Here is a 554,834-nt window from a genome sequence, read left to right on the forward strand (position 1 = left end):
AGTGAGTTTCTTCAATATATTCGGGGTTTTCATGGTGAAGAGTTTCTGTCTTCTAAAAATGTCTTTACTTGACTCTGGTTTTTTTTTTTCTCTCTCTCTTGAGTTGTGTGGTCAGTGGTTAAGCCTCTTTCTCATTCTGGGTGAGACAAAAGTAGCGTCATTTACACAGAAATTCAGCACAGATAGAGTGTGATATTGTGGTCTGCATGATACTATGTGTGAAAGAAATTTCTTAAATTCTGTTAGTTCGGGCTTCTCTTGGCCAGTCACATGACAAACACATCTCATGATTTAAAAGCAGGCACAAGTTGGATTCAAGCGCAGAAGTGCCCTTTTATATTCACACTGAAGTTACTTCAGTTTTGTTTTAAATGCCGTGGAATCACAGTATGAACTGTGGCAGAGGCTCTAATGGGGTTTTTTTCTGCATATCATACACTTGATCACTGGACAAACAACTGACACATACGGTTCTTTTTTGAGGGTTTGCATGTGATGTCACAGTATGCAGAAGTAAATGTGGTGAGTGGCAAAAACATGACTAAATGGCAGTGGTAGCATTCAGCTTGAATGTCACAAAAACACACACAAAAAAAAAAACATGTGAAATGGGAAACAGCTGTTGTGCAATTGACAGTACAAATAGATTCAACAAGAAATCCGAGTGATCTTTTTACAGACTGACAATAACGAAAGAAAAGTGAAGTAAATGGATCGCAGCAGCTCACAGAAACAACTGAAATCCGGGCACCGAAACATGGATTTGAGGTTGCCATTGTGTGTCAGATATGTTGGATTTTAGGTAAAGTCATACCTTGAGTTATATTCTGTATTGGCTAAATATATTTATCAATTAAATATTTAGCATCTACAGTGTAACTGAGCTTCTTATTCTACAAATGTGCATCGCATTGTGCATATTTACCCCAGACATGATGCTGCATGTGAACATGTCTCTCTAATAATGTCATAAAACAGAAATACTAGTACAGACCTGTCCACATATAAACAGATTATACTTGTGTGGCATTTTCACTTTAATTTCCCGACAAATCCAGCCTTTAAGTAGAGTTACAACCAAGTGTTCAGGCTTTTCTATGAATCCTTTGCTTTGTGTAAAATCAAGTACATATAAATGTCAGGAAACCTGATTCCTGGCCACATGTCAGTGTCCATGAACCACTGTTTCTTAGTTTCTTAGTTGGACTGTCAAGTCCAACTGCCTTTCAGCAACTAATAGTGTTTTACTCTGGGTTTTGCAGCTTTCCCTACTAAAGGCAGCCATGTTACAGGATGTTTTAACACTCAGTCTGATGTTTGGGTACAGTGTCACTGCATACCCTCTATTTGGTCTGTACATACTGTTCTAACCACCCCCTCCTTGGGACCAATACAGTGACTTTTATAGTGTCAGAGCACAGTGACAAGTTGCACCAGCATTTGAATGATGTGGTGGGTGTTCATCCCTGTCAAGTGGAATGTCTTAGTCTCAGTGGGCAGTTTTATGTAACTCATAATCATCTTCATTATTGCCCCTCTTCTTACGTAACTTGTAAATACTCTTCCACAGCAGTCTCTGGTGAGAGTACTGGCTCATAAAAAGCTTTTCTTGAGAATTACCTCACCCCTGTTAATGATAATAAATTATTCTCAAGAGAAAACATGTCACTGCATTTGTTTTACCGACATTGTGTAATCTTTATATATAAACAAGCTCCTACCATCTCTGGGATAAGATATCCTTCTCTACTACCCTGCAGCACCTGCGTGTAACTGAAGAATAATAAATATAAACCTTATCAGTAAATGGAACTGATTTCACTATCTGATGCAAAATGTTTTGTATGTGTATAGGAATGGAAAGAAAAGGAGATTATACACTATTTTTGAATGGCTGCATTTTTCTTGTCCTGTGATAGACTGGCATCCACCCATCCATTTTCTTCTGCTTATCCAGGGCCTAGTGATAGTTGCAGCAGGTTACACAAAGCAGTGTTTTCCAGCTCCTCCTGGGGATTCCAGAGGCGTTTCAAGTCCAGATTAGAGATAAAATCCCTCCAGCATGTTCTGGGTCTACCCTGGGGTCTACTACCAGTTGAATGTGCCCAGAAAACCTCCAAGAGAACATGCCCAGGAGGTGTCCTGATCAGATGCCCGAACCAACTCAACTAGCTCCTTTTCATGCAAAGGAACGGCGGCTCTACTCTGAGTGAGATATCTGAGCTTCTCACCCTATTTCTTAGGGCTCTGTTATTGTACTGAATGAACAGCTGTGGAAACAACGGCGATAAACAGGCAGCACTGTACTGTCTGGAGTCTGCCTGGAGAAATACATGCCGACCCTCCCGATTTTTCCAGGAGACACCCATTTTTCATCGTTCTCTCTCATCTTTTGCCCAAAGGTCACAATTCTCCCCTATAGCTCCCAATTCATGATATATTTCTATTTCTATATTTGTGGTGATGGGCTGAGAGCAAAACCAAAAATAGACCTTTTTAAAGACCTGAGTTCAAAAAGGATTAAATGCAAATACCATTTACCTGGAGAAGCTTCAATACGACTTGGCACTGGGTTATGTCGTTTGATATCTCAAAGGTATTGTATACCGATACACAGTCCCGTCCAACACCCTGTAACACTGCACAGGATAGGCAAGTAAAGACAATCACCTGTGTGTTTTCCTTTGGTAGTGGTTGTCAAACCTATTAGACATACTGAAATAACTCCACTTATTCGCATGCTTGCACTGATATTTTCTGTTTTTATTTCGAACAGTGCAGACATGCCTTGCAATTACTTTGCAATATTCAGTGTATAATGAGACTAGAATTTTGACCATCTGCCACTTTCTGAAAGGAGTTACCCTAAATGATATTTTCCTTTGCAATTAAAGTGAAACCTTACCTGCACCTTTTCCAAAAGCTGCATAAATCAAAATTTAGAATACAAAGGCTTTGTATTATGCGCCCCAATATTATGCCCACTGGCACATGGTGACAAATCTACATCTGATTTACATATATTTACTAAGAAAGGTTGTTATGATGTAGCTGCAAGAAGAAAGTTTTTCTCTGAAAGAAATGCACCAAATAATTTCTTATTTTTTATTTGTTCCCTCTCTAGGAGCTAGTGTAGGCAACTGTACTTGCTTGAGGTCAAGCAATACCTGACCTGAATGACTGAGAATCTGCACAAACATGTTGCTACACACTTTGGTCCTTCAGTGGGAAAGGAAACATTCATCACACTGCAGAACAACAGGCACTTATTGTGACATCTTCCAGAGCGTTCATTCACAAGACACTCACTCACAGCTGGAGTCCAAAATCCTCATCTCATACCTGGCTGAGTAATTGCATTAAACCATTAGCTGCAAGTGAGGCTGAGTCAGAAATACTCTTTCACAATCGTAACTGTTATAACGTGTGATTTCAGTCTCAGACCCCCAGCATCACATGTGTGAGAGAGGAGCTGTGAGGAGTTCACACCAACCTGCCATAGATCACCAGCACTGCATGAGGCCAGACTCATGATGCACCCAGGAAGTGTTAAACACAAACACATAGATGACACCAACCCCAGTAACACACACCCACATACTCCCTCCCTGGATAATAAAACAGTATGGGGTACAGAGCAATGTGAAGGCTGCAGGCGGTCTGGTCTCAAGCAAAACACTTTGAATGTTACACTAATTACTCTGTTAAATAATTAAACATTTAAAGTGGTCACATTAAAACCACAGGATTAGACATAACAGATCAGATAAGGAGCTGCATCCTAACTGCAGGCAAAAACCCTTTTCTGATGAGGAATATGTAACATTGCTGGCCTTAGCTATCTGCTTAAGTGTTCAGATGTTACATAATTGGCTTTATTAAAGCATTTCATGATAGAGCTGCAATGCTTGTGCGATATTTGGCACCTAATGTGTGAAAGGGAATAGGCATTGCACCATGAGGGAAGAAAACTGAATGAAAACATTATTTTATAGATTAATCTGACTTGAGAAATACCTGCTTGACAACTTAAGGTTGGCCCATGGTTTAATAAACTAATTTAGTGAAAATTGGCAAATGTTAATTTCCCAAAAGACAGCATCAGTGAGGGGTAGAACACAAACCAAAATGACTAGGACCTTACTAGAAGATCAACATGAAAAACAACACAAATTGCAAAAGTAATGGGTGGAAAATGTTCATTGTCCACGAAGGGAAACCTCCCTGTTAGCACAGAGTACAGAATGAGCTGCAATTAAGCTGCACTCCAGTAATCGTTTTAAGGTAAGACAGCTCACACTGTTACTGTGTGCTGGATGAATTGTGCAAACTTTTGTCAGGCTCTGTGATCAGTGTTTTGGTCATTGGTGACTGCAGTCAAAAGTTTCAGTCCAGGGCTTTGTGACAGGCAATTAAGCTTATAAAATCCTGTACGCACAGTTTGACATATGGGTGGAGTTGTTGCATTAAGGTAACACATCTGGTAGTGTCTATTTACAAGCTGACATTATTAATATAACATTCAGAATCACACAGCAATTTACTTTACAAACTAGCTTTTATCTTACGTGTTAGACAGGCCGCGTCTGTGCTTTTAACCAGTGCTGCCGGTTTGGGCCACTCACAGTTCCTTTTTTACTGCCTGTAGAGCTACATTTGTGTGTTGGTTAGCATTATCATTCCTACTAGCTGCAATTTTTCACTGGAATTCCATGTGTACTTGCTAAGACAGCCATGGGTCAAAAGTTTAGAAAAGGATCACATACAAATTGCCAACAAGTTGCTCTATTTTTCAATACTGAAAATATCTATGCATAAGCTATCATTAGGCCTACATTTTGAAACTCATGAATCACTCTTAAGCCAGACTCAAACTGTAGGAGTTTTAAAATGAAATTGGGTTGCATTATGCACATAAAGAGAACTTCAAAGTTGTTTTTCTCTCTAATCATACACTACAGGATATTATTAAAATTATCATGCAGAGGTGGTGCAACAACTTGTTGCAGTAAAGCTTAGCAGAGAGGAAAAAACAAATGTAGGAGGCTAAATGAGTCTGGATGAGAAACTGTGGGGAGATGAGGTCAACACAGGTTGTTAATTCTTCAGCAAGAACTGGATGTGAGACTTAAACTATCAGTTATATCTATTATATCTATCAGTAATATCTTTTAAAAGTAGTATGTTAGCAAATGTTAGCTTCAAGGGTTTGAATGTTTACCATTGTTTGGCAACACTGTCAGCTGCGCACAGCTGCGTCTGTCTCCTTGTAGACTTGTGTCCCAGTAGCTATTCTGGTCCCATTCAAAGTACTGACGTAATCATCCAGATTTTAATATCAAACATGTTTGAAAATTATTGGGGCAATGGGTCTGCAAGTATAAGACTGGATCTGTAAGTCCCTCACATTACCAGATAATCTGGGCCAAGCATCAGTATCAACCAGGGCTGTGTTTCATAACCCTGGTCCTCAAGGCACACTGCCTTACATGTTTTAGATGTTTCCCTGCTCCAACACACCTGATTCAAATGATCAGGTTGTTATCAGGCTTCTGCAGAGGCTTGATGATGAGCTGATTATTTGAATCAGGTGTGTTGGAGCAGGGAAACATCTAAAACATGCAGGGCAGTGTGCCCTGAAGACCAGGGTTGGAAAATAGTGAGCCAGGGTCCCAGACTAGATTTTCCTCTGCTTGTCAGGAGGGGTGCATTTTAGGGAAATTGTCCCAAAAGTTGGGTAGTGTAAGCCCAACTTTAGCTAACTATGGTAAGAGAGGCTTATGGTAGAAAGTCTCAAAAATGCAAGGACCACACACAATAAGGACCAGTTGTACATCAAGTTTCTTTATTTCTTAATAATGATGTCCATGCATAAGCTATTATTACATTGTGGCAACATATTTTTTACAAATAGGAAACCTGTGTATCTCAAGTGTTACAGACATGCTACTGGGTCTGACATGGTAAGATTGTAAGAGTAAGAGTATGACACTAATGTGTGGGGGGGTTACAACAGGATTTTCCAAGCTTTGCTTTTTAGCTTTGCACCTGGGACCATACCAGACTCAGCAAGGGGGAGGTTCCACAGGATGAAATAGCAGGGACCTACTTTCTGGAAAATACATCAGACAGAGAGAGAAAGAGAGACAAGAAAGAGCGAAGAGAGAAGCAGGTGGTTACTGGAGAAAACATTAGGGACATTTCTCAACACAGTAACTATCTCATCTTTTCTCTGTCCCTCTCTCTCTCTCTCCATGAGCCAAACGGAAGAAATTAAACAATAACATCTGTCTGGTGTCCACATACTGACCAATAAACTTTAGCAATGAAACTCAGCAAATGTTTCCAGTATGAATATTATTACCAACTATAAATGTTAACGCTGGACTACACACATGATGGCAAATGTGGCAGAAATAAGCACTGAGATGATGTGAATGTGGATTAACACTGGGTGACTCACCAAGCCACACACTCAGTGTGATTACGGGTTGTCGCATTACCATGGCAACACATCCTGTAATGTGCTAATGCCTCTGTTCTGTGTGTGTGTGTGTGTTGTTTTGTTTGCATGTTAGTGGGTGGAAGGTGACAGTAATGTCACACTTGCCCTTAATTGCACCGAGTCAAACAGCACAGATATTCTGGTTGTGACACGGGGGCTGCACAGTGAGAGGTTCATTGGAAAGAAATAGCGGCTGTGAAATGAGTGGACATTTACAGTGTTACTAATTTTTATAGGTGGTACTGACTTTCAAAGAATTTCTGACAAAAACATATTATCATATTTTAATATAAGCACTGATCAAACAAAATATGATTTAAGAATTGTTGTTTCTGCACATTGACTCACAAACATTTTTACAGCTGGTTTGATTAGGTTTTTCACCATTTTTTGTCACCTTTTTTTGTTGTAATGAGCCTAGCTCCACCCACTGCATTTTGAAAAATGTTAATAAGTGGGCAAAGGGCTGAGGTGGGATACAAAGGTCAACCAACACAGGGATCATAGCCTCATGGCTACGTGGTGCGTGAGTGACCTGTAGAGCTGGTAGTCTGAGCTAACTGGCCATGAGCAGCTGCTGTCAGAATCTCTGGAGTTTTAAGCTCATTCAGATCGTGGCCCCTTTGTAAAAGGTTCTGTGAGGAAGCTTACCTGTGTTGTAGCCATATATGTATACTGGAACCTAGATAGATCATTGCCACTCATCCTTGCTTTCAATTATTATTATAAAAGAGACATCTGTTGAACTTTTGATGGGAGACCTTGAACTGCAAACAAGGCCAATAATGACTCTTTCTATTATGTATTTTTGTTGAATGACTGTTTTATATTGTATAACTTTCCTGGAGCAGAGAAAAGCATTTTAAAAATCTATGACATCATCACAATGTAAAGTCTGGGCCAAGAGGCAACTCAGAGAGTTAGGGGTCAGTGAGAGAAACACTGCTGCACATATTCTGATTCTAATTTTTCATGTGTATTCACCAGGCAAGCAATTCTCATTGGCCTGAATGGGCACCCACTTTGCGTCTGGTATCCAGTTCTAAATAGTACATCGATGAGCTAACGCTAGCAACTCAGAGAGGCTGAGAGTCTCTCTGGTGTGTGTGTCTGCAGGGGGAAGGGTCATAAGCTGTTGCCCTGCTGCTGTTTATCAAAGGAAAGAATCCGTCCAGTGATGCTACTACAGCTGTCAAAAGCACTAAAATTGAAAGTAGAGGGTTAGCAAGGAAATAGCATAAAATAACCACAGTTTCACAGATTCCCATCCAAGAGCCAGTGATCAGAAAGGTAGGTGGCCCAATTCTGATTAAAGGGAATTAACATTCTTTTTTTGATATAACTTTCATGATTTAGATTAGTCCCAAACACTTGACTTATTGTCAGCATTGGTCTTGAAAGGATGAGGATGATTGAAAACAGTAGTGGTGTTCCTAGCCATCTTGTACCCATATAAATGTATTAAGAAATCTCAATATTAACGCCGGCATTGATGTGTTTCACCACTCTTCAGTAATATGATTTAGTCTACATCTCAAAAACACATTAAATTACACAATGGGTAAATTCTGAGGGATCTAGATTGTCTTTCTCACATTAATACAATAACAGTAGACAGTTTGATGAGTTGTGGTCTTCAGTGTTTAACAACCATCACAGCCGATTAAATCTATCTGACAGGACTCAGGCAGAAATTATGTTGACAGATGAGGTTTATTAAAATTCTAATCACGTCACGTGTAGTCATGTTTGCTTACTTCCAGTCTCACTCTTGGACATGTCCAACCTATCCCATGTTTTGTGTGTGCTGTACCTCTTTAAAGTAGCTAGGCTGCTAGCTGGCTAAATACAAAGATGACACCCCCATTCTTAAACCCATCTACTAAGCTCTGATCTGGTCTATTGTTTCTCTAACAGCTGTCAGCACAACAACAGACCAATTTCTTGTGTTGGTGGTGATTCAGACGTCTGATTCAGACGTCTGGAACCAGAAATAACTTCAAATTATTACTTTCATTCAGAGGCCACATTAGCCCCCCCCCCCTAAGGTGTAGTTTTTGAAGGGGTCATTTATATTCCCAAACCACACATTGCTTATGAGGTTGTCACCGTGGGTGCAACTTGAACTTGATGATAAAAACTGAGGCAGTATTTGCATGTGTGTGAGCAGGCATGCAAATCTTGTGCACTGATATGAACCGACCGTTGACATTTTGTCTGCTTTTGTATACATGTTTTTCAGTGTCTGTATCTGTCTGCTATGTCTGTCTCACTGTCAGGCCCACATGCAGAGGAGCACAGTTGTTGTAAAATGCAGACTACCTCTGTGTGTGTGTGTGTGTGTGTGTGTGCGTGTGTGTGTGTGTGTGTGTGTGTGTGCATGTGTGGTCATACTGTATGAGTGTGTGATTTATAAGTGTGACATGTGATTAAGATAGGCTGAGTTGACTGTATCTGCAGCAATAAATTCCACAAGTGTCCCTTTTAACCACCGCACCGGTATTTAAAGATTAATTATTGACGACCTCTAGCTTACTGGAAACACGCACACACAAAAACATAACAGCTGCATCTGAATATTCAAGACATGTCCAAATATTCATGACATGACAAAATATTCACGACAGATCAGAATATAATATATTAGCCTCTCATGCAGGATTGAGTTTCATCCCTAGCTTGGACTTCCTGCAGCCTCTCAGAGTGGGAGTGCTGAGTGTTTACAGGAAAAAGTGTAAGAGAACATTTCGGAGCTTGACACAGACTGATACACACTCCCTGAACTGAACTCAGTCCAACCCCACACTCGCTCAGAGCTACATGGTTAATTTATAACGCTTTTACAGAGAGATGTATCCGCGTGGTGGTAAATACCAAGCTTTGTGGCTGAACAATAAAGACTGATAATTAACATGATTTAGTGAAGAGTGATGAATACGAGTAGGTGGGAATTATTCTAATGATCCTTTCTGTTTTCATTTCACCAAAGCTGTTACCATGACACTGTCTTTCAATGGTTTGTGAACAACAATGTGATAATAATTATATAATCATTTGTGTATGTGTGTGCTGGTACTGGTGAACAGGCTTTAATAGTTGTTTGCAGATCCTCAAAACCTTGGATGCTAGACATTAAAACGAAAGAAAAGTATATGGACGCCAACTGATTGAATCATTGAAATTATCTCATAATATGACGTTCTGGCCTATGAATGGGATTCAGAGTATACACCAGTCAGCCACAACATTTAAGCCACATGCCTAATATTGTGTAAGTCGCTATCAGCATCAAAACGAACTGACTGACCTGTCGAGGCATCGACTCCACAAGACCTGTGACGGTTTCTTGTGGTATCTCATATCAGCAGGATGTCAGCAGGAGATCCTTTCAAATTCTGTAAATTGCGAGGTGAGGCCTCCATGGATCAGACTTGTCATTCCAGCACATCCTACAGATGGTCAATGGGATTGAGATCTGGGGAATTTGAAGTGAAGTCAACACCTTGTCAACACCAGACAACCTTCCTCCATTTCTTCATGGTGCAGTTCGCCCATTATAGGTGCTTTTGTGGGTGGACATGGATCAGCATAGGCACTCTGACCGGTCTATGCTGCTCCATGTTTGGTTTATGAAAATGTCTTAAGCAAGAAAAAAAAAGACAGTAAAGTAACAGAATCTTGATTTGTATTTGAGCAACACTGCCAAGTTGTTCAACCGAGAACTCACTGAGAACGACCTTTCAATCACACAGCAACCCCTCTCTGAAGCAGACCTGGTTTTATCGTCTGTTTCACTTTAAATAGGACCATAATTTCACCATGTCGTATGGAGGAAGGCTTGAGACTACCGATTGAGGGCCTAAACTAATTAGAAAACTGTTCACTAAGGTCATATATCGTGCACTAATTAAATATACGGGCTATGTTTTTCTTGATGGTTGTCTCTTCTCCAGACTGGCTTCAGCTAGAGTTTGATTCTGGCTCTCCTACAAGGTGATATGGTTTGTTGATCTGATTGGTTGAAGTAAGCCTGTGTAGCCAAGTATTTTTTTTTAAAGTACTTGCCCTTTTCCAAACAGTTTCCCAGGAAGATTTCCCAGATGGTACTGTGTAACAAACCATCTGTCATGTCAGGTTAAAAACATACCCTGCCAAGGGAGCTGCTTCTTCAGTACAGGTAGTTTTTAGTTTTCTGTGGGATTACTGGTGAAATCCGAACTCTATCTAAAGCAAAACTAAAATGTACTCATTGGCAGAGTCCATTCCTTCTGTCTGTCTCAGAGGGTTTAAATGAGGTTTCTCTGATTAAAGGTTTCTCTCTCATTAAAGTAAAAGAAAGTGCATTGAAAAAAAGTAAAGAATGAATCAGTTATTGTTGTGGTATTTTGGTGTTTGTGGATTTTTTTTTTTTTTTTTTTTTTTTTTTGCTGTGTAGCCAGTTTGGATCTGATGACGCTCACATTTCCCTTGAAATTTTCATAGTTTTACTGTGTAACCAACTCCGTTTTATTTAGTCCACCGACTGCCCTTTCACTTCCCTCTTCTCATTCTCTGTAATGTGAGAAAGGTCAGTCTAGGCCTGTAAAGTTAAGAGTGTGTTGCAGCACAAGTGAAACCCTCAAGAAACAGAGATAACAGTTATATTAAAGAACATTGTCAGAGTATGAAAACAAACCAATAAAGTTTCATGAGGAAACAACATCAGTAGACATTTATAGCAATAAAAACCAGACTTATCTGTCAGGTATCATAAAATACAGCTTTACAAACCACAACAATTTACAGTCAGCTGTATTGCCATGTGAAGTGAGATAAGCGATGGGTTATGAGCTGTTTCGATTGCCTTTTGATTGTTTTTTCCATTCTGGTGATGCTAACTGTCCTTTAAATGTTATTTCCTATTATGATCTTGTAGTATTCATCCTTCAGGCCCACTGTTTTTGTTTGTACGGGGAAATGCAAGCTGGTAAACCCTGAAAAGATTACAGGAAAAAAGGTAAACCCCGCAGCGTCAAGCAGAGAAACCTTTGGGTCTTTCAAGATAAAGTACTTAACTTGTCACCGGTTTCACCCACATGCCTACACACACACGCCTCCACAAACACAAACACACATTCATAGTTCAGATGTGTGGTTTTCTAGGATCCCCTTATTGAAAGACTGATCATGAATACACAAAGTGGGTTGTTCTGATGAAGGTGGCACCCGTGGGACAGCCCCGCAGTTTATTGAAATACATCAAAGGGCATTATGAAAAGCAGCGGAGGCTGCCGTGGGGAGATCCAGAGCTGGGGAGCTGGGTGTTTTGCTGACTAAAAGAACTATTGTTGTCCCTCCTCCACACTCACTTTTTTATGTGACATCTGTTTACCATATTGTTAAATGACAAGGTGGCTTATCTAGTTCCTCCTCACAGAATTTCCCTTTTTCATTTGGTGCTATTAAAAATGAAGTCCAATAAGTTACAGAAAATAAAATGCAGGTGAAATGTCTTCACATGACAGGCAAATGAATTTCCGTTCAAAAAAAAACATACAGGTTAGGGCGATGTTCTGTGTGTTCCCACGCTACAACTGTGTTCTCATCGGTGTGCAAAGCATTGCCACTGCTGTCTTCCTCCAGAACACTTAACAATCGGGTCAAGCTTCCACCAGACTCATCCATCTTCTTGCTAACAACAGTGCCACCTTTAAAATGCACACTCACTCACACTCACAACTTTTGACAGATAATGCTGTGTAACTAATGTTAATAGGTTACTTCACCGGCTCTATGACTGTTTTCTACAGCGCTGAGAGAGACACTTGAAAATCCCGATCAATTATTTATTACTCATCGAAAAATAACACCAACACTTGACTAATTACTCAGCGGCAGACGCTATACATTACTTGTCTCATTAAATTCCAAGCACGGCTCTGTCAAATCGCATCGTCTGCACTGAGCGTGTTGAAATAGAAAACGAGACATGGCAGTGTATGGTTTATAGATTTAGGCCTACTGAAAATCAACAGATAGCTTAGCCCATGTGACTGTATGTCGCACAAAAGTCCAATCCTCACACTCTCTTAACATGACAGTGTGATTCCAAAACTGAGACAAATTTATATCCTGAACAAACTTTATTCTGATGACAAATACTTACATTATTATTTTATCATATATACATTTTGATTGCACATTGTAATGGCTATTAAATAATGACAACATTTGCATTAAAAGTGGCTCTCTATAAGCCTTTCTTCTTGTGAATCAGCCTGCCACCAGGCACGATTTTTTCCCAGGAAAAATTTAAATTTTGGGATTTTTCTGCTAATGTTTTCTTCTAACATTACTCTCCCCTCCACCCTGTTGCCAACTCCTCCTATATTTAGGCTGCTTGCTTGTGTGAAGTATCCAACTTTATTACTATACAACGCACATCATTACAATAACTTGTATCTGTTCTCAACTTCAGTAAAAAAAAAAAATGTGACCATTTCAGTGTACTTCCTCGGTGAGCACTCTCTTACTTCTGATGTGGCGTTGATCAGTTCTTCACAGAGATAGGCTTTGATTCTGAGGAAACAGAAAGCGATCGTTGTGTTGACGTATATCAGTGTTTCCCATAGAGGTTCCCTTCGCAGTTGAAGGTTACTTAAGTTCAGGTGTAGCAGAATAAGGTAAGGGGAAATACATATCAATGGGGAAATAGATCTTGACACAAAACCTGTTCTCTCTGCCACGGTGGTACAGTAATAACAAAACTATTCTCATTCCCACTCATCAAATGCCAACTTTTTGTCACACCTCTTGGAAACTCATACACAGAAGGTGCACTGTGGCGGCTGTATGTGCAGCACCGGGCTTTCAAGGGACTTCAATGTAGACCATTCATGGCTGTATGAGACACACTAGGCTTTAAACATAGTTTAAAGAGTAAGACTGGGTGTTTGTGTCCGGTGTGAAACCCAAACATTGTTAAAAGTTTAAAGTTACATATGTGTCATGTGACCTTTTATCTTGCAACATACTAAAACATGATCTTTTTTCTAAACCTACCCAAACTGTTGCATCAATAGTCGATGAGAATGTGTTGCATAATGCCATTTGGAAAGGGGGGCTGAAAAGTCGTCTTTTTCCACTTTAAATAAACTAAATAAATTGTATTTTAATTGTTTCACTACAATGATAAATTGCTTGTATAAAATAAAGAAATTAAAATACAACATATGGGTTCCATCATGGTTACCATCTACAGTATCCTGTTCCTAAAGCTCGGGATGGGCTCCAAAACAGGCGGAGGACAGAAAAATCATTCATCATGGTTTCAGCTCTAGGGGCTCATGGGGTCCAAGACCTCTCCTGTAGTAAACAAAGTCATACAACTAATCTAGCTGTCGGCACAGGACAGCTTGAAATATAGCACAATAATCCCATTATCACAGCTCGCTGAGTCAGTCAGTCACTCAGTTGTGGGTTTTTCCCCTCATTCCTCCTGGATTAGATTAAATTCTTCTTATCTCTTTATGCGTATTGTTGTCAGCTTGCCTCAGGGTTTTATTTCGTAGACAGTAGAGCAGTGTGCTGCCCTGTCTGCCCCAAGTGTGCTGACTTGGCTTTATACAATGCTGTCACAAGGTTTTGAAATGTGCTTCATGAGTAATGTATGTCTTGACAACCATTTCTGAGCCTTATTACAGAAATCATGATGGTTTACATTTAAAATAGGAAAGTCGGCCGCACATTTCACAGGACACTCATAGGATGTGACAAGTCATAATTAGATTAAAACTATCATTAATGTGGCCATTATTAGACGCTATTGAACCATTCTTAGACTTTAATAGTAGGGAATTAGGGATGCATTACAACAGTACTGTACTGTAAACTAAAGTGTATTATTATTAGACTACACTCGAGGGTAATTAGGGCACATTATCACACCCCTACCCTCTAATAAAGTGTATTAAGGGTCTAACAGTAGGAAACGGCACACTTAAGTTTACTATACAGTTGTGTTGTAATGTTTCCCTAATCTAATAAAGTCTAATAAGAGGCTAATATTGTCTAATAAAGAATATATTGTTTCTAGTTTTCATCTAATTTGACACAAAGTACAGCTTGGTATGTCTTATTTGCGTAACGTGACATAAAGCGTGACTGAAAAGTTTATGATTCAATGTAAATTTACAGAAAAATGGGGATTTTATCAGCAGAAGTTCAATTTCATAGACAAGGTTTCTTTCTTTTCTACCTGTGTATGTAGGGGGAATCACATCGCAGGTACTTCCCATGTTGTAAATCAAACATTTTCCCTTCATGTTTCCAAGAGTTAAAGCTAATGCAGAAATAAATCTTCACAGAACTTTGAGTCTTTACACAAGCGTTTCATCTGAGCTGAACTTTGTGTCATGGTGAAACTTGGCTCTCTCTGTTGCTTTTTGTGTGTGTGTGTGTGTGTGTGTCTGTGTGAGTGAGCATATGTGTGTCAAATGATCCACAGCGTGGGAATTCCCCTCTTATCAGTCGGTCTGGTCTGGAATCTCTCCTCAGCGCTAATGTTTGTTTGGGTTTATGGAGAGCAGAAAGAGAAAGAGAAGAGAGAGGGGAAGAGAAACAGGGACAGAGAATGAAAATACCGTGTGCACGTCTCGGTAAATCATCCCACATCTTATCTGTGATCTTTCCTCTTAATCACTGTGTCCTGATCATTTTAATTAGCAGTATTAATTCATAACATTGAGACCTTTTCTCTCTCTTGCCAGTTGCATTTTTCAACCAAGTCTTGACTTTGAATTAGGAGCTAATAAAGCCTCTTGGGGGGGTTTCAAACAACCCCCACATAGAAGTGGACACAGCACAAAGTGTCCCATTGAGACGTGTGAGAGGGCCCAGGGTGCCTTGTCCTACAACAAGCTCTTATTCTACAACAAATGGACTGGAGCTCAGACATACTTGGAGTAGGAGGCTTTTCAGTGTCTTGATTGTCAAACAGAGAAAGTTGTATAGTGAAAAGAAAAAAAGAACTTGTCTTGAGGCTTACAAAAACACTTCTCAGTGAAAAGGGGAAACATTTAGCTGGAACATAAATCTGACTTTGTGATCTTGTGAGCTGCTGAATCAAAAAACTAATTATGCCCATACAGAGATTACCTTTGAGATTTTTTAGGTAATTCCAGGCGCAAAAGTCCCGTGTGATTTTACGTGTCACGCTGCTGCCATGTTTTGTCGTGCTTAATGTTCCAAAACCACAATTTTCAAGTTCAAATAAGTCCTACTGTATATATTTCTGATGCGATCATATGACCATCACATGTAGAGTTTTTCACCCAGGAATCACTTGGGACTTTCTATGCCGAGCTAAGCTAAATGAAGTATTAAAGAAGTTCTCTTTTTTACTTCAGAGACAGTATACCAAAACAATACCAGCTCTACAGAGTTGTTTGACTTGTGTGGGGATATTTTACTGTTTCCAACATCAGGAAAAAAAATGTCCGTGGTGCATAAGTCAATAGACAATAAGGGCTGAGGTGATCTACTGGACCAGTTCCAAAACATTTTGTACCTAATAGTCACTTAGAGCCAAAAATATATTTAAAAAAAAAAGGCCCAGGGTTTAAAAATGTCGGAACTACCCTTTAATAAAGCCAAACTAATAACAGTCTGAGTCACACATCATACTGTATCAGCTGACTGAGCTACAGGTTTTTGTGTGTTTGAAAGATCAGTCACTCGTTCAAAGTAGGTCAGTACAGTAGAGACAGTATGTGGAATCTGAACAGCAGCTTTTGGTTGAGAGAGTTTTGTCTCTGGGTCAAACTCTTAAATGACGAGGTCAAATGTGTCATTAAGTCATTCAGTAAATTAAATTTTGATCTGGGGCAAAAGAAAAAACCCCTCATGATTACGGCGTCATGATGACCTGAATGTTGTCTATTGTTAGATTACAATGATGATTACATCTGAAGGAAATCTGATTAATGCAGACAAAACTGCTGTCTCGCTCGTCCTCTGATGACTTCGCCCTTTCATGTTTTCAGATTTAGAGTGTGTCACGTGAGCGGTTGACCTGGTTGTTGAATGACCTTGATCAGCTGTCATATGAGTGGAGGAGCTGCTGATCTGTCCATTCTCAGTGATCTCATTCAGCGGGGAGATGAGTTGACTGTCCCGTCAGGCTTCTGTCACATGCTGTTGACCACAGTGTGGTCTGAGTGCTTTCTTGTGCTTCTTGCAGGATAACCCTCACTTTCAGTACAGCAATTTAGTGATGACTGTGTTCTTGATGCTTGATGACAGAGCAAATATATAAAAAAAAAAAACACGAGACGCTGCTGCTGCTGCTTTTGAAAAGGATCATTTGTTCTTCATGTGAGCTTATGCCCAATGATCGATTTAAATTGCCCGTACAGATACCATTAATCATCAGTTTACAGCGCGAGCCCTGTGAAATCCCTTTAGAAAACTTAATCTGGAGCCTCAGTGCATCCTCTGCATCACTGCCTTCTGGCCATCTGTTTCCAGGCTCTGTGTGTTTCTGTCTTGTCAGCAGAGTCTCTTCCTACCAAAGACATTAGTGGATTAACAGTCTCGCACACAAGGTGTCTCTACATTATTCAAGGGTGTGGACATGCTGTTTCCAGAAAGACGAATAAATGCTGTCTCACAGGAAGCTGACAAAGAGAAATAAACTATTGAAGAAATAATCACAGTTGGCCAGTGACAGAATATATATATGTGCAGTAAAGAATACAAACAGTATATAAAGTAATTACATCCATATGGAAAACAAATAACGTCTCATACTGATGCACCCTTTAGTAGATGTATGAGACACAGCCAAAAAGCCTTTTTCACGCACAATTAGCATGAAACAGTAGCAGTTATGGTTTGTTTAGGTACACTTGCTGTATGTTACTTTACATTACTGAAGTGACTTGCAAGATGAAAGTCACATGACACATGTAACATCATGTAAGTTAGAACTTTTAATCTTTTTAAAAATTATTTGTCACTTGCGATTCTGTATTCTGAATGAATACAGAAAAGTATTATTGTGGCATTTTCTGTCATATTGGATGAGTGAATATCTGGCTGTTTCTCTCCTTTTATGGGCGGAGCTGTTGTAAATGGTCCACAGTCCAGATGTGCAGTTTAGAAAACTTATCGTTACCCCGTACAACCTGAAAAGCGGTGGATTTTTTTCTCCTTCTACACCATGTTTAAAAGTACAGTGCATGGCAAATTATGTTTCCCATATATGTTTTTCATTTTCTTTTATGTTTGTATCTCATTTATGTGAAATCTTATATATCTTGTAAGGTTTTATATGCAGTTCTTGCAAGATTTTGGTTTCACTTGTCTAACTCATATAAGTTTGGTATTACATAAGGATATTGTACATGGATTTATGCTCATGTATAGTACTCATCAGGTCCCACACTATATAAGTTTCATATTACACAGATTTTATAATTGAAATCTAACAGACAGCCAATACGATTTTGCTTACTATTAAACCAGTACTGGAGATTTATTCTGAAAGGGGTTGGTGTTATATTCATCAGTAATGATAATAAACTATATAATGTGAATAAAGTCACACTGTAACTTTATTCACATTATTAACATATTTCAACCACATGGCAATTCAAACTAATTAAGAGTAACCAACAGTTGAGGTGCATTAGCGTGTTAACCAGATGATTGTTCATCTCATTTGAAATAGTAGAATATGACTATTCATCAGAGATTCAGCTATTATTAGGACTTTATATCACATTTGTGTCGGGAACCCACAGCAGCCTGATCAGCCACCCATAAAAAAATAATTGCCCACCCCCGGGTATGACATTATTAGGTGCAAGTTTCAGACACTATAAATTTATCACATATCTTTTCCGTATGTTAAATATTCTAATACTTGCTGATTCACAGGTTTCTGATAAAGAGTAATCAAATTACAGTTAGTGCTTAAAAAAAAAAAAGACTTGCAGCTTCATTCCCAGCAGACATTTGCATAGAAGACCGACGTACAGTATTTACATCTTACAAAATCACTTTTCATGTGGTGCAGCAGCCAATTATGAAAAATAGTGTGTCACCAGAAAGTCAGACTCATCACTGACTCACTGAAAGCAGGAGAGAGATTTTGGAAGAGACTAAATTCATTTGCAACACTTTCCACATATTTGTGGATTCGACATGTAGCCAAACCCATTTCTAAATGTGAATTCGCACACAACACGCAACGTTTGCTAACTCAGACAGTGTCTGCGGTAAAACTGGTGTTAGGGTCACACCTGTGTGATTGTGACATTACAACATAAGTAAACTGACGTTTCCCACCTGTCTCTGATTGTATCTTTGATGTTCATAACTGATGGAAAAACTACCCTGTACAATGGAAGTGTTTGTATTTGGTTTTGTCTCACAAGTTTGTTGTTGTGTGGGCACTGTGTCTGTTTTCCTCTGCACCTGACAAACAGGAAGGTATGAGTGTGTGTGTATGTGTGTTACTCTGTGTGTGTCTAACACAGGATGTAATATAATCATAGTTGATCTTTCCACGAAGTACAACACGCCCACTGCAGCCCCCCCATGACTTTTTGACTCTATAAATAGTTTTTCTTTTGGTTACCACATGTACGTATGAGTGTATTATGTGTGTATCTGTAACAAGTGCACGCCCACGCACACACACACACTCACACACACGCACACACACACCCACACACATACACACAGACAAGTGAAGGACAGTCACAGTTTTGACTTGGCTCTGTGCTCAAAGGGCTGAAAGCCATCTGGACAGTTATGTTGTCATTAGCAGCACACTTGTATCACATATCAAAGAGTTTCATTGCTGTAGTTTTACTGTTTACAATCTGTTACCACTGATTCTCTTTTTCATTCAAAGTGCTTTAAAGACAATATGCACAGGTTTTTCAAACTCTGTTCTTGACTGTATATTTACTGGCAGCAGTGGTGCATTCTGGTTCTAGCATGGGCTCATGTGTGTACTGAAATGAGTGTTTCAGTGACTTTTTACAGTGAAATGGGTTTGAGTAATTCCCTGATCTGTAGGTTTCTCCAAATCACTGTTGCGTAATGGTTGTAATTTAGGTTTTTTTTAATTGACTTTAAAGTGCTTTAACGCAGTTCAGATCCAATCTGTGAAAAAAGCAGAAGTGGTGAATCAGTTTGGTCACCACGGTTTAAGCCAACATTTAGTCATGATTGACTGACAGTCATGTTGGAGGCAGCACATGCATCTGAAAATAGTCTGAGTACTAGAAGGGATTACATCTGGAGCATATTGTTAAAAATAAAGTTTTGCAACAACTAATAACTAACCCTGACTAACTCAGTGAGGCCTGAATGTACTTTCCTCCTGATAAAACATATCAAAAGTCAATTTTTTAATATAAATTTTATATGAAATCTGTATTATAGAAGTGTCCTAGTATCCAAGGGTTAGAAGCATACAACTTCAACCAGATATCATGTCAGGGCGTGTAAAACACCTGCCAGTCAACTGTGACAGTGTCATGTTTTGTCTTGTCAAGGTGTGAAAAATACACACATTCTCATTACTTTCCAGAGCCTCTCTAAAACCAAGTATACAGCGACAAATATATACAACCTTGTCCATTTGTAAAAGAGCATTACGTTATTAGCTAAATACATTATTTTATTGGATGTTAGTAAAAATACCTATTCAGGACTAGAACATCCACTGCAGGAGCAAAGATCACTAGTGTGGGCTAAAGAGAAACAGTGGAAATATCATCTTACATTTTTAAATAATCTGATTAAAATCATTTTATTAGTTTCTGTTCAAGTGCTTCTGGATGCATTTTGCCACACCTAGACATGAAAAGTGGACATGTTCGCATTTCTCAGCCAAATGAGAAAAAAAACAAATTCATTCATACTGAGAAACATTTCATTTCAATTGCAGTTTGGTTAACTTTCAGAAAAGTGGTTTCGGATTGTGGTTTGGGTTAAAATAACTACTTCCTTAAAATCAAACCAATCAACTTTGACTGTTTGCGTCACACAGGAAAGAAACCCTGGTTTCCAGTGTAAATGCGTTTCCAGTGTAGATGTCATGTGATTTACCCACTAATCCATCCAAGACATCTTCCATGTACAGACAAGTTTGATTCCAACTGGGGATTTTTGTCGCATGTCATCCGTTTCTCTCTTCCCATTGTTTTTTGTTTATTAGCTCTGTCAATAAAACCAAACATGCAAAAAAAATCATCCTTCCTTGTCTACACAATCAACTGTGTATAAGTGGAATAGCGTGAAAGAATGTGCATCACTTCCCCTGCGTGGAACCGAACCCCTCATAAAAACTTTGCTCCATGTATACTGGAAGTCCAAACCTCCTCAAGGTATAATTTTAGGGGTTTAGAATACTTTAGAAAGTCTTCTAGTAAAAAACATTTCTGAAGAAAAGTAATAAAATAAGATCTAAAATGGGGAAAACAGAAGGAAACCAGGAAACAGGTTGTGGGTGACACCTGAGATGCTGTGAAAGAATGGGGATTATTTTTGTGTGAACAGATGATGCCTCCTGAGGGAGACATCATGTTCTGTGTTAAGGAGGTGGATGGGAAAGCCATAACCATAATAAATCGAACAAGGAAATGAATGTGCAGATCGGAACAATGCATTAGGATGTACCAGGTCTGAACAGCGAGTCGTGGGAAGGGAAAGGGTCCCCTGAAACTGATGCAAATGACTCAGAAAAGCTTGTTCCTGAGAGGAAACGAGTGTTCACTAAATCCGTCAAAAGCAAAAACCTACACGCACACACTCACTCACACGGGCCTTGGCTTGTGGCCTTGGCTGGAATTCATATGAGGGAAGAGCATTACAATGGCCTCTCTCTAACGCACGCATGCACACACATTCATTCGCACACACACTGAAGGGGGCTGGGGAGAGAGAAAGCCCTTGAGAAAACAGAAGTTACTAATTAGCTCAAATTGTCCCACAGCAGTAAGATGTCTGGCTGAATTCTTCCTCTCTCTCTCTCTCTCCCCTCATCTGTCTTCCTCCAGATGTTTGACTTCCTGATGCATCGACTTCGGTTTTAGTGCTGTTTCATGTTCTGTTGTCACAGCAGGAGAGATTGTGGCTGATCATTAGTGCGGATGAATAATGAGCCCATCTGAAACACCAAAGAGTAAGAAGAAAGGCCCTGCAGAAAAACAGGAACAATACGTTCAACAGGACACATGAGGTACAGGATACAAAGGCCTCCATCTGTTTATAGAATATCTTGGAATAGGTATAGGAAGTCTACAGGAGATGAAATTACCACATATTCCTGAATATACAAATAACCACAGCTGACTATTTGCTAAACTCCGCCCCCAAACAATGATCGGCCAATCATAGCTTTGCAACCACAACTACACATGGCAGGCCATTAAAGCTTTAGAGCTGGCAACATGCTCAGAAAGTAGGCTACACATTTCATTTCATCCTCATTTTTATACAGGAAAGGATTAGAAGTAACATTACAGATAGTGAGTTACAATGAAACAGGCCTGAATCAGTTAAAACTGGTTTACAGCAGGTTCTGTTCTGCAGCACATAAATGACCAAATACAGCAGTAGCAGTAGAGTTTGGACAACGTTGTCTATTTTTAACCTTTCCGAAGCCAAAAATACAACAACAAAAGGGTAAGAACTTGATTAAAATGTGCTTCTATCTGTTTTGACATAGCTGCAAATGTTAGCATTTACAGCTAACTAGCTAGCTTAGTACATAGAGCACTTGTGCATTTTGTAGGGTTACAGGTTATATTTGAAAAATACCACACCTTCCCTTTTTAAATAAAATCTGATCAAAAGGAATTTTAATTTAATAACTGCACCTGTGGCTGCATTATTCTGTTGTGGTTCAATTTGAAGGATAAACAAATTGTTTTCTACTTCAGTATGCTGATAAGACTGTGTGCCTTCACCTCACCCACTAAAAGTTTGCAGTAACCGAAAACATAACTGACTATATAAAATGAATGTTGGAAAAACAAAAACTTAAAACATAAAACTGTGCATTTTTTCACTCTATTTTGCCCAAAAGCAACTAAAAATTAGGCTATATGGAAGAAAACACAGCATCCAGTAGTGAGAGTGATGCCGCATGTTATCTGTACATCCACAGGTGCATATGTGCATCTGTCTGGCTGCGGTTGCATACATGTACATAGCCGGGGCAGCCCCCGACTGAAATTATGTTCTCACACTCATGGCAAAGATGCTAATATATCACAGTTTACAGTAACAACTGCAGGTCTGTCTCTGCCTCTGGTTTGTACACCCACGGCCCAACTGCACCTATGTGTTACCAGCCAAGCACCTTAAAAAAAGGTGGCTGACAGAGTCTAGCTGGGTTGGTTGTTTGTTGCTGTGAAAGCTGCAGCAGCTGCAGGTCATGGTGCTTTTTCTGCTGCGGTTACGGTTGCCACCTGTCCTGTATAATAAGGACCGTCCCTTATTAAAAAGTAAAATGCACTGAATGCGCCTCACTGAACCGACAGAGGATGCAATGTCTCCCTTATTTTCATGCAACAGATAACACCATGTTTTCACATACTTGTAATGACTTTAATAATTAAGCCAAAACAGTTTCTTTCAACACAGTGGGATTAAATCAGAATAACAGGCAGGTTATCTTTCGCTCAACATCATTGTTGCCCTGGTTATGAAGCCTCAGACACTTTGGTAAGACTGTCTGACCTGGAGCAAGCACAAGGCCAGAGACCCAGAGAGGAGCTATGTTTGAATCCTTAATATAACTGATGCAACTGTGCTTTACTTTTATTGACTCTTTATTTCCTTTACATTCACGTTTAGAGTAGCAGAGGACTTTGAAACCGGTGCATAAAAATTCACCAGAATGCAGGAAATAAATTGTCTGATGCTCAAAATCTCATGGTGGAGGACCCTGGACCCGCTGCCTGATTTGTGCCTGCATGCCAGGGATTGCTGGCAAGGTGCCCCTTATTTTTCTGCACTGAAGGTGGCAACCCTAGCCTTGGTGGAAAATATAACAAGAGAATACACGATCAATCATCTGATAGCATTTGTTACTCTCCCCGTGGCTTTCAGCTCCACAGCTTCACACCACGTATGAGGGACCTCCAGTTTGGGGCTCTTTTATCCTGACTTGTGGCTGCTGACTAACTAAGTAAGCTTTTCACTGTCTGGACCAACCTCACTGTGAGTACAGGCAGAAATGCAGGATGAATACCAACAACATTGCTGGTTAAAGTTAGTCTGACACTGTGACTGTAAACTGCTTATGTGTGCTGCTAGAATGGAAAACTTGACAAGTGTAGCTACAGTAACAAAGGGGGAATAAATGAATGTGAACGTGTGTTTAATACAGCTGATCTTGTTGAATCAGGGTAAAATTTTGACATTTCATGGAAACATAAACATGGATCATGCATGTTAGTGAAGCAGAGTTCAGAGTGAGACATGTAGCCTGTCCAGATCTGTCCAGAAAACTTAAGTCACTCTTTGTTTAGTGACAAAGGCTGTATAAGCTCCAACATTTTGGATAGATTGGCTTTTTTAAAACATTATTCAATAAATGGCCCAGAATTAGATTCAGAAGGCTGAGAAATTGAATCACTGCGGTGCTGATTCACTGAAACGAGGAAAAAAAAAACCCTCTCAGTCTGGCAGCGGCAGACTGGATGACATTCTCCTTGTGCCTTTAATGGGAAACAGAGGGAGAATCGTAAAAGGAAACACACGTTTCCTGTAGGACTGGTGAGTGACGTACATAAGCGTGTGTGATGCACTCTTTGTAGCCTTAACAGGGAGGAATGTGACATCAGCAGCTGGATCCCGCTTGAAGGAAAAGCCGCAGCCAACACAAACACACACTCACTCACATCAGAGCCAGAAAAAAGATGTGGCCAGGGGTCAGTGAAACAGTAACACCAGAGAGGAGAGGGAAGGATGTCCCCTCCTTTGGCTTTTTTTCTATCCCACCCACTTGGCCTCGCCTCTCATTGCCTTCTTCAAAGGTTTTATAGATCACAGCAGTAATGAGTGATTTTTTTTCCCTGTAAATATGAGGGAAGAAACAATGCCACAAAGTGAGCAATCTTCACAGGAACATAATCACTTCAACATTTCCTTTAACAAACGCCCTTTTAAGACAAGCAACACACACTTATTCACACACTGAAGACACATATTCAACAGCTAGCTTAGAAAACTATCATTTAGTTTTTGGCACTTTTTTTTAATTAAAGCAGTTTGAAGGAAACCGACACACATTAGTGGGGAGTGATAAAAAACAAAGAGGGGACTAGAAGAAAAAAATAAAAACATAAGAGCACAACAAGTCATAATGTCTGTGGGGTAACAAAGTTCAAACATTACATGAATATTAACCGGATTAACTGACAGAAAACCCAGCTGTTTAAATGAATACAGCTTACTGAATGATTTAACAAAGCTTGAATGTTTATGCCCAGTTGATCAGTCAGGAACAGTTTAAGATGAGTGTTTGAGTAAAATGTGAAGAACCAGATGTTCCAAACACAGACTCACACAGATCTTTATGCTGATTGGCTGCCATGGCCATTCAAGACAGAGGAGAGGATTTGTAAAGTAGGGTTCAGACTGCATTCATGGGTGTGGGCTCGGGTGAAAAATTAAATAACCGCAGGGTGGCAGCGGGTGAAAACCATAATATAGCAAATACAATATAATAATATGCTTTTTTGAAAATAACTGCAATACTTTATGTTAATCTTCATGTCCACTGATACAGAAATATAAAGACCTAATCAGTTGGCAGATTTTATTCTGAAAGGCTCTGACGCAACTTTCGACACCACATCCTGTCAAACAATAGGGCGCCACTGTTTCATCCGGCAGCGATGAAAGCTAGCTGCTGACTAACATGGATGTCATAAAGGCAGCAGAATAGAGAAAAAGAAATTGTGGATAACGGATCGTCAATGGCCAAGTCGGACATGATGCGTTCAAAGACAAAAAATGTTTTCCGTGACTTTTTTACTTTGCCTGTAAAAAGTTTAAAAAAGTATTAGCTTTTGATAGCTGCAAGATAGGCTCATTGTCACTATGAAAACACATGGACAGCTGCAGGAGTGCAGATGATCAAAAGAACAACGATGCTGATTCTGCGAGGTGGAACTGTGAGACATAGCACAGGTCACAGTCTTTTTGTTCCCCCTTTTCTGCTTTTTTATTTTAGACACAAGATAGCCAGTATCATACACCACTTCAGGCACCACTGTTTGTTTACATTTCTTGTTCCAGGAAGCACCTCCTCCCCAATGACATCACACACATTGTGAAAGACGGAAAGTCATGATTGGTCAGAGCCCAACATGTAATCTGTTGTGTCTTTTGGCCAAGTCACGGCAAGAATTTATGAAGTCTGAAAGTCTGAAATGAGCATAAGACTGATCAGTACTGTCAGCCAAACACAGCTTTGATATGTTAATATTAATACAGCTAGGGAAAATAAACACAACATCGCCACAGAACACAATGACCAACAAAATGATGATGTCTTTGAACTACAGAGACTTTATCATTTCTAATTTTGTTTTGCACAATCCATAAAACTGGGCTATTTCAGCATCCTGTAGAGCTCAGGATTTTGAAGGTTGTGCCCCAGTTACTTATTTAGTTATTTGCTTGTTATTTCCACTGTACTCCTGGCCTTGAGGTCATAGGTGTGTTTTTCAGATTTGGGAATGGATGAGTAACATCATCATGAAAACATGACATCATTCAACGTGTTAAGGGGGAATTATCATCTTATAAAGTGTGACAATTATATCTTCCTGTTGACACTACAGTTTAAGAAGTAGGCTGATGTGAGACTACTGTGTGAATACTTTTCTCACACACACACACACACACACGCTCGCCAAGTATTGAAAAACCTACTTGTAATGTCTCCTGACAGACTTCTCTCCTTCCCTCCAACACCCACTTCAACATCACTAAAGAGAGAATGAGTGAGTTTTGCATCTTTGGGAACTTTGTTACAATAATTATCCACACGCCAAACAAATTTGAAATGCAATGTAGGTGAATGAATGAATTCCAATAAACATTTCATGGATTACAAAAGAACATGCCAGCTGTTTGTGACAGAGACAGAGCCAGTGAGTGTCAGCAGCTCCGTCCGGACATGTTCTGACATGTCTTTCTCTCCCATACGCTGCGCAGTCCCTTTCCAATGACGAAGTGACCTCATTCAGACGAGAAACAGATTTGGAAAACTGGAATTTTAATCTCTCATCAGTAATAATTGACGACCCATTCGACTCTGTTAATCGTCATTTTGGGAACTATTTGCAGGTGTGATGAATTGAACGAAATGTGAGAGAGAGAAAAGATGACTTTCCTGACGGTTTTGAGAAAGCAATCACATTGCTGAAGGGAGTTGGATTATTGCCATTTAGGTACAGTAGGTGCACTGTTGAGGAAATGATTTCATGCTGAAATTGCTGTGCAGAATCTAAACAGCTTACTGATACTGTGTTTTCTGCTGTGGAGGCGAAGCTGTGTAATTATAGGATGTATCCCACACTTTTATCAAGGACACAATATTCCACTTTCCAGTTACAAATTTTAACAGCTTTTCTCTGTTTTTTTGCTTTGTCTTCATACACTGAGCTTTAGGAAAAACAGTTCAAATGACCATTATTATTAAAATGGTAAACTGTAAGGTGCTCATGATATTTTTGCTGTTAAACTATCATTTTGAATCACAGTTTCATGGCACTATTTTTTTCTTTGGTCTCAGATTTCTCGGATCAGACTACTACTAAAATCAGAATCTCTAGATTTTCCCTAGAAAAAGCCAACCAGATGCTGCTCAGCAAAAGTAAGAGCTTTCATAAACCGAATATGGTTTGCACTGGTAATGCATTACATCATTCTCTAAACAGGAAGGAGCAAAAGGCATGTTTATGTCACAGACTATGTCATAGGGTATTTCAGTAATACTTCAGAGACATGCAGCAATAGTCAGTGTGAAGATGTGAGTGGAAATAGAGGATAATTAAAACTAGATCTTATTTTCATTTGTTTGGCATAGGCTATTATATGTCCTGATAATAAACTGAATAAAAAGATTGATCCAGGAACACAGTTATTGCATAATAATATTGCAAAATAGTCAGATGGGACAAGAAACAAACCGGTCAGACCATGTTGCAGGTTTTAAACAAACCTCCAGGTTATCTGAAAGACAAAACCGAGGCGTCTCATCCATCACAGTTTACAGATCAGTGTCCTGGTTCAACTCTAACCTACTCTACTTGCTATAATTGTACACACATAGTCTTCCCATACAATGAGGGAACATTACAAATATTTTGATTGCATTCGCTTTCAGTTTTATCTTCAAATAAAGTGGTAGATAAAAAATGCCTGTGCTGTTGGCTTGATTACATCCGTGATAATCTGACCCCTTGTGTTTATAGTCCTGTTGGACTTTGTTGTAGTGATGTTGCCATGGTCCCAGACCTCATTCTTGAGGTGAGCAACATAATAAAACTAAGCAAGCAAGCAAAGTTTATTACACAGCACCTTTCACAGACGCCAGTCATAAAGTGCTTCACAGTCAAGAAATACAATCAAAGAGAATCAAATGAATAAAATGATAAAACACCACAAGTGGGGCAGATAAAAGCCCCAGATTTAAAACATAAAATACCATATGCAACCCAAATGCCTGTATGAACAGATAGGGAGAGTATTCCAAACATTAGGTGTGACCGATTGAAAACAACAATCTCCCTGAGTCCTGAAATGTGTCAGAGATATAGGCAGAAAACCCTGAGAGGACATAACAGGTCTGCTTCTTGTGTGGGGCTGCAGTGGGTCAGTAATTCACTGTGGAGCCTGGCCATGTAGGGCTCTAAAAGTGAGCACCAAGACTTTAAAATGAATTTAAAATAAAAATAAACAGGCCAGAGCAAAGGGGTTAGAGAAAGTGTAATACATAACCATCTGCTGGATTTTGTTAAGTGCCTAGCAGCAGAATTTTAGACGTTTTGTAGATGGCATAAGAAAGATTTATTAAGGCCAACGAAAAGAGAATTGCAGTTTCTATAAACGTGATTAGATAAACACATGTATCTGCATCTCCACTTCATTTCTTGACAGAAGGAACCTCAGTTTGACTGTGTTCCTTAGCTGAAAGGAGCTTGATCGAGTCAGCATCCTGAAGTAAGTATTAAAACTCATGGATTGGTGGAAAATCATACTAAGATTCTGCAGACTAGATTGAGAAGAAGAGGATAGGGTACTTCAGTTTTATCTGCTTTTAACTACAGAAAATGATTTGCCATCCAGTTCCTAATAGTGTTTACACAGTTATTAAAGTTTATGAAGCTCATTAGGTTTAAACGGAGCTTAACGTTATCAGCATACAAATTATTATCCATTTCAGTGGCAGCATGTAAATGGAAAATAAAACGGGCCCCAAAACTGATCCCTGAGGGACACCACATGGTAGTATGACCAGGTTTTCTGGGGAAATCATAATATCAACCACTCTGGGCTTTTTTTTTTGCCTAATTTGAGGCATCTTTTGACCACATACATAGTTCTAAAGAGCAGCAGATAATGAGCCAGGCACGTGAATATATTCAGAAAACAGCATGCTTCTCTCCTCTATCTGTAACTGCCAGTGTGAGCAGATAGCGTCAGTAACTAAGGGACAGATAAAAAACACGGAAACTTTCCTCCATATCTCTCTGTCTCTAACATGAGCACAAAACAACACATCTCCTTCTGTATCAGCTTGTGTCTTTGCCTGCATATGTTTCATCATTGCAGCAGCACACGTGACATCAACACTATTTCTTCATTAATTTATAATGGCATTTCGACAGTGTCTCAAATTGGGCTCAAACAGGGGAGACCGGGGGGCAATTGTAACAGGGGTCAATTGTAATATACTTAATTCCTCCAATTAGAAACAAGCCAAAGTGATGGCACTTACTCTGCACGGGCCCAGGTGCAGGATCATATCAGCTCGGCAGAGATTTTGAGGTAAGAAAGTTATTTTTTGGATGTTTATTATTTGTCCTCTGCTGTCTAAAGTTTAGATGAGTGCAAATTTAAACTTTATGTCCGGGTTATTGGTTAAAAATGAACATGAACAAACCATGCTGATATAGGTGTTGCTAGCTAGCACACTAGATGTTATTGTGGCTGCAAGATTGGCGTAATTGTAACACTGTGTTACAACTGCCCCCAACTAGATGGCCCAATGTAAGAACACTGTTTGTCCAACAAATTTCACTGAATTTAAATGGAAAATTACTTTAAACTCAGTTCAAATAATAAAAATCTAGTCCACATATATGTTTCCTATATCAAAAGTTGTCTGGTGTTTTTCTAGTAGTCTGTGTGTTATTAGGGAATATTTTAAAACTGTTACAATTGTCCCTGGTCTTCCCCAATAAATAAAGCTCCCTATAAAGGATACACACCGTAATTGTGTTATTATGATTGATGTGATTATGATACACCCAAATAATGTCCCCAAATCCCTAAATTTCATCATAGAAAGTGATCAGCATTAAGCCAGATGAGGCCAAAACATTTACATTCAAAGCAGGTACATGATACGAGTTTGTTATTGATCAGTTTTTCACACTCGATTAGCAGTGCAGTAAAGGAGTACCATGTGCAGTGTAATATTGCACAAAATTCAGAAGGAATTTGACAGTAGAGATTCTCATTTACACCTCTGATGTAACCGGCTGAGTGGGGTGAAGTGAGCGTCTCACGCTGCAATTAAAGATGTGAAATCAGCACATTTTGGCCTCAGAGTTGCAGCAAAGCAGCCTTGTGATCTCTTGCTGCTGCCCCAGTTTCCAGCGTGCAAACAGGAGGGTAGTTTGATGACTTTTCACTCTCTCGCTCTCTCTCTCTGTATCTCTCTCTGTCTCTGTGGGGCTTCACAGAGTAGCTGCCAAGTGAGTCCTGTCTATCTGTAGGCCGCCTTTCTTTTGTATACACACAAACACACTCGCGCAACAAAAAACAACCCACTAACGAGGCTGCATGGGCTCTCATTGCCTCTCTGAATGTGTGCACGGTTGAAAAGAGCACGGCTGCATCACAACAACAGCTGACAGGGTGGCAGGTAGCCAGGCGTGCATGCATTTGCCTGAAACCCAGTGTTGTCTGCTGGTTACTGAGTCATTTGTGTGTGTATGTGCACATATGTGAAATCACGTTTCTGTGTCTATATCCATATATTGGTATTCTGTGTGTTATGTGCTTGTTTTCTCATATTTCCGCCTTCACACTCCCCCAGGTTTCTGCCTGCCAATAAAACCGATGATAGAACGCTGTTCTGGCTTCTAATAACCTTTCCTTCTAGCACATGTACAGTGTACAGAGCAGTATTGTGAGGCTTTTAGCTGATTTTTTCCATCACAGCCAAGTCAATAGCGTGGTTGCATGTTTCCTAATCCCCTGTCAGCGCTTCAGAGTATTCTGTGGAGACTTGTACCAAAAACACAATCGCTAAAAATGTGCCCCTTTCTTGCGCAGATAATAAAACTAGCTTGACAAGTTAGAAACAGTGAGTGCCTTATAGACGTCATAACTCCCAATTTTTTTCTCTTATCTCTCAGCTGATGCTGTATGCAGATTTAGAAAGAAAAACAAAACAGTTTTTGTCCAGATCTTTCATTTTCTCTGTGAATTTTTCAGCAAAATAGATGATTTGAAACATTAAATCTAGACTGTTTTTATGCAGTTTTGATGACATTTATTTTTTGGAATAGTTTCCATTCCTCATAGAACAAATTCGATTTAATGATGTTTGGGTAGGAGCGCCTCCTGGACTCAAAATGTCTTTGTTTGAGGTGCTCTTTGGATGGGGACGTGTGTACACACAAATCACAAAAAACATCAACAACTCACTCTCTTTCAAAACAATTTAAATGCCTTTATTGTCACAGCATGGTCATGTTTGACAAACTGATGCATTTCGTCATAAACCACTTGCCAGCTTGATGCAGAAACCAGAGACAGACCAATATACTGGCCTAGCACAGCTATATCAGTCTATATTGGAATACTGATGTCAACATTTCCATGATGTACCACGTTACTAAACTACTAGTGGAAATATCAAGACAGGACTTTGACATGTTGGGTTTCTGTAACACTGTTTACTAAATGAAGTCACACTGGGCTGCACAGACTGTAATGCGTCTTTCAGGACAGGCTATTTAGAGTCTTTTTTCATGCATTTGCTAAAGCTGTCACAAGCAGACTATAAACACTGTTTAGTTAATGAAATTATTCTTACCGGTGTATAGATGCTTTGATGATGAATTTGCTTGAGGGCGACTGCAGTGATGTTGCTGCTCAGAGCTGCAGGGCAACAAGAACAAGGTTTAGAAGCTTGTCTCTGTAAAGAACAGCCAGTCTCTCAGTGTCAAGCAATCGAGTGGTTTAGAACTCGACTGTATCACATGAGACACACTTACAATGGTTTCTTACACCACGGACACAGTTCCTGCATGTTTTTATGTCTCCACGCCGGCGTCCAGATGTCTGTCCATCCCGTTCTCGTGAACTTGATATCTCATGAACACCTTGAGGGAATTTCTTTAAATTTGTCACAAACATCCACTTGGAATCTAGCATTAACTGATTGTGTTTTGGTGGTCAAAGGTCACTGTGACGTCACAAAACACGTTTTTGGCCATAACTCAAGAATTCACATACTAATTATAAAAAATTAAACAAATACATTGGAATTATGAAGTGATATTAAGGTATCTCACGCATCTTAAAGTAATTTTTAATTATGTACGGCTAGAACATTTTGATAATCCACCTTCATTAGGTTATATATAAATGTGAGTTCTTTCCAAAAAAACGGACACAAAAATCGCACGGAATCACATTTTGATTCTTTTATCCTTGAAACCTATAATCTATTATCTATAATCAGTTATCTTCTCAGAGCTGATCCCAGCTGACACTGGCGAGAGGCGGGGCACAACCAGCATGTCTTTGCACTGCTGGAGGAAGCTGAAGCACCCGTAGAGAACCCATGCAGATACTGGGAGAACATGCAAACGTCACAGAGAACCACTGCACCACCATGCCACCAATCTGGAAGCAAATTTCGACATTACAGTTTCAAAACCACAGTATACCTTATTCTATTGCAGTTAACGCTATTGTGACAAGGTGTCTTGCTAGTCTTCCATTAATTGTGGGGAGCGAGCTGTGTGCACTGTTTTTCTTATGTATTTTTTGTTTTTCTTTCTGATGTATTTGACCACCACTGTGATGTTGTGCTTACAACCATTCAACAAATGTCACAAGAAAAGGAGTCCACACTGAAAATTGAGTCAAGGTATGTGTCGGCCCCAAATTTAGCAGTCATGGTATGTCCAATTATAAGACTTGATTAGGCATACCAAGGCTGCCCTTGTGAGTTGGCACCATTCACTTCCTCCCCTTGCAGTCAAAGGTCAAGCTACTTCCATCTTCCAGAGAAATTCATAGGAGTATAATAATGAAAAAATACAGAAGTCAGGGGTCAGTAATTTTTTTTAGAAAATTAGATTATTTTACCAATGAAAATCAGGGGCAGGTCATGCCAGATTTCTAAAAACAGTGGAACATCATCTACATAGTGTCTACCCCTGTAATTTTCCATGTGGTTGTAGAGCTTTACAGTCACCGCCTGAATCTTTACTGTAGATGTGAAAGACAACTAAGGCCTTGTTCCAACTGCCAGACAAAATCTATTTTGTGGCCTATGCAGATTGATTTTAGATGAGCGTCTGGACAATTGAAGAAAGTCATGAAATGTGTTTTTCGCAAGTAAGATCCAACTCACATTTTAAGAGAGTTTTGTGATTCCAAGTGGATATTTTTACAGATGCGTTTTCAGTCCAGACACTCAAAAATTGGATTTCAAGACGCCTTTTAATGGCCCAGTTGGTGACGCTTGGACACAAATCTGATCATTTGCAAATGCATGTGTCAAAGGTTTGATTTGAAGGGGTAGGGGATCAAATTTCCCTGCAAGTTGAAGCTAAAATATATAAAATATAAAATATATATCCAGGAGCTTGCAGGGTACCGTATTTTGTGTGAATGCTACAATCATCAGGTACAGGCCAAATGCGAATTTTGAAAAATCACTTCCTCATCTCCATTCTACTGGGAAATCAAAAGTACAGCAGAAATGCAACAATAAGCGCAAACTGAGCTCATTTTCAATAAACTTTATTTTTGTCCCATTTTCCCCAAAATATGTTACATACAAAAGGTGATCGGAATTGAACATTTTCTCGTGTCAAGACCGCAACATTTACACAACAATAAATAAAAAACATGTATAAATAAAAAATAAATAAACAGGACATTATGTGCCAAAAAATAAAGACTCTTCTGAATTGGCAGATGGCTTTCACAATGTTGGGTTTTTTGAAAACACATGTACGTAATACTTGCATTCCAGGTCACAGTTTTTAGGATACAACTCTGGGTCGAGAAAGCAATGTAAACCGATAAGGATTACAGTACAGTACAACAGAGTACAATGTTTTCTTTTTTCCATAGTAAGATATTACTGGGATATATACTTTATGATACCAGTTGTTCTAAAAGCTTATACCAGGTAGTGAGAGTGTAGTGCTATTGGACTTACTTTTAAACTTGGCTCAAAGTACAAAAGTAAATCCCACCTGTAAAACCCATCTCAAATCTTGTTTGTATCCAGCTTGACATTCACAAAGGGTTGTTATTGCACTATACAGACATCCCTCAGAAAGGCACTTTTATCACCCCTCCCCACCCTCATTTTCCAACCAACAGTTTTGTTTACCAGCACATGTGTGGCGCACACACATTCACCTACTGTATGTGATTTTAAAACTGAATTAAAAACCAACAAAGAAAATGCCTTTTGGTATCTAGTTAAAAACAAATAAAACAAGTGGTAGTAAAAGGTTTTGCTTTCCAGATGAATTTACAAAAAGAAAAGTGCAAAGTTGTGTTGCTCCCATAGCCCCTTTAGTATGCCGTGTACCACGTCAGTGAAATTTGTTTCTAATACTAACAGAAAAAGACAAAAGTGATGTTGGAGCAGAAGCAGCCATGACTTTCTCCAAACCGTAGCATCACCATCATCAAATAAGGCCAGGAATGTTATTTGTGCATGTGAGGTCAAGATCGTAGTGTGATCCTATAGCTGGCTCAATTTTTTTAATTTAAAAAGGAGAAAAGAAAATGAATGTGTGCACCATAGTCCAAAGAGGCCAGAAACCAGTCGAGGGTAGGAGGGTCTCCGTCTCGAATCAAACCGCAGTTCTTCTTCCCAAAGCACCTCTGCTGTAAGATCACGGTTCCAGTGCAAGTCAACGCCATAAAATGACCTTGCCGCTAAAATACAAAAGCATTCCAGCTGCAAGATGATCCTTGTTCCGTTGCAAGCAAGTAGGACAATTTTAGTGTTTAGATACCTTTGAGAAACCATGCCTGGGTTGTTTGCTATCAAGGGAAGCTGAAAGCTGCAGGGTTGGTTGGTGGCTTTGAAAGATCCAGCCAAGAAGCAGTGATTTGGGTGAGTGAGGGACGGTGATTGGGAGTTTGGGTGTTCATTTAGGCATCTGTCCATGAGGGATCCATCATTTTAGGCCAGGTAGGAGTCTCTTATTTTAGGTATCAATACCTTCCAGGTGGATACCTTTGAGGCATAAGCTGGGCAGGCACAAACCCTTGAGGCAGATGCTGCGCTGGGCAACTTCCTGACTGCTTGATGTTCATCAAGGTCCATCAATGTGATAATCAGCTGCCCGAGCACCAGTCCAGAGGAGAATATTCACTCACCTCCTCCAAGCAGCCGTCCAATCTGTTGGCTCCTTCTGGCACCGCCTTGAGAAATCATATCAACCAGTCAGGCCGCCTAAGTAGAGGTGTTAACCAGTCAGGTTGCCTCGAAGGCATCTGCCAGTCAGGCAGCCTGGGAGGCACCGAGCTGTGCCCTCAGGCATCGGTGTGGTGTTGGAGCAGCTGGACCACGTACCGCAGCCGGTGTCTCAGCTCGGAGGAGCAGCCCATCTCAACCAGCATGCTGAGGAGGTAAGTGTACGAGACGCGCTCCCGGCTGATGTAGGTGAGCAGGTAGGAGTCGTCAGATGACTTGCACAAGATGATCTTGGTGTGGTCTGTGTAGAAGTTCACCTGGAAGGGATTAAAAAATAGAACATGAACGTAAGAATCAAGAGGGCCATAACTGAACACAGTTTATATTTAAAGACACATTTGTAAAACTAGTTTATGAGCTTTATCGAACCTGTAGAGTGCCGTTGTTGAAGAGCATGACAAGAGCGTGGTCAGTCTTCACCCACTGGAGCAACAGAGGAGGAGGACCTGAAACTTGCTCCTCACAATTTAGATCTCCACCCTGAGGAGAAGAGGACAGGAAATATTGTTTAGATCACAGCCATCACATTACAATCATTGTCCACATGCTCTTAAATATCTAGAGTCACAAAGGATTGTCTTTCAGTATACACCTTAAATTCCAGTATTTGTTTAATCAAAATACAATAGCTACAGTTTTCTAGATAACTCAGTGCTTTGCTCATACCTCCATGAGGTTCTGCTCCATGTAGTTGGCCATGAGCTCCACAATTTGCTTCTGGCTGCGGAGCTGCTCAGGTAGAGAGTTGGCAGGGAAAGTGAAGTGTTTGTTGTTGGTCAAGCAGTAATGGACTGTCCTGTTTGAGGGGAAAAAGAAACCATTTAAAATATTTAGATAATTTGAAGTGTTAGTTTGATTTAATTTTAAAAAAGTCTCCAATTTAAGTTTGATTCAGGGTTTATTTTAAAGGGGATAGCTAGCTTAGCAATGTGGAAACTAATGAGCAGCCCAGGTCAGTTACTTGGCTGTGTTTAGTCAAAGTAATCAAGACGTTCTAAGCTCATTGTAAATGTTTACACGAAACCTTAAGTAAATACTGTGGCTCTGAGAAGTACTTACTTGCGTTGGTTACAGAGGCTGAGATGTGTTCCCTCATTAAAGAGCACGCCGATGCTTTGGTTTGAGAGCTGGTAGCCAAAACCATATTTGTTTGAGTAGTCCACCCATTTAGTCACCCACAGGAAGGACTGCGGCCTGGACAAACAGGGCGGGTTTCTGGTGGCTGCAGAGATAAAGATAAAAACGTTAGCGATTACGGAACAGTTTCACAGGATGTAATATCAATCCTGAGTAAATATACTAAAAAATGACCTTTGTAAGTCAGCACTTTGCAACAAAGATCCTACAAATGTTAAGAGTGCAATAAGCTTTAAGGTGCTCTAGGGTACATGAGTCAGCAGATACTCAGAGGATGTAAAGAGATGGCTGAGGCAAGGAAAATATATGGTTGATTTAACTTGAATTATTCTGCATCATTCAGAATTTAATAGGGATGTACGAGATGGTTCATGATGGAGGAAGCAACATTTCTTGGCACACTGTTTTGATGTTAAAACTTAAAAACGTGACTCAGCATTTCCATTTATTGTCTTTGAGGTAAGGCTAAATCAATATGACTTGCCAAAATTATTATATTGTCATTGTGCCACAAGTCAAAGTCAAAAGGTTCTCCTGCAGTCTTTAAAGTTCAGTCTTATTCATGGCGTCCTACCTGCAGGCATGGCCGCCAGGCAGCCGTTGAGCACTTTCAGAGCCGATTCAGCCACAGCCGCAGGTGTCAGGACGTCCTCACATGCTGCAGAGAAGACAGGAATAAATTAAAACGCTGACCACTAAGAAATGTGGTGAAATATATGTACTTTGAGGTAGTGTCAGGGCCTTACGTTCAGTGCTGCTGGCCATGGTGCCCTTGAAGGAGCGGGAGATGGACTTTCTGGACTCCTCCTCAGCCGGAGTCTGTTCCAGAGGCACAGAGTTGGCCAGCTGACCGGTGGGAGAGGGCACCTGAGGAGAAACAAGAGAGAGAAAATTCAATACAATGAAGAGCACAAGACAGAGAAAAAAAAAACAAAAAAAAACCACAAGCCAAAAGAAGGTAACCACAGAATTAATAAGAACTGCTCGAGACAGTTGGTGATCATGTTCTATTAATGTTTGCGCCCTCGCGAAGGGATCGTGGGTTTAAAAAAAGACTCACGGTAATGTTTGTTTTTCTGATCTATTCTTGTACAGCTTTAACTGCTGCACTGGTTGTGATCATTTTAATTTCGTGCACCTCACTGCCACTGCACTGGGGTAAAGGCACTTTTAATACCACAGTTTCCTTATTGGTGCTTTGCAAGCATGCTGCAAGTTTGATACGTAGTGGCTAATGTCATGTGACCATGAAGCTGTTCATGGAAAGCTGTTGTGTTTTTTCTGCAAACATAAATACAAAGAAACTAGACGGGGTGCTTTTGACGACCGCTTTGTGTAGTCAAGAGAAAAAAAAATTCAGTTTACGCTCTTGACTACAACCTGTTTTTTCAGGACAGGCTCATTATGTAGCTGACAAAGAAATATTCACACCAAAGAGCAAACAATGTAGTTCCTATTGGGCTCTATAAATAGCAGCTAGATCAGTGTGATTAGGGATCACCCAACTGAGTTTCCTGCTGCTGGCATTTAGTCGCAGCTCTGTGTGTGAATCTTTTTTAAATGAAAAAGCAGTCTGTAGTAAATTTGCCTTGCAGTGACAGAAAAGGATGGATTTCATACAGTACAACAGTTTCCTCAGATACTTGAAAAAACTGGCCTCAGTAAGTCGAACGCACTTCAGTTTCTAACTAAATGTTAAGAGCTACAACCAACAAACTGTGCAACACTTTCCCCTTGAATATCACTTGTCTGTTGACGAGCTGAAGGACTTCTGGGATAATAAACCATCCTACGCCGCAATCTCAGTGAAATGAAGCTAAGCAGCCAGAAAAACATGTTTCTAAATCTCTTTAAAAAGAATGAGGATTCCTTTGTATAATTAAAAGCATAATCCATTGTTCAAATATGGCTGCACCATATTCAGTCGGTCTAAGATGGTCTTCAAAGCCAGCGTTTGCTACGCTCTTCTGAGAAAAAAAAAAAAAAAAAATGTCTCCCTCGAAATTCAACAGACCTTACTCAATTTCCACTGCAGTGCCAGTTTTACTGTTCAAATGAACAAGCTGGAAACGGTGTTAAGAACAAAACACTGGATGCAAAGCGATTATCAGTCATAACAGACATCTACTGCAATGAACATATGTACTTCTGTACTGCTTGTGGGACTTTTATTACCTTATTAGTGGCTGGAATTACCCCATTTTCCTCCAAGTAAACAAGGCCAACAGTTTTTTTTCTTGCAGAAGTAGGACACAGACACACCACAAAAAGAAAAAGAAAAAGAAAAAGAAAAAAAAAAAAAAAGATGAAACGTACCTCATTTACCTCGTTGGGTCCCACTGTCTTGTAGCTGATCTGCCGGTTGATGGAACATTTAACGATGCCCGACACCAGCTTGGAAATGTCTTTGTCATCTTTTTCCTCACATGGAATCTTTTCCACTGCAAAAGACAAAGAGTTCTGCACTGTAGTCAAAACAAATATGGAGTGTTTTTATACATACAGGAGCTGTTGGAAACGCTTAAAGGGAAATTTAAATCCTGTGCTTCAGTTCACACGTTTTTAAACGTCTGTTCTCGTGAGACAAAAACCAGATTAACAGGATGACAGGTGCTGCATAATTACATTAGAGAAGGGACAAATATGTAACTGTGTCAGTCACCTGACTGCTGCTGCTGCTGCTGCTGCTGCTGCTGCTGCTGCTGCTTACCTTTTGCTTTCTTTTTGCCAAAGAGGCTCTTGGCCATTTTAGTGAAGAATTTCTTGGCAGGGCTCGGGGGATGGAGCTCTGGCACCATCACGCAGCTGCTGGGGGGAAGCTTATCAGGGGTGAAACCCTAGTGGAGGAAAAAGATGAGAAGGTGAGGAGGATGTGAGATCGAGGGAGACGGCACACAGCTCATTCTGAGACAAAAGGGTCATGCGGGAAGTGCACCATTTCCCCACTCCCAAAAAGGCATTATGATCTTTAGCCAAGGACAAAAGTATCTCATGACTGTTTCTATAATATGATGAAATTAGTATGGCTTTAGCGTACTTTGGTGAAGAATTCGTGGTTGAGGATTTGATCCAGTGTCAGTCTGTCACTGGGGTTTTTCTGCAGGATGCCTGAGATGAGTTTCTGTGCAGCTGGGGACAGCGTGGATGGCAAGTGGTACCGAACTTCCTTTATACACTTGTAGGTCTCCTTCAGGTCAAGAGTTTCAAAAGGAGGGTTGCCGCACATCAGTGTGTACCTGAAAATGAAATGAACCGAAGGCATTGGTCAAGTCCCACCCCTTTTGGAACCTATACTTTCTCCTTTTCTGGACTTTGATATTCTCTTTCAGGAAACATGCCAAAACACAGAACAGAGTATGGACAGACAGCTCCATTCATATCCAACATTTAGCATAAATGAGCCTTTAGACTAAAAACAATCTTAGTGGTTGGGTACAATGTCCTTATTTAGACATAGAAGCTAAGACAAAACCAGAGCCTGTAGCTCCAGATTCCATAATTCCACATTTTACACATTACTGGACAAAACAAGTAAGGCTTGGTTGAAGGGGAGAAAAAAAAAAAAAAAAAAAAAAGACTCACATGACACATCCAAGGGACCAGACATCAGACTCTGTGCCGTGGCCCTGTCTGTTGAGCACCTCAGGGGCCAAGTAGTTGGGAGTCCCACAAATTGTTCTGAGAAAAAAAAAAAAATACCAGTTACATTTAACACGTCACACTATTCAAATAATTTCGACTTTTCACGCAGATGAGGAAGTGGTGGTTGAAGCATTTTTTTTTCTGCCACACTCATTCGTCTGGTATTCCACAGGAAGATGTCAAACAGGTACTGAAACTCTGCTGTGAGCGTTACATTCAACTGCCACTTGGAAACCGGTTTAGTTAGGTACTTACTGAGGGAAAGTGGTGGGAGGAAGTGTGTGCTTAGTCACTGACGTAATGGTTTTAGGTCAATGTGGATCATGCAAGCAAAGAACATGGCTCAGACTGTTATGTTTGTATGTTTTTTTAACTTCTAAAATTACATAAGTATGGCTGTGAGATACATTTGACTGTTTTGAATGTTTAAATGTCTATCCCTCTTCAATCTAAGCATGGGAATCATTCTTTGACTTTTATAACCCCCAAAAAAATGTGTATTTCAAAAACTGTTCAGTGAGCTGGAGACCTGATTTGTCATTATTTTGGTTGCTCGGAAATTAAATGGTTGCAACTGGAAAAAATTAACCATTACTCACTTTCACTTCAATGAATTTACTTGATTTTTGCTAAATTTAATGAGTTTGAGTTTAATGAGCAGTGTCTAGAAACTTTGTGTTCAACTTTTTATTCAGTTTACTGTCATAGATGATTAAAGGAACCAGAAAATATTCACGTTTGAGCAGCTGAAATCATAAAATTGGAATACCTGTCTTGAAAAATGACTCAAAACTATTCATCAGTTTTCAAAATAGCTGACAATTAATTTAGTAGCTGTTGCAGCTCTATCCATAAGTAGTTAAAAATCCTCACTTTTTCCTCTGCTCGACTGTCTCCAGCTTGGCAGCCAGGCCGAAGTCTCCCAGCCGCAGCTCCATGTTCTCATTGACAAAGAAGTTGCCTGAAAGAGACAAAAACATTTGCCCGGTCAGCATTCCACAGATAACATGTGCCTGCCCCAAAAGTCACAGCAGATTCCAGGGATGCTTGTGTGTGTGTGAACGCCACGTTTCGGTCAGTCGTACGCTGGCTCACATACCTAGTTTGAGGTCTCTGTGCAGGATTCCTCTGCTGTGGAGGTACTTGAGGCCGGATATGATCTGTCTGAGGTAATATCGCACTTCTGGCTCCGTGAGCGTGTGTCTCGCCTTCCAAATGTGTGCCAGGGACTGCAGAGACAGAGCAATGAGTGGACTGTCAACCCCTGCATCCATCACTGTGACTGTACAACATTACACACACAGCCGCAGGAGCATAGAAACTAGATGTCTGGGACTCTTCGTCAGTAATCATTAGGTTGTCAGGTTTGTATACATCAAATTAAGTTAAAATAATTAACTAATATGGTGTTTACAGTCTGTGTGCAGCTGTGAAAGAATACAAGACGAGCCGAGTGCAAGCAAAACAAATGCGAGCTGTGCAGACTCTTCGAGATTTCTGAAGTCTCACCTTCCTACTGCAGAGCTCAAGGAATATGTAGATGTTTTCTTGGTCTTCAAAGTGATGAGAGAATTTCACCACATGCTTGTGCGACAGGGTTTTGTGGAGCTCAATCTCATTCGTTATCTGTCAAAAAAAAAAAAAAGACAGTCAATTTGCATGCATATTTCCATCCTAAAACACAATATTAAGGCTATGCATGGGTCTTTCTGCAAGGCACAGGGAGATAAAACAAGTATGACATGTACCTTGTCCCTCTGGTGTGGTTTGGACACCCTGCTCTGTGGAATCACCTTCACTGCATACATCTTGTTGTTGGAGAGGTCTGTCATCTCATAGCATCGAGCAAAGCCACCCTTGAGGGAGACAAACAGGATGATCAGTTAACAAAAGCAGCAGCAGGTAGAAAACCTGCAATGGCCATAAAGAATCTGCCTCAATGGCAAGACTTTGATCCAGCGATCAATAACAGCACAACATTCAAATAGATTTCACAATGATTTAGCCAATTCTGACAGGCTGGTGTGGAGGACACCAAGAGAACCATGAAATCCTGGATTAAACCTATCCAGCTGCGTCATTTTATAAACAAGATGATCAATTGACCAGCATCTTTTGTTGCCTTGGATGCTCCCATATGCTTCTGAACCAAACGGTCCCCTGATACCATTTTCACTGCATCTTATTCATGCATGTTTTCTTAATGCAATCAAAGACTACACGGGGTTGAGGGACATGAAGGATGAGGCCGAGCGAGCTGCTGCATTCATTAACCGTGAAATTGACGGAGACGTTTCCAGCTCTGCGGCAGGAGGCAGGCGGGCAGCAGAGGAAAAAAAAAAAAAAGAAGGACTTGGCTGGCTGCCCGACGCAGCGTATCGATGACGAGCAACATGTTGATACAGCCGCTCCATTCATACATCGCAACATACTGAGGCAAAAAAAAAATCTTCACAGATAGAATATGGAAAAGCAGAGGGATGATGGCAGTCAGGCAGATGTATTTTTTGGTGTCTGAAATGTATTAAAATGGAATGAGTCTCGTAAATGTTAAATTGCTCTGGGGTTTTTTTTTTATAAGGTGCTGCCAATCATGTGCGCACAGGAGATGTCTGGGCACACCTTGAGCCTGATTCATTCAGCAATGACGCGCACATCGGCCACCACGAGGTCATTCCCTATTCCCGCATTACTAACACACCTGGAAAACTGTGAATAATGAATTTTAATCATCGACAGCTTCCGTACCAATCTAAAACAGCGATTACTTTCTTTTAAAAAAAAAATCTAGCTCCACCTTGCGCCTCAGACAAAACGCGTCAAACAGCTCCCAAAACGGGCATATATAAATTAAATCTTCGTACCTTTCCCAGCAGCTTTCCTTTACTGTAGGATCTCCCCGTCTTGGAGTCTGTCACCACCTGGGCCAGCTCTGGTTTGGTCTGTTCGGGTTTATTCCTGCTGGTTTTCACCGGGGCTGAGGACTGCTGGGGTCCACGCTCCGAAACAGGCTTAAATAAATCCGCATTCATGGTGTGGCACGAAATGCGCTGCGCCGCGGTGAAACAGCCGGTATCCATTTAACACAGCGCTACTCTTGTATAAATATATATATAAATCCCTTTCGCTCGTATTTTCAGTAGCTGTTCTGGTGCCTACTGATGCGTCCTCGTCCTCTCGGTCTGACTGTCTCCATCTGGCGTGTCTGGGCACGGCTCTCGCAGGCTTTATAAGAGGCGCAGAGACGTCACGGAGCAGGGGGCGGAGGGGAGGTGGCGCGCTGGTGGAGAAAGTCCAGACGATTTGCTCAGACAAAATCTCAATCACAAAATAATGTGGAATGTGAGAAAAAACATGAATGAAACTGCTCATGAAAAGAGAAGCGGTGAAACTCACGTTGATGGGGCTCATGTCTCTCAGCTGCTGGTGTGTGATCCCACTGACACGCTGCTGTAACCAGGAAGACAGAGGAGAGGAGGGGGTTTCCAAAATATACACTTTATTGAATGGGCCCCTGATGACACATTTATTCTACTCTTGATTTTAAAACAAACCTCTTTTTTTTTTCTTTTTTTTTTTACTTTTTAAACTTATGTAATTTTACTCCTTACTTTTATTTTTACTCCTTACTTTTTTAAACTTTACTCTTTTTTTTCTTTTTTTCTATCGATCTATACTTCTTCATTATTCACGGGAAATTATATTAAGAAATACTAGTCTGCAAGTGAATCTTGGAATCATTCTACCTTTGTTCCTGGCAATGAGAAAACTCTTTATCTTAATAAGTCACCTGCTGCATTAAATGAATAGTGCGGTCCATGGTGCAGTGGCTCATACATCACCCCACAGGAGCACTGATGATTTACAGTTTCCCACACGCCCTCATACATCTCTTACAGGTTACAATGTAAACACGATGAATTAACTCATTAATTGAACAGGTCCGATGTAGAAATTGCACGACATATTCCGAGCAGTCATGGAAATATTACTGCGGGTGATATGACCTCTGTGTGTTTGCCCAAAATAATTACCACCCGTAAATTATTTTGGATCTACAGATCGTGAAATATTGCAGTGAGTCTTACAATTAATTTAACAAAACCGCAGGCGCAGGAGTGAGTTTGTTATTCTGCCAAAACCTTCAGAGACCCTTCAAAATAAAAGCCCAGATTTCCACCTTAAAACCTTGGTTAGATTTCCCGTGTGTGTGTGTGTGTGTGAGAGAGAGAGAGAGAGAAAGTCCCCAGAGAAATCCATGTGAGCCGCTGATCACAGCTGCCACCTGGTGGCAGTTTGCAGCTCAAAGGCTCACGCTCTGCAGGATTTCAGCAATTTAAAACTCCATTAACTCACTTTTGTGAGATGAGCTGCAGCTGTAACAACAAGACAGGCTATGAAAGCTGAACTGCATTACACAAAATAATCTAAGTGACCAGGATCCATTTTTGTCAAATACTGTGTGGAACATTGCTCATATTACTGTCTTAAATTTTAGGAGATGGTTTATATGGATTGCTATTATAGACCTATTAAATATGTCATAATTTACTACAATTCTTCTTGTAAATATCTTTGAATTACTGATAATTTGCAGGGCACAAGGCATTCATGTCATTTTACAATTCAAATGACTTAATTAAATACACGTTTAACCACAACAGTTTTGATTGATTGTATTTGTGGATTATTAATGGTAAATTAAGTTCATTACATGGATTCTCTGAATTAAAGAGGTGATCACTGCACACATGCACACAACAGCAGCAGAAAATATTGCAGCGCAGGAATGGTCATGCGTCCAGGACGCCATCCAAAATGAGATTGGTCTATTTATTCAGGTAATGATCGATCCTACTGAGGTTAGACTTGTATATCAGCAGTGTCAGTACTTTGGAGATCGATCTGCCCTAATGGATTGTGAGAGTGCTGAGGATTCTGAAGTTTTAAAAATGGATTAACATTATGTTTAAGTAGTCACCGTCTTGAAATAAAAATACCAACTTTACTGTGAGCAGGCAGGTCTCTGCCAAGATATATCTAAATTATTACTTCACAAAAAGTAAACAAGATAAAGACGTGATGAGAACATGTGTAGTGGAGTAAGCAAATCAGGCTAATCAATGGTTGGTTAAAAAAAAGTGTAAAATCTATTCTGATATCAAAAAAAAAGAAGACAAACAAAGAAGAGGTGAAGAAGGGTCAGTTCAAGATGTATATTTGAGAGAACTTCATGAACAACCTGAGGGCGATCAACAATATGTCAGATGATGACAAAAAACTAAAATAATCAACATAATTCAAACTTAAATGTTTACATATTCACAAATGTTGGAGGGAAAAATCACAACTTTTGAATAGTGCAACTGTAAATAGAAATTACAGCAGGAAACTGTCACATTACGGAATGACAGAGAATGTGTTTTAGAGAATTACAATATGTAAGAGCACAATGTAAATTATTACACTGGAGCGATGCAAAAATAGTGCCGTCTCTGCAGATATATCTATTTATGGAATGACAAAAAAAAAAAATACAAGCTGATATAAAGACTTGAAAAGAAGTCAGAAGAGCCCTCTGGTTCTATCTATTGAAGAAATGATTTTGGCAAACGAACACTCAGAAACATCTTAAGTATCAGCTCAATTCAGCTGCACAGGAACAAGATTAGGATGTGACTTTACAGAACATGTCTCACCTATTTCATTTACACTGGTCCAATTTAAACTATGAAGTACTCATCTCAAGTATCTCAAGAAAAAACAACTGCATTACGGTGCTGGCTTCACCAAAAAAAAAACATAGTGATGGAACTGTTTTCTTGCTGTGCTGAGGCTGCCATCTGCTGGACAGCACAGTTCTACTTGATCAGGCTTGTTCTGTGTAATTTATTGAGAGGTTTATGAATTATGTCCCACGACTATGAGAACACCAGAACCAAAATGAGGCCATCCAGGGCTTAAGACATTAATCCCTACACCTTATTGATGAGCTGCAAATTAAATATTCTGAATTTTGTGGAAATATGATTTTTATATTGAACTCTAGTTTCAACCCCTAACATTTAATATTCAAGTCATGCCGGCTGCGTCCCCGACAGCCGTCTCTTGGTCCTGCTGTGGAAGAGCGGTGAGTGCAGTTCAGAAGTCCATCATGCCTTCTCCTCGTATTTTCTTCTCTTGGGACTCTGACCAGGCTTTGTTGATGGTTCTCTTCATCTCATCGTCTCCCTCTGAGTAAATCTTCTTCAGCATGCTCATCAGGCCGTCGCTGGGATCTGCATTGTCATCTACAGTGGGCTTTCTGTTGAGAGACGGTGAAATAACAGTTTGTAGGCCTTTACTGGAAAAGCAGATTTCATTCTCATCCTGTCTGTAAGCACCCAGGCTGTATTATATACAGTGACACCTGGCACACAGATACGGTACTGCACTTCAATGTGCAGGCTACTGCATGTCTCAGACTGCTGTTTGGAGAAATTAGCCAGATGTGTTCGCGACTACTTGCAAACAGTGTGAAAATTATGGTAATTGTTTAACTACTGGCACCTTTGTGTCCTTAACTACTGACACAACACTGACATCAGCAGTGTGGTACTAATCATACACATCATCATACAGAGGTTGCATTAGACTCTCTCATAATCTACTTTTGTAAATCATTTTAATTTTCATTTTTTTAATGATCATGAGACATGAACCATTTCCAAACACTTGATTACAACAATATTTAATATAAAGAACAAATTTACAGATTATTAATTTATAAGGCATTGAGAGAGAAGAAGAACAGAGGCACCAACCGGGTGGCCACTTTTCATGTCAACAGTGGAGGTCTGCTGACAAGACAAAGAGCTGCAGTTGGCTGATAAATGTAGTTTTGGCCACTTGTTTGTCCTTCACTTTATCAGTCTTTCTTTCTTCACCTCGTTCATCAGCCACAACGTAATTATTGGGCTCGGTGTTGCCAACCTGGTGACTTTCTTTCTACGTTCAGCAACTTTGCAGACACTCGTAGTGCTTTTCAAAATATTGACATCAGAATTGTTTTTACTCCCTAATATCGGTATCAGCCCCAAAAAACAGCTTCAGTCAGGCCCTAAAGACAAATCTAATGACTTATTTATACCAAAGTTATTTGATTATATTATACTGTAATTTATTCCCATGCATGCTGCTCTGAGTAATGCAGTCTGTGGTTCTTCTGCCAGCAGTGTTCGTTCTCTCGTTCCCTCTCCTTTCACACTGTGTGCAGGCAGTCAGGTGTGGCGTGTGAGGGAGGCAGCTTGTCTCTCACGCTTTCTCTCCAGTATATAAATAGTTTGTTTGCTCTCCTCCCTTCCTCGATGGATTTTTTTTCTACTTGAAATATATAATGTCCCTGTAGTGAGTTTGTGATAATTGGCTAAAGAATTCTCTATCTTTTAAATGCTTTAAGGTGATCTCTCCCTCGCTGCTGCAGATACAACAGCTCGTTATGGTCGATCACCCTCAGTGTTTTAATCCGTCAAAATGACGGATGGCCTTCAGATTTTTCCGTCATTGTTTAAAAGAATTCTGTCTATGTGTTTAACGTTTAACGCTCACCTCTGTCATCATATACATTGCACAGCACCTTGCATGACTAAATGCATTTAAAGCATGCAGTGGCTTTAACGTAATTTAAAATCAGTGCTTTTGTGCAAATTACGTGAACTAAAAATCAATCAATACTTCTTTGAACTTACTCTTTTTCTTTAGACTGTTTTTCCACCTTTGTTAGGCACTCCCACTTCTTTGTTGTCTGCTTCTTGCACATGACAAGGACCATGTCTGTTTTTATCTGTTGAAGAGATGAAAGATGGTTACAGGGCTTTTGAAAAGCAAAAAGACTGCTGCTCTATTTATCCACAGAAGTTGGCAGATTGAACTGAAGGGTATAAAACGCAAGTCAAGACTGGGCCTGAATTCAGCAGTTGGCAAGCAAGTGGCTGCTAGATGCCCATTTTTCTTTGTTGCTGCTGGTTCTGGAAGAATTATTCAGCAACTGTTGAACAGGACCTTGGCCATAAGCACTTGAAAAACTGATGCGTAAATGAAGGACTACTACGACAAGCTTATTTTGGAGTCTACTCTCTGCCCTGTGGTGGCCACTAACTGGTCAGTCATACATGTTAGAAAACATTATCCACCTAGTTTGTGATAATATGCTAACAATCTTTTAAAACAAAATTATTTCAAAATGTAAAGACATGTGACAAAACAATCAAGCATCAGAAACGAAATTCTAATGCTATGTTATGGCTTAAATATCTAATTAATTAGACCCCTTTCTTGATTCCAGTTTTTTAACAACAAATAACTCATGAAAACTTCTATCAAAAACACAGCCTGTTCCTTTAACCAGTGAAGAGGCTTTATTCACCTTTTTATAGCTGTCCTTTTCATCGATTGCATATAACAGGTTGAGGACTGTCATTTGATGGTTTTTCCCATCTAGATTCTTTACCAACACAGAAAATGACCTGGGAGAAGGAGCAAATACAAGCGTATGGTTAGTGACAGGTAATGAATGACAAACACTGTGTATATATTGTGTGAATATATGTTGATTATCACCTTACCCTTCTGTAAAGTTGACCTCCACATTTTCTGCTGGAATTTTGTGCACATCCTTCAGTGTGAGGTAAATTTTAACAAATTTCTCTGACTGGTCCCATGCTGCCGGGGGGATGCAAAAGTGTAAACGATTTTCTAATTATTTTTTCGGATCTTTCACACATGTTAACTATTGCACTTTCTCACCAAGTACTGGCAATTTTACGAAACACTGGCACTCTACCGTAGTTGGTGATCTTGACTGTGTATGCTGCTTTAGAGGCGAGAGATGGGTCTGCCTCTCTCCTGGCTTGTTGCTCCTTTTGATGTCGTTTGACTGAAAGCTCCTTCTCCACCTTCTTCTGCTCCTGCTTTAGCAGCTCCTGCACTCTTTTCCTCTCTGCTTTCTCCAAGAGTGACCCGAGCTCCTGCAAATCTGCCTCCAACTGGTTGATCTGTATTGGGGCAAGAGTCAGACCAGTGAGAAATGCACATCAACAATTTGACAGTTTGATTGAACATCTTATTTAGATGTGTCAACCCCAATCAACTAATTTTTATCTCAGCCTATAATCCAGTGCTGAAATTGATTCTCAAGTTGCTGATCAACAGAAATATTATGTTGATAGATATATTACTCACATCTCATGCTAAAAATACTGATCATTTGCTTCACAAAGGTTGCACAAAATCTTGCTTATATTTTGTTTCTTGTATCTAGAACAATTAGGTTATTTTTTATTACTGATCTCCAGAACTAAAGATCTGGCCCTAGTTTTAGGGTAACCTCTGAAAAGCAATAATTATTCATTATTGATACTGCACCTGTCTATAAACACATTTTTTATATTAAAAAAAAACTGTTACAGCCCTACTAACAGTTCATTTTTCTTATTTTTCTGTTTTTGTCTTGTGTCTTCTCATCAGATGCAAATCATCCTGGCTCTAACTGGACAATGTATTGACATTTTTTTTCTACTTTTGCCCTGTTAAATTAGTTTATTGCTTCCTTGGAAGTGGAACAGAATCGTTTAACGTTACCCAATCACTACACTTGTAGAAAACGAAAGTCATAAGATGTCAAGTAACTTGCCATTACAGCTGACTTGGACATTCTCCCGTACAATGACCCCCGTTAAAGTCTTAGCTCTCACGGTCTCGAATTCAAGACAGACACTGGTTTAAATCTCTCCACTTACATCCCGATGCCATGGTAACACACGATGAGCTTCAACATTAGCTAACGTTAGCATGACGCTAGAATGTTCTAGTAGCTGAACTCCAGTCAAGGCTAATTTACTGCTAGCTAGCTAACGTTACTGACACATGCCACCAGACATGACCAGGCAATGTTATCATCTCTGAAAAATAGAGTTTGGTTTCAAAATGTAGTTACCTCCTGACACTAAAGATATAAGACAGAAATATACCACTTTGCCGGTTCGCTGCAGCTTGCTAACTAGCTAAGTTAACTAGTATTAGCAAATGTAGCATTGCTTTCAGTGGTATGATGCAGCTAAATTAAGACATCTCAGCTGGCTAATACCATATAAACTCTAGATTTGCCCTGTCAGCCTCCTCCAAACTGAATAAAAACATGGTGTTACCTGTCCGGTTAGATCCATTTAGGCTCTGTGATAAATCAGTTATATTTCCTAGATTTGGAAACGGTTTTTATAACTGTTCACTGCTCTCACGCTGCAGTCCTTCTTCTTCTTCTTGGTTAGACTAGTGGCGTTTGGCAAGCCAGCCCATAGGCGCACTACCGCCACCTACTGGACCGAAGTCTGAACTGGGACCAGACAATATATGCGTACATTTAAATATCTCACCAAATGTTCTTTTTTACATGACTATTTTTTGTATCATGCCTTGTAGACCACACATTGTAAAATAACTTGGATGGCTGCAGAGTTTAAAAGCTTATTTCATATTTTATATGATGACATCTGAAAGATATTTTTGACAAATGATAAATAATGATAAATCAAGTTCACAGCTCACTGTGACCAGTGGTGGACAGTAGTGAAGTACATTTACTTGAGTACCGTACTTAAGTACATTTTTTTGGGAAGCTTATGACTTTCACTCCACTACATTTCAAAGACAAATATTGTACTTTTGACTCCACTACATTTCTAGGAAGGTTGTCACTTTTTGACTAAGCTTTGAAGTCAGCTGTTGGTGTTTTTTCTTTTCCAAAATGCAATTGGTCATATGCTGTGTTCCTCACAAAAGGAGACCAATCACAGTAGCTCCTCTCAAATGGGACTGATGTAAAAGTGGAAATACGTCATCCAGGCGCACGTTGTAACAAGAACAAGCAAGCTCTCCCTCTTTCATTCAAACAAAAAGCGGTAATTGTGATGGCAGGAGAAAGACAAAATTAAATCTCAAGATGTTGTTATAATTATTTATTATTCCAGGTAGCTTTTAAAGTTTGATTGTTTTTATTGGGGTGCCTTTATTGAAGTGGTTTTGTATGATGTACTTAAGTCTGTGATCAATTCTTGAAATACCTTTTTTTTTTTTTAACATTTCTTAAAATTTAAGTTTCAAGTTTATCTAATCAGGTAAAGTAAATGATCTCAACTGAAGAATATGGGTCAAGTTTTTTTTAAGGGGGGTAACAAAAGTTAACTGCTGTATATTTCAAAAGTCAGAAGTGTGAGTTGGGTTCAAAACTCAAAAATCTATTGTGGTACGTTGCCTTGAAATTTTGAGTTTTCCCTAACACCTTTGTCTTTTTTTACAGTGTAAACTGATTCTTACATTCTTCATAATGGAGGAGAATCTGGTTTTACCTTGACCATATTTATACTAATAACACTAAAACATTGCTATTTTCTGCATCAACTACATTGTACAATAAACTAAAACACACTTAAAGTTTGTAATGTACAATAATATTTATTCATCCATTTCTGAGTACAGTAAGTTACATGGACATTTTCTCGTTAAATATTCTGCATTTTGTTGTTTTTCATAAGAACAGAAAAGGACCTAACTGACCAGGACGAACATCATCTACAGAAACGATCTATTCATTCATGTCCTCCTCAGTATACACAAAATACTGAAAATAAGTTGCAGTAATCTCAGTTGATTCATTTTAAACACGAACACTCTCCAGCCTTTTGTGGGTAGTGGTGAAACTGTTTTATTACAGTCAGGTCCTCTAAAGACTCCATGTAGTCCAAAACAAATCTGTCTGTATTGAATGTCCTGATCTTCTGATTTTTCATGATCCGATCCAATTTTAATGTCCATTGGTCACCACCTTGCCCTCAGAATCCCAGACATCTGGTTGTGGTCAGCTAACTGACGAAAGACAATCCGGCTCAGTCGCCACCTCCGCTTCACTCCTCGAGGTCTGGACGTCATCACACACCTGTTGCGTATTCTCACGGGGCAGCTGTCCCTGGGTAATGCTGCGATTTCTTTATCTGCCATCTCCTGCAAAAAAATTGAAACCATTTAGAAATTCAGCGTTTATTTGTATTTGAAACTATTTGGAACCACTCTGGATGTTGTGAATCATCTCTCATAATGATCACACAAGATGTACAACTCTGTACAGCTTCAGTGTAAACTATGAAAGATTGTGTTGTCTGCTGCACTCAGAACATGAAAATTTTACTCTTACATTCTGCATGGTTCTTCTTCTCTGTTCTAAAACTAGAAAACATTCAGCAGGAGATGTGAAGAAAAGATGCAGGCTCTGCTTTTCCAACTGACCAACAATAATTAAGATTAAGAGAGATTTCCTGTACTGGTAACAAATATCCCAAAAATGACCTACGGAGTAATTAAAGTAATGTTCAAAATATTGAATTGTGTTGTACTGATTTGCATTACATAAGACCAAACTGTAATATCTAATTTTGTCCATTTTTAATTACAGCTTGGTCCGAATCTTTATTTACACCAAACAATTACAGACGAGCAACATGATAAGACCATATCATCAGTTTGATTCCAGTGCATTCAGTTTTGCTCAGTTCAACAAAACACTAATTAAAATGTGCTAAACACTCACTTAACTTTTGGTTGGTAACTTACATTTGGTTGGCAGGCTGGCAAGCAATCATCTAGAGCTCATTTTATCAAAAGAAAATTAATTCTCAACTATTTTGATGATTGTCACTTTTCAAGCTAAAATATCATATATTTGCTTGTTCCAGCTTCTTAAATGTGAGGATAGTATAAACAATTTATCAACTAATCATGAAAATAATCTGCAGATTAATCAGAAATTAAAATATTCATTAGTTCCAGCTCTAAAGGAATCAGCTTTTGGTTGCCGAAGCTGATATGGTTGTCATTTTAGTCACCTTATATGTTGAGTACTTAAGGAACTGTGTGACACACACACACAGTCAAACAACATAATTTGCTTTGTAACATGCTGTGTGCATGTGAGTAAATGTATCAACACAGCAACATTGTCTGGTCCCAGTTCAGACTGGAACAGCATTATTTAAAAATGACTAATGCAACAAATATTATAAATGTATTTATTTTGGGATGCAGGTTTTGCTGTTTGTTGTTCCTCTTTTATATTTTTTCAAAAAGTGGCTACCACTGAATGCAACCAAAGGCCAAGAAATTGTTGCAAATTTCTCTAAATTGTTGCCAGTGGCCACCTGAGGGGCATTACTGTTAAGCTCTGCTAAAAAATAAAGATGCTGCAACGTACCTGCAGCTCTTTGGGCAGGATGGTGTTCTTCCTCAGTGCATTGATTCGTAGCCTCTCATCAGCGTAGTCAAAGGCCATCTGTCTTCTCTTGAGGTCCCTCAGCATCCTCCAGTCAACATAGTAACTCCTCACCTGCTCCACCGCCCCCCAGCAGCTCCTCAGGGCCTGCACCAAGTATTCAGCAGTTGTTATTGATTGACATCTAATATTATGCTGCTGTGTACCACACGGAGACTGAAAGGTTCTGCCAAAATCCAAACCAAACACTATAGGCTGTTCTTCAGAGATTGAAACCTCTGGTCACAGTCATGTTTAGCTTGCACTGACATATTCACTGTTGAAGTTAACACTTATCCCTGCAGGTTAACATTGAAACTCATACGGTGAATTTGGGCAATAAAAGCATATCTAAATATATTTGATGACATCTTCTCCAGTTGTTCACCTGACCTGCACAGACAGACTGACACTTCTGTGAGGATGTGAGGGGGGTTCAGTAGTGTAACACAGGTGAAGATGCCTTTCAGGTCACCGTTAGCTTCAGAAATTATTTAAAATCTTTAATAAGCTGCCACAGACAAACCGTGAGCAACGTTTGATTTCAACACAATTCCCTTATTATTAGTACTTGAGGTAAATAGTTAACAGCCAATTAAAAACGATATAAAATACGCTTATCAATTAGCAGGCTAACTAGCATTAGCTACGAAGCTAACGTCAGCAAGCTAATAAGACCGGTAGCTAACACTGAAAACGTTGATTTATTTACCCCTCGGTCATAGATATGTAACGCACTATTACCTAAAACACTTAAACCACAAAATACAAAGTGATAATATCTGAATCTACCTGCTGTGGAGCGCAAACGGAGGAATAAAGGGCATTTAACCCCAAACATGCTATCCTGTGGGCCGCCATATTGAAAGATTTGTTGTGCAAAACCAACGAAGGAGGATAATGAACACTGAAAATATCGCCTCCTATCGACCAGGAGTGTGAAATGACATATCAATATTTAATAATATATCCAATGACAATACAATGACAGTACAGGACAACCAATGAACCGAAATAGTGAACTCGTTTTTTCAATTTGTGACTATCATACACATTTAATGAGCTTCTTATTTGACAAATTTAATGTTTTCTTCTCCCTGGTTCTTGGCCATTGTTCTATTAACTCTAGCTCTTTTGTTGTTTTAAAGGGACAGTTCACCTGAAAATCATAAATACATATTTTTCCTCTTACCTGTAGTGCTATTTTTTCCATCTAGACTTTTTTGATGTGAGTTGCTGAGTTTTGTAGAAATGTTGTCTTCTTGTGTTGGTGAGATGTCTGCCTTATTTCCAATATAATGGGACTAAATTGCACTTGGTTTCTGGTGCTCAAAGTTCAAAATAAAAAGAAAAACAGCATCTCTTTCCAAAAATCATGACCCAGTTAACTCAGGTAATCCACACCATTTGTTGCAGTGAGTTTCATTCAAGAACTGCTTTTTTCTAGAATAAATAAAGTAGTTCTGGTAGATTCTACTGCTGAAAGAAAGTAGTTCCTACATGAAACTGTTCACAACAAGGTCTGTGGATTATTTTGAGTAAACTGGTCACGATTTTTGGAAGTGTCCCTTTAACAGTGTACTTTCCAATTCTTTCAGTTCTACATGGCATGTATAAATAAAATATATATACACAAAGATGTTGGTTTCTAATTTAGAGTTGTAAGTTGAAATTTCTGATGATGGATAATCAAGATTGTGTCTCTTTTGATGAGGTTATGCTGCAAATATAAGCTCCTAATACTTTCGGGCAAACTGATTGTCTGCTACATGTTTATAAAGTGACATTTGATTGTGAGATTTGGTAACAACAGTCATGTTAAACTTATGTAATGGCTGGTTACACTCCACGTTTATCATTTTTCTTTCAGGACAATTCAAGGTGGGACTTGCATTTTTAGACCCTTGCAGTACTACCTAAATACCAACAGGTGGCAGTGTTGTTCTATGAGTATAAACTCATATTTTCTCACCACTCCACCAAAGGAGTGGGGTCTGTCTTCATACTGAATCTGAGCCTTATGTCTGACTGACATCCTATTCTTAAAACCATCTTTTCTCACCTGACATGACCCCGACAATAAAACTCTTACATATATAAAACTGTGCACTGTGGTCCTCTTTAAGCACATGGTTCAGCAGCGCACTGTCTTAAACAGTTTATATAGGAACACATTTAACAATAGCCGCAAATTCCATTTAAGTTTTCTTAAACAATCCTCATTATTCTGCAGCCTTGGGGGGGTGCGTTCTTGGATAAATATTAACACATGACAAACTGCAGGCAGTGCTTCCTCTATAAAGAGCAACATCATGAAGCAGGCTGGGAAATTTGCGCAGGCCTCTGAGCGCTGAATTAAATGAAACATGACAATAGATGAAGTGCATCAGTGTAGCTTGCAGACAGTGGTATTTTCAAAGCTAACACCGAATAAATAGAAAGTCATTAGAAGAACACAACAACCACTGTAATTGACTCTTGAAGTGTCTGTTTTTGTTGCATGATACAACAATTTCCTCATTTTACTTGAGGTCGAAATGTTAGTATCTTTTCAAATCACTGTAATTGTGAAATAACATGGTTGCCAAGCTGGAAAAATTTTTAAGTTCAGTTTTTGAGATTTAGGGAAATACAGCATTGTCATTTGACAGCAGCACTATATCATAGTTAAACTGCTTTTTGGCCCTCAGTTGGTTTTGGCTTGTAGTTCAAAGCCCTGAGGTGGCTGCTCCAAAATCACCAGACAGGCAAAAATCATTCCCCCTGTAATTTCTTTAACCTCCACAGCATAGAGATGTCAAAGGCTTCAGAGGATCTGAAAGGTGACCTTCTACAGTTTTCTTATGCTGTGAAAATGTATGATAAATGCCACAACTGCCAGGTTCTGCAAGCAAGAATAAAGCTTTGTGTTAGCTGACAAAAAAATACCTTACTGCTTTTATCAGACCTTAAACAACTTGATTGGAGTAAGCAATGAGACTCTATATCATTAAATGATATAAGCATCAGGCTCTCCTCTATAATAAATTGTTGTAAAAATACAGCCAAATTCTCTCAGTAATATATTTATCTTCCTTAACACCGAGCCAAAACAAACACTAGCAGTAGGCTTCTGTAAAATCAGGCAGGATAATGCAGTATTTTTTGCAGCAGTTATGGACAGAAGCCACATGCAACTATCACATAATCATTCTTCATCCCTTCTCCTGTAGTGTGTGATCATCAGCCGCAAGTTTGAATATTTTAAACTTTATTTTCACATGGCTGCAAAAACTAAACTTCTGCTTCTCCACTTTGCTCTGTTTTCAGGCTTCAGGCAAGATAGTCGATAGTTGAGTCTCATCCCCAGGTACTGATGCTTTGGGTTGGTGGTTCCCAACCCAAAATGGTATTTTTGCCAATTTGGGAAAGAGACTCAACAGTTATCTTTCTCTAGTATCGCTTACTGCACCTTTAAGCCAGTGAACACTAATGTTAGAGCAATTCCTACCAACACTGTAGGAATTAGGAAATACAGCATGTTTCTGCCATGTCTAGCTACATCATTACGCTGTTACCTCACACTGCTGTAGAACACAGGGAAATTTATTATTTTATGACCTTTTTTCACAGCAGCCATACTAACTTGAAATAGCAGGGTCAGCACAGACATGTCTAAAAGGGAACCCCAGAACCACAAAAGCTCTCACAAGAATGATCATTTCAATCCAAAGCATGACCTTTAACTAACCCCAACCACAACGTAATTAGCTTCTACGACGTCCACAATGAAAAGACAATGCAAACACATCACAAACACAGGTGGCGCTAATCAAGGTCCTGTTCCATTTAGTGTAGCAGACAAATTAAAGACAAAGTATGGCAGCTATGAGAACATGTGATATAAACAATTAACTGGAAAAGCAGGCCTAGTTTTAAGAGGCAACATCCTTGTCACAACGCCCCTTTGAACGAGCTGCCTTTCCCACAGTAACAGCTCTTCGACCTGACCTGTTGAGGGACCACTGGTGAGAAAATCTTTGATACCTGAACTTTTAGACATTTTAAGTGGATAATACAAAATTTGCCAGTAGAATAACAACACAGTCTCTTTTAAACAGGCATCACAGCAACAATTGAATACAAAGGTGTCATGTAGACAGTGTCTTAATAGCAATGCGGTTGGAGCGCCGTACAGGGGATCAAGACCTCAGGCTGGATCCTGGCAAAGACTTGGGAGATTCAGGAACAAAGCCGTGCAATATAAAACTGATCCGTTCCTGAGGTAAGTTCAGATGACAAGTGGCCTCATCCATAAAAATGAAAGCAGCGCTGTGAACATTCTCGCGTACACTCGTTTCACTTTAGTCCTGAAATACCAGCAGAATTTAAAACTACATAAAAGAAACATGTTCAGTGGTTGTAAAGCTCTGACACTGGCAAACTGAGGGAAAACTGTCTGTTTCCTCTAATAAGCACCAGACAGACAGACATCGCCGACCGGCTAACATTTCTGGTGTTCATCATCTCTGCCTTCTGCTGTAGCAGTTTAGACATTCTTTCATCCCACACTAAACAAGGTGATTATAGTAAACAAGATTCTTCTGGCTGACCAAACGTTAGATCTCCATCATACCACATGGAGATGAAAATCTGGACTGGATGCTGTCAGTCCATTTGGGAGTGTCTGACTCAGACAAATTTTGAATTTTAGAAGAATATTCATTGCTAATGTAAATGTGTTTTTTCTTATATGGCATCTGTATTAGTGAATAGTGTGCAGATGCAGGGAAAGACACACGCATTTCAGGAGTAACAAGTACAAACTCTGAAGTAAACACGACTGTGTCTGCCACCTCTAATCAGGTTGACATCTTTATTGGCACAATTCATCTTGTAAACAATAAACACGTTGTTGTGCTTCTGAGTGGGTGGGCTGTCCCACTTCTGACCCGACTGAGCACACCGTGACCGTCCTGCAAACATAAATCATACACAGCCCACATAATCACACACAGTCAGGAGCAAAGTATTAGAGAAATATGTATTAATAAAATTTACCTTTGAGAAAATGTGACCCCGAGGTCATGGTTAGAGTATAGCATCACATCTCAGCATGGATTCCTCTGGTAGTTCAAATATTTGAAATCAGTTTTGAGCGCAGTCATCTCCAGCTGCCAAAACACAGTGTTCCTCATATCGCTATACCATAACATAATATTATATGGCGCCATAATGTGATGGAATTTGGAAGAGGGAACAGAGGTGTCATGCCTCTTTGGATTTTCCCAGTATTCACTGGATAGCCTGGCAATGATTCACGTATTATAAAATTTATATAACCAAGTCATAATTTCAAAGAACATTTTTGTTTATTTTCATAAATGTGAAATAATGACTCCAGCTATTATCCATATCAGGACACATTTTTCTTCCTCTTTTATCTGCTGGTTGGGACAAATGAGTTCCGTCTGTTATTGTTTGAAGGGCTCTATATTAATATTGCAGAAAATTCTGAAAAACAAGATGATGAAACAAGCAGCAGATAAATACTATGAAATTCTGTGTTGTAGAAGAGATTCCTTTCATGTTGGATCAGTCTACAAAAAGTTTTATTCATATAGAAAGACTATAAAGAGATGCTGTTGATCAGTGATGGACTAATGCATTTATTGTGACACTATTCTAATCACTGATTTAGATTAAGATTGTTTTATCATCTGATTTACGGTAAATGATTTACAACAACTACTACACCTCTGTGTGGAAAAACACACAGGGAACAATCAGATGTTTAACCATTTAGATGCATGAAGACATGAAATCATTTACCAGCATGTAGACTGTACGGCAATTTGTCACGTTTTCTCCACTGGAAGAGCACTTTCGAGGGCACTTTATCATAGTTTGTCCTCTGGAAGGGCACTTTCGAGGGCACATTACCTCATTTTCTCCACTGGAGGGGCACATTACAGGGTGCTTCATCACATTTCCTCCTTCAGAAGGACCACACTTTTTCTTCTGGAAGGGCACTTTAGAAAGCACTTCGCATTTTTTTTCTCTGGAGGGGCACTTCAGAAGGCACTCAAACACGTTTTCTCCGCTGGAAGCGTACTTTAGAGGGTGCTTCACCACATTTTCTCCTCCAGAAGGGCACATTACTGAGCACTTCATCATGCTTTCCCCTCTGGAGAGGCATTTTTGAGGGCAATTCGCCATGTTTTCTCCACCTGAAGGGGTACTTTATAGGGCACCTCGCCACATTTTCTCCACTGGAAGGGCGCCTAATAGGGTGCTTAATGTTTCAGGCCTTTCTACCCACCCGCACCCCCCTCCCGAGTCCAGCAGTGCTGTATATTTGTCTTCACTTTAGTTTAGTTTGTGCCTATTTTTATCTACACCAAACACATATAGTCGCTTAATGCAGAGAAAGTGTTCAAGTGTTATGTCTTGAAAGGCCAGTCTATACAAATGTGGTGCAGTGCTTACAGTTCATTTTAAATACTCCACTCATTCTATGAAACCATAATCTAATGCATACAGTACCTGGTGCAAACTAAAGAGGAAAAATGTAACAGTGAGACATTTCCTGTATTTCTCTGGTTGGGTAAAATAAATAACTCTCTCTCCTTGAGATGTCGTAAACTTCACAAGCGGAGCCACAAGTTTTCAAGCCTTCAACTGGACCATTATTTTATTCCGGACGTCTCTGACAAACCTTTTTGCCAAATGAAAAGGCCCAAGCACATGTTACAGTATTTAAAGGTACTTTAATAAATCATTGACAAAGCAAACCATTCAGACCGGATTTTTGATCATGGAAAACTCGTGCAGTCCTGCAAGTATATTTAAACACTGTATATGTGCGCCTTGGGAGAAACTGAGACAGCAAAATTAGAAGAGGAAAAGCTTTCAGGCCTTCCAGCACTTTGTAACTAAACACACTATTGAAACAAATACTGTCAAAATGTGTCTCTGCTGTGTTTGCTTTTATATTACATTTAAACCAAATTTCCCTGCCGGGGCTCAGTAAAGGTTTATCTTTTCTTATTGATTCAAAACAGTCTTATTATTTGGTTATACCTCAAGCATACACATTGACATTAGATTTCAGACACTGAATCAGCAGTCTTCAGCCGTTGCGATACCTTCACTGACACGTCAGCACGGGAACTCCCTCTCCTCTTAGTAATCAGTGTCCATTTGAAGCAGATACAGCTCATTTAGCAAGATGCCATGACCTGAGTGACTCAGAGGTCTTTGCTTTCCAGACCTCAGGAATGTCTCACATTCCCTCAGGAGAGAGAAAGAAAAGAGAAAGAAAGAACGAGTGAGGTCAAATTTATGGCATGCAGGTAGAAGTGCACTCATATCTGTGATGAATAAGTTCATACGTGCATTTAAGGCACACAAATGCACAAACAAATACAACCAAATAACTATATCACACATTTCAAAGAAAATCCTCTTTGCTTTAATGAATTTAGCCAAAGGCATGTTTATTTAAGAGTGGAAAGGAGACGGTCTTTCCTGGAAATAGGATTGTTATGCCTGATGTTTACAAATGAATAAAAATGTCATTTGGTGAGGGTAAGGATACTAATCGTATTAATGGATACTGTGAAATGAATAATATCATCAGGTCTGCTGAGACTGTTACAATTCTAAATTGTACACTGTACACATCATATTGTAGTTGAATCGACATATTTTATATCAATATAAGGTAAAGGTTTTGAGCAGATGAAAAACTTAACTTTTTTACCTTTTCTTACCTTGATCATCAAATAAAAAGTTTCTATTTAGGTTACAAGAGCTTCAAAACAGCAAAGTTTGAAGGCTATAAGAATGCAGAATGTGGTAAAATTTAAGTCTAATTTATAGTAAAGTATAGTATTTACACTACATTTCATCCTTTCCTAGACTGCATTAATGAAACCATTTGATAAATCTGTCTTACTTTAAAGGTTTCATTGATGTTTTAAAAATGAAACTCAAATACAAAGTCTCTTCATTTTTAATATTTGGAAAATTGTTCCCATCAAACACATTAAGTTTTTAAAGCAGGACAGTGTGGCCATCAGTCGTATTCACGATTGTCTCACAGCATCTGTTTTCTCATTTTCTCGTCCTGGCAGATATATTACCTACTCAATATTATCAATCACAATATTGGAAGACTTGGAACTGAGTCTTTTGGGTCAAGTAAAAATGATGAGTCCCATCTGCAGATATATGCTGCAGTTACTTATGGTCTACTGGCGGGAGGATTTTATAAAACCAACAACTCAGCCTCTTAGATTAAAGAGCAGCTCCATTATCTGTGTGAATGAAATGTCTGATGCATAAAAAAAACAAAAAAAACAAAAACATAAGCTGGTCTGTGTTTTGTCAAAATTCTAATGAGTCCGGTCATGTCGGAGGCAAAGAGAAAAAGAGAAAGAAACAGACAGAGGAGGGGGATGCAGACACATCTGTGATTATACTTACTTGTGGGACCACCAGTGCTCTAGGAAGTGAAGTCCGCGAGCTTTGAAAACAAATCTTTCTTGACCCACGAAGAATCAGGTGAAGGGTAGCTCCTGGCGAAGCTGAAATAATTTCCTTTTTGTCAGAGTTTTAGAAAGCGTTGATACGTATGACCTCATGTTTTCCATGTTTGTGTTTGAATTGTATTACTACAGACAGGACATGGATTATTTAGAACTCCCCAGAAAGAACAGGATTACATGAGTACAGTGTTATTTGTCACTGTCACAGTTTGTAACTGAGTACCTCTAGTTTCCAGCGGCATGTCAGTCAAAGGCTAACTTAACTTTGTTCTTTCTTTTCTTTTCCTTCTTTCCTTTGCTGTATTGATCTTGTTTCTTTTCTTATCTTTCATTCTGGCCCTGTACATTCATGTTAGTCCCCACATCTACATGCACACTATACCATAACTTTTTCTTTCATTAACGCTGTAATATAAAATAAGCATCATCCACAAATGTTTGCAGGAAGTGACCAAACTTTATCTGCTTGAGTTTGTCTCTTTCTTTATTCTCACCTTGTTTCTTGTCCCTGACCCTGAGATCAAAAAGCCTGACCAGCGCTGGGTTACGTCAGCCGGTGGACCCGGGGGTCAGCTCCCCACATGGCGTCTCGTGACAGGATGACCGGACCCTGAGGACTGGTATCCACATCATCAGCCCGCGCAGGAAGCTGTGTAACAGCTGTTGACACCAGCTCATCAGTCAGAGTGCTGCTTGACTGGCCTTGTCTGTTCCAATTAGCTCACATGCTAATGTGCTTCACTGACTCCATGCCCATGATTAAGGACTCATTCATTATCATTCTGATGACAGGTTCATTGTATTTTGTGAATTGTAGTGTATATACAGTATGTGCATAATTATAGGGATAGTTTGGATTATCTGAAGTGGGTTTGTATGAGGTGCTTCGTCAGTGTATTACCTTTAGAAGATGCAGTTGGCATTCCTCCAGTTTGCAGAAGCTGCGGTGTAGTTCCAGCGTAGGAAACTGAGCAGAAAAGGCCCTCCTAAAAAGATTCATATCAGTTTAATGAAGTGTACACTGTATTTATAATATTTTCACAGCTTTACTTTGCTGTCAGACAGCCTTTTCCAATGAGTAACCACTGTTAAATATCGCTCTCTCCAAAGCCCCCCCTGTGTGCACCAAACCGGGATTCAACATTGATTTCTTGAAAATTAGTTGATATTGGATCTGAGCGTTTCAGACCTCTTTTCCCCCTCTTTTCAACAAGCTAAAATGCAGTTACAACATCAATATATCACAAAATACACATTTGTTCGGTCATTTTTATAATTCGTTCAGCTGTAGGTTACGCTGCGATTATGATTAGTGCGAAGGCATTTTCCAAGGTGAAATGTGATGTACACAAAGACTTAATTTGAACATATTTAACATGTCATATAAAAGGTCATAAATACAGAACTATGCTGCCGACAGGAAGCTTCCAGGACATCATAATAGAAGAAATTCTTAATGTAAAATAAAGAAATTGCACATCATGCTGTAGCCCAGAGGTTCCCATCTTTTTTCTTGCATTTCCCCTATTAGAAGCCAAAAAGTTCACACACCCCACCACACAATTATTATCAATTATTAATAATAATTGGGGAAGACACTTATAAAAAAGGATTCAAGTTGAATTTCAGTGAAATAAAGGTCAGTATGAAGGCATGTTTGTTTATTTTCCCTACCTGAATCATATTGAATCAACCTTGTTTCACTCTATATTTCTCTCCTGGTCATCTATGCCCCCTCTGCAGAGGCTCAACTACCCCCCCCCCCCAGTTTGGGAACTGCTGCCAAAGCCTAACAGGCACGTACAAGTACTTTTGGTTACTGCTTTTAGACTATCCGTTACAGCTTTGACTACTCTGAAATATCCGCACTGAAGCATAATATAAAGAGAGAGGGATTTGGATGTAGTTTCTTACTGAGGGTCCAAAGCCATGAGACTATTATTTGCACATTGCAGAGGATGAAAAATGTTACTCTTGCAAATCCTGGTGAAATGCTACCTAAATGTGAACATTCAATAAATGCCTTCAAGTGTGTTTTCAGTGGGAAAATGCTCTCTGGGACTAGACTCCTTTTGTAAAAACAGTAATTTTATCTTGCAGAACACAGGAGTTGCTGGTCCATCACTGCCTCGATCAGTTAGGTTGTTTTTAGCATTTTGTGTTTTTGGTGTTTTCAAGGGTAAGCCCAGATTCACCAAAGTCACACAATAACACAGACAAACCGACTGTTCACGGCAGCAGTGGATGAGCAACTCCCGGGCTCTGCAAAGTAAAATTCGCCCATGGATTTTGGTTTGGAGAAATGCATCATTTGGCTTATAAAATGGCGGTTTCCTGTCAGAAAAGGCTCTCTGAGGGCAAAATAAAGCAGTGAAAAGATTCTAAATATAGAGTACACTTAAACTGATTCAGATTTTTTTTCAAGTGGACCTTTTTCAAGTGGCTATTCTCCTGCTGCTTCTCCAACTGGAGTCGGTTTTTCGTCCAACATTTAGTCGAGAGATGAATTCACACTTTGTTGCCAACAGCTCCCAGTTGTTACAGTTGTGTCCTGAAGCAGATGCGTCGCAACAGACCATGTATTGTACTCAAGACGTCACCGGTGGTCTGAGTCGAGACCACATCCATATTGACCCATCATTGTCACGTCATTTTGTTGATCAAAACATGTCGTCTAACAAAACAGAAGACACATTGAAAATAAAATCTGAAAGCAATCTGAAAGCAGGTGTGTGACCGTATATGAACTATTGCTGCACTTATGTTGCCTTCGCTATAACGTGTGGTTGACAAAAACATAAAACTGAACTGTGGCGTGCATTAAAGATAACTGGAGACAAAGAAACAGCTTATATTTTATGAACATATGAACTTTATATGTGCCCACAAGTTTGTTTGTATGTGCATAATGTGGCTGGCATCAAAGAGATCTGAACACACAACAAGGGCTTTAGCAGGAACACATTCACCAAACCTCCATATGGCACCAGTTTGTTTTCCCTTAAATGACTCCGGCTTTATCTACACTGCGCTGTCTAATCTGATCTGCTCTCCACCAAAGTCACCCACATTCAGTTTACACTAAAAAAAATAAAAACAGGCTCCAAGTCATTTCAGAGTAAACATGCAGACTGTGACATTGATAACAGCTTCCTCTAATCTGATCTTATCATTTTCCATGTAAATAATAAGAAAACAGTTTGTCCCTATTTATGAATGTTTCCAAAGAGATGGAAAAAAAAACTTTTTCACACAACAATGGAGAATTGTCAGCTTTGCGTTGGCTGTGTTAATAACCCCCAGACAAGCCAGACATTTAGTCAATCTTTAAACATATTTCATGTGTTAGATATCTGCGGGTGCTATTTGGACCCGTCTGTCAGTTTCCATTTTGCTCACGGCCCCTCATAGTGTGGCTCCCCTTCAGATCACATCAGGCTGCCTAATCAACAGTTTCCAGATCTACAAGGAAACACGCAATCAGCGATGTTTCAGTTCCCCTCACCAAAGTTAGCCTGTGTGTGATTAAATACACCATATGGTTCAAGGAGAAAAGTTAATGTGCTTTTTGTATATTTACATGAAAGTATGCAGTGAGGGTTCAGGTTTAAGTTCCTGAATGTGGTTGTTTGAGCGCAGATAGGCATGCAGAAGTTATAAATGGCATGATGTCATCAAAACGTATTTACACTAATGTGGTCAGCAGCCTGTCCTAATACAAGCCAAGTGTTTCCATGATGGGTGCTAACCTCTGACTAAAACATTACAGTGGAAAGTTTTAAACTTAAAGGTAACTTAAGAGTAATAATCAGCAATTTTAGGAAATGTGTTGAGCTTATTTCTTCTTTTAGATGAGAAGATTGATACCACCCTCATATCTGCCCATTAAATATAGAGGACTGTTAGCTTAGCAGAAAGATTGGAGGCCCTGACAACATCACGGTGACAACATGAAGTTACTGTTCCCACAAAAGAAATCGTCTGAGGTCATGAAAGCAGAAGTACAGATTCAACTTCTTTTGAAAAAGTACAGGCTCTGAAATATAGTCAGTATCAAATATAAAAGCAAAAAGATGCCCTCTGAAGGACATCTCTCCTGGCTGTTTCTGTGCAGAGCTAACTGAACCTCATATTTTCTCTGCAGTCGAATCTCCCTCTCTTGTCTGTTTCATCTTGTTATGTCTTTTTCTTATTGTTGTCTGTGACAAACTGATGGATACACCAAGGAAACATCTTTTCTACGTGTCATTGGTTGAAAATGGTCCTGATGTTTGGAAGGTGCCTGCAACGGTGCAAAATAAACACAATAATTTCTCTCAAATGCATTAAAACTGAAACTGCAAGACAGTTTTAAAAATGTAAGAGTATAAAGTACAGATAGTGTAAAATTAAAAAGTTTTCTAAAAAATAAATACTACTTCTTTGCAAACTACAGTAACAAAGTATCTGCATTTTGTTACTTCCCACTCCAGCACAGCACAGCTCCTTGCAAAACCACCAGTGATCATTTTTATTCTTTGGCTTTGACCAAACAGTCAAGGTAAAACATGGTAACTGGTGAGATTTGCAGATATTGGTTGGTGGGTTTTATCACAGTAGCCTGGAACTGCAGACCCACAAACATCAAAATATTGTATGTTGACACATTTTTCTACGGGTGTATGTGCACAAGGCTTGGACTGTGATGATCACCAGTAGATTCTTCAAATATTAAAAAAAAATAATACTTAAAAAAACAACAACTTTATAGTCTTTATAGTAATATTCACAGTGAAAATGCCATTTGGTTAAAAAAAGGCATGTATTGTAGTAATTAGCTCAGTTAATGACACCTGGCATAACTGGTCATCCTCCAAGTCTCATGCTAATTATGGCAGGACATTTGGCAGCTTAAATTCTTTTTGTAAACAATGTTTGCACATTCTCACATATGGTTGTTGCACCTATAAATATACGAGCATCAGGAGGGCTGCTATTTATCTTGGCTGGGAGTAAAAACAAGTTGAGAGCAAAGAGTTGCAGCGGGGGTGGAGAAGAGTGGACAATAAATCGCTTCCTCCGGTTAGCAAGAAGTCACATCCAAAACCTGCTGCAAAGAACGTGTCAGGAGGTAAGTCAGCATTGCTTCATTAGCTCGGTCAAAAACGCTGCACAATTCAAAAATATTACAGATTTTAGACTCAGACTTCAGACTCAGATTCATTAGTGCTTATTATGATGAATCTCTGACAAAAGGCACGCGAGGAAGAGACAGGAATGTACTGTAAAACTTTAGAGAATCAACATAAATATGCTGAAATGAGTAGAGCTTTTCTCCCCTCTTTTTACTTCATAGGAAAGAATGTAGTATATTGAGGATTTTAACAATGCCTTTCATCTTAAGTGAGTAACACAGTACTATTGCTCTGTCATTATAATGGTATGGTTTGGTATGTTGTCTTACAACCACAATGCCCAAAGACAGCATGACAACATGATTATCTAAAATCTGGTTCTAGTCATGTCACATGCTAATATGTGAACAGGAAAAAAACTTCATAAAATTTTTTAAAAATGTATGGTTATTGTGTAACATAGTATAGGAGAAATCTGCAGTTTAAGGGCTACTAAAGGTGATAATAAATTACCTTAAAACTTAGAAAAATACAAAGATTTCTTAAGCTAATGTCTGGGCGCAACATTATAAATACAGAGCAATAAAATAAAGAGCATGAGAAAAAAAATACCCAAACAACATGCCATGACCAACCCGACAAACCAGATCCCAACATGAAAGAAAAGTAGATACTGAAGTGGCGTCTGGGACAATATTTTCCACTGTCATCCAGACACGAAACATGGAAATTTACCATTACAAAAATGTGCTCTTGGTATTGTGCAACCCACCCGCAATTTTCAGACACTTTTTCAAATTTCTGCATTGTAAATCTGTCAGTATTAATTACCACTTTTATTCCTGGAAGGAACACTTACAGAAATATTTATGTATTTGCAGATTTTTCCATCCAGCATGTGACAGCAAGTGCGTAATGATAAAATAATACAGGCTCCTCATGCATAGTCAAGGACCAACGTGCTTAAAATTTAGAGAAAAGCATCATGGGGCAGAGGAAGACTCCCTCATAGGATCTAGATCAACCTCTGCCCATATGCTGATAGTTTTAACTTTGCTTTAATGAGGACTCCACGGTAGTAAAATACCCTCACTGATGAAGATACTTAAGATGAGCACCTGCTTATTAAGTACAGATCAGGGGGATTAGACCAGATATACAGCAACTGTGTTGACCTTTTGGCTTGTCATGGTTTGCATTTTGATGTCAAAAACACTTTTATTCAGCAGCTTTAAATCTACAGTCACCTTCTGGTTTGGCAGAAAAAGAACAGGGATAAATTGAAGGGAACTTCAGAGGTGTGTGAGCGCTTCTAATAAGAGTTCGGAGACCGTCTTTTTCCCAGAGAATGGAAACAAAGCGCAGACATGCATCACATTAAAGGAAACATAATATAAAGTTCACCCCGCTGCGAAGAAGCTCTGTTACATCTGCTGCTGGTGTGGGGAACGTTTCCCGGCACTGGGCTGAAACCGACGAGCACTTACAATGGGAAACAGTCACATTTCCCTCAAAGTATAGTGACATGCATGAAATACTTTCTCACTGTCCCATGAAGCACTGTAAATGTCATCACCTCCCACACAGCATGTCCAAGAGACGAGTGCATGAATGGCGTTCAATGTGTGACATTCTGCGTGCGTTCTTTATATTCAATGAAGCTAAGATTCCTTATATTTTGTTAGGAATGATCAACAAATTTTGTTAAACTCAAAAGAAGAAGGAGAGATTAATGGATTTATATATGCTCTAACGCAGTGGTTCTCAACTTGGGGGTCTGGACCCGCCAAGGGGGTTGCAAGATAGTTTCCAGGCATCACCAGATGGTGCACAATAAAATAAAGTATTGTGGCATGCAGCTCTCAGCAACATCTGGACCTTAATGACATACAACGTAAGAGACAAGAACTCAAAAGTATGCAAAATGAAACTCTGTGTAAGTTCACTCAGACCTTAATGCTTCATTCATTCACAATTTTCTATCTCACTTTCAGTCTTCCTGCTGATTATGGGGGTCACTTTTTCTTTTAAACCGATCAGACCGTGCCGCGATTTCCATCAGCCACTCACGCTGCTGTCACACTTTAAATCAGTTCTCTGATCTGCTGTCAGCCGTCATTTTGTACAGTCACTGCTGTCTTCCTCCGCTGCATTCACCTGTTGTTCCTCAGATCCAGTGCCAAGTCGAGCTCATCTGAAGTCCACTCCTCACCATGTCCCCATTTTAAACATAATCTTCATCTCATCACCACCATCACAAGTGTGCAGACTCCACAAGGGGGTTTTCTGTTCTGCTACAGCTTCATCACACCCTTAAAGTACAGTACATATGTCTATGTAATATATACCATGATGGGATCCAATCATCAAAGACTTCTGTGCACACATCAAATAAAAAATAGTTCTTCACTCAGGACACATGTCTCCTGTTTGAAATACAGCAAAAATACATATACCCCCCTGGCCTGTAAATATCTGCTTTCTCTCCAATATAATGGGACTAGATGGCACTTGGCTTGTGGTGCTCAAAGCACCAATAAAATACATTTGAAAAATTCTTATGTGTCAGTGTCTCTGTCCAAACATCATGGCCCCACTACTCAAGGTAATACGCAGACCTTGTTGTAAAAAGTTTCATGACAGATCTACATTCTTTCTAGTAAAAGGAAAGTAGTTCTGGTAGATTTTTACTGCAGGAAGAAAGTCGTTCCGACATGACACTGCATGTGTGTGAACTATCTTGAGTAACTGGAAAGAAACAGGAAAGAGAGGAAAGAGACACCAGTTTTGAACTTTTCAAATGTTTTTTTTTTTTTTTTATGCTTTGAGCACCACAAGATAAGTGACATTCAGTTCCATTATAGTGGACAGAAGGCAAACATCTCTACAACTGATGTCTTAAAAATTCTGCAAGTCACACCAAACAAAACTAGATGGATAAATGGCACTACAGGCAAGGAGAGAGATCTGTAAAATTGAGTTTGGTGTGAACTGTCCCCAAAATAAACCACTCAGTCCCACATGCATGATGGGAAATAAGGGTATTTTAGACTGAGGGAAGGTTTTTACATTACATTTTCTTTATAACAGATTTTATTGAGTGTGATAGTCATGGTACACAGTTTTGCAAGCTATCACACAGACCAACTACTATGGAGAGATGCCTTCTCTGAAAAAGTATTCCAGCTCAAGACAGGAGACTGGGCAGAAAATGGACACCGTGTCTCAGGGTGGGTTACCTGAAAGCCCAGCAGCAGTGCCATCAGCTGAGAAATGGAAGGCAGTGGCGTTTCAAATGGAACTCCAACAAGGCTTTGGAAATGTCACCCTGACTTTCTGCAATATAAAAAGGTTGAGAACCACTGCTGTAACAAATGGAAAGATGGAATAGTTTAGAACGAATGCAGAGAGAGAGAATCTAAGACCTCCTGCTCTCTCTTTATGTGAACATTATTATTTTTTTGTTATTCCATGTAAAGTAACTTCCTAATTGCAAGGATGCAGGGAGTTGAAATTCCACAGGAAGGATGTTTTTCAAGGTTGAGATTGATCAATATTTATAATCAAACCACTAGAAGCCACAGTAGAAAGAACAGTTGATGCACAAAATGCTCCCCAAATTAGTAAAAGCACTGCAGGTGAAATACAATCTTACTTGCTGACGTGTGTGACAAACTTGTTGACAACTTTGCTATTTGAGTTGCTGGTTTGCGTGTGTGTGTGTGTGTGTGTGCTTGTGTGTGTGTGTGTGTGTTTGTCTGATTTGGAATCGGTTTGCCTCCATCCAGTAATTGGGTCCAAGCATTTGAAGCTGATATCAGATAAGCAACTAACAGTCTGCTCACATCTCTACGCTCACATACCGAGATGAAGGACACAAGCATTGGCAAAAACATGTGCCTACCATGAACATACACACACACTGGACATGCAGACTCTTGGTGCCTATCGATATACCTTCTCCTGTTGCATGTAATTGTATTTGTATGTGTATTAATGCCCCATTTAAAGTCTCTTTAGTAATGGACCTGAGACAGACATCAAAGAAGTGTTTTTAAAGCAGTGCCATATGAGAGTACACTTCAATCACTGATTTCTCAAGTATAACCAATACAGGGAGGAAAAAATCTCTTTTTTACCATCTGTTAATGAGGATATCAGATCAGTCTCCTTCTTTAAAAATGTGATTCCAGGTGATTCTGCCCTCCACTATGTCAAAGTTAATTAATACAGATTTACATCTCCAGACTCCTCTTTCTAATGACTAAGACTGGAGCGCTTTGTACTTGTTAAAAAGAATCTTTCAACAAGATAAAATTAAATTCAAGGCAACTTAATTAATCTTTGTAGTCCCTTTTCTCTTGGCACAGTGTAATTGAAAGTGTCCTAGTTTCATAGCTCTCTGATAATAAAATTAGTAAGATGGGTAGAAAGCTCAGCTGCGGGACTGAATCTGAGGCTGGACATTACATGCATTGATGTTCCAGGGTTACATGTTAACTTCCAGAGGAAACGTAAACTCCCTGTAATGACCGTGTCATTATGGAGCACCCGGTGATTCATTCACGTCCCTCGTCCAAGGAGCAGTTTGCTTCTAAAAACACTGCAGCAGAATGACAGATATTATCTTTCAAGAGTTATGATGCCTCTCAGTGCCAACAGTTTAATCCTTGTTCTTTGTGCTTTCTTCTAAAAACTGGCAAATATACTATTTTTTTGTTGTGAAGCACATAATCCATCCATGACTTACCCATCATCACCACTGCATCCCCAATGCACTTAAAATATTGTTACACACCTTAAAGCAGCTTTAGTAAATATGCTCACATTAACAGTGGATACAATGACCACCTTTCTGTGAGGTGAAAGGTGTCATTCTCTGAAAATTTTCCCCCAACTGTGCAGTTCCCCTCTGACCATGGTTTGTTTTTTAGCTCACTGCTTTGGTTTTACTGCCTGAAACTTGATTTTTGTTCAATCTTGTGGCTGTAGTTAGTATTGTTTCCAGATGCAGCCTCTTATCCTAACCCGACTCAGTAACCCTCCTCATGTCTACACCCAACCCAAACGATCAAAACCAACAAAGGCAACAGGCACCAGCCAATCAGAGTCAGAGTAGGGTGGGTCATGTGTTGGGCAGTGACATATTACTCAGAAACTTATTGCTGTAATACTATCACTTTACCCAGTAATAATTGGTGTAAAGGACTAGAATTTCTAAAATAGTAATTATATAACAGTTACTAATCCAAGTAACTAAGTTACTGAGTTACTTTTTGACCTAGCTAGGCTATCTTATCAATCATTTGAAGGCCACACACAGACTTTGTTTTCTCCACAGCCGACATCTGGACAGCTAGCAACAAAAGCTCTCCTGGTTTAACAGTTTACGGGATCAGCAGTTTCACTTTAGAGCACAACAAGGCTGCCAACAAGCTACAAAAGCAAGGTAAAGTACAATGTATAATATAATGCATAATGTAACTAATTACTTTTGATACCAAGTATACATATTATTCTGCTTTGTAAAGGAGCAATTAAAAGCAATAAGTAGTTATGTAAGTAATTTAAATTAAAAGTTAAAATTAACTTGTTACACTTATTTGTCCAGCACTGGTTAGGACTTCGCCATCCTGGAGAAAAAAAAAATTGCTTGCTGTACACGACCTCCCCAGCACTCGAGAGCAGTCAGACAAAGTTACCAGTTAGGGAGTCAACATGGTGGATCATTTATCTGCTGAGTCAACCACTATATATAAAAAAAGACAATGAATATTGGATTAGAATGCACAGTATGTATTTTTTTTCTGCTAGAGCTTTATCTCACATCAAAACAATAACAAAAGGCGCAGTTTAATGATGTTGTGAAATGGCGTGGGATCATCAGTGTTGTTGTCTTCATTGCTGAACAATCACCTGTGCCAATTTAAAAAAAACTTCTATCTGAAGTATGTGTTTCCGTGGAAGATATAATGATGGGGTGACCAAATGAAACACACAATTTCCTTGAATAAAATTTCATATTTCTCTGAAAATGGTTGTAAAACTTTGGGCCAATGTAAGTACACCAGAACAACAAGCTGTTTTTTAATCTTTAGCAGTCACAAGATGGATAGAAACAAGACTTGAATTATAATGTATCATCTTTAAATATGCAAACATTGTGATTACAGCTTGTTACTGGCCCCCAAGTGGCCAAAATTATGAATGCAGGATTAAATGATTATGACTGGGGGGCAGAAATCAGAAAAGATCAATCTTTCAACACAGGCAAACAGCAATATTTTCCAAAGTGTCCAAGTGTTTAGTTAAGTAAACCAGTTTGCATTAATTTGCATCTATGGCCTATGGATTTCTTTATCGGTTCTTAACCATTTCTCTCAAAAGTTTGTCTTTATAATCTGTGTTAATTTTCCAGCCTTTCAGCCATACTATACAGGTTCACTGCAGCCTTCATCACAGACAGGCTGTGGTCTTCAAATACTGCTAACAGTCCTCCTGTGTCTTAAGTGTTATGGTCTGCTGCCACGCATCTTATTAGATACTGAGGGAAAATACAGACAAACCAAAAACCTAAATGTTGCCCAACATGTCAGCAGAGTAAAATTTAATGTTCAAGCAGCATTTGTTCTGCACAAACAACCACACCTGCCCCTGAGCTTCAGCTCCAGTTTCACTTCAACAATCCCACCCTCGTCTGTGTTCCCGCAGAAATCCGAAACCCTACTTATATATTTAGAGACAAGCGGCCGCTGTCAGCGTAAAGTATTGCCAACCTTGACACCTGGGGTCGATGGCAATGGCCGCAGTGGTCGACTCTGATATGTGTGTGTTCTGCCCTTGTTTGCATGCATCTAAAAACAAACAGAATATTAATTCTTTGCGTGTTTTGAAGTCGCCATAATGAAGTGTTTATTTTCTGTCGGCTTGGAGGAGTTATCCTCCTATGTGCCTTCACAGCATGCTTAGCAGTGGCCTGGTTTCACACAAGTTACAACTTCAGAGAGAATAATATGTAAATATCAAATTAAGTCAAGATTTTTTGGTGTCTCACTGCCAATCATCCAAGCAACAATAAAATGGCTCTTGTGATTACTTTTTTTAAGAACCCATTACCCCATGGGTTTATTCTGAGAAATGCCCATGTAGATCTTTTTTTTTGTCTTCATCTTTAATACTGTATGCCACTAATGTATCCATCTGATTTAAATACATGTTTTCACTTTCTTTTAGTCTTGTTGTGTTTTTGAGTGCATTTTGTAAATGTATTTTGTCAAGTATAGCCTCTCCTCAGCGGTTCCTTGTATCCTGAACCGACTCTACATTTTTCTTGGCTTCAATCTCACCCCCTTGAATCCAACCTTGATCCAGTTACTGTGGTGTTTAAGGCCCTGCTACCTCTGCTAAAGCGATTCATTTCAGCCTCCTCTGCTACTGTAACCAAAGAGGAAAAAAACTTATTAAAAAAAATGAAGAAAGTGTGGAGATGATGAAGAATCAAGGTAAGAGACAAGTTTAGGTAAATGCTGCTCATTATCTTCTCCTCCTCCGCTCCTTCTCGCTTTTCAGTCAATCACTGGAGGAGAGGAGGAGAGGAGACACTCCCAAACTAACTGCCCATTGGCCCATAGGCATTTTGGGAGATTTTAACAATTGAGTAGGGAGGGAGGGAGAGAGCAAAAAGTCAGTGGCAGCGTAGAGGTCTTTGAATCATTGGTCCAGGCCTGTCGACAGGTGGCAGAGGGAGAGGCTTGGTGACGTCCAGTCCTTCAGAGAAAAGACAGAAAGACAGAGAGTAGAGGAGGAGAAAGTTGAAGAAAACCCTCAAGGGTAAGGCAACTTTTTGATTTTGTCCTCAGTGATTTAAACATGAAACTTTATTAGTATTGTCCTCAATATTCCTTTTGTTATTGAAGGTGATTTAGATTAGTGGAAGTTATATTATCCAATTAATTTTTATTGTTAAGTTCTGTGTCATCTGAAGTAAAACTAAACATATAGACTAAATGGAAGTAATATTTGATGACTATCAAGAGAAAAAATGGCTGTTAATGTAAAGTTGTTGATTGTGTTAATGTGCTCATGAGAGTGTTCTTGTTTATTTCTTCACAATCTCGTAGGGACCAATTACGTTTTTTCTTCCCTTTTGGCACTCTTTCTTTCTCTCCATCAGTCTTTTTCACACGAAAAGATCTGTCTTCGCTCTCTCTCAGCGTGTCTTTCCCTCCCATCTCTATTTCTTTCTCTCCATCTAAACATCCCTCAATCTAACTTGACACCTGGAACTTATCAAGTGTCCCGGCCATGACTGAAGCTGCTCTCATGTTAGTTTGGTTTTGCATGGCAGCACTTTGTCTGTGCAAAAGATGCTGGTCAGCGATAAACACTGAACTGTGATGGGGTTTGACACACTGAATCAGGTTATGTGAGCTCTGTTGTAAAGTGTTGGTGCTCAGTGTAGAGATGTTAATGGTGCATCTGGTAAAGGTGAAGTTAGTTTATTTATTTAATATACTGCTGTATATCGGGAATTTCCTCTAAGGATTAACAAAGTCTTATCTTAACATCGAATAATACATCATGATTTGTTTGTATGTAATATTTTGTTTTTTTGAATCTGCAAAGTTACTAATGATAAAACTCTTCACTCTTTCCCTCTGAAATGTAATGCAGTAGAAGTATGACGTAGCAGAGAATGGAAATACTCATGTATACAAGTAACTCAAAAATGCACTTGAGTATTTATAATATTTGAGTATTTCCACTTTTCAGTGGCAAATAAAGTACTTTTTACTTTACAATATTTATTTAAAAGCCAGCTACTTTACAGATTAAGATTTTACCTAAAAAGTATAGACTCATTTTAGAAATATGATGTATTGTTATAGATTAAATAATTAAGATACTACTTTACTAAGCTTCAACTTGACATTAACATTATAACATTAAAGCACCACTACCAGGGACAGTATAATGAGTACTTTTACTTCAGTAGCAATTTGAATGAATGACTTTTATTTGTAGATGAGTATTTTTCTAGTGTGGTGTTGTCACTTTTACTTTGTAAATGATCTGAATACTTCCTCCACCACTGGTATATATATATATATATATAGTTTTTGTAGTGGGTTGCTGAATGTATGGTATCAAACATAAGGCTCGTAGGCCAGAGCTGGCCCACCAAAGCATCCAGTCTGGCCCACTGGATGACTTTGTGAAGTGTAAAAGTTGCAGTGAAGTCAATAATTCCAATTTATATAAATAAAATACACTGCTATTCCTGATTTATATTGTTGCTAATCATCTAATCCTTTGTGTGTTTTCAGAATGTTTCACTTCTTCACAAAAAAATAAAAATAAAAATAATGGAGGTGTTGTTATTTTGAGGTTATTATGCGATGGTCTTCCTGGTTTGCCCTGCTTGAGTTCAAATTGAGCTAAAATGAGTTTGACACTCCTAATGTAATGTAATTAAAAATACAATTACAAAAGAGATTTCAAATTTGGATCACTTAAAAAGAAAGCATGACTATATGGCATATTAAACAATGTTATTTTTCCCTTTGGAGCAGCTGTGACAGCCTTTAATTCTAGCAAAAAAATGCATTTCAGAGGTATTATTTATGATTTGTATATCCAGTTAATATCCACATTGTATTGTAGATAATCCAATATTGTCTGTCAACAAAGCTGCCAGCACTAATTTTCCTTTAAGATAACAACATAAATATCTGTAATGATACATGCTGGGGTGATGGATGTCCTCACAGGGCTGTCGATCCAGTAGATTTACCTTTAATGCTACTGTGCTGGCTCGGGGAATACACAGAAGCCCTCTCGCGAAATGAGCTACAGATGTGGGCCCTCAGCCATGCAAAATGATAGAGAGAGAGAGGGAGACAGAGAGAAGGAAAGCGAGAGACAGAGCCCTGAGTGGGTGGCTTATAAAAAGTGTTCAGATTGCATAACGAGACTCCTTTCACAGAAACCTCACACTCCAGTCGAGTTTTTTCATTTGCTTTCACTGATTGAAAATGACCCCCAGGCACACGAAAGCTACTCAAAACACATTTTTATTATTTCAAAAACTTATCTCTGTCTCGAACTTTAAGCTGTTTTAATAATGCTCGGGTTGTGCTCTGCTTTTTCGTATCTTTTCAGATGGTTAGGTTTTCATCTGACAGCCCCACTAAGGGGAATGGAGCCTGTATGGGTTCTGACGAAGCGAGGTCCTTATCGAGGTCTACTTGTGGTCTGTGTGGCAGCAGGAGGCAGACAGAATCATGAAGATATGAGCTCTGCTCTCAGACGATAATTGCTTTCAGCTTCGTTTTATTCATTTTCGTTTCCCCGTTCTGTCTGCAAGCTGCTGCGGAGGAAGGGAAGGAGGAACGGGAAAGGGACGTCCACAAGTTTGCAACCGCACATAAAGGCATAATCGTCCTGCTCCTCTGGAGATGTGGCTTTAAAGTTTAGTTTCCCATTAAATAAGCAATATGTAACAATTTCATGTCCAAAAATGAGTGTTGGAGCCAAAATAGCAAATTGGATACATAGGCTGTATATTAAATAGGTTGAAATCTTATTTCATTAACATTCTTTGGTTGAGGCAGTTTTTTTCCCCACCCCCTTCTTAAATCAGTTGTAATTGGACAAAATCAAGTGTCCTACACTGTAGTCGATCAGCTGCTTAGAACTGTCAGCTGTTTGCCAATGTGAAGTTAAACCCATTAAAAGTTGCAAAAGGATGCCCGCACAATGTCTAACTTGCAATATATAATTTATTTGCAGTGTTTCAGTACTAGACCTTCATCAGGCAAACTTTGGTCTAAAGCCTGTTATCCTGAAAACAAATTTTCACTGCTTTTCTTTGCTGTCAGCCTTTTCCAATGGAGAACTGAAGCGTCCGTCTTTGCTTTCTTCAATGCCACCAGACTCCTTGGGGAAAAAAAATGTTTTACCCCACAAAAAACTGGAGTTGTTGGTCTTCACAGTCTTGATCTGTTAGTTTGTTTTGTTTGTGTTATCGTGTGACTTCTGTGTTTTATCACATTATTTCAGATCCAAACTAACTACTACTAACTACTTACCATGGCTCAAGGCAGAGGTACACCAGCAGCTCCAACGTCCTGCATGATAAAATTGTGGTTGTGAAGCGTGCAGAGACGGTGGCTTCAGTTCTCCATTGGAAAAAGTTGTCTAACGGCAAAATAAAGCAGTGAAAATGTTTTAAATATAGCATACACTTAAATTAATACTGATTTCTGTGATGTAAACTTTTTAATTTGTGGAATTAATTGCCTAATTTTCATAATAAATGTTATAGGAACGTGAACAAAAACTGAAATTGGGTTCACACTCATTTCTAATACTTTTTAAATGCTTGCTGTTTTGTCCATGAGCTCTAAATTCCACAATCTGAATGATACAGCGGAGTTTCCAAAGGCTTTAAAACCTCTCTTCTTGTCATCCTCAGCCTTGTATGTTTGGTCCAATGAGATTTGTCTTGAGTTGAAACCTGGCGAAACAGTCAGCCTTTTGTCTGAGTCTTAATGGCTCTCTAGAGAGGATAGGGCAAAGGTGCACAGAGCGAACAAGTCTTCTTCTTCTCCCTGTCTCTCTGTATGTATCTGCATTCCCAATACAAGTGTTTTTTTTTCTGCAGCTGTTTGTCTTTGTTTTCACTGGTGGTCCTCCCCTCCCTTTGTCTGTTAATCCCAGTATTTAATGCAACCACTGTTTCCAGAGCATAAAGCTTGTCAAGAAAGCCTTCAGTGAAATGCGTCTGTGGATCCAGACAGTATTGTCTCAAGGTGATTAAATTGTCTGTTACCTTTGCAGAAAATCCCTCCCTGCCTCGTCTCTGTAAGCTGTAAATGACAAGTTTCACACACATACTGTACACACATGGGCTTCTTTCTCCCATATAAAAGAGTGAACACACATTAGCAGGTAGTCAACAAACATTTTACAGGCCCTTTGGCATAGCTCCGCTTTGACATCGAGAAGTTATTGTCAGGAAGGAATTTTTAACTGTGTTTATGGACATGTTGAATTTTACTTGAGAGGGTTTGAAAGCCAGGTTGAAATGCTATCTGCTCGGGTCCTGTGCAGAGTGAGAACGTCCACTGGGCTGAAGCCGGCCCGTTCTGTTTTCCTGCTTTATCCTGTGGTCCTTATGCACATTGTCTAATGACAGTCAACAGGCTTTAGATTATTAATGTGCTGGGCACTGATGCAAGAATAGAGTTGAACATCTTTATGTCACTGATCCACTGGAAAGCATCCAGTAAATCCAGTCTGCTCTCTCAAAACTTTCTGTCCTGATTTTCGTCATGATGACAGCTACTTAATGCTCCATTCATCATATTTCATTCAGTGGTACCTTTACTGTCATTTCGCTGTCCAAAGACCATCTGCTCCATTCATCTCTTTAATACTTGAATATATATCAAGCCTAGTCCCGGGCGCTGCACAGTGGCTCCTAATACTTAGAATGGGTCAAATACAAAAAAACATTTACTATGTTGTACTGTGTATGACTGATAAATAAAGTTTATTCACCATACAGTACACCACACTAGATCCATCCACCACTGATTTATTTATCCATCCATCTATCTTTGCAACTATCCATACATTCAACCATTCATTCATCCATGCATCATCCATCCATCCATTAATCAGAACATCCTACCACTGATCGATCCATCCATCCATCCATCCATCCATCCATCCATCCATCCATCCATCCATCCATCCACCCCTTAATCCACTAATTCCCAAAGTCCCCACTGGCCCTCCTCATTGGTGGACGGTGAAAGCCCTGCAGGTGGGCCTTGAGAGGTCACGAAAAATAAATAAGAATGTTTTAAAGTTATAATTTCATAAATGTGAAATCACCATGAAATATTTGATGATTTTTTAAAGTAATCATGGGATTTAGATTATGAGTTATTCTTCACATCAGAACCTAAATTACATCTCGTCTTGTGTGATGATCAAAGCGATTAAAGGTTTGGATGGGTCACACAAGATTTTCCAGATTTCAAATTATTAAGGTTGGAATTCATATATTTATTAATCCATCCATCTGTCATCTTTCTGTGCATTCCTCCATCTATGCCTCAACTCATACATTCCTCCATATATTTATTCATCCATCCATCCATTCATCAAAACTTCCTTCACTCAGTATCTTCATTCATTAATGCATGAATTTATTAATTTATACATCCACATATTTATCCTTTTATTCATCAACTCACTGATTCAATTAACCCTACATCCATCCACCACTGATTCATTTATTAACCCTTTAACCATCTGGTTACACATCAGTCCATCTATCCACCCACCCATCTTTCTACACATCCATCCATCATCCATCATCCATGCATCCATCCATCTATCCATCCATCCATCTCTTTGGCATCAAGTCTCCAATATAACTGCACCACTTCCCCCTCTATAACCCATTTCCTCTCTCCATTAATCCCTCCATCTGTCTTTCTTTCCCACACCGGGACTTTCAGGAGTGGCCCTCGGCTATGCTTGGAAGGTCACAGTCCTATCACCTCCAAAAGAAATAAGAAAAGGGCCCGAAAACAGCGAGCATCGAGTAAAACCTTGACAGGGAGCTATAAACATGCTTGTTAAGCATCTCTGCGCGCCAGTGCTCAGTGCCATTCCACACAGCCATAGTATACGGTCTATAATATGGCTAACTGTGAGGCTGTCACTGATTCAAACACACTCCCTCCATCACTCCCTCTATCACATATTCACTCCCTCTCACTCACTTCATCTCTCTCTCTCCTCAGTTTCCTTTTAATCTCTGTTTCCCCTGTACTTTCCAGTCTCTCTCCATCTCCTTCTTTTAATGTCTCTTTTACTTCATCTTGGTTTGCCCTCCAAAGTCTTGGCCATTGATAAAACACCCTCTAAGGCTTTGACCACCACAAAGGGTTAAAAAAGCAATTTCCCAGTGATGTCATGGCTTGTATTTCTTGCACTGGCACCAGTTTCCAACCTCAGGCTTTTGACCAGCAGCAATCAAAAAGACAGCTAAAATAACTAAAGAGGGTCAACCATATTGAGTTTGGACTAGTCAGAAACAGGTTGTGGTAATTATACATCTATTTCTCTGCTTAAAAAGGACCAGACAGTTCTGAATCACAGAACTGCTTGAGTTACGTTCTGTGTAAATCACCAGAGTGAAGATTCATAAGCCAAAGTTTATTTTGCTTTGAAGCAGCTTTCAAGTAGCTATTAAAACAGAGAAAACCCTTAACACACCGCTCAAAAGGTCAGGTATCCTCCCTGCTCAGAATCTCCGTTAATCTGATAATGGTTTCATCATGGTGTCCGGAGGATTGGCAGGTTTAATGTCCACTTGCTGACATTTTAATGTTCTGGCCAGTGCTGTCTCGCGGTCCAGCGGGATTTTTAGGATCTGTTTCTTTCTGGTTCTCTGCACATTTTCTTCTTTTCCATCTGTTTTAGTCTTTGATGCGCAATGAACAAATGTTTGGGTTAAAAACATCAGAATAAATTCACAAAATGACAAAAAACAGTGAAGCAGAACAGTGGCCTCTTTTCTTAATGCAGTCTGTGCTTTTCAACACTACGTTTGTTAACTTTTACTACAAACAGATAGAAGTGGAAAACAGGTTGGTTTTAGCTCCACTTCCTATGTTACTTTATTTCAGTATGATAAGGTAGGTCAGCTGAATTTATGTGAATTAATAACGTAAGAATACCCTCGGCTCCCGGCAGTCTTTCAAGTGGGCTGTTACACTAAATTCCATTATAAAAGCAGGTGTTTTATGGTTGGGCCATATTTTTCAACTGTAAAACCTTTATTACACCATCACTAAGATTCACATTGATCTATAGGCACAATGTCATTTACTCAGTTAGATCATTCGCCAGCCTGCGATGTGTTTACTACAGACGTACGCCACACGTACGTTTTCATGTCATGACAGGAAAGTGACGTATGCGATTCACAAAGACGGATATAAACAAATCCCTCTAATACAGTACGCTTATGTGTGAAAAGTGCAGTCAGCTTATGTTAAATCTACATAATTTACTGGGGGGACAGTTGGAGTGGACTCGTCCCCTCTGTGTCCCCTGGTATCTGTGCTGAAATCTATGGACACAAATGTGCAGCACTGTAGAAACTTTAGGGTTTCGCGGTATATGCATATTCCATTGAATAATCCTGTATGATTTCAAACAGATTTATATATGTACTGTACTACTGTATGCATTACTAGGCAGTTTTCCACTTGTCAAACACCACAGCAGGGCTCCCAACACTTTATTACAGAGCTTTGAGTTGCTCCATTAGAGGGTTTGTGTTTCCATAGACCACACAAGCTCAGCGCGGTTAGATCACAAAGTTCCCTCTGCCACAATTCAAACTTTTACACCAGAATGTTAAATTCAGACCAAACTCCAAAAAAAGACCTAGTGAAGGTTGAAACTGGCTTACTATTTTTGAAAGCATGTAATTTGTCTTGCTGGGGAAGCCGCTGAGAGGTTTTAAGTTCACATGACATCACTGTCATTAGACACAATGACATCATCACTGAGGACAAGTTTCTGTGAACTCTGAGGCTTTGAAACGCCTGACTGAGCACAATTTATGGTTTTAAGTGAAAGGATCTTTGGCAAAGTGATGAGTGCTCACTTTCTGCTGCCATACACACACACACACACGCTCGTACACACACACACACACACACACCACAGTGACATAATGGTTCAGGTTTCCCGAGATTAAATATACAGCAGCATGCCCCACTGAATGTAATGTAACTTATGAATTGTCCAGATAGTATTTCTGTCCTCATTTCTCTATAAAACACTGACTGAAAAGCACAAATGTAACCCTCTTTAAACCCGGAGGCTCAGGTCCAGTCAGCCATGACGACAAACAGCTACAATTTCGGTAGTCTGTTACACAGAGTTCTTGCCAAAGATACAATCTCTAAACTCACACTAAAATACCAGATGGAAAATAGATTTCATCTCCACATGAAGCATTGTGTCATGCCACTGTGAGACTCTTGGAAGGGAATTTGATGTCCCCAGCCGTCATCAGTGAGGAGTTTAGTTTTATTCTTATTTATGTTCCTGTTGTGTAAGATGAAAATAACTTTGTTTAAATTAATAATCACACCTGTTGGGAAATGTGCTCATGAGGAGAGCTGTTTTTCACCAAGGTTAGCTTACCTTCTACCACAATTTTGTTTTGTTTTTTAAGGGAACATTTCCTTTACAGAGTAAACCTTCCAGCACATGAGACAAGAAGACTGGTACCACTCTCGTGTTTATATATTAAAGGACCAGAGTGTGAGATTTACAGAGATTTAAAAGCAGAATATGGCAGAAATGGAATACAATATTTAAGAGCCTGTTTTCATTAGAGTATAATCACCTGAATCTTCTGAGTTTCACAGCCACCATAGGCTTTCCTACATGATTGGAAGGGGAGGGTGAGGTGAGTGGTTGCAATCTGCAACATCACCATCACATGCCACTATATCCTACACACTGGTCCTTTAGCACAGAGCTGCAGTCAGAGGGCTATTAGCCTCGCTCCACAGAAAGACCATAGGCAGGGGGAGACATCTACAGGCTCTCTCAAAAATAAAAAAAAGTACCAATCAGCACCACAAAATGCTGTTTTATGAGTAGCTATGTGCTGTAACTACTTTGTACGTCATGGCAAACAACTGCTGGAAACAGGGACTTCTGACAACATGAAACACTGCTGCTTCTTATCTTTATGCTAAGCTAAGCTAAGCTAACTGTCTCCTGGCTCCAGTTTGGCACTATGCAGACATGGCAGATTCATTAATCTTCTAATTTTAATTCTCATGGAGCTAATGAACCACTGTAACTCTTAAAATGTTGAGCTGTTATTTACCTTTAATGATGTATCATATCGTGCTGGCACTGCAATGGGTGTAATAACTACAGTAATGGCTTTTGTGTTTTTGTTTTCTTTCCTGGAGCCATAACTAGCCATAAACAACAAGCCACCCTTATTTCATTTTTACTATTTCATGGAAACAATACATTTATGATGTTTTTTACTTTGGCAGCCGCTTTCTTTGAGTAATTGCAGTTGTGAAAGGATTATCTTCTAGTCAGTCTGCTGCATGCTCACAGATGCCATCCAAAAAAAAAAAAATCTGCATCCGTGTGAACCGGATGTCTGCCTCGTTACAGAAAATCGTATAACACGTCAGAAAAATGAACAATGCCCTTATCTTGTCCTCTAGCCATGACCACCAGACTCCTGTGGAGGGCCCCGTGCCTATTGGCCCTGCTTTGCATCATGTCCCCCTGCAGCTCCGCCACCAACCATCCAGACCCCTCAGCCCCAGAGCAGGAAGTCACCTTCAGCCACGTCTATAAAATCGACATCCCGGGGAGCCCCAGTTGTAAACTCGAGCGCCTGCCAACACAGGACGGAACAGGTCATAAACAAAAACTAAAAATCTGAGCCAGAAAGAATGCAACTGAGAATAATTACAGTCAGGAGAAGGAATATGAGCAGAGGATGAGTATGTGTATGCAATCTAAATAACCAGACTGAAAGAAGCTGATAAATTAACTGTTTTTGTTAAAGGTTATTATGTTAAATTAATGTAGTTTGGTATTTGACATATTTTTTACAGTGTGGCTCACCATGTTTTGGTATCTTTTTGGCCTCTTCATTTTTAAATAATGTTTTAGAAACTGAGAATTAATATTATGCTAAATATATTCTGTATGAGCATCGTGACCCATTATAGTACATATATAAATTAACAACAGCTTCATTTTTGTCATATTTTGTAGGTCTGCAGACAGAAACCACTACGAACGGAGAGAACGACATCATCTTCAGACACAACATCAGGCTGCAGACGCCAACCTGTAACTGTGAAGACTCCGAAAGCTTCAAGTCTCTCCTGTACAGAGTCAACGGACTGGAGGAGGAGGTCAACTACCTAAAGACGCAATGTACTCAGGGATGTTGTGGAAGAGGTGGTGCTGCAGGTAAGCTGTGCCACAACCTGATATACAGAGGTGGATGGCTGAGCTGGAAAGTCTATGGAAGCCGAGATCAGCCATGCTTGAAATTAGTTTTTTAACGTCACATGTAAACAAGCAAATTTATCATTAATTCACCATTATCATTAAAAAAAACTTCAAACTGGCTGTTCTTGGCTTCCATAGGAAACAACATTTTAATATCTTGGATTATCTTGCTATCTCAAGATAAGGAAATTAATATTCTTAAGTTAAAAAAGGCTTATTGTAACATGATAATGCAAGCACGGCCATTTCCCTCTTCCATAGGAGACAACCTTTTGTTTTCTTGTGATAAAGGGTTGATTTTCTCAGGATAGCGAAACTATTAGCTTGTGATCCCAAGATAAAGGCATTAAAAATATTTGCAAACTAGGCATTTCTCAGCTTCCATAGGAAACAGCGTTTTGTTTTCTTGAGATAGCTGGTTGATTATTTTGGTATCTCAAGATAGCAAGGCATGAAAAAACAGACAAATCATAACCTACAGTTCATAGGATAAACATGAGGAGTTTGCAGTAGGAAGCTGTACATGGAAATAGGTAAGTCTGGCACATTTATATGATGGATTTAGGCGCTCATGTGCATTATCCCTTATTATATAAAACAAACATGAGGAATTTGCAGGTAATAATAATTGAATAATTGACCTACAATAACACACTTTCACCCGTCTCTGTCTCCAGGAGTGGACACCAGCTGCAGTGGCCACGGTACCTACCAGCACGACACCTGCAGCTGCCTCTGTAACCCGGGGTGGGAAGGCCCAGACTGCTCCGTGTCCTCCTGCCCGGACGAGTGCAACGACAACGGCCGCTGCGTGGACGGGAAGTGCGTGTGCCACCAGGGCTTCACGGGAGACGACTGCAGCCAGGTGATGTGTCCGGGCAACTGCAACGACAAGGGACACTGCGTGGACGGGAAATGCGTGTGTTTCTCGCACTTCACCGGCGAGGACTGCAGCATCCAGAAGTGCCCCAATGATTGCATCGGTAACGGCCGGTGCGTGGACGGACAGTGCGTCTGTGATGAAGGCTTTTACGGCGAAGACTGTTCATTAGGTAAGCTGTTTAAATGCTTTACAACACAAAATGTATTACTTTAAAGTATTTTTTCAATGTTTGCGTAACTTGTGCAGTATATAGAATATGTAAATACATCTTCAGATTACAGTTAACAGACTTTGACCGCTGAAAAGTTTACTTTTTATGCAACACACTAGGTACCAAAATGAAACATAGCCAGAAATCAATATAATGGTACAGTGTTTTGAGAATCGATACAGTATCATAAAACATAATATCGTGATACTAAAGTGTATCGATATTTTCTTACACCCCTATTTCATATGGACTTCTGAAACTTAACACTTTAAGCGCTGGTGAAAAGAGTACTGAAAATCTGCATTACATGCTAAAATATTACTCAGTTGCAAGTAAAAGTACTGGTGAAATATACTTAAGTAAAAGTAGAAAGTACTTGTCTCAAAAACTACTCAGAGTATTAGTTACTTTTAACTTCTAATTAGGGTTGCAAATTGGTGTGACCACGCCTTAAAGTGGAATAATTTCGGTGAGAAGTTCTTAGAGAAAAATGTTCACCAGCATATTTTCCAGTCTATTTGGTCCCTGCAGACATCAGATCAGTCAGTTTTTTTGTTCCCTGTGGGCAGTTTCTATCTATTCTATCTGCAACATTTCCGATGTGACCTGTAGAGATTGATAGTGTCTGAGTAAGCATATTCCGTCATGATCTTTTTATGGGCAAATTATATATCTGGGGTGCAGCGTAATAACTTTTTATGACCCCAGCCTGCATTTAGTTTGATCTGTGTTTCTCGTGAGAATTAACTTTAACATTTTTATTTAGTCACCTCTATGGCTCTGCTGACATTAAGCTGTGAATATTAACTACTATCTCATGGAAAACACAGATGCTACAAGGAGTTCTGGGGCCATTAAAACATAACACTTGCCCCTAAAGCCTGGATCACCTTCATATATATTTCCTTCGTATATCGTTTAGTAAAAACTTTCAGGAACTACTTGAATTAATTCTTTGGACATACAGCAACCGATTCGTGCTTATATCAGCTTATCTCTTTGATTTATGATGCAGCATCCTTGGCTCATCATCTTGTTGGCAGTAGGTCTTTTTTTACTGCAGACGTTTCAACCTGTCATTGTAGGAAAAGCACTGTGTTACTAATAACATTAACCATGGCTCTGCTCTATTTAAGTGTCTCAGTTAGTAATGACAGTGTGACAGTGAGTCAGCATGCATTATACTAGGACTCTGAAACTGAAGCCACTAAATGGAATTCAGCCATTATTAATGTTATTACAGCTGTAGTTTTTCTATTCTGACATGTCAAAATTGTTCCATGAAAAAGTCCAATCAGATGATTAGTAACGCCCAGTGTGTTCACGCAGGTGCTCAAGGTACATTTGGGTTCAACTGCGTTATCAAATCCATTATAAATTCAAATAGTTTTATGTTTTAGCATTTGCAAGTAACTCAAGTCAAGAATAACAGCAACATTACTTACAACAGTGACACTACAAGATCTACAGAAACACTACAGTAACAGGGTAATAGTAGTATTTTTAGTTATTTTTAATGAACTGTTTGCACTGAATACTGGAGCTGCAGGGGAAAAAAAAACAGATGCTAAACTAAACAGGGAGACTCAGCTGAAATTGATGTAATACAATCAGCCAGATCATTTCTTTAAGTGTTTCCCCTTTGTTTTTGTTGTTGCAATTACACCCGGGCCACACTGCCTACCTGAGCAGCACGTGTGCATTGCAGAAGCTCTTGCTTTTCATTTTTAGCAAACATATTATCAGATTAGAGCAGCCACACAGCCTATGTGATCCGTGAATCTCTGGTACAGCTGCAGTGATGCTTCATCTAGAGATTTGACACTTACTTTTTCCGCATGAAACGCAGGGTTCTTAACAAAAATAAACCGTGAAAATGATCTGATGATCGATATCAATATCATACCAGCAACAAGGCAGCTTTCACTACAGTTCCAAGGTCTATATCTGTAGAATATATCATGAAAAAATGAATGGCAGTATTTTTCTGGTGCGCTCTCTCTCTCAGAACTGCCACTGCTTTCTGGTTACAACTCTTCACAACTCTTCTGTGAACTGAATGTAGAAAGATAAGGCTGACAGTAGCAGCGCTGCAGCAGCAAAGATGTCTGTGTGGATGTTTGCATTTGTTATTTTGTAGATGACCTTTGGTTGTGTTCAGACACCACTTCACAGAACACAAGGAGAGATAAAAGACTTAATTCGTATCTGAGCTTAGCAGGTATTTTGATTCTTGAAATCAGCACTTGCTGCTTCTGTATTCTCTACCACCTCGACATAGGCCTTTGATACTGTTGACTTTCTAAGATATAATGACTATGACCAGCACACTCTGTGAGATCTCTCAAATAGCAGTCTTTTCTGCCAAATCTAACTCTCAACTATTTGCAATAAATGGTCAATTCACTGAAGTGCCTCTGAACCTAAAGGTATATAGCGGTTATCATGATAGCCATAGTGACCCACTACAGTGGAATTCAAAGCAGCTCTCCGACAGTTATTTCAGATAGAGCAGCTGATGGGGCCCTTTGGGTGGGCTGACCCCATGACCGCTGACAGCTATGGCCTCTGGACGACATCAGGTCTCATACTGTAAAACCACAGGAATATAAGAACACCCATCAGTCTTTTGGGGCTCCATCTAGCTTGAAGAGTCATCACCTTTCCTGCTAAATGTGCTGCTCACCAAACCACTGTAACTATAACCACTGTACTGCCTCAGGTGCAGAGCACAAAATTGCATTTTATGGCAATTTAAAGCCAGGCAAGCGAGAAAGGTGAGGAGCAGCAGTCAGGCATGGATAGTTTAATTCACTGAGTTCACACTGTGACAGTCATTTCTAAGGAGATCTTAAAGATTTTCCTGCGGGTAAAGGGCACAAAATTTAGTTTTTTCCACATTCTCATCTGCAGAAGAAGCGTTTTCTGTGACAGCATCTGTCTATACTTGTCTGTGCCATTTCTTCTGCTTCATTTAACCCAGAGGACAGAGATCACACTTTAAAGCAGGGGATTTTTAACATTTGCTACAAGTGGATTCACTGAAATAGGCTCCACAACCTGGTTCAGGTCCTGAACCACAGTTTTGGAAGCTAGAATAAGAGCATAAAACGGTTCAGCCTTCACAGTAGCAGGTCAGCGGTGTCAAAGCCTCAACGGCGGTTTAGTTGCTTCAAGCTGTGTTTTGCTTTGCAGAGGCAGAGAATAGCTAGAGACAGATCTGCAGCTTCATGTGTAGGTGCTGTTGAATGGAGTCCAACATCAATAGTGGCACCGTGTCAGAGGCAAAGTCAGGGAGGAAAGGAAAGTGGGAGGTAAGAAAAAAAAAATACATTGTGTTGATTTTAGGTGTTAGTAATAATAGTGGTAATAAGCACCGGGAGAAGAAGAGCACAAAAGCAAAACAGTGGAGTCATTCTTTGTTTTATGTGGCTTCCTGCCATTTCAGCACCTGGATGATGGATGTCAATCTGCTCGGCGGGTGATGACGGCAACTTGACTCTAGAAGTATTTCTTTAGATACACCGCACGTATAATATAGTGCAGTTGCATTGATGTTACAGTATGGTTTAGAGAATCAGTGGTGTTTCAAAAATGAAAATATTATTGTAGCCTGAACTCTTGTCTATCCATCAGATTACGGTAAAAAAAAAAAACAGTACAGTTTAGCAACCAAATCTGATAAGATGATCTCAATATAATGCAGGTGATATTATTAAAAGTGAACATAATAACCTCTTTAGAGCTGCATCAACTCAATGCAGATGATTTGGATTTACTGTTCTTATCATGGCTTCTTTTGACTGCCTCCAAATTCTTTCCTTTCATTTATAGACGCATTTAAAGAGATTTTGTCCGACACAATGTAAGTTTTCATTTTGTCCTCAACGCAAAACCATATTTCGCAACTTTGTGTGAGTGAATTGGTTCAAAAACTAAATGTCATTCTTTTTAACATTCGAAGCTTCAATTATGGCTTTTTGAATGAAGCTTCAGGCCCAATTGTTGCTGGATTTTTGGGACCGATGCTGAGACCTGCATTAAAAAATCAATATCGATATTCTGTACAGCCCTAGACTTCATTCATGTCTAATTTTAAATATTTATAAACAGATGGGAAACTTATGAAACATAATATGACACAAAGGAACAACTAAAGATAAGTTGATTGAATTCCCATTTCATTTGTCCTGAACAACACTGACACTGATACTTCCTTAGCGAGCTCTCGCTGCAGATTTATGGTCTTCTCTAAAAGTCTCAACATGTTATTTCAGTAATATTTTCCTTTCTTAAATTGTGCTTCGCTCATTTCCAATCAAAGGAGAGACAAATCACTATTAGTTTCCACTTTTTTTCCAGTATTAATATGTAAATTTATTCACCTTGGCTATTCTGAAATATTATTTGAGGGTAAAGATTGTTGACAGTCGTGCCTAGGGTAGCTGCAGGGGAATATTAACTGCTACTGGATGGAAAACGATTGCTACGTTCGAGAAAAAAACATCAAGCTTCCTGACTTTGCCTCGCGGAGCAGCAACTGAACCTGATGTGAATTCCTTCCCTGCCAAAATTATGGCAGACCCCTTCACCACTCCTTCACTTTTTTTCCTTTGAAATATGCTTACGTCTGTGTGTCCCGTGCTGTTCTTCTCTAAACGTACCACCATCAACCATTTATTTCCCTCTATCGTACCCACATGACGTTCTTCTTGTTTGTGGAAAGCCTCACTCCGCCCAGCACTGCTGACTTGCTGTCTTCTGTCTTTTTGGCTGCTGTTTTGTTATTGCACACCCCCGCAGTTATATACCTTTTTATTCGCCCCCTGCCATATTTTTTCCATCATCTCCATTGAAGACCTTGTATAACCACTGGAAACCAATATTTTTCGGTCTCAGGTTTGGGAAGAAACCTCAGAGTTCAAAATAATGAATTGCTTCAGCCTGGTTCATGATCCTGTCACATGGTATAAGAGGGACGGACGGGTAAAAGAGAAGGAAGGGCGATGAAAGTGAGAAAAGGTTATTAAATGTGTAAATATTATAACACAACAGTGTTTTTCTCACCTTCTAGGCAGACACTGCTCTCTGTCTGTAAATTCAATACACAGTAAACTTCAGCGACTAGAACACCATGTCTGCTTTTATTGTTGGGGTTTATTTTATTCAAACAAAGAAAGTTTTAAAAACTTGTGCACTGGACTATGTTAAGCTGCTGATGCGCCTAGCATACCAACATTTTAAAAGAAATGTTGCTGATGATAATCTGATTTTCATTCACAGGTGAGCATTACTTTTGCTGTGTAAGTTTAATTATCTTTTTGTGGTTCTTTATTCATTTTTGTTAAGTCTGCAACTGTGATTTCAAGTCTGTACAAGCTCTTTCCCTGTGCTGAACTGAGATGAAATGACCAACAGTGACTTAAATAAATAAATAAATATAAAAATATAGAAATATATCATAAAACATGTGGTATACTTTGGAAAATGCTCAACAGTGATGTTTTAAATTGGCTAAAACATGCATAAAACATTGACAGTCTTTTCATTAAATCCCCTGAATTGTTATCATGGAGCAGGTTTGCTTAAAAACAATAAAATTTGTATTCAGTGATTATTTCATATGGCTTGGCTTGTGACTTGCATATGTGTGTTTTATTCCTACGCCTGCTTCAAACCAGTGATAAGAACCCAGAGAAAATAAAAATCTTTTAAAAGTCTTTCATGCGAGATAACAATAATTTTTTAAGATCATGACAGAAAATGTGCTCATGTAGAGCCTCGTTTCTTGTTTTATGTAGGCTGATGACACTTTAATTTAAGTCCCTCAATTTATCATTGTTCAGTGTGTATGTAATAAATGGTTTATAGCATTCTATAATGCAGCTGACACACAGAAATGGAGGCTGGTGAATCAACAAATAATGAATGAAAATATAGTAAAATACAGTTGTAGTAACATTAAATGTATCTTCAGTGGATAAATTATAATTCCTGACAAATACTACACATGAATAAATGCTTGTGTCCTCTGTTATGAGCAATTTATCACACATTTACTGATTATACATGTTAAATAGAAGGACTTATAGTGTTAGAGAGAAAATACATTTTCAGGGCTTTTATGAAATTGCACTAAGGGAGGGTGAAAAGACATAACGACTGAAAATGACAGAGGGTTTTATTCAAGGAAGCAATTAAAGTAATGGAACATTGTATTAAAATGTGCTACAACCTCTATTAAACTTTGTCCCTGTCTATCTCTCCCTCAGTTCTCGGCCCTCAGGGTCTGCGGCTGGTCCAGGTGACCGACGTCTCTCTCCTGGTGGAGTGGGAGTCAGTTCGCGGGGCAGAGTATTACATTTTGACATATCATCCCAAGGATGATGAGAGTGCCCTGCAGCAAGTAGGTGTTTTTTTTTTGTTTTTTTTTAGACACATCAGCGGACGTGTCAAATAAAGGAGAACCATATTTTTAACACGCCTTTGTTTCATCCGACTGTATCTTAGGTCCGGGTTCCCAACACGGAGAACTCCTACCTCATCACAGGACTGTCTCCTGGGGTTACTTACATTGTGCAGGTGTATGCTGTCATCAAGGAAATCCAAAGTGAGGCGGACAGGATTGAGGCCACCACAGGTGAGCACAGACTGTTGTGATCAGGACTGAAAAACAGCAACCAGGCCTTGAGCTTATTTTGACTAAACGAGCATGACTCAGAATAAGATTCATTACTGGTGAAGTGGAATGGGGCCGGCTGCAGCATGTTGCTTTTAAATGTGTCAGTGGTTTAGGGCAAAGGCAGATGTGACCTATTAAAGACTCATGTGGCAGGAAGGCCAGGTATGGCCTGCAGGTCTAGGGGATTTGGTTAGATTTTCTCAGGATTAAATGGTCACATTTGAGGTCAAACGTAAGTACAAGTGTAATGAAGCATGAAACACTAACACCAGTGTCGTGCTCTTAAATGTTTAGAGCACATGTGTCAAAGTTGAGGCCCGTGGGCAAAATCAGGCCAGGCACCTCTTGCAAACAATATAACTTGCACAACAGTTGACACTTCTGTGCTGCATTACAGAAGCGTGGTGTCCCGATTTTGTTTTCCACACACTGAAGGCGTCTAGCTGCCAGATGTCAGTATACGCTGACTATCATCTCATTAAAGTCATTGTCAGCAGTGATACTCCAGCCGAGTGGCGGTAGCTAGTAACGTTAATTGTAGCAACCTATCAAAATGTCCAGGAAAAGAAAAGCTGACATACACTGAAGGCAGTTTAATGAGAGATGGGAATGCGAATACATGTTTTTACTCAATGGAGACAAGCCGCTATGTCTTTTTTGTAACAGTGTAACAGGAAGTGTCATTGCCACTTTTTTACATTTTGGATTTGAAACCTTGCCTTTTGGCTACAGAAACTGAATCGAGCCTCACTGATATTTTGACTATATTACTTATACACACAACTTTGTGTATTTAATTTTTTAATAAACTGTCTGCTTGCCACTTGAGTGTCCGCTTGCCATTTTCCATCCCTCGACTTCTGCTTTTAGAGCTAGTCATTAATTATTAAGTTATTACTAAAAACAATAGTAATCAAATGGGCCCTTGAGGGGAACCATAACACTGATGTGGCCTGGAATTAAACTGGGTTTGACACTCCTGGTTTAAAGAAAGGAGGTGTTACAGATTTAGAGTCTAGATTTTGAGAGAGAAGCAAGTACGCAGCAAAATGATGGAGAAATTTGAGGTGACGGGTCCTCAGAACAATAACAATAAAGCCTGACTTATTGGTCGGCCGATTCAGACATTTTGAGATAATTAGCATTGGCCGATGCTTGCTCTCTCATGGCTGAAAAGCAAAAAAATGTGTGCAGACGCATCTGCAGGCAGCCTTGTCAATGTGGCTGTTGTGAAACGATGTTAGCGATTTCCCTTTGTAACTTTTGGGAAGGTGGTGAAAAAGTTTGTTCAAGTCCAGACATTATGTCTGCAGCGTGGTTTTGATCTGTCCTTCACACAGCTTCATGCCCCGCCAGCAGGGTTTCAGAAGTGAAATTCATAAAAAAACAGCCATCTAAAATCAATCATCTAAAACAACGTGTTACTGGTTAATATAACCATGTATATTAGATGATAATGTGCAGGAAATAATGGAAATATACATGAATTTTCTTTGTTTTAATATCTGCATTATATATTGGCCATCAGGCGCTTCGCTCTCTTAAAAGTAGAGTCAGTTGGATTTGTCTGACCTCTTCGTAAACACATCAGGATGTCAAGTGAGGGTTTCTGCAGATACAGCCACCACCACACACTTCTAGTGGGTCATAAGTGATTCTACGAAAGGGATTCTGTTTATAAGAGTTTTTAAAAGTTTTGAAGGTGAATATTGCAGATTATACCTTTAATATCAGCATCGACCATTGAAAAACCCTTATCAGTCGACTACTTGTTCAAAGTGAATATTCATGCACAAATAAACAGTCTGTTCCACTTATGCTAAATTACTTCGAGTTTCTTAAGTAAAACAATTTTTTTCCCATATTTAAATCTGCCGTGTATCTCTTTTACGCAAATGCTGTGCTAAAAAGCAATGAACAAGCTGAGGCCTGTCATTACTAAGTGTTTCATTAAGCGCTGGTTTGTTAGGCATTAAATTTAAAGGTAATTACAAGGAAATGGCTCCACGGATGTGTTTAATGGAAATCGGATTTGCTCACAGATGTGGTAGAGACAGATGTGACGAGAAAGAGATTACTAGACAGGATTGGTGGGCGTGAGTGAGACAGACAGACAGATGGAGAGATTGAGTTCGACTGTAATGTGTGGTTAGCCTGGTTAACCATGGAAAACCTCGCAGAGCATGGCATTCCCATATGGGCATGAGAAGACACGCCATCATCTGGCTCATGGTTGTGTGAGGGGGACGCAGCACACTGGTTGCATAGTTTAAGACTTCAAACGATGATCTACTTCAAAAGACTGCTTAAGTGAATGTTTTTCTTTTTCCCATACAAAAACACAGCAGTTGGCGTTAAAAAATGCAAACCCTTTTTATTTGGCTGCATTTGTTTTGTTTGATGGTTTTGTTCTGTCCTTTCCCATCCTGTGTTGCTATTCTTGACATCCCTCCTGGTTATTCTTCTAAATGGTACCTGTCTTTATATGCAGCTACATATATTTCATATATTAATGAAGTGAAGTGAAATAGCCTTTAGTCCCTCCAGTGACTGTCAGTTGCCTCTGTTTGGATGTACATCTGACTCACAGTATCATAAATCAGTGGTTGCCAACCTTTTTTCCTTGATCTTAATCTAATCTTAAATTATGCATGTCTTTTTTTTTTTTTTGTTTAACGACAGACAAACAATAATATGAGCGCATTAATAATACCATCTGTTATGTGTGTCAAAAGTAAACAAGGTGGAGGACCCAAAATGCAGACTGCAAAGCAAAGTCAGATCAAATGTATTTAATTAAGAAAACAAAGGAACAAAAGCTTATGAAAAACGCAGGAGGGTCAAAACCAGTTTCCAAAGAAGAATTCAGAAAAAGACAAAACACAAAAAAACAGCCCAGGAAAATGCTGCAAGGTCCAACACAAGAAGGCAAGACCGGAGACACACAAGGGCAACAACAGACTGACAAAGAAACAGAGACACACAGGGACTAAATAGACAAAGAACTAATGAGACACAGGTGGACAGACAGGTGAAACCAATGGGAATCAAAAAAGAGCATGAAAAGGACAAAGACGGGAAGTAAAGACACATGAGGGAGGACAAGGACTACAAAATAAAACAGGAAATAACCAAGAAAACTCCAACCCATGACAACCATCATAACAATTTCATTTAAAGGTCCAGTAAGATGTGTAGAAGAGTTATTGGCAGAATATGGCAGAAATTGAATATAATATTCATGTTTTCATTTGTGTATAATTACCTCAAAATAAGAAATGTTGTATTTTTGTTACCTTAGAATGAAACGTTTGTATCTGCAGAGAGCGTGGGTCCTTTTCCACAGAGGTTTCACCGGCATGTTTGTGTAGCAGCCCAGACCAGACAAACCAAACACTGTCTCTGGATTCAACCTTTCACATCTTTCATGTTTATGGTCACCAGAGGTTCTACTATGTGCTTTAAAAAAGAAAGGAAAAATGAGGTGTTTGCAGTATGCAAGCTCACCACTAGATGGCCCAAAATCCAACACACTGGTCCTTTAAAAATAGAAATAGTCACCTTAAACATTAGCAATAGACTGAAACAAACTATGTTATAACTATGCAATGCACGTCATAATTGTAGTTTTCACTTTACCTCTTGAGTGAACATGCTTCTGTCTTCTCTCTTATATCCAAAGAGGATATAAGTTCTTCATGAAGTTCTGAAGAAATGGAAAGAAATCTGTCAGGACAAGTAATAATACCACTTGCAGTGAAGTTGTTTTCCACTTTAACAATTTTGTTAAATGAGCTGGATTAGGAGATGGACTTTTGGATGCATTTTATTTAAGAATTTTACATCAGTCACAATGTCCCTGACTCTATATCCTAACATGATAATAACTAAATATGCTACCATGTATTTTCATAATTAAAGCGATACCACGTGACTGTGGTCACAACTGACCGTTATGTAATATTGGTAAATTTGAATCAAGTCAATGAAATGAGACAGAAGCTACTGGTTATAACAGACCAAGTAAGATCGTATCAAGGGAACCCTTGAGTGAATTTAACTTTTAATTTGTGAGTGTGTTACATAATGACATTTCAGTGAAGATATTATCTTCAATATGTGGAGGAACAAGGAGTAACTTGCTGATATTTTGATGAAGTTTTCTTAGTCGGCATAAGGGAAATTCCTGAATGGCCCCCTCCCCATGAAGGTCACATTAGAAGGTGGAATTCATCATGCAGCTCAAGGACATGGGAGCAGAGCGGGGCAGATGCTTGGGATTTAAGGGGCTTTAATTCAGGGTTTCTAGTTTAAGGGTCATGTCTGTACACCCAGTCCCACCTTGACGTCCAACTCTCGTATCCCTCCCAGATGTCTCAGCTATAGATGATATCCGAGTTCTTGGCCAGACAGAAGTCTCTATTGATGTGGACTGGAAGAACCCACCGGCCGAGGTGGATCACTTCAGGCTCACACACACGGACCCGGCAGGACAGGAGGAGGAGCTGAACGTACAGAGGAGCCAGGAGGCGCGCACAAAACACACTATTGTGGGTAAGTGTTGTAACAGATAAAATACAAGACATAAATACTGGACAAGTAAAACACACTGGAACCCCAGAGATTACTATTTGCCCCTAAATTCGATAATAATTTACTTCTCAATATTAAATCCTCTGATTCAATTGACTTTTTTTTGGTGTAATTTCTTTTATTTTGTTACTCTAGTGATAATATCTTGCCTGTTGGATTCTTCTTAAAAAAATTTTTCACAGTCATGATTTGATTTCCGATTTCACCGACAGATCAGTGGTTTTATGTCCTGACAGCTGTCATTTACATATATTACTTTTTCATATACTTCTTTAAAAAGATAGAGAAGTGCAGTTGCAGGGTACAAGTAAGATACGCTGTCGTTTCTGAAGTGTTGTTTTGTTTTTTTTTGTTTTTCTTTGGACATATGCCAGATGCATGCAAGTAGACGGGGGTGGAGAGAAAATAATTAGTATAGTATAAAATTAGTATTAGTATTATACGTATTAAATGACATAATGTTATATATTACGTAGTTTTGTTACCTAAATCACAGTTATTTTTGTTACTATGATGACGAAGGTCACCTGACCATATATGACAAAGTTGAGCTGACTATGAATCTGCTGTCTACTTTAACTTTGGCATATGCGCTGCATGCAATGAGAAAGTTTAAAGTTCTGTTATTTGTATGCAGATTGAAGAGACCTGATTGCATAAACAGTCGATATGCATAGAAATATAGATAGACGATAACATTCAGGTATGATGGAACGATGTCTACTTCAGAAGTTTCGAAGTTTGCCTGTGATGATCATCATAAGTTACGGCCTCTGTTTAGACAGTAATGATCAGGTTAATCAAAAACGTCCTTTTCAGGTTGTTACATTTAGACTTGACAAGATGAAAACATTCAGTATTCTGTAAGGGAATACAGCCATGAAAGATAACCATGTGGTATAATGATGTGGCATTCAGTGTTACAATGGTTCAGACTGCAGTTCATTACATCCTTACAATTTAAAAAAAATGTGTCTTCCCGCAGGCCTGTTTCCAGGGACAGAGTACCAGATCTCTGTGCAGGCCATCAAAGGAACCACTGAGGGAAAATCTTCCTCTGTCACCGGGGCCACAGGTCAGTTTCAACACATGAGCATTTACCACCCATTTAAGCTAATGTGTGACCAGTGCTTTGGCAAATTATTTCTAATATCGGTAAGCACAGAATGAGCCCAATTTTCCCCAAATGGACTGCTGACTGGATGGAAATCACAGAGACTTGCATCTGTGCTACCACTGACTGTGTCTGAATTGGATAACACTTAAAATGATAGATCGGCCTCTTTTAGAAGTGAAGGACATTAAAGAAACAGAGAGCAAATCCATATTCCACTTAGTTTTGAATCGGGTGCAGCATCAAAAGACAGCTTTTAACTTTTGTCAATCGACCTATAATTCACCGGCGGTCAGAACCTAATAGGAAAAACACATAATCTGTCATACACAATACTGACACTCTGCGTGATACAACCTGGTATTACCTTCCGCACACAGACAGTGATCATAGCATAATGAATACAGCCAGCAAGGAGCACGATTATGGGTTAATGACAGAGGGCTGGAATTTACAGCCTAATAGTCTGGACAGGTCGTAATGGCTGCGGTGAGCCTGGTCACCGAGGGGAAACATGATATGAACGGTGTAACGACTACAAGATGGTCCCTGATGGTTGAGGTGAGAAGGCCCATGATTTACAGAGTCCATCTGGTAAAGTTGGATTTTAGCGGCGTGGCACTGAGTTCGACACGTTTGGTCTGACCGTGTTCTAGACTGTTTAAAGGACGTGAGGAGGAATTCATTTTACAATTTTTACTTTAACAGCTGGTCATGAGATCAGAGGTGGGAAGTAACTAAGTACAAATACTTCATTACTGTTCTTAAGAAGAGTTTTCAGGTATCTGTACTTTACTTGAATATATCTGAAAACATCTTACTTTTGCTCCCTACATTTTAACACAATTATTTGTACTTTCCACTCCTTGCGTTTTCAAAGTAGAGTGGTTATTTAGGTTTTAATCAATTTTAGGGGAATTATTTATTTGATTTTTCATCACTACGTGCTGCCTTCCATCAAGACTGATTTCAGTCTAAATGGATGGAACAATAACACATGATGTAACAAACAGAAAGATGACAAAAGATGAAAAAGACATAATGAAAAAAAACAAGACAAAAAATTATGTAACAAGAAAAAAGACATGACAAGATGAGAAAAAAACATAACGATGAAAAACGATGTAACACACTGAGAAATGACATAACAAGACCAGAAAGATGTGACAACGATAAATGATGTAACAAGAAAAAAAATAGCACGATGAGATGAAAACAAGATGAAAAATGATTTAACAAACTAAAAAATAAAGTAACAGGATGAAAAAAGAAAAAGATGAAACAACACAAATAATTTTGACACAAGATGAGAAATGGCGTAATAAGAGAAAAAAGGCACAACAATTCAAAAAACAACATTAAATTCAGAGAAAGGGTGACGTTCAGCCACTAGAAATGTACCTCAGAGGGCAAAATTCAACTTTTATGCTTTGAATATATTTCAGAGCCTAAACTGAATCAGTACTTCTTCATGATAACAATAATAAAGTCTTTCTTTTACACAAACTGTCTGCACTTCTACACAAGTAAAGGATGTTTGTTCTTTTGCCAGCTCTGCATGACGTTCAGCTCCTTTGAAGTTATTATTAAATGACTGACAAATGGTCCACAATGGCACGACAGGTCTTCAGTTACTGCCATTATTGTGCTCATTTTCGCTTTGTTATTTTCTGCTTTTCTGTCTTTTTAAATTTCCGTTCCTCTCTTCCCTCCTTCACCTTTGCTCTCATCCACCCTCAGAGCTCGCTCAGTTCAAAAGCAAACTCCAGGTTGATGGCACTTCGTTTTTTAGACCCTCAGGCAGTCAATTTAATGGTTTTTAGTCATCAGTGTTAGCTAGGTACTTTCAAAACTCACCTCTCTTCTTTTGCAGCAGTCAGGTACTCAAGGACCCCTGTCACTGCTAATCTTTTTTTTCTGTGTGTGCGTGTGCCACCTACTCGTGTAGTAATTGCGTGTGTGTGTGTGTGTGTGACTTTGTGACTGTGCTAATCTACACCAGACAGACAGTGGCTTGTCTCCACTCCAGTAGCTACAATCCTTCATTTTAGGTGTTTCACGAAAAGGCTTAGAGGTGATTGAGGAGGATAGTCCTCAGCTCTGCTTGCCAGGAAGAATGTGCTGGTTTCATGATGACTGGCATGGAGCAGCACAGAGCACACTCGCCTATTATCTCAACGTGCACGCTGTTTGCATTGGGACCAGGGTGGTTATACGCAGTGTGAGATAACAGGAACATAAAGAGGAAAGGTGGAGAATACACAAAAACCCGGAGCAACAGCAATAAAGAAAAAGAAGACAGCAGGCGGTTACAGTAAGAAATGAAGGTAAAAAATGAGCAGGGGTAATTGGAGAGGACAGGGACAATAAGGAAACTGAGAAATCAAGATATTTATTGAGATATCCAGAGCAAGAATAAGCGGGATATTAAAATAATGGGTCACAAAGAACCGATTTCAGTGACATTACTGTAACAGTAGGTAATACATTACAGTGCAGCTGCTGTTATGGTATGAAACTGAGCTTTTGTCTGTAGAGACTATAGCTGACTCCCTTTTATTTTTCTTCCTCATATTTACCATCTGTCTTCCTCTCTTTCTTACATTTCTCTTCCTCAGTTTCCTCAAGTTTATTGCTGCCATGTTTTTTAGCATATTTAGTTGTGGTTCCTTATTCTCTTTCAGTCTCTCCTGACTTACCAATACAAAAAAAGAAAAATAATCACATAGATTATGTAATTAATTAGCCATTGTGGGAATTTATTTAGGTTGTTTCTTCAAGATTACAAAGACTGAAAAGATGTTTTCATTGACAACGCTGTGAATGGTGTAATCGAGTCTTCTGTCCAACAAACAGCGTTTTTCTAACCAAGTAGTGTACATCAGATTTGAGCATAATCATCTTACCAGACAGGCCAGGTTAGGATATCCAAGTGTGAACCGACTGTGAAGTCATCCATTGGTTTGTGGGCCTCTTATTTGAAGCCTCTAGTTTGGCATTTTTGGGGACACCATCTTGGTTTTTGTGCAACCAGAGAATGTGCCGTGCAGTCGAGAGCGTGGAGCTGGTGGTTGATGTACTGTAACTTGGCGGTGCTTGGTTTTGGCTCAGCAGGGAATAATGGCAGCCTGTCTGGTCAGAAAGTTTCTAGTATTACTGAACAGTACACTAAAATGTGTTTCTGAAAACATTTTAAGTGAGAAATAGGAAACATAATATTGATCCCTAGTTGATCAGTACTGCCTAGTTTGACATTTTGCTCTGAGTCTCTGGAGACTCCGTTGGAAACTTGAAACACAATGGCGGCCATCTGGTTGCGATGTTTCCTGATGTTTTCTCTCACTACAGATAAATGTGGCAAAGTAAAGGCACACAAGCAATTTGATAAAAAAAAATCTAAAGAGCCGATATGACTAAGAGTTCAAGGAGTTTGCCGATGCTTTCCCTCTTTCCTGGCTGCACTGTTATTATCAGCAAGAGACTTGTTGACTTGTTGACCTCGCCGTCACTCACTACAGCTGTGATATGCTGTAAGGAGCTGTCCAACTTAAATTGTAGTTTCACAGATAAAGTGATGTAAACGATAACAAAATAATTATCAGATTATCAGACCCAACAAAGACGAGCTGACATCATGGCGTAAGCTAATATGGTCTTAATAAACTGATAAAATTGGTGCTGGTATGTGTTATGGCCTTGTAACTTGTTAAATGTAAAGACTGCAGTGAGCTCTATGCTGCATGTACTTTTTGAATGACACCTTATACTTATGGCTGACTTCCAAATGTGCATTGAATGTGGCTCTGTAAATCATCCTCTCTCAGCCTGTGGTGTGTTGAAATTATGCTGGTCCGTGTGCGTGTGCTTCTGTGGGTGGCTGTATGGCGTCCTTTAACTGCCATCCTGAGTAAAATGATTCAGTGACAGCTAACATTCAGGAAAACACCAGAACCAAAGGGATCCCGACTTGGAGCAGACGTTTCACAGTCACTAACCTGCCAAAAGATTATAAGGCGTATAAACATAACATACCATGGCTGCTGCCGCTGCTGATTCAGATTCAATAAAGTCACCGCCAAGGCCCGTATAACCAAAAGCAGATGGACTTGGACTGGAGTGGAGGAGCTGAATGTTTAGTTTTTACGTTATCTGGACACACTATAGCACCTCGTGTGGCCCAGTGGGAGCACCCTGACTGCTCAGACTTGTCCGTCAGTGTTTTCTGAGACGGCTCTGCTCAGCGGATGCCAGAAAAATGACAAGTGAAAATGTGCGAAGAGATATTTAATGGAGATAATGATAAATACTCCAACCCCACATTGTATTGGTGAGGCAAGAGACCACATGTGTATGTGAACTAGTGTTGTCAAAAACATTGATACATCGATAAATATCGATACTGATATCAATACCAATCTTTATCATTGAGTTAACACGCACTGCTGTGGTGCATGTTGTAGGTTTACATTTATCTTTTAATCAAAGTCACACATTTTATGCCCACAATGTTGAGTTGATTTTTGCCTGTGGTATCAAAATTGGTATTGAATATCAATATTTTCCACGAATTGTATTGAAATGAGAAATTCCAGTAGCTTGCATATAAGTCACGTTAATTTCTGAGGATTTGCACGACCAGTGCTCCAAACAGACACAGAATACGAACATGAACACGTAGTTAAAAGCAAGAGGCTTAAATGTGTGGAACAGAAAAGAAGCACCTCCCATTGTTAGAGATAATAATATATTGATATTTTGTAGTGATTTGACGGTATTAGAACATATAATGTAAAAAAATCTAATTGATCTAATGATGTATCTATAAAACTATGTGATTTGTATGCCTGCAAGTGCAGTAGATGGATAACAAGAGGATGATTTATGAAAAAGAGGCTTTGACATCATAGGGATGGCAAAATAGACAAGTCAGTTCTGTCATAAAGAATTATGAGGTGCTTATGGTACAAATAGATTGTTGGACAAACATGAAAAAAAGCCTGTGGCAGCCAGGGGACTCCACAACAAAACATATGTCACACCTGACATGCGGTAGTCTCTGAAACAATGGCACCTATTGACACGTTCTCCCTCTGCTCCAGCCGCAGACGTACTGCGCGGCTTCTGCTGCTCTGTGGAGCTGTGAGGCTGTAAATGATGAAAGACGGCCTGTTACTGTGCGCCTTGTGGTCGATGCCTCTGCTGAACATGCCACCCATAATGGATAAGCTGTTTTCCAAATGGCCAAAGCCACAGCTCGTGCTCTGCAGCCCGGTAGCCACTGTCGCTATGCAGCCAGTGGGGTAGAACGTCTGGAGAAACTCGATCCATCATACTCTGTAACTTCAGAGCAAATGCAAGGCACCCTCAGAAAGTGTTTGGAAAAAAAAAAGATCTAATAACACCTAGAATATATCAGATAGCCAAGACAGCAGCTATACAGTCTATAAGAGCAAAAAGAACTGCAGACAGTAACAAAATAATGCCAAACAGGGAGAAGGAACATGAGGGGAAAAAAAACAACACCAGTTGGGTGTACTGTGTCTAACTAGAGTATAGTTGTGTTTGTTTAATGTCTAATAAAGAACATATTATTTCCAGTTTTTGTCTGATTTGATACAAGTAAAGCTTGTTACGTCTTAACAGTGTACTATAAATCCAAATGCAACCCAAATAACAAAAAATAACTAGTTTTGTGATTACTACACACGGAAACTTTGCAAGCCTTTAAAAAACAACCTTGTTTCTACATATAACATAGTTGGAGTTTCACCCACATGCTTTAATGCCACCCAGCTAACCTCATGTTTCCAGAATGATTGAAATGCTCCCTTGGTCTCATTAACTTGTCTTTAGCCACTGCCATTGTCCTGTGACTGCCTTTACTGTGCATGTGCAACTCTAAACAGAGATGAGAAGTTTAGCCACTTCCACCATCAGCTCTGCGAAAAACCTTTGTTTTACCATTTGATTGAAGTGAGAGTTATTATATTTACTAGACCAAAGTGACACTTTACTTGCCCCAGGAAATCAGGCAATCCCTAATGCTGAGTGGAAGCCTACTATTTGAGACAGAAAGCGGGGTTCATCCTCTACAAACTGACAAGTCTTGCCTTGGCAAAGTCGCTTGTGGACTATTACATGTGCATTTTTTTCACAACAATCTAAAAGTCACTGCCAGTGCCACCGGAATGAAATTCCTACATGTGTATGTGTGACAACTACTTCTGAGCTGCTGCACATTTACAAGATGCAAATACAACATGGCTGGTGGCCCCTACTGTCTGTGTGTCTGCCTGGTCGTACTCACTCACACACTTCTGGTGTGAAATTATTAGGTGCAATAGTGAAAACAAAATACACAGCCTGTGTGAACATTCAGCGTGCCACAAAATACATAAAAACAAAAGTTAAGACTTGCAAAACATGCAGTGAACCAGCCAAACATACTGTCACAAACAGGCCTGTCACAGTTATTACATAAGTGCCAGTCAAACCTCAGATAGTTTCCCACCGTGTGAGGTTTGACTGGCACTCTCTTAATTATCTTCGCTACACCCACTTCTTCTGCTATAGCTTAATGGTACCTGAGTGGAGAATTAGTGTCACTGACTGTTTATCTCAAAGTTTAACCTTTAATATTCACATACTCGTAGTAGTTGGAAATGCATATTGCATTTTCCTTTACCAATTTTCTGTGAATTTGTTTGAAATTTGTGCTGCATGGTGATTAGGATATGGCCTGTTTTGGTCATAGTACATTATTTATTTTGAGTATTATTACTTGTCATTGTCAGTAATTTCCTTGTGCATTTCAGTTACTTATATCATATCTGCAGTGTGCATTTCTAATTTACAAGGCCTTAAAGGCTAATAGATAATCACAATTATTTACATAACAATTAATCATCAACTAAAATGTCATCATCATGACAGTCACAAACACAATGTCTCCAGTATAGTATTCAAAGGAACTGGACCCAACATTTAGATGAATACTTTCTTGTAAATGTGTGTAAATGAAGGTGTTTTACTGCATGATGAATGAATAGGCGCTTTCTTGGTTCCCTTAGTAGCGATCATTTAAGATACTTAGACGACCGAATGAACCCTCATTTTCAGGCCTTGGAGGAAACTCTCAATCCTCATAACATGGAGCCGTTATAAATTCCTTCTGTGGTTTAGTTCATGACAGACTGTCAAGCAGTGAAGCCACAAGGACGAAAAAGTGACAACAGGAGAAGAGAGACAAAGAGGGGATATAGAGGTTAGACAGTTACACAGCTCCTTTCTTCTCCTGGATGCATCATCAATCAGGTTTCATGATGCAGACTGCGCGGTGACACAAGACTGACCTCGACTGAGCCGCTGCCACAGAGGAATAATCCTAAATGATGATTGCTTTTACATCTCCCTTCACTTCCTCTGTGTCTCTCCTACTGTGCCTCCATGTCTCTGTGTATTTTCTGTCTCCCTCCATGTCTTTCATCGAGATTTCCCTCGACAGAGACTAACACCCATCCGCGCACACATGCACCACCAACTGCTCCGCCTCCGTCTTCCAAATGTCTCCTGTGATTCCTCAAGCCCGTTGCAAACAGAGGCTCTGTGTTCTGCTGCGTCCTCTTCCTGCTGCAGCTCATCCAGTGGAGCTCAGAGAACGAGACCGTGAGCTGGGTTATGTCCTGCTGACGTTCTTCTGAAGAGCTTCACAGAGCCCTTCTCCTGAGCCAGAGTACAAATTCTTCTTTGGTACATTTGTCCTTTTCAGTGTCCATAAAAAACAAAATATGGACAACAAGCTTGCGTAAATTTATACTGGAAGAGTTTTGTGTGTTGCATAAACTCTCTGTCAGCTGATTGTAAAATACTTCTGCAGATGAAAGCCTGCTCCTACCTGCCACTTGCCACTGTCACTGCTTCTTGCTGCTGTTCTTGCTGCTGTTCCACCAATTCGATGCTGTTGTGGCAAAAGTCCAAACTCAGACCCATTTGTCATTACTATTCTAACCCTGGCTCATACAGCTTAAAAAAAACTCATCCCTGTCTTGCTGAGACTGTCTTCCCTAGAGAAACTAGAAGAGAGCTCTCAGTAGAATGCAGATCTCTGAAAAGAATATTCAGATGTAACCCTTTTCTAATCACCATTTGTCAGAAAGATGTTTCACCCTGTTGCTGGGGTTCCACCCTTTCTTGAGATGCTTATTTTACAGACATTACAACGAGCCCTGTTGTCATCTGTCTTTGTGAAATGAAGCCATGCTTTGGCTTTCTTTTCTCTGCCATGACTCCTTGTTGTTCCAGGTTTTCAGCAGCATAGATGACGGCATTGTTTTGCGAGTGTCAGAAAAACATGCCAGCCTTGATAAAAGGAATTGATAAAACATATGTTTCTAATGGAGTGGACAATTTGGTACAAGTTCTTGACAGTTGTGGTTCTCGATTCCCATCCCTACCCGCAGCTTTATGTCTAGCTGCTCTTGTAATTATGACGGGAGCAAAGGTGGAAGTCCTCGGAGGTCGGAGGAAGGGGTCAACAAAACATCTGACTTTTTATAAGGGAGGCTGCTGTTTGTTTCCTGTTACCAACCAACAGTCAGTACTGTTTTTGCTATTCAAAGTATGACCACGATCGTCCCTGAGTCTTAACTCACATGTTTATTATTGTAACCATGAGGACAAAGGTTGCCAAATCGTGATCTTTCCCTAAACCAAACCAAGTTCTTTATGTGCAGAAACCAAACCTGAAGCATAGCGTTGTCACATCATAAAACAGATTTATTTTTGTAACGGGTTCTGAAGGCACAGATAAATTATGCTACCATGCTGATATCAGATCAGATAATGTTAGTTGTTTAATTTGGAGAACTTGTGTGTTTTGTTATGTTTTGAAACCCCTTTGAATCTGCAACATGCTGAAGTGATGTATAAGTTCAGGAGACAGGAGTTCACACTTTGTCTACAGCAAACAGGGTGGTGTCTAAAAGGGAACCCTAGACCTGCAAAAGATCCTGCGAAAGTGATCATTTAAACCCAAACCATAATCTTTCTCTAAACATAACCAGGTGTTTTCTGTCCCTGAATTTTAACCACAGCGTTGCCACGTAAAACAATTATGTTGTACAACATGCACTGTGAAGAAATACTGCAATTTCACAAGAATTTTGCAGATGAAGAGTTCCTTTCTAGACGTGGCCAGCCAACATTTTTGCTGTTACAACGATCTTTTTCCAACACTTAACCAGGTAATTAGAGTTGCGCAAACTTAAACAAATCTTAAGAGGTGGCGGCTCGCAAAAGTCATCTGTTTGTTATTGTTGTGGAAGTTAATTTAAGTGTGAGGATTTGCAGGGTCTATAGCTGCCAACTTCATCCTTCCTACTAGCTCCTCACAGCTTGTGCTGCTTAATCCTGCTGTACCTGCCAGTACTACTGCTGACAGGTACAGCTGCCAGTGGTTTTTTTTCTTTTTTTATTTACTACCAAAATCCTCCTGCTGTTCTGTTTGTTTGTTTTTGCTTTTTTCTTGGTGTCATTAGGCTAAGCTTGTTGCTCAGCTGAGTTCCTACAGCCAATTTGGATGGATCAGCGAAGAATAAGAGCTCATTTTTTTTCTCTGTCTGCTTGTTTCTTATACATTTTGTTATCCGTTCCTCGTCAGACATCGATGCTCCCACCCAGCTGGTCACCACTGAAGTAACGGAGGACACTGCGACAGTTTCATGGGATCAAGTCCAGGCAGAAATAGACAGCTACATGTTGAGCTACACCTCTGCTGAGGGCTCCAGTGCCGACATACCTGTGGGTCGTGACAGAACGTCATACAGGCTGGTTGGCTTGAGGCCTGGAGTTCTTTACACTGTCTACATCTGGGCCTACAAGGGAGACAAAGTCAGCAGGAAGACTTCAACAGAAGCTGAAACAGGTAAAGTCTGAATGGGATCCTGGTTAATTGGAGTGATCGATGTGTGTGTCAATTACAGAGCTTCACGGATGACCTTTATATACATTTTGGACAAGTACATTTAATAAGGGTCTGTTATTTAATATTGTACAAAGGTTAGACATAAATAATACTTCTGTTTGACCACAGTAGTAGATGAGCATCATTTTTATCCTTTGTACACCTTATTTATTAACTGAGGGTCCACACAAGGACTTGTGATTCTCAGATATCTCAAGCGTTTCCAGGTAGTGTGTGCCTTTTCTTCTTTTATTCTCTGCAGCGTGTGAACAGAGGGAAAGATGTCTTAAGTGTCTCTTTTTTCTTAAGCTCCTTTGTGCAAGATGCTCTCACCTCATGCAGCCCTTGCGTATAATGCACCAATCATTTCCTTTTGATCCTCTGTGTGCTGGTGTTCTGCGCGATTTTCCCTGTCTTTTTTTGTGGTGTGAAGTGAAAACCATCACAGTGGACATTTTCCACTTAGCACACTAACCCCTCTTTGCCTAACTGCCAAGAGGGGAAACTTGAGCTCTTGCTGAGAAAAAAAAAAAAAAGACTATTTAATATAATTAGGCTGGACACCTTATTTAAAGGCGGTTTAGTTTAGCCTGGGGCTACATGTCTGAAAGAAGTTTGAGAGGAGCCAATTTTGGTATTTTGTTTCTCTTGTGTTCTCCTGTCTTCGCTGTTGTGAAGTTTAGCGGCTGTTGCTGTCAGCTTGCTTTTATGTCTCTGAAGAAAAGCAGCACAAGAATGCTTTTGAGCACTGACTGGCATATATCCAAATCTCTAAAAATTACACTGGAAACAAAAGCATTTAAGCTTTTTATGCGCTCAACAGTAAAGGAAGTGATAGTTTTCACATTTGTATTGATGCGACATTATGAAAGTTTGATATGGTCAGAAATGCAGTATGACAGCAGATATCCTTTTTAAAATAATGATTTATTATTAATAAGCTGTTGAATTTATAATTTTCACTTGCACCCCTGTATGTGGTATATTGTGACGTGTGGCATTCAGGGCTTCCATTGTTGGGGTGAAGACTGGTTTATTTTAATTGGCTCTGTTTGCCAGTGTCTACCTGATGTCTTTTTCCAGTTTTTCAGTCTTTATACACATTTTTTATTTGTGTTTTCATTCAGGCTCAGTTTTCAGATTTTTCCTGGTGTCTTTTGATGAGGGAAGCAGACATGTTAGCTTCAATAACCTCGCTCATACATCAACCAGCAGGAGAGCACATGAATGAAAATATCTGAAGTTTCTTGAAACTCACTTTGCTAGCTGGTGATATCAATTAACTATAAAATGAGAACCTGGCGAGGGACAGATGAGACTGCATACATGTTGAAAGTTTCCATCTTCAGTGTTAAAATCAAAGGGTTATGCTTTTTTAAAATGTTCTTGTTTTTGGAGAGTACAAATAATGAGTGATACAGAGCAACAAAGACAGAAGATGAACTCCATATGGGATTAATTTAGAAGCCAAACCGGTGATGTTCTGTCACCATCTATTGTTCGCAGTAGTAGCTTGCATGCTATTTAACATAGTTCATAGTATACTCATAGTACCTTTGCTTACATAACAATGTGATGTGACGTCAAACTTGGATTCAACAGAATAAAATCTCAAATCGGGGTCTTTTGGGTAATAATGAAATAGTTTCAACATTTGTTAAACAAAAGTTTCATTGTTTCCCACCAAACACTTTGTTCCCAGTTTGACGTCCCTAACCTCTTAAACTGTGACTGAAGGTTGGGTGTAAGAGGTTACCACATCATACTGATGTGGATCAGCTGTGTGCAGTGATATCCTTCAGTAGTCTTTACTAACCATAACTCCTCATGCAGAGCTGGACGCTCCTACTAACGTCTTGGCCCGAGATGAAACAGAGTCCAGCTTCAGAGTGTCCTGGGATCACACCCAGGCAGAAATTGATGGCTACGTCCTAACCTACAGCTCTTCTGAGGGCTCAAGTGGGGAAATTCCAGTGGGGTCTGACACCACCTCTTACATGCTGACTGGTCTGAGGCCTGGGGTTGTCTACACTGTCTACATCTGGGCCGTCAAAGGGAGCAAAGCCAGCAGGAAGATCTCGACACAAGCCGAGACAGGTCTCAAATCTTCGACTTTCTGTTCAAGTCCAAAGCTCTTAATTTTCTGACCAGCGAAAGCCAAATCTTGGGTTAAATACTTTGTCTAAGGGCACATTCAGACAGAATCAGGCGTTGCGGCAAAAATGCCAGGCATCTCATTCATTTAGAAATGGGGGTAGTGCATTTAGGCTTCGGCGGTGTGGGTCGCAGGGAATGCTGAAAAAAAATGTAGCAGCCTGCAGCAGAAAAGTTGAAACAGAGTCAGCTTTTGGAGAAACCCATTGTCATGCTGCGGCAGCAAATCACATAAGCCGGCAATCAATCTGCTCCACAGTCAGTCTGAAATACCTCTTAAACCAGGTACTATCCAGGCAAAGTCCATGGACCAAACATTGATACTGTCCCTTTTTTTTCTCTCTCAGTTTACACTTCAATGTTTGGGTCTGGCTTGTGCCCATTTGTTAGTTTGAGAGAGACAGAAACAGAAAGCACAGCTGTGGTTTTGCAAGGTAGAGACTGAATGAGGAGAGGGAGTGCAGGTAACGAGAAAGCTGGGATGTTCCTGGCAACTAATTCCCTGTCGCTTAAACAAAGATTTTTATTTCCACTACTTGACTAGTCTGAAAGTAAAAAACGCTGTAAATTAAACACAGCTTATTTATTGATAATGTTAAACATTGTCTGAAAAAAATGCTTGTATGAAGAGCCATTTGAAACCACTGAAGAGAGAGGATGTCCACTGTCTGCTGGCGCTGCTGCCCTGACTAGTGGTGGGCGGCTACTTGACATCTTAGATGCAACAGTTAACTAACATTGTACATTAATAAAATATTAAAAATACTTTAACCAACTAGTATTTCTGGTGCTGACTAGTGAGAGTGGTGATGTTTAATTGACAAGAAGACTAATCGCACACATCTTTAGGCACTCTCACGGTTCCCTCGCACACACCCCACACTGCTGCACAACCCTGCAGTTAACTGCTGCAACGCCTGATTGTGTCTGAACACAGCTTTACATACATGCACTAGCATGCTTAGGAAATTTAAAACATTTTGACAAGACTATTTCACAAAACAAATAAAATTTAAAAACCCTTTTATTTTTCTAGATGGTAACTTGACCAACATGTTTTTATTAGATGTAACTTTTAATCCTTGTGCAACCAGTCTGTGACAAAATGCTACTAAGCTCTTGGCCAAAGGTGAAATGTTCTTAAAGGTGTGTCCAGCTTCAGCATGTCATGAGACCAGGTCTTACTGTAAGCTGATGGATATACTGAAGGTTAAGATGAAGCTCATCTGTAGTTTGTAGTGTGCATCAGTAGTGTATTAATATCCTCTACTAACATCTCCCTGTAGAACTGGATGCTCCTGCTAACCTCTCAGCTCGAGATGAAACAGAGTTCAGCTTCAGCGTGTCATGGGATCCAGCCCAGGCCGAAATAGACGGCTACATCCTCACCTACAGCTCTTCTGAGGGTTCTAGTGGGGAGATCCCACTGGGGCCTGACACCACCTCTTACATTCTGACTAATTTGAGGCCTGGGGTCCTCTACACTGTCTACATCTGGGCCGTCAAAGGAAGCAAAGTCAGCCAGAAGATCTCAACTCAAGCTGAGACAGGTTTCTAACCTACCATTTTTTTTGTTATATCCAATTAATTGACAGAGTAAGAACAATGCCTCGATTGGAATTTGTGGCTTGATGTTAATGTTTAAATATACAGTTCATGCCAACATCAAAATTAGCTATTTGAGTTGCAGAGTTTAGGGATATTGGCCATAGAGAGGCCTGTTTTCTCTTGAGTACAGTAGAACTACAAACCCCAAATCAAAGAAAGGTAAGATGGAGACCACTGTGACACATCACCTTTTCTTTTAACAACACCATTCATTTGAATATAGGTTGAAAGGTTTTTTCCAATCATTGCAGTCTACACAGCTTGTTTGGAATTGGACTTGGTAGATGGCACCAAAAAAATACATTTGAAACCCAACGGCGATGTCTCTTTCCAGAAATCATGACCAGGTTACTCAAGATGATCCACAGACCTTGCTGTGAGCAGCTTCGTGTAGGAACTAATTACTTTTTCGAAACAACACCTGCCAATCTTATCACCACGCAGCAGGAAGCGTGCATTGGCTGAGCTGTAACCTCTCATCCAGAACTGTCCATTTAATACATCACATCTTCAAGCACCCTATAGTTAGTTATTTTGACAAGACAACGTCACTGTAAAAGCTCAGAAAAAAAATGCGTCTCACATGGTAGACTAATCAGAATCACCTTGTTTGTTTAAAAAAGTTTTCCAATGTCTTCATCCACCAGTTCATCCATCTACTCGCCAACTTTGTACGCGGGTCACGGCGAGCAAAGCAGCCCAGACATCCTTTTCCCCAATAACTTACTCCAGCTCTTCCTGAGCGGTCCCATGCCAGCTCAGCGGAGCAAACCCTCCAGCATGTTCTGGAACTACCCTGCAGTCTCCCCTCAGTCAGTCAGGCATGGAGCATGAGGAGGCGCTCGGGCCCATTCTTTCCAAGTGACCAAAGCACGTCTACCTGCTACTCTGGAAGAGCTCCATTCATGGTTGGGCAACCTCATCTTAGCCTCTTGTATGCAGCAGTACGGTAAATTTACAGTAGTAGTAAAATGTGCTGCACTACCCAACGTTTATGACCACAAATGAAGGACGGATTGAAGATTGACTTGGGAAATTTAGAGCTTTGGCTTCACAAGCATGATCTGATAAAATGTCTGCATAGCTAAACCCAATTCCCCTAATGTTTTGTAGCTGTCCTTTGCTCTAGCTTGTGTAAAATCACAATTTTCCTGGATCCTCAGGGCAGCTGCAAACTTGTCTGAATAGGACAAGACTCATTTTACCAGAGGAGGACAACGTAAGGCCTTGAAGCACTCCTTCTGCAGTTAGACTGCCTTCTTCACTGCTGCTGTCCACCGTTGGAGTGTCACAATGACAAGCACTCTTAACCTTTTTTGAGGCTGCTTCCATGATGATGAGGTTCTGAGTCCGTCCTGTGCAGAACCTATGCATGGATGAAAGTAATTTCGGCTTGAATTTGAGAGTTGAAATTATGAATATCAGGCATTCCCAGCAAAGTCATGGGCCAAATGTTCTGATTAATTTTATTTTTCCTCCCTGCTATATGCAGGTGCAACAGGCTGCCTCCATCAGGGAAAAAAGACAGTTCCTGAATTGGATAGATAATTAGATTAAGCATTAAATTAGGGTCTTTCCTCTCCCAGGAGTGATTCCTATTCAAAGACTCACTTCTTGTTGGTCTGTTTAACATTCCTAAGGTCGCTCATTCCGTATTTACCTATGGACGACAAGGTTTAACCAACCACAGGCCTGGCTCCCGGAGTGGCCTGTCATGCCCATATTCCAGACGAAGTCCTTCTGGCTCTTGCTTTAAGCCTGAATCTAGATGCAGAACTGAGCTCTCCAAACAATCATCAGTCTGCCGTGAGACAAAGTACCATCTTTGTCAGTCTCTTACAAGCTCACTGCCTGGGTCCTTTTGTCCTTCATGTCATCTGCATTTGCCCAGTAGTGGGACAAAGCTAGTTGGAAGATTTAAACATATATCACATTTCTTACATAGAGGGTGTCTATTTTTTATGATGCAATTTATGAAGGTCATTTTTCTCCTCATAATTACCATCATATTACTAATATTTCATCAAATGCATGCCAACAAGTTCATTTGATCACCTTTGTGTGAAAAATGAAACATCGTGTAGTTTGCATCAGTAGCTGTTGTAGTCTGCATCAGCTGTGTATTAACCTAATCCACTAACATCTTCCTCTAGAACTGGATGCTCCTGCTAACCTCTTAGCCCGAGATGAAACAGAGTCCACCTTCAGCGTCTCATGGGATCCGGTCCAGGCAGAAATTGACGGCTACATCCTAACCTACAGCTCCTCTGAGGGCTCAAGTGCGGAAATCCCAGTCGGGTCTGACAGCACCTCTTACATGCTGACTGGCCTGAGGCCTGGGGTCCTCTACACTGTCTACATCTGGGCCGTCAAAGGGAACAAAGTCACCAGGAAGATCTCAACAGATGCTGAGACAGGTTAATACGCTTCAGATAGGCAGGGTTTAATACTCCCATTTCTGTTGAAACAGCAATTCATCAACATTTTTAAAAAAAGCTCATTTTGGCAGTCTAGATTTCTGTCTCTCACAGACATTGATAAGCACAAGTAAAGCAGCAGTTTTCATATGGATGCATTTACCAAACTATTTTTTTCTCATTAAGGGGAGGCTTTAATCTGATGTTTTCATGAGCCAACTGTGAAAATTGCCAGTCTGCCTTCTTAAATCACCCAATTTCATTTTAAATCCACGTAAGGCTGAAACACACTAAAACAAAACGGGATGAAATCTCAAAATCAGGATTTTTAAGATATACTGTATTGGCCATAGCAGGGCGGCTGGCAAACAACAAAAAGGAACAAAAAAGTCAGTCAGACAGATTCTTGTTTGTTTTTTTTAAAGCTGTGGCACTGTTTAAAAAAATGCTGCTGTCTTTTAGTGACCAGCTCCAGGTATCTTTGCATAAACAAGCTCAAACAGGTTATCGCTCTATTACTGTTAAAAAACAAAGGCCTTAATCTGAGATCACTGATAAGAATTTGCAGTCAGTGAGAGTCTGCTACATGTGACCCTAGTTTGGGGGAATATTGGTTCTGGGAGCTGTATTCTGCACAGACCTTTCAAACAAAGACAACAACAACTTCATCCCTATAAAAACAGTAGGCTGTCAGATATGTATTTGTAAAGGAAGAAAACAACATATTGGCAGAGGATAGACATGTATTAAGTGAGTGGAACAGCAGCCAATTGGATTTTCTCTTTTACATGGTTAGGAAAGGGATTCCATGCTTTATAAAAAAAAGGAAAAAAAAGTATTTCTGGAGTCCCTTAAGGAGTATTTTATTTGATCTAACTATAGAATGGGCAGCCTGTCCAAAGGTAAAGGTAAGTAAATGTGCATCTTTCCATTTCAGTAAAACTGGGTGTCTGGCGAATAAAGTAGCAACAGTGATAGAGTCATCATCAGACTGTGTGCGGGAGTCTGGAGGGACACCAAAGATGGGAGAAAAGAGCACAAGTCAGTAGGTTTGTTCAGGTATTCTGAGATTATTTTAAAGATGAGAGACCAGTTTAGCACTGGACTAGGACATATGGGGGTGTGAGCAGTGGGAGATGAGTGCAGGGATTACATGTTTTATTTTGCACCCCGTAACGCCATATGTGGCACATACTGAGGAGGCGTGAACTCTTTTTAAGATTGACTGTCATAATTCCTCTTCATCCCTATAGACTCAGGATGTTATTTATGCAGGGAAGCAGTGCTGAATTTGGTAGTGGATTCCTGCCATTGTGGGTGTATTTTACTTCTTTAATGATGCTTTATGTGACAGTACTGCTGGTATTCACATGGGTCAAGGGTTAAGTATGACAGGACAGGAATACATGGTGTTTGCATCACGTGTGAGACCTTAGAGAAGCAATATGTAGCAATTGCACATCCAAAATGAGCAGTTTGAATAGCAAGTTGGAGCCTTAGATGTTATATAAAATAAGTTGTATGATGCTTGTGATTTATATGAACACACAAAATTGCAACCCATTAATTCTTACACCATGTGAACTTTGATTTATTAAACTTTAAACTTCTTACAGTGTTTATTGTAAACTTCAAAAGTACCAGAAAGCTCCAAAACTGTCTCCCACAGGCCGGCCCAGGTCACTCGGCATGTCTCGTAACTTGGTGTGGGGTAAAAATAGTTCTGGCAGCACATGGTAAACGGGTTACAACAGGCAGATCTTTGTGTGAACCAGATGATGTGTAAAATCACCTGGGACCTCTAAGTGAAAGCTGGATCTTATTCAATTAGGCGGCAAATGGCCGAGTTTTGGATTATAAACATGTCGCGTCATAACTCATTAGAAACCATCGGTGGCGACAGACCAGCGCGCCGCTGGGTTCAGACAGGAAATCCATTGTGTCAAAAGATATCATCTGGGATACATAAAAGCACATGTTATTACATTTGTGACTTTATTGTACCTTGTAACAAGCATCATTAATATGTCAGTTTAAAGTGACTCAAACCAACATCACTGCATTTCACAGATACCAACAGTAACACTAAGTTTCTCCCATTATAATTTAATGATCAGAAAAGCTGTTTAATTTTCTCAGTGGTAATAAAACTGACTTGAAATTGGATGATTCCTGAATATAAACAGAAGGTGGTGTTTTTAGAAGAAGAGGACTGAAAGTATGATTCCTGACTTGAATAAATAATTGATTGCTCTGGCTGGTTTTATCACGGTGACATACACTTCCTCTAATTTCCAAAGACATGGGAGGTTGAAGCTCCAACTGTTACAGCAGGCGTCTTCATGTCAGACAAATGATTTCAGCACCTGTTTCAGGTCAGACCTCCAAAGCATTTAAATAAGGCGCAGGATAAGAGCCAGTTTATCTGCAGAGGCAAATTGTATCTCTGCAGGTGGGTTGTAGTCATCCCTGGTGTTGAGAGAGGCTGCAAAGTCAGATACATTAATGCTGCACTCATGATTGAGGTAGATAAAGGGAATGAAGGGTGAATACTGTGCCATAAAATCACGTGTTTGTGTTCGTGTTTGTGTTTGTGAAAAACGTAATTCACATGTAAATCTGAGGAAAGGTTTGTGCTCTAAAAACTGATGCACTAATAGAATAAATAATATTACAAAGAAGATTAAAATTTGGATTAAAACATTTGTTTAATCAAAAAGACCCTTTTCTCGCATGTGATCCCCCCAGTTTTAGTGAACAACCTCAAGGTAAAACAGCAACTAAACCCATTACTTATCCAATCCAGAACTGAGTTTTTAAAATATCGTAGTGAACGTATAATAGACACCACGCTCTTGTGCTGTAATCTACTCTGATCTACTCTCCACTCTGCAGACATTGATGCCCCGTCAGACCTGAAGGCGACAGATGTGACGCTCGACTCTGCTGTTCTGACCTGGATTCCTCCTCTCGCTGACATTGAGGGATACATCCTCACTTACAGAGACGAGGACGGCAACACGGAGGTACTCAGCCATGAGGTTTGACGCTTATTTTTTCACACAGAGAGACACCACATAAAAAGGTATTCAAGTGTTAAAATCAGCTGTAATACTAAAAAGGTTGACTTCACCATTCTGGTTATACTTCTTTAGACTTAAAGGGATAGTTTGGATTATTAAATTACATTAAATAATGATTAAATTATGGTGTATTGACTATAGCAAATGGCGGTCAACACAACCCTAGTTTGGAGAAGCAGAGAGGAGAACCAGCATGAAAGCAAAGCAATGAAGTGTTGTGGACAGGGTCAGAAACAAAACATATTTTGTCCGCTTAAAAAAAGGTCCACCTAAAAAGTTTATCTTATATTCAGAAAATTATAAGTTAGCCTTTTCTGACAGGAAACCACCATTATATAAGCCAAATATTGCTCTCTCCAAACCAACCAAACTCCAGGTAAAATATGTTTTGCAGCTGACCCTGTCCACAGCAGTACCATGCTTAGCCTACACCACCTACTGCTGTTTCTCCTAACCGGGGTTGTGGCGACCACCATCTTCTATAGGTGATACACTGATTATGGATAAGTTCCTCACACAACCCCACTTCAAATTATCTGAACTATCCCTTTAACATATACAAAGTCTGTATGAACAGAGTGATGTTTAGAGTTCAGAAAACTACAACACAGAATAAAAATGCCACAACTTAAATATTAAACTCTATTTATAAATACAGAGAGAGACTTTTCTTTCAGGGTATATTTGCATTCATTTCTTATGCAACTGTTTCATTAAATTTCAAAGAATATACTCATATAGAAAATTGAGTGTGAAGGAGGATCACAACAACCTTTTATTCTGCATTAGATAAAAGCAGAGCTGCAGTTATTTTAAGCATCCTGTGGTGAAATATGAATATTGAGCTACACAAAGGTGGATTTTTGTCTTTACAAGCATGTAAATAAAACTTGGAAAACAGTTTCTTTACTGTTAAAAACAAGCTGAGGCTACAATGAAGGTGGATGTTCAGTTGAAGCTCTGGAGAACGCTGACCTCTTGTGGCCAGAAATAAAAATTAATCTACTAGAAGTCATTTTAAGCATGATGAGGTGATTGATCTTTTCTTTGATACCTTTTTAAGATTTAATAAGAATTGAGGAGCCCGTTTAATGCCTGTCTCTTATTAAAGTTCAAGACGTATCATCACTCATTCATGAACTTTATCAAAGGCCACATTATATACCACACATCATATGGGACATCTTCTTCCCTCAGGCTGTGCAACGGCTTAATTCATCTTCAGGACTCCACCGTGTAAAATAGTTTGTTTCATTTTCATCTATTCAACCAATCTACTCTTTTATGTGTAGCAAAAGGGGGATACATCTTAATCCTGCAATACAACCCTGTGTTGTATCATGATGAAGATAAACACATAAATAAATCTATCGTAATAATAATTTAGTGAGTGTTCAGTATGATTATAACTGTAACTGTCGTTTTTTTTATGGTCAGGCGGTTGAAAGGCAGCTTGGAGCCAGCGGGAGCAGTTTTTCTGTATCCAGTTTGGAGATGGGGAAGAAATACATAGTCACCATCATCGCCTACAGAGGGAACAAGAGGAGCAAGGTGGTACAGACCATCTTCAAAACAGGTCTGTCTGTCTTCTGCAGGTCAACATCATGTACATCATATGTCATACACAGTGTATGATGCTGTATGTTATCAAATAAATACAGTACTAAATAAAGAATATTAATGTTGTCACGTCCTCTTCTCTAGTTGGTCTCCTGTATCCGTTCCCCATGGACTGTGTTCAGATCATGAAGAATGGCAATAAGAACAGCGGTGTCTACACCATCTATATTAACAATGACCGCTCCAAACCGCTTGAGGTTTACTGCGACATGGACACTGACGGCGGCGGCTGGCTGGTATGACTTTCTTTCCTACTTCATTCAATAACCATCATGTGGATGGGAGCATTTCTACACCGCAGACTGTGTGGGTTGTGGCTGCTGTGGTAGTGGGCCAATCAAATGCTGCATGAAATCGATGAAGGCTTTGCTGTGATTGGCTGCAAGCAAAACCATATAAATAGCCTTTTTTCAATAGACATTAAAATGTCAAGTTCAGTTTAGTCATTATGAGAACTAGTTAGGCACAGAAAACAGTTGTATCATATATTGTGAGGCTTTGCTGTCCACATGCTGTTGAGATTTTGATTTTACTTATTGTGCCTTAATTGGTGGACAGAGTTGATTTTCTTTTAAAATCACAAAATGAAATGACAAAAATGAGTTTGACATTCATATGACATGCTAAATATCCATTTACACTTCATCAAAGCTCATATTATTGAAATCAAAGTTGTTTTGAATGCAATGTAGAGCTTTAATCGTGCCTGAAAAGTTGAGCCCGTCGAGGCCAGATGCCGACAAAATTCTGTCCGAAACCGACCCAAACCTGACCCTCGTTAAATATTTTATCCTGAACCCCATCACAGATATTTTTTCTTAACAAGCTTCGCTCTATGCACCAAAAAGTAGGATTTTTCAGTGACAGGGACGATACATGCAGGGAATTGTAACTGTAACTGAACTGCAACGACTAAACTGGGGAGAAAAATGAAAACAAATACATGTGAAAATAAATATGGTACAGCTGAAACCCAACATGAGCCCGTGAAATCTGTGAGAAATAAGACCAGACCCACACAGAATGTGGTGGTATTAAGCATTTGATGTAGCTCCTTGTAGTTTTTGAAAAAATAAAATAAAATAATTATACTATGTTTAGTCAAAAACAAGTATTTTAGTTAGCTGAAATAAAAAATAAAAAGCAGACTATAGAAAAAAATTAAAACATATTTAAAACTGTCCCCTGTCTGGTCAAATTTGTCAACACAACAACCATGAGGATATTGTAATACCTATTCTAAACTTATGTCTAATTCAACTAAACATTTTAACTAAAGTGAAAGGGGCAAAACCAAACTGGAGACTAACTGAAACTAAACTTTAAAACAAAAACTAAAGTAAAAACAAGAGTAAAATCTAATAAATCAGGTTCATATGATCCCTTGTGACTAGCAACAATAAAAAAGCATATTTTTGTAAGAAAAATGTGAGCTGTGGTCTCATATGTTTAGAAAAAATTCAGGGAATTTGTGTTTAGCTCAGCTAGTATTTTTAAATGCTCTACAGGGAATTATAAAAGTCTATATAAAAGGACTTCGGTGGGGTCAAGATATTAGTTGCTGCTGGGATTTTAGGATGGTAACCAACAAGCCAAAGCCAGTTATTTGAAACATTTGTGCAGCAGCTGTCAGTGAAACTCCTGCACTCGCTGCTTTCAGGTTCTGCAGCGTCGTAACATTGGCAGGCTGGACTTCATGAAACGCTGGAGACAGTATGTAGCCGGTTTTGGCAACATGACAGACGAGTTCTGGATCGGTGAGTGGTGCCAATGTTCAGTCTGTTTTCTGCACATGTGAACAGTAAAAGAGTGTTTCCTCTTACATGCTCTGTCTGTGTGTTCCCTCAGGTCTGGACAAGATATACGAGCTCACCAACACTCCCACTCAGTACGAGCTGAGGTTTGACTTGGGCCTGGGCTCAGAGAGAGTTTACGCCGTATATGACAACTTCAAGATTGCACCCATCAAGCAGAAGTTCAAGCTCACTATTGGCAAATACAGCGGGACTGCAGGTGGGTCTTTTTCTTCTAAAATCTTTTCCAAACAGCCAGCGGTACAAAAGTCTGACACTGAGACGACAACATGAGCAGCTCTCAGAGCTTACATTTTCTCTCTGACACTTTGTTCAGATAGAGGCAGTTATGTAGCGGAGGAGAGGGCAAGGATTGCAATAAGACAGACAGGGGTGGGAATACAGGGGTTTCAAGCAGTCGGCACCCCACCCATCATCCTGTGGGGTGCCGAGAAAACACATACGCACCAGCAGTAGGTGGGATATTTGTTTCAGACACTTACATTCAGTGAGTTATAGACAGTAGCTATATAGGGAAGGCTGTATCTGAAGAAGGCAGGGTTTTAGTGAGCTTTGAAGCCAGACAGATACAGACGCACAGCAAGTGGGACGCTGTGTCTACACATACCTGCAGTGCGCTGAAACAACATATACTGTATTGCTCTATATTTGGCGTTTGATTAAATTTATTCCATCAGGGAACATGTGGAGGAAAAAGAGGCGAGCAGCAAAAAAGTCTGTGCGAATATATTGAGAATAGAGGAAGGTTGAGCTGCATACAGCCTGTTCTTTTTGAGTTTTTAACATTAAACTAATAAGTCAATAAGTCAACGTGCATATGACAACATCTGGTCTACCCTCAGTTTGGAAAGAGCTGCAACAATTAGCCGATTAGTTGATTAGTCATTTGACAGGAAACAAGTTGCAAACTAATTTGAACACTGATCAAGCATTTCAGTAATTTTGCAACCAAAAATGTCAGTAATTTGCTGGTTCCAGCCTCTTATATGTAAGGATTGGCTGCTTTTCTTTGTCCTTTTTTAAAAATATTATTCTTTTGGGACGGCTGAAGATATGACAGGAAAGGGGGTTGAGAGAGGGGATGGTCACAGCAAATGGGCCGCAGGCAGGAGTCAAACCAGCAGCCGCTGCAGAGGACCAACAGCCTCAGTACCTGGGGCACACGATCTACCAACTGAGTTACAGGGATGCCCCTCTTTGTCATTTATGACAGTTGACGAAGAGCAAAAGATGCAATATGAAGGCACTGCTTTTGGTTTTGGAAAATTGTGATGAGAATTTTCCCAAACTTTTAGACAGTTTATAGAGTAAACGATTAACTAATTAATAGTGAAAAAAAAAAACTGTAACAGGGAGGAAAAGGAAGAAACAAGAGAAACAGAGGGTGGATCCTTCTCCCAGGATGAACAGACATGCAATAGATGTCATGTATACAGAGTATATCAACACAAAACCACAATATATACAAATATTGATGATAAAAGTACAGATATGGTGCAACTATTATTGTTAATTGTTGTTGATGATCCTCAGGTGATGCTATGACCTACCACCAAGGCCGGCCCTGGACTACTATTGACTCAGATAATGACATCGCCCTCAGTAACTGTGCCCTGACCCACCGTGGCGCCTGGTGGTACAAAAACTGTCACCTGGCCAACCTCAATGGAAACTGGGGAGACAGCAGGCATAGTGTGGTGAGTGATCCGGGACACGGTTCTGCACTTTATCGTACGTGCAAAATTTTGTGGTGGTTTTCAGGGAGGGGGTTGTCTACCAGCTTGGGTTTAAAAACGTCCTAAAAAAGAAGAAAAAGCAAACAGGATTCATACAGAAGCTTGAAAGTTTGGAAAATATTTGATTTTAACCGTTTTCAAGGTTAATAATATGCTTCATTTAATGTGCTCCTTAAAAAATGTTTGATTTTTAACATAATCTGATGATTCATCTACACACTCGAACTCCCTGTGAAGCAAAAATCTTTTAATATCTGTAATGAAACGATCCCATCAGCATATTTGTCATTCATTGCTACATGAGTCCTCTGCTGATCCCTTATTGAAACTGAGAATGTACATTTATTGCAGTGGGCGTAAAGGAATTTGCATTTATAGTAACAATTTAGATGTGATGATCAAGGCTTTTAGAGAGGAAACTTTTGGTTTAGGTTGGTTTAAAAAGCTGTACAATACCTGAAACATGAAACAAAATCTGCCAAACATCTAACTAAACATAAAAATCTTGATGGTTTAACACTCTAACCCTAATCAACCCCAGTTAACAGTTAACAGTCTGTAAATCCTTGAGATGAGGCTGTCAAACTTTACTCCTCACTCCTGGTAAACTATGTTTTTTACTTTGTGTAAAGTTCTAGCATTTATGTGCTAAATTAAGCTATACTGCAGACTTTCTGTCCCATTATTGACCTTTCATACTTCTGAATAATAATACAAGTGAATCCCAAAACTGCTTTAATCTCTGTGTTTGCCATCCTGAATCCCTCTCAGCTCAAAATGTCAGTGTTGTTCATGATTAATTCAGCAGTTATTGGAGTTTTGGCTACAAAGTTAGGAAGAGCTTTGCTGTTTTTCTTTGAGAACAAATAATGTTGGTTTTATAACGACGACTCACAACAAAGTTAAAGCAGCTACGCTTCATCGCCTAGTCGTCAAATACTAAATTAATCATGCATTTTGATAATTGATTCAGTGGTTAGAATAAATTTTTAAAGAGAAAAAAAGTCAATTCTCTGATTCCAACCTCTTAAATGTGAACATTTTCTAACCTCTTTACTCCTCTACCCTCCTATTAATAAAAGTGCTAACTAAAACATGAAATGTTCTTTGGTGTGTCCCCATTGGAGAACCCTTTTCAGTTCCTGGTAGAACCTTTTGTAAGGTTGGAACCCTTTCAGAGAGTTCTACCTAGAACCCAACATAAAGTGGTATACCTAGAACCATCTGTGAAAGGTTTCACCCAGAAGGCTCTATGAGAGGTTTGACAGAGAACCTATTTATATTCCAAGGGTTTCATCTAGAATCCACCTGGGGGGTTCAACCGAGAACCCTCTTATATTCTGGTGCAAAGAACTCTTCATGAAAAGTATTTCTTGGAAAACAAAGAACCCTTTTAGGAAGAAAGAGTTCCTCAAGGATTTCAACAATCCTTGAGGAACTCACAAAAATGGTTCTTAATGGAACTCCTAGTCTTACAGAGAACCCTCAATGAACCTTTTCTTCACAAGCAAACGGTTCTATGTTGAACCTCAACCTTTCAGGAAGAACTCTTTTGGAACCCTTATCTCTGAGCATGCACGACCTAAACTGAATCTTTGGGTTGTGGACGAATGAAGACAGCTGAGAACGTCATAATATGCTTTGGGAAAAATTTTACACAATTTTCTGACATGTAATTGAACTAATCAGTTGATTGAGAAAATAATTGACAGATCTGACGCTACACAACAAATAATTGATTGTTACTTGACCTTTTTTCTAAACATACTTACAAAAAGACACACACACAAAAAAAAAGTGTGCTGACCGGGAGGCTGTTCCCTGCTCAGCAATCAAAGACAACTTCACTCCAGCCCACTTCTAGTTGTTTTGTTTCGGATTGTTGAGGTGAAGCTGAAATGGCCTGAATCCATCAGCAGTGATAAGAAAACACATTTCTCACACCAGCTATAAACCATAAGTGTTTTTTACCAGGCTGATAGGGTAACAACAACAGTTATTATGTCTAAGGGAGACTGATACTGAAGGAAATGCCAGGGGAGATCTCTGCTCTTGTCGAGATTTCATCCATAATATTGCCGCTGCAGATGTCTCCCGCAATGTTTGTCGCCGGAATGCAATAACAGTCAAAACAAGTTTGTGCTCACACGAAATGAAGCCAGGGGCTGGTATTTATTAGTCTTTGTCATTCTGCCTGTCTGTCACGCCGGCAGAGTCTTCTGTGATGCCAGCTCGCACCTCTCTGTGCCTCCGTCACTTCCCCCGCTCCCTTTTCTTTTTCTTCTCCCTCTAAGCGTGCTTTCCTTTCCACCTTTTTTCTCTCGTCTCATCTTCTATATTTTAATCACTTTTTTTTCGCTGTCCCGCTGTCAGGGAGTGAACTGGAAACCGTGGAAGGGTCACATGACGTCCCTCGACTTCACCGAGATGAAGATCCGACCCTTGGGGGCGTTGTCCAGCAGGAAGAGGCGATCGCTGATGGCCAGACAGAAGAGCAGAACCACAAACCTGCAGAAGAAATAATGCATCTCCTCCCACTGAAACCATAACCATCATCACCAGTCCCATTAACCTGCCATCGCACTAGATTTGGGTGTTTCTGTACATATGTACATTGACCACACACACAAGGGTTCCCACTGATCTGCATGCATGTATGTGTCTCGACTCTTGGACAGTATGTTCACTTTAGGGGCAAAAAGGGAAATGCTCATATGAAAAAAATAACTTATTACCGCCCCGTCTCCTAGAAATTACATTTATATAGAACTATTTTGCAACAGCAGATACACCTTGAGGGAAACATAATGCTGACTGAAATACATTTCTGTTAACATAATAAGGACGTGTTTTTTTAACGTACTTGGCAAGTCACAGAAATGTTGATACTGTAAGTAAGATACCAGTAAAACGTTCACTGACAACATTTTTCATTTGCTTTAAGCCAAAGTAGGCCATCATGCAGGATATTATCCAGCTGTATTGACGACGCCCAGTGAGCGCCAGCTGACCTCTTTTCACTATCTTTGCAACCAGATAAAACAACATTGTGTTACAAAACACAGATTTGTTTGATCATTTATCAGTTGAAAGAAAGACTACCTTGATTCATTTTAAGGTATTTCTCCAAAGTCATATTTCAGTTGTAGGTGAAATCTGGTCTTTCAACACATTTAAAGTTGCATATAAACTGTTGTACATATGAAGTGCCACTACATAGGCATTTCGGGTACAGCTTCAGCTACTCCAAAGAAATATGTCCAGGGACATAGTATTAAGAGTGACCAAGACGCTTAAATGGACAAGATGACGTGGTGGTTAGGCTGGTTATATACAGGCAATTGAGGCTTGAGTGCTGCTTCTTGATTTTTTTTTTTTCTTGCTAGCTTTCAGCTGAGAAATTAGGATGTAGTTTCTCAGCAAGGTCTTCAGACGTCTGTGAAAAACTTCCACTTTTGAATTAATTCTAGACGTCTTTTCACCAGCGACTGTACTTGTTTTTCACTTGTCTTTTCAAGGGCGACATGCTCACTAGGCAGCATTATTCCAAAGTCAGCGGTGACTTGAAGCGTGATATTTTTTGATTGTGCCTACTACGAGTGGTTTTTAACTGGTTATGAAACAGTCTCACTTGAATGAGCTACATAAGCAAACAAGACCATCAGTAAGAAGATATGTCTGTTTAGTTATTCTAATGCCTGCAAGCGGGTTGGAATCTGTGAAAGTGTGAACTGTCTTTACATTTTCCAGTCAGTTTAAAAGAAGCAGGAGGAGATTTTTATTCAGATAATTTTATTTTTGGGGTTATATCTTGTGGTTGTGGTGATGGAAACACTGTGGCTCTAAAATCAACACAATAAGAAAGTTCCTTGTAGCTTTAATATTTTGCTGAAATGATGATTTTTCCTCATGAAGTGCTTTTATTGCTACACCTACCTTAAATCACAACATTTCCTTTCTCTAAACAAAGCGAGTATGATGCAAACCTCTGACTGTGGTGTCAAAGTCCTTTACCTTGTATGCCCACCATCCACTTCATCCACCTCCTTATGGATCCAGTGTGTTATATAAATGTATTTTTATCCCCCCAAAAAAGTTATCTGCGGACATAATCCAGGCATGAATTATGTTGTGTCCACAAAGTAATTATGAAAACAATTTAGTAACATACAAACGTAATTTCTAGGAGACAGTGTTCCTTATTATCAGTTTGTATGCAGTGAGATTCATCAGAAATTCAGAGGTTTAATGTGACTGTGGGAAAGCAGCAAATAGAAAACTGCCTCGGAGTTGTTTTTAAGGTGAACTGAAATTGAACATTAACAAGTTTAGTCTATCAGTTATAATGCAATTTTAATTTTAACAACTTCTGTTTCACTGATTCTGGTAGTACCCTCAATTATAAATCAGGAAACAGTACCAAGAAATCCAATTTTTCTCCTATTACTGCATTCATTTTATCTTTTTTTTGTTGTTGTTGTTGTTTTTAAACCTCAGGGCTGCAGCCGAGGTTATTTGTATTATATTTGTTTATTTTATGTCTTATGAAGAATTTGAGTAGCAACTCTTTGTGTATAGTAGTATTGTCATAATAACATAAATGTAAAGAAAAGAAGCTTGTGGCCTGTGTTTTTTTTTTTTTTTTTTTTGATCAGGTGTGGATGATTAGTTAGTGCCCCGAGTTTATTGATTATGAAGGCGGCTGGCGGTGTCACATTAAGCTGCCACTGTGCTGCGAACACTGTCACATCGCATTAGTTTGTGTAGGACGAGCCAGAAAATAACAATGGATGGCTGTCTTCAGTGACCATATTGCTCCTGCTTTACATTCATACGAGAGGGACGGCGCATATCAATCAATGTGATGTGCTCATATCAAACAACAATAAGAACGAGGTCTGTTTGTCTCGTCCTCAGGAACTTAATGACCAAACTCCTGTTTTCAATCTCAAAAGCTGACAAAGGTTATTAATTCTGCTTTGACTTTGACTTTATTACATAATTACTTCTTTTTTTTTTTACATTTTTATTACAAACTCTGTTGCTCTATATGACAAGGACAGAGCACATCAATCAACCTTTCTGCTAATCTGCCAGAATTGATTTGTAGTTTCTGCTCCTCATAAATTTTCCATTCACTAAAATGTCTTTAAGCCTTCATGGCCCATAAGGTTTTATATTACAACAAGCGCTCAGTCAGGATTTTCAAGGTCAGAATTTAGGGAATTAAAACCCACTATATATATATATATATTTTTTTTTTTTTTCATTTTTTTGCTAATTGTGTTGTCAAACTTACATTATAGCTCCTCATTCATATTCATGCCACACATTCCCTCAATATATATATAAATAAAGGTTTTGTTTCATAAAGACATTGTCAATTTCCTCTTCCGAGGAGAGCGGAGGAGAGAGAGTACGGGTTGATCAAAATAATTGATGGACAAGTAGTTCCGGCTTTATGCAGTGGCCTATATGAGCCGGTGTGATGAAAACAAGTCTTCAAAGTCAGTGGTTTTCAAACTGGGCGCATTGGACGTTATAACAACAAGGCAGTTAAGTTTGATTATAATTTATAGTGATAATATTGTTTCTCAAAATAATGACTTCAAATCTCAATATCATTTTGAGTTTATTTACTGAAGGATAACACCTTGAGATATAGCATCTCATTTTTGAGGGGGTCCTGTAGACACAGATACAAAAACAAAGCATATAGACAAAACAGCATTACACAACAAACATTCAATACAGATACACAAATACAAACATCTCACTCACCCTTTCACCCTCTCAAAATAATGACCTACTATCCCAAAATAATGTCTTAAAATCTCAATATAATGATGCAAAATAATGACTTAGTATCTCAAAATTATGAGACACTGATAATAGTTTGTCATTATTTTGTGTTGTTTGTTTCTTATTATAATGTTTAACAGGATCTTTTTTTCATCATATTGCAGAAATGGTCTTCTATAGGTGGAAGGTGAATGTCAGGAGAGGTTTTATATATTTTAACTACTGTAGTTATATTACTGTTTGACTGTATTAATCCATCTAGAAGTAACAATTCAACAGCCCCTGCAGCTCTGTGAGGCTGTGGTTGAGCACCATGAAGCTTTGGGCTAAATGCTAACATCAGCATGAATCTTTCTTAAATAACTGTTTCATATTTTTTCCTCCCTATTACAATTTATTTCAATATAACTGTAGACCGCTGAAGCCTCACGTCGGCTCCAGTTTAACCTTAAATTGCATTTTTACACACAATGATTTTGTCTTCCCTCACCTCACACTGGAATTGCTTTTTAAAAAAAACAAAACAAAACAAACAACAACAACAACAACAACAAAAAAAAAACAGGATCTCTTCACAGCCAGTATAGACAGGGGGAACAATTACAGCAACCAAAAACACCATTTAAATAAAGTCATGTCAGGGTTCTTTTAAGATAGTTTCACATGTTTTGACATCTATTTTTTAATGCATCCTTGGCTCACAATGACAGTCTCAACATGCTCATGTTTTGCCCGTAATGTTTACCATGTTCAAACTATCTAATCGTTGTTCAGCAATTTATTTTTGACCACAGTGGACCGACAGACCAACACTGCCATCTTTAAGGCCCTCTGCAAGCACAAACTGACTGAAATTGGATTTTTTCAGCCAATAGGAAGTCAAAAAATTTCAATATCAATATATCAGCTGATATGCTTTATGCAGAATATAATATGTACACGTATATACATAAAATATTGTGAAAATAATATATAGGCTAACGGAGGCAGGATATTTTCCAGTTTAACAACAAACCTTATTTTCCAAAATAATATCAGGACACTAAAACAGTCAACTTTCACCTGTATTTTTAATAATTCTATATAAACAGAAAAAAACCTACACAAATTGAGCAAAAATATATGCAGGTATTTAAATCTGAATGTAATAGGCCAATATCAGGCTGATAATATCAGTCAACTAATATGTTGATTTGGTTCAGTAGTTTTAGTTCAATTAATAATAATTATTATTATTAATTTTGTTGTTTTAATTTATTATTATTAAAATAATTTTAAACACTGGGGGAACTTGTGTTTTAGTCAATACTACATACATCTTTAAATATGTCATTTATTTATTTATTTATTAAAATACTGTTTTACTAAGCTACCAATACCACCGGAAGTGGTACCGTCCGTCATCACCTCCCCCCATGTCTTCAAGTGGATCCGTCCAACCATAGTGTCAGAGGTCAAGCCCAAAAAGCTCAACAGTGTAGAAAAGGTCAGAAAAACGTTAAAGGTTCATAAAGACATAACTTGTCTGTTACCACGGACACATAGTTACATGTGTTAATCACGTGTTGTTTTGATTGTTTGATCTGATGTGGATGTGACCTGGATAAAATCATCATTTAGCGGACGAGCACTTTTTGGCACCACACTTTTTTTCCAGGATTAAAGATGAACTGAGGAATAATATGATGCAAAAACACCTCAAGACTTTTCTCATTGATGAACTGATCAATAATTGGACACACATGGAGGACAGCCAGGATGGAAATACACAGCGTAAGGTAAGATTATTTTATGATAAAGTCTTCCTGTGTTTGCTATGTCTAACACGTTAGCTTGCTTGCTAACACTAGAGGTGATTTAATTGAGTTCACCTGCGCTGCATATCCGTGTTGATTTGAACCGGGTGATTTTATTGTGCTTTTGGCTTTTGACTGTTGCTGTTGTGTAAATCCTGCTGACATGCAGGTGAATGTGTGTAATGATCCTCACTCCCTCCGTGCTGTTCGCTTGTTGGACTTATTTTTGTTTCAGAGCTGCAGTTGTCGTAGGTTAACTTACCTGTGCTGCATTATAGGACACAGTCAGGTGGGCTGCTACTGGAGCTGCAACGATTCATCTGTTTAATCTACGATAGAGTTAGGATATTGGTTTATCGTGACACAAGTGTTGTCTTCTCCTGGTTTTGAAGGCTGCGTTACAGCTAAGTGATGTAATTTTCTGCATGTACCCAACTGTTCCAGCTGTTCAGCTATTTTCCTTTACCAGTTTAGTCATTATATCCACATTACTGATGATTATTTATTAAAAAATCTCATTGGGTTAATAATTTGCAAAAGCACCAGTAGTCATCCCTACAATTTTGCTGCAGTATCAAGATATTTGGTCAGAAATATGATATTTGCTCATTTTTGTCATCTCAGCCCTTGGAGCACACAACATGTTGTTAGTTAGAACCCTCATGATCAAGAATTATCTCTATATGAAACTTCACTATCGTGACAGGTTTTTCAGATTTATTGGCTTTAGGCCTAACTTGGAAAAATGATAAAACTGTAAAATGCCCTGAAGCAGTCTTGAAAAATCTTTCTGTCCTTTTCTTACACCTGGTGGTAATGAGTGTGTGTACATTATCTTGTGTGCATAGGATGACAAAAATTATTTAATAAAATAATCTTTCAGGACACTGAAGGCACCATAATTTGACCCTCTGACAGGGGCTATTTTGCATAGCGAATACTAGGGATGTGCGTGATCAATCGACTGTACAATTAAATAATGCCACCTTCACTAGTCAGCAATACTAAATACTAGTTAGTTAAACTATTTATCAATATTTTATTCATGTGCAGTGACAGTTAACTCTCGCCTCTAAGCTGTTATGCAACTTTGCGTACATTTTGCTGGTACAGGAATACAACTGAGTGCTTTTACTCATGTATAAGTCCAAATGCCGTATTTTACTTGAACCAGAATATTTCTTAGATTGTAGTATTGTTACTTTTACTTACAGTAAGTAAAGGATCTGAGTACTTCCTCCACTACTGGCTGGCACTGTCTTAAGTTGATTTTTTTTCTATCTAGAGCTGCAGTGTTCCCACAGTACAGCGCTTTCTTCATACTGAGCAACTACTCTTGCAGGGGCAGATGACTGTTTTCCGTCTGTCTCATGATGGTTTCCCAATTCTGTATCTCGAAATCTGCAGACAGCCACAGCTCACTGGCTGTCTGGGTGAAAACCATTTTTACACAGCTTCTTAAAAGTGCTTGGTGTGGATATAAACAGCGTATAACACCATTTAAACAGAAAGTACAGATATGATCTATTCAAAGAACATTGCGCTTCTTCAGGAACGTCATTCCTTCTTCAAAGACCAAATGAAGAAGTGACAGGAACATTTTTGAATATTTATTCATCAAAATGAAATGGTGTGAGAAAGCCGCTGCCTAAAATTTGCAAATATTTCTGGTATAACACTTTTTTTCAACTTTTGAAATGAAATGTCTCACAAAAGCTCATTGATGCGCAAGGCCTTTTCAGCCACAGTGATTGCAAATTACTTTAAGGAGATTGGTTCCTGCCGTTGCTCTGAGAGGCAGAGGAGGTTTGCTCAGTGCCAGGATAAACACATAAGTTTGCCCTTTCTCTCTCTCTGTCGCTCTCCTGTGTGTGGGTATACACAGTACAGTATATAAGCGTGCAGACACACACATTTGTCTGCCCGTGTCACTCGCGTTGACACTTACGTCCTGGGTTCAGCGTGATGTATTTTTTCCATGAGGGAACTTGGTAATGTTGCAACAAGGGAGTGTTTGTTCTGAAGGGTGGAGGGTGAGCAGTTCGTGGAAAAAGAGAAGTAATGACCAGACAGAAAAGAACGGAAAAGAAAGAGAGAAAGAGAAAAAAAGAAGAGAAAGACCTTTGCAATTAATTTTACTTGTCTAAATGGTCACTCAGAAAATGGGAGAAAAAAAGAAAAAAGGTACCACTGAATCACTGCATGATCGTGGTGCAAATTCTTGCATTTTAGGTTACATTATAGATGAGGTCAGTGTTTCTCAGTCCCTGGTGGCCTGTGTGAGTATTGCCAGCTATATGTGGATTGTTTTTTAAAATAAATATAGACTATGTAAATAAAGCCCTTTATTTGACAGCAGAAAGGGAACAACAGGAAATAGAGAGGGGATATAACATGCGACATCTGCAACTGGAATCAAAATGGGGACACTGCGGTTATGTGGTTTGCACTGTAACCATTCAGCTACGGTGCCAAGCCGCTGCATATATATATGCTGATTTTCATTCATTATTAATTTGATATTGATATTCAGACTTTCTTGATAGTTTTTTTTTCTATTTTAAGTAAAATTGTGAAACATGTCCACACTGGTTCCTGGCTGTGCTGTAGTGTAGTGTCACATCTCTGTTGCTGCAGTTCCTTTACAAAAAGATGTTTTGTATGAAGTGTTAAAAATGCACTGTACAGTGGTTCAACTGACCAGTGAAAAGGCCGAAGGAGGCACAGATACCTTCTGGGCAACACTTAAATAAGAATATAGACAATCACCAGTCACTGGTTAAAGAAACTGGAAGCTTGGCATCAAAATCTGTGCAAATTTAAAACTGAACAGTTTCCTGTTTCTGTGTCAAGTGAACAATAATGCCTGTAACAAGCTGGAGTTGACAGCTTTAGCAAAGCAATTCTTAAAACTTCACCATAGGAATAGAAGGTCAGTGTAGGGTTAACACTTTTGGAATTGGATCACAGAGTATCACAGTTTAAACCTATTCAATCAAACCACTCAGCAGGCTGCAGAGGGCCCAAACAAAAGCAGGTTCCCAAAATATTTAGAGCCCAGTTGCACACTTCTGGTTCCATAATGATGTTGGATCACTTAAAGTTTTTTGAATCACAACATTATTCTCCCCTGTCATACAACAATTATTCTTCTTTTGAACATTGACAAATGTTGTGCCTGAATTATACATTTTTTTTATTCCTATTAAAATAGTTTTAAGCTATTATCAACAGAAAGAAGAGAAACCATCAAGATAACAGGTGATTTCAAACTTCCGCTAAGTTGCATCTCTTAAACACACAATATGCTGTTCTGCTGTTGTCTGGCGTCTCTCTCACATTTAGAGCAATAGCAAAAGACGTAGTTTGATGATGTTGTGAAGAAGCGTGGTATCATGGGAGTTGTTGTCCTCATTGATAAACAGCAGCCATTGCAGATGGAAATTATCTGACATGACTGAGATAGAAATCATGGATCATATTTATGAAGTTTGTTCATGTTATGTTAAGTCATGTTCACCAAAATCCTTCCTCACTCTCTGATGTATCCTGTGTTTTCCTGGAGGTTATAGCAGAAGATTCGCCATTATCTTGAATAAAATTACATAATGTATATATGGATAATGTACGTACACAGCTCAACAAAATACATAATATACATCTGTTTGTTAGATATTTTTATGCGAAAATGTTACATGTTACAGCTTTAACGCAAAACTCAAGCAGAGCCACAGCAGTCTGCTCTACTTAGTAAAGTGGCAATGATTAATCGATTATGAATTGATTACTAAATTAATCACCATTTTAATTTTTTAAGAGAAGTCAAAATTTCCTGACTCCAGCTTCTTAAATGTGAATATTTTCTGGTTTCTTTACTTCTCTGACAGCAAACTGAATATCTTTTAACTAACAATAATCGGTTAATCTAGAAAATAATCAACGGATTAATCAGAAAATAATCTTTAGTTGCAGCCCTACTATTTGGTTTATATTTGATACATATTCAGCAGGCTAACTGATGTGAAAGTGGCTGTCATGTCATGAGAGGGGCTCCTGAACACGTCTCAGAGCGAGTGGTCAGGAAGGCCCACCGAGCTAATGTAAGGCGTTAAAAATCCTGTCAACACACTGATTGTTATTTACAATTCATCACACCGTGTCTAAGCACAGCGGCGATAAAAAACAAAACAAAAAACAGTTTGTCAGGGAGTTGAATGAGTTGGATACACCTCCAGATCGAACGTGAGACTGTTACTTTTTTCACATTCACACGTCAGAGTGGAACGGCGACAAGCTGTGAAAAATCATTCTCAAAGACACCCGAGGCTGTTAAAGAATGAAATAAACAGACGTGTTGTTTACATGATGAGGTTTAAGGTATGCTAATACTTTGACAACAACCAAACATCTCACGCAGGTTAAGTATCAGGATGTGTGAGATGGAACTAATTTCCCAAAGTGCATGTCTGAGCCTTAATATTGTCAAAGATGAATTGCTCCTCAAGCCAAACTGATTACTTGCATCAAAGATTGCTCCGTTACGGCCATCAAACCGATGATGAAAATTACATGTTCATGAAGATCACTGGAGGCAGAAGTGCTTATTAATTGCTTTGGTTCAGCAGCTTTCAGTTTTGTTTACTTACAGAGAAATCCTTCTCCAGCCCCACTTTTTTTTTTTATCAACTTATTTTCTGTAATTCGTGGCAGTGAAAGTGGACTTTTGTGTAGGAAATGTTGCAGTTTGGAGCCACGCAGACATCGTGCTGCATGTGAATGCACCACAAACAAATGCCACTCTTTTGTTGTTTGTTTGTTTTTTTCCTCACATTTCAGTTCCCGTGGTTTCAATAATCACAGCGTGTTAACCGTCTGCAGAAATGACGAGCAGCTTTGTTCCCATCGGGGTGGCACGTGCACCTAAAATAAATGCATTGGCTGTACTGAGTTGTTGTGAGCAAACTGTCTGAGTCTGAATGAAGAGGCCTGTGGAATATTTGACATATTCACACATAAAGATAATGACTTTATGTCAGAACTCAAAGGCTCCGTTAACCTCAGTTTATATTAGAAATAGAAAGATGAGATTCAACAAAGCTAAAAAAAATACTTTATTTCTCTCCCTGTCATCTCCCACATCGTTCTCTCTTTTATCATTGCATCTCTATATGTCAGGATAAATTATGCATGCAGAGCTAACAACAAAGCCCAGCCAGGCATATAATTAAAAAAAAAGAAAGAATCACCTCAGCATTTTTTCAACTGTGGAACAACAAAAATACAGTCTGTCCTAAATATACAATGTCATGCATAATTGGATAGGATCAAAAATGTGGTGTGTATCATATAGGAAACTATCCCGGTCGGCAAATTTACTGTTCAAACAGATGACAAATCCTCCAAACGGATCCCTCTGATCACAGCAAACTGACAAAGGGAAAAGGGAAAACATATATATTTTATATTTTCTACCTTTTGACACCTGCATCTGATTCGCAAACTCCCTGGAAAGTAAAATATGATCTGTTCAAAGTGAGAGAAGTCAAGACACACTGAGGGTCAAAAACATAACAAATCTGCCTAACAGGTGTCGGGAAGAAAAGCGTTGATGATGTGAACATGTTCACAGAAAACATAAATGTAGCTCTTCAGCATCATACTGAATATATTTATAGCTGCACAGGGACATAAAACACCCACAATGCTGTGTGATGGATTGAGAAACTGATAATGAGAATCAGTAACTCAAAGTCAGCTGGTACCTGAGTGCAGCTGGGGGGCAAGTGAGATGTAATGAATTAAAAATTATTATTATTATTATTATTATTATTATTATTATTATTATTATTATTATTAGCATTCATGCCTGAATGATTGAACGTGTTTAGTTGAAACAGAAAACCATAATTTTCCTGTCTGTCTTCATTTGTCCTGGTAATTAAGTATAATCAGAATACTGAAGAGAGGAGCGGCAACGACTTCTGAAAGCAAAAGAGATTCTGCTTTTCTGTAAGATTAAAAATCACATGACTTGTTATTTTCAGCCATCCCACAGTGACGGAGATCAATGACCAGTTTAGCTTTAGATGTCTCAGTATGAGACCCCCCCTGCTGTGACTCCCTGCCTCAACATCTCAAGTTGGAGAGTTAGATTAATCTTCTGCAGCTCTTCTCAAAAAAAAAAACAACACTTACATGGGAGTTAAAGGAGACAAATACCACTATGTACGATAAACATGTAGCTGGAGTCGGAGGACAGCTAGCTTAGTTTAGCACAAATACTGGCAACAACGGAGACACAGCTAAGCTGACTTTGTTTGAACACAGCATAACAAATCCACCTAAAATCTGCTCTAAAGCTCATTAATTAACATGTTATACCTCATTTGTCAATCACAATTGACTGGGGACACATGGGGTAAGCTAGCCTTTAGGGCTTTCTGTCAGAAATCTTTCTGCCAGAAAGCCTTTTTTACACATGGTTTAATAGTCCCAAACTATCATCTTTCCCTAAACCCAACTGACCAAGCAGTTTTGTTGCCTAAACAAACAAACAAATAAAAAAACTAATGATAAAAGGTCATCTGAGTCTAAAAATAATGGGCCCAAGTCAGCAATGACTTTCAAATGGTTGTCAAACTCCAGTCTCCTTGGTTTAAGTCCTGTTCTTAACCCATTCATCTACCACAATCTGGTGGACACTGTCCCTCTGTGTGCTATGTCTCCTGTCTTCTTAAAGCCTTTTTGTCAGAAATCCCTTTCTGACAGAAAGAGCTTTCTGACCTGTCCAGTCCTGAAGGCTGTCTTATCCCATGTGCTTGTTAAAGAGGTTATGTATCAGACTACTTCCTGAAAGTAATGAAGGAATTTGTCCCAACTGGGCAAGAAATAAACATAGTCCCCTTAAAATACAATTTTCTGCAGTCCCATAGCTTGAAAAGTAAAGCCAATGCAGAAGTGCCTTAAAGCTGCATTCTTTCTAATGGCCTGCAGGGGGCGACTCCACTGGTTGATGCAACTTCTCACTTGATTTATGACCTCAGTGAACAGTTTCCCAGTGAGTTTATGGCCTAAACTGCTTTCAGTCTACTTCTGTAAAGCACAATGTTTATACAGTAGAGTAAAATAGGACATGACTTCTGCTTGTGTCTAGATGGTTACCACAGAGACAAGAGAGCGATCACTTTAACCCAAACCCTGATCTTTCCCTGAACTCGACCAAATGTTCTTTGTCCTTAAACCTAAGCAGATCTTAACCACAGTGTTGTCACATTATTTTAGTTTTATTAGTTTGGACAACATGCACGATGAAGAAACAACAAGTTTTGGAAATTGAGGGTTTCCATCCAGGCACGACTGTGGCTACTTGTGATTGTTACCATGGCAACCTGCCCAGTTCTACCCTCTCGTCCAAATATGTTCTCTTCTGCAGCCAAAAAAACCCGAAGATGGTGATGCCATAACGCCAAATTCAAGGCTTTAAAATTAGTCCACAAACCAATGGGCAGTCTATGAGTGGTATTGAGGTTCTCTAAATCTCTGCAAGAAGGCAAATAAGTTTATTTCTCAAAATGTTTTAATCATTATTTATAGGCTTATGCTGTTTAGCAAGCCTGTCACAGTCTGTAATAAAAAACAGAACTGAAAATAAATCTCTCTCTGACAGATACAAACCACAATGACATGTTCAGCCGACCTCAGAACATGTCGATGATGTTATTCTCACCATACAGCATTTACTAGTGATCAGACATTGCTACGGAGGCTTTTATTTTGCAGGGCAAGCTTTCGAATTAAGGCCGAGAAGTAGTTTCCCCTCTTTGACCATGAAGCAGAAGAGACAAACCCCAATTTCCACATGGGAGTGTATGTGTCTGAGCCGTAATGAAATGAGTGGGGCCTGTTTTCCCAGCAGCACTTGAGCAAGAAGATCAAGTTAGTGCCAGTGTAAGCTAATGCATAAAGATGATGATACTGCTGAGACACTTCTGCTTAATTGGGCTTTGAGATGTCATACACTTTTGGAAAAAAAAAAAAGCCTTCAGGCACAATCCACTTGAAACCCAAAATCATTTACTTATTTCAGCATTTCTCTTTTTTTATTATATGTTTTAGAAAGATATTTAATTCAAAACATGCTTTGAGTACTCTTTAAACCCAGATTTGACCACATGACTTTGTCAATCTAAGCAAATGTGATTGAAATGCTGTAACATTATTGATGTAAAGAAATGTGGGCCTGCATTAATCAAACTTTTGAGATTTTCAGCTTGGAATTGTCTCAAGCAGAAGTCAGCAACCCTTACTATCAAAAGAGTTAAAAGTAAAAAAGCAGACTGTCTGGAATAGGAAATTTTCATTTCTAGGATTTGGCATCAACAGTAAGCCCAGAGAGATTCAAGACTAGCCAGCGGCAAAATTTAGAGGAAAAGATGCTGAGCAGTGGATGTAGGCTTTGATGCACTTTTTAAAAGACAAAATATTAAATATCAAGTTATTTTATTCAGCCATTTTTACAGTTTGAAAATGTGAGCTTCACTTTAGGCCAACAACAATGATACATGAAAATTATGATGTTTTTAAAAAATAACTTGTACAGTTCTATAATGTTTTTTGTCAAATCCACAGGGAGCCACTTGTGGGGGGCAGGAGGTTGACAGGTCTTAAGAACTTAAGAATAAAAAAAGTCTGACTGTGAGCGATGACATGCTTTTATCAAAAGACTTAATTACTTACTGTAAAAATAAGCCTTAAGAGCTGCTTTTAACCGATCACGTGATTGATCATATGTATGTTCAGAGCTGGAATAGCCAATCAAAGACAAAGATGTCTTGCGTTGTTCATTCTTTGTTCAAAAATATCTTTACTTTTTACTCAGTCATAGATTTTTCTGCAAAAACAATTATCCTCAATATGCCTCCTAACAATTCATGTAAAATTAATGACTCACCAAGAATCTTACCTTGTAAAATGCTGGGATGAAATAAAAGGAAATTGACCTTAAATGGAAACTAAACTGGAGCAACAAAGAAAGTCTGCTGCTGGAGGCCAGTGAACATCAGACAATTTGGGACAATTCAAGTAACAAATTAATCAAATGAAGACAGTGGGATAAAACTATCCTCCTCTGAATTATACACATTCAGCTTCAGCTACTGTGCTTATTATGACCAATTACATTTTGTGTAATGCCTAAAAACATGTCTTAAAACGTGTGCTTGTGTCTGTTTCTATACTGCGGTCATCTGGGATCTACTCTTAATCATCTTAATGCCTCTGGCACACTGATCAAGGTAATTTCAACAATAGACTAAACAGGAAAAAACAGAACACACAAAAACAGGTCGAACTTTAGACATACTGGAAATACGTAGACGCCGCATTGATCACTTTGGCTTGTTGTTGCATTATTGCCGTACTGGACAAGGAAGAAAATACTGTCAACAAACACGTACATGTTTTTTCTGCATAAAAGGCACTATAACATTTATCTGTTAACCAGTGTCAATGAGTTGTGTTATATTCAAGGTTTTATGATCTACTTTGAGTAAGAAAATATGTTTTAACTTACTTTACATAGATCATAAACCCTTGAATATAACACAATTCCATCAGTTTAGAAAAAACTGCACCTCCTACGTTTACATGTATTTGTTTACAGGTCAGTCTTGCCCCGCCCATTATGGCGACGCTGATGTACCATCCAAAGTGGTGTCTACTTATATATGTCTATGGGTCCAACATTTGACTCAAAAGTTATCTCACAATTGAGAGTGAAGAGGTTATCTACTGTAATTTAAAGACACTCTTTGTACTGTTGTGTTTAAAAGTGGCAAGACGTGTTCAAAAATATCTGAATTATTAGAGGAAAATCTGAAGCAAGCAGTGGTTATTAAGAAGACAACACAAGGGAATGTTTTTATCGTGAGCTGGAAAATAAAGATATGGTTTTGTAATCTTCTCTCAAGTCACGCCAGAGCCGTACTGCAGGCTGCTGAAAAAGTTAACACCGCTTGTGAGATGTCAAAATACTTATTGCAGGGACCGCGTCTCTCCAGGGGAGCGACTGATGGTCACTTTGAGGTTTTTGGCAACAGGTGAGGCGCAGTTAGACCAGTTTAATCAGGTCACAGACCAGTTGTAAAACACATTAGCATGTAGGCAAAATGAATAAACATAACTCCTGATTAATCTTCATGTAAAATTCATTTGAAAGCATGGCAAATTGATCAAACCTCATTAAAAATGGACAAACAACTCCAAATAACACCAAACAAACATTTGTGTTTGCTGGGGGATGTTTTATTGGTGTGCCATGGGCTTCAGAGGCCACTGGAGCTCTCTTAATTTTTTTTTTTTAAATAAATTTAATAAATAGTTTTTTCTTCAGTTTAGGGAGAGCTGGAGAGAAGAATTTTTACTTTTATTTAAATCCCAAACTTCAATAAATACAGGTCCAGAAAACACAGCTGATATGGTTGTTATCTAGTATTAAAGGATCTGTTAATCAATTTGTGATGATTACAATTTTATTTGCTGTTTTTCTTACTTTTAGATTATGAATTGTGCCTTTAAGGCTCACTTGACCTGAATACTGCAGCACTCTCAAAAACCAAAAGTAGAAGTGCCTCTCTTGTGGCCTAAACTGTATCATCTGAAGGAAATGAAGTATAAGAGCAGGAGAGAAATCAAAATGAAAGAAGTTCTAGTTTTCTTGCTGCGCCCTGCGAGTTAAACTTTTTCGGATGTCAGTGGCTTCCACTTTAGAGCGCGAGAGTCAATCACCGGTCTCGATTGCAGGCTGAATGTGAAAAGTAGGCAGTATTACAGCCGTCTGAACGCTGGGCAGACCTTAAATTGGCTCTCTCTCCCAAATACGGACGCAATGAATTTCACATGGGAGCTCTAAGAACAAAGTGCTCTCAATAACACTGTACTCTATCTCACACAGACACACACACTCTCTGTAACCCACGCACACAAACACACACACACACTTGCAGATATGCATATGCCTCTGCCAAGTATATTTCCTCTTTTATGTACCACGCACTAAAAAGCTCATACAAAATGCTGTAAACATTGTCCACATACAACATCGTATGAATACAAAATAACAAGAATCTGTACACAGTTTACAGACTTCAACCAAATATGGATACCACTTTACAATAAGACTATAAATTATTAGAATTAGGTTATTAATTAGGTTGTAAACACTTTATAAATCATTAACAAACACTTATGAACAAGTTATAACACAATTTTCATATGTTGATATGGGCTCACTATTTGGCAAGACCAAGTTACTGCTTACTGCTAATTAATCCTAATAATAAGATACTGTAAAATATATCAGGGCTTCAATTAATGATTATTTTCATTGTTGATTAATCTGTTGATTACTTTCTTGATTGATCGATTAGTTGTTTGGTCAATAAAATGGTCAAAAATGTCAGTCATTGCCCACAACCTAAAGAAAATTCAGGTTGCTGTCCAAAAAAGAAGTAAAGAAACTTTTGAAGAAACTTTTTTCACTTTTGTGAAAAAAAAAAATTCACATTTAAGAAGCTGGAATCAGATAATTTTGACTATTTTTCCTTATAAAACTACTCAGACCAATAAACCAGTTATTCAAATAGTTTTTTCTGATGTGTTTTGTAATTAGTGCCTCACTTGACATTGTTTTGTGTGGTGGAGGCATTTGAATGTTGTTAATGAGAAAAAATGAGAAGAAAATGAGCATAAAACGAGAAAAAGAATGTGTTTTGTATCTTATTCATTATTGATTAATCAAATATTAGCATTTTCAGTTGTTGGTTAAGAAAAATGAATAAAATTTGCAGCCCTTTAAGTGAGCAATGAGACCTGAGGCTTAACAGTACAGATAAATATGGGCTCACTATTTGGCAAGCAGCTGGTAACTGTTGCCCTTTTTATTTAATGTGCTGCAGCAGCTTCTTAATGATTTTTAAAATGTTGACAACCTAGATAATAACCAAATTATCAAGCATTTAAACATTATTTATAAGGTTAGTTTTATTGTAAAGTTGTACCCAAATATGTGCCCATTACAAAGTGAATTTCTTTGAACAAAGTCTTCAGCCTCTTTTGAGTCTGAGCCAGTTTTATACTTTTGAGACGCTCCATCAGCTCCACGGCATCAACTGCCCAGAATAAAAAAGTCTTCCTACACCATGGCCAGGGCGACCCTGTCAGGTGTCATCGGGCCCGTCTTGACAGAGATCCACAAGTCCTCAGTGTTGGCCGAACTCTTTTTCTTCTTCGTCTCTGACCTTGATGTTGCCATGGCGTCCCCGCAGCAGCAGCAGCAGCAACAGCAGCTGTTGGCATGGCGACAGCAGCAGCAGTGGCAGCACACCACCAAGGTAGTGAGGAGGACGAGCAGGGGAAGAGTTAGGAGGACCACGAGGCAGACGGTGTTGTAGACCCCCTGGTTGTGTTTGTCCGTAGCGAAGTTCCAAAGCTGGTTGAAAAAATCCTGGATGCTGTCTGTTTTCCCATCCATGGCGTTCAGATACGGAGCTCCTTTTTAATTGAGTCTGTCTGGCAGTTGTAAAGATTTAATAAATCCTTTAGAAGGTTATGAAGTTTGTAAGTCAGTAAATGTGCATAATAGGCTGCTGGAGCCTCCAGAATGATTAGGATATGGTGTTAATTTAAGATGAAAGTCCTGGTTTCAGCTTTAAAGTGGTGAGATATTAAGTTTTACTCTCAATGTTCAAGAAAACATCAAACATCCACCAATTCAGCGGCTGTCAGGTCAGATATTTCTACTTACAATGATCAGAGTTCAGATAGTTGCCCTGAAACACAGCACTATCTGCCTCTGAGGCCTGAGTATGCGCTCAGGCTTGTGTTGTTTATATGAAATGGAAACAATGGAAGCGTGGAGGGTGACTTCATGTGTGCCTCCTTCCTTTAAAGTGTCCTCTGAGCATTCTTTAAACAAATCCACAAGGCCAAAAGCTCATTTGTTTATAGCAAGGGTTTCTTTGAAAGCGCCCGGTTTGTGATGATTCTGATCTTGATGCGAGAGGGGAAAGACGCCAAAATCCGCACTTCAGACAAGTTTGTTTATGCTGCTCGGCGTTCCAGCAACTGTTTGTCTTCTCTCGTCCTGTTGCCCTTTATGGATCTCAGTTTACTTTAATCCAGCTGCAGAGAGGTGGTTCGGAGTGGGCGTGTCTGTGGAACAAAAACAAAAAGAGAAAGTGAACATACACTCTGAGAAATAAAGATGCTAACCAGAACCATAAAAGGTTCTTCAGCTCGTCCCCGCAGGAGGACCCTGTTTGGTTTGTGGTAGAACCTTTTCCAAAGGGTTCCACTTGGAACCCTTTCAGAGAGTTCGACCTAGAACCCAACATAAAGGGTTAAACCTTGAACTATCTGTGAGAGGGTCAACCCAGAAACTTCGATGGGAGGTTCTAGAGAGATCTTTCTAAATGTTTATATTGCTGTGTATTCCAAAGGTTTTATACAGAACCCACTGGGATGGTTCTACCACAAACTCTTTTATATTTTGGTACAGAGAACCATTGACAAACCCTTGAAGAAAGAGTTCTTCACAGATTTTAACAATCCTTCTTTTAAAAAAATGGTTCTTTGGATGAAACGGGTACTACAGAGAACCTTTCTGGTTTTACACACTCTATGAGGGTTCTACCCAGAACCTTTCCACCCCCCTAAGAGTCCACAGAGAACCATTTTATATTCCAAGCATTTTATACAGAACCTACATGGGAGGGTTCTACTGACACCCATGTCATATCCCAAGCGTTTTATCTGGAACCCACCTGGGGGTTCTATTGAGAATCCTTTTATATCACAAGGGTTTTATCTAGAACTCAACCAGGGAGTACCAAGAGCCCTTTTACTGTATATTCCAAGTTTTTTTTTATAGAATCCACCCAGAGGATTCTACCAAGAACCCTTTTATGTTATGGTACAAAGAACCCTTCCTTCAAGCAAATGTTTCTTGGTACTCTCAGAAAAATAATGGCTGTTAACTGGTTCTTCAAAAGGGGGTGGTTCTTTGTGTATTTTAAGTGGTTCTTTAAAGTCAGCCCCCGAAGAAGAACGATTTGGAAACTTTATTTCAAAGAGTGTGGGTAGAAGTTTTGTTTCCAGCAGACAGCTCGTCTCGCCTGCCCTGCCTCCATCCATCTTTCTGTCTCTATCTGTAACATCTCTACTCCTGCTCTCCCCTCCTCCTCTTGTCAGTATCAGCTTCAGATTTCCAGCTTTTCCCCTCATTAATACTGCAGAGGAGTCATTCAGGATTCAGGGCAGATCTCTGTAAGAATCCCACTGAGGAAGAAAAGGGGCAAAGAGAGAGAGAGAGAGAGAAAGAAGGAGAGGACGAAACGGAGGGAGATTGAGTCTGAGGGAAGGCCAGACAGAGATAGAGGTAACCAATCTTTCTAAGAGTCCCGCTGAGACGGAGAGTGCGACAGAGCGTCAGGGAAAAAAAAGAGAGAGGTAGGCTAGAGAGAGACCTGCTGCAGGAGGTTCATCTGAATATAGCCGGATAATGGTTCCCATTGGAGGAGATAGATGGGGTCTAGCTTAAAGGGATATTTTGGATTATTGAGCGACGGGTTATATGAGGTTCTTATCGATGGTCGGTGTATCAGCAACACTGCTCCCAGTTTGTAGAGGCAGAGAGGAGCACGAGCACAGAAACTAAACAATATACCACTGTGGACAGGATCAGCAACAAAACGTATTTTAGCCACTTCAAAAAAAAAAAAAAAATTTAATTTAGTGTATGCTGCAGTATATTTAGAACATTTTCACGACTTTAGTTTGCTATAAATGACTAATTTCACCTAAGGAGTTTGGTCAGTTTGGTGGGAGCAATATTTTGTCTATATAATAGCAATTTCCCATCATACGAGGCTGTGATGGCAAGGAAAAGTGATAATAAGCAATAATAATTTTCTTTGGTGAACATTTTTTTAAGTGGCTAAATAACCTTCTGTTCCTGACCCTGTCCACACAAGTACATTGCTCATCTCCCGTGCTGGTGCCCCTTTCTTCCTCTCCTGACTGGGGGCGTGCTGACTGGCATCTACAGCAGGTAACACACCGTCTCTCTATAAGTATCTCATACAACATCACTTCTAGTCGCTTTAAGTGTTTCAGAAATGTCTGATTGAAACATTTTCCTCTGGCCTTGGATGAAATCTCCAGCTCTCCTGGAGACAGAAACACAAGGTGAGATACTTCAATTAGTCAAAGTCAGTCTGAGAAACAAAAGTTATATTGTTCCTTTTCCCCTCTGAGAATATAGACTGTTTGATTAAGTCTGAGGCCTTGAGGCGACGTCTTTATCTAAATGGTGTTAAACAACTATAGTTTTTGACTCAAGTGTGTCCCTTAGACTCTTTATAGCTCACGGCTATGGAGCTTCTTTGTATTCTTGATGCAGGAGGGAGAAAAGATTTTCATCTCACATTTGGCTGCTCCTTAGGTAGAGAGACAGAGAGGGAGGAAGATGCACCTGCAAGTGGAGAGCAAATAGATTTGGCGTGGCTGTCGCCGTGCGTTGCGTCTCATGTGTGAAATTGGTTTACCCGCAGACAGTCTGCTAACTTCCCCTCCGTTCATTTGCTTAACAGGAAACTGAGCGCTTAAAGCTAAGTAGCAAGAATCATCTGCAACGTCAGAGCAAGAGTTCAGAAAGAGCGGTCTCATCTCTAAAAGCACACCAAATCTAAAATAAATAATCATATTTCAAGCTGTGCTGGTTGCTGTTTGTGTATCTGGTTAATATTTGTGTGTGTGTGTGTGTGCTTATTTTCATTTTAGATTTAAAAAACAAGTGCACATATGCAGCTCTGCTTTGCTGGACCTCATGAACCTTAAAACCACAAGTTTGTTTTTGGATTTAAAGGTGCAAGCTCGCCATATATTTTTTTTAAATCCCTGCATCATATACTCATGGTTACCACTGGGAGGTCGTGATCATCACAAGCAGTTGCAAGATGAACCTGAAAGATTATGAGATCATCAAAAGGATGAGAAAACAGAAAAACATATTTCTGCTACACATTTGTCTTCTTTTTTGTCTTTTGTAGTACTTGATCATTTTCCTTCAGTTCCATACTACATTAGGGCTGAGCAGTGTATTGATATATCATATTGTGAAATGAAACTATATCATATATATGATCATATTGTGACATGGCATAGGTGTTGCCTTTTGCTGATTTTAAAGGCTGCATTTTTCTGAACTTACCGGACTTTTCTAGCTGTTCTATTATTTGTCTTTACCCACTCAGTCATCAACATTCTATCCATTATTATTATATCTACATTACTGGTGATTATTTATCAAAAATCTCAAAATCTCATTGTTAGTTAGAGATGTTAATGATGAATCACTAATCACTGTTAAGAAAGTGCTTATTAAAAGTGTTTTCAGTTGTCTAGAACTGGAAGTAATTGCTCCTAATTTGACATTGTTTTGTTTGCCGGAGGCATTTGTTGAATAAGGAAACTTAAAATGAGGATAAAGCAAGGAAAGAATGAAAATTTGAAAAAAGTGAGACAAAACATGCATATTGCATCTTATTGATTATGAATGATTAATCAGTTGTTTGGATTTTCAAATGTCGGTTAAGGAAAGTGCACACAGTTTGCAACCCTAATATTAATATTTTGTGAAAGCATCAGTAGCCATACAATGTTGTCGCAAGGTAAATATTGATATAAAAATATTGCGATATTTGATTTTGTCTACATCGCCCAGTAATAATACAACAAACTTATTATATCACTGTAGACTCATCCACCTTTTGGAGTACACAATATGCTGACAGTCACCACCTACGCGATCAATAATTATTGATATCAACCATCATGAAACTACATTATCATGATATTTTCAGCTTTATCAACCTGGCCTATACTACACACTTACTGTATGCACTACTGTATACAGCTTTTACACTTAGTATACAACAGACATCAATAAACAATCAGGCGGCAGCAGCTCCTCAGACAGTCAGACCGTTTCCTGCAGCCTTCAAAGAATGTACAGGAATTCACCTAAATATTTACATCCTGTTAGATCCATCTGTAGCCTACCTGTAGTTTGCAGACCATTATTTGGATAGTTATGGTTAAAGAAATTAACTATGTTTTTGATGGCTGATGAAGTTGAAGCAGAAGAGACCCTACTACTTTTTTAAGTGTTATAGACATAACCTTTATTATTAATCACACAAGATCTTCATTGCAAAACATGAGACTAAAAGCCTACAATTTAGTGCTGAACATTATCCACTGCAGTCTGTGGAAACTGTGGCATCTGGCCCTAAAACTGACGCCTCAATCTTGTGAGGTTATGGTTGCCCACGTGTGCATGACACAGGGGCAAGTCAGGATCGAGTTAGGCATAAATCTAACCAGCATGGATGCAGCGATCACCGGCGATCGATTCGGCACAGGCCTGGCTCGTCTTGAACGAGCCTATTGTTTTGTGCTAACAGGAAATGATGCAATGCGTGTGCAGTGCAAAGCCAGTCAAACTGCAACTTTATAATGTCACTGCCAGTTAAACAAAAAAGACACCACAGATGTTTCTCAAGAAATCCTCAGTGTTCCTGGAGCGGTTTCACCACCATCCACAACAGCTCTGAGAAACTCCACTTGTACATTGCATTGTCAACAAATAATCAACAGCACACCGAGATTAAATTTGTCTGAGTATGTACACCAACTGCTCTGAGCATTTTGTCACATTACCAGTGTGAACATAATTTGTATGTGTGGATTTGGGTTCACAGCCGCTCTTTGGTTGAACCACTCACAACCAGCAGACTGACTGTATATAATCAGTGACAAGGTTTGCAAACATCTTCAGTTTAAAAGGTCACCAGACAGAAGTGTTGCAAAGCACCATCATAAAATATGTTCAGAAATATCACAAAAAATGTTATGCTTGGCTGAGGTGTAAATGTTTGTGTATCGGTGAAATCAAAACTGCAGTGGAACCAGACTTAATGAATAAATTGTGACATACATGAATGTGATTTTAACATCTCTTAAACCACCAGTATGTAAGATTTATTAGTAGAGTATGGCAGAATATAATATTTATAAGTATATTTCACTTGTGTAAAATCGCCTGAGAATAAAAATTGTTGTGGTTTTGTTGCCTTACAGAGGTTGCAGGTTTCCTCCAGACCACTGTGTTGTCCTAGATGCCACTAAATCTTACACACTGGTCCCTCCACCAAGTGGACAAAATGGCAAAAGACAAAAACATCAGATATGTGAGGATGACATCTTGCCCTCGTCATCTGCAGCAATTAAATCGCACCCTTATGGAGCGCCGCCAAACGTTTATCTTCATGCACCAGAATCCTTATAGCTGCATATCAGTAGTGGATCAAAACATGCATGATTCTTGTTTTCTTTTGCCAATTTCCTTAAAGTTTCATCAAATTTTGTTCTATATTTGGCTGGAAGCTTTACAATAAACTATGCGAAGCCAGATCACATTATATTGCTGGGAGCTGCGATGTCAGTGCCACATTATTCTTGATTATTTTCTTTGCTGTTGGTACATGTTGTTGTGATGAGCTTGGCTGAGCAGCAGCACCTTTGTGTACGCTCTGATCTCCCTCACATTATGAAAACACCGTCAACACGACAAGCCGGAGTCACTGAACAATAAGTCTGCGAGGAGCAAGACAAAGGCCGGGAGCAGCTCAGAGGTGTGATCAAGCTACATAACAGAGATGACTAACAGTGTATCAGTGGTTAAGTCATTAAATGGAGTGGATAAGTCACCAAGTGTTATGATTATTATCTGGTCTCTGTCCAGGAACCATAAGATTACACTAAGTTTTGCTAATACATCATCAGTGTCAGGAAATGTTAAAAAAAGGGTCCTAAAATATCAGCTATGATCTCATGTGGATAACTCAGAATAGTTAGTCATTGTATTAAAATACAATATTTTCCAGCTCAGGTACTTTTGCGGTTGGATGTTCAAAGTAGAAGTTGCAGAAGTGCCCACGTACTTTACTTGAATAGGAGTGCAGGTACGTCTGTAAAAAAAGACTCTGGTAAAAGTAGAGGTACTGATTCAACTTGTTTTCTCAAGTAAAAGTGAAAAAGTTCAGGCTCTGCTATGATCTCATACTATAAAGCAAAAAAAAAAGTAGCCCTCTCAAGGACATTCCTCCCAGCTGTTTCTGTGCAAAGCTAACTGAACCTCACCTTTTCTCCACGGCCAGGTGCCTCAGTCTGTTTCATCCTGTTATGTCCTTTCTGTCATATTGTCTTGTTATGTCTTTTTTTTTTATTAGGGTTATGGTTACGTCTTTTTTCATCCTGATACACCTTTTTCATTTTCTTATGTCTTTTTTGCCTTGTTACTTCTTTTTGTACGTCTTTTCAGGGCTGGGCAATATAATGATATTATATTATATTGTGATATGACACTAGATATCGTGATAGATTTTGGATATCGTTATATCATGATGTGTCAGAAATGTTGTTTTTTCCTGGTTTTAAAGGCTTCATTACAGTTATGAGATTAGCTTGAAATGTCTGGTAAATTCTCAAAATTACATCACTTATTTGCCTTTAATCACTTAGGCATTATATCCACATTACTGATGATTATTTATAAAATAATCCCACATTTTGTGAAAGCACCAATAGTCATCCCTGTAATATCGTTGCAATATAATACAACAAACCCTCAGCCACTTCCACCCTTTGTAGTACACAACATTTCATCAGTCTCAATTTACACAATCAATAATTATCGATATCGACCAATATGAAACTTCACTATCATGATAGGTTTTTCAGCTATATTGCCCAGACCTACGTCTTTTTCATCTTGTTAAACTTTTTGTCTCTTGTGTTGTGTTACATCTTTCACATCTTATGTCTTTTCTGGTTTTCTTTCTTTTACATCTTATTATGTCTTTTGCATTGTTTTCATCTCATTACATCTGTCGTGCACACTCATAAATATTGTTTTATTGTCCCATTAGTTTGAATAAAAATAATAATTCCCCTAAAATGCATTAAAACTAAAGTAACAAGTCTGTTATGAAAATGTACACACATTTGTGTTAAGATGTAGGGAGTAAAAGTAAAAAGTTGTCAGAAGAATTGAACAAGTAAAGTACATATATCTGAAAACTCAACTTAAGTATTAGAGTATTTGTACTTTATTTCCCACATCTGGTTCAAAATTTCTTGAGGTAGAAAATATTATTGTGGCACAGCAGGCAGTGCAGTGAAAGTAACTGAGAGTGTTCAACCTGTAAATGTTGATGATGCATGTGTGAGCTGAAGGTTATGATTTATCTAAGGTACAGAACAGAGGAGGTCATTTATAAAGAAAAAAATAGCCATGTTTATATTAGAAATGGAGATGTTTTCCTGGCTCATATCTTCTTACTGTGATGCCCTTCTAAGCCTCTGACCGGGTATTTCACTTTCTCATGACATTGTGCTCTCCTGCAGCCATTCATATTCAGGAAAAGGCCATTTCTGGGGCACACAAAGCCAGGAAGGGGCTGAGAAAAATGTTATGATTGCTCTCAGTTAGCCTCTCGCTGCTCTTTAAGGAGCATGTGCGACCTAAAAGACAAAGTTGTGACAGAAGGCGAGGCAGGAATCTTTAATGAGTCGCCCCGGGCACGCGGTCAGAGCAGATCTCTCATCATCAGTCCATATTAATACCCAGTTCTTGGACACGTCTTGAGTCAAACGGTTAAAACCGTACTCCCCTGCTTTTTTTTCCCACAGAAATCATGAGCGATCTTGGATCACTAAGTGCAGCTGTTTCGCTTGGGTAGCTACAGTACAGGCCTGCTGATGGTCTGGAGGAGTACAATTCTCCACAGTGAGTAAGAGCAAGTGCACAAGCCCAAGACAGTTCAGACTTGTGTCAACTTAATCTTGACAAAGGGGAGGACATTCTTACAGTATGAGCAGCAGGAGGGGGAACCTAAAGCCAGCATCAGTGAATGTTTGAGCCAAAAATGTTTTCTGCATACAGCCAGAGAACAATAGAAGAGTCCAAAATTAGAAATTAACCTCCCAATTTTGACAATTTTGTACAACTGTGCTGTATTTTCCTTACTTTTGAAGCAATTGGGTAACATACATACATCATATTTACGTTCTAAACTGGGCTACTTGTTGAGGATGCAACTGCAGATAAATACAATCTAACCGGCATCCCATGGTTTATGGAGTATGGAAGCATTCTGGCTTCTCTGAAGTTGATGGGAAAAGGAACTTGTCCAAAAACCACACTGTGTGCAAACTGTGTCAAACTAAACTTACTGCATCATTACAAATATGTCATGTTTCAAAAGTAACAAGTAATCACACAGTGAGAGAAAATAAATCATGTAAAGAAATGTACAAACATTTTAATGCATCAAGATGCATTTTATAATGGTGTCGTAGGCCTCTGAACCAGGTGAAAAAAGAGATTCCCACACTTATCTAGTAGAAATACTGTTACATGACTGGAGTCTTAGTTAGATTTTTCAGATGTTTGTAATTTATTTGAGTATTTATTTTTCAGACAACGTTTTCTGAAACTCCAAAAAAAAAACATAACTTTAACACAAACATCTCTACCGTACTCCTCATTTTTAAAAAATAGAATAGTTACTTTAGTTTTAAGTTATTTTAGGGGAATTATTATTTTTATTTTGTATAATTGTGTGCTGACATACAGAGAGAGGACGATTCCTTGTGTATCCATCCAATATTGATGCCTCTGTATGACCTACATGAGCAAACAAGACCATCAGTGAGAAGGCTGGCTATTTCTATGTACTTATTATTAAAGGTAGAATCAGTATGATCTTTTCCAAGCTGTTCGTAAATGCACCAAAGAGAGAGAAAGATTCCAGGATGTCAAGTACGTACTTTTTTAGTTGGTAAAACGTCAGCAAAGTAATGAGAAAGTCAGGAAATAGAGGCAGAGGGCAGAATCTCTGCATATACAGACACAACTAGTGGGTCACAAGTGATGACTGAAAGGAATTATGTTCATATGAGTCCATACTTGACATTTTTAGGAAAATGTCACATATCATGTCTATAATGTCTGCCATTGTCCTTGAAATCAGATGAATTGAGCCTGTGTTTACATTTTCACAGACAGAATTACAGTAAGTGCCAGTTAAAAAGGAGGACATTTTTATTTAGATAATTATATTTTTGTTGTAAAATTTTATGTTTATTACGGTGGAAACTGCCGCTTTTGTCTAAAATATGAAAGTTCCTTGTAGTATCTTTAAGTAAGTAGTAATCTGAGTAGTTATAGTTTGTTACTTTCTCCCCAGTATAGGGATAATAACAATTAACCAAGTAAAAGCTTTTGTTTTCATGAGGTGAAATTTGAATCACATGGTTTATTTTAAAAAGTCAAGAGGAACTTGTTATGTTACGCCTCAGAGCACTTGATGGCAGGAAGAAACTTATCAAGTTATCGTTGTAACTTGTCAAACATCCTGTCACATCTCACCTCTGGAAAAACACTTGTTTTCTTTAAAGGCGTTCGCCACAGTAACAGCAATTTAGCCTCTGTTTCCCCCACAGACACACAACAAAACACACCAACAGCTTACATAAACCACTCAGAACAATTTCAAAGTGTTTCAAGTCGCCGGCACTCAAGATCTCTTTGAAAAGCGGCACCTTACCCCGCAGGCACTTGTGAAGCGGCAGGTCAGCTCTCCCCTCCTGTCTAATCCAGTCAGCTGCTCAAACTTCTGTTGTTTCTGTTTTGGCATCTGGCTTCTCTGCTCTGTTCTGGTCCCCCTCACCCAGACATCTTGACAAGTCTTCACTTTCTGTTCCTGTTTCCCTCTCTACCCTTGTTTCCCGTCCTCCTCCTCCTCCTTCTCCTCTCTCTCTCTCTCTCTCTGTGTGTGTGTGTGTGTGTGTGTGTGTTTTGGTCACGTCACTGTACCCTGCCCACTTTGTGTAAGAATGGGCCCTCTGTCTGTGCTTGTGTGTTTCCTGCGTGGCGAACTGGATTCTTGTGGTTGCTTGACTTTACTCACACAAGTGTTGAGTGATGTCAGACAGAGAAGTTAAGTAAACTGAATATGAGATGAAAATCATAAGAAGCCTTTATTAAAAGTGTCTCAAAACAAATATTAACATGCGCTGATCTGCAGACCTTACAACAGCAGCATTAAGGTGAAGGTGAGGTTGCAGCCTATTGCATAATAACTAAATTATAGCTCAAATGCTACTCCACCCATCTCGCAGTTTCAAAATTGCAATAAAAAGGGGAAATGAAAAATGTGTGTGGTGAGCACCAGGTGAGAGCATCAGATGCAAGTGAGATATGAAAGAGTGAGGTCATGTGAACTGCAGACTCACACTCTTCGCCTTGGGCGTTGTGGTCAATGCCCTTTCAGTTCAGTCAAGCAAAAGAGGATTTTTATTCAAGTAAGAAAAAGGAAGAAAAAAAGGTCTATTTACGCTCCACCCCTCAGAAAGGGGAAGTTACGAGTTAATGTGCACTGACTCGAATACTGTATAAAACAGTGTTGTGTAAATGTACAGTGCAGAAGGCCTAATTTATGAACTAAACATGTGGTTAATGTGTGCCTGCCTTTATTTTAGTGTGACAGGTTTTTTTTTTAGCATTTACAAAATAATGAATGAGGATTTTCATTTCATTTTTTGATGCCTTTGTAGCCAGTAGCAGTGGTGTGGAGACTGGACCTGACAAAATCTGACAAAAAAGAATTGCAACTCGACTTAGACTTGAACACCAGTGACTCGTGAATTTACTTGGACTTGAGCCTTTTGGCTTGAAAGTACTTGATACTTCACTCCAAGGCCAAAGATTAAAAAGTATGTTAAAAATGTGCCACAAATCAGTTTATTTCTTGTCATTTCCTGAATCAGCTGATGTTACCGCAGTTTATGCTGCATGAGTGAACACTATTATTACCACTATTATTCTCCAGATCCACTTTATCTAATCCACGGCTGCACTATATAGTTAAAAAAAAGGCACATTGTGATTATTTTGACAAAAATTACAATATGTGATGCGATTATCGAGAATGGTAATTTTTGCATTACAATTGTCATTTTTCCTGAAAATAAAATTTAAATTGTAATGATGTGATATTTATTTAGAAGGGGTGTGTATCACACTGACTGAGGTGATTCGATATGTATCTTGACATCATCGTTGAAATTTTTAAATAGCCAAGGATTCGGTAAGATACAGTTCAGGCCTGTCATGATACGATATGATGTAATACAAGACAATGCAATGTGTGAATCTTTACATTTCGATTGTATTAATGCTACATTTGTAGAGCGCTATTAGTAAAAAAAATCCTCATAGTAACAGGAGAGACAGAGAAAAGGAGACATTACAGTGGTGTTAACGTCTTATTATGCATCTCATATGTAAATGAGATAATGTAGCCTACATAGGAATTTGTGAACAAACTTTAAAACTGTTTAAAATGCATTTTTGCAGCAAGATGATATTCTACTGTTTCACATGAAGAGTGCTGTGGTTTTGATTGGTGTGGGGGGGAACAGTGATGCTACGTGTTACCTGCTGTCTCAGAGACGTGATGTCTCTGTGGTTCAGACTCGTGGCTCTGTACTCTGCTGTCTGACACGTTTTGTAAATGATTTGCAGAAGTGTTTTTCATCTTTCTTATAATACCCAAACTTATTCTACACTTGCGCGTTATCAAAGTTTGGTGGTGCGACATCGGTTCTTTCACTGTCCCTTTTGAGGAGACAGAGATGGGAAAGGAGGAGCGCTTGTTTTGTGTGAGCAAGTCAGCAGGCGTCCAGCTAGAGTGGTGCAGGCAGAGACAGTTACATAGGTAGTTCACTGATGCCAAAAATGAAACATATGCACATCCTGAGATGTATTGATATGCTAGTGCTGCATGTTTCATATTCAGCTTTTTACTGATACGGGCCGTCAGAACTGATGCACTCATATCTTATGCATTAAAACCGGATGCATCAGACGCATGAGTGAATCGTTATACCCCTATAATTTCGGTCTGTACCAGACATACACTCTTTCACTGGGAGAACAAGATTTGTAGGGCCAAGACATCTCTGCAGCACTACTACATTGTAATGTTGTTTTCTCACACATTTTTCCTTTTTTTAAAAATTGTGATTTGGTGCTGGTTCTGCGATTTTGGATATTGCACTTAGCCATATTCCAGCTCATTACTGTCATCACCACAAATTATAATTTGTAGGGTCAATCTCATGTTATGCTATTGCCCAAAGCATTTGAGATCAGCACTGTCACACTACAAATCAGAAATGGAGCTTCTGATTGGTCGACTGACTCAACCCAAGGCATCTTGGGATTGCCAGTGGAACATGCTTGTCTTGCTTAACCAAACCTCTCACCACAGCGCTCGGCACTGGAAAAGGGTCTGGCTCCACACATGTACTTTCTGCTATAAGAGAAAAAATGCCCTGCCTTCTTTGCATTTCTTCAAACCAATTGCAAATTTCTTGGGCAGAACTAAGCCCAGAATGTAGCAGCGGTGCTGCTGCAAAATAGTGTTGAGGCGGAACTTTGTTGAAACACAACAAGACTTTGATAAGGTAGATAGCAGATGCCGCAATGCCATCTGAAACCTAGCAACCAATGGCAGGCTTATACCTGCAGTGTGCATCTGGTGAGTCAGAGTAACAACATGCTAACAGCAGCAACAACTGTTTTCAACGCGGAAAAATGGTTAAATAACTACGTAAGATATTCAGTGTTGGATTTGTCATTACGAATTTATTTTAGTCTCCAAAGGACACTGCAGTTCATGGCTGGGTTATGAAGTTTCTGAAAGGGATACAGTCACACCAGAGTTAATATTGTAGGTGCAAAGATAACATTATCGTAACATTATCACTTTTCCAGCAGCTGGGAAACAGCAGACTTTTCTTGGTCTTGAGAAGCTGTAGTGTTTATTAACTGACACACTGTAACCTGTACTGTACATTTACTGCCAGACTGACAGCTTACCTCTCTGCTTCGCTAGCAGCACTGCTGCCAAGTTCCTTACACGAGCTACACTATGCTTTTAACAGTATTCCTCAGTGAAGTCCAATAAAACATAATTATTTATACTATGTCTCCCTTCACCTAAAATATAATCACCACTGATATTACATGATGATTTACTACAGTTACTGTAGGTGTAACCACTTCATCTTGTAGTCTTGAGAACACGCTTCATGACCATCTGACTGGCTGAACATGAAGTCTGTTTCTCTGTAGCTACGGGGCATGGTTACATGAAAATTGATGAGACAAGCCTCACCATGTCTGCAGGTGTGTCTGAGCCATCTTAGACAAATAGCAACCACCCGCCCACACACACACACACGCGCACGGCCAACACACAGGGTGCTGTCTGACAGGCAGGGCGTATAGTGCTGCACAGTGAAGCTATATCACAGCTGCTGTTAAGGCACTACAGTGTCCAGTCACCTCGAGCAAGTGTTGATTAATGACCTGAGTGTAGCAGCACTTTCCCTTGATGGAAATCCTTCTTTACTGTAGTTTATATGAAAATGATTTCACGACAGCCTCCACTTGCTGCTTTTGATCGCTGCTGCAGACGTGCCTGCTTGTAAAAGTCATCTTGCATAGGCAGACCTATCTCCACAGTGCTGTGTCAGTGCTGGAGAAACGTCTGGCTCCACACATTCTCACCGTGGTATAAGGGAAGAAAATGCTCTGACTTGTTTGTATTTCTAGAAAACCAATCACCTTCATCTTGGGTGGTGCGAAGCCCAAGATGTGACCGTGCCCCTTGCAAAATACAAGGATGCAAACATATGTATGGTGAAAAACAAGACACCTAACCAAAGTCCAAAAAATGCAACAGCATAATAACATATATTAATACGATAAAAGCCTGTGCTATATGCTGCTAAATCTGAATATTTAATATACTATATTAATACAGACAATCAAATGCTAAGCACCAAATTATTGCTTTAATTTAACAAATTAGAGAAGTAACATAACTGCAGTATTGGGGAGTAGTTACCTACATGTAGTTCAGTTGTGTTCTCCTCCACAATTAATTGCAATAAAATCCCAATATGGCCAAGTGCGATATCCAAATCACAGAACCAGAACCAAATCACAACAGGTAAGGCTTTCCACAAGGATATGGAGCAGACAGCCAATGGGAAAAAAACTGCCAGCTAAGGGGTAAAAGGCCCTATTGCATATTTTGATGTATGAGTTTGCCTACCCGATTGCAAACATGCAGTGAATTAATGTAAAGCAGAATCAGGCTTCTTGTGTGTTCTAGCCTGCACAGTCTGTAAATAACATTAGCTCTTATGGGCAGTTAGTATGATTTAAGTTTAATTTTGTGCAAGTGTGTATGATGCATGTATTCACATGTGGTTCTCAGTTATCATGATTATTTTTTTCCATGCTGTAGTTTATGAACACTGCCGCACACTGGTGTTCACCAAACATAATAAATAGTTGTATTCCACTCTTGTTTTTTTTTTTGTTTTTTTACTGGCAAAAAGTCACAGACAGACTGAGAGATGCACTGACATCGAACTTATAGAGCAGAGAACACACCTTCACCTGATTGATGTTTTCGCAATTCACTCTAAGGTGGAGGAGGTGCCCTTGGGTAATTTGCAGGGTCCTAGACATCGAGCGTATTGAGTTTAGGGCTGCAGGACTTGGCCACAGTAGAGACACAATAGTATGTATGTAACTGCCAGCTTAACTACTGACTTAACGAAACATCTTTCATGATTCACACACATTTAAAAAAAAAAGGGACATTTCACCAAAATGGTGCCAGGTTTTTTTTATGGAACATTTGTACATGGAGAGGGGAGCAGTGCCATGAAAACTCCTAAATCCCTGCTAAAGATAGCATTTCCTAACTTGTTTAATGCCTGTGCCATTAGCGACCAGGTTATGTTATGTGTTTTGAAAGCTTTACCAACCCATTTGTTGACTTTGGAATTAGACTCAACAGTCTTTTCTGGTGTGTTTACATACAGCAACTGACAAATCCAGTGCATCCTACCTTTAACATGCAGATAGCAGGCGGGGAAGAAAGTGGTGCCTGAAATAAATGCCTAATGGCAGGCTTATACCCATAGTCTACGTCTGGTGAGACTATTCATGGCACAGATCTGCTGTACGTACAGATACACTTTCATACATGCAGGGGTCATTTGAAAAATCTTCAACTTGATCTGCTTTTCAACCATGAAAAGATAGGAGGAATGATCTGAAAAAGCAACAATGTGCCCTTTCAGACATGCTGTGATTCAAAAACTCAAGGCTACTGTGACTGTCTCAGTACAAATGAGCAGTAGTTGCTGGATAAATACGTGATGAGGGTATTAAAAAATGTATTATTTTTTGTTCCATGATGGAGACTTTATTTTGTTCCTATATTAGGCCTATAAGGACCCTATTGTACCTTCCCTTTCCTCTGAGGATACCTTATGTTCAGCTCAGACTGCAGTCACCCTTGTATGCGTCCCATTTCCTCCTTGGAAACTTTACTCCCAATTTATACTTCTTTGACCCTGTACTATAACGGGCGGAGCTCCCATCTGGTTTATAGAAACCTTATTCTCAGTCGAGCTCACCTGAGGGAAAGCTGAAACAATACATCCCTTTATCCAACTCGGGTCTGTAGCTGAACAAATTGCAGGAAAGACCAGTGAGCTCACACTGGATCACTGATCGTACACTCATGATAGCAAAAAAAAAGTGACTGTGACATTACCAGTAGCTTTAAGGAAAGCCTTGTGGAATTACCGGACTGTGCAAAAGGGCATTACAAATCACTATGAGCTGCTGGTTCTGCCAACACACACTGAAATATGAGTGAGCCCAACACCGTGCACTCTGTGAGTTCTTGAATGTGAGCGCTAATGAAAAGTGACTAAAGGGTTGCTGTAGTGGAATCTGACAAGTGTCCAGAAATAGTCTGCTAATAAAACTATTCCCCCGAGAGGCAAACCTTCGCTGTGATTCAGTCCTGCAAAATGTTTGGGCCCTGCGCTGTGAAAACAGGCAGGGAGCAAGACGGGCAAGGACATGATTAGTCTATATAAGGAACTGCTTCTTGCTCTCCAGAAAGGCCATTATTGAAGAGCTATTGGCTGGCATGTAAACTGAAGGCTTTTACAGGGGCGCCTAATTGCACATTTCAGCTATGAGGTCAGTCTGAGCTATTTTAACATTTAATTACGTAATAATCTCAGCATAGTTATTGTATGACACAGACTGTCTCCTGGGACTGGACATTATGTTAAACATTTCTTTCTTGGCTCGTGAGGAACAGAACTTCAGTCTGTTCTGCTGCATAAATAAATAAAGGCAGACACTGTCAGCTCACAGTAAAGGGAAGTATTTTCCGAAGTGCTTATATTTAATCAATGGGGACTTTCTAAGTTCCCATTTTTTGCTCCAAAGTATTTCCAAATGCAGCAAAGAAATATGAGACATCGTGGGAATAAAAAGTCACTCAAGTTAGCTGACATTTTGGGTTGCCATGGATGTTGGAGCATAAAAAAAAGTACACTTACACACTTTCTTCCCAAGAGTCAGATAAGACTTATGATACCATTCTTATGTCTGTCCAGTAAATATGCTGCTTAGCTTAGCTTACCTCTTAGCTTATCTTAGCATATAGACCGGAAACAGGGGGAACACTAGCCTGGCTCTGTTCAAAAAACCTGCTAGCACCTCTAAAGCTAATTAACACAGCATATCAAGTTTGATTTAACCCAGTGAGTACCATAAAATTATTTTTATTTTCACACAGATGCACTCACTTTAAGTTTGTTTACACTCTACTTCTAATTGGTCAAAGATGCAATAAGTGATTCTGGAGAAAGATAGCTGGTTGTTGAGTCTCCTTCTCACGTCTGATGCTACTGATACTGATGTTTTCAGAATGAGACTCAACAATCAACTATCTCATCGAGGTGATTTGTCAGTGTCTCCTATCACAGGTTAGATTTTCTAAAGCCTGGACACAGAGCCAGGAGAAGGAGGGGAAGTCTAGTTTTCTCTCAGACCACTTGAATTACATTATGCTGAAAGGTTATTTTTGAACTTTCGCCCAAAGATAAACTGCCAACCCCAGCTTTAAATAATGGAGTGAATGTTTCCTATTGGTGGATGTAAATCAGGTCCCATTTATGCCTGCTGAATACAGCGAGTGTGTTTTTCCTGACATGTAAGCTTCACCTGTTCAATTTTATGTTCAAAATGGTAATTTATCATTTTACAGGCAAATTGCCAGACTACCAGTGGAGACTGTAGCAAGTCTGGTCAAAGCCAAGAAATAGAAGATAAATCACTAATACAGTGATTTTTTTCTTTTTACACTGCAGTTTTTGTACAGATTAAACAAACAAGATCAAACATGTTACTTAATGAGCTTTAGAGGAGCTGGTAGGCAGATTGTGTTGCTTTTATAGAGCCAGGCTAGTTGTTTCCCCCTTTTCCAGTCTCGCTGTCCAGTAGCCTTCTCATCTAACTCTCAGCAAAATGAGTGAATGAGCATATTTACTAAAATGTTAAATGTCTGCTTTGAGGTAGTTAGGAAAAAAGAGTGAACTGTCCCTTTAAGACTGATTAATGCCACATTAAGATGGCCGTGTCATTATCTCTTACAGTCAGATGCTGACTGTTGTTTCCTGTAAACAGAAATGTGTGACAGTCTTACAAGAAGAACGCAGCGTAATATCCTTGTGTGGTCATGAGATCACCAAAAAGTACAAAAACAAAAACTTCCCTGTTTTTGCTGCTGTGCATGTTTTAAATGACCAATCTTGTATGCAGTGTTACAGCTGTTAAATGAAAAATTGATGACAGAAAATATTCAGACTGAAGATGATTTCTTAAGGCAGCTGCTGATCAATGTCACCTGGTAACAAAACAGCCTACAGAAACATATTTTTACTCACTCAGCTACACAGACGCATTGAAACAAACTTGTGAACCCTTTTTTGTCGGTGTTGACCATCATGTGCTCTCGTTTAAACGCAGGTGAATTTCAAAATGTTTCCTCATACTTATAAAAAGGTTTCCTGAACCTTGAGGAAGAAATTTCTCAAGCTAAACCATGTGAGACTTGAACCTGCATTCGATGCCCGTGATCATGCACACGTGTTTAAGCATGATGAGACGATGAGATAAACCTTTTCCTCTAAGCATTGACGGCGACATTCCTTGTTTATTCCTGCTCCTATACCAGTGAATGCATAAATAGTGGAAGGAAGAGAATGTGGACATTCCTCTCTTTCTAATGGCCAGCAGAATCCATTGTTTGTTAAAAGCAGTTCAGTTCTATGCTCACTTGATTTACTTCCTCAGTAAATAGTTTCCTAATGAGTTTATGACCTCCATTGCTAGTTTCAAGTCCTCTTCTATACAGCACGATGGTAATTTGGTAAAAGATGGGCTCATTTTACAGTAAGAAAGATGATAGTGTTACATTCACATGGATGCAGGCAGATGGCAGATGGAGGACACCTGCTTGATAGAACAGGAAAAACAAACAAGCAGTACGACGGATCGGCAGGATGGCAAAACGAAACACGCTATGTTGTTATGTTAACATTGTGTTGTTTACAACGTTTACTAAAAATATAATTATTTTGTGTATGTAATTATTATAGCAATGTATGAGGCTATAAAATGCTTCTTTATATAAATATTGTATTGCAAACTTCATGTCAAATACAGCTCAAAATGTAAGATTATTCATTCTTTTCCAACATGGGTAGCGAAAGGAGAACTGCACTTTGTGTGTCAACCTTTCGTGTAACGTCTTGGTACGATTTGAAGCTCTGGTCATATAATTCCAGGTGTTGTTGCATCAAAAAAGATTAGCTTCTTGTTGTCGGATTGGCTATGTTTTCATGGTTATACGTGCCAGTGCAGAAGATGGTAAAAAGTATTTTAACTTTGGAGGGCAATGCCATCCACCGTTACGTTATTCTCCGCTGGCCTCACCTAACTGTACTGTTCTTCTCTGGTCCACTAAAATGACATCTGGTTTGCTGTCTGCCTGAATCTGTGTAACATGCAGTAAGGCCGGATATGCTTAAAGGATGGAAGTGAAGCAATGCGTACCCTCCCCTGCTCCACCCTGCCAAACTTGAAGTTATAACAGTAGTCTACAAACCTGTAGTGTAGGTGATGTTATGGTGGGTTTGCACTTGTCCTTAACTACAAAAACAAATCAAGTTGACACTCTTACTCACATACTATTACAGCATGAATCCCATTCAGTTCAATTCAGTTCACAGTTTGCATTGATGCATGTGTTTGTGCAGTGAGTTAAAGGCTGAAATGCACTGTGTGATCATACTCTTTTACAAACACACACACACAAAAACACGCACACACTTCACTCTGTGCCTCCTGCAAAAGCTCCCTTTCCAGTAGTCTTGAGCATGTAACATCCTGTAGGTGATGTGATAAAGTACAGAACAAACTCGGTGCTGAGCTCATCCCTCAGGTCACTGCAGCCCCGAGAGACACTTTCATATGTGTGTCAGCTCTCATATCTGAATGGCTCCTCAGGACTTGTGTGTAGTTCAACTGACGCAGAGAGGGGCATTAAAGAGAGCTGCTGCTGGCACACTGAAAAAAATCAAACTCCATTTTCTGTTTGGCCTTGAATCATGAATAGAAAAATTGCAAAAGCGGGCAAAAAAAATATAGACAAACTCTGACAACAAAGTAGAGAAAGTGAACTCAGTCAAACCGTAGACAGACATGATGGTTATAAGAAGAAGAGAACCAGGGGTTTTTGTACCTCAGAGGCTTTTTTCTGCGGCAGCTTACTAGTAGCTTTTACAGGTGCTGGATGAAAAAGCAAACTAAAGGCAAGAATCTGACAAAAGAGATCGATGATGATTTGACAATGTGTGATGAAGACCTCAGTTAAAGCAAAATGTTGTTCAATTAAAATTGCTGTGAGCTTTTGGTACAGAGTGGAGATGCTTTGTCTGAATCTTGCCTTTAGGTTGTGGAGGAGTTCAGCTAAGTCGAAAAAGGATTACAAATAGCTTGTTTTTGTTACAATGACTTACTGTAGTCTGACTGCACAAGACACACCCTAGTTTTCCACCAACCTGAGCCAGTTGTAAGTAGGGTGGTGTACCGTTTTACATTTGAACATGATATCCTTTTTCTGTATTTATTTCTCAATGCAGCTTGTCAGTCTGTCACTGAGGCAGAGTGACTGCAAGGAGGGGCGTGTAAAGAAATAGAGTGAAACAAAGTGGAATGTGTTCACCTAACTGTATATACTTAACAAGGACCAGTCCAACAAGTGCAGCCTTCTCAATTTAAACACTGTAATTTATTTAAAACATTTTGTTTATCATTCTGAACATTATAATTAACCAGGCGGCTATATGACAATAGAGATCTGCATTTATGGAAAAGCATAGAGAAGCTGGAATTCAAAATAATTTACGCTCGATGTTGGTCAGAGCCTACATGTCACAGTGGAGGTTGTCTTTATGCAGAAGGTTCATGTTTTCACATAGAGCTGATTAGAGGGTATCAGGAACTAATCTGCAGATGCTCTGCTTTGAGATGAGACAGAACTTTTTTCTGCATGTCTTATTTTGAGCTACACAAAGGCCAAAATGTGGCCTGCAACAGATGTGGTAAGCTTTGTTTTTAGCCTAGCAGTTGTTGATGACTTGTGGCCCCTACATGTTAGTAAAGAGGAGTGAGGAATCAGCAGTTGGTTTAAAACAGAGTGGCCAATAAAATCAGTTTCTCAAGGTCACAAATTACAGCATGTTAAAAGTATAACTAGTTCCTTTCTTCACCATTTGCTCTTCGTTCACTCTTCCCCTGGAGTCCAGCTGTCGGTCCGACTAGTTTTCTGTTCGTGTCAACTCACGTTCACATTTACAGGCCAGCCCATTGACGAGGTAAAAGCAGGAGTTTAATGTGTTATCAGTGGGGTTTGTGGGTGAATAAAGGCTGAGCAGCAAATACTTAATTAGAGGGGAATTAAATCTAAAATATATGTAAGAGTAGGGTATAATTGGTCAGTATTTGTCAAAAAAGAGAAAGAAAAACAGTCTCATTAAGCAGCATTCTGCCTTCAGAGCCTCCGTTCATGCATTCATTCATTAAGTGTTCAAGAGTGTTGAAAAGCTTAATGAATGGTTCAATAGATCATTCCAATAATAGGCGTTTCCCTCATTCTCACTTGTGATCATTTAATTACAACAAACAAACACAGAAACAGCTGAAGTTGTAGAAAGCGATGCTCACCCAGCACATGGAGTCTTACCTCACATTTCACTCCGCTGAGGTTGTCAACAGTCAAGTCTTCAGGCCTCTGTGATCTATGAGGCCCTGTGCGGTGTGCAGACTCCCCGACTCCACCTCATGGAGCTCTGAGCTTCAGTAAATAGCTGATGGAAATCAAGCTGTTCACCAGCAGTTTTCCCAATTAAAGCCCCGGTGTTTACAACGCCATCACAGAGAGACTCTAACTGGGAGATCTGGGTTGCACCTCCCTCTTATTCAGATGCCTGCCAGGGCCTGTTAACTTTCTGGATTCAGTGAGATGTAAAGAGACTCCACGAGCACATGGGAGACTGGGGATGGCTCACAACGCCGCTTTTCATCAGCTTCACCCACGTCACCAGCTCTGTGCTCAATCCTGTAGAGAGATGGTCAAGGCATTACAGGATGGATAGGGTGAGGAAAGGGGGAGAAAAAGTAGACAGAGGATAACAGAGAGGAGAGAAGGGGAACTTGATGCCTCCTACTCCCTTGACCATGCAATATTTAACATTTATGCTCCTCCGCTGTGTTTAGCTGTACAAAATTCACCTTTTCTGGCATTTGTGCTGCTACTTCAACCTTTCGTTACTCTGTAAGCAGAGGGGGAACATGAATAATTAAATTAGATTTCTGAAAGTTGTATTTAGCTGTTGGATTTGTCTAGACAGTTATTGAGTCATTGAGTCTGAAAATGGAAATGGATAAACTAATATTTTAATAAGTTTATAAGTTTTGATCACAATAAGAAGTAGAGCAATGATTTGTCCCTAATTTACTCAAAGAATAATGGTGCACTCAGGGAATAATCCCTGTGTGCATTCTGCAAGTTTGCAGACTTACTGAAAGTCTTCCTGAAACTTCGCATCAGAGCCCTCGAGCACTTTGCAGAGGCAGCTCTGGTGATTTTGCAGAGAAACCACCATAAGCCCTCGTGGACTTAACTCGAATGCACCACAATATCCATGTAGCACTGAAAAGAGAAACTGGGATTTAGCAGAGTTACAGCGCTGAGTTACTGGAGTCTACAAATCATCTTATGTTTGGGACACTGACAGGATGGACATCTTAGTACAGTATCCTCAGTCGGTCAGAGCTCGGGCTGCTCTGGGGTCCAGAGAGAGGCTGTAACTTTCCTGCTCTTTACTTAAAGCTGCTGGTTCGGTGGGATCCAAAGCTTCGGTATTTGTCGACCTGGGAATGAGAATAACAATGAACTATCTCTCTCCAGAGTCGCTTGTAGCAGCTTTAACAAACAACACTGTGCCAGACTCAGTCACAGCCATTGTTCTTGCTAATGTTTTCATAATTAAACTATAATGTATAATTTATAGTCTTTCTTACAAAACAATTGTTGTACATCTCACTGTTCAATAATTAAGTGACTACATTACTGCTGCTGTAGAAGTGTAAGTTGGCCCAGTGTATGACAGTGGTCCAAAAAAAAAAAAAAACCCTGCAGGCTGATGTACTGCAGCCAGCCCAAAGTCTTTAGAGGTAATATTTTTGAATTTCTACATGATTCAACCTCAGTCTAACCTCAGCATCATTCCTAACTGAACTTGTATACTTTCCTCTAATTTAAGCCAAGTTTTTAACGTGACGAACCACAGAAAATACCATGTAAAAGACAACTTTGCTCTAATAATAGACCTTTTTCACAGCAGCCATTTTGACAGAAAACAGTGAGGTAAACACAGGTGTCACTAATTAAGGCTCCACTTAAATCAACTCAAACTAGGGTTGCAAATTTTGTTCCAATCAATTAATCATTGATAATTAACAAGATACAAATGCATGTCTGTTTCTTAGTGTAAATTTTATTTAAGCAATTCTAGCAGTACATTAGTTATGTGAAACATTCTTTTATGAAGCTCAAATAGTTTAAAACAAACATAATAATAAAACTCGCTCAGAACAGCTCTTCTTGTCCTCTTGTCCTTATTCAGTAAATGGTGCTGCCAAACAAAACAAACATGTCAAATGCGGCTCAGCGGCGGCCACTTCTAGACTAAGAAGGCAGACCAAACTAAACCGTGAGAAAACCTGTGAGTGTGAGTTACCCTACTTTCACATCAATATGGTTTCTGTGAAAAAAAGGTCAATTAAATAACTATAAGAGTCGCTCTGTAATAATGTGGAATTAGTCCACCTAACACATAACATAACATGTAGTTGTTGAGGCCAATTCAGCTTATTTTAGTTTGTATTGAGATGAGATCAGATAACTCGGCCTGGAAAGTTTTAGGTTAAGTTTTCTACCCAGGACGGTTCAGCTGACTGTGTGGTCTGTGGGTTTGTTCTGAAACTGCCTTCGTCCGCCGTCTGAGATGTAACTGCTGGCAGCTGTGAGGTGGAACATCACCACAGAAACACATACAGGACATACAGTTTGAACAGAAATGATCTTATCTTTTGCAGTTGAGACACTGTCCAAGTTCGAGTTCACCCCTGGTAAACCCCTGCTGGTTGAATTAAAGACACTGACATCTCAGTGTTTTCTATTTAATATTGTAAAAGCAGTTTTTCTGCGCAAGCAAAAGTGTGATACATCTTTGATGTAAAAATTACAAACGCGGCGTCTCATGCAGTGCATGAACCCAGCAGACTGAGGCATTAGTGTCATCAACACAGCAGGGTTTGTAGTCGTTTTCATTAATCATACTTTATAATCACGTTGTGTCTTTTCAATTGGAAAAGACGTCCTCATCATTTTGACCACTTTTGAATTCAGTCCTCTGCTCCCTGTGGAGCTCTGTCACTGGTTAAAGGACACTGAGCACTGAGCAGCAGAATGTTCAGTAAATAATTAAAAAGTTACACCGTACCAGTAAAAAGTGTGGACACATCTTCTTATTCAAAGTTTTTTCTTTATTTTTCTTATTTTTCTACACTGTAGATTAATACTGGAGACATCAAAACTATGACGTTTGGAACTATATAAAATTATAAAGCAAAATGTTTCATATTTTAGATTCTTAAAAAGCTAAATGGACCCTCACACACTGCCTTGTGCACTTTCAATCAAGATTTAATAACGTTGTCATTAAATCTTTGATTGCAAGTGCAGAAAATAGTGTGCAAGAGTCTTTTTGCATTTATTTGTCCACCCATGATCTTCTCCTACGTACCTGTCGACCTATAATTGAGCAAAAGTGTTTTCCTCTTTGATATTTTAGATTTGTCACCTTCTGCTTTGACGACAGCTTTGCACACTGAACCGTTTCATATAAGAATAAAGAAAAAACATTGCATGAGAAGTGTGTCCGACCTTTTGACTGGGACTGTATAAATTTGCAGAGAAAAAAAACATCACCCCCTGATCTGATCTCAGTTCTGGTAAAGCAGGCTGCTGAAGCTACTACACTAGTCTCTTTCACCGCATTCAAAATCGTGATAATCCATTTTAGTTCAAGTATAAATAGTGTAAAGAGAACTTTAACATGACTGACAGAGAACCTTGTCAAACTGTTAGCACTGTTTTCATGACACAGCAGTTTAAGTGAAGTGTTTTGTTTTGATAAAGACTGAACATGAGCTTATCTCTCTGACCTTTACTACACTGTTAATCCTGCGTTGCTCATTTATTTGTATCTCTGGCTCTAATATATTCACAAACTTCATGCAGCCTCATTATTTACCAAGTTCTTTCTGCTGACCAGACAGTTGAATGGATAATTAATGGATAATTAGAACATGCAGTAATTAAACAATGAATCTTAGAAGTGCTGAATTGAGGGTTTGTGAGTATCTCTTATTACAATCAAATCGGTAGCTGCTACAGTGCATACAGTATCTGTGTGTGTGTGTGTGTGTGTGTGTGTGTGTGTGTGTGTGTGTGTGTGTGTGTGTGTGTGTAGCTGTGCATATTTTTTCTGCATGAGTAAAGATGCTCAAACTAGCTTCTCACACCAGCAGTAAAGGCTTCACTGCTGTTTTTAACTTCAGACAGGTCATAAAATTAATGAGCCTGAATCTGTGGTCAATTTTGTGGCTGGAGAGATTAGATTAGCCCTAAATAAATAAATTAAAATTAATGAAAAATTACTTAAACAATTAATTGATTATCAAAAAAGGTTAATAGTTTAATTCTGTTTTACCACTTTACTAAAGCGGATTTATTTGCTCTGGGGCAGTTAAGCAGGCAAGCCTTATTGTTGAGCCCTGCATTAACAACAATTCACTACAGACTAAAGCAGACAGCAAACCTGAACACCAACATGCAGCAAAGAAGGAGAGACCATGTCTGAACGGTTCATCATGGATTATATTAATGCAGCTTTGCAGAGACAGACGTTTCATAGAGGAGACGAGTGTTTATAATGCAGATCTGTGTGTTTGTCACTGTTACCAGAGACTCCAGTCTGCAGTGTAGTTCAGACTCAACTGATACTCAGCAGAACTACACAATAATATAATAATGAGGCTTCATTAACAAAAACAGTTTTTATATCATGTCGACAAATACGTGTCCTTATCTGCGTGCTCTCTTTCTGCTGTGAGTCTGCATCTCACTTTCTTTTTTTAATTAACTGTTTTTATAATGCCATGTCTATGTTTTATTCCTGTTCGCTCTCTCCACACTGATACTGTGGCTTTTCATGCTCCAGAATGGAGTGGAGGCATCAAGGCAGTGTGATGCGCCTCATTGTGCCTCTGGTGCACGTTTGGTATACTTCAAAATGTGAGCAACAGCCTCTTTCAGTGCATTTAGGCTTTAACACTCTTGCTTTCTTTCACTTTTCTCTTGCTGTGGGTGTATGTTTTTATTAGATTAAATGCTGACTTGTTCTTTCTATAAGGTGGTATGAAAACTTCAAGCAATTGTTGACATCTTGGGAAACGCACTTATTTGCTTATTTGGTGAAGCGTTAGAGGAGAGGATGAATAGCACTTGTGTCTGTACAGTAAACAAAATAAAAAAAAATAAATAAATAAAGCTACCACCTTATCAGAAAAACTAGAAACAGCTAGTCCGGCTCCGTCCAGAAGGAGCAAAATCCACCTCTAAAGCTCACTAATTAATACATTTTATCTGCCAGGTGCAGCAACTTCCTGGAGTCTCCGTTGGTTGCCACAGTGACAACACTGGTTGTCACAGTGACAAGAAGACTCAATGAAAACTGCACAACCCCAGTACAGTAAAAACACACAGTTTCTGTGAGGATGGAACAAATGAGATAGGACGTGTTAGTCAGCTTCAGAGGTGCTGGTGGGTGGATTGTGTAACCTTTGGTCAGAGCCAGGCCAGCTGTTCCTCCTTACTTTCAGTCATTATGCAAAGTTAAGCTAAGTAGCTGTTGGAGGCACGAGAGCGGCAACAAAGTGTACAGGCGTATGCATCCCAAAATGTTGAACTGCATGTTTAAACTGAAGGCAGTCAAGTGTTATTTTCATGAATTAGGCCTAAAATTCAGCCTCATTTTACTCTCATTTCTCTACAATCACTGTCTTGAAAATGATTACATTTTTTTTGTGTAGAATATATGCCAGCATGTTGTACTGCAGGTCTTCAGGTGTGTATCATGTCCATGCAGCTCTGCTTTGTATCTGTGTGTGTGAGCATAAATTAGAGGTTTGCAGCCAAACCACACTGGCAGACCTTTATGACGGCACCTTTCACTGCTCACTTGTAACTGCTGCTGGCCACACTTCGGTTTTTAATGGCCTCCAATTAGAGGTGAAGACACTTTGAAAAGTTTATGACATGGAGTCAGTCGGCTCTTGCCACTTCATTATTTTATAGGAGTAAAAATGGGGAGTAGTTACAGCTTGACTTTTTATATAAAACCTGACTCCAAAAATGAGCAAATTGAACTTGGGGTTGGCTCGTGTGAAGATGCTGTACATGGATGTGAGCAGTTCATCATTAACTTTACATATAACAGCATGTAATAAGCACACACTACACAAGAAGAAGCAAAATACACCAACTCAGACTATTTGAATGTTTTATTAATATGTAGAAAATGTATTAAAAAAGGAACTATATAGTACATGTTTAAGTCAAACTAGAGCTAAATTTGACAGTAATATCCAAGGTTATCCAACAATAAATCCTTAGTTTCAGCATATATGAGCTTTTCAAACAGTCAAGATCACATTTTGTCAACATTTACATTTCCATGGCAATATTTCAAATCAATGCAGTTACAGTATCTGGCTTAAATAACAAATACCACCGAACATGGTGGTTATATCAGTTAATTCACTTTAAAAGAAATATAAATGAAATACAGCATTTTCTTTTCAATACCATAGAGGACCTTGTGTCAATATTAACTGTATTTTTTTTTTTACAGTGTAATTGGAAAATAAATAGAATAAATAAGGGAAACCGCTTTCCTGTACTGTAAGAAGCTCAGGAGAAATAAACTGTGAGCGTATTCCAGTGACTGAGTTTTTAGTTTAAATAATGGAGGAGATGCTCTTTTCAATGGAAACCGACAACTGCCATACTTGTTAATTATTTTGTTATCTTCTCCTTAAATGACAAGGATTGATCTGAATGTTATTTATGAGGGTATGAAACTCTTTTGTCAGGATGATGAGATAAATTAGCCATTATCACAAGAAAATAAGCTTTGTTAATGTCGAGATTACAAAATAATCTATAATCTCCAGAAAACTAGGTTTGTTATCTAAAGATAACTAAATACTTAACCTGTAATCACGAGAAATTAAGCTACTTTGCTATCTCGAGATAACAAAATAAGCTGTAATCACAAGAAAGAGCTTTGTTATCGCAAAAACAAAATGATTAACCCTCTAATCACGAGAAAGCAAGATTTATCTCGATTTATTTCTAAAAAAATAACCTATAATCACAAGACAACAAGGTTTATCTAAAGATAATCAAATAATTAACCTGTAATCACAAGAACAAGAGCTTTGTTATCCTAAAGATAAAATAATTCATCTCTAATCAAAGAAAGCAAGCTTTGGTATGTCGAGAAAATGAAATAATTGGGCCTAACCTGTTATCACAATGAAATAAGCTTTATCTTGAGATAACAAAATAATTAACCTGTAATCACGAGCTTTGTTATCATGATAGCAAAATAATTAGCCTGTGATTTCACCTTGCAGCAGTTATCGTCTTCTGGACGTCTCATACCTGATGTTCTACAGTACATTGAAGAGATGACATTTTACATGATGAAAAAGATACAGTACACACAAAATGCCAATTCAAAATGCCCCTCTCCTCCATAGATAAAAAAAAGTACTTGAGCAGTTGTCTTGTAATGAGGAAAACAAACTATTTAATCTTACTCGATACTCGAGGAAATGACATCAAATTCTTCAGAGTATCAAGAGGATAATTCAGGCTCTTTTGTAAATGTAATTGCAGGCATGTTTTCATGACAAGACGGTTGCAATTGCTTAATTTCAAATAATTTGTTTTCCTGAAAGCTTTAGAATAAGAGTAATATAATAATGGATATAATATAACGCATAAAAAGGATGATTATCCTGAAATGAAAGGCAGGACAGAGCCTTTAATATAGCAGGAAAACCTGACTTGACAGTGTACATTTTGTCTTTTTGATTGACAGAAAAAAATTAATGAAGGATGTTTGGATAAATATGTAAAATAATCTTAAATATAGACCAGCTTTCACCTTGAAAGATTTAAGAGCACCTCATAGTTTCGCCATGAGAGAAATAAATCCCTCACAAAACAAATAACATTCTGTTCCTTTTCTGCAAAGCTTCATGACCTTTGTTCCTTGTACAAAAATGCACCGAGGCAAACTTCATCTAAGTAGTTAATGAAATAAGTACATAGAGAATTCCCTACTCTACTATAAATCACTATGGGAGATGGATTGCATGAGAGGCTCTGAAACGGTCACTTTGACACTGAAACATAAATCAGACCTGGGAAAGGTTGCATGTTGAAACGGTTTGTTATAAATTATATTTCAGGTTACGTTGGTTTTATTTTGTGGGCATTCTGACTGTTTCCACAACAACTTAGAGGCCTGATAGAGTCATTTATCTGCATTTTCTACATTACAAACCATTTCAAGAGCACCTTTCTCCCAGATCGGCAAAGAAAAGTGTCACTATAAATCAAATGAAAACATCTTATGACACTTGTTATTTACTATCAGGCTCTTGATTGCAATTCGGTCAACATGCAGTAGGCTCCATCCGTCCCTTAACTCAACAGTGGTTAAAAAATACAGCGGTTAAAGGGGAAATGCTTCTGAATTAGTTTGCATCTAAAGGGGGAACACATCAAATTCACATTATCTCAAACTCTATATCTACACGAGTATACTAGTAGCTTATAGAGGGGAGAGTCACCATCGTTTTCAAGTCTAAAAAGGACAAAAAACACATGAAAAATATACACAGTCACATGATACAAGCCAGATTTTTCTGATTTGCTTCAATGAGATAACTGAATTTAAGAAACAGACAGAAGAACATAACAATGAAATTTCCAGCTGTTAATATTTGGATTATTGAATATATATGAGACCAAATGTTGCTTGCAGCGATGGCGGCATTGATTTTCCAAGGGTTGTACTGGACAATAAATTTAGTTTTTATTGATAGCATGAAGCCGGAGAGGAGACTCAGCCAGTTGTGTGTGGTTTTGTCTTTTTAACTCCGCAGGGATAATTTTCCTCCAGCAGAGGAGGCAGGAAACTAAAACAAAAACCATTTCCAGAAAAACTGCAGTCAACTAAACGCATTGGCGCTGAGCGCTTTGTGCAACAGTGTGAACACTGAATAGAACAAAATGCTTGGTGGGCAAGCTGCAGATTATGCCCGCCCTACTAAAAAGAATACATTCTCTGCCATGTTTGCTGATTTTGTTGTTTCACAGGGGAGCTTAAATAGTGAAGCAAAAGGAAAAGAAGGGCACAGAAGAAAGACTTGGCTCCACTCCACCTACTGTTCTGCTTTCTTTGTTAAGTTCATTTCAGCTAGCAGCGGGGAGAGGCCAGGCTAAAATCTGCACTATGCCCACCCTGACTTCTTCTTTTGCATAGAATTTAGTGTTCACATTGCATAAAATAATGCCAGGGGACATGATTACCATAAAAGTCCCTGAAAAGTGAGAATCTATTAATGTAGGAAAAAGCTGCTTCAGTGACTTTGGTGACAGAACTGACTGGCGTCTTTCCAAACAGCAGGTCGAGTCTTTATTATGCAGATCTTTGGTTAAATGTTACATCTATCAGCACCATCTCTGCAAGCAATCGCAGCGTCTAAAACAGGGGTGGAACAGATATTGAGTATTTGTAATTTGCTTGAAAATAAAGTCCAGGAAATAATATTAAATGCCCGTTGACAACTACAGAAATAAATTGAATTTATTAAACAATAGCTTTGCTGTGTTCCCACTCGTAGTGCAAATACTGTCTCAGTGTGGCTACCAATAATAATAAAGTTTAAGATGGTAATTTGAAAAAAAGATATTGTAATTAACAGTAACACAGACTGAGAGAAATAAAATAAATAAACTAGTTGGTAATGAAGCTGTTGCTGGTGCACTGCTTTGTGATTTTGGATGTTCAGTTCTCCTTTTTGATGTTAATTTTTTATCTCTTATGTCCAGTGTTTGTCATCATGTTTCATGATTTAAACCAAGGCATCAAATCATATTAAATAGATGGACTTTTGTCACAATATCAGTTATAAAAATATATATATCTTACAGTTAAGGGGTTTTTAAGGGCATATACAGTATATTTTTCGTTAAAAGTGTTATTATTTCATAACGGTTAAAATAACGCTAGCTCTCGCACTTCTGAGCACATTTTCCTCGCATCCCAGGGAAAGGCAAATCACACACTTTAAAGAAAAAAAGAAGCTTCTTGGTTTGCCTTTCCGTTTTTTTGTACAGCAAATAGAACCATTGTCATTCAAAGTATTTAATAAATTACATACAGTGTCCTCTATCGTCTGGGTAGAAGTACAGCAGGGAAAAACAGCTAAAGCTGGGCAGGAGCACAGATAAACAGAGTTCGGACGTTGTTTCATGATCTCAGCCATAGTTACAACAGTTTCTGATTGTTGGTAGAATATTAATAATCATGTGTTTCATTATTTTACAACTGAATATTAATAAAATATTAGTAGTTTTTTGTTATAACCCCGCCTTTTAGTCTTTGCAGCCTCACTAAAAGCGCACAACGGTGAGGCGCACAGATAACAGAAACTCATCACTAAACATCGTCCAAACTCCATTTATCCATGTCTCTGGGCCGGGTGGAGGCGGTTTATTTATACGGGGGCAGACCGCCTCCTCTTGCTGCTGATGCTACGGAAGTTGAACGGCCTCATCTTCATCTCCACGAAAGGGATGGAGAACTCGTGGCCTTTCCAGTGGTACCAGTTAATACCCTGTAAGAGTGGAAAGTGTGATTTCAGAAGCTGCTTGAATCAACAGGGCTTTTAGGCAAGGCAAGAGAAAATGACAGAAAATGTAAAAGAAAAGGAGAATCTCTGATGATGAGAATGTTATATTTTCAGTGAAGTGCATTCAAAGCAGGAGGGCAGAAATCCTGACTTGAGAGCTGGCACAATTACGAATTTAGTGCAATTACAGTCTCACTCCAGCCCCGCTAATCCCCGTCATCTCCAAACACCCTCCCATTTGCAGCTTTACCCTGAAAGGCAATTTCTCCCTGCGTGTCTTTATGCCTGTCCATCTCTGCTCCCACCTGGTCTCATTTCATGTCATCAGGCAACAAAGAGAAAGGTACAGAGCCCAGCGAGAGAAGCAGCGACGCTCCAGAGCCTTTGTAATTCAGCCTAATCACAGCTCTACACAACGCCCCTCACTCTCTTTCTCGAGCCATTTCAGCATCAAGCTGGGAGAAAGAGAGAGAACATCACACACTCGTCAAAAGACCTCGACGCTCCAACCCCACCTCATATGTAGTTAAAGAAAAGAAAGTGCATTTTGGTGTCAAGACGGAGTACCAGAGTTTATTAGATTTAATTGAACACGCTCGCTTCATGTCGTGAATAAACCCTGTCCTTTTCCTATCATGTGTTTCTCTAATTTGAACTTATGGGTACGAGTGTTTGCATAAAAGTCTCTTTCCTGCGGATGATACAAGCCCTTTTGATCAATCAATATTAAGTTTCATTAACATTCAACGGGTGGCGCAGCAGCTTTTTTTTTTTTTTTTACCTTTCATTACAGCTCCTCCATCAGACCAATCAGTGTAACAAGTGTGAGGATGAACGTTTTCAGCAAGTTTTGTGTAATTTAATTTACAAATTATAAACCCTTCAAAATGAGAAATTGTAACCTTTAATCACACGCTACCGTAATCAGGACAGGTTACATGATTTGTGTGAATGCTAAATTGCCAGTGCCACAACACTGACTTAAAAGGTCGGTTCACCAAAATGCAAGAAAAATAAAGGTTGTGAGCTGCGGTTTTGAGACGACCTGATTTTTCTGCCGTCACGCCAATTCCACCTCCATGACATTGGCGTGACGGCTTTCTTCCCCTAGCATTTCCAAGTGGTATTACTGTTGTCTCAGCTGTCCTAAAAACAACTTAATAACCATCTATTTTCCTTTAAGACTAACAAATACTAACAACTAATACCAACAACATAGGACACACATTTGTTTCCAGATTTCTGTGAAGAAATGAGCAACACCACTTTCAAAATAAGAGCGGTGAGAAACATGTTCACTGAAGAGCTAAACTGAAATGTATAAAGACGTAATAACTCGCTGCCCCCGACTAAAGATTTTCCTTGTTAACTAGTAGTTGCTGGTCCAGGCCATTAGTCACCTAGCATCACACTTTTATGATATTAACTGAATTTTAACTTAAATGCTAACAGAAGAAGTGGTAATGATTCTGAAAGTGTCCGAACAACCAGTGAGAAGAGTCTCCCTGTTTAAAAACATGGAAACTTTCAACTTCACAAAAACAAATGCAGACTTATCAACATGATGGATGATGTATACTTTCAAAGCAACTCGCCTCACGCCTCTCCTGAACCAGCCTGAACCCTCAATGTCTCTGTCGTACCCAGAGTCAAGAATCCTGATCACAGCTGCTGTAAATCACCTTGGTTACTGTATTCCCTGTCGTCCAAATGTCTTCCAGAGGTCTCAGAGGCTGTGTCCTAGTCTAAGATGCCTGCTAACTGAGCTTACTAGCCAGTGGAAGCCTTTTTTTTCCTTTTCTGTGACTGTTCTTGCCATTTAGTCAACTATTAAGGGGCAGCCCTGGTAATAACGTAGTTTAAGTATTGCTTCACACAGACAAGTAACTACAGCAGGGTTTGGTTGTCGAGGTGAAGGAAGGAGTAGAAGAAAACATTAGGAAAAAAAGTGCAAGTTTTTTTATTAATCTAAGCTACAAAGGAGAAATGAAGGCAGACAGAAGTTATTCAGTAACCTTCATTTTCCTGGGAGATGTGTCTGGTGGCAGACGGTGTTGCATAGTGAAAGTGAGGCTTTTAGGAAACCAATTTAAATGCTGATAGTGTTTAGATTGCACAGTGTAATGGCTCTATAGCCATTACACTGTGCAATCAACATTTACATCATAATGATAAGTTAAAGCAAAAGTTGCTAGTTTTAAAGAAAATTAACTGCAGTGTGTATTTCTAGAAACATTTACTCTGAATAACCCACAGAGACTGGTATTAACAATTTTCACTGGAACTGTTTCTACCAAAGCAGAAAGACGCAAGCTGCTGTTTAATTTTTAAAATTAAATTTTTTTAGCCATGTGAACACCACAGACCACCCCCACTGTATCAGGGTGGCAAGGAGATCACAACTTGGACAAATTTAACCAAAATGAAACTCCCCCATTCCTCCCACTCCTCGTGCATTACTTACATGCTTTCTATGCTGAAATACAGATTTCCTGTGTGGTAAGTTGATTAAAAATTAATTTAGCAATATGCAGTATGTGAGCATGAAACTGAAATAATGAATGTCTTAAAGACAGACTTTGATCCAGGGATTACAGAGACAGTTCAGGTAATAAAGCTTCACCCCCATAAGGCCCTTATTGTTGATATTGTGTTTTAGTTCTGCGTATTCCCAAACAAAACATCAATTTAATTAGCCCGAATGAGTTGACACAGAGTAAGTCTGGAGCTTTTAGGGGTCCCTGGAGTACTGGGGTTGTTGGAGCTCTTACTTTACTGGTAATCCATCCTTGTCTTGTGTCCATCCCAGATACAGCGCCACAGTAAGTGAAAGGGAGCTTTTATAATAATAAGTTTTGACACTGTGTATCATGTCATTACAGCGCCGCTTCCTGCCTGTGTTTCCCACTGGATCTCCCAACCCAAGGCCTGAAATCCTCCACAACCTGACAGTACAAAGCTCCTGTGCTCCTGTACACCAACACTCTCCCAGTGCTCTGGACCACTAGCTGCACAGCTAACTGAGCTTTTTAGCTAATGGCAGCTACAGTTAGCAGTGACTGTGGCGTCCCCCTTTTTGTGGGCAATTCTTACATATTGCACCTTTAATTAAAAGTAACTATTTTGTTTGTCACATTCACTCTCTGATCTAGCTAGCATATTTATCGGATAACTCACCTGACTGTGTCTGGACTCGCCGTATTTGCCGTTGAGGTTGGCCCGGTGGCAGTTCTTGTACCACCAGGCTCCCTTGTAAGACAAGGCACAGTTAGTGACAGCGATGTCATTGTCTCTGTCTTTTGTGGAGAAGGGCCGGCCCTGGTGGTAGCTCAGAGAGTCACCTGGGATCAGAGCAGAGAGGGAGAGAAAGATGGAGAACCTTAAATAATCAGCGTATGCAGGGCAACGTTGGCATATGGCTGCAGTGAATAACGGCGTGATGAGGGGACATAAACGACCGGGCAGGCAGGAGGGAGATGGAGAGACATGACAGGCAGGCAGAGGAAAGAAGTCCTGCTGCAGGCTCTCTGAATTTATTTAGGCAGAGAGAAGTATAATTATAAACATGAGGAGATGATGGGTAATTCTGGCATATGGTCATGTTGACAGACTGAGAGATACATGGAGAGCGAGGACCAGAGTGGAAATGTGGAGGAGTGCTGAGGCGGGTTTCAGACATCAGGGAGAAGAGAAGATGGAGGGGAAAAGAGGCAGGAGAAAAAAATGGCAGATGGCAGAGGAGGGATGGGAGAGCACACACTCATATTCAGTATATAGAGTAGTGTTATGACTAGATGTATATTATTGTCCTTGGTGAAAATATCTGTGCAGTAAGTGGGTACTTTACAAGCCTGTCAACCACAGCACCAATTAAAATGCAAAATAATGTTGTATATTAAATTAAAAAATAAAATATTCTGAATATATCCAACCACGTACCAGCGGTGCCATTGTACTCTCCTATCCTGAGCTTGTAGAGGTTTCTTGCATCTCCGATGGAGAATTTGTCGTAATTGGCGTAGACTGACTCCTGTCCGTCCTTCATGTCGATTCTCAGCTCATAACGGCCCTGAGCGGCAATCCTCTGGATGTTGTCGAGACCTGTGGAAAAACAACACACACTACTATATTGTATTGTCGATACTGCAGTGTACGTTTGAGACAGATCTTGACAGTTACACCTGCGGTTTGAAAACAACTTGTATCTTGAAATTACACCAGCTCTCACCCATGTAATTCCCAAAGACAGGTCTGGCTTTTAATCATACTGGTGTAAGAGCTTCAAAAATCTGATTTAGAAGTCATCCCGCTCATGCTGATATGGAAGTAATTACACTCATACTGATAATGGACGTCATTACGCTCGTATTATGATTGGATTTCTATGGAGTCTGGATGCAATCCAGGAAAAATGGACTTCAAAGCAAAGCCAAGACATGGAAAAAGTAACACAGGTGCAGATTTTAATCCAATCCCGACAATGGAGGCAAATATTTCCTAAGTGTTAATGTACAGATTGATCTCATGGATCACCATTCTTTTTTGTTTTTTAAAAATGCTTTGGTGAGAAATACTGACTTTAAAAAGAACTCTAGAAAACTCCACAGGGCACCTTTTAAAATATTAAGATTTTAAGATGAACTGTACATTTAACTGCATATTGTAGTTGCACATGGTCCCATTGCTCCAAGAAACATCTACGGGAGTCAAGTAAATAATTTTATAGGCCAAAATTTAAATTCACAAATTTTCCTGCCATCCTGCGCTTGTGGCATCAATATTGAGGTCTGTGCATTAGTGATTGGAGTTGGACCCGTGCTTAAGGTCCCTGTCTCAGTTGTGAGTAGGGCTCAGCTGTCAATCGTGACTCCTTGATTCCACTGTGCACATTTTCCCTTGATTTTTGTGCTTCTACCATGGATAAGTAGTGAAAAAGTTCCTTTTCTGTCCTTGTTAATAATCGGGTGTCTGCATGGACTCTCTTATTTTAAAAACTGACCGGATTTTCTATGCTGTTTGTGTGTCTGACTTCCTGCCTGCTCTATCTGCTCTGTGCAGACTGACACGGTATCTCTCAAAAATACACTCTGGGACACGTCACAGTGAATCTGGTGGAATCGCAAGCACTGTGTAGAATGGCTGTGATCAGCTCTGGGGGCGGAGCCACAGCTGTAATATGACGCAGCTGCGCCCAGTAGAATCAAGCCGTGAGTGAAACCCATACTTTTTATAGAACCAAATAACTGATTAAAGCCAAACTCGTGAGAAAAATGAACACTTGAACAAACATCGGTGGGATACATGGAGGGGGTGGCATGTTAAAAATATCCCTTGATGGAGAAAGAAACCTTAGGAAGACGTGCAATAATTTCATGACGTAAAATCATTGCATAAAGACTATAATGTGTTGACTTTTGTGACATTCTGCCACCCGCATGCACACCTCGATTTTATTTCCTCTTCTATAAAATACAGTTTGTTCCCACCTGCAGCTTTGTAGGTTAAAGCTGCAGGTGAGTCCTGATAAGCACTATGTTAGACGTCTTTGTCAGCTGGTCATATGGACGCGGATGATTGACACTGTCGAGCGAGGTGGACACTGTCACCAGCAGCCCTCCTGCAAATGCCACCTGTCGCAACTTTTCAAGATAGGCGGCTTTGCTCTCTATCTCCAAGGTAGCAGATACGAGGCTCGTTTGAACCCAGACAGGCGATAAGGCCACACACCGACCTGAAAGATTGGAACTGCCTCCACGATCAGATTACAACAAGCGCCCATTTGGAAAAGAGTCCCCTTCCCTGCTTAACCTCCAGCCGAAGCATCGCATGAACACTTTTTTAAACCGAGAGAAAAGTAAAAGAAGAAAAAAAAAAACCAAAAACGTCAAGCCTTCACAGATAAGGAGCAGGAAGTAGAAACCCGGGAGAGCGGGGAACCTAAGTCAGCTGTAATACGTCAATGGAAAGCAGATACTATCTATGTTACAACCCAAAGGCACTTAGGGTGACAGGGGAAAAGCAATTGTTGTAATAAAATTGTGTTTAATACTCAGTCATCTCTAATTTCCATTGTATAATATCACCGCATTATCTGCAATTAATCTTGCACCCATAATTTTTTTTTTCTTTAACAGTTTTTTTCCTCCAACAGTTTTATGGGATCAGGCTGCTCTATTCCAAACTGCAGCAATTAAAAATGCATTTTGACACACTATTGCACTCTTGTCCTATTACACTACCAATGCAACCATCTCGTCACATTTTATTACCAGCCTTTCTCTCACACTTACGCAGAAACAAGGAGGGGAATTAAAAAAAAGAAAGTGAATGTGATAATGATCACATACCACACACACACCCTGGTTTCTCTCCGTTATTGCATCATCAAACTGACATTGTGTTTGGCATGAACACTGGCCGAGGTCAGTGACTAGGGAGAATAGATTGCCCTGGAGCAGCAATAAAAATTGCCGTTTTCAAACTGTAACATAATAATGGGAGCTTAATTTCCATATTCTTTACTGCTGGCTAGTTAAGTGCCTCTTCTTTTCAGTTTGAGTGGATTTAATATCGATGCCTATACTTCCATACTGTTCAATATATTGCTGTTTTGTGTGTAGCGGTGGTGATTAGCTAAATGTTCGCTATAATGGCTCTCCAGGGCGATGACAGTAACCCAATCTGTAGAAAGAGGAGTGAAGGTCAAATGGTGTGAAACTGCAGCGACAATACCATTTCCTTTCTGCATTTTAAGGACACTGCTGACACTGTAAACGGTTAAAATGCACTGCAAAAATAGTCACAGGACAAAGCACAAAAAAACAAACAGTACATAGTACACTGATGTGAAAGCTGCACCTAATATACAGCTATCTGTAGTGCAGTGACATTCAGAACTGTGATATATTGTTAGTATGTTAGATAAAGTAACATTTACTCCTGAGTTTTTAATATAAGAACAAATTTCACATTCTTTATGTTTCAAACTGTGAGCCTTTGCACATTTTCCTGGTCAGTATTTTGCACATTCCTGCACAAACTGTACAGCTCTTTCATTTAACTAACAGTCATATGGTGAACTGTACTGTTTTTCATTGTTTTTATAACAGTTTTTCATGTTACTGACAATTTTCTTTTTATGCATCTTGAATTGTATTAGTTGTTTTCATCTATAGTTTTGTTACTGGTAATATACCAAAGCAAATGCCAAAGCAAACCCCCCGATTCTGATTCTGAACACTGATGAAAATAACAATATATATTAATATTAAAAATATATATATATTGTTTTAAACATTTGCTGTCTTAGGGCACAGTCACAACATAATTTAAAACAACAAAGGTTTGGACATAAATCTAGTAATTTCAATGGAATCTCACTGATCTGTGGATTCAGTCATGGTGAAAAAGAAAATCCACACTGAACTTGTAAAACTCCACTGTTGTAAAAACATCACAGCAAAACCAGGATTAGGCTTCTCATTAAAAGCACCACTGTATGCTGTAGTCATTATTGTAGTTTGACTGCTCATTTAGCTTCTTATCAACAGAGTCAGCAGCTGAAGCTCAGCAGCGGCTGTAACAAACACCTCATGGAGGTAATACCAGTAGCATATTTAAGCTACACCCCAACTCAGTCAAATCTAAACAGATAGAGATATACATATTAAATTTAGATACACTTTCCAAGGATATCATTATCAAGGGCCTACTGTAGCTCATGAACAAAGCTCCATAAATCCATTTAGAAATAATATGAAAAAATGCTCCTTCCAATACCAGAAGAAATTTTCTTGAGTATCAAATACTCAATATTTGTCTGTGCCTCCATGATTACATAGAAGACAGGAACTGCTAATAGTTCATACGGCTAACTTTTTATCATGCCAACTTTCTAAAATGTGGACAAATATAAGCTAAAAAATTGGGCTCAAGTTGTAGCCCACAGCTATATAAGGAACTCCCTGATAACATTTAAACTCCTAAAGCATTATGTTAACTGCTGTTCCAAAATTTAGTACCTGATTATCTACCAAATTGAGTAAGACAAAAAACAAAAAAAGACAAAATTCCTGTAATGTTTTCATGCTGTCCTGTCAACTGTTTTTAAGTACTAAGCCTCTGAGTGTCTCATCAACATGGTTGTTAAATTTCTAGAAACTCTGACACTCAACACACCCTCAGTATCAGACAGAAAACAAAACTCTTGACCTGGATTATTGGGCAATTTCCAGTGGTTAAAAACTCGCCACCGTGAGCTGTCTCGACACTGCTGACTTTTTGACAAAATGGCAAAAGAACTGGAGTGTTAAAAATGGAAGAAACCGTTGTCTTAAGGCTGTCGCACAACCTTTTCTTCATGACCTTCCTTCAACTCCTCCCAACACTGTGCAGCCCGCAGGTTGTCCCTATGTCACTAACTTTCTGATATCAACTATTTCACAAGGACACACAATTAAATTTCCCTCTGCCATTATCCAGTGAGATTAATTAGATAATGCTCCATTAGGACTTCTTTGTACCAGAAGCATTTTTGACATATCGCAGCAGGAAAAGCACAAATTTAAATAATAAAATTAATGAATTCAATTTAGCTGCCTCAGTTTCAGGGTCCTGGCATTGTTCCTGCTGGCTCACTGTCACACTGTCAGGACTAACTGGGGCACTTAAATAGAACGGAGCCATTGTTAATGATATTAGAAACACCTGTGCTTTTTCTACTTTGTGTAAAAAGCCTGTTGTCCCCCCGTTCGCAACCATATAAACCACTGGATGAACACACAAGGCAGTTTTATACAGCAGGGTTGACATTTTGTGCCGTACTCCGAGGCTACCGTGTTCCCTGCTGGCAAGTTATCTGTAATCTGGCATCACCGGGAGAAGCTTTCACAGGAGCAAAGAGCGGCTCTTGATGCCTCACACCCTGGGGTTACATTAAGCTGCTTTTATGCACTGAGAGGACAGAGTACAGTGCAGAATGGAAGAAAAGACGGGGGGGAAAGTGCATCCTAGGAGGCACTGAAAAAGTAAAGCAACACCCTGGAGATGGAGGTGCCCCGGACTGCAATAGATCCAAAAGTGGTGAGAGGGCAGATTATTGCTGATTCAGCTCAAGTGGAAGCGGGTCAGGTGAAATGTTGCACTCACTGAACCAGACCTGCTCTGGCGTCTTTAGATCATATTGTGTGGACAGAGCCATTATAAATCTGCAAGATATGAGGCAAATCTGTGCCAGGGTGCTGCTGCGTAATGCCTTCAGGTCTTCAGCTGCGGTTAGATGGACAATTTTTCTTACATTGTTAAATTCAAAGGAGCAGAGCTTTCAGTAAATATCTACTCCTTCGAAAAAATTTTCTTCTCATAGACGGATGCTAACTAATTTGATGAACATTTAACATTATTTAGCATTAATTTTAGCTCCATCCCAGATAATTCTCTTCTGCTGCAATGACAGAGTTAACAAATTTTTATATCTCTTGATTTATTAAATGGGAGTGAAACATGATGCTGAATTTTGCAAAATACTTCAGTAATATATAAACAGTCTGCTTTGTCATGCAGTAAACATTATCAGTGTCTGGAAACCAATATGACGGATCAAGAATGACATATGGATGCAATTTTATATAATATGAATGTGTCAGTAATGTGACATTTTTACTTCTCATTGGAGTTTTCAAAGACAGGAGAAATATCCTTCAGCTAAATACGTTACAGCATCATGAAACAAAGAAAGAAATTTATGACTAAAACATTGGCTTTAAAAGAGTTCAACTGACTAAATCTTGACTAAAACAACCAAAAACAAAAGGCTAAAATGTGACTAACACTAACTACATTTTTTCAGTAAACGAATAAGAAAAAAAAACTAAATTTAAAAGTCAAAACTAACACTGGTGCCCAGTCCTCTGTTCACATAATCTAATGTTACAGATTAAGTTTTTATATGGATTTTATGTTTTTTATATGGATAATCAAAGGTTTATAACACCCCTCTCAATCTGATTGAAAATTCCTTCTGATCAGAACAGATCAGGTCAGCCTCTTCCACCTGAGCTGGAAAAAATGCCCTGTAATAAGGCATTTTTGTTCTAATTGTAATATTAAGATTCATGTAACTGCAGCGCAGAAACCGCTAAAACCCTCCTGTAGCTTTATAGCTCACTATCTACAGTTCATACTGTGTAGGGTGCAGAAAGGATGGATTTCTCTCCTGTATGGTGTGTGTGGTGTCATATCACAGAGATATATCTGTCCTGTGCTTGCTGTTGAAAAAATGATAAATTATTAATTTTTACCAGCAGGCGGCAATCCGACTTTTTCTGTTGTGATAAAATGTTTAGAGCCACCTTTGAACAGCCTCCCGGTGGTGGTGCACAAAAGTAACAGGAACAGCCGACATTATTATTCAATTCAACTCGACAACACCACAAACTACAGCTTTAAAAATAACCAGTGCAGCAACAAATCTGACAGTCTCAACAAGAGTGTCAGGCTTTTATACCACATTCCATTATATTGTCAGCTCCTGTTTATGAGGGGCTCCATCTAAAATCTCTTTATGCGTTCACCTATTACCGTGTTCTTAGTCACTAATGGACTCGAGCGTGCCACAGCTATCTTGTATTACGATCCAATATGTGTCAGCTGCAAAGTAACAGCCCTCCCTCGGTTATAATGCGGTGATAATGCCATGCCATAAAATTTCCCCCCAGTGTTATTTAATTTCTCTAATCAAAAAGTTCAAAAAACATTCTTCTCAAGGTCCTGATTCCCACAATGAAATATTCATGTAATATTTCCCTTTAATCATCTGCACCAAAACAATAACATAAAAACTGGCCCATGAAGAAACATGACTCATTTGCACATTTTCTAATGAATATAATTATTGTTTCATAATGAGATTTTTTTGGGAGGCGGAGAGAAAAAAAACATTCAGCAGTCCATCAAAAACAGCGAGGATGTTCTGTTGTTTTCTCTTTGAATCAGAGCGACGCTAAAAACAATTACAGAGTCATTTCAAGGAGAGATGATCTTTCAGAGAATCCAGTAATGAATCGGATAGACTTTGTGAAGTCAAGTGCTGAAAGATGAGACAAGCTTAAAAAAAAACAAAAATCTTCATACAGAGTGAAAAATCTGACAAGAAAGGCTATACTGCCTGCACAAGATTGGAAGCTTCTCTCCTATCCATAAAATAGATCAATCAACTGAAACCAAGTGAAAGCTATGACGCTCTATTGATTGTACCTATTAAAATCCACTTCAGTCACGGAGGCGGCGTGTTGATAAAGAGGGTAATACAGCCTTCAGAGGGCTGGAACATAGATTGAACTAAATTGGCGACAGGTTGTGGTTGATATCAGCCTGCAGCCTGAAAAATGTAGCTAAAACACAATGAGCAGGGCGTCATGAAGCTGAAACAAGGCAAACCGGACCTTACCAGCGAATTTTCTAATACAACTACTAGACAATCACTGTCAGGATCATTTTATGCATTTTTTTTTTTTTCATCTCAAACATTTTTATGCCATGTACCACCTTAGAAAAAACGGAACACTCCAAGTACTACTTTACTGTTTTGCGCCATTTGGTGCAAAGTTTAACACTCTTCCTAATAGTTGGCACTATTGCAGCGTTATGGAAGCATTCATGTTCAGCCTGTTCACTTTACCTCCACCAACTATGTTGCCATCACAGTTATCCTGTATGTTTCAACTACAGAAGATGTTGTTATGCCAGATAGTCTTGCTGCAGTAGTTTGTGTTACTGGGTGTTACACAGTTCAGGCAAACCGCTTTCATACCAACAGAAGAATATTTTTTTATATATATAAAATATCCAGTGTAATTGAAATATCCGCATTGTCACAACTTTATTATGTGGTGTAAATATTTTCTTACCGTAGCGTCCCTAATGCCAACCACACATCTGTCTACCACCTCCTTGTGCTTGACACTCTACTCTTTCCATTTTTATCTAGATGAATTATAGAGATGAGGATGGTGTTAAAAATGAAAAGGAACAAGTCTTACCAAGCCAGAATTCATCCTCCAGGTTTCCAAAGCCGACCCGATAGTCACCCCACTTCCTGGAAAAGTCTGTCAGGCCGTTCTGACGACGCTGGAATACCTGAACACCAAAACGGCAGAAAAATACATCTCAGTTGTTCAGACTAAAATAGCTGACATAACTCTGCACGCTGTGATCAAAAGGACCCACAGCGTTGTATTACATGCAATAAAATCCAATTTTCTCCCCCTTTCTTAACCTGACACATTTTCTTACATTTGTGCTTATGACAAATGTGCTATTAAAAAGAAGGTGTTATTTTCTCAGCAACTTACAATCCAGCCTCCTTCATCAGTGGTCATGTCACAGTACACCTGCACACCCTGGCTGGGGTCTCTGTTGATGTAAATGGTGTAGACGCCACTCAGAGTTTCACCATTCAGCAGGTGTTGGGCACAATTCTGAGGTGTTGCAAACAGACGACTCCCTGGAGAGAAGCAGAGGAGGCATGGGGACAAGTTGTGATTTGCTTATTTTTCTCCATCTGAGTTAAATTATGTGGCATTTGGGAGTTTTTTCAAAGCTGCAAGAATTCATATTTTTACTTAAACAATGGGTTAAATGCCTTTGTGTAATGAGCTGCTCGTGGTAATGAACCCACAGAGAGCTCCCCTCAGACTTATAGCATTTTTTAGCTCATTGTTTTGTTTTTACAGCCCACAACTTCGCTGACTTGTTTCGCTCACATGGTTCTTATCAATTTTCAGTCACAGCAGGCAGCTGCATAAATGAAAAAAATCTGATAAATCGCTGTTGTGCACTATCTGCCCTGCACCAAACGACAGGGAGACACTTAGCTTGTGAACATAATGGAGCATTTAACTGTTAAAGAGCAGTAATTTCCCTCAGGAGCTGCTTGGTTACATTCATCAGGTGTCCGGAAACATCACTCCAAATGAATGTTAATGTTGCGCCCTATCTGTTGGATGTGTAAATGAGCAACTGTTTGTGCACAAGACAACACCGTAGACTTTGAAAACCTGGGATGGACATTTTTCAAATTCCAGCCCCAAATTAAACATGACAAATAACTTTAGGTTTTGTTATTTGATAACCGCTAATAAATAAAACAGTTTCTACAGAAGGAAGTAAAAACTGATTTTAGGCAAGTAGATTTAAAACAAAAACTTTAACTTCGAACCCTTCAACACGATATCCATTGCTTGGTCAGTGTTGGAAGTGAAGCGTTTTGGCAATTACAATTACAGACAGTTAAATGAACTTGTTTCTTTTGTCTTACGTGAAAATAGTGGACAACTGGACAAACAGCCTATTCCCTGCATATTCTGGTTTATAATGTAACGTCACCTGGCCTTACGGTGATGCAAAACAGTTCAGGCAATATAAGTTTGCTTTTTTTTATCATAGTAATTCTAATGTTTCTAATACAAACCAAATAAACGTATTCATCAAATATTATCATTTATTAACTACTGTAGCAAAGCTCAGTTAACATGCACATCCAGCATTGTGTGGGTCTTCTTCAACCAAATCCTACAAGATGATTCCAAAGTCACTTACAGGTAGGAACACTAGTCATCGCCCTCTGGTGGTCAGGAGTATTAATATAAGTCCAGAACGATTATAGATAAAATTTGTCTTTATCCCACACTGTGCCACAGCAGCACTCGAGTAATACAGCTACGTGGTACATTCATAAGATAATTCCTAGTAACTAATTACTTTCATATGCAGTAATTGGTAAGTAATTCAATCACTCTTGAGAAAAGAAGAAACTAGTGGCTGTAACTAATTCCTAAATTTCAATGTCTTGCACAACACTGGATGATGAATATTTATTATTTACTTTTGGCATGTGCACATGAATTCCAGGTGATTAACAACTTCATGATGCTCCCTAACCCTCGCCTGAGAGACATATCCGGCATCCAATTACACACTGAGCACATTAACGATTAGGGCACACTGTTCAGCTGTAGGATTGCAGACAGCCGCCCTGCAGGTGCAGTCTAATGGGAAGTCTCCCTCACTGTGCTACGGAGACGGAAGATGAAAATTGTGCCTGACTTCAGGGACCCATTATTGTGCACCTTTAGTTATGGTGACTGTAATGTGAAATGCAGTGCAAAAGGGGGAAAAAAACACAACTGTGGGGCCAAGAAAACTGACTCTGTTAGAATCTGTTTCCCTGTTTAAATCAAACAACCAAAATACATTATGTGTGTGAGTGTGTGTGGACTGTACCTGTAGTGAAGGTAGTGGAGACTACAGCGCTAGTGTCAAGTCCTCTTGCAGCCTGGAGCTTAACAGTGTACTCTGTGGTCTCAGCCAGTCCCTCCAGTCGAATCCATGTGTCCTCTGCATCGAGGATCAGCTCCTAGTACACACACACACACACACACACACAATCAAATTCAGTCACATACATTTAAAGGACATTGGATAAAGAAATTGCTTTCTGTAAAAGTAATAATTTGATGTTTATTCAGTATGAACCTCAGGGTAAAAATAAATTATATTAGAATCCCCATAAGTCACTGATAAAACATTGAATTGAGCTTGTGAGTTTTACAAAGACCTACAGTATGGCAACAAAGAAACCTTCAAGCTATTTTTGTTCAGGAAACACATGACAGCTCGCTTTGTGCTCTAAAGGCACAATATTCACAATCTAGCAACACAGATAGACGAGGTTTATTTAGTAGGAATGGAATAAAGATGTTTGGTCAATTTAAATACTGTATTAAGGGGGTAGTGTAGTATGACAGAAGAAAAAACAACATTTTTATTGGGATAAACGTAAGTATAAATGTACTACATGTCCCTCATATACATGTGAACGTGATATCTTATAAATGCCTTGGTGGAAATTATTCATATTTGTCAGAAACATCCACTTGGACTCGAGGACTTGAACTGCTTAGAACTTGGTGGTCAAGGGTTAAAGTTCAAAGTCACTGTGACCTCAAGTCACTTGTGAACGCAATGTCTGAGGAACACCGGGACGCAACTTCATCAAATGTCCACTTTATAATTTGGAGGTCAACGGTCACTGTGACATCACAAAACAAGAATTAATTTGCTAATTATGACAGAATTGACCACAAATAGGGTAAAATGATGAGATGAAGACATTTTATATCCCAAAAGTCAAAGGTCATCTTCACTATGATATCATAATATTCATCAGTCCTCTGTACTCCTCTGTTAAAATAGTCTGAATAGTGAAGACGGTGTATTTCTCACTGTAAATTATTCACTGGAATCACATATTTTTTATTAAATTCCCTCAAAATCTTCACTTCACATATGAGTCTGGACAAACATGGATGTTAACCACAATTGGAGTGGTATTAAATGAGTTAGTAATTCTAGTTTCCACATAAATCTGTTATGTGGAGGCATAAAGAAAAACTTTTTATGTTGCAACTGATGTTCTTTTTTTTGTTCTTTTGTTTTGTTTTGTAAAACAGTGGTGTCTTGTAATCCCATGTGGGATGAGCTAGATGTTCAGCATGACACAGAAATAAAAACAAACTAACTACACGGTAAAAGTTGTTCTTCCACAGACTGCAAGACAAGTGTGGCTGTCTGTGTTTTCACATGTGAAAAGTGACATTGTAAATATAAAATATAAATAGAGGAGCTGAGAAAAAGCAAGAAAAGAGGGAGGTGGATGGCTGGGAGGAGAAGTGGGGGGGGGGCAACTAGACGGCGAGAACGAGATAAAAGACTCTTATCGGACAGCCAAGCTGAGGAGCTGCTAAGCAGTCAGGAAACAAACATTTCTATTTTTGGTGAAGAAGTCATGATGGTAGAGTACATTTACTTCCCTTTGTTTTTGACGAATCCTCTTTCATTGAGCCCGTCTTAAGGAGACGTTTGACTGTACTTTCTGCGACATCAGTTTCTTAAATGAGAAATGAAACCGCGCTGAACTGATGAACAGAAACATGAACTTGTCTATGCATGTATTGGTGTGTGTGTGTGTGTGTGTGTGTGTGTGTGTGTGTGTGTGTGTGTGTGTGTGTGTGTGTGTGTGAGTGTGAGTTTGTGAGCATGTGTGTTACAGTTTGCCCTGGATACACATTAAATATGAACAAGTAGAAATGAAATATTCAGCCAGTTTGGAGGAAAAAAAATCCCACATTTCCAGGCAATGTGTCCATGTGAATTATGCAGGGAAGCAGCTGGTAAATGCTGTCTCTGTCTCCGAGGATCTGACATTTTCCCACCAGGTTTTCAGGGTCAAGATAAGATTTTTATTGCAAAGGAAACAGCCCTGTCTTATCAGGGGTAATAACACATACCTTCATACAATCACTATTGATCGTGTGATTCAGTGGTCCAAAGCATTTAACCTCGTGTGTGAATGGGGAGATCGTTATCACGCCAGGCATGAACATATCCAACAATGATACACGCATTTACAAACTATTAAGTAAATGTTAATCAGATAAGAAATTAATCCCAGCCACTTTGTGTGAAGTATAAAAGTCTATTATTTCTTTAAGAAGGGAAGCTGGCTGAACAGCTGTAATTCTGTAAGTGTATGTGGTTAGATTACAGCCGAGGTAATGCTGCCGCATGTTTTCAGCCAAGTCAGACCTCAAGTGGAGACAACCCGAGGAAAATCTCACAAGAACCACTTCAATCTCCGGCTGAGGCGACTGTATTTCGCTCAGAGCACGAGTGGTATGACTCATTTGTTGTTGAACGATATGAATTCCAAATGTGGCACTTGTTGAGGCAGCTCACCGTGGTGAATGGAAATTTGAATAAAATCTAAAAGAACATGATCAAAGGTGGTGGGAAGAATAAAAAAAAAGGAAAAAAAAGAAAATTGATTTTCAAATCTTCCAGCAGGGCTTGTAAGATGCTCCACATTTCTTTCAAAGACAATTACTGTTTAATGCATGAATTTAATGGAAAATCACTGTATGTAATTAAAAAGAGAGAAGCTACATATAAGCACAAAGAAGAATTTAACTGAAATCACCATTAGGCACCAGTTTTAGTTACTAGTTACTTTTCAGATTAAAATTTTGAATGTTTTTGATAAACTGAAGGATTAGGTTTACCTTTATTAATGAGTTGAGAAGACTCACTTGTTTTTTAAGCTAAATAAACTCTTTTAAAAAATGGGAATTTGCTGGATAATTCATCGCCATACTTTACGTACATTTTGCGGAGAAATACTTTTGCTTAAGTATGTTTTGAATGCAGGACTTCTACTTGTTGTGGAGTATTGTCAGTGTAGAAGTACTTTTACTGAAATAAAGGATCTGAATGCTTCTTTCACAACCTAAAAGATTTCAGTAGAAAAAGAAGAAAAAAACTATCTTTTATTAAAAGTCCTTTTTCCTCCCAGCCCCTGAAGAAGCATGTCAGTCTACAAACTCTGACTGGAAACGAGACAACAAGCTGACATTAACTGTACCTGTAGGCAGATTTAGAAACTGACTTGCCAATTATGGACCAACAGTATTATATTTGTAGTGGTAGTGAAGAGTGAGGACATCAGCATCATATTTGTAGTTAACTTTTTCAGTTATTTAAAGCTATGGAAAGCAATTCTGAAGAATTCTCATTTGCAGCTTGTCAAATACTGACATTTTAGGTTGGAAGCTCGGTGCGAGACACTTGTGTTAGAGACTGAGATTGGTTTTCGTTCAGGTGCGGGAGAGTCTTCTAAAGGCCATTAGGAGCATGAAGAGGAGCCAGAGAAACCTGATTTTTTTCACATAATATCTGACTCATTCTATCAGAATATAGTGACAATTAGAGCAAATATGGCAAGAAGTTATTTTCATAAAAGTAACCTACTGAACCTTTAATGTGCAGCAGCTGACTGGCTAATTATCTAACTAGCCTACAGATTAACGCTAGATTTGTGCTTTTTCCTCATGGATGTTTGGTCACTCATTCAGCAGAACAAAAGATGTGTGTTGTTGTGTCTGACTCAGACAGCTGAGCTACACTAAGTGTATTTGTAAGTTAGATAAGGAGGAGACTCCAGCAAGAAAGCTAATGTGGGTGGTTATTTAAAGTCTGTGGCTCTTGTGTAGAAAGCTGCTGTGCACAAGGGAGTTTTAGAAAGCCTTTCTAACTTGAGGTTAATGGTCTATTATTTTAACCCAGACCTGATCTTTTACTAAATCTAACCACGTACTTTTGGTGTCTAAATCTACCCAAGCTGCCAGAGAAAACTGAAAAAAACAAAACAAAACAAACAAAAATAAAAAAATAATAAAACAACTGAAGAAAATCATTCAATTAACAAGCTTCACATGAGAATCAACCCCAGTTTTCTGGGTTTAAGTCCTGTTCTTAAAGGGACAGTCAACCCCCTAGTAGAAAAAAATATACCTGATACATTTCATTGTGGAAAGACAATAGTTCCTAGATGAAACTGCTCACAACAAGGTCTGTGGATTATCTTGAGTAACCAGGTCATGATTTCTGGAAAGAGGCACTGCTGTTGAGTTTTTCAAATGCATTTTTTGTCCCCTTGAGTACCACAAGTCGAGTGCCATCTAGTTCCATTACATTTGAGAGAAGGCAGACATCTCTACGACTGGTATCTCTAAAACTCGGCAAGTCACAGAAAAACAATCTAGATGGATAAATAGCTCTACAAGCCAGAGGAAAAAATATAGAGTTTTTATTTTGAGGTGAACTGACCCTTTAACCCCTTCATCCACCACAGCCTGCTCCTTGAGGGCTAACTTCAGCGAGTGGCTGTTGTCTGGTTGTCAGTCAATACGACCATCTATGACCATCTAATGTGACTGGTTGTATGAAAACCAGTTCTCTATCAACCGTACTCCGACTGGTGAACGCTGAAGTAGGGAGCAGAACACCAAAATGAAACCAAGTGGTATTAAATATGAATTTCTCCCTTTTGGGTACTGATTTGTATTCTGTATGTTTATGTATTAGGCAGATCTGTATGCTCTCGGAAAAAAAAGCTTTAATTTCATTTTGATTTAACATGCAAATTTATGCAGAGTCTTGGAAATGGCATACAAAATGTTGATTTAATATTACTTGTATGTAAATGCCGTAATATTTCTGGAAAAGACATTTCTTCAAAAACAAAACATTGTTTTGAAATAAAGATGAGAGGTCAGAACATGGGATCAAGAAGAAGGGAACTATTCCAATAGTAATGTTGATAGAAATCTTTTTGCATCGGAAGAAAGTTAATTCTAACATATGGGATAATCTGAATTGTTGGTGTTGCATTCTTTGTGCATGAGTGACACCCAATGGTCAACCACACAGCAGTACCACACTTTCAAGGTCAGAGTGTGTGTGTGTGTGTGTGTGGGAGACAAGGATCATTATTTCATCAGTATGGATGTGTGTGTTCTGACTGTTTATAAGATTAGGCCACTACGGTCGGCATCTGAAGGGGACAGTCTTCGTGCATCTGGTTGCTTGTGTGTATTAGTGTGTGAGACACCTAATTGCCAATAAAAGGCAGTGTTCTGCAGACCATCTTGGGAAATGGTTCTCGTCAATTCGTTAACAGTTGTAGTGCATTCAGCAAAGCTCCTTCTAATGTGCTTTATTACCATTACTCTGCCACATCAAGAAGTTTAATCAAAATAAACAATGTCTCTACTGAGACACATTAAAGTAATATCTCTATTAGACAGGCAATTTCACTGCCTACTCTCCTTGTGTGTATATCAATCTGTGAGTGTGTGTGGGCTCCCAAACGGTAGCACGCTCCACATCAAGGGATTAGATGATTGAAAGATAAAATTTAGATTTTGAAGTGCTTGTCATAAAGTTGTGACTCTGCATTAATTTTCTTCTCCTGAACATTGTTCAACTCAGGTTTAATAAGCTGATTAAATTGGGAACATTTTCTTCTTTCTAAATCCAAGAAGGAGTTTCAATATGTTGTACAGTCTCTGCAGAATTAAGTTTCTATTTTCAGGTGTGTGGATTAAAGAAAAGTACAGTTTATCTCCCTGACACATGTTTGCAACTGTAGCACAGATACTCAACTGGATTTTTAGAACCTTTAGATATGGAAACACATTTTGGCTGCAGATAAAATGTTAATATATCAATAGTGAGTGTGTGTGTGTGTGTGTGTGTATCTGTGTTTGTGTGTAAGAGGCAGAGTTGAGACAAAAAAGGTTCAGCTATGTGTGCTACATACTTTTCGGCTGCCGTCTGTTGACTTGTAGGTGAGCATGTAGTTGTCGATTTCTGCGATTGGCGGTTGCCAGGAGATGAGAGCGCTGCGGTGATTCACTTCGCTGGCTGTCAGGTTCAGTGGAGCGTCCATGGCTGCCAAAAAAAAAAAAAAAAAAAAAACTCTTTTACAATCAGTTCAGTGCAAAACAAGGAACACTTTCAGAATGTTTCCTTCATCTGCAGCACAATGCTATTCTCTAAAAACTGAGGTGTTGATCTGTCGACCTGCTTTTGCAAAACAGGGTAATTTTCATTTACTCTCATTGTGTTTCAGCCTTTTAACAGCGGAGTGAGTGAATACCTGGTGTTAAAAGCAAGAAAACTGTTGAAGAAAATTTCAGTTACTGTGCTACTAATGCAGTGTGTTACTGTATGTCGCTGCCTGCTGCAGACAGGCAAAGAAAGGTTCTTATGCTTTTATGTGATCTGAATTCCTTTAAACACTGCAAAAAAAACATACAAAATAACATACATTTCTCTTTACATGACAACACTTAAATTGAGTTACTGCTGTGGTAATTAACTGGGAACTGTTTTGTTAATTTTGCTAGAATTTCCAGCATATGCAGAGAGTTTCACGGGTTGAATTTATAGCTGATAGCTGACTAAATTTGCAGGAAATGTGAAAGTGTAAAACAAATCACAGAACAGTTAACTGAGTAATTTATGTGTCGAGCTCAGGGCTTCACAGCTCTGAATTAGGGAAACAGGCAGTTTGTGCTGCTCTGCAGAAATATACCAATGTTTTAAAAAAAAAGTTTCAAACTTTTTTTTTTTTTAGGAAAAGCTTACAATATCAGCAGCAACACCAGCTCACACATTATTCTCATTCCTGCATCTGGAAAACACTAACCAGCTTAGTCAGAATCAAAAATACTTTATTGATCCCCAAGGAGAGAGAGATGCTCCAACACATCAGGGCAGCAGCACTATTAAAGCCCCACATCTTGCTATTTAACCTTTTGTTCACAAACCTAACAGCACTTTGGGACTGAAGCTAACTCGACACTGTATCTGACTGAAGATAGCTGAACTCACCACAAAAAAGTTGAACATAAATGAAGGGACCAAAAAAAAACAACTCAGAACTCAGCTACACTTAAGAGACATTTTCTTCCATTGCAAGTGAAAAGTGCAGAGTAACCAGTTTCATGGGATTTATGTTATGTATTCAAACTGTGAAGCACTGTTAAATCAGTTATTGTTGCACTGAATGCAGTAAGTATAGTAATGAACACTAGAATCCTGAGATTGTGTTCTGCACAAATCTTTAATATATTTTACAAGTGTAAATTAAAAGAACCCTGTGGTTCTAGCTGCTTATTGCATCTGTCATTCTCTCTTTATATTGTTTTTATATTATCTCTCCTTATATTTAAGCACTTTATGAACCCAGGGTGGGTTACAACAGCAAGAGCATGAGGCTTTTTTCTTAGTTTGACCGGCCTGCTGTGCTGCCTTGGCCTGATTGTCTCTCTATGGACAAACTCAACAAAGCAGCAAAGACCCAACCTCTTAACAAAGCCTCAGATGCTGAGAGTAAATAAACTTGATGAGTTTATTTAATGTGGTATGCACTGCTGAAGGTCATCTTTGAATGGTTTTCTTTTTTCTGCCACTTGAACCACAAGTGTCATGCTGCCACTCTGAATCAACAATCAAAGGATAAGGCTGACATTGTTGCATATTTTTCTTAATTAGGAGGACCTCTGTCCACATAGCATTTTTTTTTCCTTTTCTGAGTGCTAGTGTCTTTTCTTAGTTGTTCCCAATGAGTAGAGAGAGCATCTTTTCCCCAGTGCTTACTACTTTGGTAATTACATGGTACTATTACCCCACTATTACAATATTATTACAGAGCTGTATTGGAAAGTATTGGCTATCTGAGAGTCAAAGATTCAGGTATTTTTCTGGACAGTCATTGTGTATTACAATAGCAGGATAAAATGGAAAAAACTTGCACTGGGATAACTTTTCAAACTTTTCAAAGAGAAATTATAAATATAAGGAGTCATGCATATAGTTTTATATTAGCTGGCACACTAATTAAAAAAAATCTGTGTGACAACATGCGCTGGTAGTGAACTAATAAGAAACAAGTGGTTGGTAAACAAGTTTCAGTTCTTGTTTTTTAGTTGTGTCATTGTGCAGAGAGCTTTGCAACAGCATGGCAGGCTGTAAAACTTTACAAACTGAGTCTCAAAATCATCACAAGTGTCAAAACTAAATTTGTTGGAAGCATGGTAGAAACAGAGCGCAGATGACATGCTGACTTGCTGTCAGCGGCCCAGGAGAGAAGCTCCATGGTGTGCTGGGATTTTATATCTGAAAAAAGAAGACTCCCACACAGTTTTCTGATTGTGTGGAAAACTGAAGTTCTCACATCACAGATGACGAAGAAAGGCATTCAAACACGAGTCCGATTAGTAAAACATACTCGTGAAGGCTGATATAGGAGATTAGTGTGGCGCTGAACTTGGAAAAAAAAAGCAACACATCGTCAAATATTTGTATTCAACAGCCTTATCCAATTTAACTGAGAAAATTCTGAGTTGGGTACAGTCCTAGTAAAGTGCTACCCTAAGTATTACAAAGGAGAGAAAGTTTATCATCTCTACTTTCTAAGCAATGAACAGAAATGATGTAAATCAAAAGGAAGTGCAGGTAAATCAAAAGGAGAAAAATCAAAAAGCATCAAAACTACAGATTAACAATGGGACATTCTTGCACCTGTACTGTTACCGTATTCTGTGAGGTGAGTAAAATCTCTGTGTCAGTAATCCTAAATCCCCACAGGACTGAGTGAGACGAGCGGCGAGACTCTTCTCCGTGTTTAGTCACAGCGTATCACAGCCTCAAAAGCATTCGAGCCCTTGATCAGCAAGCCCACCCAAGTTTTACTGCACATTACATCACACCATCCAAGGATATTCTCGGTCCCAGCGCAGCTTTAAACAAGGCCTGATTATAGTGCCTTTGTTGATACTTTAACCACATCACAAGGAGACTCACCTCAATTTCCCCACCTTACATCACCTCTTTTTTGAGTCAATATCTGATCTTCCGACATAGTAGCAGAAGCATTGACATGCTGTAACCTCATTTTAACTGCGTGATAGAAAATAGATGACCTTCTACTTGGAAAAATCAGTTTCCCGGAGTTACATCATGACTCCGGGGCACGTCGTCAGCCAGTCGCCTCAACAGTGCTGTGTGTAAGGTAGATAAAGATATCTAATACATGACTGTCTCTTTTTGTGATTCCCTTTGTTTGACTCTTTTTTTTCTTGTTTTCTTCCCTCTGTTGTGAAACAAACATCTGTAAACAGCTTGAACTTTTAACTTCTCCTGAGGACTCGAGGGGCTGAAGGCTTAACCATTCGCTAACATCTAACCCTAACTTGAACCCACACCTTCACGCAACTGTGCACATGCAAAGAAAACCTCCACACACTCTCTTCTCATTCAAATCCTGGTGTGTGTGTGTGTTTGTCTGTGCACAGATGGAAAGATCAATGACAGCTCGGTAATTAACAGCATGTACCCGTCTTGATAACCTCCTGAAAGACGCGGGATGCCTCTTCTCTGAGACAGTGATAGGCAGATTCACACTGTGTGACACGGGGATTGAGAGACAGAGAGAAAGAGAAGGAAAAAGGGAACAAAGAGTATCTAAAAGTGAAAGGCTGAGTAGTGCAGTTTCAGATAAACACAGCGCATCACAGGTTAGGTAAGAAAAAAAACCAATTCTCTTAAGTACCATGATTCTTTTTTTCATTCCTGAATCTATTTGTGGTCTTTCGGATTGCTGATTCAATTTGTTTTTTGACTACCATGTAGTCTGTTAGCTCAGTGCTAACACATAATAGCAATTCCCATTAATGTGCTAACAGAAATTAGCATCCTAATCATATCCATTTTACTTCACATGCTTATATAGGTTGTGTGCACACACACCTTCAGCCATATGTTTCCTCTGAGCTGTGGAAACGACTAATAGCTGCTGATTTCACATTAGGAACTTAATCTGCTACTCTGGCTTCAACACTCCACATTGACCAGCTACAGCAACTTCAAAGGGTCAAAACCCCTCAAGTTCAACTTGAATAAGTGAAGGATGTTAATTTAAAGGCTCTTTGTGCTGCATGTAATTTCAGTCCCTCTACAAAGTATGCTGCAATTGCAACAATCAATACATCAATCAATCCATGTGAATTCTGGACAACCTAGTGCTTTAGAACAGAACAGAGTGCCTTTATTGTGATTGCACAGCGATAAAAACAAAAAAGATTACATCTCTGAGTGGTACATATAATAAAAATAGAGCATTTCAACAGATCAGCACACACATATTCACTGCATATGTAACTACACAATGAATAAGTATTAAAAACCAGTGGATTAGGTGTGAAATAAAATAGAGATAAATTAGATAAATAACTCTATAAATTGCAGTTAGTCCTAGGATGGTCAGACTTCAGTGGGATATTACATTTCCACAAATTTGACCAATCATCGTAGATTTCTGCAAGTTCTACCAATCATAGCAGTCCCTTGCACAAATATCATACATGTTAGACTCAATAAACCAACCCAGTGTTCTATTATTTACTTTTTTCATGTGTGCAAAGAAGAACACAAGATTTGTCACTGTTTTAGACATTAATCAGTGCTCTGTGCACTTCATATTTGATTATTTTGTGCTTACTGTTTTTACTGAGTGTGAGCTCCAAAAGATTTGTGGACTTTTTCATTTACAAATCAAGCATATTTTGTTAGAATTTTTGTAATTCTGAGCCTTTGTGCTAAGGTTACTTTGCACTCTGTTCTGAGGGTTCTGTTTTATTTCTCACTGGAACAAGTTGCCTTTGATTTTTAATGAATTATACCAAAAAGGGGAATAAATACATAGCAAAAAACCACAAAAAAACACCATCCATCACAATTTTTTAGAAGAGTTGCTATCGAATCAGGCATTTTAGGCTTCAACAACATGTAAAAAAAAGCCTGCGAAATCCTGGACTGTGGATGTCAGGGGCACTATTTCTAATTTCTTATGCAGTATAGAAATGACGCTGCAGAAATAAAACTCAAAGACTGACTGATATGATTCATTTTTTTCACTTTTTCTCATGGTCAAGTGTTAAAAAACCAAACAAAAATCACAATAAACTGCAATATTATTGTTATACTTGGAGAATTGAGGTACTTAGGAAAAGCAACATATATTGAATCAGCGCCCAAGTATTGTCATAGTATTGAATCAGGAGATAAGTGTATCTCAGCTCTGTTGCAGGCTGTGCTAAAGTCTGCTGTGATGTGCCAACCTACTCCTCCTGCACCTTCTCATCTTTATTGTCCTCCTCTGCTTTTCCTCCTCCTCCTTTGTCTGTTTCCTCCTATTCCCACATCAACCTGGGGTCTTCCTCTTCTTCACTCTCCTCCTTATCTCCATTTTAACTTCTGTTTCTCTTTCCTGCTTCCCATCCCTTGTCCACCTCCTCTCCTTATCTGACGGGCTGCCATCCTAACTGAACGTGCCAGAGGGTGAACAGAGTTTATCTTTTGTTCTTGTCCTCCCCTCGACTTGATGAACACTGTTGCTGCATCATGTGCCCGTGTGGGATAGATGAGAAGTGGAAGAGGTGGGATAGGAGATATCAATTCAGAAAAATTGAGCCTGCAACTATCCTAATTTTGTCTCTTTATTATTTCTCTCTGTTCATTTCTCCAATCAAATCTGTGTCCTTGTCTTTTTTCCCCCCCTCTCACTCTCTCCCTCCAATTAAACCTTTGCGTGGAGCGTGCCCATGCAGGTGAGCAGGTGCCGCTGGAGTTCCTGGCAGCTCTGAAGCTCTATCTTCAGACGCGGAGGTTTGAACAATGCGATTGAGATGAATAGGGTTGGCTACATCTAATGTCTCATTAACACACAGTGTAAACAGTGCGCGAGAAGAGAAATAAACACACACACAGAGAAGCAGATGGGAAGGGCAGCATGGGCAGCAGCAATTTGTTGTGGGAAGACAAGAGGGAGGAAGTTATTCTTTTGGAGTGGATATCACATCTCTATGCCCATTTGCAAGTGAATGATTCTGCCTGGATGATAAATACGTAATTGTTTTGTTTTTTTATGAAGTCGAATCCAATTTAACCAAACAAGTCTTTGGTGAATCTTGAAAATTTATGGAACTAAACCTTGTTATTATCTTTAATGTCCAATTGAAATCAGTTTGATGACATATCAAGTAATGAGTAAATAAGCAGTAAATTTATAGTTTACATTGTCTACCCTAAACCACAAGCGTTTAAATAACCTAACCACTTTAGCTCTCCTGAAAAAATCTTCTTCTAATCTAACTTACAAACATGAGCACATATCTCGTCCTGCACCTGAGGTTGTTCAGCATCAATTTGCCGACTAGACGGCCAATTATCTGCTCAGCCGCAGCACATCAATCAGCATGTAAACATACCTGGAAATGTCACTTCAGTCGGGTTAGGTGCCGATGTGATCCTTCCTCCTCAGTGCTACTAACAACATGCTGTCTGGTCATGACATGTAAGCTGAGTTTACTTTGTCTCGTGTTCCCTACGGTGTAAGCTGCTGTCAATCAAACTCCTCCAAGCTGGGTGAGATGAAGGAACGTTTTTCTTCCTTTTAATAATAAGAAACTATTGACAATACGTTTAAAACATGTTGACTACAAAAAGTGATGACTAAATGTAATTTCAGCTGGACTGAATACACAAGAGAATTTGGGTAGCATCATTGGCTAAATTTAACTGCCAAAAGGAGCCAGATAAACCATCAATATTGCTGGTTACAAAGCTTCAAAGTTCTACATATAGTTTTGCATTTAAGGGCACTTCTTCCCAGGGGTTGTGTTAACCTAATATTTTCTGTCATTGATTTTTTTTTTTTTTAATCAAAGATGGAAAAATCTGAAGGCTGTTCATCATTTTGACAGATTAAATCACTGAGGGTGATCTACTGCAACATTAAGTAATTCATATGCAACACTAGGTGAATAAATCCATAAAAAAAAGAGTACTTCCTGTGCAAAACTAAACATAATGCAATTCAAGGGTTTACATTAAGCTCACTTTTCCAAAGTAAGACTAGCAAAGATGCTGTATATCCTATCAGATACCAGTTGTGACAGGTGTCATAAAACCCCAGCTAACTTAACTCATATGCTCAGGTCATGTCCAGCTCTGGCAATTTACTGGTCTGTAATCTTTAAAACACTATGAGAGGCACTTAATATTGATTTCCAACCTAATGCAGCAGCAGACATATTTGGTATCACAGATAGAAGATACTCTACAATAAGGAAAAGACATAAAAACATAATTGCTTTTACAAAATTGCTTGCACGCAGAAGAATATTATTACATTTGGAAACTCCTCATAAAAATCGATTAAATGCAAAATTTAATTTACACTAGTCAACTAGTCTAATAGTAAAAAAAACACTGAGAGAGCACTTAAGGTTGAGCACAACCTATTAAGTGATCATGCAAAACACTGTCCGAAAAAATACTGTACATATCAAGAGCCATTTGAAGACATTAATCACACTCTACAATGGATACTTATACTACTTATACTTATGTTCTTATGCCTCAGAACCAACTTTCTCCAATCCCATTTCCTCTTGTCCAGCTTTCTTATTGCAGGGACCACAGGGGGACCATGAAGCTACGATGTTCAGTCCAGACATCAGCCCCGCCCACTCCCTGGGTTCCTGCTGTGTAACCTTCCAACCAACACATCAATAGCATTTGACCCTCAGTTCATTCCCATATGCTTGATATTTTATCTCACCCCTAAATATTGATCCTGCCCACCTCTCTGCCCCTGAACCTCAGGCATCTTCACACCCAATATATCATTCCAATAACAAACTTTTATTCATAACTGAGTCTCTGTAAGTGAACTCAACATTAAACTTTAGTACACGGAGCAGTCACATGATGCAGCAGCAGTACCAGTTAAGGATTTGTCCAATTCTTGTTGTTTTAAATTAATGCAATGGTTAGAGAAATATATTTTAATTTTGCCCATCCTAGTTTCCCTTCCTGAAGTTTATTAGTTGTTGAAAAATGCTCTGAAAGGTGTTGCTTATTTCAGAAATTAAACCTAGTTTTGATTTTTCATAGGAATCAGCCCTCTTCTTCACCACCGTGGCCTGTGTCGAGACAAATCTTACTTCTAATAAATGGGAAATAAATTTAAGCTCTAGCAGTTAAAGAAACTAAAGTAGCATATAACTCTACATGCTTTATGTTATAAATATTCAATATCCTAAAATGAAGATTTTAATATCATCACAGGAATTCTGAACATTTTACCATAAAACAGTTATCATCACAGATTGTAAGGGGACACAAGTTATTAAAAGTGCATTAAAGTGCCAAAGATGCCTCAATTGTTAATCATCAATTCGCAGGCGAGACGAGCAATTATCTGCTGTGCTGAATCACATCAATCAGCACGTAAACACACCTGGAAATGTCACTTCAGTCGGGTTAGATGCTGCTGTGCTCCTTACTCTTCAGTACCACCAGTAACAACACGCTGTGTGCTCATGACACGTGAGCTGCAGTACAACGTAGTTTACATTGTCTCGTGTTCCCTACAGTGTAAGCTGTTGTCAATCAAATCCCTCCAGCTGGGTGAGATGAAAACTCTTTTTTCCCCCACTCAATAATAAAAAAATGATTAACAATACATTTAAAAACATGTTGGCATTATTATGGACTACAAAAAAGGATGACTAACTGTAATTTCAGTTGGACTTTAAGACTACACAACTGCATTTTGGGAGCTTTATGGACAAAATTTAAGAGCCAGAAGGAACCAGATAAGCCATCATGAAATGCTGGTTACAAAGCTTCAAGCTTTTTTTTTTTTTACAAACAGAGATGGAAAGATGGTCATCTGTGACCACTCAGGTGCAGAGGGAGCACATGCTTTGGAATTTCCTCCCAGTGAAGCGAGTGCTGGTTGGGTTGGGAGTCATTCATGCTGTATTTGCATCGTTCATATTCGCCTGTTTAGGCACAATAGCTGCAGCGTTTTAGTGCCCTCCGCTGTCACTGTGAGAAAAAAAATTATTTGTCTGCTTCTTTTGATGTTAACAAGAAAAGTAACCACATGTTCCGTGTCTCTGTTCCTCTTTTCTCTCCATTCATTTATAAATGCATTATTTGTAAGTTTGTTCAATAGTCCTGTATTAAATATTACTGTTGTTTTTTGAAAATGAAATGCTGTTAAATAGGCTGTCTCATGATTAAAAAGTGAAAGTTAAAATGATGGAATTTTTCCGACCCTGTCCGTCAGAATAATGAAAAAAAAAAAAAATCAAATTCATCCTCTGCTTCACCACACCATGGCTCTGCTTCAGACAGCACAGTTTGTTGAATTCTTCCTGCCTGATTTATGTCTGGGGAACTTTTGGACAGCATGACCTCTTCAGCTACTTTTCAGCTGTGGTCGCTAAAGTTATTAGACTGCAAGTTACGCTCAAGAACAAAGGCCACACCTCTTTTTTCATCTAATATCCTGCGTCCATCAATACAGGTGTGTCTAAACCCTTCGTCTCCTCTCTTAGTTTTTCATATCCTTACACACCAAATTCCCATTTCTCCAATGCCATTTCCTCTTGTCCAGCTTTCTTATTGCAGGGACCACAGGGGGGGCATGAAGCTACGATGTTCAGTCCAGACATCAGCCCCGCCCACTCCCTGGGTTCCTGCTGTGTAACCTTCCAACCAACACATCAATAGCATTTGACCCTCAGTTCATTCCCATATGCTTGATATTTTATCTCACCCCTAAATATTGATCCTGCCCACCTCTCTTCCCCTGAACCTCAGGCATCCTCACACCCAATATATCATTCCAATAACAAACTTTTATTCATAACTGAGTCTCTGTAAGTGAACTCAACATTAAACTTTAGTACACAGAGCAGTCACATGATGCAGCAGCAGTACTAATTACATAGAGTAATATGTTTTAATTTTGCAAGTAAAAATTATGATTTGTTCCCAACAGTTACAGCCCATCCTAGTTTCCTTTTTGCACGTCAACTTAATTTTTAATTAATTTTTCTTGGAAATTACTCCTCTTCTTTACAACCATGGCTCAAGTCTAGACAAATATTTTTTCTATATGATAAATAAATGCACAGCTCTGGTAGTTCACAGAAGTACTCTACGTACTTCATACTATAAATACTATATTCAATATCCTATAATGAATATTTTTAATGCTGTCATAGTAGGAATTCTAAACTTTTTAACATAAAACAATTATCATCACAAAATTTATGGGGACACAAGTTCTTAAAAGTGCATTAAAGTGTCAAAGATGCCTCAATTGCCTGGAGAATGAAGATTATGTTGCTGTAATAGCAGCACTCTCAGCACTCAGTGAACAACTATCAGTGAGAGCTCAGTGAAGCTGCCCGCAGCAAGGATCTCTGCTGCTTCAAAAAATTTGCCAAGCACTTCTCAGCAAGCGGGCTCAGACACATCTGAGGGAAAAAAGTCCCGGTGCTGCAGCCTACAGGCTTATAGAGACACCCGTAGCAAAATCTCTTATTTTCCACCCCTATAGCTTAAATATCAGCCTTTGGGGAGCTGTCTTACTCTGTGTTGAACTCTTGAGGCATGGAGGCCAGACAACAAAACAACTCTCAGCTGTGGTTAAGAGGCTTGGGAATCAACAAAGAACCTGCACCCCCCCCCAGAAAAAAAAAAAAAAACTGAATGACTACAGCAGTACTGGCCACATTTTGATATGAGCCAGACTCATCCCTCCTCTTCCTGTGCTGTGTCGAGCATGCATGTGGAGGAACCATCCTTCCCCAAATGGAGTAAAAGTCCGACCTACTCAAGAACCGTCACCGACCTTTCACCTCTTGGACAATACGTGGAACAGAAAAACTGGTTAACAGCAACCTGCCAGATCTCATCCTTTAGTTTGTTCAGACGTAGACACGTAAACAGAAATACAGAGACAGAAAACTGCACTCAAATACATGTGGAGACATTTTCCAGTACATGATAATGTTCAATTATCTCACGGGTTTGTGAGAAACTAGAGTTACTGCCTTGTAAGAAAGTTGTATTGGAGACAAGCAGGGTGGGCAACATTGGCTTCTTTTTCTCTGTTTTGTTGATTTAGACTCACTTGCTCTCCAGAATATTTCTGTTTTTCAGCCAGTTATTTCTAACCTCACCATCAGTCTCAGCAACACCAGTCCACTGGCAGAGCTGAAAAGCTCATTCAGCAGTCTTAGAATTCAGATGGCATACTCTGCTTATGTGCAAATTGCAGACCTTTAATGAAAATACAGAAGGGTGTGATTATTTTATACTCTGTTTCCCACTATATGACAAATCATGCCACTGTTAGACCCATCTTTTTACAAGTGCGTTTGAATCCACTAAATTATTTAAAGGGACAGGATTGGATTAAACCAGACGAGCAGTATCGAGGCACTTTATGCTTTTTTTTTTTTGGTTGTTTTTTTTCATTTGAAAACTGGTCACCATTCACCTAAACTGTTTGGGAGATTCTCCAGCAGTGTTCTTGTGGGCTAAAAAACTAAACTTGACCTTCAATTGGCATGAAGGGTGAGTAGATAATGACTGAATTTTTATTTTTGGGTGAACTATCCCAGCTTTTACAAAAATAACTTTTCAACAACGTAGCAGCAACATAACTAGTGGAAACGTTTCATCTGTTATGTTGCAGTAACATTGTTAAAACTGTGTTTGTAGGGGTCATTATGGAGCACACGGGGGCAGTGGTTTCATGGGAGAATCAGAATTATAATGCTTTTTTTCTTAAACTAAGGAAACTGGAGACATAGATACACACATATCACTACAACTGATTATATTCTTAGTGAAATCCAAATGTGAACTGTCTGTATTAAACTCCACCAGATATGTGAAGGAAAAATGTTTGAAATTTATGCTTCACAAGAGCAAGCAATAATACTGACCATGAGGTTTGTGCTTGCAGATTTGCATATCATAGAAGAGTGGACTGCTGGCCTTCATGGACGTCACTCACAGAATGTTCTTCTACTTCAGTCTGTTACCGTTATTTACCTATTTATTTTCATTTTAGTTACTCTTAACATGAGCTATGTATGTTTAGAAGTACTGTATACTATATATGAATGTATCTATGACCAGTAACTCTGTGCATAAGTAGGACAGACAGAGGAACAAACTGAGACTCAAGAAGCGAGAGGCAGACAGAGGCAGAGACGGAAACAGAACAGCAGACATGCGGAGACGTGACTGAGTCATAGCCAGAGAATAGTTGGCCAAACCAATCAATGGCCTCATCCCCTCTCACAGCTCGTTCGCAATGTGACATTTTCCACTGGAGCAGAACAGCCTGAGAAAACAGGCGTGTGTGAGCAGAACTGAAACAGGGTTTAAGATTTCAATTAAGGAAGCTTAATTAACAACATGAGAAGGTTCTTCTGAAGTTTGGGTTGACTAAAAGTAGACACCCCCTGGTGTGATATGTCATCATTAGTCCTGCAGGGGTGGAAACTTTGTTGGTGTGTGTTTCTTTGTGCACATGTACTTGCAGTACCAGGGCCCATATAATACCAGCAGTGTGCATAATGCCCACTGTGTGCAGTATGTCTGTATTGGGAGGCCAGCACTTGTGTTGCAAGACTTTTAAATAGAAATTACTGTCCAAAAGGTTTCTAAACAAGAGAAGGTTTAAACCTAGTATATGACTGGACTGAGTATGGTCAATTTTCTGGTCTGTACTGTGAATTCCTGGATATTAAATGCCCGTATATCTGTTGTTAAAGAGTACTGAAGTACATGTAGCATATCACATGACATGGTTGAGCTACCTTATGTTTAAATAAAAATAAACTTACAATTTCAATTTCAATAAATGAAGTTATAAAAGCAGTTGCAAGAACAATATTTTCCACCCATATCTCAGAATGTTTGATTTGAAAGAGAGCGTATTTTAATTTATTTTAACCATTCTAATTATCTGTTTCTACCTGCAAATTTAAAATGTTTTTCAAAGACTCACTTTGTATTGACTGCCAGGCTATTTTTTATTTGATCTATGAAATATTTTTTTCTTTTCACTGTTCATGCAAGTAACTAGTTGTGTGCTGGTCATTTGGGATATCTAGATAAACTTGGGTGGGCTGTAAAAAAAAAAACAGAGTTTTTATCAGCGTCCGGCCCCTCTGTCTCCATACCGGCCCTCTGTGTGTCTATCATTTGGATGTACGTAAAAACAAGTTTGATAAACGCTCCCTGCAGCCCGCATGAGCACATCTATGTAGAGATTCAGCATGTCGCCTGCATTGGCTACGTGGCTCTCATTAAAAATAGATAATAGTATTTGACATTTTTACATGGTACATTACACCATTCCCCAGGGTTTAAATGTCTATATCTGTAGGATATGTAGCAGACATGAAAAAAATCAAGATTTTTCCAGTGTACTCTTTTTCTCTCTGTCAACTCGGCAAATGTAGTCAAATATAAAGTTACTACAAAGAGTTTTTAACTGGTTATCAATCTGTTTCATTTTCATGCTGCCTCTGTGTAAGTATATATATTCTACATAAGCAAACAGGGCCATCCCCGAGAAGACTGACTATATTTTGACTTTGTATTTTTGTGGTTATGGTGGAGAAAATGTTACCGTTTTTGTCCACAGGCACCTCCAAAATCAACACAATATAAAGAACCATGTAGTAGCTTCAGTTTAGTTTCCTCAGCTGCTTTCTTTTTTGTGAAGCCTTTTGCCTCCCCTGTACCTTCCGACCCTCACTCCATGAAGCCAAAAACAGTTAACACATTTGTGAAAGAATGAAAGATATCATCTATTTCAACTATAAAATATGAATGTTATCCTTTATATGGAAGCTATTCTAAGACACAGAATACAAAGTAGAAAATAGAAATACAGTAAAGGCCAAGATGCCAGTGTTGATTAATAACTGCTTCACAGGTTCAGCCATTTTAATATGTGTATGACCCTTGTTAATGTTTGCTTTGTAATTTCTGCAAGAAACAGGCCAAGTCTATTTTAATAACAACAGTATAATTCTAAATAGAACAGACATCGAGCTCCTGCAGATGTCCCTTGTCTTGAATGAAGGAATGTGATTATTATAAGAACAAATTTAGTCTATTCTACTCAGACGAGGAGAGCAACAAAAGGCAAGCACCCAACTGTTTGCTTGATTCAATACGACATGCTATTCAAAACAAAACAAACACAATCCTTGTCTGCTTTGCTCCACTCCACACCACTCCATGGTGGTGCCTACATCACAGCAATTTTCCAAATTCTGTCTTTTATATGAGAGAGTTTATCCAGGGTAGGATTTTTTTGTTGTTCTCTGGAGAAGCTGAGGTACATGACGTACTAGGCAGAGCATCTGTTTCCAAATTAGAATCACCCTAACCTGCCAAGAACATTTGTTTATGTATGAGTTACTATATGCATGTACAGCATCGACATGGTAGTAGGTACACCTAATTTTCCTGAGACCCATTTATGTTTTGAAGCCTCTGCAGCCCAGAATGTGTTTCTGTGAGCAGCGTGTCTCTGCTGCAGTGCAGGACAGGTAGCTCCGGCTCTCCTTGGGGGATTATGAACTCCTCTGCTGACTGAAAAGTTTTTGTTTTTTTGCCTGCAAGAATAAAGTTTACAGAGCTGCAACTCAGCTAAACTGGAACAATTCCTTCACCCCGAACTTTCCGCTCAATGGAGCCAAGATGAAGGTGAATAAAATTAGAGAGGTGGGTCACCCGGAGGTGAAGTGAAGTGAAAACCGAACGGAGAGTTCACAAGTTTAATCCTCATGACAGCTTGTGTCTCTGACCATGTCAAAGTCTCTGGCAAGATACTGACCCCTGTGACATACAGTATGTGACTGTGCAGTGAGCGCTACACAGAGATAAAGGATCAGAGGTTTATATGTGCACACTGTGTGGGAAAGGTTCAAATCCACCAAAGGTGTAATGTAAGATGACCCAGAATAATAATAGAAAACTTGTGCTGACAAAACAGGAAATACCAAACTTTAGACCCAGCCTCTGGAACAAGCAGCGAAGCTCCTAGATAAACACTCCCACTCCTCTGAATCTACTGATAGGGACTGTAAATCTTAACATAATCAAATCAACAGAGGTAGTAATTTAATTTCTATTGTGATATTGTCACAGCATCACAGGCAGTCCTGAAGAAATGATCCGTTGTTATATCTGGGGGAATTAATTAACACAAGACTTGCAACTCCTCTGGTGCGTTGCCAACCATGCACTGACTTTGTTTCAGTTCATTTACAGTTGTAGTAACGTCACGGTCTCAACAAAGGAGCTACTCGCTATTCTACAGCACGCCGATTTTTAACCCACCTTCTTGATGTTTGACAAATAATCAATACGCACATAGAGCTCACTGTGGTTACAATCATTGACTGTCAGAAAGATGACTGAGTGGCAACATTAGCGTTCATCTTGAATGCCACGAAAACACAAGTAAAATCATCTAAAATTAGAAAGAGCTGTCGTGTCACTGATTGCACAAATAAATTCAACAAGAGATTAGAGTCATCTTTTACAAAATGCCAAAAGCTTAAGAAAAGAGAAGCAAATGGATGACTGCAATTCACAGAAACTTGGATTTGCGGTTGTCCTTTGTTTCAGTATGTTGGATTTTTAGGTAAAATTATGCCTTAACTCATCATATTCATACTCATCAATTAAATATTTAGCATCTTTCATTCATATTCTGTGAAACTGAGCCTTTTGTTGTAAAAACAAAAACATTAATCATGCATCCTCAGCCATCACAGCAAACATCAACACTGCTGCATGCGAACACTTCTCGCTTATAATGCAATAAAATAAAAACTTCTGCACATACAACCAGAATATCCTTTGGTGTCCTCATCACTTTAATTTTGTCAACAAAGCCCATATTGAAATAACGTTATGACCAAATGTCAAGGCTTTTGAATGACTTCAGGCTTTGTTTTGTGTATTTCCCCACTGTCAAAATCAGGTTCATAAATGTCAGGAAATCCTCATTCCTGGCCACATGTCAGTGTCCATGGACCACTGTGTTTATGTATCATATAATGTACATGTATACATAACGCTAGTTCTACTTCTTTGGTTGTATGACACACTTCTATTGTTTGTATTGCACTTCATGAATCCCCTGCGAGAATCAGATCTACTGCTTTTGACTCATTCTAACTACTTTGGAAGCAGTGAGAAGCCATCGCCCTTGGTCAAGGACAATGTCAGAGAATCCATAATTAACATGAATATTTTTTTCTTTTTGGTGTGAATGAAACAGAGCACCCTGGGGAAACCCTCCTGCTGCGAGGCGACAGTGATACCCACTGAGTCACCGTGCTGCTCTCTGTACTGACACCAGCTGAATAAAATGAACACATACGTGTTTGGAGGTTGGTGATGACGGTGCCGCTGGTGAGGGGTCCTTTGGTGGCATAGAGGGATACAGAATAGCTGGTGCTTGGTTTCAGATTGGACAGCTGGTGCTCCTGCTTGTTGCCTTCCACAAGGAAAGTATCAGCCGTCACTGGAAAACACAAGTAAAACACACATTCATTAATATGTTTACTACATTTTCACCATTTCATACTCTGTTTTTACTTTTGTTGAAACCTGGGGCAGCCAAACTGTGGCCCTCAGGCCAACTGCAGCTAGCTGCCCATTTTTAAATGGGCCACAGTGAGTTTTTAAAAAAGAAGTAGTCCATGACTTGAACATATTTCTAATAAATTGAGCTGGATATACAATGTGCATCACACTTTAAATACTAAAAGTCTCTGTCATCTTAAACAACTGCTAGCAAGCCCTGTCATTGCACTTCTTAATTTGAACACTAGAGGCCACTGCCATTTTCAACAATTATTTGACTTACTATGATTAATTACTAGTTGATGAAAATATTTACCTCAGTTGATTAAAGACAGTGGAACCGAAAAGATGGAAGAGAGCAAGTGGGTGCCAAAAATTTCAGAAACTTTGGAAACTGGCAATTTCTGCCTGATCTGTCTGTGTTAACTTTACTTATTTACAGATTTACTCACAAAATAAAATTTTAAGTGGGTGCATAGACCATGCACTGTTGTGGAATTAAATATTGGATTAACTTTATATTAAATTTATGAGCAGCAGAGACAGAAATATATTTTGAAATATGTGGGCACACCAAGAAACTACTGTAATGTGAAACATTAAAAAACATTAAGCAGTTTTGCAGTTATTTTGATTGAAAATGAATTTTCTACAGCACGTGGGATCTAGAAACACTGATTTTCTTGACATGTAACTGGTTCAAAACTACACATTTACTATTGTTTGACCTGAGACTATATGTTTTTGTATATGGCCCACAATCAAAAAGGTTCAGCCACACCAGTCTCAATCGATTACATTTAATTATATTTCTTTCGAAGGTTTCTATACTACAGTACTTATGCTTTTGGTTGAAATATGCTTTTGGGGGCAACTTTGCAAAAATTAACCACGCTTTAGATTAGAGTGTTTTAAAATATGACTAAGTACTCTGAAAATACAAGATACCTGAAATACAAGACTGAAAGGCGATTCTTTACAACTGATCTTATCTAAATATGTATCCCAAGAATCATTCGAAGGTATTTTCATGACAAATATATCCATCTAACTCATTTAAACAGGGTGAATTTGAATAAATTACCATTTAATTACCAATCTGCATAAGAAACTGGGAAAAAATGCTGATGAAGAAAATATGATGTGTTACATGAGCATAAGACTAGAAAAGACAGTTAATATCACTGCTATATGTCAAAGAAAGTGTTAGAGTTTTAATGTATAGTAATAATGATGAGAGCTGCAGACTTCACAGTGGCAGTGATGCTAGTGAAGATATAGACAAACCATATATTTTCCATGTTACACCATTAATCTATTTTATATGAAGCTTGACTGACTGATATCATGATGGTTTGGATTTTATGTGGGTGTTCCTGGTTGCCAATAAAAATCTATTTTGTAATGCAGGACAATACTTGGTGAAATATGAGATTTATTGACCCTGATTTAATACACTGACACTCAAGGGAATTTGTCCGCAACTTACATCGCACTTCTCTAAACCCTGGTGGAGGCAGGTTTCCAAATATGTGTCCAGCATATAGATACTGTCTCTGTAACTGAGATGATCTGGCTGCCGTCCAGTCAGTCAGGGTGTAATTTACACATTGACTCCAGGAGCTGAGTAATACAGATTTCTCTGGATAACTCAAGGCATGGCTTAGTCAGTTGGGGTCATGTGCAAATGAGAGAAATATGCTTCCCATGACATTTTTTTCTGGCCAGTTTATAAAAATCAGGGGAGAAAATAATGGCTGAGATCAAGTGTTAAACGTTAGACTGGTGAATTTTAAAACATGCTTTGCAAAGGCTAATGAAGGCTATTCCTTTGAAACTATTTATACTTTCATATTTCAGCACTCTATCCGTGTATGTCGAGTAGCTCTAAGTTATATGTGTGGCTGGTCTACCAACTACAACTTGGCAGTCATCCACTTGATTCATGGAGTGAATTATAAACTGACTCTGCGAGGAGAAATATGGTTATCTTTTACCTATCTGGATTTGGCTGTCAGACAGCCAAGACCCGGGCTGCATCAGAAACATATGCCGTGTTTGCAATGTTTGTGTCAAAGCTTAGTAGTTCAACCAAGCATAATGAACTGTTTTGAAAGCAAGACAAATGGACTCATATTGCCTCGAAGGATCACACTGAAAACCTGTCACAACTCTACATGCTGCACCTGAATGACCTAAAACAAATCTGCTCATTATGCTCCGACTCTGCAGTCAGATCTTTCTGCTGCAGTCAGCATGAGCACTGGGGGGAAAAAATGTATGTTATGTTAGGTGACGTCTCTGCATGCTTAACCTGATTCTGGGCTGTTTTGGGTAGTTGTTGCTAGGCTTGTTCTGATATCAGCATCAGAAAATGCCTGTGATACTGACTAAAATATGGTATCGGTTGGTTCCAGTAGAGGAAAGGGCTTGGCTGATTTTATTCAAACCACTTATTTGGTCAAATTGTTATGCTTCACTTGTGGTTATTCATCAATTCATTGTCTGAAAAACAACAAATTAATAAAAGCCTCTAGATCACAGTTCTGACAACTCACCCTGGTTGTGTGTGAGGGTCAGCACGTAGTTATCGACACTGGAGAGAGGGGGGTTCCACCTCAGCAGGGCTCCTTGTGGGGTGATGTTGAGAGCCGTCAACTCAGCCGGCATGTCCATCGCTAGGATTACAGCACAACAAAAACAGTAAGTTTGACAGAAACAACAATAATAACAGGCTCTCTGAAAGAGATCAGTTTTCAGGACATTTCTTTGGTTTTTTATTGACATCCAGCTAATATGACAGCTGTGGATAACTAGAACTACGACAGTAAATTCACTGCAGGACACAAGTCAACATGCTGGCTATACATGAGTGTAAACAGGGTTTGCAGGTCCTTTAGAAGTTTAAAATCCAATAATCATAATTTTAAGCCTTGAAATTTGACAGGTCTTAAAAGTTGATTGGAGTATGAAGTTAAAATTACTTTTATAAAGTTGCATTAGCTCAGCCTTGCTTTTAAATGTGTTTTTGGGAAGATTTTTATGTCATGCTGTAAAACTTTTTTTGCCAGTGTGGTTGTTAAATAGGTCTTAAATTGAACTCATAATGGTCTTAAAAAGTCTTAGATTTAACTTGTTGAAACCCTCAGAAACTCTGAAAAATATATTAGCAGAAATGTCCGTTTTGACAAAGACTTAACAGATTTGTTTCTCGTTTGTTCAATTTATAATGATAGAAAACAGGGAAAGGCATCAATGCCGAACATTTAGGAAGCTGGAACCAGAGAAAGCTTTTGCTTTTTCCTCAGAAAACAACATTTTCAAATGACTTAGTTGACCAAAATAGTTGCTGATCATTTTTATTTCAATGAACTAATTGATTGATGGACTAATTTCTTCAGGTCTGCAGAAAATAAAAAAAGATTCACTGCATAACAATGCTCTGGACTTGCCCTTAGCTGCTGCAGGATTTCTCATACAAAAGAATCAAAAACAGTTTCAGGTTTCAGGCTCACAATTTGTCTGGACAGTAGCTTTTTTTGTCATTTCCCAGGAAAATTACATGAATTTGTACACAAACTATGGAGCTGTGTCACAGTTGCTTTCAAAGGCAGAAAGGCTGTCATTTTGTACACAGTGGATTGTGATATGACTGCAGAAAGACATAAAATATCAATTACAGCTAAACAGTTTTGAATGGTGTTCTATTCAAATAGAAAACCATTACTCAACCAACATCTGAGTTATAATTATAGAAACTCAGACACAGAATAGCTTTGCATTCATGTCAATAATGACTCTCTTTGCTGTTTTGATCAGTTTCTTCAATTCTAAGACACATCAAAGAAAAAATTATGCAGTCAAAATGGCTGCAGAACGTCTCACGTATTCTCCTGAGCCTACTGTTTCCCCACCCTCTTCCTAATTTCATTCTCAGACTGCTGGACATGCCAAAATTGAGTTTGAATTTAATTATACCTTTAACCTCAGTGTTTCAACCCCAATTTCTCCTCAGGCGTGTTATTTTGGCACGGCAGAGAGCGTGGCAGGAGAACACAGAACGCTGCATGTGCTCCAAGGCTCAGCCCAGATGAGGTAATTAATAATGCCCTGCCCTCATCAGAATAAAAAAAAAGAATTGAGCACATTAGCACAATCGAAGTGAGTTTGAGTCTTTCTTATCACTGCGATAGATGAACAAACCTGATTAAAATCATTACTTTAATTGCAAAAAGGTTTAAGTGAATTTAATGGAGGCTTGCCAAGTCAATTAGATTGGCAATGGAGATGGAAGAGATGGCCAAAAAAGAAAAAAAAGAAAAATAAACAGGTCATCCTCCTTTATCAGGCCCAGTGATAATCCAATCATCACTCTCCATCTCCTGATTGCACGGGTGAATCACAGGCTCTCGCAAACGACGTCATGCTCGCACTCGGATCTGTATCTGAAAGTCAAGCTCCAGCGCTTAAGATCACGTTTGGATTCAAGACAAGAGAAAAGGTTTGGACAAAAGGAACAAAAGCTGCTCAGGGACATGGGGCTCAGCACAATTAATCCTTGAGAGTCTGCTGCCAAAAACCACTGCATGTACATTCTATATTGCCAAAATCTATCCGGGGATAAAGGAAAGCTGGACATTCTGATAAACATCATGTAAATGATAAAGCATGCACAAACACTGGTATGGTCCGTCCACACTGTTATAAAACCTGTAAGAGTCAGGACAAGGAAAAATGAATTCATGTTTCTGTTGTGCTTCCAAAACTAATTACAGTGTTTGCCAAGGTTGTCTTGGAGGAGGTCAAATGGGCCAAGCAGTTCTTTTCTATGGCTCACTGCCCAAAGATACATATAAAGAGTAAACCTGCTCTATATGAAAAGTGCCCTGCAATAACTTCTGTTCATTTCAGTGTTATATAGATAAAAACTTCAGTGTTATATAGATAAAAACTTCAGTGTTATATAGATAAAATTAAAATCAATCAATTCAAATTGAGGGACACCAGGCAATATTGTGGAAAAACTGATATTACATAGTATTTTAGACATATAACTTTGTCTAAAGTTTGACTGCTCCAAACAAAAGATAATTTGAGGTAACAAGTAAATCATATGGATAAAAATGAGTGATAAACTATATTAATTTCTTTCACCAGGATTGTCAACTGTGTGACAAATTTACTATAGTTCACTTAAAGTGGTAGCTTCATTACTTTGATACTTATGATACTTGAAATTACCTTTATTTGAATCTTCACATTCACAAATGGTGTAATATTTTGTGCTGAACACCAACTAGTTAAAGTGTCAGGTATCATCTAACTGTTAGCTCCACAGGCCAAGTCACAGTTGCAGCCGTGACCGCAGTGCAAGGAGTAAAAATCTAGTCAATCTAGGAGTAAAAGTGTATCTATGAAAGTGAATGATCACAAAAAAAATTCTGATTGGAGTTATAGTAAGGTGTTAGGTGTCTATATGTTTACTCTTGCGGATCATCTCAAAATTATAAATGAGGGATTCCAACTATGATTGCAGTTAGCTTTGACTGTCGCTGAGTACTCCACTGCTAACTACCTAAAACGCTAACACGACATTGTTTATTGACCAACAGACTGAACATCAAAGAGACACAACTTTTTAGAGATCGAAAACTTGCAGAGTGGTTTTCCCTCTCTAACAAAACATTTTGGCTGAGCACACAGGCACCAGATTGCAATGGATTTTTACTGGGTAACGGCCAACTGTTTATTTTGTACAAAATAAAAGTTGACACAGTTTATAAGCCCGCTCTGCCGCTTTGATTCTACCCTTGATTTTATGGTAGAGAACTGTGCACAGGAAGGTTGCAGTGATGTCAAGGTACATTGTGTTTTAAGGGGTCATTGATGTGAACCCTGTTTATGCTTAAAAAAAAATCTGTTTTGCTGGTGTGCTATTAAATGTCTAAATCATCGGAAAAACTGGCTATTTGTTATTTGCTGAATATGGTATTTTTAGGGACACCCCAGCTGTGATGGTTGGCCATGAGGGCAGTCTGCTTTGTGCTGTACCTGTGGCCATTATGTGGACCAGACTGCAGCAGACAGTGCAGTTAGAAAGAAACACTGGACCATTTTACTCCTCAGTCCATCTCTGCATCCCCTCCCATTACTGTGGAAGCTGCACAGAAAACAGGTTGTCAGTGTGAAAGTGTGTTCTCCACATGAACCCGGAGCTTCACTGGGTGTGTTCGCTGCTCTGTGCTCTATACTATACCAGCTGCTTTCATGCTGCATGTGAACCGTGCTGCCATGAAGCTAAAGGGAAACTTTAATGCTAGTTTTACACTGTGAGTGTACTTTATGTGCAGTAGGCTTACTAATACATCCATTTAAAAATGAATGCATCACCAAACATTACAGCCAATCAATGAAATGACCTTTATGTAGATTCACAGGAAGTGATCATTAGCATAACATTAACACAGCAGTCTGCTTTGAAAGTGTGACTTTGGCATCTCCTCTTATCTTATTTTTGTTTTGTGTCTAAGTGACTAATGATGACTAGACGACTGCAGCCATCAGCCGTAAAACAGGCTACAACATAATCCTGAGGGCCAATTGCAAACCCTCAAAGTACGTGCATTAAAAGTGCTTGTTTGGCCAGTGACACACTCACATGTCTGACAACAGTACGGAAGGGATCACTACAGAAAAAGACCTTTTAGTTAAAGAGTAAGATCCTTTTTGTCGCTCTCACCAAAGCAACCAGACTCCATTTACAATCATTTTATCATCAAACACACTTCATTCAAACTTAACAGAAACAAAATAAAAGTCACCAAAAACATCTCGGTTCACACTAGAGCCGCAAATATTTTCACAGAGATTGCAATTGCAACATGTGATACGATTAGTGGAAATTATCATTTTTTTTATTACAATTTTCATCTTCTCTGGAAAAAAAAAGAAATTGTAATGATGTGATATTTATTGAGGTCTGTACCAAACAAATATGTTTTCTTTTATCTGGATTACAAAATTTTTAGGCCAGATCTTCTCTGTTGTGCTGCAGAGATGACCTGACCTAAAAATATTCTAATCCAGATAAAAAAAAACATATTTGTTTGGTACAGACAGGCAGCACTACAGTACCTCATTAAAATGCTGTTTTCTCTTACATTTTTCCTTTTTCAAAAATTGCAATTTGATTCTTATTCTGTGATTTGGATATTGAACTTGGCCATATTGTAATTTTACTGTGACTGTGATTAACTGTGCAGCCCTAGTTCATATTTCCGTTGCAACCACCAACTCTGATTTGATCTGGTTGAAACAAATCCTTAATTCATAGTTAGATGTGAAAATGTCGGAGGAGGAAGAAGAGAAGCTGCAGGGACAAACAGCAGAGCGTGATGATATACTGCGATAATATCATGATGATAAAATTACTATTTTTGTAAATAGAATCTGGTGGCTTTGGTGAGAGCAATGAAATGGTTGTTTCTGGCTAAACAACATGGATCTTACTCTAACAACAAGGTCTCCCTCTGTAGTGATCTTTTCCATAATGTATCAGACATTTAGAATAACAATCTGAGCCTGTCAGTGGCAAAACCAAGCACTTTTAGTGGACGCACTTTGATGGTTCGCAATTGCTCACAGGGATTGCACTGCAGCGGTTTTGCTTAATACCAGACCAATTTGCTGTTGTCCCGATTAGTCTCTTAGACACAAAAACATGGGAAGAAGGGTACATGTTGGAAAATACTGAGGTTACTCTTTTAGTGTGAGATAAAAATGAGTTCCTCTGACTGTGTACTCAGGCGCCACAAGACGTCTTGCTTTATTATAATCCTTTATTCAGTGTTACTCAGGAACTACTTCTTAGCTATTAAATAACTGGCAGTTAGTGGCAGATTTGCTCTGTAATTACTAATTTCTGTGCCTTTTTAAAAAAGTGTTTCTGAAAAATAAAAGACCACTTGGTTTAAATGACCTGTTGTTACACCTTTATTGTATCACACTCTAAGTGGTCTCCTGCAGTACTCAAGTAGACATGTCACATTGAGAGTGTTACACGTGTAGAAAGGCTGAATGAGAATGAGTGTTCACCTGGAAACTGCAGGCTGCTGCACGCACAAGACATGTTTAGTCTAACAAACCTGGCTGTTTTTTGACACAAAGAATAAAGGCTTTCAAAAATGACAACCATGCACTTTTTTTGATATCTGTGCATGTGTGTGTGTGTTTGTGTAATAGATTGTATTGATCAAAAATGGGACAGAATCATTCGAAAATATTAAATATAAATATTTTGCTCATCAAGTAGTCAATTCAGTGTTTATTGTGGGTCTTTGCATGCATGACAACATATGGAAAACAATTTTAAAACTAAAGTAATTTTATTTTTTATGTTACACCCATGATACTTTGCCTCAGGGTTACCTGTTTGCTTCCAACTGGCTACCTGAAGCTGCTGCTGCTGCACATTAAAATCATTCACTTCAATGAAAAACTGCCATAAATAAGATAAGATGAATGACGGAGGAGCTTCACCAGTCCAGATCTGACATGTCACATGTTTTGAGCGCCACACACCAAACTCAGATAAAACTTTCGAACTAGGCAGTGCTGATCAAATATGAATCAAGAATCTGTGAAGGCGTTGCTTATTTTTCCCCTGAGGTGTGCTATTTAGCTGTAATTTGAGAAAGTTCGCAACCAGGCTGCCACTTCTTCCTTCCTTCGTCACACACTTCCTTTGTCATGATTGGTTGTAGGTCTATAACCACTGGCAGAGGCACTTTGGTCTCCACCTGTTGATAACACACTAAATTGAAAATGATTCCAGACTAATTCACATTTCTGCCAGAACAGCTGAAACATGAGCTCGCAGATTTATCTGGTTTCAAGCTGTGAAACTGTTATCATTTTTGTAATTCAGGATTAATTGTGATTTTGTGGGTATTTTAACAAAGCAGCCATTTAAAATGGAAGTGTCTCCCTCATCTATCTTCTCTTGAGATAGCTGGGGGAAAAAAAAAGTCGGACAAGTGGTGGGGTTGGTGGGGAAGAGGCTTTAATAGTCTGTCTCTGAACTTCACTTTTGGGAAGAACGATTCTTTACTATGGGTCCTGACACTTTCCTAATGAGCACCCTCCATTAAACGGGCCTTCACATAGTCCATTTAGTGTCAACCATCCCAAATTCTTCTTAGATTAGCACTACCTGCTGTGTTGGCAAAATGAAATATGGCTCCCAGCCTTTTTCATCCCCTCTGACAGTAATTGATTAGAGAAGTGAAGTTAAGTAGCAATTTCGGCGTTATTCAAGCCATTACATACTTGGCCAGGCAATGCTGGATTATTCTTCCAAATCCCCTGTTTATGTATTGTTGTTGAAAGCAGCATTAAAATGTCCCTGGTTGGGCATTGTGTGATGTGAGGAAAATGTTATTTACCATTTCTAACAAGCTTGACTTTGGAGTTATGTTCTTTTCAGGCTATTACAGCCCCAACGGCTCTGCTCATTGTAAGTACGCTGGGATTGTTAAAAAGGGGAATGATAATAAAGAATTGGAGGGGAAGAAGAGCAAGACAGAGATGAGAAAGAAAGCGAAAGAGACTCTTTTAGCGTCTTTTTTTCCTCTCGTTGGATTCTTGAATGTGGCCCCTCCTGGTGAATCGGGTCTCATTGGCATGCAAACAGACCTTCTGCTCTCTCCTATCCGACGCTCTCCTTAGCGCTCTCGCTTTTACCTCTCTCACACACACTCAAGATTATGCATACAGTGCTGGGAGAGTGTGTTAATCTTAGGTTAGTGGAATTCTTTCACAGAGAGGAAGGACGGTGCCCCATATTCACGTGTGCGTATGTGTGTGTATGTGTGTGTGTGTGTGTGTGTGTGTGTGTGTGTGTGTATGTGCAGGTGAGGCTTTAGGTTTTTAAGTTATGACTCTGAAAGCAGGAGAGCTCGAGTTCCCGCCTATAATGACGAATTGGGAAGACATAGCGGCAGAGAGAGGAGATTAAAGAAAAGAAGGGATGAAAGAGAGAGGTAATAGAAAGAGGGGAGAAAGATGGAGGATAGAAGAGAGAGGGATACTGAGAGAGGTGTAACGAAACAGAAGGATAAAGGTGAAGAGATAAGCAAGAAAGGGAAGGAGAGAGATAGAAGAGAGTGAGACAGAGTTGGGAGTAAGTTACCAATTACTGGGTCATGGAGTGGACAGTTTCATCTATTGCAGCAGCAAAGATTGCGCCTCCTGCAATGTCAGCTGTACCCTTAGATTTCGTCTGACGTCTGTGTGTGTGTGTGTGTGTGTGTGTGTGTGTGTGTGTGTGTGTGTGAGAGTCTGCTGCTCCTTTTAGCACACATCTCCCAGTGCACAGCTGTTATTGTTGTGGGAAGAACAATTGTTCTGAAAGTCGAGCAGAGGAAGAGGAAGACTTCATTCATTTGACACTGCAAACATTTTGTCCCCTTGCCACCCACTCACAGTGGGACGTTTATCAAAGAGTTGTAGTCGAAAGGAATGTGAGGAATGTGTCTTAAAGCAGTGTGATTTCCTACAATACAGGAACGAAACATTACACAAACCCATCAAAAGTAGATCACAGCGTTTAGCGTACACACCAAAAACAACACAACAGTCCTGCAATAAATCCAACTTCATGAAGGTTATAATTTTTTAGAGAGGTGTTGATTCAACTTTATAATATATTTTAGAGGTGGCAGTTTGTGGTGCTGCTGAAAAGTGTTGCCAGGTGTCCAGGATTTCCACCAGTCTATTGCAAGCCAGGTGGCCTGACAAGTTGACACCCCTCCAGGCCTAAACATTACCGATTTAAACTAAAACGTGTTATACAAGTAGAAAACTCCTTTAAAAGCTATAATATTTAACATTCCATGTTAAAAACACTACACATATGGTATATATTTTGTTAAGCTGTGTACTTAAATCAAAAGTTATTCAAGGTTACGGTGTGATCACTACAAGCCATTGCTAGTTGTTATAATGCAGGATACATCAGAGAGTGAGGAAGGAAGCTGGCGCACAAGTTTAACAGGAATTAATACATTACCTCCTTAATGAATGTGATTTCTGCCTGAGTTGTGTCAGATAAAAGTGAAGAAAACAACTTTCATGATCCCACGCTACTTCATAACATCATCAAACTACTTCTTCTGCTATAGTTTTATTTGAAAGGCAGAATATACATATTGTTAAGATTAAGGAATAACTCAGTGTGTGGGTTGTGTGCATTAGCCAGTTGTGCAGTCAAGCAACAGACACACATGAGAGAGTATGTGTGTGACATTATACCTGTGAACCTAGCAGTGGAGTGTGTGTACAGTTTGGGCTATTTGATGATGAAGAAATGCCACAACTCCTCAAGCCAAGTTCCACTTTGCTTGTTGATGAAGGTGGTGAGCTCTGAACTTAGTGACAAGCTCGGCTCTGGTACACGTAAGGCAGACTGACCTTTAAGGCGGACCAGGTATTTTCATTTGAGTGATAAGCTGCTCCTCCCAATTTTGCTCAGCTGTGAACGTAGCAGTGGAGTGTGTGTACAGTTTAGGCTGACTGTCAGTGAACAAAGACTACAACTCCTCCAGACAAAAGGAAGTTCCTGTGTATTTTTTACTGATCACGGGGGAAAGCTCACAGATTAACCTCAGCCCAGGCCTAACAGTTCACTTAAGTTGGACCAGCCTCCCAGTTGTCATGGCATAAAACCATGCTAACTGCTAACAATGGCATCGCTGTCTGTGCAAAAGAAAAAAAAAAGAATACTGCATCGAATCATGACCTTAAAATCCAGAGTCAAACTGATTTGGAGGATCATATGACCAAACTATGATATGAAACAGCATTTTGTTTTTATGTCCCTACACTGTGCAGATGTAGCCTGATCCCTACCTCTAAAACTCTCAATTGCAATTGCGATATTTGTTCGGCAATGTATTCATTCGCCACAAATAGCATCAGAACAAGTGCACACGCATGCACCTACACATTCAGCCATTCACAGGCACACAACCTCACAAGCACTTGACCTACATGACAAATTTCAGCCTCCAAGGGCGAAAACTGTGGCCGCCAAAGGCTGGGGAATTTTTTGTGAAATGACCATTTCAGCTGGTCGCAGCTGAAAATGGACAGAAAAATGGTATCAAGTGTGAGTGACATGGACACAGCTGCACAGGTCGCTGTAAGTTGATGCAGAAAGTTGATACAGAAATATTCATCCTTGACTCAACACATGAAAGATAGTTAACTGCTTTTATCAACTTCTACTGATGCATGTTGACTGAAAATTACATTGGTGATTGAGTAGTCACTCACTACTGATTGGTGAGAGAAAAACAAAACAAAATAACCCCCACTCTGATTATCTGGCTAGTCCATGTGTAGTTTGTTTGGTTGCATGACTCTATTGCACGGCGTTTGCTCCTAATAACGTTCCCTTAAGGACTCCTACCTGTGAAGACGGACGTGCTGACCACTTTGCTCTCATGACTCCCTCTGACAGCATTGAGGCTGATCTCATATTCTGTAGCAGGAAACAGGCTGGACAAGGTGTAGTTGGTCACATCGCTGTCAATCACCACGCTGTCCACTCGACCTGCAGGAGGACATCCATCACTCTCATCATGCGTTTCCTTGTGTGCGGGGAATACTGCTCAGCCAAGTGGTGTGCGTTTTGCATCATAGAGTAAATATTTAATCACGACAGAATTTTAATTAAAAATTCAATTAAATTTCACTGATAAAATGTTACAATTAATTAGGTATAGTGAGGAGTGTAACAAGGTTCCCTGCTACAAAATATCTTAGATCAGAGAGACCTGCAACAGCAAATGCCATGTTCACTTAACTGTAACATTAAAATGCCGTATGTCGCCGTGTTTGCTAATATAATAAATACCACATTATTATAATGCAATGAAAGCCATTACAGTATTTAAAGAATAAGCTACCTCTGGCTGACTGGTAGGACAGCTTATAGTATTCAAATGGAGCCAGTGGTCTGATCCAAGAGATGGTCACTGCATCTTCAGTCACATCCGACACCGTCAACTCTTTAGGTGGGTCCATGCCTTGAAGAGAGATGATGGGTGGGGACATGTTAGAATAGGATCAGGATGGTCTACAGTGGACAGTCTGGGAGACTGAAGGTTTCAAATGATATATAAAAGAACAATCTTACTTTCCAGAGTTTATTGTGAAGCCAGGAGTACAACACATTATGAGGTATATTATGAAGCAAGTTCAAAAATTTACATAAAAATCTGCAAGGTGCCCTTGTAAGCTCAAGTACTTCAGCGATCCCTGCTTTGTCCATTTTTAATTTCCTCTTCATTATATGTATTTACATAAACAGACCTGTCCTTGGTCTCTGGAAGCACAAGCATCTTTTAATGCAAATGTGTAAAATAAATAAACATCATGAAAAGACATTCCAGGGGAAATCTAGCTCCATCCAGCTGAAAGAACACAATGGGTGGCATTAGCATTGAGATGGAGTAGGGCATACTCAGAGGAGATTTCCCTCCGTGCTGACAATTTGTTTTATGCGTCTCCTGAGACTATCGAGCTGCCGTGGAAAAGGTTACGGCGAAAACAATGCGGCCGCGCAATTAAACTGACGACACGTCTTCGTCTACTAGAGAAAGAAAAGAAGGATAAAGAAAGTTAAAGAGGGGGATAAAAAGAGACAAAAAAGAGGAGGAGATTAAGAGATCACTTCCATCTCTTGGGGTGGACAAGAGGCAAAAAAAGCTTGTAAACCAAATGCTCCACTCTGCTTTGAAAAGAATAATGGCTATTATTCACAAGCAGAGGGAGGCAATTAATAACTCCTGGCTTTAAACTCATTTAAATTCAACTTGTATGACATACAGTAGTAGCATTTCTATAAGTTGTGATTATTCATGCCTGCATATCTTGCTAATTATGTTTGCTTTGGCAAAGGTGCTGCATGCAAGAATAACAGTTGAAAATTTGTATTTTTTTTAATGCAGCTTTCTGAGGGTCTGAATGGGAACAGTGTTGACAGATTAGTTTTCCACCCAATTGGGCTGCATTGTGGGGGGTAAAATGGATTCACGCACATCATGATTCAATTCCGGATCAGAGGTCTACGATGCAATTATAAAACAATCATCAGTGCAGTTTTAAATTTTTATGACCTGGGGTGCTGAGCAGATTGCATCTGTCCGCATCATGTGACTTTACATTTCACCATCTTGTTCAGCCGTAAGGAATGACCAGCCCAACCTGGAAATCTCTTACCAGTGACCTAAATGTTGAGAATCGGATTTTAATTTTCTGATTATTGACTTTTCCACAATAGATTCAGAATCTTTCAAGAGAGAGGAGAAGAACTGATTATCTAAGAACTGATTATTTCGCCACTCCTGGCAGGTGAACAGGATTTGGGCTTGTTCCAGTCATTTTTTATTTTGACTGGTGGAGCAAGACATATTGTGAAAATGTAATTAAGCATAGTGATCAGTAGGGGGAGACACTGTGAAAACTCAATAGGCTACACAGTGTTCTGGATCACAGAAATAGTAGTGAATTTATTTTAATGAAATGAGGAGGAGCCTTAGAAAAATAGTGAAAACTAAGTTCCACATTAGGAGGAGCCAAATTAGGTATACAGGAAGCCTTCTGAGGAACTGTAACCCAGTGTGCTCTCCACGAACCAGCCTTCAGTTTGAATTGAATTTCCACTTAGTACTATGGCAAATCTTTTACTGCATTGAGCTCTACTGGACTCAGGAGTGTGAGTGTATTTTCTCTGAAATTCAAAAGAAGTTTATAAATGTTAGGAAAAGCATGTTTTGAAGGATCTGAAGGGTTTGGGCCCATCTGAAGGTCGTTTCAATTAGGGCTGTTTTTACATTCAAAATCACAGTAAATTACAAATACTGTCAAGTTTGTTTTTCCTTTATTTTCAGACAAATTGAAACAAGTTTTAGTGTGTAGTTGCGTTGTAGCCTCACATCTGCTCTCTACAAACTTGTGAACAGTTGAATTACTGTTTGATCATTATGCATCAAAAATTGTGTTTATGGATTAATTTGTATTGTTAATTATAAAAATGTAACATTAAGGTGGTTTGTTAACTTTTAACAGGGGGATAGACCCAATTTGTTTTGTTCACCAACAACTAGCAAACTGATTCATGAATGACTCTTTTGGTTCTGTATTTTTTAACAGCAACACTTTAATAATAAAGTCATACATACACTCTAACGTGTGAAACCTCAGTCAGATAAAGGATCAATAAGCCAGGCAGACATACTCAACAACATAGTCAACAACCTCTCTGCCCCTGCACTCTCTCTCTGCTACTAGGGGATTGAGTTGAGAGGGAAGATAGCAGGTTAAAGCTGCTACAAGGAACTTTCAGATTTTGTCAGTTTTTGGATGCCACTGTGGAGAAAAACAGTAGTGTTTCATCACAATAACCACAAAATCTAATGTCTAAATAAAAATCACGTCTGGCTTCTTTTTAACCTGCTAACACACTACTCACTGTAACTTTACCTGAAAAAATGTAAACACAGGCAGATAATCTGACCCAGTGACAAGCATTAAGGATAACATGTGGAAAGAGCTGATCGTCTTATGGATGGTCTTGTTATCTTATGTAGGTCATATAGAAGGATCAGTAACAAATATTTCATAACCAGTTAAAAACTCGCTGAAGTAGATTAAAGTTAAATGGAAAACATCTTATATGAACATAAAATGTTGCACAAAATGCTGTAATAAATATAGTATTGTGAACTTTTTATCATGGCATCATCATACCATCAATTTTTGGTGTTGTTACACATTTCACAAATGGGAAAAAAAAAGTTGAATAGTTGCGTTGCAGGCTCATATTTACACTTGAATTGTTGTTTTATTATGATGTATTGAAAAATTTTGAAGAACCAGAACAATGATACTATTGTTTATGAATTCATTTGTATTGTTTATTACAGAATATTTGGGGTTTTTGTTTTTAATTTGGACGGATTTTGTGCAATTATTGGGCTGGAAAACACCAAACCAATCTGGCAACACTGAATGGGAACATTTACAGTATAATCCTGTCAGAGATACCTACTGCTATTGACTTTATCCCCCTGGAAGATAACAATTCAATTGGCACTGTGTAAGCAAATAAATGGATGTGACCCTAAGGCTGAGCTACAATTAAAGCGCCGTTTGAATTGACCATGGCAGCAGAGTGAGTATCAGTCTGATAGACCAAAACACCTTCTATAAATGTGGTTAAAGCACAGAACCGCAGCCAATTTCAAATGATGCACATATAATGCTAAAAACACACCTAATTAAACGAGAAAAGCCAGAGCGCAGTCGCTCATCGCTGCTCACATTCGAACATGCGAGATCAAAGCAAGACACTAAAAATTACCACAGTCTAGAGACAGGTGCAAGAAACACTATACTTCTGTCTCAGAATCCCTGTCCAATTTCACCCTCCGAATCTGCTTATTGCGTGCGGGTGAATGTAAAGAGAGAGACGGAGGGAGAGAGGGGGAGTGCTCAGAGCTGCCAAGGTATTATATGAAACTGGCACAGTAATCATATGACAGCATGCAGGTGTCTCTGGCACTGATGCAAAGTTAATATCTCCATTGTTCAATGCTGACTTTCGTCTTGCCTCCATTTGTTTTCAATCCTCTCGGATTTTCTCTTTTGATGATTTTTCTTTTGTCCTAATTACAAGGAAAAACTAAACATAGATTCTCTGGTTTCTGTCTTGCCCATTGTCTCTTTCTCAGGCAGGTTATTATACTTACCCTTTGCTCATTCGCTCCCCAGATCTGAATAGCACACTAGTAATCAAAAGAAGTGTTTCTGAGAGCTCCTTTTCACAGTAAGCCAATTAATGAAAAAATTACGCGGTAATACTGTGTAATATATTAACAAAGAAAGACAAAAGTGTGAAGGATCATTGTGGCGCGGCTGGAAGGATAACATTTTAATCAAAAGGAATGGGGAGACCTGATAGAGAAGCTGTGAATACTCGAGAGGAGATAAAAGAAAGGAATGCCTGAAAGCAGAAAAAATTCATACAAATGATAGAGAGAAAACAGAACACACTACAAAGCATCTGTGCTTTCTACTGTGCAGACTGTTTCTCTTACACTAACTATTACAGTAACAGTTTGAGTGCATCTGTCCTCCCCCTCTCCCACTTTCCTCCTCTCTGTCCTTGTCTTTATTAGAGAGCCATTTGTCAGCAGTTTCACAATGTTAGGATTGCGTACGGGTTTAGAATAAATATGAAATAACACTGGATCATTGGACAGACTGGCCATCGACTCAGATTTCATCTATGTGGCAAACTTCAGCCATCTGATACCACAGAAGAATAAAACAAGTGAGTATTTTTGATACCGTGTCTTTTAGTCTGCCAGGGAAAAAAAAAAGGAAAGAAACCTCCAAGGCAGATCTCTAATTACAAAAATCATTCTGCTGTGCTTCTGTGCAAATTAAATGCTCAAACAGCATTTCTGCAAATACATATTTAATTTAAAATCACTTTGTATTTCCATTTTGATTTTTCTCCTTTCTCACTTGCTAGTCCCCTACTTTTCTCCCCCCCCCAAATACTTTATTTCCTATTCCTGACCTCTTTTTTCTTTCATCCTACGTGGGATTCAGGGTTTTCCAGCACCACCTGTCCTAAAGCCCTAAAAAGAGCACTGCAATCTATTCATCCATTCAAGCGTGATCAAAATCATTAGAGCTGAAAACAATTAGATAATTGATTGGCTTGTTGACTGACCAAAAAACAGCTGGCAATTCTTAATTGATTAATTATTGACTTTGCCTTACAAGTAACATAAACCAAACATTACCTGGTAAGAGCTTCTCAACTGAATGTCTTTAGAGTGCTGGTGGGACAAAAGAAGCAATTTAACATCACATTGGCTTTTAGGAAATTAAGATTTCACAATTTTCTGTCCCTTTATAGACCAAATCATTCAAAGGTAAATGTAGTTAATTGAGGCAACAAATTCTCCTGCTGCATAACATGTTGTTCTTCTTGCACCAGCGCCATCATCTGACATCAGACTTTGACGGCAGACAGTGACGTTCTTGATGTTATGGTTAAACTAAAGGCTATTTCAGCTTGGATGTCTAGTCTCCATCTCGTGGTAGCCAGGGGGCATGCGGGATGCTGCTCTTCACTTCTATTGCAGACTATCTGCATTTCAAACAGCAGAAGTGGTATCTGATAATATGAGAGCAAGGATATATTTTGCAGTGTTTTGGCTGACCCAGATATTCATCCATATTTATTTGAGTGTACGGCCGAGACATGCAGCGCAGAGAGGCTGAGGCTGTGGCCGCTTCAGCCGTGTACGAGGATATGGCCGACAGGGACCATGCAGAAGCTGCCGAGGACAAACAGCGACTGGTGGTCGGACCGGTTGCTCAAATTGCTCTCCTATGCCAACAGGAACTGAATTATTCTGCTGCAATGACTTTCAGCATGAGCAGTTTTTGTTGGATGCTGTTCTCTGACACCAACCCCGGGAGCCCATGTGTGCGTTTCTATGCATGAAATTTCTGACCCTCTCTTTGACAGAGATGTGCTGGAAAATTTCTTCAGGATTCCAACGATAAACTGGAGAAGACAACCAAGCCCAGCGGGGCTGAGAGGGTGAATGACCACTGACTGAATATTTTTGTCATCTAATGCTATATTTTGGCCAAAAAAGTAATAGCTACTGGCTGGGGTGGTGATACACGACAGTACAATGCTTTCTGGTAAATGCAGGCACCACCAGCACAGCTTCAGTACCAAGACAACTCAGCTTTCTTAGCACGCACGGAGAAATCTATTGCTTCAGTTGAATAGATTTGCCCTCAACACTGACTGAAAGCCCACATTTCCCTTTAATCAATCTGCTGATCATTTGATAATTTAAATAACACTAGTTGCAGTATTAAAAATGATCATAGGTACAGAATAATCTATGCATGTTGCTCATGCATAGACATACAGTAATATGAAGCCAGGATGCATGACTACAAAGACAGGTCTCATACAAAGCCATAAATCTTTATGATGCTGCTCATGTTCATGTATCCTCATTTGTGTCATCCATGAAATATCAAGCAGCTCACCTGTAGTGAGTGAAGCTGTAATGGGCTCAGAAGTAACATCCCCCTGTATTGTGATAAGACTGATGGTGTACGGAGTGGACGGCAGCAGCCCCTGGACCAGTGACCTCGTCTTGGAGCCGTCCAGCGTCACCTTTGAGGTGTCGGTCCCGTCTGCAGAGCTGTAGCTCAGGATGAAGAGGTCAGCAGGCGGTGCTGGGGAGCTCCAGGCTACTGACACAGAGTCCGACGTCACCTCTGACAAGTAGAGGTGGGTCACGGGCCTGATTCCTGGAGGAACGGGGGTTTAAAGGTCACCGGAGAGCTTTCAAGGACAGGTAAAAAGCCGTCCACAAGCAGGAAACAGCGATGGAAAAAAAGGAAAAAACAGCTGCCATTGTTATGGAGATGACAGACAAGCGACTCAGTGATGGATGGAAGCAGTCCTGGATGGTGTAACAGATCGTTTATAATACAGTTGAGAAAATTAGCCATGGGCGTAATCTTGATGAGGAAGGTTAGAGTCAGAGCGGACCACAATCATGTGGAAGTAATGACTTAATTGGTCATAAAAAAGAGAAACTAATGAGATTATCCACCGTAAAGATGAAGATGTGATGGGACTGATCACAATAAGAAAATGAAGAAATGATGATGATAACAGATGCTGTTGTCAAAATGTATGATCTGGTCAGGAGATGATGTAATGAATATGAACCAGTGTAGCAGCTGACACAGCAACAAATGTAAGATGATTTGAATTTAATTAGCCATGTGTGGATTTATAAATAGCAGGAGGATGCAGTGACACTGACTTCTCCTTTTCCTGATTTATCCAGACTAAAGGCATCCTGTGGAGTTTTATTTGTAATCAATCATCGTTTGAAACCCACATTGTTTATACTGGCCTGCATTTTATGTTCGTCTCCTCTTTTATTGGTGAATGTGTACCTTTTATGGTGTATTTCCTTCACCAACTGTCAACATGCATTACTTCTCTGTGTAGTCAGCAGAAATTTCTACCCCCACTCACGGTGTGCATGTGGGTGCTTTTGTGGAAGCTGGTAGACGCCTTGATACAAATAACATGGTAGTATGTGGACAGTGATGGTTACTTTTAATTTAGTAAAAGACAGAAACTTGAATTCAAAAGGTGAATGGTTGTACATTTTTGTATAAAAGGGGAAATATGAGTAAGTATACTCCCTTCCTCTGTTTATTTTTTTGACAAAAAACTCAGTCTTTTACCCTCCTCTATAGCATCAATAGGCATCCAAACCTCCACACAGTACCTTTAAAGAGAAAAGGTACCAGTGTAATGTGATGGTCATCCTAGTGGTCTTTTATTGAGCTGGTGATCATTAAAAGGTCAGTAAAATGCAGCAACACGGTGGCGATGTAGGTGATGTGTGATGATTACTTGGTGAGTCACCTTCTGTAGGTCTCAGTGATAATTCTGGATTTCATTGCACAAAAGATGATGCACTTTCACAGATAAAGGTCAGTCTACTAGTCATGACAACTGCTCCTTGGGCTGAAGACAAAAGCTATACAATGTCTTCTGTTCTAAAAATCCGTAATCATGTTATCATTGTTATCAATTTGAGCTTGGGGACTATAAAGTTAGAGCAGAAAGGTGCTTTACAAATTGGGAGGTGCAGAGTTTAAAAGGGCATTGACTAGGCATGAATGGTCTCATGAAAATATGCTACTGGCTGCATTATGGGAAATGTAGGCTGGAGGCTGGATTGGGACTAGCTAGTAGCAAAAGTAAGTATACCAGTACTTTCACTCCAGTAAAAATTTGACTGAACAACTTTCACATGCACTGGACTAGTGTAACATTTGAGGAAGAGCATTTATACTTGGATGGATGGATGGATGGATGGATGGATGGATGGATGGATGGATGGATGGATGGATGGATGGATGGATGGATGGATGGATGGATGGATGGATGGATGGATGGATGGATAGATAGATAGATAGATAGATAGATAGATAGATAGATAGATAGATAGATAGATAGATAGATAGATAGATATTTGCAGATAACCACTTGCAAGAGAGTTCATATTCAGTGACAAAGAAACAAACTGAAGGACAGACTGTGGTTCTACAAAGGCAGTCTGTGATTTATATAGTTCAAGATCAAACTTTTGACTGTTCACCAGATTTTTTTCCTTGTGATGAGTTCACCTGAGCGCAGGCAGACAGATGCTGCCAATATGGCCAAGTGAACAGTGGATGAGACGATGACAGGTAATTAATTATTTTTTCCTCCGATTTCCTCTTGATCTGTCATTTTATCATTCTCTCGTCTCTCCTCTCCAGATGGTTAGAGTGGTGTTATTGAAGGAGCCACACATAACAAAAGATGATGGATACGATGATGGTCTCTATGATAGCGATGATGGTTACGATGGCGACACACCCGTCACAATGGTCACGGTGAAGAAAAGATGAGATGATGATGATGGTGATGATGAGAGCGGTGAAGAAAAGCATGACAAATCTGACAACAGGTGAGCACATGCCCATCATGTTGAAACTGTCCTTTGTGACAGCCACATCAAGCATTGTGTAAAAATAACAAAGAACCAACGGAGCTGCGTAGTTTGACAGGCAGTCCGACATACAGTTGGACGGACCGACAAAAGTCTGGAGAAAAGAAAACAGTTGTGACTGAAATTCTCAGAGAAAGATGAGGCACTGAGTGTGACAACAAAACGGAAAGAATGTGGCTTTGAAAAGGAATCCAAAGAAACAGAAACACAAATACATTTAGATGCAAAACAGACGTGCAATTAGGGAACATTTGTAATGAGCTCATTAGCTGACTTGAATAATTTACCTCTACTAATTGCTTCTTCAAAGTCTTTTAGGGTCCTCCATTTTCTTTTAGCGTGACTCACCTTACCTGCTGCCACACTTCAGTTCATTAAATTCAGTATTCAACTTCATTACGCACCACTGTTGTTAAGACCGTTCTCTGCTTTCTCTGGCTTTCTGCAGTAATAGGCTGATCTTTCATGTCTTTATCCGAGCAGAGAAAACACTCTGGAGTGAATTTGCTGATAATTGAGTGAATTAAACAGATGCTGTACCACAACCTTGATAGTCTACAAAAGTATATATCGAGCTGTTGCAAAGACAAAAAAAGATGGTTGGTATTCAGCTGACAACAATGCTGCACAAAAATGAACACTGTTAACTTGTCTGAGTGTATAAAATGTGATTATTCCCTCTACCTGTGAAGGCGTCTATAGTCGCTGCAGTGCTCTGCTGTCTTCCTCTTCTTGCGGCTACAGTGATGGTGTACTCAGTCCCAGGCTCAAGGTCCGTCAGAGTGGTCGTGGTTACGTCTTTAGGCACCGTCAGCTGGAACACAAAGTCACAGCTGAGCACAACGTCAATGGGATTTCTCTGGACTGCTTCAGAAAAACAACATAGCCTTGTTGGTCCTTGTAAGGATCTTTCTTACATCTGTAAGGCCTCGAAATTAAGGATGTCCTGTTGTCTTGAAGACAATAAAAATCGCACCTGTTTTTGAGTTTTGAGCCAAACTCAAACTTTTAAGTTTTGAAAGACTCTTACTCAACTGAGAATGTTTTGTTAGATTCACAGTGAGCAATTTTTGACGCACAAGTTTTAAAAAATTAAGTTTAAAGAATAGTAAATTATCTCAACAAATGATTATAGATTGCCAAAACCTTGTTTAGTTTATTTCAAAACTTAAGTGTTTGATTTAAAACTCAAAAAACAGTGAAGGAAGTTGACTTGAAATTATTAATTTTCTTAACTTTTGTTTCTTACAATGCATAGGTAAACATGTGACTCAAGTCTGAATATTCATCCACAGCACAAAACGTCTGTGTAACATACATGTTCACATCATATGATGTAGAAATCTAATGTTACTTACACACTAACGCTGCATGTGTATGTTTACATTCATAGTAACTTTCTGAAGATGTTGCATTACTATTTGTTTTTTTGGTCATAATAGCTCGCCAGAAAAGTTGCATGTACTAATATTAGCTGCATCATGTGTATGAAAGTGTCTAAATAATAACTGCACGGTTAAAATGTATGTAATTGCATACAATCGACTGTAATTGTCTCGAGGAAAGGTTTAATTAGCAGCAGTTTCAGAGTGAAATTTGGGACAATGGTTGTAAAGTCGAGGACAGCTGACAGCTGTGGGACACTGAGGATGGCAATTTATATGTATTAAGTTTTATCTATTATCCGTTCAATGCTCATCTGTCCAATTCTGTACCTCAGTGGTGACGCCAGAGGAGGATGTGTAGGTGACCTTGTAATGGTCAATGGGGCCCTGGACCACGCCCCACACCAGAGTGATGGTGTTGTCTGTAGAAGCTGTCACAGTTAGATCCATGGGCACATCCAGACCTAACAGAGGGAAAGCAAGATTTCAGTAAAACACAAGGACTGCTAAAGGTCTCCGGCATTAAGGCAGGGTACTGCATGAGCTTTTTAGCACCGTTCCCCAGGAGAATGCACCTGAGGGGGCGTACAACAACAGGCTGAGTTACTGATGAGAATTGAAGCTACTATGTGACATTTCAGGGACGTTCCTACTCATCCATGACAAATATCTAATGACTGAGTGAGGTGTAGACAGTGCACGGGACATTACCTTTTGGTATTTACCTTTATGGTTCTTTCTTCCTGTGTGCACCTGTCACTCAAGACACTTTTAAAGGACCAGTGCGTAAGATCTACTGGGATTTATGGGCAAAATATAGCAGAATATATAATATATAATATTCATGAGTATGTTTTCATTAGTGTATAATCACCTGAAAATAAGAATAATTGGAGGCCACCATGTTGCACTGCCATGTTTAAACAGTAGCCCAGAATGGACAAACTAAACACTGCTTATACATAAACCATGAGTTTTGTGGCCACCATCCTACACTATTGGAAGGGGAGGGTGAGATGAGATGTTTGCAATCTGTACTTGATACCTTTATGCTATCGACCAAAACAACCCAGGACCATACTGAAAGTTTTCTAGTCTAACGATACCTGCAATGCAGAAGCAACTGAAGCAGAAAAAGCATTTAAATTAATTAGTTTGTTGGTATCAGTTTAGGGGTACTGGTATTGATTTTTTTAAACAATACCCAGCCCTACTCACCGCTACATGCCACTAAATCTTACACAATGGTCCTTTAAATACGTGTCCAACTAATGTCTATGCTTGTATTATATGTTTGTGTTATAGATATTCTCACTTTCCAAATTAAAAACCAGAGTTCAAACACCAGGAATTTGCAGAAAAACTGACTTTTTAATATCTCAAATTATACTTTTATTTATTTACTACATTTCTAACATACTTTGCTCTCCCTTTTGTTGGGGTACCCTAAAAGTGCGTATAGTATAGTATAGAAAAGGTATAGAAATGTAATCACTGAGCAGATTCTCCGCTGCTGAAGTTCGAATGTCATATCTTATTAGATGTTTTCTGTTTGTTTGTTCTTTCACCTTATTATGTTTATATTGGTGTATTCTGCACAAAAATAGATACAATATTGCAAATACTCATAGCTGACAGAGAAAACTTGGCATATTGAAAATGAGAAATGCAATAAAACCAGATGTTTCTTCATGTTACAGTCTCTGCACCACTTCATCCCTCTCCCCGGACCAGAATGCTCAAAAAACACAAATATCAAAAAGCACCGTCAGTTCAAGTCTAGACAGGGAGAAGTTGTTTCATGCATCATAAATTTTTTTGAGGTGATGGAAACAAGCAAGCATTCACATTCTATTTTGGTGAAATTTCATAGAGTTGCGTCTCACGGTGCAACATTTTAACACAAAAAGACTTCTCTGTTCTGTAAATCCTTCTCTTTGGTGCTGCACTTGACATCAAAAGTTGGACCGTTAGTGATTAAAATTTAACAGTCGGCTTCTAAGAAGTTTGTTTCCAAAAGGACTTCTACATTAACATAATGATTCTAAATTCTGTATTCATTATTTTTGTATCTTCTGTGTTCTTATGTTTGTCCTTGTTTCCTGCAGCAATGACCCAACTTGCCCACTGGATCATCAATGTTTAATTCTCATCTAATCCTCTACTGCCATATTTGCCTGAACCCTGAATAATTTTGGAGGTCCTTGTCAAATTTAGGTTTTATCTGGGGAGGAAAGAAAGACAGAAGGAACCCTCAACTGAAGCTTATGTTAATGGAAACGATGCTTTCAGCAACTCACACTCAGTAACATGAGCACTGCTGTTTGCCAGGCAGACAGGAGGTGTTGTCATATTATTTAAAGCTATTTGAGAAAGATGTGATAGCTGTAGTGCATTTTCAAAGTTCAAAGAGAGTGCAGCAAATAGTGGGGTAGAAAGAGCTTGTTCTTCACAAAAATGGAGGCATAATTTTACAAAGTGCAAAATACCTTCAGCCATTAAAATAATTGCAACAGGAGGAAAGATGTGCTTGACAGTCATCGTGATGGAAAAGATTAGCGAAGCACCTCCACATACTAACATTTCAAACAGTAGGTTAAATGGGGTCGCTTTTTTTTTTTACTTTCAGCCAAACAACTCAAAACACAATAAAAATTCAAATAGCAGATCAAGCACTGAGGTAAAGAGTGGGCCATTAGCGAAATGGTATGCATGAATACAGCTTTAAAATGCTGTAATGGGAACCTTGACCCAGGCTGGCAATATAAAACAGCCACACACCTCGCTAAAATAGCACAAGTCCTGCCAAATTTGATTTGCTTAATTTCACCCAAATGGCTTTTAATGGTTGGAACAGGAGCTCTGACCAGCAGCACAAACTGGGAATTACATGGATAATAACAAATGGGCCATCCTGCTGGGAAGCTGAGATTTCCAGAACAACACTGCTGTGATTCAGTGAAGCCGTTCTCACATATGAACTCTGGACCTCATGCAGCAACATTCTCTTAATTTTCTACTAGTAGAAAAAATAAAAGAAATCCACTCAATATGCACCAAATGTTCTTCACCATTCAAATCTGCCCTCATCCTGGTGTGCTGAATAATGAACCCCATTTGATCATAAATTGGAGGGGTGTGACTGATTGTTTGTTATAAGAATAGGTGATGTCCCCTAAACACTATAGAAGGGCAGGTTTTGTGCCATGTGCAAACACTCTGACACATGACCAAGAGAAAAAAGCTGGAAGAAGAACTTCAGCAGTGATGAAATTGAAATATTGTTAAATAAACTTAAACAAAATACACATGACTTTTCTACAGTGCCAGTACTGGCAGTGATGGAAAATCAAAAATGCAGCAATGGCAAAACATTTGTGATGCTGTCAGCAGAGGGACGCACAGTAACTGAACTGAAAAAAAAAAGGTTTGAAATGAAAGAAATGAAAGCAAAAAAGAAAACAGAATAATGCATTGCCCACACAAAAACTTCATTATGACAACTGGAGAAAGACAGGAGGAGGTGGTGGTCTTGCATTTGGACCCAAGAATTTAATAAATAATTGAAGAATTGCAGAGGTGGCACTGACAGGTGTGTAGTCAGACGCTCCACTTGACAGTGATGCTGCTGCAGGTGCATCAGTTTCTGGAGCCCCTGATGCAGATAGTGATCCACTGCCAGGCACTTCAGGCACTCAGGCCCCAGCAGCGATGCATTTACAGACACACCAGTTGCTAAAGGTACATTTTGCATTTTAATGTTGAAGATCTACTGTATGACGGCTTTTTTTTTTTTTTTAACTTTCTTCCTGCCTGTAGTAGTCTGTAGGCTTTTTGGCTGCTATTTCCATGAACACTGTCGGCATTTAATCATTTAAATTATAATTATAGTAATAAATAATTATACATTTTGACATTTTAACAAATGTTTCTTTGCATTGGACAAAATTTGTGGACTGTGAAAACAAGATCTTATCCTGGTTCTCTCAAACATTAAAATTATTTCTTACCAAAGAAAGGAGCAAAAGTAAGACAAAAAATGATGAATCCCAGAAATAAATGGGTACTAACAGATTAAGAACAAATCATAGATATGAACAAAAATAAAAGGACATTTGTTTCTGCATGAAGCCCAGTGTCCAGAGAATCAGGTTGGGGCATCGTCTGAATTTGCGCTTTTACAAAATGGGAGAATGTCTGTGCCAGATGTGTTCCCACATGTTGAAAATATGTTGGTTTAGGGGAAGGAGGCGCTTGCAGAGTGTGCAGGAGGGGGAGGACTCATCAGCAATGATGCATTAATAATTGCATTTAAATACTACATTAGGGCTGCCCCTTAAAAGTCGCTGATTTAAGCCATCAGTCGAGAAGTCCCCATATTTACTTGCAATTTGACGGTGAAATCAATGCACTTCTTGTTTTTAGCTGCATCACTGTACACAGAACAAAGCAGGAGCATCAGCATGGCAGGCTGAAACTTTACAAACCGAGTCTCAGCTCGGCAGGAGCGATGCTCTGCTGTGCACTGGGATTTTATAACTGAACTTTGAGCAGACGCACACTTTTACTTTCTCTGACTGTGAGGAAATGATGATGATGTAAACAATAAATAAAAAAGCAACATACAGGCAAGCAGAAAAGACTACGAAGCAGCTTCACACCCTGCAACGTGATCCACACACTCACTCTCTGTGAATTCTCCGCACAATGACGTGCTCTAGTCACACATGGCCTCTCACAGACTTTGCACTAGGGAATTGATAGGGTTAAATATGTTTACTTGGGCTGGGTATCATTAAAAAAAAAATAATACCAGTACAAATACCAGTATTCTTAATGTGATACTGATACCAATTTACCAAACAGATTAAATGCAATATCGTTTGACTGGAGACATTTCAATACGACTTGGTACAGGGTTATTTCAATCGATATCCTAAAGGTATTGTGTAACAATACTTATCACTAATGTTTACTGTTCAGTCCAACTAATTTGAGTGTCTGCATTCATATATACAGCTCCTCCGGGTAATGTCTAGATAAGTATGGAGTTGAAGTGCATGTGTGAAAGGGCGTCTTACATGCATGAGTGGACCACAGGCTTTTTGTGATGAAATGTGAAGAGTATTTCACTCACCCGTCCTGGCGTTCATTGTTGCTGGTGTGCTCTGGTTGCTCCCTTTTATGGCAGAAATGCCGATGCCGTACTCTGTGCCAGGCAGCAGGTCTGAGGCACAAAGACAGAGAGAGAACCGGTTGCTAATTTAACACACAATGAAGCAAGAAGAAACATCACACAGGCTTGTTTCACACTCTCCTTCTCACGTAAGCGCACGTCAATTAGATGGAGTTTTTCCTGTAACAGCGCAATTAGCTGTACATCAGTGATGAAGTCTAGGCAAATCCACATGAAAAAACATGCCTTTTTTTTGCCAACCGCATAATTGATCAGCTTCAAATCAATTCAGCACATCTGTAGTGAGTTCCTCAAGCTACAGAGATAAAGATGAAGAGATGAGCAATGAAAATGAGCACGACAGTGATGGAGATTATTAGTAAAGAGGGAGAGAAAATGAGAGTGACAGAGGGGGAATGAGAGTGGAGGCAGCATCGATTGCAATGGCCCAACAGAATAACACGAAGACCTTTTGCTTCTATTCTTATGCCGGCCGTGCCCTTTCCAGCACTATGGCCTTTCAGAAAAAACATCCCAGCTGACCCCTCCCTCTCTGACAGTCTTTCAATATGCCCGCAGGACAACAAGCATTTGTACAGATACAATCAGTAGCCCGTCAACCAACTGTTAGTTCTGGAGATAATCCTGCCGTGTAAAACACACAGGCACTTCCCAGCTTCTTCAGTACACATTAGATGCTCTGTGATGATAATACCGGAAGCATAAGGAAAAACATCACACTCAGCACAAGACCCGCACAGATGTTGATGATAAATAATTCAAGAAAAATGGACAACACATGACTGAATAAACTACTTGATTAGCAACTGTAACTTAAATACATATTTTCAGTCAGTAACTAGAACAGATTACAGTTATTTGTAATTTAATTACATGTAACTAGTTACTCTCCAGTACTGCAGTACATTATTAGCTCTAGCAGAAAGCACACAGGAGTCCAATATATCTTACACTGAAACTGGTTTAATAATACTTGGCCAAGGAGAATGAAAAAATAATCAGTACACACTGTCCTGATGTTCCCTTCAATTCTGGAGTTCTGGTCCTCTGGGATAGACTTTAAAAATTAACAGATAAGGTCATGATGTACCTACATCTAAATAAAGTCAGACCCAACACATCTACAGCACACAGAATTATCCCATTGGTCTGCAAATCCAAACATGGGAAGTATGAATGCACAAGGTCTGAGACCACGGCTCAGCACCCTCTGCTCCCAATCGCTCAGGGTCAGTGATATCCAAAACAGATTACAGTTATGTCTTCTCTGAGACAAGATAAACACCTCTCTGACCTTATCCACCATCGCAACATTATCAGGTTGTTCCCTTGTTTATCTGACAGGAGTAGACAGTGGAAGAAGAAGAAAGACAGTGTGTATGTTAAGAATTAATGCATGCCTCTCAGTGACTCCAGGCCTTTTTATGATACCTAAAATTGGAAAATTCCCAAACAGCAAGGGGTGTAACGATTCACTCATGCATCCAATGTATCAGACTTTAATGTGTAAGCATCAGTTCAGATGGCCTGTATCGGTAAAAAGCTGCACATGAAACAGAAACAAATCGATGCAGCACTAGTGTATCAATTATTAGGATGCGCATATGTTTCATTTTTTGGCGTCCAGGAGCTGCGGCTGTAACTTTCCTCCGTTTTCTCTCTCCTCCTGCCTCTGCCTGCACCGCTCTCACTGGATGCCTGCTGCCACGCTCACACAAAACAAGCGCTCCCTCCTCCCTCTCCTGTGTCTCCTCTTCATTTGCTCAAAAAAGACCGTGCTGAAGACAGCGACAGAAGTGAGATTGTACCACATCGCACCACCAAACTTTCATAACGTGTAAGTGTAGAATAAGTTTTGGTTTTTATAAGAAAGATGAGAAACACTGCTGCAAATCATTTACGCAAAATGTGTCTGACAGCAGAGTACAGAGACACGAGTCTGACCCACAGAGATGTCATGTCACTGGGAGGGAAGGTAACACAGAGCATCACTGTTCCTCCACACTAATCAAAACCACAGCACTCTTCGTATGAAACAGAGCAGCAGATCATCTTACTGCAAAAATACTAATATTTTAAAGAGTTTTAAAGTTTGTTCAGTTTCTCATTTAGACTACAGTATCTCATTTACACATGAGACTCATAAAAAGATATAAACATCACTGTAATGTCTCCTTCTCTCTGTCTCTACTGTTACTATATTTAGCAAAACTATCAGGATTTCTTTTTGCAGCTAATAGCACTCTACAAATGTAACATTAATTGAAATAAAATGTAAAGATCCACACATTGCATTGTCTTGTATTGCATCATATAAGGTTTTTCAAAGTTTTTCAAAAATAGTAGTCACAGAGGTCCTTCAACATGCAGTCATGAATGTGCACAAACGAAATTAGGCGGCCCAGTAGGATGCGAGATTATCTGCAGACATGCTACAGGTTTGTTGATCATGCACACACACATAAAGACACACAAGCAATTGCATGATGAGAGATAAAAACAAAACATTGCTCCTCCTCACTTACCTGTGAGAGTGGTCTTAGTGGTGGGTCCCTCATTGCGTGGTACAATGACTTTATCATACAGGTCTCCTGCTAATGTGCTGTACACCACCTGGTAGCCCTCCACCTACATTTAAACATATACGTTTAAATATCGAGAGCACCAAACTGAAGGAGACAGTTGAAGGTATCGTAAGGAGAAATGAAGGAGCCACAAGGCTATCACAAACACCCCAAACAGCTTTAGATGTTATCCTGCATTGCTGAGAATAAATGCGTTATTTTGCATTAGCCCAGTATGATATTTGGCTCTCTGTCAACACTCTGCAGAATCATGAGGATGAATAAATTTGAAGTTCTAACAGGCGGTAAGACAGACTGGCTTCATAAGTCTGGTTGTGTAGTTAGTGAGCCCTGGGAATATCTTTGTGACTGCTGAGTGAAACAACAAGATTTATTACATTTCCATTCTGAGTAAAACAGTAAATCAGTGACCATTTCCACCCAGTAAATTTGGTTGCCACTTTCCTGTTATTGTCATTTACTCAGCTCACAAAATGCAGCCCAACCTGTGTGTGTGTGTGTGTGTGTGTGTGTGTGTGTGTGTGTGTGTGTGTGTGTGTGTGTGTGTGTGATGATAAAGTACTCAAGGCAACAAGACAAAGTTTAGAAAATGGGAAGAATAAAAACTGCTTTAGAGTGAGTATGCGGAGAGGGTCAGGGGATGGCGAATGATGGCAAGGGATTAAAGACAAATTAGATGCTATTTTTACAAAAATAAACATAATTAACATATGCTAAGTGATACAGGGGGCATCTAAGATTGTTTTTAAATCCTGCAGAAGCTATGAAGTATGTCAGGATAGTATAAAAGAAAGAGACAACAACTGAAACTTTAGTTTTTTAAGGAGAATAATCTTATATTTAGCCTGAATAGCTTCCAGTGGTGGACAAAGTATTCAGAATCATTATTTAAACATGCTACAAGGAGTTTTTAAGCAGTTATTAAACAGTCTAAGTTTAATACTAATGCCTCTATATGACCTGCGCAACCAAATGAGACCACCAGCAAGTAGACTGACTATTTCTTATAATTTTCCTTAATGGCTGCAAGCTAAAGAAAAGCAGGAAGACAATTTTATTTAGATAATTTAATTTTTTATGTTATATTTTGTAGTAATGACAGTGGAAACACTACTGCTTTTGTAGACAGGGGTCTCCAAAATCAACACAGTATGAAAGTTTCTTGTAGCAGCTTCAAGTAAAAGTACCTTCTGCATATCAGTATATATAATATACTCCATTACAAGTAAAAATTCTGCAATAATCTTCTTACTTATTATCACCAATTCATTAAGAGATAAGCAACATTTTCATGTTGTACAATGGTAATGTTGGCTAGTTGGTATTCTAGTTGAAGTACAAGTATAAAGTATTATAAAATTTAAAATAAAAAGGTAAAGTGCAAGTGCCAAAAACCTCTCATTAGGTGCAATTTCTTGAGTAAACATACTTAGTGGATACTTTTTTTTCCACTGATTGTTCGCTGGTTAATAGCACTTGCGAACTTCCTTTCATTTTTGTGACCACTCAGAGTTCCAGAACAAGACATTATACTGCATCAGAATACAGGTAGTTTGGAAGACAATCAATCAAGAGAAGATACACAGCTGACATTTAAATGAACAAACACACTCCCATCCACTGATCAACAAAAAGCCAATCATGCAAATTAACTGGTGATGCTATTTGGTCAGTGTCTACTTACCTCAGCCTCACTGTTATCCCATTCAAGCTCCAGGGTGGTGGAGGTCTTGGACACGAGCCGCAAGTTCTTGGGGGCATCGATCTCTGAGAAGAACGATAAAGCTGACAATGTTGGGGACACTGAGACCAATTCTCGAGGAGTGTGAACAAGCAAACATCAGCGCTTTAAACATCACCTGTAAACATCAACTGTTAACTGCTATACTTGCTTTGCAAACTCATCTGTTCCTACACATGTCCATTTGTGGTAACTTAAATCCTGTTAGCAACAGTGTGCAGATTTTACTTCATTTGGTTAAACTTGAATTAAGTATTCTGGCATTATATACGTTTGTATAACATTTTACTTTAGATGTAGCTGAAGGTAATGTCAGTTTGATAAAGTTCTCTTGCTGTTTGCACTCAGGACAAATTAGGATTATGTTTAAACAAATAATGCACTTTCCCCTACACAAACAAGAGCAAAAATTACCATGAACAGATGTCCTCTACCATTTTCAATATACACAAACAGCATGGTATACATTAGGCCATATGTCATCAACTACTTTATCCTCAGAGGCAGGCACAGGATCACACAAACCACTATCACCACATCTGCTTGCTGTCAGACCTCACCGGTAGTAAACTCAGTGGAAATAGATCCGCTCTCATTTCCTTTCCTCACACCACTCACAGACACCTCGTAGCGCGAGCCAGGACGCAGAACCTGTGGCACAGAAAAACATGGACAGTTTAGTCTGTTTAATCTCTTTGCATGGATGTTTTTCGTTTGTTTCTGTTTTATCTCCAGACACAGGAGGCAGGCAGACTCTGAGATTAGATAATTTAACAAGCATGACAAGCCTACACGCACACACACAGAGCCAGACACGCACAATAGTAACACCACACTTGTGAGTACAATGCAATAACCCCAAAGACAACGCTCAACCCAAAGATAAATGGTTTATGTTGTGAGGACTGGCTTTTCTGTCCCCAGATGGCGGGTGAGTCCACATAATGTGTCTGTATGATCAGATCTGTGACCCCACACCAAGATGAATTGTGCGCACACACAACCACTCACCTGCAGGGAGTACTGGCTTAGTGTGGGCTGGAGGCGGAAGGTGGTCCGTGGACCCTCTCCTCCCACCAGGCCGTAGCGCAACACAATCTGATCAATCTTTGCTTTCGGTGGAGTCCACTCCACAAACGCCACGGTGTCTGACACGTCCCGGATGATCAGCTGTGTGGGGCCGTCAATCACTGCAAAACAAAGAAAGAAAGATGTATAATTATTGAATGTCCTGTTGTTACTGTCATTTTTTGAGCTGGTCTAGGTATTGTTTGACATTTTATTGCCAACGTAGCACCCGATATTTACCATATATACCAAATCATGGATGTTTGAATAATTTCCTCTTCAGTAGAGATGCAAATTAACCCTGATTTTCATTATTATTATCAGAATGATGATAATTTTCTCAACTAACAATTTAGTTATTACAATAATGAAACAAACGATTTTCTGAAGCCAAAGTTAATGGCATGAAATTGCTTGTTTTGAACTTCAGTTTACTATGGCATAAGTCACGGCTTCCCAATCCTTTTGGTTTTCTGACCCCTTAAAAGAAAACCGTGTCTTCTTCTGAGCCCTCATCCTGGCTGTATCTACAAGTTACAGTTTTTGACTTCTGATCTTCTGAGATTGTCTCATATGAACACATTTGAGTTTGAGGCTTCAAGAGGTAAAACTATCTGACATTTTGCAAAAAAATAAGAAAGATTTGAGATAAGATGAGGCTCTTTTTTCAAGCAAAATAAAATCTGGATGGGAATCACAGACATCAGAAAAAGGAAACAGCAAACTCTCTCATTTGGGCTGCTGGAACTAGAGAGTGTTTGGCATTTTTGCTTTAAAAAGACCTAAAAGATGAAATGATTATAAAAAACAGTTGCCAATCATTTTGTCAATCAAGTAATAAATTAATCAAATAATGTTTAAGCAGGACTTTGATGAATTTAAATATATTTGTCTACAAAACCCTTCAACAATGTTAAATGTTCTCTAACCACACAATGTATAGGAACTTGGCCTAAAGAAAACACAGTCATGGCCAAATTATGTTTAATTAAATTAAACAAAATCAAAGAACAAGTAAACAAGATTCCTAGTCTGACCAGACATTTGTTGCCAACTTTTGGCTTGGACACATTTCAGTCAGCATTCACGGATAACTAAAATGGAAAACTTAAAAAGAACGGATGAAAGTGCACGTTAATACTAACTGCTTCAAGCATATGCAATGGTAGATTTGTTATCAGAAAAAGCTGCTCTCTGACAGCTAAGCATGTAAAACTTATCAGACTTGACACCCACTGAGACAACAGGCTTTATCTGTGCTGGGTGTAAAACATAAGCCATGATTAAAGTCTCTTTGTGCTGATTGCTGTTAAACAACACTTGTTAGGTGTGAAGAGCTGAAAACACATCGTGTATGATGAGGAAAACCCACTTCTGAATGTTTGACACATGAAATCTAGCAAGTCTAGGTCCCTGGCTTCATGTGCCACCTGGCTGATAACACACCCAACACCAATCCCTATCAGTGTAGATCGTTGGCCCACAGTCGCCATCTTTTGGCCTGTGAACCACTGGACCCTATGGGTGGTCAAAACCCAACCACCAGATCCTGCTGGTGAGCTACGGTGAAGTCTGGCTCCATGAGAAGGCTGTGGTTTCTGGGCGAAGCTTCTTCTTGCCTGACTCACGTATGGTCTGTGAAACCGTCTTAGTCTAATATCTCCCCTGGGACCAATTGGGAGGACCTACCAGGAGCTATTGCCCCCAACACAGCTCTTAATCACATAAAACTCTCCACCATGAGAGGACAGCAATTGTGGAGGAGTGCCCAACATGGACCTGAGTGGTGCCTTGCTAAGTCCTGGATTGGCCATAACAAACAATGTGTTGGAGCATAGAGTGAGTCGTACTTGGTACTCGGTACCAGAACATGTTTGGCCAAAGATCTGACTGACTTTGTGGTCATATCATGTCACTCAGGTGAGTAGTGAAGCAGAGCTGTCAGGTGATCACCACCAGGTGATGAGCTGGACCTGATGGCAGGAGAGATTGCTAGACAGACCTGATAAAACCAAATGTGTAGAGTGGAATGTCTGGCTGAGGACAGATCTTTAACTCCCACCTCCGCAAAAATTTCTCATGCATCCCAGATGATGTTGGGGACATGTAATCCAACTGGGCCACGCTCAAAACTTCAATTATAGAGGCATATGTTCAGAGTTGTGATCAGAAGGCCATTAGTGTCTGTCCTGGCAACGACCTGAGAACCTGAAGGAAGCCGCCAAGCTGAAGGAGGCCTCTGGGGCTTGGTTGGCCCAGTCGTATCTTGAAGCAACAGACAGTTGCCAGGAGTTTTTGAAGCAAAATTCTGGGTGTGGGAGGAGTTTGGAGAGGCTATGGGAGAAAAAGTCAGATGACTAAGAAAGAGAAACCAGGGCTGCTGCTTGAGCTGGGTTCAAGATTTTCTGGGGAGAGGGACGTCTGGACTACCGTTCTTAGCCACTGCGACCCGGCTCGAGTAAGCAGCAGAAAATGGATGAATGAACAGACTGATGACACAAGAGGGATTCACTAAACAGTCACAGTTAACATCCTCATTGTTAAAGCAAAAAGGCCAATATAAAAGAATTTCAGTCAAGGTAATGGGGTGTTAAAAATGAGATAATTAGCACTTCATTTCAGTAAGGCATTAATTACTTCTTTCCAAAAAAAGCTATGGTGTGACAACAGTTGTTTTAACTGATGTTTGGGAATATGCAGGTGCTTTTTATCTCTAAATCAACACTTTTCCTGATGATTTCCATTGCAGTGAAATAGGGCTCAAAGCGACAAACTTGAATGACATTTAGCACAGTTTCTAATGATAAATTTGAATAATTATCTTATTAAGTCTGAAAAAGGTGACAAACATCATTTAATGTTAAAGAACTGAACAAAATAGCATGACAGTGCTTAGTTCAACATGTTTTAAACTGAAAGCACCATACTAAGCTGTGATAGCATAATTATTCTCAACTGTTGGCCTCAAGGGGAACTTATGTAAATGATACTCCTCACACACTGAGCGACAGAGAACCATATTCCCTTTTAAAGTCATTCTTTTAGCTTTTGAGAACTAAATAAGTCTCGGACTCAGGCTTGACATGTTTCAGGTCCACCCTGATCCTTGATGTATTAGAAATTGGCCCCTTGGGCCTCCTCCTAGAAAACATCCTGAGCAAGACAGTTACTGAGAACCAATTCCCACATCAGCTGTCCTCTCCCTCTGGTTTTCCTCTGACTCCTCACCGCGTTCCCTCCGTCTCCAAGGAAGGATAAATCTTTCCTATGAATAATTGAGTAACTTCAAATTTGTCTTTTCCACTTTCTTTATCCAATAAGGTGTCCTGCAGTGGGCTGCCATGAAAAATTAATGAGTGTCATGAATTATTAATCGATACTTAATTACAACCCACGAAATGAACAAAGACTTGACAGGAAATTGATGGTGTTTTGACTGCAGACATCAGAGTTTGAATTGTTATGGACGGGGTTTGAATTGGATCTATTACAGCTGTCTAAGTAGTGTCAGCTGGGTGAGGAGTGGGGGCAATACCTCAGCCAGGCTTACGTCAGGGACATAAATGGTGGCAGACCAACAAATATGTCAAGGTGACACTCCCTGCTTATGCCAGGATATTTAGCTGTATGTATTCATGTGTGCGGCAGTCTTGAAAGTGCAGGGAATACTACAATAATGTCTCATTTGTTTCTGAAATGATACAAGGATTTTTTTCTTTGTTTTGTAAATCTTTGTAATTTTTTAATCTTTGGGTTTTGGACTGTTGGTCAGACAAAACAACCAATTTTAAGATGTGGGTTTAATTAAGAGATGAATCTAATAAAACAATTTGTTAGCTGCAGTACCACTCACATTTATTATAAATACAAAATTACCCTTTTTTGGTGTCATACAGTATATGCATTTGTTTAAAAATAGCTGTGACTAGTTGTCTGTATGTTTCTTCCTCAGCCCACAAATCTGACTCTTCTATTAAAGCAACTCAGAACTGAACTACTTTTTGCATTAAATGTTTATGACTAAATGAGCAGCAATCAACTTAAAGTCAATTCTGTTTACTTTTTTATTCAGTTTTACACCTTTTAAATCTGACATAATGTGTTTCATCAGGACTGTGTGGTTGTGTTTTCATCAGGTTTGATTGACAGAGGTTTGGCAACACAGGCAAACAACTGTAATTAAATTCTGATTAAAACATTGCTCAATCCTGACTGGTGCCCCAAAGTAAATGACATTTAGACTGGGAACCAGACAAATTTCATGTTTTCATTTGTTCTAGCAGATACGTCAGGTCCAGCCAGGCAATCACAACCGTTTATTTAATATGGTGCGGGTTATATACAATGATTGACAGAGGAGCATTACCAGTCCAGATTTTAAATGTCACATGCCACATGTTGTGCTGCTCTGATTGGTTGTAGGTCTATTCAATTGTGCCCTGAGGCGTTTCGGTCTGTGCATGTTTGTAACATCCCTTGGAAATCAAAAATGAACTGAGAAGTTCCAGACCAACCCACTCGCGAAGAAGTCTGACGATGCCAGGCTACATGACATCACCTCTCTCTGCACAACACCCACTTCAAACCAGTGAGATGAGATGAGAACAGACAGAAACACAAAGATGGAAATATGTCATGTGAAATTACCAAAAGTGTCCTAACTTTGGCAAAAAATATTGCACTGAAGTGGGAATCCACTGCTTAAGCAAAAAGCTGATTTAGAAAATATGTTATGTTAGAATTTGGCAATACCATACTATCAGTAATATATAGGACATTTTAGTTCCGTCTCTGCATACAAGCTTCCTTTTTACTCACATCCTGTAATATACTGCACAGTTTGCATGTAAACTGGTAGGCTTTATAGGTATAGTAATTCAAGAATCTGAATCTGACTGCAGTTAGACAGAGAGGTGAATATATTTTCATTTTATTAATCTATAGCACGGATGACATCATATTCTAATACCAGGGTTTAACCTTACGGTTTCCATGAATACTTACATGTTGTCACAGTAGCAGTGACTGGCTGGCTTCGCCCCTGGTCTCGGAGTGCCACCAGGTTAACGGTATACTCCTCCCCTGGTCTCAAACCAGTCTGCACAAAGGAAGTGATGGTGCTGGGCAGCTGTGCCGTCATCCCTCCATCATTGTCCTGAGAAAAACACGATAGAAGTGATGAGATGAAGATGAAGAGACTTTAACTCATTTCTCTTGCACATTGTTTGCATATTTTGAATAAATGTCAGCTACTATGTGGCTTAAACTTCTTCTCTCTATGGAGATAAGGGATCTGGCAGATAAAAAACTCTCTTCAACAGTAAGATATAAACACATGACTCATCCAGTTAAATCCAATGCAGTGGAGTTTCTGAGCTCTACATTTTCTAGCCTTTCCTTTTGACTTATTTGTAAACTTTCGGATGCTTTAGCATATTAAATTCCCAAACGGTGTTGCTTGGCAATAGGTCTGTATGCTACAGTGATATTTCTCAGGCCATATTCTGCAGAGGCAGCAATCTGCACTTTTCCAAAGGCCCGTCACTCATCCATATGGAGCCCCTGCTATTCCCAGCTGTTCTCGAAGAGCCAGTGTTGCACATGCACTTCCTGCCGACAGACAGATGTTACACCTACTGCTGCTCCAAGATCCCCAAAAGCCTGCGCAATGAAGGCTCATATTAAAACAGAACATATAACAGCTTGCTACTTTCCTGAATTAAAACTATAATTAGAGATGTAATCCATTTAATCACCTCAGCTAAATTACCAGGGTGGGCAGTAACACACAACGGTAATGTTCCAATAACAATTGGTGTTCAATCTCAATAATAATACAGTTAAATGAAAGCAATGCTAAATTATCCAAAATGAATCACCATAACAGTATATCCCACTCCCATCTCCCGTGTCACTTTGCCAGTAATTAGTCATCATTCTTTCTGCAGACGAGGTTGCTTGGATGAGGAATGACAAAAGAGAATTTTTTGGATCGTTGTGGAGGTATTTTTATGAGTTTAATTTTATCGAGGTGACTACAGTGCAAGACTGTTTGATTGCCCATTTGTGCTTCTTGGTTACTTATTAGGGTAATTTAGTTTTTCAGGTAAGAAGAACAGCATGCATTTTTAATATGTCTGTCCCAAAAAAAAATTGTCAAGAGGTGGTTTTAATAATCCTCTTGCTATTCATAGAAAGCAATCTAATCACATTAGTTTGAAATGTATTGCAACAATGATTAATATCTGAATAAATTTACTGCAAAAAATGTAAACGCATCAGTTCTTTTATGATTACATCGCGTTCAAAATAATAATTGTAAAACTTGTTAAGTGAGAAAGATGAATTTTTTTCTGTCCTGTTCTCAGTTCAGCATCCACACAGACCAAATCGCACACAGCTGACATATATGTATGGATAATAATTCTTTGCATACATTATATGCATTATAAACAAACAACCAAGGGAGAGAATAAGGAGGAAAAAGGCTTGGATACTAATGAGATACTAAGTGGAATTATTGAAAAAATAAGTAGTAATATAATCGTTGTGTATGACAATTTGTAAAATTAGCTTTTCTTCATGTAGCCTTCTCTTGCCATGCTTCATAAAATATTTAAACTGACAATTCCCAATTCGATTCCCAATCTTGAAAACTGCTGAAATATCAACAGATTTCATAGACTGTAGATTATTTCTTAAATAGAAAATACTTCCAAGGAAAACCGTTGTATTGTTATTCAATATAATTTTTCAATGCTGTAAGCATAAAAAATGTAAGTCCATTCACTTCCTTTGAACTGGGCTTGCAGCAGAAATCTCAGAGGCAGGCATCTCAGGTGTATCAAATGATTGATTTTTACATTTTGCAAACATATATATCATGTGTATGTATTGCAAGGGGATTTCTTCTCACTTAATCACCTGATTTCCTTAACTAGAGGCAGCTTCAGAGGCCCAAATGGGCAAAAAATATTGATTTTTAGTTGGTATCAGCCTGGCACCGTCTCTCCTGCCCAGGAGTGAAGGTGTGAATCACAAAGTGCAATTTCAAGAGTGTTACAGCCACAGCCATTATTTAACATCATTTCATGTTTATGCATGCATTATATGAACAAATGCTTTATGTATAGAGAATGCTGCGGTGTCTTTCAGCTTTGACCGTTTGATGATTATTCAACATGAATCACAAAGCTGAGAATAAGGGAAACCCTAATTGTTATGCGTGGTCATGTGTGTGTTTCTGCGTGTGTGAATTTCATTTCAAAAGGAAGCTGCAGCTGCTCATCCGACAATCAAACAGAATGTTTTCAAGAGGGAGTCTCCAGGAAATGGAAACAACTCTGGTGTCCTTTTTGGAAAAATAACATTAAATATATTAATCAATAATGAGAATACTATTATTAGGGATGTATGTAGGGGCATATAAACAGTAAAGGAAGTATACCGGTATAAATTTGTCTGTACTGTGCTGACCAGTAAAGCCCTCCCTTTATTTGACCCAAAAAACTGCCCCAAATTCATTTTGGGATTTGTTATCATCAAGGGATTTTATCAACATGCACCAGCTAATCATCTGGAAAAAAAAAAAAAACATGAGTGCCCATGCTGCTTTATTCTGAAACGCAGAAATGACTGAAAGTGCTGCACAGTCAAGTTAACACACTGTGCTTATGTAAAATATAACAGCGATGGATGAGGCTGAGGACAGAGCTGATTAAAATATTTCTTTAGCTTTCTTTTGTCTTCGAGTTCACTGCCTCCACTGTAACCTCTCAGCTGACTGTGTTTCGTGTGTGTTTCTGAAGAAGCTCAGCTCCAAGACAGAGCAGTGCAGAGCTGCAGCTAGATAATAAATTACACCAAAATGTTACAAAATCAAGATCATGACATAATGGCATGAGCATTTCCAGAATTTAATGTGGCAAACTAAGCCAAGCAGTTAGACTACAAACAGATAGCTTCGGTTTTAGCAACCTGCTACAGCGCCTGCAATGAAGTACACAAAATGTTGCTATGACAGCTCCTTCAAACTTTGTTATTTTTCCCTTTTAATGTTATTTTTTCATCTGTGTTGCTGAAATGTGTATAGCGCATGACAGAAATACACTCACTGGCATTGGGAATTTAAAAAAATTAAGCATGGGGTTTGGATTAAAGAGCAGCAAACCCTGAGACGATCAAGGAAATGTCGGCTGCATCTTTCGCACACACAGTCTGATCATCTGGATGCATCGACTGCAGAGTCGACCCCAGGAGGAGAGAGTAAGACAGCAGGGATAAGAGCCACGCTACAGCTGGTACTTAAGGCTGCCCTTGTGTCCGGCCAGGAAAATGAACCTGACGAAATGGGACTCAGGCTGGATAAACAATGGGGAACCAGAGACTGATATGCCAGAGAGACCTGCTTCACCACAATATCCCGGATCAAGCTGTTCCTCCTGAGGGGCTGTTTATGTTCAACCAGACACTAATTCAGAAAAATGCACTAAATAATCATTTCCTGGGAGCGCGTGTGTGTATATATGTAAATAACTGCACATACCATTTTATTTTGTTTTGATTTTGTTTCATATTTTATCCTACTCCATTCTGAATGATTTTGTATTTTGTGTTTGTAGCATGAAGGAACTACAACTCAATTTTTTTTTTTTTTGCAAATCCCTGTGTTGTATAAGGGATAATAAATAACCTTGAATCCTTGAAATGAAAAGGAGAAGCTGGAAAAAAGACCAGTGCACCTTCCTTCAGGTTTGGGTTTAAAAAGTCAGACAACAAGCAGAAAACGATAATGTCAGGTGACAGTGGTTAAAAAGGAGTGATAACACTTTACACACTTGATAAAAGATTTTCTTTTTTTTTCTTTTATTCTAGCTCTGCACAAAGAATGTTCTTAAAATACCTCTTTTCTATGTGAAATATGGTTTAGTAATACAGTTAAGAGTGCAGTTACAGCTACCATGCAGTTGCCACACCAATGCGTTTCACCTTCAGAGGCATTTATATTGAAATTCAAAGAAAAATGAATATATCGTTTTATAAATACTGTTAAGAGTGCATGCTTCAAATTATACAGTGATATAAACATTAGGTCATACTGCCAGCCTTATTCCTTATGACCACATGACTCTAACACTGCTACTATCACAAAGTGAAAATTATAATACTAGTCCAGTTCTACTGGATGGTTTATCAATTTATTATGAAAAGCCCAAAATAGAACATATTACATGGTACGTTATTGGAAAGTCAGATACATACTGCAGCTGTTTCTAACAGCGTTAATGTCAGGTCTCACAGCTCACACTCCCCTCACTCTCTCTGTCTCCTTTTTACAGAGGAGTGAGTTCTGTGTTTTTGTTCGCATAGGCCAAAGCTTTCATGCCTACTTCCATTACGAGATTGTCAAAATTCACAATCCCCATTGCTGGATTAAATCCACAGGGGGCGGGACTGCCAACTCATAATATGATTTCCCCTGTGGCTGGAACGAGGGAGGGAAAAGCAGGGGAAGATGGAGGGAAGAACATACACAGAAAGGTGGAACAGAGAGGTGAAGGAAGGAGAAAGAAAGGAGTGGTGGGTACCTGCAGGGGGAAGGGAGGAAAAGGTTAGAGATCCTGTCCAAGGGGAAAGTAAAAACAAGAGATTAAGAGGAAATGGTGGGGGGATGGAAAGTGCTAGAGGAAGAGAGATGGCAGAGAAACATGGAAGATTGGATAGAAAGAGAGAAAAGGGAGGGCTGAAAGCAATAAAATGAAATTAGGAAGCTTTTTTTCCATTCAGAAGCGATCTATCCTTAAAAGGGCTTGAAATAAACACAAAAAAAGGATCTGAACATCAGATTTGAGGCTTGAAGTCTAGTTGGACCAAAGGATATATCCCCAAGAGAACGCCTTAAATGAGAAAACCAATTACTGTGAGAGGGCACGAGATTAGAGTGCCCAAAGTACCTGAGTTTACAGCGGGAATTAGAAAGAGAAATGTTTTTGCTTCCTGGCTTTGAACCTGGCCTTGCTATGGTTTTACGAAGGGTTATTCTGGAAAAGGGTTTAATGGCTCATCCATCTAATAGCCAATAAGCTTAAGACAATCCGCTTGTCTAATTTGGTGTGGCCTTCGAGTTGAGCAAACCCCCAAGAAAACCTAAATCCACCCAGTTATCTTCCCTTCCTTTTTCTGCACAGAAAGTCGTTTGGAGGTTGGCATTGGTGAGATTTGAAAATAATTCTTTTCAATCAAGAATATTTTGTTCGGTCAACAAAAGAAATAAAAAAGAAATGCTGATGTGTGTGGGAGGAGTGGGCAAGTCTGTCCTTCTGCTCTTCTCACAAAGACGAGTGCGCTTGACTTTCAGCATGCAGTATTGTGGTCTTACACTGGGACTGACAGCAAACACACACACGCTCAGCGCTCGCACAGCTTTACTCTACCTTGGGGATGAAGCTGATCTCCCACCCGTCGAAGGAATAGTAGAACGGCTGCCACTGGACCTCCACTGACGTCTCCGTGATGGATTTGAAGACTAAACTGTCTGGATTGGAGAGATCTGGAGAGGTAGTCAGAGACATATTATTGTTCTTCAGTGACCCACACAGCCCATAAATCACCACTCCATCTCATGCTGAAGGTGTCCAACGCTGAACTTTTCTCTTTTACATTTGTTTTTCTGTTCTGTTGTCTCAGTCTCGAATAATTTTCTTTCTCTCGATCAGGAGGGACGTGGCAATAAAGCCACCGATTGAACATGAGTTTTAGAATTGTTATGGTAACACTTTAATATAAAACATCATTGATAAATGGTTCAATTATTAATTAAGCTTTAGTTAAGTTGTTTCACTGCTAACAAACAATGATCACTAATTGTGTGTTAAAAAATTTAATGTTTTTTTAATCAATTGTTTGTATAATATAAAATAATTTGTTTATAAATTATATATCACAATCAGAAAAACTTCATTGATTAGTTTTTTAGTAATTCTTTCTTCCATTTAACAATAGAAAAATAAGCAGAGAGAAATTACAAGAAATTAGAATATAAGTATGTAAAATTATTCTACTCCACAACAAAATATTAAAATAATATTCATGCTTTATTTTAATATATTATTATTATTATTATTATTAATAATAATATATATTGTATCATAACTGATAAGAGACAATCACAGTGACATTCTGATTAAATTACTAAACATTTTATTGTTGCACACATCATAACATTTAATATATTATATTAAGTATTTGTTAATGATTACCAAATGATTTGCAAAGCTTTAAGAAATCATTAGATACAAAGATGGACAAGATATTTGTAACACTCTGCTAATGGTTAATATCAGTTAAAAAACCATCTATAAACATTATTTGAATGCTATTATAAACTTGCAACTGATCATTACTTATGTAAATGATGTGGTAATTTTGACCCAAACCAAGATCTTTTCCTAAACCTAACCAAGTAGTTTTTGTGCTTTTATTTTGAAAGTTTACCCAGACCTTGCATATTTATTTTTGCTAAGTTCACCGTAGAACCACTGACCAAACTGGTCAGTGAACTGACTGGTTATTTTAAAGTCGCAACTAATGTTTATAAAACTTTGTAAATTGTTAGAAATAAAAACTATGTAATGCAGATATAAACATTAATTGGATGTCCATTACAAAACTGCTACTGATGTTTATCAAACTTTAGTTTAATTAACTATCAATTTATTTTTCTATTTATCAGTGATGGGTATTATTATGAGTTACCATAAAATTTCTACAACTAACTACTAGTAATTGATAGCTTCAGACCAGAATCCCTCATGATAAGAAGAAAATTAGCTAAGACTGAGACTTTGTAGCCATCAGTTTACCACCAGTGAACAATGGTTATCATAAAGTGTTACCAATGTTATTAATCAAAAGATGTCATATTTGTTCAAAAGGATTTAAAACATGAACATGTCCTTCATGAGACATAATGAAAAGACTTTTTTTCAGCTTGGAGATGCAACAATTCCCAGCAGTGTCCTCATAAATCTTTCAAGATAATCAAATACTACATTTCATAATTGAATTCAGCAAAGACAACCCAACAAATCATGTAATCACTGAAAAATGGTTGCGTCAGGCTTAATTGCCCTAAATGGACTTTATTACTCTAAATTCTGCAATCAGTGAAATTAAATTCACTTATCTGTGAAATGGATAATTTTAGCAGTCACGACCGAACTGATGGCAACACACTAGATGTAGCCAGAGGATGTGGAGTGGAAACAATGTTCTGTTTGCCTTTGAAAATAGTCTATTACTTAGTGAGGGGTTTGGTGAGTTTTCATACCTCTGATAAGCACTGAAGCAACTAGTGTGTTTCTCTGTGAGGTCTGATGACCTGACATTAACCCCAGCCAGGATGCACACATTCAGAAGCTGTTCATATTTGTGTGTGTGTGTGTGTGTGTGTTACTGTGTGAGTGTATTGGAGTGTGAGTGACACCAAGCAGGTGTTACAGATAGGAATCACAACAAGTTGGCACAGAGGAGCAGGTGGTATTCTCACTCTATTGACACTGAGAAACATCTTGGGGAAGATTTAATCCAAAAAAAAGGGGAAAAAAAGTGAGAGACAGGGTGAGCGTGTGCAGTCACATGAATGACTGTGTCCATGTGAGGATGCATGTACAGCAGTGTGTGAGACAGAGGACATTTTATGAGATACTGAACTGAGGTATTACTTTCATATTCAGTTGGCCACGGACCAAACATGCCTTCAGCTGAATATCTTTCATGCTCCTGTGGGGACATTTTGTCAAAACAACCTGGAGGACTGCACTTACAGGTCGAAACAGTGATGCTGGCAGGGACGCTGATGCTGTTGTTAATGACAGCGAACACGTTGATGTTGTACTCCATGCCCGCCTCCAGGCCTGAGATAGTGCAAGTGGTGATATTGCCTGGAACCCTTATCTCTAATTGGACACCTGATAAGGAGACAGGTAAAGAGACACTGATACCCTTTTTTTTTTTTTTTTTAAAGAAGCTGTGTATTATATCAAGACATTTTGACTCATCTGAAGCTTACAATGCATATTATAAGCTTCCTTGCTTTGAAAAGATGAGCACAGCTCCATACTTACCTCCAGGGCTGCTTGGCGTGTAGGTCACTAAGAAATCTGTCAGCACAACTGACCCCTCCCACTCCAGGTCAATACTACGATCAGTCACGCCTCGTATCCTCAGGTTCATGGCTGGTGCCACTGTTGAGACAAAACAAAAGGCACAAATGCTCTTTTTATTTTGTTTTGGGGAGGTTTTATGTTTCCACATCTTTTTGTCTTACTTGACAGGTTGCACAACTTTAAAATGGTTTCGTTACTTTTTGACTAAAGGATACTTTAATGACTGTATCAACAAATGTGTATCCTCCTCAGTTTAGTTTGTGGAGTCCCTCAGGGTTTTGTCCTTGGACCACTCCTTTTCTCACTGTACATGCTTCCTCTTGGTCTAGTTCTCTCCCAAATCCAGTGCCTCTGCTGATGGCTGAAGCCTGGATGGCTCATAATTTCTTCCAGCTAATCTCTGACAAAACAGGGATTCTTTCAGTTCGACCTAATAACTTTATCACTGCAGTTGATCAGTTTATCGGTCCCTTTCACTCAAATATAAAATCCACTGCTAAGAAACTTGGTATTCTCTTTATCAGTATATAACTTTTGAACATCATGTAGGTGAGTTTGATCAGTCCTGTTTTCTTCAGCTGAGGAATATCACTAAAATCAAATGTATTCTGTCCTCTACAGATCTTGAGCTATTAATCCACGCTTTTATTTCTCCTGTCTAGATTATTGCAAGGTCCTCTGCACGTTTCTGCAAATCTACTGTAAATTTACTATGTAATAATCTATTGGTCATTAACAAGAAGCAGCCATCACCTGCACTCTAGCCTCCCTCCACTGCCTTCCTGTAACATACAGAATAAACTATAAGTTCCTGCTGAATACATACAAGGCACTGCATGACCTTCCTCCTAGCTACACTGCTGATCTTCTTATATATTTCACCCCTTGATCTTCATATGTGTATTTTTATCCATCTCTCGCTTCAAAACAAAAGGTGACTAGTCTTTGTTTGTTAGAAAGTGCCATATACACAAACCTTCACTTATTTATATATGTACTTAGACTGATAATTACAGAACTATGTCACCTGTAGAACAACTTGCTTATAAGCTAGGTGAAAAATCTCCTTGCTTTAATTGGTATAGCAAATTTTTCACACCCATAATTCAATAATTTCAGTCATTTTTCAGACAGCAGTTGACAAATTTGTCTGTCCCTCTTAGACCCTATGTTTTGATGTTCTACATGGCGTAAGATCCTTCCAATGAGATTTACTCATAGGCAGGACATCTTTCCTGCCGCCAGGAAACAGTCAAACAATTTCTCAAGAGAAATTACAACTGATATGACAGATGGATTGATGTGTTTTCTGGCAAAGCTCTGAATTTTAAGTGTATCATCTCAACATTTTCATTTTCTCAAATTAGGAAATTTGGCAAAATACTGCGAAAGCTAAAATATAGCTGCATGTTTCGGGAAATGACAAGCAGTAATGTTGAGGTGTAAAAAGTAGTTATTTATATTGAAGTGAAAAAAGCCCAATCTGGTCCAACTTTTGCAAGTGGTATAACTCCTGTGAATCACAAATTTGGTTTATGTTTTGCGATCACCCAAAAGCCCAAATCCTGTGTCTGTTCAATTCTACATAGTATCAAGATGCCTGTTGCGATCTCAATATTCAATCATACTTTAAAAATAAATTTAAAAAATTCCAGACAACCTACTGACTAGGTCTCGGACTCAAACAAACTTTTCACTTTAGTGTTGTTTAGTTCATCTGACACAACAAGAGAAAAGATCTCAGGTCATGCATAGCTGCAAAGTGTCAAGCATACAGTCACACAGTTAAGTCCAAGATGGATTTCCTTGTGGTTGCAAAGACATGAAGGAGTACAGGAGCCTAGACGACACCATACTACCATCACATCTCTATCTATACAAAGTAGGCAACGCCTATTTAAGTATAGAGACACTTATAATTTTAAAACTCAAACTGTTTAAGCAGAGCAAACTTAGAAGAGTTAAACAAATGAAAAAAAGGCAGCAATATGTTTACCAAAACAAGCTTCTAATCCAGTATTACAAAGATGCATTGTTTTTCCAGTACTTTTCTACATAATGTTTCTTTTCCAATTGTGAAAACTAATGAAGTGGAGAGAAAATGAAAAGGCACACTGTTTTACACATTTAAATTCTTAACTTTAGCCACCAGACATAAGAAATGGAATCATCTGGCTTCTCGGTACTTTACTTTTTGAAAAGAAATTGTTAATTTTTTAGAGAGGGAATGGACCTGGTTTGTTTTGTGTATCTGTGATTAGCAAACAAACTCATGAACAACTCCTTTAGTTCTGATAAGTGAGTCAGAGAAAAAATTGCAATTACGAATCCGTGTACAACTTCAGCACCATGGACAGCACCCTGGATTTATCAATATGCAATTAGGCTACTGACATTTCAGAGCCGTGTGCAGGGCCATAGATTTTAACTTGCACAAACCTTAGTCAGGTAAAGAATCAATGAGTTAAGCAGACTAGACTAACATTAACCTAACAACCCCTCTACCCTGCACACTCTCTGCTGCTAAGGATGGAGAGGGGGGATGGCAGGTTAACAAGAGAGATGCATTTTGGTCATTTTGCTAAAAACGAGGATGACATCCGTCCTTATCCCTCCTTAAATTGCCTACTGTCATTACATCTAAATACGTCTCCATAAGTGGAGATTTTTCACTACATTAGTATTAAAATCACCCATCCAAATGCATGTCCTCTCTAACATGAGGCTTCAATAAGAGAGAAATTTTAGATGTGAGTGCCTCATATTTTTGCTGTTTAGGCAAATTTCCCCCATAATTCACTGCATCATTGTGCCGTCCAGGGTCAATGAAGGTCGAGTAAATGGTAAAATTATCATAACTAGTGCTTAGAACTACTGCCAATGCAAACAGCATCCCTACATTTGCCATTATCTCGCTTACTAAAGACAGTCTCTGCATCCATAATCTTTGACAATAGGCTGGACGGCACTGTGTGTATGCGTTCCAGCCAGTGAAAGAGGCCAGTGCTTGTGGCAACAAGAGGCTGAGTGTTAACATGAGAGGGAGACGCACTGTCATTCATTCGGGCTGAAGTGGAGATAGTCAAGCCATAAGCCTGAGAAGGTGGTCTTGAATGTAAATGTGGAGGCATAAACGAGTGTTTACAGCTCCCACTGCCAAAAACAACGAGGAGGAGGAGGGGAGACAGGTGAAGGGCATAAAGGAGAGGAGAAGAAGGTACAAACAGCTTTTTTAGGGGGGAGAAACGACAGGCAAATTCACAGGCAGACGACTGGACAAGATGTCGGAAGACTTAATGACTAACATGGCGAGGTGTTTCAAATGAGAGAGAATTAGGATGAAACAGAAAAGGGGAGACAGAGAGAGGAGGGAAGGAGCAGTGAGCGTGATGGTGTGATAAACAACCTCTCACCCCCTCATCATCTCTACATCCTGTGATACAGGACTCTACAGCACAGCACTGAGTCCTCCTCTGGGATCTTTTGGACACTCTCATAGTCGTTTCAGCTCCTTCTGCACACACTCGACAGATGGGCTCATGCTGTACAACGGTTTGCTCATTCTGAAAAAGTGAACCTGCACTGGGGACAACTCCTGCAGCGTTCACTTAGCCTGATTTATTTCATCAATTAGATTTCAGTTTCGTCACGATGTATATGCAGGAAATAACAAATCAAACAAAGGAGTGATAATCCACAGGGATGACTGAACGAGGTCACGCAGGACGCTGAACAGACAAGCTATATGAAAGTATATATGTCAACTCCCGCAGAACAGTGGTTCCCAACATTTTTCCCAAGGAACATCCTTACTTGTATCCAAGGAAAGCTGAGCCCCCCAGCCTGCACACATGGGCGTATAAACCAAAAGAAAAAGTGATTAATTCCAAAGCTTTTCTCTCCCAAATAAACATAAATTAAATTGTTTCCATTCTTAGAACCGTTACCTTTGGTAAATGTCTCTTTTGTAGTAGAAGCTTAACATTTTTAATTTCAAAAACCCAACGGAGTCGGCTTATACACTCTCATCCTTACCAAAAGAATAATAATGATTCATTATAACAGAGTTTGGGAGGTCACAGAGTCGTGATTTATAAAGTAGCCCACTGTTTTTAATTTAGGACAAAGAAACTTATCTTTTTAAATAGTTCTGTATACAGACCTTTGTATAGATTGTCATTTTAGTTAATATGTGCAAATCTAATCTAGACAGCCTCAGAGTAGACAAAGTCCTGGGAATCCCCTGTTGGGAATCAATGCCGTAGTGAAAGTGAAGGGCAAACTCTCCAGGAAAATGTTCCTCTGAAGAGTTGGTCAACAACGTTAGAGCCGAAATCTGCAACTTTTTACTAAAGACAGAGAAGCATTAAGTATCTCACCTTGTCGTTGCTGTGTGAAAGGTCATCAACGGGCAGCTAATTTGAATGCAAATGTATTGTTTACTCTATTGAATTTCTCAAGATTTCTCAATCGCAAAGTATCAAGAGAGTCTCTGACCTTTAGTGACTGGGCCCGTGTCCAACTTCGGCAGCAGTTTTCAGTGCCTAACTTCATCTCCTTGTTTTCCTTTCTTATTCAAATTTCAGTTTAAGCACATTTTGTTTTGGGGCTGCCTACAAGGTCTTAGGATGACAAACACTTTTAAGAATTGTGTGCATGCTTCCAAACATTAGAAACATGATCTAAAAATGTTCATCTACATGAATGGGATGTTACAAATACACTGTTTATATCATCTGTAGCCTAATCCGAATGCTTATGATTACGATTTTTTAATTACTACTTTTTAAATATAATAATAAATTTACACAAAATACATACCAAAAACATCCCTCTTTAAGATTTCAATATTTTATTCAATTATAAACCTGAAAAATACACATAAAGCGCACATGAATAATGATAATAGTGGTATATTTGAAAAATAGTCTATTTCCACCCAATTTAATAGACCCTATTTGTCAGATGCCTGATAAGAAAATTACTGGACCTGAAATTCAAAAGGGCTGCTGTGACACATCAATTTAATCATCGTGTCAACCCTGTCCTTGAACTGAAGAATGCTTTTTTTTTTTTTTTGCTTAAGTACCTGACTTAAAACTTAAAATGGTTATGACATGAATTTACTGAATCGCTGGAGTATTATACAGGTAAGATGTGTATGTGCATTAGTGTGGGGTGAGGACAGTGACACGAACAATTCACAGGCTGAAACAGCAGTCTTCAACATTAGTTTGTCATTTCCTCTCTTATGCTTCAAGTACACAGAAAATAATGAAAAATAACTTCACCTCCTTATTTACCTTTCTTATTATAATTTCAGTTTAAGCACATTTTGTTCTTGGGCTGCCTACGAGGATGAGAAACAGTTTTAAGAACTTCACGTCTTGACCCAGATAGAAGCTGTATACATGTTACAGATACACTGGTTTTATCACTTGGGCACTAATTCAAATGCTTAAGGTTTTTGCCTTCTCAATTTATGAAAATGTCATTTCTCAGGCCCGTATCTTTCCCAAGGTTTGTTTCAAAAGGGCAACTTGCTGAAGGTTATTCAACAATCTTGCCTGGAGTCTTTAAAGTCTCATTACGTCTAATCTGTATGCTATCACAAGCAGGTACAGCCGTATCTACTGAACTAAAACCTTAAAAGGTAAAACTCCAGCTGACAACCGAGGTCAGTGCATCATCAGAGGACTAACTTACCTTCAGGCTACTTTATGCGATGGCACTTCTCTTGTTAATTTCCTTCAGTGACTAATCTGAAACTTTTACTGTCAAGTACAGTATTTTGGGGTTTGTATGTAATAGAAAACATCCCAAACAATGCAGATTTTCAATGCTAATCTATTTTCTGTTTCTTCCCTCTAGATACAAACCAGCCATGGGCCTGGATCACAAAGCAAGCTGAAATAATGAAGGAGCCAGCAGTCTCTGATAATTCTGTGTTTGACAGTCCAGCTACAAGCTTGGACATGTGAAAGCAGTGGAGTCAAGAATGATGCGTTTAGTAGGATATGAGAAGACAAATCAGGTATCTCCTGTGACTTAAAGCAGGGTTTCCCAGGTCATCGACCCCTTGGCTGATAGAGGCATAGCAGGGACCCTATATTACATATCGTGGCTGTCCAATAAAAAACACTTATCTCCAAAATGTCAACTTTTCAGGAGCTGAGTAAAACAGCCATGCTCTCAGCTTTGTGCCAATGCATTTTCAGATGATCCAGGGGCTTTGTGAATGGTTTCTTTGGCTTAAGACAAAGGGTAAGTGTCTCAACTCTTAAAGGAGCATTCCCTCCTAAGGTTTTAGCAAACAAAATTCAAAATCACCACATGTGGATATAAGTGTTTTTACAGGACAGCGCCAATATAATGCACTGAATAATTTCAGTTCATCTCTCATTTGCGCTTAACTGTAGCTGCTTAGTTAGCACCAGTTATAGTGTGACTAAGGTAAATTTTTACAGGTGGTTTCTGAGGTAGAGAGTATGTCAGAGTTTTCTGTTAGTTTATGGATAGGTGCTACACATTGACTCTGTAGGTTAGCTACCTTAGATGATTGCACGAGGATTCAGCATTTTGTCAGTGTTGTGTAAATTAAATGTTTTTTGTTTTTTGGGGTTTTTTTTCCCAATGGGCTGATTTATATTTGCTAAGAATGTCATGCTAATGTGTATTTTTAGACATATTTTGAGATAATTTGGAGGCCTTCTTGGAGTAACTCTGAGGACCCTCTCAGGGTTGCAGACCTCCTGTTTAAGATTGATGACTTTTAGTAGTACTCTGCTATAGAGAAATGGAATATAAGCATAAAATCAGGACAGGAAGAGAGGCAAGTAAGTATGAGAATTACTATATGTGCTTAAAAACACAGCTTACATGTTATGTATTCTTGTATGACAAAGAGAAACAAAGTGTTTAATATTAAAGTTTAAAGGTTATAGTTTATTATTGTGCTCTATAGTATATGTTTTTGTAACACTAATTCCTATACTACTAACAATTTTGTAGTGTTTATATATAAGTTCAGAATTAAAGCATTAAAACAATCTATAGTTCATCAGTTCCTTTTTTGCTTGCTAGACTTTTCAAGTGAGACATCAGCATTACTGTTCTTGTACTCTTATAAAATATTCTTTTAGAGGTATCATATAGTTTGTTTGAATCACATTTCTCACAGGAACAAAATACTCCACAGTTCACGTTACATTATACCATTTTCACCTACTATAATTAGGCAAACTATTGTAAAGTCAGATGTAAAATACAGATATTGTAAATTAAATCTAAAAAGATGTCTAGTTCACTCCAGCTGATATTATGTTTTATTACTTGTGAAAAGTACATTCACTGAATTTATGCAAAAAAAAAAAGGCCAATGAGGTTTCCTATGCTGAAATGCAAAAGTGGTTTCATATTCTACACTCTGCTTAAGCATCCAAAAAAGGAAGAACACCCTCACACTCACAAGATCAGACCTACATTGATGTCTCTTTTGGTTGGCAAAAAGGCAGCTCCAAAATACATACTGTCAGAGATTCTTTGTCATACAGGAAAAAAGGAGAATCATTTTCTATTCAGAACAGGAGAATGGTTTTGGTTATTGAAGGACTTTTGTCACAAGCTGCAACACAATTTCGCCCGCCGCCATGATAACAGTGTGTGTCCTCAAGCTGCTGAGGCCGACTACGAATGGCACACAGGTTTAGATTTGTGCTTGATTGTGTGATGAGGTGGACCGTCACATGCCTATCAAAGCCCTTTGGCATCTAATATGAAACACAGCTTCTTCATACAGCTGGCTTCTAAATTACTGCTACTGACTGACCTGATGTAAGTAAAAAAAAGGTGTGTTATTCAGTTAAACTTGATAGGTGGATTTCAGCAGAATAAGGTGATAAAATAAGGTAATAAAATCGGCATGAATAAGGGAGCGGTGCTGCCTCAGAGCAGCGCTGAGATCCACAACTATGTGAGAAATGTAAATGTCAGTTGTCACGGCTGCTGCACTCAGAGGATGTCAACAATGCGAGGATGTCATCGCTACTTTTCCAGTGTAGCATCAGGACTCATCGAAAATGATTGTGGAATTCCTCTGCTGTCAAGATTAAATGCCACTCTCCGGCACAAGTTGATCTCTCTGCTTTGAGACTGTATATATATTTTTGTGTAAAGATATACTGTATCCTTCCTCAACCCTAAAACATCCCATTTAAATTCAACAGCCTCTATTATTTCTTGTGGGAAAATATAGGCCACCATAATTGAAGCAAAAATACATCCCACTTTCTTCAGCGTTTGATAACATGAAGCACTTAAGCCTGTCACCCTACAGGTCTCTGGTAATTGAACTGCTTCGTTTTGTATTCCGCAAACTATCCCCTACAAGCATTGGCTATTTTAGCCTCTAATTGCAAAGAAATAAGCAATTCTGACTCCCTCACTTGGTATAGATATTAAATGGGAGGGCAGCAGGGAGGAATCAGCCTTGGTAATATGATTTGCCGTCCCTGTCTCTCTATTGCTCGCTCTTCTGTCTGTCCTCATCCTTCACTTTGTTGACAGCCGCCTCAAATGGCAGAGGAGGATCTGATATTTTGGCGTGGAGAGCTGGAGCTCGAACAAAGGCGAGCATGAGTCAGAAACTGTCTCAGCTGCGGCTAATGTGACACTCCTCTCCCCGGATGAATGTGACTTTTGACAAATGAATGCTGTTACACCGTCTGCTGTCCAGCATGTCATGCGCCCCACCACCTGCGTTAGAAGCACAGAGAGATTTGTTTTTCGGGGCTGCACGTACAGTGAAAATGACGGGCCCGAGAGCTAGAGAAAGCTTTGCATTTATAAAACTATAAAGCAAATCAGATCCGTCTACCTGCTCTGCAGGGCTCAGATAGGCCTCATGTGTCATGGAGCATCATGAGTAAGAAGGTTTACTTTCTATCTTAACAGTACACTAGGTAGTTAAATTAATTACTTCCTTTATTCTTTGTTAAAGGCATGCTGATAGATGAAATCCCCTGCTGTCATCTTTATCTGCCTGCAAACTCTCTGTACTCCAAGGCACATGAATTCCAATACCTTCTGTACCTACAGTAAGCTTTAAGTTTCTGCATTTACTGCTGAAAAAAATAGCTGCTTAAGCAATTTATCGATCTTCAGAAAATGAATCCCCAACAAATCTGATAATTGTTCCATTATACATCATTCAAAACAGCCAGACATTTGTTGGTTTTTGCTTCTAAAATGTGAGAATTGTACCTTTTCTCTGTTTTATATCATTGTCAAATGTCTATGTTTAGTTTTATAGTGGCACATGTTGATGGTGCAGCTGGTGGCTCCTTCAAACTTCAAAATTTAATCTGTTATTTTTTCAGGTTTATTGCTGAAACACGCATCACCTATGATAGAAATACATTCACAGGCATCGGAAAAGAAAAGGTGGCGTTTGGATTAAAGAGCAGCAGACCCTGAGACGATCAATAAAGCAAACGTCATCTTTCGACCATGCAGTCAGATCAGCTGGGCACACTGCTATGAACCACCCCAGGAGGAGAGGAGGTGAGCAGGGACAAAAGCCATGCTGACCCAGCTTGGACTGGAAGGCTGCTCGTGGATAATGTCTGGTCAGGAAAATGGCACGGAAGAAATGGGACTCATCACCGTCGTTGTGTAATGATAATAAATGATCACACACAACCTGCAAAGATGCAGGACCAAGAGATTTTGAAGTTCACTGGTACAAACTGCTATTAGTGTTTTGAATAGCATTAGGCAATTTTATTTGGTTAGTTATTTTATGTATTCTGCTGGCTGTGCAACAAATTGCCCCATGGAGGTAATAAAGATTACCTTGACTTTGATAGTTTTCTGACTGTAGGTCCAATGTTGGTCAGAAAAACACCCAACTAATTTGGTGCAGCATGGCTCAGAAAGTAAAGTGGTAGAGTGGTCATTTAGTTATCAGAAGGTACCTAAATTTTATCCCCAGTTAACTGAAGAGTCCTTGAGAAAGACACTGAACTCCCAACTAACTGCTCCTGATGAGCAGGTTGGCACTTTGCATAAGTGTATGGATGTGTGTGCAAATGGGTGAATGTTGGCATGAGTTGTAAAGTGCTTTGAGTGGTCGTTAGACTAGAAAAGTGCTGTATAAAATGCAGTCCATTTACCAAAAATAATGAACTGAGTTGAAGCCCTAATTGTATATGTTTGACAGATGGTGTTTACACAGATGTATCGTACTTTTACATCCAACTTCCGTAAAAACGCTCTCCAAACATCATTGTACTGAGTGCCACATATTGATTACATCTAACAGTGTAAGAACATCCAAAGACAGATTTTCTAATTTAAATAGTAGCTCAGGGGGAAATATCTCAGTTTGTTGGTGGTATTTATCATTTGGAGCAAATCTGCTTTTTACTTTCTTATTTTATTCAGAATTACTCCCACACTGTAAGTAAACCAGATAAAGAGACATCGAGATGCTTTTTCTAAAGACTGGACTGTAATTTGAGGCATGCGTTCAATTTTTGCACCCGAATAAACCTCAGTGACGATGCCAGCAATTCAAGAACAGAAAATGTGCTCACATTCCAACAAATCAATCTCAGCGGTGGAGGCACTCCATCTGACGTTGCAGCTCTAATTTGAAAAGAAACCTGTTCCTGCTCAAGAGTTCATACTGAGCTGTCTGAGGGTCACAGAGTGTCATTGTGAAATCTGTTTAAGCTGTTATTTCTGTTGAGTTACTTGGTCTTGGTCACACTGACAGCGAGTGTTAAGGGAGGACAACTGCCTTGCCCAGAATTTCTGCTTCTGGGAATTGAACCACAAATGTCAGACAAACTAGTTATTTGGACTTGACAACAGTCGAGAGGATGGATCTGACATAAGGGATAAAAAGTAATAACCTACCAGAGTTGCAGTCATCTCCAGCATAGCCGTCCTGGCAGACACAGAATCCGTCCTTGCAGACTCCCTTCTTGCTGCAGTTGTTGGCACAGTAGACCAGCGAGCAGTCCTCCCCCACGTACCCGGGCCGACACTGGCACGTCCCGTTGACGCACAGCCCCTGGTCTGAGCAGTCGTTCAGACACCTCCCCACCATGCAGTCCTCGCCGGTGAAGGACTCTTCGCACACACACTCCCCGTCGATGCACAACCCGCGACCCGAGCAGTCTGAAGGGCACAGCGGCACCGAACAGTTGTCGCCTCCAAAGTCATGGTCACACACACACTCCCCTTCAACGCACACCCCCTGGCCGGAGCAGTCGTCTGGGCAGCGAGGCTCGGAGCAGTTTTTGCCGGTCCAACCTTCCTCGCAGATGCAGCCACACAGGTCAAAGCTGAAGCTGCCATGGCCACTGCAGCCTGGGACAAAGTCCAAACGACCTGGGAACAAAGGTATATATAATGACTACACTGTGCACAGTAATATGTTATAAAATTATGCTTAACTTAAAGATGAAAAGATTACCATACGAGTAAACCTAAAGGGATAGTTTACACTTCTCTCTGAGTTGTGTTTGGAGGACGTGTTCCATACATGCACAGTAGGTTGGCATCTACAAAATGGGTGTAGTGGTCATGTGAACAAGTCATTGGACCTGCCCGCATGGTCACAACAAATTGGGGGTACGGAGATGTCTGCATAGGGTCGGCAAAACTTTATTTTGTTTCAAGACTTACGAGTTTGAGTTGGGCTCAAAATTCAAAAATCTACTGCAGAAAGCTTCTTGAAATTTCGAGTTTTCTCATATTTTTTACAGTATAAAGATGGTAAAATGCCTTCATGTTGGACTTATCTCACGTAAAATAATAACAAAACAATACTTTTTTTGATTAATTATGCAGTTCTGTTTTTAAAATACTAGAAATCCTGGGATTGTCAGGAAAAGAGTGACCTATCCTTAAAACATAATCACTTAAAAAACCTTCAAACTTGGTTCTCATGCATCAACAACACTGATGGGACAGACAGTAGTCAAGACATCATTGAGAGCTTGTCTCATTTTGTGCATTTCCATCTAGCCACCGTCCTCCTCAGCCGAGCATTTCGTCCTCATTCTGATTCAGATCATGAGTGCTGGAGATAATCATATTCTCACCGTAGAGATGGAGCGTTTTCAGAAAATATTTGAATGGGGTGATGGTGTCAATGGAGCAGTTCCTTTAACCATAATATATCCTATAACTCTATCCATTTTCGTCCCCTCATATTATAATGGCAGCATCTCCTGAATAGTGAACAAAATTTTTACCAGTAGCAAAGGTTTCTCCACACCTTTTAGACCGAGACAAGTTGCCCTGCAGCATCAATATTCTGCTGCCGTCTGTCTCCTCTTCATTCATGGTATAAACAGTTTTTTCTGCCTGTTTTACCTATTGTACCTGCCTTTCGTCTTTTTTGCCACATGAGACATCTTTTCAAATACCGTAGGTAAAAAAGTCTTATTTAAACAAAACAACAACATCCTCCAGCTTTATCCACACACTTTGTCGTCACTGTTGCACTACACTCACCCATGGCTGAGCTCTCCCCGCAGCATCCAGATCCACACTGAGCTCGGAGCAGGGAAACTTCTCTCTCCAGCATCTCCACCCTGGTGGCGAGCTGCTGGATTGTGGTTGATGCTGGACAACCACATGCAGCTTTTGGGATGTTGATGCGGTGAGTGAATGTTACCTGAAGAAAAAACACACTTTGGCTATGAAGTGCAAATCGGCACCCACAGGCATTAAAGCTACGGTTGGCAACTTCCGTAAAAAATAACTTTTTCTCACATCTGTTCAAACGTTCACTAAATCCCAACAGTAGTACACAAGGCATTTAATATGTGAAAAACTCCTCTGGCTCCTACTTGTGCTTCTAACGGCATTTGCAGAAATGTGCCGCGCCCGAATGAAAACACTCAATCAGCTTTCAACCCAAAACGACCCGAGAATCATATTATCTGTCTCATGTACTACTGTCAGGATAATATTATAGAAGTTACCAACTGTAGCTTCAATTAAGCATATTAGAGCAATTCATTCCACAATTATTAGAAAATTTTGCTAATTTTAAAGAGCTACTTCAACCAAAATCTACAATTCAAGTGTCAAACATTCACCTTTACTCCCGTAGACTTGGAAAGTGGGGGGAAAAAAAAGGTTATGGGTTTTGTCTGTCAGGGAGAATTGAGGCCATGGTCAGTATTTTATGGTGTAATAAAAAGTAGCAAAACATCTACTGCAGCATTATCCACCTCGCCCCAAAAGCAAAAGGAAATATTAGACAATCTAAAATGTTCAAACCAAAGCAGCTAAAACAACCTCAAGCTCACGTGTGACAATGTGAGAATTGAGGTGATGTACTTAGTTAAATGTTGGCTAAAAGATGGCGTGTTTGAAACATGGACTAGTAGCATGATTACTAGTGTTTCCATCTGTCCAAATGTATTGTAAATTTTAACCAAATTTCAAGTAATTCAGTAAAAGAAAATCCAAATGAATGCTTGTTTTCATCCACTATCATGTGATTATTAGAAGCTGGTTCACCGAGCAGCAGTTGCCCCAGTCATAAAAACCATTATACCAATAATAATTAAAAATGAGTTGACTCTCAAAGAGTGAAAAACAATAGAAATATGAGATTTCTGTTTGTTTAATGTATTCCTGTGAAGGCTGTTATGTCACATCTGTGTGGAGCGATAAGGGATGTACTACAGAGCCATGGGAGCGATGTTGGAACAGAAACAGCTGATCAGTTGTGTGAGGCAAATGTTCCCTACACCAGAACTTATTCTGAAAATGTGTTTCCATCTCCCATCAAGTGCAAAACTCATGTTTGAGAAAAGCAAAAAAAACATCTCAAGTGATCAGAAAAATGGTTTGGCTATCAACAGGTTTTTTCTTCTTTTTTTTTAAGTTTGTAAATTCAATCAATCTTTTCTAGTGTGATACTTCAAAATGCTCATAAAAATATGTTGATGGAAAAATTGTATTAGTCTGTGAAATGGTGTTTGTTTGTGATGCAAGACAAATCTTGTAGAAATCTGACATCTAATATTATCTGATAATGCTGTAATGGGGGTTTGACGATCATCCATGGATTTTTTTTTTTTTAATTTGTTACTATCAGAATCAACTGTTACTGTCTTGAATTCTCAGAGGTTTTACAGACATCTTTAAAGTCTACAGTGTGTGAGTGTTTCACACTGAAAAGTTTGGGTTGGTTTTGAGTGAAGTACCACTTTAATTAGTTCTGGGTGAAACAATATGTCACAATAAATATCAGTATGTAAATGACAATGTGTGATGAAACAGATGTCGTACTTTAGAATAATCTCTGCACCACATGAGACAGTCTGCATACATCACTTATAGAAAGTCTCTTCATGTTGTTCTAAATACTGTATCGCCCTCCATCCAAATTAAACTAAAATAAAATATTGCCAAAAAACACCCACTTGGCTGTCAGCATCCAGCGTCTGCTCAGTGTATTCTGTTGGCCCAGATGGATCCATTGGACCCTCCATAGACGGGCCGGACCCCAACTCAGCACGAGAACCTTTGAATCAAAAAGAAGAGATGTTAAAAACTTCCAAACACAGCATGTTTTTGTGTTTCTGTGTTGTGAGGAAAAGGCGCCTCCAGGATAGCAGAAGAAGTTGGCAGCGAGTTAAAACCCAAACATTCGATCGATCAGAAGACTTCACCATCACCTGGGTCAGGTGGTGCGGAGGCGTCCAGGTCGACAGAGCACAGAGACTCCAAGGGTACATTGATGTTGTAGACGTGGTTAAAAACCACGGGTTGCTCCCGCAGGGTCTGGTTGGCTGAGGAGGCGGAGGGGGGCTGATCCCCTCCTGGGGTCTGTCTCCTCACTCTGGTGGTACGAACCAGCTTGTTGTCTCCTGATGGAGCAGCATGAGCGGCACCCTGGAGAGAGAGAGACAACATGAAACAAAAACCACTGCACACAGTTTGGACTCAGGGTTTGCAGCTGTTTTTGTCCTTTATATTGTGCGTTTACAGAATGATGGATTGAAGTCTAAGAAAATAGGCCAGGGGGACACAAAACAAGATGACACTAATATACTATATATGAAGGATTTTCTCAGCGGCTGCAACACAAGCAAGAGTATTTTCACATTAAAAACTAAGGTCATCGGAAAAAATGTGGTGACATTTCAGTATTTTCAGATTGTGCTATTTTTGTCTGGTAGAAAGTGTGGAGAATTTCTAACATTCAATAAAGCAAGTAACATTTCAAAGGAAAAAGACTGATACACAGAAAATAGTCACAAGCTGACAACTTGGAATTGACTGAGTACTGTATTCATGACATCTTGCTCTTTGTAGTTAAGGAAATAGAGGCAGTTATTAGAGTTATTGGTATGAGATTACAAGCACTACCCTGGTGCAATTGAAGATTTGCAGAAACCTATTTCCTGATCATCCAATCATAGCTTAGCAACCATAACTAGGCACAGCAGGTCTGTCAAGATTTAGAATTTTTAAGCCTGGGTGGCAAGTTCCTTTTAATGGGGGCCGGTGGCCAAGTGTCTTGTTTGACAGGGGACCCAGCGTGGACCAGCGACAGACTGCTGGCAGCATTAAAGTCTGGCCTTATAGGTTCTATGATCACAGCCAGAATTGTGGAATTGAGAATTTAAAAATCATAATACAGATTTCAGAGATCCTACATTAAGTCAGTGCCGAAGGCTGACTGTGCATTTGAAAAAAACTACTACACAATGTGTTGTTAGAAATAAGTCATTTATTAAAGACACATTAAAAAAAAAAAGTCAGCAACTTTAGCTTTAAAGAATTTATCAATGCACAGTCTTGGAGTGTTGTGTTTTCAGCAAAAACAGAAATGAAACTGACTATCTTGAATTATAAAATTTAATTTTAAATTGACAAACAACATATGCATAATTCATGGCACAATTCAAATGGTAACAAAGAATCATTTGTCTCTCACCATTGACTACATACAAATTAAGTCTCCTGGGGGACCCTGGGCCTTGTTGGCCACCAGGTTTACAATATACTGGGGAAAACTTCACAAGAGTAAAAATGTGAGTTCAGTGTGTTCATCTTCTCTAAGCTGCAAAAATGATCATGTCTGGTTGAGTAGCTTTCTACCTCCAGTGATAACCAAGCATCACTTCCAAGGCCAAGTAGCACATCATTAACTAACTGCATTAGCTTCTGGGGTGACAGGTTATTGAAAAGACTCCAGGTTCACGACTACATTCACCATGTAATATTTTCTCACTGTGTGGAAGGCCGGCCTGGATGTTCTTAGAGTTAAGGCTTATGTTAGCAGTTGTGTCCAGCTCCTTATTGCTATTGGGTAAGTTTACAGTCCAGCAACCACAGTCAGTGTTACCCAAAGTAGGGTTACATTTGCCAAACACATCAGTTAATCCCCACCCTGAAGGCCCTTTCTCCTATGTTAAACATGAAAAATACTGTTTGGAAATAAGCAAGTGTGTGAGCTAAGCAGCCAAATAATTTAAAGTTAGATCAAAACAAGAGTGAATAGCTCCACAGAACAATAGCGTTTCTCTTTTTCCATCTCCTCATGGCTCATCAGCTGGTGAGGACGGTAACCATCAAGTGTGAATTTAAGAACCTTTTACATATTTATCTTTTAAAAGGAGACTGCCTTTCTTTTCCCTCTCGTGCCTTCTTCCTCTGGAATAACCTTCCTGCCCACGTCAGACAATCTAACTCAGTTGAGGCCTTTAAATCCAAACTTAAAACTTATTATTTCGCCTGAACTTTCAACTAGTGCTTATTCATCACTGGGCCTCGCCCCTGCTACCATTCTCCTTTTGGGTCGGTCTCAGTTTCAATGTGTCTTTTAACCTTAGTAGTAGTACTACTACTACTACTACTAACCGTAGTCCATATATATCCAGCTAGCTAGAGCTGATAAAATCCACCACTGACAGTTGTCATTTAGTCGACAAAACTGACGGGAACTGGCTAGACATGAGAAGCCTGCCTTTCTTTACTTCTGTCTGACACCAGGACCTGTTGTTTACTGAGAATTTTAAGTCATAAATCTGCCTCCATATTCAGTGCAAACTGCATATGTGCAAATGTGAGATTGGAAAACCTGATGGATGTCACAATGTCTGGGGGGTCAACTTAGTGTATTTGTGCTTGGTTCCATAATATCTTAGAAAGTCTACTTTGTATGGGAAATGTACAGGAAACATAAAATATTAAAACTACACAGAAAATATTCAGATAGTCCAACTCATCACTTCTCTTTGATACTCAAAATGGCCAGAATCGAATTTCAGTGGATTCGTGCTCAGAGTCAAGTGATTAACACGACTGCCAGAAATAGTAGATTGGAAATAAATAATGAAAATGAATAAAAAGCCCTGGGCAGCTCTACTCAGCAAGAAATGTCTGTTTTGTTGGAGCAAATTTTACCTGTAGAGTGAGAAACAGAGCAAAAGCCAAGATCCAGCCTGTGGTGGGCACAGTGGCCCTGTGATGCTGCTGTGCCAGTGGCATGCTGGGAAGACACCTCACCAGTCGTGTCCACTCACACCTGTAGAGGGATGAGAAGAAGGAGAAAGGTGCGAGAAGAGAAAGGAAGAGAGGTGTAAGGAGTTGACATAAATGAAGTATCAGGGAAAAAGCAGCCAGTAATGGTGTTTGTGTCGCATGAAAATGCGTTTTCAAAGAGCATGCTGTAGCTGTTCCAGTGGAGTTGTTAGTGTGCCAACATGGAAACATATCTATGTGCGTGTGTGTGCTTCTGTGAGCCCGTGGGGAGTCCCACTACCATCAGCTTATCCTCTGTAAATGATAAATAAATGCCTTTGATCTGATGTAAAATAATTGACTTTAGAAAGTCTATCAGGGATTGTGAAAATGGCTGAGAACCTTTGAATGTATTTCACTGAGCAATACCAAATATTTGATCTTTCCGCTCGGGACGAATACAGAAATATTGCTCAGGGACTGAGTTGATAGATGGATTTCAGTAGAGACATGGTTTGAGTGATGCCGTTGTAATCCTCTCTCCGCTGAGAGGGGAGGGAAGAGAGAACAGGGACGCGCTCAAATAAAAGCTGCACAGAAGAAAAACTGATGTGGATCCTTCAAGAGGACTGTCACATATCAGCACAGACGAGACAGTGAAGAGCTCAAGTATTCTTTAAAATGTGTAATGCTTTTTGGATGTATTGAGTTTTCTCACTATCAGCCGAATCAACAACCTTATCTCCTAGAAAATACAATCATATACAACTAGTTTGCAACAGAGAATACATAAATACAATTAATACAATGAGGGAATGTTGTTCAGGACTGCAACAATTTAACCAATTATTTCGAGTCATTTTTTTCTTTTAAAAATATATCCGAATTCTATGACCTTAACTAGCTCAAAGATTAATATTTTCTGGCTTCTTTAATTCTCTATGAACTGACTGACATTTGCTTACGGGCAAAACAACATTTGAGCACGTCACCTTGGGCTTTGGAAAGTTATCAACAATTTTCACTATTTTCTGACATTTTATTAGCAAAACAACTAATCAATTAATTTAGAAAATAATCGACAAGTCAATAAATAATGAACACAGTTGTTAATCGCAACCCTAATGTTGTTCATTAACATACCAGGTAACTAACAAGAACTTTCTGTTCTTTTTCACCCAAAAAAACCTACCCAACCTACCCTTTATCTTAACAAAAGCTCTTTAGTTGCAGGAGTCTACGTGCAAAACCCAGACTATGATCTTTTAGTCTTGTACTTTGAGACCCACCCAAATCACCTCCTTGTGAATACAGCATGTTAGGGATGCCCCCCAATAGTCAACTAAACCATTTGTCAGTGTGGAGCGCCTTAGTCAACAACGCTTTCATTAATCCATAGAAAAAAATACACCTCATTTGTGTAGCGGCACCTCACCATTAGGCCCAGGATGAAAGTATCAGGAGCTTGACCTTTTCTCTTGCAACACTGATGTCAGTGGTGCATTGCTCCTTAGCTCAGTTAGCAGTCCTATTAGACACAGCCTATGAGACCAGTGGAGGCCAGTTTAATGACCTGTTATACAGTACCGAGGTGATTCACAGAGGTTCTGATCAGGACTCTGTCTCCAAGACACGGTGGTCTTAGGAGAGACATGAAGCGCTTGAGGAGCAAGTTTGTAGCGAGTTCATTTGTAAATATACATCATCTATTTGATTTTGTGAAGTTGGAAGTTATTTATTACTGTGTTTGAAGAACAAGACTTGTGTGGTGTTACACTGTGCTGAAATAAATGAATGTTCAGTCTCCATCCTGGATCATGATCACCTTTACCATAAGCATTAACAGGTGGCTCGCTTCGTGGCCACAAGATATATACTTAAATATTCAAATTAATATAATAAATGTGTGTAATGGCTTAAACTAACTAGTCGACTAGGAAAATCTTTAGTCGGGGGCAGCTGTAATAAATGTATTGTTTCAAAGAAACATTATCTATGAAGATAATCAAGCCGGGAATTAACCTGTCAACACAACATGATTATGAAAACAATTTAGAAAGACACAAACATAATTTCAGTGTTGGAGACAGTTGAAGACAAGGTTGGAATGAAACATCTTACTCAGCCTGCGAAGATGTTTTATCACGCATGTGTGGGGACAGCTGGTTATATAAAACTGGAAAAGCAATTATACCATAGGTGTACGTGTATACGCTGACGTGTCCTGGCAGCAATTTTAAGCACACCTCCCCTGAGTTTTAGCATGTTCATGCCTGTGTGTGTGTGGGCAGAATACCGTTCAGAAGGAGTTAAAAGAAAACATCTCACAGATGAGTCTGTGTAGTCTGTATTCAAGAGACTCTTTCATCACAACAATGCATCTCATGTTGGTGAAGCAGGCTATTGCTCTCAGCTGGCGCCTTTTGTGAGAGCCAGATGGAAGTCTTCTTATCACACCTAACTGGCTGTGGCTTTTTTTTTTTTTTTTGATCATTTAGGGTGGAAATGTTGAAACATCAGCGTATTTGCACATAAATGAGAAACAGAGAGAATCCCAGTGTGTGTGAGCCGTGCATCCTTTTAAGTTCTTCTCATTGAGAGGAAAATAAAATGTTTTTTTTGAAACTGATGCAAACGCAATGTCCCAGACTTCCTGCGCGCATTCTGAAGATTCCTCACACAGTCGCGGTTCGCTTTCAAGATATTTTTCGCCCACCGGAGTACGCCTTCCATTTCAAGACAAAGTCGAACAACTTGTGCGTGCATGTGTGCGTGTGCAAGTTTTTGTATGTGTGTGGTGAACAGCAACGCTCATGACACATGCAGTCTATCATAAAAGACCCATAGGGGAAAGGTAGCTGGTGATATGTTACAATCTACAACATGCCTCGCTTCAGACATGCCAGTAATGCCTTTAAAAATGGCTCTGGCCTTGCTGGAATCGACTCCCAATGCTGCCTGCTCGACGGCGAAGAGAAGGAAAATGTTCTACTTTGAAACCTCCCCTCAAGCATGCAGCTGCTGTCTGACACAACACGAGCCGTTTAACCGGTGAATTCACCACACAAATGAGAAGCGCGTAGATGATGAAGGAGCGAGAAAAGCCAACTGGAACCGTCTTGTTCACAGCCATTAGCTGAAGCAGCGTCCCTTCAGCTAGCCGCAGTTGATGGCTCTCACGCACGCTTAAAAGACGTGATGATGATAAATGGCACTACATGGATGTTTCACTCACTTCCTGTAACAAGCATGAGCAAAAACAGCTCTTGAGATCAACCATTGCTGTGTCCATATCTGAGACCAATAAAATCATATGACAGTATATCAGTCGGCATTTGTTTGCTAAACATATTTTATTATTTTGAGAAGAGTCCTTCATGGCTGAACAGTAAGGATCGCCCACTTTCTCATGGCAAGTAAAATGCTACTTCAGGCAAGTAGATCTAATTATTTATTTATTTTTTACCACTTGAACAAACAGAAAAGTGATAAACAAAGAACTAAACTACGAAGCTATTTTCAATAATCGTAATTTTTCAGGCAAACATTTTTAAACCTAGTATTTTTGGTTTTTGGACTGACAGAACAAGGCATTTAAAGAAATCACCTTGGACTTTGAGAATCTGGGATGGAATATTTTTCACTATCTTCTGGCATTTTATATACAGTACAAGATTACACAAGACAATTAACGTAGCCTGTTTTGTTATTTGATTTTACTGCTAATAAATAATTTGTAACAAGGCAAGTAAAAAAAAACATGAATGTTGAACCCTGTTCTTTAAACGTTACAGATTCGTAATTTACAAATAATTTCCGAGCAATTATCCAAGAGGTTTTGGTTCAAATTAAAGAGAAAATAGAAATGTCACTGAAAGTTTTAAAGCAAGGTAAATAGCAGTAGTTATTCAATAATCATTGAAAACATTATTATCTTTGTATGTTGAATTTTAAGCTTGTCTGAAGACAAGTTTCCCATTTTTGCTATGTTGAGCAGACTGGCTGTGCACTGACTCTCTAGGATACACAAGCCATTAATTGGACCTAACTAGAAGCGGATGAAATCAACACTGTCTTCATTTTCGCAATAATGAGTTCCAAATAACATTATTTCTATTATGGTAGAAATTATTCAGAAACTAGCAGGGAAGTCTGGAGCGCAGACCTCTCTCAAGGCCATGCCCTGTCTTGCAATGTTAATGCAAGTGAAAAATAATTAGTCTATCTGCCCTGTGATGAAGATCTGCTCCAAAATTACAAGAGTTGTGCCTTGGCCCCTGGTACACCCTCCCACCACGTTTCATGAAAGTCAGGCCAGTAGTATTTCTCTAATCTTTCTGACGGACAGACAAAAAAGACGTACCCTCCTTGACGGAGGTAATTACAGCACCTTACAACATTACCAGCTACTTTACTGAAGAACTCGACCAAGATCTGCACCGATCAGGTAATTTTCAGTTAAAATAGAAATTTGTCAGTGCTCTCTGGTGGACAAACTATGTACGGGCAACACAGTTTCTAGATACATTATACAATGACGAGAGATTCTTAAGTGTGAGGAATGGAAATTTAAACATCTACATTTTAATGACAACTGGACAGATGTATATGCTGATGAAGATTGCACGATACAACTGAAAGCTCCAGAAGACTTACTAAAATGTCCTTATAGTGGGATTATTTTGTTACATACATACGATACACTGATACTTATTTGTCAGGTGCTTCAGATTTTTTGCGTTCTTTTGTCCTGACTTTATCTGTGGTGTGTTTTCATGTTGTTGTAAAGGCTAATCTAACATCTGGCCAAAGGACAAGAACTGAAAATTTGCCTTTTGGCCAACACTGACACATTAGCAGTTCCTCTTACCTGTGCCATTTATCGGTTTTGATTGTTTTGGTGGGGGCTGCAGAGAGATATCAGCTGTAGAGATATCTGCCTCCTCTTTAATAAAATGGCACTGGATGGCACTCAGCTTGTGGTGCTCAAAGTGCCAAAAAATACATTTAAAAAACTTTACAGCAATGTCTTTCCAAAAACCATGACCTGCTTACTCAAAATATTGTGCAGTTGTTGTGAGCAGTTTCATGTATGAATTATGTTCTTTCTACTGAACTACACCAACCAACCAAAGCAGGGTGGTGCATCTACTCTGGGACGAGAAGTCATAGCTCAGCCGAAGAGGACGCCATTAAATCCATGGCTGTCACAAGTAGCCCCTCGTCCATGATTTCTGGAAACAGACATTGCTGTTGAGTTTTTCAAATGTATTTTTTGGCGCTTTGAGCACCACAAGCTGAGTACCATTTAGTTCCATTATATTTGAGAGAATGCAGACATCTCTACAGCTCATATCTCCGAAACTCAGCTACTCACACCACAATAATGTAGATGGATAAACTGCACTACAGGTAAAAGACAAAACATGCATTTTTGATTTGTCTGTCAGTTTAATGTGCATTGTGTTAAATAAATAAATCTGCAATAACCTAAAAATGCCTAATAATATAGGATATCAGTTGGCCTCTGTCTTATACCAGTTTCTCACTCCTCTTTGCTATGACAAAGTAACAGAGGTAAAAATAGATATATCACGAGATAAAAGTGTCATGCAACCTTTTTATCTCACCATAGACAGAAGAGATAAAGGTCTTGTGTATGGATGCAAAGTGTCTTGCTGTAAGGCATACTGCTTTTAAACATCTACCAAAAATAGACTAATACATGAATGCAGGTCTATACATAGTTTTACACTGGCAGTGATAAAAGTTTCAAAGAGGTTCAAAGTCACAGGATTATACGTTAGTCATTGGGTCATGGTGCAGGCTGATGCCCACAAGCGTTTTCACGCACAACGAGAGGAGGTTTTTCATGGAGGCTCAATTAAGGACAGACCCACTCATTCAGAGTGAAGAGAATCAACATGCTCCAGGCACTAAAAACTGGCTTAATTTACTCACTTTATTTTCAGGAGAGAGAACACATGTACACAGCCAACACAAAACCATGTGCAGTGATACGTGCCTTCAGATCTACAGTACTCTTGCATACATAGTCACATCTACCGATATGCTTGGGGAAATACACACCAGCACATGCATGCAAGCACAAAAACACATTGTGTGTCATATATCAAGTGTTTTTAGCCTTTAATAACAGCCTACCTGCCCTGATAGTAAATAGGTCTGTCAGCAGGCAGCCTCTACATCTAGAGACGCTTTCTAAAGGTGTAAATACAAAAAAAAACCTTTGTGAAGTAATCTAACTGCATGGGAAACAGTGTGTGCATCTGTGTGTGTTCACATCTCCCACGGACTCATGGATAATTATGTGCATGTAGAAAAACATACATTTAATGACTCTGAGAGTGTCTGAAACAATGCCGTCACTGTACATATTACCTGGTGATTTTCTTGAGGGAGATTGGATGAGTTCACCCCCCGTGGGGCTGAAATGAAACTGCCTGTTCCAATTATAATAAAAAACATCAGGGAACTTTATGCAAAGGAAAAGGGTAAAATATTCAGCTTTCACAAAGGAGGCCATTCTGCAAAAGAGCCCAACTGTAAAATGAATCACAAAAACCAGCGTGTTTAAAAGTCTGATGCTAAGAAAAAAAAAAAAAACCTACTTTGATCTTGTCTGTCTAACTTTTTTCATCTTCGTTAGATTACATTTCTCTCTCTGAGGTGAGCTTTTGATTTTTTTGTCTTGATTCTTTGACGGTATCTTTCTCTTTTATCCAAAATGTGGTTTACGGGTAGGTGAGTCGATATGAAAAGAGAATTGAATTTTAAAATGCACAGTGTAATTATGCTGAGATACTAATCCAATCTTTGTCATGTAGATACTTCAAAAAGAGTCTTATTTTAATCACATACAGTGGATACAGATGTGATGCTGGACACTGTGGGAGCAGCTGCTAAATGACAATTTACTGTGTCTGGGTTATATATAAAGACGACATAATAATGACAGTAAAAACATAAAACAATGTCTAGATGTACATCCTGATGATATTTAGAAATTCAAAATGGTTAATTAATTGCTAGATGCTTTAATGTAGAATTCCTACAGATATTCCCAATTAAAAGGGACCTATTATGCTCATTTCCAGCTCTATACTATACATTCTCCAATTTCAGCTAAAGCTGACAATACAGATGCATCAGTTCGTATCATTCTGGGACTCCACAAGAGTAGCTTTGCATGACTCACAATTAAAAAAACATCCTTATTTATGTTGCACTGGCTTTTTATGCAGCCTCTCTATTCATCCTCTGTGTGAAACCAGCTGTTTTAGCTTCTGTCTCTTTAAAGCTCCTCTCTCTAACAGCTCACTTTCCTCTGACTGGTCGACGTCCTGGAAGCCTGCTGAGGAGCAGGAGCGTCTCTTCTCTTCTTGACATCTGTAAAACTTTTGTCAGGACACTTAAAACTGCAAACTAGGTCAGTTACGACTCTATCTATTATGAATTTTTGATCCACTGAGTCTTTCCTCGAGCCAAAAAAAAAGCAATTTAAAAATCTGTGAGGTCATCACAATGTAAAGTCTGTGGGCCGAGCTCACAGGAACTCGTAGGCAGGGGTAAGGGAGGAAACACTACTGCTCATATTCAGTGGGCCATATAACCATTTTGACGTACAGCTTTTTTGGGTTATGTGCCAGGTGAGCAACTGTCATTGGACTGAATGGGTGCTAACACTGCATTCACCAGCTAGTTCCTTGCAATATATCTATGGCACAGCTTCACATCGCTAGACACTGCTTAGCAGAATATTGGCTGATCCTCACTGATTACTGTACAAAACTTTATTGATCGGAATATGAATTATATTTCACAGAAAATATGTTCTAGTTTCCTGATTGCCAGACAAGTTTTACATGTTTTTAGTGACTATTTTAGCAACTTGTTAGCTAGTTAGTTCAGTCTGGCTGGCCTGGCTATGTGAGTCTATAGCCCCCAGTTCTTCTGAGCACTGTCTTAGCATGGAAAATAGTGATACAAGATGCTGAATGTTGTTAATTTACTGTTTACCAGACCACAAATTAGACAAGAATTAGGTTGGAAAAACCACAGAGGCAGCTGGAGTCTTTCTGGGGACTTATTACTGTTTACACAACTTTGTAACTTTAATCTCTGATTTTGGTGAAACCAGATCATATTTTTACGGATGAAATATTTTCTGGTTTTCCCTCCGATGCCCTCTGGCTTGTCTGCATCCATTTTCAGTGATTTGAAAATAAGAAAAAGCATATTAGGTCTCCTTTAAATGTAGTTATTGAGGAGCACGCTCAGCCTCTCTACACATCTTGGGCGAACAAAGTCAATGTCAGATATTGAAAGAAACATCTTGATGGGAACATTAGCTATTTGAAAAATACTAATAGCATTCTACTGAGCTTGCTTCCCTTTTCCTAATACCCCCAGAGTCAAAAAACATTTACAGACTATTACCATTACATTGGAGCCTCATCTTTCACAAATATCCCCCAAAGGTACAAACAAACATTCATGCGTGCATACAAACAAACACCATGCTCCAGTGGAATGTATTTGATACATATACACACAAGCAAAGGGGAAAAGTAGAGAGAGAAAATGGAAACATATGGCAGATGAGTACAAAATATCTATATAGTCTGAGTTAAATGTGAGTGGAAGGAAAAAATATATTCTGCATATTGCAAAAACAATGTCGCACACCTCAGATTTTCAAGTCAAGGAGGACAAGATAATCACATTTCAGTTGTTTGGCTCACATCATTAAAGATAAATCATTTGACTATTGTGATATGAGCCAAATAAACAAGTGAAATCTGAGTTGTGCTCCTTCACTAGAACACCTGAGTTGTGTTGCCTTCTCAACTGTTTGGAATATGCTCTTTCTTTTTAAAAACCTTTTTTTATTTTTCAGATCACATCTCAAATTTCTTAAATTACTGCCTTTAAATCTGGGCATTTATATGGGTGATATTGCTGCGTTTTACAGTCGACTTAACTTAAGAAACACAGACAATAGGAAGTAAAAAAAAAAAGCCTGGTGCTACAGACTACTATTGTTGGATTAGTGGACCAGTCTAGTCACTAATTTGTGGTTAATTAGAGCTGTAGTGGGCAGTTTATATTTGGTGTCACTTGACAAAAATTTGTTTTAGCATACATTAATTCAAATGATCTGAGAGAAAACTACACTTCTGCATCTTCTCTTCGCTCTAGTTTCAGGCTTTAGAAAATCTAGCCTGTGACAGGAGCCAATCACACAAAGTGATTACTGCCACTTTGGGTCGGTGGTACAGAACCGAAAGCACAGGGATTTGACAACCTGGGATTGAGACTCAACAATCAACTATCTTTTTCCAGAATGGCTTACTGCACCTTAAACAGCAACCTTTGCTTTCCTGGCCTCGCTCCTAATCTCTTATTCCTTGACATGTACCTCAAACCGATTCTGCCACTAGCTAGCCTTGTTTGTTTTCAGCAAAAATAGCTAGCTAACTAGCACTCCAGGATAGAGTTTCCCTGGGGCTGAATCCTTCCAATACCCCGAGATACCAACTTGCTGTGTCAGTTGTACTCTGCCACTTCACAGACTGACCTTTTAGACCTAATATGATGCCGTGAAGATTGCCAGCTGCTCCCACGGAAGCAACTAACCTCAAGAAGGATGTCTGTTGACTCTCAGATGAGCTGAAAAAGACGGATATTCTCCGGCCCAGCTTCATCGACGTGGCCTCTGCCCAGGCTAAAGAGATACTGGCACTGATCTCAGCTATCACAGGGTGTGCAGTGTGATCTTTAGACTAGAACTCATTGTACAAACCCCAACAACATAGCGAGCCATTTCCATGATGCACCAGTGAAGCATCCTTTTCTAAAATGGACCTGTTATGGTAACTCACCGTGAACTTTTACTGCACTGAAGTGTTACGAGAGGCAAAGCGGGAATGGTGTCACTAACAATCAGGCAGTAAGGATGCAAATTTCACTTTAGGGATTACTGGGATTTGTGGTAGCAAACACCAGGTCAAAAGCTCACGCAGCAAAGGGGTTTTATGTAGCTTTGTGGCTTTATCAAGCTACGCTGACGCCTATAAACAGATGCTGATTTGAAGGCTTACTTATCCTTTCTTGTGGATTATATACTGGCCTATCTGACCTTAATATACACTTTGTAAACACTTTATTAGGTACACCCACATTGTGGAGGATAAGACCCCCTTTCCTCTGCAGAATAAACAAATTCTTGGAGGTATAAAATTAACAAGGTGCTGAAGAGGCTCATTAGGGATTTGGGGATCAGGTGTCTGTATGTTGCTATCACTACACATTCACTCTCCTGTTTCACACTCACACAGCTCTTATGTCCGTACCTGTGTCTCTCCTTCTTGCTGTTTTCCTCTGACCTCTCTCATTGGCAGCTTTGGGTTGTTTTTTTAAGTCAAAGCTGCCACTGACTGCATGACTTTTGTTTATCACTTTATTCGCTGTAAAGTCTACACAATGTGCTGTGGCAATAATAGCAACTCTGCATATTTCACACATCTTGCTGATTTTAATCTTTAGTCGAGCAGTAAGTCAACCTCTTGACCCTGTCTGCATACTTAATATATTCAGCTGCTGTCACATTATTCACTGTTTAGAAGAGCTGGCAGTTTGAGTTAACAAGCAGGTTTACCTCATAAAGAAGTCACTGACGGTATGTCGTTCAAGCAGGAGAAAAACTGTTCATTTCTATTTATTATTCTAACTACATACCAATGTGACTGTCACTCAATAAAATGTGGGAGATAAGTGTCGGGTGCAGAGGTGGCTGCATGTTTTACAGGATGTCAAGACTGGTTTCAAAAAAGGTGACTTTATCTCACTGAAGAGGCTGCTTTTTCACTTGTTCCTAAGAGATTTTAAAGGCGTAGTATGCAGGATGTCCCTAAAGGAAAAAACAATGTGACCTCACATAAAATGCCCTGCTGTCTGCCCTACTGCAACAAGTATTTATAGTACGTAATCCACTGCGATGATGTGGCTCATCCATGTGTTGTTCAAAAGTTTTGTACAACAATGGAGATCTATGGCTCAGAGCAAACAGCAGCATCAGTGTTTTGCTAATAAGTCAATACATTTTAGTAGAGGTACAACTCAACAGCACAGCATCACTACAGGTTTTCATATTAAATATTGCATTCACCCAAAATTAACATTCTGCTGATATGACAGGCTGATAAAAGGCTTTACAGTAATTATGCTCATGGGAAATGAATGTGTCTGCAGTGCAGAGGTTTTTTGAAGTGTCTGAAATAAATGACAAAGTTGCAATTTGCCATGATTATTCAATATCGGTCATGCAAGGAGGAGCCAAATCACATTCCTTAGTTACAAGAAGTTTAATTGCTATGATCCTAAAAGCTATCATCCTGATAATTATGATGAATTTGTTAAGAACAAAGAAGGCACGAGCAAAAAACAAACATACATGTTTTCATGTCTGCATCTGCCTTATGCATTATGATAAGAGTGAACATGAGCAGGCTTCAAATAAAACTCAAATATCCACACATGTAATGACAAATGCACATCTTATCTTATTACTATATATTTTTATCTTTATCTCTTTATTATTATCTGTGTTTTATTACTTACTTGTTCTGTTACTTACTGTAATTTTTATATCAGAGCATTCTCGCCAAAGCTTTTCATGCAATTGTGCATCTTGAATCTTTCTATGGTGACTAAAATCTGTTCTCTGAGAAAAATGTTGTGGTTGTGTTAATATTCAACTTTACTTTTGGAGGGAATAAATAGGGTCCCACTAGTATGAATAGGGTCACACAGGGCTCCATGGTGCCGTACAGCTTGTTCTTAGTTTTCACTGTAGGTGTGAAGAGTCGTCTTTCATGATTCCCATTCGTAGAAAACAACAAAAAGATGACAGCTTGTTATCACCACAACAGTATTAACAGCTGCTCTGAGCACATACTCCCTCCCTCGTCCATAATGATTCCTTCACCATGGATGAGTGAAAGGAGCCACGACTTGTGGGAGTGTATTGTGCTTGCAGCTCTTCAGCAAAGCTGAGTGGATGGTAGATTCACAATGGGTCGTGACGTTTCCACACCCATGAGCTTTCTCTCAAAACACGCTGTACAGAATACATTTACACCAAGCAGAGCCTCTTTGGAGGTGCTGTGTTAACATGCTCATTATCTGCAAATATGTATGTGTGAATATTAAGCTATCCTTATAAAGACCATATTTAAAGCAAACAGTAAATGACTTGGAGAAGTTCAGTCTATGAAATATGTGCAAGGTAAAGTATTAGAAATAAAAAATGATAAAGAAACATGTGGAAAAACCCCAGAAAAGGCAATAAATTGGGTGCAAAGAAAGAATCACTATGCTCCAAAAATGACACAATATCATTACAGAAAGGAGTGAGAGTAAAGTGATGACAGGGATTTAATAATGAACAGAGCAGGAGTATTGACAAGTGGGTTCAAGAGATGCAGAAAAGGAAGAAAAAGCGTAAACAGCTAAACAAGCCCCTCTCATCCAACCGGGCGCATCATGAAACGAGATGCAGCCACTGAATGCCTCCCTTCCCACACACTGCTCATGATCACAGCTTCTCTCTGAATAAATGTGTGTGTAGGTGTGTGTATCTGTGTGTTTTAGCAGTTAGGGGACCCACAGGAGATTAACATCCCCGTTGGATTATGGAAGGGATATGCACTGGAAAGCTTCATTAACTCTCACTGTGTGTGTGCGTGTCGCTCTTTTTCCATGGCCATGGGGCTTTTTAGACTGTTGCTTCCCGACTAAGTGCTCGCTGTCTGCCCTGTAGACATATGTCTCACTCTGGGTATGTGGTCTCTTTCCTCTCTGCGGCCCTCGGGGGTCTCAGTGAGAACAGATAAGTCAGGCTCGGGAGCAGCTCACTGTAACTATCCCTTTATGAGTCCAGAGGAGGACAGTGAAAACATTTATGAAGCGATCGCCTTCTGCAGTCCAGCTGCGATGGTAATCTCCGGTGCCTCCCCAGCTGCCGAGACACACAGTCCCTCTGAGAGACACTATGATCATGAGCAGTCAGTGAAAAGGGAGGCATCAAATATGCTGCTTCTGGTTTAAGAAGCTGCAGGCTGCATGTTGGTTTCTGTCCTGAACTGGTACCAAGGGGCAGAAAAATCCATCTGCTGAAATCTTGTCTCACTGCTGTGTCATAACCATTCACAGTAAATGAGTGGACAGAGCCACCGTAAAGCCTCTGGTTTCGCATTATGGGGATTGCTATCTTGTTTTTTTTACAACCAGAGCATGCACAGTAGTGTGGACCTGGGGAGTGACGTACTGCGACTTTGGCCGTTCTTGGTTTTGGCCTGTCTGTTCAGCAGGACATAATGACAACCTCCCTGCTTGTAGTCTTTCTTGTATTACAACTTAACAGTACAAGTAAATATGTTTCTGAAAACATTTTAACAGAGAAAGGGGCAATGCGGTAACAGAATCGTGATTCATATTTGATCACCACTGCCTAGTTTTGCAGTTTGATCTGACTTTCAGAAGCCCTGTGTGTTGCACTGGACGGACTCACTGAGAATAACATGTCAGTCACATGGTAACTCCACCCTAAAGCATACACCTGCTTTGTTGTACATTTTTACTCAAAATGGGACCATTATTTACAAAATGAACATTGTGTTGTATTGAAGAAACTAGTGACTGAGATCATAAACTCATTAGGAAACTATGAGAAGTGAGAGGTAGAGTCATTTTCTCATAAGACTCCATACAATCTGACTTCTTTTTGCAACCAGCAGAGCAGCCCCCTACTGGCCATTAGAAAGAATGCTGGTTCAAGGCACTTCCACACTGGCTTTACTTTTCAGCACCAGACACTCCATCCACTTCTTCCTCTACCTCTTCCTGTCTATGGTCATTATGTGGAGTCAGGAGTTAGGAGAGTGGCCTAGTGGACAGTTTTTCTGCCCTTCTCACTGTCTTATTCACCTCTTTTAGAAAATCACCTTAGCTCTCCGGTGGTCTGTCCTCTCTTATTTGCCGCTCTCATTTTTCATTATCTCCTAGTTGTCATTTTCACCATCTCCTTTTATCTCTCTGACAGGGTTTTCATTTTCTTTCTTTCGCTGAAGATTTTCTTTATCCCTAAAAGCCTTTTTTCCCACTCTGCAGGGCAAATCTGTTCTTCCAGAGATGTGCTGTATAATGACGTATCTGTGACTGGCTGATTCTCGGATTCACCTACTGTACAGATGGAGCGACTGAATTTTCTCTCTGCTATGTTCATTGCCTGCTTTCTCTCTCTTTCTGTGGCAGCAGCCCTGTTGTCCCCTCCGCTCTCACCCTATGGAAGTAAAGCCATAACCTCCATTTGCACAGGTTAATGTGCAGCCACCTCAACATGAACACAAAACCAATACCAGGGCTTCTTGCGTGGGTGATCGCTCACTCTCTCCCCCTCTGCCGTCTCTTGCCTTCCTTTATTCCTTCTCTGTCCCTGCTTCTCTCCCTCTCTCCACCTTGTAAATTGGACTCTGGCAACATTACGATGCTTTTCTCATTATTCCCATCACTCTGGCCAAATTGCCTTGTCTTTCAGGACCATTGGGCTCTGCTCATTGGCTGCTCCCGCAACCAGAGGGCTACACAAGTCTTTTCCTCTGTCTCAGGGCTGTTTCAGAGCAAAGATGGGACCGAGAAATGAATTCCATTCTACAGCAAATAATACAACCTCAGGCCACTGATGACTGCCTGCTCCATGCTGCACACTGTGACCAATTTATCCAGGAAGATGTAAACAAATGTTCACAGGAGGCACCATGATAACATGCAGTTAAGAAGTGCTAAACAGCAGTCGATCTTCTGAGAGCATTTATCTTTTAATCTATATTCAGATTTTTCGTTTTTAATTGCAGGACTACTTTCACTACTTTTTCCTGCTAATTACCAGTTAGGAATGGAATTGGAATAAAAGTCAAGTAAAATACAAATCCTCCCATAATGCACTCTGTGGAAAAATACAATGTCTAGTGGGGGATTCTACCATTTGAGTACTCTGAGACTGTTGACGTGTTTCATTAGCTACTTGATTAGCTATCAATTTCCCATAATTGATCACAGCAAGTCTGAATTATAATATCATGTTTCCAAGTTCATTTTGAATTGTCGGTAAAAGTCATAAAGTAACCAACACCAATCAAATAACACCAACATTACCATTACTCCTACAAAGGTTCTGCTGATTGGCATACATTGACTGCAACTCTGCAATTATTCAATTGTTGAAAAAACAGTTCCAGTCACTTTTATAAATAAAGCTTTCCTCAAACACACACATACAATTTGTTGGACATGCATTGCTTGATTACTGATCACTACAGGTAAAGCTGGCAATTTTTTGTTCTTTTATTTTTATTTTAGCAAACCCCCTCAAGAGACTAAAACCAGCAATGAATTTATGCTACTAACAAGTGTCATTATATTTTACATGGCCAGTGTGGAGTTCTACAATCTGAGCCTGATACAGTACAGTGGATACAGCAGAAATTTTTATTTTGAAAGACACAGGTGTGAAATGAGCATCTTATATATCTATCCTCTGTGGTCGCAGTCTGTGAAAGATGATACATGTGAGATGACAAGTGCAACCAATTAAAGGAAGTTTGTCATTTTCATTTGTATAGTCAGTGTCACCAGCATTTGTTCGCAGCATGGTAGCAGATTGCAATTTACAGTCTGTGCACGACTCCGTAAAAGAGTACACTACTGTTTATTAAATCCAATTGACTGTTTTATTAAGGTTTATTTCACAAATACAAACACTCAAAACTCCCAAGAAAAAAATTGAGTGGCTCTTTGTTACAACCTAGATGAAGGTTGGTTTGGGATGAAGGGTTTTTTTTTTTAGGCTTTTTGGGCCTTTTTCACACCTACCTCGTTTGGTATGGACTTTTCAGTTTGATCTGAACCAAAATAACCTGCCTCTGACTTTGGTCCGGACCAAACACCCAAACCTTGGTCCAACGAAAAGAGGTGGTCTTGGTCTGGATCAAACTGAACCATGATAGTAGCTAGTAGCTAGTATAAAAACATCCTTTTGGGATGGATCAGACTTTTGCAGTTTTAATCACCAGAACCAGAAAAAGAAAAAGCAGTGCATATGAAGAACTTTGAGAGTCAAAAGAGATGTGTCAGGAGTAACACAAATGGGCAGCATTTGTCATGTGAACAGTAGCAGTAGTAGTGAATGTGTTATGAACAGCTAAGTTGTCTAAGAGAGAGAAAAAAGAGAGTATCAGATTGGTATCAATATCTGTAGATACTCAGCGTTGTGGTATCTATAGGGGACAAGACAAAGTGGTATCAAGCCATCCCTAAGTGTAGGGAGACACAGCTCATGTAGGTGATGACAGCAGTACGTAGATATGACAAAACCCAACTGAATCAAAAGTATTCAATGTAATAAAAATGTGAGCCTTGTTCAGAAGCGTGAAAGGGCTCTTGGGCTCCACTCAGGTGCTCTTTCCTGCATCTCTGGTTTGGCAATGGCAGAAAGACTATTGGTCTCATTACACATTTAAAAACAAAAAGATTAAAAGAGAGCAGACCCAAAGAAGCATTCAGACAGACACACAGACAGAATAAGAAGATATAAAAGTCAGATGACTGAGATAAAAAAGCCACCGGAGGGGAAAGACAGAAAGTGGTCGAGGGATCGAGAAGAAGGGCTCAGGAAACGGATGGACGGATGAAAGAGCGCGAGAGGACAGTTAAAAATTTAGACAGTGAAGGTAAATGCTTAAGTCTTTTTGAGTTCACCCAGCTATGAGTCAGGGGGAACTGAATGGATTTTTTTTTCTCTCTCACTGTCTGCTGCAGCTGAATACCCACTGCTCTTCTATTCTGTCCTGACACAATACATGGCTTTTAGCAAACTCATTTTCCATTTCAGAGCTGCCCGCTGGTCATTTTAGAATGGAGAGAGAAAATAAAATTATATATATATATATATATATATATACACACACACACATACAAACACACACACACACACACACATATATCTATATAGGTAGAAAAGGTAGATGGGTATATAAAGGTAGACAGTGCTAGTAAACCAATGCATGGCAATAACCAACGGAAAATGCACGCAACAGAAAAAACAATGCGTCTTTTAACTATTTTGTCAACTCACACCTGCGTACTTTTTGTCTTATTCTTTAGTATTTCTGTGTATTAGGCTCAAAACACATGTGCAAGGTTTTTAGAGAGCACTGCTACACTGCTATTTTCCAATTTGTCTCTCCACTATATGGTACCTGCATATAAAACATCAAACAGCCTGTCAGTGCCTGAGTTTGACATGCACTTGGAGTCCTCCGCCTCCCTTTCCCTTCCTTTTTCTCAATTCTCTTCATCTTCCCATATCTTTTTGCTCAGGCATGACCTAAAACAAAAAATGGACAAAAAACTTCAAAAACCTCCCTGTCTGTCACCTCATGAGCTGTTGTTGTCTGTTGGTCTTCCTCCCTTTCTAACAAGCCATTTCTCTCCTTTCATCTTCCCCTTTCAAAGGCTTCAGTTTCTTGTGGGACAGAAACGACAACATATTCTCCTTTACCTTTCAGCAAATAGGTGGGGTAAAAAAAAAAATTCAGCGTCTTCCCACCTGTGCTAGATGTCTTTCTCTTTATTCTGTGATTTAAAGGCGGGTTGAAATGACACGCAAAATGCAACAACAATCCAATACCATAAGCTGTGCGGAGACGATAAAGCAACTACGAAGGATCAAAAGGATTGACACGTTCTTCTGTTGCGGCTGTCTGTTCAATGCCACGACAGCGAGGGAAGGAGTGCTCCCGGCGCTCAGTCGGGATTGTATTCAATTACCAAATAAACAGCTCAATGGCAGAGAACCACAATAGGTGGTTATTTTAAAGCCTGTTTTATTGACAGCTATTATTATGGGTATTGGCTTGTCTTTGCAGTGACATTGTGAAACCTGTATCTAAATGTACTGTGCTCTTTGGATTGGGGAAACATAAATAACAGATTGTTGTGATAAATAACTGTCATGTTTCACAGATGCTGTTCCAGGCTTGGAGACTGGAGATTTTTGTGTTTTTCTTTCTGTAATCTTTGTGAAATATTTTCTTGGCTGATATGATCTTCATTCACTATGCTTTATCTTCAAAAACCTTTAAGAGAAAAATCTTCTGCAAGAAAATGTACTTCTTGAGACCTATTTAGATCTGTAGTACATGGCACAAGGGAATTTAGGGTGTGTCCAACTTACTTTTTAAAGAGCATAAAATCTGAATGGAGATATTAAGTTAATTAATGAAAACAGCCTCTTTAATCATTAAAGTAAATCATTAAAGAAAATAGTCATATATCAATACAATGCCAAATAAAGACATCACCTTGAGGGGTTCAACACAACTTCAAAAATGTTTTCATGATTAGAGGCTGTTTTAAGTCATTTTCTCTAGAGGAAACAGGAAAGTTTGACAGCTCTGATGGAAGTCAGGATTTATACAGCTGCTTTAACTTCAAACAATTTCATTATATGAGCTACGACTGTATGTGTGTGACACCTTGTACAAGAACACAGGAAATTAATTAACATTAGATCCTGACCCATCCTGTCAAATTTAAACAATCAGTGAAGCTGCAGCTGCTGAGCCTCATGCGTAAATGTGGCAGACACTTTGCCCTGTTTCATCCACCTGTAACCCATCTGCAATTTGTTGTGAACCCACCTATGTGGGAACATCTTACTATCGGAACAATGCATCCATTAAAAAAAGAAACTAGACCAGGCTTTTATTGGTCAATGGTGCAATTGCTTACTACTGCTTCATGATATCAGTGCGCCTGACCACACCCCATATTAAGTACATTTGCTATTCACACAACGTGGGTGCTGGGTGTAAAAATGACAACTGCTGTCGCCACTTCACACCGCATGGAAGATAGAGCCCCTAAGTGGGAAGTCAAGGAGTTAAAAAAGATGTAAAGGAAGATTTTGTTGACCGTTATTTGTAATAACCTTGCATCTACTTAAACGTATAAATTAACACAAGCTGTGTCAGGTAAATGTCACCAGTGAGCAGAGAAGGAGTAGTTGTACACAAGCAAATCTTTTCTTACAATTGGTGTTTGAACTGGAACTACCAAAATATTGGCCCGGTGGGGTCAGATTGGTTGGACCTTCATTACTGACTGAGGGCAGGTTGAGTCACACTGGTAAATTATTGATTGTGCTATGATTGGACTCGTATGGCTTTTATTATTGATTAAGCTACAAACTGTTGGGACAGATTGGCGAGCCTTTCATTACTGATCAAACTGAAGAGAGATTGGTCAAACCTCAATCATTGAAGGGATGAGAAGAGTTTGAGTTATGAAATGTAAGGCAAACAATTCAGAACAGTCAAGTCCCTTGACAATCATGTTATCAGTGTAAGTGGAAGGCCATTATTGATTGTCTTAGAGCACAACTCTGTGGGTAAGGTTTTGTCCTTGTTTAAGAAGCTGTTGGATTTACCACATTTCCACTTACCATCAAAAATGTCAAGAATTCATCTTTCTTTAAAAGTGGATTTAACCTGATTTTCTGGGAAGAGCTTGCTTTTATAGAAGCCTGGCCCTTACCTGACTTCATTGGCAACCAGTGCAAAGACAAAATGATCGAGAAATTTTATTCATTACCTTTAAGACACGTATTGGACTAGCGCCTAGCTGTATCTGAGCTTTTAAGCCCTCATGAGCCCGAGCACAGCTTGAGATCCTGAGGCAGCGCTGCTCTGGTCATTTCACAGTCTAGACAGACGAGTACGGATTATCAAGCTTTCTACATCTGGGCCTCAGCAGACTCTTTGAACAACCTGTCTGATGAGATCAAGCCAAACTCTTTAAAAACTTACTTTAAGAACTGCAATGCCTTGAACTGCAGTATGCTGTTAGCATCTGTTTTCTATTGTTCTGACTGCCCTGTGCTTTTGCAATTCAGAAACAGTGTTCTTGGTTGCGACTTGCTTTAATTTCCCTTTTAGATTAGCTTGAAAGGTAAACTTGCATTTTCTCCACTACAAGAATTTTGCCAACTGTACAGAGGGACATGCTCTTCTAAGTTGAAGCCTGCTATCACTTTGTTTCATCCGACTGTGAATTAGTTTGTCAGTTTATCTTTGTATTTCAGCTGTAGCCATATACAGTATATATTTTATAAATTCTAATTCAAGACAAACAAAGGGAAAAAATGAACAAATAAATAAAGAAACAAAGCAGGGCTTGTAAAGCTTTGTAGTCATTAAACTGCCTCCTCTGGTATTAAGGGACCTATCTAGCATTTTTATCTAAGAATACTACTTAGAAAATATGTATTATTCATGTGTGTATAGACATTATTTACTGCACCTGAACATAATCACTGTACAGAAAATCTCTCAGGCATTATCATCATAATTTAAAGGAAAGTTCAGGTTTGTAAGACGTGAGGTCAGACTGTTAAGACATCCAGTATTGATCGTGCTAACACAGGGTCAAATTGGCGAAGCTTCCAGTACAGAGGGAGGTAAGGTCAGACTGAATGGGTTATCTCGGCTACATCTCTGTACCAGGACATCAGATTGTGATGCTATCGGTTCCAGGAATAGCCCGGTGAGGAGGAGATACAAAGGTCCAGTTCATTAGCAGAGAGCCTGTCACAGTGACAGACTGCTCTGACTGTTTCCAGAAGCATGGTCTTAACCCACCAAAAGTTAGAAATAGAACAAAATCTCACCAGTAAGGGAGCAGCTATAAATATAAAAAGCATAATTAAAAGGACAGTTCCTGTTTCCGAGCGTTAATTAGACATTTCTTTGGCACTGAAACTAGTTCAGGGAAAAAATAGATGACATGGTTTGGCTGTGTGGTAATAAATGCTTCTTAAGCTTATCCAGGTGGTGGTTGCAAAAGGAAACGGAACATCGCCAAAAGATTTTTCAGCTACCACCAAAATTTTCAAAAAGTTTGACAGCACATCTTTCAGTGCTGCAGAGCTACTTTGCTCTAAAAGACCTATAAAGTGCGCCAGGCGAAGTTTTGCCAGGAGGGCCCCGCTGGTTTACTACAGAATCCAGTTCATATGTATCACCCATAGCTAAAAATATACAGATACCAATATCAGAAGTCACCGTTCAACAGAAATCATCTCATGTCAGTACGTTTGGCAACAGATTTTCACTCATATTCCAAAAGCATTCCCTGAAGCCTATCAACACCCAGTCGACATCTAGTCACACACTTTGTTCTACGGACTCATCCCTTTGTTATCACATTTTGTATATTAATATAAAGTATTTCGCTTTTAATTCAGTTTTTCAAAGCTTAATTTTGTATATAACAGATGCACATATGTACAGTTCACAGTAATCATTTGCTGTGACATAAAAAACATCTGCTCTTGTACTACCTTTCACCTGCTGTTCCACTTTCCCTACATGGGAACAATAGAAGTAAGAAACTTATTTTGATTCAAAGCAATATGCAACATGAGCATGATTTTATAATTTAACATATTTAACACCTCTTTTAATATATCACACAATACAGTCGTTTAATTGCCAGGGAACCTCCTATTCAAGTTTCATATTATTGAAGTATTTATTAAATTGCTGTGACACCAAGCAGGGCCGGGCGACATGAATAAAATCAAATATCACAATATTTTGGACCAAAGACCCTAATTGACAAAATTGTAGGGATGACCACTGGTGCTTTCACAAAGTATTAACAGAATGATATTGTTGATAAATAATCATCAGTAATGTGGGTACAATGAAAAATTGGGTAGAGAGGGCAAATAACAGCTAGAACAGTCTGGTTTGACAGGAAAAATGCAAAAGTCTGTATCTTGAGCCATTGTTTAGAAACATGTTGGTGCAACATGGCAGACTCATGGATAAAACCAGATGTAGATACCAGCGGATCATTTTAAGATAACGAAAACACAACAACTCTTATTTTAAGGTGATTATAAACGAATGAAAACATTTATATGAATAGTATATACCATTTCTGTCAATAGTTCCTTCCAAATGTTACACACTTAACCTTTAAAACCAGGAAAAGAGAACACTTAGCCTATGCCATATCACAGTAAAATGTAATCCAAAATCTAAGACGACATTTAGTCTCATATCATGATATCAGTATAATATGAATATACTGCCAAACATAAATGCTGATTTAGGACTTAATTTAGCCATACTGCCTAGGCCCACCCTACCAAACCAATGCATGTTTACAACGTTGTGTGAAATGACAAAAGAAGTTAAAAACAGCGAGTACGAAATGCATAATCCATCATATTCCAAAAGCTGTCTCAGGAAAAATGTCAGTGAAAATCCTGACATCTTAACTCCCCAGATATACACGGTGAAATCCATCTGCTGTCAGTGGAAGTTGAAAGAATTCACATTCAAAGATTTTCAAGTCGTTCTCCAGGGTCCGTCTGTCCTTGCATTGCAGTTTATTGTCTTCAGTAACGTTATGATTTCCTGTGTCATCTATTCACAATGTTTACTCCCAATAGTGGAGACGCTCTCCCAAAACTGTTGGCATATTAGAGTCACAATGTAACACTTTACCTGACTATTTGTGACAGTACTGTCAGACTATGTTTGGGTGTCAAAGATTTACACACTGGGGTCGAATTCACGGTCTCTGACTTATTCTAGATGCTGAATCCATCTGCACATTGAATTTCTGAATCCTGTCAAAATGCTCACACGTCTGATCGAATGCATGTAGACAGGGTTGTGCAGAACCCCTCTCTTCAGAATGAGGAGCTGTTTGCGTGCTCCTCTTCTGGATGCACCGCTGTCTCCTGGTGCTGATGCCATAATCAGGACTGACACAGGCACATGGACCATAATCCCCATTGATTAGAAACCTGAGATCAAAGGCTTCCACTGCTGTCACTCTCACCTTCCGTCTCCACTCTGCTTCTGCTGCTCCTTTCTTTGCTCTGCTTTTCTTCACTTGTGAATGTCTCTGAGTTTGCATGTTTGTCTTGTGTTTGAGGTTCACCTTCTCATGCTCATATTCTCACCATTTGACATCAAAGAACATCCTATCCAAAAATCATCCTTTGCACCTGTTCAAATAGCTAATGTTGACACTTAGGCTTTAATTCTGCTAATAACCAGAATCAAAGAATAACCTGGCTCATTCTGATATGAATTTTCTTCTGCGGCTTCAACCACAAGATGTTTAGTAGTTTAGCAGATTCCAAATCATGGCTGGTGCTGCAGGTATCTCAGCTTCTCACGTTTAATGACTGCAGGTATAATAAAACTGTTAAGTCAGAGGAAAGGTTAGCATTAAAAAAACAACAGTGCTGAAAAAACTGGCAGTCACCGTCTCACTTGCTCTCTTTGCTTTTCTTCCTGTCCTCCATTTACTCCATTTATTCTCTCTACTGCAATCGCCGTTTCCAAGTATTCCATTAAGGCGACGAAGATGTTATATGATCCTCCAAACAACTTCTCTTGTTCATTTAAATTCTCTTCTGTGGAAAACAAATCTATGAATATATTTGCAGACACTCCACTGCACTAGGATGTGGTCTTCGGTGTTAACCTCATATATTTAAGATCAAACCACTGACATCATAAATTTCTGAGCCTCCAGCAAAATGGAGCCATGCGCACACAAACAGCATTTCAACGCAGCACAGTCAAACCAGCTCAAACTTCCATTCATGCCTGATGATTCAAAATGTACAGAATTTGTGGTATATATAATGGAACAGTTCATATAGAAGTTAACGAAGTGCTGCAATCACATCAAAACTTTGCAGAAAAGAAAAAGCACTGCAAAAGTCGACCCTCTTCTTCTAACTCTACCCTGCAGTAACGTGAATTAACATAAAAGTGTTTTTTATTATTGTCTGTTGCCCTTTTTTTATTACAGTAGGTGAAAGGTTGCATTAAATTGCATCTAAGTAATTAATATGCACACAATTATTCCACCACAGCAAAGTGTGTGTGAATGGTCATGGAGCATAAAACTGAGAGCTCCTCCTCGCAATCCTGTTTAAAACAACTTTAAGTGTTATTTTCATTATCCAGAGAAAATTATTTTAAGAGGAGTTTTGGAGCTTGGAATGTATCCTGAGGATACCTGTGACGCTCCTGATAATCAGCATTCAAAATTAAAATCTGTGCGGAATATCTCGCCAGTCCTGTGTGTAAATAAGCACTCTAGGTCGTGTACCTGTGCTGTCAGATCCCAAGGCTGAAAATTTAATTAAGTGATGAACATACCCTTGCTGGTTAACCCATGCATAATTAGGCAGAGCAGTGTAGCATATTCCAAAATCAGAGAGTGCAGATGAAATGTACATATCGTTTCTAAGGCTGCAATGCATTCACCAAAAAGAATGACTCAGTAGTCTAACAGAAATTGTCATAAATGCACTGAAAGGTTTATTTTGTTTGCACTACAATATATTTATACGATATGAAAATGTAAATCATAGGGAAAGTGACTGGTGGTTTAAAGGGCAACTCCATCTGTGTTCTTTTACAGGTTTTTCAAATGGAAACTCCCACTGAGCTGCTAACAACAGCTGTGTAAGTTAGAGCATTAATGTCCTCCCCCTCAACCTAGGGGTTCATACTGTATGTAACAATGTAATCATGGAGAAACCTGCATCAGGTCACATGGAAAACATATTCAGAAGCTACAGAATAATCTAAAAACCTCAGACCACCATTTACATGACTTTAGTTAGCTCTGTTTGTGCACCTTGTACACTACACAGTAACACTTGGGATTCTGATAAGAGCCGGTCCAAGCAGCTGGTGGTATTTTAATTTGGTGCTAAAACAACTACAAAACACAAACCCAATCTCAGCTGCAACATCCATCTTGGCTCCAGACATGGAGCCACAAAACTTTCAAAACAGGGAAATCACACACAGAGAACGGCTTGCAAATGACATTGAGACAATGTCATCTTTGTGTCACCACAAAATTTCGAGGCCATTGGTCTGGCAATCCAAAGATTGGTGCCATTTTGTGTTGTTTTTAAACCACCTGACCCCAGATACAGTGTAAGTGTTGTTATCTATATTTACTGTTCTGACTGCAAAAAAAAGAATGCGTGCAGTTTTCTTAAAATTAGATTTGAAAAACCTTTTCTTACAATATCACAATATATTGAATCATAACCCCTGTATTGTGATACGTATTGCATCACCAGGTTATTGCCAATACTAATAATTACTGTGGGCCCTGATTCCCACCTCCATGTGCGCAGTTCTTACTGGTTATAATTTGGGGTATTATCCTTTTGATCTTGAAGTCTGAGGCATTCATGCAAAAAATACCAGCAATGAGTGATAATCATTAATCAAAGAAAAAAATCACAGAGGCCCGACTGCACAATTTAGAGACGATATCTTACTGTTCTCCAAGTAGAAAAACATTAACACATGATTACATGCTCTGTGGTGCATGTTTGCACTGGCTAATTCTTTTCAGTTTACCAAAACAATCCTTGTAAAGTCTGAATGGAAACAGTCAGTGACTCACACAGTCAACACACGATTTAATTGTACAGCATCAGTTGGTCCACAGTCAGGTACTCATATCTTGAGTTTTATCTGTCTGAGTTTGTTGCTACCCCTCACTCTGGCTGTCCAGAGAGACAGACAGATACAGGGGTGTGTGTGTGTGTGTGCATGCGTGTGTCCACCAAGTGATAGAAGAAGTGACAATGCATTTGTGTTCCTATTAGACAGCCAGTTGTGGTGATGAATACATACATGGAAATTAGCCCAAGATGAGGGCTAATTGTCTGATTAGATGTGCTTCAGGTTGATAGATGCACAATAAGCCCATGCACATAAAGCAGTCATTAAGGAACATTAGACCATTAAATTGAACATTACACTATAGCCAGGGGGGAAAATATGGATGTTCATTAATGTGTCTCAACACGTAGGAGTGAGTCTGAGTTTGTGTGTGTGCACAGTACCTTTTCTGTGAGCACTTTGTTCTCTTGTTGCCAGTCTCTCTCTGACACTGCACCTGTCCAGGAGAGGGGAGAAAAATTGAATTAGCATTATAGCAATTACACATTTGAACTGCTTTCTCCCAGACTTAAGAATACAGCAGTCCCTGGGAAGAATTTGAAATGCAAAGTGCTTGGTGGTAAAGACGCACATGCTGTAGAACTCTAACATGGCAGATGTGTTTATTACTCCCACTCACTGCATAACACAAACTGGGATGTTTGCAAACCACAGGTAGAAACATACATGTAAGCCTTATTCTGTCTTCTCCATCTCTTACAGTGTGGTATTGTTTATTTAAAGCATCAAGATGTTATTGACACTTAGATGTAAGTCAGCATCGATATTCAAAGAGTAAACAAACTACAATGCCTCTAGTATGATCATAGAGGAACAACTGGGCCCTGCAGGAAAACTTAAGACACAAACACATGCAGATTTTATACACACACAAATAAAAGCACACACATGCAAGCAAGACTGGACACACACTCACAGCATAAGTACGTACACTCTTCCCTGCTGAGACAGAACAGGACCATATCGAGGCTCTTCTATCAACACTGAAAAAGGAAAAAGTACTCGTTTGCTTTCCTCGTCTGCTGTGCTGCTGAGGGTTTTTTCTCTTGGAGGCAGCACACCTCCCGAGGCACACTCACTCGAAACACACACATGCAACACACAAAACCCGAGCCCCGTTTGCTCTTGAGGGTGTCTCGCTCACCCTCTGAGAGATAAAATGACATGCTTTGCTGGCCGGGTTGTTTTCGGCTCAGAGGAATTGCAAATTCTCTGAGAATGGTGTCATTTTCACTTGGGTTTCCTCCAGCGAAGAAGGCTGATTAAATAAACAAAGGAACTTGGCTCCACTGTTAGTTCTTCAAACATAGTAAGAGAGAAAGATACTCATCTCTGTTTGTCCTCTTCATGAGGGAAATCAACATGCTAATGTAGACTGTTTACACATTTAAGTAACATTTTCAGAATATGATTATGTATTTATTACGTATTTGATACTTTCTTGGCAGTATGAGGACTATTTGACTTAAACTCTCATATAAACCCAGAAGGCAACTGCAGTAAACAAGTTCTCCAAACTAACCAACAAATATACAACATTTTTTGTTAGTGCTGTCCAAAACAGTTACCCCACAGTTGGCTGTCGCCAAAAGGATGAATACTGTATGAATGTTTTCTGATCTGCCATCACACTGATTACAGTTTGATTAGGTTTAGGCTATTTGGGGGCAGCAAAAGGAGCTGCCAAACACTGACATGTAATAAATTTGAAAAAAGTATAAGCTGCTCAGTTTTGACAGCTTTATCGAGTTCTCTTTTATGAAATTGATTTTTAAATGTGTAAACAATCTTGCCCCAGCCGTACTTTGTCCATATGTCACAAAAACAGACTCAGACAATAGAAGCCACTAGGGGATCAGCAAATGGCAACTGCAGGGTGATACGGTGGAAAAAAACAACTTTTGGTCAGACATCCTTTGTGATAAATGGAACTTCTGGAATGCTCCACCAACATTTATAAAAGCAAAAACTGATCTGAAAACATTTAGTGAAAAGATGAAACACTGACCGAAGCAAACATTGATCACTGATTTCTGTTTATGCACTTCACTATTTATCATGTACTTAATTCTATTCATGAATTCTTGTTTTCATGTCATGACCTTTAAGCATAAAGTCCTACCCAGGGACAGGGGTTGCAAATTAGCCTAGGCTAAAAACCCCACATGCAACACATCTGTATCTTGTTACTGCCATATTCTTTTAGCATAGTTCCTGATATATGGAGTAATAAATGACTTTTAACTCAGTTTTTGGTCTCCACCAACTACTGAGAAAGGTATCTGGCTTTTTAGTTGCTAAGTGATAAACCAGCTTGTTGTTTACGTTGCCTGTCTGTTGTTTGGTGCCGAGCAGGTAGTGTACAGACCATTTTACCAATGAAAACAGCTGTTCTGCTTGGCTGCTGGAGAAGACAATGATTAAGATTGTTCCAATACCAATATCAGTATCAGTATCAGAAATGCCTCCAACATGCCTAAAATGCTGATATCCGTATCACTAAGTATGCAAGTGTATGCACTGAAACATGTTCTGTGGCACTGATTTTTCTGTATGTATTTGTTCATGTTTTACAAAGGGCTTAACTTGAGCTAGGCCACTAAACAATGACAGCAAGCATATCGCATTGTTATCTGAACCACAGTTACAGTTAATACAAAATATTGATTATAGAAGCCTCAAAGTTAGAAAACAATCATGGTCATGGTTAAAAGAAAACAATCTTGACAGTTGGAATAAAATGGGAAACTAACAGCTGCACCTTCAACCTCCTCCCTCAGAGGTTTTGCAGCCTTAATAACACTGTCCACCTATTTACAAGTGACAAACATCATTCATTATTCACACTGCAGCTAGAAGTCTTTGTCAGTTAAACATAAACATGGATGGATCAATCATCATGAAAAATGCAAAAGTATTTTTTCCTTTTGAGGACAGTCCTGTGTTAGAACATGTTGCAGTAAAACCAAGGACCATGATATGTGCTTCAAAAAGTAATAACTATCAACAATTAAAAAAAGACTATTTTCAGTCTTCTCAAAAGATAAGTGACATCAACTTTCCCAATACTCAAGCAAAGGTATTGTGAAAATTTTCAAGAAATCTGTAAAGGGCATGTAGTACTTCCTCTGTGATAATGTTTCCTCTGCACACACAGACTTCTGGGTACATGCATTCAAAAATACTTAGATACCACAATATGGAGATGCAGAGATACGGACTGAGAAAGCCATATTCTCCAGTAATTCATTCATAAACATCACAGCAGACATCTCAAAATAATTTGCATTACCGTGCACACACACAAATACACACAGGCTTTTTGTTTAACTTCTGTATGCTGTCCCACTGAGAGGAGAACGTTACAGATGGTCCTGTTTCCCTCCTCAGACAGCTTTGTAGTTGTGAACGCAACACAGTGGAAGGCTTTTGAATGTAAATCATATTATATTCCTGCAGTTTATGCTCTAACCCAGCAGCCACCGAAAAATGCTGCCATTGCAAAAAAAAATCTGAGCATAAAAAAGTAAGACAACAGAAATGAACGTGTATAATAAATCATTTGCATTCCTCCATCTTAGTTTGAGTCTAAATAAACAATAGCAGTGAGTTTTATAGAGAACGTTGGGAGAAATGGATTACTGATGGAAGTGCAATGTTCCGATGAAACAAGAATGAGAACGGAAATCATATTTTTGGCATCTTGATGTCACGAAGTCTTTGAATTCTTATAATTCACACAGCATGGTGTGAAGGAGTTGGCTGGAGGGATTTAGCGTTCTCTGTTTGCTGACGTGTTTCACAGCTCTCATCAGCTGTATGTTCAGTTGTGTAAGCAGTGGATTTAACACAATTAAAAAGTTGCCAATCAAAGTGCTCAGTAGACAGTGACATACAGTACAGTATGTAGTTTTGTATTTGATTTGAATAGCAGCAGCACTTCAATTCTTCAATTGAGGCGTATTTATTTGACTTGTATAGATAAAAGATTCGTTTCTCCCTGAGTGTAGACTTGCAGGCACTAGCATCACAAGATGACAGCAGTCTCACGTTGCTTTTTTACGTGGTACAAAACAATTTAGCAAATTTTTAACAAAATTTGACAAAAGTTCTGATCTTGGAATAAATCTTGTAGTGACTACAGCATCATCAAAGTTTTAATAATTATGTTTCTGTATGGCAGCATTATGGTTAAGGTTAGTGAAAGCTTGTGTCAATAGTCATTAGATACACAATATGTTTACAATTTAATCAAAACCACAATCTTTCCCTAACCTTAACCAGTGTGCTTTTGTTGCCAAACCCTGAGCCCAGATGGGACTCAGGATGCAAACCCCAGTCTCCGGTGTCGCAGTCCTGTGCTTTTGTACATCATCTTTTTGCCCATCTCCCAGTCACTTCAGCTCGGTTCTTAAATGTAATGCTTCATTAACTGAAAAAACATGTTGCCTCTGAACATAATCCAGATGAAGATTATATTTTTAATCACAGCTTAACTGGGAAAAACAATTTTGTACTACACTGGGCGCCAAATTCTGAAAAATATTAAGTCTCACCCCCCACCCAATAAATTATTCAGAAATAGATTATGTAATTGAAAATATCTATATTTAATAGAAGCCAACACAACTTTTGAAATAATTCACACATAAAGATAACACCTTGTGAAAGTTTTGTGTATGTTGCCCCTAATTATCCTTCTCAGTTGTCTGAACTGCTTATGTAACTTCACTGTCAAGGGGTGAAAACAGGTGATGTGTAAAAGTGCCGGGCAAGTCAATATGTGTGTGTTTGTGGCAAACACTTCATCAAAACTTGTTTAGTCATGTTACTGAGTAAATGATGTGTGCTAATTGTGTCTAATTAGATGTGCACCCTGAGATCTGACTGCATGAATGTAATTTCTCAGAGAAAGGGTTTGTGCCTCAATGAAAAATGAAGGATTTAAAAAACGCACGCACGTCTTCTCAGTCCTGGACCATAATTTGCTTCCAAAGCAGCTGTGATGTCAGAAAATAATGCTCTTGCATACTCGTCTTCAGATTTGAGGTGCGTACAGAGAAACTCACTCTTCAGCAGATGAAGGTGAAAGCAGCCTTTTAGTTTTAAACTGCAAGGTGAAGGTTACACATCCAAGCAAAGTAACAATAAACGAAACACAGTTCTGAGTGGAGGGGTTAAAGCTTAATACTTTCTGGAACGCTAGCAAATTGGCAGGCTTAGAACTGTACTCGTAAACAATTTAATTGCATATAATACCACTGAATCTCCCAAACCAAACTTAAAGCATTTTCAGACATAATATAATGTGGCTTCAAACAGTCTGAAGACCTTTTGGCATGCATTTAAATCTAAAAACACAAATAAGTTAATGTATATTATTGTCTATACTCCTACACTTCAACATAATTCCATACTGAATCTGCCCAAGCCACAACATAAATCATATCACCTTATTGAATTGAAAAAGTATGAAATATCTCAGATGATAGATAGTTGGTATTTAGTCAGGATGGCTCACAGCCACTAGTGAATTCTAGACTGTGTGTGTGTGTGTGTGTGTGTGTGTGTGTGTGTGTGTGTGTGTGTGTGTGTGTGTGTGTGTGTGTGTGTGTGTGTGTGTGTGTGTGTGACAGAGAGAAAAACAAATTGAGAGACAGAGAGACACAGATTGAAAGATGTCCTCTCTTTCTTTCTCACACACTCACACACACAGGCTCACACACTCTATTGTAGTCTACAGTGAGTTTGGATCTTGTGTGTGAATTAGGCTTGTCTCTCAGTGTGCAATTTTTTATCAGTGGACGATCCCATTTCCGTTGTGTTGATGCAGCAGATGGATTCCCTCCCACTAACCATTCATCACTTGCCACACCAAAAACCTGCCTTTGCCCCCTTTACGCCCATGAAAAATGGGTTTCAGACCATCTTTTTCCCCCAGAAAATAAAAGTCGTTTACTGTGTCATCAAACAGGTTTCATTACATGGTCCTGCTGGAGCTTTTTGAGCAGAAAAAGTTTTCATTTTATTTTGTGTCTCACAGCACAAAGTGAGAGGGAGAGGATGCCAACGGGGGAAACTTTAAATTGGTATGATCATTAGTGGACAATGAAGAAACACAAAGAGTGGAGAGAAACTTTTAATCCAAGTTATTAGTCTATAAATGCTTATTTTTACTTAAAGTAACATTGTAGAAGGATTATCCACGATCAAATAATTATCATGTTTAGCCTTGACTACTTAATTAAATATAATATTCATTTATCAACATTTATAATCACAGTAATAAAAAAGATATTGGTATTAAACATTTTGCTCAATAAGCATAAATTTTCTGTAAAATATAACTTGAATAAACAGACGATACACAATCCTTGTGGCTTTTCAAGGGTGCAGATCTCATTACAACTTAGGGGAGGGACAGTTGGACCGACTGTTTACAAGGTTCTTTATTAGCAGGAAGGTCAGCTCAATTTATGTGAATTATTAACGATAAAATACCCTCTGCTCCCAGCAGTCTTTCTATTGAGTTGACAGACAGTTGACAGACTAAACTCCATTCAAAAAGCAGATGTTTTACAGTAGGGCCACATTTTTCAGATCAGGAAGCACACCTGTGGTGTTGGTGTGCAGCAGTGAAATGGGTCCCCGTTGAAACACTTTCCCGCCGCGCACGTTCCGGATGTTGTTTGGGCTATTCACCGGTATGACGGTATATGAAAAATTCATATCATAACGAAAATAAAGACCGATTTTCGGTACGAACCGGTATACCGCACAGGCCTAGCATGTATCATACAAACTGTTGCAAAATAACCTCAAAAACTACTCAAGGAGAAATTTGAGGGAAATACTGAAGACATTAAAGAGAGAGAGGTGTCCTCTAAGAAGTTTTTTCAATTACTGTGCACAAATTTAAAAACTTTGCTGACCTTTAAATTCAGAAAAAACATAAAGCAATGTGATAAAAGCAAAGTCACTTCTTGTTTTGTGTACAAATGTGAAGTCTTTTCACTGAACTGATTTCAATACTGAGACAGCCTTGTGTTTTAAATTATTCCATGCATAATTATTCACATGATAAAGAGGGATTCAATTTAGGGAAACAGCATTCATAACTCATGGCAGCAGCGATGAGGGCAAAGGGACGTTTTTCTCTTTCTGCAGACGTAATTAGTAAATCGTTGAATATACGTAGATGTTTCAAATGTCAGGATTAATTTAGAAATCCTGTCAGTGAAAATAATAAAGCCAACATTGTAAGTGACACTGTTAACACTATGAGCTCATTTTTGGGATTGAGGGCAACTGAAAATGAGACATTTGTTATCTTTGCAGAGCAGGAAATGAAATTCTGACTTAACTATACTAATAAGGATAATACTGCTGTTGCTCAATGCCTGTGCGAACTAAAACTGTAGGGATGCACAGCTTTAAAAACTTTGATATGTAGTTTGTACTTGACAATGTTCAGTAAAAAGGAGAACTATTTTAAATATGTATGACACATTAAGTTTTTACCGGTTCTGTTCAGTTCAGGGTTTTGGAGTCGATTACAGAGGCAGCGCAGCACCTCGTCTGAAATAAAGAGCACTTCCGCCATCGACCTTTATGAAACACTTTAATGAAATATTTACGCTAAGCGTCAGCCGCAAGAAGCAGAGGTAGCGAAGGCCACATATTTAATAAGCAAGGTGCATGTTTAGACCATCACTGCATTAATAAAATGATCAGGATCTATGTGATTCAGCTCAGGAGGTGACAGTGATTGATCAATCACATTGTACATGCACTTAATAAATTAATGAGAGCGGCATGTCTCAATGTCGGCATAAATGTTGGTTCAGTCAGTCACACCACAAAGCTCTCCACTGCAGAGGAGAGTCTGAATTGAGTTAAGCTTCTAATAGTTTTTCAATTGACAATAACGCACTAATTATAATCTGCAATAACTGTAATACAATAACTGACTATTAAGTAATAACAACAAACTGTTGGGCTGTGCAGGTTCGTGCAAATGTGTAAATGCTAATATGGGAAAATAAATGAATACTTTAATGTTGTGCAATCAACATGATTAAAATTGTTTGATCCGCTGTGTGTAATTTCTTGTCACACAAATCTGACTTGTGCTAGCATGTGATCTAATCAAGTGTCTGGTGGGTTTCAGTTCTTTTCCTGGATGAATTTCAGGCTCAAGACCAGTTAACAGATGGGTGGAGCAACTGGGGACAGAAGCCGTGTCCCCAGTTGGTAAAATGCTAATTTTCCAGTCAGAGCTTAAGGGTGGGGTTCGATTAAGGTTAAAGTAAGGGTAAGAGTTAGGCAAGTAGTTATTATGGATAGGGTTACGGGAAGTCTACAGGAAATTAATGGTGATATTTCCAGCTCATTTTGATTGATTGCAGATGCCAATACTAATATATGTACATATTTTTTTCACCTAATTGCAGAGAACACCAAGTCTCTCCTGTAGTGGAATTAACATATTATTATGCCAACTCTTATCGTGATGGCACACTGGCAGTTATAAGATGTAATGCTTTTCAAAATGTCCACATTCACTGGTACAAATATTTACATTTATACCGATGACATGACAATAATATTGTGCGTCCCAAAATAAAAGTCTATGTAATGTCTCCAAAACTGACATTAAGTAAACATGTGCATATGTGTGTATGTGGGTGTGTGTGTAACTCTGTCTATGCAAATGTTTTCTAGAGTATAACTTCAGCACATATAAGTCAGTATGCTAAATGTTGCTGCAGGGATGTTTACATGGGTATTGCTGAACTAAATTCATATAATGAGGATGCTACATTTACACACACACAGAGTATACGAGCAAACATCAGCTGAACTGAACACACAGACACACACTTAAAACCACAGACAGACATCGAGCAGACCACAGGTCTCAGGCTCAATAAACCCTCTGAATCACTGGGCCTTCATGTTGGACTTTTAATTATGACAGTAATCGATCCCACAGAGGCAGACAGAAGGAGAGATGGGCAAAGAAACTGAGAGACAAGGTGACAGGCAGCCTGAGAGAAAGTCAACAGGAGAGCACGCAGGCCAAGTAAACGAGTGGGCGAGTTGACAGCGCAGATCCACCACCGGCTATCTGATGAATCAGCATGTGAAACAACAAATTAAAAGCCTATGAATCAATCTTTCAGAAATGCAGGTTACAAAGTAAAAGCCTTAAAGTGGAGATCCATAAAACAAAGCACACAGGTGCTGAGGTAATGGCAGATTCATATTAATAATCCATAATTTACATGCTGTTATGTTTACACAAAGTAACAAATAAATGTCACTCAACTACAAAATGAGTCATATAAATCCCACAGTGTGAGATATCATTACTTGACACAGCAACAATAGCCAAGCCAACATGCTTGATGCTTATGGGTATATTATGGGAACCATTAGTTAGCCTCACTGAGGCTTGTCAGCACTATAGGGAAAATGTCTTTGAGCAATCAGCACAAGTAATTAAGCACGAGACAATTTAAATACAAGTGAAATCAGTCACTTAAAGGGTAACTTGAACCTGGGCCCTATTTTCCCATGTTTTTGTGTCTAATGGGGACAACAATTTTTGAAACTGGTTCAGTATTGAGAGAGCACTGCAGCTGGTAGCCAGAAAACTGAGCTGCAATGTAGTCCCTATGGGCAACTGTGTGTTGTCATAGTTAGTCCATTATCAGTTCTTGCTTTTGCCACTGACCAGCTCAAAATGTTATACCAAGTGTCTGACAGCATTATGGAAAGTATCATCACAGAAAGAAACCAGTTTTTAAAGAATAATACACATTCTTTAACCAGAAACAGCTGTTTCATTGCTCTCACAAAACTAACGAGACTCCCTTTGCAAAACTGCAGTTCTTTCATCGTCATCATTGTCATCCTCATACAAAGATTCACACGTTTACAAAGAATGAAGAGACAGAAATAAAGATCTTAGAGATAGCAGTTGCATAAAGTACAAAAACAAACAACCTGAATAAAACATCCGGGCTCACCTCTCCACTGCTCCACCAAACACCAGCGCTGGTTTGGTCAAAATAAACCCTTAACTTACTGCATTAGATGTGAAAATATTCTCCCACTCATCTACCAGTATTTTCACATCTAACTTGTTTGAATGCAGATGATGACAACACTGTTAAAAATTACAGTTTTGCAAAGGGAGTCTGGTTAGTTTAGTGAGGGCAATAATGTAACATGTCTTACTCTTAAAAAAAAAGGTCTCTCTCTGTGGTGACCCTCACTTGATCTCGAGGGGGAATGGGACGTAAACAATGGAGGCAGATGTGGCAGAACAACTTGCTGTGGTAAAATTAATGCTTTAAAGTGCAAAAAACAAAACGGGGGCTAAAATGTTTACTGTTTTTTTTTCAGTCTCTTTCACTTCTGCACTGACATAATGATCCAGATTTTAACTCACAAATATGAAACATGTCTGAAAATTATCGGGGCTACGAGTCTAGGAGCAGTAAATCTGGATCTCCCCTCCTCCAATTCTCAGGAGGGGTGAATCTGAGGTAAATCGGCCCAAGCTCCTGTAGCCTGAGCCCAGCTTTATTTTCACACCTGCTGCCTGCAGTCTCCCTCAATACTGGACCAATTTCAAAAATTGGTGCTTCCATTAGTCACTTAGGCCACAAAAACATCAGAAAATATGGCTCAGGTTCAAAAATATCAAAGTTAACCTACAGTCTTCCTTAAAGTCAACTTGTTGAGGGCACCAAGACATGTTCACTTCAATCAAAATTAAAAAGCAATAACCTAAAGGGCATCAGCTAATTGAATGTGCACAGTAACAAAGAGTGAAGATATTCTGCCTCACTGAAAGGATTCCACAGTACCAAGATGGACATTTGACTTTTCTTTTTTCTCTCTTTTTTTCCTCTTTTCGTTTCGTCTCAGGCTCTGAAGTCCCTGCTCTCTAAAGTGCTCTTATATCACCGAGTGTCAGACAGAGGTCAATATACTAGTTATTTAACTTGTCAAACCAGCTCAAACACCTTTTGAGCAGGTAAATACTTAAGATGAAAAGACCCATTTACCTTTCACAGCCACGACATCATAAAAAATGCAGGACTTAACATGTGACATTTAGTAGTTTTTGGTTTTTCAGGCCTATTAGGTTTGGAAATACGACTCTACATTTAAGGCTTCAGGCTGTGTTTCTCCTGCTGCTTTGGATGAACTGAAGTGTATCAACCAAAGGGGTGTGCAGAAGAATTAACAGCTGAAATAGTGTGCTACATATCAATATTTCAACCAACAACAAAGAAACAGAATAACAAGCAATCTGTAGGTGAGTCTAGCAGCATTTTTACAAGCACATGCAAATGTATTAATTTTCCTATGGGTCTTGCTTATATAAAACAAGACCTACTCACAATGTACAAGTCTACAGTTGTGTTCTTTTTAGTACTGCCATCAGCAAACTAATTGTTACGCTGTGAAATGTGATGAGCACCTTTAAGCATAACATCTGTATAAATTGATGTATTTCTTTGCACCTTCTTTGTTCACCTCGCTGCTGTCTGGCAAGAGATATAGAAATACCCACTGCTGTACCGCCAGACTATAAAACAGCTTTTTCCACAAGATGTGAATCTTATAAATTCCTTCTTCTCACTCTGTTTGTGAAGATTCTCAGTCATCCAAGTCATTATATTCGTAGAAAAGGTTTTCGTAGGCAACCTTTCACACCTTCACCCTAACGGTTCACTCAGTGGAGGGGTGGGTACATGAGTCACAGGCCTCAAGGTGTTAATGACCCCACAGAGGTTAAATACCTGGAACTCCTCAGTAGTCTTTCAGAACTGAAGAAGCTTGCTGGATGAGAGGCGAAACGACTTCAAGAGTCCAGTTGCCTTTTCTACAAATCCTTCTCACTTCATCAAAATCACCAGCATCACCAGCATCTATCTGGGTTTTTTTTGGCATTTGTTGAATAACAGCTGTGCGTACGTCTGACCAGGTAGATGATAAATAACAAAATAAAGAGACCGAAGAGCTGAAAAAGGCAAGGAACGAAGCTGGCTGGCTGTCATTACTTCCAATGTGTCTCCATCTTATTTTTAACCTTACTCCTCTATCCTGTCCATCTCTTTCTGCCAACTAACACTTTGTCCATCCAGCACATCAAAATTCACAACAAAATCTGTTTGAAACAATTTGTTTTGCCACAGTAATACTGATGTCAAACCTTCACCGATGTGTCTTTGTCGAGTATTTTACAACAGCTTTGTACGTGTTCTGTCATAGTCAAGGACCAGAGCCTATTTTATAATAAAGAGCATGTCAAGTTAGTTTGAGTTGCAAAGTATTTGCATACTCCCACCTTAAAAGCACTGTACACGGGGTTTATGGAGAAAAAAAAAAAAAAAGAGGAGGAGTGTCACTTTGCTCTCTTTTGGCTGCACTAGTAACACACACCATTTCGTCCACTCACCACATATACTGCATATTGCACACCTTATATTACACACTGAATTCCCACTGCCCTCCATCATTCAGTCTTTCTCGCTACATCTATCTGTCTTGTGCACACACACACACACACACACACACACACACACACACACATTTATCAGCCTTTCAAGGCAGCACAGTGCTGGTCAGAGCAGTGCAGAGAGGTTAGAGCTGCAGGTCTGGCCACGGATATCCTGCAGGATGACTGGGATTGTGAAGAGAGCGTGAGAGAGAGGTGGAGAGCACCACTCAATCAATTTCTATTGAATCTCACTCCAGTGGGAACATGATAAGCGATGCAGACCTAAGGGATATAACAAGCCAGTGAATTTCTTTATATTTGAAGGAAAACAGCCAACTGGGCTCACGCTAAATGGTGAAATTGCTTCGCAGTACTCTATCTGACAGTTGGAGGATTTGATTAAATAAAGATTTCATGAAGCCATGAGATTCTTTTATTAGTTAATTCTAATAATTAGATCAATTCCAGATCTAAAATTATATTCAGCAAGATGTGAACTTAAAAAGAGCAATGAAAAGTGTAGTATAATAAACACAAAACTGTACCCTTGTTAAGCACTTTATGACATTCAGATAGTAAGTAAACATTGAGATGTATAGTGTGCCCCATTTTGGCCAATTTTCCTCACCACAGAACACTTATTAGAGCAGTCAGAGAAGTAAAAATACGCTGAACCTTAGTGGAATGAGGAATTAGAGGCTCTGTGGCAACAAATTACAGAGAAAAGACTCCTTAAGTGCAAAGAAAACAAGAAAACCAAAAGAAGATGGGGAAGGCATTTTAAACGCTTTCAAATGCGCTGAAAGTTATGTAAATGCAGGTTTAACCACGGATGCACTTTGCATGTTGAGCAGGTACAAATGTAAAACCAACAACAATGCTGGCATGAAATTAGTAAATTAGGTCCCAGGAAGGTTAATCGTATTCCAAATGCAGCAGAATTAGAAAACGTAAGTGTAGCTCTAATGGCAGTGCAGTATTACAATACTGAGAAATTCAGTGTTCAAGTGGTAATATTTCATTGTTTAATCACATTTAAAAGATGGGTATTTTTAAAATGGAAATCAGTGAAATGAATAATGACTGCTACAGCTGAAATTATAAAGATGCAGAGGTTTTAAATCCTATAAACTTTATATTTTTGAGTAATCCAGACTCAGAATCTGAACTGTAGAAAAAAAAACTAAACAGAACCAGACTATTGCAAATTAAATTTACACCACATTCATAGGCTTGCTGAAATTCAATTTGTGGCCAGCCAGGTGTGACTGAATCATGAAACATGGCTGCATTCACACGATCAGTCTTCATCGCTGATGCTGCCTGATTCAACAAACAAATGGACACAATATATTCTGTCTTGCTTGTTTTGGTTTTATACAGGAAAAGCAGATTAGTTAAGTACACATCCATACCTATCGCATTATCAGAGCAACCAACTGTGATAGATTAATGATGCCTGAACACACAAATTCAACCTGAACAAATCCAGTCCTTGAGGATTTTTTTTTTTCATACTCTGTGTTGTGCATCCAAAAATACGGCACATTTGTAAACCAGAAACTGAATGTATGAACCCATATCTAATGATTAAATGATTAGTCAAGCTACAAAAAAAGATTGCCAACTATTTTGATAATGATTTGAGTCATTCTTTAAGCAAAAATGCCAAATATCTGCTGGTTGCAGCTTCACAAATGCTCTAATTTGATGCTTTTCATTTCTATGATTGTTAACTCAGTATACATCTTATGGGGTTTGGCTGGACAAAACAAGACATCTGAAGACATCACCTTGGGCTCTGGGAAGCTGTGATGAGCATTTGTCATTATTTTCCATAACTTTATATACACAAATGAAAAGTTTTAACTAAATCTCACTGCCTAAAATAACTCTTGTGGTGGACTCCTGAAAGGTCTTGATCTATATTTTGTTGTTTCCAGCTTGTTTCCACTGTGGAATTAGTTCTGCAATACCTCAAAACTGCCATAAAGCCCTAAATCCCTAAATTGACTGTAAGGTACTACAGAAAGACAGATGCATGTTCAACTGTATGAGTCCTGCATATGAACTATATCCTTTTCTTTTGAATAACAGACCTTCCAATAATCTCAGCAGATGGTTCTGCTTGCCGATGAGCAAAACTGCCTTTGGAAAGTAAGAGGGCGCTTTGATAAAAGTTTTTCTATTACCTCAGTTATTCAAGCAAAACCGGTGAATCAACTCTGCATGTTTCACTGATTCCCGGGAACCCTTTCATACGTTTAACAGTCATCTGCTAGAATACAGATTAAATATTTTCAGCCAGTAAGTCAATAAGGGTTTCTATAAGAAGTGATGTGAGGCCAGGGTGTGCGCTCTCTCCAGTATCGTCTTCAGTATGTATAGGGTATATTATTACAGTATATGCTGTGTATATAGGGAATGTAGTGGTTTTGTGTTAATCTTAATCATACTTCAATAAAAATACTACATGTATAGATTTATTTATGTTTTACTCTGGCTAACAATGCTGTCATATAGTCAGCAGCAACACACATGGACCAGTTCACACCACAGCCACACCGCAACACTACCCGGAATATATGGTATGAAGATCGATGCACGTAATGCAGACCAAAGTTCTCAAATGCGAGTTCTGCCCAAAAACTTTTAGCTGTACACCGTTAGCAACATGAGCTGAGAAGAGCACATCAAGCTGAATGGCGTGCAAGTCAGTCACGCTATGATGATGAGGGCAAATAAAAAGTCACAGCTGGAAGACCTCTTTGTGTCCTTTAAATCAGTTCTTTTCGATCACTTTGGGTTCTGAGTCAGCTACAGGTTTATGATGTTTTGAGTTCTGGATAAGGTGAGGATGGTGCGTCAGCAATGCTGTACAGCTGTGAATGGAAACACAGTGAAAATGGTAATTTTACTGTTTAATACAGTGCTGTACATAAATGTTTGGGTGCTTTTAATATTTAAATGAAGCCGAGGTGAAAATAATTTATACACTCCTAATGCATAAGTTTTCTTTTTCATTCTTCTACTAATTTTGTGTTGTCAAGTTTTATAACATCAGAGATGCTTTTCAGTTTTATAGCCTATTATGACCTGTTGTCTTTTTGTGTCTGCTCAGTGACAGTGTAATGTTTGAATGTTTCTTATTTTTATCATAACAGTAGTATAGACAAATCTGACAGCCAGTCGCGGCACCAGTATTATTGCGGTGACATGTTGTAATGTCTGTCAAACTCGGTGTTTGCTGGTCATGTCTAAAAGACATCTTGCATGGACCTGATACTTCACTGAAGCATGAATACATTAGGCTACATTATGTGGGCCACAACACAGTTTTAAAAGCTGCACATTCATGACAAAATTGTCTCTATTTTGAGTTGATCCACTCGTTAAAGAATAGTATATTTTATGACAGCCCGTGCAAGTGTGACTCACGAGCCTGAAACTATCTTGAGGTTCTTCTCTTTTCTGGACGTGACGTCAGGCAGCCTGGCCCAGTTAGAGACATCTCTGCTCGTGAAATTGACCCTAACGATTCAGAAGTGAACTCAGATTCAAAATATCCAAATGTTATCTTCTAAAAACCAGACAAAAATGTGGACTTTTTTTTTTTTTAATCTCTCCCTGCCTCGCTCACTCTGCCAGGTTGCCTATTTCTGTGCTGTCATCTTGCTTCAGTGATATTTGTTATACAGAGAACAGAGATCAAGAGTGCTTCTGCATTGATTCTTTTGCTTTGTTATGACACTAAATTCTGCTTCAGTGCTCTCTGTTAGATGAACAAGTCACACATGTACTCACACTGCACACACACACGTGCACAATGACACACTATGACAGATAGCTATGTGCACATAACTTGATACAAGATAATTTGTTATTTTGAGACTATCGATTTGTGAGTTATGCAATGAAACAAGTCTCTTTCAGAAGCATCCCTGCAGCAATCAATTGTAACATGCTCTCCCATTCATTGCATTCTAATGATGTGATCAATACATCTTCTAGGATGCTGACTACACAGAAATACAGCGTTATTATGCAGAGAAGAATATGAAAATACAACAAAAAAGACAAATATGACAAGAACACTACCCTGAGATGACATTGTTTTATATGTAAGGTTCCTGAGACTGTGGAAACACACGGCTACCATGAATATCATCCATCATCCAAACATGGAGAAAAAACACGAATACATTATTCTATTTTTAGGGAAGTACTTCTACATTGTGGGGTCATGCTATATGCCTCCATTATCTTGCAACAAAAAAATCAGGTTGATATGTAAGGCAACGAATTATCCTATCAGCAGGGAACATCATTTACAGACGGGGTCACAAGTAATGGAAAGTCATTTTCACCAGGGGCTGTTTTCCATGTAGGATAGCTACCGTGCTGCCAGCTCAACTAGGACAAATGGCTGCCTCTCGCCCAAATCACTACAGTAACCTAGACTAAGTAGCTAAGTAGCCCCAGCTGAGGACTTTGGATGCCTAAATGCTTCCCTTGGCCATAGCCACAGTGCTGTCGGAACAACTCGCAGTGCGAATTGCCCAGCAAGCAAGTTGTGAACATCAGGTTTCATTAAGCCCTGATTTTCATCAATCTCTGCTTGAATTTGTGTGTATTTTTCAGTTAGAGGGAGTTCAGGAATACAAGGCTTTATTGACTTAACATTAATCAAATCTTTGCATGGATTAGGATTAATGTCCAATAAACAAAGAAGCTCTCAGTGAGGGGGAAAAAAACCTCCACTGGTTCTTGATACTGGTAATGCTTTAAAAAGTGACCGGGATAGACATTCACACATCAGTGTCAGGAGCTGGAACAGTAAGCAGTGGTTCAGACCAAAAACAGCCCTTTAGATCTGCGAGTTTGAAGGCTTCTCAGATGCCAAAACATTTTAAACATAGTGGTTTATAATACTGAGACAGGATTTTACAACACCGGAAAGTTATTTAAGGCAGCAGTTATTTAATCTATGGACTGTTTACCATGCGATCGTGAACAGTCAATATTGCATTCTCGTTACAATGAACTATACCAGTAATGTGTGCTTGCTTGTATTTACAGTGGCCGCTGGATGACTAATGAGCGACTGGCTCCAACACGAGAGAGAGAGTAGATAAGGCATTTTATTTGTTATTGCAGGCATAAAATGAAATTATGTTTGGGAACTCTCAGATATCAGGAGTGGTAAAAAAAACAAGATAAAAAAACAAGATAAATATGATGAGATAGCGTCTTCTATCAATATGTAATGAATTAAGGCACTTACAGGAGGCAAGTAAACAGGAGAAGAAGAGGTGGAAAACTGAAAGCCAATTTAAATAGATGTTGAAGTTGTCTTGTGCATCAAAAACTGAGTAAATAATAGAAAAAATAAAACACACTGTGGCTTAACTTAAATCAGTAATATTAAACGGAACAATTGGAAACATTCAGAAATAGTCTTTCTGATTAACCATGTTTTGTACTGCTGCTTTATTGATGTCATTACTGTGATTCATTAAATGTCACGCCATACGCCTGCAGGAAAGTCCCATATGTAAGTTGTACTGTAGGAAGTAAAGACATGAAAAAAAATCTATGTCAAGACCAGTGAGACCTGCAGGAGTCCCACAGTTACACAGACCTATAACTAGGCCTTTAAAGTAAACTTTGAAGTACATTTATAGGTGTCTGTGTGCATCCTTTCAAAACTTATCAGTGTCACTTAGATTACAGACTTAGTTATAAGTTGGCTCTGTGAACTTTAAAAGTGATACTCAAGCTTTGCCATTAGTGGAAAATAAAACTTTGATTGAAGACAAATTAGCAGCAGTTTCACTGACAGAGAAAGTTTGAAGTCTCTTGACGTGATGCAACTGTAATGAGTTTTCTTGTACCTCACAAATGATGATGACAGCGGTGACTGGTGATGCATTAACACCACACTGGGCATCTTAATTAGAAACAATAATTAAATGGGCTTAAGTTAATTTTTTTAGACCTCGACAGTCAGGGTGTGGATGTTGCAGACAAAAAGCTACACAAAAGTTAATTTTGTCTTTGGCATAACTTCCTTGTAAATGCCCAACTTCATATTCTGCATGACAAACACCCCATTCCTATTCACTGTAATTTACTGTTTTATTCCAGGTATAAGGGGTATTACATGTAACAGTTTTAGTCTCAGTTAAACCTTCAAATACCATCATACAAGCCGAGCAGCTGCAAATAGCAAATTGGGCAAAACAGTAGCAATGTTTACACAGGCTATCTTTGCAGTTGTCACAAATGTCAAAACGCCAAGCCTGTCTTTCAGGGCCTCTCATCCACGGAAGACGAATAAACTGCACACAGTGTGACAGTAAATAAAGCAAATGAAAGCTTCCTTGAATTAAAAATGTGAATGGTTTTAACTAGATAATGAGAGCCTCTTAACAGTTAAGCAGTAAAGCAAGTAATTGCTTTTTCATGGACTCAAGATTTTGAATTTCTATCATGTGGTGGGACTAACAAAATCCAATCACATGGATAGCAATTAAACTCTTCAGTGAACTTCTGACATGGTTCAGTTCCAAGGTAATCACATAACTTACTGTGTGATCCATACTTAATTTCCTCCCAGGATGTCGATGATGTTTTCTGTATGTAGTGCAGCTAAAGTTTTGTTAAAAACCATGTACTGCTGGCATGTACAGCTTCTGCAACTCTATATGAGAGTTCATGACAAATCAGTTGTAGTTATTCTTGGCAGTGATCTCAGGAAAGTAATGATCACTATTACAAATTAGAGTCAAGAAGATAAAATTAGCAGAGATAATTGACAATATGTCAGTCTAACATAACGTGATATGATTTCATTCTGTAATTCTTCAACTCAGTTTGATATTAAGTATTTGTTTCATAATAGAAATCTTGTTATGTTGCACCACACAGAGAAATTACCACACTTCATATTGTGTGAATTCTAAGGTAGTTTCCTGTTTCTCTCTGTGTCCTGTTTTCTCATACATTAACATCATTTTCTTTTCTCTTTTCAGTTGAAAAGCTTCACAACTGTTAAATTAGAATGTACTTAAAGGTTAAGTATGTTTCTTCACGGATGCTGGAATTTGCTATCATGTGAGGCTCAAGATGCACTGGGCAGACTGTGGTGTTTAGGTTACATCACTGTTGTTGTTGTTGATAATATTACATATAATATACTTTGACAATATTATTTATGTGATATTCAAGGCAATAAAGGCTGTTGAATCAAACTCTCTCTTCATGTTATACTGACCTACACACACATTAGGTTATAATTAACCTTAATATTCTGCATTACCACATTTGTTTGAATGTTATTGTTGTTGTTTGTTGTCATGAAATAGATTAACTTATAAAACATTTTACAAAAAATGTGCTATGTTGAGTTGTTAGTCCTAAACAAGTGACTATACACACCGAAACAATTGTATAATACATGCTTCAGACATTACAGGATTGATAAAATATGCACATTGTTCAACAGCCTAAGCCTATCTTTATTTGATAGTTGATCGATTAAATTTTACTTGATTGATGAAATTCTTAACGACCAATTAATCGATCATCAATTAGTCGTTATCATCTGTAATCTGTATGTAGATGTTTTAAGTATATGTAGTAGGAGGGGACCACAGCGTTATTGTTGTACAAACCTGTGTTGTACAATAACAGATAAATTACCTCGATACCTTGGATTTGGACTATATAATATAATGATTTAGGTTTTATTAAAAGAAATAAATAATCATGTAATACTGGTGTTAAGAAGTCTGATGTATGTCATAAAGCTCAACCACAGAGATACTGCAGAAAAGGACATGTTATTTTAATGTTTCAGGGCCTAGAAAATAATAGATTTGTGCCCGGTCTGTGACACCGAATACAGGAGGGAACCAAGCAATCCTTTTGATTTCCTGCTGTTTCCATTTTTGATTTGGCCTGAGTCACCCTGTGACCGCTTCCATATGGTGGCCTGTCCAACAGCAAGAGCAAATTGCATTATTGGACTGGTCACAGCGAATGGTTGCTGCTAACAAGTTGCTGCTCTTCTCTGACCCCTTTCTGTGAGTGTGTGTGTTGCGGCGTTTCCTTGCGTGTCCATGTGAACGTGCATGTGCTTGTGTGTGCGTGACCCAGAGTGACTTGTTTCCAATAAGGAAATGAAATCCATTGTGGGATTTTTTTTTTTCCCCCGCCAGCGAACCATTTTCTTTTATTACTTCACCTGCACTTCCTTGAGCCACTGGGTGTGCTCCCACGCTGCAACCAACTCCCAGACAAGCATCGGCAGCATCTATCTTGTGGACAGAAGTGCTGAGTGGCTATTACTTCTCAGCAGACCACATAAAAACCACAGCAATTAAACGCTATTGGGCCATTCGACTTTGTCTTCTTAGAGGAAAAAAGGGGGAGTGAGTGAGCGGGAGAAGGAAGGCAGAGAAGAAAGTGGAGGTTAAAGAAGGAAAAAGAGAGATATCAACTGATGCTCTTTAACGGTGAGAGAGATCTTTATGTCAGTAGTTTGAAGTGGAGAAGGAGGAATTAAAGAGTGTGAAAGTAGCTGTGAAATTAGAGCCGATGAAATACAGTACCTGTTCTCAAAGGGACGTGAGAGAGCTCTTTAACTAAGGTATAATGGAAAGTAAAAGTAGACTGCAGCATGGGAGTTACAGTAAGGGCTCCACTTTTAACTAGATTTATAGTTGAAGTGATTCTGCTGGAGCTGCATTGTTGTTCCGCCCTCCAGAAGGAAGCTTAAATCATATTCGGTGCTCTTCAGACTGCTCAGCTGAGAAACACTTTTTGAGTTATGACTTTTTAAATCTATTTTGCAAAACTGAAGAAAATGGCAAAGACAGGCCAGTGCCGGTGCAGTTGCAGGATGTAGAGTAAATTTCTGGCCATCTCTGTGCGATGTGCATCGCATTTAGTGCCTGGAAGCGGGGCACAAAGATAAAAATATAAATTGGACGTCAGCGTGGATTAAAAGTGATGTTGGCCAAGCTGCTCATGAGGATCTTGTGGGGAAAATCAGATTCATTCAGTGTAACTGAGAACATTTCCTTTACCAGGATCCAAGTGCAAAAAGCCAGCAGCCCAATATAGAAAGCTCCAGTTTCAAAATGTTCTCTATTGAACTTTCAATTATTAATCTATTGGCCACAAAAATAATGTCAATACTTTGTTCTGACCCCAATCTCTGCCTTTGTCATTGTTCCACTGACCGCACTGTCACCTCGCTGCATCCCACTGACCACAGTGCTTAACAGTCAACGTGACAAGTTGACAGAATTAAACCTGGTGGAAAACTGATTAATTAATATAATGCTGGATACTCTTGGATTTTGACTGTATCAACTAGCCCTAATATTATGTAATTTGTTGGAGACAGGGTTTAAATGTGGACAACAGAACTCTGACATCAAGCACATCACTTCACTATGATTTTACTACATTTTTTAAACAGTACCATACAGCTACATTGTACTATATATCTCATTTACGCAAAATCTAAAAATAACTCAGTCAAAAAGTAAACACTGGCTAAATACTAAACTAGCCAGCACACGAGTAAAGCAACAGGTCCCAAATACTTCTACTTTCAATAAAATGTCTGACTACCTCTTGTTGCACATGGAGAATAAATTAAAGCCTTTCACATAAAGACAGAATGTTTCATTGATGCTTGGCTTTAGCTGTTAAAATCAATCAAAAGTGTCTTTAAATTAGAAAGAACATTGTTTAGCTTGAGCTTTAAAGTGGCACAAATTCTAGTAATTTCCTGTTCCCAGGCTAGAGTAATATGTGAACTGTCTGCCCTCCTTCTCCACCTGTCTAACTTAGCTCTTGTGTTCTCTGCCATCATTATGACGGTTTAATTTATCACAAGAAAAGTCAGCAAATCTAAACTAAACTTTAAGCAAACAAAGCTCTGTTTTTCTCAGTGTGATGAAGTGACAGCATTATTGCCAACACTACAGTCGATCGGGCTACTGCTGTTGCTGCCACAATGGAAAACCATCCCCATTCATCACAGCCTGTCTACGTACATTCCAAACAACTAAAAATAAACGTCTCCAACCTCTTGGTAGTCAGGCTGGGGGTGTAGGTACACAGCGCAGAAAAAAGCATGACGAGCAGTGAACTAACACTGAAAATTACAAATGGCTGCCTGTCTCATTACCCAAGCAAATCACATTAGATATCCTACGGAAGCCTAATATAGATGCTGCACTGTGTGCCCCTCTCTCATATAATCAGTCTTTCTATCCATCTTTCTCTCTGTCTATTGATAGGTCCCTTTATTTCTTTGTCTGCTTTTTTCTTGCTAACTTGTCTCTCTTCTTGCCCCTCTTTCACTTTTTGTCCCTTTGCCTTTCTGTACTTTTGTCTCTGACTAAATCGCTCCGTCTTTGTCACTTTCTCTCTCTGCTGACCAGACAGATATATTCAAATGGAAGTTAAGGACAGAGCGTTGCATTATTCAAACCCCTCACAGGAATGAGAGTTGGGAACAATGACAGCTAAATTCCCATTAAAGCAGGCCATTTGCTGAGACAACAAATCCAAAGACGGTAAAGCAGGTAAGAGGCGGCAACATTCAGGAGAGGAGTTAACACATACACACACAAGACATTCAATTTCGTCACAGAAGAACCATCTGTTTTTAATTCCCAATCACATTTTTTCTTATTAAAAGACTTTAAAGGACCAGTGTGTAGGATTTAGTGCTATCTAGCAGTGAGGTTGTAGATTGCAACCAACTCACAACCGAGTCACACCATGCCGTGATGGTTTGCATTTCCCTCTTATAATTCCCAGAGCTGTGCAGAGTCACACCCGGGAGGGACCATCTCTGGACTAAGAGCAAAGTGCACCCGTCTCGCCTCCAAGTGGGCTGTGGTAGCATCTTGTTGACTGTGGCTAATCCATCATGACCCTCCTCTCACTCCTTCAAACAAGTGCATCTGCTTTATTTTACTTTTTCAAGTTTGTTTCCAGCTGGATAAGAGTTATAGTTGTTGTTATAGCTGTTGAAAACCCAACATTTTCTGAGTTTGCTGCTTCGCAATACAAGATATGGGGGACTAATAACAAAATATGGGGGACTTTTATTGTGAAGAGTGTTTATCCACAGTTTTACAGCCATTAGACTCAAGCTTTGCTTGTCTTTTGTCCCTGTTGTAGCAGAATCGCAAATCCCTGCAATGCTGAGCTAGCGTGCCAAGTCAAATCAAACGTGGAAAAAGGGGTATAGGAGAACCTTTAGTGCCCACAAAACTTGCAAAAAAAGACTAAAGGAAATAAAGCCAGTGTTTGGTTTGTCCATTTTGGGATACTGTAGAACATGGCGATGCACCATGGCAGACCCCATGAAAAAGGACCTGCACCCTCTGTAGATGCAAAGGACTCAGGTAACAAAATTACTACTAATTATTATTATTTTCAGGTGATTATATACTATTTATTTAATCGATTATATTCCAGGTCTACCACATTCTGCCAATAGATTACTCTAAATCTAACAGACTGAACCTTTATAACAAATATATTATGGTACAACTGGCATGGATCCAGTTTATCACCAGGGAATTGACACATTTTAAGCATCACTACAACTAGCTGTGTGTATCAAATAACAAAGGAGTGAGACCTTTGGGTTTTTAGCACCCCACCGCACAGTTAGTACCAGCTAACATGTGCTGCGAGATCCAGAGGCAAAACTGAATAGCCAGTTAGCTGGCAGGCACTGAGCCTGTTGTGAACCTCAGTGGAAATACCTGTCACATCACAAACTTAATGTGGAAAATCAAGTGACTGGAACCAATATCCTGGATACTGCCAAGCTGGCTTACAACGTACTGTGATGGAGCCCTCAGGGTCAAAACACATCAAACACTGTTTGTGATTCACACTATCAGGATCCTGATAATTGTTCAGAGAAACATCATGTCACACACGGGTGTTCAAACTCACAGAGTGAGCAGCTGGTTGCCTTTTCAAATTAATTCAATTTTTTCAAACTGCCAACACCATTGTGATATTAAAGTTAAGTAATATAAGTTGTGGCTGGATGATGTACATAAAGCATCTGCTTTAAACTGTAACACATCCTGTTTCCATCACTTATATTTGTCACAACTGTCAACCACTACTGAGAAATTATTGCAAAACAAATTGTGTTCATGTCTATTCTTCTATATTCTGTATATCATCCTCTGTCCCTAATGTTGGAATCAGCATCAGTCCCAAAAATCCATAATCCATCAGACCCTTTCTTGTTTAATCAATTAGTTGTTTGATCCATAAGGTGTCAAGAAATGGTGAAAAATATTCATCACTGTTTGCTAAAGCCCGAGGTGATAAGGTACTGTTTTGTCCACTACCCAAACATATTCAGTTGGCTGCCCTAGAGGACTAAAAAAACAGAAAACATTCAATTTCAGACATTTTTTCGGAATAAGTGACTGAAAATGATCAGAATAGTTGACAACTGATTGATTAATTGATTAACTGCTGCAGCTCTAGCTTTAGCATCAAAACGCTATTTTCCAAAGACCTTTTAAAAATGTTTTCCAACGCGACCTGTCGTAGGCTGAGGGAGGGCATCAGCGCTTTGACTTACGTTACTGCTTTTTGCTGACAGCTCAGTGGAAGCTTCCATTTAAAAAGTACGCAGATGGAATCACCCTTTAAAGCATTGATTATTTGATCATTTTAGTGATTTGTTTGTATGATAACCATGACACATTAACATTTATGTAAAGAGCAGGAACGTCATCAGTGATTATACTTTCAGTTTTACTTTTTTTTTCACACTCCTCAGAAAATGAATTTCACTGGCTCTTTATCTTGGGCTAAACAAGCAAATTGTTTTTTGCCTACTCTGCATTCTTTTGAACTTACCTGACATATTTTCATCTCAGCATATGCAATGTAGGCAAAATTCATTAACGAATAATTAAGGTCTGTATTGATCTGTGGCATCACCTAGCATTTTGTTACCAAAAATATTGAGGGAGACTAGCTGATTAATTGTGGCACTCTTTCTGACCTTTTGACATAGTGATCTGTTTAGACCACAGGGAGGGAAGTCTTGTGATTTTATCCAATGAGAACAAACAGTTTGCCAATAGCTTTTGGCTATCTCGATGTGCAAGTAAGCACACTGTTGCCCCCGGCCAGATCGATGTTTCTCGATTAGGCTGCCCGAGCCAAAAGGAATGCAGCAACTTTCCTATTCGTCAGCGACCCAGACCCATTCTCATTTAACACATGCACACATAAATATGCAGAAACACACTTCCCTGTGTGCACACACACACACACACAGGCTTAAACACAAAAAGACATACTGATGTCACAGACATCGCCAACACACAGACGTCATTTGTCCTGTGGCATTTAGCACAAACGTCAAATAGTGTAGGGCCCTGCTAAAAATCAATGGGCATTTGCAACAATCAATGGCCGGGTTCCTATGAGAACTAATTAGAAAGGCAAACATGCAGCGCTGCCTCCTTCCTCCTCTCTGCCTACCTCTGTGAGTACCAAACTAAGTGCTTCTCCACCGTACAGTCAGAACACAGTTTAGTGATATCTGCAGCTAAGTATCAGATTAGTAGATAAATGTATTGGTAGTATACTATTGCTGATAAATATGAAAATGAATAAAAATATGGGTGTGGATTTAAGAAAGGCTACAGTTAATTGTATCCCACTTTATTACCACAACTATTATCAACAACTTGGCTGTTAAACTCAAAATCTTGCTCCAAGTGACACTACTACTACTACAGCTGTTGTAGGAGACATGATTGTATAATTACTTGGTTGTGCTCGGTCTACGTACTGGCAGGCCATTCAATCCACTCTTAATGAAAGGTCTGTCACCCCTGAGTGCAGCCTGAAATCCTCTGCAGATCTTCTTTTAAACAGTTCAACAAAGGAAGGCATTCTTGTTTTATATGTCAAAGCTTCTAGGCTGTTGGATGACCTTTAGAAGATGATCAGCAAACTGAGCCAGTGTTTTCATGCATCCTGTTATTTTTAAAATCATTCCCTGACAGACTTTGGATAAATAAAACAGACAGAGATGGATGGATGCATGGATGGACTTGCTTATCTTAATATCTCCTCCAACATTTTTTATTCTTTTGACCCTGACTCTGTGTGTGCTATCATGGAAAGATGTGGTCTTGGAGACACCTACTGTTGCAGGAACTATCCCACATGACATTTTGAGTACTTTGCCAGGTGTTAATATGTTTTTCTGTCAACAGTGATAGTGTCACAACCGTGCAAAATATAGTCATGAATCTTCATAGGTGTGTATAGTTGAGATCATTATTATGAGAGTACTCTGTACTGATTGGTCAAACCATACCTGTCTTTGAACTTGGCCTTCATCGTGATCTCAACTACACACTTGTAATGTTTCGTGACTATGTGTTACACATAGAACTGCTCCATAAAAGTCGACTAAACTGTAGGTGAGAAAAGTCTTAGTCTACCAAGTTTTACTCATTCTTTAGTTGCACAAAAAGGACACATCAAATTCCAACGTTTTGTCTCGTAACACTTAAAACACTCTGACCTAACTGGGCTGTAACTGCCGTGCTATTGGACTGGGACACAGCCCCCAAGATCAACAGAGACCAGTTTGGGGACCGGGAATACAGTAACATTACCAAGGTGGTATACAGGACTCTGACTCAGGGGACAATGAAGATATGATGTGTTCAGACGTGGCCAGGAGGCGGGAAGTCATTGTGGAGCGAGTTTGTAACCAGTTAGTTTGTAAGTATACATCATCCATCGTGTTGATTAGGACTGCAACTAAAGATGACTTTCATAGTTGATTACTTAGTCAATTATTATTTTCCTGATTAATCGATTAATAGTTGTTTGCCTATAAAATGAAAAAATAAGGTAAAATAAATATTAAAAAATGTTGATCAATGTTTTCCAAAGCACAAGATGACGTCCGCAGATGTCTTGTTTCTCCCTCAACACAAAAATATTCAGTCTACTGTCACAGAGAAGTAAAGAACCCGTAAACAATAACACGGACAGCTTAATCATTTATCAAAACAGTTGGCAATTCATATAATAATATATTCATAGTCAATTAATCAATTAATCGCTGCAGCTCTTGTGTTGATATGTCAGAATTGCTTGTGTGGTAGTTTCTACAACAGCAGGCATCGCCGGGACCACATTTTGCCACGATCACTCACGCACTCACAAGGTGAAAACAATATCAGCATGCAGTCGAGGCTGGTAATAATGTAATAATGACTACTGAGTACTCATGGGTTGGAACATCAGCATGCTGCCGGATGTCATAGCTGATGTGATCCCATCACACAATGGTCTCTACCCTGTTTTCACCCTCTGAACGATTAGTCTGTATTAATATAATCATTAACACTAATAATGAGTAATCTCATTTCCTTTTTAGACCCTGCAGTGTGAAGCAGGCAGTTTCCATTATTATCACCGTGAAGTAGGTGGATTGTTGGATAACTGCTGAGTTTGACAATGTTGAGAGGAAAGGTTTCTATTCTGAAAATGTCTCGGAATAAGACAAAACTGGCTGTACCCTCTCTATCTTCGGCACTACCTATCTCCATATCAACCCTCTATCCTATCCAACTACAAGCAATCAATCTCTGTGCCTTCTTATCTACCAATCGATCAACCTATCCCTCTGAGTTGTAATGCTGTACAGTAGTCAGTACACACAAACAGATAGACACACTTAACACAAATGAAATGAAAACTACGCTGCAGGGCAAATTAAGCAGTGCGGAGTCCTCACTTTATACTTGGTTTGCTAATTCTTGACAACTCTGAGAAGTCTTGTCTGCCTCAGGCCATCTCTGCAGCTAAAGAGCGGGCTGTAAATTTTGTTTCTGTTTCAGGAGCAGAAAAGAGGTGTGAGCTGGATATTATACTTGGATTTACTTGGACCAAATTTTGAAAGCTGGGAAGCAGAGTTGACAAGAAAGAAAGAAGGTCAGGATACAGACCATAGTGTAGAGAAATTATGAAAGAATCTAAATACTGACTAAACAGAATTAACTGAATGCTGAAGGGGAGGGGTGACACCAAATTAAATACAGTTGATTTTTATACTACTGCAGAAGAGGAAAGTCAAGGCATTACCTCACTGGAGTCAGCTACACAGTAAACCTATTGCAAGAAGAGTAATGGTGTCTCTATATCACTGAGATATGTAGCGCACAGTCATTGGAACAGTTCCTAAAGTATGTGCTCCAATGCTAATGTGGGCTAAAGGGGCTATCCAGGGACAGAGAGAGATGGAAAATGGGCTTGTCTTATCTAAAAAAGTGTTTAGCCGAGCTACACACAGAAACCCAAGCTGTGATAATGTAAAAGGGTTTCAGAGGACCAACAGGATTGGTAATATGTGCAATGTAAAGTAAACAGAGTGAATGCTTTTTCATGTCTTTTAGTCATTCCAGATGTTGTGCTGAGTTGCTTTGTTGTTCCCTTTGCCTAAGTACATTTTCATACAGAAAGGGAGACTGCATTTTACTGAGAAAATGAGTAAACATTAACACACAGACACAGTGTGTACATGCTGGTATGCTGTAGCATGCATCTGAAAATGCCACTCACCCTGAGAGCACCTGAAATGATCCTTTTCAGTGATGGTCTTCTGGGTTGCAGCTGTCAACAGAAAGGAGAAAGGTTTTAGATGTTTTAAACACGACAGTTCTTTTGTCCCTGGTTTGTTTTTGTTTGATTAAACTCATCAAACGAACCTGGAGTGAACAGGAACTTTAAATAAACAATTCACACTTTATTTCTGCCAAAAAACACGCAAAGACAAGATAATTAGACAGAAATTACCAAATCAGAGACAAAATGATATGACACAAAAACTGTACATCATCTCTGGGTGCTTCAGTACATCCTATAAAACAACATAACTGATTAAAAAAGTCTTACAGGGTTGATCATACATTTCAATACACAGCTCCTGTGACTCAACTCAAATTTATAGTGAGAGTAAAAATCCCTGCACACACTGTTCATAACTGAATAAACAAATACTTTTTGTTGTAGGCTACATTACCATTACTCATTTTGAATTAATCAAACTGCACTTAGCCACAATAATTTTAACCTGCCAAGCTGTCTAGAAAGTAATAAATGTATTAATAATTTTACTTGAAATGTTTTTCATTAAAACAAGCTTGATTTCTTGCTAGCTAATCTGCGTGATCATGGCTGCTCACTGAGCTTTAAAGGAAGCAAGCGAGCAAGTCCACTAAAGACAATATAAAGTGTGAGGAGCAGGCCACACGGCCTTTGGTGTTGTCAATTTTTCACAGATTTTATCTCAAAATAATGAGTTAGACACTAACTGACATGACCTACAGCATTTTTTGTTTGTGTTTTTTAAAGTCACACTGGCAGAAATGGCCTTTCATAAGGAGAAGCAGTGTATGAACAGCAGCAGTACAGACCTTTCATTGACAAGAAGTGTATATAATGCAGATCTAGCTGCTTGCCACTGTTAACAGAGACCCCAGCCTGCAACGCAAACCACAGAATTGTAGAGAACCATTGACGTGGTCCCATTCTCAAACTGTTCTTCATTCAATTCTAATTCTCATTTCTTCTGTCAATGCATAATGTAACAGTAAAAATGAAGATGTTGAAGGACAAGATTATTTATTTATATTACTATTTTAGATGTATTTCACTGTTGCAAACCAAACACTTTGTTGCACTCAAAGTAACACTGCTCTGTATCACAACATTTCAAGCACGTACTGTACACAAACTTGTGTTAATTAGCATTTATAATGGTTTTGAAGGACACTAAAAATGACTCTCATTTTACACTTGAGACAGCACTTGATGCAGATTCTTGATAGAGGCGATGGATGCAGGCATGTGTGTACATGTGTGTGTGCATGCGTGCGTGCGTGTGAGAGAGAGCGAGCTAGCATTACAGGACATGACCTTTCCCGTTGCATAAAGCACTCGTCTTATGAGCTGCTCTCATCATCCTAATTAGGCTGCCACATTGTTCCAGCACTCAGAGTTACAATCAGCATTTAGCTGAGTTCAAGGGTTTATTAAACATAGGTTAAAAACGCCTGTGTCACATACTCTATGTATGTATGTAAGCACAAACACATGCAGAGCTGGAGCTGTTACCAATTCTCCTAAGTGGTCTAATTGAGCCTGTGGTCAAACTGTAAAACTCCATATTCAGATTCACCCTGCACCTTCTTCGACATGTGACATAAAGCGTGACGATTTTACCTGTTCATACATTTACGGCTTAGCCTCCGTGTTTTTACAACGACAGACTAAAATTTGAATAAAATATTTGTTTATCTCTTATAAAAATCTGTAAAAACACAACAAACACACACAATTTACCAAGCTGCAACTGAACTAAATATTCACAAGGACAGACGGAGAGAGAGACGGACTCAGAGGTGCTTTGGGAAAGTGTGATTTCACATTAAGACAAGAATAAATAAATAACTCACATCTAGGTCAGCAAAATGTGATGTATTTTAGTTAGCCTAATACTGCAGGTGTTTTTTCTTAAAGAAATACAAAGGATTTGTTGTTTATTTGAGAGTCAGTTTAAAAAGTTAGTTACATGTTTGAAATAACAGTGCATCCACAATTAAAAGAGCATCAAGGATAGTACAAGAAAGTCAGAGGACATATTTCCATTGTGGTACTTGTTGTAATTAGATGGTGTTGCGGTGTGTGCATGGGCATAATTGCATGTAGAAATAATGTAGTATGACACTAGTGGCATATAGAAGCACAAACAACATATGCCTTGAGCATAAACAGGAATTATTCTGGCAACAGACTAAAGTACACACTTCTTATTATACTAAAACTGGTCCATTAAGTGAGCTACAAAGACCCCTGTCTACCAGAGGCTTCCACACTGGGGTCCAGGGACCACCAGGGGTCTTCAGATGGGTTGTTGGGGGCCCCCAGAAAAAGGCAGAATAGAATATTTTCTTTTATTACATTTTTTGGAAAGTTTTGACAACAAGGGACTGGCTGTTGTGATTAATTCTAATTTACTGTGAACCCTGTTTGATCATTGATTGACTATACAGACTTCATCATCATCATCATCATCATCATCATCATCACACCTAAAGGGCGAGTCCTTGAGATGAAATCCTCTCAAATTGGGGGTTCGGAGTCAAATGTCCATCTATTATGGGGATCCTTGACACAGGGCTCAATAATAAGGATTACTTGCTTGCTTGGGGCAAGCTGAATGCCATGTTGGGCTAGTAAATCTAGCAACTCATTTACCCAACTGGGCAAGGGATAAAAAAGAATTAAACTATTTGATAACTGATTAATTGTTAATCAATTGCAAATTGAATCAATTGATTGAGATTTTCTGCTTTTCTCTGTCTATTATCATATTAAACTGAATATCATTTTTAAACAGACATTTTGAGACATCACCTTGGACTCTTATATACTCTTATTATAAATATAGCACCCCTAGATTAAACACAACAATCAAGTTTCAACAATCTCTGTTGTTATATGATAACCTTTAAAAAATAAAACAATTTGTACAGGGGCAAGTAAAAACATGCATTGGGCACGTAGACATGTCTTTACAACTGTACAATATCTAAGAGCCAGTGTTGCAGTTTTGCCTGAAAAACAAAGCTCATTCCAATTCAGGGCATCCGAGTATCTAAAACAACTTTTACCCCACATGACTACTGATTTTTACCGACATCAGAATCGCTACGCTGGACTTGGTGCCGTGCCTGTGAGCCCCTCTGACTTGTGGGAATAAAAAGGTATATTACAGTTGCAAATAAAAGGCTCTGAATTAGACTACAAAGAAAAATCAAGGCAGCACAGAAGGAGTTCCATATTGAGTGCATCTGATTTCCTCAACAGTATAATCTCGCCAGAAGACGAGTAGGCGAACATGTCCAAGACAGAAAAATGAAAAATGCCAAAGTTGACAGGCTCTGATTGCTTAGGAAGAAAAACATACAGTTCTTGAGAGTTCTCGCTACACTAAGGTGTCCCGTTGAGTGACAGCTCACATTTTAAGAGTTGACAAAGCCAACCAGTCTACTCTGCTGAAAATGAGAATTTGGAAAAGTACCAAAGCTAACTCATCAGTATGATGAAACCACAGAATAAATCAGAAGCAAGGAAGATAAATCGTCAAGTTGTAGATTAAATTTCTTTTTAATTGAATAAAGAACTCTGTACAGCTAAATTTGTCTATAAATACGGTATCTGTTTGTACCTGTGCTGCATTTGCCTGTGTGTACATCCATTTCATACACACATAATTTTAATAAAGTGGGAAATTGTTGTTTTCGGTTTTATCAGACTAAATGCTATCTATTGTTCTGCTAAATTCAAGATGGCACTGTGCCAGGCAAATCTGTTAGTAAATGCCCCCATCTCTTTATTTTGTTTGGTTCCAAAAGATAAAGGGGAGCGTCTAAAATGACTCAGGGAGGCACAGAAATAACTAAGGGACTTTACAGATGGTGATTATAAATTATAAATTCCATTACACACACAGACACACAGACATTACACATACACACAGACAGAATATGTGACAGTGCTGACATACATCCAGTCACATCTGCTGTCGCAACAGACAATACCTTTGGTGAGAAAGAGTGACAGTGTGTCTGTGTGTCTGTGTGTGTGTGTGTGTGTGTGTGTGTGTGTGTGTGTGTGTGTGTGTGTGTGTGTGTGTGTGGTGGGATTATTATTTTCCACAGCTTTCAATTTATCACTCATTCATCATGGGGACATCCAACAGCTTGGAAGAGAGAGTGACAAAACAAGAGGGGGAGATGAAAGAAGGACAAGAGTGTGGGAGGTGACATATAGGCAAAAATCAAAGATAAAAAGAGGGAAAGATGGTTGGTGATGGAAGATTTTCACACCATGTAAATCCAACAGTGCAACACAGTGACCCGCCTGCACCCGGATCCAAAAGGACGTTGCTTTTGCTCCTCACCACCATTGAAATCTGGCACTGGAAGCAGACAGCAGCTGCTGCATGTGCCGCACTTTACACATGCACTCACTGTGTTTGATAGCTGCCAATATGGCCCTGCACACCCACAGTTCAACACACAGTTCCAGTCACACATCGTCTATACTTGTCGCTACAGTATGTGCAAAGAAGAAGAGAAGTCTTCTACAAAATATGAACAGGAAAAGTTCTGATCCATCACTTTTGTTCAAACTTTCTACAATGTAATTATGAGAAAATTAAAGAGCTGATTTGTTTTTAATAAATGAACACATCTATTAACACATGTAGAGGGAAAGAATTTGTTTTTATAGTTGATTTAAGAGCTTAAAAATCATTAGGCAAATGCTGGGGTTAGGGTTAAAGTTACTACGATACCAGGGTTTTAAACTTTAAGTTTTCAAGTTCGCGAGAATGGGATGGGCGTGAGGTCACAGACGCATGTACAGACATATGGAAAGACAACCTGAAAACACAGCCATGGCTGTTTGACAGCAATCCTCCATGCCTCTTTTGACACAACACCAAAAAGAAAAAAAGACCTAAGCTCACATACAAAAAAAAAAAAAAACTAATGACAATATACACAACGTTATCATAGAATAAGTATCTTTACTTTTGACAATCTCAGTTAGGGTTAGTACTGTAAAAGTACGGTAAAATATGCACAAAAAACGTTTTAAAGTTTTTCGTGACAGAATTTAAACCATCTAAATATCCAATTTGCATTCAGTTATGTAAAAATTGCTCAATTCTTTCAATCATAATTATTCATCATCCTCTCTGGGAAGACTCACACTGGACCGGTTTAAATGAGAAATGTTATAAAAGTTTACTTTCTCTGATGGATGGATTCATTCCCACTGATTGTCCACAGAAGTGCACTAGTCTGGCACAGGGATGTAATTGCCAATTTTGAAATGAAACCGACTGTAAATGATACAACTTTTGAATCAAATGGCAAATAATTAATATCTTATTACTTTTTAGTCAGAAGTAACCCTGATGCTGATTGTGTGCAATAAGGAATGCACATTCACACATTCTTACATTTCATACTTTTGCAGACTCAAATTTCCAGACTTCTCAGTAGATTTTTTTAGACCATTTTTAAAATCTAACTTTTTTTCCCATTTGGAAATTTTAGCCATCCCGGCTTTATATTTGACACCTTTATTTCAAACATCATTGCCTAAAGAGGAAATAAACTGTTGTATTATTTTCCGATGACACACTGAATAAACATTATCTTATTGTTGCCCCCATATTTTTTATTCTCTTTTATAAATCAGAACTGGAAATGATTTCAAAAAAGTTTAACAATTTAATTTTCACTGCATCTGTTCAGACTTGTTTATTCACTGCATCCATGGAAACAACAATGAAGTCAGTCATAAAGGTATGGTTTCCTTGTTGCCTGATATCAGACAGAACTGTCAACTCATTACACTTCATTTCCACTCTGTGGAAGGGCTGATCCCAGTCAAGTTTCCTTGTGCAGAAAAAATAGTCTGTTTACCTTGCTGAAATCTAAATCAGCACATAACTCATTGATGTTCAGACAAGCTTGACATTTGTTTATTTGTGATGCTGTGTAGAGAATATCTACAATTCAAAGATATTACCACATGTTCTTTCAAACTAATTTGCAAACCGTTTTGGTTGTGGATGTCTGGATTTGGTACAGTTAAAAGGCAGAACTGTGTTTCAGGCTGTGGTGTACAGACTTACAGGCAGCTCTGTATGGGAGTGTATGTTCAGTTGCACACCATACTTCTGCCTTGTTTTCAACAACATCAAGCTCTCTTTGGCCCGCATTCGTTCGCACAGTGATAAACATTTTGGTGCTGGCTGCCAGCTCTAAACACCATGAAAAATACTCTGCTTGTATGATCAGTTTATTCTTAGTAATACTAAACTTCATATTTAAAAAAAAGAAAATGGAGGCAATAGGCTGGAAACACAAATGTTTTCTATATTCTCATTTCTTTTTTTGCATTCTCATCCAGACCATGAAATGACTAAACTTATTCCTTTCCATACTGTGTAGTAACCCTGCATACAACAAGATGTTACAGCATTTTGTCTAATACAGTGGAAAATAATAAAGATTAGCTGCTGATTAGAGACAAGTTTGTACTTTAAGACTTGAACTAGATTTGTTAAATGATTGATTTTCTCTTTGACTTTCATCTGTTTTTGCATTCAAAATACTCCAAAATATTTCAAGCATGTTCTCATCAAATATGGCAGCTTGGTCTATGGCCCTGCGCTTCAAACTGTGATGCTCTACATAGCTCTCTCAGTTTTACACGTGCCAAATATGCAAAGTTGGCTAGACTTTCAAAATAAAGGCACAAAAATGATGGTTTGGGTTAAAATGTGTTGAATGTTAAGTACTTAAGCACACAACATAACTTACATATGTTACGTTACTTATGTAGATTACAAAGATTAAAAAGAGGTCAAAGTTGACTACTACCGTTTTACATGAAACATAAATCTGGGTTTCCTTGGTTAAAGTCCTGTTTTTCATCCTCCATAAACAGACTTTCCACTCTTTATACTTGGTCACCTGACTTCAACAGCACATAATAACACTATAATAGCACTAGAGTGGTGTCTACAGTAATGATGCTAAAGCGCCTGTGCAATTTATAGATGCAAAACAATGCCTTTTAAGTTTTGAAAGATGGCACAGATTTTGATTTTGTTATATTCATCCCATGAATGTTACAGTCTTAGTCAGCACTCCTCTCGCAGCAGCACATTCAGCATATTCAGTGTCCACACTAACGGTGACAAGAAATACCTGCCCATCGTAATGAATGAGTAGGTTTTGCTATTTCAGTTGCTCTTATTTTAATTTTTCCATCTTTCTTGTTGTGAACTCATCCTCTCTCCCTCCCATATTACTAAGGCAGCTGAAATGTCACAAGAGCTGGAAATATTGCAATGTGCATATTTCCCTGGCCAGCCTCAGACCTTCTGTCAGACGACAAACTTCTCAGCTATTTGTCCTCATTACAGAACAGGCTCCAACTGCCCACCTTAATTCCCCCGCCCGTTCCTCTGGGGGCTCTTTTTCCACCCCCTGCCTAGCATGAGTCATTTTTACGACCACCACTTTGGCCCCCATCGGCCCGGGCCGCCTATGCTTTAAACCCAGCTAAGCGAGTAAATCTGCCAGCTTTAATTAAAATAGCTTCTTTTGTAGCGCTTTCTCTCCCTCCGTCCTCTTGTCCCTGATGACATAATGGTGCTGGGAACTTCCCTCCGCAGCGCTGACTCAAAAAGGACTGACCCTTAGAAAAATGGAGGTGTGTAGCACTATTTTATGATGAGTTGGCAAGAAATAAGCCACATCTCATCCTATTGACTCATCTTCTTACTTTGACCCGGTTTCCTGAGTGAAAAGATGATTATGAAGGTTGCGAGTAGAGGTTCTCCAGATAAGAAGAGTCTACATTAAACAATTCAAAAATATGCAATAGAAATCAATGAGCAAATAACTTCTATTATGGTTTCATTTTAGACTGGGCCGCTATAAATTAGAATAAGTTTCTTGGTTTGTGGAGTGACACGCACACAGACCATTACAACCTTGCTGTCTTTCAAGGTCAGCCTTTCTCGGAGAAATAACGATTTGTGAAGCCGAATCAATGAGGCTCATTCAAGCCGTTTTCCTACAATATTGTTCAGGGACTAACTTTGGTGCCATTGATTAGCTGATTTATAGCTTGCATCTGTTCTGCGCTCACAGTGAATCTAGAGCCGGTCATTGCAGGCGAACGACAGAGAGGAGAGGAGAGGAGAGGAGAGGAGAGGAGAGGAGAGGAGAGGAGAGGAGAGGAGAGGAGAGAGAATGTCTTTAATATCTTAGAAGCTTTATATTATGTGTCCAATGCACAAAATATGTTGGAAAAGCTTACCAAAGCAAGTTTAGTTTCTATTGTATGAAGAAACGTCACTCTGAGAACAGAAAGAATGACATTTAAAGTCTTCAAACAACAACTACTACTCTGGGTTGTGAGACTATTTTGTTGCAATGCCCAAAGTTGGACTTGAAGGGCACATGACAGATGAAATGACTCTTTATTAGCTCCAAAGCCACCATTCAATTTGACTTTCAATTCTAAGTCACGATTCGACTGAGAGCTGTGCCACTGTTAGATTATATATATAAAAAAAAGACAGTCTATATGGAACCCACTGTGATATAACAGCGAATAAGTAATCTTTAGAAGTATTGTTTTTTTTTTCTTTCTGCCTTTGATTTCAACTTAAACTTTCAACTTTCAACGTTTTTCAACACTGAAATTGCAACACCCCTACTTTGTATGATCAGACTTTGAGCCATTAGATCCAATAAAATATAAAGACTAGAACAGCTGTATTCGTAAATAATTTTTTATGCCATTCATGCATGGGTATGCTTTATGGGCTCAAAAACACAGAGGCCAGAAGAGGCAAGATAATGACTAAAATTTCCACACCACCACTCTCTGAAATACAGCTTTTGAAATGCAGTCTGAAGTTCAAGTGGATTTGATTTGATGATTTAAAAGTACAACAGTGAGCTCCAGGGTTGAAAGAGCGATTTCATAAAGGTGGGTTAATGCTGAAGTTAAGTCGAATCAAAATCAAGCTCTATGAATTCTGTTTTAATGTCCCATATAATTTCCACTATCTTGCTGTAAAAGTAAGAAATTCTTCACATATCTCTGTGGATGATTCAACTGGATGGCTAAGTGGTGACTAATCACAGAGTTTACAGTTTTAGGATTCTGGGAGAATGACCTTGTTCAGCAATCAGTTGTGAAAAGGCTTGAGGAGCGAATAGATGTAACAGAGTCACGTCATTAGGATAATTAAAAAATGCAACTGGTTAAAGTTACAGAAAAAAACAGACATTAGATTACAGATACATTTAGTAAAAATGTGGATTATTAGCTGATTTTTAATTTTAAACAACAGAACACCATACTGTCATGCATGGTGAGCACAAATTACAAAACTTCACTCTGATCTCGAGTGAAACCACAGGAGTTACTGATTCCTTATCATGGCAACAAGTGAAAAATACTTTCACATTTTGTCTTTAAATCAGAAAAGGGGAACAACATCACAGCACAGCAGCTGCTTGGCCTTCCTGCTGTGAAAATGTTGTCATTATCCAAGAATTCACCATCTAATTTAATTCACTGGTAGGACCAACTGCTAACGTTAGCTACACAGAAATCCTGTCAATAATACATCTGAAAAATACTTTGGGACTGTAGGTGGTGATGCTGGAGACCGGGATAATTAAACGAAACTGAGGGTGCAATTTTTTGATAAAGGAAAAATGTGTGAAAAAACAACATTATTATGAAGTACTGTAGTGCTGCAGAGATGCCCCGGCCTACAAATCTTGTTCTCCAGATGTAAGAAAACATGTTTGTTTGATACAGATTTGAACAAATGTCACACAATTTTTTTTTTTTTGTGAAAATAAAAATTGTTTCCCACTAATCATGAATCATATCACAATCCCAATATCTGTCAAAATGATCACAAATCATATTGTGCAGCGCTTGCAACATTACAAGCCCCAGCCTGGAATAAATTTATGGCAGGTCACTTGAAGACTGAGTGTGAAGTGTAAACAGCATAATTAAAAAGTACATTTAACGTGCATAATTACAGCTATCAATATAAATATGTATTTCTGCATAACAAAGAAAAGAATATCTGGACAAATAATCAATAAACCTACCAATTAACGTGAAACATTACACTAAGTTGAACAATTTCCCCGTATTTCATGTGGAGGTGATCCAAAAGTGTTGGAAGGTAATCAAATTTGTTGTTTGTTGTTAATATTGTGATGCTTGGATTAGAGTATTGTTTAAATTGTTTAACAAGTAATTAGAAATTGTATCGGAATAGATCTTTAAAGTCTGAATGAAAAGTTGGATTGCCTCTGTGACTGCACACCGATGGGTAGACATCAGATCTTAGAGAGGCTCATGCATCCATGTCTGAAAGTGAAGTAGACCTCATGAAAATATGACTATGAATGAATAGTCTGAGGTCATATCAAATACCTCTCTCTCTTGAACACTGATTGAACACCCACCCACCATCCTCTAATTCTCTTCATCTTTTTCTGCACTTTTCTCTCCTCTCTTGGTTCTACCTTGCTGCCCTGCATCTCTCCTACTTTCTGTCCTCTTCTTTCTTCCACACATAAAAAGGCACTAGCTGCACTAATACAACCACCCTCCCTCTTCCTTCTTTCTTTTCTTACCCCCCTCTTATTTCCTCTCCTTTCTTATCTGCACCCCTGAAGGGGTTGTCTGTCTCCTAACCAGCTGAAGCAAGGCTTCCGCTGGTCTGCGCCTGGCCCCTATTATCAGAGCATGACAAGGAGCTGCAGTGTCAACTTGTCAGACTAATAAACATCCTTTATGGCACCCGCTTGGGTGTGTTTGGAGGGGAGGCAGCCAGCCACCAAGCAGTGGACCATTGATTTCAGGGAAGGCGCTCAGTGCTTACACTTCCACCCGTCTATTATGCACTGGACAGGCTGCAATTGTTTTGCCATGCACAGCCATACTTATGACACTCATCCTCCTGGAGGCTTTCCATTTAGTTTGAGACATGGTTATACTGAGACAGGCTGAAAGAGAAAGAGAATTAGAGAAGTCTCCAACACTGGTCAAGTACAGCAGCACTCCGGGCAGTACATTTAATCATGGGCAGCCTTTTCAGACCTTTACACAAGACTTTTTGTAACCTTTGTTTTGCAGGTCAAGGTCAATAAGGCTTTCATATTTTCTTTTTCTCCCCAGCCTAATTCCTTCTTCTTTTGGAGCAGGAAAGGTGAAAGGTTACACAGCAGTTGAACAAGCTATTCAGTCACTCACAATAGTAATCACACTTTTCTTTTTTTTTTTTTCACCCTCCTGCGGCTCTTCAGTTATCCTGAGTAGATGACAACATTAAATGCTCCAAGACCAGAGCGAAGGGGACAAAAGGACGAGAAAAAGAAGAAAGAGACACAGAAAAAGAGAGACAGTTCACCACCTTGAGAATAACTAGAACACCAGTTCAGCACCATGGACAGCAACATGTCTTGACTATCAAAAAGAGCAGAACTGGAGCCAGAGAGACAAAATCTAAATGTGCCTCTTTAACCTTTGTCCACTAGCATGTTATAAATATTCATAGCAGGTGGGTAGCCAAATATGGCATCTTAGCAAGCAGACAGCATAGGCTCAGACTGCAAGTTCATTAAAGCCCCTGAAAATGAGGGTTTAAAAAGTATAAACACACCTATGATATTCAAAGTCTAGTTTCCCCATTTAGCATCCACAGACATCTGCGTGAAAATAAACATTAATAACTGTTAGAACACCTGGCTCAAAAAAATAGCACATTTTGCTGACTGTGTGGATCGTGGCAGATCATGCTTTGATTGAAATCCCCCTCAAGAGTCCCAACATTTTCACCACTTTAGTTTGCCGTCAGACAGCCTTTTTCCAACAAGGAACTGAAGCCGGCGTCTACACTTTCTCCAAACCAAGCAAACTATGTAAGCGAAATCAGTAATTTTATCTCGCAGGACACGAGAGTTGCTGCTTTACTGCTGCCTCACACATTTAGAGGTTTTCAATTTAATCTCAGCCAAGGACACCTTACAAGGTAGAAATAACTGGGGACTCCCTCATGACGTAGCCTATTTGTTTATTCTTTTACTTAGTTTCATGAAGGAACAACACAGGAGAAACATATACACAAAGTAAAACACACACACACACACACACACACACACACACACACACACACACACACATACATATATATGCATAGTTATAGATTGTCAAATTAGAAAGTAATCAATTATTTTAGATTTAAAAGTAAAAATGTTTGTTGAGCTGTGAAGCCTGTCTTAAATAAATCAATAAACCATTACACATATAAATAATTGCTATGTCATTGCTATTTTTTTCAAAGGAGTGGCTCTGGTGGCTGTGAGAGAGCACCAATGGCATCTTCAGTTCCCTGTCAGAAAAGGCTGTCCACCAGCAAATTAAAGTGGTGAAAATGTTCTAAATATGGCGTACACATGAACTGATATTACTGTGAGGTAAAAACACAGTTTGCTTCAGCTCCCCGTTGAGGAGTTAACTCAGAGACAGAATCAGCCAGCAGGAGCAGAGAAGTTTTGTTGCACCTGTTTGAGTGGGATGAGTTTTTTTTTTTTTTTTTTTATGATTGGCTCCAGGAAGTAATAATTTCATAATAAATGTTATGAACATGTTCAATTTAAACCCACTATCAGGAAAGTGAACAAAAACTTAAATACCAAAAACTTCATTACCATTTCATTTCATTTGGATTGAAACTATTTTCTATTACTTTTTAGATGCTTTAACATTATACCCCAAACTGCATGGACGGGAGGCTGCTGTGGATCTGACTTTTCAGAGGATTTAATATCAAACACAGCTGCAGAAAATTCTAAAATATTCATCTAATAGCTCTCATAGCACAGAAGAGACATGTGCCGTTTTGTTTTTGTCAGTGGATTTTTTTTTCAGCATTTGTAACAGATGTGAAAGCCTTTTGTGAAGCCTTTGGTCTTTTTAATGCTATTGCTTTTGAGGGAAAAAAAAACAAAAGACTCTCAGCTGAAAGCATAATGCATTGCGAGGCCAGTGACTGAATTTATTGAATGTTCACAGAGCTTGTTTATTGATCTGTGATTGGTGACAAACGGGTCACCTTGGTCAATGAAGCTATAACAACCAGAATGACAAAAGTAATTTTGTATTGTGTATATCTCCAAGGTAGTTTGATAAATATGTACTGTGAGGAAAGGCTATTTAGGAGCAGGGTAGGCTACTTGGTATTATCAACAACCTATCAGGAACAAGCGAGCAGAGGTCACATTCAGTCTAATGCTGCTTTGATTGTATTTGCTGTCTTTTGAACTGGCCGTCTGTCACGATACAATGCGATCAGCAATGCTGGAAAAAAGCATTACAGGGCTTTGTGAAGCAATGGGAGCAAGGCAGGCAAACCTGCCAACCCGTAAAACTGTCAGAGCGACCTTCAGTTACCCTCAGTATTGATGGTCCAATCATATAGAGAATATGAATTAGTACCTTCAGGGATTTCTTAAAATGGGGCATAATTCTTGGATATGTCTAAAGAAAGAGGAATAAATCATGTTTTGACTTTATGGCATCGCCCAGAGAGCTGGAGAAGATGAATTTCAAAAACATGTTTTCCTCACTCCTCCCAACTATATAAGATGTTGTGGTCAGAATAGTGATTAGAGCATCGACATGAGCAACTACAAACACCGAACACATAAAAAGCTAATATGTCTTGTCTGTGTGTGGATGGAACATTTCAGAATATAAATTCTGATGTTGAATTGCTGGTCAGCATCTCAAGCATTCATCTTGTATATCCAGGGCTCAGCTCAAAATTTGGGCTCCCCTGAGAAAAGCATAACAGCAGCTTTAGACTGTATTTCACAGCCCCTTTTTAGCTCCAAGACCCCTGAATCACCCAGGCTTCCCCTCCTAAAGGCACCGAATTAAGCCTTTATCAAGCCTTTTCATATCTTCTTACTTCATACTGTTGTTCCAAAATCTGCCTGAAAAGGTGAAGTTACATAATTCTCTGCACTGAAACATAGTTGAAAACATTTGGGAGAATGTATTTTAAATTACATCAAATTTAAATGTGGAAATGTTACATATTACATGTTTAAATGACCAATGTTTGTCAAACTTCTTGAAACACGCTGAATTCAAAAACTACAGTATTTCTCATCATGTGTGTTCCCATACGAATTTAAAATTTTCACATAGAAACACCTGAATTTCAGAGATTTCTCCACTCTGCTTGGCTGCAGAGGAAAAGCTGATATATTGATCAAATCTAAATACGAACATGTACAAAATATAAAGGCTTAGCGAATAATCAGGTCATACATGACGCAACATCATGCATTTCTGAATAGACAAAAATGTCCAAAGATGAAATTAGATCTGTGCAGACTGTAACGTTCCTCAAATTAATACTTGACACAAACATATAAGCAATATGTGCATTGCGTTTTCCACACAGTTTTCTATTGTATGGGATTTCACTGGTGGTCTATTAATTGCATCATCTCTTTCGGCTGTTTTCTTCTGCGATGGTTTAATGGCACCCAACTGGAGATTCAGAGCTACCAGCTGTTTATCTCAATGTACCAAACTCTGAATACTCACATAACAGCAGTGGATGGAAACGTGCATTGATTTGTTAAAACATTAAAACTGGCACTTCATTAGGATGGACAAGTGGCTAAAGTTTGGCAGATTTTCTCTGGTTAAACCAATTAGGAATCTGAGACTTTAAGTACAAAAGTCAAAAAATGAATAAAAGTAAAATCTAAACACATTTTCACTTAGAAGTCGCTTTGCATTAGATTATCTGTCCTACACTGTATGAATGCTTTATAAAAACACTGCCGGTGGCTCTACTCTCTCTGCCTCTTTGTTCAGCTTTCTATTCACTGTCTTTAGTTGTTCCCACTATAAATAGATGTCAGTGTCCATTACTGTTTCTGGACTCCTAAAAGACCCAGTTGTACTTTCCAAGCTCTCTATGCCCGTCAGTATCTCCGCTTTCAGACACTGGATGTACCCTCTGATCTACATTATTTTAACATTAAATAATTTTGAGATTTTTGTGTAGAGTCATCATCTGAAATTCTGCTCTCTTTGAAGAAAGGTGGGCAAATATGTATAATAAGCAATTTTTATTTAATGGGGTAAAAAACATGAAGCCACCATTACGTTCCTTTAAGATTCTGAAAAAGTCGGTAAGCATGAAAAATAAATGGGTCTGTCTTTGTTGGCAAAAATTACTGCGGGGCTGCTACATCCATTATTTGCATTATCAGTTCTTCACGCAATACCAGAACCAAGGTTTTATCTCAAGATTTCTTACTAAGAAAATGTACAATACTATTTTTTTATCCCACCATCCCATCCATACACCACCATCCTATGGTTAATTTTGTTTAATTAATTAATAAGCTGACTAATAGTTTAGAATCCAATCAAAGTAAGCACATGTGTTTTCCATGTGCAAACAAGGGTATTTCTGTAAACTGATAGTTGTATAGCTAATTTTGATTTTAAAAAAGAGAAACTCCTTTACATTGTTGTACACGTTTCACCATGTATCCCTGAGCCTATATTTTAAAGGATACATTTACATGATCATTGAGATTAAAAACCCTTAGAAATGGTACTACTGCGTATATGAACAAGACAGAAAACAAGAAAATGGGTGATGTGCCTTTAAATCTAAAGCTCCATCTGATTGGGAAAACCTGCCCGGTTCACCTGAATCTATGACCTCGTTTCATGTCTTTAAGGTATCTCTTTTTATTCATCTTCAAACAACCTGCTTTTGCTTCTAATTATAGTTAAGTTATGGAAATATTTTTTTCTCTTCTATGTAGGTATATGTAGGCAGGCATAGCTTTCTATGGGTGTGTGAATATTTTCTGTATGTATTTTGACATATTCAGGGGAATCAATGGGTGTGGGAGCGGCAAAGCCTGAGAGAGCTTATATCTGTGTATGTGTGGGTGTATCTGTACTGTTTTGCTTTATTTACTGTATTGTTTTATATATTTGCCTTAAAAGCATCTTCGAAAACAAGATGTTTCATGTCAGGAGGCTTATCCTTCTAATAAATTGACCAGGGAAAGAGTGAGAAATATGTTTGGAAACATTGGCTACAGCTTTATTGTATTAGTACTTTCCAGCTGAACAAAAAAGTTGATGTACGTGAAGATCTTAAAAAAATAAATAAATAAAGTCAACAGGGATTTGGAGCTTTTATCTGTTTTCATTTTTTTTTCTTAATTTTTAGGGGGCAGAGCGGTGACTGTTCTACTGTTTATTATGGCATTGTAAATGGACGGTGAACAAAAAGCCTACATAGCACACTGGACTCAAAGCCATTTGATTCATCTTCTGCACAAAAGACATCTCTTATGATTCATTTAATTAGCTTGGACCCTGTAAAATAATTGAAAACATCAGGGCAAGACAAAAATGGACTTACTTTACAGTACTTTAGAGAAAAAGAAAATGGGTGAAATGAAAAGGGCTTTTGTAGGCTGTGGTGCATATTCCTCCTGTAATTGAATGATCCTGAATATGTTGATGTATTATCTTTGATTATAAAGCACACAAGCTGAATATAAATAGGTAAATAAAACATGGCAGTCAGAAACTAGGTACATGCATTTCTTGTCACGGCTCAAATGTGGGAGCGGGGAGAAAATTGCACACACGCAGACACACATCATCACACACACACAATCATCATGTAAATGTTTTGTGTACAGTAAATTTGTATTTTGACAGCGTTGTCACAGTCTGTATTTGAGTGTGACAGTTTGGTAATCACAGTGACAGGGGCAGGATATTGGATTTAACTGAAATGATGACATACTCATCTATCCAGCGTGCTAGAAACCCATCTCGTTGCCTTAAATGCACGCGTAAAACATGGAGGTACACACACACACACACGCACCCTGTGCCACTGAGCCTGCTGTGAGTGCAGAGGTGCTTGTTCGCTCATCAACTCGGCGCTGAAACACAGAATTGCTGTCAAGAAAAAGCAAGTTTCTATCACTTCTGCCAGACATTCTGCAGCACAGCAGCAACTCAAGAGTTCGTTCATGTTTCATCTGAAAACAAAATCTTTGTTCTTTGTATTTCATGACTTTCTCCAAAATCCGAAGGTGCTTCGCTTCCACTTTTTAACCTCTCTCTGCCATGCAGCACTGATTGATCCTCCGCATCGAGATCTCCCATCACAGCCCACGATGTCTGCCAGGTCTTCTGTCAGAACGGGTTTTAGTCTCATACCAAATCCAGGTATTTAAAGTGCAAAGCAAAATGCCCACTTTGATGGTCAAAGCTACAGCTTTCCAACATAGTAATGACAAAAAAAATGGTCATTAATCCATTTTAGAAGCACGACTATAACTAATGATTAGATTCTTCAATGAATCCACTGATCATTTTCTCAACTGATCGTTTAGTTGCTTTGTCCATAAAATGTCAATCAGTGTTTCCCAAGTCCAATATGCCGTCTTCAAATGTCTTAAAGTAAAGAAACCAGAAAATATTCACATTTGAGAATTTTCAGTCATTCTAATTCTATTACTTTGTGAATTTGTATGTCTGCTAATGTGTGCGATCTTAACCCTTTACTTTTTTCTTTTGTTTTCTTTCCCCATTTATTTTTCATTTGTTTAATATTTGTCTCTCCTTTGGAATGGATTTTGGTTGCACTGGAGGGCCCTGATCAATGCCCACAAATCAGAAAGAATTTGATTTTTTTTTTTTGGTCTGTTGTTTGAACAAAATAAACGGTTTGTTGAAGTCACTTGTAATGAGCATTTTCACTACTTTTTTTTTTATTTTATAGACTTAATGATTAATACTGAAAATAATGCACAAATGAATCAATAATGAAAATAATTGTTAGTTGCAGCCCAATGATTAATAGATGACAACTACTTGATTAATGAACTAATCGTTGCAGCTCTACTTACAACTGTAGAAGAGAAAAACAAAAAGCAGAAAAAAGTCTGCAAACTTAAAGTCGCTGTGTAAGTGAAGTGTAAGTAAAATGTAAAGTGACACTGACAGTGACTAAGTCTTTTAACTGGGTTACACATTTTCACTGGCATGCAGGCAATCTGTCATATATTTGCAGGCCATATGTTTAGAGATTTTAGTGTTCTCTTTTCTAAAAGGTTCAATTGTCACTGACCAGCAATCTGTCCTCCAGTCAACTGTTTAAAAAAGGGTCCCAGATGTATATCTGCTTTAAATTTACAAAAGCTTGATGAATGGCTCTTTTGACATTGTTAAACTAGAGTTTCATTGATCTCAACAGTTGATTTATTGATTGACAGGATGATTAATGACTAATGTTCTTGTTGAGGACAGAGTTATAAACACTGCCTTGTATCTTAAAACCTCCGTGATCATTTATGAGCAGAGGTTTGCTTCAGTGTGCACACAATAAACACAATATCACAACTACGCTAAATAATGCCCAAGTTATTGGACACAGAAACGGTCTTGTCCCAAGATTGTGCAATCAATCAATTTGTCAGTGAAAGTAGCGTGATGCCACTTTAATGAAGGGCTGGATATTTCATTTGGAGCCATACGCTTCATATCCTGTGTCCTCTGAAGGCCAAAAATTAGATGACCATATCCTGAAGCTGTTCCACTGACAGTGATTAAGAAAATCTCTGTTGACACGGTGACAGCAGGTCAATTTTATGACCGACATGGGCAAATATTCTGACCGTAAACAAAATGCAGTTTGTCTAGAATTCACTGTGAAACACCAGCTTTTGGGCTTTATTATTTTTATGTTTGGTACAAGGGCATTCCGGTCACAAAATTGCACCCCATTCACCCATTATGGCCGCCATGCATGTCATATGATTCGCACGACATTATTTCAAAAGCCCCATTAAATCACCCACACGTATCTGGCTCAAGCCTCCCACCAAAAACAGACAAGAGGAAACACTGCAGGGCAACACGGACTCTGACCACACGTGGCTCCTCTGAGAGCAACACAAGATCAATGAGAGTGCTTTTTTTTTTTTAAAGCAGCAGGGTTGTCCTCCAGCCAGAGGAAGAAATGATCTATGTAGATCTCATTAGCCCCCTATGATGACAGACGTACGACCAAATGATTAATGGCCAGCTGGAGAAACAGGAGAATTATTGACGTGACCTTTAGGGATGCCTCTGTTCAGGAGCGAGAGAACCGACAAGTCTTCCACTGAGATGATCTACTTTGACATTTCCATCTTTTTCTCTTTTCCCTCCCTCTCTCTCTCTTTTTCTATCTCCAGCTCAGTCTTGAAAGCAGTCCAGGAAACCCATAACCCATTATGGTCCGGCCAGGTCGTTGTTTTTTTTGTGTGTTTTAGAAGAATATGCAGAGAAATTGCAGAGTTCAGACATTCTGTGCAAGAATTGTTATTATTCTGTCCGTGTTACAGTATTCTGTCTGTATTATTCTGTATTCATAATGACTATAAAAGTGTTAAATTCACCTTTAATGAAACTGTGGTTGAATAGTCATCTGCCAATTGGATTTTATGGATACATCTTTTGTGTGTGTGTGTAGGGGGAGGGGGGTGAAAGTCAATAACAGTAGACAGTGTCATCTCAGATGATGAGGTTTTAATGATGGGGAGCCATCCAGTCACCTTTCCACAACCCCCAGAGATAAAGGACCACCGACGGTGAGCAGGAACGTTGAAGGAATTAATTCAACATTTTGTGTGAGTGTGTGTGCATGTGCGAGTGCAGTGGAAGCAGTGAACTGCAGGCGGGCGATGAAGATAAGACGCCAAAAAGAAAAGAAAAGCAGAGAGGTGAGCTGGGTAAGGAGGAAGCGAAGGGAAAAAGGAAGACACAAGAAGACAATCTTTACTGTGTATTTCCATTGTATATGACAAAAAATGGTTGCACTTTGCTTTTAATCCAAAGAATTCATTAAAAGATTCTATGAATTTGGTTTGTTTTTGCATTAAAATGAGCTGTTAAGCAGATGATTCTCAGTTAAACCTACTACAAGGAGTTTTTAACTGGTTATGAAACAGCCCCAATTTAATACTGATGCCTCTTTATGACCTGCGCAAGCAAACAAGTCCATTAACCAGAAGAATGGCTATTTCCATATAGTTATTCTTAATGGCTGACACCAGGTTGGATTCTCTGTGAAATCAGATGAAATGAGCCTGTGTTTACATCTTCACAGGCAAAGTTACAGTGAGTCCTACATTAGCCAGTTAAGAGATTATTGGTGTACTGTACTGTAAATATGTTCTTGTTTCTCTACTCCTTTATGACAGTAGACTGAATACCCTTACCGAAAACAAATCAAAATGTTTGAGAGGGATGAGCAGGGAGAAGAATCACACTTAAAGAATCGCACTTAAATCTCACATTTGATGTCAAGAAAAAATGAAACCCCATGGAGGGCTAAAGTTAATGTTTTTTTTTTTTCACTTATTGATCATAAATCTACTTTGCCAAAGTCAACTTTTACTTGAGCCTATGCAAACTGATTTATTAGCAGTTATTTAATATCGACAAAGACCAAAGTAAATTATCATATTCAATCTAGGGCTGCACAATCTATAAAATATTGCAAGATTTACAAGATTTACTTGTCCAACATGACATTTTCCTTGGCAAACTTGTTGAGCCCTGCCCTTTGTAAAAACAAGTGGAGCAACAATCACCAGTAAAGGGAAAAGGGGAAAAGGGAGGACACAAAGAGACCATCTGTGAACTATGTTTTCTGTATATTTCCATTATGAATAAGAAGAAATGGTTGCACATAGGGTATACTGCACTGAGGGAGGGACAATGAAAGAGACAAGGGATGAAAGGCTGAAAATAGAAAGACGCAGAGGAAAATGACATGCACGTGGAGGGGAGGAAAGAGACAGATGGCAGATAGACGGGCCGTCTTTTAGCCCCACAAAGATGAAGATGAGGAAATGGTATTAATGAAGGAGGAGCGGAGGGTGGGAATGTTTCACCGATCGGTGCCGTTAAAAAGCCCTCGCAATTAATTGGTTTGAAAGAACACAGATGTTTGCATTCTCCCTCAGGCCCATGCTTACCTCCCCACTTTCTTCGCCTCCTCTGGCGATCCAGATCATAATCGATCGGGTGAGCTGCTGTCCGATTCATCTAGCTCGCTCTGAACATCCTGACCTGCCAGCCTCGAGCAGACAGACTCAAGAGCGCCGGGGTCATTGATTTGACTTTCTCCGTAGGAGGTGCATAAAGTATTTTTAACAAGTCAATGCGCAAAACACGTACACAAATAAATAAGAAGAAACAAACGCTCTATTTTTTATCAATGCAAAAATATGCGTCTTATGTTGAATTTTAAATATGTTTTCATAAACTGTGTGCATACCCAATACATGACTGCTCTGAAACAATATCAAAATTGCAGTGTTACAGACATACACTTATAAATCCATCTCATCTTAAAGTGAAGATACTGCTGATTGTATTTACATCTTACTTCAACAAGTTTGAAGCTTTGGCTTCATTAATATTATATTATATCTGCTTACTACAACTCTCAGACAAGTCCTTGATCATGCAGCACCACTTAACAAGTGAGGAAATGTCAAGGTTACAGGGAGATGGTCTGAGACAAGCAGATTATAGGAGAAGCATATCAAGGGTTTGAATCAAATTTTGCTCCACCTCTCAACACAACCGGTTAAAAAATTAATAAAACAGTAAAAGAAAGGAGAGCATTAAATAAAGAACAGTCTCCACAACTCAGCGGGAACATTGTCCTGAATCTAAACCAGCAAGAGGAATAATAACAAAATATAAAAACTGTGAAAGATTTTTAACTACTATGCTGCACACTCAGGCCAGCTCAAAATATGCAGCTTTTTAAAGATTGCCCTATTTTAAATGCAGATTTAATGGAGGAAAGTCGTGATGAGACTGTGGATGCACTGATTCTGCAATTATACAATATATTATTTAACCAACAACATGGACTATGATTATACAGCAAGTTGAAATGACTCTTCTAAAATCCAATACGTAATGAGCAAGCAAATTCTTTAACCTATTCCTTAAAGGAACCAAACTGTAGGGATGCTTTAGACCATTAACCACAAATTGAATATGCTTTACATTGTTGTTAATAATTTTCCAAAGCTGTAGTTTTTATATTGATTCCCAACCTTCCAGGAAGCTAATGTTTTATTTTATTTCCATATGTTCTGTAAAACAATTTGCACATTATTCTGTTCCACAGTTGCCAGCAAAGATAAAGTTCAAAATTGTCCTTGGTTTGGCATTCAGTGACTTCTGAAAAAATGAGCAGCTTTTTGGAGAGCACTGCATTAACAACCGGCTTGTTTAAAACTCAAATCCAAGGAAATCATTAAAACAGTACTGTGAATTTGGTTTGTTTTTGCATTAAAAATTGAGATGATGATTCTTAATTAAATGGCTTAATAGGCGTATATATGCAAAAGCAGGGGAACACTAAAAGGACAATAAATTAAATGGTGGAAAATTGAACTTCAGGTTAAGTTTTCATTAACAAGACTTTTTCACAGATGAAAATGAGACAATAACTAAATAGAAAGTAATTAATGATGACAAATACTGTGATGAAATCTACTGCCATTTTGTGTAGCAGATATGTTCGAATTTAAAAATTAATTTTTTTAATTTCATGACAAGTAAAACAAGACCCGTTGTAAACTGTGAGGAGCAACAATCACCAGCGGAAATGCAACAAACTTGCAGATGAGTCTTCTCAAAATTCATGCTAAAGTAAACACACAAAGGTAAATGTTTTTGTCTTTCAAGCACATTATAAACATTATAAAAATAAACATTATTTTATCCAGTAAACCGAGCTGAACTTTGTGTTCATAACAAGCCTCTTTTGATTTGACAGAATTCAATGCAAAATGAGGACTCCACAGTCAACGGCACACTTTGCCATTTTCCATCGGTCCATCTCAGATTAGCTCGTGCCCAGAGAAGTCAGCTTAAGTTCCCACCTTTTTTGGAATCAGGGTTTAAATGATTAAAACCAAATGTCACTTTAGCCAAAGACTGTGACTAAAACCACATTAAAATTTCCTGTCAAAATGATCACTGAACCATTTAGAATAATAAAGTCTGAAGACAAAGACAGGTAGATATATGTAGGATGCTTGTTTGTGAATAATGCATTAAAATTCTCAAGGCAGTCTTTCAGGAAAAAAAGAAAGAAATTGCAGCTTAGATGGGCATTTATCATATTGTTTTGCCAGGAGTTACTATGATTTATTATACGTCTGTAAACTTTATTTGAAGTGTATTTTTATTAAGCGATTCTCATGTCCAGTCCCCCAGCGGCCATCGTCTTTATTGACAAGCGATACAGGAGTGATATGTCTCACCCTTCAATATAATGGGAGGCCTGGGGCTCACTGGTGTGCTCTGCCGGCTCGGACACGCATCATAATATTTCTGGTGTCGTGAAATTGAGTGTTGGTCCCAGCTGTGTCGTATCAACATCTCTGTCTTTCCATCCATCTTTTCTCTCCCTCTCTCTTTCATTCACCATTAAATAGAGATGCCACTGAAGCAACACTACAACAAAGCATGGAGGGCTTGGTTTCATCCGCTCTGGCTTGAAGAGTGCAGCTTGATGCAGCATGGGCTTTCATTTTCGAAATGGCTCTAAGAGCAAGTGTTACTGTAGATACGCTGTCAGGCCTTTGAAAAGAGCCCAGATAAATTCAGTCGTGCTGGTTAGTTTTGTGCTCCCAGTAGTCTTTAATCAAAGCCTCACTGTATGTCAATATTTCTTTCAGTTGGTTATTTATTTTTTTATATTTCTTTTATCTTTTTGTTTACATTTGTTCTGACTCACTCGCGGCGCCGTGCCTCAGGAGGTTAAGGGCTTTATAAGAGAAGATTCCGATCTTTTGCAGATGACAGATACCCGACCAGAAATAAAGTCATATAAGGTGAGAAGTGCAACAAAAAGATCCCTCCTCCACAAAATCCAATAACCAGCGAAAGAAAGGCAAGACAAACAACAAAACAGGCCAGCTCAGTCGATATCTACAGATGAACAAACATCCGCTTTTAAAGAGAATAACTCAACTAAATAGATGCTGCATGAACATTTCCATCAGCAAGTCAGGCTACTATTAAAACAAGGAAATATTCCATCAAAAATTCAGCTGAATATATGGGCTAAATGCTTCCTCTTATAAGGTGGTAGTTGCTCTAAACTATAAATGATGCTCTTCTTGTTTTGAATAAAGAGAAAGGAAATCATCTTGTAATATCTCAGTCTCATTCACTGACAAAACCTGCAAAAAATATCAATATCTTGTTGCTGAGACAAATCTGAGCACATTACCACCGCTAATAATGCTAACAATTAACCTCTGTGTCCAGTGTTAGGACTTTTTAAATGCATCCTACTACACATTACTGAAAACATGCCCTGAATTGTAATTTCTAACATATTCCATTAAAATACACAAGATAACACACACACAACATATTCTAAAGACTTTGGTTTATTTTTGGAATTTTTCAAAATTGTTTTGCTGATGTGTTGAATAAATGGACTGTATTTGTGGCTCATTAGCGATACATAGCAGCGATTCTGCAAAGTTAATTAGCCTGCGAGTTAGCAAAATTAACATCATTAATTAAGTCAAGCCAAGTTTAGCTTGTATACAGCCTAAGATCACAATTCACAATTTGCCTCAGGGGGCTTTACAATCTGTACAACGCATGACACCCTCTGTCCTAAACATTAGACCCCCACTGACATGACAGAGCACACTAGCACACTTAGCTTCTAACTCAAAGTTACTTCAAGGTCTTTCAATTAGACATTTAAACATTTGAATGTAAATTGCTTCACATGTAATCTATTTTTAAAGACATAAACTATATACAGGATAACACTGATTTAAACTATAACTGTGATGGAAAACATTACGTATATTTTGTATTTTAAATATTGTATTCTTTCCCATTATCCCCAACCCTGTCTGTGACAAATACATTGCATGTCCTGTGGCTGCTTCACGATGAAAGCTACTCTCATGCTTAAAAGGGCAGTAACACTGAAAACAACTAGTAGGAGGAGACAAAAACATCCATAAGTTGAATGGCTATGACGAAAAATATATCGATATAAATATAACTAGTATAAATATTATCAAAATATAGTTTGAATTGATGAAAACTGAAGGTATTATTGATATAAATGAGGGTGCTTTCTCAATAACCAGTGTCACAGTTCAACAAAATCTCAGTATGTAAGTAAGTACAGCCATTCACTGCCATTCATTGACTACTTGCTGTGACGATCACCTGATAAAGAAGTGGACATTGGGTCGAAGGAGCTGATAAATGGCCCATCCTGCTCCCCTGAAAGGTCAGAGCTCTTATTATTTACAACACCGGATCTTTGTCATGGCTCAGTGACGGTGACCTTGCACGGGCCCATGTCCCTCCATCTGCTTAGAACTGTGAGTGTATAGGTCTTCATTTTCTCCATTCACTGTTATACTGCAGCTTCACAATACACGTATAAATATCATCACCTACGCTGCACACATGTACAAGCACACGCACAGACACACACTAGAAACACAGCACACGGAGTAGCTCTGAGGCCACTGGAGTGACCTTGGTCTAGATTAACAATGGTCCTGGAGGAACAGACCTCATTTATAAATCCTTTGAGAGATCCACAGTGTATTTTTGTTATTCTTCATGAGCATATACTACACTGAAACTTTCTAATCCACATAACAGTAATAACAAAGGAAAAAGAAGGTTGCCAGATGACAGGTGAACAGTTGTTGAACAGTTGTTTGTGTTGTCAACTCTGCCAGCTTTAAAAAGAAATATCATATGGTTTAGGTGATATTGTCTGCAAGGGGAGTGTATCCCTTAATGGTACACCATTAAATATTAATGGTATTAAGGGAAATGAGTGCATGCTTGCTACGCAGGTATTACACTAGGTGTTGCTCTCTAAAAACCACAATAATTATACGTGATTATTGATTTTTAAGATAATGTCCCCGCAAGGATAAATAGTTAACATTTGTTTATTTAAAAACACTTACAGAGACACATTTTTGGTAGGACTGGGCAACATGGATAAGATAAAAATAATATCAATATGTTTATTCTATTCTGCCATATACGATATATGTCAATTTACACATTTTATCTAAAATGTGATACCATAATTCCTCAATAAGTGCAAACAAATGATGATCTTATAGAATCTGATGCATTGCTGGGGATTAAACCACCCAGCAGTATATAAAGAAGCATCCTTGAGTTAACCTTGAGCATCTACAACAGTAAAATGCGATATACGCATTAATGCAGCAGCAAGATTAATCTAAGAAGATCATATAATACCAAAACACTGATAGAGACCAATTTACTGCACGGTGAGTATAATTTGCTGTAATATGCATGTACCTTTACATTAGTAAAAGTATGTGAGTAGCAAAACTTTTCTTGTAGCACTCTAACTAGTAGTTTTTTTCAAAGTGGGGTATCAGTACTGTAGCTTGCTGTTAAAGTGAGCTATCTTGTTAGCAGCTACAAATCAGGCTAAAGAAAGTCAAAGTCACAATGACTCGTAGCTAACGTTAACTAGCTAACGTTAGCTTTTCACAGACCAACTCTACTATGAAGAGTACAAGAAGACGCAGTAGTAACATTACATAAAATAAATAAAAAGTCCCAATTACTACCCTTCAGCAACGAACGGGTGAAACACTTCATCAAGACAATATGGTCATCTGCTATACCTCACACAATTTATTCACAATTCAACTCAAATGCGTTTGATTTATCAGCCCTAATTTTAGGTATATTTTCATCATGCTGGGTTACAGTGCATACTGAGTGCAGTGTTTGCAGAGATTGTTTAAATTAGGAGATACTTTCTAAAACAGCTTGTACTTGGAAAAGGTTTGATATATATTCTGCATTCTCTGGCAATAGTACCAAGTTGGAAGGTCAAATGGAGGATAAACAACAAAGTGTTTATACTAAGTATTCCCAGGATGTAAGCAACCTCATAAACAAGAATGTGGTATACAGTATATTATATTCTAGTTGTAGGCTTTGGCAATGAAGTCATCAGATGACATCAAAGGACGGGCTTACTGCAAAGATGAAAACACACATAAATCCTTGTCATATAGAAGCACAGCACAAAAAGCCCTTAAAACAATGTTCAGTAAAGTTAAACACCCCAGATGCTTGCCTTTCAATCACCCTACACTTATATTTTCCAGATTAAGTCTAATTCAGGACCAATAATGGCAGTAATATGGGCCCTGGCTAGATTACTTTGGCTAGTTTATGAACACGAGGTATCAATCATTCACACTGTCCCCATTTTATCTACTGCTGCTGATGATTCATGATAATTTTGGGATTTGTCTAACGATATTGCTGAGACAAGCAATCTCAGCAGACTGATGCTGCACCCGGTCATTATCTACAAGGCCACCACAGTTCACTTCGGCTGAATCTTCAATGTCAAAACCCTAGGTGTTGTTTTGATTTGGGACAAAACATGTCCTCAATGAATTATGCCCTGCAGAGGCCCCCTCTGGATTTATGGGTCGCATCCAGCTGCCTGCAACACTGAAAAATGGCAAATCAGCATATAAATGACTGCGTTATTGAGAGTGCTAAGAAAAACATCAACCCACAAGTCCATTATATTAATTGGAATCGCCCTCGCCATGGCAGGCAATGGCTCCAGTCGGACTAGGGTCGAGTGGTGATAAATGAAAGGCCGGGGTATGAATATAGCCTTGGCCAGTGATATAACAGAACATGCGAACAACTGCTCCCTTTTGTTTATACTGACCTTGTAATTAATCAGAGGGAGGCAAGGATGGAGGAAAATGTATAGGAGTCAGGAGGGGGGAGGAGGGTGAAGTGGTGGAGAGGGACTTAAGCCCCCTAAGAACAGGCTACACAGGGAAATCCTGTGTAAACACCAACGTACTCCACAGAGCTTCTGAAATGATGTTGATAAAGAGATGAAATATCACAGGGATCAGGGGTTTATCACTTTAAACCAGGGATGCTATGAGACAAGGGAATATAGCTTGTGTTTGTTCCCACAGATGAGTAACTATGCTCAGTGCTAAAGACAGTGTCAGACAGGATGCTACCGAGCATGAGCTGAAATGTTTCAGCTTTTCAAAACATTGTCACCTTACCCCACCTTTAAGTGTTCAGGGACAGACTTACATTTGTCACTCTCATACATTCCCAATACTTCAAATACTTAGTTAAGCATTAAATGCAGTATCCAAATTGTAAAGAACACGTTTTTAGCAACATACAAAATGACAAGTAAGGCATAAGCAGACAAAGGGTTCGACGTTACCCATCAAAAACTGATTCTTTTGTGCCTTTCGTCTAATAATCTATGAAAACAGCATACTCGAGTACTCGTCACTGGCCAACTGCCAGTATGTCAGAGCTACTCAAGTATGCGTTACTAAGCCTACTCAAACTGCAAACATGATCCTTCCAGAAGAATCAGAAACATGAAAGGCACACTATGAAAAAAGAAATGGCAACAAAACTTAGGAGTGAACGGAATCACAAGTTTAAGTGACTAGAATATGCAACACATCTAAGGACATAATGTACTAAAGGTAGCCAAGATGTCTAACTCATTTTTCAGTGGAAACAATGCCTTCAGGAAACACTACAACACAGTTCATGGGAAACGTGAACAACACTTGTTGTGTTAAATCGCCTTTTCCGTATTGTTTTTAAATCAGTTTACATTTGGGCCAGCAAAAATGTACTTTCACCACCAAACTTAGCATGTTGGTGGCCTGTGGGGCCAGTGCTTAAAAATATCTGTCCCTCCAGAGTGAGCCAGTTTTGGTCTCATGTAGTTGGAACTTGGCAAGTTTAACTCTGGAGTCCAAGCTCCAGAGGATGGAAGGACGCAGCCTGATCAATCTGTAGTTGGAACAGCAGTGTTGTTGAGACTCTCAACTCAAAGGTCCACTAACAACCATACTGACAATGAGATGCAATGAATAGATACAGCTAATACCGAATCTGTAACAGACTTTGCTGCTTTATAATACCATCACCTGACTTCCTCTTTTGCTCCTGTCATAGTTACTACAGCCACTGGAGGGCTCTGTCACCTGAACGTAAACTTTTGTTGTTTTTGCGCTCTTGCTGAAACAAGTAATACTGTCATTTTTCTTGGGAGGACAGTCTCATTGACTAGCAATGATAAGTTGATTAAATGATTAGCTGATCGACACTAAATGTATTGATGATGGTTTTAAAGCTTCTCAAAAGACCGAAGTTGCTGTTATTTCCACTTTTACATGATAGTAAATTTAATATCTTTGTGTTTCCTCAGACAAAAGAAGACATATAACATCTCTTTGGGCTTTAGGGACTTTTGTGAATTAATTATGAAAATAGTCATCTAATCAATCAAAAACAAAAATAATCTTAGTCGCAGCTCTATTCAAAAGTGTTTAAAGTGTCAATTTGATCTATACGCATCTGCCAAGAGCTAGAGTTGAGGATATTTCTGAGAGAGTTACTGTGGCTGACTCATACCTAAGGAGTATGCAGTCTTCAGCGGGCCTGATCAGACATGGACCTGTGAAAAAACTATTCAAACTTGCATAAATACATTTTCAAAAGGAGATAGCAGTATCAACAGTCTACACCTGTACATAATGAATGGTAGCTATATTGAGAGAGTCTCTGAGTATAAATATCTGGGTATTTGGCTTGATGAATCACCAAACTGCAGCAAAAACTACCATTTTTGTACAGAATTAGATCCAGCTTCCATTCGAATTGTAGCAAATGTATGTTGTCTTTCAGTCATTGATTATGGGGATATGATTTACAGACAAACCCATTCTGCCATCAGCTTCATTACAGGAGGTCTCTATGACATTCACCATTACAATCTGTATAACAAAGTTGATTGGCCCTCTCCGGCACAGAGGCACTAATATCTTTTCATCCATACAGTCAATCAGTCATTGGACATGTGCTGGACTGCACTAAAGGACCAAACTTGCTCTACTAACTGTCTTATGCTTCATGTCCTGCAGGTCTATTCTGAACTTGAAAACTTTAGAGTTGTGCAACAAACATGGAATTATCAAACACAACCTCAAGATCAACACTCTCACTAACCCTGGGCTATTCAAGACAAATCAGTCCCTCAGTGTGCAATTGTTTACACTGATTATTGTCCTCTTTTGAAAATTTTCAACTCTGCAAATCTCTACACATTTCAATATCATTGCAAATGAGGGAATCTTCAGTGATTTCAAGGCTCAAATAAAAGTTGGAGTGAATTAAGAGAGACTTGTTCCAAAATGGACTCGGGGCAAGTAAACTCCACAGAATATACTCAACGATAATTGGACCCAATCCAAAGTGTGGCCCACCAGAACAGACTCAAACAGAAGGGACCATCAGCACTGATGCAACACCAATATAATTAATAAGCAGACAGGGTTGGAAAAAAAGGTGGCAATACATGTCATTTTTCACTGCACTCGATGGTCCACAATCTCTGTCTTGCATTTTTTAAAAAAGATGATTTTCAGGCACCACGGGACCAGAGCTGATAGTAAGTTCACTCGGATCCACCTCAGTGTTATACATACTGACACACAAACCTAAGACCCTCGGCAATACAGCTGGATCCGACCTGATTAGACTGAATATATTTTGGACTATGCCCAATTCAGATCCCGGGTCGAGTGTTGGTTACTAGGCTTAACGGACCCGTGAGACGTCTCCAGCAGAACAAGTTCACTTATATTTGTGTTAATAGCACTTACAAGGTTTGCCTGTCTGATATTCCTTCCTCGTTCATTGTACTGACTCTTTATACAGATTACAGCAACCTGACATTATTCAAATATTTGCTTCTTTGAATCTTTAAAAGAACAACACTACATCCATTTTCATCAGTTTGTACTTCTCAGACCTCTGCACCTGCTGCTAAAATATATAAAGAGAGTGTCTTCTGTTCTGTAATTAAATCTTTTCAGTCTGCCCACTATCTCAAAATATTATGAGAGAGCTCCTGTGCAGAGTCGCCTTGAGGAAAACCAGCTCATAATGTAAGACTACTTAGACTTTTATTTATGTGACCCAGAAATATACACTGTAGATTTGTACTGCATTTAACTCTGCATACTGTAAATATTCAGGATTGTGAATAACTAAACAGAAATTAAACTCATGAGGTATGCAACACAAACCCTAAGGCTTGTTTATTTTGAATCTCACATCACAAAATTCATTAACGAACAAGGTTAAACATTAAAACGAAGCTGTTGATCATTTGCATATGAAATAATTTGATTTAGTTTTGCAATTATAAAAATTAATGGGATGTTACTGTCACCTCCAGAATCATGATCAGCCTTAGAAAACAAGCAAACGGGAAATTTAAAAGAAGAATTAAAAATACAGGCTAAGTTATGACTTTTGCTTTTTTTATGCTTAGTAGTTTTATAGCTGCTCTTAACCGATGGCACCCATTATTCAAGAGGGCACAGTACAGAGGGTGCAGAGACACAGGTTTATTTAGCAAACACAAGAGATTTATATCAGCTCCACAAAAAACTGAAATATGCACAGCTTTATAGCAGAGCCATAATTCATCCGCAAGAAAACACATTCATGCACAATCTGATGCATTACAGGAATTTATAATCAGTTGTGCAACACTTGCCATTGATAAATATGTGTCTATGAGTGCTACAGTTCAGTGTATTTCAACACCGAGATTTGATAAACAGCATAATGGTCATGAAGTTGAGATACTGCGCCAGGCAGTTATACAGAATGTCTGACATCTGCTGATTAACACATCACAAAGTGCATTTGATAAAGAAAACTATACCATCTATGTGACATATAGAAGCATTTCCTCACAGAGCAAATTATCACACATTTCCTCTATTCACTCCTCAATTCTTCATGTATTTATTCAGTGCATTCCTCCCTGCCGTGCTGAATTCACAAGGTTCTCAAAGGAACACTCACCGTTGTTTTAATGTCATTACTTTTTGGTGACTCTACAATGGTAACAAAGTGCATGCAGATGCTGCAGGCGGTAGCTCCTGCCAACCTTTCATGGCATTGGGCTGAACCCGCTGCCACGGACATCCCAGGACAAGTAGCAGAAAGAAGAGATAAGAGCAGAGATATGCTAACCCAGCTGCTCCTGGCTAATGTCCGGTCAGGAAAATGAAAGGTACGAAATGGGACTCCGGTTAGCTGAGCAATGGAAATCAGAGACCGTTGTTCCCACACAGAGAGAGACCCGCTCCACAACATCCAGGATTGAGCTGTTGCACTTGACAGGTGGACCAGTTCTGAGCTGGCAGGATGCAACACACACAACTCTGGCAGGATGAGGGGAGAAGGACTCAATTTATAGATGATGTTTCTTGCAAAACCACAATAACAGTTCATGGACAATGTTTTCGAGATTAAGTTGAAGAAGTCAACATAAAATCATCATTGTCTTGTTCCTGCTTTTTACATTCAACCTGACACAAATTAAAAAAAATGTGCTATAGAATTATTTACTAGCTGTATAAGTATGTATGTATGTATGTTTACAAAATAACTGTATAATTGCTTTTGTTCTACTTATTGTTGTATATTTTCATCCTATTCTATTCTGATTTTAATTATCTGTATATGTGTGTAGAATGAAAGTACAACTCTCATTTCATTGCATATCCCTGTGTTGTATGATAATTTATTATGTAATTTACCTTGAGCTATAAAAGAGGCATAAAAATGTATATTAATGTAGATGTAAAAATCTTGCATAATAATTTAGAAACTGCTTGTAACATGTTTAGACCAAAGCTGTTCCTATTAACCAGTCTGTGCTTTGTCTATTCTTAACCAAAGCTATGCCTTAAATCATAATATGACCAAATATAATTTGAGAAGTTCATAATAGTCTTTATTTGTACACTACAGCAGCTTTCAAAAGGACATGACAAAGGGCTTTATAATTTGACAGTAAAAGAAGCTGATCTTTTTTATTTTCTAGACAGAAAATCATTTTTTATGAAACAAACCACAATAATAACAGAACACGCCTGTCCTGAGGGTTAAAAGTTTTCAGATATGGTGAACTGTTTACAATAAAAACTTCATATATTGACAAACTGTCAAGGAACCACTGCTATCAGGCAATTTACAATTCACTAGCTCAGTGAGTTGGAGTCCTATGTCTCAGAGAGTGAAGCAGCGTACAGTTCACAGTCTCAGTCGAAATTAGGCTTCACTGTGCTGCAGAGCTTGTCTCAGTTACTTTTACAGCTTCGCCAAGAAAAGATCATCTTGGATTACATTATTACAATTTAATGAGTTCATACTTTTATGTAGCATTTGTGGGCTCTCATGAGTTTCAAACCCCAAACCACCTGAACATGCTTTTATTCGCATTAATTAAACTACCGCTTTCCTTGAATAAGCAGAGTCCATCCTAAGAGATAGCTTACACAAGTGCGCACGTGCCTACTCTTCTGTGTGTGTGTGTATAGATCCATACACCTATGCTACAGTGGTCTATGTGTGTGTGTTTGAGCCTGTGTGATGTCCACTCCAGCCAGCCAGAGTAATGGAGCAGCCCCATCTGGACCTAACACATGGGCCAGACTGTTCGACCTGTCAGGGGATGAATGTGCTCCTGAGACGGTGTGCTTGTTTGCTTTTGTGTGTGTGTGTGTGTGTGTGTGTGTGTGTGTGTGTGTGTTTGAGCTAGAGACACAGGCTCTGAGTGGTCAGCCAGGATGAGAGGCTGAAAACCTGCACCTGTTACAGCTTCCAAGATAGTCCAGAGAGAGGAGATTGCAGAAAAAAGGAGAGATACAGTAGAGAGCAAAGAGGTGGTGAGAGAGATAAACAGAGAAAAAGGTGGAGACAGCGACAGCAAAATGAAGAGATGGAGGAGGACGGGAGTGCGAGCCGGGTTTGTTTGCCCGTCTGTGTACTCGCCTCTATCTCTCTGTTGTGTGCTTTGTGGATCACAACAACATGATCAAGGCCTAACTTTATTATGGTGGCAGCTTTTGGCTACAGTTGAAAAGACTGATCAATTTGGCTTCTCCCTCCGACGTAGCCCTGCCATGCTGCCCATGACTCCGCAAAACATTCAGCTGCTTGGCAGCACAGAGGGGGCTGGCGGGCAGCGAAAGAAACGAATTGTAGCTTTGCAAAATGAGGACTCTAGCCCAATGAATGAGCTCATTTTCTGCCCCCTTGCACCGTCTCATCTGCATTGGCACAATGCGGCGCTGTGATGTATACTCCAACACTGAGATATCCAACTTTTCAGCAAAAATTATTACCAATTTCTCTTTGTAATATTCATAAATTCATAGAATGGAGCCTATAAAACAGGAGGAGGACTAAATAATCACGACTGCTCCGATTATGATTTAAATGTAAATGTCTCTCCACAGCATAAGTTATCTCTGCATTTTTGGGGAGTGTGGACTCATTTGAGGATGCAGAGCTCATAAAACTTGGATGGATAGAGAATATCCAGCTCATTTTTCATATCAGGAGTACAGCAGCTGACAAAAATAGCCAGGTGGCACCACCAGTTTAATAGACTTTACAGCCATTAAAATAGAGCTTCTTGTTAAATGCTGCCTGCATATAAGAGCGATTTACTCTGCTTTTCCAAAGGGCCGTTCCAAAGCCAAACATACACACTACATCACCTGCAACAAACCCCAGCTAAACTCAGTGTCACAAAGCTCCAGGCTCCCAGATTTGCTCTCCTTTCCCTATGCTAAAAGGTAATGAAACTTGCACAATCGCTTCCTCACACACACTCAAGGCTGCACACTTACGGACACACACATACTTAAACTTACATGGGCGCACACATACTTTTTTTTTTTTCTTTTTTTGGCTTCCTCTCTCACATCGAACATCCCCCTCGGGCAGACTGACAAAATGGAGCTGCTCAGGTGGAATGATTTACCTGTTGAACAGGAGGATACGGTTTTGAGAGCCACCATTTTTCACTGGGGGCTGACACCATCTCCCAAAAAGTCATAAAGAGACAGTGCACAATCCAGATAGCGAGCATAGCTCATCTCTATGACTGTGTCCAGCTGTACTTTACGATGTTTTTCTTTAACATTGTTGGAATAAAACGTCTGTCATAAATACATGCGTAATGCAAGCTGAACACTGTCATAAGCCGGGGGGATACAAAACACTTTACACTTTTATTACTTGCCATATTTAATGATGCTTCTCACTAAATATCTGATGTCTTTATATCCTAATGGTACTTAGTCTTGGTTGCTGAACCTTTCTTTGATCCTGTAGTGAAAGCCTCATCAACAGGCCATAACCATTATGAACGTTACCACATTAGATGGCAAGATACAAACTCAGCCTCTTGCCTCAAGTTATTACTGACATGAAACCGATCTCACCATATTTCAAACATACGTGCTGCGATTTGCAACATGAGCCCATTTCTTTTGCTCATTTGGACATGATTCACTAAACAAACGACAAGAGGAGGACGCAGGCTGTCTGAAGGGCAGAGGGGGAAAAATAAAAAGTTGTGACGCATATATGGTGAAATAGTTCCAAATCCTGGTTTACGATTAAAAATATTTCATTATGTGACTGACAGGATAATTACTACACCTCTGTAATAAAAAAAAAAACACAGGTAAGCATTAACTATTCAACTATGTCTACATCAAATCAAGTCATGTCATGGTACATTCAAAAACAACTGGTGTTGAGCCAAAAGTGTTTTCCAGTCTGTCTAAATACGGGTTGATAGAAGGAATAGATACAATAAACAAACTCAGCAATAACACAAAGAAGGCAAAAAAGCCAGTGACACAATAGTACAGAAAAAGCAAGACTAAAAATGGAAAACAAGATTAAAAAGGAAACCAAAAAGAAGTAATAAGATCAGAAGTCAGATGAAATAGAAGTCGTATAAAACCACCAGCAGAACTAAAATGCAGCAAAAAGATGTTAAAAGTCAGTTAAGAGGGAACTTGACAAAAATGGGGCAGCCTCAGACTGAACCTGAAGCAAGACAAAGGAGGGTGGGTGTTAAATTTAAATTTAAGGTTGTCAATGGAGGAACAGGACCTAACGTAGGATGGGAGCTTGAGGGCAGCAACAGAGAAGTATTTCAGCCAATATGGCACTGCTTCACATTTTCTCTCTTTTAAAAGAACACGTACTACATTATATTTTTTCCACTTGAGGGGCAGCCTGATCCCATAGGGCACTAAATCATGTTTTTTTTTTTGTTTTTTTTTTACTTTGAAGGGCACTGCATTAAATTTTCTTAACTGGAAGAGCACCTTAGAGGGCAGGAAATTATGTTTTCTCCCCTGGAAGGGCATCCCTGAAGGCAATAAATACTGTTTTCTCCACTGGAAGGGCACCGCTGAGGACAAAAAATACCCCTCACGTTTTCACCCCAGAATGGGCATCCTAGAGGGCGCTATATTGTGTTTTCTCAACTGGAACCCCATCCAAGAGGGCACTAAATTACATTTTCTCTATAGGATAAATAAAGTAACCTCTATCACTTTGTCTTTGTTTATATATCATAGGGACATACATAAATGGAGAGTAAAGTTTCTAATAGAGCATAACACAATATTAACATTTACTTTGGTCGACAGGAAAACTCAACCCAACTAACTAAACTTAAATAACTGCCTCAGAACTTTGTCTCTGTTTTCCTGATAATGAGTACCAAATTACAAAGTTATTTCAGTGAAAGTATTTAAAAATCACAGATCTGTAAAATAAACCCAAAATGCTTTTATGAAACACGACTTTGATTCCTAGATTAATAAATGGTTTGGGTCTGGTGCATTTTCAGAACAGCTGGGAAAACAAGTTAACATTTCTTTTCATTTATATTAAGGTATTTAAACTAAATAGTAGCTAATGACTTAATTTCAGCTGTAGAAATTAAGGCATTCAAACATTTACATATGGTTAGTATTTAATCTCAAAGAAAACAAAAGGCAATAAGTCATGCTCCAATTAAATTACAAAAATACACATACAAGAATTATGGTGAGCCTCAAGCACTTACACCACATTATGCTTAAACCTTGTATTCTTTACAACTCAGTATGCAGATGAGAATCCACAGTGATACACATTTCACACATTCTGTAGCTGTTATTGATGTCTACCCACTAACACAAAAGCTGACTTACAAATCGCCTGAGTTTCTATCCAAAGGTTGAAGTGCAGTTTTGCCTCTGAGGTTTTCATTGTCTTGACTTGACTTTGTGCATCAGCATCAGGCTGATTTTTTACTGCGGTCTTGGCCACTGAACTGTATTCAACTCTCCTGTCTCTCACTGGGCTTCAACCTCTCCACTTAACCCTCCTCTTGTTCTCTGGTTTATGACCACCCGGCAGCCTAGATCGTCTCTCCTTCGACCCTGCAGTAACAGCACCAGTAGGTGGTGGAGTCCTTTCCCAGCTCCAGTCCCAGCCTGAGAAAAGACAGGAAGACAGACGTACAGAGACAAGAGAGAGACAGAAAGAGAGGTCTGGGCACACTGTTGGTGAGCACACAGAGCTGAGCTGAGCTTTCGGAAAGGGCCAGTTGGACTTGCTGAGATGACTTGGCAGTGTCTGATTTGTTACATGATTTGGCCGCCATGGCTGCAACAGAGCCTCATTTAAATTCATGTGTTTTTTTTTTAATCCTCTTCCCCGCCTGGAGTCAAGTTCAGAGAGTGAGTTTTAGTAAGTTCACGGTTGCTAGTGGGGACGAGCGCACTCGTCCTTTTCTTCATACAAATTGCTGCCAGTTACTATGGTCAAATGTTGCTGGTTGGTGAAGGAATATATAATATTTGCAGAGGTAAACATGGTGCAATGGATCAGCATATTGTCTTGATTCCTCATTGTCAGTAACTGTTGACTAAAGTTGGGGCGATTCGTCAACATCATCGATTACGGAAAGTCAGTGCATAGCGTGTGACGACGCGTCACTGTGAACTGCTGCGCCAAGTCAAGTCGCAGATTCACCCAGAGAACAAGCTGCAGAGAGCAAGCCTCATCATGATCATCTGAAGTGCGTGAGTATTTTAGAGAGAGACGCAACAGTATGCTTCTCTTTAAGCTCCACAAACTGGAACTAACTTATCAAAGTAGTTCAATTTCTTTGCACGAGTGCTGGCTGTGAAGCACCAAGCAATCTCTCCTCTTGCAGCAGCAGCAAGACAGCAGCATCGCCCTGTTTACCGTTTGTCATCACCAAAGCACAATATATCAGGATTATAAACACATGGAACAAGTTTATGTTAGGAGAGGTCACTTAAGATCTTCTAGATGTTTCTTCATCGTCCCCATGTTAAAAGTGATGTCTGCACCGCTGTTGTTAATTTTACACTAATGGTGTCATTCAGGTGTTCTATACTTTCATAACCACATATGAGTCAGAAATGGTTAAAACTAACGTTAGAAACTGTCTGTAATTGGTTTCAATTATCTTCCTCACCTAGACTGTCATGTCTGAACCAGTTTAAGTTTTAAGTCAAGTAAAAAAGGACTGACAGTGATTAGTGATTAAATTAATATACATCACAGGTCCTTTTGAATTTAAGGTCCAGTATTTTTCCAAGTCTAGGAGTCATGGAGTCTATTAAATACAGCAGAAATACTAATGTAGACTAATGTAGACTTAAAATATGCCACTATTATCATTATTCTAATGTGATTTATGTGTCTGATTTATGATGGAATAAAATACTGAATATTAATGAGACAAGTTTTTATATTATTTTAAGTAAATTATTTGCTATATTAATGAAATAAGAAAAATGTTATATTAATTGATAAATTAATTGTTGGATGAATTCATTAATTGAAAAATAATCATTAGATTAATTGCTTAAAAAATAATTGTTAGGTGCAGCCCTACTATTGACTACTACCTATGACTCTTTTTCAGGGTACACCCTGACGAGGTGTAAATTGGTAAATTGTTAAAACATGTTTTTGAATCATGGCTGCAAGTGCACGACTATCTTCCTCCACACCAGTACTCTTATTGTGGTTGGCACCTCTCCAACACTGGTGTGCATGCCTCCTTCCTATTCATCAATAACTATGTTTTATTAGTGTTTTGCATACTAAACCCTATTTATATATTGGCTTTGAAAAGTTTGTTTTGCTCATCACTGAATTATTGCTATAGTTTTTATCCCCAGCGGGCAAAAAATGTCTCTCTCCTTCATAGTTATTAATGCCACTTAACAAAAAAGAACATATAAAATACCTAAAATAAAAATACCTTAAAAATATAATGACACACAACAGTCTATAAAAACCAAACAGCAATAAAATCAGACATGGACAGTCACAGGCAGTGCTCACGCTGCGATGATCCATTAGTCTTGATCCATGCACAGCTTTTCAGACTGTCATCAAGCACTAATGGTCTATTTTAGTGTGAAAACTAAAGCCAGCCAATGACAGAGAAATAAACAGGATTCAAAGTAGAATATCAGTGTATTTTACAAGACTCTCCAAAAAATATTATTGAAAAAAGCACAACTGAGAATGTGACCACAGGAGCTATTGCTGTTATGATGGTGGAAGGCTATACTGACCTGAAGAAAGAAAACTTGGCTTGTTGTCACCACTCATGGTTCAGTTCAGTGTATAGCTTGTTTTGACATTAGAAATTTAGGTTCATTCTACTCAATGGAGGCTCCATATCAACTCGACATTTGTTAATGGCTTCAAAGCATAGTTCGCCAAAAAAAAAAAATCATGGCAAAATAAGCAGAAATGGAAAGAGCCAGTCCCACATGATATGCATCAAAATTTTGGAGAGAAGACAACAGACCAAAATTGCAAAGGAAGTGGATAATAGTGCATCTCTGTGGAGAAAACACAGTGAGAAGAGTTTAAAAGCAGTTGAGAATTGCATGGGCTCAGCCTGTATCATCTGCCAAAACAAACTCATCCAAAAACGCATCCAGCCACAGCTTGCAACAACTCATTGGTGTAAACCTCGGATGTATGCTGCATTATGGCACGGCTTGTCATAATATGCTCATGTTTATTGGAGACAGTGGACACCAAAACACATCTATTGAGTTCAGTATTCTTACTGATAAGAGCACAACAACACTGATTCTCTATACTCATTTTTCTCTCAAAGCCCAAAACATATGAGAGAGCTTGAGTCTGTGACTTCTGACTTGGGATGCAAACTGGTAGGACAGGAAGAGCGTTCATCTGCACATCTGTGATAGCTTTCTGGGAAAGCTCTCCAGGCTTGGTCAAACTTTATGGAGTATTGACTAAAGACCAAGGCGCCAGATTCTTGATAAAATGACACACTGGAGATGGTGTTAGCAAAACATGCACTGAAGATCCTGATTGTCCCTGTTTCTTCAGAGGACAGATGCCACAGCTGTCAGTAACAATGCTGAGGTGGCCACTGCACTAAGAACAAGCTGACGGTGTGAACACAAGGATGAATTTGAAAGTTTCCACACATTCAAGGAGGTCAACGTGTCTCAGCCAAGTGACAGAGACCATCGGCAAAGACAAAGGTCTTTCAGGAATGATTTTTTGTGGCCCACGACATCGAGCACAGGCTGGATGACAACTGATATACTTCTGCTACAGCCATTTGACGAATTGGCCATCTGATGAAAACAAGCCTGAATCCTATATGCAGATGACAATGTTCTGATCTTACACAGTCCCATATTCCTCAAGGAATTTGACAAATTCAAGTGCCATGGTGTTACAAGAGAATCTACACAAACTTCTCATCATTTTCCCCCACAGTCAGTGTCAATAGTCAAGTGTGAAGGAGGGTTAAGTGCCATGAACCATATTCTCACAGACAGCAGAAATAAAATAAAAGTCTCCAAGCTGAACAGCCTGTTGTTCATCTCAGTAAATGGATCAGAAGTTGCCTCCTTCCCTGCCCAGAGATTTGCCGAGATGTGGGTCAAAAAGGGGGTGACGCACCACAGATGACCCCTCCACAGGAAAGCCGAAAAAGAAGGCAGAAGTCTGTCGTCAAAGCACACAGGTTTCTTAGTCAGACAAGAAGGAATATACTGTAGCCTTTTAATTTTAAGTTGACAGCACATTATGTTTTTGCATTTAGAGATTATTCTCTATGAGACTGAAGTTCATAAATAAGTGTTTTGGCATGCTCTGCTGAGTGACTCTATCAGTGTTACTGAAAGGGGGATTGATTTCTATGGTCACATTTAACCTTTTAAAATATTGTGTATGATCACATTCCCCTATGTGTCTCCCTTATAAGGAAAGCACAAGACATGAGAGTGAAAATGCTGCACTACTTGACATTTTACATGTAATTTTTTTTTCAAAATATTCCTGAAACTGCAGTGGTTAAGTTCAAGTTTCAAATGTTTTTATGAAAGTTGATGTTGTTACTTGAACAGCAAGAATCTGCCTCAGGCCTCATGGTGTATATAGGCCCACTGTGGTTTGTGATTTATTTTCATGAATAAAAACATTTCAAACATCACCCCCAAACCCTCTGATTTTTTCACAAATCACACCCCGCTTCGATTTCATTACCAGTAGAAACCTCTGACATCTGATTCATTTGCTGAACAGCTACTTTTTTTAATGCAAGAAGCTCCTGAATTCACTTTTTACTTTTCAGGAACAATAAAATATGTTTTTTAACAACATAGCTGGTGAACATAATGTTATTCAACAGAGGATTTCTTAAGTTAGTGCTTTCCATTAACACGTTATACAAAGTGCCAGCCGCAAACACACAGACCAGACTGCATTCTTTTTTTTTATTTATTTCTCTTCCCCTGCCTGTGATACAACCACAAATACTGTGGACTACACCCTGAATATAACACAGATGTATCAGGTCCACAAATACAAAAATAAATATGTGTAAATATGTGTATATCACATTGTGTTCAGACAAACTTTGAAAGCAAAGACTTCGTGAAGGGACTGCAGACAATCAAATTTGCTTGGAGTCTAAGTCCGCTTGGAGGACACATTCCACACAATACCGCCTGTAGTGGCCCCATGAACAAGTCTACACAGTCATACCAAAGTGGTGGTACACGGATGCCTGCACAGAGCCTACATGTACACCAACTGATGATGAAATCTACATCACACTGACTCTAGCGGACCCTCGCACATTTGTGGATGTGGAAAGCACAATACTCACTTCAGCTTTAGTAGGAGATTTGCGTTTATCCTGAGGCACTGTGAATCTACTTCTTAGACAGGAAACGAGCTTAAAGCTACCGTCTGTACAGTCAGTACAGTGGCTGTTTGTGGTGAATAAACAAACCACACAATAGAGTTACAATGATTAATTGAATAACTGATTATTAATCAGGTATTAAAGTAATCAGCAACTATTTACATAATGAATTAATCAATTTGTTAGTCAAAATTCTCTGATTCTACCTTCTTAAATGTGAATATTTTCTGGTTTCTTTACTCCTTTATGACATTAAACGGACTATCTTTGGGTTGTGGGCAAAACAAGTAAGTACACAGTAAATTGTTATGAGGAACAATCAAGAAATACAAATAAATAAATATATAGGCAATAGACAGATAAATAAAAATAAAGTTTAATTAAACAGCAGGTTAAAAAGCCCTACAACAAAAACAGCACAAGTGGCCAATTTTGTGCTTTGCAGTAATGCCTTGCTTAAGGGTACAATAAGCAGAAAGGACCAAATCCTCTCTAATCTCTTATAAGTCGCTGTGACTTTTGTGTCCACATTAGCATGTGTGTTTTTGTGAGTTCAGAGAAGCACAACACCAGTGATCACGTTGTTGAAGACAAATGACCTGACTGCTGGAAGTTCCAGTCACTCACACTCCCTCTCTCTCTCTCACACACACACAGACACACACAAACAATTTTCAACCTCCAGCGCCCTTCATCTGGGTGCTGACACCTGTTCCCATGGCAACCCTATCAATGGGGGACCGACCAGGGTCAGCAAGTCGTTCTCTCCCTCCGCTTCCCCGTCCTCTTTGCACAGGTCCTGACATTTGGAGCTCTGTCTCACTGTGTACCTGTTCATCCCTGAACAATTTCTACTGGTTGTACATTTTCTCATACTATTGATTTGTCTTGCTCTGTCTCTCATCTGGTCTTACACATGCAAAAAAAAAAAAAACTAAAAAAAAACACTTCAGCACAGCACTTTAACTGTTGGCCCACAGCTCTGTGTGAAATATAAGGGAGAAGTCATGCTGAAAAATACACTTAAATGTACAAAACAACTGGAAATAAGGAAGATAGAAAAAAGAACAGTAAGAATTCTCATGCAGGCTCTGCGCATATTTTTGCTTTTTGCACAAAAGCTCAACCTTCATGCTCAAAACTGCTCTTTATCACAACAATCACTGTATATTATAATTAGCAATTTCATAAGAGCATTAATCTATACACGTATACCATGAATTCAGTAAATGTCAACTAAGCCATGAGTAATGAATTAAGAGAAACAGTCAGGGGTTTATTCAGCTGGAACCCAACTTATTGAAATGGGTTAGTGGATTAGTGGCGATGGGCGTAATTATGAAATGAATGCAACCGCATAATGGGCTTTGGCATTTTGGACAATACATGGCTCCTCGACTATAACCCTTTAATTAAAAAAAAAGTATGATACAAGAACTGGATGCACTGCTCCTTTTCTATATGATTGTGTTGTTACTTTTCCATTGAAATCTTTCAATTAATATTATAATTACAAGATACATATTTTTAGAGCACATTCAGTTTTCTAAATAGCTGTGTGTCTGGTTCAAACTGATGAAGAGTCCCAACGGTTTTAGTATTTGGAAAAAAGGATTCAATCAACTTTCATTTTATGGAAAAATGCAGATGGATAAAACTGTAGGGGCACAACAACAGCACAGTAAATCAATCCCCATCCACCAATGACAATCAGGACAGGAGAGCCGGCTCCATCTCATGCAATATGCAAAGTGCATGCTATAAATCTGGAGATGGTTAGGGATGTCAATAATGGTGTCACTTTTTCTCAACAAGGAACTGGTGCTCTGGCCTTAGCTAACCCGGTTTAATCCCACTCCCAGTGGTATACTGCAGAGTTGATCTGAGCCGCACACTTTGTTGGAGAGAATGCCAATGGCTGTCAGACAGCCACCTGCCCCTGTGTCTCTGCCTGGGGAAGGGCTGCCAGGCCAAAACCCACTGATTAGGTTACTTCTGAATCTGATTTTCTCTCCACTTCCACACAGTTTTACTTCTTATAAAACAAGAGGACCAGTTTGTTACAAGGAGAAAATCTCTGTTCACTCCTTTTTTTGCTTTCCCTGATTAAATGTGTTCATTTACTAGGCCAGTGTTCCTCTAATGGGTGTACTAGTACCCCTACAGATACTTTGGAGTACTGCAGGGGGTATGTAAGGTTTTTTTTTTTATGTAAAATTAAAAAAAATATCAGTCATGCATAATTCCTAAAATAATTCTACTATATGAAGTTCAATAAATCTGTAAATCTGCTGTAGATCTAGGGATGTGCATGATTCACTGACTGAACAATTAAACGTTGCTACCCTCGCTAGTTGGCACCACAAATGCTAGCTGGCTAATTATTGATATTTAAATTTATGTACAAAGCCAGTTAACCCCAGCAGACAGCAGACCCTCTCACCCTTCACTAATGCCCAGATGGCTCGCATACTGTTGTAATCGACATTTTGGGACCGATGAAATCTTGTAAACTCAGCATGGTTTGTCAGTATTTTGATCTAGTAATGAAAATAAGTTTGTATCCAGGCTGTGTCAGAATATTTGACATATAACCACTCCACTGGAGCACCTGCAGCACAAGCATGTTGACATTAACCTGCAAGGAGAGCAGGTTGCCATTGCTAGCACTGCTAACGTTCGCCACACTGCCAACTATGTTACGATGTCATGACATTGTTTATTCACAGATGTTGTGATCCTGCTCAGTCTGAAAACATAATGCATTCAGTGAGTTGTTGTCATGTTTTGTAGGATAATGTAAAATGCACAGCACAAAATGTTTCAGCAGCATTTAAAATACAAATTGTTTATTGAAGAATCTGATTAACGGCTTCAGATGCTTCTTAATCAATGCAATTTTTTTCAGAAAATGTTTAACCTTATTGATTAAAACATTAAGCTAAATTTTGACAGTTGAGTGTTTTCTTACTTTTAGGCAGCTTCTCCAGAGAAAGAGGTTAAGAAGAAAGCAAAAACAGATCCAACAAAGTTTTGTCAGTATCAGGAAGAATATTTTTTAATAGGATTTACCTCAACAAGCTGACACTGACGGAGCAGCTGCATTGTACCTCTTTTTTTTTTCTTTTTTTTTTTTACTGAAAATGTTTTGCACTGATCAGCACAGTAATGTGATGTATGTCCGGTAATGAAGAAAGTTTGAGAATCAATGCCCTAGGCCTTCTACAAAGGCCTGTGTGTATCTTTTCATGAATGACAAACAGAGGCAACATACATGACACACACAAGCAGTTTTTTTAAAAAAGTCACTGCTGGAAATTCCTTTTTCTCAATGTCACCACAAATTACTTTTGACAAGAGTGAGAAATTGCTTTCTGTAAATAATCCCCTCTACAGGACTTTGTTTTTAATTGAATATTATTCAATGACAAAAAAAAAAATCAGAAAAATATCCATACCTGCTTGCTGAATAATTATAAACCTTTTATTTATAGGATTTTGTGGTGTGGAATAATCTAATTTGTTCTAATAAGGGATAGAGGGCAATCTGTCCTTTTTTGAATTTGTGTTTTTTTTGTGTTGCAGTCCTATTATATATATCATTGTTACATTACACTGAATTAATGTTTCGTCCTGAAATAATTAGTCTATTAATCATTTAGTTTATACACATTATACTGATAAATCAAGTCATTTATCAAGCAAACATTCTCTAGTTCCAGCTTCTCAAATGTGAGAAATCGCTGCTTTTCTGTTTTACTTTGGCACTGAACACTCTTGGTTTTAGCCTGCTTTTTCTTGCTCACTCTGCATCACCCTATGCCAGCCACCACCAGAGCCTGGTTATCAATGAGCAATATGAGAATTTCACTGTCATTTTCTTCAAAATTATGTTTCCCACCAGCAGGAACCCTGCGTTCCTCTTGCTAAACTTTTAGGCTCCAAAGTCACATGTAAGTACACAACACTAATGACTCAGGCAAACTAAAAAGAATAAGATGATGATAAAAAAAACCCAACTGTTTTTCTTTGAGGGTGTCTCCTTAAAATCCAGTTTTCAAATATTTTAGAGATTAGATGATTAGATTTTAAATAAATAGGTAACTAATCAATTTGTAGGCTGACGAACATATACAGTATTCATCTGATCCACTTCCTCCACAAATATGCAGTTGTTTGCGAAGCCCGATTCCATGATAAATGTGATTACACGTTAGATCAGATGTTACCTTTACAGATCTGCAGCTACTTACTGTAGCAGAGAGGTTTTTGCTATTTCAGTTATAGAGGATGCCGTGGTAATGTTGCAAGGACTTTTAAATGTTTTTTCGGGACAGCAAACACAATACACACATCTCAATAACTATTATGCTGCAACCTTGCCCACAAGACCACCTTCCTTACAGGGTGAGGCTCAGATGGTAACACAGGTGCAGTAACTGGAGGCCGTGCAGCTAGTTTAAAAAATGAAGTTCTAACTGTCATTGAAAAATGACTATATTAAAGTAGATAATTCTGAAGTGTTTGTTTAGCTTGATAGACACAGAGGGAACATGAATGGAACACATGGTTGGAAGAGGACAGGAGGTGACCTGGCTTTTTATTAAGTACTAGACAATCTGATCTCTTTGGCTTTTGGAAATGAACGAATGAATGAATAGTTCTTATTGTCTGGTCATTATCATGACCCACTCCATATGGGATTATTCAGACACATCAACTATAAACAAAACATTCCAGCATGTTGGTACATCATCATCAAACAGCGCAATACATCAGCATCATCTAGGTATAAACATCATTCCAATATTAATTATAATCTCACTGAAACATCAATCAAGGAGGTACCCCACAATACAAATTCAGTACAAACACACAAGCACAGCCCCACAACACACCAACCAGACAAAAACAATCACTCTATATTTGATCCAGTTCATTAAGTCCATATTTATATAAATTAAATTCTGAGGAATTTATCTATCATATGTTACTTTTGTCTTTCATTCCTATGCTTTAAACTCAGAAAATGCAAAAACGTTATCAAAAATATATTCTATTAAAGTTCCATTCTCCAGAGCTATCAAATATACTATTTTTTTTTTCTTACCTTTTTGTTCTTGGATTTGGTATCCACAGCTAGCCTAGGAAGATGTAGACGAAGGCTATGAGACACATTTTAATTGATGAAATATTTAAAATACAAATTTTACAGTTAGAGAATGAAAGAATCACTTTAGGCCTACAATAAAAATAAGTAAAGTAATAAGTAAATATCTTATTTCTAGAGATTCACCGATTTCAACTTTTTTGGCTGATTCCGATTTCCGTTTTTTTGGGGGGTTTTTTTAAGGGTCTGACCTGCCGATTCCGATTTTGGCTGATTCTGATTTTCAGTCTCTCTAAGAACTATAATTGACAGCATTCACAAACATTTTCAAAAGTTTTTTTGTAAAAATTAAACTGGATGTTCATAATAAAACACTGACTATTTAATATTCATTAAATACTATTTAACATTTCCTTCAAAGTCCTCCAGGTCTCAGCCAGGCCTTATTCTATTTTTATATTAAGATTATGAATGGGGGGAATGCAATCTCGTGAGATCTCGCAGGATTTCTTGGGACGCGAATTCACGTGATCTCATGTGGAAGCAGATGTAAATGAACCAGAGACTGACGCGGTGCAACAGTTTGCTGCAGTAAAACTTTGCAGTGTGAAAAACCGACGCAGAAGTTAAACAAGTCTGGATGAGAAGATGTTTGAGGAGACACATCAACACAGGTTGTTTATTCTTCAGCCAGAGCAGGAGGTGAGATTTTAACTGTCCCACTGTGAACAGCAGTCTGCTGCTGGCTAACATTAGCCTGAAGAGCTACAAAGTTTATGGCTGTTCTGCGACATTGTCAGCTGCTCTGTCTCGTTGTAGACCGTCTGTCTTCTCTTTATCCTGTTCTTGGCATCTGTCGCTAACACCGACTTCATGCAAATATGTGTCAGAATGTGTGTTTGTCTGCTGCATGCATGATGTGACCATTGTGCAGAACACGTGTGTGACAATGACGGGCACAGAATCGGATATGTGACGCTGAACAGCCGGTCACCGGTCAGGGCCGGTCATGCTGAAAACCAGCCGGTTCCGGTCTCTGGCCGGTCAATCAGTGCATCCCTATTTATTGCCATAGAATTTTTTCTCAAAGCCACAGGGAGCCACTGGAGAGGGGCAAAAGAGCCGTGTGCAGCTCTGCAGCTGCACATAGCACATCCCTGCTGTAACTAATAATCTGTCAAATAAATTAATGTAAAATATCCTCTGGCTCCAATGTCTTACATGATAGTAAACTGAGTATCTTTGAGTTTTGGGCTGTTAGTAATTAAAAAAAAAATCTGACAATATCACTTTGTTTTGTCTATAAAATGGCAGAAAATTGTGGAGAAAAAAAATCTATTTCCTGAAACCCAATCAAATAATCAAGAAAATAATCAGCAGATCTATCAATAATGAAAAGTACTGTTAGCTCTAATAACATTTAGAAAAATCTGACAGGACCTGATGGAGTGACAGCTTGGCTGTAAACAATCTTAGAGGATTAAATCAAACTTAATGTTTCCTGGCTTGTGAACTTGAGCTGATCTTAAAAACATGAGTGAAAAATGCACCAATTAAGAAGTAAATATATCAGAGCAAACTACAGGAGACATTATGGGGGCTCGAATAAAGCTCTTAATAATAAAGAGGTGTGCTAATTAATGATGCATCATGCCTTGAAGGCTCTCACTGGTAACAGCTAAGAAAACTGTCGAGCCACTTCAGACGGCTGCCATGTAATGTCATGCTATCTATCAGGCTCTGCAGTGCATTTTGATTATCTATCAGTGTGAAGACTCAGTTGTTTCAATGACATGACTGCCCCGCTCCCTGATGTCTGCCAAATGAAAACAGAACAGTGCCATCCCCAGAGGAGCTTAATGATCCACAAACACACACACACACAAACCCATCAACACATGCAAACACAGCACGGCACACACACCCACTGACTCACACAGAGACAGCAGCGTATTGATCACTGTCAGATCTGTCTATAGACTGGAAACAAGCCTCTAAGCAACACAAAAATTAGGACACTGATGATTTGTTAGTTAACACAGTCAGGGCTGACACCCACCCACACACACATTCACTGCACTGTCCCTCATTTTGGCACACTTACACACATTCAGAGAGAATGCCCAATACCCCCCAAACACACACACTCTCACACACAAATGCAGACACAGTAATTGACTGATATGGAACAGTGAACAAGGAGTTTTTGTCTGTTTTTGAATTATGTCTGGCGCTGGACAATTCTGGATGAGTCTCTGGCAGAAAAGACAGTGTGGGTGTCTGAGAGAGAAAGACAGAGAACAAGGGGAAGGGAGAATCAAGCATGGCAACTAGAAAACATTCAGGCAGGAGAGGAGCGAACCGTGTGAACCTTACAACTCCCGCAGGTCTCCATTGTGCTGCACAAGAGCCACATTGGTCAGACAAAGCCATAAAATATGAACACACAAGCACTAAATGAAGCGATTGGTCTCAGCCAAAGTGGAACCAAACAACTTCAGTTGTCTGGACGAGGCATCTCGAGTTTTTGGATGAGCCCGCCTGCCTGTCTGGGCAAAGAACCGACTGTGACACTCAGTGTGAAAGAAGGCGCCAGAGAAGTGGAGAGAGAGGCGGGGAGGCAAGGAGTTAAAGATTCCAATGAGAAAACGAGGGTGTGAGAAAGAGAACGAGGACAGATGCTGTCACTGTGACTAACACCGGTTGTAACTAACAGCCAAAAGGCACAAAAGAACAAGGGAATTAGTGTCTACAGTCACCAGCATTAACAGGTGGTTTCAGGTATGTGTATGAGCAGGGACTGTGATTAAAACAAGACATGAAGCAATTATCTAAATTGGTCCCAACAGGACAGAGCTGCAAATTATTCAATTTCCTTTAAAAAAGGTGTTGGCAATATTTAATTTTGTTTTGTCGTCTTGGGGTTCTTTGTTATCTTTGAGGTGTTTTTTTGTTCCTTGATTTTGCAGTTTACAGTCATCTTTTTCCATTGTTTATTTTAATTATTTGACAGACTTTCTTCACATAGGATGGCTCACTCTCTACTCTGTAATATAATTTTTGTTCTCTGACTTCAACTGTGAAAAACACATTCTGAGGCACAGAGGAGTCAGTATTTATAAAAAATAATGACCTCTAAATGAGTTCAAGTACACCTTCATGAATAACACCCACCATATGTTCTTCTGAATGTAAGACTGTGTAAGATTCAGGAGGATTTATTGACAGAATAGTGCAACATTTGAATATAATATTCATAATATTGTTTTTTGTTAGTGTATAATCACCTGAAAATAAGAATTGTTGTGTTTTTCTTTACCTTAGAAAGAGCTGTTCACATCTACAGAGGGTACAGGTCCCCTTTTATTAAAGCTGCCATGCTGCACCACCATGTGTGAGCTGAGGTGTTTTCAATTTACAAGCTCACAGCTACATGGCATAAATCCCACACACTGCTCCTTTAATACTATTAAAGCCCTACTACAAAAGCTGGGTATTATTTAAATACTGATACTGATATCAATAAAGTACATCTTTTGATATGTTTTTTCTACTTTATTCCACCCATCATCAAGCCTTCCTGATATAATCCCTCCACATTTTATGCATTTATTTTTATCAGACATCACAGGCCTGTCGTTTAGCCAGTTTTGAACATTTTGGTGTCACGTCTGCACACTGAACTGCCAAATCTGTCAAATACATCGTGCTCACCACACTACAGACAAATGGGTTGTTGCAGCTGCGGTAGTGGGCAAATCACAAACCAGTCACAATAAAACAAAGAATGCCTGAAGTGAAAACTAAAAACAGTCAGTCAGGATCATGTATTGTTTGACTGGAGCAGTTTCTATAATACTTGGCTACTGGGTTACTTATCTTAGAGGTATCGAATATCAATACCCAGCCCTAACTATTACCACATGGAGTGGCAGAAGCTAGGAAGCAAGACAGTATTTTGCTTGCCAATTTTCACACACTCACAATCACAGCATGTGGTCTTCAGGTGTTACAACTGATTCATGTTGGTGGGAGGTGCATACTGTGCAGCCGCCTGATAGGGAATCAGTGTAATATTCCATCTGATAAATATTTCAGAGTTACCCTTTGCAAGAGCTCCAAAAAGTCTCAAAATTCATGACACATTTAAATTCTACGACTTTTTAATGATGGTAAAAGTGAAAATTTGGAGACTACATTATGCCTGTGCGTGTAACATCACCTTGGCAGATTTCAAAGGTGATCCCGGGAGGGAAGAAAGGGGAGATGTGTTGGGATCGTGGGGAGTGAGGAGTGAAACATATCAAGATAAAAAGATGGCCCTAGAGGTGTGAATCATAGCTTTGAACAGAGAGGACGGGGAGGGTGCACAAACATGCGAGTTAGAAAAGATACAGAACAGAAAATCACCTTTTTACCCAGGGCTGTCGCACCGTAACTCGAGATACATTTACAGGTGATGGAGAAAAAAAGAGGAGTCAACTTAGACAAAGAGACGGTGTTAAAATCTAAACTGTAACACATAACATTTGTACCATTGCTTTCAATTGACAAGCATTATCCACACAGAAATGCATGATAAGTCAGTTCATTTACTACAATTAAGTTAAAGCCTCATCTAACTTCTTACTGAAATGTGAAACTAAAGTTAAACTGGTGCAGCTTTAAGTTTCTCTCAAGATCACAGAGAACATTTGAATGGATGATTTCTTCTCAAGTGTGCCTCTTGACTCTGTTGCATCAGCCAGAGCAAATCAAATGCACAAAAAGTGTCCCTTAAGAGGAAGACAAACACAATACCCCCTGACAGGTGATTTGCAGGAGAGAGGTTGTGCAACCTTGAAAACACACAGGCTGCAAGTACACACTCACCTACACACTCTTGCCTCCTAAATTTCATTTCATTGTCTTGATACAGCCATGGCCTCTACACCCGACTAGGTTTCGAATACTCTCTGATTGCACCTTTGTGTGGGTTATATTGAAAATTACAGTCGGTTTGGGCAAAATCAGTGACCTTTGAATTAGTTCAGCGTGAAGTAGACTGGAGGATGAAAAAAGGAGAGGAAAAAAACTGCATATGCCTTTGCAAGCACCAGCATGTTCACACTTAGGTCTATTTCATATGTATGCATGTGTAAACAACCTACTCATGTTATGTTTGATCTAAATCCACTAAAAATAGGTCTTCTCTGCAAAAGAAGACATGGGAGACAATGACGAGAGGTAACAAAAGGTGAATGTAGAATCTCCCATGTTCTGTTAATGTGTGATTTCACCCAATTTCAAGCATGGCTGCCTCAATAAGATTCATGCATCCCATTTAAACGTTCCTCCAGAAATAACATTTATCCAATTTGTTTCATGGCTTCCCGCTTCCATGGTCTCATCTCACACATGCCTGTGGCAGCCAACTGGAGTAGTTTGGATTGTCAAAAGTAAAGCCAGGCTCTGAAGAAAAGGAATTCTTGGTCCACTTTGGGAAACATATTTGTGGGGTAATCCAGCATGACATGCCCAGATAATATAAGAAATGTGATATTTGTGGAATGTAAAGACTTGAAATTAAATGTTCTACTAACAATATGTAATACTCACATAGTCACATGCTGTTTATATCTTATACCAGTGTGACAGTTATAGCAAGCAAGGTTTGCTGTTACAGGTGATTCCTTAAAGGCAAACTATACAAGAATCCCCCCCCAGGTTTTGGTACCCAAACCCACTTCAACCACGCAGAACAGTGTGGTGGCGCCTGCATTCACAGAGACCCTGCCCTCTGCCCATGCCTCTCATTTTTTTTTTTTATTATTTTGGTGTGATCTGGACACTTTACCAACCCGAAACATCAGAATTCAACGTCCGCGTAATGAGCCTCGCAATCAACTATCTTTCTGGTGCATTTACAAACAGCAACTGACAAATCATGCATGATTTACCTTTGAAATTTTAGATGTTCATTTAACTCTGAAGTATCAAGCAGGTGACCATTCTTAGGGGTTATTTGTCCCCTTTGGCTCCCTAAGAATACCCCCTCCCTGTGCCAAACACCTATTTATTCAGCATTTTTTTTTGGCATTACTTCCCACTGAGTGACCACGATGGTGCTGCTGGATGCAAAACCACTGCTGTTTCCAGGCACAGGGCCTATCTCAGCAGCAACACACGGCAAAACACAGAATCCATCCAGCTAACAACATCAACTCTCCCTATTCCGCTACAGTCCCTGCACTGCTCATGTTGCTAATTAGAAATGAACTGGGTAATTAACCACCTTGTCTCATTGTTTCGAGATGGAATATTTCTCTCTCCCACCATGCAATGCTTTTGTTGTCAACTTACAATGACTGCATTTTTTTATTTTTTTGTTTCCGGGTGCATCCCTCGCTCCAATTCAAATTACCAACAACTCAAAAGAGTTTATATTCAAAACTGTCGCAAACTTGGGATGGATGGAGATGAGGCTGAAAGCAGGAAAGAAATGGTGAAGCTTGTAATCTGTGATGGTTCTCTGCCTTATCGCAAAACACAGCTCTCTCTTCTGACATGAAAACTTATCTCTGGTTACTGCAGCATTTTCACTTAGAGCATAAGGAAACAAACAGGAATTCAGTGTATCGTGCAGGCAAGAAAAATGGTGTGCTCCATTGTTGAGTGCATTTGTGGGACAAGTATTGACAATTATTTAGTGACACCCTTAGCCATTACCATCTAAAAACACCAGGAAAGTTCCTCTTTTTTGATGCTATATAAAATACTTTCTACAAACATTTGATCCAAAGGTTTGATTTGCTGAATAATTAAAACAAGTGCCATGTCAGTAGATTAACACCAATACAGGTCATTCAGTGCCCTTGGAAGGACATAACTTGCTGTGGACTGGTAAAATTACAAGATCATACAGTGTTCACCTAAATATAGTCATACACAGAGCTTCAGAAAATATCCTAAATCAAAGCTGCCATGTGGTTCACAGGGAAAGGAGAAAATAACAGTGATCTCTTTTATAAAAGATTATAGCCATCTTCTAACACCAACTGTAAAAGTGTCCTGTGTTGTATAAGTTTTTTTTTGGCATCACTCTCTACTTTTCATTTCACCTACATGAGATCAAGGCCAAATGTTTTTACTGAGAGACTGGCAAAGCAGCAGGGAAAAAAAAAAAAAAAGTTTTATCTCATGGAAAGTAATGAACACAGTACGTTGCCTGCATTTAAGGTTAGAGATAAAGCCTGAAGTGATAATAAGGATAGTTTTAATGAGGAATGTCTCTGATTTTCACTTGTGAAAGATCAGCTTTGAATTATCTTTTTTAAAGCCCGAGGATAGTTTGGTCTCACTTCCAACTCTAAAAAACGTTGACACCATCTGAGACAGGTGATTTGGAAGAAGTGGGGAAAATGACTGTAATAGCACCAAGAATGATTTTGCAGCACAAGAAGAAGAAGAATGCTATATTAAGATTGCACTATCATCAAGAACTATAATGCAGGCTTAACACTTCAAAGTTCAATATAAAGTTCAATACAGCCAGTCATCATTGACCAGGGAGACAAAACATCTTGGGTTTTGAGACTGTCCTCACTACAAAAATGACAACACTGATGATATAATATTGAAAAGTGCATTTCCATTAGTGCACAACAATCATCTGAAACTAAGAATCACTGTGTTTTTATTATCTTAGAATGAATTGTTTAAGGTGCAGGTCTTTCTCCATGGAGGCCACCATGTTGCACCGCCACGAGTTTTCCGGCCACTTTAGGTTGTCCTACACGGTTCAAGATGCGATACAAGGTGTTTGCAATCTTCAAGCTCGCTGCTAGATGACACTAAATCCTAATAACCGGTCCTTTAAAACACCCAAAGATTACTCCCTTGTAATTGATTGCTGTCTCTGACAAGCAAAGTTGCTTAGCTTAACTGTGACACCTGTAGTCACTGGTGGCAACCATTGACACATCTAGCAATGGATACCATAAGAGCTGAAGCAAAAACATCTTGATTGCCCCCTGGTGGCTGGATGCAGTACAGGCCATACATCCTGGCTCCCCAATTGTAATAGATAGGACATGGGCCAAACTAAAATATCAAAGCAGATGTCAATTTTTTCCCAAAGATGGTCTCTGTCATTTTAGGTAGTTCTTATCTTGCTGAGGTTTGTTTAAGTGTTAATTTTTCTGATCGGTTTGGTTTTAATTAGTTATTTGATGCTATAATATATAGCAATATATTTTCCCTGGTTTTCATTGCATAAACTAAGTTCATAAGACTGCAAATACATAAATATCACAAAACTTTCATCAGTGGACTCTGCAGACTGTGGTGGGCCAGGTGTGGCCACGGGCCAGAAGTTGACAATCCCTGATGTAAACCATGCTGAATTAAAAATACCTTTAAAATAAAAACACTATTGCAAATGTTTTATGAGAAAGAAAATACACTTGGCACGTTTGTTTATCTGCCAGGATACACACAATGCATTTTGATGAGTTAAAGACCATCCAGCACCAGGGACTATAGCTATAACTGTAAGTGATTTTAGAACTATATTTTTTATAGTTGTGGTCCTTTGTGTGGACAGTCCTTTAGACTAAATGTAAATGTCACCTTTGTTGCATAAAGGAAAACTCCCCTTTATGGTTGGGGGACATGTTGTTGTTTTGTTGTTTCTAGTCGTGGGTCATTTTTGCATGAACATTAGAGAACTGTTTAAACTCTCTCAAAAAAAGAAATAATAAAATAATAAATTCTTGAACTGTGATTAATGAAATTACACAGACACAAAAAGGTTTATGATCAAGTCTATAATTAGATAAAAAAGCTTTGCTTTTCATTCAGATTTCGACAAGCCAGTGAAAGATTTTTCAATGAGCTGTTCTGATCTGTGTCCAACAAGCTTGATTAGAACAATGTTCTTTGCCAATTTTGGCCAGCAGAATAAAAGCCTTGAAAACTGGCTGTAAAGTGTGACAAAGAAAGAGAAAGGGGGCAAAAATGGGAGGAAATGTGAGGGACAGACAGACGGACAGAGAGAATGAGAAAAGAATAGTTCATTGTGTATGCTCTCTCTGGGTGGACAGTCTTGTGTAATGAGAAATATTAACACTGCCAGACTCTTTTGGTCTTGTTAAAAGAAGAAAAAAAAAAATCATCATGCTCACACAAAAGAGTGCCCCTAAAATCCACCCAACCAATGAAAGGCCTTAACAAGAAAGGCAGGGCAAAGGGAGAATTTGTTACGTACACTTCAGTTAATCCTATTGAGAGCAAAATTCATCATTTCACCTGAAACATACATTAGTAGAGCAAAACATCATCTCCTAATAGGTGGGTGTATAGGTTCAAAACAAGAAAATGAATGGCACAAAAAAGGCCCATCTGCTTGTCTTCCATTTGCCATTATTCTCTTTTTTCATGTGTAACCACGGTGGAAAGAGTGTTCAGATCCTTTAAAAGCAGCTACACCTCACTGTGGAAAGACTCCATTACAGGTAAAGGTCCTTCAAAATCAAAACATTAATACTGTACATTGAAAGTACTCCAGTATTATCAGCAAAATATACTTTCTGTTTTACGAGTAAAATTATTTCATTATTATATATTATTTCACGCTACTGGGTTGTTATTACTGATGCATTAAAGGGACAATTCACTCCAAAATTATTAAAAATCCTTCCTCTAGCCTTTAGTGCTATGTACCCATCTAGTTTGTTTTGGCTTGAGTTGGAGAGTTAGTTACTGTAAGCTGTCAGATTACAAAAAACAGTACAATATCTCTCTCTGAAATACCTAAAAATGTAGTTTACAATGTTAATAATAATGATAATAATAACACTAATGTTGTAGTTCACAGTACAGAGTAAATGTACTGAGTTACTTTCCACCACTGCAAAGTTATATATCTGTATCCTTTTAAAATTAAAACTTGCAAATCTTAATAACCTTGTTATTTGCTGACATAAAAGTAAACTTTTCAGTGGAAATGGAGGCCAATGCTCCTAAATAACATATTGCTAACTGTCTATCAGGTGCTATGAAAGGCCTCTTTTATCACTGGTTAGATTTAATTATCAAGACTCTGTAATATTTGTTTTCAGTCTCTTTGGAGCTGTATCCTCTCCTGAACCAACTGCAACTTCTTTTTTTTCCCTCTGTATTCTCACACGTGTAAACTGTGTGTGATTTTTTTTTTCTTGCTAACAAAATATTACTGCATAATTCATCGATTTCCCACCACATGGCAGGCTTATAACTGGCATTTGTTTTTACTGTCTGTTTGTGGATGGCAAACAGAAAGCACACAAACAGTTTTGCTTTTAGTGAGGTTGACATTTGCACACCAAAACTCAAACAAAGGAAAATCTGTATCCCAAGCTGCATTTAAATGCACATCAGCATCTGTTGCATCATCTAATTCAGTTGCTGAAAACGTCCCCCTGCTGAGGAATGGAAACATTTCAGGATCATAGTGTGGTGCTACAGCCTCAGAGAAGTTGCTGTATTTGGACGGAAGGTTTTCCATTTCAATGCAGCACCATCTCTCCAATTCTAATGAGGCCTTTTTTTTATGAAAATGCATAAAATATAAATGAAATGTTTAAATGTTATTTTCACAGTGAAATGAATAGGAGATAAAAACCTAAGATGTTGAAGGGTTGAAGAGTAAAGGTCTGCAATTCTTCATAGGACTGTATCAAATATTATTTTTTAACATGCAGAGCTTCTATTGAGGCTTTTGAACGAAGCATTGAATGTCTGTCATCATATTTTATGACATCTTCACCCTGAAAAAAAGATAAAACATCTTTGAACAAAATCCTCAACATAACTAAAGTGATGATGTGATGATGTGAGACTAGATATTGTGTTCTATTTTGGATACTGTTAAATTATGATAAAGTATAACCTTTCTTTAATTTGCCTTTACCCACCTAGTCATTATATGCACATTACTGATGATCATTTGAAAAAAAATGCTATTGTGTTAAAATTTTGTGAAAGCACCAATAGTCAACAATACTGTCACGATAGCGACATATTTGGTCAAAAATATTTGATAGTAATATTTGATTTTGGTCTTATTTTAGAGCTTTGCCCACAAGAGGAAGAACTGGTTTTGGACCCCAAAATGAAAATGTTTTTGAAAGGCTTAACACCAACAAATATGGATTGATGCAGAGTATTTTTGTTAAAATATGTTATGAATTTTGACTTTCATCAATTTTGACTTTTGGATTTAACAACACTTTGGATTTATTGAAAATGTTTTCATCACACAAATTGGAAACAACTGCACGCAGCCTCCACAGGAATCTACTTCTACGGACTAATAATATTAGTGTAGCCTGATCTTATAACTGTGCACATGAAAAAAGCTACACAGCAACCAACAAAGCTTTGAACTATTCTGTATGGCCCTAGTTGTTTGCTATCTGAGTAGATAGTAGATTCAGACACTGGCATGTTATGGTGATTTTTTTTTAGTTCATCCCAAGATTGTGAAAATCCTTGTTTGGGAAGGTCTTTTTTGTATTTGATGGATATCTAGATGGTTGTGACACTTGAGAGGAGATGTATGACAGTTGGAACCCTCAAGGTTGAAACCCTGTCAGCATTACAAAGACTCTGTGCAGCATTGAGCCCAAGAATTTCCACAAAATCGAACACGAGCTCTGTGTGTGATAGCAGATAGACATTGTTATCACTCATAGCCCCCATGAATGAGGGAAAAAAAGATTTTTCAACCTTCAATCTTCATGACAGAAAACTCATTTCCACCCAGCTTTAGCTTCCATTTCAAGCAAAGGCTAAATATTACAAAAAACATTTGTATGTAGAGTATTTCATAAATTATTCTGCTTTTTGTGCTCAGAGTGCAGCTCTTAGACCTGCTAGCTGAAGGAGCTAAATGTATTCACAAAAAACATGTAGCCTCAAGAGAGTACCTACAGTACAAGAAAGGATACAGTATATTTTCAGAATAAAATGCTTCAAACACATTTCCCCATTGAACATGATACTACTGTTTTGCTTTCAATATCGTGAGGACAAGAGAGAGACAGAGTAGAAAAATCTCAGCAAGATGATTAAATCCTTCATGACATAATGGCACAACCCTTTCATTAATAATGAAGAAGAGTTACGATGGCAACAAGTCAATTAGATTAGTTAACCACAGCTACAAAGCTGCAGAGAATACAAACATGACAACAATATCATAAAAGCATAATACAAATGAAAACCATAATATGAGCTTTAAAAGACCTCAGAGGAAAATCTGGATGGCTCTTTGTCACATTTGGTTGCTTCACAAGAACTGCAGAGGCATCTGCTGTCACTTTTTTAACCTTAAATGCCTCTGCAGTTTAAAAGATGTAATTTACAATTTTTAAACCACAAAAACTTTAACATCAGCTGTCACAATGACTGACTAACATCACATCTACTGATAATAAATCATTTAACAGTAACAAGAGGCACTTTAAAGGACTGAAATATTCAACAAAAAGTGTTCATAATAAAGCGATGATCCATTAAAGTGGAAAAAGGTTTAATAACAGTTTTCAGAGCAACACTGCTGTTAAATTACTCAAGTTTAAATGGTGGTTCTCTGCAGGAATAATGAGATACAGCCGCCTGATGGGACATTTCACCTACAATTTTGGATTAGCACTCGCAGATGCCAAGATAGTCGACTTCAGGGTATTGTGTGTAATGCAATTATCTTTAAAGATAATTCTCCTGACTGGAGCCAAAAAGTATTTTCTTCATTATGAATTCCCATTTCAATGTTTTCATTTAATGTCTCTTGGATAATTTACAACACTAGAAGTTTATGTAATCACCATCAGTTTTAATTATTTCAAACTTTATTTCTAAGAAATCTTTTTTCCCCCATTAATTTGGCAGAGTGGATGTCTCCAAATACTACCAGGAGCCTCACCTGCAATTGCAATAAAGTAGAAGCCAGTCCGCAAAAAAAGTCGGTTAGCAAATTCAAAAGCAATGCAACTGGGAACAAAACACTGCCTCATTTGACATTCATCCAAGGTTTACCAGGTGAGTGGACAAATTTAAACTGCTGAATGTTTTATCAAGTTCTAGTGTAATCTTTAGCTTTCGTTTGTCATCATGCAACACAGTACTTGTTAAGCTCAGTGATTAGATGTTTTTTTTTACTAAAATGCACCTTGGGAGTCATGACTTCTGCCCACAAAGTTTATGTCTTGTACCTTTGATTAATTTTAATCAAAGACATTTTCTACTGCAGCTGCTCCTATTTTGTCCTGATGATTGCTTCATGCTCTTTCAAGCCTTGGCAGTGCTCCCACTGAGCGTCACCCTACATTGCCTGTGCAAAGAAGGAGAGGGACATTTACCTCTTGGACACTGGAAACAGAATTATTCCTGCCACCTCACAACGCGATGGACGGCGGCAGTCTTTAAGCTACAACTGGGGCAAACCGCAGCATACATTAATTTTCCTGCTATTGATTTAACAATGATTCTTTCTAGGGCTGCTCTGTGAAAGTTGAGGAGTCGAATTATCAGTTGAGATCCCTCAGTCGACTGAGATTCTTTAAATCGAGCAGTTGTTTTTGTTTTTTCTTTGGCAGTGTGCATTACAATAACAGGAAGAAGAAAGATAAAGGGCAGAGGCTTTTAAAATGCAAAGGGAAAATAAGTCAATGAGGAATTGTAAATGAGGGGAATCTCAAACGTGCCCCGGGTTTTACTGATAAAAGAAACAAACTTTCAACGCTTGTTTTTTAGTTGCAAACTTTACACTCTCAAAATCACCACAAATCACAAAACTACCTGCAACGGAAACGCAGAAGGGTGGTAGAAATGGAGGGCAGTGTGATGCCAGACAGCAACCCTGCAGGAGAGACGCTCTGCGGTACTCTGGGATTTTATCACTTAACGATGAGACGCACATTTTTACTTTCTCTGACTGGAAATCCAATGTAACACAGATGACAAAGAAAGACACAAAAATGTGTTGTGGGCTAAACAATGAGACTTATATTGCCTGATATAGATGTTTAGTGTGGCGCTGAATTGAAAAAAAGAACAAATCATCAAATCTTCATACTAAATAGCCAATTCTAATTCAACTAACAATATTCTGATTTGGGTACAGCTCTCTGTCTTTGCCATATGTAGGAACTGACTGTGGCGGCACATTTGCTTGCTGTGGTAGCTCTGGTAGCCAGCTGATGTACCGTAACTACAGTGTCTAAATACATGCACAGGCATCAAATGCAAAACAGCTTCTTTAGCTTTCTGGTGTATGTGGCTGTAATATAATGTGTGTTGTGTATTCCACCTGCCCACACGGATGTGAGAAAAACAACCCTGGCAGACTCAGACAGGCAGGCACCCACACAAGCATACATTTGCATTACTAAACTCACAAGAAATAATTACATCACTACCTTTATTAACCAACCCTAACCTTAAACTTATGTAGACTCATAATTGATTTTTACTGATACTGTAAAATTAATATGATTTTAAGCTCTACTTTTGAAGCCGTTGATGCACACATACCAACATGTTCTCATTCCAACTTGTCAAATACAGCAGCTTAGTCACTGGCCCTTCACTTCAAACTATGACGCTGCAGGTACTCCTCCATCATAAGTTTTCCACGTGCAGGGGTCCTTCATCAAGTTAGCAATAATAAATATAGAGAGTGACACAGGAGTGGATTTTCAGTCCTGTCTCTTCTAGAGATGTGCACAATTAGTCGACTACACAATTAAACATAACCACCATTGCTAGTCAGCACCAGAATACTAGTCGGTTAAACTATTTATCAATATTTTATTCATGCACCGTGTCAGTTAGCTGTTGCCTCTAAGATGTCATGCAGCTGCCCGCCACTATTCGCTGTGATTAATGGCTTCAAATGGCTCTCAATATACACAGTACCAGACAGTGTTCAACATTATTAATTAATACATTTTGCTAAATTTTCACTGCACTCTGAGTGTTTATTTACTGTTAGACTAGTCAACTAGTCTAAATTAAATTTTCTGTTTAATCGACAGGGAAATTAGTCGCCAGCAACATCCCTAGTCCCTTCCCATTCCCACAAAAATACTGTCCTACACCAATCCCATGACAGAGACAAAAAAAACCCTGTCACAATCCTGGAAGAATGACTTACTTTGACTTTCTCCCTCTTTGTACTCTGACATCTAACTTCGATGCGAGGGCTCCTCCAGAGACGACACTAGAGGAACAGCTACAGTGTCATAATTTAAAGTATATGGGCACTGACCAAGCAGCTGTACTTGACATGCAGAAGTGTCGTAAATTATTCAAGTAATATGTCATTGTTTGGTTTTAAAGTCTTACACACCACATTACACTCACACCCACAATCATAATCTAGGACACACGTTCTCATTCCCTTCGATCGCTCTGTCAATTACACAGAGGAAATCAGGGAGGAAGAAAATGAAGGGAGTCAACAATGCATGGAACATCGATGTGTCCAACCACCACTGTCTGTTTAAGTGGAATTGACTTCTGCTCATTTCCCAAATTACGCATATCTGACTGGCCCAGCGCTGCAGGGGCTACAGGAAGCAGAGGGACAGAGAGGGAGTCTCTCTCACACACACTCTCTCCATTTCTCCATTTCTCTGCAGGGAATCAATGATGTCTGCTTAATTATTGGGTGAATTTAATCAGCGGCACAGCAGTACTTACTGCCTTGTGACCCAGTGGCTGTCAGGAAGTCATTCTGTTTCCAACAGTTAGTGTTCGAATACCACCACAATAATTAAGAGTACAACAATTTAATTGTTACGGGGTGCAGAGGTAATAGAAAAACTGCCTCTGCATTGTGGTACTTCTGTCCTCACCGATTCACTTACAGGTATTTCACTGTTGCTCCACATATTAATTGTTTTCATGAAAAACTGTGCCACAATACAAATGTCACAAATCCCTGTGACCTAGACAGCAGCGTGTCTGGATCAGTGTCTCAAAAACAGTTAATTAACACGTCTAGTCGGCTGAACTGTGTTGTAATATGTCAGTGTATTATTATCGAGAAAAAACTGTTGAGATTATTGGTCAGCTCTTGCTTTGTTTCATGCATTTTATCTTTCCTTGGTTTCTTTTTTGCAGTTTGAAATTCATTTGCCTCAGCTTTGGCAAGTTTTATCAGAGTATGTCGTAGCAAAAGTTATGCAGCCAGTGGTGAATACTTGTCCCTTTTGATAAATTAAAAACTCTTCTTGTGGTGAAAACTCAGATGTTATTAGATGCCATGGTATTTTTATAAGAGAAAGAGAAGAATTTCATGCACTTACCTATCCTATCTTTATTAATTTCAGCTTCAGACAAATGTGGCTGAATACAGAATACAGAACTGAACAAGAAAAATGTTAATAAAAATAGCGAATATTAAACAATGCATTGGGTGTTTGTATGTGCAGATTTTTTAAAAACCTTTTCTCTTACAATCCAGAATTTGTGGTAAAAACTATTGGTAAAGTATAAAAGTATTGGCCTATCACAGCTGTATCAGTCTAGACTGGTATCGGCATATATGTTGTCTGATAGGCGCCTATATAAAAACTGTTTTTTAACAGAACATAATTCTGATTGTTTTTATTTGTTATCTTAATAGGCAACATCCTGTGCATATCTGATCCTTTTTTGTAATTCAGATTAAACATATACACACATTTTGCACTATTTGTGTTTTTTTATTCATATTTATTTATAATTAATCAAAAATACCAGTGACTGTCATTTTGGACAATAAAGTTTTACAAAGTTGTAAAATATCCTGCTTCTATTATCTTTGTCGCAACTTATAACCACTTGTGAGCTATCATTGCAGTGTGTTTAAATATATTCTATATTATGTATATTATATATAAATAATTTAAGCAAACATATCAATAATGAAATTTTTTTGCTCCCTGATATTGGTATCACTGTCAGGCCCAAAATTCCAGTATCAATCAGGCCTTAATTTGTAGTTTAGCAAGAGTTACAAAGTATGAATTTTTGAGTTAATTAACACGTGAAAGTGGTATCCCTTTTCTCATTTAAGTCTCAGCAAGAAAGCCAAAAATGACCGAATCAAATTAATAATTTGTTGCCATGTGTTTGACATAAGTGCACAATTAAAAGACTCACATGGAGTGTATTTGATTAATGTTTACAGACTAATTGTTGTTATGGGATGCAATAGTGATTTTGGATCCCCGACCACAAAATCACATGATATGCTTGACTGTGTAATTTAAAACATTATGAGAAAAAATACAACAATTAAGCTATAGACTGTAAGCATCTGCTGGGCTTTGCATAGCTACCCAGTGAGAATGTCTGCATGAAGTTTCTGTGACACAACTCTGATGACAAAACACAAGTAAACAGTGTGCAAAGGAAATAATACTGCATCCAAATCATGTATCATGCTGTAACTGTTCCACAGCCCCCCAGGGCTTCTTATTGGATTTCAGATGGTAGCCCTGTCCTATGAAAGTAGGTTAAAAAATGTCTCATCACTCTCCAAAGGGACAGATATTGATTGGAAGAGATCAATGAAAAGTCTGTAGAATATGTGTAATATCATCTAGGTTTGGGCTGCAACCAAACAACAAACAGAATACAAAGTATTTTTGTGTAAGAACTGAGACACAGCATTGATTAATGTTGTGGAATTGTAGATTTCACACTGTAGAATATGAAACACTCTGATCCAAAAATACAGTGCAGTAGTTGTAGAAGCCTCCACTGATTCAGAGGCAGGGGTCAATCTTCTTTTACTGTCTAAAATCCATTGAAAACACCGCCCATGGCAGAACCTCGTGTATACAGAAACAGAGAATAAAGTTATTTTTATTATCAAACTCCATTCAGTTGAGAGAGCTCATAACGCTTGGGCAAAATTGCATGATAGCAAACAACATTTCTGCTTTCCCCTTTTCCATCTATTTCGATTCACAGCAAAGCAATTACCAGTATGAGAAAGAAATCTACATTTTCAGAGTTGTGTTGCATTAAACAGTACAAAATTAATGAGGAAGCACACAGGGCATTGCAAAACAAACTGGCAGCACTATACTTAGTAGGTGATATGAGAGGGGATGACCAAATGCATCCCCCCCACCCCTCTCCATCCCCCAGCAGTAGAGAGAGTGCAGGAGCGGCGGGGTTGTTTAGTTGAATATGTTAGTCAGCTTGACTCATTGATCCTTTATCTGACTAGGCTTTGTGCCAGTTCTACCATTTTTACACCAAAATTAGAGCGTGTATGCATTTTTTAAAAACACAATTAAGCCCACTAAACACAGGTGACTGACCCTTCTCCCATTGCCAGTAGACCCATTTGCCTTTATGTTGTTTTTTTTCTGATGAGCGCTGGAGAGCTGAGATTCAACTCGTGTGTGCAAGAGAGCAGAGAGACAGAGGTTATAAAAGTCTCTGTGTTCACCTCTCGGTACTTTTGCAGCTTCCAAATGAATCTCTGTGGTTTGAAATTTATTTTCACTCCTGTGTCCATGGCGCTGTCTGTGGTGCTGAAGTAGCAGACAGATTTTTAATAGCGACCTTTACTCTTAGTCCTGCCCTTCTGTTAGTCATCTCTAATGAAGCAGTCTTCATCATTAAAGCACCCACTTCAGGCCACCCCCGTTAAAAATTATCAAATCGCCTACTGACTGCACTATAGTGACATATAGAGCTGTGATAATTGATAAATTATTGTTCACTGTTCAAACTTAAATCCATGAAGCTGTGAAAATCACAATTGGTCTAATGAGGCAATGATTTTAAAGATAAATGGCTAGTATGAACAGCGAAAGGCATTATGACTTGCATTAGCACTAAACATTACAGACATCCTCCATCACACCTGTACACAGCTTCAAAGTAAACCTCCAACCAATCCAGCATCATCCGACTGTTCTCTCATGTGGCCTTTACATGGCGTGACTTTAAGGTCCTTTAGCTGCTTCATGTTGGTTTGTTTTAAGGTCATTTCTGATGTTAACGGTGCAGATCCCCTTGAGGTGGGCCGTAAGCTAATGATGACAGAGGTGGGCATGTGACCAGAGGACACAGCTACAACCTTTTGAAAATTCAGATGCATTGGCCTCAGATTGTTTTACTGTGACAATGCAGAGATATTGATTATAATTATTATTAGTATCCATGCCCTATAGTATTATGCAAAAATCAGTGTTGCTCAGTTGAGCCAATTATTAGATATATCTTGTGCAAACCAAACCATAACAGCTCTGTTTTGCATATTAAGTGGAAAATCTAATCTATCAGAATGCATATTCTATGGAACTATGCAAATGGGACAACTGGAGCAGTTATAATTGCTCAGTGTGTGCTAGGAATGAGAATGGCTTTTTGTATGAGCTAAGGACAAATTAAGTTAATGACACCATTCTGGTAAATGGCAGACAGATGGAAGGTTCACGGATACAAATCGGTGTCTTAGTTCTTAATCACATGTGCAATTAACTGGTGTGTGAAGGTGCTGGTTTGATTGGATTGTTGTCACCATGTTTCATTTAAAAAGTGTTTTTAGAGTCAAATTAGTCCGTATCCTGGAGCGAGGGCGAGGTGCAAAGAGAGATCAATTTTTTTGGATCAGAATAGAACTGGAGTACAGAATCGCAGTGTGATCGTGTTGTCAACAGGGGGGGACATGTGTCTGTGGCACTTATGCGAGAAAAAGTCTGAACAGGACAGCATACCAACTGAGATTATGAAAATCTACAGAACGGATTTACTGGATAAAGCTGCCTGGGTACTGTAGAATTAAATATTTATAGTGTGGCATGTGCATGACATGCTGTTTCTTCTGTGTAGTGTGAACAACCTGCAACAATGTCTACAGTCTGTCAAAACCTGCCAGTGTATGCCTAACATTCATCACATTCAATAATTTAAACATAATATAGTTTGTTTTCTAACTGAACCACACGTCATTCAGCCTTTGAGCCACAGATGTAACCATTCAAAGACAAGGCTGAAAGCCTGACTTTGCTGTGAGATGTCAGAATCAGGAGACAGCATCAACTTCAATCTTAACAAACACACAGCGGTCAAACTCTGACTACCGTTATTTACTTGGTACATCGAGCTCAGCCACAAGAAGAATCGCCTTGAGAATTGGACTGTGATGTGAGGCTCAACTTGGACTTGACTGCTGTGAGACCTGAGACTTTAAGACAGGGGTCTCAAACTCAAACTGGCTTGGGGCCACTGATGACATTGTCATCTCGTATGGGGGCCACTTTAATGTTCAAGTACTGCAGGAAAGCACAATAATTCTGAAAATGTACTTTTTTGTTTTTATTACCAACATATTTTCGTCATACCTAACAAAAATGCAGCCAGCAGTTTCTATACATTTTTAAATACATTAGTTTAGCTTTGGACTGGGCACAAACTGAACAACTCTTCTGTCACTTTAAATGGTCATTTATACCCCTGATGAAAATGGCTAGCTGACCATTGTGTGTGCTTTTGTCAAATGCCACAGAGTACACAGTGAAAACTCTAGCTCTGTTGCGTAACTGAATGCCACCTGATATCTCACTATTCTGTTCTGCCTAGGTTTGGGAACTGAAATCCGGTGCCAACGCAGCACCAGTTGCCACACAACCATTACCGAATTACAGCACAGATTATGGTGCCTCATTTCAGAGCAACCCACCTAAACTGTCTGTTGAAATAGCTGCCCTCTGGTGCAGACATCACAGACACATCACAGCCCTGCCAAGTTAATATTACAGCAACACACTCACTCTACATGACTCTGGCAGCAGGTAGCCTTCCGCTAGGTACTAGTCATGATAAACATGGTTAATGGTTTTGGGGTTTTTTTCAGGATGACAAATCAAGAGGATGACATCAGCATCCTAGGAAAATAAATTGTGCATAGGATACACTCACAATCAGAGAGATGGCCCATTTTCTTTTTAATCATGTAAATTTGTTATGCAAATTTGTTTTGTATTTAGTATTTATTTATATTTATATAATTAAGTATACTTTAAACTGTGCTTTGTAAGAGCACAGTGTGCATGCAACTTCATAAACTGACAATAGCAAACAACGACAAGTCCTCTACTGTAAGTTGATCAGTTGTTTACAACTGTCAGTTGTCTGTCAATGTAAAGTCAAGCCCATAATCCTGAAAACAAAAGCATACTGCTCTGTAATAACACACATTAAGGACAGCAAGTTAAATGGTTCCCTGTCTCACTGCCTGCCAAACTCCATTAACATTTCACTCAGTTTAACAGTTATAAAAATCTACATCAGCTGAAATTTGAATTTAATTTGAACTCTGATTGATGTAAAACCAACATAGAGAACAGGGACATCCCAGCTGTAGTGTTCATGTCAAGTGAAGGGAGTATTTCAACTTAACATGTTTCCTTGATCTCTGATGACATATCCTCTTTATTCCATCTTTATGATTCATTACAGTAATTGCAGTAAAAACAGTGTTGAATTCTCCTCTATAAAACACAGTTAACACAATACAAGAAGACTGTCTTGAAGTCAAGGTCCGCTTCGGGGAACTGTGGCTTAGAAACTGGTTGACAAACAATTTTTGCCTTGTCAAAGAATTAGCGTTCACACTCAACCACTAACACAGCTTTGAAAGAAAACTATTCGATATATTTTAAGGAGCAGCATCTAGACACTCTAAAGTCTTGCAGCTGTTTTGCCTTTTCCTTATGAAGACTTTACTTTGCTTGACAGGATGTGGGACTTGGACTTAACTTGAATGACTTTGACACTTGAGTTGGACTTGCCCCAAAAGATTTACAGCTTTGAAACACAATGTTCTCCTCCTCCTCCTTCTCCACGCTGACTTTGGATGGATGTACTTGAAACATCAAAAACCTGTCTTTGCTTAGTCAAGAAAATGCACAATACCAGGTTGTCATCCATTTTAAACTTTGAGAGATATTTTTAAACATTCTTGTCCGCTTCACTGTAAGTATATGACTTGACAGTTTATTGGTGGTTTATTGGTACAGTCTGTCTGTTTCCAGGTTGCCAGTTTGTTAGCTTAATTAGAAGAAGAGCAGACAGCATGCAGTAAGAGCCCGCTCAATTAAAAGTAAATATATATTTATTTCATGTTAATATCAGAACTCTTACACTGATTAATAGTCCAATCAGATCATCTGGTTGCTGAAGTAATAAACTATTATTTCACCCTTGTCTGCCATTTGTCTTTTACTGCGAGGAAAGATAAGATGATGGAGAGGAGCAGAGAGAAAGAGAGGAATTCATTTGGAGGAAGCTAAATGAAAGGAATTCTTCTTCTTAGTTTTAGCATTCTTGCATGCAGACAGACTTTATCAGGTGAGTATCTTCAGTACAGTACTGTGTGCTCCAAAAAAGCACAAATGTCATGTTTAAAGAGCTTCACAAGCTACATCCATTACTCCACTAAAAACCTTCTTGAGAACTGTAATTCTTTAACCTTTTCCTCTGTCAATGAGACTTTGCAATTAGAAACTTCTCCAAAAAATGCAAATTAGACACATTTTAACAGAACACAGCAAACCTGTAGTTCAGGATAATTCATGTATTCAGGGCATATTTTTTTTGCTCAGTGTGCAGAGTGACTTCCCTCCTTAAATAAAGGTTACATAAAGACAGAACATTTAAATAAGTATCAAACGATGCAGTGTAGCAGCCTGGACTGTACAGCTTCAGATAATCCCCAGTCAGCCAGGTATCAAACAACGTCAGCCTCTAACTGCTGCACAGTTGTTGTATAAACAGAGCCAGAGCATATTTACCCTTCAGCGAAAGGTGTCTCTTGAGCCGACATGTTTGTATATCTGAACATCCTTCACAGGCTGCCTGGAGGGGGCTCACGCCTGAACTTTAAGCTTTTCTCTTCACAGTAGGGGAGAAGAAGCAACTAGTATCAGAGGTCATCTGGAACGCTTCCTTTTCCTGGCAGGACATGCACGCAGCAATGTGCACATATATGATCCCACACGTACACACGGACCCATTTGAACACACAGGTACACAGCAGCACCCAGGGGCCTGCACTGTGCAGTAAATATCTTGGAAAAAATACGTCTGAAGAAGAGGTTGAAAGAGATGGAAGACCTTTACAGACTATTTCCCAGTGCAGACACTCAGCTGGGAGAAGGAGGAGAGAAAGAGGGAGACGAAGCAGGAGGAATAATGAAGGGGGGTGGGGTTGCAGAAGGAAGGTGCTGAAAAAAAAAGAGACGGAGGAGGGAGGAGAACACCAAATGTAAAAGTAGTAGTTGAAGTGGAAGAATTCCAGTTTGGATTCAAGCTCGTTGGCTAATGAGGATCATTAACATGGCCTACCCAGCTCCTCTAAACACTGGAGAGGACTGGACTGGACGATGTGGGATAAAAATAAAACCACTCGCTCGTATCCCCACAAGATTCATAAGGCAGGCGCTTATGAAAAAAAAGAAAAAAAGAAAAAAAGATATAGCACATTCTGGCTGCCGAGTCTACTTCTTAATGCAACACCACATGCCAGGGATCCTGGAAACGGGAATACTTACCCAACAAGAACACTCAGTTGAACTCTGAACTCTTTGGATTCTGTTTGAAGTGCAGTGGCAAAAAAAGCTATTTAGATTCTTGCGATTTCACGGATTGAAATAAAGACCGAGGTGAATATGTCTCCACAGAGATATAAATCAGAGGCTTAGATCAGTTCAAGTGTGTCATCCCGTGTAGGAAATTTGCCTTAGATGTACAGTATGGAAATGACTGTAAAGCCCTCCAATCTTACACACATTTCCTCCATTATTTCAAGTTGGCAGTTCAAATTTTTCCCGCATTTTATAATCCTTTGAGCTTTGCCATTTTCTCACCCTTTGCTCGCTGTTTAACAGTAAAACAAAGCTCCCATGAGGCTTAAAAACCAATCCACGCTCCTGTCCTGCTTCTATAAATCATGTGTGATATACGGTGCACATCTCTTTTGAGCACCTCCGACCACTTCTGCTGCATGATCAATTGAGTGTTTAAATCAGATGGCATCAAAACAGATTGAAAATACAAATGTCCTTCATCAGTGGGCCAGTATATAGAAGAGACCTGCTTTCTTGGACATCCTGCCATCGATTCCTGTTTTTTCCCCGTCTCAGCACTGTCACTCTACACCGTTTGGAGGCTGCGTATGTGAAATTTACAACATCTCACCGGATCAGGCATTCCCAACCAGCAAATACTGCAAAGTTGCTGTTCCATCAGCCCTTCTGTCACAGTGAAACCACTTTCCTTCGTCTATTATTTGTTATTAGAGAGGAGAGAGACATTCACACACTGCACTGTGTGAGACCCAAGGCCGTCAGACAGACAAGTGTCTTGATAAGATCAGCATAATTGGCACATTCATCCGTCTTCTGTTAATAAAGTGCTTTGTGGTCGAGAGATCAACAGTAAAAAGCACTGATGTTCACTGTTAGAACTGTCTCCAGTGTTGGATTCAGTGAAAGAGCCTTAATTTGGTAAATGCAAAATGTAAATACCCTTTGACCAAAAAAAATAATCCCAAAAAGGTCTCAGTAGCCTTGTGCCACAGGCAGACCACACAATATCAGCCTGATAATAGCCCAAACTGGCGGATGTAGGGTGTCAGGAGTGTTGGGGTGCGACAAATGATCGTTTTATCTCATAGAGTGGACAAGCATGTTGGTGCTGCGAGGTGGAACTGTAAAACAGGAAAGGTCACCGCTCTTCGGAACACAAGTCATCCAGAATCATACGCGCCGCTTCAGACGCCATTGTTTGTTTACATGTTCCCTAAAACCTGTCCCAAGTTCCCCCTTCCTACTGACATCAGACAGCAAACCATGACTGGTGGGGACTGACGTAAAGTCTGTCATGACTCTCTGCCAAGACAGAGCAACAATATATACCTCTATAATCACATAATGTGATGCTGTGACTGTCTTAAAATACAAAAATACTGTGTAGCCTAAACCTGCCATTGAAGAAATCTATTAAATCTACAAATTTAAAGCCAACATAAAACATGGGTAAACATGAAAAGTACTTAAGCTATTATATTAGGGACGCACTGGCAAAGCAGTTCTCAATATATTTCATCAGTTTCTGCAGGTGCAGGAAGCAGCTTCCCATTTTTAGCTGGCAGTGACCGTCGCTCTCGCCACATAAAGTGGCAAATGTGTCACATTATCTTTGTGAGAAAGACCGTTTATGTGGTAAATAGGGCTGAACAGAATTCTCTCCATTGTATCAAAGGTTTAATAATTTTGAATAATTGTTAGCTCTATTATCATGAGTACATGTTACATGTTTGAAAAAAGCCCAAAGACATTATTCAGGACGGGCCTAGAGGTAAAAAGAACCATCACTATCTAACAGCACTACACAACAAAAGTGGACAGTGTTTTTTTTTTAGTCCCAGCAACTTTAACAGAGTGATATGTCTTCCCTCCACATCAAAAGGACTTGAATCAGGATCAGGGCCAAAAGACTCGATTGGGACATCCCTATTAACAACACCACCGACACTTTCTATTACCGTCATTATGGTAACTACCCTCGTTTCCAGAGAGCATAGTGAACAGTGAACACAGCACATTGTGCCTTCATTAGCACTTTTATTTTGATTAACCATGAGGGCACACCATTCAAACAGACGCAGAACAACCACAGCAGGGCAGACAAACAAGGCCGTGTCAAGAGCATGTTACGTTTTTCCCTAGAGGTCAGCCTCAGCTTTGCCCGCATAGGTTTTAATTTTGGCTTTGGGGGGACACACAGCTTGCATCATCGCTTGTAAGAGCTCAATGTAACAGACAAATGAGAACATGCATTAAACCATGAATGAATGACACCACGTTTAACACAATTCCCAGTCAACTGTTCTGAACTTTTGAAAACCAATTTGCTCATTTTTAGGTATATGTAAATATGTTTTGTTTAATCACAAAAATCACTAAACACCATAGCATTGTCGTGATATGGTTAGATCTTAAATCAAACTCTCAACAATTTTCAGCATCATGTCTTCATCAGGGAGTCAAAACATCCCTCGATGAAGGCTTGATGCCAAAAAGCATTTCAAGTTTTAAAAGCGACCTCAGTTGGTAGAGTGTGTTTCCCATGCATTGAGGCTGAGTCCTCTGAAGTGGGCAAGGGTACGATTCCAGCCTGCGGCCCTTTTCTTGCGTGCCATCCGCCCATTCTCTTCCCCACTTTCGTCTCGTATCTTCAGCTATCCTATCTGAATAAAGGCATAAAAGGCCCCAAAATATCTTCAGAAAAAAAGAGAGTGCCTTGGAATTTTTGTGACTTTTGCGTACACATGTATCCTCACCCAAAGAACACCCCAAACAAACTCAATTTCAGTCCAGGGAGTGTTCCTTCCCAAACATTGTTTAATATTTTATTTAATACTTTTGCAGACTCCAACAAAGTTGTGGTATGGGGATCAATGTTCGGTGCCAAGGCAAATATGATATTACTTTGTGGCCACAATAACTTTAGTCCACATCTGACATTCCACATGCCTATACTGTATGCCTAGACATAAGTAATCTGATGGGGAGAATGGTAAGAGATGGAGAGAGGACAACAGCAGAAATACAAAAAAAGGAAGACAGCATAACATTAAGCAAGACAGACAGAAAGAAGGAAAGGCAACAGTTCACAGAGTTTTTCTTCAGACAAATGCCCATGTCTAGCTCCTCTACCTTGAAAACATAAATCAGAGCAGTCCACTCAGGATTCATCACACAGACTGAGACCATAGTACAGGAGGCCATTGAGGTACTTCTTGAAAAGATGAACCAAGGGTGCAAGGACAGGAAAATGTTCTGCTCACTGATCTTTAAGTGTTTAAAAGGCTGCACTTAACATGCGTAATATATGAACTGTATAAGTAGAAATGAACAATGCATGCACTTTTATGACTGTTATGATAATTGTTTTCATGTTAGTATAACTGTACAAATTCCACTTGCCTGTATGTGAACCATAAGAGCATTCATCTAATTAGCAAACAAAGAAAAAAACTGTGCTTGTGTGATAAGTGTTTGAATTACAACTGAAAGAAGAACAAACAGTTAAAGATTTCTGTCTTCTTGCTGCAGTTTCTTTTCTGCCGCTGTGTTTAAGTCTGTGCAGTATCTGATGGATGGTGCAGTTGTTAATGAGAGCTGGATATTTCCACATTTAACTGTCTCCCTAATGATAAGTAATGACGGTGGCTTAGCTAACACAATTAACACCGGCACGGAGAAAAATAAAATTCCCGCAGAATGAAGTATTATGTAAATTATTAATTACCACATAGACGATTGCAATCTTGTTCAGCTGCCCATTGGCACTCAAATAAATGTGAATGATTCGGAAGGGAAGGGAAAATAGTGGAGATAATCCTGACACAGTCGGTGGGAATGTGAGAGAAATTCAACAAATACCACCTGCTCCTTCAGCAATTTATAGAAACAATTTGCATTTGCAATTTACCCACTAAACAAAGCCCCTTATACAGATTGAACTGCAACAAATGCAAATAGCAAAACACAAACAATGAAAGTAAACATTTAAATCATTTTGCATCAGCAAAGCAACGATTTATTGATTATTCAATTATTAATTGGCTATTAAATTAGTCACCAACTATTTCGATAATGAATCAATTAATTTTGAGTCATAATACACACATATATATATACACACACACACACACACACACACACACACACATATAAATATATATAAATGGCCAAATTCAGTTTCTTAAATGTGACCCTTTTCTAGTTTCTTTAGTCCTCTATGACAGTAAACTTTGGGTTAGTGGAGAAAACAAGACTTTGGGGAACAATGAACAACATTTTTCAACATTTTCTGACACTTTATGGACCAAACACCTAATCGATTAATCAAGAAAATAATAAACAGACTGATCTAATTAATAATATTTATTATTAATTAGATTAGATTAATCTAATAATCTAATAAAAGTGCAGCCCCATTTTGTAAGGCAGCAACTATTATTTTCATTATTTATTTATCTGGCTATCATTCTCTAAATTAAATCGAATAGTAATTGTTTTTTCCATATATTGCCAGTGAAAAATGTTGAGGCCCAATCTGATGTCCTCTAATGTCTTATTTTGTCCAGAATCCAAAGACTTTCAGTTTACTCTCATAGAGGACAAAAGAAACCAGAAAATGTTCACACTTGAGAAGAGAAGACATAGGAAATGGGTCATGACTGAACGAAGCTGATCAATCAATTATCAAATAGCGAGCAACTAATTCGATAGTTAGTCACTAACCGTTGCAGCTATATTATGATGCATGTCCCAGAGAAATCTTCTAAATCCAGACACTATTTTCTAAAAAGGACAGGACATCTCTTCATCATTACATATGGAGAAAATGTAATATAAGAGCCACAGTACAGTAATCTGTATTTAATTTGAATTTCAATCACATGATTTATGCACACTCTCATTCTACATTCATTGTGGGATGCATGTTTTATGAGCAGCAGTTTCCACAAATGCAGTTACAGTTGTATGGATGTCTCCTGTGTGTGTTTCTGCATATGTATGTGAGACAGAGAGTGAGTAATGAACAGATAAAGAGCCAGGGAAACAGAGGTAAAGACAAAGATGGAGAGACGGAGAGAGTCCAGTGTATGCAGGAAGAGAAAGAGAGACGGAGAGAGAAAGTGATCTCTCTCAGATTCGGTGTCTCAGCTTAATGACACAGGACCCACATGGGAGAGAGGCAGAGCCAAGCTGTGAGCTAGATATGATGAATCCAGAGACCGATAACCTCGAGCCTCCCCACTCACAGCCTACACACACAGAGTCAGGAAAAAACTGTCTCAGAAATTAACTGCTCGGCTCAGAAACTGAGCTGCCGGTTTTCTCTCTGCTTGTGCGTCTCGTTTTCACCACTTCTGCCGTTTTCTGTCACTCTGTCAGCCTCCAATATGGTGTCAATACCTAATGCCGGATCGCCCAACCTGTTCCCCCCTGCTGTGACCGTGGACAATATGTCGGGCTGACTTTGACAAATTAAACCAACTCGATATATGGCAATAACCTTCACAGGATGACACGGAGGGGAAGAGGGAAGCAGGAGGGGGGAATTATGGGAAAGGGAGAGGAACAGAGACCGAACGACAGATGGATGATGGGACATATCGAGCATGGCATGGTATTTCCAAACCAGGTGCAGCATGAGAATACATGCAGAGATACTGCGCACATGTAGTCTGACTTTCTAAATGTCACCACAGTTAATAATAAGTTCCTTCAGCCAGGGTTGTCAAGATACCAGAATTTTAAACTTCAATACAATGCTAGTATAGAAAAAATTATAGCCTCCTTGATAGCTCTTTTGTTACCACAGCAAAAAGAAAACGAAAGTCCTCAGTACACAAAATAGGCTGTTTTTTTATATAAAAATTAACAACAATACAGTGCTGATACAGAAAAAGTTACTGAACAGTGTCTAGCTTTGTTGCAAGCCAAATTTCAAGCAGGACAATAAACACTGAAATGAGGACTTGAACAAACACATATACTATATTTTGATTTTTTTTTTTTTTGCTTCAGTACTTTCTGAGTATTTACTATTGTTAAAAAAAAAACCTTAACTTCAGCTGAGCCAGGAAAGGCAAATAATTGGCCTTGAAAAGCAACGGCCTACAAGCATTTTAATTTAACCGTCACTGGAGGAAAAACAACCTTTTATATTTCTATGCATGTTGATGCATTAGATGGGAGCAACTGGGGACAATTACAGCCAAACAAGTTTGAACGCACCACAGTATCATCATACTTCACACTTCAGTTAGAAATTCAAGATATTTTATCAAATAAAGTTTAGGCAAGATTTCTTTAACAACCAGAGATCAACAATTGCCCGGAGAAAGTTAAATGCGATGTTGGGCTAGTAAATCTAGCAACTCACTTGCCGACCAAGCAAGTTGTAAAAAAGATTTAAACTTACACCATTTTGATTAATGATCTATGATTAAAATTAATTTTCATGCAAAAATTGCTGAAAATACTGTTTCAAGCCTCTAAAATATAGAGGATTCCAACTTTTTAATCATATTACACTAAATATCTTTGGGTTTTGATCTGACTTAACAAAACACTTCAAGACATCACCTTGGACTTGGAAAAACTGGGACGGACATTTTTCACTATTTTCTGACATTTTATAGATATTGCAGCCTAAGATTAAACTCAACAGTAAGCTTTAGTCTCTGTTGTAAATGGATAACTACTAATAAATAGACATTTTGTACTGGGGCAAGTAAAAATTGATGCTGGGCAAGTACATTTCTGACCCACTTGGACAACTGGGCAAGGGAAAAAAAACACATCAAAGGTATAATATGCAACACTTGCACACTTATGCCCCACTAGAAGAGTGTGGTTGTTTCTGTATCCGTAGAGACCCTGCCCTCTGCCTACATTTCCTTACTTTCACATTATTTTGTCATGTTCAGGAAGCTTTACCAACCTAAAACATGTGAATTTGGCGTCCTGGGAATGAGACTCAACAATCAACTATGTTTCTGCTGCGTTTAAGAACAACTCGACAGAATCCTACTGATTCTACCTTTAATGTGGAACCTTGAAAACCAGACTCTATTCCTGTTAAATCAGTTGAATTTTTTTAAGCTTATTCCATAAATGCTCATTCAAACTCAGTTGTAACATGCCAAGAAGAATAATTAACTGACAGAATAAGTAGTCTATTTAAAGAATAAACCACTGGCTTTAGACAAATATCCTTCCCATGACAGTTGTGACAAATTGCCATGTTATAGCATCAACTACTCCAATTAATTTTCTCAAGCCAAGCTTCTATAATGACTCTATTAAATTGCCCCAGTGGCTTTAATTCAGGCATGTTTCACCTGTTACAACAACACACACACACACGCACTTTAGTTACAAAAGTACCCACACACATAAATACACAAACCAGCAAGAGGGAGTCGTTAAGCAGCTATTGTTGTGTTCCTCTCTGCTCAGCGTGATAGCAGCTTGATTGATACTAAGGTTCCCCAGTTAATCACCTGGCTGGGACTATAAATGCACACTGTCTTGCAAGTGATGCACAAACTACAACAACAGCAAAAGAAAGCAGGAGACACACACAGCACTAACACAAAGGCAGATAAACATACAACTGTGCACACACACTCGCACACTTGTCACAAGCAGAATGCACCTGCCAAACATCCATCCTCTGCTCCACACAAGCTCAAGTTAACTCACCTGCTCTGAGTGACCAGCTGAAAGCTTTCAAATTGGCCTCGGGTAATCTTCTTCCCTCCTGCTCTCGTCACTCTCTCTGTCCTCCCTCTGTGGCGGTACACGGACGTCCTGCGGGCCGCTCACCCTTCCTGTGTGGCTTGGTGTAAGTGCATCGATCTCTCGGCCAAGTGGTACACGGTCCTGCTGTTTCCACAAGACTCTGATGTGCTCTCTCCTCTCCGCCGCTCGCTCTGCCTCGCACAGCTGCAGAGGGAAATATGAGGACGGGCAACGTGGCTGAGTGCTGCTCCACTCTCCCTCCCTCTCCCTCTCCCTCTCTCTCTCTCTCTCTCTAGTGAGCTGGGATGCTCGCTCTCTCTCTCAAGTTGTCAGCTGGTATGATGCTCACTCCTCAGTACTCTCTCTTCTCCCTGTCACTCTTTCCTTCTGTACTGAACTGCATGCTTTAATCTCACCATTTCCTTTTTTTTTTTAGCTGTTTCTTCATTGATTCCTCTGTCTTTCTCTCTCTCATTATTGATCTCTGCATCTGTGTCCTTGCTAGTGCAGCCTCTAGTGGCGGCCTGCCTCCTCTCCATCCTGCTGCTCACAGAGTCAGCATCAAATTTTACTCACAGGTAACATGACGCTGTGATGTGAATTCACACCCGGATATGAGTTGGCACCAATATCAGCTAAAAAAAAAGAAGAAGAAAGAAACTAATCAATAAAACATACACGGCAATACAGGGGCAGGGTGCCTGGTGTTTTTAATTTAAAATAATTAGAAATAACTATAGATAAAAAAAATAAATAAATATAAGAGATTGCATTATATTCCGTAAAAAAATTGGACAACGTCAAAGCTGCAACGATTAATCGAATAATCAATTATTAATCGATTATTATATTAATCACCAACTAGTTTGATAATCGATTGATCAGTTTGAGTATTCCAATTTGTTAAATGTGAATATTTTCTGGGTTCTTTATGGCAGTGAACTGAATATATTTGGTTTGTGGGCAAAATAAGACATTTGAGAACACCATCTTGGGCTTTGGGAAGCACTGATTAACATTTTCCAGCAATACATAGGCAAATAACTAGTAATCAATTAATCTACAAAATCAACTGATTAATAAAGCAGCCCTTGACAACATATACACCAGGGCTGCACAATATGGTAAAAACAAAAAAAGTAATTGCGAATATTTTTACTGAAATCGTGATTGCAGTATTTAATATGCTTAGTGAAAAGGATCATTTTTGCATTACAGTTTTTTATTTTTACTTGTCTGTACAAAACAAACATATTTTCTTTCATCTGAATGGCACGATTGTTAGGCCAGGGCATCTATGCAGCACTACGGTACTTCATCATAATACTGTTTTCTCACACATTTTTCAAAAAAAAAAAGTGATTTGGTTCTGGTCCTTCAATTTGGATATTGCACTGGCCATACTGCAATATCGATAATATTGTTATTAATTGTGCAGCTGTAATATACACCGATACTGACATAGACTAATATAGCTGTACTATGCCAACAACAAGCCATTAATGTTGACTGACTGATGTATCTGTCTGGCTCTAGTCAAAAACACAATAATATTCAATTTACAAAGGTATAAAACAGAAAAGGGTAGAAATCCTCACATCACAGAGGCTGGAAACACCAACTGTTCAGCATTTTGAGTTGATAAATTAATCCATCATTAAAACTGATTAATTTAATTGTTTATCATCCAATCATTCAACTACATTTTAAAAGGAGCTCTCAATTAATATAAAAGTAATCTCCAAAAAATGACAAACTTTTTTAGGGTACAGCTCCTTAGATGTGTTTTATGCTTTGTCATTCTTGATGGTAATCTTTGAGTTTTAAACTGATAATTATACATAAAAGGATATTTGAGGACCTCATCTTGGATTGTAGGAAATTACGGCTGGCATTTTCAACATTTTCTGACATTTTATAGACAAAATGACTAATTGATTAATCAAGAAAATGATCATCAGATTAATCACTGTTTTCACTATATTAATTTAGCAGTGGTGCATCACCAGAGCAAAGAACTGACCACAGAAGTTAGAAATTAAAATAAAACTCTAAAACAAAAAAAATCTAAAACAAAAAAAAAATATATTCAATTGTTTTAGAAATAATGAACCTCAACTGCAATAAAGCAGATAAAGGACAGATGTGGACTGGTCGCTCTGCAGCAGCACAGCTGCACAAAAATAACAGGAAACACTGTTCATCAGTAATGAAAATAATCACTTGTTGCATCCTTATACAGTTAGAGTTTGAGTTTGTACCTGTAAGCCACAGCAAAGGCACATTTCCATTGGCTTGTGATGGACAGTACAGTTTTTCAGTTCACCTCACCTCACCTCAGTTCATCAGTAACTTAAATAATAATACAATGGTAATTATTTATAGTAAGTTTGTACACAATGTTACTAGGTTCTTAGAGAGTAAACAGTAAAACAGGCCAAAACAGTCTTTTGTTTACATAAACCTTGTAAACAAAAGAGAAAACTCGTCATTTTAACTAATCAGAAGCTGACAGATAAACATCCTATGAAGGTTTACTGGTGAGAAACACTTGTGTTTTTTAAATCTGATGACAAAATACAAAACACCTGTCACCAGCCACTACTTATGAAGCTTTAAATGACAAGTTGTCGCAGCTTTAACTGTAACGGTAACTTTTAAAGTTCTCATATTAAGTTGAATGAGGATGAATGAAGCAGAAACACAATGCATTTTCAGTAATGAACTTAAAAACGATATGTCGAAATTTACCTTGAATTAGTACCAAACAGCGTTAGCTACTGATAGCTATTTGCTAAAATAGGTAAGGCTGACAGGTAGTTAGCTACAAAAGCTAACTCTACCTATACTATCGTTAGCTTTGCTAGGTTATTTAGGGTTTTTACCGTTGAGAGATTTATAAAGTTTGGAGCTTTACTGGCTTGTTGGCGAGACATGTTTTAACGTTAAGTTGAGTTACAGTTACTGTAATGTAATGTAACGGTAGCCGTCATAACAAGCTAACATCAACGCTAGCTTACAATTAACACACCTGCATTACCATTTCACGCCTTCAGAGCCAAACCTTAAATTCTAATTAACGGAAGAATATTAAGAAAACTCACCACAGATAAAGTAAAAAATTCAGCAATCTCCCAGGAGAAAAAAAAGTGAGAAAAGCACGACGTCTTCCAACAAAAATGTGCAAGTTATGTGCAGTAAAGTCAATCAATCACGTTAAATCCGAGGTGACGCTTCACCCTCTGAGAAGACTATGATCCTGATGAGGCTCAGTGCTGCCGCCTGGGTCTGGAAGCACCACTGCAACTACATGAATGTAGTGATAATGGTGAGGGTTACTTTTAGTAATGAAAATGAAATCAGCATCTGCCACCTGCCAAATGCAGGGTAAATGTTGGCTATGGGAGGTAAATAAAATCAGGTTACCTGCCAATATGGCAATATTTTCTTTTAAAGCAATTCTTAAAAATAGTCAGGGATTAAGATTACATAACATATCCCATATTTCTAAATTTCACACCCTGCAGGCACTCTGGTGTCAAATGGAAGTAGAAAATTACACTTTTTAAACTCTGTAATGCACATTTTTACACATTCAATTTACAGTGAACATGATTCAATGATATCAGTTTTCTAATACATTGGTTCCCAATCTGGGATCCGTGTCACCCAAGGGGGACAGCAAAAACCACAGGTGGGCCACGCCTCTGTGACCTCTGAATCTCTGTGATTAAGGGATCATTATTAATTATTTTGTGAGAATGTATAAGTTGTTAAAAGACAAAATGTTAAGCTTATACTTGAAAAAAGACAGTTACTATGGTAAAGTTTTATAGAAACGGAAACAATTATATAATTCATGTTTTAATTGGTGTGTAAGTAGGAGGAGCTCCAAGGTTGGGAACCACTGCTTTAATACAACAAACCTCCCAAAACATTTGGACATACAATACACTAATAATAGTTAAAATGTATAATTATTTAAAGTGTACTCTCTTTGCATCTATGTTAAATCAAATCTGCACACTTACTTTTATTTTTACTCCATCCACAAACCTCCACTGGATCTTTAAGAAATTTAGACAGCCACCTCCCGGCTGGGCCTTTCCCCCCCTGAGGCTTTTGGCTTCAAACCATGTTTGAGATTGGTAAACAAGCAAGATATATAATCTAAGTGGTAGTACGGACTCATATAATCCTCTCCTATTTGATTGTTATTATCATTCATTAGTTTGAGTATATAATTATTTGTTTAGCGATCCTTTTATATCAGACTCTATCTTTAGTCAGCACAGAATAAATACCAAAGTAAATACCAGAATAAAACAATGATGACTTGATTTACTTTGCTAATGTATTCATTCTGCAATTTCTGATTTTTACTGCATCATATATAATAATACATAGTAACTGAACTACTATATTGTATCCCTTTAGTTTTGCCAAATGAAAAGGTTTCTATGCAACTACAAGATCTAGAACTAACATTTTCCCCCCAAACCTAACCTTTTATCACCTTGCAATAATGCAGTATTGTGACTGAGGAGTGCATTTCCCCATCAGTGAAGTGTTTTTTTTTTTATGGTTTGGACTGAAAGATTGCAGGAGCATCTTCACTAACACAGCAGTGGATGTGCAGAGGATGAATCCATCAGGAGCTCATCAACAGCTGATCAGCTGCCGGACTGCAAAACAAAAACCATTTTGTATGGAAACTAAAACGGCCAAGATCTACTTTGCATCAGTGAAGGAAAATATCTGCAGGAAATTGCAGTTGTAGAGGAAATAATGTCAAACAGAGCAGCAAAAGTGCAGGAAAATGTGTGTTTTTTAAGTTGCTGATTTGTTTGTTGATGTGTTTGTCAGGTTATGATAAAGAAAGGACCCAGGAGGAATGCTGATGTTTTATTCTTAGTAAGTCACAACACGTGCGTACACATGCACACACCTCAACTTGCGCTTACAATCATCAAAACGACACAGGAGTCAAAGCGTACTCACACCACAGGAGATGAACCAAAAATACCTCAGGCTCTCCAACAAACAGGATAGACAATAATTGTGGATTTGTGTGGGAAAGAATAATAATAACGTGTGGGCAGGATGGTACGACGCTGGCCTAGATAGAGATCCAGAGGGTGCCATTAGCCGGGTATAGACGCAGAACCTGATGCTAGCTGTCACGGCTGATGAACAGACATCGGAGGAGATCACTTATGCAGGAATCATCACGGTGAGCTAATTAGAAATCCTCGGCAAGAAAACCCCCAGAAAAGATAAACACCGTCATGAAATCACATCTCCAGAAGTGTGAAAAGAAGTCAAAAGAGTGTTTTGACTTGTGCAACATTCACATGTATTTTCCCCATCCAGCTCAATTGTTTGAATTCAAGGAGGGAATGTTTACCCACCAGAAAATGTGTGATTTAAAAATAAACTATAATCGCCTGTTTGAGTAAATCTGGTTAAAACTAACAGGAGCCGTGTGTAAAAGTCTCTTTAGCAAGAAAAGCATATTAATATTTTTGCTGACAAACTTTTACATATGTGTGTATTTAAATATAAGACAAAAACAATGTTTAAAATGTGTTTAGGGTAACAATTAACTTTCCACATCAACAGGCTCATGAAGATGACAGAGATGACATTTACACTGCATTTTTTGGAGAACAAATATTGCTCACACCTTTTTAAAAAAGTAATAAAATAAACGGCTGTGTGCTCTGCCCCTGGGATCAAATGTTAGGGAATCCTAATTGCATGAAATCATATTTATTTTGCAAGCACCTTTGTCCAAAGCGGCTTTCATTTTTTACCAATATACATAAATAAATTGCAATTTGGGGTTCAGTATCTTGCTAAAATTCACTTCAGCATTTTTAGGAGCGAGTTGAACTGTGTATTGTTTGAAAACTGATGATACCAGCAACCTTAAAGTGATACTGATGTAAGTAAAGGACTTTACGCCCGGGTGTATAGTGTAGCCAGACTTTCAGTTTGTTGGCATCTTGGCACACTGAACTGTCAGCTGATACTTAGGTTATTTTGGTCGGTACCTTAAAATGATCAAATATTGATACTCAGCACTAGAAGCCAGGGAGCAAACCAGCAATGATTTGTAATGAAATATAGTTTCAGTAGTTTGTGACAAACATTACAAAATACAATTCACATAAAGAATTCAGTTCTTTTTTTCTTTTTTGTTTGGTTTTGCCAGAAATACTTCACAGTCCTGCTGTATTTAATCAGAAAGATGAACTCTGCCGGCCATCTTTGCTCGTATTGTACGTGTTCCACAGAACTTTGATAGATTTGAAAGAACATCGTGACCATAAGAGACAAAATATTTAGCAACACAATTCAATGATGCTCCACACCATCATCCTCTGCTCACATTCACATGATAATGTGATGAAACAGCGAAAAACAGGTGGTGGGCCTTCAGATATTTCTTATTAAAAATGCAGCTGCAGTGTAATAAGCCTTTCACATTAGCAACTAGTATGTCAGACCAAGAAAATATTATCTATTACAGGGAAGTAATCTCACCACTTGAATTCAGAACAGAATTGAAACCAGTCACTCCTAAATTGATTGTCTTTTAATAACACCGGAAGATATAAAAGTTCGATTCTTTTCAGGCTGGTTTACATCTATAAACATAGTCATTATTTTTTTCAGTAATGTAGTTTAGTATCAGACAAAAAGCTGCTATTCTGATGTTTAAGTGTGTACATGGATACACCTCATGTGAAAAAAACCCTGTATGGATGGGTGACAAAGTTTTCATTCTACTGTCATATTATTTAAATATGATTTAATTGTTGCTTTGGCCATATTTATATGATTTATCTCTAACTTGTAAATATATACTATCCCGGCTTTGTTTGTGTTTTGTGCTCAGAGACAAAAGGAGGAAGTGCTCAATCATGTCCTCTATTTATACTGAGTGGCATCAGGGGAATTAATTATGTTAAGTATATAATTTGTCTGTTTTGATTTGTTTATGTATGGATATTATGTGTTATGTGGTTATTTAGATTCATCTGTGACTGGTATAACCCAGTTGACTCCAGCTATTTATAAGGAGTTGGACTGTTATAGCGATGACGGTGTGTAGACGTGTGCCCCTGATGTAGGTTACTTCATTGTGTAGTTGTGTAGACATGAAGTGTTAAGTTTGAATGTCAGTGTGTAGCTGTGTGTACCCGTTAATTTACTTCAATTCAGGTTTCTTTTGTTTTGTATATAAAATCTCCAAGTCTGCTTCCTACTTCACCTTCTGGCTACAACTCTCATTAATGTTATAGATGGATGCTTTAGCTTTGCCTCATGATGTTTGAGAGATTATTGCCAAGCCTCATCCAAATTCAAGCCCCAGTTGTGGCTCATACACTGTTATACATAATATCAATTTAATTTTAATGTTTTTGATCTTTGGGTGCATGTATGCAGACAGACACTCATAAACAAAGATTCACCCACTCTGACAAACTTGATCAGAAAATAAGATTTGCTGTAATACGGTAAAATAAATTGACATTGTAATTTATTGCTTCTTCCTCCCGCGCTGCAAATGACGGCCCTGATTTCCAAACAGCAACAGCAATGTTGATTATTTTAAACAGCCATTTCCATGCAAAATGCAATAACACAAGCTGTACTGTGCAGAACTCAGCACTCACTGCTGCTCCAGTGACTTTCCGATTTATTTACCTCGTGCAAGAAACATTCATGGAGAAATAAATGCGATGCCAATGGCATTTCCCATATTGTACGGCCATTCATTGCATCATTGTCATTTATGGGACTGAGAAAGTGGACTATTTCATGAAAATTTTATGGTAGGAAATGATCTCAATCACATGTAGATAACCTCCGCCTGTTTCCGCTGTGGCCTCAGCTGCTTCCAATATTCTTCTTCCTACTATGTCGTCAAACAAGGCTAAACAGGTCTTATCTTTATTTATGACACCGCATATCTTCCAGAGCAAAGCCCCAGGCAAGGCTGTCTGTATTTACTTGAGATTGGATGTGATGCTGAACTAAATAAGGCTTTTAATCCCTTTTTTATCAACAACTTGGTTATCCTTAGCACTGTAAGCCCTGTTTTGCTTTGCTGTGGAAAAGTGGCTGTTGAGTATAAAGTCAGCATGCAGCCCGTATGGTGAATGAATAATAACACAAAGCTATAGTCTGGGAAGCCAATTCCATTTCAGAGCCACAATGGGATTCAAGACAGTCATTCTTCGAGGGGAACGCAGTAGAAGCAGTAAGTCTGGACTGAATGAAGACCTTGGTTTATCATAACGCAGAGACAAGGACATCACAAAGGGAATGGTGCTCAGTACTGTCCTGAGTTTATATACTCACTGTGCGTGTGTGTATTTTCAGGGGGATCGGGGGTGCTGAACGGTGATAAAATCTCCCACACTTTAATCAATGAGGCTTTCCCATTGTTTAGCATCAGTACTTGAGTCTGCCAATGATGCAATTAAAGTTTATCTGGTTCGATCCTAATTGTGAAAAAAGGGGAATCCCAGAACAAACCGAGTAGAGGTATAAAATAAATTGAAGGTGGATGGATCCTTTGGTCATAAAACAATCTACATATAAAACTCTCTTATATCCACAGCAAACAAATTAAATGGGTTCTTCTACAAGTTTTGATACGCATGACTTCTTGTCTGATTGTGGCAGTGTTTTGGAAAACATTTACACTGACAGACTGTGGGCTCTTAATAGACTCCAAAGATTTGAGGACTGTTTTTAAAAGTGTCACTGTTTACAAGGCCGCCGGACCAGATGGCATTCCTGCATTTATATTAAAAATATTTGCAGAGGAATTCACACCTGCCTGGTGCCCCATCTTTCAGAGGTCTACAGACTCTAATATTCTACCAGCGATTTAGAAAAAGGCAGTCAGCACACACCTGTCTCCAAAATGACAAAATCTGTCCTGAAGAATATGATGATTTCAGACCGGTTCCTCAAACCCCTGTGGTGATGCAACACAGGGAAAGGATGATGGTGAGCAATCTGCGGTCTGAGGCAGGCCCATAGTTAGACCCATACCTATTTGCATGCAAATACCACAGCACTGATGATGCAATCAGTAGTATAACGCAAATGGTCATTAAACATCTGGAGAATCACGGTGCTTTTGGCAGACTGTTTTGTTTGTTGATTTCACTTCTGCATTTAACACCTTGTAGCCCCACATATATTTATCAGTCTGAATAAGTTTAATGTCAAGCCATTCATCATTAAGTGGCGCCTTTCATTCCTCACCAACTGTACCTGGCATGTCAGAGCGAGCCAGGTGTGGACTGGCCATTAGGAAGTTTGGGAAATTTCCTAGTGGGCTGGTCTTGTGAGGGCTGGTCTTTTTCCCTCAACCTTGGCTTTATATTGCCTGTTTATATTCAATTGGTCTTATTAGTTTCAGCAGCTTGGCTAGTGAAATCCACAACTGCAGGTAACCATTTCTATCACCAAACTGACACTTAAAGTATGTAGTACTAGTTACAGAAACATGGATAGAAAGATAAAACCCATGACAGGTGGTGCAGAGAAGGAAAATTTAGTCTGCCACAAAATCAATTCTTCAGATTTCTCAAAATCAAAAAGTGTATTAAATCCAGTACATTTACCTGTCCTGTACTGCCCAACGATACATGTATGGAATCTTTCCTCTCTTCTGATCCCTCTGCTAAAGCTGGAATATCCTTTGTGTATAATTATTTATTTAGTTTGCAGAAAACCTCTCTAATCTTTCTTAAAGCTGCGTGGGAGAATGATCTGGTCATAACAGGATTGAGGGGAAATGTCATGAAGAAAGTACATACAGCATCAATATGCACTAAGCATAGGCCAGTACAGTTCAAGGCACTGCATCCTCTTCATTATTGTAAGACCAAAATTAATGTAGATGCTATTTGTGACTGATGTAGGCAGCTCCCTGCTACTTTGGCACACATGTTCTGGCTCTGTCCTAAAATACTTAATTACTGGAAATCCATCCTCCAGACTCAATCTGCTGTTGTTGGACAGGTGATAAAAACCAAATCCTATGATTGCCATATTCAGGGTTTTAGGAGAGGGTTGTCCTCTTAAGGGAGCTGATCACACCGTCACCGCCTTTATAATGTTATTAGCACGCAGATTGGTTCTCCTTAACTGGAAAATCCCACAGCCTCCCGATTACATTTCATGGCTAAGAGATGTCTCACAGCACTTGAAACTAGAGAAACTCAGATTAACACTTAGTGTCTCTGCTAATAAATCTGAGAAAATGTGGTGAATCTAGGCTTTGAATCTCTTCTCATGCAACCCCGGGCCATACAGCCATTGTCATTATTATTTATGATTTTATTTTATTTTATTTATTTATGTTTTCATACACTGTACATATCATACTGCATCAATGAATCCTCTCGTATTGAATTCTTAAGCAGCTTGATCCTCACTTCATTTCTGAGTTTATTTTTGTTTTTAAAACCTTTCTTAATCTTTATTTCAATTGTCATTTGCATTGTACTTATCTCTATAACTTATTCATCTGAAGATTGATAAACATAATTTTCAAAAAAAGAAAATGGCTTTACACCACATAGTGCACTAAGACAGCAGAATTATTTAGTCAGGCTGCAGGTGATGATGAGGACAGTGGCATAAAAAACAGAAGCATCAAAGAGGAGCGAGCAGGGAGCAGGTGCTTTGTCGAGCTTAGATGCTATGTGCTGTAATTAAAAATACCAAATGAACTAACTAAAGAACAAAATGTTTTTGTTAACTTTGAGAATTCAGTGCTACTTTCCTGCCGCAGCTTTGACCATTTCCAGGGTTTAATTACTCAGACTCAGTGTACAAACACTCAGAGAAGTTATAGGTAAATTTCTCTAAAATGTTTTAAAATGTTCAACAACTTCGATTGTAAACAAGTAAAATAAGCATCCAAATTTCATTTAACAGATTTGAATTTTCTTCTAGACTACTCATCTTTTTTTTTTTTTGCATTATAGCCTATACCAACCTGGTGAGAAAAATGATTTGTTAAATACTTTCTCTACAGGTGAACATGGATCTGCAATAATTTAAATAATTCTGATAATAAAAGCAGAATTCTCTGAAGTCCTAGTTCCATCACTTTGCATAAGACAAAGAATACAAATGAACAGATTCTGTTATAATAAATCAATTACTGATTCGTGAATTGACATCGTGAAGTGAAGTGAGGTGAACAGAAACCACATCTGAACCCATGACCATCAGAACCGAAGCAGCCTGTAGGGTTCTGTTAGCTCGTGTGCGCCTTTAACACTCCACGCGAATTAACGCGCCAGTCGTACTGACAACTAATATATCAGTTGATGTTCTAATGACACTGTCATCCTGGAGCTTATGCTAACTAACCGATGGCACAAGTCTACCACCAGAACTTTGTGCTGTGATGTGACAAACACCGTCTCATCCTCAACACAAAAACAAACAGAGGAGATGGTGTTTGACCCAAAGTCTCTTAGTGATCACTCACCACTGGTCATCCATGACCGTACCTTGTGCAGGTGGTATCTGGGCATCCATGTGGATAACAAATTGGCGTGGAAGGTCCATGTGGAGAATGTGTGCTCCACAGTGCAGAGAAGTGTGAACCAGAGTACAGCTTCTATTCTTTCATACGGTAGTAGAGAGCCTCCTGCGGTATCTATGCATGATTTGGTAAACTGACAGTACAGTCCAACTTATACAAATAGCCATGGGAATCATGGGAGACTGTCAGCATCCCAGTCCTCAGGGTTGCACTCCACTTCAGAAATTCCTTCGCCCCCCTGTTCATTATACCCCTTCACACCACCTAGGCTGAAATATTTATATGCTGTAGTTATCCTTCTTGTTGTTGGTTGTGTTTTATATTGTGTGTGCACTTCCTTTGATATAGGTGGGCATGTATAATTGATGAATGAAAGTATTTGTTTTTGCTGCAGACACTGTGATGTCCAAAGTCTGTCTTATCTCATCTAATGTCCAAATATTCAGAAGAAACAAACACAAAGAAATGCTCCAAATCGTAATAACAACAAAGGCCGCCACACACCTCTGTCACACCTCTGTCATCTGGCAAGAGGCGAGTTGGCTGCCCACAGCTCCCTGCAAGGCCTCGAGTCCTTCATCTTCAACCCTGTCACCTGGGAAGACGCCGCTCAGAACTGTCTTCAATGGCAGCAGGCACTCCACAGTGGGCTGCTGATATACAAAACCACCTTTGCTCTACACCGAGAAGAAAAGAGAACGGAGAAGAAAAAAACAACGGGACACAATCACACCAGCAAAGTCATCAGGACCTGCCTTTTCACGTGCAACATCTGCAGCTGAGTCTGCCTCTCAGAGACTGGAAACCTAATCCCAGGTACAGGAAATCTATGGTCTTCTAAAACTGCAATGCCGAGAAGATACAGCATTACTCATCCTACTAACTGAACATGCATGAATCTCTTCTCTTTCCATTTCTTTAAATAAATTTTTTTTCACCTGTTTTATAACAAAACTGTTGCCTAATAGATTCCATGTACCTTCTGTCACAGCTTTTCCAAATTTTCACAACCACACGCTGAAAGGATTAGATTCAAAAGAACCATATCTAACATCTGAACATTGATTCGTGCCTGAGCATTTAGATATTATACACTCAAACTGCAGCACAATACTGATCCCTATTAGCAATGTTTAACTTAATGTACAGTGTAATATGTTATTTTATTATCATCAAACTATCAACTTATAATGTGGGCGGATGTGAAGCCACAGAGGAGATGATTTGATTTAAGTTGAGAGGTCATCTTTCAGGAATGACCCACAAAGGTTGTATCTCCGGTTGCAGGTGATCAGGACTGACAGATGTGTGGGCGGCAGTTTACGTCAAAAGATATCAGGTCTGATTATAACACTTTCAGGAGAAATTTCTAGAAACGGGAGCACGGTCTGAACGTCTAATGTCAGCAGTTTAATTGGCAAGGGAAAACATTCAGCCTCCAAATGAGAGAGGAAACATTCATTTCTTTACTTAATTAAACATGAAAACGTTTTTTTCTGTCTTCTAATTAAAGATCTAGTGAGCTGGCTACCGAAGTAATCTCAGGTGTCTCCACACTTCATTTCACTGCTTTTTAGTGCCACGCCAGCACCAGGAGAGAGGGGCCTGTCACTAACTATTTGTCAGCGCAAAACAAAGTGGGGAACAACTGAATCAAAGTACTTTGATGTTCAGGCTGAATATTTTTAGTCGAGAAAGTTAACACAGAAGGGGACAAAAAGCGAGTGCAGATGGGTGGTTATGGAAAAATAAAAACAAATGTTACACAGATGCTGACTGGAGCAAACAAGTTGGAGCAATGGCGAGTGATAATTGAAAATAAAGTTCATATATACCGTGCATGTATAAAAAGCATGAGGACTACTTTTGCATCAGTTAGAGTGACGTGGCCAACAAAGGAGATTCAAGATGGCGCCGCAGATGGCGGCTCAGTGTGTTCCTGACTGCAGCTGGTCTGTGCCATCTGACTAAATAAGTTACATTAACACACGTCTTTTCCTTTAAATTCAGTATCTTGCACATTTCAAATATTCTTATACTTCACGGTGTGAACTTTTGAATATTCCCTGGTGAATTCTTTGCCCAAAATCTGTACTTTTACATAACATATTATACATGTTTTTATTAGATTTTTTGGCTTCATTATCTTTCCAGGTTGTCCGTCTCTCACCCCTATTCTTATGAATGCGATAGTTCAAGAATGCCTTGAAGGAATGCCTTCAAACTTATGAACTAGCTAATTTTTGGTAGTCAAAGGTCAAAGGTCAGGGTCACATCATATTTTTGGCTGTAACTCAAGATTTCAGAAATTAATTCTGACAAAATCTCACCCAAATATCTAGTAGGATAAAATGATGAAGTGGTGGCATTTTATATCCAAAAGGTCAAAGGTCAACTTTACTGTGACATCGTCATGTCCAGCTCTCTATCAGTCCTCTGTACTCCTCTGTGAACATAGTCTCTAAGTGGAGACAGCTTGTTTCGAACCAGAAATCATTCACTGGAATTACACGTCAGTGCAGTATAAAGATAACTTCCATTTTGCCAAAGAAGATAATAGTTAGAGAATTTTCATTTAATAATAAAACATTTGAATTCCTTCAGTTCACTACATTTATTATATGAGCCTGGACAGACATGGAAGTAAATTTTACTGGTTGGCGGAGGCATATAACTGCAAGATGGTGATTCAAGTTCAAATTTTATTGTCAGTTTTCTATTTATGATTCTTGATGTGCAGTACTAGTAGAAAATTTCTTTATATTTTTTCTACTTACTGTAACTATCTATCTATCTATCTATCTATCTATCTATCTATCTATCTATCTATCTATCTATCTATCTATCTATCTATCTATCTATCTATCTAATATACATACATACATATGTAAATATAGATATACAATCCGTGTGGGTGATTCAAGAGCCCTCTGATTTGTATCTGCATCCCACATCACCCTGACAGGGTTAATTTCGCAATAATGACATGCTCACTGTACATTATCACTTACATAAATGTTATATATGAGGGGTTAAGTGTTACCCAGAGGGGAAAATAATATTTTCTTCAGGGACTTAAGGTACTTGGTGTGATCAGAATATGAGTACATACTGTAGACAAGGCACGGAAGATAAAGATTTAAATGTAATGACACTAATCATGTGAATGTAATTTAAATTCCACAGTGTCGTGATGATGGAACTCATTTGCATGTGAAATGAATAAAGTGAATGCAACCTCAGGAACAGCAATGCTACATTAAAAACACATCCTCTCACTTTCTCGCCCCCCCCCCCCCCCTCTCTCTCTCTCTCACACACACACACACATCCATATTCACACATACGATTCCATAAATATAAACAATCATAAGTAATTTCTGAAATCATCGGGCTGAACCTGGATGGAAGGGACTAATGTGCTACATATCATAGCAAAAAATATATTTGCTGTATTTTCATGCTTGTTTGATACACTTATTTATTGTATATGTATTTGATTGGAGACTAATTCTTGGTGTGGCTGCATCAAAAATGTAATTTTGGTCACATTCAAACTTATACAGTTACTTTGCTGGATAAAATTAAGTCTAGTAATGTATGAGAGGCAGATGTAAACGGGAAGAGATAAAATTAATCACTGCCCATTTGTCTTACAAAGATGGAATTTTTTTGGCAGTGGTTGCCAACAGCAATTTCATATTTTACCAAAATTAAATCCAAAATCTGTTCCTTGGAGTCACATTTACTGAAGAGGAATTGGAGTCTCAGATTGACACTGGAAGTATGAATGTTATGCCAGATGAGCGAGAGCTGGCAACTCTGTGCTTGTTAAGTAGTCTTGGCTCAAAACAGCCTCCTTGTCAGCTCTTAAAGAGGTGGCCTTCATGGCAATTCCACATATCTATTTTTAACAGCTAGATGGTTTTACTCACAGCCACAGCAAGACTTTAAGAATTTTTTTCCCCTGTAGTTTCTGGCAGATATAGATGATGTTATCCTAAAATGACAAATTAGTAAAGAGCTGCTTTTACATAAACATAACCAACAAATCAAACCATATATACACAAACTCCGGGAGGCAGTACAATTCACACTTTAAACTGATACCTGATGACATGTAGGTGATCGTATTTTCAACTACAACCATTTCTTTGGTCAGTGCTGAGAAAACTCCATCCACCAATGTAGAAGACGCAGTTAAAAACTCTGGAAAACAGCAAATAAGTGGATGTGGAGTTAAGATAATTTTGTCAAACCAAGTCATGACCTGCCTTATTCTCTGATTCCCTTCTTTGGTTTAGGTTATTGGGTTACAGTGGGTTATGGGTAAATTTAGACATGAGAAGTGTGCACATACCTGCACATTCCTCTCGTCACATTTAGTCATATATGAATCAACACTTACACACACTTACAAGCCACACTTTCACACAAGCACACAACCATATACAATACTCCCACTGAAAAAAAGCAATATCATATTCTAACATTTGTTTATATTGCTTTGTGTTAATGTCTGTATAATAGACATGTTACCCTGCAGCCATTTTTACATTAATTAACAAGCTAAACACAGGTGTCAAACAGAGTCAGGCTGCTGCTTTTGTGCATGTTGGCTCACTGGAAAGGCTCTGATACACTAAATGTGACAGGACCTCAGTATCATCGGTAACACCTGTGTTTACTGTACTATCAATATGGCAGTTGTGGAAAAAACAGGTATAGCCTAAAAAATGTTTTTTAGGCTGTATCATGCTGAATTGAAATATATTTACAGTAAAAAAAAAAAGCACATGCTGATATGATATGAACACAACAGCATTCAGTTTGGGGCTCTGACATTATCAACCTTATGCAACTGAGCAATCAGACGGCACATTTGGTGCATTAACCTTTAATTAAAACTGCTCCCTGCTACCTGATTATTTGCTGTTTAAAGCCAAAGTGAAAGCTTAAAACAGCAAATATACCTTTGTCTCTTTTTTATGAAGATTATACAGGAAGTATTAAAATGTTTGTGTTGGTGTTGATATACAATATTGCAAACGATGTAAAATACATAAAGCATAACACAATGACAACTAAGACCCAATGGAAAAAAAAAAACAGATTCAACAAGAATGTGGAGGTATCATTTTAGAGACTGCAGCTAAAGAGAAGAGAAGAAAACAGACTGAAGCAATTCACAGAAACAACGTAAATCCAGCCACTGAAACGTGGATTTATAGTTGCCATCTGGTGGCAGGTATGATGGATTTTTGGTTAAAATTGTACCTTAAGTTAGATACTGTATTGACTAACATTACTCATCAAGTACATTTTTAGCAGCTCTTATTTCCTTTTTGGGTAACTGAGCCTTTTATCATAGAAACACCCACCATATCAATGATCCTCACTCCAAACATGCTGCAAACATCGACGCTGCTGCATGCAAACACGCCTCTTCAATAAATACTTCTACAGACCTGTTGTTGTGAATTTTGCCAACAAATGCTACCTTGAGGTAATGTTACAACCAAGTGTCAAGGCTTTTGTGTGCCTTCAGGCTTTGTGTATTTCCCGGTGTCAAAACCAGTTACATATAAATGTCAGGAAACCCAATTCATGGCCACATGTCAGTGTCAGTGAACTCTGTTTTGTTGGTAAGTTGTAAAGATCTCTACTGAGTTCAGCTGCAATGCAAAACAAATGAATAAGACCTTGGAAATAGACATATTTTGCTGTGGTGTTTTCAGATTTGAAATAATTGGCAGTGATGGTCATGTTCATGTGCAGTCTCTCATTCTTCCACGTCTTTGTTGTAGAAAGAAGGTCATATTTACCGGCTCTGTTCTGTCCACGCCGACCACGTTAACATCAGTATAAAAAGCTAAAAACAAACCTCACTTTTAAGGCTATATCATAAAATTCAGACAAACTAACAGATTGGATAAAATGCTTCAGCTGACAAGGCAGGGAGCAGTAATGAAGGCAGGTGCAGGTCAGAGAAACTCACTGAGGGCTCCTGGTGGACAGGTGAGGAACAGCTGGGTTACAGCAGAGACTGTTTGTATTTTACCAATCGGCATGTAGCTGAATGACTGTCTTTGTCATGTACGTGTTGCTCTGCCAAAGGTTACCTGCTTTTGTCTTCACAGTAGCACTGTTTTTAGCTTTTTCCGGTTCTTTCATTCTGGTGTGTTAATTTAATTCATTTTTGACAACAGGCCAAAAGGTGTGTGTTTAAACAGAGAAGAAAATCTAACTAATAATTGTGCCTCCACAATTCCCTCTATTTCATCATTTTATTTTTTCTCAACATCGGCTGTCTACAAGACACACAAAAGCAAATTAGGTGACCAGCCCAATACAGTCAAGGTCTTTTCCACAGCGGACTCATTTCTCTTTAATTAAACCAATTTCCATTTGAAAAAAGACTATGAATAGATTGTTAGTGCAGGCAAAAGCATTGATTGCATCAGTAAGAATGTGCCTCATGCAGTTTTATTTTTTTCCTTATTTATTTCATCCTGACTTTCACAGGGGATCGTGAAGGATGAGGACTTGGGATTATCTTCAGATTTAGCCAAAGGTTTTCACTCCTTTGTGTGGAAATACTATGAAATTATTGCGTCTTTAAAGTTATTTTGTGGTAACATTTGCAGGAAAATGAAACAAGCTCATTCACAGTCATATTCACTTTATCAGACTTGTTGGGGATTTTACTTTTTAATTTTAAATATATAACCATTAGGTGTCATCAACATTATTGATTTTTATTCTCAAATGAGCTTTTTAATGTTAGGCTTTGTTTTGATGAAAGTTCTTCTCAAGATCAGCAGTATCAGCAACAAAACCGTTAAGTGAAAGTCCTTACAAGCACATAAGTGCAAAGAAAAGTGTGTGTGTCAGGGAAAAAAGCATTATTAACAGCAATAAAAGCTCAAGAGAAACCCCTCTAGGAGATGGGCTTCGTGTGGGTGTTTACATGTGTTTACAATGCATTTTTCTTATGTGAAGTAGTTTGCACCGTTTAGGCTGATTGTATATATCAATGAGAATTATAGAAGTAAAACCTGCATCAAACAGCTGGAAAATGACTGCATCCAGTTAGTTTAGTCTGTTGGTTTATTAAATATCACAGTACAAAAATGTAACTGGCCCAAACTTTTTACATTATTAAACAGAACTCTGTCAACACCGTTACGTTCCAAATATTGTCCGACGAGTACGCAACATAAGAAAACTCTGAATTAATAAACAGTGAAATAAGATCGTTTGATGAGCTATGTGAAACAAGAAAGAAACAAACAACAAAACAAGGAAATCCACAGTCCTCCCCAGAGGAGTTTCTTTTGTTCAACAAACAGCAAACATATTAACACTGTCATTAATGTCATACAATTAACTACCTTTATTAGCTGCTGCTTAACAGCCAATGTTTGCATTATGTTTATATGCCAGTCTTGAAGAAATGTCGCGAGTTCAGCATCATCGTGTTACTCGCTTTGTACTTTGCATACAAAATACGTACTGTTGTGTGCTGTATACTTTGCTGTAAGATTGCACCTTGAACTTTGACCGTCTTGCTCATAGATGTGTTGCAGTCTGTAGCGCAAAATCTGAAGTACAAAGAAAAGCATGCGATTTGGACAGCAGCTTCAATAAGCTGTCGTTTGTGTGTGCTCTCTCAACTCAGTTGATGTGCCACATCTTCCTCAGTGCAGAGGATTGTGGGTCAGAATAACCAGAAAAGCATGCCGGCTTGCATGCAAAATGTGACCAGATGCAGTAAGGCATCCTGGTATTTTTGTCATACTGCATTTGACACAGTTGGCTGTGTACTGGGTCATACTGAACCTTTTTCTGACTTACTAAACAGTGTGGTATTATGGGTATTAGAACATATCTTCATGTCTCTTAGTCTGAGTTTTTTATTTGACAGTGCCACAAAAGCACCAGCGTGGACTAGTTTGATACACAAACTGTATAATAATAGGCAGGATTTTAAATATGTAATTGTCAAATTATCTTCGGTATAGGCTCTACTGTTCAGTGGATGGAAGATTTTTTTGTATTTGCTGCAGCTTTTTCCTCCTTTTTAGATTACGTCTTCTTAGTCAGTACTGATAAAAATATGTCAGCTTTATAATCCAAGTGTGAGTCCTTGACATTACTTTCTGTCTAGCCAATCTGAGGACAAATACTGAGGAGACACACACTCACTTTTGTATTTGTTCAACTCTCTGTGCTCGTTTTCACAGAATTTGCAGCTGCCCTTTTGTTTTACAGAGAAAATTATACAGATTTGTTTTTATCATATCCATAAAGCAGCAAGTGAGCCCATGACCCACCGCACTATATCACATACATTAGAGGCAAACAAACCTACTATAGCTGTTCAAAAGTCCTGACTACATCTGCCAAAAGAGTTTAAGATGCTAAATCAGCATCATGGCTTGAATGTATATTGTTCAAACACTCTTTAATAGAGTTTCTCTCTCTGTACATAATGAGCTTTTATTCATTTTCTTGGTCTCTTATAAGGTTTTCTTTTGACGTTTGTTGCTATGCTTACATAGCTGTTTGCTTTTATTACTATTATTATTTATTGTATTCATTTCCTCTTGGCTAAAGCACTTCATAACTGTCCTAAAGAAAAGTGCAAGCTAAATAAAAAAAAAAGATAGAAATGCTCAATTGTTGAGACGGCGCAGAGGGAACGAAATTGGATCAGACTGTGCTCAGCCTTTACTCTCTGAGTGAAGGACAGTAGGCTACACCACTTTTCAGCTCTTGCTCTTCTGAGCTGCCAGTGACTGTCTCTGCCTGTCAGACAGCACAGCCCACTCCTGAATGTTTTATCTGCCTGCTTGTGGCTCAGTGTGTTATATCCGGAGGTATGTCATTTCTTTTTGTGGCCTGCAGATTTAATCCCCCTCTTGCTCAGAGATTCGTTCCCTCTCTTCTTTCTTCCCCCAACTCTCCCATTTTCCCCCTCTAAATCATTGCGCCAGAGTTTGCAATTAATCCAGGTACATTATGAGTTATGTTATGTTATATTAAAAAAATGCAAATCCTCACACTGTGCACCTCTGACTACATTTGTAATACTGTTTCCCTAAGTGAAAAGATGTTTTGACACCCTTTTTGAGTTTATGCAACTGGAATAGTAAGCAGATCGGTCCAAGATTGTTAAATTTGTTATTTATTCTGCATGCTCAGTGTCTGTCTGACAAGAGAAAATCAAATACACGCTTCAAATCTGAGACAAAAGAAACCTTTACTAAAGTTTGTAACACTAAAAAAGCACTGAGAAGAATTATTTGATCTGCTATAATCAGAAAACATGAGGAATAATCAGCTCAGTCTAAGTGGCAACATTCAGTCTGTATGTCAAAGTGTGTGTTTGAATCCATGTGTGCAAATGTGTGTATATATGTGTACCTGCCTGCACAGGTTTCTATGCAAATTGAAAATCTCAGACTGTGTCCAATTAAAGTGCCTCCTCTCTGCGCCCCTGCTGTGTTCCCCTTGAAGTCCATGATGTTGACAGCAGCAGCAGAGGAGGAGTTTTTCTCGCACAATGACTTTCACAGTTGTTGACTTTTCTGGAAGATGCTTTTGAAGTTTCCCTTTTTTTGTCGATTTGGCAACTTCTCAGCACATCCGTAGCTACAAGTACACAGGCACAGAGCACAGATACACTCACAATTATTTGAGCAAACACCCAAAACTCAAATAGATACATGCTCACAGGCACTGTTTTTTCGGGGTTGTGTTTCAATCGAGTGTGGAGAAGAAAGAGATCGACACAAACAGAGAAAAGGGTGAGGGTAAGACAAACTCGCGCGGACGTGAGGGAGGAGGGTGAAATTACAGAGATGCTGCCTCCTCTTCCTCGTCATCACTCAGTCTGAGGCCGCACAGGATTCGGTTTCAGCAGCAGCGAACTGCGCTGAGCATGACTGGAGTGCAGATGGCGAACAGTAAGCGGGCGGCTCAGAGGGAAAAGATGAAATCATTGAACTTTGACCCTGAGGATGAAAATCATGGCACTAGCAGCACTATATCTACAGCGTACATCACATGTTGCTACATAACACTTCATACCCTGACTTTACACATTCTCATCATACAGGATAAGTTTTAATCACAGAAAACATTGATAATGTGTAAAAAATATGCAAATAATACAACAGCGTTCTAGTGTAGTGGCTCTCAACACGGAGGTCACAGGATAAATTTTCAAGGGTTGCCAGATGGTTGTGGAGAATAAAATAAAATACTGTGGCGAGCAGCGCGCTCTCAGTGACATCAGCCACTTAATGACATTCAACATAATCAACAAGGACTCAAAATTTGAAGCAGGAATCAACCACTTCACTAATTGTTAAAATTATAAACCAGCACAAAAATGACTAATTACAAGTGCTGAGGGGAACACATCAGAGTACTTAGATGACTTTTTGTTGTAACAAGCAAGGTAATGTGTTATTTGGTTACAATTGTAAATCGGTAGTCTGTTACATTATGATTTTACTGCATTTTCACCACTGCAAGAAGGACTGCCACCCGCACCTGTCAGTGGAGGAGAGTCTGAGGGTGAATTGTATGCATTTGAGACAGGAGGACAGACACAGCCTACGGTTTCTGCGGACAGTATCTCATGTTTGTCTCGAGATGGATGTGTTTTTCTTTGAGTCAAAACTCCAACAACATCCAGACTATAGTGTTCCTGTGGAGAGGCTTTTGAGCCTCGGAAGTCTCATCAGAGGAACCAACAATCTGACACGTTTTAAAAAACTTAACCTGAGTTATAGAAGGGTGAACTATAGAGAACATTGTCTGGGTGAGTCTGCTTGATTTGAAAAACCTGCGAACTTTTATAGTGTATTGGCTTGTGGTTCATTTGCTGCATGTTGAAACATGATGTACTGTAGGCTGTATGAATATAAGGATAAGGAAACACCAAGTGGTTTTCATTGAGTTACTTTTCTCAGTAAGAAGTAAGAAGTTCCCAACACTGACACCATGTTCTGAACAAATACAAAAGAACAAAAGAAGTAGCATTAGCATTTTGTGACATAAAATTACAAACTTAACAAACTACTCAGTCCAGCACTATGATCAGAAATGAGGACTTTATTTCAGACCAGGGAACGGTCAGTGGCAGATTGGACATTGAGAGCACTGGGAGGATTCCCGGTGGCCTGGCAAGCTGACTGACCTGGTGTGTCAGGCCAGTGTTAAAAATAAAATGGGTAAATCAAAGCAAACCAATGGGCAGCGACAGTCCTTCAGAACTGTACACCAGCAGCACCCCTGCCTGCTTCTAACCTGACGTCTGTCATCAAACACAACTGGTTGCATGCAGCACTGCTGATTATGACAATATTTAACTGCGCGGGTTGCATGCGTTAACACAATACACAGTCAGTGTATGGGGTGCACGTTGTCAAGCAGTGTGGCGAAAAGTGGACAGCATAGGAAAAAGAGAAAAGTTGAGCAAATTAAAAAGAAAAAAAATGCTCCTAAATGCTGTAAATTGCGGATATCTTCACAAGCGAGGGTGTTTAAGTAAAAAAAAGCATAGCTGCACTCAGCACTTCACATCACAACTATCTTTGCAAGCTGATAATGTTTTAAAAAACTTAATCATGCTCTGTAGGAAAGCGGGAGATGCATATGCATGAAAGTAATCTGGAAAATTAGACTTTTATACTCTTTTTCTGCCAGGTGGACGTATCTCCAGGTACTCAGAGCTACCTGATGATAAACACAAGTCCAGGCAGAGCTCTGAGGAAATGCCAGGTGCAAAACAAACACCCCAAAAGTGCACGAACATTATAGATATGAATATTTATTCCTTTTATGGAAGTGCATTTGACTAACTCTTGAAACTGAAGACACTTGGCTCTTTGTATTTTTGAATGAATGTGGAGATTAGAGTCCTGGCCTGAATTATTATCCCAGTCTGAACCTCAGAATGATTTTTACATTACATCTGATGCACTTGGGCCGACAGGGGATCCAACAGCTCCCACCAGGCTTTGGAAATATCAGCCTGATTTTCTGCAACATTGGATGTTTGTGGGTGTGGCAAACACCAGCCTGATTATTCTGGGGGGTCGCGACAACCTGTTCTAGTTTAAGTTCTGCTGCTTGTCATGTTGATTCTAAGCTTATAAAACTTTAAAATCTGCCTCATCTGTTTCATTCTACTCCTTTTATAGCTATGTTCAAACAAGATGTATGAGATTAGCCTGTTATGGAAACTGAAAGTAGGACAAAGGTAATGCCTCACTTTTCTCAGGTAGCCTATATAACAGGGGCAACGCATGTGTGACAAGTTATTTATTTATATTTAGCTAATTAAAGTCCAGCTACACTTCACAGTGACTCGTGAACCACACAGACAGGTGTAAATGTAATTAAATGAAGTGGTAAACTATCATACGTACATGTCAGAGGGAAAATGTACAATTTTCAACCCACAATATTTACTTTGTTTTTGTTTACCTTTAGTAGATGACAGCAGAGAGACACAGCAGCAGGGACGCCCACCCCTTTACACGTATTGGGTGTTTGTCACCGCAGCTTACTGATAACCTGACACTGATAATATACAATTCAGAGTCTTCACTTTTCATCCTCTTTTATCCGACATTTAATCAGTGCAGGTGAACTTTTAGCAAACTATTCACGCTAAATCAGTTGTCCCTGCTGCCGCTGGTGCCTGGTCCCACCGGTGCAGATTCAGCTTCAGCCTCAGCAGCCCCATCTCCCCATCCCCATCCTCCAAATGAATCTGCCCTACTCCCAGCTGAAGAAGGCAATTTCTTCTTTGATTATTATGAAAAAAAGGACAAATTATTAAATCATTCACTGGCAAGAATTCAAACAATTTAATTATTTTTCCACGTAAAGATTATTTGAAACAAATCAGCCTTTAGTCTGTGCTGAATGCTGGACAATTTTACTTTAATAATACCTTGATGCAGACTGAAATATAGTCATTTTCCCACCATCTAGTGGTAAAGATAAACAGTCTTATTTTAAGTTATTTACTGATGCAAAGAGATTTTTTTCCATTCAAGAATTTTACCATTAATTACATTTAGACTGTAAAACTGTAAAAGATGGCCTTTTGGTGGTAGGGCCTGTCCCTGCTCAGATACCACTTACCCCAAAGTGAATAAATTCTGGCCAGCAGGCACATAACCGCAGTATTTTTGGGGAAACAGAGCAAAGCTTTATGTGCCGAACACCTGAGGAGACACAGATGTACCATACTGTTGCTAGTTAGCAAACTAAGCTCTGCACCGCTAAAGTTGAGGGTTGATTGATATGATATGATTTGGTGAAAATGGTTGCTTCTATCTCAAATAAGTGTGCATCATATTTTGTTTTACAGGGAGAGAACATGATTGGATTTTTATATAAAATTATAACTTTTTTTTGCCTTTCTTTTGGCGTATATTGCTAAATAGGTACACAAAATGGATGTGATCTAAAAGGGTTGAAATTTAGTCTTGGGTCAAAAACTTTAGTCTTTCAGTTTGTCTAAGAACTTAAAAATCACAAAATTTGCAGATACGTTTTTCATTGCACATCAAAGATAAATGACTTTGATTGAACATTAAATGAACAGTTGAATGTGTACATTTCTTCGTATGACATGACATGACATGACATGACATGACATGACATGACATGACATGACATGACACATCACTTCAGACATGAATACTTCTGCTGTTGATACTTTTATACTGTTAAGTAGAAATTAACAGATTTCTTTATGCAACTGTGTTAGTTTCAGATTTGGTTCTTTATGTAGTAGTTTCAGTGTTTCTATCACTGGGCAATATATATTTTGATATAGTATAACAACAAAATAACAGCCGACTGGTTCTCTCTACACTATAAATTTTTAATAACAGTGACTTCTTCATGGCAAGACTTATTCCTCAGCTGATATCAGGGTATTTTAATGTAATGTTAACCTGCTAGCAGGCCCTGGGGCTAAAATGGCTCCTGTTATAAACAAAAAAAGTGTGCTCCATATAAAGTTTGACAAAAAGTCCTTTTGCAAGACAAAAGGTAACAGATACCAATGCAAATCCTGCCTTAAGGCTGTTATCATATTGAGCTTTTGTGGTGCATATTCCCCAAAAAACATGCAAATGATCAAATTACCCACAAACACACAGTGAATACAGAGCCTTCAGGGCAGTTGCCTGGCTTTGCCCAGTTGGCAAACCAAATCATGAATATCATCATGAGACCACAACACATCGAATTCCCCGCAGAATCTCTCTGGATCAATATTAGCCTTTACATTTCAGCAGCAGGGGCAGGTGTGCAGTGTGAATCTGTTGACCTGCTGACATGCAGCTGTTCGCTCTGAGCTCAGGCTGACATGCAGAGGTGGTGGATTTGTTGAAAATGTGGATTTTTAGATGGGCCTGTTAGTGCATGTTGCTATGAAAAATATGAGAAATATCAGTATTTCTGCAGACAAAATGCTGATGCGTGGAAAAAAGAAGAGAAAGGATGAACACTGAGCTATAGCTGTAATATAGTTATGCCAGATTATGCAGAATATGTTATGTAAAATGTCCTGTGTAGGCAGCGTGGTTAACTCTGTTGGTTCCTTTCGGCACGCAGTACAAAGACATGAGTCAACGGATAGAGATGCAACACTTTCTTGGTTGATTGAAAGGTAAATCTCCCCCGTGTGTCAAACAGCTGACTAAACTGTCTTTAAACAGCAGCCAGAGACTGTGTGTGGGGAGAAGTTGTATACCAACAGGGAAAAAACATTTACCAAAGAAATTACATACCATATAATGGTTCTTACATAAATCAAAAGGAGATATTGTCTCTAAATAAATGTGCATGGAAGTTTTAAAGAGACAGTTCACCCCAAAATGAAAAATACCAGCCTGGTGACTCATACAGATGTGGACCCAGTTGTGGCTGAAAGCGATGCACCGGCCTTTTTCAAGTGACATCAATGTAACTCATCAGCGGCTTTATTAGACACCTCAGAGGTAAGATGCATGGATGGCTTAAACAAACTCTGGACTCTGACCCTGGACATGCATCATCTGACTTTCGTGCTGAGTTGCTTCGGTGACTAACATAACAAACCTGTACATATTGTAACCCCAGATATGGTCTTACTCTAAAGCTACCCAAGTATTTTTTGTGCCTAAATCTGCCAAAACTGTGAGCGTTTCACAACGTTAACCTTGTATTAAAAAAGCTTCCTGGAAGCATTTCATACAGCAAGCGCGCCAAGGGGTGGTGACAAAACCTTGGTATGTGATGAGGATGATAAGTGGTTGAACATCCCTGACGGTGCAACATCATCTCTGTGAAAGAGACTTCCTCTTCACCCCCTCCTCCCTTTGCAGTCATTGATCGCCTTACATTTCCTTTTTTTGGAAGCCATTTTCACACCGAACAATTTCTTCTTTATTTCCGTGACAGCACAAGCCTCAGGTGACACAGCATTAATGGCACTGCTTTTTCCCCATATTCCTCGGCTTTAGCGGGTCTGCTGGTAAAGTTCTTCTTTTCATTTTTTAATGCCATTTCCACAAATGAACAGTCACTGACATATAAGGCAGGTTGTGGTGTTATTGGAGCGTTAATTATACTAATGTACAATGCTCATGAACGCGTACTCAGACACGCACAGTTGGATTGTTTAAGAGTTATCTGAAGTTGGGAGAATTTGCTGAATCAGTGGCACACTCTCACAAGCCCACAAAATGAAAAAAATAAGAGACTGTTAAGAACACAAAAATGGTCTCGCTGTGTTCTTGGGTGCAGCAAGACAACACAAGAAACAAATTGGATCAATCATGTATTCTGCATGACAAGAGACAAGATACTTACAGTAAATTCTAAAAAGCTAAAAGATTATAACATTATTTACATATATCCGCTATCAATCTGCCTATAATTGTAAGCTTTTTTTTTTTTAATTGCTTACAGCTGATGAAGCTTCAAATTTCTCCCACTGACATTAAAATATAAGTCTACAAAGGGAGAGATTGGAGGAAACAAGATGAAGAGAGGGGTAATGATGGAAAGGGAGCACAGAGAGGACTAGAAGAGGTATCAGGAGTGAAAGATGAGAAATAAGAGGAGAGGATGGAAGAAAAATGAGGACAACTAGCCTCAAATAGGAGAGGAGAATTATATAGGAGCAGGCTGTAGAAGGAGGAGATAAGACAGAAGATGAGGAGACCATTAGACATAGAAGGAGACTAAAAAAAGAGGAGGTAAGGAAAAAAACAGGGTGAGCGGATGCAGATGCATGTAGGTGCAGAAGAGAATATTTAAATGAAAGAAAATCATATCAACATTTTCAGCATTCATCCACTGAAACTGATCTCACCCTCCCTTGATGAGAAGTGATTTGATAAGTCAACTTTATTGGACAAGCATGGCTGTTGGACACGTCCCCAGTGTCTGTAGATGTGTGTCCGTGTGTGTGTGTGCGTGTGTGAGTGAGAATATCAGAAAACATATTGGAGAGGAAAAGACTCGAGAGTAACATGAATGCCTTTCTGAGCAGCTTAGTGATGTGCCAGAGGAGAGAGCTCACAGAAAATAATTGGATTTCATTTTGGTCCGTAGGAAAAAAAACACAACTAAAAAACAGATGCATGCTGTCTCCTTGGAGCTCCTGCCACAGGTATCATAAGGGCTGAGAAATGTCCACGTACCTCGAAGAATTCATATGGTACAACAAGTCCAGCAAGATGAAAAGAAAAGTCTTCCTTTTGATAACAGCAGAAAACCTGTAGTGCTTCATAAAAAATGCCCTTCTGCTCACTTTCCACATGCAGAAACAAAGATACAGATGGGTTTGGGGATGATAAAATGATCATACATAGTTTATTTTCTAATGTTTCTTCAGTGAAATCCACAGGTCCTCGGTTCTGCTGACTAATTCATCACAATAAGCTGATATTTGTTCATCAACACCTGTTGTTTACTTTGAGAGCAGGCCGCATGCTCATGTCGAGGATTAGTATGCATTGAGGATTTCTGCATTAGCCGGCACGCCATAATGATGCCCGTAATGATGACAAGATAGGCACAACTGCAACATCTGCATCAGGAAAAGGTGCATTTCTACTCAAAACATCCATCTTAAAGCTTAATTTTTGCAATATCTGTTGTGGAGATGAGCACTGGTTTGTAACTAGATGGAAGATGTATAACTACAGATTATGTGCAATTAAACTTCACAGCAGGGACTTTTTTGCTAGAAAAACAAAAGCATTGATTGTTTGCTCAAATCGCTGAAACGAGCTACGTTAATGTTGGTATATGTCTATTTTTGTCCATCAAATTATAACTGATGTCTCTCAGAAGCAAACATGGCAGTAGCCTGAAGTTTCTACCTTGTCTCTGAGAAATTGCATTTGTATTTTTCAAAACTGTTTTTAGGATTACTTTGTGGTGACAAACAAAATCACTCTGAGTGAATGAAACACTACATTTACATAACAAGAGAAAATATACCAGATGCTTCTGGTTTTGTAAAGTATAAAGTCCTGGTGACTTCATGGTGCTCTTGAAGTCAAACTGATCAACTCAGAAAAAGGGGAAACCACTGGGCTCATTTGCTCCGAGGCAAGAATATAGGTATTTTGGCTGCAACGCCCTGAAGAGGACCCAGTGTGCATTTGGCGTTTTTGACCTTGACATGCCCTAACTTATAAAGTAAGTAAGCCTGGTGGTTTCACCTTATGTATCCTCCTGTGCTGGAGTTGCAGTGAGATGGTCTGGGTTTATGGCAAACACCGGACTGTGACATCAGAATCCAGAGTTCATGTCCAGACTTGTGTCTGTGGACAGGTTTGGTCAATAAAAGCATTTTGGTTAAGGTTAGGGAAAAATTGTGATTGCTAATGCTGAGAAAAAAAAAAATCTTATGTCAAGTCACTGTTGATTTCATTCTGCTCAAACATAGCCATAAAAAGCTGAATAATCCATCCATCTTCAACTGCTTATCCACAATGTCCACTTTTTACATGCTTTTTCATAATTTTTTCTTTCAAAAGAGTACTTCACTGTTTTATCGCGGCACTCTCATAATATTAGCCACATTTTACCCACAATGCAACTTGACTTGCAACAGTTCAAGTGGAGTTTCGGGTGTGTTATGCTAGTAGTGGCTAATGTAGCTTGAGGTCACTGGCTTCAAGCAAACGAAGAGAGGGCCACAGAGGTCTGGTTAGTTCATTTCTTTCTAACTCCACACATCAAGATTTTCAAACTTGAAGTCTCTGACTGAAGTTACATCACTTTAGGCAGTTTATCAGATTTAGCGATTTCTCTCTGAAGCCAGAATTTTTTTTCCCCCACATATTCAGTGCTGCTCCCCAAGACCTGTAAACAGACTTTGATGTACATTTTCCCTTAAACTGTAATCTTTCCCACACCTTATCTGAGTAGTTTTTTGCCTAAAGGAATAGTTTGACGTTTAGGGAAGGAGGCTGCTGAGAGTCAGATGAGAAGATCCTGTCTGTGCGTGAAGTAGCTGAGGCCACTGGTTAGCTAAGCATAAAGACTGTAAACAGAGGGAAACAGTTAGCCTGGCTCTGACAAAATCTGCCCACCAGCAGGACATTGTTTTAAACTTTGGATTTTGTACAGACTAAATTAGATATAATGAATAGTTATTGAGATTTGCAGCTGCTAGCAGGAGGATTTTTTTTTTTAATCTGTTCTGCAGATAAAGTGTATGCTATAGTTTGAATATGTTCACCGTTTTACCTTGCCAAACAGTCTTTTTCACCAGGAAGCCACTGTTTTACATATATGCCAAATATAATAATGATATAATAATATCACTCAACCAGACTCCTTTGTTTGTTTGTTTGTGTGATTGTGTGACTTCTGTTACGAAACAGTGTAAGGATTTTGCATACAAGCGTCTGATACTATCCCTAAACTGGACTGTTTTTCAAGAATATGGTCAGCTAGTTAACAGATTAGCAGGCTAGCAGTTAATGGGTTCCTCGTACCAGGCCTCACCAGGGCTGGTGTCTACTCTCGTGAGCAGAGAGCTCCGTCTTATTTGGCCAGTTCAGTTTAGGTTGCTGTTGGACGAATGCCGAACTAAAAGAGCTGGTTTTCAAACAAAAGTCTTTGAGCTGGAAAGTGGTGAAGCTGTAGTGAATCAGAAGAACGTTCCCAAAGCCGGCGTCCCTGTTTCACTCGCCTACACACACACACACACCGGAGCCTCGTCACGTAATTAACCACTCCAGTGGAGGCGGCACACCTCACAATGATGTCATTTCAACAACGCACAGTTTAATCACACTTCATTATTATTTATTTATTTATTTATAAAAAACAGTTCAAAGGAAAGAAAAGAAAAAGAGAAACTATAACACTGCACATCACTCTCAACAGAAGTCACACAAAAAGACAAACTGACTGAGACAGCAGTAGAGCAGCAACTCCAGTGTTCTGCAAGGAAAAATGACCGAGTTTGCCAAAAGAGCCCAGTTTGTTTGGAGGGAGCGATATTAGACTTATAAAATGGCGGTTTCCCATTGAAAAAGGCTGTTTGACAAAAGGGCAACGCTGTGAAAGTATTCTCAGGTGGGCCTTTTTTAGTCCTGCCCACAGCAGCATATTGCTTAGTTTCCTACACTGGAACTGATCGCTGCTTCTCCAAACACGGGGCGTGCCGACCGCCATCTATCGTAGGCAATACATTTAATAAGAACCTCATACAACCCCATTTCAAAAAAGTCAAACTATCCCTTTAAATAATTCTATCTTATTTTGATGGTTAGACATAAACGTCACATACAATTTTTGTGGGTGTGACAAAAAATCATCCTGCTGACAGAAACACCAGATCAGAAAACATTCAAATCAATGACAAACGGCCTATTTTTGTTGTTTAATTTGAAAGAATTGTCATCATAGCCGGAGACCATTACAACTCACACGTACCAGCCATATATGTAGTATTACTTGTTACCATCAGAGCAATGTTAAGATTTACTGATCATTATTCAAATAGATTTCAGTGATATAACCTCAAAGTCCCGTGGTCAGGGTCTGTATTTGAACTTCTTAATAACGTGTATCTCCTGCAGCTTGCTTCAGATCTCCGTCCTCAGACTTTCCCACTTCTACAAATGTCACATCATAAATATTAATGTAAATGTCCAATAAACATTAATGGCAGAGCGAATAAATCCCGCTGATGGAAATACCCACTCTCCTAAAGAGACTATTTTCCAGTGCACAGCTGAAGAAAAATAGCTAGTTAGAGTTATAGGACATAAAGTGGCCATCGAGGGACACACACATTTTTACAGTCTATTAATCTATGAATAATTAAAGGCTCTCAGTAACCCCAGAGGAGATTACAGCACTTTGTCTTTCAATACAGTAACTTGTTTAGCGGTGTACATACGGCACACTGCAGACTCTATCGTCAGGAGGCTGCGAGCACAAAAAATGAACACCTGCACCGTATATTACAAACGGCTGAATAAAATAGGTCAAAAAGCAGCTTCCAAACACGTGATGTTGGTATTGTTTAATTGGAAGTGAACATCCAAATCCCTCTCACTTGTTATTTTTATTCCAAAGTGACAACAGATCACTTTACTTCTCAGTTCCCTTTACCGCAGGAGAGATTTTTCATCACTTCTACACAGGAAGGTATTAAAATCATTTGTCATTATTCTGTCACAATCATAACGTGGCACGACTGATGATACACAGATATATTTTTTTTCTCAGTTTTGTGAGCAGTGAAGAGATGTCCAAACAACAGCTGTTATTGCTGCTTTGCTTGCTTTGAGATTTCAAATGTTCACTCGCAACGCTTGTGACAGTAAACAAGTGCTTCTGCATGCAGATGATAAAAACAAATAGTTTCAAATCTCATCAAAGGCCAAGCGAACTGAGATGGATTCGGAGCCAAGCTGCTGCCAGCGTCAAGTGTCTTGCAAATAAAAACGTTGTGTGTTTTCTGCACATTAATGGGTATTCTGTTGTCAGATACAGAGAGGCTCCACTGTGACAGCCTGATTAATATTTGAATCTATCTGCTGGTTCAAATATGGGTTATGGGCGCTGATGTAAAGGGTGGTAACAATTGTTATGATGATTATGTTGGGGGAAACAAAAACAAATTCCACTAAATAACCAAGCGACGAAATAACAAGACAGCAATGAAAAAGCAAGGAAAAACAGACCTGACAAAACTAAACGAAAGTCTTAAAGGGACGGTTTGGGAAAGTGAGGGTTGTATAAGGGTAATTATCCCAACACATCTTTATATTGACATGACAGAATGGGTCGATTGTAAATTACGACCAAAACAACAAAAAATTAATGGTGAAGAGTGCTGACAGTGACAGCCTTACCGGACCTTAACTACGTTACCTAAGTCATGTGACATCACACTCATGGTTTACAACATAAAACGGTTGCAGTTTGATTAGGTTTAGGTAATTAAACTGCTTGGCTAGGTTTAGAAAAAGGTTGACATTTGTGTTAATGTCACTCACATGACGACAGTCATGTCCATGATCAAACAATTTACAATTTACAATGTCATTTCACAGATGCTTTTATCCAAAGCAGCGTACATTAGAGAGCTGATACAACACAAGCAAGGATCTTGTGAGGTAAGAACATCATGAGAAAGTACCCTAAAGCAAAGTTCAAGGCTGATAGGAGGTAGGTGCCTACAGGCAGTGCAAGAGGCAATGAGCGCATAACATGCACTGGATTTGTCAGAAGATGTTGCCAGAAGAGCTGAGTCTCAGCTGATCGAACAGAGTTAGATAACTCTTTCCACCACTGGGAAACAACAAAAGTGAAGAGTCTAACTAGCGACTCAGGTCCTTGTTGTAGTGGTTGAATCAGGCCCCTGTCATGGGCGGAGCGTAGTGAGCGAGTCGGAGTGTAGACCTGAATGAGGGAATTCAGGTAGGCGAGAACAGTTTTAGTTGCTTTAGTTTTGTGTAAGCAAGTGTCAGGGTTTTGAATTTGATGTAGGCAGCAACCAGAAGCCAGCGGGCTGATTGAAAACCAGACGTGCCACCATGTTCCAGATCATCTGCAAAGGTTTGACTGCGTGTGTGAGGACGCCTGCCAGTGAGGAGCTACAGCAGTCAGTACTACAAGAACCTGTACCAGGAGTTATGCTGCATGTCCAGACAGGACCCTGGTCTCCGGGGTGAAAGTCTTTGTTTGTTTGAGCCAGCCACCCACAGCACCTCCTCCATATGCAGACCTTCTTGTTTTTTTCCTGTCATACTTACTACGCCCACTAGAGGGATTGTGCCTGACAAAGAAGGCTAAGCAATATACAGCCGTGGACAGGGTCAGCAACAGCACATATTTTAGCCACCTAAAAAAAATCAGTGGTGTACAGTATATTTAAAATATTTTCCTTGCCATAAGACAGCCTCTTCCAACAGGAGAGGCCGTCTTACACTGTCTAAAAAGAAAACATAGTGAACGAAATTTTTTAAAGAGCACGGAAAGAAGGTAACAGTAATAATAATAAGACAGTTAAAGGGTGCCTTGCTACATAATAAATTGCAGAAGATGTTGGAAGTCAAGGGCAGAAACACGTCCAGCTGTGGCTTGATAATATTATCAGGCCTTTGAAAATATGCAAAAAGTGATCCCCAGACCCTGTAGAAGTTTTCCCTCTGATATACAAATTAAGTGTCAAATTTTCTCTCGTAGTCAAGACAGAAGCCCCTGAAACCATGGAGGGTGTGTGGGTAGGACAGCCCGCTTCCATCTGAGTTGGCCCATCGACGACAGGCAAAGGATGAAGCATCACGCTGATTATCCCTCCTCATCTGTAAGAAAAAAAAAAACAGTGCTGTGAGTGGATTAGGTTCTATGGCACAGTTCAGAGTCTGTGAGAAGTTTTGAAACACCCTTTTCCAAAACTTTTTTAAGGCTGGGACAGAAGCCAGAACATGTGTATCTAAATCTCGCTTTCTCCAAAGCCACGAGACTCTTTTGGCAAAAAGTCTCATTTTACTTTGCAGAATACAGAGGAGGAGTTCCTGGCCTACCACTGCCTTGATTGGTTAGTTTGTTTAAGTTATTGTGTGACTATATTGAATCTGAACGAAACGCCTTAACTTTCTGCACCAGTACTTCTGCTGTGACTCCAAACTGGGGGCACGTCGGCCGCCATCTACTGTAGCTAATACACTGACTATGAATTTCATACAATCTCACCTCAAAAGATCTGAATTATCCCTTTAAACATAAGGTGAATTTTAGGAGGTGACTGCAAGATGCTCAGGCAGAAAGTCCTAAAAATAAGAGGCTTGAATGGCAAACTGTTGACATCTGCCTGAAGATCTCAGGATTTGTGGTGATTCCTCAGCACACAGCTCGTCTCAAAGGTAACACAAACATTCAGCTCCTTAAATGTTATCAGCAAATTTCTCTAAAAACTCACAGTGAAGAAAGGCGACTGTGGGTGTAATAAGTGTCCTGCCTCCTATAATTAGATAAAAGCCTCACAGCAGCACTTTAGATCAGCTGGAGGCGGGTGATTGACTCGTGCATAAGCCCAGAATAAAGGGACTGTAATAGTCCAAATGAGATGATTTTTCAAGACAGATAATTGTGAAGGAAAAAAAAAAGACTTTATTTTGGCTGCGAAAGATTAAATGATTCTGATCGTTTGTTTTTCAAACACAACGTGTGAGTCAAATATTACACCCCGAGTCTGGGCAGCTTCTTCTATGATAAACAGCAGGGCTGTGGGTGTGAACTGATGTCAGATTTGGACTCACAGTGCTGATTTTTCTTGTTAAACTGAAGTGACTTTTTAAAAATCAGATTAAATCAAATGGGGCTCTCGCGGACATGGTTCAGAATAATCCTAGATTTAGTCCTGGATATGAGCCTAATCCTCTCAATGGGATTGGATGAAATGATGATATGCTGCCTACTGTAAACGATTTTTCTACAGCATTCATACAGAGGTATCTCTCCCTTTCGTGTCTCAGGTACGAAATCATTTCTAGGCAATGTAACAGTTAAATGAAGAGGACTGCTTTATAGAAAAAATGAACTGACAGGATTTTTGCATCACTGTGAAGAAGTGCTTTGTTTTATCAGCATATAAGGTGGTTTCTAGGGCTGGATACTGAACTGAGGAGGCCTCAGAGGAATAACTGAGTGGACTGAAGAACTAAAACTGGATTACTAACCAGGTAAAGTGAGCAACTACCCTCGGACCTGAATTCCCTCTTCATTATTTTGCTGTGGATCGGCTGGTTTGAGGTAACTGTGCATCAATTAACCACACCAGAAATGTATGGTCTTTAGGATGCATACTGCATTACAACTGTAAAAAATATTTGAACATTAAATGCGCAATAATATGATAAAAAGACGACCATGCAGGCGAGATAGGAAGTAATGTGTTTTGCGCAAAGACCTTTCCTAAACACCATCATTTGTCAGAGAAGAAAAATGAATAGATGAGATTAATTATAAATGTGAGGAGAAAAGCAATCAGGGGACAAAACAATAAAGCAGGAAAAAAAAGCAACTACAGACCTCGTTCACAGCTGACATTTTCAATTGTCAAAGCAGGAAAAACAACAGGTGCCGCTAATAACATTAGAGATGGCTCTTTTCCATTTAGGTGTGCCAGTAGCAGTGAGCCAGCATGAACAATACCAGAGCTGCTCCTGGCATGCACAAATGGAACAGAGACATTAGTAATATTGCTAGTCTGAAGAGTGAGTTAAAATGTAAGTGAGAAAGGTTCATAGAGGGACAGTTTTTGCTTTCGAGCTCTCTGAAAACATGGTCAGTATCGACATAAAGGGCCGTAAAGAGAAGTGAATTAGTTTACCTCTCTTTTGGATACCGCCGACTCTTTTTAACAGCTCTGAAAAACTTATTTATCACTGGTTTACCAAACGTGATTTTGACCTGATGACATGTTTCATAAGTCTATTGCATAAACTGACACATAATTTCTGCTGGAATACCATTGATTTTCATCTGTTCTGGTGTTGACAGCACTTTCTATACAGCACTGTCTTTCCCTAATCACAAATTAGTTCATTTGAATTTGAACCTCCAAATTCGCTGTTCTTTTTAAAATAATAATCCCAAACATAAGTAACGTCACCATGTATCTAAATCTAAATGTATGACATAATGGACATGTATTTCTCTGTGAATTACTTTCTGTAAAACTAAATAGAAGCAGCTCTGAGAAAAAAATAAGAGACCACTGCAAATGATCACTTTCTCTGGTTTTACAATTTATAGGTATGCGTTTGAGGGAAATAAACATTGTGTTTTATTCTATAAACTAATGACAGCATTTCTCGCAGACACAGAATTCAACCCAAACTGAAATGAAATGGCTGCCTTGCTTCTTCGAGGGAGACCACGCCAAGATACCACAACACTGCAAAGTTACAAAAAATATAAACTAGAGAAACCAGACAAATATAAAATTTAGCTTAGGAATGGCAATTGTGCTCTGTAGTTAGAAAGTTTTTTGTCATTAGAACTTTGAACTCTCCCAGGTAGACTAAATCATTAAGCTCTGGTTCATACTGAAAGTTATTTCATGCCCAGGGTGCAAGAAATTTCTGTATTTTGTCATCTTCATCAAATATGTGAGCTTGTTTTGTGGCAAAGTGAAGGGTTATCTCCTCAATACTTTGCTAGATATTGGGTTTTAATAAGATCTGAAATATGAAACGACAAAATGTATTTGACACAAACATTTGCAAAAGTTACAATTATTGTTATTACTTTACGAACACAGCAGAGAGGGTCTGCAGGGCTCCAAAACTGAGGGAATTAAGTCCAACTTCCCTGGAAGTTATAGGAGACAAATGAAACATACAGTTACATAAAATTACAGTGTTTTCTGGGTTTGAACATTGAACATCATTCATGTCATGTGACTATCGTCTTGCAAGTCGCATCAGTGATGTCATGTGACATAAAGGCTTTATGGCAGCGTCTCACAGCTGCCAAAGTGCACCTGATACCTTTAAAGTTCTTGTGTACCAGACAGAAATGAAAACACAACGTTACAAATGAGAATGGTTCAGTCTGTAGTTCATTAATGGTGAAAAGAATGAAATCCGTCTTCTACAAGAAAGTTTTAGGCATTTTTGGGTCCTGCAGACAAGGAGTTTAAATGCACAAGACAAATGCAACAAAAATAAAATGAAACTTTTATACAGCAGTGCTAATTAGAACGAGTTTTCACTGGCTGCAGACAGAAATAATGACTGGGTTTGGGAAGATAGAGCAGAAAGTTATTTTATAGGCCTAACGTTATCAAAAGGAGGAATGAAGCCTCTTCTATAGCCACTGTAATGATTATTATTTCATTAAGAACAATATTTCAGTTTGACTGTCATGATGGCAAACAGTTATTTTATCATCCAATCATCTTCCAGAAAGAGACACCAGTTGAACATAAAACAGGTTTCTTAACTTTTAATCATTTAGCACAAAAATGTCTTCCTTCCTTCCTCTCAGTCACAAAGCAGTAATAATAAGTGGAGCCATCCCAGAAATGTATTCATGAAAAATGTGGAGGGAAACAGTGTCACAAAGTTACTGCAGAGACTGTTTCATTTTTCTTCAGCATTATCAGGCAATTAGTTCCTTTCATTTATCACATACTGGGTTCAGCAGACAATCTTGCACGTAGACAGACACACACATTCTCTCTCACACACCACTACACACACTCTTTCTAATGACAAGCATCCATGTAGTGGTGTCGGCATGGAGGCACATGCACGTGCATGTGCACGTGCACGCTCCTCAGTTCCAATAGGATTAGCATATCATTTCACAGGATAAAGCAGAGCTTCTGTGCAGGAACAGACAGAAGCAGCAGGTTTCTGGAGATTAGACACAAATTCGTGAATACTTGACATCTCCTGATAGAGCAGATAATTTGGCTGTAATTAATTCAGATGCTACAGTCTGTTAAGAGGTGTCCCTGTAATAAAAATGTTTCAGAAGATCTTATGTTAGCTGAGAATAGTAGTTTTATGGTTCACAAACTCTGAAGGGAAGAGCATAGCCTTTACAGATGAACCAAGTGATGTGTTCAGGCTCATGTGGTTCAGTTATGGGGAGAGAGATGGGGTGGCTGGGTAAGTGCAGCTCACAGAGGCTCACAGGAGACCTAATGTTCACACCTCCAAAATCCCAGCTACCCATTATGTGTATCTGTGATGATGGCTGAGCAGAGGAGGATATCCAGGAGCACCGAGGTTGGACCAGCACCCACCTATGAATTAATAAGAACGCCGACAGCAAAAGCCAACAGACAGACTGTCTGATTTATTTTCCAGACAGGAGTTTCACAAGAGTTGCATTTTTCTGGTAACTTTTTTATTTCCTTTAAATTGTAGTTTGGAAAATTCAACACTGCCCCCTGGTGGTAATGGGATGTGCAGTATGTTTTTGTGCATAATGTCAGAGCTAATTTCAGGGTTTATTGTGTTATTATCAAGCTATTTTTTTTATTTGGCGATTGGCCACTTCTTCTAGGCTGTTTGCTGCTGTGATTCAAGCTTTTGAAGGTCTAGTTCAACATTTTGGGAAACATGCAAGACAAGAAGAATGATACCAGTCAGGATAATAAATATAAAACAAGCTCAACTCTATGCAAATTCTAACTCTAGCAAACAAGATTATTTCCCAAAATGTAGAAGTTGTCCTTCAAGCTACTCTGGACTTTTTTTTTTAACACTAGCTGCTGAAAACAAAATAAAAGCTACCTAAGCAGCTATGTATTCAAGACCGTTCAGTCCCTCAAACATGTGCAAGATAATCAATTTGAGCATGAAGGCAAACTTCACATAATCTGCAACTATTTCTGTATTTGTACAGAAGTTAAACAAACAAGAATGTGTTAATTTGTGTGATTTAGAGGTGCTGACAGGTGGCCAGGCTAGCTGTTCCCCCTCTGTTTCCTGTCTTTGTGCTAAGCTTCGTGTTCATTTAAGCCAGACTCAGGTGAAAATTAGAAAGAAGAAGCAGCAGTGGCTTTAATCATCATGTCTGATTATTGGCAATTATCCTTTTGATAAAGGAGAAATAATTTTTTTAGACGTATTCACCTCTGAGCGACTTGAGGAGAGGTACTGTTCGCCATCCGACCACACGTGCGTCACATATCACACAGCAAGATGACAACACTCACACACACAGCCTGCAAATAATGGAGACATCAGTACACTCTTCACAACAGAATTGAGCCAACATGATTTGCATTTCTGCTGAAGTGCTGACTGAAGATTCATCTCCTGAGAATGCAGCAATTTGTCTGCATCTGTAATTAGTAAAGAAACACACAAGGCTGCGCAAATCTGATAGGAAACCTGGTTTTATTGCTTGTTACGGAAATCAGATAAGTAAGCAGGAATCAAAGTGAGGAGAGTGGCTGTATTTTAATGTAACAGATGGTGAGAGGTAATATAAAACTTTGCACATGCAAATGAGCATCTAACCTGGCGACAGTATGCTGGAGCGCTATCATTAAGAAAACATTTGTACATAAATATTCCAAATTACATGTTAAGTGTTTTTTCAGATTTCCTTTTTAGTGAAACTGGAAAAACTCCACATTTGCAATTATACTATTCTGAAAGGTGATGCCAGATAGTCTAAACACTTCAGCAAATATTGGCTGTAAATATTATTATTTTTTTTTTTTTTTTGGTCAGTAGTTATTATTCTCAGTGAGCCCTGAAGTGAAACTGAGATCTAACAGCCACTCTGATTCCAGTGGTGTTGTGTTGCCTCTCAGTGTTGAAGTGAGCAGCAGGGATTTCTGCCGCCGTCGTGTAACGCCGGAGGGCTTTTTCCACTCAGCAGTGGCTGACCGTGTGGATGTTTGAGCTCTGTTCGCCCTCGTGTAGCCTTCTCAAAGCAACAAAATTTACAGGACAAACACTCTCAACCGGACAAGGTCAGCTAGATTATCTTTCACACGTCTGAAATCCTGACACGAGCCACATTTTGAGAGAGTGAAGGGTCTTTATCTTGCTACTGACATACATTCAACAGTTAGTGGTGATGGAAAACAAAGATGTACTTGAACCACCTTAAATAATAGTTATATATTTATATATTCTTATTTTGTTTTCTTCCCAAGAGTTAAATGAAAAGACCAATAAACCTCTAGCAGGTCAGTCTAAGTGGTGGACTTACCTTACCTTAACACAAAGACTGGAAACAAGAAAACATCTGGCTTAGCACCGCCCAAAAGAGACAAAGACAAAAAATAAATAAAATAAGAAAAAATGATGCAACAAGACAAAAACGACATAACAAGACAAGAATGATGTAAAAGACGTAGCAAGATCAATACAACATAAAAGACTTAACAGGATGAAAATGTAACAAGGCAAAAACGACAGACGTATTATTACACACACTTTTACCAGAGTTTCTTTTTAAATAAGTGTCTATACTTCTGAGTGTGTGCACTTATGCCACCTCTGGTTTTATGGGGGTTGTGTGCAGGGCTATCTTGGCTGGGAACTTCCTGGAATCTCTGCTGGTTGCCTGGTAACCGGCCCCTGCCAAAATATCAAAACATACTCACAAGGGTACCTAAATGGTATGCAGCCTGAGGTCAGAAGCATAAAAAATCATTAGAGTGGTGTATTCTCTGAAAATATTTTGAAATTTCTGTATAATTAAAAACATGTCAGAAAATAGTAACTTTAAGGACCAGTGATTTAGGTGGCTCTATTGGCAGAATATAAGTGTGTTTTTATTAAAATAAGAATCGTGTTCTTGTTACCTAGTTTGTAAATTCTGCCGCTATGGGTTCTCTCTAACATTAAAACAGAAACAAAATACAGTTTGACGTCACACATGTGATTAAAATCTATCTGACAGGACTCAGGTGGAAATCATGTTCCTGGTAAAATTTTATTCATGTTATCTTTAGTCATATTTGTCAACTTCCTTCCTCAGTGCCTGACGTGTATCCCGGGTTTTCCCAAAAGCTGTAGCTACTTCTACTAATAAATCTTTATAAATCTTATACACTGGACCCTAAATTGGTTAACAAGCACAAAGCGCCATATATAAACCAAAGTGTAAAAACAATATTTGACATGTCATGGATTTTGTATGCTGGACTATCCTGGCAGCGAATTTCCTGGAGTCTCCGCTGGTTGCCTGGTAACTGGCCCCTGCCAAAATGTCAGCGTATTACTATTCATAATAGTAAATTGTACATAGCCTGAGGCCAAAAGTATTAAAATTCATTAGACCGGTGAGTCCTCAGAAAATGAACCACACATATTTTGATATTTGGCAAAATTATTACAGTAAAATCAGCAGGTGATTTGAGGGGGGGGGTACCATTCCTTTTGTTAGCAAAATGACCAAAATGCATCCCCCTCATTAACCCGACATCCCTCTTCTCCATCCCCTTGATCCAGAGAGAGTGCAGGGCAGGGTGGTTGTTTAGTTGATGTTAGTCTCGTCTGCCTGATTGATCCTCATTGATCCTGACTGAGGTTTGTGCAAATTAGAATCTATGGCCCTGAGTATATTAGACTACTGAAATATTATAATTCTTAAAAAATACAGTTGTTGATGAATTATCTCACAAGTTGCATTTTATCCTGTTAGATATTTACGTTTTGGCATAATAAGCAAAGGCCAAAAGTGTGTCTTAGTGAAGTCACTGTTACTTTGACCTTTGACCTTTGACCAGAAATTCACTCATAGCATTCCTGAGTAATCACCTTCACAAGAACAGAATGGACATGAGGTTAGAATGACCTTTGACCTTTGACCACCAAAATCCAGTATGTTCATCTTTGAGTTCAAGTGGTCATTTGTTCCAAGTTTGAAGAAATTCCCTCAAGGCGTTAGCTTAGCTAAGCTAGCTAAGTAACTTTGGAAATCAATGATACTGGAGTTACACTTTAGAACTCGAAACTCAAAGTTTAGGAGCAACTGGTGCTTAATTTTGGACTTGAATGAAAAGACAGAGACTTGCAAAATCATGATTTTGTCCCACTTTTGTTTGCAACCCACTAAAACCAATAAACTATCTCACTATTGTCAGGACAGCTTTACTTCAAGTCAGCTAACATTAGCCACTATGAACCAGTGATCACCCAGTAACGGTAGCAGCAAAAACCCAAGTGTATTGAATAAAGGTTCCATGTTTTTGCTTATAAGCTTGAACCTTTCATTTGTGAGAAAGACAATCAATTCAAAAGTCTATCTTTATTTTTACCAGACTTTCCTGTGACAGATAAATCTTTTATCCTCACATAAAGGCGGCTTTAAATTCAAAACCTACAGCTTATTGACGAGAAGACAGACGCTCATAATGATAAGGGTAATAATAACTGAATAATAACTCTTTTTATAGCCGCTGCCTACATAGTCTGTCACTCTGAGAAGGCGAGAGGAGGCGAGAGGAGACGAGAGGAGACGAGAGCAGAGGAGGTGACAATCATGAAATCAGTGAGAGACTTTTGCTTCCCTTTTCATGAAATTACCAGATCAAGAAAATGCACTCTTGGGAACGTACTACAGAGGAAATCTCAACTGCAGGGTCAAACTGATCACTATAAGGCAGTGATAATTATGACTGATTATATTTTAAATCTTCATTTGTCATGCAGGTTACTGTCTAATTCACATTTGTATATTTTGCATATTTTCACAATGCAGAACAGCCGTTTCTGTGTCAGTCTCGGCAGCCTCCCTGTGCAGTTTCTTAAACCCAATATTCGCTCTTTTTTTAAATCTCTCAAACCAGCCCATGGAAACTTTGAAATTTTCCTCTCCCTGGCTTGCTGCCAATTCTTTCTCACCAAGGGCTCGCTCGAGGGGGCATTACGTGACCAGGCGTCATCAATCCACTTGACGACGTCGGATTCAACCACAGGAGCCCTCCTCATGCGCATTAGTTTTCTGTCTCCATCACTAGCAGACTGTTTCTCGTTGTTTGAGTAGACTACACAAAGTAGCCCGAGGAACATCTAGTTTCGCTGCTGCATCTCGTTTCCTCGTTTCTGGCAGCTTGTCAGAAAACTTTGAGAGGACTACGTTTTTCATTGAGAGAAAATGGCTGTTTTTCCCATCATGTTTTTAATGTGCATGCAGCAGCAGCCTTAGGGTATCAGGTGTAAGCAAAGTATCATGGGAGTCCAGTGTTGCTGGTTGAAGCAATAAAGTTAGGTGACAAAAGTTCCCATGTAGCACACCCCATGGAAACCACTACATGTCAATATAGCACACGCTGCAGAATTTATTACTGTATTTGATTATATATTTACCATCAAGCTTGACTTGATGTCTGCATGAAAAGTGGTGAATTTTCCCTTTCAACTTAATTTGTATATGTCCTAAGCTTTTTGTTCCCTATATGCAGGATCAGCTGTGCTGCTAAACCACACATGCAGCTCTTCAATGGACTCAGAAGTAAATTAAGGTAAATCAAAAAGCACCACTAGCATCCTTCTGTGCATCTATCACACAAATGGAGGGCTGGCAAAATGGAGAAAGAGTAAGATTTGAGTAGATTTTCTCAAAATCAATACATTCACATTAAGAGCTTCAGAAGGTGTGTGTCTGCGTTGTTTAATGATGATAACAGGCTAAAATGTGGATGATTCAAACTTGTAAATGAATATTTTCACCACTTATAAACATCATAAATGGAACAAACACATGGAAAGCTAAAACTGATGAATATTATATAATACCTCGCTTTTAGGCACACTTCAGAAATGTAAGGGGAAATATGTTCGGTCAGTGGCAGAGCAAACAGAACAATGGTACTTATAGGCTGCACTGATTGAGGACAGACTGAGTTCACCTGTGCCTTGTTGTCTCCAAACAGCACAGGTGAGCCCATTGCTCCTCCCAGAGCTCCGCAGAGTCATAGTGGACATGGAGGACTTTTTGCAAAAGGATACAGAGAGAGCAAATTTGGCTTAGCTGTGAAAATATTTTAAATTTAGTGTACACTTAAACTGACATTGAGTTTTTAGCTGAGTCATTTTTTTTTAGGTGGCTAAAATACATTTTGCTGCTGACCCTGTCCACAGCACCGCATTCCTCAGCGTCCGCCGGCGCTCCAGCTTCTTCTCCAACCCGGAGTAAATACTGACACTGTATAAGTACCTCATACAACCCCTCTTCAAATAACCAGAACTGTCTCTTTAAGAGCTGTCTTCTCCTGAGGAGCAGAGGAGAGGCAGTGATTAAAACTGTGTTCAACGCTCTGGGTCTGGAAGTGAAGTGTGAGCCAGCAGAGAGACAGAAGAGAGGAAGAGTTGAGTGGAGGGGAGGAGCAGCAGTCAAGGCCTGTGCCAGACCCTCTGTTCTCACGTGGGATGGCTGTAATTAATTTGGACACTTGGCTGCTGGGTGGCATCAGCGATAATGTGTGTGTGTGTACACGTGGGTGTGTGTGTGTGTGTGCGTGCACAGGCCTTTTATCAGTGATGACATATCCCCGCCCTCCTACTGTATGTTGCCCTTGAGGTGGCTATTTGCATTAGTGTCAGAGCAGGGCACATAAGCTAGCTGACACACAGACTCACACACATCTACACACACACACACACACACACACACACACACACACACACACACACACGCACACACACACACACTAGAATGTGAAGTAGTCAAGAAACAGTAAGTTTCAGTCATTTAAGAATTTCTAAAGCAACATTTCTTCTTCTTCTAAAAAAAGACATTAATCTATAGGATTAGCTCTGAATACAGATATTGTTGCAATTTGTTTTCATGTCTATGCAGGTTGTCATTGATCTTCTCTCTCTGCAGACCTGCCGTTTGAATTTAAAACATGGTTATTAAAAATTCATCCATGCCTTCTTTTCAAGGCCATAGGGGGCTGTAGGGCTGCAGCCTATGGTGGGATACAGTGAATAGAAGATGAGGAAACATCCTGCATGGGTCACGAGTGCATCACACAGCTAACATAAATAGACAATCACTCAGACTCATAACTATGAACAAATGGGACAAGCAGTTTGCCTGACCTGCATGTCTTTAGACTGTGGAGAAAAAAAAGAGTACGCATGGAAAAGCTCTGTGGCAGAGTATCCTGGATCTTTCATCTTGTATTTTTTTCTGTGCTGCGATCTCCCAGAGATGACATTTGTATATTACTAAATTATTTTCATAATTATATTGGTGTGACAACGTGATTTCCACCTGGATTATGTCCACAGACAACAAGTCTTTGAAACAACACATTTATACTTTAACCAGGGTTAAGTCCGGGGTTCACGTCCAGGCTCGTGGCTCTAGTTCCTCCTCTCCAGCGGCTTCATGCGATTTTGACTAAAAATTATATGGAAATGAAAAACAGTTCATTTTAATCATTTTAATTGGAATTTATCATTGTTGTAGACTTTAAGTGGTTCTTACATTCTACAGTTGTAAAAGTGTGCATCCTATACACCAAATGAAGAAAATATTTTAATATTTTGTCAGCTAAAATGTGCATCATAGTCTACATCTCTGGCTCAGAGCCTTTTCCACAAAATTTAGTCTCCTTTTGCTATGGATGCCAAATCCAGAAAAAAGAAAAGACTCAGAGGTAAATAGAGATGAGTTGCAGCTCCAGACAGATGTTTTTTTTTAAGTTTTTGGCCACAAATGTCTCTTTTTACATAGAAAGGTTGCAGAACCTGGTTTAATATTAATAAAATGTCTCATGTGTCAAATTACTGCTTACTTTTAGATTATGCTGAATAACACAACACTGACATACAGTATATATATATTATATATTATATATTATATATTATATTATAGTTATTGTGAACAACAGTTTAACTTTATTTTCTCACATGTATAATGTGTTAAGAAGAAAAACTCTTTTACACAGACCTTAAATATATGGACTCGTGTCTCTGGCTACCCATTGGGTGCAAGTACAGTATTTAAACTTCTTTTAGCCCTAATCTGGTCTCACCCAAACCTTTAGGGAATTATCTAATTCAGCTGTTTAGCTTCTAAAAGCTCCACTATGCTCACCAGCTAGCTGCTAACTTTGTCAGTCTGCTGTTCGGTGCTGAGCAGGAAGCATGCAGTGGGTGTTTTGTTGAAAACAGCTGCTTGTGCATCTGCACATAGGTTAATGGAAGATGTGAGAGTATGCCAAAACACTGAAGCTGGGGGTCATAAAACTAAAACAACAACAACATCCATCTAGATTGTTTTGGTGATTTGTCGAGTTTTTGAGATATCGGCCGTAGAGATGTCGGCCTTCTCTCGAATATAATGGGAGTAGATTTGACCCGGCTTGTGGTGCTCGAATTGCAGAGCTGAGGGGAGACTGCACAGTTAGGTGATAATTTTATGTGTGAGCTTCTCACTGGGAGTGACCCCTTTAATATTCAATGAAGTCACTTGATCCATTGTTAATATAAAAATACTCATTAGTGCGGCTTTAACTTCAGCAAGAATTCATGGCTGGGAGCAGACAATCTTATGAAATGTCATGTAGTGTTGATGACCATCAGCACACAGATATAAATGATATAATAAGGCAATGAGTGTAGCTGAATATAGCAGCAGTGTGAACCAACAGCAGCTCAGCACTTTAGATGTAATTATAGTGTAGGAAGCTGTCACATAAACCCATAAAAGCTTTGAGTTAAAATGTTTCTCGAATATTTAGCTGAATATGAAGTACAACTTAGTGCAACTTTGAAATATCCAGGAGGCAGATGCAAAGCCTTTGATTTTCTCAAACTTTTACATTCGTCCGCTTCTTTCCGGCGTCTGTTTTCTACTATTGGCGATGGAGACGGATGTTTCAGCTGCTGGGATACTTTTGCCACTAACTCTGCAGCTGTATATAAGAATTTCACACTCTCTGCCCTCAGTTACTAGGAGTCTGAAGTTACTTTCATGCCAGCCATCAAAGAGCAGGAAAGTCAGGCGGAACGTCTCACCTCTGCCCCCCTGGGGAAAACAGCCAGCGAAGGTATGAGGCTGAATAAGGATTACGCAACTGCCATTGATCATTTCCACACTGGTGTCAGAGTCTGCCACTAGGTGTCCACTGTGGCAATCTGGAGTCCATTGGGAAATGTCAAAGCTCTGCTCATGTGGACTTTCTTCCATGTGTCACATATGAACTGCAATGAAGTCCACAAGCCTGTCCAAAATGTCCTGCAGCTTCTGTATCGGATATATCCGAAGTGAAGAGATGATGTCTTGAAATAGATACGTTTTTGTAGCTAATTCGCCACCTTGTGAAACCTGGTTATGTCTGATATTTTTTGTTAATTTCAGGACTATATTTAGAAAACAAATTGGTTCTATCTACAAAGTCTAACTCTAACTGCAAGGTTCTAACTGCGTGGGCCAGTCATTAAATTATTGCCACACTGCTGTGTGACAGAGAGGGGAAAAGAGCAGAGAACATGAGGAAATGTGACACAAAACAATATTTATAAGAAACCTCGAAATTGAGGATTTTATCGATGATCTTGTGAAGGACAGCACTACAAATACCAGGCATAATAAACTGTGTTAGATCTTTCCTAGGAGTTCATTTACATCATTAGCTACCACACTAGCCAGCCAATGCTAGTTCCGTAATGTTAGTCTGGAGACTAATGCTAACATCAAGAGGCAAGGACAACGGGATAGGTTTGGGATTTTGTCCGTGACTGGAATGAACAGCCCTGTCCTCACCAGAAAAATGTGCCAGTTGGTCTAAAGTGCAAGCAGCTTATTCTGACTGATACGGTCAGGGACATGGGCGCATCACAGGAGAAGTAAAAGGAGCGAAGTATAGTGGATGGCTGGCTCAAACAAGCACAGGAAAAGAAACAAAAAGTAAATGTAGACTTAAAGGTTTTTTTTAAGTTACTTAAAGATTTTGCAATTGGTGTGATGTCTGTCTTGTTACTTTTGTTGTGCAAGTGACATCACTTCTGTCAAGAGACATATGTAATATAGTTATTTAAACCCAAACCATGATCTTTTCCTAACCCTAACGAAGTAGTTTTTATGCCTAAACCTAACCAAACTGCAACTTTTCCAACTTAAACTGCATGCATAATGTCAAGTGTTATATCAAGTGACTTATGTAACATACTTTGGGTCTGGAAAGCCTGTTGCTGCCGGTAAGCTCCACGGATAATATATGTCTTTGTGGGAGTAACTGACAGTAACTCATTTAAGTAGGAAGATGTGTTGGGAATATGGGTTATAGTCTTCAAAAAACCTGAACCTATCATTTAGATCTTGCTAGTCTGGCATTAGGATGCCAGCATTAGCTGACTAGAAAGATCTAAAAACTTAAAAAAAAAAAAAGAAGTTCATAAAACTTTTTAAAACATGAAAACATATCACTGAAACATTGTCTGTCTTCTTAAAATTCTTCGTAAAGTCTTATGTTTTATAAAGTTGATAGAAAATAGAAGAAGATAGAACCTTATTATTCCCAGGGGACAAATTGTTTTTGTGAATGTGAGTGAATGCACACTGTTTTTGTTGTTGGCTAAACAGCATTTGTTTTGATGCAGTTATGTAGTATTTGCCCATCTGGCGTGGTTCAGACAGCCTCTTGTGATGAATTGGCCTGTCAAATTTTCGGTGGACAAGAGTTCAGATTTCTCTGGGTTTAATTCACAGGTTACAGTTAAAAGGATTGTGGCAATGACCACAAAGTGGGGTCAGCCGCGACAGCATGAATACAGATGTTATATTGCGCATCATCATTTTCAATTTCCTGATCTTTTCCTGTCATCTGTGGTCACATATTTTGGGTGGTAGATGACATTCAAATGCTGTTAAAATGAGCCAAAATAAGTCTGTTCCTCTGTGTGATTGGGCTCTCTCTTGACAGTGTAAAAAGCTTTGAGTCAAATCACTTATCCTCCAGTTCAGGTGGTTCAGGCTCCTCATGAGGCGGCATCCATGGCTCTTTTCACTGGAAGCACACCAAGTATGGCTGACTGGGATGTGCAGACCCTGGATGCCCTGCACAGATGGCTTGAATCATACGGGCAGCCAAGTATCCCCAGGAATTACAGCCATATTGGATGATTGTGCACCTCACAATTTATGTCCAGTGCTAATGTTTAGTGCCAGTGTAGGACATAGTGTAGTGTGCCTTAAATGTAGCAAGGTGGAACATTGAGATGTGGAGGTCGATGATGGATATACAGATAAGCAGTCAGGAGAGGCGAATGAATCCTACGGGGTAACGGTAGAGGCAGAGTCAGGAAACATGCATGAGACTACACTGGGATGAAAAAAGGCTGGGATGCTAAACATTGAGGTACAGAAACAAACTGGCACAGGCTGAAATACTCCAGCGAGGGGATGGATAACAAGACACAGGTGAGGCCAATCAAAACTGGAAGGAAACACACAAGGGCAGGAAGTGAAGTGAACTGAAACAAGAGGAGATGTGAAAATAAAACAAACACGCAGGAATGAAATAAAAACATGACCTAGGAAACTTGACGATGTATCAAATTTAAGCCACGTTTCCACTTTTGGCAAAGTACCCTTGAAACCTGTACTAATATGTGCTGTTTTGTGTTTCCACCAAAGACAATACTCTTGTGGTTGTTACCATAGCCTCTGGGCGAACCCCTTTTGCTTTTCCAACAGTTTGACAAGAATAAAAAAAGACTTTCTTGGTGTTGAGAAGCTGCAGCATCTATTAACTAAAACCGTGCAACCTGGCCTGTGCATTTACTGCCAGAGAGACAACTTACTGCAAATGTCATCATCACCTCTCTTGCTGCTTGCGCTTTCTCACTCATTCAATCACATTCTTGCTAGCACACGTTTCGTGTTCTTTCTTCTGGCTGTGTGGTTGTTAATTGCAACAAGGAGACAAATATTGGGAAAAGGTTACAGGCAGCAAGACAAAAGAGATCTGAAAAAATGAAAAACAGAAACGCAAAAGTAGCCATTCTAATGTGTAACAAACTGAACTGCTTGATGGAAAAGTAGCTTTAGTATTACACCTCCATAAAGTTGGGTGATGTACAAGAGACACAGAAAAGCTGTAAACTGAAGTAACAAAGACTGAGATAATTTGACTTTTAGTCCCTAGTATGGGTCAAGCACCAGGAGCGCTGACTCATTTCCTATAATGCAGTTCAATTCAATAACATCTTTCATTAGATCCCTCTGCCTCTGAGATACTCACCTCTTTCAAAACCTACCCCTACAGTTCATAACGCAGGATTTCTGTAAAGAGTTTTTTTTAGTCTGAAGCCAAAACCAAGACATTTAAAGTCCACTGTGTACAATTTACATTGATTTTTTGGAAGAATATGGTAGATACAGAATAATATTCAGAAATATGTTTTCATAAGTGTATAAGAACTCAAGATTCGGGGACATTTACTAACTTTAATAAATTATATTAACATTGTACAATGAAAGTAGAGTTGTGGTTCCTTCATAATACACACAAAATACAACATACATAGGCTACAGATGATTTATTACACTCAGAGTACAATGAGGTGAAAACCTGAAATTAATGGAATATAAATAACAGCAACAAGATGGTGATGATAATATGGTTGACATTCTCACATTAAAAGTTCAACACTGTCCATGAACTTTGACTGAGTTTCAGAGCAAAGCATCACTGACGTAAAAATACAGAGTCCTCCTCCCTCGTCCTGCCAGAGTCTTGTGTGTTGCGTCCTGTCAGCTCGGAGTGCAATCTCCGATGCAACAGTCTGATCCAGGATGTTGTGCAGCAGGTCTCTCTGTGTCTCTGGTTTCTTGTTTCCTGGCAGGACATTAGCCAGGAGCAGCCTTAAGTCCCAGCTGTAGCATGGCTCTTATCCAGCCTCCTCATCTCTTCCTGGGGTGGTGACCTGCGCCGGTGCATCCAGTTGATTTGACTGCATGTTCAAAAGATGCCAAATAGGTTTGCTAATTGTCTCAGGGTCCGATGCTCTTTAATCCAAACCTCATGCTTCATTTTCCAGTGCCTACAAGTGTATTTCTGTCATAGGTGACGCATGTTTTGGCAATAAAGCTGAAAAAATATCGGAAGAAAGGAGAAAAGCAGTGAAGTTTAAAGGAGCTACCGTCCACTGCATCCTACATGCACAGCTGCAGCCATGGCCATTTTATCAGGTGTCAGGAGTCGTTGTGTTTTCGTTACCTTAGAATGACAGTGAGAATGATGTTGAATCACCATGTTTCTACAGTGGCCCAGCATGGACAAAACAAACACTCACTCTAGATAAAACCTTTGGCATGTTTTTGCAGCCACCCTCCTACGTACTTGGAAGGGGACAGTGAGGTGAGGTTTTGAGGTGACATTGCTCTTGTGACACAGACAATATTATGCATCTAGTCTGACTCACTGGATGCACACTGTGGGTCTGCCATTGGTCATTTGTTTAATATATCTGCTATATATGGGAAACAAGAACAACCTCCAACCTGCAACCTACAAGCTGAAAACGGCAAATTAGTGCCTGGGATGCTAATGGTACAAGCGTAAATCACACACACACACATATATATGCAGAGGACTCACTGCCTCAGTACACAGGCCAGAGGGCTAATGCTCCACCAACTGAGCTACAAGGCCACTGTGATCTAGTCATCTTAATGCCAAACCTTGCCTCCTGATGTGCAAATGTTCCACCAAAATAAGTTCCTCCTTGACACTATTTTGCAGCAGCACTATCATCGCTGCATCCTGGGCTCAGCTTCACCCAAGATGCTTGTGATTGGTTTAAAGAAATTAAAACACAGCAGGTCGTTTTTTCCCATATAGCAGAACATGTATGTGTGGAGCCAGACCTTTCTCCAGCACTGAGCACTATAAAAAGAGGGCTGGCTATGTGAGACTATCATGCACCTGACAGGTTGACTTGTAACTCTTATGATGTTTAAACTACACTTCAGTGTTACTAAACTAAGCACAAATGTTGCAGAAAGCAGAAATGTAAAAAGACTGTATTTGGACATGGGGGTTCGGAGAAGTGTCCAATATTGATGCTCGTCTGTTCAGGAGCATCTGGAGGAAGACAAATAACTGAAGGAAGACAGCAACACCTGAGTTACTTCCCACTGAGACCTTGACTCAAATGATGACTCAGGGACAACTCACTTAGTCCCAGCATGAAATGACACTATAAATATAATGTTTACATGTTATTTAATATAACTGCTCAAGGTTTTCTTGTAAAGCATCAGCCTTTTTTGCAGCCATTTGAAAATAAACAGAAAATCAGTGTAATATGAGGAAATGTGAGTGCGTGTTCACACTATTAGACTTGTCCACTTACCAAAGAGGGACTTTGGCATGACTCACGCTGACATAAAATAACGTTCTGGGAATTCAAAATCTAGGCGACCATTATAGTACCAGATAGAAGGTCTGGCTTTATTATAGATATTCAGAGTGCCCCCTAATGGCCCAGAGGGGATCATGACAGGCTCTAATCAAGAGTGAGTGCTGTCATTATACAGTATATCATGGAAAAAATTGAATATCTGCTGCAAATGTGTAAAAGAAATGGAAAAAAGCAGGGATAAAAGAGACATAAAATGAAGATGAATGAGGAAATTTGAGTTATAGAGGAAGCGAGGGAGGAAAAGAGGAAATGTGCATGTGTCACAGTCCTAATTAGTCAACCTTGAGCCGTCTGATGAAGGACAACCCATCGACAGAGGCAGCGCTGTGCCTGCAGGCAGCCAGAGAGAGGAACACACACACAGGCACAAAAATACACACCGTCTCTCACTCTGCCTCACGCACACACACACAGCTTTAATTAAATTTACAGATGTCAAAGCTCTGATCACGAAAGCAAACCCCCCTCCTCCCTCCTGCCAGTCATCCGTCCATCTCTGCCCGCATCCGTCCCTATCTCCCACCCATCCCGAGCCACGAGGACAGCTCTGAGTGGTGCCGTGTCGTTCACACTGATACCCTCTCTTTCTATCTTTAACACACACACACACACACACTCGCCGACATACACTCTGTCATGCACACATGCTCAGACAGCGAGAGAGAGAAAGTGTTTCCAGACAGCTATTGATCTGTTATGTAGCTGATAGGACAGTAATGAACTTCCTGTAGAACAAACGGCAGCCTGTAGAAAGAGAAATCTGCTCCAAATGTTCCCAGTACATCAAAGTTTTCTGACTGATGTTTTTATAGTTTTTTATAGTCTGCAACCACTTTTTCACATTTTTTTGAGAACTTGTGGTTTTAAACAGTGCAGCGCTGTCAAACTGTTACGGGTTGTAATCCTTGAAGTGGCAATTGTATTGATCACTCTCCTCACCAAGGACGCAACACATGGATGAAATGTCGACGATATTTTAAATTTAAAGGGACAGTTCACCTCCAAATCAACAATACATATTCTTCCTTTGGCCTGTAGTGCTATTTATCCATCTAGACTGTTTCGGTGTGAGTTGCCAAATGTAGGGTTTTCTGTCTTCTCTCCAGTATTAATGTAACTGGATGGCACTCGGCTGGTGGTGCTCAAAACAGCAAAAAAATATATCTGAAAAACTCAACAGCGATGTCTCTTTCTAGAAGTAATGACCCAGTTACTCAAGATAATTCACAGACCGTATTGTGAGCAGTTTCATATACCTGTTCTCATCCAAACTTGCCACCTACCGAACTCTCAGCATCTAATAATGTTGCCCTTCAGTGGCTGTATCAGACGCTGCTAGAGAGCCTTTCTAGCATGTGATTACCACTGTAAAACAGTTGCAGTACTGGTAGGTTCAGCTACTCTCAAGTAGGTTTAGGATAAGGCCATGTTTGGGGCTGCAAAAAAAAGTCACACGACGTGGGACACAAACCTAAATCTCCTGGGTGAAAGTCCTGAGTTTGTTTGAACCGACCCCACCTCCTCCAGATGTGGACTTTCTCCCTGTTTATACTACCTCAAAAGCCTGGTGTCTCATAGAACCACGGATGGGTTCAAGCTGAAGTCATTTGAAAGCCCGGCCTGATTCAGTCGCTAAATAACAAAACGTCGGTATTTGAGGAGTTGGAGGTGAAAACAGGCTAGGCAAGATAATTCACAGGCAGTTTCATGTAGGATTTACTTTCCTTCTACTGACTTAGTTCCATTATTTTCAAAAGAAGGCAGACATCTTTACGGCCGATATCTCCAAAACTCTGCAAATCACAGCAAAACAATCCAGAGAGATAAATAGCACTTTATCATGTTTTCTCCACTGGATATTTTGGATTTTGGGATGAACTGTCCCTTTAACCCCTTTTCATGCTTCACAGTCTTCTCAAAACTATCGTTTGCTTACATCAAAGTGATAATGAACTACTTTACTATGCTCCGTGTCAGCTATTCCCAATCAGGAAAACCCCAGGGGGTATTTATGCATTAAGCAGGTAGCAGGGGGTACATGGAAAGATTGTGGAGTAACTCAACTGATTTGAATAATAGAAATTTGTTTAAAAATAGACACATCTACATACTTGTGTTTGGGAAGAAAACACACACACACAATTAGGATTAGAAGGAAAAAAAAAGTCTAAATATCAAGTCTTCTATTAGATGCATAAAAACCAGCTGGTGCTGCCTGCAAAAATAAAAATAAAAACGTTCTAAGCCCTAATGTTCCCTGTGTTTTCCTTTCCTTTCCTTTAATTCCTTTGTGGAATTAAAAGAATATTTTAATATCGGCTTAGACATTTGTGTCTTTCTAGTTAAAAAAAACTGTAGGCTCATACAGTTGTATTAAATATTATGAATGTAATTAAATTTCTACAGGTGTGATATACTGTAAAGTAAGTGAAGTGCTATATGTTTTAATTGCATTTCAAGAACTGACAATCACTTCTGCCAACATTATCATACTAGGGTATTTATACCAGCAGTTGCCTAATTGAGTAATTTACATTAATTCAACATTAATATAATATATCTTGACATCACAAGTCATTCCATTATGTAGCTGTCAAATCAAAGGAGCTCTCCAGATGACTCACAGGAAGGGAAAGCAGAAACAAAAAGTATTTTTTTTTTAGATATTCCTACAAATCTTGGCTTTTTTACTGGATAGATTTACCTCTTTAAGCCTCTCAAATCATTCAAATAAAAAGTCACACCACAATTGCCCCGCTAGAAAATTAAAAAAAACAAAGATAATGTGTAATGAAGTAAGGGACTGAGAGGTGATTATTATAATGGGACAACAAACAAGAAAAAAAAATCTGCCAAACAATATTCTTTGAGACTGTACATTCAGTTCTCCAAGAGTGTTGATCATTATTAACACTGACAACACACAAAGGGTTAATATATGAGAACTTAGAAAAAAATGTACTGTTTTACTCTAACTGGTTCTAACTGGTAGGAGCACACAGAATTCATTTCCATGCAAATATCCTGGATATGATCATATCCTAAATGTCATTTCCTGGTTTCATAAATCTGGATAAGACCTTATCCAGGTTTTGAGAGACCTGGATATGCTACTTGTATAGAAATCAGGATTCTGTGGCATTTAAACACCTAATCCACAAAGTCCAGTGTCAAATTTAAAAAAAAGGTTGACAAGGTAGAAATTAATTCCAGCTATCTTGAGGCTCTCACTAGCCTCGTTTCCATCAACATATTTTTATGTTCATTTTTAAATATTTCACGAGATAAAGTTGATGGAAACAGCAAAATAAGAAGAAAAGCTTCTTTAGTTTTAAGGTTTTTTATGCTCCCTTGAGGTGTTTTTTAAAAAAATCCTTTTTCAAAAGAGAGCTTATCTTACTGGGAGATGGAAACGCTTTTTTCTGAATAAGTTCTGACGAAAATTGATCAGCAGTTATTTTCTCCTCATCACTCCCACGGCTCTAAAATACATCCATAATGAAATCCATAATGAAATGTAATATTTCCATCATGTTTTTTCCATTGTTTTTCACTGTTTGAAGTTCGACTGGACATATTTTAATTCATCATCTTCGTCCTCTTCTTCTGCAAGTATAATGATTTTCTGCCTGACAATTTGGTGCCACCTACCGCTTATCTCGATGAACTATGCAACTCCTAATAATTTACTTGAAACTGTGTGATACATTTGGATGGAAACATGGCTATTGTCTTTCCTTAGCAGACTCAGAAAAGGCAAATAAAATCAAATAGGTGAAGTGTCAGTACACATATACTATTACTCTGGTTATATGAGGACAAAGCCCTGTTTGAGTTTGAGCTCCACAAACAACTTGTCTGGCACTTAACATGGCCGACCTGAAGTGCTGATAAGCTCCATCACACTCTCTAAAGGAAACCAAGTGATCATGAAATAACACGGCGAGGACTGACCTTGTCTCTCCTCTCGTTACCGAGCAAAGAACTACTTCTCTTTGTCCCGCTCATCACTGTCTCCCTATTCTCCTCTCTCCTCAGAGCTGTATCACCATTAAGGTAATGGAGCAAAGTCTGAGCGTGCATGTGACAGAGATACAGAGAGAGAGAGAGGATGTATGTCCGAAATGCCCCTGGCACCTCCTCTGAATTTAGAAAGGAGCTCATCAATCTTCGTGTCCAGCAGCAATGACACTACAGTAGGGTATCTGTATTTGTAAGTGTAGTAGAGTGGAGTGTGTGTGTGTGTGTGTGTGCATGCGAATGTGTGTGTGTGTGCATGTGTGTGTGTCCTGAAGGGACGGTCTGCTAAAGGGAAGATAATGGGATGTAATGGAGATGAGGCTTACACTCAGTGGTGGATTCAGGCTGTCCTAGAGGCAGGGGTGTATGCAGTCGTGATGCATTCATGGTGAAACAGTTCCAACCTCTGGTTTAGATTTTTGTTTATTATGTGACTTAAAGTACAACAACTAATACACCTTTGAAATTAAAACACACAAAACTATTATTTATTTAACCACTTAGAGTCACGTAGAGGCCAGCTAATTTTCTAGCATGTAGGGCAGTCTATATGACACTGCATTGTGTTTTCTCCACCCTATTGGGCACTTCACCATATTTTGTCCACTGGAAAGGCACCTTATGGAGCACTTTATCATGTTTTATAAAGTGGAAGCCATCCTAGAGGGCATTTTATTACATTCTGTCCACATGAAAGGCACCCTAGACAGCACTTTATCATGTTTTATCCACTGGAAGGCACCTTAGAGGACACTTTATCATATTTTCTCTGCTGGCGGACACCCTAAAGAGCACTTTATTATGTTTTATTCACTGGAAAGGCATCTTAGAGGGCACTTTATTAGATTCTGTCCACTTAAAGAGCACCATTGAGGGCACTTTATCATCTCTCATCTTCCATCGGGGCATCCAAGAAGTCACTTGCAGTGTTTTTTCCAAGTCCGCCACTGCTTACTCTGTTTTTCTCTCTTTCTCCTCTCCTAGCTTCATTCTTCCTCTCTTACACATTCCTCACAGTCGCTCCCTACAGACAAGCCTGTAACCTTTCACTCTCTGACTGACGGACAACATGCTATACAGTTAATACTCGCCCTGGGCAGCAGCTGAAGGTAAAGCTTAGATATTCCTGCAGGATGTGCCGCACCCAAAGACAGGGTTTAAAGAGTGTGAGAGCACGAGTACACACACTTTATTTTCCAGCCTGACTCCATGGGAAAACTGAATCCAAACAGAATTTTAAAATGTATTAATTTTGCCTGTCTGCTCTCTCCTCCTTGACGATAACAAGCTCTTAATCCACTTAGGGTTTTTTTTTTTCGTCAGTTAAAAAACCCCCAGCAGTAGTTTTCAACTTGTCAGGGATCATTCACTCCGCCCCCAACAACATGCATAAAAAAAAAAAAAACACGGCTCTTATCAAAAATGTCTACCCTCTAGTGACAGTGGGGAGAAAATAAACTACGAAAACAGGCTCAGATAAGTTGCAGCTCACAGAAACACGTGCAGATATATCATAAACACGTATAAATGCAACGTACACACACATTCAGCATGGCTTACACACACACACACACACACACTCACACAGGGTTTCATGGAGAGCTTTAGAGGCTGGTTTAATAGACAGGGATTTACCTTTAGGATTTACCATAAGAGCCCTGTAATAAGAGAGACAGAGAAGGAGTAACAAATAGCAAACTGTGAGCAGCGATGAGCTCCAGGCGAGAAGAAGCGATGTGTGGAGAGAACTAAATTATAATTTCAAACATTGCTTCCATTTATCCCCCCTCCTCCTCCTCCTCTCTCCTTCCCTCTTTCCCTCCCTTCTCCTCAGTTGTTCTCAAACATCATCCATCCCCTCCTCTCCCCTCCTCTCCCCTCCTCTCCCCTCCTCTCACCTCTCCAGCCTGAAGTCGAATTCATACTTTCTGTGGCTGTTGCAGAGGATGAGGCTGGAGGAATTGATGTAACACTCACATGCCAAATGGGACATCCATTTTGATGCAATGCTTATGACAGGACTGTAACTGTGCATGAAAAACGCTTGTTTTTGTCCTTCAGTTTTGTTTATAAATACGTCATGATGTATTGAACTGGCACTGTGCCTTTTTTTTTTTTAAAGTTTGTCTCAGCAGAAAGTGACAGAAGTGAAAATAGGATGTGAAATATTTTGCATATTGTCCCTTAAAGCTGAAGTGCGAGACGTGTAATGTCCATTAGATCCACGCATGCATAACAAACTGCTCTTCTTTTTTTTAAGACAGTGTGAGTGATTGAATATGTAAGTGAGTGGGGTCTTGCAATGTGTTTCATCACTCATCAATCTACTCCAGCCATTCAATCATTAATGTTTCTAACCAGCGTGCTGATTAATTAATATTCAAGTACATTAATAACGCCTTCACTTAGACTTTTACATGTTCAAAGCTTGAGTACTGAGGATTTATGCACTGAAAAGCAACCGTCAGTGCGGACCTTGCTAGTGGTGTGAGAATAAAGTCAGTTGAACAGATCAGCTGGGAACCTTCGGTGTCTAAACAAAATTTTGTGCCAATCCATCTTTAACTGCAGTTGATGTTGAGAAAACTGAAGACTACACAATATTTTTGTCTGTTATGATGGTCAGTGTGTAACGCTTTGAGCAAAGTTGTCAAAAATACACACCTTATGTTAAAAAAAAACGTTAAAGTAACTGAAAAGTACATTAAAGTGTGGTTAAAGGTTTTTAAAATCTTTTGAAAGCGTGTGATGATGATTAATTTTCCGATTCACCACACTCATCCTCAGTATTTGATCTTTGCCCCGTTGAATCGGTTCCTCTAAAGCAGAAGAACTGATTCTATTTCTTTAGTCAAATAAAAGTACAGGTTCTGAAAATGTACTCAATTATAAAAGAAAAAGGCAGGCCTCTTTCATGTCCTGTTACGTCTTTTATGTTTTCATTTCATCTTGTTACGTCCTTTTTGTCTTGTTGCGTGTTTTGTGTTGTTCTTTGTCCTGTTACAGTTTTTACATTGTTTTTGTCTTATAACATCTTTTATGTTGTTTTTCTTCTTTTTATGTCTTTTTTTGTTTTTTGTCTTGCTGCATCTTTTTCATCTTGTCAGGTACTTTACAGTGTTTTTCATCTTGTTACATCTTTTCCATTACATATTTAGTCCGTTACGTCATTTTTTGGTTACACTGATTTTAGTCTTAGCTTCCACAACAATCTGCAGAGGTCTGAACATCATTTCATTAATTTCTCACTGTATGAGTCACTGATTTCAGCGAGACAGCAGTGCAATGACTGAAAGTTGTTCAAGTTAAGTGTCTATAGTCATTTAAAAAAACATATACTGAGCCTGAACATCAGTTCTTGACCTTGGAAATCTGAAGATCCACTTGCTGTCTTCCAAACTCATCTCTGGGTCTTAAATACGAGTGAGTGAATCTTGGCTGAAGCTTTATTGTCTATATCGTGACTTAACTAGTTCTTTCATTGTTGAACAGATGTGGTTTTAAGTGCATTTTATCCCACTGGGAGCTCTGTGTTGTTTATGCAACACACTCAAGCAAAACATTGCCTGAAAGCATAGAGGAGACTGAGAACTGGTAGAATAAAACAGGAATATGAAACCCACTCAGTTCATACAGTATGTATAGGGTAAGAAGAATTTATTTCATAACCTCTGAACTTGTTGTCACTTGGGCAGCAGTGCATCATAAATAATTTTCAACCTAACTTTCTAAGTTTGTTCTTACTTTTAAAGCAAAATGCAACCCCACAGTACAAGTTAATTTTGTACGCAGTGCTTTGGAAAACCAGTGTTATGCCAACAAGGTCACGTAGGTCCAATGATAATCATTTTAGAGTGCTTATCAAACACCATTACACACACCATATATCCCTTTATATGATCTGTGAATGGACTTCAGTGAGGAGGATGTCCACTTTGTCCTTGGTTTAATGACACTGTAAGCTGATAGAGTCACTGCCACAGACGCCATAATGTGCCTGATGTATCATACTCCTGTCTCTCATTCTCCACACAGTCAAGCGGCAGTTTGTATGCTGTGAGGTCGTCCACGAGACTTTACCGGGGGGGTTCATTGCGAAGAAACGACCCATGGACCTTGGAGAGGTGTCATTTGAGAGTAAATAATATTTCAGCTCTTCGTATCACTCACGACTTCTACAAACCTTCAGGACATGATTTACAAGCGATATTAGGGGACTATTTTGACAACAGGTATTATTATCTCCACGCATAGGTGTGTTTTTTAATACCCATAATATGATTCACAGTGATATTGTGTGGGAGAGTTCTCATTCTTGTGTGACGGTTCCCTGCTTGTTTACTTGTCCCATGTTTTTCTATCCTGCTGCAGGCACCTGAGGGGCGGAGTGATCATCCTAGTTGAAGGCACCTTGGCCCTGTGCTCTCCGACTATAAAAACGTCACCTTTCTGGATGACCCCCTGTCTCGACCGCAAGCGAGTCACACTTCTCACGCAGCAGAAACACCTTCAGTTGTCTCAGTGTAGCCGTCTGCACCTGCTCTATGTGTGTCATGACCCAGCTGCGTCTGATGGGTACAAACATGATTGTTTGTTTAGACGGTAAAATGAAGCTGAAAACTGATTTTATCCAGATTTTGTGATGTAGGTGGAGCAGAGAGTGCTCCACAGCCCGAGGTTTAATCCAACAGGCTCTCACTTCACCCAGCAGCTGGTTAGCAAGACACAGAAACTTTTTGAACTTTTTCTGCAGGGTCTAAATGGGCAAACTGTGCTTTTACTGCCATTTAACTTCACTGCTAAACTTTAATCCTTCTGCTCAGATCACCAACACCTGACCGCAGCCACCAGCACACTTTTCTCCTTTCTCTCTTTTGCTCACTGTAATGATGGAAAACTGATCAGAAATATTCACATAGATCAAAGGAAAACTACAGATTGCACAGAAAATTTGCCTGCTCATTTGCTGCTTGGACACTTTGAAATGCGCCGACCAGGCGAAGCCTTCCCTCTCTTCCCTTCTCTCCCATTGCATTGTGGTGGTGTTTATTTGCTGCGGTACAACATCTCTTCATGATGTCATGGGCAAAATGGCAGCTTCCACAGCTTCAACAGACGCTGACATGCAGCTGAAGGCTCTGGCTAAACAGGCTCCACATTTATATGTATGAAAGTACTTCAAAGGTGAAGTGTTGTTTGTGTACGGCCGCACTGACTTACAACAAGAACATGTCTGCTATTCATAACCAACTAAAGATGAAATGCCCATTTCCAACAGCTAGCACCAATGAGCAACGCACTATACAGAGGCAGACGCGCATTAGTGATGATTCCACAACAACTTTGTTATCAAGGATATTCGACCGCTCTCTGCTCTTTCTGGAGAAGACTTCAGGGACGTGATGAAGTTTTTCGAGTCAGGTTATACAACCCCACCGCTTGCTACGCTTTGAAACAACATCATGAGCCAGAGCAACACTGTGAGAGCTCAGATTGAGGAGAACATGAAAGATAAACATGTCTCACTCGCTACCCATCTGTGGACGTGTTGCTCCATGGATCCATATATTATGATAACCGCTCACTACATCGCAGATACCCGGGGGTTAAAGTCAAGAACGCTGCGAACCGCTATCATGCCCGAGAGACACACAGCTCTGAATGTTGCCCAGGGGCTGAAAGAAACGATCCAGCACTCATGCGTACACGCACCTTCACCACTGACCTTACTGATACTCGCACTTTAGTTTATCTTGTGTTCACTGATTTCTTTGTTTAAATAAATCATTAACAACAAACGTGGGGCTCGTCTGGGATTTGAACCCAGGATCTCTCTTTCAATTTGCCTCTGCAAACACTACATTAACACTGTAGTATAAAAATGCCAATACAAGACAATACATATTCACTATACAACATAATCGGCAATAACAACAATAAAAAGATTTCACTAATTTAAAACAGCTCATTTGTTTGCATTTATGTATGATTGGTGCATGATTGAGTTGATTGCCATGATTTCATCTTGAATTTAAAATAAGCAGAGATGGGAAGTAATGAAGTACAAATACTTCATTACTATACTAAAGTCGAGTTTTCAAGCATCTATTCTTTACTTGAGTGTTAATTTTTCTGGCAGCTTTTTTATTTTATTCCCTACTAACAAATATCTGTATTTTCTACTCCTCATATTTTCTATTTCCAAAACAGACTGTTTAGCTTTAACACATTTGCAGGTAATTATTATTTTTATTTTATGTCATTACTCTGCCTTCTCAATGTCAAGACTGATTTGATGCTAAACGGATGGGACGATAATACACAGAAAAGACGATTCCTTGTTGTACTCATCAGTGCATATCACACTCAACAGACATAACAAAACGAAAACAACGTAAAAGATGTCACTAGACAAAACAAATAAGACAGGGAAACTCGACCGTGGTGGACAGTTGAGGTCCACTTAGCTTTGCACAACCAGCCTGTAGAAACGCCCTTTAGTGTTTAGTTTTATACTTTCAGGACCTGTACTTTACATTTTACTTAAATAAAGAAATTGAATCTGTGCTTTTACCACTGTCTTCTACCTGCATATAAAATTTGTGCACTTTTGCCACCCCTGAAAATTAGCAGAGCAGTAACTCTCCTTTATATAACAGGTAATACATCTTAAAGTTGTTTGTTTGGAGCAGCAACATCCCCTCATGTCCAAATACTGTTGACCTCTACTATCAGTAGTAGTAATACTTGTAGCAGGATAACAACAGCAGTAGTATTTCTACTGTATTTGTGAGAGTTAGCATGCACAGCATGTATTTTACTGACTTCATTTAGATGGAAAGATAACCCCTCCACTTTCTTCACTGTTATCGGTACTCAGCGGTGGTATTTAGCCTGACAACCCCTTCTTTCAAAGCAAATGATATTTTATACATATTCATGATTCCCATGGTGCATCCCTCTCATGACCTTGGAATCACTTACTCATCTGCAGCGAGTATGGTCACACACGCACACACAAAAACACACACACACACACACACACACACACACACACACACACACACACACACACACACACACACACACAAAGCCTTGATCTAAATAACGTGTGCTGCCTCAGAGCATTGGAGCCAACAAATGTCTATTTTTTCAATCAAATCCAATTACTTCTTGTATGGCTTGTAAAGCAGTCGTATGGAAAGAAGAACAAGGAGCATGGATGCGCTACACGAGGAATGATGGATAGATAAAAAGGTAAAAAGTATCCAGAGAGAGAAAATTAAAGAATGGATGTGGCAAAGGGGACGTGTAAAAACAAATAAAGGAAAGAACAAAGGGTACAGGGAGCATTATACAGTAACAGAAGAACGGAACAGGGAAAGTAATAAATCTAGAGAGACAGGGAGGAACTACATGTTAACCGGAGGAGGACAGAGGTAGTACAGAGAAAGATGGTGGTGAGGAACAATAAAAGTGTAGCCTTTACAATTTCAGTACAGTAAAGGAGGATCAAAGCACCACTCTAACTGCACTTTGTAATGCAGCACAAAACAGATGGCAGGAGAAGGGAATTGATGAAGATATTAGAGAGAGAATTGCGATTGGCAGACGTATAGATTATAGCTAAGGCTGTAAAAACATGACACCACTTCTGTGGCCACCAGATTGTTGTGTTGGCTGCCTGGTTTCATAATCTGAGGTCAGGGTACGCAGTGAATGCAGTGCAGAGCGCCAACAAAGCTACTGTAATGGAATAGCTTAGCTTCCAAAGAATAAGGCTAAATCAAATCAGGAGCTGCTCCATGCAAAAAGAACCTGAATATAGTTTTCATGCAGTGTAAAGATGATTCAGTTCACTGTATAGACTCTGCTCCTTTGTAATTTGACTAATTTTAACCATCGCAAAATTCCAGCAAAGAGGCATGTTTCCATCAGCAAAATCATATTTGACTTCTTACATTTTCAGACAAAAGTCAAATTTCACCCCAAGCTGATAAAATGGAGTGGAGACAAAGAAGTTCTTCCTGCAAAAAAACAGTCAGAGATGCACTTTAAATCACAAGGATGCCACTATGAACGGGATTTTAATTTAGGAAGACCAGCAAATTTGGGCTGTAATTCATTGTACTGGGTGTGGGAAGTCTGACTCACCAGATACAGAATGTGGGTAAGCCTGCCATTGGCTGCCCTTATTCTAAGGTGTTACCATTTTCAAAATCCACGCCACTGTGTAAAGTTACAACAACTTCCAAACTAGCGACCTACACGCTGAAAATGCCAAGGTTCCCTAGCCCTAACATGGTCACTAAAAGAATGACCGTAAACAAGCTAGTAGATGTGACCTTTTCTTTTGCTGTGATTTAGACATTTTAATACCAGTGCTAGACTCCCCATGTGCAAATGTTCCAACAAAACAAATTATTTTGCAGGGGCACCGTCGCTGCATCTTGGGCTCTGCATCACCCAGATGGTTTCAGGAAACACAAACAAGCCAGAGCAATTTTTCCCCCTATAGCAAAATGATAATGTGTGGAGGCAGACCTATCTCCTGTGTGTGTGTAACCTTCTATGGAGATAGGTCTCGGTGTGAATTACAATTTCAAATCGGTGACCAGAGCAGGTAAAGTTCAAATCACCCCACCTCCCCGACAGAAATAAATCCAGTGTGAATAAAGAGTATAGCTGTAAGCTAGCAGCTCTGCACCTTGAGTTAAATGCTAATATTAGCCTCTATCAAAGTAGCAACTACTCGTCCTGGGGCCCACACAAGTAAACGTTTCTTAATAATGTAAAACTATTTAAAAATCCATGGCAAAAGGAGACAAAATAACAACAAAAACTACAATAATGAAACAACAACAAATTAACACCAATAAAACTACTAATGGAGATAAAAACAATGGCATCTCATTCCTCTGTACATGAGAGAACGTTTCCTTGTATGTTGCCTGAGGTTGATGTCAGTAGTTTTGGGGGTATCGTCATGTCTAGATGAGAGTCCAATAGATTTGACTCTTGCGAGATTTCTATGCATTGTTTTTGTTTGATTTGCTCAGATCACTCTCATCTGATCTCTTGCAGGTCTGGGGTTATCATCTAGACACGACAAAGAATTTGACATAATAAAGGTCAGGAGATCACCAAAGGAATGTTTAGAATTTCATGGCAATCCATCTAATAATTATTGAGATATATTTCACCACAAAACCACAAACATCACCTCCAAGTTGTTGCTGACGAAAAGTGAGAGGATCACCACAGTCGATAGGATTCATCCTCTTGATGCCACAAATCTCTGTACCAAATTTAATGGCAATCCAGCCAATGGCTGCTGAGATATTTCAATCTGGACCAAAGTACTGGACCGACTCTACCATCTGACCAACATCCTCTGGTTATGCTGCTCACACTGCTAAAAAACGCAAATACACAAATGACAGTGTGCTGTTTCCACTGTGTGACATGTGCACAATGTTTGTGCTGTGACATATGTATATCGGAGCCTGAATTGTCTCCAGTTTATTAATATTTTAAACCAAAGCAGCAACCAGACAAGTGACAATGTTTGTGTGCACGTGGATCCTGGAGGGACGTATAAATCTGCGGCGAGGCACTGAGTGGAAATGTAATATGCCTGTGTCGATTTGGAGGAACACAGTAGCCTTGTACAGATAACTGTCTCCGTCTCAGGCTGCTAGTGTCACAGCCACTGGGGGGTTTCTGTCACCTTTGATTTTCCACACACTGCCATTCTGCATGTGTGTACTTGGGAGCAACAGAGTGATTAACATTTAAGGGGTTGATTAAAATTTTGGATTCAAATGCCTGTAACTCAGCAGTGGGAGGGGAACGGGAAGGCATATGTCAGATCTTCCAAACATGAACTACTCTCTCTGACTCGCTCTTTATCTTCCCACATCCAGGCGAGTTCAAGTGAGAAAAAGGGTCAGGGAATGATCAAAGATGCTTTATTATTTGAATTTTAGCTGCTCCCAATTTCTCACATTTTGTGGCCCTTAAAACTGTGCATAAAAGGAAGCGGGCATTTTTTCTGGCAATGTTAAACCAAACTGTGACTGAAGATGAAAATAATAATTTAAAAAACTGAAAATAATCATTCAACTAAGAGTAAAAGTTAAGAATCAACACTGACGTTTAATTTCACATATGACATGAACCCGTCTCACAGGAGAGAGTCCTGAGATTTACCCATTTGCTCACCACAACCTCCTCTCTACAGAGACTTTGAGCCTGTTCAGTCCTGGTATTAACATGCGTCCTGGGTGATCCAATCACAAGTGGACAGATCTGAGTATTTGATTTCACACGTGGCGTTACAGTGCATCTCCACATGCCTTTGGATTGACCACTTGTGGTCAGATCTCACTTCCCCGCTCTAAATGCAAATAAACACAAGGGTTATTGTGTCACTTGAATGTCCATTACCGTCCATTTGGCTGTTCAATAGGAAGATTGTCAGTCTCTTTTTTTTTTTAGTTCAGTGCCACACTAACCTCCTGTATCAGCCCACGCTGTGCCTCATATTTTACCTAAACTATCAGAAGCCTGGCCAGCAGAGAAGCTCCATGTTATGCTGAACTTTTATAGTTGAACTACATACAGGACGGACTCTTTAAATTTGTCAGACTGTGTGGAAATCTGATGTTTTCAGATGACAGATGATGACCGAGTCAGAGAAAGTAAGTGTGCAGCCCAGCGCATCACAGAGCATCTCTCCCATCTGCTCTTCACAGAAACACTATGTTTTTTACAAGGAAAAAGCAACTTAATGTATTGTGTTTAATGCCAGATTTATAAGAATTCTCTGTAGCGGTTTCACTTCACTACATGCAAATACAATTGAAAAATTCGTTGCTGTTTTTAACCAGTGGCTCAACAGTAGTAGCCGATATGCTGAGACAAACAGAAACGTTTTCTTTTTTTTCACGAAGAAAGAAACAACTTAATGTTTTGCATTTAATGCTGAATTTACAAGAAGTAGGCGATATAGCCTTAAATTAACACACAATATTTTAGGGTATTCTGCAATAACAATGTTCTTGGTAATATGACAAAATACTGAGAAATATTTTTGGTTTAGGACTCACAATAGCTGTTGAGCTCTCCTTGCACAATTTTTGTCTTTCCTCGTACTCAACCAAGTGCTTCTGCTCGAGTTGGTGAAATTAGTCTTCTTGCATTTCTTACACATCACTGTGGTTAATTGTACATCTTCTGTTTTGTGACAAAACCACTTCCAAATTACTGAAGCTGCTTCCCTTTTCGGAACCAACTCCTCCACCGTAATATTATCACAATATGAATTTTTTGACTTATAATGAATGTTGTGAACAATGTGATATGACATACTCCTAGTGGGCGGTCCCTCAATGTGGCCCAAGACAAATACGCACACTTCTAACGCCACCCAGGTGTCCGTAGACAACAGTACTATTTGCAATCAGGGTGTAAAAAGCCAGTGTGGCTATTTACATTTGAATAGCAGAGATAAACCAGGAGCTTTTCCTAAACATCACCAAGTACTTTTGTCGCTTAAACCTAACCAAACTTCAGCTAAAAACTGAAAATAATAAGTCAGCTTAGTCTAAAAGTTAAAAGTTGTAATCAACATCATCAATTACGGAAATACGTTGATTTGCATCACATGTAAAACATTGCTATAAACTGCTGCACTTGGTCTGAGCATGGATTCATCCAGAGAACAAGCCGCAATCATCTAAAGTGTGGGAGTATTTTAGACAGAGATGCCACAGTATGGCTCTCTTTACCTCCACAATCTGGACATAACTTATCACAGCAGTGCTACTGTGCCGCACAAGTGCTGGAAGTGAAGCACAGAGTGCTCCTGCAGCAGCAGCAGCAGCAGCAGCAGCAGCAGCGGTGCCCTGTTTACTTTCTGTCAACACCCAAGCACAATATACTCAGATTATCAACATGTGTGAAGTGTTTCTCTTAGTAGATGTCAGTTCAGATATATTTTCTAAGCGTTTATTCATATTTGCATGTTAAAAGTAATGCCTGCACTGCTGCTGTTAACTTTACACCACGCGTCACGTATGAATGAGAAATGTCTAAAACTGTCACAGTCTGTAATTACCTCCTCACCCCACACTGCTGCAAAAATACATCGCCAGTGATCGTCTTACCTGCATATTACTGCTGTGATAAATTTATCTATGTCTCTGTCATAACTATTTTAAGTCAAGTACTTTAATGTTAAAATGCTGATTGTCCAGTTCAGTGAAGAGTTGACTGTAATTAGTGATTAAATTAATATGCATCACAGCTCCTTTTGAATTTGAGGTTTCCCATCAGGCATCTGGCATGGAGTCTATTAAATAAGGTGGAAAATAGACTAACTTTAAAATATACCACCATTATCATTCTACTGTGCTTTATGTGTCTGTTTTTCAGGTCTACGATTGAATAAAATATTGAAATATTAATGAGATGATGACTGATGAATTACTATATTAATCTCATAATTTAAAAACTGATCATTAGGTGCAGCCCTAAAGTTCACACAGACGTCTGGTTTCACACGGGACATGAGCCCCATGTCTCAGGGGACAGTCCTGTGTTTGACCCATTCGTCCACCACAAAGCCCTCTCTGCAGAGACTTCGTCACACTTTACAGCTGGACTGGGAGACTGGATGTTTTTCAATGCACTTTAAATTGAATGAGGAAACTGTAAAACTATGAAGGAAAATAAGCAAGTCAACACACTTTAAAGAATCTGACACACTGGAAATAATATGACATGGAAAATGTGGTTTATACGACAGATCTCTGCAGTTTTGCCATCATTATTCTCCTCGTTGCAGTGTATTATACATGAGTTATAACTCAAATGCCTTCTTACTTTGCTGTCTCTCTCTCAGTTTCACTCATAGTCAGATTGCATTAGTATGCAAGCCGCTGAGAGATAATGTTTTTATATTATGAATGTGTCACAAAATGGTTCTAATGCAGCATATTTCTCTACCGCTAGAGTTCCTTATCTGCTAGCGTCTGAGGGTTTTATCCCTGCCGAGGAGAGCAACAGGCAGAGGGATGCTGAATGAATGCAATATGCTGGAGATCCTGCATGTTGATGTTATCTGTCAGGTATCATTCGTTTTACTCTGGAAACTTGCAGACCAATAACATCGACTGTTCAGCGGTCCATCTGAACTTGTGCAGCTCGTTGCCTTTCCCATGAAACGTAGAGCTTGTAACAGCACCTGTCTGATTAAATGTCTCAAATGCAGTTACAAATCTTAAAATTTCAGAGACATGAATTAGATTAACCATGAAATCTGCACTAGACAGCAACAAACGCTGTAATTGCTGTATTGTTGGTGTTTGGGCCGTGTGCTTTGTTCTTAAATACTTCAAAGAGACATGTTTTTTTGAAGTGGGGTTGTATGAGGTACTTATCCATAGATAGTCTGTTAGATGGTGGTTGGCACGCCTTCAGAAGCAGGAGTATCGGTGTGAGAAGGTACGCAGTGTACTGCTGTAGACAGGTTCAGCAGCAAAACAGATTTCCGCCACTTGAAAAAGGCCCCCTACAAAATCAATATCAGTTTAAGTGTAAAACATGGTATGAATATTTTCATTGCTTTACCTTTCTGTCAGACAGTCTTTTCTTTTTGTGTTATCAAAGCAACCAGACTCCATTAACAAAACCAGCAATTTTACCCTGCAGAACACAGGTGCTGCTGGTCTACTGCTGCCTCGATCAGTTAGTCTGTCTGAGTTATTGTGTGACTTCTGTGTTTTAAATTGTTGGTTTGGATTCACTGAAGTTACACAATAACACTTAAAGGTAAAATAATTGTTCTTACTAAAGGAGTTTGGTTAGTTTGCAGACATCTGTATTTGGCTTACTTAGTGGTGTTTTTTTCCCATCAGAAAAGGCTGTCTGATGGCAAAATAAAGTGGTGAAAATATTGTAAATAAAACATACACTTAAACGGGTATTTATTTCTTTAGGTGGCTAAAAAATGTTTTGTTGCTGACCTTGTCCACAGCAGTACATTGCTTACTTTCCTCTGTTGGTACTCCTGCTGCTTCTCCAAATGTGCGGCATGCTGACCGCCATCTTCTGCAGGTAATACACCGACTATAGATGAGTACCTCATACAACCCCACTTCAAATAATCCAAACTATCTCTTTAATCAGTATTTCATTCCATTACTGCAAATAAAGTCTTTTAACTTTTTATCAAAAGGGTTCTTTCTGTTAAAAAGAGTGCATGCATGCATCTGAATCTCTGCGGTGAACGATACAGTTTACAGTTTGATACTCATACAGATGTTATCAGCGGTCTCAGAGTGTTGCTTTCACATGCGAATTTAAATTTAAAACTGACAACAGTATGGATTTTTGGCCCCTCTCCCATCAAATTTATGCTCATCTCTGACTAAGATCCAACACATCTCACAGCTCACGGAGAAAACTTGCTGACACCCTTGACATACTACTCAGTCCCTGCTGTTTTGGATTGACGATGCGGCACTGTGACAGAGACTGCAAACTAATACTTGCCAGTCAACCAGGCTGGATAGCAGGAGACAAGTGATTGCACTGTTGATGGGGGTAATTTTGCACAGATAGGGGGTGGAAGGAGGGGGGTTGCGGTAAATAACAGAATACAAATGCTGTGTGATTGATAAATACTGTATGACAGCACTCTGTCTTCCTGTGAAAGTCAGCGGATGAGAGGCCATTCTAAATCATGTCGGTGGAAACTACTGCAGTGAAACTTTACAGAGGAACAGATATAAAGAAGAATATCTTTGCAAAAACCTTTAAAAAGACACAGCAGAACACTTTTTCATATCATGGGATCTGGTGGATAATCCTCCCATTAAAAGGAATAGTTTGACATTTTAGGAAATACAGTTATTCGCTTTCTTATCAAGAGTTAGATGAGAAGATTGATACAAGTCTCATATCTGTATGTTTAATAGGAAGCTACAGCCGCAGCAGCTGGTTAACTTAGCTAAGCACAAAGACTGGAAAAATATAGAAACGGCTAGTCTGGCTCTGTCCAAAGGAAACAAAACCATCCAACGAGTACCTCTGATTCCAGTCTTTATGCTACTTGGTCCTACTACATGTTAAAAATACAAATATCAACCTTCAAATCTAACTCTCACCAAGAAAGCACATTTCTTAAACCCCACTGCTGTCTGATCTTGCAGGTTTTGCAGCATTAAATTGGGTGCATACCGCTGAAACAAGCTGAGATTCTTGCGTTTTGATTTGAGCTGCACGATATGGTAAAATAGAAAAGTCACGTTTTTGACTGAAATTGTGATTGAGATAGGCATAGCAATTAGTGGGAATGATCATTTTTGTATGACAATTTTCATTTAGACTGAATAAAAAACCTTTTTCTTTCATCTGGAGAGCAAGATTTATAGGCCAGGGCACTACAGTGCTTCATTAAAATGCTGTTTTCTCACACATTTTTCCTTTTCCTTTAATGTCTGATTCATTTCTGGTTCTGTGATTTAGATATTACATTTGGCCATATTGCAATTATGATAATGTAGTGATTAATTGTGCAGCCCTATTTCAAGTGATGCCAACCATTTCCTAATACAATCACAACAGCAGGCACGATTAGCTCCACAAGCAAACAATTACAAAACTGAGGCAACTCACCACTGAAAACTCCCAGTGATACTCACAAACTGCACAAATAAGCAGCAGATATGCTCCACTTACATCCACCTGTGCCTGGAGTTTGCATGCAGATATCACCAAGTGACATCTTACTCCCAAAATGGCTGCTGCAATCTGGCCTTTTGATTGACACCACAATTGAGCCAATAGGAGCTTCCATGTCCTGTCCACAGCCAATAATAGCCTATGACAGTCCGAGCTGAAGGGAGGAGCCTGCCTCTCTTCCTCTGTGTAAAGACAGAGCCAATTGGACCAGACTGGTGCTTCAATTAGCCAATGGAATCCTAGAAATGACTACATGCAGTTTTTAAAATTAATAGGAAGCTAGAACAGTGAAATTATGCTGTGTTTTTTTATATGAACCACCACAGCACTTATTGTGATTTGAGAGTATCCTTTCCAAAAAGGAAAAGGCACTATAATGTATCCATGCTTCAGTCACTCTGACTATGTATCTGACTTGTATTGCTCAATGCAAGTGGCACTTACACTTATTCTGAATATTGTGGAAAAATCTTCTCAGTCTTACTTTTGTTTTATAAGAGGTTGAAAAAAATGCATGTTCTCCATATGGTCCAAGAACAGCTCTCAATTTACTTTGGTAAGTGTTTTAGGAGTTTAGTTTACAGGAGTGGAAATTGGGAGTTTGTCCACATAATCTCATGTTACACTGTCTATCTGTACTGTTTTTGCAAAGATATTCCTAGCTAGTTTAGCTCTGTCCAAAGGAAATAAAATCCACCTACCAGTACCAGTTGCACACCTATAAAATGACATTGTTATATCCTTTTCCTGCAAATTAAATAGATAACATATAACTTTAAAGCATTAGTGAGGATTAGAGATACTCGTAAGTGAATTTTGTTACCTTTGGACGGAGCCAGGCCAGCTGCCTCTTCAGTCTTAACTAACCAGCTGCTGGCTTCAGCTTCACATTTACCGTACATGAGAGCAGTGTGACTCTTAGATCGAACTCTTTGCAAGAAAGTATATAATCATATTTCCCACAATGTTGAACTATTCCATTAGAGGGTAGCATTAAGTGTAATCAAATGCCATTACAATCCCTCTAAAAAGCCTGTATGTACATTTAAATAGGATTGTTTTAGTTAGAGACTCCTGAAAACAAATTGTGGATATTAAAACTCGGAGGGCAGAGACAGAAAAGGGAGACAGTCCAAAGGCCAAGTGCATTTCAATAAACAGTAATGTTGCCGGGGAAATGGTAAGAGAGAAATGTCATTTGGCCCAGGTGGATTCCTATCTGTTTGGGTTATGACATTTGGTAGGCAGTTTGATGTCCCGTGTGGGAAACCCATTTTCAAATCTGATTTCTTCGGCAAATACAGAAACTATAAAAGCAAAATAGCTTCGTCATGGCTCAAGCTGTGTATGGATATACTACTTATTTTCTACTCTCAGCTCATGTCATTCCAACTCACAGTTCCTGCCTCTCCGCCGCGCATCGTGGAACAAATGAACAGAAATAACAGTGATCTACACCGTATCTAACTGAGTGGATTTATGGTGCCAAATAAATATTATCCTCACACTGATGGTGCGGGCTCATGCCAAAGCAGTTATTATCTCCATAATGCATTCTTCATCTCAAGCCTCAAAGCATCAATCTAGTCTTCTGTCAACAGAGAGCAGCTCAGATTATTTAACTGACATCTTAAAAGGACCAGCTTCAAATCACCAGGCCCAGGAGAGGCAGAGTTATTTCAGCAGAAAGAGAGCCTCAGGATGAAAACAGAGAAAACAAGGGAGGAAAAATAATATGTATACAGCCATGACCTAATAAAAAAAACGCTGTAAAATCATGTCCTTGTGACATTATAAATGACATCAGTTTTGCAAGGCTCAGCAGCTGGCTCTGTCAGGGGTGTCTTAGCTCTTATTTAATACTCACATACTCTCTGAGGGGTGGCTTTAAGATATCTGCGAGAGCAGGAGGTCACCTATAGAGCCTATATGAGCGGAGTGGGAGAGATACTGCACTAACAACCTGCTTTCTGCACTCCTCTTCCAGAGGCAGAAGACAGTGAGAGAAAAGAACGGGGGGGAAAAGGAGAAATGAGAAAGCAATCAACTCGTTCAACAGTCTGGCTCAGGTACTGCAGCAGAAGTAACAGTTACCATAGTAATTATGTTTTGGTGATGGCTGTGGTCCCACTTTAATGGTGTTTTGGAAAATGAGTCAGTATTTGTGGCACAAGGAGGACATCTAGTGGTAGTCCTGTGTCTAGCAGGATGCTATTATCACCTTGATGATGACAGCCTGTGAAATGATATGACTTTATTAGTCCTAGAAGGCAATTATTGAGCCAGAGACTGCTCAGAAATTACAGTAATATAACAACAAAAACAGTAGAGGGATAAGGTGCATAAGGAGTATATGGAAAATTCTGTGTCTAGTGTAACAATAAAAGTAAGATAAATTTAGTAAAACAAGTAAACTATGATAAAGTCATATAGAAAAGTAATATAGCTTCTCAGTGTCCCGTGTTTCAGCTGTCCTTCTTGCCAAAAGGGGAGGAGTGATGGAAGGTGCATTTACTCAAGTACAAATTTGAGGTACTTGTACTTTGCTTGAGTGTTTTCTTTTCATGCTACTTTCTACTAGATGTAAGAAAAGTGACCCCATTACACCTGTTTTAGCCTGTGTGCACCAGCTCTCAGGGTGTTTTAAGGTCTTGCTCTTGCTTTTAAAAGCTCTTTGTGGCCTCTCTCCATGTTATATATCTGACCTCTTAGTTGCACGCGAGCCCGTACACAGCCTGAGATCCTCAGGCCGACGTCTTTTATCTGTTCCCCAGGTCCAGACAGAAAACTAGAAAGAGTTCACAATCAGACCCCTGCCTGAGGAAATCAGGTCAGCAGAATCAGTGACTTCTTTTAAACCTCTTCTTAAAATATATTTTATTAGATTAGCCTTTCCTGATTTTACTACATTTTCATTAACTGCCTTTTATTACTGCTTTTGGTTTTATTTGTTGTAATTGCTTTGACTTTTACTGACAATCCTTTTTTGCTAGTTTTATCTGTTTCATTTGCTTGGATTATGTTTATTTGCTTGGAAATTGATTATATGATCTGCTTGTTATGAAGTTGCTGCCTTCTGTGTTATTACTATATATTATTGCTTTGGTTATAGTAATATACCATTTAACAGTGTTTCCCAAACTTTTTTTTCTGGGGACACTCTTTTTCTAGGAAGAGTTCCTTAATTCACAAATGAATGTTCCTGATAATTTAACTGCCATTTCTGGATCACCTTGTGTTATTTTGACATGTCGCTGAAAACATATACACGTTAAAACTTTAGAAATTACATATAGGCTAAGTTAACAGACCATCTCATTGTTTTTATATCCTCTGATCAGGAAAACAATATACATTTTCGGCTACTTCATAAATGAGAAAAAATATGTGCATTACGCAGAATTAACAGGCTCTCATTTTTTTTCCTCTCATCAGTAAAACAATATGGCATTTTAAATGATTTATAAAAGGTTTCCTGCAGATATAAATCCTAAATGCGCAGAATTTTGTCCAGTCTTTTTTATTTGGGGACCCCAAATAAAATCTCCTGTGACCCACCAGTGAGTCTTTGGGAATGACAGCACTATAGTATGAAAATGGATGGTTGTCATATCATGTACATTTTCTTTTCTTATCTACAGTATCAAATTCTATTGTGTCAGTGTTATTAAAAAAAAATAAACATGTTTGCTCAATGAAAAAAGAACTTTGTAACTGATAGTAGTAATAACTGTGTAATACCACACTGTGATTTTTTTTCTGAGACATTTATCATACCATGAAAATCTCGTACTGTTTTAACCATAATGGTGAATCAATTAATCTCCAACAATCAAATCTCATTTTACACTGTCACTTACATGTGTTGTGATACAAACTGCTGTTAATAATATAATAATAATAATATAATGGTTTTTAATGTTGTGCCATTACTGTGCCAGCGCTCGGTAATTCCTATTAATTCCACCTAGTAATTAAAAAAGCGAACAACCACCTGCTTAGATGAGCCAAAGTTTGTAGCTGGATGTGATGATTTCAGAGGCCAGATTGTGCTTCGCTCTTATTAATCTGTACTGTGTCTTGTTAGTGAATTTAGACATGATGCGAATCATCCTAAACAGGTCGCTAGAGTGAAGCGAAATGAAAAATACAATTTGCTGAATAAATTTATTGTGCACACTGAACCAATTACCGTGTTACCAGTTTCAAGATGGCTCTGTCCTTGGTCAAAACTCAGTGAGGAAAAGGGGCAAAGTGCAGTTTGAAAAAAAAATATTCTACGAGATTTAATTAAAGTCTCAAATTAATTATCCCTGACTGATTTTCAAATTTCCCAATGCATGACAAAATTATTAAGAAAGAACAGGAGGCTCATATTGAATTTTGTCTTGTTAATGTGACCTTTATCAAAATTGCAAGTGAATGTTTTGCCAGATGTACCACTGAGGGCTTGTAGTACTTTCACACTCAGCTTTAAATTGATTGATACTCCATCAAGCCACTGATTTACACAACTAGTTAAGTAACAGGCTGTTAGAAGAGTTCTCCTCATTTACCTCTTTGAAATGTACCAACAAAACCCAAGGTTATTAGGTCTTTAAAAATCAAAAGAAATTCCCTTTTATCCATTTTAGTTCTCCAAACATTAGTCCACGTTTAAATCTGCAAACCGTCTGCATGTCTAATACTCGATGCAGCCTCGGGTTCACTCAGCAACAGGCAGACTCTTTCCCAGAGAGCAAAGATGAAGAAGTTTCCAACACTCAAAAAAAAAAAAAAAGGTGGGCCTCGAAGCGAGCTTAAGCTCTGGCTCGCACACAAAGAGGAAGAGGATAAACATGGTTTTTGATCAAAGTGGGAACTCTGAACACAGATACACCCGTACATTTAAATTCAAGAGTTGCAAGGTAGGAGAAAAAGTCAACTCCTTTGGCAAGATAAAAAAAACCCACAGCAGCTCTGTTGGAGTTGGCCAGGGACCAGTTTTGTTTGGTTTAGTGTTTTTTTAAGTAGAAATGTGATAACCTCATCTTTGTTTAACACACACACAGCTAATGTACAACAGACTCTCAAAAATGGCAGTTGGACACATTTATTTTTACATTTTTATGTAAAAATATGCAATCCCTTGTACGTCCACACTGGATATTTTGCACGTTTTCTACAAATTGCATAATTTTAACATTACTTGAAACTATTTTGCCTTAAGTTTCTGCATATGGCAACAGATCTGCAGAGTCTTGAGACAAACTTGGGATAATTCAAAACAGTTGAGAACGTCAGCTTTTGTAGAAATTAAATTCTTTATTAACTTGTAGTTTACTTTCTTGTGTACTTGTGTTCTAATACAGTTGCAAACAGGGACTATTTGCAAAAACCTTCCTCAGTGGTGCATTCAGGGAAGCTCCGAGGTCTGAGAACTGATGGTCATCTGTCACAGAAGCACTGCACTGATTAACGCCATTGTCAGAGAAGTGAAATCCAGATGACAAACTGTGATCCAACCAAGGTCATTATAGTTTACTAAAACTAAACTAAAACCTAAAACTAGGTGTGCAAAAATATTATAGTTAAAGGCATAATATGCAACATTTGTACCTGAAAAGTCATAAATCAAACTAAAATGATCAACAACAATATAAACTATATCACTGTGTAGCTAATGGACTGAACAATACAAAACCATTGTGGGTCTTAAAAGACATTCTTTAACAATAATTTGAGGCCACACTGATTATCACTGAAGCTCAGGATTTAGAGGAGCACCGACATATTTTATTAACAGGCCAAAACTTACATGTAAGTGAAAATCCCAAACTACTATACAGTATGTTCCTATAGTTTTGAAGGCATTGTATAAAAGACATTATCACTGCTTGAGCTGGATTTATTAACCAACAAGTAAAACTGTGTAACAAAGCAAAACATGTAACAATGAATTGCTATCTGAAGATTTCCTATGTTTCCTTACAGACTGATAAATCACTAAATTACATAATTATGAACCTTATAGTGCATAAAAAAACTTTAAAAAACTGACTGTACCACAGTGACTTAATTTAAAAGTGTAAAAGTATTTTTAGCTTGAAACTGACATTAATACAAAAAGTACACATTTCCCAAGCTTATGATTTACTGACTGATCCTGCATTGCACAACGTCCTGCACGTCCATCCATTATTAGTGATACATAACATTGGAGAGGGTTTGTTTTACTGCTGAAAGATAGTCGATTTATCAGATAAATATACGGGTGGGAACATCTTGGCACCTCACGAATCAATTCGATCCAGAAGGCTACAATGCAATTATAAAATGATCGTCGATGCATCAAATTTTAAGCTTTTAAGCCACGGGGTGCCAGTTGGATTGTATCCATATGCAGTTGCACGCGCTTGGCAATCCTCACCAAAACTCAAGACTCAGTCTCGCTTAAAATCTAAACATGATCCACATGTTTACATACGTTGTGTTACACCATCCAACTGGTTCAGCAATTAAGGAACGCACTGTATTCCTAAATTGTTAGAGGTGATCATAATGTTATGTATCAATTCATAACCTTTCAAGAGAGAATTGTGATGCATCTTCCAGCACCTCTTGCTAAAGAGCTCCTTACATTAGCTTCTTGTTGTTTCTGAACACTTGTTTTTCTTCCAAATGAACTTAGACATTAACATTAGCCCTGCTTAATCCTCTTTTCCAAATTTCCAAAAAATGAAATGGTGTACACATCAGTTAACAGGTTTAAAACTATTTTAAAATGAAAACAAACATGACATCTTAATAGTAAAAAATATAAAATTCAGAAAGACGATGGCCTGTGTGGATGGGTTGTTTCTTATATTCCAAATATTTAAAACTGGGTGGTTTTAAAACCTAAAAGTCTTTAGGGCGGCCCTTCATATAGGGGCGGTGGTGTGAAGAAGTTGTGTGCTTACATGTGAGAAGAATGAGGGGACAGCATTGTTTCCCGTCAGGTGTTTCCTTGAAAAAAACGTAGCTGTGAGGGGCGTAGGTTTGTTAGCAATTGTACTCTCCACTAGGGCTATTCCAATATCGATATCAGTATCAGAAAATGCCTCTGATAAGTGCCTCAAATGCAGCATTGGGTATTGGCGAGTCTTCGCACTGATCCAATACCATGTACAGTATGCGAGTCTGTGTCATTTGTCCAGGAGTTGTTGTTGTTTTAGTGGAGCTGAGGCAAACCTGATGAAGTTACTGACCAGGAGCAGACTTTTTCAGTTGTCTTTCTTTTGTGATTGTGAACCGGGTTGGACTGAATGTTTTGGGGTTGTGGGAAGACAAAAAAAAAACTCTTTATAAAGTGGAGTGAACTCTGAGATTTTTTTTAAGTAAGGTACTGGAATCAGTATCAGCAAGGAGGATTTAGAAATCCCCAGACAATCGGAGATCTCACAGACTACCGATCACAACTAACTCAAGAAATATCAGTAAATTCTCTAAAGCACTCCAATCTTAATGGCCTATTTTATTTTATTTTTTTTTTACAATCGTTCACACCAAATTAATTCTTCAGCTCTGTGCTTTAAGAAGTTTTCAGACCTCTAGATTCTTCTTTGGTCTGCCCCTGGGTTTCCCTGAGCTCTTACCGCTGCTCTGGCTGCTGTACTTTTTTTTCTTTGTTTGTTCTTCAGGGTCAAAATCACTGTCACTGTCATTTTTTGGTCTTCCTCTCGATCTCCCTGTACTCTTCCTCACTGTCTTCTCCTCCTCTTCCTCTTCTTCCTCCCATTCTGCTGATTCAAAGGACACGTCGCTGTCTGGTTGCTCATCCTCACTTTCCTCATCGCTGGAACTTGTTTTCTTTAACTTCTTCTTCCTCTTGGGCTGCCGGCCTTTGTTTTCCCCTGGTGGAATCAAGTTGCCTGCTGCATCTCTTTTCGGCCGTCCTCTGGGTCTACCTGTGCTCCTCCTTGTACCTTTTGGCTTTTCTGTTTTCTCCTTCTGCACCTCCTCTTCTGCATCTTGTTCTTCTTCTGCATTATCAAACTCTGAGTCTGTGCCTTTCTTATCGCCATTGTCCTCAGCATCACCAGGGTCAGCTGCCCTTTCCTTTGTCTTTCCTTTCTTCCGTTCCTGTCCAGAGCCCGATGAGTGGTAACGCTGCACATGGCTCTTCAAGCTCACATTGTGATTGAAGCATTTGTCACAATGCCGACACTTATAAGGCTTCTCTCCTGTGTGCAGGCGCATGTGGGATTTCAGGTGGCTCCCCTGGCTGAAGGCTCGCTGACACACTGTGCACTTGTACGGCTTCAATCCTGTGTGCACGACAGAGTGCCTCCGAAGATGATGCACATCCTTAAAATCAATCCCACAAACTCCACATTTGAACTCCTTTGGGGCTCTGTGTTTTGCCAGGTGGAGTCTGCGTGCCTTGTTTGAGGTAAATGTCTGTGGACAGTCGGGACATTTATATGGGTCTTTGTTATCTTGATGAATCTGCTCGTGTTTTAGTTTGTCCACTCTTGTTTTGAAAGTAACGTAGCAGTATTTGCAAGGATGTTCATAGGTTTCGTCGTGGATTTTGCTGTGGTTTTTTAGAGATATCTCCGTAACACATCTTTTGCCACAGATGCTGCAGGAATAGGGTTTAATTTTGTGCTCACAGGTGTGAGGTTTCCGAATATTGAAAAAATGTCCACACTCTGTGCAGAGCTCAACAATTTTGACGCCATCCGTGGTCTCTTCGTCCTCCTCACTTTCATCTTCGCTTTCCTCTTCAGAATCCTTTTTTAGCTCATCAGTTAGCAAAAAATCCTCTGTTGGATTCCATTCCCCATCAGAACTCACCCCGCCGTCATCACCTTCCTCTCCGTCATCTGAGGGGTTACTTTCTTCATCACTAAAAGTAACAATCTCAGACACAACTCTGTTGCTGTTGTCATCTGTCGGTACCTCCTGCGAACAATGAAAATAAAAACATTGTATGAATAAAACTTTAAAGTCTATACAGCACAGAATATTAGAAATAAGGGTCAACTGATTATCAGCCTGGCCAATACGATAAATTAATTAAAAAATGCACTACTAATTTGGCTCTTATGCTGCTGCTTCTCCTTCTGAAGGCATTTCAGCACAAATATTTACTTTTTTTTTTTTTTAATTTTTACTTTATTTATCTTATACAGCTTTGGAAAGCAACTTTGTTTATTCCTTCGCAAACCAGTTCCACAAAAAGCAGCAACGAGATGTAGTATGCAAATAAAACAGAATGCAATGATTTGCAAATCCTTTTCAACCTATATTCAGATATTTAATGTGCCACAGATCTGGACTGCAGGAAGGCCAGTCTACTACCAGAACTTTTGTTCAAAATAACGAGGAGGAGGAGGAGGAGGAGGAGGAGGAGGAGGACTTCTCCATAATGATGAGAGCTTCTGCACGGATATCAATACAGTTTTGAAATTAACAAACTGTGTTGGAAGCAGATAGGAAGGACAAGAAGGATGATAGATGTGGAAATAAGCTGACTGCAGCCTGCTGACTCAGCAGCAATTATTTTTTTCCTGACGTGCTTTCGCCATCCTGGGGAAAAAAACCAACAAACTGCTGCCCAACAGGAAAGAGACTTCGTGGCGCACTGCTTTACTGACTGTGATCTGATGTTTTTTACATCACAGATGATGATAAAAGGCATTACAACATGAGTTCAAAAATATTAGACTAGCGAGGGCCGATATTGATCAGAAGATAGTCTGTATGAACACTGAGTGGCTTCACAGGCCAGTAGCTGCACACCACGCACCATCATCAACACGCCCACTCACTCGCTCTGGACAGTGAGCTACTGTATTCACACATGCAGCTCATCCGGACTTGGGACTGGGGAGCTGGCAGGGTTAATTCCAGGCCAAAAAATCCTGACATCTGTGTTCACACATACAGCTCCTCTGGGTGGTTTCTAGATAACTGCAGAGTTGCAGTGCATGTGTGAAAGAGGTTTTGGTTTGCCCAGGCAGTTTTCCACAAAGTGGCGAATCTCACCTCAACCATATTTATGAGCGACTAAGCCTTAAGTCTTTTGTTGCCCCTGTCCCAACTATTTTCATCATTATATATTCATTATTGTTGCAGGTATCAAATAGTGTATATTTACAAAAAACAATTAAGTTCATCAGTTTGAACATTAAATATCTTGTCTTTGAACTGTATTTAACTGAATACAACTCAAAACGTATTTGCAAATCGTTGCATTCTGTTTTTATTTACATGTTACAGTGTCACAACTTTGTGAGGATATGTTGTAGTAAGTCTGATGATTAAAGCCCTACCTGTTGGAGGTCTACAGTTACATTAATGCCTCCTGCCAGGTGTCGTTCTACAGCTGCTGGGAGACTGGCATTGACTTGGCTTTTCCACTGGTGTTTATAGTCACACTTAAGGCATTGTTGGTTCAAGATGATGAGCACCCCATAGGCGACCTTCTCCATCAGAAGTCTGGATCCACATGACGGGCACTTGCGGCGGAACAACTGGAGGAGGCAGCTATCATTTACAACATACTTCCCTTTCTTCTGAAGAAGTAAAGCTCTAAAAAAAGATTTTAACAGAGAATTGAGGGACATGGGTTTAAAAAGCTAGCCTGATGTAATGAAAGAAGAACTGTTAAGAAAGATGAACTTACTTTTCCCTGATCATATCAATGTTCACAAGGTTTTGTAGCATCTGACTGCAATCAGACATGAAAGCATCTGAGGTATCACTTGGCACTGGGACTTCTGGAGCATCTGCAAATTAAATTTAATTTATTTTTCACATGAAAAAAAAACAAACAAAAAACATTTGCATGAGTATGTCAAGTTTCTTACCCCTTGAAGTTACTCCTGATTCTTCAGAATGGAAAGATGGACTGTCACACGTTTTGATTTCATCACACTGAAAATTTGTAGTTTTTACATCCTCCTGCACAGATGACAAAATTAAAAGCTTTAAGTTTAACAAAAACTACATACAATTCACTAAAACTGCTTTTTGCTGATGTGTCCATCTACAATACAATAAATACATATGTAAAACAAAAGTAAAGCTCTGTACACTGACATTAGCATGTAGCACTCCTCCTACTGTTTATGACCTCAACAACACTTTGGGGATAAGGTATTGTGCTATTAAGCACATGTCAGTGCAAGCAGCATTTCAACTGGGCTGCGGAAGGACACACAAAAAGTGGACTAGTACATTTATCTATGAATATTAATCAATGTGGACGTGATTGGAGTGTCAAATGTACGGCCTGCGGGCCAGAACCAGCCTGTCAAGGGATCCAATCCATCACACTGGATAACTTACATTACACAGTAAAGATACTGAACATTGTGCAAAATATTGTCAACCAGCAACTGCAGTAAAAAATGTGTGCATCAGACTCACATCTTAAAACAATATTCATGGAACCCTTGTTGCTTGGGCACTGCCAAAACTTTTGATTTGTACATGGTTTATAAGGGAGGGGATAACTCAACCGTCGTCCTCATTAATTCCCCCTTTACTTGCCGTTGTGTGGTGACGCCAGCATTGCTGCACAGGAGTGAAAATGTACAGAAAATTAACAGAATTTCTAGATCTTAACAGGTTGTTTGAATCATAAAGAAATAAAATACTATATTGTTGTTCAGTTCCAAAATATATAGGCAAACTGTTGTGTGCATTTGTAAATATGCAGTAATGCAACAGTAGACATTGCACTTATTTCTTCATCATATATTTAGTGAATGAATGGTTCATTACTTGTCAACATAAAACATATATTGTGAAATGTACTTGTACTTCTTTACACTAAAAAAGGGAAAATGTGGAGGTGTTGTTATTTACAGGTTATTATGCAATGGTTCGACTGGTCCAGCCCACTCGAGATCAAATTGGGCTGCATGTGGCCCATGAACTAAAATGAGTTTGACACCTCTGACATAGACTATGTTGTGTAAAATGAAGTGGACAGTGAATCTCTATTAAATGAGGGGTGTTGATTTGTAGATTTCATTGTAATTGCTGTGCTCATACAGTATGTTGACAGGTTGATTGTTTATGGGAATGAATAGTTACTATAGTTCGTGTTTCTCAAATGTGTGCATCTTAAGATATTAAATATGAAATAAAGAAGAATGAAATTACATATATCATACACCCTTTACAAACCGGTGAATGGCTATTATACTGAAAAGTGGCAACTCACATGATTAAACTGACGTCCTGCTAATATCCTGCTTTATTAGAGTGTCATTCTTTAAAGGAACAGGTCACCCCGAAATCAAAATATACATTTTTCCTCTTACCAACAAAATACATCTGAAAAACTCAGCAGCAACGTCTCTTTCCCTAATTCACAACCCAGTTACTTAAGATCATCCACAGGCCTTTTTGTGAGCAGTTTCATGTAGGGACGACGGGTGGACGAGAGGCTACAGCTCAGCTGAAGAGGTTGCCATTAATGTTTACATCTCATGCCCAAGCACAAGTCTCTCATCCATGAGTAAATGAGTAATATTACGGTTGGTGGGCGTAGTGTAGTTCGGTAGAAAGAAAATAGGCTAGTCCCTACATGAAACTGTTCATAACAGAGTCTGTGGATTATCTTTAGTAACCAGGTCATGATTTCTGGAAAGAGACACTGCTGTTGAATTTTTCTTGGCGCTTTGAGCACCACAAGCCATCTAGTTCAATTATATTCGAGACATCGCTTGGCCACTTGGCAACTCACATGAAAGCACTCTAGATCAGAGGTTTTCAAAGCCCCCCTCCCTAAGAGGGGCTCCAAACAGGGGAGGCTCAGTGAATGGAAGTGAAAAAAAATATTATATTAGTTATTAAAAGGATATCACACAGAATATTTTAAATATGTGTGATCTGGTTAAAGAGATAAATCAGGGATAGAGTAATTTGGGGAAATTTTACTGTTTTTGCTTCTTGCAGAGTCAGAAACTAATAAATGCCTTTGGACAGACATTTTTATGTGCTATGCTTAGTATGAGGTTTTATCACACAACAGTATTAGGCTACATTGACTCTGAGTGTCTGTGGGATTATATAACATAATCATGATCCCATTGACATCCAATAAGTCAACTGAAGCTTTGTCTGAGGGGAAGCCAACAGTCCCAGACTTTAAACCCCTGATCTGGATGGATAAATGGCACTACACGCCAGATGGAAAATGCAGTTTTGACTTTATGATGATGTGTCACTTTAATTTGATAAGCCTATTATCAGTGAAAACATGGGGCTCAGGCAATGACCTGTTGTGCTTATCACTGAGCTTAATTTATGTATTTAATTACTAAGATAAAGAGCCACTGAAAGCAACTTTTATAAATAAAAACAATGTGTTGTTTGGGTCCAGGGGATAATGAACTCTAACCATTCAGCTGTGGTTTGTTTGACATGTAGGATGGATTATGTGCTGAGGAGGCTGGAAGGGGATAGTAACATCTGTCACAGCAGACTCACCACATGTTGTGGGCTCTCCAGATGTTCGTCTGGCTCTGACTTGATACACACTGATGGGACAGCACTAGACTTTAGCTGGACCTTGCCAGTCAGGATTAAAAAACAGTCCTCAGTGAAGTGTTCACTACAGATGGTGATATCAGTCCAGGACGATTCTTTAAGTCGTTGTCCATTGACTTCGAACAGGAACTGAACCCACTCCAGTCTCCTCTCTGGATCCTCCGGTAACTTGTACCGCTGCGCACTGCGACGCCACGAATCACAGCCGACGACCGAGCACATCCTGGACTGAAGTTTGTCTCTCCAGGTTTAAAGTGACCGGGCAGCGTTACAGTTTAACGTTTGGAAAACCTTCTGGGTCGATTTCAAACACCAACACCAGTGGCAAGCTAACAGCTAGCCGTTTTTCCTAGTAGCTGTGATGGTAACGGAATGGGCGGGGTTTTATGGTCGGGGTTCGCGTGGTTTGATATTAGGCGTGTCCCGGCTTTGGGTTCATTAAGAAATTACAAGTTTTGGAGATCATTACTTCCATAGATAACTTCTTACACCATATATACAAAGGTTGCAGAGATCCAGAGACGTAATTTTTCAACAATAACGCCGTTATAAGCTGAAGTACTGTACTTTAAACTGAGACAACCTCAAAACGTGTCTAGATGGAAACCCTGGATCAGTGGGAAATCTCGCGAGCGGTCATTTTAATCCAAACCATGAGCTTTCCCCAACCTTAGACAAGTATTTTTACCCCAGACCTTGAGCACATCTTAAGCATAGCATTGTCACGTTACACAACATAACTAATTTGTACAGCGTGCATTATTAAGAAACAACACGTACAAATCTCGCGAGAGTTTCGCAAATCTAGGGTTCCAATCTAAACACGTCCTCTAAACTCATCAGGTAACATAATACCTGACTCAGTACCTGTGAAAAGATTTTAAAGGCTCTGGAGGGCCATCACTTCGTCAGCAGAATAACCCATATGTAAAAGAGAAATATTAACTTTAAAAAAAGTGTAGTGTTGCTAAGGTTTAATAATTAAAAAGCTTGCGCGATGCAGATATGTACTATGTAGAGCCAACATGCTACCAGCAGGTGGGGCTGTTGAGCTGATCAACTTTTACAACACACCACAAATTAAAGGGTCAGTTCAGACAACTACAAAACAGTACTTGTAAAAGTACTTGTACTTAGCTTGAGTATTTTCTTCCTAGGTTACCCACTACTTCTACTTCACTACATCTAAGGGTGAAATATTGTACTTTTACTTTACTAGATTTATTTGACACCTTTAGTTACTGGTTAATTTTTAAATAAAGATTTTTTGCATACAAAACATGTGAACATGCACAATGTTTGTACTGTTTGCTGGACAAATCCAGTGTTGTGAGGATGTCCCTTTGAGCTCTGAGTAATTGTGACAGCATTTCTCACTATTTCTAGACTTTTTACAAACCAATCGATTGCTTAAATAAAGAATATATAATATTAACAGTCACAGGGACATTTTTCTGCATTAAGTACTTTTTCTTTCAATGCAGGACTTACTTGTAACTGAGTATTTTCGTGGCGTGATGTTCGTAATTTAACTTAACATGAACAACCTGAATACTTCCCACACCACTGGTATTTGCAGATAGTTTTGTTTTTGTAGTGTTGAAAGATTCATCTCTGGGATTACTGCCTCCACCTCCATATAGTGGAGGTCACTGTGTTTAAACCAGATCTCTACCAAGAACTGGTTTAAGTTCTAAATGCTCTGAGCAACAAATAAATCAAAGTCCTTTCACTCACATGATATTGGGTTGGAGACATGACATACTGCATACGATCTGCATTGTTACTAGTTGTTGTCTATGATGTGGCATTTTTTCAAAAATCTCCTAAGCGCTCAAAAGTTTCAATTGGATGTTAAATCAGGTCAATAGACCTTCTTCACAAAAGACACTTTGACATGTCACAATAGGAAAATAACAAGTGTAAATGTAATAAAATGAATGATAGTTGAATTTCATGTAGTTGCTTTAATGTCTGGGTCATGTATTGTGTCATCACAGTGCCTTTGCTTAGGACACTAGAATAAACTGGGGACATCATTAGTGTTATCAGTAACACCTATGCTTTTACTACAACATTATTCAGATTCGTCTTTTAAATGTTTCCTTCTTCACCAATATTTTATTGTATGTTTGAATTATAATTATCCACCATAACAGACCTTTTTTTTACAGCTTGAATTATTGAACATTTACAACACAAAGGAAAACAGGCACTTAACACCAAACTAGTTTAATCTAATTTCACCCAGTTTGATCCCATGTTAGCCCCAACATTGAAATCAAAGCGGTGTTATGTCTCAACAGTAAAATGCAAAATAAATTGAAAAGGCTGCAGTTTCAGCTATGGCAGTGTATTTTTACACGTCTTCCTCTACTTGATTCTTTCTTGGTCTTCCCCTGCGCTTCTCTGAGCCCTGCCCAGTGTTCTGGCTGCTGAACCTCTTTTTCTTCCTTCCCTCTGGGTCAAAATCAGAGTCACTGTCAGAATGTCTTTCCCTTCCTCTTGATCTGCTTGTCTTCAGTGTCACTTTCTCACTCCTGTGCTCTTCCTCCTCTGCTGAGTCAAAGGACATGTCGCTTTCGCTCAGCTCATCCTCACTCTCTTCATCACTGTAATGCTTCGTCTTTAACTTCCGCACTTTTCCTTTGGCAGTCTTAGTGCTTGAAACCTGGCCAGCCGCGTTGCCTGCTGCATTTCTCTTTGGCCTTCCTATGGGTTTACCTGCTTTACTTTTTGGCACGTCTGTTCCCTCTTCTTCTTCATCATGTTCTTCTACATTCTCTAGGTCTGAGTTTGAGCCTTTCTTGTTCCTAATCTCCCAATCATCAACAGTATTGCTCACAGTTTTGTATTTCTTACCCTTCTTCTGTTCATGTCCTGAATTAGATGAGTGGTAACGCTGTATGTGACTCTTCAAGCTCACGTTGTGATTGAAACATCTGTCACAATGCTGACACTTATAAGGCCTCTCTCCTGTGTGCAGACGAATGTGGGATTTCAGGTGGCTTGCCTGCTTGAACCCACGTTGGCACACTGAACACTTGTACCGCTTCTCTCCTGTGTGCACAGCTAAGTGTCTCTTGAGTCCATTGGGCAGGTCAAATTCAATCCCGCAGATGTGACATTTTAACTGTCGGGGGCCTCTGTGATCCTGCAGGTGGACTCTGCGCTGCTTATATGTGGCAAACGTCTCCGAGCAGTCCGGACATTTATAGGGCTTTTCCTGAGTTAGGTGAGTCTCTTCATGACTGAGTTTGTCCAACTTAGTTTTGAAAGTAACATGGCAGTATTTACATGGATGCTCATAGCCTTCATCATGGACTCTGATGTGACAACTCAGAGCGGCCTGAGTAACGCATCTCTTACCGCAGATGTTGCACAAATAGGGTTTAACTTTATGTTCACACGTGTGAGCCTTCCGTTTATTGAAGAACATCCCGCACTCAGTGCAGAGCTCACTAACTTCAATTTCCACATCAGATTCCAGGCTCCAATCTTCATCTGAATCCATGTCATCTTCATCGCTTAGTTCCTCTGATTCATCCATGGGATCACTCTCCTCAGAGTGACCCGTGGCAGCGCGTTGGTTGTCATCTGCTGAGACAGCCTGTGGAGGATACAATGAAGAGAATCAGTATGGGTAGAATGGAACATTTTTACAGTCTGTGCCGGGTAAACATGTAAGCCGAATAAACAAAGAGGTGCAAGCACAGATACATTAGGATTATTTACTCTGACCTATTTACAGGTCTGCAACTAAACATCATTTTCATTATCAAATGAATCTCCAGATAATTGTTTGAATAACTGATTAATCATTCTGACTATGAAATGTCATAAAATACTAAAAAGAAATCAGAACTGTCAATAGTCCAAGGTGACATCTTCAAATGTCCAAAATCCAAAGATATTTGAGTTTACAATGGTATAAGACAAAGAAAAGCAGCACAATCTCATAGAAGCTGAAAAATAGCTTTGCATTTTCATTATATTTGCTTGATAGATTAGACTTAAACAACTAGAGGAGGTCACTCAGCAGAGTGAAGATCTCCACCAGACCTGTTCTGTCTCTGGAGTAACATCAATGCCTCCTGCCAGCTGTTGATCTTCAGGGACACCGGCATTGGCTTGGCTTTTCCACTGGTCTCTGTACTCGCACTCAAGGCACTGCTGGTTCAAGATGAGGAGCACCCCATAGGCGAACTTCTCCACTTTCACCTTAGAACCACACGACGGACACTTGCGGCTGAACAACTGAAGAAGTCTTTTTTCATTTACAATATACGTCCCTTTCTTCTGAAGAAGAGCAGCTCTAAAAAGAATTTGAAACAAAAAATTGTGAGATAACTTTAAAAAGCTAGCGTGACGTAATCAAAGCACACCTGTTATATAAAAGATGAACTTACTTCTCTCTGATAATGTCAAGGTTTGCGATTTTTTGTAGCATCTGACTGAAGTCGGACATGAAAGCTGAGGTATCAGTTGGCATTGGGCTTTCTGGAGCAGCTGCAAAATAAAGTTAAAGTTCATTATTCACATGAAAAGAAATCATTAATGAGAATACCCACGTCATTTTTATTTACTCGTTACAATGTCAAGTTTCTTACGCCTTGAAGTCAGTCCCGATTCTTCAGAACAGGAAGATGGACTATTAGGTGATATCAGATCATCACACCGAGAGGCAACTTCTGTCTTTACCACAGGCTCCTGCACAGAGTAACACAAAATAGTAAATGCCTGTAGTAGCACGGACTGTATATGAGTTATAGTAATAAAAGCAACAAATATTGTGTTTGGTTGACTTTTCAATTGAAAGAACCTTTCATTACTTATTTTACATGAAAATAGAAATGTATATGCATGGAGAATCAATCAATGTGAGAAGAGAGATAACACAGTATTACATTCCTTAGCTGACTTATGTTATTAACTCTTTAGAAAGACAGGGTATATGCTCATAATACAGTACACAATCAACTATACTACAGGGCTGTGTCAGTACAAGCAACATTTCATTACTTTTACTTACTTACATTACTGTCATGCTGATATAAGCCTGGTTTGACAGAGAGTCATTTAATCAATGAAACAATAAATACCTAAACACTGATCAAACAAAATTGTCTACTTATAAAACTATTTGGGCACGTTTGCAGCACATGATAATTATATTTGCACGGTGGCTCTGGCCACTTTTCCATAATTAAAGGGATAGTTCACCCTAAAATTAAAAACTGTTTCTGCAATGCTGCTTTAATTTGAAATTCCAGCAGTGTTTTTTGGACTAAAAAACCTAAACCTGACCTTCAATCAGCATGAATATGAGCAGATAATGAATGGATTTTCATTTTTGGGTGAACTATCCCTTTAAGAATGACTTTTGAATGAAGTCCATCCACTAAGCTGGGTTTGTGTATTAAAATAAACAAATGTTCAAAAGAATATACCCTGTGGCAGTTGTTTGATATGTTGTGTCGGTGGGAGTGGGTTCATGTGCTGTCAAAGTAAAGTCACCACATGTATTTTGTCCTCACCTGATGTGTCTCAGGTTCCTGTGGCTCTGACTTGACACACACTGATGGGACAGCACTAAACTTGAGCTGGACCGTGCCAGTCTCCAGAGTCAGTTTATCAAAGCAGTCCTCAGTGAAGTGTTCACTACAGATGGTGATATCAGTCCAGGACGATTCTTTAAGTCGTTGTCCATTGACTTCGAACAGGAACTGAACCCACTCCAGTCTCCTCTCTGGATCCTCCGGTAACTTGAACCGCTGCGCACTGCGACGCCACGAATCACAACCGACGACCGAGCACATCCTGGACTGAAGTTTGTCTGACTCTGTCCAGGTCTAAAAGTGACCGGACAGCGTCACAGTGAGGGGACAGACCTCTACAACACGAGAGCTAGCTGACATATCTGTTACGGCAGAGATAGGCGACAAATTTCTTTTCCTAGGATGGAGACGGTACACCTTACGCTCCCTCTAATTGGTTAGTGTTCACTGCCTTCGTTGGTTTGGTTTGTTAGAAGGACTGATGATTGGTAGAGCTTGGTAAGAATGTCAGGGTAAGCCAATCAGAAGCAGAATTGGACGGGCCTTTCCTTCGCCATCCTAGCAAAATATCGCTGGACGGACGGCGTTGGCAGCGGAATGGGCGGGGTTTCGTGGCGGGGTTCGCGTGGTTTGAAATCAGGCGTATTCCGGCAGAATATTGTACAGAGATGGGTGGCAACGCAAAATTTAGTTTCGAGACCTGGTCCAAATTAATGCCATATAAATTAATCTCATAAAATTATGCGCTTCTGATCAAACATTCGTTTAGTTTTACTGTAGGCTCATCAAATGAGATTAGGCTTGGTTGCAAAGAGTTTCATATTAGTCAATTTGAATAATTAGCAAAATGGCCTAATTAATTACCTTGTTACCTTGAAAACTGCTATGATTTTGCTTCTTATCATATAAGCCCATATAAAAATATATTTATCTATATTGTTTTAGGGAGGTCGATTCAACTAATTTATGTTTAATTTGTGAAAATGCTATTTTGTCCCTGCATTATCATTATTATTATTATTATTATTATTATTATTATTATTATTATTATTATTATTATCATTAGTATATCCTGAGCACAGCCCACTGCGAGGACCCTATTGTATCTGAAGGAATTATTTTTCTTTATTCCAGATTAATCACATTTTTGAGAGCCTAAATGTGTTCGACAGCATATAAAACTTGCACACTTGGCAAATTGTATGTTTCACCCTGAAACAGGAAGTTATCTTCAATTTCAAATAAGGAGCTCCTGCAGCACATTTCATCTACATGTATGAAAATTGGTAGGCACATGTATCAAGTCCAAGCATACAAAAAAGTCTCATGGCACCATAGCCTAAATCCTACAGGAAGTTGGCCATCTTGAATTTATTTGTTGACGGCCACACTCCCTCTGTTGTTGAGTTTGGCCTCTGCTCCTTCAAGTAGAGCATGAAGGCATGTACAACCACTTGTCGTACTTAAATTATGCTTTTTTTAAAAAAAAAAAATCAATCAATAGACAACGACTCAGCATGTGGTGTCTGACTTGTTCCAACTTGAGGGGGCGTGCACATGAATTTTCCCAGTCAGGAACTCATTTTTCCAACACCACATGAATGTAGGATTAGTTAGGTCCTGCTCCAAACCCAGAAAAATGCAGGTGCATGCTTGGTGTTTCATTTGGCAGGAGAGGCTCAGTGGAGTGATATGAGGCAGCAAAGAGAGAGGTGAAGGATTTTCCACTGTTTATGTTCAAATTTCCTACTGCAGCTTTAATAATAAATCTTCATTATATGCAATACTTCATACACAAGACACAGATCAATGTGCTGTACATATAATTTCATTTAAAAATGTTTACACTTAAACAAATTAATAAATAATTAAAATAAAACAGCAGAACCATCTATCACATGTGCAGATGTTGATTTGATTTGGCATTTTCAGCAATGTGTATGTATTTGTCTTCATTAAAATAAAACATTCTTTTTTATTGCACACACATGGACATGAGCATGTGTAATACCTGATAAATTCAACATTTTATATATGGCCAGAGATAGACCCTGAAACACTTTTTTAAAAAAAAGCTGAATAAATCCATTTCAAAAATGACAAAAAATATGGAATATGCAGTATAAGGAGCTAAATCAGACTTAAATAAATGCTGGTTGTTAAATGTAAGCAATGGTTTTGCATCTCTTTTGTCATCATTTGCGATGAGAGGTAGGATAAGAGTCAGAAGGTAGAAGAGTAGGCAGGTCTCCACTGTTCATAATGAGGTATGTGGGTTATGCAGAGAAGAGGGACACTGTTGAAAAATATATTAAGGTTTAATTACAGATCTGGAGCTTGTCCGCAGCTAATCTTGTATACAACTGGACTGAGCAGCCTATTTTTTTGTCCACTTTCATGACTGCGTGCTGAAGGACACCAGTGATTCATGAATTTTGAAAAACCTTTTTTTTATGGGTCCATGCTGGCGACAGCTGTGGCCAGAGGCTTTTTTTTCTTTTCAGGTCATCCCATTCTTGTGAATGCAATATCTCAAGAACGCCTTGAGGGAATTTCTTCAAACTTGCCACAAATGTCCACTTGAACCACTTGGAATGAAGTGATTATATTTTGGTGGCCAAAGGTCACTGTGACCTCATGTCTACCTCATTCTTATGAATGTGATATCTCAGGAATTTCTTTCAGGATGTTTCTTTCTTTGGTACAAACATCCACTTGGACTCGAGATAAACTGGACTTACATCTAACAAAAAACATGAACAAAAAAAGTACTCGAAAACAGAAAGGAATACTTTCATACAGTCTGATCCCATAGTTTACACATAATGTAACAAGATTTCAAAGTACTTTGAAGTAAAAGCAACAGCTTTGGCAGCTTCTGACCATGAACCTGGCCTATATGTAGGGTAGACTGGGGATGGCTGCAACAGGAGATGGTTGCACCAAGTCTGTTTTCCCCAATGTGAGGGATTATACTGCGTCTGCTGCTGCATTTACTGAGAAAAAATGTTTCAGAGGTATGAAAGTATTTTTTTATGAGGTGTATTTCACCAGACTGCCCCGACCTTCTGTTTGTTTGAATCCTTCTCCTTGTTTTGCTGACTTCTGGTGACATGGTTAACATGTGTCAAGGTCAGTGTATCAAAACAGACCACACAATAGAATTTTTCAACATAAACAAGTTCTTGTTGCAGTTTTATACAATAAATACATGTTTACATGTTTAATAAAAGTTTATTGCATTGCAAATTGTTCAATTCTTCCTGTCTCACACAGAAATATAGAGACTGAATAGCACCTTTAACATTTGCACATTGACTCAAGGTAGTCCTGTGTTCTACGGATAGACAAACAATACACAATAACTGTAATTAAATAAATACTACTAAATAAATAAAACTATACTACTAGTGTAAAACAATGCATATTTTCAGAAGAATAGCTTATTTAGACAAAAAGAAAATTAATTAGTGAAATTTAATGTGTTTCAACATCTTGCACTCGTCCCTTGTCATGTTCCAACTGTCCCAAAGGCTGGGGTCAGTTGCAACATCTGACTTCTTCCATTGAAAAAAATATTTTGAAGGGTATATCAAATGTAATCGCCTTCTAATGGTATTCCTAATTAGCAGACAGATGTACGTTCAAGTTTGGTTTGGTCTAGTCCAAAGAGTCTTGGAGAAACTGGGAGAAATGCAAAAATTGTTGCAGCTGTCCCCAGTCTCCCCTACATGTTTATATAATTTCTAAAGAATTCAGTCCAGTTCTGTCTGGATGTCCTCTCAAGATCTCTCCTTAGTCTTACTCTGCGTTTCCCTAAACTTTTACCACTGCTCTGGCTGCTGTACCCCTTCTTTCTTTCTTTCTTCCGGGTCAAAATCCGAGTCACTGGTCTAAATACTCTGTCCTCCTCTTCTGTATCCTGTTTTTCCTCTATATTTTTTATTCATTTCTGACCGCTAGACTCTTCTTTGGTCTGCCCCTACGTTTCCCTGAGTTCCTCCGACTGCTCTGGCTGCTGTACCTCTTTTTCCTTGTTTTTTCTTTCGGGTTAAAATCACTGTCAGTGTTGTGTTTTGGTCTTCCTCTTGGTTTCCCTGTACTCTTCCTCGCTGTCTCCTTCGTTTCTTCCTCCTCCTCTTCTGCTAATGCAAATGATATGTCATCTGATTGTTTATCTTCACTATCCTCATCTACTGCACCTGTTTTCTTTAACTTCTGCACCTTTGATTGTAGAGTCTTAGAGTTTGAACGCTGCTGCATTTCCTCTGTCAGTCTCAAGTTGCCTGCTGCATTTCTCTTTGGCCTTCCTATAGGTCTGCCTGTGCTAATCTTTTTATATTTTGGCTTATATATTATCTGCTCCTGCGCCTCCTCTTCTGTAACCTGTTCTTTTTCTACATTGTCAAGCACTGAATCTGCACCTGTCTTGTTATTACCCTCAGTATCACCGCTGCTACTTTCCCTTTCGTTAATCTTTTCTTTTTTCTGATCACATCCAGAGCTCGCTGAGTGGTAACGCTGGATGTGACTCTTCAAGCTCACATTGTGATTGAAGCATTTGTCACAATGCTGACACTTAAAAGGCCTCTCTCCTGTGTGCAGACGCATGTGGGATTTCAGGTGGCCTGCCTGGTTGAAGCCACGTTCGCACACTGTACATTTAAACGGCCTCTCTCCTGTGTGCACAGCTAAGTGTCTCTGCAGGGAAAGTGGCCAGAGGAATTTAATGCCACAGATATGACACTGTCGGGGGCCTCTGTGCTCCTCCACGTGGAGTCTGCGCTGCTTATTTTTGGCAAATGTCTCTGAACAGTCGGGGCATTTATAGGGTTTTCTTTCAGATAGGTGGGTCTGCTCGTGAGTGTGTTTGTCCACTTTTGTTTTTAAGGTAATGTGGCAGTATTTGCACCGATGCTCATAGTTTTCATCATGGATTCTGCTGTGACGAGTTAGAGCGACCTCACTGACACACCTCTTACCACAAATATTGCAAGAATAGGGTTTAATTTTATGCTCACAGATGTGGGGCTTCTGTTTATTGAATAACTGCCCACAATCTGTGCAGAGTTCACTGTCTTTGGGGGCAAGTGGAGAATAATCATTGGTTTCGTTTTCCTCATCAGATTCATCATTACGGAGCTTCTTCTCCTGTAAAAGCTCCTGCGGTGGATTCCAATCTTCATCCGAATCCATGTCACTTTCATCGCCCGATTCCTCCATTTCATCCACTGGATCACTCTCCTCATCAGTAACACTCTCCTCTTTGATAACAGTAACAATCTCAGAGACATCTGTCATAGTGCTGTGGTCATCTGTCGACACGGTCTGTGAAACACATAATGAAGAGAATCAATGCAGGTAAAATGGAACATTTTTGGTTCTAGTTTCTGGAAATGTGGCTTTAAATAGTAAAAATGTCCTCATGATATTAAAGAGTTTCTCATTAAGCATCCACAAAAATCATGAAGGGTCATGCAATTATGTGTGTATGTATGTTCTAGACAACATGTGAATGAACTCGTCTGCGCAGTCTGTGCATCAAAACAACTAAACCCTTTGAAATATGGTGTCAACAGTAGTCTGCAGAATGCTGGTGTGTAGGTGGGAGTGAGTAATGCATATGTCCTCCTGTGTACTCAGAGTCGGGGCTTTAAGCTGTCAAAGTCAAATCACCACACACATTTGGCCTCACCTGATATGGCTCAGGTTCATCTGGCTCTGACGTGATACCCAGTGATGGGACAGCTCTCGTGTTTACAAAACAGCCGCCAACGAAGTGTTCGCTACAGATGGAGATATCAGTCCAGGATGATTCTTTAAGTCGTTGTCCATTGGCTTCAAACAGGAACTGAACCCACTCCATTCTCCTCTCTGGATCCTCCGGTAACTTGAACTGTTGTGCACTGCGACGCCACGAGTCACATCCGACGACCGAGCACATCCTGGATTTACAGGTGCAGTCAGCGAAGCTGCAGAAAGATTGATACTTATTGATATTTAGAACTCAGCAGCCAAACAGATACACTCTCCCATCAGTGTTTCCTCAAATGTTCTGCCCCCCAAATTTCTCTTTCTCATCACTGAAGAAATTATTTAAACATTAATTTTTGGAAGTTCATATTAAGTTGGATTCAGTCTCAGTAGAGCACGTATACCATCCTATTTGCTACAGTAAGTAATGAGGTGTGACATGAAAAGCATCTGCAATATGTTTATGAATGTCTGAAGATGGCAAATCTGTGTCAGGGACAGAACACAACTGCTGCACAACCAGTTGGTTTGAAAACCAGGAGGGACATAACAGGTTTTATACACCTGCATTACATGTAACCCCTTATCGCAAACTTTACGTCAACATCATGCTCATGTGACAACAGTGTTCATGCCACACTGAAGCGTCTGCCTATATAAGACCCATCTTGTCCGTGCATTTCAAAGCACTAGCTTTAAAGGAGCAGCCAGACTTTCTGTGCATTGGGCAGTTTTCTTTCAATGTACGTGAATATTCCCGAACTATTTTTACATCCACACGATGCATGATTGTGGCATAAGCAGAGCTGTGTGTGTAGTGGGTGTGGATGAGAAAGGAGAAAGGAACAAAGATGTGTCTGAGAGCAGGAGGAGTAAAGTTTAGCAGTGGAGTTGTCTAGTGGCAGTAAATGTACAGATTGCCCATGAAAAAACACTGCAGAGAAAGTTCAAGAAGTCTCAGCTGGTGGGTAAATTGAAAGGAGAGTCTGCTTCGCCCATGTTTGAAGTCTAACTAAATGCTTCAGGTCATGTTTACATCCATCAGATGCAGCTAGGACACGAGACACAAAGAGAGCAGTGCAGACAGCTGCACAGATTAAAATAAGAGTGTTTCTGTTGCATGAGAAGTGCAAGTGAGAAACACGTCTGGCACGCTTGTGGTCAAGACAGAAGGTAAGCCTGAGGCTGGAGATGTACTTGCTTTTAACACACATTCACACCGCTGCCTCACATATCCTGCGTCTGTCTGGTGAGCTGGCTGTGTAAGTCCACAGAAATTAACTCTACGAAAAAGTGTAATTAAAGAGCAAATATATCTCCAGCCTATAACTAACAGATTGGTTGCTCTGCTTCCTGTTGATACCAATGCTTATCTATTCTCTTATTGAAAAGATGTGAAAAAAACTGAAGTTATTTTATTAATACTTTTTTTTTTTGCAGCAGCAGCAGCAGTAAGAAGTTAAAGCCACTACAAAACACTGTCATATTCTGTTGACTTTGCAGGCCCATGTGGACAAAAACAGTAGTGCCACCATAATAAACAAAATATAATGTCACAAATAAGATTATCTAAAGGAAAATCTCCTCCTGCTTCTTTCTAACTGACTAACAGTTAACACTCGCTGTAACACCGCCTGGGAAAATGTAAACAAAGGCCAGTTTCATCTGATTTCAAGGACACTCTGACTGTGGCAGGCATTAAGAATAACTAGTACAGAAATAGCAAGTCTTTTTGCGGATGGTCTCATTAACTTGTATTTAGGTCATATAGAGGCAACTGTAATAAATTGAGACTGTTTCATAATCAATAAAAAGAAAAACACATTGTTGTAGCTTTAAATTGTTACATAGCTACATTTTCACCAAATTTTGGGAAATGAGCACTTTCCTTTTCCACCTACTAATGTAACATAATATAAACACTGCTTGCAGTATCGGTAACCAGTAACTTACCAGTATTTAAGTGCTGATCATTCAGCAGTATCGGCAAATATCGGTTCTCGATACCCTCCCCTATCAGTAATATTGATTTTGCTGAGAAAGCTAAAGTTATCTATATTCCATGTCTTACATACCTGTCCAGGAGGAAGAGGGCCAGCTCAGCATCGGTTTTGAACCCTCCTGAGTCCCGCAGTTCCCTCCATCTCTTGAATGACCGACCAAGGTTGACTCGTGTCTTCGCCCTGACTCTGTCACTGTCCCTTTTAGCTTTTTTTTGTTCCTCGTTCAGTTTTTTTCTTTTTCTCTTTGCCGGTCCCGCGCCGGTATCAGCCATATCCACAGAAATGCAACGTCAAAGATTAAAATCTCTAAAGCAAACTCCTCTCCTGGTCCTTCCTAACTGGTTAATGTGCTCGTCACTGCGGAACTTTTGCCTGGGAAAATGTAAACACAGGCTCCTCCAGCCTGCGTGGCGTAAATCGTTTGGTCTGATTTCAGCGGGGACCAGTGACAGACATAACTGCACAGAAATAGCCTTCTCGCTGATGGTCTCATTTCCTTATGTAGGTCATATAGCGGCATCAGTATTAAACTGAGACGGTTTCATAACCAATTAAAAACTCCTTCCGCTCTTCATCCTCATCCTCTCCCACAGTGAGGGAAAGCCGACGCCAGATTCGCTCTGGTTTTGGGACGAGCTTTTGTCTGCTTCGCTATATTTGCGTTTTTTCGGGTCTCTGTCCGCCATTTTCATAGCTTCATCTTGGAGGCGTGCTTACGATCTGGCACAGTCGCTACGTTTTTATGATAGATGGGCGGATTATATGGAAACTCCTAAGCTTGTTTTACTCCCGTGAAGGACTGTTTCAGTACTGTACCACAGCGGGAGCCAAGTTTTTTCCTAGGATGGTAAAGGGGCGATCCGCCCTACTCTGCCTCTGATTGGCTAGTACTCGTTGCCGTCGTTGGTTTGGTTGGTCACGGAGAGGGTAGGTTTAGAAGTAAGAGCTGTGATTGGGTGGGGTGAACCAATCAGAGGCGGAGTGGGGGGGAGTCGTTCCTCCGCCATCCTAGGAAAAAAATACCGCGTGCTCTCCCTCGCCATCATTCAGTTTGACAGTTTTGAAAGTTATCCAGCAAGAGTAGGGGTGAACGGGGGCAACTGTAACATTTTCTTTTAGATTTTCCTTTATAACTCACAGAGTACCTGAAATACACTAGTCATCTTTTGATTTAGGATTTATATGTGCCTTAAATAATAATACAATTGATTTATACTAATGAAAACTATGATATCAAATTAAATGCAAGAAGTCAGTGTTACAGTTGTCCCATTGTGCCGCCAAATCATAATCACTGTATCACAGCATAACAGAAATGAATCACATTACTGCTGTAGTATCTAATAATGTTACCTGAGAACTGGGTCAAATTATTTTAGATGTCAGGCATCATATCTATTCAAAGAAAAGTCTTTCTATTTCTCAGAAGACCAGGTAACTATTCTAGTGGTAACTAGATTTTAATTACTTGATTTGAGTTAAAAGTAATTTTAAATTTGGTAAAATATGTTCATTTTCCAACAGAAAAGTATGTCAGCACTGTCATACAAGTGCGTACATGAAGCCATGTGTCTCAGGGGCAGTTGTAACAATCTTGTACGCCAGCTAGCAACACCTATATTAGCATAGTATGTCCATATTAAGTTTTAACCAATAACCTAGAGTTAAAATTGTTGTAACTTTATATTTACACTTTAAAAAGCAGACGAAAAATACATCCAAAAAGTAATTTTCATACCTCAAAGTCAGTTTTTGTTAAAACCTTTGCTAAAAAATTCTGATTGAAGGAACTGGGTGTGTTACAGTTGCCCTCTGTTTCCCCACTTTTGTTGTCATTTTAGAGAGATAAGAGAATAATTGAGAAATATGGTGATGTACATTGGAAAGACATAATCCTAAGTATGATAACAGTTCCTGGTGATATCAAGTAATAATATGACAAACTTAATAAGGTAATTTAACAAATATAATTTTTCAATTACACCCATGAAATGTCACATAGCCTAAATATCAACCAGGAAGTTCAAGCCCACAGTGGCATTCAGATTACACTTCAACAAAAAGGTACATTATTTTTCATGTTAGTAAAAACATTTTAAAATCTAGGCCCTTTGGACAACACATGATTATTTTATTGAATCATGTTACACATGATATTGGCATGATAGCATGGCATGAAATAGATGTCTATATTGCCAAAGCTAGTGTGAAATAAAAACAAAATAAAAAACTTTGATAAATTGAGATTTTGCACACAATATAAATGCCTATATATGTAGATTAATAAAATAATAACACACAGACTTCATAGACTTTAATTGCACGCATATAAGACTAATACTGTTAGTATCAATGACGTGTAGTGGGGCTCTTGCCACAGTCTTGAAGGGTTGTTATAAGCTTTATAAACCACCTGTGCCAGAATCAAACCAGTCCTGTTCTGTATGCATGTCTGCTTTATTTGCCTCGTTTCTTTTCACAATTGTTGATTGAACTTCACACCACTAAATTCTTTCTTGGTCTTCCTCTGCGCTTTCCTGAACTTTTACCACTGTTCTGACTGCTGTACCTCTTTTTCTTTCTTTCATCTGGGTCGAAATCTGAGTCACTATCACAATTTTTTGGTCTTTCCCTTGATCTGGCCGTGTTCTTTCTCGCCTTCTTGCTCTTCTCTTCCTCCTCCTCCTCGGCTGAATCAGAGGATGTGTCACTGTCACTCGCCTCGTCCTCAGTTTCTTCATCGCTGCACTGTGTTCTCTTTGACTTCTGCGCCCGGTGTTTTTTAGTCTTACTGTTTGAACACTGGCCTTCCACTTGAACTGCCAGCACCAAGCTGCCTGATTCATAGCTCTTCGGCCGACCTATGGGTCTGCCAGTGCTTCTCTTTTTTTTCTTCATTAGTCTGTTCATTATATCCTCCTTTTCCTCTTCTTCTGAATTCTTCTCTTCTTCTGCGTTGTCAGGCTCTGAATCTGCACCTGTCTTGCTCCCATTGCCCTCAGCATCGCCAGTATCACGTTCCCTTTCGTTAATCTTTTCTTTTTTCTGTTCACATCCAGAGCTCGCCGAGTGGTAACGCTGGACGTGACTCTTCAAGCTCACGTTGTGATTGAAGCATTTGTCACAATGCTGACACTTATAAGGCCTCTCTCCTGTGTGCAGACGCATGTGGGATTTCAGGTGGCCTGCCTGGTTGAAGCCACGTTGGCACACTGAACACTTATACGGCCTCTCTCCTGTGTGCACAGTTAAGTGTCTCTGGAGGGAAAGTGGCCAGAGGAATTCAATCCCACAGATGTGACATTTTAACTGTCGGGGGCCTCTGTGCTCCTCCAGGTGGATTTTACGCTGCTTATTTGTGGCAAACGTCTCTGAACAGTCAGGACATTTATAGGGCTTTTCTTGACTTAAGTGAGTCTCCTCATGTGTCTGTTTGTCCACCCTTGTCTTGAGCGTAATATGACAGTATTTGCATCGATGCTCATAGTTTTCATCATGGATTCTGCAGTGAAAATTCAGAGCGACCTCAGTAGCACACCTCTTACCACAAATGTTACAAGAATAAGGTTTAACTTTATGCTCACACGTGTGACGCCTCCGTTTATTGAAAAACATCCCACACTCTGTGCAGAGTTCACTGTGTTTGGCAGAAAGTGGAGGACCATCATCATTATTGTTCCGTTCACGAGATTCTTTATTACGAAGCTCCTTCTCCAGTAAAAGTCCCTTCTTTGGCTTCCAATCTTCATCCGAATCGACGTCACCTTCATCGCTTGATTCCTCTGATTCACACATGGGATCACTCTCATCATCGATAGCAGCAACAATCTCAGAGACACCTGTTGTAGTTTTCTGGTTGTCATCTGTTGACACTGTCTGTGAAAGACAGAATGAAGAGAATGGGTGTGGGTACAATGGAACATTTTGAAAGTCTGTACAGGATGAATATGAAACAAAGAAATGCAAGCACAAACACATTAGGAATTTTGTCCTAATTATAAGGCTGCAACTAATAATAAATTTCATAAACAATCAATTAATTAATCATTTGGTCTATGACACCCCTGTCCAAAAAAGCCAATCACAGCTGACAAGAGACACAGTTAAAGTAAGATAAGATGTACCTTTATTGATCCCCTATAGGAGAATTTCGATTTGACAAAGCAACACAAACAGTGGCAGTGTTAATAAAATACAAATAAAAATAAAAATATTATTTTCAGTAACAGGGAATGTGCAAAGTGCATAGAAACATGTAACTTGCAAATGTTTATATGCATGTGCAATATGTCAAAGAAAATACACTGTTCATATGCAATGTGCATATGGCAGTGAAATATAGAATAGAAAAATTCTATTTTCTACTTGTTTTTTGAGTCCGAAATCCAAATAGATTTAATTTACAATGATTTATGACAAAGAAAAGCAGGGAAATTGAGGCATTTCACTATTTATGTTGATAAATTACCTACAAAACAAATAATTATCCAAATAGCTGATGATTATTTCTCTGTAAGTCAACTCATCGATGTAGGTAGACGCAAGTTCAGAAAAGTACATTACTTTACTGTAATGTAGCCATTAAAACCAGGAAAAGACAATACTTATGCTATATCACAATTTATCATAATATACACACACATATATAAGTGCATAACCATGAACTAAATATCATAAATCAGAACACTGAATAGTGCATATAGTTTCTGACTTATTTTTAAAACTTTATTGGATACACAATAACTTTAAAAAGGAGACTAAACTCTTGATCTAGCATGTGGTGCAGTATGTTTGACAATGCAAGTTCTACCTGTTGGATCTCTAGAATTGCTTTAATAACTTAATACTGTGCCAGAACCACTTCGCACACATTTTTTTTTTTTTTTTGCCTAAAAATACATTTGGCACATTTGCTGTACTTGGCGATTAAATTTCTATTGTGGTTGTGCCCCGTTTTAAATGACTAATTTAAATCAGACCCTAGACAAAGGGTTAATGAACTCCGTCCACTCAGCTGGGTTTGTGTATGAAAACAAACAAACCCTAAAGAAAATGTGGCGTCAATGAACCGTTTGCTTGATACGCTGCGTCAGTGGGAGTGGGCAACTTATGTGTTTCGGTGCACTGAGAGCTGGAGATTTAAGCTGTTAAAGTAAAGTCACCACCTATATTTTGTCCTCACCTGATGTGTCTCAGGTTCCTGTGGCTCTGTCTGGATAAACTGTGATGGGACAGCACTAGACTTTAGCTGGACCATGCCAGTCGACGGAGACATGTCTACAAAGCAGTCTTCAGTAAAGTGATCACCACAGATGGTGATATCAGTCCAGGACGATTCTTTAAGTCGTTGTCCATTGACATCGAACAAGAACTGAACCCACTCCAGTCTCCTCTCTGGATCCTCCGGTAACTTGAACGCTTGCGCACTGCGACGGTCACATCCGACGACCGAGCACATCTTGAATTTAAGTTTGTCTCGCCAGTTTCAAAAGTGACCGCACAACGTTATAATGTGCCCAGTGACTGAAGGAGTGGGGGGTAGACCTCAGTCTCGACTCCTATTCTAATGTCCCAACTGCACATGAGCTAGCAGCTAGCCGTATCTGGATAGGGTCTACAATAATGAACTAGATGGTGAATGCAAAGATGGCGCTCATTCAGTCCAGTGAGAGTTGCTCGCATGGCGCATAAGCCAAAGAGTTTTCTACCTTACGAGTTTACTTCCTGTTAGGAAGGCCCACTGAATATGCCTGTCCTATCAACAATTTTATAAAGCTTTTTTTTATACTAATGGCTTGTGAGGGAAAATGCTTTTTGGGCCTGCGGGGAATTTTCGCTGCAATACCGCGAGTGGCCACTGGAGAAATGGCGGTGGCAAAGCCTTATCTAGTTCTATAATAACGCTATGACGTAGAAGGGAACCCTTGATTTGCGAAACTCTCGCGAGATTTGTGCGCCTTGCCGCTTCATTATGCACTTTGCACAAACTACTCAATGTTTTATGGTGTGAAAACTCTTCAGAAAACCTGGATAGCTATATGGAGCGTTAACAATCGGTTACGGTTAGTGTCAGATCATGATTTAGGTTAAAATCATGACTCTCGCGAGAACTTTCGCTAGTATGGGTTTCCCTCCTAGACATGAGGCTGTACCTGTAGTGGTCGCTGAATGGACGCAGCTTCGTGGCGGGGTTCGTGTGGTTTAGTATCAGGCGTATCCCAGGGTTACTGAGGCCCATGAAAAGCACTTTTTTAATTGTCAGATAACATCAGGACTGTTCATATTGATGTATGTGGATTATCACGGGGAGAGGGACACTGTGGACAAATATATAATGGTTCAATTTTAAAATTACCTCAGAAAAAGTGAAACGTGAAAAGTTATTGTTATGTTATTATTATATATTTTCATGTTATGACGAGATATTTCCATAGTATTGAAACATACAAGCTTAACATGTCATAACGAGAAACGTTTCAAATATATACTATTATATACTACGAAGTAGTTTATATAGTTTTGTTATGACACTATACTCTTCTTGTAATAACAGTATTTATCATAGTTTAACATGAAACATTTCAGGTTATAACATTACATCATATAAAAAAAGTTAACAATAGTTATCACATTATAACATGAAATGTTAAACGTTTTAAGCAGATAAATAGTAATTGTTATAAGAAAAGTTTCTAGTTGCATGATATCTTTGTATGCTGTAATAATATGAAAATATGGTGTTATAATGTGGAAGCCATCTTGTTACAACAATACAGGATCATGTTACAACATGATACTGATCAGGTTTTTTTTTAATGACATAGCAAAGTGTTTTCCACATTATAACAAAATATTTTTATGTTGTAACAAGATATCTTCCTATTACAACATACAAACTTACATATACAATATAACAAGAAACTTTTCAATGATATATATCTCATTATACTTGAAAGGTTTCATGTTACAATGTGATAACGTATTGTTATAACAAATTATTTCATATTATAACATGATAACAGTTATAAAATGAAACTTTTCTTGTTAAAACAAAATACTATTTATCTTGCTATAAAGAAAAACATTACATGTTATAATGTGATAAATTATCGTTATAAAATATTATAATGTATAATAAAATGTTATGTTATAATGTGACACGCTTCATGTAACAAGTTATCAAGTTGTAACATGCAATGTTTGTCAATATATTGAGATAAATACTACACTATTAGAACAAGAAAAGTTTCTTGTAATATAAGACTGCATGTCGTAATATCATGAAAATATCCTGTTATTTAACATGAAGAGAAATCTTGTACAACAATAAACCTTTCATGTTGTAACGGGATACTGTTCTGTTTTTCTTTTTCTGGAATAGCTGCAATACTCTAATATACAATGCTTTACACACCTCAAACCAAATTCTGTTCACCTCAACTGTACTGGACAGAAATCTCAGAAATCTCTAAACGTGGCTAAATTACACCCAGAGTTTACCATTTTATTTATGGTAACTAACCCCTTTAAGCTTTGGGTGATGTAATAACCACTATGATTACTATGGAGACCATTTTCCAGTCATGGCTTCATGGCCATAGTAATAACATGACAGTATTACGAAAAATAAAGTAATGGACAACAGAAAGGGACAGAGGCACTTAACATCAGCATTGTTTAATATGCTTTCATCTCATTTGAACCCACAGTTTATACATCAGGGAACAAGATTCAAAAGTTATGGTAAAAGGCAATGGAATCTGACCTAGACCCTGGTCATATTATGTAAGAAAATAGTCCAGTTCTGTGTGAGAATGCTTTTTTCTTCTCTTTTGGCTCTGTTCATTTTACAAATCTTCACACCACTAGATTCTTTCTTGGTCTTCCTCTGCGCTTCCCTGAACTTTTACCTCTGTTCTGGTTGCTGTACCGCTTTTTCTTTCTTTCCTCTGGGTCAAAATCTGAGTCACTAACACGTTTTTTTGGTCTTCCCCTTGATCTGGCTGTATTGTTTATCACCTTCTTGCTCTTCTCCTCTTTCTCCTTTGCTAAATCAGCGGGTGTCTCTCCATCACTTGGCTCACCCTCACTTTCCTCATTGTTGCACCGTGTTCTTTTTAACTTCTGTGCACGTTGTTTTTTAGTCTTACTGTTTGAACACTGGCCTTCCACTTGAACTGCCAGCACCACACTGCCTGACTCATTGCTCTTCGGTCGTCCTATGGGTCTGCCAGTGCTCTTCCTGTATGATTTAGCTCTATGTTGTATCTCCTCCTGCTCCTTCTCTTCTGAGTCCTGTTCTTCTTCTGCATTGTCGGCACCTGTCTTGTTCCCATTACCTTCAGCCTCACCGGTGTCACCTTCCCCTTCCTTTCTTTTTTCTTTCTTCTTTTTGTTAATCTTTTCTTTTTTCTGTTCACATCCAGAGCTCGCCGAGTGGTAACGCTGGACGTGACTCTTCAAGCTCACGTTGTGATTGAAGCATTTGTCACAATGCTGACACTTATAAGGCCTCTCTCCTGTGTGCAGACGCATGTGGGATTTCAGGTGACCTGCCTGGTTGAAGCCACGTTGGCACACTGAGCATTTAAATGGCTTCTCTCCTGTGTGCACAGCTAAGTGTCTCTGGAGGTAAGGTGGCGAGCGGAATTCAATCCCACAGATGTGACATTTTAACTGCGGGGGTCCTCTGTGGTCCTCGAGGTGGATTCTGCGCTGCTTATTTGTGGCAAATGTCTCTGAGCAGTCGGGACATTTATAGGGCTTTCCCTCAATTACATGGGTGTGCTCATGTGTCTGTTTGTCCACCTTTGTTCTGAACGTGCTGTAGCAGTATTTGCATCGATGCTCATAGTTTTCATCATGGACTCTGCTGTGACAGTTTAGAGCGACCTCACTGACACATCTTTTTCCACAAATGTTGCAAGAATAGGGTTTAAGTTTATGCTCACAAGTATGAGGCCTCGCTTTACTGAAAAACTTCCCACACTCTGTGCAGAGTTCACTGAATCGGGGGACAGGTAGGATGTAATAACCAGATCCTTCCTCTTCATCCTCGTCCTCGTCCTCATCTTCATCTTCATCGTCGTCATCATCATCGTCATCCTCATCGTCATCCTCATCGTCATCCTCAACTACGATTTTGTCACCTGTTTCCTTTCGAAGCTCCCTAGCCTTCAAAAAATCATTCACTGGCTTCCAATCCTCATCCTCATCAATGGATTCCACCGTTCCGTCCCTGGGTTCACCCTCCTCATCAACAACTGCAATGACCTCTGGGAGCTCTGTGACAGCGCTGTGGGTGTCATCTGTTGGTGCTGCCTGTAATACAATGACAAGAATGAATACGGATACATTTTTTAAAAAGTTCAAGTCCATGTAGCAGACTGTTTTAAATATTAGGCTGAACTAAAAAAAAAAAACAAGAAGGGGCAAGCAGAGGACAAGGCGTGCCCCCTGAAAGCTGACGGATGCAGTCATCAGTCAGAGACCTCCTCAGTCGAATGAGATTTTTAACGTCTAGAAATTTTTTTTGTCAGTGAGTGTGTAGTGCACTTCCAGGGACACTTTGGTCCCCAGAAGTAGCTGCAAAGTGAGCACACTTCACTTTTTCCGTCAGGTAAAATCACTCCATTATGTCAAGTCATCCTCTCTGCTCGGTCAAGAAGTCAGCAACTGGTACAGGCAGCTGCGGACTCAGACCCAGGGTGAGTCTGGAGGCCTCAATATACTCCCATATGGACATATAGCTGCTGTGGACACGCCAACTCCTAGAAAACATGAAGTTGTTCTCCAAAATTTTTGAGTTAGTTTGAGTTAAATAATTGAAGCATACAAATACATATTTAAATACATATTTAATGGAAACAGACTCCACTTTCGAAACAATTCACCCATAACCCCCCAAGACCTTATCACAGGGCGGTTAATGATGTCACTGAATAGAGAACGTCTGCCGATTGACTGTGTGAAGTCTTGGTAAAGTTTTTGCAGATAAAATTATGGCCATACTATAAAACATTAGCTTTTAAGATGGGGATTGGTTTAACAATCTGTCCACTTGAAAGACCAGACAGGAGCAGAGGGTATTTTAATGTGAATAATTCACATAAATTTAGCCGACCCATCTTCTAGTAATGAACCTTGTAAAAAGCATAAAATAAAATAGAAAATGGGGCTAAAACCGACCTGTTATCCACTTCTCTCAGCTTGTAGTAAAAGGCTGCATAAAAAGCCCAAACGTCTGTCTGGTCAGGCTCAGAGGTAAGGTTATCTTCTGCCTTCTTGCTTAGAAGTGGTGGATTTACAGCTCACAGCACGATATAGTCTCTGGCTTTTGTTTGATATCTAGTGTTGGCAAAAAATGCTGTTACACGATGCTTTATACGTCTAACTAAACAGTTTATAACCCACAGAATCAAAATGATAGCAAGAAGAGTTCATTGTGAAGTAATGCAAAAGTTTAGCGGGGAAATGCAAAAGTAGAGTACAGAAAGATCATAAACTGAACAGTGTCGTGCGAGTTTACGTGTGTTTCTTATAGACAGTTTCTTGGATGCAAAATTCTTAAGATACAATCAGAGTGTGTGGATATGTTGCTGTAATCCTACCTGCTGGGTCTCTGAAGTTCCCTCTCTGTCTCCTGTCCAGTGTTGATCTTCAGCTGTGGGGACACTGGCATTGACTTGACTTTTCCAATGGTTTCTGTACTCACACTGAAGGCACTTTTGGTTCAACATGACAACCACCCCATAGGTGACCTTCTCCATCTGAAGTTTACTTCCGCATGATGGGCACTTGCGGCTAAACAACTGGAGGAGGCGTTTTTCGTTCACAACATACTTCCCTGTCTTCTGTAGAAGTGCAGCTCTACAAATCAATTTAAATTAATTACATCATATTAAAATACTAACCTGATATAAAACATAGCTGCAAGCAAATATGCAATGAAAACTTACTTTTTCTTCATCAAATCACTATTCACATTTTTTGGATGCTTCTGGCCATGTACAGATATAAAAAAGTCTGAAGTGTCAGTTGGACCCAAGAGGCCTCTTAGGACTGGGCTTTCTTGGGCATCTGCAATTTAAGTTTAAAGTATATGAGAGAAAATTCTTCATTTTTCTTGACTTTAAATAACACAAACAGTTTACCTCTTGAAGTCTGTCTTGATTCTTCAGAACAGGAAGTTGGGCCATCACATGTGATTTTCACAGGATCCTACACAATGTAACAGAAAACAAAAAGGCTTGTATTCAACCAAATGCAACAGACAATACATTATAAATTGTGTTTGGACTGTGTTAAAGTACCATCTATGATATGATGTGCAATATTAGAAGAATAAGTTTTTTTTTTTACATTATTATTCTAATTTTTACAGAAAAAAATAAATTATTATGGTGTGGTTTTGCATACATATATGTCAAAAAGATGTTTTCTTAGGTCTGTAGAGAGAATTTCATTCAAAATGGTATTTTGATCCACATTTTCCCTTTAACAAATATTGTGCCACCTGCAGTATGAAAGTTGCAGCAGACCAGCTTGCAATTTCAATAAAAGTTCAAATAACTGTTCAGCCTCATACACAACATCTAAGGCAACAAGTAAGCATAGAAGATGTGGATCAGCACTACTGGTCACTTAAGAAAATATGTTTTGGGCATGTTCAAGTAGTGCAGTATGGAGTACTTTATGTCTTTATTATTCAATCAAACAGAGTCGGTTTGAGACCAAAACTATCGATACTGCAATCAAAAAACAATTTCTTGCAAGTGAATTAAATTTGTGATTAAAATGCCAATCAAAATCTTTCCTTTGCAACTACAAAAGTTTTGTTTGCAAAAGTTTTGTGGGCAGAACCTAGGCTGAAAAAATGAAAATGAAAGATCTGAGTGACACCACAGAGCTCAACCAATATACCAGTATATCAGCACAATAATGAATTATCACAGCTATATCAGTCTATATTTTGTATGATGTTCAGTATGTGCCAATATATATTTAACAGAACATAATGCAGATTGTTACGGTTCTAAGCAGCATTCTGCACATATTAGATTTATTTTCTTCATTTATCTGCTATACATACATTTTTTTTATTCATAGTTATTTACCATTTTAAAATTACCAGTGAAAATTTACTGTTTTGGTGCCCTGATGTCATGTCTAAAGGGAAATTATTGCACGTTTACTGTACTTGGCAATTAAATAATCTAAAGTTTAATCTCTGGAAGTGATAATGAACTCTTTCCACTTAGTCAAAACAATCAGTCCCTGAAGTTTTATGTAAAGTTATTATAATGGTCAGATGATGTGTTATAAAGGTCGTGAGGGTAAAAAAAAAATGTGTGATTGTGGTAACGCCTGTAGTTACAGCTGTTAAGACAGACTTACACATTTGGGTCTCTCCAGATGTGTGTCAGGTTGGTCTGACTCTAAGTAGAGACACACTGATGGGACAGCGCTGGACTTCAACGTTAACCGGACCTCGCTGGTCTCACCAGAATGACTCGGTGTCAGTTCAAAACAGTCGTCTTTAAAGTGTTGGCTACAAATTGAAATGTCGGTCCAGGACGATTCTTTAAAACGCTGTTTATTGACAGCAGCCAGAAACTGGACCCACTCCAGTCTCCTCTCTGGATCCTCTGGTAACTTGAACCGTTGAGCATAGCGACGACGCCATGAATAACATCCGAAGACCGAGCACATGATCCCGAACTGAGGAGTCCTGACCCTCTAGCTCTCAAAGTGGTGAGACCGCGTCTATAATGTTTATAAAGAGTAATACACGGTTGGGTTTGGTGTTTCTCCAATCTCAGCCACGGCGCTAAGCTAATTGAGCTAGCTGACGTTGCTACGGTAGCGATAGCTAGCTGAATGGGCGGGGCTATGAGCCGGTGAGTTCGGTTTGGTGTCAGGCGTACACCGGCTCGTGTAGGTATCCAGCATCTTGCATTACCGCTTGAGTAAAGATAGTAACTGAGCTAAACGTTCGGGCAACCCATGCACCCAAGACCTGCACTTACTGTGTTTCCTGCTTTGTTTATTATTTTAACTTTTTAAACACGTAAAACAAACAAACAAACAAACAAAAAAACTAAAATTTCCTACATAATTTAAATGAAAAGAGCGACAAAGATTTTAAAAAAGATATAGAAAAGAAAAGTTCTTCCTCAACCTTCATCCCATTCTCGAAAAAACAGCAACGATGATGATAATAATAATAATAATAATAATAATAATAATAATAATAATAATAATAATGATGATGATGATGATGATGTTGAGAGCCTGCTAATTCCTCCACCCATTTTGTCTCATTTATGAAGTAGGCTAAAATGTCCTGTGTTGTTTTCCTGATGAGAGGAAATAAAAAGTGAGATGGCCTGTTAACTTAGCCTAAATGCATTTATTTCTCATTTATAAAATATTTAATATCTGTAAATGTTTTCCATAACGTGCAAAGTGATGCAGAAATGGCAGTAAAAAGGTCAGGAACGTTAATTTATTCACAAAGTAAATCTCCCAAGATTTATTAATGAGGCCTATTGTGAAAGAGGTAATGATGTTAATCATTAAAAAAAAAAAAAAGTGGGTCCCCAGAAAAAAAAAAAAGTTCAGGGAACACTGTACTAGACCACCAACTCAGCAGCACACCATGACCAGAAATGTCAGTTAAGTGCAATTTAGAAATTAATGGGCAAAACTATTGTTGAGACTCATCACTAGCTAAACATACAACACTATAACTGAAAACCCTTGTGAAGGCATCTTGGTTGCATTAATTTAGTAATGTGACACCTTTTTGTGTTTTGGGACGTGTGTTCAACCAGATGCAAAGTCTTGCATCAGCACTTTTTGTAGCTTTTGTTTTACTTTTTCCCCTACGTGGGTTCAAAGCCTCAACTTCACTTTAAAAGACCAGTGTGCAGGATTTATGGGCACCTTGCAGTGAGGTTGCAGAGGTTGTAACCTCAACCTCCTCTTCCAAGCGTGTAGGAGAACCCAAGGTGGCTGCAAAACTCATAAAAAATGTGACAGGCTGCATTTAGAGTCGGTGTTTGGTTGTCCACTCTGGACTGCTCTTTCTGTAGATATAATCAGCTCATTCTAAAGTAACAAAAACACAGTGATTCTTATTTTCAGATGATTCTTCTCTCATCGTTAGGAATTTTCTATTCTGTTTCTGCAATTTTGCCAGTTAGTCCCCTTCACATTTAACATTATGTTCTCACAGTTTGTTGACTCCATCAACAGCCTTGAAATAGATGATAACAGATGTCAACTAATGTGCAGGTCTGGGATGCTTCCAGCAGGTGGCGCTGTTCAGCTTCAAAAGTTTTGTATCATTATTTGACTGCCAATGAAAGTCAGTTATCAGATTTCAAGATGGTTTAGCGACTGGTCGGATTTTTTCTTTGCACACTTTTGTTAATATTCACATTTCTTTATATTACAAACAATGTAATCTGTAATCATATGAAATGATTTCATCTAAGTTATTAAATTAAGGAAGTTGCGCTTAAGATCTCATTTGCAAGACAGATGTGTACCTGGAAAATAATCCACAATACTGAATAACAGCTGTCTTAAATTATAATATTAAAAAATGAATTGAATCAAAGTATGAAATAAATGTTTTATTAAATAACAAAAATCAGTAATAAAACACACTTGCTCAATTAAAACAAGCGCAAGAGATTTAAAAGTATGTTCCCTAAAATGTCCCAAGGGTATCACACTGTAGATTTTGAAAGTGCGTTGTAAGTTGTTTGATATTATAACTAATAAAATATTGTGACTCAATCATTGGATGCACTGCTTTTTGAGTTACCTGGTTGAGTTACCACCTTACACCAGAAGCATTTGTAACCTGCATCTTCCTACTCTGTCGTCAAGTTGAGTTCCCCCGTCATACATTCCCAAAAGATGACTTGTGTTTGTGTGTGCTTCATAAAGCAGTTAGCAGATCTAATCCCCAAAGTCAAAGAGCACATGTTTTCCAGTGGATACTTAAGCTACAGTGCATACCTCATGTTTTGTGTCTCAAAAGACCTTTAAGTGTAAATAACCCTAAAGAGCCCTTTTAACTATTTAAGGACAGTTCGTCAGGAGTGAAAAACGTGTCTGTGCATTTTCACATTATGCATCTTGTATATGTCCAGTGATTAAATTTAAAAATCCTTTAATGCAAATTATTTAAAACACATGATTGTTCTTATAAGAATCGCAGAATATGTATTTAACCTACTTATGATGGTGCCAAAAGTAGAAAAAAAAATCATTAGGTCTAATTTTAAACTCCTCAGGGAACTGATTAAGCGTTTTTGTGCAGACCTCCTGGAACCTTTCAGGAGCCCTGCTTTGTTTCAAAAAATCAGTAGACATCCTGGCTCTATGAACACCTGTGTAACATCTTATAATGCTGACTTTTCACTTAAAACCACAGTAGGAACGTGAAGCTGAAATATGGACTCGGGGTCAGCTCTGTGGGTTTAAACATATGGCCCCTTAACAAACAGGAATGCCATTCACAGCTGCAGGCTTGTGTAGCAGGTGATGACAAGTCACTCTCCTGTGTCCCTCTGGGGCACAGGAGAGTGACTTGTCACACACGTATCACACATGTATTTGGACATGTATCACCGATGTTCAAAAACATGCCGGGGTTTTATGACAAGAGAAAGAGATGATATAAGGCTTTGTGAATTTATTTATTTTCCCGCTGGGTGTTTTGAGGATATCTGCTTCCTGGGTATCCGACAAGTTATTCCATGTGTCCATTTATCAGTGCTGCATATATCTGTCTGCCCCAGGACAGTCAGTCAGCCAGTCTCTCATCATCACACTCAACACTCTTTGTGTTTGTTTGTTTGTGTGTGTGTGTGTGTGTGTGTGTGTGTGTGTGTGTGTGTGTACATACTTGTGATAAAGAATGGAATAAATCTAAAACAAAACAGTAGTTCTTTGACATTCATGTCACCTCAACAGTAAATGGTTAGAGGAAATAGAAGGTATGCAAGGGATAAGACCTGCTCACTGCACTTAATCTCGCTTATTACATGGTTATTTACTAAAATAAATCAATAAACTGGCATGAAATAGTGATTTTAAAAAGGATTTTGTTTATTTCTTTATTGCTCCTCCAGAGTCTGTGATAAGAAGTGTGTCCATAGCACTGGGCTGCTGCAATAATAGTTTGCTATAAAGAAATAACAGAAATACTGCAGTTGACCAATCAGAATCAACTAACAAAGCCATGTAATAAAATATGAATAACTGCATAATACTACCAGTGTGAATCATTATCTAAGTTTACACCAGGAGTGTAACCAACCTTATATACAAACCTAACTTCTTTCTGAATAACTGACTCTTACAAAGTCTCCTTTTGGCACCACAGTCCTTTAAGCTCTTGTTTTGAAGCACTAGAGCAAATTGCAGGATAGTAGACTGAAGTTTGTATTACCTATTTAATTGTTAAGCGGATGATCAAAGTGCCTCAACTCATTTTAGTGCTCATATTATTAATGTGTGTTTAAAGTTCCATCAGGTGCATTAATACGCCTCAGAGAAAACTAAATTATAGTGGTTCTTTCTTAATGAGTGTTTGTCCTTGTTCATAAATAGAATAAAAGCCATATTAATTATCATACTAATGTGAGTGAAAGACAATCTGCATTCTTCCTCTTTATTCTCTGACTTTGATATCAGCATTCACCATCAGCATATTTGCTGAATGTGCTGAAACTTCAAAGGTTGATGCTCGGTAGGAATGTGCTGTTAAACTGTAAACATTAGGACAGGGCAATAAACCCGGCAGTGCACACAAACACACAGTGTGAGAAGATCATTTCCACGGTTTACACAGCAACAAACCCGTTCCTTTCATGGTGAGTGCGGTCAGTATGTAGTTCCCATGTGACTGAGCCAGAGAGAGGAGGGAGGACTGCTCCAAAAAGTGCAGAAAATGTAATTTTCTTGGATGTTTGAGCACAATGGAATTTGACCCCTGACTTCCATTTACGTTCTATCCGTCTTCGCCATATCAATTCTGGGAAAAAAAAAATGAGCAAGAGAGCTGCAGTCGAAACATGTCAGCTGCCTTTCACATTCGCGGAGGAATGTTGGCGAGTCTTCACAATGTTGTCAGTCAGTGCGCCAGATAAGAGCGCTCAGTTCATAAATAAGATTGATGGCGTTGCATACCACCAGTTCCTGCTCTGTGTTTTCCCATACAAGCTTCCCTGTCAAAAGCATCCGTACTATCTCACCAGCTCATATCCTCTCTGTCCGAGTCCAGGCATGCTTCAGTGTTTTCTTTTTTTAAAACATATTCCCCATCCCCTTATCAAACCGCAGGATACAGTCTACCTTTGTTTGCTCAGATATGAGTAAGAAAGGGCAAATGTTTCAAAGCTGGCACACAAAATTAACCATAAATCATTGGTTGAGTGCATTTAATGGACAACTTTAAATTGATTGTTTAGTGGCCCTAAAATGCCACTCAGTTAATTTATTAGAAATGTGAAAAAGTCTTATTGACTTTGAGATACTTTGGAACAAAAGGAACAAGAAAATCCACAGTTAAAATAATACAGGAATATAATGCTATCAACTAATGGTTTGACATCAACTTAATATAAATAATGTTTTATTTATTCAAGTTAACTAAACTTAAAATTTCAACTATTTATATTCAGAACCCCTCAGAACTTATAAACATGAGTAAACTTAGAAATTCTAAAAAAAAGTCTTTTTTACATGCTGTGAATGTAATAGAAAGGTGCCCTCACACTCTCTTACTGGCGACATTTCAACCCAACACTGGTTTATTTGTCTGAGGATGACTTTGGGTCGAAACAACGCTAACAGGAGCATAATGGAGCTTTGATTCAAGTGTGAAGCTGCTTTTCAGTGAAATAGCTTGTTATTTCTTTATATTCAGCTTTAATCCCCCTTAGGTTCTAGTGCACACTTTATTTCCCCTCAACCACAGTAAGAAATTGTGATCTGGTACTTGCAGAGACGTTCACTGTCTGATGTCTTCTCTCCACAGAGTGTTGGTGAGGTTCAGTGTTTTGCTTGAGGACACTTCAGCATCAAGGACTATTTGGCAAAGCTGTGAAATCACCAGTGATGGAAGTAAGTCTAGGAATGTTGTATGCATACAACTTTCCAGTAAGGTATGCTTTATGAAGGGTTTATAGACTGCAATTAATCACTTAATAACTGATTAATAAACAATGCACCAATGCTTTGTCAGTTCTAAGCATTAAGAAGACCAAATTTTGGGTTGCCATGTTGTGTCTACAATGAAATTATACAGTTGCTCAGTTCTCATGGATTTCTCAAGTCTCAAGTCAAAAATGTTAATATGTTATTAATAACAGTCCAATATGTAGCATTGTGGGAAAATATGGAGGAAAATATTGTTGGGTCTCATTCCCAGGATGTGAAATATGAATGTTTTTGGTTGGTAAAGTGTCCTGAGCATCACGTCAAAATAATGAGAAAATAAAAAGTTGCCAGAGGAGGGTGGGTCTCTGCAGATGCAGAGAATGATGAGCTGGATTATTTTTGTATGAGTCTATGCATTGTTTCAGGGGTGGGGTGGAAAGGAATCCTGTTTAATTTGCCTTTAAGTGTGCAGTTGTGTGTCTAAATAGGTTAATAAATGGATTTTGGTTGAGATCATCTGCAGCCCTTCTTTAGGAATAAGGTATAATATTGGTATTTTTACAACCCAGCAAAGTTTGTCATTGTTGACAGCTTATATCTGGTCTCTAAGCAAAGCATCAGCTACAACATAAATCCCCTTTATAAAGGGTGCCTTATTAGAAAGCATTTATTGTATAAATATATTAAATGTTGTCAATACACCAATTCAACCAAGATAGCCAGAAACATTTGCTGAAAAAGTAAAGCGAGCAAGTAAAAAAGCCAAACAAAACATATCCTCCAGGTTTCACTACTTATCGGCTCAACTCCACATTTTTCACTTAAAATGTGTGAAATCATTTCAACCACGGCCATATTTTATACTTCACACAGATGTTGCGCACAGCAGGATGACTGTTGAATCATGTGAGTGGACGCTGATGACACCATAATGTTCACTGTCATTGTCATTGTCCTCCTGCATTGTGAAGTCTCATTGTCACCGCTGCTCAACCGCCCCAAACTGGTATACAAGTCGATATCTGTTGCTCTGTTGTGTGTGTGTGTGTGTGTGTGTGTGTGTGTGTGTGTGTGTGTGTGTGTGTGTGTGTGTGAGGGAGAGAGAAAGATCCTCCGTGAAACAGACACCACATAACAGAGCTCTCCATTCTCTCATCTTCATATCCAGTGGCACGTCCTGAAATAGTCCATAAACACCTCTGGGTGTGAGTTAAATCGGAGGCAATAAAGGCACTGAGGAATGCAGCACATGTTAGCAAAGGTGGATTGCAGTCGGCACGCAGGAATTTCAAATGGCTACAGCGGCTAATCTGGGAGAAACCTGTCTTTGTCACTTACAGGGTTACGTGTCCCTATGAGAATGTGATCTATGTCAAGCATGCTCTTCATGGCAAGAAGAGAACAAGAGAGCAGGCCACCCGAGAAAGCTGAACCCAAAAGAATGCAGCTCTGGTATTCATTAATGAAGAGCACTCGTTTTCTCTCTGTGGAGGAACGAGAGGACGGGAATGAGGAGATAGAGTGACAATGAGAAAGAGAAGAGGGAGTGAAACAGGAGGAGAAAATTCACAGTGTTTACCAGAATAACTGATGGGAATATTTGAGATAATATGGTGCCATTTTACAACAATAATACAATAATTAATGTTAAGATTTAGGTTATAAACACTTAATAAATCATTAACAGTCATAAATAGGGTTTTGAAGTTGGTAACAATCTGGATGGTCCTTCTCTTCATGTCATCATGACGTCCATGATGTCCAAGAAGAATCTGAAATGTGGACCTGTCAGACCAAAGCGCACTTTTCAACTTTGCATCAGTCCATTTTAGATGAGCTCAGACCCACAGAGGTCTGTGGTGTTTTGGATGTTGTTGATATATGGCTTTTGCATTGCTATCTGAAGTCAAAGGTCTGAAGCCAAAGGTCTCTTTATCCCCTATATGCACAGGTTTCTCTGAATTCTCTGAATGTTTTCGTGATATTATAGACTGTAGGTGGCGAAATCACAAAATTACTTTTCTACAGTTTTATGTTGATAAACGTTGTTTTTAAACTGTTGAATTATCGCCCACGCAGTTTTTCACAGGGTGGTGAACCTCCCCCCATCCACGCTTGTGAATGACTGAGCCTTTTAATACCCAATTATGATACAATCAGCTGTTATAACCTGTAACAGCTAGCTAATGTGTTATAACAAGTCATTAATAGTTATAAAGTGTTTACAACCAATTAATAACCTAATTATAAACCATTAATGACTCATTTATAAGGGCATTCTTATTGTAAAGTGGTACTGATAATCTTTATAACAGCAAACAAAAAATAAGTCAGATATTTTATGCCAAGAATAAACTCATATTTAAATGACACAATTCACAAGTCAGTTAATGTATATTAGAATATTTTATTGCTTTATGAAATGTTGCATGAATTCAACTGTAAAAACCTTCATATTGTTTGAAGTTCACAGAAATGTCTGTTTGAAGTCAACACTTGGTTGGTTGTGTACAGCTTGACATGACCGTGATTGTCGGCACATAACTTACAACAAACATACATAAACTCTTTGGCGTCCTGCTCAGAGCACTATTATATCTAAAATAACAATACAAACATCTGTATAAAATATATAATAATAATAATATAATAATAATTAACCTGTTTGTTAGTTCAAAGCTCACAGTAAACAAAACAAAAAAAAAAAAAAAAGAAAAGAAAAACCAAACACGATGTAGTTTTCAACTTTTATCCCTCAGTGGTGACCAAACCAGCTGAATCACCACGTCAGGAAACACACTCACATACTGTAATAATCACACATGCAAACATACTTATCAGAGATAAAGCAACAGAGGATGAAATCAACACCATGATGCAACACCCTCCAAAATTACAAAACAAACCAGGGTTTGTGTCAGTTTGGCAAAAATAAAAACCACCAAATTGTCTTTTATTTATATATGATGCACCTGACTGTTCACACACCTCTATAAGCCTCTGCAGACCAGCTACTCGGGCTTAAGAAACATGGACAGCAAGAGCATTTAAATCAGCAGTGTTTCATGAGTTATCAGCTTAAATTATTGTGTTCCAAAGAGATAAGATCCATGTGATGGGAATGAGGTTACTCAGATCGACGCCACATTTTCTGAGGGGAGGAAGAGGAGGGGAATGCAGGTCACATAGATAACCTTTAATTGAATATTTATCTAAGAGCATGAGGCTTAAGTTAATATTTGGGGAATGTGGAAACCAGATAAGATAAATATGCAGCTTCTTAATTCACTGGATTTAAAAAGGAGATAAAGGGGGGGAGAAAAAGCAGCAATTATATATATTTATATAAATACTTTGGCATACACTCTCTTGAGAACATGTTGCTTTATTACAATCCACAATACTGTCCGAGTACCTCAGAAGATTCATCTTTTCTCTCCCGGCCGGACAAACTGCCTGCAGCTGTCCAAGCTTAGAGAGAGTAAGTGAGTCGGAGCACAGCTCTGTCTCTAAAATGTGAAAACAGTCCTTTTTTTTTTTTTTTTCTCGTGCATTGGCCTCTTTCCACGACATTCTTGCATCCAATATTTAATCCGCTCTCTATTCAAAGACTTGCACTCTTCACAGATTCTCAAACTCCTCTCAGTTCTCTAAATGAAGATTTCCACTGCCTCTGACTCCAGCTCATCCAGGCCTCTGAACGGGTTTAATAGCAACTTCTTAGGCGCTGTCTTGTCTGGAAAAGAAAGAAAGAAGAGAGGGTGAATAATTATATAAATGTTTTAAGGCTCAAACAGTGGAAAAATGTCCCAGATATAGCTCAACTATCACTGACTAAAGGTTAATAGAGATTTTCCACAGTCAAACAGACCATTCTGCTAAATGTGCTCAGTCAACAGATCCACATTATTTCCTAACCATGCACATTCCTCCAGGCCCACATTATGAACCATGACCTGGACAGATGGTATCTGATTGGCCGGTTAAGCGGCAGCATGGTTAATCAATGTGAACGTCCATGAAGTCGAGGTCCAAAACTAGAAGAGAGCACTTAAATGCTGCTTGTGTGTGTGCCTGTTTTGTTAAGCTCAATCATTTAACAGTAGAGTTTTATTGGATTATAGAGCTCAACAGTGACTGCCCACTTTTTAAAAGTGAATTTCCCAGTCATTCACTCAATTGACGTTTCTCTTCATATGAAGTGAGTTTTAAGATGGCTTGGTTCCACACTGGTTATAGCCGTGTGATTGGATCTGATTCTAACTGGATGTAAAAATATGAAAATTGCCTTTTTCATTCCCCAAAAGTCTTTATTTTTCATGTATTTATATATTTAAATATTTATTTCTGCATTCTTTTGTCCTTCATACAATGCATCCCATAAACCATTGCTTTATTGCTTAAATTTAATGTTATTATACTTTTTATATTGTTAATAACTTTATATTATTGTGTGTATTTATGTTACATTCACAGCAGCATAACTATATGATTCAATTCATGTTAGGTAATGTTAGCCACATTACTAGCCATTAGCGAGTTCTGTAAACACATCAATAGTAACAGAGCTCCTGTTAAACTTTAGGCTTGTGGGTAATGTAGTACTTCTCAATGACATTGCGAATAAAACATGTTTTTAGGTCAGACTCGTGGCTTCTACAGGAGCACATACCATCATTTCACAGTCTCATAGCTCATGATAAATCCACATCGATGGCTACAACATTATGGTTAATAATCAAAATCCTCGTTGCAGAATATTAATGGGATTTCCACTCGCAGAGCCTCACTGTTGAGCTCTTTTGGCCCCTCGCACAACAAACCCACTCATGCATATTTGATAGATCACTCACCACTGTTGAGCTTAGTTTTGCTGGCAGCCTCTTTGGCTTTGGCTCCCTCCACCTGCCGTTCTAGCGTTCCAGGTTCGGACTGAGCTGAGAACTGACGGTTTGGCAACGTCTGATCATCTGAGAGGCTCTTACCTAAAAGACGACATCGCGAAAAAATGTCAGCAGTGCTTCCAACTCTCAGAAAATCGTATACTTCTCTGACTTTTTAGCAGATTGCACCAGATCTAGAGAAGTGTGTTTGAGCAGAATATACAGTGCTTGTAATGTAAGAAGCGTAGTAGCTGCTTGGGCTCAGTACCACTCAAGTTAATTATTAAAAAAGGCAATATTATGCTCCTCACCTCTACTCTTTGTAGTGCTGCTGGTGGTGCTGATGGAGGGGGTGGAGGAAGCGGGTCGGAGTGACGCCCCCGCTGTGTTCAGGAGGTTTGTGCGGGGACTTTGCTCATCCTTACGCCCCTGGTCCTGGTGCAGCCGTTGGTTCAGGATCTTGATCACAGCGTCCTTTTCCAAGATCTGAGCGTAAAGAGCCCGGATCCTGATACAAAACAGAAACAAGAAGAAAACGCGTCAGATAACGGAAAAAACTTCATGGTTTGTAGAGGAAATTCTTTGACATCAAGAGAGTTTAATAATAGATATTCACCTGTTCTCCATCTCCTGATTCCTGTAGTCAGCGACTGGCAGGTCCTCGTTGAAGCTGTTGTTCGAGGAGTGGCAGGGCGAGTGGTTAATGATGGTGGTGTCCCTGCAATGGAAAAGACATCGTCCTGGGCTTAACTCAAATTCAAATGAGCTTCAAAATACAGCTAATATCAAACAAAAGTCGAGCCCCAGCGATGCTTACCTCTGTGCAGCGGCAGTGGCAGCCACCTCCATCGCAAACTGCCTCATGGTGCTCTCCTCCAGGTACTTCTGCTCCCAGCGCACCATGTCGGCCTCAAGGGCCAGGATTCGCTCCTCACGCTCCCGCAGGCGCTCTTGGAGGGAGCTCATGGTCACTCCGGGTGGCTGGGACTGCCTCTGAGGTGAAGGAGGAAACAGATGATGAAGTGGGGTTGTATGAAATATTTACTAACAGTGAAAATTTTCTAAATATAACATACACTTAAACTGACCCTGGGCGTATCATCCATTTAATCAAGGTCACATATTGTAGTAGCATCAGATTTTTTTTTTTTTCAGGATATTTACCTGTTGTGCTCTCAGACTCCTCAGCTCCTGCTCTAGTCTTGTCCTCAGCTTCATCTCCAGGCTCTCCCTCTTCTCGCAGGTGGACTGTAGCTGAGCCAGCGCGCTCTGAAGCCTCTCCACCTTCTCCACGTACGCCCTCTTTCTCCTCAACTCCTCCTCGAGCTGGCGACCCCGTCCCCTTGCCGCCTCCAGGGCCTCCTCGAGCCGCTTCGCTTTGGTGCTCTGCTCCTCTGCCGTGGTTCGCAACCGCTGCAGCTCCCGCTCCACGCGTTCCCGCTCGAAATTCTGCTCCTCATCTGAAGCAAAGGAGAAATAAAAGGTGGCCAGGTTAATTGCATGACCTCAATGCATAGTAGTTAGTGTTGAATAAAAAAACAAGACAGGTGCTTGAAGATGAAATGCAAAGTCATTACAAATCTGCACAAGCTTCTTTCTCCAAAAAAATGGGTCTATCCCTAATTTCTGCCTCCTGAGTCCAGCCCCAGTAATGAGCAGCAGCGTTGCTACATGGTGGCCAGTGTTCCTCATTTAGCGAAGCACTCCTGGAATGCTGAGAGGAGGAAGGAGGGGGAGGAAGGGGGGAGAAAGCCGCCCTATCCCTTTGACCCACATAGCACAGAGCATTCCTCATCAAGACCATACAAACACCAGTGCTCTGCTTGAGTCCAGTTCCTTAAACAGTCAACATAAATCTCACTAACAACAGGTGGGGGAACCTCATTTCCACCACTTCCACTGCCGCTCTGTGATTTAGGGCGTTCGTTTCCCTTTGCATGGAGGTGTGTGGATTGAATTCCCTATTATTAAGCCTTCTTACCAAATAAGCCGAGGTTATGCAAGTGAAATTCCTGCACTTAGCTACAGACAGAGCCCCATGCTATGCTACGATCCAACCAAGCATGTTGATTACAAAGGAAGATGTAACAGAGAGGAGTGACATACTTACTTTGTTCAAGCAGTTTCGCCATGATGTGCTGGTTATGGTCGGCTGCTTCTACTTCTTTTGCAACATGTGTTCTGGCATTCTCCAAGTTTTCTGCAACACAATAAAGTTTTAAAATTAGACCACGCCATAAAAATACTTCTATGTGGTGATGTGCTGCCAGGATTTTGACTCAGACTGAGAAACATTACCACATCTCACAGATTCTGGCTTTCTTGCACTGGTTGCCTGTTGCTTTTAGAGTTGAAGTTAAGATATTACTAGTGTCTTAAAAAAGCCCTGAGAGGCCGGACTCCAAGGAATTTAGCAGATCTTTAAGTGCCCTGTGTCCCTCCCTCAGAGTTTCTGCAAGTTTCATGTTAAAGTTAAAGACTTTTTTAGGCCATTATGAATGCAATTTAAGACCAGTTACACATCCATAGTGGCAAAACATACAGCTATGAAGTAAAACTGTGCCAGAATTACTTGCTAAGTAATTGTTTATGTTTTTATGACTTCCTACGCATCTGCATTTGTACCAAAAGTTTCTAATTTGAGTGTTTTCTTGCACAAACTGTTTTGACTGTTCTCAAGCCAGAGCTCGCTGAACTTGCACTTACCCATATTTGACTAACTGGGTCTCAGATAAATTCTGACTGGGCTGCACAGTTTGCATTAGTGGTTGCTGGTGCCATGCCGGTTTTGTTTTGCAGTGGTTACAGCATGATCAATACAAATCTTTCTAGCACATTTAAAAACAAGACTGAAGTTAGTGCATCTTTATAAAAGTAACATTAACTTTTAAACACTTAACTATTTTTTAAGACCTGTCAAAAGAACATTTTTTAAGGACCTGCGGAAACCCTGCTTCCTGCTCCCTGATGCATCATAGCTGAATGTTCCTGTGTCCAGATTTTTACTTAAAGGGGATGGAGCCTTGGTTGTCAGGAGCAAACTTTGCAAACTCTGTTTCACCTTTTAAACTGCTTTAAAAAAAACAGTTAAAAATGGCTTTCATTGATTTCATTCATTGATTTTTTTACTCTTGTTGTGTTTTACAGTGTGTTCAGTTTCGGTTTGTTTTCTTTTTGTTTAAATTCTGTTCTATTTTTACTGTAAGGCACTTGGTAACTGTGTTGTGAGAAGTGTCTGGTGGCAGTAGTCCATACCTCTGAGGTCTCTGTTGAAATCCTGCAGCCTCCTGATCTCGGCCACTAGCCTCCTCCTCAGCGTCTGCTCCAGGTTCTCCCTCTTAGTGCTGCCCTGCATCAGTGTCTCGTAGGCCTCAGAGATGCGCTGGATCTCCTGCTCCAACTGGAAAAAAAGAAGGAAAAGAAGGAAAAGAGGAGGAGATGGGATGAGGATTGGAGGAGAGGAAGAAAGGAGGACAGAAAAAGGAGAGGAAGAATTTTTGGTTAACCTACTTCACATGCCAGGGAGGAGCTGGAATGTGGATTCATGTTGTTATAGTACACAGAGAGATATATATATGATACATATGGGTACATATGCGACTGTGTGTATACAGTACACTCAGTGTGTGTGTGTTTGTGTGTGGTATAATTGTGAGAAGGAATTCAAGCCCGCACCACTCCCTGTGAGACTGATTTATATCTACATTCCTGAGGGCTGATAGCTCCAGTTCCAGGTGTGTGAGCGCACAAGAGCGTGCATTTACACAACGCACTATAAAGTACAAGTTAGACACACACACACACACACACACACACACACACACACACACACACACACACACACACACACACACACAGGTCCGGGAAGGCTGCCAGTGGAGGGAAGGTGTGCATGCCTGTGCCTGGGTTGTGGAAACGGCAAAGAGAAACCCACCATTATAGCAGTCACACAGGCATGTTTACCCAGGGCTGCGGCCTGACGGAGAAAACTTTCCAACCCCGGCAATTATCATTCTTTAAGGCTGAGACAAGGCAAGAACCATGTGACATAACTCCAGCAGAGTGGAGTGGATTTTACACAGATTGGCTGAGGTGTCAAATGTCTCTAAATACTGTTTCCACCACGTTGAACTAGAAAATATCAGATTTTTAGGCCTGTTTGGTGAGAGAGTCACTTGTGAACGTGTTGCATTGTTGTTGTTGTTTTTTCACTTTCTCAGTCGGGCAAGAAATCTGCTTGCCCAAAGTCAAAATTTACTTGCCCCCACACAAATAGTTTAATCTATTTCTCATCAAATAACAACAAAGACCATAATTAATTGTCATGTTTAATATATGGCTGCAAGTCCAAGTTGGTGTCTTTAAATGTCTTGTTTTGTGAGTCCAAAACCCAAAGATATTCAGTTAAATATGATAATGAAGAGAAAGGGGCAGCAAATCTCCATATTTGAGAGCAATGTCTGCCATTAAATCGTTGACTATTTTTCTGTCAAATGAGTCATTGAGGATCTAGTTTAATCTTTGTTTACTAAAAGGATCAAAACAAGGACACAGTATGTCATGGATGCAGAGCAACAAACATTCTTGCATTTGTGACAATCCCCCCCTCCTTCTCCCCAGAGATCGACTCATTAACTGTGTGTGTCAAGTTGGAAGCCCTACAAAAACTAGATGTTTAATTCTTTTTTATCACTTGCCCAATCAGACAAGTGAGTTGCCAGATTTACTCGCCTGATATGACATTTTATTTGTCCCGAGCAAGTGTGAAAGCCTTATTTGTGAGCCTAAATAAAGTGAGAAAGTGAAAAAACAGAAGTCCTGTTTGGTGGAAAAACAAAAGAGAGCTTTCACTTTTTACCCAGCAGCCCACACCACCTGCCATGGACCCCCACCCCAACCCCCCCCATCAGCTGTGCGTGCAGGTCACAACCCAATCAACTGCTGTCTGACAAACCATAGATTACGCTGAAAATCTATGGCCTCCCTGGAACTAAAGCACAAACACACACACACACACACATACACTCTCTGGCCTCCACCAGGTCATCTCCACAATGAAAGGAGTGTGTAAACACAGTAGCGAGCTGTGACCTCTGTTTGTGCCTCTGTGGTATGGAAGACAGCAGCTGCTGATCTCATCTGTCCCGTCCAGATGAGGGAGTGTGCGTGGAGTTGGATGTCGGGGAGACAACTGTTGACTGGGGTTGTGTTTCATAGACAGGTGGCTGCGGTGGAGGATGTTGTCTGGCTTTCTTTCTAAATTCACTAAATTGTATATCCCATATTTAAAGCAGCAATATGTGAGTTCTGCCACTAGGGGTCTATCTCACATAAAAACAATAACAAAAGACTTAGTTTGATGACGTGAATTGGCGTGGGATTGTTGAAGTTGTTGTCTTACATTTTAAACAACCACCATAGCTGATGAAAATCTGTCTGACGTAACTCAGGCAGAAATCCTGCTCATGGACGATGCTATATTTAAATTTCACACGCATTAGATAGAGATGTGCTGATCAACTTTTTTTCAGTTTCGAGCCAATTCAGATATCTGAATTTGGATATCTGCCAATGAAAATACTATTCTCATACCAGCGCTCTACTTACTATTGACTTACTATTACTATTATTATAGTTATTAGTAGTTGTGGTAAGATTTCATGAGGCTGAAACTGTATGGAAAGCTTGTGTAGTAATGTAAATTGTGCAAATTAGGATCTTGTAAGTAAAAAATGAACTAAATATACAACATATATCTAGCGTTTGAAGACATTTTAATGCAGAAATGTTACAAATTGTAGCTTAAAAGACTCCCTTTGGGCAGAAAAGTGAGTGGTGAAGGTGTGACAACAACTTGTGAAATATAAAATATCTGGCTTTAAGTTTGGATTTTCTTACTCCTTCAACAAGACAAGAAAAATTAAGATTTTCTTTCGTGGATTTCCTCCTCTTACCTTCTGAATACGGCCAGTCTTCTCCCTGTGTGCCTCTAGCTCTTGCCTCAGCCTCTCATTCTCCATCAGCAGCAGCTCCACCTGGTTGGGCTCCTCCAGGCCAGCAGGGGGCAGGCTGTTGAATGTGCTGTAGCAGGGGACTTCTGCTGGTTGACTTGACTGGACATACCTATGAGAGGGAGATTGTTTATTTAAAAAAAAGCTCATATCTTCATTATCTATCTAAATTTGTGGCTTGAAAGGTTTGGGGCAGCTATCTGGAGTTAAAACTGTGAGTCTGTTCCTGTCTATCAGCAAGCAGACAGGCTGACTCCAGTGTGGAGAATGCAAAAACCTATATGAGGAACATACTTTTGTAAAAACCATCACAAGCATGTGAGACTCTCCTGTTCCAGTATGCCAGGCATTACAAAACCTACAGGGCTGGACTTGTTTTCCTCTAAGTATTTCAAGAAGGAAATGTGAAGCGGTACGCAGGCTGTGGTGTGACTCACATCGATAAGTATGTGTTTACGCATGTGAAACACAATGATGAGTCCTAGAAGGTGATTACAAGGCTGGCTCTCATACAAAAACTACACCACATTAAATGATGTCATGTTAAAATAGTTTTACAAACATGCAGACATGATCATGTCCTCTAGAGCTGTACCTGTGCTGCTGTGCCTGCATTGGCTCCTGGACCTGGTGGGGGATAAATCCTTGGCCCTGGATGGGGGCAGAGTACTCCGGAGGTGGGCTGCGTTTGTCCAGGGTCTGTCCTGTGCTCTGGAGGCCTGGTGGTGTGTAGTAAGGCAGCTCGGGGTAGCTGTGAGAGGTGCTCTTGAGGGCCTCTGCTTTAGCAGCTGCATTGTTCCTCTCCAGAGAGATCTGCATGCGATGCTCGCTGAGCGACCGCACATGGCCACACTTCAGATCCATCAGGTCTGCCTCTTCGTGAAAGGCCCCCTCATGCAGGAGAGCCCCCTCATGGAGCTGCCTGATGGGGCCTGTAGGCGCCCAGTGAGAGGCCAGATACTGAGAGTGCGCCTTGGCCTGCTCATAAGTCGGCAGCTCTTCACCGTGCAGCTGGTAGAGCTGGTAACCACTCTCTGAGTGGTGGTAGTCCCCCTGGTGCTCCTGACCCTGCGGCTCCTGCCTCGCAGAGAGCTGTGGGAATGGAGGGTCCTCCTGGGTGAGGCTCTCCAGAGATGATCGTGGGCTCCTGCCCATCTCGCCTCCACTGCTGGGTCCACTGTTGCTGCCACTGCCTCCACGCAGGGCCTGCTGCTGGATGGCCAATAAGGTGCGTGTGTCTGTGGGGTTTCCATAGCGGAGCTGCTCCTGGATGAGACGGTGCAGGACCGTGCCAGACGGCTCTTCAGTGGACGACATATCGCTGCTTTGTGTACGTTGCTATCTTCCCTAAAGACTAGTTGACTTCTTGATTTTAAGGTACTTAAATAAATCAGCTGTTAACCTGGAACAGAACAGAAAATACAATGAGTTCACACATGTATAACACAAGACGATACATAAATTAAATAGACAGATGCTACTAACTCACCGTGGTCCATAAAATGTCAGAAAATGATGAAAAATTTTGATTACTGGGCCCACAACCCAAATATTTAGTTTACTGTTATAGAAGACTAAAGAAACCATAAAATATTCATATTTGAAAAGCTGAAAATATATTTTAAACAATTAATCTATTATCAAAATAATTGCTGATTACTTTAATTGTTGACGAGTAATCGATTAATCAACTAATCACCTCATCGACTAATCATTGCAGCTCCAATTAGCTTTGCTAAAAGATGCAACTCATCTGCTCCTCTTTTCAGAAAATACAAACATCTATCTTTTTTAAACATGAATACATTCCCTACTTGTGTGTTTCTGTATAAATATGTAGGCCTCAGACAACATTCGCTCATATTCTACATGACGCTCTACTCCTCCATATTGTCTGACTTCCCTTAACCCAAACACACTGGAAATACAAAGGAACATCTCTTTGGAACAATATGCCTCCATCACTATAATCAACATCTGCATTATAATTATTAAAAAAAACTTCTGAAAAGTTCTCTAAGTAGTAAATATTTAGCATCTCAACTTGTAAACATATACATCATATCACATGTATTACTGCTCAGGCTTGACACTTTTGTTGAAGTATGACTATTGTTATTTATATGGGGGGGGGGTATCTTCATCAGCCTTTTTTGGCTTTCAACCAGCACAGCTCCTCTTCATACTTTTTATTGTTCTCAGTGCCTTTTAAATGTATTCATTCATATGAATACATGTGCAAATCAGCTAAACTTACTTTTTAAACACTTTCATGCAGAAATCAGGCTGTGCATGTCTTTGCAACGACAGTAAAACTTGCAACGCTGACTATAATATCATGCAAACATTTCATTTGCTATAAAACTCAATAAATCTCTCTGATAACTGTATAGAAACAGTGCAGCCTTCAGTCTACTTTAGCAAACAGCGACAACACAGAGATGTGGAGGCATTTTCCACCGCAGCTCTAAATGCATGCGCCAAAAATTCCAATCTCACGGGGGAGCAAAAGCGCACAAAACCGCATTGTAAAATAACTTCATCTTTGCTCTCAGAGCACATTAATCGAGTTTAAAACATTACCAACATCCTTTAATTCCATCCCAACACACCACACCATCATAACTTTCAACTTGAAGTTCCACCATAGCAACTTAATTTATATTTACGCTCGTTTTTCTGTTGTTTTAGAGGCAGAAAAAGACGCTCTCTTCTTACCAGCTCACGCTCTCATCGTAACGAAACGCTGTTCTCGACCTCGTTTAGTAAAATTCAGAGTAAATCCACTGTTTCCAGGAGTTTTTTCGAGTCAAACGTGTCTCATGTTGCTCCCCCCGGACGGGCTGCCTCCTCTGCGCTCCTCTCTTGCTGTGAAATGATTGTGGAGAGAGCAGGCGGCGATAATAAGTAACCGAGGAGGGACTGAGGTCGGAATGCCAGGAATGTAAAACGCGAGGTCCCTCTGGGATCAAAAGCGTAAAACCACACGGGAGGGAGGGGGAGGAGATAAGGGAGGCTGCAATGAGCTTTATCCTTACCAATGAGGAGTTAAAAAAGAAATATAGGATACAGCATTTGGGCAGTGAGTGAATGTGTTTGGGAGTAAATGCGCTCATGATCAGTGGAAAGGCAAATCTGGCACAAACTCTCCCTCCTGCCAGACTTTACAGGAGTTTTCAGCGGCTGTATCATAGTGCTTTTACTGTTTTTTGTGTCACTCATTCAGAGGTGGAAGAATAAGAAGTAAAAGTTGAAATGTCATTAATTCAGTAACAATCCTGTTTTCCAAATTGCAAACTGAAGTTAAAGTGCATAAATATCAGCAACAAGATGTACTTAAAGTATCAAAGGTAAAAGTACCCAATATGTAAATTGACTTAAGTCAAAATTATATATGATTCCTGGAATCTGGACCATTATTATCCCTTAATATTTTATAATCTGGGCACAAATGGGTGAGTAGGTACCCAATAAATTCAGTCCCATAGATTGTCCCTGCCATGTCAGTTTAGCTGTTACTATAAACAATAATAACTAGTACAGCAGTGATGGTTGATAGCTATCAAAAAACAAAGCATTTCAGTATTTTTTAAAAAATACACAATAATTTAAGCCTTATACAGTCTTAAATATGATTTTGACAGATCTTAAACAATGAATTAATTAATTTAAAATGATTGAAACATTAATGTTTCTTTTATGAGGTTGCATTAATCTCAGTCTCATTTTTAAATGTAAGTGTTTTTTGGTACAAAAAAAACAAACAAAAAAATTGTACTGATAATGCCATAACAACTATGAAACAAAACGTACATGGACTCTAATTTTCCTTCACATCCATTGTACTTTTGTTCAGTATGGACAGTGTAGGGATAGTATGGATAATCTTATTGAATTTGTTGGTTAAATGAACTACGTGGCCTTTTTTTTATAAAATACTATTAATGACACCATTGACCATTAAGTGAACTGCAGTCAGCATTTTGAGGCACAAGCAAATATCCCTTAATCTCTGTTTCCTGCCCAGAGACTACAGATGAAAATTAGCTTATAATATTTCTCTCTGGAGTGTAAGAGTTGAAATATAACAAGGCATGACATGGAAATACTCGGGTAAAGTACATGTGTTTACTTTCCACCACTGACTTTATTAAGTGTGACTGAAATGTGTAATTCTGGAGAGGAACTGAAGTTATTTGCATGCACTGCAGGACACAGGATAAGTAAAAACTCTTGTCTGTGCAAGTGTGTTAATGCTGTGCATGCTTTGTGTGTCCCTGTGGTGTGTGTGTGTGAGTGTGGCAGCTGTCCCCTGGAATCTGAGGTCCGTGTACGCCCCATTACTACAAACACAGTGGCTCTTTGTGCCCAACATCACACTACATGGTGCAGAACAGAGGCTGGAGAATGCCAGACATGGGCACCACTCCTCCTGCTGATTTACAGGTTCAAATCTCAAACATGCAACATGGGGTTGTCCTCCTGCTGGGACCAGGTCACACACAGAATCACAAGATATATAGATGCATCTAGTTAAACCTCCCCCCATCTACAAATTAGGCCATTTAATTGTTCACTTTCTTTTTGTGTCTTCTCCAAATGATAGACCACAACACTTTTTCACACGTGCCTATTTTTGTTCCCATGATGAGATACACTTCCAGCCTCGAGGGAAAGCAAATCTTTATGACAGGCTTTATTTCTGTCCAAGCCAAAAGACAAGACAGAGCTATTTATTACCTGCTCGCCGCTATATTGAGGACTTTAGTCAGGGACTCTGACTTTTACTGTGGGCCCTTTAAATAGCAGAGATTTTAGTCATAACAGACAGATCATGTCTTTGGGCAGTGGAGGGAAAGAAAGAAAGGAACAGGGAGGGTTACAGATGCTGTCCTGCTTCTGCATAATCCACATTTTCCCTCCAAAAGGCTACAGCAGAAAAAGCCCCTCTCCTCCTTAGGTTCAGTTGCTACGCCTGTCAAGCATTCTCGTTCTGTACATATTTTTAGTTTACAGTGATAAGGGTGGCAAATTCAACATCAAAACTGGCAGTAATTTTTGAAACATCAAAAAGGTCACCAATTCCACAGAGAAGTGAACAAAAGGAGTTTCTCATTTCTAGCTGACGATCGTGAAATTTCTTGCAGAAAATGCTGACTCCCGCTAGCAGATTTCAAATGTAGCTAGCTAATGTAAGATAATGCTAGTCAGCTGAGGAGTCATTTATGTTGAAGATGGTCAGCAGAGAGACTAACTGAACCACGATCGCCTCAGGAAGAGAGCCTGTATAAGAACTAAAAGACCAATCCACATCCTCTTCCTCAAACCCCTCACATATGATCCTAATTTAACCCCTGGGAATAAACCGAGTTTGGAGAATGCAGTATCCAACACAAGTTTGGCTGGAGGTAGTAAGCTAGTTAGCCATACATGCTAACTTTGATGTATATCAAGCTTGCAATGTAATGTTAGCTAGCTGTCTTGCTTTCTCCTCACCTGACCTCTGAAATGTTCTGGTTAAGTCAGGAACTTTATGACATCATGCTCATCGGAATATATTTCCGTGTCATGTTTATACAAAATTACATTCAATTCAAAAGTGTGTTACAAGCACTTTAGCAGTGTGTGTTTTGTGTGGCAGTAACGATGTCACTATAAAGTGGCTGATTGCTAACGTTAGCTGATGTCTTACGGTAGCTAATGGATTAACGATCAGCCAGATTCCCTACATTTATATGACTTGCAGTACGACATTTGAGTTTCCCACCCTGAATGTGACTTTAGAGGAAAATGTGTGAATATGACAAATGCACACTGCTTCAACATGTACAAAGCCTGACAGGCCTGCACTGCCTGGTTACTGTTGCTAATCTATGATTGGACAGTTGCTGTTCAGAGGACGAGCTTGGCAATGGGTCAATTGCAAACTAACTGAATCGCCGCAGAAATGGGTGCAATCAAAGCAGGCCACAGTCATTGATTGTTGTGGAGTATTTGGCCACTGGCCTCAGGCTGATTATCTCATCAGACCAAAAAATCTATAGGCCCAATGAGTTTGTATTGAACTGCAACTGCTGATGGTATGTGTCCAAACTCATCTCTCTGGCTCTCTCACCCTCCTTAATTAAACACACTCTCTCACACACACACATTCCCGTCATGTCTCAGATGCTGCGTATTCTTAAACAGGCTCTTTCTTTAAAAACCATGCAGACCCGGCGTCTCTGTGGGCGTCACTCGCAAGGAGGCGACTGGTCAGCAAAGTGGAACATGTTTGCATTTCAGATCCACACTGTGAAGCAGGACAGTCTCCACCTTTTTAAAAGTCTGCTCATGTCATTTAACACCACCTCACGACTTCCTCTACTCCCTCCCTGTGTGTGTGTGTGTGTGTGTGTGTGTGTGTGTGTGTGTGTGTGTCTCTGTTGGTGGACAACGCCTCTGGCCATTTTGTCCTCCATTGTACCACACTTCCTGTGAACTTCCAGAGGAATGCAGGCCTGACCCTTTGAAAATTATGGACGCTTTCAAAAAGTCATTACAGGAGATGAACATCTAAAATGGCGTGCCACAGAAATTATGGCTGTCTGAGGCCCTGAAACCAGACAAAAAAACTTCAAATTTCATGAGTTATTTCTTGTTTGTGCAAAGAAGAGTGGCACTAAGGAATATTTGAGGACACCCTGCAAAATAAAACACAATTGTGTTGTTGCACTACACAGTAAAATCATATTGCTCTTGAGGTTTTGGTGGAAACATGAGCATAAATGGGGCAACAGTGAGAGTAGTCAAACTACCAGTTACACAATTGGAAACAGTCTGAGTCTAAATTTACTCATCTGAGCCGTGGGTTAAAGTCAGTATAAAAATGCCTTTGTCAAAGGGAGGGAGGCAGGAAGTCAAAATCTGTGTGTATGTGTGTGTGTGTGTGTGTGTGTGTGTGTGTGTGTGTGTGTGTGTGTTAAGAGAGGGGAGCCCTTAAAGGCACAATACTGTTTCTGTTATTGTAAGCAAGTTCTTTGATCAGTTTTATGCAACTTCATTGATTTCAAATTCATCAATGTGTCTCCAGAATAGTTTAAATAAAACACATAATAATAATAATAATAATAATAATAATAATAATAATAATAATAAAACAATATATCAAATATTACCTTACTGCAGTTTAGTTTGAACCTGTAAAAGTGACAGTCACATCTTAAGTTAGCTAATGTTAGCAAAACACTTGCTAACTAGCTAGCTATCAATTGGAGCAGATTAGCGGGCTAGTTAGCTCGCATTTTGCTATTCTTAGCAACCAAATGTAACTAGCTAGCTAATGATGGATTAGCTTTCAGATAGAACTGGCTAGGTTTCGACTGATGTATAAGCTAGCTAGCTCACTCACTAGCAGTGAGCGGAAAAAATTATTTAGAGTTATTTTGCACCTAACAGGAAAACAAATCATGTAGATTAATGGGCGTAAATTTGGGAAGGTAAATGTACTGCAACACAAGGTGAGCAGGAATTTCAAATTAAAAGTACAAAATTTAGAATGTGAAGTGTAGTAAACAATCATTTCAAAGAATATGTTTTTTTTGTTCCAAACACCCGGATAAACACCTCCAAAGTATAACAGTATTACACAAACAAAACTAAACTGGCAAGACTTAGTACAGCTGAATACAAACCTTATTTGTTTCCTTTATAATTTGGTTTTCAGTTTCCACATAGTGATTCATGACAGTAATGTCAACAACAGTAAAGCTCTTGCAGTTCAGGAGAAGCGTTTCTTTAAGATGACTAATATAAAACCTCCATGAAACATTTCCATCATTTAACCCTCAGAGAGGATCAGTGACATTAAGTTGTCAAGAATCAAAACTATTACAGTCTATTATAGATTCAGCGTACAAAACAAAGGTGTATTGTAGCTGTCTGTCTATCGTATCCTCAGGGGTTGCAATTATTGTAGAATATGTTTTCTCTGTTATTTTCAGTGAATACGGAGAAAGATGAACAGTCTGTCATGTTTGGACTTGTATTTTCTATTTCTTCACTTTAAAAAATCCATTTTTCAGGCCCATTAAACAGGGATGAACACATCCTGCCTGTATTTATAACCTAGAAACCACCTTCTTTCACACATTGTTAAATTGCTTAAGTAATGAATTGATTCACTAATTGATTAATGGATGGAATTCAAAAGAAAAAGTTGTACTAAATTACTTTTGTATCCTGTATTGACAGTTGTTAGCAACAGAAACAAGCAACTGTACAAGGTCTTTAAATCCAGCAGCACTGAAAATCAGAATCGCCCCACTGTATTTATGATTGTGATGTTCCAGTCATGTTCACTAAAATTGTGCACACTTCAAAACATTTCAAAAACACTTGCTAATAGCACCATTAAAGTATCAGATGAAAGCCACATCAGCCAGTGGTCTGGATTTAGTTTCAGACATAGATTCACAGTGTGTTTGCACAGTAAACCTGTAAAGTCTTTAATGAACTACAGGTTAATTTACCATCTGGCAAATGACATGGAGCCAGGAGCAGCTGCCCTGACCCAATTACATGGCAAGTACACTCTGTAGGCTGATGAAACATGAGCAAATATTGGAAATTAACATGAGAACATTACTGGAAAATGTTCAGTATGTGTGTCTAAAGAAAATATTAGACCAGTGTTTTCCAAACTGTTTATTTAAAAGTAAACCTGGGAGGTTGAGAGTTGATCAGATATATGATATTTTTTCTAATAAAAAAAAAAGTAAAAGTAAATAAAGTACTGACTGCTTTTACATGTTCAGCCATATGAAAGTGTTCTTTTAACATTTAAGGAGTGGTCACAAGTAGACGTTATTTTGTTTTCTAGGGTCCAGTGACAGATTGGCCAGCTGGAAACTGGGCAAATGCCAGAAGAGTTACCCATCTATGGGCCACTTGGACCACTCATAATGAGTCATCATTTATATTCTGTGTTGTTAATTTCTACATTCTCGTCAGTCTGTATGGTTTTATCTCAAGCTTTTTGTGAAGTTTTGGGTGGTGTTGGTGTTGGCTGCAAAAATAGGGCTGGTCCGTTGTGATGTCAGGGCCACTGTTTGATCCCAGTACACCACTAATCGGGTCAGAAGCCAAAAAAATGGTGAGAAACTACTGTTTTAGACGTATTTGTCCTTGACTTAAAAGGAAAATTAAAGAGCTTGTCTTGTGGTGCTGTAATTCTTAACTTAAAGTTAAAGCAACTTTACGTCACAATAAATCCATCATTAATTTAGAATTTAGCACTTTGAATATATTTGGAATTCAAATATTTTTTTGGTTAGGTTAGGTTTGAACACTTTCCCCTCACTTGATACTTACATTACAATCCTTACCTCTAAATTTAATGTTCCTCCTAACTAAAGATTATTGGCTGCGGTCACAGCTGTTTAGATATGTACGGTACATGATGATGATGAGAGCTGTTACTCTTCGCATTCAAGAGCAGCAGTTGTTTAACCACATCAAGATACTGTCGACAATCCATCATCCAAACAGTGGAGACAACTACTGAATAGGCTTGTAATGAATACAGCCTATACATCACATTGTAATTAAGATCCATTCTCTATGTACTTTTCCCTGGGAAAGTTTAAAATTAGTTTATGGGTTATATATCAGGACACAATATATGGGCTGAAGGCTGTTTCACATGTCATAGTTAAAATAAGTGATTGTATGAAGAGAGATTTGTGTGAAAATGAAGACGAAACAACAAGCTGTTTGACTCTCCGTCTCTCTTTTTATCTCTCTTTATCTTAAAGTCTGTAGATTACTTTGGACTCATGGATGATCAGAGATATCTGTATCTGGCTTCAGACAGAGTTAGAGGAACTGGATAGGACAGGATGCATGTTACAGTGTCGGCCTGTGTGGGAAAGAATGACACAGAATAGCAGACAAGGTCATCCGATACGGCCGGATTGGTGAGGAATGTAACTGATAGTGTTGGAAAGAGCGGGATAGATTCCTTTGCTTGGCTCTCACATCCATGGCGGCTTCCTCATTCACACAGTACACAATAGCCATGGACAAGGTGCGCTGCATTCAACTGGTATCCTGTTCTCAGGAATCCACTGACAACGAGCTTCCCATGTATTCGTATTTCGCAATAGCTTGGGCTGTGATGCCATATGAATTTATGTTGAGGCAAGCAGGCAAGCATGATCTAACCTAATTCCTCTTTAACACCTTAAGAGCAGAAGAAAAGAACATAAATAGGCTATTGGTTAGTTATTTATTTAATGTGAAGAGTGGAGAAATCGCTGCATGTTGCAGCAAGTCGACCTGCATACAAGGGAATTTCCAGACTTCACAGCAAACAGACTTCAGACGTGACTCACAAGAGATGAATCTGTTAAGTGCACAAAGATGACAAAACAGATGTGTGGTGCAGTCATAACCAGGGCAGGTTTGGTTGTATTGACTCCCACAGCTGATAGAAAGGAAATAAAGTTAACTGATCCAATTCTGTGCACATGATGTTGCATAAAACCTTAAAAGTAAAACAAATTTGGGCATTTTGGGTTACAAAATATTATTCACTTTTTTTTGCCAATGAGAAGATTGATATCACTCTCATGTCTGTAGGGTAAATATGAAGCTAGCAACCATTTAGCTTAGCTTAGCATAGAGACTGGAAACAGGTGTAAACAGCACACAGGCCCTCAAACCACACAAATATACCTCGGTTTTTGTTCATATTAAACAAATTAAGACTCCATGATCTTCTTGTGTTTCAGGTAGAATAGATATAATGTGTTAATTACCTTTAGAGAAGGGGGTAGCTAGGACAGAGCTAGGCTAACTGTTATCACCTGTTTCCAGTCTTTATGCTAAGCTAAGCTAGTCTGTAGCTGCGTATTTATTAGCCTGTCCTCACTAGGAAAACAGGACTATAGGTCATCTGTACATGCAGCTTATTAGAAGTCATATTTACAGTTATTGTCAAGCAGCCACTTCCAGTGGGCGTAGCAATTATGACAAGAGAAGTATAAAGAGGTTGGAGTAGGTGAATGGGACAAAAAAAAGTTACCCGGTGAGGCAGCTAGATTCACGAGAGATCACGCGAATTCACCTTGCCAGGTTTGCCTGCACCAAAAGTGGTGCAACCAATCAATGCCCTTGGAGGGACTACTGCAACTATGGGAGTGGTTTTAGGTGTGATGACAGCATTGAAATGACTCATATCAAACAAAAAATGGCTGTTCCTGAAGAGGTTAGCGTAGATACTGCGATAGCATCAGTTATATCAGAACTGAAGAGTATTTCTTCATTGAGTATTTCTTCCTCAGATTACAAAAAACAAAGAGGAAACTGAGTTTTGTGTCCTGTGTATGTAACATACTTAATTTAAGTTAAGGAGGTGACTAGCAACCAAGCTCCTCTTTTGCCCTTGGCTGTCCCATACAAAACATGAAGGAAACGTGGCGATATCTTTAGTTGTGGCTCCAAAATGGTGATCCAATGACACGCTGTGCAAGAGGTTGCGACTAAAAATAGCCCTGGACAAAATTCTGACAGTGTCAGAAATTTAGAACAAGCGTCTCACAATGTGGCTGCTGCTATGACCTACGTCTACTGAACGACCATTAGGAATGCACAAACATGTGTTTATATGCAATTTTTAGCCTACATTACGTTACCTCAAGCTCTCTTTGCTAAATTGGTATCCCCAAACTGGCCTCTTTTCCCTTGACACAACCAGGTTACACATGAACGCCATTATTGCAAGGACTTGAATCTTGCTTCTTTGTTTACCACTATAGACTAATGACATGTCATGTATACTGACATTGTAATCTGTAGGTGTGATCATGCTACACTCTACATACATCAAACTTGAAGTAGTACCAACTCTGCTGGATCCAGATCTAGATACTTTGTGGCTTGTAAAAACTTATAAGATTGCTGAAATCTCAGTCTGTAGGTATGAGGACCTCGTGTGTGTATTGTACACACAAGAGAGTGGTAGTTTCTCATGTAACTCTTGGAAAGGAAGCAAACAATCTCTTTCTGTTTATGAATTGCTTCAGTTGGCCCCAACTGTGATGTTCAGGTGTGTTTTCCAAGAGACCACATGCACTCACCAACCCTGTCTGTCTGCAGAACTGGAAGATCCACATTTTTCTCCTCAGTCATGATATCTGAGAAGTCTTTTTGTGTATTGTGCTTTGCTGTGTGGAAGTCAGTGTTGTTAGAAGCATTCAAAATCGAAAAAAAAAAAAAAAAAGACATGCTCCATTTGACTGGAAGCTTTCACAGCACAATACTGTGCGAAACTTTTATTGACCTCTGTTGGCAAGTGAATGACCGTAACATTAACCAAGACAACACACTGCGGCCTGTAACTTTGGCAAACAGTAGACACAGGTCAGCTGTACAGCAGAGAGGAGCGAGCTAATTAGAGCAGATGTTCAACAGAAATGCTTGGCAAACACGGAATACAGATTGGTATGTGGGTTTTTTGAAAGCCAGAAATCTTCCCGACTTGGTGAACTAAGAGTTGAGGTATTCAGAAACAACCCAATTCAACATAGATTTTTGATGGGAATTTTGTGCTAATAAAATGCTTAACATGTTGCACCTTTAACACATGGGATTTACGTGTTGACATCGCCATGGCAACTTTATTGTTTCTTCTTGCCTCAAAACACTCTGAATATTTGGCCTCTGCTCTCAGACGTATTACTCATATGGCGCTGAGGGCAAATAGCTGAGTGTCACTGTAATGATGTTCCCTTTTCCATTTTCTTCCCATCCCCTTACTTCTCCTCCCTCTTTTCTTTCACTTTTTGACTTAAAGGGATAGATTGGATTATTGATGTGGGGTTATACAGATTTCCAGTTTGGTGGTCAATATATTATTTAAATATCCAGTGTTATTTTTTTGCTTTCAGATATTTTGACCACAGTAACTGTTGTACCATAATAAACCAGTCCGACTTCAAATAATCCAGCCTATGCCTTTAACTCAGATCTAGACACTTATGCTTTGCCTGAGTTAACTGTATCTTTGGTATGTGACAGGAATCTTCATGGGTCAAGTGTCAAGATGGAAAACAAGTAATAAAGTGTATAACAAAAGCTATCTGCCTGGGGCGAGCAGCCACACTACAAAAATTTCAGTTTTCTAGAGGCGAGAAGAGGTAGGAAACCAAGACCGAGCCGTCACTAATAGCCCACATTTATCAGTCTCCCAGAATAGACCAACTGGTCCTGAATCACAAAAGAGATCCTTTTGAAGTCTCAGTCATCCCCATCCTCAGGGTGAAACTGCACCACACTGAGGCATAACTTTGAGGCCCTTTTATAAATACCAGCCTGAATTGCCCTTTGGGAGTGTGAAAACATTTTGCAGCCTTCTGCCCCGTAGACAACATGCCTATACTGCAGACGAATGACACAGCAACAAGCCATGACACCCTGTCCTAAAACAGCCCTCCATCCCGGCGGTGGGCTGCCATCCTGGGAGGTCACCAGAATGCCAGTCATTCATTCGGGCCCCAGCATGTGTGCCCCCAGCAAATAGCTATGCTCCTCTGCTGCTGAGGCTGCACATAGCATGTGATCTGATGGCTGGCTTTGGCCGGCAGCACAGTGGAAAGAGAGAGAGAGAGGGCTCTGTGTCTGTATACGGTGCTCAGCAGCTCTGAAAATGTACCAGGGGCTTTCCATGGTCCACCAGCAATGAGGGGAATGTGGGATGGGACGGTGAGTTGGGGGTGGGGGGCGTAGGGGGGGGTGTGAGGGTTCAGTTAAGGGTGAGAAGAGAGAGTGAGCAGGTAGGTGATGGGCACATGGCTGGAATGGATCCGGACGTGATAGAAGGATGGAAATCTGTTGCACGCTGATTTGATACGTCAACTCTAAAATAAGGGAGAAATGTGATTATGATGTTGCAGTTTACAGTATTACCACATTCTGAAATGCAGCACTGATGTATTACCAACATCAGAGCACAATCTCAATGTATGACATGTCAAAACTTTAATTATCTTTTAGGGATGCCCCCTAATACTCGCCTCGCCGTAAGTCCTGGTGGATCGCTGCAATACAGACCTTGATCTGAGACACAGCAGACGACTGGGAATACAGTACCAGGGTGACTGAATGTTACAGCAGCTCTGACCAGTACTCTGACTCCAGGGATGATGAAGACACGTTGGGTTCAGGCAGGGACAGTAGGTTAGCGGTCTGGGACACAGAGATAGACGGAGGCCAGTTCGACGACTAGGAATACAGTACCAAGGTGATTTAACATTACAGTAGCTCCGACCAGAACTCTGACTCGTGGGATAATGAAGACGCGGTGGGTTCAGGCGGGGACAGGAGGTGTGAAGCAGTTGAGGAGTGAGTTTCTAACTTAGTGAGTTAATTAAGTAAGCAAGTAGGCCTATACATCATCCATTGTGTTGATAAGTCTTTGTTTTTGTAAAGTTGGGAGTTCTTTATTCCCACATTTTGAATAACAAGGTTACACTGTTTTGAAATAAACAGAATGTTCAGTCTCTTTGCTGGTTGTTCCCACACAGTCAGAATCATTCCTGTTTTGCTGTTTCCACTTTGTGCCCTAAAAATACATTTTTAAATAATTAAATTAATATCATAAATGTGCAATAACTAGTCTAATGACTTAATCTAACAACTAGTGATCGACTTCTACTGGTGATTATTTTCATAAAGCTTTCTTCAGTTCTGTTCTGTATATCCTGCACAGGATATTACATGTTTCTTCAGCTCACCACCACCACTGCCTTGAAAGAAGACTTTTTGATGTGATTAAAAAAAAAAAGTCAATGACACCAGCTTGGCACAGAGAAGAATGTGACAGTGCAGAGACTGAACCACGTGGCGTCTTCTACTGAGTCACCACTCAGCTATTTGCACTCCCACAGCTGCCAGGCTGATATTGTGCAATAATAGTGTTCATTAAATGGCATTGTGCAACACCTCATGGTTATATTGTGCAATATTAGACACTGAGCCATCAAACTCACACTCACTGCTGCACGTACTCTACATTCTTGACTTAACCTAACAAAATTACTGACATATTTTTGCAACTTTACCTCCTTACACAACAAGGTAAAAAAATTAAAGGAAAAACAAACAAAAGCAGTTGCTTCTGTACAAGACATGAGGAGTCACTGAATAATTTGATGAGGATTAAACTGTAAATCAGGTTTCAGTCTTCACAGATACCAAATATCCTCTGCAGAAATCATGTTTGTCCCTCGAGAGTTCAGGAAACTTCTAGAGAATCTGTGTCAAAAAGTATAATGGATTATTCTTTCTCGTTAATCTTAACATTGAAGGTTGTTGAATTCTTATTACTTAAATTAGCTTTTGTGAAGAATTTTGTAATTACTGTTTGT

At 39.1% G+C, this 554,834-nt stretch overlaps 11 protein-coding genes across 20 annotated transcripts; 1 reads left to right on the top strand and 10 right to left on the bottom strand.

Moving 5' to 3' along the window:
* Window positions 1–33,786: 33,786 nt before the first annotated feature.
* Window positions 33,787–43,497, bottom strand: plk3 (polo-like kinase 3 (Drosophila)). 2 transcript variants are annotated; one of them, XM_084731892.1, is made up of 15 exons: window positions 43,148–43,497; window positions 42,032–42,139; window positions 41,793–41,909; window positions 41,383–41,512; window positions 41,157–41,244; window positions 40,224–40,319; window positions 39,679–39,877; window positions 39,352–39,478; window positions 38,967–39,082; window positions 37,388–37,508; window positions 37,216–37,299; window positions 36,564–36,726; window positions 36,171–36,300; window positions 35,874–35,984; window positions 33,787–35,761 (listed from the first exon to the last, which is right to left on the bottom strand). In XM_084731892.1, the coding sequence occupies exons 1-15, from the start codon at window positions 43,361–43,363 to the stop codon at window positions 35,564–35,566; spliced, it is 2,004 nt and encodes a 667-aa protein (XP_084588018.1). In that variant the 5' UTR covers window positions 43,364–43,497; the 3' UTR covers window positions 33,787–35,563. The 2 variants fall into 2 exon arrangements, with proteins under 2 accessions (XP_084588018.1, XP_084588017.1); XM_084731891.1 differs by having other exon boundaries at window positions 38,958–39,082.
* Window positions 43,498–45,830: 2,333 nt separating this feature from the next.
* On the bottom strand, window positions 45,831–54,528 carry LOC146317634 (small ribosomal subunit protein uS14m-like). Of its 3 annotated transcripts, XM_084732416.1 has the most exons (7): window positions 54,409–54,528; window positions 53,560–53,724; window positions 49,105–49,315; window positions 48,887–48,983; window positions 48,688–48,787; window positions 48,011–48,105; window positions 45,831–46,587 (listed from the first exon to the last, which is right to left on the bottom strand). In XM_084732416.1, the coding sequence occupies exons 1-7, from the start codon at window positions 54,475–54,477 to the stop codon at window positions 46,425–46,427; spliced, it is 900 nt and encodes a 299-aa protein (XP_084588542.1). In that variant the 5' UTR covers window positions 54,478–54,528; the 3' UTR covers window positions 45,831–46,424. The 3 variants fall into 3 exon arrangements, with proteins under 3 accessions (XP_084588542.1, XP_084588539.1, XP_084588541.1); XM_084732413.1 differs by lacking the exons at window positions 53,560–53,724; window positions 54,409–54,528 and adding an exon at window positions 50,468–50,616; XM_084732415.1 differs by lacking the exons at window positions 45,831–46,587; window positions 48,011–48,105; window positions 48,688–48,787; window positions 48,887–48,983; window positions 49,105–49,315 and adding an exon at window positions 51,751–52,316.
* Window positions 54,529–74,937: 20,409 nt separating this feature from the next.
* tnn (tenascin N) lies at window positions 74,938–126,272 on the top strand. Of its 4 annotated transcripts, none has more exons than XM_084732669.1 (19): window positions 74,938–75,091; window positions 84,562–84,759; window positions 85,124–85,324; window positions 86,044–86,418; window positions 92,733–92,866; window positions 92,971–93,100; window positions 97,514–97,696; window positions 98,721–98,810; window positions 108,508–108,771; window positions 110,644–110,907; window positions 112,251–112,514; window positions 114,726–114,989; window positions 117,885–118,030; window positions 119,510–119,648; window positions 119,777–119,928; window positions 121,353–121,449; window positions 121,541–121,705; window positions 123,040–123,203; window positions 125,616–126,272. In XM_084732669.1, exons 2-19 carry the CDS (start codon window positions 84,564–84,566, stop codon window positions 125,763–125,765), a joined length of 3,378 nt encoding a protein of 1,125 aa, XP_084588795.1. In that variant the 5' UTR covers window positions 74,938–75,091; window positions 84,562–84,563; the 3' UTR covers window positions 125,766–126,272. The 4 variants fall into 4 exon arrangements, with proteins under 4 accessions (XP_084588795.1, XP_084588796.1, XP_084588797.1 ...); XM_084732670.1 differs by having other exon boundaries at window positions 117,885–118,015; XM_084732671.1 differs by lacking the exons at window positions 110,644–110,907; window positions 112,251–112,514.
* Window positions 126,273–142,485: 16,213 nt separating this feature from the next.
* kiaa0040 (KIAA0040 ortholog) lies at window positions 142,486–153,779 on the bottom strand. Its single transcript, XM_084732345.1, has 2 exons — window positions 153,571–153,779; window positions 142,486–144,049 (listed from the first exon to the last, which is right to left on the bottom strand). Exon 2 carries the CDS (start codon window positions 143,367–143,369, stop codon window positions 143,031–143,033), a length of 339 nt encoding a protein of 112 aa, XP_084588471.1. The 5' UTR covers window positions 143,370–144,049; window positions 153,571–153,779; the 3' UTR covers window positions 142,486–143,030.
* Window positions 153,780–172,610: 18,831 nt separating this feature from the next.
* tnr (tenascin R (restrictin, janusin)) lies at window positions 172,611–411,298 on the bottom strand. Of its 3 annotated transcripts, none has more exons than XM_084733239.1 (31): window positions 410,660–411,298; window positions 331,780–331,830; window positions 302,969–303,021; window positions 276,856–276,976; window positions 274,119–274,335; window positions 273,864–273,964; window positions 271,936–272,098; window positions 270,328–270,804; window positions 259,366–259,485; window positions 259,066–259,209; window positions 256,675–256,790; window positions 251,246–251,396; window positions 246,185–246,363; window positions 245,734–245,824; window positions 245,117–245,217; window positions 243,373–243,475; window positions 240,788–240,877; window positions 235,981–236,114; window positions 234,950–235,079; window positions 231,723–231,989; window positions 225,536–225,655; window positions 225,037–225,180; window positions 215,126–215,245; window positions 212,362–212,505; window positions 195,823–195,953; window positions 189,888–190,020; window positions 187,958–188,109; window positions 187,646–187,742; window positions 179,547–179,708; window positions 178,785–178,948; window positions 172,611–175,592 (listed from the first exon to the last, which is right to left on the bottom strand). In XM_084733239.1, the coding sequence occupies exons 4-31, from the start codon at window positions 276,937–276,939 to the stop codon at window positions 175,473–175,475; spliced, it is 4,155 nt and encodes a 1,384-aa protein (XP_084589365.1). In that variant the 5' UTR covers window positions 276,940–276,976; window positions 302,969–303,021; window positions 331,780–331,830; window positions 410,660–411,298; the 3' UTR covers window positions 172,611–175,472. The 3 variants fall into 3 exon arrangements, with proteins under 3 accessions (XP_084589365.1, XP_084589366.1, XP_084589367.1); XM_084733240.1 differs by having other exon boundaries at window positions 245,117–245,199; window positions 410,660–411,297; XM_084733241.1 differs by lacking the exon at window positions 231,723–231,989 and having other exon boundaries at window positions 410,660–411,297.
* Window positions 411,299–490,383: 79,085 nt separating this feature from the next.
* LOC146317638 (uncharacterized) lies at window positions 490,384–497,274 on the bottom strand. Its single transcript, XM_084733015.1, has 5 exons — window positions 496,976–497,274; window positions 494,341–494,434; window positions 494,157–494,259; window positions 493,804–494,062; window positions 490,384–492,430 (listed from the first exon to the last, which is right to left on the bottom strand). Exons 1-5 carry the CDS (start codon window positions 497,255–497,257, stop codon window positions 491,066–491,068), a joined length of 2,103 nt encoding a protein of 700 aa, XP_084589141.1. The 5' UTR covers window positions 497,258–497,274; the 3' UTR covers window positions 490,384–491,065.
* A 1,816-nt stretch (window positions 497,275–499,090) lies between these two features.
* LOC146317639 (uncharacterized) lies at window positions 499,091–502,972 on the bottom strand. The gene is made up of 5 exons (XM_084732385.1): window positions 502,573–502,972; window positions 501,646–501,745; window positions 501,445–501,544; window positions 501,098–501,350; window positions 499,091–500,645 (listed from the first exon to the last, which is right to left on the bottom strand). The coding sequence occupies exons 1-5, from the start codon at window positions 502,852–502,854 to the stop codon at window positions 499,395–499,397; spliced, it is 1,986 nt and encodes a 661-aa protein (XP_084588511.1). The 5' UTR covers window positions 502,855–502,972; the 3' UTR covers window positions 499,091–499,394.
* Window positions 502,973–505,807: 2,835 nt separating this feature from the next.
* On the bottom strand, window positions 505,808–511,316 carry LOC146317640 (uncharacterized). Its single transcript, XM_084732782.1, has 3 exons — window positions 510,423–511,316; window positions 508,289–508,565; window positions 505,808–507,921 (listed from the first exon to the last, which is right to left on the bottom strand). Exons 1-3 carry the CDS (start codon window positions 510,620–510,622, stop codon window positions 506,536–506,538), a joined length of 1,863 nt encoding a protein of 620 aa, XP_084588908.1. The 5' UTR covers window positions 510,623–511,316; the 3' UTR covers window positions 505,808–506,535.
* A 1,484-nt stretch (window positions 511,317–512,800) lies between these two features.
* Window positions 512,801–516,178, bottom strand: LOC146317641 (uncharacterized). The gene is made up of 2 exons (XM_084732783.1): window positions 515,533–516,178; window positions 512,801–514,226 (listed from the first exon to the last, which is right to left on the bottom strand). The coding sequence occupies exons 1-2, from the start codon at window positions 515,806–515,808 to the stop codon at window positions 512,847–512,849; spliced, it is 1,656 nt and encodes a 551-aa protein (XP_084588909.1). The 5' UTR covers window positions 515,809–516,178; the 3' UTR covers window positions 512,801–512,846.
* Window positions 516,179–518,011: 1,833 nt separating this feature from the next.
* LOC146317642 (uncharacterized) lies at window positions 518,012–523,202 on the bottom strand. 2 transcript variants are annotated; one of them, XM_084732928.1, is made up of 5 exons: window positions 522,747–523,202; window positions 521,504–521,570; window positions 521,309–521,429; window positions 520,961–521,219; window positions 518,012–519,671 (listed from the first exon to the last, which is right to left on the bottom strand). In XM_084732928.1, the coding sequence occupies exons 1-5, from the start codon at window positions 523,059–523,061 to the stop codon at window positions 518,208–518,210; spliced, it is 2,226 nt and encodes a 741-aa protein (XP_084589054.1). In that variant the 5' UTR covers window positions 523,062–523,202; the 3' UTR covers window positions 518,012–518,207. The 2 variants fall into 2 exon arrangements, with proteins under 2 accessions (XP_084589054.1, XP_084589055.1); XM_084732929.1 differs by lacking the exon at window positions 521,309–521,429 and having other exon boundaries at window positions 520,961–521,013.
* A 7,718-nt stretch (window positions 523,203–530,920) lies between these two features.
* On the bottom strand, window positions 530,921–542,325 carry LOC146317643 (angiomotin-like 2a). Its single transcript, XM_084732115.1, has 11 exons — window positions 542,146–542,325; window positions 540,023–540,829; window positions 539,371–539,539; window positions 536,672–536,816; window positions 535,527–535,616; window positions 534,581–534,876; window positions 534,234–534,409; window positions 534,033–534,134; window positions 533,728–533,924; window positions 533,387–533,518; window positions 530,921–532,269 (listed from the first exon to the last, which is right to left on the bottom strand). Exons 2-11 carry the CDS (start codon window positions 540,742–540,744, stop codon window positions 532,184–532,186), a joined length of 2,115 nt encoding a protein of 704 aa, XP_084588241.1. The 5' UTR covers window positions 540,745–540,829; window positions 542,146–542,325; the 3' UTR covers window positions 530,921–532,183.
* Between the last annotated feature and the right edge of the window lie 12,509 nt (window positions 542,326–554,834).

Source organism: Lutjanus erythropterus, chromosome 12, assembly GCF_056507025.1.
Source record: "Lutjanus erythropterus isolate fLutEry1 chromosome 12, fLutEry1.hap2, whole genome shotgun sequence".
Classification (NCBI taxonomy): Eukaryota; Metazoa; Chordata; class Actinopteri; order Lutjaniformes; family Lutjanidae; genus Lutjanus; species Lutjanus erythropterus.

Bases quoted from the DNA above. Each gene is read 5' to 3' on its own strand.
- plk3 (XM_084731891.1), bottom strand. From the start codon at position 43,363: ATGGATACCGGCTGTTTCACCGCGGCGCAGCGCATTTCGTGCCACACC. The intron at 41,910-42,031 runs GTACATGTCATA...TTTTTTTGACAG, and splicing joins AACCACACCAGAGGGACAAG to ATAACGAATGAGATTGAGCT. The intron at 36,727-37,215 runs GTAGGACGCCAT...TTATCTCTGCAG, and splicing joins CCTGGCGGCCATGCCTGCAG to CCACCAGAAACCCGCCCTGT.
- LOC146317634 (XM_084732416.1), bottom strand. From the start codon at position 54,477: ATGGCGGCCCACAGGATAGCATGTTTGGGGTTAAATGCCCTTTATTCC. The intron at 48,984-49,104 runs GTAGAGTGCCAG...TCCCCCCGGCAG, and splicing joins AGTCAAGATCACCAACTACG to CATGGGACCAGTCAGAGAAA. The intron at 46,588-48,010 runs GTAAGTTCAAAG...GTCTCTCAACAG, and splicing joins AAACAGTCTAAAGAAAAAGA to AAAGCCCACTGTAGATGACA.
- tnn (XM_084732669.1), top strand. From the start codon at position 84,564: ATGACCACCAGACTCCTGTGGAGGGCCCCGTGCCTATTGGCCCTGCTT. The intron at 98,811-108,507 runs GTCAGTTTCAAC...GTTCCTCGTCAG, and splicing joins CTCTGTCACCGGGGCCACAG to ACATCGATGCTCCCACCCAG. The intron at 108,772-110,643 runs GTAAAGTCTGAA...CTCCTCATGCAG, and splicing joins TTCAACAGAAGCTGAAACAG to AGCTGGACGCTCCTACTAAC.
- kiaa0040 (XM_084732345.1), bottom strand. From the start codon at position 143,369: ATGGATGGGAAAACAGACAGCATCCAGGATTTTTTCAACCAGCTTTGG.
- tnr (XM_084733239.1), bottom strand. From the start codon at position 276,939: ATGCCACTGGCACAGCAGCATCACAGGGCCACTGTGCCCACCACAGGC. The intron at 270,805-271,935 runs GTGAGTGTAGTG...CTTTGTTCCCAG, and splicing joins CGGGGAGAGCTCAGCCATGG to GTCGTTTGGACTTTGTCCCA. The intron at 215,246-225,036 runs GTAGGAGTCCTT...CTGTAATCCTAG, and splicing joins CAGCACGTCCGTCTTCACAG to CGATGGACATGCCGGCTGAG.
- LOC146317638 (XM_084733015.1), bottom strand. From the start codon at position 497,257: ATGTGCTCGGTCGTCGGCTGTGATTCGTGGCGTCGCAGTGCGCAGCGG. The intron at 494,435-496,975 runs GTGAGTCTGCTG...TCATCTGTGCAG, and splicing joins TGGAGAGCCCACAACATGTG to GAGGATGTAAAAACTACAAA. The intron at 494,063-494,156 runs GTAAGTTCATCT...ATCTTTTTTTAG, and splicing joins ATTGATATGATCAGGGAAAA to AGCTTTACTTCTTCAGAAGA.
- LOC146317639 (XM_084732385.1), bottom strand. From the start codon at position 502,854: ATGTGCTCGGTCGTCGGTTGTGATTCGTGGCGTCGCAGTGCGCAGCGG. The intron at 501,746-502,572 runs GTGAGGACAAAA...TACTCTGTGCAG, and splicing joins AGGAACCTGAGACACATCAG to GAGCCTGTGGTAAAGACAGA. The intron at 501,351-501,444 runs GTAAGTTCATCT...AATTCTTTTTAG, and splicing joins CTTGACATTATCAGAGAGAA to AGCTGCTCTTCTTCAGAAGA.
- LOC146317640 (XM_084732782.1), bottom strand. From the start codon at position 510,622: ATGGCTGATACCGGCGCGGGACCGGCAAAGAGAAAAAGAAAAAAACTG. The intron at 508,566-510,422 runs GTATGTAAGACA...ATCTTTCTGCAG, and splicing joins GCCCTCTTCCTCCTGGACAG to CTTCGCTGACTGCACCTGTA. The intron at 507,922-508,288 runs GTGAGGCCAAAT...TGTGTTTCACAG, and splicing joins ATGAACCTGAGCCATATCAG to ACCGTGTCGACAGATGACCA.
- LOC146317641 (XM_084732783.1), bottom strand. From the start codon at position 515,808: ATGTGCTCGGTCGTCGGATGTGACCGTCGCAGTGCGCAAGCGTTCAAG. The intron at 514,227-515,532 runs GTGAGGACAAAA...TGTCTTTCACAG, and splicing joins AGGAACCTGAGACACATCAG to ACAGTGTCAACAGATGACAA.
- LOC146317642 (XM_084732928.1), bottom strand. From the start codon at position 523,061: ATGTGCTCGGTCTTCGGATGTTATTCATGGCGTCGTCGCTATGCTCAA. The intron at 521,571-522,746 runs GTAAGTCTGTCT...TACATTGTGTAG, and splicing joins ATCTGGAGAGACCCAAATGT to GATCCTGTGAAAATCACATG. The intron at 521,430-521,503 runs GTAAACTGTTTG...CTTAAATTGCAG, and splicing joins ATCAAGACAGACTTCAAGAG to ATGCCCAAGAAAGCCCAGTC.
- LOC146317643 (XM_084732115.1), bottom strand. From the start codon at position 540,744: ATGTCGTCCACTGAAGAGCCGTCTGGCACGGTCCTGCACCGTCTCATC. The intron at 534,135-534,233 runs GTAAGCATCGCT...TTTCCATTGCAG, and splicing joins GCCACTGCCGCTGCACAGAG to GGACACCACCATCATTAACC. The intron at 533,925-534,032 runs GTGAATATCTAT...GTTTTGTATCAG, and splicing joins AATCAGGAGATGGAGAACAG to GATCCGGGCTCTTTACGCTC.